At 41.4% G+C, this 519,784-nt stretch overlaps 4 protein-coding genes and 2 long non-coding RNA genes across 14 annotated transcripts; 3 read left to right on the top strand and 3 right to left on the bottom strand.

Annotated features, from left to right (window-relative positions):
- Positions 1 to 33,543: 33,543 nt before the first annotated feature.
- Positions 33,544 to 154,322, bottom strand: mnta (MAX network transcriptional repressor a). Its single transcript, XM_048556960.2, has 6 exons — positions 153,705 to 154,322; positions 129,940 to 130,450; positions 123,636 to 123,677; positions 123,417 to 123,528; positions 43,269 to 43,461; positions 33,544 to 38,937 (listed from the first exon to the last, which is right to left on the bottom strand). The coding sequence occupies exons 1-6, from the start codon at positions 153,772 to 153,774 to the stop codon at positions 38,219 to 38,221; spliced, it is 1,647 nt and encodes a 548-aa protein (XP_048412917.1). The 5' UTR covers positions 153,775 to 154,322; the 3' UTR covers positions 33,544 to 38,218.
- Positions 153,234 to 202,918, top strand: LOC132211018 (uncharacterized). 2 transcript variants are annotated; one of them, XR_009447302.1, is made up of 4 exons: positions 153,234 to 153,378; positions 155,183 to 155,234; positions 156,796 to 156,872; positions 202,746 to 202,918. It is a non-coding gene; the product is annotated as an uncharacterized LOC132211018 (long non-coding RNA). The 2 variants fall into 2 exon arrangements; XR_009447301.1 differs by lacking the exon at positions 153,234 to 153,378 and having other exon boundaries at positions 154,827 to 156,012.
- On the bottom strand, positions 184,140 to 300,832 carry mettl16 (methyltransferase 16, N6-methyladenosine). Of its 5 annotated transcripts, none has more exons than XM_059655305.1 (10): positions 300,641 to 300,832; positions 286,019 to 286,147; positions 245,087 to 245,283; positions 239,590 to 239,730; positions 227,961 to 228,076; positions 226,327 to 226,469; positions 209,767 to 209,836; positions 208,753 to 208,842; positions 192,671 to 192,844; positions 184,140 to 188,580 (listed from the first exon to the last, which is right to left on the bottom strand). In XM_059655305.1, exons 2-10 carry the CDS (start codon positions 286,144 to 286,146, stop codon positions 187,939 to 187,941), a joined length of 1,701 nt encoding a protein of 566 aa, XP_059511288.1. In that variant the 5' UTR covers position 286,147; positions 300,641 to 300,832; the 3' UTR covers positions 184,140 to 187,938. The 5 variants fall into 5 exon arrangements, with proteins under 5 accessions (XP_059511288.1, XP_059511287.1, XP_059511286.1 ...); XM_059655304.1 differs by lacking the exon at positions 300,641 to 300,832 and adding an exon at positions 288,897 to 288,949; XM_059655303.1 differs by lacking the exon at positions 300,641 to 300,832 and adding an exon at positions 288,860 to 288,943.
- On the top strand, positions 289,008 to 300,887 carry LOC132211017 (uncharacterized). Its single transcript, XR_009447300.1, has 3 exons — positions 289,008 to 289,255; positions 291,385 to 291,554; positions 300,788 to 300,887. It is a non-coding gene; the product is annotated as an uncharacterized LOC132211017 (long non-coding RNA).
- Positions 300,888 to 301,107: 220 nt separating this feature from the next.
- LOC125464429 (lissencephaly-1 homolog) lies at positions 301,108 to 388,447 on the top strand. Of its 2 annotated transcripts, XM_059655299.1 has the most exons (11): positions 301,110 to 301,374; positions 327,286 to 327,518; positions 352,891 to 352,975; positions 354,187 to 354,261; positions 359,517 to 359,723; positions 363,268 to 363,436; positions 366,652 to 366,754; positions 368,514 to 368,742; positions 375,237 to 375,338; positions 377,164 to 377,320; positions 384,056 to 388,447. In XM_059655299.1, exons 2-11 carry the CDS (start codon positions 327,487 to 327,489, stop codon positions 384,127 to 384,129), a joined length of 1,233 nt encoding a protein of 410 aa, XP_059511282.1. In that variant the 5' UTR covers positions 301,110 to 301,374; positions 327,286 to 327,486; the 3' UTR covers positions 384,130 to 388,447. The 2 variants fall into 2 exon arrangements, with proteins under 2 accessions (XP_048412704.2, XP_059511282.1); XM_048556747.2 differs by lacking the exon at positions 327,286 to 327,518 and having other exon boundaries at positions 301,108 to 301,374.
- A 40,687-nt stretch (positions 388,448 to 429,134) lies between these two features.
- cluha (clustered mitochondria (cluA/CLU1) homolog a) lies at positions 429,135 to 517,907 on the bottom strand. Of its 3 annotated transcripts, none has more exons than XM_048557021.2 (26): positions 517,502 to 517,907; positions 486,432 to 486,622; positions 478,161 to 478,332; positions 474,820 to 474,963; positions 471,120 to 471,247; positions 469,825 to 469,979; positions 467,557 to 467,682; positions 464,807 to 464,954; positions 463,388 to 463,480; positions 462,007 to 462,701; positions 460,568 to 460,791; positions 460,053 to 460,157; positions 458,690 to 458,790; positions 454,688 to 454,840; positions 454,416 to 454,478; positions 452,603 to 452,847; positions 451,251 to 451,335; positions 450,125 to 450,278; positions 448,406 to 448,545; positions 446,356 to 446,436; positions 442,257 to 442,382; positions 439,960 to 440,081; positions 439,748 to 439,841; positions 436,063 to 436,197; positions 432,619 to 432,692; positions 429,135 to 430,510 (listed from the first exon to the last, which is right to left on the bottom strand). In XM_048557021.2, exons 1-26 carry the CDS (start codon positions 517,596 to 517,598, stop codon positions 430,345 to 430,347), a joined length of 4,017 nt encoding a protein of 1,338 aa, XP_048412978.2. In that variant the 5' UTR covers positions 517,599 to 517,907; the 3' UTR covers positions 429,135 to 430,344. The 3 variants fall into 3 exon arrangements, with proteins under 3 accessions (XP_048412978.2, XP_048412979.2, XP_059511281.1); XM_048557022.2 differs by having other exon boundaries at positions 460,646 to 460,791; positions 517,502 to 517,904; XM_059655298.1 differs by lacking the exon at positions 517,502 to 517,907 and adding an exon at positions 492,624 to 492,651.
- Between the last annotated feature and the right edge of the window lie 1,877 nt (positions 517,908 to 519,784).

Below are 519,784 nucleotides of genomic sequence, written 5' to 3'. Positions count from 1 at the left end.
AGGAATACTGCAGTGAATAACTCACCTCCTGACTCCCAACGCTTTTCCATAAGATATAAGTTAAGGGTGTGATGGGATACTCCCCGCTTGTCAGGATGGCTGCGGCTCCAACAACACTCAAAAAGCAGGTCACCATCCAAGACGAAGCAGCTGTTTGATTGGCACCACATCCACAAACATCTATTCTCTCCAGCACCAACACTCAGTAGCACCAGTGTGTACCTTCTAACAGGACTAGGCATAGGCTGGGATTTTCTTTTCACTGGAACATATAAAGATGAGGGGTGACCATATAAAGGTTTATAAAATCTTGAGGATCATAGATGAGGTGAATAGTTAATGTCTTTTCCCCAAGGTGGGGGAGTTCCGAACTAAGGGGCACAGATTTAAGGTGAGAGGGAAAAGACTTAAAAGGGACCCAAGGGCTAACTTTTTCCACACTTTGTCCAGAACAAGCTGTCAGAGGAAGTGGTAGAAGCAGGTGCAATTACAACACTTAAAAGACATTTGGATAAGGTTTAGAGGGGCATGGGCCGAATGCAGGCAAATGGGACTAATTTGGTTTAGGAAACCTGTTCGCCATGGACAAGTGGGGCCGAATGGCCTGTTTCCATACTGTCTGACTCTATGACTCTGATTGACAGAAGGATGTTTCCAATGACCAGGAAGTCCAGAACCAAGGGTCATGGTCTTTCTGCTGCCTCCTGGAATTTTTAAACATTAACCTATTTTTGTAATCAATATGTTCAGAGACGTTATTATACAGTTGGGGGAGGTGGGAGTTGAATCCGGGCCCCCTAGTCCAGGGGTAAGGACACTATCACTGCACCACAAGAGGGCCTACAATACTTAGTTAACAAAGCAAGTGTAAATTTACAGGAAATAGCAAAAGATAATAAAGTAACAAACAACTTGGCCTACTCAGCATTGGAGGAATTCTAATGCTGGTTATAGAACTCTACCCATTTTAGCTGCCCACTGTAACCAGGCAGTCCCATGTCAAATACATCATAGGTTAGATACGATGTAACAGTCTGGCAGGACTAGTCACAGGAAGGTAAACAAAGAAAGGACATTCCCAATGTCTGGGATTCCAGATCCAGGGGTCACAGCTTAAGGATATGGATTAGACTATTTAGGAATGAGTGAGAACATAGAACAGTACAGCGCAGAACAGGCCCTTCGGCCCTCAATGTTGCGCCGACCTGTGAACTGGTCTAAGCCCATCCCACACACTATCCCATCGTCATCCATTTGCTTATCCAAGGACTGTTTAAATGCCCCTAATGTGGCTGAGTTAACTACATTGCCTACAGGTTTAGTACCAGAGGACTGGAGGTTTGCAAATGTTGTGCCCTTGTTCAAGGAGGATAGTAGAGGTGACCCAGGTAATTATAGACCACTTGAAGTGATATTTCTTCACTAAGGGAGTTTATAGATTCCCTACAGTGTGGAAACAGGCCCTTCAGCTCAACAAGTCCACACTGCCCCTTGGAGCATCGCACCCAGACTCATCCCCCTATAATCCACACAGCCCTGAACACTATGGGCAATTTCCCGTGGCCGACCCACCTAGCCTGCACATCTTTAGGAAACTAAACTTGGGAGGAAACCGGAGCACCCGGAGGAAACCCACACAGACGTGGGGAGAATGTGCAAACTTCACACAGACAGTTGCCCGAGGGTGGAATCGAACCTGGGTCCCTGGCATTGTGAGGCTGCAGTGCTAACCACTGGGGCGGCACGGTGGCACCGTGGCCACCGTGCCGCCCCAGTGGTGAGTCTGTGGAATTCGCTGCCACAAGTTGTTAGAAGAATTCCTCAGACTAAAGGGATCAAAGCGTATAGGGAAGAAGTGGGAACAGGGTGTAGAGTTAGATGATCAGCCGTGTTCATAATACATGGCATAGCAGGCTCAAAGGGCTGAATGGCCTATTCTGACTCTTATTTTCTATATCCCTTCTCAGTGGATGGCTCCTGTGCCACATTGCCAATGACGGACATTATCCAGAACACGTCCTGGTTGTAAGGACAAGGTTCCAGCTCTTGACAGCCCACCCACTGTGTGCTTGTTTGTGAATGCATTGTGACAATTAATAGAGAGGCAGTGCTGCCTGATCCCATATCCTGCTGAAACCACAGGTCCCAGTGATTGACAAGCTATATGTTCCTCTCTCCTGGGAGCTGCAAACTATTCCTGACCACACCCCTGCTTGCCTTTCTTAGACCCATTAGAAAAGTGTGACCAGAAGCTAACCACCTATTGTGGCCTTAGCCATGTGGCTAGCGTCCGTGTGAAGATGCCTAACTCCTTGAGATTGCTCAATACATTCCTGGCTAATGACAAGCATATTCACACCTTCCAAGGCAGAGAATCTCAGGGTCTAGCTGCCTGCTCTCACAAAGCCTGACTCCAGATGCTGAGCTGGCATTCTTCGTCCCATGGTTCATAAGTACAGAACTGAGCTGGTCAACCAGTGGAAGATGGGGAAAGAAATTGGCTTGGAATTGCCAAGTCCCCTAATCCCAGCCTATTGGCAAAAGGCAGGGAAGCGCCGACCTTCCAGTCCTGACAGCACTCTCCAAGGTTAATTCAGAATAGAAAAGTGAAGAGGTTATATAAAATTCCTTTCTGCGCTAACACGATGGTTGCACTCTTGTGCGATCTCACACTATAGAAAATCACACAGCAGCCCGGTAGCTCAGTAGTTAGCATTGCTGCCTCCCACAGTCCAAAGATGTGCGGGCTAGGTAGATTGGCCAGGCTAAATTGCCCATAGTGTTCAGGGATGTATAGTTTAGGTGGGTTATAGGATGATGGGTCTGGTGGGATGCACTGAGGGTCGGTGTGGAGCTGTTGGGCCAAAGGGCCTGTTTCCACACTGTTGAGGATTCTATGAAATGAAAAAATAACAGGGCTTATGGAAAAACTAGGGTGACGGCAGACCACCAAAAATATTACTCAAAATCGAAACAAATATAGCAGTTTGCCTAACACAAAGGACAGCACAGTTTAAATAAATGTTAAATTCATATCTAATAATGAAATAAAACAGTAAAGTTAGCACTTTACCTTGAAAAATTTTAAAGATAACTTGACAGGGCTGGAAGATGCAGTTGTGTTGCAAAATAGTTAATTCAGAAGTGGATGGCTGTAGTTCATTGTCTTCTGACTGTTTCTAGGGGTTTGGCTTAAAAAAGGTATTTGCTGCTTTGCCATTTTTCTTCTTTCACGAAGAAGCTGTTCATAGGATGCTAAATAAGGTCTTATTCCACGAACAGCTACCCTGCTGCTTTCTGCGTTGTAATCGCTGTCCTCTAAAAGCTGCAACTGCTTCTCAATTGCCCTCAGGATAGAAGACGAAACAGAAGTGGGAAGCTCTCATGGTGTTGCACCCTGGCCCTCATCTTCGTCATCTTCAGTTTCCACTTCCCCGTCAGTGACAAATTGTTGTAGATCAGCTGTAGAGAGGTCTTCACAGTGGGACTTAAGCAGCTCTTCAACATCCTCACTCTCCACTTCTTCAAATCCAACTTGCTTTGCAAGATCAACACAATGTTCTTTGATTGTTGGGAGCTCCTCTGATGGATTAACGCCTTTCAAATCTTGAAAAAAAGTCTGGGAGAAGCTTCCACCGAGCTGCTTGCAAGCTGTCCTTACTGACATCGCCGCAGGCCTCGACAATAATGTCAGTTGCATCCCTAATGTTAAAGCTGTTCCAGGATTGTAGATTCTTCACTGTCCTTACTGTACCCCTCAGGGGCTGTAATCAGCCTCTTAAATGTGTGCATTAAATAATAAGCTTTGAAAGCTGCTATTACACCCTGGCCAATGGGTTGAAGGAGAGAGGTTGTGTTTTGGGGGGTAGAAATAGCACTTTGGTGTTTTCAGAAAGATCACCAATCTTGGGAGGATGCCTTGGTGCATTATCCAGGATGAGGAGAGTCTTGCAATCCAAAATTTTTTTTTCTTGCAGTACTTTCTAAAAACATCAACAATGAGGTCAGAAAACATTTGCCCTGTTATCCAACTTCTTTTTTGCTTGGCCTAAAGTAGGTGCCGAGAGTAGACCTAAAGTAACTTTTCGAGGTTCGCGGGTTGGCAGAGTGTTACAATACCACAGGCTAGAGCTTTAGGTCTCCACTGGCATTGGCACCCAGCAGCACAGTCATTCGATCCTTTGCCACCTTAAAGCCTGGAGCATGTGCTTCATTCATGCACATGTAGGTTCTTGATGGCATTTGCTTCCAGTATAAACCTGTCTCATCCAAATTGAAAATTTGATCAAAGTTGTAGCACGCTTCATCAATTTTTTTTCACAATGGGCGGAAATGCCATCATGTGCTCCTCGTCTGCACTGGCAGGTTCCCCACATAACTTTATGTTATGGAAAGCGTAGCAGATCTTAAAACCAGCAAACCAGCCACTGCTAGCACTAAAGGCAGGGACATCTGCAGGATTTTCAGCTGTTTTTGTTAGATCTTCATAAATTGATAAGGCTTTCGCTTTCTTAGTGAGACGGGTGGCCCCAGATCACTTTTTCATTTGATCTACCATCCACACACTTAGAAGCCCCTCCATCTCCTCCAAGTTCTTTTGGCTGTGATTTCTCAGATTTGCTAGCTCTCAGGCATGTTCCAGCAATACAGCTTGCTTTAATCTTCTCTGCATTGTCTGTAATGGTGCGTAAGGTAGACTGCTTTATTCCTGTTAACCAAACTATATCACATGTTCTCTCATTAGACTCAAAACGCTTTTTAACATCTAGCATCTCTTCCAGAGTTATAGCCTTTCTTTTACTTTCACTGCCCGCAATTTTACCGCCAGGACGCTTCTTGTAAACATTTTTATTACTTTGTCTTCCCATATTTATGGGTTACACATAAAAATTTACAAAAAATAACAAGAAGAAGTTATGGAGTACCTGCCAAAAGGCACTTCACAACAAAGCAAGTGAGTCAACTGAACATTGGATGTCAACACAGAGAATATGTTGATATAAACATTGTATTCCTCTGCATACAGTGACACTTCAAGTGCTGGGGATGGAATCTCGTAATGGCCAATACACATAAGTTTGCGTTTTACTAATAGCATTCACCTGTTCATCAATCATGTTACAGCCAACTTGTGTGAACACAACATGTGTAATAGCAGAACGGTCTGGTCAAGGAAAATGATGAACCTGCTGTTAACTCTTCTTCCAGCAGGTGGCAACAGATAACTTAAACACCTGAAACCTCAGCGTGTCTTACAACTCACGGCTCATCATGTATGTTCTTCGACAGATTTGTCCATTTACTCCTATCCTTTCCTCATAGCACTGCAACTTTTATTGTTCTGTTCTGTATCAAAAGGCAGTTCAACACACTCTATCCAAAAAGCAGCTTATCCACAAAGACAAAAGTCTCAAATCTACAACTGAAGCCAGAATTGAACTCTGTTCTCTCTATGCCAACCACAAAGATAGCAGCTATCCAGCTAACTGAATCCACCTAAGTTTTTGAGACAGTAGGAACTGCAGATGCTGGAGAAGCTGAGATAACAAGGTGTGGAGCTGGATGAACACAGCAGGCCAAGCAGCATCAGAGGAGCAGGAAGGCTGACGTTTCAGGCCTAGACCCTTGTTCAGAAATGGGGGAGGCAAGGGGGTTCTGAAATAAATAGGAAGAGAGGGGGAGGCAGATAGAAGTTTTTATTTTCTTTACTTGTTCACTGGATGCGGGCATCACTGACTAGGCAGCATTTATTGCCCAGAGAGCAGTTTAGATCAACTGCATTGCTGTGGGTCTGGGATCATATGTAGGCCAGGCCAGGCAGTTTCCTTCCCGAAAGGGGCTTGGTGGGCCAGATTCATGATCATCACTAGATTCTTAATTCCAAATATTTATGGAAAGCAAATTCCACCATCTGCCATGATGGCATTTGAACCCAGGTCCCAGAACATTACCTGTGTTAACAGTCCAGTGATAATACCAATAGGCCATCACCTTCCCTTCTTCCCTAAAATAAGAGCATTTGGTTTTAAAAACTGGGCACTCTTTGCATGTGTCAAGTGTGTTTGCTCCACAATGTGTCTGGCATCTGTCTTACCTACTGGAGTGTTTTATCTGATGTGCTATTTATAGTTATGTAAATTAAGAAATTAGTAGAACTGTAGTAGATCTCCTGTGCCAAGTCTGATCTCCTTTCACAGTTGACCTCTTTTGCTTCCAGACCAATTGTTATCTAAAAGTGTTTCACTAGAGTTAGGGCTTCTTTGAACGGAGGATAGTGGGCAGTGCAGAGGACAGCTGTAAGCCTCAAAATGATACAGATCGGTTAGTGGAGTGGACAGGAAAATGGCAGATGGAGTTCAACTCTGCTAAATGCGAGGGAATGTATTTAGGGAGGTCAAACAGTAAAAGCGAATGTACAATAAATGGGAATATACTGAGAGGGGGAGATGTAGTGAGAGATCTTGGTGTGCAAGTGCACAGGTCCTGAAAGGCAGCAGTATAGTTAGCTAAGGTTGTAAAGAGGGCAAATGGAATGGTCTCCATCAGCAGAGGTATAGAATACAATAGTAGGGACAGAACAATGAAGCCGAATAAGACACTGGTGATGTCGCAACGAGAGTATTGTGTGCAGTTCTGGTCATCACGTTACAGGAAGGATGTAATTGGAGAGAGTGCAGAGACGATTGATTAGAATGGTGCCAGGGCTGAATTGAATAGGATTGGAGTTGTTTTCCTTGGAACAGAGGAGACTGAAAGATGACGTGATTGAGGTACATAAAATTTTGAGGGGTAGAGTCAGAGAAGAGGAGGAGCCTGTTACCCTTGTCAGACAGTTCAAAACCCAGGGTTATAGATTCAAGCAAAATGGCAGAAGGATTAGAGAGGACATGAGGAAAAGTTTATTTACTCAGAGGGTGGTGAGTGTCTGGAATTCACTTCCTGAGTTAGTGGTGGAGGCAGAGACCCTAAACTCTTTTAAGAAGCACCTGGGCCTGCACCTGACGTGCTGTTAGCTGCAGGACTGTGGGAAGATGGGATTAGAAAGGACATCTGGGTGTCTTTGGGTCAGCATGGACTAGGCAGGCTGAATGGCCCCTTTCTGTGTTGTATCATTTCTATGGTTCTAAGGGATTAAATAATTGTTCATGAACTTATCTAAGGATTCAAATGGATACTGTATCTTTCATTGAACCTTCCCCTTTCCAGAATTTTATTCGCTCTGAGGTGAAATAACTCCTTCAAAACATCTTTGAATTTAACAGACGTTTCATTTAACCCTTGGTGAGCAACATCATCATTTTCTGTAATCATTTAACTCATCATTGTGGACAAAGGCATATTTATTTATTCAGATTCTATCTTTCTACCCAGTTTAGAAGATACTATACACTTCAAAAATTGTCTTCTGCGGGATGTCCAATTTTATGTTCCATTTGGCCCATCTCTGGTAATCAATCTTGCTGGCAACACTATCTCGAATGCCATAGCTTCCTATTGTGAATAGAGACTTCACCTTCCTTAGAGATTTTTATTCTGCAGTAATGGCATTCTCTGCACTTCACTGCTGCAATGGAAAATGTTCCCACACTTCCTGCCCTAATGGAGGTATTACTGCCCTCCAGCTATAATTATCATTGAGGGTTCCTCACGCTTTGTAGCTGTATTGGAGGTTTTCCCATGCTTTGGAGGATTGTTAGGGCAGTGGACATTGGTTGAAGCTTTCATAAGTTGCCAAATAGTGGTAGTATGGAGCATGGTATAAAATCAAATACTAAGCTTTGCCATCCTACCACAGTCATGAACAGTAGTGGACGATTAAACAACTCACTGGAGGAAGAAGCTCCCCAAATATCCCCATCCTCAATGATGGAAGAGTCCAGCACATCAGTGCAAAAGACAAGGCTGAAGCTTTCACAGCAATCTTCAGCCAGAAGTGCCAAGTAGATGATCCAGCTCGGCCTTCTCCAGTGGTCCCCAGCGTCACAGGTACCAGTCTTCAGCCAATTCAATTCACTCCACGTGATAGCAAGTAACGGTTGGACATACTGGATACCGCGAAGGCCACAGGCCCTGACAATGGTGGCACAGTGGCTCAGTGGTTAGAACTGCTGCCTCACAGCGCCAAGGACCCGGGTTCGATTCTGCCCTCAGACGACTGTCAGTGTGGAGTTTGCACATTCTCCCCGTATCTGCAAGGGTTCCCTCTGGGTGCTCCAGTTGCCTCCCACAGTCCAAAGATGTGCAGGCTAGGCGGATTGGCCATGCTAAATTGCCCCAGGGATGTGTAGCTTAGGTGGGTTATAGGGGGCTGGGTGGGAAGCTCAGAGGGACGGTGTGGATGTTTTGGGTCAAAAACCTGCCACTCGCCTGGCCAAGCTGTTCCAGTACAGTTACAACACTGGCATCTACCTACAATGTGGAAAATTGCCCAGGTATATCCTGTACATAAAAGCAGGACAAATCCAACCCAGCCAAATACCGCCCTATCAGTCAACTCTCAATCATCAGGAAAGTGATGGAAGGTGTTATCAACAGTGTTATCAAGCAGCACCTTCTTGATGATGCCCAGGCTGGGTTCAGCCAGGATCGCTCAATTCCTGACCTCATTACAGCCTTGCTTCAAACATGGACAAAAGGAGCTGCGTTCCACCCGTGAGGTGAGCCCTTGGCTGCATTCGATTGAGTACAGCAAGGAGCCGAAGGCAAAACTGGAATCAATGGGAATCCAGGGCAAAACTCTCCAGTGATTAGAGTCGTACCTGGCACTAGTGGGTGTTGGAGGTCAATCATCTCGGGTGCAGGAGATCTCTGCAAGAGTTCCTAAGGGTTCTGTCCTAGACTCAAACATCTTCAGCTGCTTCATCAATGAACTTCCCTCCATCATAAGGTCAGAGGTTGGCGTGGTCACCAATGATTGCACAATGTTCAGCTCCATTCATGACTCCTCAGATACGGAAACTGTCCATGTCCAAATGAAACAAGATCTGGACAATATCCAGGCTTGGGCTAACAAAGAGCAAGTAACATTCACCCTACATAAATGCCAGGCTATGACTATCAGCAATAAGAGACAATCTAACCACTGACCTTTGACATTCCATGGTATTACCATCAATGAATCCCCTACAGTCAACATCCTGGGGGTTATCATTGACCAGAAACTCAACTGGATTTGTCCCATAAACACAGTGGCTACAAGAGCAGGCCTGAAGCTAGGAATACTGTGGCCAGTAACCCACTTCCTGACTCTACAAAGCCTGTCCACCATCAACAAGTCAGGAGTGGAATACTCCCCCACTTGCCTGGATGAGTGCAGTCCCAACAACACTCAAGAAGCTTGACACCGTCCAGCACAAAGGAGCCCACTTGGTTGGTATTACATCCACGACCATCACTCAGTAGCAGCAGTGTGTACCATCTGTAAGATGCACTTCAGAAATTCACCAAAGATCCTCAGACAGCACCTTCCAAACTCATGAGCACTTCCATCTAGAAGGACAAGGGTATCAGATAAACAGGAACACCACCACCTTCAAGTTCCCCTCCAAGCCACTCACCATCCTGACTTGGAAACATATCGCCGTTCCTTCACTGTCGCTGGATCAAAATCCTGGAATTCCTGGGTCAACCCACAGCAGGAGGACTGCAGCAGTTCAAGGAGGCAGCTCACCACCACCTTCTCAAAGGAAACTACGGACAGACAATAAATGCTGACCCCATTTCCCACAAATGAATAAATAAAAATTAATCTTTTCAGAACTTTCAGAATCACGTACAACAAACATTATGATTGAATCTGTTTCCAGGTAATACATTCTGAATTACAATGACTTAATGCATCAATTAATTTTTCAAGCTCCCTCTGATTTTTTTTTGCCAATTGCTATAACAGAAATCTGCACCCTCTGATTTCCAACTCTCCTGTCACTAACAGTAGGTTCTCATCATTTACTCTATTAAACTACTTCCCAAACTATGTTCCAATTAAATCTGATTTTAAGAGATGAAGAATGACCAGGCCCCAAGTGCCAACAAAAACACAGCAATAAAGCAGCAGGGTAACACTCAATATATAATTGCTAGCATTTGTATTTTATATACACATAAATCTAAAGACGTATGATGATGTTTTTGGGGCCCTGTGTGCAGGGTGGACCCCGAAGTCTGTCTGGGTGGAGTTTGAATTGGTGGGTGTTTGACTTTTATTGTTCTTAGAGGCCTTCTCACGTATGGTGTGTTGAATTATGTGTGGGTTCAGGCTCTGCTTGGTTGTAGCTGTCCCTGTCCAGTAGGTCCTGCAGTGGCTTCAGGTATTTGGTAGCTGTAGGAGTGAGGGGTCTGTGGAAGTGGAGAAACAAGGGTTGGGGGGGGGGGGGGGGGGGGGTGTGGTGGGACTAATCCAGCAGCATTTTCCACCACCTCTGTGGAACACATTTCCTGACAGGATTGCAGAATACGATTCTGGATTTTCCTTCTTCCCAGCGCCAACACTGCGGCAGTTCTCACAAAGTGGAGTTGGCAGAATACAGCAGAAGATGGAGACGAATAAGTACATTCAATTTTAATTCATAAATGTTACATTAGTAGAGGGATCCACATAAACAGGTTATATTGCTCATTGAGAAAGAGACTCAGATGCATAACTTGGAATTATGATGTGGGGGTGAAGATGGGTGGGAGTAGGGTGTGGGTTGTTTCCTCCCACACTTGTTAACTTATAGAGCTGTCTGATTGTGCAGCTCATGCCACAGGTTGAGCAGGGTGCTCAGTGTGGCTGTGGTGGAGCTGTTCCACTAATGCCCTTTAGGGAAGGAAACTGCCCTCCTTATCTTGTCTGCCCTACAGGTGACTCCAGACCCACAGCAATGTGGTTGACTCTTAACTGCCCAGTGGGCATTTAGAGATGGACAATAAACACTGCCTGGCCAGTGATGCCCCCATCCCGTGAATGAATGAAGAAAAGAATTCTGGGGCAAGGTCTGCAGTAGATCAATGTTCTTTCGTGGGAAAGCATTGGCAACCATGAGGTTTGGTGCTCTTGTCCAGTTGGGTCCTGCCAGATCAGCCCAGGACCTCTTGTAAAGTTTAGAAATACTTTTAGGTGGAATAAATGGAGAGTAGGGACAAAGGGAAAGGAGACAGAATGGATAAAAAATATTTCAAGTTACAGCTATCGAAAATGTTTCCTTTAAATTCATGGCGCTCTGACATGGCTGTGGAGAAGCTTCGAGAAGCAACAGGCCATGGGGCAACATGCGAGGGGGAACAGCTGGTCAAAACTTTGAAAGCTGTTAGCTTTTGTGCTCCTAAGATGCTGCTTGGCCTGCTGTGTGCATCCAGCTCCACACTTTGTCATCTCGGATTCTCCAGCATCTGCAGTTCCTACTATCTCTGATACACGTTGCTGCGCTGTTCTGAGGAAAAATTAGTCACTGCCAGGCAAGATGGGAGATGAATGTGATTTTATTTCCCGTGACCCCATGTGCTTTTACTACAGTCCTGCCCCTAACCCCAGCTGGGACCTGTGACATACAGTGTGGGAACTGCTGATCAAAACACTCCATTCAAAATCTCCCCTGAATCTTCCACATGAAGCTTCTTTCCAAACACCCAAAAATCAGGTCTACAGAAGGCAATGACTCCCTCTGGTGGCAGAGTCCAGAACACGGTGGCATTACCTTAAAATTAGACCATAGCCATTCAGGGGCGAATCAGTGGGCTTTTATTTACACAAAGGGCGGTGGAAATCCGGAAACCCAACACCTGCCAAAAAAAACTGTTCAAACTGGACAGTCATGTGAAATTTGGAAATTAAGGTTGTTTGATTTTTGATTGGCAGGTTATTAAGGATTGTAGAATGAAGACATTTGGGTGGGTGGCAGCTTGACTTTGGTTACCATGATCTCTTGGGTTAGAAGAGTGGGTTTGAAGGCCTGAATTCTTCTTGTCCTCTTAAAGCCCTGTGTCACACTATACTCACCCCAGCCTTAGCCTTTAGCCACCCAGGCAAAATACTAACTCCAGTGTCCCAATCATTACACGAGCTGGGATCCAATGTCATGTAAACAGGGAAGACTGCAGAAACTCAGCAGGTCTGGCAACACTTGCGGAGAGAGGAGCACAGTTATCATTTCAGATCCAATCAATTAGCAAATGTCACGTTCTGCATGTCCTCTGCACCAAATGGTAAATCAGCCATCGGGTTTCTGGAAGGAGATCTACTTCACCACCACCTTTTCCAAAAGATGACAGAGCGATCTGGCAGAGGATCAAAGTTTTTGCGGTGCCTCGTCAGAGCAAACAGCACTCAAGTCGAGAAAGAAACCGAGTGACACATTATGCTGGTGAATAAGCAAACCTCAAAAGCAATCAGCATTTCTCCAGTAGCTTGTGTCATGCATCAATAGTGACTTGTCACAGTTGATCCGGTCTGCATAGGGTGGGTGGGCATTAACAGAAAATAGCAACAAAAGGTGGAAGACACGCAAACGTTCTAAGCTCAAAAAAACCCATAAAAAAGATTTAAATGTGCTGGTGATCTTACAGATCTACGTGCACCAAAAATATGATAATGAAAGAATAACCAACATAATTATGTCCGCCTGAATCAACTGAACTTTCTGGATGAAATATGTAATTTTATTGGGTCTGAAATTCATGCTTGCTGTAAACACAAGTAATCAGTATCACAATAATGAACAAATAAAATCAAAATTCTGCAAATGCTCAAATCTGAAACAAACAGAAACTCAGTGGATCAGTGCAGAGAGAAACAGAGTCAATGTTTTGAATCTAGTTTGACTTTTGTTCAGAACATTCTTTCTTTCTCCATTAAATCTTGACATATCGTCTGGTTACATCTTCATCAGGATTTTCTTTGGAAGAAGAGTTACCCAGACGTACAGAACCAAAACCAAAACAATAACGAACAGTTTGTTACTCTCCAACATACCATTGCTGGAATAAATGACACCATTTCTGAATATTGCATTGTGTTGTTGTATTGTTTGTCATATTCTTAAGAGAGTTTTTTGTGTCTCAATTAAACATGTGGGCTGTGTGTGAATACAAAAAAATGATTCTAATTAGTGAATGTGGCAATTCGCATAGCACTAGCAATTGGTAATCAATGCACCATTAGCCATGTTGTAAGTTATCACTGGAATCATAGATTACTGGCATTACTATTGCTTTTATCCTTGGTAACCGCCTTAATATCACACAGTACACCGTGAGCATTGTTACCAAGCATCTCATTGGTATTATCGCATTGAAACAGTAGGATTCTTAAGGAACTTGACAAGGTAAATGCTGAAGGGATGTTTCCTCTCATAGGAGAGTCTAACACCAGAGGGTCATAGTCTCAGAATAAAGGGATGCTAATTTAAGACTGAGATGAGAAGGAATTTCTTCTCTCAGACAGTTGAGTGCCTTCGGAACTCCTTCCTACAGACAGCTATGGTGCCAGGGTCCTTGTATATAGTTAAGGCTGAGATAGATTCTTGATCAGTTGGGGAATCAAGGATTATGGGAAAAGGGCAGGAAATTGGACATGAGAAATATAGGAACACCCGCGATCCCACTGAATGCAGAGCAGGGTCGAGGGGCTGAATGGCCTATGCCTGTTCCTAATTCTTATGGTTTTATGGCATTGTTACGCAGTGCATCACTGATTTATCATAGAAATGATTTTCTTTTTCAAAGCACTTACATGGATGAAGGTGAGAAACCACTGATGTGACCAGAAGACAGTGGTTCTATTAGGGAATGGCTTGAATGACATTTATTGTGTCTTGTACAACCCAACCTTGCTCGAGCAGAAAACATGACTGATATGGAAATCAAAATGAAGCTTGCTTGAATTTGAAAGAAACAAAAGAGCAGACAACAAATATATGCAAAAAAAAACAGGAATGAGTCTGCTGTCTGTCTTTGATGCAGACTTTTGTGTTTCCAGGCAACAGGGAATTCTAGCTCGGTGAAATGACACAAATACATCAAACTTGCTTGAAACCAAATCACTGGAATCAGTGAGTTTTTTTTAGAACCAATATTTATTTAGCAGTAAATAAGGCAGAACATTCTGAACCTGTCAGGATCAAATGGAGTGATGTCATTTTCTGGGGCTATCGGGCTTTACCCCTCAGCTTTTGCCTTTTATTAATCAAATTGCAAATATTTTGTGATTGTCAAGATAATCTATTTGAAGTCCCATAATATTAAACGTGTGGTTAAGACCTGTTTCAGTGTTCAGGAAGATGGGAAAAAATTTCCTTGAGAGGTTGTGGTGAGTGAACATGGCTGGCACTATGTAGTGGCACAGTACACAGGGATTGTAATGGATTGCAGGATGCTATCAAGTAGCCAGACATAGAATCTGATGCAATCCCCGAAGACTGTAGCCAAAATGTGAAGAAAGAAAATTGCTACTTTCATGCAGTCCATCACGACTTGCTCAAGGCTTAAAACCTGTGTCATTTGCCCAAAAATGTATAGGGCACTAGAGAACTAAAAGAAATGGAATGGCTGCCAGAGGAAGCTGTGGAGGCTGATACAATTACAACATCTAAAAGGTTCTTTGAGGATGTGACTAGAAAAGGGTCAAGCTGTGGATGTGGTGTATATGGACTTCAGCAAGGCATTTGATAAGGTTCCCCATGGTAGGCTCATTCAGAAGGTCAGGAGGAATGGGATACAGGGGAACTTAGCTGTCTGGATACAGAATTGGCTGGCCAACAGAAGGCAACGAGTGGTGGTAGAAGGAAAATATTCTGCCTGGAAGTCAGTGGTGAGTGGTGTTCCACAGGGCTCTGTCCTTGGGCCTCTACTGTTTGTAATTTTTATTAATGACTTGGATGAGGGGATTGAAGGATGGGTCAGCAAGTTTGCAGATGACACAAAGGTTGGAGGTGTCGACAGTATAGAGGGCTGTTGTAGGCTGCAGCGGGACATTGACAGGATGCAGAGATGGGCTGAGAGGTGGCAGATGGAGTTCAACCTGGATAAATGCGAGGTGATGCATTTTGGAAGGTCGAATTTGAAAGCTGAGTACAGGATTAAGGATAGGATTCTTGGCAGTGTGGAGGAACAGAGGGATCTTGGTGTGCAGATACATAGATCCCTTAAAATGGCCACCCAAGTGGACAGGGTTGTTAAGAAAGCATAGAGCGTTTTGGCTTTCATTAACAGGGGGATTGAGTTTAAGAGTTGTGAGATCTTGTTTCAGCTCTATAAAACTTTGGTTAGACCGCACTTGGAATACTGTGTCCAGTTCTGGGCGCCCTATTATAGGAAAGATGTGGATGCTTTGGAGAGGGTTCAGAGGAGGTTTACCAGGATGCTGCCTGGACTGGAGGGCTTATCTTATGAAGAGAGGTTGACTGAGCTCGGACTTTTTTCATTGGAGAAAAGGAGGAGGAGAGGGGACCTAATTGAGGTATACAAGATAATGAGAGGCATAGATAGAGTTGATAGCCAGAGACTATTTCCCAGGGCAGAAATGGCTAACACGAGGGGTCATAGTTTTAAGCTGGTTGGAGGAAAGTATAGAGGGGATGTCAGAGGCGGGTTCTTTACACAGAGAGTTGTGAGAGTATGGAATGTGTTGCCAGCAGCAGTTGTGGAAGCAAGGTCATTGGGGTCATTTAAGAGACTGCTGGACATGCATGTGGTCACAGAAATTTGAGGGTGCATACATGAGGATCAATGGTCGGCACAACATCGTGGGCTGAAGTGCCTGTTCTGTTCTGTGCTGTACTGTTCTATGTTCTATGTTTCTGGAGGGGTTTAGAGGGATACGGGCCAAATGCTGGCAAATGGGATTAGATCAATTTAGGATATCTAGTTGGCATGAACAAGTTGGGCCAAAGGGTTTGTTTCCATGCTGTATGAGTCTGTGACTGTATAACTCTAACAAGGATAAATATTGCTGAACTTAAGAAAAAGGAAGTCAATTATTTTGGGAAAGAAAACACATCTGGAACTATTTTTCAAAAGAAATATATCTTATTGATAAAATTAGTAAAAGCAAATTCAACCATGAAAGTGCCTTACAAATACTTTCAATCAAAATCTGTACCCATGGAAATCTGAGGGGCTTCATTCGACCTACAATTATACGTGATGATTGCAATTTTCATTTAATTTTAAACTTTTACTGTAGATCTACATCGGTTTTCTGTTCTGTGCTAAAGCAGGAGCATCTTAGACTATGGCCTTTCTCCATTGAATCATTGCAAAGGCTGCCTCAAACTTTAATACAGCCCTCAACATGATCCTGGATCTACAAATGCACTAGAGTGCAACACCCAGTCAGGGACAATTCCTTGTAATGGAAGGAAAGTGTTTGCTTTCTCACTTACAACTGATCTTACCACATCCGAACCTAATGATTGATACCTTAAAAAGAAAATCCCTCGAGGCTTAGATAGACGACGCTCTGGAGCACATCAGGAATCATCAATAACACCGCAGCTATTAATCTGAGGGCCAAATCAATCCAACTACTCATTCAGCTGTGGTACAGTTATATTCCAATAATGTCCTAGTTGTCCTTCAATTCCACCTGCTAATCTTGCTTTCTATCTTACCAACTAATTCCAATCATGATGATTCAATTTTCAAATTTTCCCTTTTGCAGCAGGCCATCTTGCTCAGTTAACCTGGTCAATCATTTTTGTTGGAGTGCATTCATTTCTCAGGCTTTTTGGATGCTGATGATACTGTTCTGGTTGTATTGTTCTTTTATACACACTGAAGATTAACAATTCAGCGTACTTGTGTAGTTCTCTGTTTGGAGTGAGCATGTTGATCCAGGGATTAATACCTGTAATTTAAAGTCAAAATTCCGCAAATGCTCGAAGCTGAAACAAACAGAAAATGTTGCAGAAGCTCAGCGGATCAGTGCAGAGAGAAACACAGTCAGTGTTTTGAATCTAGTTTGACTCTTGTTCAGAACTTGCTTTCTCTCTCCATTAATTCTTGTCATATAGTGTAGTTACGTCTTCATCACGATTTTCTTTGGAAGAGTTACCCAGACGTACATAACCAAAACCAAAACAATGATGCATCTGAATTCAATATCTTGATTGTGGCTGAGGAAGACTTACCTTAACTCATCCATCTCAGATTTCTGTCCAATCATTCAACAATGTTTGACTAAAAAGGAAAGAAACAGAAAACCGTGAGTCATGGTAAATGTTTGTTTCACAGACTCCAGGGGTGCAGGGAGGTGGTAGACTGTGTTGTTTCCTAAGGTTCACTGCTAAGATCATGGCTTTTCTCATATATATAAATGACTGGATATTGGAATAAACAATAACATTTCAAAATGTGACAATGATAGCAAACTTAGAGATGTGGTTAGCAGCAATGACAACACTAATCAGTTGCAATGGGGCATGGTTAAGCTAACAGGAAGACGGGTGAAATTTAATACAGAGGACTGTGAGGTGTTGCATTTTGGCAGAAGGGGTATAGAGTAGCAATTGAAAGCAAAATACTGCAGATGCTTGAACTGTGAAATAAACACAGAACAGGCTGGAGAATCTCAGTAGGACTGGCAACATCTGTAAAGAGAGAAATGGAGTTAACATTTCAAGTCAGATATGAATGAATGATTTATTGTCACATATATCTAGAGCGATTCAGTGAAAAGTGTTCTGTCACCATAAACCAACACCATTTTGAGGTATGGAAGAATAAAAAGAAAATACTTAAATAGAGTTCATCTTCATCGGCTGGGGTCCCAAACATGGCAAGGTCCCTGCTCCAGGCCTTGTGCACCAAGAGGTCCCCACTCCACCATCACTGGAGCTGACACCTCACCGCCAATTTCAGCAGGCCTCGCATCAGGCCTACAAAGCCAGGTGTTCCCACTCCAGTCACCACTACACCGCTCCAACCTCCTGCAATGCCAGTTAGATGAAGAAAAGAAAAAGAGAAAGGAAAAAAAAAGATGAAAAGGAGAGATAAAGAAAAATAGAATGCGGCCAGCCTGGAGCGGATGGGCTTACCAAACCATTGCCACCATCTGGAATAGCTGGACTTGAATTTTCCGAACTTGCAGAGGAACTATGGAGAGGGAACGTAGACTAAATGGGATCGTCCTAAAACAAAGCACAGAAATTGACAGACCTGAGGGTTCATGTGCATAGAGATTTGAAGGTGGCTAAGCTTATTGAGGGAATAGTATACGGAATCATAGGCTTCAAAACAGAAGTAGTATAATTGCCCTGAACAGTTATAAAGCTCTTCTTAGGACACTATTGGATACTGCATCCAGTTCTGATCAGCACACTTTAGGAAGGATGTGAGGGTTCTTGAGACATATGAAATGGTCTAGGTCTTAGCTATAAGGCCAGGCTGAGGAAGGAGGCTGCTCTCCCTGGAGTAGAGAAAGTTGGGAGGAATTGTGATAGCTATGACAGGTTCAGATAAGGTAGACAAAAGAAAAGTCGTCCCCATTAGCCAATGATACAACTCTCAGATTTAAGGTTTTGGAAAAGGGAAGCAGTGCGAATATGAAAAGAGCGGGGATGGGACCAATCGGATTGCTGTACAGAGGGCTGGGCCATCCAGAATCCTCCTGTGAATCAGTGACTCAATGAAAATGAGAGATTCATGTGGGTCACTCTCTGAAGAAATTGGTTAAATTTTCAGATCCTGTGAGTTAACATTCCTTGACATCATTGATAATACAACAGGAGCTGAGATATTAATCTTCACAGCCAATTTAAATAAATAAAAAACAGACAAAACACCACTTAATGTAAACAGGTAAGCCAGTGATAGACATCATTTAAATCGAGCAGTAACTCAGTAGTCTTTGCAGGGACACTGCTGTAATTGGCGTTAGCATCACTGATTTTGCGAGTGGCAAGAAGGGAAAACATGACAAAATTCTTCACTTCCTGAACAACAATGTCACAAATGTCAAGTTAAGGCCTTGATATTTTGGTGATCTTAGTTTGAGGATTAGAACGATAGACAACAAAACAGAGAATTCATCTTCTTCTTGCTTTTAAGTGGTCATACGGTCCTTCATTACTCCTAGACTGTGTCAGTCTTCATTAGAACCTCAAGTTTCCAGAACCCACAGCCTCTAACTCAAAAGGCAAACAGCAGAGAGCCAAAACAGAGAAGGTACCCGGGAAAGGATTAATAAGACAGATAGAAACCGCTTTGCACCCACTAAAGAAAAATTTCTACTGAAAGAGATAGTAGGAACTGCAGATGCTGGAGAATCTGAGATAACAAGGTGTAGAGCTGGATGAACACAGCAGCATTTTAGAAGCACAAAAGCTGGTGTTTCGGGCCTAGACCCTTCATCAGAAATGGGGGAGGGGAAGGGGGTTCTGAAATAAATAGGGAGAAAGGGGGAGCCAGATAGAAGATGGATAAAGAAGAAGATAGGTGGAGAGGAGACAGACAGGTTAAAGTGGTGGGGATGGAGCCAGTAAAGGTGAGTGTAGGTGGGGAGTTAGGGAGGGGATAGGTCAGTCCAGGGAGGACGGACATGTCAAGGGAGTGGGATGAGGCTCGTAGGTAGGAGATGGGGGTGGGCTTGAGGTGGGAGGAAGGAAAGTTTAGGGAGGCAGGGACAAGCTGGGTTGGTTTTGGGATGCAGTTGAGGGCTTTCTACTGAAAGCTTTCTTTAGTCAAAAGTTGGACACAGCTCATTATTTCTCCTCCCTGTAGAGGGTGCTATAGTCAGACACTATGTTTCACCACAGGGAAGATATGGAAAACCCATTCTGCATAGTATATCACATGATCTAGAAACTCCCAATTGCTACATGGATGTAAAAGAGGATTTAGAAAAGTCCCAGCAATTTACGATGGTGGCCCAATCTTCAACTTTGTCCCTCTCTGCAAGATCAACAGTCATCAATTCAATGTGAGCCAGAGTAAAAATAAAACTTGGGGGATATCAGGAGTGCTGCTCGTGGAACACAAGCACTAGTTAAATGATCGTTGCTATTGAAGTGACAGAAATTGGGCAAATTCAGACCTGCTGAGCTTTTCCGGCAACTTCTGTTTTGTCAGTGACACAATATGTTGGGTTAGCAGCTACATAACAAATCTGCAAGGTCAAACAAGTAGCTCTTAAAAACTGCAAAATACTAATAGGCCTTTATTTTGGGTTACATTTAAAATATAAGGAAATCTCCTATGGCAGTGGGGTGGCCATTTTTATAATGGTTTGAGTGGTGGGTTTTCAACAACTGTGACAAGGAACGTGAACAAGTAGCGTGAACTGTAGGCAAGTCTTTTGCTTTTTAATAGAAATGTTCAGCTCTGCCAATGGGTGAATCAACCACATCCAGAGAGACTGAGACAGAAAAGTGCCAAATTGAATTCTAAGTCTAAAAGGTTTTTATTTCAATGTATTCAACAATCCAGTCATAAACTGCACTAGTTTTAGAAAGTGAAGCTTTTGCTCAAATTTCAACTCAAAATCATTTCATTACATGTGGGGCGGCACGGTGGCTCAGTGGTTAGCACTGCAGCCTCACAGCGCCAGGGACCTGGGTTCGATTCCAGCCTCGGGCGACTGTCTGTGTGGAGTTTGCACATTCTCCCCGTGTCTGCGTGGGTTTCCTCCGTGTGCTCCGGTTTCCTCCCACAGTCCAAAGATGTGCAGGCTAGGGGGATCAGCCATGCTAAATTGCCTATAGTGCTTAGGGGTGTGTGGATTATAGGGGGATGGGTATGGGTGGGATGTTGTGAGGGACAGTGTAGACTTATTGGGCCGAAGGGCCTGTTTCCACACTGTAGGTAATCTACATTAAACACAAAGTCTTCAAGGATCCACTACATCTGGGCAATGTTTTAGGGTGCTTTATTTTCAATTGTTTGAAAAATATTCCTTTATGTATTTGACAGCAGTAATCTGGTACACCTTTATGGAAAATGAGTTTTTCAGAAAAGGTCTTTTTTAATGACTACCCAATCTACCACTTGTGAGTAAGCTGATTTTAAGTAACTTAAAATTACTGTTTGCATTGATGTAATCAGTTTCTTGGTCAATTTAAAAAAAATTATTTCTGAAAGGACAGTGTCACTAGACAAGTATAACAGAACCTCATGTCGAGGCTCGAGGGGAGATGAGTACTAAATTCCACCATGGCAGACCGTGAGATTTGAATTCCATTTTTTGAAAATTTGGACTAGAAAGCCAGTCTTCTAATGATGACTGCTGTTCATTGTTGTAAAACCCATCTGGTTCACTAATGTTCTTAACCGACCTGGTCATGTAATGTACGGGTAGCATAGCCATGTACTGGGCTGTACAGTGGCTCAGTGGTTAACGCTGTCACAGCGCAAGGCACCTGGGTTTGATTCTAGCCTCAGACAACTGTCTGTGTAGAGTTTGCACATTCTCCATGTGCCTACATAGTTTTCATCTGGATACTCTGACTTTCTCCCGCAGTCCAAAGATGTGCGGGTTAGGCGGATTGGCCATGCTAAATTGACCATTGTTGTCCAGGGAGATGCAGGCTAGGTGGATTAGCCGCGGGAAATGCAGGATTGCAGGGTTAGTGTAGAGAAGGGTGGGTCTGGGTGGGATTCTGTTCAGAGGGTTGGTATGGACTCAACAAGCCGAATAGCCTTCTTCCACACACTGTGGGGATTCTGTACATAGAAATGCAGCTGACTCTTCAGCAATTAGAGTTGGATAAAAAATGCGAGGCGCAGATGCCATGTATAAAGAAAGCAAAAGGTTAACAGAGACTCATCCTAATGATTTATTTGACTGGGGGTGTACTTTTCCTTCAGTGGTATTTCTCTTCTTTTTCTCTGTAATCTCCTCCAGTGACAGACCAATAACCCCAGAAATCTGCACTCCTCTTACACATTTTCAATTCTAATTGTTCCACTGCTGGCAGCCAAGACTGGATTTGCCACAGGCCTTGGCCCTGGAATTTCCTGCTTAATTCCTGCTGCCTCACTTGCCTTGCATAAACCGTTCTTTAGGAGCTACCCCCTTTGACCCATTCTTTTGGTCATCTGACCTAAAATCTCCTCACAGGCCTCGGTGTCTTGTTTTATTTTGTAATGCTCCTGCAAAGTGCCCGGAGATGGTTTGTGATGTTGAAGCTGTCATGTGTTTATTCTTGATTGTTCTTCATTTGGTGGTGGGGGGGGGGGGGGGTGGAAAGAGAGTCCATTATGGTATTTTAACTTTTTTTAATTAAGCTGTTTTTCTAATCAACCTGTTCAGTGAAGTTATTACACACCTCTGGGGCAGGTAGGACTTGAACTTGGGCCTCCCGTTTCAGGGGTAGGGGCACTACCACTCTACCATGTGGCCAAAGATCACAGCGACTCACTAGGCAGTGGACTTAATACTGGTTGGTACAAATGTGCAGTCTAGTGAAATCTCCACGTTTTACTCTGTGTCAAATTAACTGAGTTCTAAAGTATAGAAATAAGGATGTTGCTAGATGTGACAGTGCCCCCCAGTTAAGGAGAGGCGTGTGGAGGTGAATCAGCCAAGCTTCCTGTTCCTGATTGTTATCCAGTGGCACCAACAAGAGAACAAATGCACATGAAGATCACTCAGCCATAGGACAGGGTTCAGTTACCCCTGAGCCCATCAGTACTTACAGTCTAGACTCTCAGATACAAATTACTACTTTTCAAGAATACAGCACAACAGTCCAGCATCCAACCAGTATCTTCCAAACAGCAGGAGAGAAAGCCATAGTTGGAAAAGCTATGCATAAAAACTTATTTTCTGAAGAAGGGTCCAGACCCGAAACGTCAGCTTTCCTGCTCCTATGATGCTGCTTGGCCTGCTGTGTTCATCGAGCTCTACACCTTGTTATTTCAAATTCTCCAGCATTTGCAGTCCCTATTGTCTCTGCATAAAGGTTATGCTGGGTTTTTTTTCTGTGTAGCCTGAATTTTCATTTCTCTCTCACTTCCCCCTAGACTTGAACTCACTTTGCTCCAGATTAATTCAATACAAATGGGCAGAGAGACTTCGTGATAAATAGAGAGAGATAATAGTCTATCTGATAAATGTACGGGAGGAAGCAGAAATATTACCCTAGGAAATACAGTTGAAAAGGTGGAGAATTACAGTTCATCAGCCTGCTCCATATGCAGGAAGCGTGTTGCCTCACTCAGCCACACCGAAGTGTCATTCGATTGCATGCAGTTAGTCACAGAACTGGGATAAAAGCCAGTTTCTGTCTCGGATAGCGCCACCCTGACAGTTCACACTACACACTGTATTAAGCAATAGTAAACAGTGTAACCAGGACAGCATGCTCCAGCAGTGCATTTTTTTTTTTCTTTTCTTTCTTTTCTCGATTCTCGATCCCTCCCAGTCCCACATTTGCCAGGTTCCCCTGAGAACATACCGGCTGCATCATATTTCTTCTGGGCAGGATTTTAATTGAAAGGCCAGCGCTGATTGGAAGATTGATGTCAGCTGATGTACGTTCCAAGTGACTGGCAATCTCTGTTATCACATGCAATGCTGCGTTTGCAAGCTTAACTTATTAAAGAGATAATGTCTACATTGAAATCTCCAAGAGGACCATTTTAGATCCTCAGACACTCAATCAAGACCTTTCTAAAGATTTGTAGAGCGGCATTTGTGCTAGGTCTTTAATCACCTCACAATATCCCAGTATTTTACATGCTTGTTTTTAAACTGTGATTCAGGCAGCATGTGTGCACAGCAAGATCCCACAATTGTGCAAGACCTGAGAAGCTTTTTTTTAGTGACTGTTGCTTAAGGGATAAATATTAATTAAGACTCTGGGGAAGCTTCCTGACATTTCTTTAAGTATTGCCAATGGAGGGGGCAGATGGTGGCTTGGTGTAACATCTTGCCAAAAGATGGCACCTCTGACCGCACAGCACTCCAAAAATACAGCAGGCCCAGCTTCTGAATTCACATAGAGTCATAGAACCCTTCGGTCCAACTAGTCCATGCCAAGCATAATCCCAAACTAAACTAGTTTCACCCTCCTGCTCCTGCCCACATCTTTCCAAACCCTCCCTTTCCATGTATCTATCCAAATGTCTTTTAAACTTTGTAATTGTACCCACACCCATCACTTCCTCAGGAAATTCATTCCACACATGAACAACCCTCTGTGTAAAAAATTTGCCTGTAATGCTTAAAAATGTGTCCCCAGTCTTGAAATCAGCCATCCTAGGGAAAAAGACAATGACCGTTAACTCTATACATTCCCCTCATTATTTTATAAACTTATTTAAAGTCGCCTGTCAACCTTCTATCCTACAGTGAAAAAGTCCCAGTCTTCCTTTATAACTCAAACATTCCCTACCCGGTAACATCCTGGTAAATCTCTTCCAAATCCTCCCCAGCTTAATGGTTTCCTTCCTATAACTGGACAACTGGAACTGGGCACAGTATTCCAGAAGAGGCCTCACCAACGTCCTGCACAACCTCAACATGTCAACCCAACGTCTCTAGTTGGAAATCATAATCTGGGCTCACACGGTACTACTCCATTGAGAATGCTGCATTTTCAGGGGTGCCATCTTTACAAGTTGTTAAATTTAATCAGTTGGACAACATGGTACATAAAGTGATTCATTTCCCAAGGACAGGTTACATTAAAAGTAAATCCAAGGGCTACAGAATTGCTTTTTCCTTCCATTTGCTCCTGTTTTGAAGGTATTGGTTCACTTTCTGTGTTACTGTTTCTTGGATTACCTCTGACAACCTGAAGATGATTAGAAAAAACTGCAGATGGTGGGATCCAAGGTAGACAAACAGGAGGCTGGAAGAACACAGCAGGCCAGGTAGCATGTGGAGGAAATGAGCAGTCAACATTTTGGGTATTACCCTTCTTCAGGACTGACTAATACTCAAAACGTTGACTGCTCCTTTCCTTCAGATGCTATCTGGCCTGCTGTGTTCTTCCAGCCTCCTGTTTGTCTAATCTGAAGATGATCTCCAGTCATGGCCCAGAGCAGGATTGAGAGATCCACTCCCTTCCATAAAATGAAGTACCAAGACCCTTCCAAATTCTCCAGCTGAGATCCAGTAACCAGACAGACATGTTCCTGATCTGCATGGCTCACCGATGGGAATTTTATGACAACACCACCAGATAGTTAAGCCCCATAAGGAAATGTTAGCAAGATGCCCAACACGAAAGTCAAAGGGGCAGGTTCTAAAGAATGGCTTGAAAAAGGTATGTGAGGCAAAGGGGCAGATGTCATTGTTGAGATTGCCAACAATCTTCAAACCTTTTGGAATTTTCATCACTAAAACAGGGAACTGGTTTAATCTTCATCCTCTTCTTGCCCAACAGTTATAAATAAGGTAACTCCTAGGTCTTGAATATTTGTTGCATTGACCATGTGTTTAACGTAAACCGCCCTGCAAACAAATCAAGTCAAAGCTAGAGGAAAAGCAGGCCCCACTCACTGAATTAAACACAGACCTATAATCCCGCACAATAAACTGAATCCAAAGTAAATGACAAATGCTCCTCCCACCACATTAGTTTTGTATTTCTTTTCTAAAACCGTGACTCCCGATTCATTTCAAATTCACTTTTCTCTGTTGATATATTAGCATCAGCACTCCTTAAGCTCAGGAGAAATCAAAACATTCACTGCTGACCACTAACAACTGAAAATTTCATCTGCGCACATCTGTTGACATAACCTGTTGCAAAGTTTGAACAACTTCCTAGTAAAGTTGCCATAGTTCTAGTGGACCTTGGGGCTGCTCTCTCATTGGAAAGAGAAGACTGGTGGTGGTTTAACCGGAGGATCAGCACACTTCAGGCGAGGGGAGAGGTTGAGAAGGAGAGTCCTTCATGGTAACCTCAGCTGGTGTGGGAATTGAACTCATGCTTTTGGCATCACTCTATCAACAGCTTCCTAACCTTCACAAGGAAAGGATGGGCACCAATGCCAAATACACAGGAGTATTGACAAGCACAGTACTATGTTGCAATTTCAGTGTTTCAAGGATAAGGAGTCAAGCAGAAAGTTTATTTGTTGAGTGCATAAGTTTAACAATGAGAAACATCTTGAGTTAGATCCCTGACCTCTGTCATGTAAGTGGAGTTGAGCTGGTACAGAGATAGGGTTAGAGACAGAAAAGAAATATATGTCCCAGTGATCCTATTGCAAGGAAGAGTCCTAAACAACTGCTAAGTGAGAACAGAAATGAATTTATGCTTATGCTTCAGCAGCAGACCGGCACTCTTATTTATATAGTGCCTTTAAGAAAACATCCTAAGCCTCAAGACATCAATAATGTCTAGTGAGGTACAATACATGAGAGTGATTAATGCTCTTTGAACCTTCACCAATTAACACCCACTGCCTTCAGAAGGAAAACAAGTTTGTAAAATTAAAGATGATTCCTATCTAATAATTTTACAGTGAGTTAATGTTTGGAAACAGGCCATTTGGCCCAACTAGCCCATGTTGGTGTATGCATCACACAAGTTTCCTGTCAGATAAAACATTTCATTTTCTCCTTTCTCCCTCATGTTTATCCAGCTTCGCCTTAAAATGTATCTTCATTATTTGCTTCAATTACTCTTTTCTTGTAGTAACTTTTACATTCTCATCATCTCTGGCTTTAAGAAAACTGTTTCTCTGGAATACTCTGGTTGATTTATTAATGACTGTCATATTCACAGCCCCTAAGCACTGGACTCCCACAGAAGAGAAAATGATTTGTAACCAATATCACTGGGGGAAACAATGATTTTGTGGTAATGTCACTGGCCTAGTCATCCAAAACATCAGGATAATGCTCTGGGGATGTGGGTTTGAATCTCACCATGGCAGAAATTGAATTTTCAATTGAACAAAAGAAGCTGGGATAAATGCTAATTGAATGACAAACATATAACCACTGTTGATTGTTTTAAAAAGCCTTTTGATTCGCTGGTGTCTATAGAGAAGGAAATCAATCTGTCATCCTTACCCGAGATAATGGGAACTGCAGATGCTGGAGAATCCAAGATAACAAAGTGTGAAGCTGGATGAACACAGCAGGCCAAGCAGCATCTTAGGAGCACAAAAGCTGATGTTTCGGGCCTAGACCCTTCCTACATGTGACTGCAGCCCACAGCAAGATGGTTTACTCTTAACTGCTTTCTGGGTAATTAGGAATAGCCATTTCACAAGATTGAAAAGGAGAAGTTCAAAGGGAGGCATTGTTGCAGTAGTAATAGACTATAAGCCAGAACCTCAGGCTATTGTTTTAGGACATTGGATTCAAATTTCATCACCTGCCACGGAACCAATCAAAATCTGGGCCTAACATGCTACCCTAATGGTGACTACTGTCAATTGTCATCAAAACCCATCTAGTTCACTAATGCCCTTGAGGAAAGAGAGTGCCTGGTATTCATGTGCCTCCATAGCCGCAGCAATGTGAATGACTCTTACCAGCCCTCTGTGCAGTTAGGAACAGACACTAAATGCTAGCCTAACCTGCGAGTCCCACATCCCATGAAATGACTAAATGAAGACAAAAAGAAAAAGGAAAATGAACTGTGAATTAAAGTGCTGAAATATGGCTTGTTCTTATTGCAAACCATTTGGTACAAGTTACACTCCAATTTGTTTTAAACAGCACTGTACAAGCTCAAAAAAGTCAGTTTCCTGTTTGTACAGCATGGACATACCTCGTTGCTGGAGTTCAAAACCTTTTACTTTGTTGTCACAGGAAAGGGGTGTACTTCTCAGACTGTTGTGTGTGTGGAAATGCTAATGGATTTCCTGCAGGTGGGGGACCTTACAGGGTTTTTCTGATTAAAACTTCCAATGTTGACAAGATCCAATCCTTTGTTCTCATAATGCTAAATAAAACAGACTAAACAAATTGGCATGGCAGGGGCCTGCTGTGTTCGGACAAAAAGGCGCACCTGGTTCCTAAACAAATAGACAATAGGAGGGCAAATATACCTAATATTAGTAGTGACATGGTCATCCAACAAAAGTAATCTTGCTGGACATCAATCATGACATTTAGATCTTTTGCAGCAGCTCTGGTGTGGTTTTTCCAATCAAGGGAATAGTTTTAAACAAGAATGCAAAAAGAGAAAACAGAAGATAGGGAGAAGCTATTCCCACTTCTGAAAGGATCAAGAGTGAGAGGGCACAGGTTTTGAGTAATAAGAGAATACAGACTGCTTTGTGCAGTTAAAAGCTAGCATGCACTGCCTGACAGTGTAGTGGAGCCAGCTTCAGTTGAAGCGTTCGAAGGGGAATCAGGCAGCCTCAAAAAGGAACAGTGTGCAGCGATAACAAGGTGTGGAGCTGGATGAACACAGCAGGCCAAGCAGCATCAGAGGAGCAGGAAGACTGAGTTTCGGGCCTAGATCCTTCTTCAGAAAAGAATGCAGGGATATGGGGATGGTCATTTGGATAGCAACACAAGTATATAATGGGCCAAATGGTCTGCTTCGGCACTGTAACAATTCCGTGATTCTGAAACTGACCGAGCATAACCTTTTGCTTCTTTATAGAGGAACAATGAAAAGCAACTATTGGTACTTACATTTCTCATTTGTTGCATTGAATTTTTTAAATATGCAAGTTATTAGGAGCCTCTTGGGCTCCTGAAGACAAGGTTTCTCCACCCGTGCTTTAATATTTCATTATAATGCTATTGCTGATACGATACTTATACTGTGAAACATGAATTTGTTGGTCTTAGACTGGGGAAATCAAACTGACATGCATGGGATTGGGGCTTGCAAATTTACCAATTCACTGAAGGGAAAGATGAGTTATGGGATTCTGCTACTGATCACTGTTTAGTGATTCCAGTCGTGAAAGTTCACAGGCTTACGATTGCCCAGCTGAGCTGTGAAGTGCTGCATATTTATTGCCTGTTGATCCCTATCGAAGAGTCAGATACAAAGACAAAAAAGCCAAAATAAAATTAAGGCAGTAGATAACATAATGGGTGATGAGATCTGAGGCATCAATGTCATAAACAACCTTGAGGTCAAAACCCCTAACATGATCATAGATTGGAAGTACAGAGGCATCATGGCTCTGATTGGCTTCTGCAGAGCTGCCATCAGCTAGTGAAGACCTGACAAGGAGAGAAGCAGGCCTGGATTACGAGGGCCACATGTTCAGACAAGTGGTGGTTCATTTGAGGCAGCAGGAGGAGTGGAGAGACAGAGTTCAAGAAAGAGACAGGGGGAGGATGAGGAAAGAATAAACTTTAATCAGCATCTTTGTGATCTTTACACAGCCACAGTCAATTACTTTTTGAAACACAGTCATTTTATGCTTTCCGAGAAAATGACAGCAATGTTGCATATGAAAGGTCCTTATAAAAAGCATCAAGATTAATGGGTTTGTTTTAATCATGTAGGTTGAAGGATGAATGTTGGGCCATGACAGTGGGAGGACTCTCCCTTCCTCTTTCAGTGGACCCACATGGGTCCTTTTGTGTCCACTTAAGATGGCTGAACAAGGGTTTAATGTCTCACCTGAGAGAGAGCATTGCTGACAGCACTACAGTTCCTCAGTGCAGATACCAAGTTGCTAGCTTGTTGCTCGGGGTCAGTTAAGCTCAGTTGGCTGGATGGCTGGTTTGCAAAGCAGTCTGCTGCCGACAGCACTGGTTCAATTCACACACCGGCTGAGGTTACCACGAAAGACTCTCCTTCTCAACCTCTCCCCTCGCCTGGGGTATGGTAGTCCTCAGGTTACATCATCATCAGTCATCCCCCTTTACTGAGACAGCAGCCCTATGGTCTGGTAAGACCATGGGCACTTGACTTGGCTGGCCTATTGTTAGAGGGTAGGTTGTGAGCTCATGAGTGAAAATTGAGCCCACACCTTCCACCACAGTTGTAGGTATGTTATGCCTGAGGAAAGTACAGGGAATATAGTCTTCTTCTAAAATGATGAATAACATCACCAAGACACTTTTTCGTTTAAAAAATGGTTTTATGGAATGTGATCTATCTGTAACAGTGATAAATGCCTGAGACACCCTTGACAAGTAAAGAACAACCTAAGTTGTTAAACCCTTCTCGGTTTGATTTTGCTTAAATATTCAAATTCACATCAATTTAATTCAACGTGAACGGTAGGAAAATGAAAGAAAATCTTGTATTTGGAAAACAACTTTTCATGGCTTTAAAATGATCTCAATTCAATTCACATCCAATGAAATCATAATTTAATGACATACATCGAAATGCCAGTTTCATTACAGAATGCTACAATGTTATATGCAGTTGGAAGAAATTCAATTTAATTATATTTCCAGTTAAACATTAAGGTTTTTCAAATTTATCCTACCCTTTCTTGTACTTTGTCACAGATTGTTGGTGACATTCAAAAGAAACAAACTCAACAGTCAAATGATTTATATAATGGCTAGCCCATAGCAACCAACAGCATGCGCTCTCAGTCATTACTGTGTTGTCAACAGCTGTTGTGAAACAAGCAACATTCAGACCATAAACTCAGAAATGGATGTCAGAACGCATCTCAACTGATTACAATGACTTGCCATGGTAACAGTGCATGATAAAATTGACCTTGATACTTTCTTAATTCAATCCCACTCCAAAACCATTTAGTCAAGGGGCTGAATCCCTCCTGACACATAATTCCTGTGGCAATTCTTCATGCACAGCTACAGACACTAGAGTGGTGAAGGTATCCAACTGTGAGGAACCACAACAGGCAAGCTTGGTCTTTCTGCAGAGCTGAAGTCTCACTTAGGGACTGGAACACCTAATCGAGCCTGACGCTCTAGAGAAACAGAGCTGCATTATCAGATGGAAACAAACCTTTAAACTTTGTGGTAGGATCAGTCTGATGATTTTTCTCCTTACAATTTGTCTCAATTAAATAGCACTCTTCTACAGGTGGCCGGCACACGGTTTCTCCTCTTATACCCAGACTTACAAGCCAACAAAAGATGAAATGCTCTCCCCTTAACCAAATGTCAGGATTTAAATTAAAGTGAAAAAAAAATGGGTATTACTATGCTGTGTCAAGGAAACAATACAAAAATAAAACAGAATTGCATTCACAACTCAGAAGAGGAGGAATTCTGGTTACTCTGGGGAAAATAACTCTAGGCATATTACAACACTGCTGGAACAGGTAGGACTTGAACCCAGGCATCCTAGTCCAGAGGTAGGAACACTACCACTGTGCCAGAAGAAGCCCTTACACAGTGGGGCAGATAGGTATTTTTTAAACCATAAGACCATAAGACATAGGAGTGGAAGTAAGGCCATTCGGCCCATCAAGTCCACTCCGCCATTTAAATCATGGCTGATGGGCATTTCAACACCGCTTCCCTGCACTCTCCCTGTAACCCTTGATTCCTTTTGATAAGACCATAAGGCATAGGAGTGGAAATAAGGCCATTCGGCCCATCAAGTCCACTCCGCCATTAAACAACCTGCTCAGATACATTTATGGCACAACTTTGGACCAGGTGGCATTCAAACCCAGGCCTTTGACCCTACCACTGCACCTATACAATTGCCCTTTACAGTGAGGCAGATATTGTAGTACAGAAACCAGTACACTCCTGAAGGATTATTCAGAATACCCAACCCCACTAACGTGAATACAGCGGTTTCCCAACCTCCTTAAGTTTTGTGTTGATCAGATTGAATGAGTAGGAAGACCACGTAGAGTGAACCCCATGACAATATCCCAATCGGTACCCCCTGACATATAAACACCCCCTGTTTTGATGAAGGGTCACCAGACTCGAAAAGTTAACTCTGCTTTCTTCCCATAGATGCTGGCAGGCCTGTTGAGTTTCTTCAGCAATTTCTGTGTTTGTTTGCCTCTGACATACAAAGTTTATCAGGAGCCACAGAGTATACTACATCATACTACCTCATTGGAGTTCAATCCGGGCAAATGCGAGGTGATGCATTTGGAAGATCTAAGTCAAGAGCGAACTATACAGTAAATGGACACGCCCTGGGGAAATTGATGTACAGAGAGGTCTGGGTGTTCAGGTCCATTGTTCCCTAAAGGTGGCAACACAGGTCAATAGGGTGGTCAAGAAGGCATACGGCATGCTTTCCTTCATTGGGCGGGGTATTGAGTACAAGAGTTGGCAGGTCATGTTACAGTTGTATAAGATGTGAGTTTGCTTGCTGAGCTGGAAGGTTCGTTTTCAGACGTTTCGTCACCATTCTAGCTAACATCATCAGTGAGCCTCCAATGAGGCTTCGTCGGAGCCTCACTGATAATGTTACCTAGAATGGTGACAAAACGTCTGAAAACGAACCTTCCAGCTCAGCGAGCAAACTCACATCCAGAACCTCAACCTGAGCTACAAATCTTCTCAAAACTCGCTGGTTGTATAAGACTTTGGTTCGGCCACATTTAGAGTACTACGTACAGTTCTGGTTGCCACATTACCAAAAGGATGTGGATGCTTTGGAGAGAGTGCACAGGAGGTTCACCAGGATGTTGCCTAGTATGGAGGGTGCTAACTATGAAGAAAGGTCGAGTAGATTAGGATTAATTTCATCAGAAAGACGGAGATTGAGGGGGGACCTGATTGAGGTCTATGAAATCATGAGGTATAGACAGGGTGGATAGCAAGAAGCTTTTTCCCCCAGAGTGGGGGACTCAATTACTAGGGGTCATGAGTTCAAATGAGAGGAGGAAAGTTTAAGGGACATATGCGTAGAAAGTTCTTTACGCAGAGGGTGGTGGGTGCCTGGAACGCGTTACCAGCGGAAGTGGTAGACGCAGACACATTAGTGTCTTTTAAGATATATTTGGACAGGTACATGGATGGGCAGGGAGCAAAGAGATACAGACTCTTAGAAAATAGATGATAGGCTTAGACAGAGGATGTTGGTCGGCGCAGGCTTGGAGAGCCGAAGGGCCTGTTCCTGTGCTGTAATTTTCTTTGTTCTTTAAAATCTGCATGGATCCAGCAAATGTGTAGGAAATTCTGTGAATTTCCTCCTTAAACTTCTTCACCTCGCCCTGTTGTAGGATGTTCCATACAACCTTCTGTCCCATGGTTCTCCTAAGCTGTACAGGTATACAATTATGCCACACCTTGACAGGGAGCAACTTAGAATTATTCTAGAACAAACAAGTGCATGGCTGAGCAACACAAAAATGGGACCGCACACTAAAATTAACTACTCTATGTACAGTAACTAAATATTAAATGGAACACTGCTGATATCGCCCTTTCAAATGTTGTTGGATAATGCCTCTGTGACACAGCTTGGATGCTTAACTGTGTTGAAGGTGCTATACAAGTGCAAGTTGTTGCTGCAGCTACAAATGCATTTGTGAAAATTTCCTCTAGTTGATCTCATACAGCCCTAAACACACAAACCTTCATGAGCATTCTTACAAAGTCACCAAGCATAGTGACCAGAGCAATCCTCCTCTCCATTCCACTGTAACCAATATGTTGTGCACTGGCACGGCTGAGACAATATTGAACAAACAGGGAAAATGGAAGAAAATGACCAAAGCCCAATCTCGAACAAAGATACAATCACACAGAACAGGATTAAAGCAAACAGGCAGATGGATGGTCAGTGCAGGTGTATCTTTATTTTTATAGTATCTGAGGCAAGTGCATCTTGCTTGATAGATGGGTATGAGAATATTATACACATTGATACTGAATGTTTTGAATGAAAGCAATTATATTACAGCTAGATAGTAAAAATACATTATATACAAAAATCCACTGATATTTTTCACACACCTGGTCCATTCAAACACTTCAAAAATCTTCACAGAAAAGATTTTTTAAAAACTTTTTCCCCTCAATATTTTAAACAAAAGCTGTTGCACAGTGAAGTAATTCACTATAAACATTAATAATAAAAAGTAATGTCTCTCTAATGGGGGGGAAATTGTTCTGCTTTCTTTCATTTCAGATATAGACCCAGTCATTCTTTTTTGGTTAGCCCGGTATTTGATGTGTATGAAACCCCGGTCGCCCATGCTCAATAGGCTATGATCAAGTTACAGAGGAACCCACCACAGGTAGAAGCTGCTTCTATACAACTGAGACTTGCCCTAGCTACAGGAGCGTTTTAATCATAGCCGGCTGCAGCGAGATTTCAAAGTTAAAGTTCTTCTGGCTGACATCCTTCGTAAATTCCAGCAAGTTCAACTTTCCGGTTTCAGCCAGGGACAGTGCGAGAGCAACACATCAGGAGCTGGTGTCACCAATACGGTTCTTAGTGCAAAACAGAAGCAGCTAGTGTTTCTTGGTTGCCACATATGAAGTGCATTCTTTTCTGCTATAAGGGATGTAAACCACTTAGCCAAATATGGAGAGCTTAGGCAAGGGGCACATGGTCAGGGAAAGCACCAGCAGGTCATACTTTGATAAAATGACAAGCAAATGGAAACAAAATTCATTTTACACTTAATTATACACTTTGTATCTGTTCTCAAAACCTTTCAGGGAATAGCTGCTTTTAAACAATCTCCTCATAACACTTTTTTTAAAAAATGGATTAACAAGATTAATCTTTCCTTTTAAATTAGACCTCTCTACAACAGAGTAAAATTGCAATGAAATAATAAACTAATGAAATCAGAACATTACAAATCTCAGATTCAAAATATTCCATTTGTCCCTCTGGCAAAAGGTTGAAAGGAGGTTCCCATGAGTTGTAACAACTTTTTTTTGAAGTAATAAAGCTCATAATTGCATTTGTGAAGCAAGTATTTGCCATTTAAATTAAAATGTCAAACTGTGGAAGTCTTCACTGGCTGATTACAACTTTGTTGCACAACCAGCCTGTGGAATTCTTAATGCTTCCACTCAGTGCATTTGGTAGAATTAAATTCATCCCCTCCTCTTCCGTTATGATCTCCTTTCTCAAAAGTTGATGCTTGTGTTCAACAGCCCTGCGATACCTTAATCAAGCAACCCTCCTTTATGTGAAAATCTAGCCAGCAAGTCTCAGCAAGCTGATTGACCATGGAGGCATCAACGTTCTACAGGATCCTGTGCTCAAACATAAGCACTAACTGTACAGAATATGTAGCTGGATGGAAGTTACAAGTATGAACTAGTGTTTATTTTCCAACTGCCCAATGCTGCAATGGCTGAGACTGTTTATTCTGCTCAGATAATCTTGAAAAGTAAACAGGAAGGTGGTTATTATTAATACCCCTGAAAATAGTAATGGACTTCAACTCCTGAAGGGTTAATCTTCAATGCCCAGTAGATTTATATAGAACTCACCACACAAATGTCTTCCAAAAACAACAACATGGACATTCAATATAGTTTATACAACATCCACAACTTACCCAAATACCAAGAGCCTAGGCACAAGACACGAGAATGTAGAAAACACCAAGAGATCGCATTTTGATAAAAAATATAAATAAATGGAAGTGGAGCTCACTTTACACTCACATACAGGCTTCGCATCTATAAATCCTTGCAATAAGCAGTCAGTCAAAAAAGATAATCCTTTACTGTATATATTTTACCAGACTGCTTCCTTCATACTCAGCCATAGGTAGAATCTTGAGGGTGAAAGATCAAATAAGAAAATAGTTTCTTCAGTTCAGAACACCTCCATATTTTGTTTCAGAAATGGTTAGGAAATGGTGGCCCAATTACAACTGATCACACACTGATAACAGCAAGTGGGCCCTGCAGTACAACACTAAGCATACGATTCAGAGTCAAATACTCAGTGACATTCACTCATTACAATATCAAAAGTGTAATTTTTTTCGTTTTTTTAAAAAGAGAATCAATAGCTAGTTCCACAACAGGTTTAGTGGGTTAAATGCAATCCCTGATGTAATAAAGAGCTGTCACACTGCGGAACATCCCCAGGCATAAACCCGGATTAGGGAGACTGAAAGGGGATAAATAAAGGGTAGTCCGGAAACTCTGAAAAAAAAAATGTGTACTCATTAAGCTGAAGGAAGGATTGGATGGGGTTGCGATTCCTTTGCAGTCAAATTATCAATCACAGGTATGGTGTATTGATGGTTGTGGGGGGAACCAAAAAGGAGAAATACGCACAGAAAAATAGAAAGGAGATAATAAGAACTGACTGTTGATGTTGGGCAGAACAGTCAGGGGCACGTCACATCATCTAAAGCTCTTTACCCATAACCAAGCTGAAGTAAGTACTTTGACAGGGTGATATGGGAAAACAATGCATCTATTATAAATTGCAATGCACTGCCACAGAGTGAGGTTCAGAGAAACAAATAAACTACTGTTTTTCTCCCTGGCACATAACTTCATTTGAACCCATTACTGCATCACTATGTTGCAATATACAAGTAAGCTAGGAATCTGGGTATAAGGTATTAAAAAAGTTCTGAAACTCTATTTTCACCAGTGTCGTTAATGTGAATAGAGGTACCCTGGAATTTAAAATAAAAGTATACACAATATCTAATTTTAAAAATTACCATTTCAAACAAGCAAACAGTGGAATTGTGAAGCAACATGATGTAATAACAAACTTCACCATAAATTAAAAAGCTCCACTCTGACTTAATTTTTCAAGCCGGTCAGTGCCTCGCTGTAGCAAACTCTTGTAATTAAAAATAAAATGGAAGCATCTGGTGCAAGAATCAAGACTTACAGAAAATAAACGAAACAGCAGTAACTGGGCAGAGTTGGCATTCGAGAAACTGATCAGTGTCCACGTGGTCACGGTTCTAAACCTTCCACTTGAACATTCCTTAGCAATATTATGATCCCATTACAAGAGTTCACAGCTGAAATAAGCAACAAGATAGATGATGAGCTCACAATTCAGATTGCTCAGAGAATGTTTAAAGAAACAAGTTCTGATTTTACACTTCGTTGCATTTTTAGAGCAGGTTAGTGTGAGGCACAACATTTTCAAGGAGTTACATGATTTTAAAAAAAACAGAAGCTCATGATTGGAACCTCACTGAAAATACCTGAGACATCTCTACATTTTATAGAAAAGAACTGGGAGGAGGGGTTCTACTTTGTTGTTTGAGTAAACTTGATAATAAATCTCTCCAGGAACCTGGAAGAATGTATGTATTGTTAAAGTATACACCCCAAGATACTTAAACATGGGGACTTCTTCAAGGTAGAATCATCCAAAGAAGCCAACTGGTGAGGGTGCACCTCAGCATGACCAATTTGGTTTATAAATCAGATCCATGTATAATGTTTACCAATCAGACCCATTCTGAGCCTAAATCAAAGAAAGCAGAAAATTTTATTGCGAAAAATTCTTTTTTTTAAAAAAAGTTCCCCATATGATAGACACTGCCTTTATAGCACACACAGTAATGATGTCAGTCTTAGACAATTCATACACTTAAACTCACTTTAAACTTAGAAAGCCACTCAGTCAATGGACACAGCTACAAACAAGACTGCAGCACGTCATTAAGTTCTCTCCTCCCCTCCCCTTCTACCACCGAACAACTATTCACCATAGCCAGGACTTCTTACAGACTGTTAGAACGTATGTGGGTCTTTTTGCTGTTTTTGTTCCTGCAGTCAATTAATGGCCTTTCCAAAGGGTGCTTTCAAATTAAACACGGCAACAATTAGCTATGTTTTCCCCCTACTGGTCTTGACAAAGCAACTTTAAAAACAAATATTCAAAAAGCTGGGGACAGATACATTGGTTCTGTCTAGGGCCTCCTGCAATACTTCCAGGCCTGGTCCAGCAGACCACTGCATTTCAACTCTCATACACACAGGCAAATTCAAAGGCTTGACTAACGTATTATCTTTGTTAACTTAACTCAGTATTTCAACACCACCAATGAAGCTCAACTTCACTATTTGTTTGCGAGATTTCACATCTTTGCTTTTTAGAGCCCTCTGTCCAATCATGGTGACATGTGTCCGACAATTAATTCCTGGAATGGTATAAAACATGAAGGGGCAGGGGAGGGGAGCAAACAAAACAAAATAAAAGCCTTGCTAACACCTTTTTAAATTCACCAGTTACAAAACATACACGCACACGCACAAAAGGTCACTAAGGGCAGTTCTCATTCCACGTTGCTCTGATTAGTTTATTTTCTGCAGTGTCCATTCCTTTCCCACTGCCGTCTTGGGAACATGATGTATAGTTATTTTTTTCCAAAATCTTTGTCTTCCAAAGCTATCTTTCTTTCCCTCGCCTGTAATTTGTTGCCAGGAATGTATTGGAGAACCGAGGGAAAGAGTCTTTTAAATCGCTCGGGCCTCTGTGTTGGCCAAAGTTTACGCCAGCTTCAAAGTGCTCACAGGAAATGATGGCATGGTCACCATCGTGACAGGGTTCAGGACTGTTTGGCCCACTATCTGCTGGTGCATGACTTGAGGGCCCACAGCTTGCTTTGTCACAACGGCCTGCTGGCCAACAGGCGCGGTGCCATTTACTTGCTGGTGGGTGATGGTGTGAGTTAGGTGACTCACAACGGGCTGGTTCACTGTCATTGGCTGTGGATAGATAGTGGGCAGCTGTTGACCAAGGTGAGCCATATGGCTTAAGGTGGCCGGGTGCACAGTGATATGGCCAATAGGTTGAGCAGCAGTGGTCAGCTGGACAGAGCTGGAGGTCGCAGGTGCAATGTGAGCAATGTGTTTTGCTTGAGAAGCTTGAATAACATGATTGACAGCTGTGTGTATCACAGACGCATGGGATGCAGGTGCAGCATGGGCAATAACAGTTGGCTGTAGCGTCGATGCTGTCACAATGTGAGTCTGAGCTGGCACCACTGTCTGTGATGGAGCTAAAGCCTGGGGCTGGATTTGCACTTGTGCCTGGGTTTGAGGCAGCTTCTGCTGGACAGCCAAATGCTGAGGCAAGAACGATGACTGGTGAGCAATAGGAGAGGACACAGCCTTCAGCAAGTCCTGATGCGAGCGGTGAGGTGTTTGTGACAGAGAGTTTATGGGTCTCATATCATCAATATCTTCATCGATATTGTCTTCACCCTCTGAAATGAATAGACAAAGGAAAAAAAAAGAGGTAAATGGTTATTTTCATCAAGATTAAAGTTCCTTTATTCTAAGAACTACTCAAATTTACAAGCATCCAGTTCTGAAGGTTTTGATCATTATTGGAGTGCACTTGACTCTAGCTGGGTCTTCATGTGAGAGTTCAGAAGCACAAAATGCGTGTCACAAGATGGTGCCATTCTGTAGCACACCTCAGTTCTGGCCAATCCTATTGTGCCCCCTGGATGCACCTGTTAAGCAGTGGGTCTCTGGATCACATTCAGGAACATCTCTTCAACCAAGGCTTTGCAAACGTAGGACATCAACTGGGAAAACTAACTCATCACAGATCTGACTGCTTATTGGCTGGGATAGGTGGATAGGGGTGTACAAGGTAGCCGTGGTCCACCTCTGGGAAATATCCTAATCCGGTTTTCAGCTCCGCTCTAGGACCATAAGTGGCTATGATGTGAGACTTCAATTATGCAGAAGTACCCAAGATGCTGGCACTGTTTTCCTTAGACCAGAGAGAGTTGTTTTTAATTCATTCATGATATGTGGGCATTTGTTGACTGGGTCAGCATTTACCGCTTGTCTCTAGTTACCCTTGAGAAGATGGTGGTGAGCTGCCTTCTTGAACCACCAAGGTCCATTTGGCATAGGTAGACACACAATGTCATTAAGGATGGGGTTCCAGGATACTGATCCAGTGATGCTGAAGAAAACGCATTGTAATTCCAAGTCAGTATCATGAGTGACTTGAGGGGAATTTGCAGGCAGTGGTATTTCTATGCGTCTGCTGCCTTTGTCCTTTGGGCAGTCATGGTCGTGGGTTTGGAAGGTGCTACCTAAGGGACCTTGGTAAATTTCTGCACTGTATCTGTTGTATTGTACACACTGCTGCTACCATGTGACAGTGCTGGAGGGAGTGAATGCTTGGGAAGAGATACCAATCAAATGGGCTGCGTTATCTAGGATGTTGTTAAGCTTCTTGAGTATTATTGGAGCTGTACTCATTCAGGCAAGTAAGGAGAATGCCAAAACACTGCTGACTTGTGCCTTGTAGATGGTGGACAGGGACTTGGAGTCAGGAGATGAGTTACTCACTGCAGTATTTATAGCCTCTGACCTGCTCTTGTAGCCATTGTATTTATTTGGTCAGTCCTGTTCAGTTTATGGCTGATAATGCTCAGGATGTTGATAGTGAGGATTTCAGCAATGGTAATGCCATTGAATGTCAAAAAGAAGAACTGTTAGATTCTCTCTTATTCGGTACGGCCAATGTCCAAGGGCAGCAAGACATGGTCAATATCCACATTTGGACTGAGAAGTGGCAAGCCACATTCACACCACACAAGTGCCAGGCAATGCCATCCCCAATAAGAGAGAATCTAGGAACCACTTGTGTAGTGTGAATGTTATTTGCCACTTGTCAGTCCAAATGTACATACTGTCCAGGTCTTGCTGCATTTGAACATGGGCTCCTTCAGTATCTGAGAAAGTGCAAATGATGCTGAACATTGTTGGCAGATGACTGCACGTAGCCACTTCTGACTCTTTGATGGAGAGAAGGTCATTGATGAGGCAGGTGAAAGGTTTCTTTTCTTTATTCATTCATGGGATGAGGGCATCGCTGGCTATGCAGCATTTATTTCCCATCCCCACTTGCCCAGAGATCAGTTAACAGTCAATCATGTTGCTGTGGGTCTGGAATCACTTGTAGGCCAGACCAGGTAAGGATGGCAGCTTCCTTCTCTAAAAGAACATTAGTGAGCTGAATGGCTGTTTCTGACAATTGACAAGGGATTCGCGGTCATGATTAGACTCTTAATTCCAGATTTTTATTTATTTAACTCTAATCCCACCACGTATCATGACAAGATTCAAACCCAGGTCTTCAGAACATTATCTTGGGTGTCTGCATTAACAACCCAGTGATAGTACCAGTAGGCCATCACCTCCATGGTGGGCCTCAGACACTCCCCTGAGGAGCACCTGCGGAGGTGACCTACAGCTGATATAACTAACTTCAAACAACCACAATCATCTTCCTTTGTACCAAGTATGACTCCAACCACCAGCTTCCAATCCGTCCCACCGATTCCCATTGACTCCAGCTTCACTAGGGCTCCTTGCTGCGACACTCATAATTCTGGCCCTGATTTCAAGGGTAGTCACTCTCACCTCAGAAGGTTAAAGGGATATTTATTCAAATCATTTAATATAGTGAATAAAATAATGATATTTGCCAGTTATAAATTAGCCAGGAAGGAGGGAACCTGGGTTCAGAATGATTGACGTTTTCACACTGAAGTGTTACGCTCTAGAACAAGGTTTAGATAAACAGTTTAAGGGGAAGTCCTATAGGACTAAGCAGGAGGGTGGAGTATTACTCTACTAGAGAGCCAGGACATGCATTATGAGCCAATGACATAACATAGGAGGAGGCCACTCTATGATTCTGCACGATATAATCTGAGATTACTAACTGGGTCCTACTGTAGTCCAAGTTAGAAGCTTCAAGCAGGGGAGAAATGGATTTTTAAAAAATCTACCATACAATTACTTTCTCATTAAGTATGAAATCAAGCTTGATGAATAATAATTAACTCTCAAGATTTTCCATTGAATAATAGTGAAACACTCCAGTGAAAATGGACAGATATAAACTAATTATGCTATATAACATTATAGGCAATGCATAAGTAAATCTGAGCCATGCTTTTCATTTTAATGGAGTGAAAATGTTTTTCAACCTGTAAGGAAAGAGTTGCACAATTGCACCACAACATATTAATAACCTTTCAGAAAACTCATTTACAAATCTTCTACTGTTTCCAATTCACCCAAGCTGGTTGTCATGACGATCTCCACAAAAGGCACAACATGCCATTAAAAAGGGAGCAATCCAGCTGCGCTATATTTATTGAATCGCAACAGTTTGTCACTCCCTGCCACCTCTTCCTTTCTACTGCTCTGTTCTCCTCTCCCCCACCACTCCCACCACCAGTGTCAATGTCTGCCCCAGAGTTTTAGTTCAAATCACATGATCTTTGGATCCTCATCATGACGACACAACTGCAAGATACAATATAGCAGTCGGTCCCCCAGCCATGAGCAGGAGCTGCTGGTGACTCCTCTACATCTCAGCTGTGTCTATCAACAAACTTGTTCCTCCATTTTCCACTAGGTCTCTTTGTGACCTGTTGAACTGCTGGACGTTGGTCAAAATAGGATTCAGGATTATTCCTTACTAAGGAAAGCGAAAGCTACATCAAGATTAGGAAATATGATGAGAGGGCTCAATAAAGTAGAGTGGGAGCAGATTGGCGTGAAGTATTCAATCCTCCACAGATCAGATGAGCCATGGAAGCTGGGTCATTGGGTATATTCGAGAGATTGATAACTTCTTAGATATTAATGGCATCAAGTGGTATGGAAAGAAAGTGGGAATATAGCATTGAGATTGGGGTGAGCCATGATTATATTAAACGACAGAGCATGCTCATAGGGCTGAATGACCTATTCCTACTCTCAGTTCCTAAGTTTCTACAAATGGCTTTCTCTATCCTGTAGATTCTACATAAAGATTATTTGGCTTACCACGTAGCACATGATGAAGTTTTCGACTTCCTGTGAGGAAGTTCCTAACTACTACAAAATTGACTCCCATTGGCAGCATGGCTACTGTTATAAGGTAAACACTTGGTTCCTGCCAACAGGAAGAAGTACATTTGGAAAACCAAATTCCAATGCTGCAGTTCCATCTAAACCAACATTCCGTTTAAGAATTACATCCAGCCCTGGGAGCAAGGGATGATGCCATTTTCCCCAGCTGGTAGAGGATAGTAGATGCAAACTATATCCTCTCACAGCAGAGTTAAACAGGCTGCAGCATTCATGGCAGCATCTATTCAATGAATTAATAATGCAAGAGAAATTTAGTAGCACTGCTGTCTTATCCACCACATGGAAAATATCCTCCCCAAATTCCAAACATGTGAAATTGCAGCGTATGTTTTTAGCTTCCTCAATAGTTGATTTGGTAACTAAATGATTATAATCACATGACTCATTCAAGCTAAATGGACAGGAAGTAAAGTTTCTTTTAACAATTTTGCAAATTCAGCACAGACTCGATGAACCAAAGAGCAGCCTCCCGTGCTGTACAGTTAGATATAGTTGTAAAGGCTAAAGGGATCAAAGGTATGAGGCAGAAGTGGGATCCGGGTAACAAGTAGGATGATCGGCCATGATCATACGGAATGGCAGAGCAGGCTCAAAAAGCGAAATAGCCTCCGAATATTATTTTCAACATTCCTTCTCTTACCGGATGCAGTTGAGGTAGAAGCTTGGTCATCCTCTGGTTGCACAGTTTGGCGAAGAATGCGATCCACTTCAAGAATATCCATCCATTGGCTCAGTTCATTCTTCAAATCTGCTAAACGTTGCTGGGTGGCAATTTTCTCTCTCGCAAGGCGCTCCATCTCATGCTCGTATTCTTTCTCTTTCCTTTTTAAAGTCTGTGAGCAAATGAAAGAGAAAGATCAGAAGACATGCTTATCAAAGGAATACTTAACAAATACTTGAATGCTTCATCTGAACAAGGGCCTTCAACCAAATTGATCTCTTCTTCCAAAATAGCAGCTCAATGGCGTTTAATGTTTCTGTGAACAGATAAACAGATCTCTCTTTAAGCTGTCAACTCAAAGGTGGAACTTATGGCCTTCTTCAGTACTGTGCTGGTCTGTCAGCCTACTTTGCATCTGAACCAGACGTGTTACATATAAAAGCTGTTTAGTCAAATGTCCAATGAGTTTGGTGATGGCCTAGTGGTATTATCGTTCAGGCTATTAATCCAGAGACCCTGGTAATGCTCTGGGGACCTGGGTTCAAATCCTGCCATGTCAGATTGTGGAATTTGAATTCAATCAATATTTGGAATTAGGAGTCTAATGGCAAGCAAGAAACCGTTGTCGATTGTCAGAATAACCCACCTGATTCACTAATGTCCTTCGAGGAAGGAAACTGCCATCTTTACCTGGTGCGACCGACTTATGACTCCAGACCCACAGCAATGTGGTGGACACTTAACTGCCTTGAGGCGAGCACTAAATGTTGCCCTGGCCAGTTATGCCTGCACCCTTTGAATGAATTAAAATTGTAAATAAAAAATCCAGAACTTCTCAGGCTCTGAAAGCACTCTTCAATGTGGTCAGCAACAGCAGATTCCCATTAATCTACTAATAGGTCACTAAGTTTCTTCATTGTATAGTCAGGGAAAACAAAACAGCCTTCCCCTTATCATCTCTCTTAATTTCATCCCCCATCACTACTGCTGCCCTATGAAAAATGTAGCTTTTAACAAAATCAAGCTATCTTTACCAGAAAGAAATAACGGTTCTACAGGACTTTATCCCGAGCATGGGCCAGTCTACTGGAACAAATAAAACTAACTGCTACACCTGTGAATTGATGTCAATCAGGCCAAACTGTCTGAGAGAGAATTGTGTGTGAGAGAGAGAGAGAGAGAGAAAGCGAGAAAAAGAAATGAATAACTGCAGAAGGAATTTGCCCCATTGTTAATTTTAGCAGAAAAGACTGTGAAAGTACAAATCAAGGCTTTGATCCTCTAGGGTATTGTAATCTTCCTCGCACTAAGCATAGGAAACCTGCAGTCCATTGTTCTTATTCAATTTCACTACATTGATTCAAATTTGAATTCGTGCATTTCTTGAAAAAAGACACTCTTCCCCCATTTTGAATTGCAATGATATTCAAACCTTTCCTTGGAGGTGATGGGGATGCCTCTGGAAATAATGGCATTTTGCTAATGCAGTCTTTAAAGGCACTGCCAGTTGCCCAAAGCCACTAAGCTGATAAATAAGGGAAAATGAAATGTGAGGCTGGATGAACACAGCAGGCCCAGCAGCACCTCAGGAGCACAAAAGCTGACGTTTCGGGCCTAGACCCTTCATCAGAGAGGCGGATGGGGTGAGGGTTCTGGAATAAATAGGGAGAGAGGGGGAGGCGAACCGAAGATGGAGAGTAAAGAAGATAGGTGGGGAGGAGAGTATAGATGGGGAGGTAGGGAGGGGATAGGTCAGTCCAGGGAAGACGGACGGGTCAAGGAAGTGGGATGAGGTTAGTAGGTAGGAGATGGAGGTGCGGCTTGGGGTGGGAGGAAGGGATGGGTGAGAGGAAGAACAGGTTATGGAGGCAGAGACTGGTTGGACTGGTTTTGGGATGCAGTGGGTGGAGGGGAAGAGCTGGGCTAGTTGTGTGGTGCAGTGGGGTGAGGGGACGAACTGGACTGGTTTTGGGATGCGGTGGGGGAAGGGGAGATTTTGAAGCTGGCGAAGTCCACATTGATACCATTGGGCTGCAGGGTTCTCAAGCGGAATATGAGTTGCTGTTCCTGCAACCTTCGGGTGGCATCATTGTGGCACTGCAGGAGACCCATGATGGACAGGTCATCTAAAGAGTGAGAGGGGGCATGGAAATGGTTTGCGACTGGGAGGTGCAGTTGTTTGTTGCGAACTGAGCGGAGGTGTTCTGCAAAGCGGTCCCCAAGCCTCCGCTTGGTTTCCCCAATGTAGAGAGGGCCACACCGGGTACAGTGGATGCAGTATACCACATTGGCAGATGTGCAGGTGAACCTCTGCTTAATGTGGAAAGTCATCTTGGGGCCTGGGATAGGGGTGAGGGAGGAGGTGTGGGGCAAGTGTAGCATTTCCTGTGGTTGCAAGGGAAGGTGCCGGGTGTGGTGGGTTTGGAGGGCGGTGTGGAGCAAACAAGGGAGTTCAGGAGAGAGTGGTCTCTCTGGAAAGCAACGGGGTGGGGATGGAAAAATGTCTTGGGTGGTGGGGACGGATTGTAGATGGCGGAAGTGTCGGAGGAGGATGTGTTGTATCCGGAGGTTGGTGGGGTGGTGTGTGAGAATGAGAGGGATCCTCTTTGGGCGGTTGTGGCGGGAGCAGGGTGTGAGGGATGTGTTGCGGGAAATGCGGGAGACGCGGTCAAGGGCGTTCTCGACCACTGTGGGGAGAAAGTTGCGGTCCTTGAAGAACTTGGACATCTGGGATGTGCGGGAGAGGAATGCCTCATCGTGGGAGCAGATGTGGCGGAGGCGGAGGAATTGGGAATGGGGGATGGAATTTTTGCAGGAGGGTGGGAACCCTGCAGCCCAATGGTATCAATGTGGACTTCACCAGCTTCAAAATCTCCCCTTCCCCCCACCGCATCCCAAAACCAGCCCAGTTCGTCCCCTCCCCCCAATGCACCACACAACCAGCCCAGCTCTTCCCCTCCACCCACTGCATCCCAAAACCAGTCCAACCTGTCTCTGCCTCCCTAACCTGTTCTTCCTCTCACCCATCCCTTCCTCCCACCCCAAACCGCACCTCCATCTCCTACCTACTAGCCTCATCCCACCTCCTTGACCTGTCTGTCTTCCCTGGACTGACCTATCCCCTCCCTACCTCCCCACCTATACTCTCCTCTCCACCTATCTTCTTTTCTCTCCATCTTCGGTCCGCCTCCCCCTCTCTCCCTATTTATTCCAGAACCCTCACCCCATCCCCCTCTCTGATGAAGGGTCTAGGCCTGAAACATCAGCTTTTGTGCTCCTGAGATGCTGCTGGGCCTGCTGTGTTCATCCAGCCTCACATTTTATTATCTTGGATTCTCCAGCATCTGCAGTTCCCATTATCTCTGATAAATAAGGGAAACAGGATACGTGGAATTTTGTAGACACTGCACAAGGATAGAAGGCAGACTGGTAGGAAAAGCCACACCTCATTGCCCCCAGCCCATTGCAACTACACACCAACTGCATTACCTTTGACTGTCTTACAGTACCGTCTTCGAATCATGCCAAAATTTTACCAATTGCAACACAGGCCATTTTAGTGCCAAAGACCAACAGCTCAGTTATAGGAAGATGTTGGAGACTGGGGATTTCAACCAAACTGCAGACCTTAAAAATAACCAAACACACAGGTTCAAAAGTAGAAACTTTAATTACGTTCAATGCTCAAATTATATTTTCATCCTTTCATTGATTGCCAACTTCTGCTTTATCTGCATGATGTTGGGTGACATGATTATAAAAGAGCCGTGATCTCTTCATCTTCTTGAAATCACACTCTGCTTCTCAACATATATGCACCAGATCATTGCCTGTTCTTCAAGCTCTGATATTTCTTTCATTTACACTGTTCTCTCCCTGACAGATCCTCTCTAAAAAAAGAATCAAACACAGTCCTTCCCCAGCACCCTGCACCACTCTTCCAAACCTGCTAACTGGACGGCCAGAGACGGCTTATGTCTCCTGTGGGAGAGATAATGGGAACTGCAGATGCTGGAGAATCCAAAATAACAAAGTGTGGAGCCGGATGAACACAGCAGGCCAAGCAGCATCTTAGGAGCACAAAAGCTGACGTTTCGGGCCTAGACCCTTCATCAGAGAGGATTTTGGTTATCATTGCTTGGATTTTGTGTGATGGGCAGTAGAGGGGGAATGGTTCAGTCGTCAATCAGAACGAAATTAAATGGAAAGGGAGCACAAATGGAAAAGAAGAATGGAACAAAACAGTTGCATTTATCTCATGCACTTTGCTATCTCAAGATTCCCCAAAGTGCATTAAGTACTTTTAAAATGGAATCACTATTGTCAGTAGGAAACAAGGCAGCCAATTTGCGCACAGTAAGCTCCCACAAACAAAGCAATAACCTGTTTTAGCTGTATTGTTAAGGGACATATATTGGTCAGGAGAGCAGAGCAAGGCCCCTGTTGTTCTCCACCAGAGGGGACAGACAGGTGTAGAATTTCACAACGCATCTAACAGTGTAGCAATCCCTCAGGACGGCCCTGGAGACTCAGCCTGTATTTTTTTGTGGTCAGGTCTCTACATTAAACCCAAATCTTTCTCAAAAGGCAGAGCTCTACCAAGTGAACCACAGTAATGTTTTAATATCTTCTGGAGAGACAGGGCAGAGATGGAAGCAGACAAGAAAGTAACCATTCTAATTGCAATGTGTGGCACTGAAATTAACCACTGCAAACGAAAACATACATAACTGAGAAACTAAAAATTAATGCAGCGATTACAGATTTCTTTAAGAAGTAAAAATTTACGATTTTGCAGTGGGAATATTACTGGGCTAGAAATCCAGAACCGCAGATTGTCCGAATGGAAAGAAGTTCAGATTACAAGAAATATATAGATGCAACATTTCCAACAGGTTCAGAAAGTAGACTTGAACCCCAAATATCAGTGAAGTGAGACAGTAACTTGCTTTGCATGAGTAAGGCTTCAACTAATAGGTCACAAGTGAACAGGTTCACACCACACACATGCCAGGCAGTGACCGCCTCCAACGATAAAGAATCTATCTCCCCTTCACATTTATCACTGACTAGAAACTGAACAGTGTAAATGCAAATGCGTTGTAAATACATTAGCTACAAGAGCAGGGCCGGAAATTCAGTTCTGCGTAACTCACCTCTTGACCACCCAATCCCTGTTCTGCATCTACAAAGCAGGAATTGGGAATGTGATGGAACATACTGTTCATTTGCCTAGGCGAGTACATCTCCAACGACACTTGTGAAACTCAACACCGTCCGGGTCAAAGCAGCCATCTTTAATCAGTATCCCAAACGCTGCCGTATACATCTATTTCCTCCATCACCAGTGCAGGGTAGTTGTTGTAGTTTGTAACATCCACAAGGTGCACTGCAGCAGTTTGCTACGGATCCCGAACTGTACTTTCCAAATCCACAAGCTCTACTACCTATAAAGGGCACAACAGCAGACGATCGCAGACACCACGGCTTCAGGTTCTCCTCCAAGCCGCACACCATTCTGGCATTGAGCTATACTGCCGTTCTTTTACTATCACTCTGTCAAATTCTGGAACTTTCCACCTAAAAGCACCAGGGGTGTACCTACAGCAGCATGTCAAGAAGGATGCTCATTACCATCTTTGAGAGCCATTTGGGGCAGGTAACAAATATTGTTTTGTCAGTGATGTTTATATTCCCATGAATGAAAATAGCAGGACATCTGCATGCTGACACAACTTCACCCATATTCTTTTATTTGCTCTCACGATCACGTACACAATATTCAAACTTCAGTCTGGTACCAAAGTGAACACATAAGCCAGTGGAAATTTACCATTTCTCTTCATTGAATTATGTGCCTTCTTTAATTGATGTTGTATGTAATAACTCACATCATAGTGTTTTTGCAATTAGGCTCCAGTGCCTCAGCAGCTGTGATTCAGCATTAAGCCCAGGCACTAAATATAAGTAGATTGTCAAAAGATTAGAATGAACACAACTGAGCTTTATTTCATCTCCACAAAATCATGCAGCAGGGGCCATTGGACATAGAACGAGAGTGGCTCATTTCTTCCTCTGTATTCCAGGACAGGAGACTTAGTACAACATTCCTGCCACTGGATGAATTTACACATGTAAAGAAAAGAAACTTGCGTTCAGATAGCAACATCGCAAAGCAATTTGCAATGAGTGAATTCCTTTTTGAAGTGCAATTAGGGAAACACAACAGCAAAATCCCACCAACATACGATTAATAGCCAGATAATTTGCTCTTGACGGCTTTCGTTGAGTGAGGAATGTTGGCTAGAACTCCAAGAAGATTCTATTCGCCTTTGAGTTATTCCATGAGATCTTCAAATTTGATCTCAGCAGACAGAAGGTGCATTGTTTTATGGTCTCATTAAAAAATTGCATAGAAAAATCAGTGGTGTTCTTTGCACAACGCTGAAGTGGTTCTTCGTTACATGGAAACATAGACACAGAGGATCAGCAGAATATTCAACTGGTCAGGGGACATCACCACAGATAAGCACTACTGTTTAATCACCCAACATCCAAACACCAGGAACAACTAGATCATAATAGTAACACAAATCTTGGTCAATTTTCCTCTCCGTAAGCCAAGATCAGGAGATTATCAGCATTTCTGATGCCCAAAAATAGAACCAAAAGCCTTCAGCTTTGCTTGGCCATATTTAGTGAGGCACTGGATGAAGTCATGTTATAATTTAACTTTCTACAGTTCGTGATGCACAAAGCAATTGAAATGTTCATCAAAACTAAACAGACTCAAAACTTCACATTCAATTATAGATACAATAAAGAGGACAACGAATGACCAAAACAAAATTACTGCAGGTTACTAAGACCTGCACCAGTCAGTAAGCAGTGATTCATGACAATGCACAATATTGTTAAGAATTGAGATAAAGATTGAATTAATACTGATATTTAGGAAATTCAAGGAGTCACATTTAACAATATGTAAGAATGTACATCTACCTTTCTAAATATTGGAAGTGTTTCCAAATATCCATTATATTCAGTTAAAAGTTTTATAAAACAACTTGGCTCCAGGTTATTAAGTGTTACAAGTACTACCAAACTAACTTATAAAATTACAAACACTACACATTGGCCTGTTAGTTTAAAAAAAGACAGAGACGAATAGCAAAATTAGAACTGAAGAAACCTCCATCTGTCACTCTAACAGATGGGCCATTTGATGACTTCACTTTGCATGTTTACTCCTGCTGTCTCAGTATAATCACAATCTTCAAAAAGCTAATTATCATTCTCAGCCACATCTCAAACCACAGCACTCCACTCACAGACGTGTAGCAGCAAGGACATCCATGTTTGCACCTTCAACTGGCAAAATCGGTTTTTCTCCTATCTGTCTGACCAGGCTTTTGGTCGTCTGCCTTAACATTTCCTAATGGGGCTGAATGTCACAGCTGTGAAGCTCTGTGAGGTGTTTTGCTATTCTAAAGATGCCACAGAATTACACGTTGCTGCATTATTCTATGGCTCTCAGCTTTAATAGATATGAATATCAGTGTAAAGTTATACTGGAGCTCCTCAATTTCAAATTTTCTTCAATATTAATTCAGGATACAAACAGGGCGCAAAAACTTTGCGAAGGATTTGCTTCATATCTGATGCCACCATCTTAAGTGGGTGGCAGCAAGGTTCAAGAACAGAGAGTTCTGTAGCAGCAGCTACTGCAGTTACTGAATTCCCCAACAACTTCAACCAGCGTACATCTGAAAACGGAACTACTATAGGGCAATTTCAAGGCTGTGAACTAATCCTGGAGAAAGTGGGGTCTGGGCTAATATGAGCTTGCATTTTCCATTTTTATCACCATCTAAAAACCCTCGATTATGAAACTGTTTTGCAAGTCATGACAATGTCACCACTTTCTATTCAGTGGTTTTCATCATTCACATTGACAACTTCAACAAGGAATCTGTCTATTTTCTACATGCCTCGGAGATGACAAAAGTATGTCCATTGTTTCCAACATTACTGTTAAAGTGCATTGGACTGTGTGAACCTAACTATTTGACACATCTCCCACCATCTGCAGTTATAACTAACAGTATTTCAAAGACTTTTAAAACTAGATTAAAAGGAACTTGCAAAATACATATGTTCCCTTCATTCTCTCACCAGTCAAGTGATCAATATAAGAAGTGAGATAAGTTCAGATGAACGTTGAAAGAATTTGCCAGGTCACAAGTTCTGAAACACATCATCCAGGCTCTATAAAGAAAATACTCTCAATCCCTCAAGGCCTGACCATCTAGGAGACAATGTTCAATCATTTGGCTGTGGACTCCATACTTCAAATTTAGACAATTTATCTAACTTAAGGTAAACTAATTCCCTTGTCTAGCTTTCCCTGAAAAAGAATCAAACAGTTTAGTTACATATTTTGGCAATCCTGCACCTGTTGACTTCCAAATTTCTTTGATCTTTAATGGATGTTTGAATATTAGACATGATTTTCAAAACACAAACCTTGATCATCCTTGGTTGCTAAGTGGTAGCAATTTTGCTGCAGGATGAGAGGGTCATGAATTCAAGTCTTCCTCCAAAACTTGACCACCTAAGCTAGGTTAACATTGGGATGATGTACTGAGATCCCGACCCAATATGTCAACTTTCCTGCTCCTCTGATGCTGCGATCCTCCAGTTCCAAATGGTGTTATCTCTGACTCCAACATCAGCAGTTCTTACTATCTCTCTCACGACCAGAGGTATTGCTGTTCAGACAATAGGATGAACTGACATATCATTTGCTGCCTCCAATGCTACATTTTGGCAGATCAAATGTTAAGGAAAAGTATACAGTTAATGGTAGGACATTGAACTGGACTGATGTACGAAGAGATCTTGGGATTCAAGAGCATAGCTACCTGAAAGTGGGCATATAGTAGGTAGGATGGTAAAGAACGCATTTAGTTATAAAGTGGAAGTTGACTCCCCCCTCTGAGAACAAAAATGAAATACCCAAAGAGGAGCACCTTTCCCTATAAACTGTTAAAAGATGTATGAAAAGGGGTATAATCTCTCTTTCAGCAACTTGTGGTGACTGAATCAAATAAATCCCTGAGACTCACTTTACAATCAAGTAACAATTTATTTATCCAACTCCAATAATGAACAAATTAACTAAACTATCAACAAACTGAACACATCTCTTAACTGCCAACTATTCCCAAATAATAGAAGATTCTAGTGGTATGCTGTTACAATAAATACAAGTCCCATTTATATAACAAAAACAATAGATAATAGATGGTGTCAGAGATAATGGGAACTGCAGATGCTGGAGATTCCAAGATAATAAAATGTGAGGCTGGATGAACACAGCAGGCCAAGCAGCATCTCAGGAGCACAAAAGCTGACGTTTCGGGCCTAGACCCGAAACGTCAGCTTTTGTGCTCCTGAGATGCTGCTTGGCCTGCTGTGTTCATCCAGCCTCACATTTTATTATCTTATATCAGATAATAGATGGTGTTTTCTCTAAGAACTGAGACCTGTCATCTCTGCCAGCTGGCAGTTAGCTCTGCCAATTTTCCAACTGCCCCCTTCCTTTATACCCCTGATGACATAGCAATGTCTTAGAATTAGATCGGTCCTAGGTTGTCAAAACCATCAGATTCAAATGTGATAGGCTTCTGGTATCTAAGTGCCTGGTTGAAATTGATTGGCCAAATTCAAAACCCTGTTATCTTGGCAAAAATGCTACTTGGCCTACTAATGGCATGGCCTTTCCATATAAATGTTTCAATTTGGATGCTCTCTGTACTTGCAAATTTTCAAGTGGCTCACAGACATCTCCAAGCATAGATGAAGCATATTCTTTTAAAAGGGACCACGTAATGCTTTCCTCCCTTGCATTTTACAAACACCAATATTTTGCAAACACCAAGTTCAAATGTTCTGTCTTCTAATCCACAAATACTTTATCCAACTTTGCAACAGTATGGCATGCCTGCCTTTATTGGTTGGGGCATTGAGTACAAGAGTTAATATGTCATGTTGTAGTTTTATACAACTTTGATTAGGCTGCACTTAGTGTATTGCAATCAATTCTGGTCGCCACATTACAGGAAGGACATGGAGGCTTTGGAGAGGGTCCAGAAGAGGTTTATCAGGATGCTGTCTGGATTAGAGGTTCTGAGCTATAAGGAGAGGCTAGAAAAACTTCGGTTGTTTTCTCTAGAATGGCAGAGGCTGAGGGAAGACTTGATAGAAGTCTATAAAATTATGAGATGCACAGATAGGGTTGACAGTCGGAATCTTTTTCCCAGAGTTGATATGTCTAATACTAAGGGGAATGGATTTAAGGTGAGAGGGGTAAAGTTCAAAGGAGATGTGAAGGGCAGGTTTTTCTTAAAGAGTGGTAGGTTTCCTTACATAGAGTGGTAGGAGTCTGGAACGTGCTTCCAGGATAATGGTAGAGGCAGAGTGAACACTGCACCCACAGGGAGGAAAATTGACCCAGCAACACTGAAGCAACAATGTATACTATTGACAAGATGCACAGCAGAAAACTGCCAAATATCCTTAGATAGTACCTTCCAAACTCTCAACCACTTCCATCTAAAGATTTTTGGGCAGTAGATACATGTGAATACCACCTGCAAGTTCTCCTCCAGGTCAGTCACCATCCTGACTTGGAAATATGTTGCCAGGCCTTCAGGGTTGCTGGATCCAAAATCCTGAAACTCACCACCATTCCTCCCCCCGACACCCGCCACCCCCAACAATTTATTTATCCAACTCCAGTAATGAACAAATTAACTACACTATCAACAAACTGAACACATCTCTTAACTACCAACTATTCCCAAATAATACAAGATTCTAGTGGTATGCTGTTCCAAGGACTATCTACAACACATAGAGGTTCAAGAAGGCAGATAAACACCACCTTCTCAAGGACAGCTAGGGACAGGTAATAAATGGCACACCATCTACGGTGGGAAGTGTTTCTAATGGGATCACAACATAACCAGCACCCTGCCCTTCGACGTGCCACTCTCTGAACTCTACTTCTATCGCATCTGGGACAGTTCCCCCAGTAGGAGACATCCTTCAAAGGCATGCAACCAGCATGCTGCTCCCTTCCAAAAGTGAGCCACTTTTTAGATAAGCACATGAATAAGCAAGGAATGGAGGATACGGACTAAGGGCAGGCCAAAGGGATCAGTTTAATTTAGTGTCAAGTTTAGCACAATGTAATCGGCTCAAGGGTCCATTTCTGCGCTGCACTGTTTTATATTCTAAAAAGCCGCATAGCACTGTTAGAATAGATGCCACGTATCTTGGCCAAAGATTACCATACCACAAAAATCATCAAAAGCAAATTATCTGGTAATTTGTCTGTTGCACAACCACGCTAATCTACAAGATAGTGATCATAATTCAAAAGTAATGCATGAGCCATGAAGTATTTTGGAGCATCTTAAAGGCATTAAACACACTGTGTAAATACAATTCCTTTCTGAGATAATAGGAACAATTCCTTTCTGTTCTGTTGAAACCAAAACAGAGTTAAACAGCCCCTGAAGGGGCATTGTAACAAAAATACAAACTAAAGATTAACCGTAGCTCATGAAAAAGGTGAACAAAAACGTACTAAGTATGAAAGGGGGTAGACAGTCAGATACAATGACCCTTTCTGAGGGTCACTGCCTGGGTCTGTTAATGGCCACTATGTCCAAACCTATAGATCCACGAGAAGGCCCTCTGATTGTTTGCCCATCCCTACACAGGGTGACCATAGATCAAAACTGTAAAAAAAACTAAAGAGGGAATGCAAACGAAAACAATCGACATTAATGTCAAATACCACCTCCTGCAGGTCACAGTAGCTACATGTGATCTGTTGTACGGGATTGCTGCATACTGCACTCTCCACCCCAGATCCCCAGTGGAACAAGCAAGGACCACCCTTTATAAAGGGTCTTCCACTGAGGTTCTATGCCACTGGACGGCAATATGTTACATCAAGGCATAGTCAAATGGCAGACAAAGTGGAGGAAGTGGACTGTGTGCAGCAGCAGCTTCAAGACAGGAAACACCTCCGTACCATTTGCAAGGCCACAGAGGGAATCTCCCTGAAACAGCTCAGACTGTGGGTCACCACATCATAGGGAGGTGCAAGGACAATGCCGGGGTCTGGACGGGCAGAGGTCAGTTCGTCTGAGAGCCCACTGCACATCTGAGCTGCCTTAACTTTTCACGTTTACTCATCCTCCTGCAAGGGTAACATTTCACCAGCATCTACTAGCCTCAAATATCTGACCTGACTAGACGTTCACAGCACCCTCAACGTGCCACTTATTAGCATAGTTATTGGTGCAAGACCTGCCACATCCTGTTCTCAAAATTGATCCAAAGGAGATGTTGAAGAAAGCAAACTCAAGCAGGAAAGCCTGACAGATTTTCTGCAACCTAACCAGTGAAATTAATTTGATGCAGATGTGCGACTGAGCCATGGTCACATCCAGTCTGTTCTGTACCATTACATACAGTATCGTTTGGGGAAGGCCAATAAAACACACTTAACACTGCACAGACAACTATTCTTATTTTTCTTTGGGGAGTGAAGAGGGAAGGGGGAAGAAATACAATGTCGCAGACAGTAAAAATCAGATGCTTGTTCGATCTACCTCTGAATCGCCTCAGTTTCTTGAACAATCTTTGATGAGATGAATCCAAAAATTACTTGCATCTGACTTACTTCATCCAACTCATGAGTTGAATCTGATGACACTGACCCACTTCGGCCTTATGGCATGGTTTACTTCTATCAGCACAAAAAATGTAAATGGCAATATGTGGCCATATTGTTGAGCCAGGCAGATTGGTGATCTTGGCTGCAATTCTGTACTTGGTTTCAAAGATTGAGAGGGGTGGGGGCATTGTAAACTGCAGCTCCCTGTTGTAAAATCTACATTGATGAGCAAAAGAACAGGGGAAGATGACGGTCAGCCACTGACTAGCACTCAGATAACACCTGCTTAATTCAGAAAGCACAAATGAGCGCCGACAGTAAGAGAACAAAATAGCATATCAGCAAATTCAACCTCTGCCATACAGAATGGGACTAGCAGGGATGGGGTGACGCCACAGGTGTGGAAAGGCACCAGAAAAATTTGCAGTCAGATAGAAACAGCAGGCTTTTCTAAAGGCTGCATTTCCTTTTTAAGAAGCTCGGGCGCTTTGCCCTGGTTCACGTGACGGCAGGAATCCCTTGTACTTTCAGTTTGACAAATACAGTAACCATTGGAGTCTGTTCCCTCCTTCCCTTAGCCTGCTATAGTACACAACAGACGTGTCAGCAGTTCAACCTCCCCTTCCAGGAAGCCACTTGGTCCACTGCCAACACACAATGACTGTACACTCTTGCAACCACTACGAACACATTATTTAAACATCTTCCATTACTCCCGCACATACTTAAAAGCAGAAAAGGAAAAACATATGCAGCATCTGCAATCTGTATGGGCTTGCCAACTGTAATTTCTTTTTAAAAAGTGCCACCATTGTCTTCGCTTTTAGTATGTTGATTATTTGTCAATCTCTTTTGAGGGAAAATGTTGCCTTTTGGCTACCCTGAAGCCATGGAGTTTATGATCGTGTTGATGCTTCTTGCCTTGGATTGCCTTCAGGATTGTTCCTGGAGTCTCAAAGCAATGAAAGAATTTCTTAAAGATTCTCCAGGACACCTCAGTGAGAAGCTTAGCACAAAAGTCAAAGTTTTGTTTTGACACTTTACTGCAAAGATTCCCAAACTGAGACCCCAACCAAAATCCTGGATTTGCAAACTCCTGAACAGCAATGATCCTTCTAGAGATCTGACCAACTACTGAAAGCTAAAAGGCGCTTTCTAGCTTACCTTTAATTTTTAAATAAGTAGGTACGGCCTAGCTGGCTGATAACCTTTGATTCTGTTGCGTAAGAAGAACCTGTATACTTCTGCTTTAAACCAATTCAATGACTCTACTTTGCCCTCTGAGGCAGAGTGCTCCAAAGTTGCTCAACCCTTAAAAGAACTTCTTCTCATCTCTGTCCCAATTAGGGTTACCCCTAATCTTAAAATAGTGACGCCTTGTTCTGGGCTCATTGACAAGAAGAAACATCATTTCCCCAGTCACCTTGTCAATTTGGCCCAGTGACAGTGAGTGAACAGCAACATAATTCCAAGTCAGGATGATGTGCAGCTTGGAGGGGCTGTTGCAAGTGGTGGAACCCCCATTTGTTTACTGTCCTCGAGCTTCTAGGTAATGTAATAGTGAAATTAGAGGTTTGGGAGGTGCTGTTGAAGAATCTTGGGGGAGTTATGGAGTGCATCTTCTACATGGTAGACACTGCTGAAATTGTGCGTCGGTGGTAAAGACAGTGAATGTTGAAATTGATGGAAAGGATGCCAAGTGGGCTGCTTTGTCCCAAATAACGTTGAGCTTTTGGAATGTTGTTGGAGCTGCATTTAACCAGGTTAAGGTGCCATCACTCTCCTAACAAGTGCCTCATAGGTGGGAGACAGCATTCAGATAGTGAGTTCCTAACCACAGAATTCCCAACCTTTCACTTGCTTTTATAAATCCAGAGCTAATCGAGCTCAATTTCTGGTCAATGAAAGCTGCCCGGGTTCAAATCCTACTCCAGGTCATGGAAAGTGAGTCCATAATGTAGCCAAACAGGTGAGATATCAACCTACAAGTCTTTCGAACAATCTATGATAGGTGGTCAGTCATGTTTGATTAGGATAACACCCTTCAAGTCATATTCTCTGTCTTCACATTTATGTCTTATTCCTGGAAAAACAAACTATAAAAGCAGATGAATGTGTGTTCTTTGATTGCCCTGCACATCTCCAGACATAGGAAACCTAAACACTAGGCTGTACTTTAGCAATAATCCCAGAGCTTTCATTATAATTTTGACGCCAGCTCACAAGTTACCAGATTTATCGAATTCAGTTTGTACCAAAGAGATTTTAGCTCTTGATCTTTGAGGTGTCAGTCCAGCAATATAGCCACTAAGGTACCTTATTCCAAGCCTTCGAATCCTAAATAATTTGTGAACTGCTACGAAACTATGTATTTTCTTGTCACATAACAGCTTGTTTTGCACCCAAAATATTTGGACTTCAGTGGCGCAATAATGACGTGTTGCTTCTGGATAAAAGTTGATGTTCAGCAAAATTTTGTGGCAGATTCATGAAGACCATTAATTTGCTGTTGCTGAAATTTTTTGATTGCAATATAGAAATTATCTTGTGCGAATACAACCAGGCAGGTCCCCCACAGTAACCATTCAGCTGATTTTAACTAATTTGAAGAAATCAACTCTGGGAAGACAACGTAACAGCTCTAAACAGGCATCATAATTGGGCATTGTACTGGACATACAAATAAAAACTTCTGATTTCCTGTATGCGTACAATTACCTATGGGCTGAGAAAGTGATCTCAGTTGTGCTGTTATTAGATGAAACCCAAGCTCCACCTGATGCCATATATTTTGCTCTGTCTGAGCTTGAGTACGCTACAAGTGTGCTGTAGACAGATGACTTTTTGTACCATTCCTCACAACAAACAAATATATACTGAAGTGCTTTATAACCAATTAAGTGCTTTTTGAAGTTTAGTCACTGTGTAATGTAGGAAATGTGGCAGTTAATCTGTACACTGCAAACTCCCACAAACAGCAGTGAGTGAACAAGTGGATAATCTGTTTTGATGATGTTGGGTGACAAGTGACATTGGTTGCTTTTCTTCAAAACAGTACCAATAAATCTTTTAGGTCCACCTGATAATGGCAGGCAAGACTTCAGTTTAACTTCTCATGAAAAGCACTGCACCTCTGATGGTACAACACTCCCTTACCAGTACAACAGAGGCACTGAATCTAATGACTGTGGCAGAGGCCGCATCAGTAGTTCAGAACATAATGGCTAATCCTGCCACAGGTATTTCCAGGAGCCCAATGCAACTCTATGCCAGCCAATTAACTGGCTCATATTGGTGCTTCTGTCTCTCTAAGGAGTGGGACCCCACTTCGAATAACTGTCAGTGTATTGTAGGGCCATTGGACTTTCAGACCCTGTAGCACCACCAGGAATGGTGGCAGCTATTGACATCGCAACTGGCGTGGACCAGCAACAATGGAGGATCCTCTGGAATAGACGTAAATGTGCTGGGCTCACTGAGACCAATGAGGGATTTTTGATGGGGTGGTCCTTGCATTAGGAGGCCTTCCTTGGATCACATAGTACCCAACAGCAAGGTCCTCACTTGAGGCTGAAGGCAGGCCACTAGTTTTTATATTCAAGCCTCTCCATATGTTTGAAGATTCTCTCTCTCTCTCTCTGACTGTCGCCCCCTCCTAACTTTTTTTCCCTTCTTCTTTATCTCCTTCACCTCCTCCTTCCAGCAAGAGGCCCTCACATTGTTTGAATTCTCATCTGGGCAGAAAGGCTCATCTCCCAAAGTGAATTGAAAGAGGTTGCAAAGTGGAACAGACATTCATTTCACTCCCATATTCCCTCCTTATTCTACAGACCTTCCCCTCCCCTCCATCATCCCCTCAGCTTAGTTGCCAAGAAGCAATCAAATTCCACTCAAGTTAGCAGCCTACATTTGTGTGTTCAAGTCCCTGGAGTGGGACTTGAAATCACAACCTGCTGACTCAGAGGGAAGAAGGCCGCCCACTAAGCCATGACTCAGTGTAGTTTTATATTTGCAGGCTCCAGCTTTTGTCCTGATACAAACATCAGCACAACAAATTAAGTACTGCTTCTTTATAAAAGCACATTCCTCCTATCCATCTTGTTAATTTGTTTCTAGGATCAACAGCTAAGCTTGGAAAACAAAAAAGGTTGCCAGGGCATTAATCAATAAACATTGAGCACTCTTTGGTTTCATCACTTCCAGCAACACAATTTGGCCCATTTCCATTCACGGTTACCATATTCTCAATCAGAAATCCAGCATTCAATACTAAGTGCTAAATAGATTTTCAAACTCTTCAGAAACAGGTTGATTCCCCTGTCTGGAAGCATTACACTGCACAGAGACTTCAAATAGGATGGCTGCACTTTTCTCAATTACTCACTGAAAGACTGGGATGACAATGCAGCAGAAACCAAAGGCTTAGCAGTACTCTTGTATTATTGCACAGATCACAGAAAGGCCTGCACTTTTAAGACAGCTAGATGACATCATGATATAATATGAAAGGTCTCCCATTTAGCCTCTGTACATCCTCTCAGTAGTTAATCAGTTGTCCAGCAGCTGGCCAGTCAACAATCCATGTACTGAAATGGTACCCTAAGTAAGCATGAAGCCATATTATGTATGCAAGTCTGCTATGTCAAATTATGGTATATATATTTGTTGTCTATAAACTTTCAGATAATTGAGTCAACATAAACCCTGACTCTGTTATGCTATGTAGGCTAAATATAGAAAACCACAAGCACATTAAATACATTCCACAGCCTTGCACAAGGTAAAGCAAAATTCAAGCTTCTGTGGAAACTAGTCCCTTTAAACAGGCGTATATAAAACTAACTTCCTGGCAAACACTTCTTACTCATCCCCATCTCAAAGCTTCCAGGTGAACGATTCCAGGTGTCCAATACAGGTTTTATGCAAAATTTGAACACTGAAACATAAAATCACACAATAACCAACTTCGTAACAATATTCTGCCTAAAACATTATAAAACTCTTTTCAAACAGATCATTATCATATTGATGTCGGTCTTCAATTAGTCTATGGGGAGGGGAAGAACAGAAAATAAAGCAAACAGCATTTGTCAGAACTGTTACGTGCCTGCTGAGTGGTGGAGTGAGCAAGTTCAAATCCCACTGTGACACAGTAAGACAATAAACTGAAGAAATCTGGTATTTACAGAACGGACGATAAAAGCTCTGGCATATGAGACTAACCAGCTAATTAATTTACTTTGGGGAATCTACCTGGCCTGGAATAAGTATGGTTGTCACTTAACTGTTCATTTGTTACAAACATGCTATTTAGCAAGATCAATACAAGCTAAGACCTTGCAAAGGTACCCACATCACAACACAAATATTTAAAACTTGTGTATGCATGGGGACCAGGTACAGAGACGGACCTCGAAAGCAAGTGGTGATGAATTTTAGGGTGGTCGGAGGAAATTCCTCGTTGCATAAAAAAATGACTGATGTGCAGAACAGACATTCCAAGCGGAGTACTGGACGCGAAAGCCTATTGTCATTTCAATAAGAATTCGCCTATTGTATTTTGATTCTTTCTGGATTGACGAAATAAGACAGATCTAATGGCCTCCCTCAATTATAATTATCCTGCCCAAGTTACCTACTTTGGAAAAACAAACTTCAATGCCAGGGAAATAAATAACACGGGCTCTCTCTGCCCCTGCCTTGTCGATCATTTGAAAAGAGGTTGGTACCAATACTTGGACAAAAAAAAACAAGTTAATTCTGTACAGAGCAGGGGAGATGTGTTCTTCGAAGCTCTTGTGGTAAAATGATGTCCAGCACTCCACTCAATCAGTCAAACATGATTTACTAATTCCTCCTCAGTTAAATTAATTTAGTGGGCTCCTGATTTAATGGCTAGATGCTATATCTTCCATCTCAATTTATCCCCAGGGTAAAAAAAAGTGAGAAAAACTGCAATTATTCGAGGTTTTGCAGCACAGCATGCCTCCTGTCAGAACGCTTCCCGTTTGTGAACAAACATTGCTTGTCCAGGTGTGGCATACAAGATTCAGAAAAATACGGGCATCCTGTCTAAAGGGAAGCCCCCTCAGGCTGAACAATGACATGTGATAGCAGGTTACATACAGAGTGAACGAAGTGGTGTATTTGCAATGTCACACAATGTCTCTGCGAGAATTATCCTTTCAGCTAGACAAGTCTGCTAATTAGCAGTAAATGCTTTGCAGAGACTTGTTCCTTTCAAAGTTCCGCAAATAGGCATTTATCTCCGTTGTTAAATGTATCAATATAAATGAAAGCGAACACGAATCCACTGCAATAACAAAATAATATTCCTCAACATAGCCTAGTAATAACACCATTGATCTACACAGTTGTTCAGTGCAATGCAGGTCTACAAGGAGTAAAAGAAAACCAATTCCCTTATCCTGCTCCTGCTTCCATATTTAAAATCCTCCACAGGGCTACTGCAGGCAGATTAGCTCCACTGTCCTTACGACTAAGCAGGTCAAGCATATGCAGGGAATTGCATTAGACTGTGGAGCAAAACAATTATCGATATCCAAAAGTCCCGGAATTGAAAACTCTTCCCACCAGCTAAACAGGCATTTCAAGCTATTTTTAACAAACTGTCGCAGTCAACTAGTTGCCCAACTTGTGTAATTATTTAGACATCACCTACTGTCAGTTATACAGGGTGACTAAATCTTGTTCAGTTCAACAGCATAGTAACACGACGAATAGCTAAGGAACAGCCACACCTATATCCCTTCAGTAGCAATCAGAAGTTTGCATAAAAAGTGTTAGGAAATAAGCACCCAATGATTTGCTCAGCTGCGTTTTACTGCTAATCGCTTGAGCTGCCAAACAGACCAGGTTATTGTGGGCTTTCTTCCACCACATTGCACTTGTCTGGGAGTTTCCACTTAAGTGACATTGCAACGTTGGCACTTATGGCTTCCAGTCATAAGTTTCATTCTGGCATGACTTAAGCATCTGCACTGTGTAAATGCTGCTCTTGTGCAAGACTGACAATGTTTTTTTTAGGCCCAGTTAGAAGAATCAGTTTGTCTGAGGGCCTAAGACAGCTGTGAATCCCATACATTTCAAATAAGTATCTAAGTGGAAAAGAGTAATTGGGTTCCTATTCCAGGATGAGAGAATTGTGTCACCCGTTTATTTCACCATGTGTGTCTAGGAGAGACAAGAATCCAGTTTCCAAAAGGCTAACATTATGCATGACCAGATGTTCACAGCAACAAGGTGTTTTGTATTTTCAGGTTGCCCAGCCTTCATTCCTGACACTGTATAGAGAAACAATGCATCAATCCTTAAAGTTGTTTTTCACTTTGGTGAGTGATCCTTTGTGCATTTTCTGCTTTTAAATCTTAATCTTAAATCTCACATTCCTGAGCACTTCTGAAGAAGGGTCACTGGGCTCAAACTGTTAACCTTGCTGTGTCTCCACAGATGCCGCTAGACCAGCTGAGTTTCTCCAGCAATTTATATCTTTTATTCCTAAACATTTGTTGAATTGCAGGCAGTGCTGTTGCTCAGCAAACAAATAATCTGAAGTGCGCCTTTAACCAGGCTACAAGTGAAAACAGAATTCTGAGTCACTGCCTCAAAACAAATTTTGATGTTTCAGAACTGCGTCTTCCTGAACTTATCTGATCTGCCAACTTCCAAGGATAATTATAGTGCAGCGAACAGTCTGATCACTTTGCCATAGTATAGGCACTGATCTTGCAGAAAGATCAGATAATTGCTTTTATCAACATATGGAATTTTTTTTGAAACAGCGACACGAATATTTTTGCATTGCGTGATCCAAAATCTATTGACTATACAGTCCTTGTTTGGTGCTAAATTACATCTCTTCTGAAAGTCAAGACTTTCTAAGAGTCACCTCCCCACAGCCTCCCAGGCACCAATCCCCAGGTACAGCAGATTGCAGCTTATATTTAAATATTTTGCAATGGCACATTGCAAGTAACCCTTAGGAGGTAACTGCGTGAAAAATTACTAGAGTAAACTTTCTTGAGATTTTTGTGCCTCTCAGTCTGTGCAAATATTGGTTTTGGTTTTGGAAATAATTTTAAAGCAAAAGTGAACATTCATTTACCAATCTATCAGAGCACTAGTATTTTGCATTAAAATGTATATCAGTAAAACTTACAGATCCACCCAATCTCACTCAAAAGGAGTAGCGTGAACCTTTAGCTGTATAGGACTCCATGATGGTAAACACTGCACTCTGCCCTCAAAGCTGGTGGCAGTACAGACTGTCACACATCTCCTGCTGGAATCTGCCTTTGCAAAGAAGGTTTGGAGAGACACATAAGGTTTTCGTCAAGGCTTGTCCCAAGCAGCACTGTGCTGCTGGAGTCCGTGCTCTACGGTCTGTTCCCCAGGACACACGCTATGTCAGACATCGACTATGCCTGGACGACCATCAATTCAGTGAAAGACGCTGTTTGATTTGCCCGAACCTTGTTGGTCTTCCAAAGCAAGCAGTTGACCTCGAACAAGTGTTACAGGCTGGCTCATTCCAATGTGCAGGACTGCGTGCTGAGGGACCCAGTAAAGCTTGGGGCAGCTGCTCCCAAGGCACAGAAGGGAAAGACCATGGTCTGAGGTCTTTCTGTCAAAGTTAAAAGGGAGTCTGTTCAGTTACTGGACCCTCCTGGTACCTCAAATGGTTGTAACTATAGTATGAGTAAGAAATGCCTTGGGTTGGTTTTTCTCCATAGGTAAAGACTGTACAGAATTGAACTGCTCTAGTGACCAAGCGTGGAGCTGGATGAACACAGCAGGCCTAACAGCATCTTAGGAGCACAAAAGCTGACATTTTGGACCTAGACCCTTCATCAGAATGCATTCATCCAGCTCCACACTTTGTTATCTTGGATTCTCCAGCATCTGCAGTTCCCATTATCTCTGTTCTAGTGACCATGTGTGTTTGAAAGATACTTTTAAGAATAGAGTATATTTTTGAAATCAAAAATTATGTCAATTACAAAATCTGACCTATTCTTAGTGATCAATTGCCTGAAAACCCCACCCTAATGGAGATCATTTCATCACCAACTGATATCTTATGAAGGAATATTTCACTGGGGAGTAAGCACATGGGCACCTATAGGTACATAGATGCAAAGCAGTTATGCGGGTATCCTTTGCACATGGGCTATTACTCATTTGTATGAACCTGAGTCTCAATGATCAAAACCCTGAGGAATACCAGAACCCGATCTACTTCTCACCCAATCTTTAAACATAGACAGTTCCAGCAGTATTAATGAGTAGCATACAAGAGCAGGAACCCTGGTTGATGTTTTGCTCCCTATCCTAAGGGCATTAAGGCTAATTGTATTATCCTTACTTTTGCACCACCCATAATTACTAACTCAAGATGCAAGTAATGACAACGGATGGGAGATCAGATCTGAGTCAAGCGCATTCGCTGAAGAGAAAAAAGTTATTTGAGACGGTGACTCATGTTTGTAGTCTGGTTGAAATCTACTTCTAATCTACGTACAACTTACATTTACATTGTGTCTTTAAGGTAGTAAACATCTGAACCAAGCTATTAAATTCAAGGAGGAAAAAAAACACCTGGCCTCTCAAAATATATCCCTCAAGTATCTCCCTTTGTAATGGCATCAAGCTGCTGTTTGCATATTGCTACTTTTGAAGATGCCTGATTTTTTTGGTTGATTGCTGCCATCCTCTTCCTATTCCCTGGAATGGATAAATTGTTCTTCTCAGTAGTCTGATTAGAAGCGTTGAATTTTCCAATCTCTATAGCACTCAGTAACAGGTTATGGAGCTCCTCAGCATCACGAGGTAATCTGGATGATTTATTCACAGTCTGACTCATTAATTGGGCCTGAAATAGGAAAGGTGTCTTTTAGGGCAATGAATCCAGTCTTCCCACTCAGCCCCAGATAACATTGCCAACCCTAACAGCGAGATAGTCCCAACTGGGTGAAGGGTTACTAGTGTTGTGTGCACACTTTGGCATTCTTGAGCCAGGTCTGCTGCCAAACACAACTAGGTTTTCCAGGATGACTTCAGTGTAATGTGTTTCTATGGCAGAAAATGTACTCAGTGCATTGAATGGAAATTCTGCATATGTAGCTTTCATCTGGATGGTTTGGAGAATATTATGCTTCATGAACTTTCACATCAGGCAGGCAGCTGATCAAATAAACATTCCAAATACTGATCATCTTCAAGGTATAATTTTCTTACAAGTCCACAGTACAGAAACTAAATCATTCATCTTAACTTGTCTATGCCAGCATTTATACCCCACCTCCCTAACCTGCTTCATCTAATCCCATTAGTGTATTCTACTCCTTTCTCTCTTGTGAATATCTAGCTTCTTTAAAGGATATCTATTCCACTTGCCTTGGCTACTCTTTGTGGTAGCATAATGCACATTCTAACCACTTTGACTGAAGGAAAACATTCCTCATATCCGTTTTAAATGCACTTCTCACCAATTTAAACATATGCCCTCTGATCTCGCTTTCTTCGCTTAATTTGAAACATTAGTTTATTTGTAGCATGATAACACTAACTGCATATTCAAAATTCACTGTTCACACCTGCTAGGTTTACCCTTATCAAATGCCATCTTCATTTATAATGGAAATTATCGAAGTAAATTTGTCACTGAAACTATAAACCAGAGGCGGAGGCAATGTGGCACTCATGGGAGGGCAAAATTATCAAGTAAACTGGTCATGTTGTAAGAGTAGACAAACTAATTTATATTGAAAATACAAGACGGAATGTATGATCTCCACTTCAGATTCACTTATGATGTCGGCCTATCTTGTACCAATTATCCTCATCCTAGAACCCTAAGCTTCATTTGACGATGAAACATGGTCTCAATATCAAGCAGAACATGGGGGACTGAGGCTCCATTTTACTGATCCTGTAGAACTTGAGTTTTGTTATCCTTTCCACATAGCTGATGCCTCGTACATTTACAAATAGCATCTACACTCCTCTTCATACTTGTGTGCCATGCTGATCAGAACTGAATACAGTATTCTAATTGTGTGCTGGCCAATTCATTGTAACACCCAGCATGACCTCTGGAGACTTTCCGTCCCACATCTAATTTTCTTTTTCAATTGCACTGTCAAATTGGTTTCAGTGCATTACCTGGAAGGCTCTGGTCCCTTTACCAGTCTCCCTTGAACAATTCAATGTCACTCATTATCTGCCTGCAATGCAAATTCTTTTGACCACAAAAAACAGCATTTTACATTTATTAGTGTCAAAGCTCATCTGCTTCCAAAAAGCATATGGAGTCCAAATCATTTTACAAATTCAGGGACACTACTACACATTCACCTGGCATTATCTAATCAAATCGGTTTGGAACTGCTTTGTAGTTGGATTCAGAGGCAAGTCTAAAAGAAGCCACACTATCTTTGGTTCCCCCAGTAAGAGTTTTAACAAGTTTGACACAAGTGTGCTGTGGTTAGGCTATCTGCAAAGTACAGACCTCAGCTCCACTTTATTTTCCCCCAGTGCAACATAATCAGGAGGTAAACAGTTGCATTTCAAGTACATTTACATGTCCAATGAAAATGGACTTAAAGAGTTGAAAACAGTTTAAATTTTGAGAAAAAAAACTTTTACTGGCTCAGTGGTGGAGAAATTCACATTCTCGTGCAAAATGGGCAATCGTAGAATCCCCAGTATGAAAGCAGGCTATTCGGCCCATTGGGTCCACACCAATACTTCAAAGAGCATTCCGTTCAGGTCTCCACCGCCTCCTCCACAAACCTATCCTTGTAACCCTGCAGTTCCCATGGTTAATTCACCTAGCCTGCACATTCCCCCTGGACACTATGGGCAATTTAGCATGGCCAATGCACCCAACCTGCACATCTTTGGACTGTGGGAGGAAACACAGGCAGACACAGGGAGAATGTGCAAACTCTACACAGACAGTCACCTGTATAAAGTTATACTAAATAAATTTAACTTTAGCAAAGCAAGACTATGAATATTAAATTGTTAATTTTTGTTTGAGCTATAAACCTGGTACCTGATGGCTATTATTTTTGAAGTCTGCTTAGCAGCCATTGGGGCAATTTCAACAGTCATTGAATGTTTTACTTTTGCTGTGTTGCAAATAAAGGGATAGGGAGACTGATCTGATTTGGTTTGCTGTCCACGTGTTGTAAAAATGCATATTATGCCTTCATCAACTGTTACCACAATTGAGACAGAGACAGAAGTTCACAAACTTCAATTCAGAATAAAGTACTAAGCTGGCATACAGAATATTTAAGAAGCTGTGTTAATATATTTTCTACTTTAAAAGCACCTCAATCAAAGGATTTCTAGTTATAGTCCTTTCATAAATTATCTGTCACAAATTAATTTTTGAAAGGATGCAGCAGTTTGCATCAAGTCTGGATTGTGTAATCATCAGCCAACAAAATTGCTCAGCATTTCCTTTGAAGTTAGATTCGAACCTTTGTACTATGATCTACAATGTTTATTTTCCACTTATGCATTCTACATCATCTTCCCTCCACAATCGACTAAGCACCAAAGCTTGAAGGGAAATCAGTAAATAAATTAAGCACTCTTGCTGTCGTGAATGGTTCAAAAATCCTCCTTAAGCCATTGGGCTTTCTGGGACCTTCGGAAGCCATAACAACTCCAGTGGAAAATACAGCTATTGCCAAAGGAGATGGAAACAAATATGCTCTAGGGGCCACAGGTGAGTTGAGCAGATTAGTCCAAACACTCAGTATTCACTCTTTTGTTTTCTTGAAGAGCTTCTTAACATGAATATGCTATATTACAGGGATTGTAGCGCAGTACAAATGGATATCAGATTTCCTACCTGACTGCATGCCCTCATGTTTCAGAAAGTGAAACTTATGGTAAGTGGCTTCCTATCAGAGACACTGATATTTTGACCAAATTCAAGATTGACGTAAAGTAGTTTGTGCTTGCATATGTTAAGTGCAGAAATTTAGAGGATTTTCCCTGGTTTGTCACATTTTACGAGGTCAGTTACTTCATAATGGTTGACTCTGATCTAAAATTTTCATGTACCACATGTGGAGTTCTAACCAATGACACTTCTATCGACAGAACTTCATAGTGAAGAGTCCTGTGCTTGACCCTCACAGCTACTTCATTCTCATACAACTCCCAATATGATTCTTGAACAGGAAGTATTTCTACATAGATGAAAGAAATGTGGAACTGTTTTCTCCCAGCATCGGTTGTGGTACAGCAATTGTTAATTTGAAACCTGAGAAAGACAGAAATTTTTGCTGACCACGAGCTTCAAAAGCTATGGAGCGAAGGTGGTCTCATACAGTTCGATCAAGGATCGGTTCTGAACTCATTAAATGGTAAAACAAGATTTGAGGAGATAAAATGTCTTGCTCTGGTTTATTCTTATGATGTGACAGCCATGCTTGGGGTCCCTTGAAAACATACATAAACTTAGTATTTGTTTAGCAATGTGAGCAAAAGCTAAAGATAAAGAGGCTTAAATCCCAGACGGATGGTGCATAAAATGAACGCATTGGTTGCTCGCAACATAGCTAGTAACCACGTTATGTGTGAAAGCAGTGGAAGAGAGGCAGAACAGCATTGTGGTCCCAGTTTACAGGTCATATTAACAATCAACTAGAATTAATTCTTTGACACTTCCTGCACAATTTAAAGTGTGAACAACTCAACATCAGAAAAACCAAAGTCATGAAAATTCTAAGTGTCTGGCCAAATTCCATGTGTTGACTGAAATGGGATATCACATGAGGTAGATCCAGTGCTCATTCAACAATGGGAAACATTGGCTTTTCAAGAAGGGTGTTCAGAGAACCCACCAAAAGATCATAAACAACAGTAATGCCATTTCTACTGAACTCAGCAAATATGACACAGACATATGAATAAACTTCAGTCTTCTTGCTGTGGATGACTCTTTATTATCTAGCATTTACCCTTCGAAGTAATGGGGAGACTGGTACATTTATGTATTCTGTCCCAAGACATCAAAAATAATTCCCAGCATAAAAATCCCTGATCCTTTTTCTGTTAGCTCTAAAAAAGGGTGATATTGGACTTGAAAATGTTAACTCTATTTCTCTCTCCACAGGTGCTGCTGGACCTGCTGAGGTTATCCAAAACTTTCTGATTTTAGCCCTAAAACAAGTTTTTAGAATCCTCTTCATAACCTCGAAATTTTCATGCTTGATCAAGCTAGCCAACAGGCTGGCAATCTCTTTGACTTTACTTTCTATTCAAAGTGAGATGTGAATCATTCACCCAGTAAAAAAAATTCATTTTTGTACAGAGAGGTATATTCATTACCAATGAATCCGTAATTCTGACAGTGAAACTGAAATTCTAAACTATCAAGCTGATTACATTTTTGCAGCTGTCTTCCTGTCGTGGTACAACCATGGAGACATAACTGCTAAAAAAAGCTGCAACATAAGAGAATTTCATCACAGAGTGACTGACTGAGGTTCTGAGGAAGGGTCACCAGACCTGAAACATTAACTCTTGATTTTCTCTACACAGATGCTGCCTGACGTGCATTTGAGTTTGATTTATGATTGTCACGTACACCACGATACAGTTGTTTTATACAGGTGGATTGTATCATACAAAGTACAGGGTAGCAGAACCAGAGTGCAGAATACAGTGTTACAGCCACAGAGAAAGCGCAGAGAGAATGATCAACATTAACATTTGAGAGGTCTGTTCAAAAGTCTGATAACGGCAAAGAAGAAGCTATTCTTGAATGTGTTTGTATGTGTATTCAAACCTTTATATCTTCCATCCAACGGAAGAGAGTGGAAGAGCATATAATCGTGATGGGAAGAGTCTTTGATGATGTTGGTTGCTTTTCTGAGGCAGCAGGAAGTATAGGCAGGGTCAAAGGATGGAAGGCTGGCTCGGGCTCATGTGATGGACTAGGCTGTGTTCACGACTCTCTATAGCTTCTTGTGGTCTTGGGAAGAGCAGTTGCCGTACCACACTGATGCATCCAGATAGGATTCCTTCTATGGTGCATCTATAAAAACTGGTTCAGAGTCTTTGTGGACATCCCAAATTTCATTAGCTTACTATGGAAGTAGAAATTGTTGTGCTTTCTTGACCATTGTGTCGTCATGGGTGGGTCAGGACAGACTGTTGGTGGATCATCACTCCCAGGAACTTGACATTCTTGACCATCTCCACTGCAGCATCACTGATGCAGACAGAAGTGTGCCCTCCATTCTGCTTCCTGGAGTCAATGATAGTACAGTAGGGGGCTGAGTATGCAGGGCGAGCAGTGTTGAGGATTGTCACGGAGGATGTATAGTTGGTTATTATCACTGAGAATTCTTACTGTGGAGTATTTTCAGCATTTTTCATCGCTAATTGAAGATTCCTGCACCTGCAATTGCTCATTTATTTCTGGCACGACTTATCCAACTTTCTCTTACATCTCATGAACTAAAGGTAATTTCTTATAGCAACAAAGGACAATTTGTAATATTTTCCATTAACTGTCACCAATGTGCATCGGTTTTCCAAGAACTGCTGCACTAGATTGTTATATACTGTGGCTAGGTGAGGATAAACAAGGTCTCCCACTTAAAGCACCCAATCTTCCCAAAAAGCCCTAAAAGTAGAAACACAGTTCATGCTGCAGATTACGCAGACATCTTCAGTTATGCCAGCAGCACGCACAATACAATGATTGCAAATAGCACAAAGACAAACAGGTCATAAAATTATTATTGGCAGTGACACAACCTTACCCCAAAACCCATCTATCAACTGGCAGACACAACTAGCAACACTGTAACTGAAGATCACAGCTTAGAAGGGAAGGAGTAAATTCTGTGCACTTTATGTTTGCAATTCCCATTTTGGAAAACACCACAAGAAAACCAATCTACATTAAATGTTGAAGGTTTGGCTATTTTAAAATTCATACTGATCTTGTTACCTCAAAAGTTTTGATCTGTTTTACATTTTTAGGGATGCGGGCATCATTGGCAAGCCAATATTTGTTGCCAATTCATAAATGATCTCAAGGAAGTAGCAGTGAAGGAATGGCAATACATTTCAAAGTAAGAAAATATATGTGGCTTCTAAGGGAACTTGCCAGACGTGGCGTTCCCATGTGGATGCTAGCCTCGCCTATCTAGGTGGTAGAAATCATGGGTTTGGAAAGTGCTGTTACAGAACCTTGATGTGTCCATGCCTACTTCTTGCAAAGTATACATGGTTGCCATTGTGTACTGGTGGAGGGAGTGAATGTATAAGTGATTGGAAGGGGTGCTGATCAAGCAAACAGCTTTGTCCTGCATGGTACATAATTTCTTGAATGCCCTTGGAGGTGCACTCATCCAGGCGAGGGTACAATATTTGTATAAGTCGTATGATAAAGTTTCTGACTAATCTCTAGTCAGATGTGACACTAGAGAGGGGGATTCAGTGATGGTAATGCCATTAAATGTCAAAGGGGGATGGTTAGGCAACCTTTGGAATGCTGCATTCAATTCTGGTCTCCTTGCTATCGGAAAGATGTTGTGAAACTTAAAAGGGTTCAGAAAAGATTTGCAAGTATGCTTGCAGAGTTGGAGGGTTTTAGCTACATGGAGAGGCCGAAATAAGCTGGGGTTATTTTCCATGGAGCATCGGAGGCTGAACGGTGAACTTATAGGGGTTTATAGTGGTGTGTGTATGGAATGAGCTGTTGGAGGAAGAGGTGGAGGCTGGTACAATTACAACACTTAAAAGGCATCTGCATGGGTAAATGGATAGGAAGGGTTTAGAGGGATATGAGCCAGATGCTGACAAATGGGACTAGATTGATTTAGGATATCTGGTTTGCATGGATGAGTTGGATCAATTGGTTTGTTTCAATGCTATACATCTCTATGACTTTCATTGCATTGCTCTTTGTGGTATAAATGTTTCTTGATGGGTGACAGCCTTGAGTGTTAAGACGCTAATTTGTATCACAGACCTTCTGTACATCTGCATGACAACATTCAGGGAAATAAACTGACCACTGCGCTTCTCAAAATATTAGGTCTACCTTAATCATAACCCTTGAACCAATCACCTCATGTGAAATGTTTATACATAATCTTTCCGCACTGCAGTGAATTTCCTGATCTCAGCAGGGATGGGCATCAAGGAGGTGAGGATGTTAGTAGCTCTCAACAAGGTTAGTAGCAAAAGAAAAGATTAGTCAGTGCTTCCTTTCATTTTCTCTAAGCAGTGATCCATGCTGAAAGTTCCTTGGTGTAATCATCAGGCATGGATAGGATTCGTGTGTGTTATAATATTTTATGTGGTTAAATAACCTGTTGAGTCACACCTTTGAGAGTCACGCATTAATGATGATGATTTGTATGAGTGCCTGGGAACCTCCAGCACCCTCAGGACCAAATCCAATTAATGAGTCGCTATCTTTATGAAGGGAGGGGAGACAAGAAGACTGGGTTGAAAAGAAGTGAATGAGATGGCAGAAGCATCTTCAGTGGCATGGACATCCATCTTGAGATGCAGTTTCTCTCAGAGCAACTTTGGAACTAAAACACAATGAAAAGACAATCATTCTGCAGTCGCGAGTAAGATAGGGACTCAATTTACCCAGTGCAAACCTTTACAAATCTCCCAACCACTGAGGAGAGTTCACAGGCAGAAAATTAGAGTCATTACAAACTGGTATTTGCCTTTCAATATAAAAGGGATCAAATTCTACAGTAATTGGACCCAAAACGTGCATTGTAATCTTGGGTTAATATCTACTGCAAGACAGCAACTCAAATCAAGATTTTGCTTGCTTCCTCTCTTATGTCATTCTGTCTTCCACAGACTAGTTGGAAGCCATGTCAGAAAACTGAAAGCAATTCTGTAAACCAATGCTGTGTTGGTCCGTATGTTGGAATGCCAAAATCATGACAGTACAGCATTTAACTTTACAACACAAGCAGCACAGTGGCATGCACAAACCAGCTCAATGTGCTCAGCAAATTAGAGGATGAGAAATTGTTCAATAAATGGCTTCAGAAAGCCATCGAAAGTTGGGCAGACAAACTAACAAGAGAATCACCCATTCAGAGTTTGGCTCTACTTTGCAACATGCTAGAGCTGAGAAACTTGAAAAGATGATCTGATAGAGGTTCCAACATATGAATAGTATTGATAGAACAAATAACAAATAACAATCACTGATTAATGAGATGTCAGTGCATAAATTAGCATAAGCATTAAAAAAGGGAAAATTAAATCAAAACTTAACATTGAGGATAGCTAGATGGAATTTTCCGTGTAAAATGTTCATTCCTCTCCTCCTCCTTCCCCACCTTAGATTTGAGATCGAACATCAACGGAATTCATAAACAACATTCTCCTCTTGAGGAGTGGAATAAAAACAAATTTTCAAGATGCTCAAATGTACGCTAGTTTGATCTGAGGCTAAATAATGTTTGCTTAACAAGCCTGTACAAAGATCGATGAACTAAGTGACAGGTTATGGCTTGTGTTTCATTGAATAAATCTTGAAAAGTTTGATGGGTTCTGAAACTTCATACAAACAGCCCATCCAGCACTAATGCAGAGAGAATGAATATTGTTGAAATTTCTGAAAAAGAATTTCTAACTCATTATTAAGAAACTGGCTAAAATTTACCTGATGTCGTTACAAAAGTGAGAATATTCAAAGGGAAGAGAAGTGCCCAACCTCTGCCCTACTCCCCATGGAAATGTTGTACAGTATAGGAGCAAATTACTGCAGATCCTGGAACCTGGGCTGAAAAAAAAAACTTAGTCAGCAGCAAATCTCGAGATAATGTTAAATGTTCAGAGCTCCTTTCCAGTTTATCCTGCTGTTTAACAAAATTAACCCAATACTTTCTACGCCGCAACAACCACCTACATCTACTCATGCACAGCCTGCATCTACTGAAAATCTCCAGCATGTCATTGTTTCCACTCACTCAATTCATCACTGCTCAATAAACCTGATAGTGATCTTTTTTTGGTCAAAGCCAAAGCTTAGTGACAATTCGCTTTAAAAATTTTTGTAGTAAGACATATAACTAAGTTGCAAAAAAAAACAAGTTTCTGCTGTGTGATTCTCGGACTCATGATAAATTTCATAGAAACTGGACAGGATAACTGAGGGAACACCATGGGTCACCTTCACATCCTATATTCAGACCAAAAAGTTAAAACAAATGCAAAACCCTATGTTAATAAATATCCAAAAGACAGCTTAGTTTCATGAAACTGTATTCAGTACATATGCATTTTTCACCAATGAAATAAAACATTAAAAAGTATCCGATTCAGAGATTAAAATAACCCAATACTTCATTCCCGAATCCATAGTTTAAAATGTGCTGTCAGTTCTACATTTCACAGTAGCAGCCATAGTATAACCTAGAAAATTTTCCAGTGTCCTGTAACAACTTTAGACTTATTACGTTAATAATGGTACATAAAGCACCATATTTCAGTTCTGTGGCCTATCATCATTTTCTGTTTATACTTTAGATTTCCAGCACCCACAGTATTTCACTTTTCATAAGATCGTATAACCATGAGAAAGGCAGGTGAAACAGAAGTGGACCATTCAGCATCAAGTCTGTTCTGCCATCCTACTACCGTTGATCAATTATGGTCTTAACTTTATTTTCCTGGCCCATTCCATGTAATTCCTTGTAGATCTAACGTCTATCTGACTCTGTCAAATATATTCATTGGCCGAGCCTCCACTGCTCTGTGGAAGAGATATGAAAGATAAATGATGCTCAGAGACTTCCTCAATACCATTTAAAATGTACAAACCCTTATTTTTTCAACTGTGCTGCTAACTCTAAATTCTGCCATGAGAGAAACATCTTCTCAGCTCCTGCCCAGTGTTGCACCCTCAAAACCTTGCCCCTTTCAATAAGACCATTCATTCTTCTAAACTCCATTGAGTACAGGATCAACCTGGTCAACCTTTACTTATTAGCCAACAGCTTCATCCCAGCATAGTGAACCTTCTCTGAACTACTTCCAATTGCATCTCACCTCAAGGAGGGAGCCCCAAATGCTAGGTGGAGTCTCACAATGCTCTGTACAATTGTAGCAAAGCTTCATTATACTGTATATCTCTGCACAACATTCCATTGGTTTGTTTCAAAAAATACTGCGACACTGGCTGCTGACCACTACGGATCATGCAAAACAATGGGCACTGCTCTATTGTTTAAAGGCTGGGTTTGTTTTATCAATCCAAAGTTTGAAGCAACCATTCACAAATATCCAGCAGCTGCAAAATCATCTCAGCAAGACAAGAATGATGACACATGCCCTTCCCAGTCAATCCTGCTCACCTAGATAGCCTGTTGATATTTCTTAGCTCAGAACTGACCTGAAATGGAAGCTTTCGGCAATCCTTAAGCCAATGCCACATTTGAAGTACATCTACGCGTCGAGCCAGTCAGGTGAACAAACTTTCCAACATGGGGAAAATAGCATAATATGCCTTTAGGCAAGCTCAATATGTTTGCTTAATAACCATTTTAATCAGTCATTTTGAAATACAGAACTTGAATATTACTGAACAAGAAAAAGACCTTTTGTCATACCTTGACCACATCAGGACAATTTGCAAGAATACCAATACCAATAAAGAAGAAACCAACATCGCTACTATGTCGGCAAAAATACAGATTGGTTGGCAAGTCGACATTAGAAGCAGTGCCATGGTGAATGCAACACTTAATGATGACTGACTGTTTCGGTGGAAAAGGTCACTCTCCTATTTGATAGTATGTTAGTTCTCTACTTTATTGTAGATGTGTCTAATCGACCTGTTCAGAGAAGGTATTATACACCTCTGAAGCAGGTCAGACTTGAACCCAAGCTTTCATCCTTTCAAATTGTCCGGATGAGTGCAAGATAACAAACGTTGACACAATGTGTCTTTTTTTCATGGTAACTACTTTAATTGGAGAGATGGAAAATAGATATTGTACTAATGTCTTTTTGTAAATGGCTGAACTAGAACTGGTTAAAATGTACTTTCACAGCCAAATGTGCCTTGTGCTCTCATAGACCTTTACCTGATTAAAGTAGCTTAAGTGGTGCATTCAGTTCCGAATTGTTGAACAACTGCCAACACAAAGCTACACTTTTCATGATCATTAAGCCCAAATTTTCACAACGTTGTTCAAACATTCATATCTGCTTGAGTAGATACTTCCTTTTACTCAAATCAGCAACTTTATTCCTGCACTTGCGCTTCCCCCACAACAAATTCTGACTCCCTATGAGATTGCAGATTTAGGGTTAGCACAAACTTCACCACTATTTTTCAAGCAGCACCCTCAACAGTGAGTGTGGACAGATTATTCAACTATTACGACCATGTCTGATCTATCCACACATGTTGTGATCAGTCCCCAGAGCAGGCTTTAATATTAAAAAAAACTATGCAATCATCTCAAACAGATTCAAATTCATCTGTGAATGATGTGGATAGAGGCACCATAGATTCTTTCTGGGTAAATGAACAATATTTCTTGCCCATGTTACTTGTCACCTTAGTGATTTCTTTCTGAAATCAAAACCATAATCTTTTCAAGTGTTTTAAGTTGTTCCCACAAGTGATTCGCACATTTCTGTAAACCATATGGCACCTGTGAACCACAAATATTTGGAGAATGGTACTGAGACCTTGCAGCCAATCTAACCTCGGTAAACTAGAACTCTCCTGCCTCTACAACAAGAAGAATTTTCTCATAAACCACTTAACATATTTTCAGGATATCTAAAGCACTTCACAGCCACTGAATTACTTTCAAAATGCAGTCACTCTTGTTACATAGACAGTTAATATAAACATAGTGGTGTCCCACTAGTAATCAGTTAATCTGGTTCGGTAATATGGTTGATGATTGACTATCAAAGCATCAGAAGAACCCCTTGGTCTACTTCAAAATAGTGTCATGAAAACTTTATGTCCACCTGAAGAGGCAGAGGAGAGCTTGGTTTGATATTTTGCACCTAAAGGACATCTCCCTTAACAACAGAGCACCCCCCAAGTGCTGGAGAGAGATAATGGGAACTTTTGTGCTCCTAAGATGCTGCTTGGCCTGCTGTGTTCATCCAGCTCCACACTTTGTTACCCCCAAGTACTGCACCTGATTATCAATCAGTATTGTGTATTCAAGTCTAAGTGGGAATCAACATACACTGTTCGAAACAACGTTCCCAGTGAACTGAACAAGTGATGGCTCTCTCCAGACTCAACACAAGTGCAGAAGGGCAAAATACATAATTGTGTTGCTGGGCTTTTTCCCCACACTGTCAAAGTGGGGCATGGTATGATAATTTTGCACAACAATATGATTATGTACTAAAATCTCATTTATAAATCTTCAGGATATCCAAAAGGCACTTCAGAGTCAAATAAAAACTATTTTTTTTCAAAATCAGAATCATGTTAACATTTACACAAATAATATATTGGGTGTGGTATTATATTGAAAAGTACTTGGGGTTTTGGGAGTCTGTAAGATTGTGAATGGGAAGAGAACAGTAACAGTAACCAAAGCTTTTTGCAGTTCTATGCACTATTTCCACAAACAGAAGATCCACACAGAACTAACAAGCCCTGTAGGCCACCTGGTCTTTGCTGGTGTTAATGCTCCATCCAAGGCCCCTCTCACATGCACTTCACTTACCTAACAGTAAAACATGCTAACAGATGAATTAAGAGCAGGAACAGGCCATTCAACCCCTGCTGTGCCCCTCCAATAAGGTCATGGCTGATCTGATTGCAACCTCAAGCCCACATTTCTATCTAGCCCCGAGTAAACTTTCAACTCCTTGCTTAACAAGGATTCATCAATCTTCCTTGGAAATATTTAAACACTCCGATCGCACCATTGTTTCTAGCACAGAGTTCAAATGATTCATGACTCTTCCTTCCTCCATCACATTTTTATCAAGCCAGAGAGCATTGTCTCAGGGTAAAGGCATGCAAATTTAAAACCAAGTTCAGGAGAAATTATTTTTCCCCAACAGGAGTCTTTGGAGCTCCTTGCCATAGAGAGCTATGAAGGCAGAGTCCTTCTGTTTAAAGCTGAGATAGATTCTTGATCAATATGGGAAGCAAGGGTTACAGGGAAAAGGCAGGAAAGTGGATGTGAGGAATTGCAGATCAGTCATTACCTTATTGGATGGCAGAGCAGGCTCGAGGGGCTGTTTGGTTTACTCCTATTCCTATTTCTTATGGTGTTAATGTCTTTCCCTTAAATGCTCCTATGCTATTCAACTTAACCCTTTCTTGTGATCATGAGTTTCAAATCCAAAAAATGAGCAAAATTGTTTCTCTTTAATTCCCTATTGGATTTACAGTAATCTAATCTCTATGGTCCCTTGCTTTCGATCATGCAACAAATGCTGATCAATACTGAAGTTGATAGAAAAAAAACCCTAAGCAGGAAGAAATTAAAGCATTACCCTTAGTTATTTAATTTAAAATGAGAGATTTTTCTAACCTCCAAAATTCTTCCTGGAAAAATAATAAAATTTTTGCAAGTTTTTTTTAATAACAGTGCAAAATATGCTATCACAAAGCTTGTGGGTTAAAAATAAAATTGGGTGCTAAAAACATCAACCTAAACGCCGAAAATGCATCCTGCATTTTGCAGGGAAGCAGAAAATGATGCAAAACAGGAAGTGTATTCAACAGAGGTGACTCAAACCTCCCCCAAAGGCCCAGTGACTGAGACCAAAAGAGTTCCACATCTGAGCCAGTTTGCGTGAAGTTGTTGATCACGGATGGAGTGACAGGGTTGTTTTAATTTATTTCAGGACTCCAAAAACCTTTGTCATGATTTCCAGCTTTTCAGCGCTATACACGAATGTTTTGCTGGAAATGTAATATGGTATACATGAAGAGAGCCCATTCCAGCTGTGCTCAATCCTCTCTTCACTATTGTTTCAAGAACTCATAGGTACTTTGGAGTAGGGGTCAGCTTGAAATATCTTTAATAGAACTGTTCAAACATTATGACACCTCTAGAACAGGTGGGGCCTGAACCTAGACCTCTTGCCAGAACCTCAGAGGTAGGGCCATTACCACTGTGCTACAAGAGCCATTTTTTTTAAGCAAGCAGAGTTTGAGCCTAATAGAATCCTCATTTTGTTTTACAGGAGCTTGGGAGCTAAATTAAGAGCCTTTAATGCTATGTGGCGAAGATCAGCAAATTGAAGAAAATGACTTATATTTGTATAGGACTTTTACGAAGTGTTTTACTGCCAGAAGTACTTCTGAAGTGTGGTTACTGCCATAACATAGGAAACACAGAAGACAAATTTGTGCGTAAGAAGTTCATGAACACAGCAATGTGATCCCTATTTTTTCATGACTTTTGTTGAGGGATAAATATTGGCCAGCACACTAGGGATAACGCAGTGCCCTGTTTTGATATGTTAATATGGGATCTTTAATAGGGTCAGAGGTCTACAGAATTGAAAGAAGCCCCTCAGCCCATTCAGACTGTGCCACTCAAAAACGGCCAGCTATTATAATCCCATTTTCCAATACTTGGCCCCATAGCCTTGTACATCCTGGCACTGGAAGCATACATCCAAATACTTCATAAATGTTCTGAGGGTTTCTACTTCTACCACTCTTACAGGCAGTGAGTTTCAGATTCTCGCCACCTTCTGAGTGAATTTTTTTCCTCACGTCTCCTCTAAACATCTTGCCCCTTACAGCAAGTCTATGCCCCTGGTCAATGAAATCTCCACCAAGAGGAAATGTTCTACTGAATCCACACCCCTCATAATTTTAAACATCTTCTTAATTTTTCCCTCAGTTTCCTCTGCTCCATGGAAAACAACCCCAGTCTTTCTTCGAACATCACCAGCCCAGGCAAGATCCTGGTAAATCTCCTCTGCAGCCTCTCCAGTGGTATCACATCCCCCCCTGTAATGTGGATTGCAGAACCGCACACAATATGCAAGCTGTGCCTAACCAATATTTTATGAAGTTCCAGCATAACCTCCCTGCCCTTAAACTCTATGTGTCGGCTAATAAAGGCGAGTATTCCATTTGCCTTCTCAACCACTTTATCTTAACCATGGGGCAACACGGTGGCGCAGTGGTTAGCGCTATTGCCTCACAGCTCCACGGCCATGGGTTTTATTCCATTGTGTGTAGTTTGCACCTTCTCTCTGTGTCTGCATGGGTCTCCTCCCAAAGATGTGAAGGTTAGGCAGATTGGGCTATTTAGCATAGCCATAATATCCAGGGATGTGGAGGTTAGGTGGATTGGCAATGGGAAATGCAGGGTTGCAGAGATAATGTGTGATGCTCTTCGGAGGGCTGGTGTGGGCTCAATGGGCTGAATGGCCTGCTTTCACACTGTTGAGAATTCTATGATTCTGTGATTATCTAGTGGCCTCACTACCTTAAGGGACTGGTGGACTGCATACCAAGGTACCTCTCATCCTCGGTGCTTCCCGGGGTCCAAATGTTCCTCATGTATTCCCTTACCTTGTCTGTCCTGTCCAAATCACTATCCCTACACTTATCTGGATTGGATCACTCTCCGAAAGAGAGGGCAGACAGTGCTATGACTTTATCTCAGTGAAGCCTCAAGCTAGAATTTACTACTAGGGTGGCATGGCACCTCAATCCACAACCTACTGCTTCAGGAGTGCATGGTGTCACCACATAGCCTTGGCTGACAGATTGGCACAACCCAGGAAATGAACCTTGAAACTACTGGTTCAAACAAACAGTCTGAAGTGGTACACTGTCGGAAACCATCATATACACACTCAATCGTCATAGCGTCATCAAATTAAGTTGCAGTGTACCCACCCCTATTTAATTTTGCCAGACATCAACAATAAAGACATACTTAAGTGACAGAAGCATTTATTTCTTGCACTTGCCATCCTTAAGTACACACAGATATTTCCATCTGGTGCCATGGCAACAATGAGATGATGTTATGATGTTTCTACAGTAACAGAACCACACACCAGGGTTTCACTCATGGAATCTGACAAGAGCAAAGTTGGATAATTCTACCTTTCAGTGCAATTCAGCACAAGAGAGAGACTGCTACTTTGCATTCACAGGACGTGAAAATTCAATTGCCTGTGAAATTGCAGGAGGAATTTTTCACTCCCCCTTTCAAGCAGCGTAATACACAAAGGCAAGAAGCAGGATCTTGGACTATCGAAAACAACTGCAGTGCCACTTAAAGTAAACTTAACACATTGTCATAAACTTACACTGCAGGGGTGATGTTCTGGGCTCTAAATGATGAGATTTTCAAAAAATACTCTAAAGGGTAGGATAGCAGAGAAACACACGAATGTCCCAGTTAAAACCACTTTTTAAAAAAGTAAATTCAGAACAAAAATTCAAAGAAAAAGCTGCAATGCAGTTCGATTGGCATGCCCTCAATTTATAACAAAGCAAGCTGAGAATGAGACCAAATGCTATTAACAACTATATTTCTAACTGGTGTGTGCACACCATCCATACATAGTCAGTCTGAAGGCTCCACACAGTCCTGGAAAGTTCCAGGTCATTGAGCTTTCTTTTCCCTCTGTGGGGGTGGGAAAACTACAGTAGAAACAGGGGGCCCTTGCAGGGGTGGCAGTGCAGATACAACACACTGCTTTAAAAAAGGTACAAAACAATAATTGCAATACTGTTCAGGAGCAAACAATCACCAAGCAATCCACAGCCAATTACAGCAAAGAAAAGGCACGTCTGTGAGTTATTTGAGAGAATGGGAACTGCAGATGCTGGAGATTCCAAGATAATAAAATGTGAGGCTGGATGAACACAGCAGGCCAAGCAGCATCTCAGGAGCACAAAAGCTGACGTTTCGGGCCTAGACCCTTCATCAGAGAGGGGGATGGGGGGAGGGAACTGGAATAAATAGGGAGAGAGGGGGAGGCGGACCGAAGATGGAGAGTAAAGAAGATAGGTGGAGAGAGTGTAGGTGGGGAGGTAGGGAGGGGATAGGTCAGTCCAGGGTCTTCGGTCCGCCTCCCCCTCTCTCCCTATTTATTCCAGTTCCCTCCCCCCATCCCCCTCTCTGATGAAGGGTCTAGGCCCGAAACGTCAGCTTTTGTGCTCCTGAGATGCTGCTTGGCCTGCTGTGTTCATCCAGCCTCACATTTTATTATCTGTGAGTTATTTGCCCGTATTTCTCTACGCAGCTAAGGTTCATGATGTAAGTCATGAGAGAACTGGAAAGTGAAAGGATGAGGTGGGGGGGAGAGAGAGAGAGAGAGAGAGACAGCGCGAGAAAAAGAGAAATCAAACAGAGAGAAAGAAAACATCCTGTTATGGAGGCGCATTTTGCAATCCTGGTCAACAGAAATTCCACGCCACACACTGTTAAGCTTTCAATCATAGCTGCAAGACTAAAGGGACAAGTGATGTGTACAGAGCTGCTCATTACTCCCATACACCACCTCAAATGGTGCAGAGGAGCAATGACAGGAGACTACTTCCGCAAGGTAGCCACTGCCGGCTGCGAGGAGAAAATAAAAGGTCAAAAAAACTACAGGTCTTTATATGTCAGTTTTTTAGACAGACTGTAGAGCAAAACAACAACCCTTTGTAATGATAAACCACATGGAATCCAGAAGACCTAGGCTGAGTTCCCTTTCTCTTTTGAGTCACCTGAACTCAGCTGTGGCTTTATCCAGGATTAAGAATTGACATATTGCAGAACAAAAGGTGGGGGATTTCTAGCAATTGACTGCTATCCAATCACCATGTAGATAAGGATTGGGTTGTAATGCAATGGCTTCTAGTCCATATTGAAATTGATTGCTATCATTTCATGACTGGGTTCATTTTGTAAAATTCATTCACTGGATGAGAGGGTTGCTGGCCAGGCCAGTATTTATTGCCCAGAGGGTGAATAAGAGTCAATTGCATTGCTGCAGTCACATTTAGGCCAGACTATGTAAGGATGGTAGATTTTCTTACCTAACAGACATTAGTGAAGTAGTTGGGTTTTTCGCGACAATCAGCAATGCTTGCATGATCATTAGACTCTTAATCTGAACTCAAATTTCACTGTCTGCCACGGTGGGATTTGAACCTGGATCCCCAAAACATTACCACTAAGCCATTGCTTTCTCAGGTTCATGCCTAAAGAGTGACCACATGGGTGCGGGATTGGAGGTGTGCTGAGACCCATGGCGTGGAGAGGCAGTGGTGTGAGTGGTAATATAACTGGACAAATAACTCAGAACCCCAGGTCATGTTCTGGGGACATGTATTCAAATCCCACTATGATAGATGGCAAAATTGGAATTCAACTAAAATCTGGAATAAAAGAACAAATGGCTACCATGTAATCACCGTTGATGGTCTTAAAAACCCATCTGGTTGTCTAACATCCTGCAGGGAAGGAAACTTGCTTTCCTGAGACTGAAGTGTTATAATCAACTCGATGGCAAAACAACACTTTGCAAGGATCTCATTTCCAGTTATAGCAACATTTCCTTTTTAAACAAAAACTCAAAAGTATAACACAAGATGCTGCTTTAAAATCGATGTTCACTTCTCTCCTCCACAAAGTCTTCATTCGGGCTGGGATAATTTGTCATAAGCTGGCACAGGCTTTCTTTGGAAAGCCCTCATTCTGCATTGTGCAATCTAGGTTATTTAACAAAGAACAAATCAATAGACTAGACAACTGAGTGCACTATTCAAACAGGCAGTGACCAACACATCACTCATATAGCTTTGAGGATTTTCTGTCCGCTGAAAGGATTTAAATGCAGCAAATAGCCAGCACATAACAATGTGAATGAAAAAAAAATCCTGTTGCCCAGCTGACCTTTCCCTAGTTTCTCGAGCAGTGGTTCTTAAATTGTTTTGTCCTCAGACTTCTTGTGCGAAGCAAGAGACTACAACCATCCAGTGGTCTGAGGCCATGTGCTGTTGTTTGGTACAGCAAAAAAAAATTCCCAAGAAGAACTGTACTGCTTTTGGTGAGATACCAATAAGGTGATGTCTGGCTTTGAGCTTACAGCTTCAGTTTCACATTGGATTCACATTCAGCCAAGTCTTCTTCTGTTTTCAGTTCTACAAATGTTGAAAATCCAGTCTAACATATGGACATTCTTGAAGGGTAGCAGGTGCTTCAGAATTGTGCTGGTGGGCTCATGACATTTGGACTGCTCATGGAGTCAAAGAACAGCCAAACATTTCTCATCCAATACCAGATTCAGTGACTTGCATTTTGACCACACTCGAGAGCGGCTGTTTTGAAGTTTAAAACTGCTATCAGACATGATTCTTTAACCAGTTCAAGAAGCTGAGCTTAGATGAGATCAGCCATGATTGTATTAAATAGTGGAGAAGGATGGAGGGCAGAATTGTCTACTCCATGGATGTTATGAAACTTCAAAGGGTTCATAAAAATTCACTAAAATGTAGCAAGTTTGGAGCTATAGGGAGAGGCTGAATAGGCTGGGGCTATTTTCCCTGGAGCATTGGATCCTGAGTGGTGACCCTGTAGAAGTTTATAAAATCCCGAAGGGGATAGATTGAGTAAATAGCCAAGGTCTTTTTCCCAAGGTAGCAGAGTCCAAAGCTAGAAAGCATAGGTTTAAAGTGAGAGGGGAAAGATTTAAAAGGGACCAAAGGTGTAACTTTTTCACGCAGAGGATGGTGTGTGTATGGAATGAACTGCCAGAGGAAGTTGGGGAGGCCGGTATTACTGCAAAATTTTAAAGGAATCTGGGCAGGTATACAAATAGGAAGGGTTTAGAGGGATATGGGCCAAGTGCTGGCAAATGGGTCCAGATTAACTTAGGATATCTGATCTGCATGGATGAGTTGTACCAAAGGGTCTGTTTCCATGCTGTATAGCTCTATAACTCTATGACTCCTGCGCCTCAATCTTATTTTGTGGTCAATACAACAACCGAATTGTTGAGAAGACATGTGGGATGTGTCCTTTACAGTACACTACTACTACAACTAGCACGATAAAGGAAAACAAAGACAACATATGCCATTACGCTTTATGTTATCCAGATTCAGTTTGTAGCACCTCTTGCTCCAAGTCAGAGGTAGGACTTGATCTCATGACCTAGGCAGACAAACCAGTAGCATGGACAGATTCTAATCTTCAGTTGACGTCCTGTCTTCCTATTCCACCAGAATGAATGGATGTCAAAGATCTTATGGCACCATTCGAAAAACAGCAATGGGCTCTTTCCAAGCATCCCTCATTTCTATTCCTGCCAACAATAAAAAAAGACTTTGGAGATTTGCTGATATTTTTCTACATGATAACAGTACTCCAGGATGATACAGCATTAGATGCTCAAGAATTTCACACAAGCCTGCTAAGCTTTAAACGTTGCTGTACTGAAAAGATACGCTGTACTGCATGCCGGATACAATTTAATTTTTGGCCTTACCAGGCTATACCTCACCATTTTCTGTTCTTCACTGATTTAAAAAAAATCAGACCGCACACTTTCAATGGTTTTGTCTTTAAAAATCTACTTTATTGTAATGTAAACTGTGGGATTTATATGCCTAGTTTTAATATTATTTATTTAAAGTTTGTTACTGGGCTTTGAGTCAGTAACCAGTGGGTTTTGCGTGTGCCTGAAGTTAATTATTAACTTGTAAATACTTCTGTAGCTATGTTGATTTTTTTTAAAAAGCAGATTGAGAGACCTGGCTGAGTGAATGTGTGCCACTCATGTACTTCTTTTTCTTTTAAGATTGTTTTGCAACCTAGCAAGTTAAATAATGGGGCCTCAAGGTTTGTTAAAGATTTCTGAAACTTTATTAAGCTTAAAGGAAACACACATAGCATAGAGAGGGAGACTTTTGGAACTCAGTTTTTCCTTCGAGTCTTGAGCAATGCTGTGAAACCTCTGGAATAGGATGGCTGTAGAGACCAGAGCCCCTGAGAAGGAAATAACATACAGTAAACTAGGTTACCTGAGAGTGAAGTGTTACTATTAGTCCCAGACCAAAAGTGTTGGGATAAAACCCTGTTACTTAAAGCTAAGTACATTGAAGCTCAAATGTACGATAGCTCCAGGAAGAAACTATCTAGCTGCTCCAATCTAAACACTGAAGTCACAAGTGGCTTAAACCTGAGGTGTTAGTTACAGGGTCACTGGTGCGAATATTACAATAGACAATAGACAGTAGGTGCTGGAGTAGGCCATTCAGCCCTTCGAGCCAACACCACCATTCATTACGATCATGGCTGATCATCCACTATCAGTATCCTGTTCTTGCCTTATCCCCATAACCCTTGATTCCACTATTTTTAGGACCTCTATCTATCTCTTTCTTGAAAGTATCCAGAGACTTCTGCCTTCTGGGGCAGTGCATCCATATGTCGACCACTCTCTGGGTGAAGAAGTTTCTCCTCAGCTCTGTTCTAAATTGTTCTCTATTGTATGAGCGGTGGCTTGGTGACTGCATTGGGGTGTGTTTTGGCTGCTATATAAAAGCTGTTTTGTTTCTTCAATTTTTAAACAAGTGTTTTGAGGTTAGAGGGTTTATACTTTTACTCTATTTAAGAATCTTTGAATTTGTGCAATAAGTAGATGGTTTTGTCTGTTCAATTTTATCTTCATTTCTTTGGAATAAACGTCTATTTTATTGTTAAAACAAAATCTGCAGCATTGCATGCCTACATTTCAGCAAGAGACCATTTTGTAAAAACCAGAACTGAATCAAAATGTGATCTATTAAACTAGGCTACTGGTAGGGATCTGACTTATCTGGCAATAACATCAACTCAGATCATAACAGTACTCAAGTGTTTTTGTACATCCAAATATCAAAGATGATGGTTAACATTTTATTGTCCAGCTGATTTGCAAAGATATTCATCAGATTATTGCAAATGTAAATGTGTTTTTCCCTTTTATTAGAAGTAAAAATTGAATTATTTTTAGTGTCATTCTCCACTCCAAGACTCCCATCTGTTTCATTCAGTTTTCACTTCTAAGTTGTACTAATGTCAATCATCTGGTTTAGAAACATTTACAATGCATTAAGTTGACTACCCCAGCATTATCTTTCTTTCTCTAAAAATACCATCATGGCCTGCCATTTAGAAGTTCCAAGAAAAATGGCAAAAAACGATTCAATGAACATCTTAAACAGAAGACTATAATATAGGTTAACAAAAATACAGACAGATATTCAGGCGAGATCCTTCCTGGAACAAAAACATGGCTATATTTTCTGGCTTCTAGAACATAGAACATAGAACATAGAACAATACAGCGCAGAACAGGCCCTTCGGCCCTCGATGTTGCACCGACCTGTGAACTAATCTAAGCCCCTCCCCCTACACTATCCCATCATTATTCATTTGCTCATCCAAGAACTGTTTAAATGCCCCTAATGTGGCTGAGTTAACTACATTGGCAGGCAGGGCATTCCACACCCTTACCACTCTCCGAGTAAAGAACCTGCCTCTGACATTAGTTTTAAATCTATCACCCCTCAAGTTATAGCTATGCCCCCTTGTACAAGCTGACGTCATCATCCTCGGAAAAAGACTCTCACTGTCCACCCTATCTAATCCTCTGATCATCTTGTATGTCTCTATTAAATCCCCTCTTAGCCTCCTTCTCTCCAATGAGAACAGACCCAAGTCCCTCAGCCTTTCTTCATAGGGCCTGCACTCCAGACCAGACAACATCCTTTCTAATGCCACCAAGAATACGTTGGCACTACTGCACAGTAAATGCTCAACTCAACTTCACCTTTCCATTGTCCATTTACAGACTCAAGCAAAATAACATGCCAACAATGTTTTGTTCTGCATGTCTGTTAAAAAAAACCCTGGAGCGCTTGGCCTGTAGCAACATTTAACATTTAACTACAGCTAAGGGCATTCACTTTTCAGAATAACTTCAAAATAGTCAAAGGTATGGTTTAATACAAACTTCAGGCTAAATACGTAAAATTTGAAGCAATAGCCTGCCTGTCTAACTGTGAATTGTATTATTTATTGTCTGTCAGGCTTTGTGGCCATTTAACCTTATTCAGCAGCTTAGCTATTGGTTTAACATAGGTATTGATGAACATTAGTTGGACATTCTTCCAAAAGCACTTCGTAAGGTGAAACACTTCTACAATTGCGCAAGAATATTCACAAACAGCACACTGCATTGCCACATAATTGACACACAGTTCTTCAACCTATCACCTGTTCAATTCATCCAACTTCCAAATAGAAGAGTGACTATATTTAAAAAGAACTTGAATGGCTATACAACACTTTGGGACACTTAGGTCTTGAAAAAAAAAGTCTTTCCTTCAGATCCCAAAAAGGTGATCTGCCTTTGCCATCAATCATGATAAACTCAGTCTCTCAGTGCGCCTTGGAAAAGAGCACCACACATAAAAATTCCAGGGACTATTAGTGGCTTTGCCATATCACTCACAAGCAGAATCATCAGGCACTGAATGTTCCTGAACTTAATCCTGCTGTCCTTGAATGATTTTCCATGAGGGTTTGGCAACTAGATGACAATATATTAGTATCACTTAAAAGACTATGACGTTCCCCAGACTTGCAGCAAAATACCCATTGCCCTTTGGCTCTGCTTCAGAAATGGAAAATGGGTCAACAGTTTTCACTTTAGGAACACACAGACTTGCAGCAAAATACCCATTGCCCTTTGGCTCTGCTTCAGAAATGGAAAATGGGTCAACAGTTTTCACTTTAGGAACACAGTTTGTCCCATTTCTCCCTTTTCACCAAGGTGGCCATTTAAGGGTCACTCTGGCTGCTTGTTTCTCTCCTGTAGCCTTTCCAAGGAAGGAGGGGGAGCACATGGCATCTACCAGTGTGTTTAAGGACTGCACAACGTAACAACTGTAAGGAATGGACAGTAACAACATTATTCGAGTTTTGTTTCTTTTCCTTAATTCCGAATAGTTGAGTATAATTAGGGGAATACATACTGTTCTGTGCAGCAAAACCCAGAATATCCCAAAGGCTCTGTTGCCTACCTGATGCCAACGTTTAGGACATCACTCGGGCTAGAGATGAATTGGGAGTAGGAAGGGAATGATCGAGTTAACATGGTCCACATGCATACCAATGATACAGGTCAGAATAGGAAAGGGGTTCTGCTGAAGGATTATGAGCAGCTCAAGGCTAAATTAAAAAGCAGAACCACAAAAGCAATAATCTTCTGATTACTACCATAGGGTAAATAAGACTAGAGAGATAAATGCCTGGCTCAAAGAAATTTGCAGGGGGTATGGGTGGCAGGAGGGTGTGGGGGGGGGGGGGGAGTGCAGAGAGAGAGGTTTCATTCAATAGGGCTTTAAACAAGCAAAAAGGAATCGAGAGGCAGATGTAAGGGAGTAAAGAGGAGCCTGAAAATCAAAGTATAACAATAAGAGATAGAAAATATAACCAGAAGAGTATAGCAGAAATTAGAATTGGAATAAGTGTTAACAGTTAAAAAGGAAGATCTTAAGGCTCTTTTTCTGAGTGCATATGGCATTTATAACAAAAAGAGGTGAGTTGATGGCAGAAATATCAATAAATAATTGACTTGGTAGCTATTATGGAGATGTGGTTGCAGGGTGACAAAGACTAGGATCTCAAGATTCAACTTGCCCGAAAAAGAGGTAAAGGAGTTTGGTTAGCTTTGTGAATAAAGGATGGTATCAGAACGGTGGTGAATGGTGATGTGTATGCAATAGATCATGAATTGAAATGTTTGGGTGGAAATAAGGGATACCAGGTTAAGGTGAACATCTTGGGCTTTTAGCTTGCGCAATGTGAAAATAAAGTCTTCTGCTTATTTCTGGTGATGCCCCAGGCAACTAACAAAGTAATGCGCAAGTTCCTCATTGGCCATGTGGGGTGTTCCATCCATGTTGAAACATGGGAGTTTACTCAATTTGACAGACAGCCCCTTCCATTACAGGTTTGATTGTAATAGGTTCAAACTGCCTATGAAATTAAAGAGTGCTCAGAAATGAGTAATTACAGCATACAGCAACCATACATGTGCAATATTTTAGTGGAAGTGAACTTTGTGCCATTCATACATCTTAAGGACTAAAGCCTTCCCAGAACTAGTGTGTTCTCATTTATATAATGCTATGCCATACTCCGGACCACCCATAACCAGGCACATAGACATTTCAAGGAGTTGCCAACCATGGCCCAATTGACAATCCCTCTCTATACACTGAATGAGAAAGCATGGAGCAGGAGCTGCAATGTTTATCAGATTGGGGACTGAATTATAGTGTAAATGGAGCCACAAGATCTGAGCAAGAATTTCCTCAGGAGCTGCTCTGGTTGAGGAAGGATGGATATTAGAATCCACGTGATTTCTATAGCACTAAATGTGAAAAACTTTGTCCTGTTATGCCACTGCTCTGTCCTATTTTAACAGTTTAATACACACTATAAGATGTTGTAGTATTAAGTAAGGTGATAAGCTCACACCGGTGGTAATCCCAGTGCTTATAATCAGTAAATCGAGAAAAATAAAGCGGCATACATAGAAAGTGTGCAAAACAATGGCAAAAGCAAAGACACATTTTTCCAAATGTCATTGATCAATAGCTTGCTTCGACTAAGTCTTTCTGTGCAATATTTAAAACACATTATGCAGAAAATAAGACGATTATTTCTCACAAAGCCACCCCAGGCACCTTAAAAATGTAATTCTCCAATTAGTCATTTCAGAGTAGTTAGAGAATTAAACAACACTACATTGCCAACTCAAGACCATGGAAAGAATACTTGTCCTTACTGGTTTGTTTCACTCTAATTGATTGTGGCATGCAATGGCTGGAATATAGAATCTCATCCCTGAAAAAGCACGAAGTAGGACTGTGAAAAATGGGTTCCATTAGCTCGCTTTTGGCATTAAGAATAAACACGACCTCTTGGAGCTTCAAGCTAAACATACACAGCAGAATGTAGGATCACAGGTGAAAGGAAAATGAGGTACTGATTCCAGGAAATTTGTCCTTTTGAAAAGAATCATTAACATAGGGGATAGACTTCTGAATATAATTATATAGAGAAGATTGGATACACTAATGGATGGGAAATATGGGATCTCATTAATAAGGGTTAAGATGATTGAACGGCCTTCATCATGATAGTGTGCTTGTCATCCCCTCCTCCTAAAATACAGAAAATTGAAAGCTTTAAGCAGGTGAATATAAAACACAGATTTTGCTGAAGTCACTAGATCCTTTTGACTTTAAGCTTTGAATTGCAATCTATGACACTGGGAAGAGTTTCTAAATGAGAAGTAAAAAATCCAACAGGAAAATTGCATTGAGATCGCATAATCTTGTTGACCTTCTTTTAAATATGATGACTGTTTTCACCCTAATTCAATCACAATAATATCCATTTATTTTACAGGGTTATAATTAATGCTCAAGCAGGTTTTATCCTTGACTAGTGGATAGATAGCTGATTAAAAAAAATCATATCGCCAATTGCGATAAGCCACTTGTGGTCTCACAATCAGTCATAAAAAACAACTTAAGGAACCATTTAAAATTGATATTCAAGACCAGTTATGAAACAGAAATGTTTCAAGTTGAATCACTCACTACATTGAATTAGAGCTGCATCCTTGATAAGGGATAGCGAGAAGAATACAACCATGGTTTTGCTTCTGATTCATATCAAGTGATATCTCTGGAGGAAATCTGGATCAAGCTCGGCCGTGGTGCTTTCGTCAGCCGATCTGCTGACTCAGTGTCAAAGCTCAAACCAGCAAATCTTACTTTGTAACTTGTCAGTCACTGACTACTGCTCTGCTACCCACAACACAATGAGGGAATTGACTCTTTAAAATTGGAGTAAACAGAAATACCATTTTTAACTTTAAAGTGGTGACTTACAATAACAAGGCTTTTTAAATGTACAATATTTGAAATTAATGAAATGTCACCATTTCAAACATTTTATAGTGATGTATGCAAATCCATTGATTAAGATTATGTGGCAACCAATTTGCAACAGCAACCCTGTACAAAGAATAGCAAGAAGGAAGTTTCGTATTGGCATAGGTTAAAAAACATTAGTAAAAATCTATGATAATGGGAACTGCAGATGCTGGAGAATCCAGGATAATAAAATGTGAGGCTGGATGAACACAGCAGGCCCAGCAGCATCTCAGGAGCTATTCTAGTTTGGAAAGTGCTATTTAATGTCTCATAAGATGGTCGAATTGGGCAAGATTTTGCCTTTGCAGGTCATTTGCTGGACTGCTGCTCAGACAATGTTGCTTCCCACCAGAGCTGCAACCTGCACTAGATTAGCACAACAAATTATGAGCACAAGCCCTGGTGTGAACCCATAACCTTTTGACCCAGACAGCAGAGTATGAACAACTGAGCAATTTAATTCTATCCTCACTGACTGAGAGAGTCTGGAGTTTCCATAGAAACCATGATACACAAGTTCTCCCACAACCAGAAGATAAAACATTGAGCAAAAATAAAACTGCAATTGTTTTTCCATCTATTTATTAAGTAGCTGACTAAGGTACAAGGCATTTTCCATAAAAAAGGTACTTCCCATTTTGCTTACAACGAAAGGTGTGTGTGTTGGGCAACCTCAAGCTGATATTGACATACGCTCTTCCCTCCCGTTATGAAAAACAGTACTATCATTCCATAAATCATTTTTGCTTAAACAAGTAAAAAAGAAATTGCTGGAGAAATTCAACAGGTCTGTCAATATCTGCGGAAAAAATGCACTTGCACTGGATGATTAGGTAGGGTTGGGGGGGTTTGGGGAGAAGGAGGAGCAGCAGATTGGTGGAAAGGAAATCTAGAAAGAGAGGGGGAAGAGAGAGAGAGAGAGAGAGAGAGAGAGAAGGATAGGTAAACAAAGGGATTGTTGATTGTAAGCCATGGAGAAAGAGAAGCTTGATCGATGGTAATGGGGACTATGATTGGTTGAAAATGAGTTGGCTACACTAAAAACAACCAATTTTGAGGCAGGTTCTGCAGAGGTGGATAACAAACAAAGAAAGGGGTGTTCATGCTCTGAATTTTTAAACTCAATATCGAATCCTTTAGGCCTTAAAAGGTGAAAAAGCAGAAGATAAGATGTTCTTTGTCTGGCTTGTATTAAGTTTCACTGCAGCATTGCGGCAGACCTGAGACAGAGATGTTGGTGTGGGAACATGGTGGTGTATTGAAGTGGCAGACAACTGGAAGCGTGGGGTTATTTGTATGGACAGAACGTGGGTTTTGTTTCCCCAATGTAGAGGAGACAATGTGAGCAACAAATGCAGTAAATTAGATTGGCTGAAATGCAGGTTCACTTGGAAGGTGTGTCTGGAAGTCTTGGAATTGATGGAGGAAGGAAATAAATGGACAAGTTTTTCACCTTCTGCATTTGCATGGGGATATGTCAAGAGGGTGTTGGGAGTGGAGGAGGAGTGGGCCAGAGTGTCTCAAAGAAAACAGTCCCTGTGGAATGCTGACAAAGGAGGGGAGGGGGATATGTGGCATCCCACTAGAATTGGCACAGCTTATGATCCTTTGGATGCAGAGGCTAGTGTGATGGAAAGTGAGGACAATGGAGAACCCTATCGTTGATGTGTCATGGAATTGAAGGGCTGAGGGCAGAAGTGCAAGAAATGGGTTGAATATAGCTAGGGGTCCTATCAACCACTGCAGAGTGGAATCCTTGGTTGAGAAAGATGGGCATGTCCGAGGCTGCCCTGCAAAAGATGTCAACATTAGAAAAGATGTGATGGAGATGGAGAAAGTGGGAGAATGGAAATAGAGTCCTCATAGTAAGCAGGGTGTGAGTATGTATAGTCAAGGTAACTGTGGGATTTACTGGATTTGCAATGGATATTGGTGGTCAGTTTATCTCAAGAAATGGAAACAGAGATGTCAAAGAAGGGAAGTGAAGGACTAAGTGAAGGTGAGGGAAGAATGAAAATTGGAAACAAAATTTACACATTTCTCCAATTCCAGAAGTGAGAGGGAAGTGGCACCGATGATGTGACAAATATAATGGACAAAGCACTGTGGGGAGGGATAAGCTCGGCCAGGAAGTGAAGTGTGGTGGATGGGGACAGTTCAGGCTTTCTTTTGAAGAAGAAGCAAAAAGCCCTAAGGCCATCCCGATGTGGGATAGAGATGTTGAGGGAGTACACATCCATAGTGAAGAGGAAGCAGTTTGTATATGTAAACTGGAAATTTTGAAAGCGTCAGAGGAATTGCATTTTTAAGTGGGAAGGAATTTGACAAAGGGAGAAAAAAAATGTTGACCTGATGTAGGGAAGAGATGAGTTCTGTGGGGCAGGAATAGACAGATACAATGGGTCAATAGTGGGGCCATCGTCCGTGGGGATACAGGAGGAGGTTTTGAAAGCTGGTGCTCAGACTTCAGAAAAGGTGGAGGTCAGTACGCCAGACAATAACAGCACCACCCTTGTCAGAAAGTTTGATTAGATTATCAAGGTTGGATCTGCAATCAGTTCAGAGGGAGATAGGTTCGGATGGGTCGGGAGCAGAGAAGTTAAAGCAACCATTGTCATGTTGACAGTTCTCAGTGAACAGGTAAAGAGACCAGAGGAAGGAGCTCATGTGAAGGGAGAGTTTTAGAGGAAGGTGAAGGGGCCTGTGGGATGGGGAGAGGACTCAGGTCCAGAGAAATGTGCATAAAGGCATGGGGGAAGAGTTCAATGTAAATGTCATGCCTGAAATTCATTAAGTGGGGACACAGAAGGATAAAACTAAATCTTTTGCTGAGCACAGAATGTTCAGAATCAGCGACTGAAAAATCAGAAGGTATACCAAATATTCAACAAGACGTAGCATTAGAAGAAAGAATGGAATCAGAGGCAAGGGGAGAGTTCAGATGTTCCAGAGGGGTAAGGGTATCTGAGTTGTTGCAGCTTGTGTTTCTTAATGCTTGAAAAGGAAGAGAAATTTTTTGTTGTTACACTGTCAAACAAGCTGAAGAGTGAACTGGAAGGCTGGGGCAGTGAGGACACCTTTGAGACAGCATTTTTGCTCATACGCTGGTCAACAAACACCCACTGATATAAAGGGTATAAACTCACACACAGGCCCGTCCATCATGTCCAGGAACTTCAGTTTCAGCATTGCTATCCAGATAAAGCCTCAAAAGGCATCTATTTTTGTAAACACTAATTCTGACTAAAGGGTACTTGATGAGAAACATTAATTTTATTTCTCTCTCCATGATTGCTGCCTGAATGGCAGAGTATCTCCAGCATTTTGTACATGCATTTAGATATATGGGCCAAAGGTGGGTGTTTGGAGTTGGATGGCAGAGAAGCCATGATCTCATTGAATGGTAGAACAAGCTCAAGGACTAAAGAAACAAGGCAATATTTTTTACACATTGATTTAGAATGTACTCCCCAGTAAGTAGGTGGTGGCAGGATGAAAGGGACATTCAAAAGGGAGTTGGATCATTTCCCAAAACTAAAAAAAAATACACTGAGCATGGAAACAAAGCAACAAGTGGCATACTGCTGCTATCAGGAACCAGCTCAGACCCAACAGGCCGAATGATTTGTTCTATGTTGGAAACATTCTACAATAGGATTCCTGTTCCTATGTTCTTGTGTTATTTTTGTGTTGCTACTTATCAATCTTTCTCTCCCACTCTCTCGCTCATTTTTTTACTCTAATCTGCTGCATTTCAGGGCCCCATCTGTTTTCCCCCATGTAATGCCGTTTCACGTTCTTTCCTTTTGACTCTTTTTCTCCTCCTCTATATCTTTATTTTGCTGGCTTCATCATTTCTAATTTATTTCCTTAAGTCAGAACACCTCTGGTGAATGGTAGCCAAGGATTTTGAGGGATCTGTGCAGGATCCAGATTTTTGACATCGTAAGGTTGCTGTTGGAGAGGATGAGAGATTCTAGCCAGAACCACGTATGGTACACCATCTACATCTGGCTCTACAGCCTAAAATGCAACTTACAATTACCCAGGCACAACATCTGGCAATGTCAAATCATGCTACAGGAAATAAACATGATGCTGATAGGAAGTCTCAAATTCTTTACCGTGTTACTACACAAGATTGTAATGTTGCTGGGAGAAAGACTCAAGAAACTTGTATATTTGGTTGGGAAGTGGGTGAGAGTGCAGGTGGCGATGAAAGCAGAAGTATTTTCCATGTGTTCACAAACAAAACTCTGCGTTGCAGCAAAAATACAATTATAAAATGCAAAATACAGTTACCCAGCAGTAAACTGGAGGGATACAAATGATGTCATAAACCACTTATGAGTCATCTCTTGAATACTGAGGCGTGATTGCTATTTGGAAAATGCTCTCAAGCCCCTTTTTATATTTATGTTTAATTAATTATACTGTTATATTACAAGGGTAGTGGGCAAGCCAGAATTAAATCCTTAATTTTCCACCACTGAAAAGGTTGACAGTTGTTTCAAAAGATAATTGTGCAGTCACTGCCCTGCTGTGTCTGTACCTTGATTCAACACTGAAAACGCTTGAAGGCTGTGAGGATTAGCCATTTGAGAATGCTTGGTGCTTAGTAGTTTTCTGTGTTAACATAAAGACATACTGATGCAAAAAATCATAATTAGAAATAAAAGCAAAATACTCCAGATACTGGAAACAGGCTGACAAAAACCATTTTTAAAAAAGTCTCAGACTTAGAAATTTACAACTGACATTGTATCGACTGTTGGAAAATTATTAAAATAAGCCCACACCGACTCCCCAATGTATATATTCCTGAATCGAAGAGGAACTCTTCTGATTCACCCCAAGTAGTGTCATGTCTGATCTATCAGTCAGTCAGGGGAGGCAATGATCCAGTGGTACTGTCAGTACATTATTAATCCAGACATCAAGGTAATGCTCTAAGGACATCCGTTTGAATCCCGCGATGGGAGACAAGTTTGAATTCGATAAAAAAAACTGTAACTAAGAATCCAATGATGACCATGAAACTGTAGTCAAATATCAGGAAAAACTCATCAGATTCACTGATGCCTTCTGCAAGGGACTCCAGATCCACAGCAACATGGGTGACTCTTAGATAACAAAGTGTGGAGCTGGATGAACACAGCAGGCCAAGCAGCATCTTAGGAGCAGGAAAGCTGAAAGGGTCTAGGCCCAAAACCTCAGCTTTGCTGGTCCTAAGACACTGCTTGGCTGGCTGTGTTCATCTAGCTTCACACTTTGTTATTTTGGATTCTCCAGCATCTGCAGTTCCCATTATCTCTGGGTGACTCTTAACTGTGTTCTGGACATTTAGTGATGGATAATGAAAGGCCACAATCCATGAATGCATTTTTTAATAAAATGCTTTAAATCGCATTAATTTACACACAGTTATGAGGAAACATGAGTAATCTGTTTCACTTGAGGCTAGGTGAACTTGAGAATTTATACAAATGTTGCCAGCTGAATACAGTCACTTACATGAGGGTGGAGAGAAATTACCGAGGGATAAAACAAACTGGTCTGAAGTTGAAATAGTATCAGAGATAATGGGAACTGCAGATGCTGGAGAATCCAAGATAATAAAATGTGAGGCTGGATGAACACAGCAGGCCAAGCAGCATCTCAGGAGCACAAAAACTGACGTTTCGGGCCTAGACCCTTCATCAGAGAGGGGGATGGGGAGAGGGTTCTGGAATAAATAGGGAGAGAGGGGGAGGCGGACCAAAGGTGGAGAGTAAAGAAGATAGGTGGAGAGAGTATAGGTGGGGAGGTAGGGAAGGGATAGGTCAGTCCAGGGAAGACGGACAGGTCAAGGAGGTGGGATGAGGTTAGTAGGTAGCTGGGGGTGCGGCTTGGGGTGGGAGGAAGGGATGGGTGAGAGGAAGAACCGGTTAGGGAGGCAGAGACAGGTTGGACTGGTTTTGGGATGCAGTGGGTGGAGGGGAAGAGCTGGGCTGGTTTTGTGATGCAGTGGGGGAAGGGGAGATTTTGAAACTGGTGAAGTCCACATTGATACCATATGGCTGCAGGGTTCCCAGGCGGAATATGAGTTGCTGTTCCTGCAACCTTCGGGTGGCATCATTGTGGCACTGCAGGAGGCCCATGATGGACATGTCATCTAGAGAATGGGAGGGGGAGTGGAAATGGTTTGCGACTGGGAGGTGCAGTTGTTTGTTGCGAACTGAGCGGAGGTGTTCTGCAAAGCGGTCCCCAAGCCTCCGCTTGGTTTCCCCAATGTAGAGGTAGCCGCACCGGGTACAGTGGATGCAGTATACCACGTTGGCAGACGTGCAGGTGAACCTCTGCTTAATGTGGAATGTCATCTTGGGGCCTGGGATGGGGGTGAGGGAGGAGGTGTGGAGACAAGTGTAGCATTTCCTGCGGTTGCAGGGGAAGGTGCCGGGTGTGGTGGGGTTGGAGGGCAGTGTGGAGCGAACAAGGGAGTCACGGAGAGAGTGGTCTCTCCGGAAAGCTGACAGGGGAGGGGATGGAAAAATGTCTTGGGTGGTGGGGTCGGATTGTAAATGGCAGAAGTGTCGGAGGATAATGCGTTGTATCCGGAGGTTGGTAGGGTGGTGTGTGAGAACGAGGGGGATCCTCTTGGGGCGGTTGTGGCGGGGGCGGGGTGTGAGGGATGTGTTGCGGGAAATACGGGAGACGCGGTCAAGGGCGTTCTCGATCACTGTGGGGGGAAAGTTGCGGTCCTTAAAGAACTTGGGCATCTGGGCTGTGCGGGAGTGGAATGTCTTATCGTGGGAGCAGATGTGGCGGAGGCGGAGGAATTGGGAATAGGGGATGGAATTTTTGCAGGAGGGTGGGTGGGAGGAGGTGTATTCTAGGTAGCTGTGGGAGTCGGTGGGCTTGAAATGGACATCAGTTACAAGCTGGTTGCCTGAGATGGAGACTCAGAGGTCCAGGAAGGTGAGGGATGTGCTGGAGATGGTCCAGGTGAACTGAAGGTTGGGGTGGAAGGTGTTGAAGTGGATGAACTGTTCGAGTTCCTCTGGGGAGCAAGAGGCGGCGCCGATACAGTCATCAATGTACCGGAGGAAGAGGTGGGGTTTGGGGCCTGTGTAGGTGCGGAAGAGGGACTGTTCCACGTAACCTACAAAGAGACAGGCATAGCTGGGGCCCATGCGGGTGCCCATGGCCACCCCCTTAGTCTGTAGGAAGTGGGAGGAGTCAAAAGAGAAGTTGTTGAGTGTGAGGACGAGTTCAGCTAGGCGGACTGGACTCAAAATGTTAACTCTGTTTCTCTTCTGACAGATGCTGCCAACCCACAGAGCCACTCCAGTAATTTGTAATTTTTGTTTTATTGTAAAATAAACCCTTGGAGAAGAAGGGGGGAGGGGGAAGGAGGAGAATGCGAAGGGAGTGAGAGAGAAGGGAAGGAGTGAGAGAGAAGGGAAGGAGGTGGGGAGGAGGGAGAGTGCAAGGTGGGAGGGAGCGAGGCGGGAGGGAGGAAGGGAGAGAGAGTAAGAAGGGAGGAGGGGAAGGAGCGCTGAGGGAGGAAGCAAGGGAGGGAGAGAGAAGGGAGGAAGGAAGAGAGCAAGAAGGACGGGGTGGAAGGGAGGAAGGAAGGAAGGAAGGAAGCGCAGAGGAGGGGGGAGCGTGGAGGGGGGAGAGCGCGGAGGAGGGGAGAGCGCGGAGGAGGGGAGAGCGCGGAGGAGGGGAGAGCGCGGAGGAGGGGAGAGCGCGGAGGAGGGGAGAGCGCGGAGGAGGGGAGAGCGCGGAGGAGGGGAGAGCGCGAGGGGAATGGGGGTGCAAGGAGGAGGGGGAGCAAGGAGGTGGGGGAGCAAGGAGGAGGGGGAGCAAGGAGGGAGGGAGCGGGGGAGCAAGGAGGGAGGGAGCGGGGGAGCAAGGAGGGAGGGAGCGGGGGAGCAAGGAGGGAGGGAGCGGGGGAGCAAGGAGGGAGGGAGCGGGGGAGGGAGGGAGGGAGGGAGGGAGCGAGGGAGCGAGGGAGGGAGCGAGGAGGGAGGGAGCGAGGAGGGAGGGAGCGAGGAGGGAGGGGGAGCAAGAAGGGAGGGAGGGAGGGGGAGCAAGAAGGGAGGGAGGGAGGGGGAGCAAGAAGGGAGGGAGGGAGGGGGAGCAAGAAGGGAGGGAGGGAGGGGGAGCAAGGAGGGAGGGAGGGAGGGGGAGCAAGGAGGGAGGGAGGGAGGGGGAGCAAGAAGGGAGGGAGGGGGAGCAAGAAGGAAGGGAGGGAGGGAGGGGGAGCAAGAAGGGAGGGAGGGGGGGAGCAAGAAGGGAGGGAGGGGGGGGAGCAAGAAGGGAGGGAGGGGGGGGAGCAAGAAGGGAGGGAGGGGGGGGAGCAAGAAGGGAGGGAGGGGGGGAGCAAGAAGGGAGGGAGGGGGGGAGCAAGAAGGGAGGGGGGGGAGCAAGAAGGGAGGGTGGGATGGAGCAAGAAGGGAGGGAGGGGGGGGAGCAAGAAGGGAGGGAGGGGGGGGAGCAAGAAGGGAGGGAGGGGGGGGAGCAAGAAGGGAGGGGGGGGGAGCAAGAAGGGAGGGAGGGGGGGGAGCAAGAAGGGAGGGGGGGAGCAAGAAGGGAGGGGGGGAGGGGGGGAGCAAGAAGGGAGGGAGGGGAAGGGAGGGGGAGAAGGGAGGGGGGGAGAAGGGAGGGGGGGGGAAGGGAGGGGGCGAAGGGAGGGGGGAGGGGGGGAAGGGAGGGGGGAGGGAGGGAGGGAGGGAGGGGGAGCGAGAAGGGAGGGAGGGAGCGAGTGAGAAGGCGGGGGGAGCGAGTGAGAAGGCGGGGGGAGCGAGTGAGAAGGCGGGGGGAGCGAGAAGGGAGGGAGGGGGGAGCGAGAAGGGAGGGAGGGGGGAGCGAGAAGGGAGGGAGGGGGGGCGAGAAGGGAGGGAGGGGGGGCGAGAAGGGAGGGGGGGGCGAGAAGGGAGGGGGGGCGAGAAGGGAGGGGGGGGCGAGAAGGGAGGGGGGGGCGAGAAGGGAGGGGGGGGCGAGAAGGGAGGGGGGGGCGAGAAGGGGGGGGGGGGCGAGAAGGGGGGGGGGGCGAGAAGGGAGGGGGGGCGAGAAGGGAGGGGGGGGCGAGAAGGGAGGGGGGGGCGAGAAGGGAGGGGGGGGCGAGAAGGGAGGGGGGGGCGAGAAGGGAGGGAGGGAGGGGAAGCGAGAAGGGAGGGAGGGGAAGCGAGAAGGGAGGGAGGGGGAGCGAGAAGGGAGGGAGGGAGGGGGAGCGAGAAGGGAGGGAGGGAGCGAGCGAGAAGGCGGGGGGGAGCGAGAAGGGAGGGGGGGAGCGTGAAGGGAGGGAGGGGGGAGCGTGAAGGGAGGGAGGGGGGAGCGAGAAGGGAGGGAGGGGGGAGCGAGAAGGGAGGGAGGGGGGAGCGAGAAGGGAGGGAGGGGGGAGCGAGAAGGGAGGGAGAGAAGGTGGGGGGGGAGGGGAGAGAGAGGAGGAATGAGGGAAAGAGAGACGGAGAGGGTGGAGAAGGTGGTGGAGAGAAGGTGAGGGGTAGAGGGGAGAGAAGGTGGGGCTAGAGGGGAGAGAAGGTGGGGCTAGAGGGGAGAGAGCGTGGGGGGGAAAGAGGAGAGAGAGGTGTGTGTGAGGGGGGCGAGGGCGGGAGGTGGAGGAAGAGGATGGGGGGTAGGGGAGAGGGAAGCGGGAGCTGTGGGAAGAGGCTGTGTGATGGTCCCCCACCCCACTACTGCCAGCCGCCCCCGATCACAGCAGCTGTGCCGCCTGGAGGCTCGGGCTTGTCACCAGAGACAGCTGGAGCGGCGCGTCCTGCGGGGGGCGGGGCACGTGACGTCACACGGAGTAGCCATGTGCTCTGCGCTCACGTGGCCGAGGTTCCGGCTGCGGCTCGCGCTGCACACGCACGGCTCGTGTATCAAATACACACAGTTTGTAACATGTCGCGGCGGCGTCGCCTTGTTGATGCACATCAAGTCATTGCAATGATCAATTCCTTCTCAACAAATGCACATTTTTAAAAAAACACATTGTTTCTCCCGAACGAGGTTTTGCAGCCATCAAGACTTCCCCCCCTACCAATAGAAAACTTTTTAAAAAATTGTGGGCTGTAGTTTCAAGAGCGCGTTTGAGGAGAAAGCACTGAACTGCTGATAAACACTGGCAGCATAGCACTAAGGGCTGGCACTCCGGGAACAAAATGGCCGTCTGCAGAACTCCTATCATCAGTGGCTGGGAAGCAAAGGCGTCGTCGGGCGGGAGAAGCAACAGGCTCAAAAGGGAAATTTGATGCTGAATGCAGGGGCAAAAGAAAGGGTAACCCCGTTCACGGTAACCGCAGCCCAGCTAATTGTCCGTATTTGAATCTTTTCTTACATTGAGCCATTTTAATAAGCGCAGTCAAAAAGAGATTTGTGAAAAGTGACTCGGTGGCAATTAAAAAAAACAGCTGCGAAATGAAATCTGCAACTATTATTTCTCACCTTGAAATTAACCCAACACTACCGGTTTGACGGGAAGATTTGTGCAAATGCTTAGCAATGAATTTGTCCCTTCATTTTTAATGGGAATTTTCAAACTGGCTGTAATTGGGAACTAGTTTCTTTCCTAAATATTCATTAAACGAGACGATTTGATTAACTTCAACATCTCAAAGTCACGAGCAAATACAGATTTTCTTTTCCACTCCAATGAAATTTAATGTTATTACACGCGTACGTTTGTGTTGCCCAAACCAGCACATAAAAGCAGTCACCATTCCATAAAAGATCTCACATAAAATGCTTTAAATGTACTAATATTTGGAAACAGCAATCCGACTAACAATTTTTCAATTTTCCATTGCGTCCTTGGCAGCGTTTGAGACTGGAAATTGCTCAGTTTTTTTGACAGAATATATTTGCAAATCCATTTCAATGATGCCGAATGGAATATTTGGTAGAAATTGTAGCAGTCCACGCCGGTAAATGAAGTAGACAGCACTCTGCTAATTCATGTACAAAATTATGCAATTAAGCGCAAAAAAATCCCCTTTTCAGGATAATATATAAACCGGGGATTTTATCGTGCAACAACATCATGGGGTATATGCTGGGCTGCTGTTACATCAGTTCACTGCAATTTAATTGTGGAATTTGGCAACTTTTGGAGTAATTAACCATCGAGTACAACCCGTTGCAAGTACATTTTGTATTTGTACATTGTCATGGTCAATTGACCCAGGTTTCACTTTACTGGAAACAACTTTTTTGCAGCTGGTTGTGTTCGCAACGTTCAGAATCACTGCCAATTGCGTTTCGATATCCTGTGCAGGTGTTAGAAGTTTCCAACATCGAAACATTAGTCCATACGCGGACTGTATTATTGGTTATCTACGCAATGTACAATCCAAATCGGAAGTACGAGCTTAATTGTACAGACTTGACTGTACACCTATAGGGAAATGACGGGCCTGAAAGATGACAAGTGGTGCAAGAAAAGCCCAGACTTGCATCAATATTTTTTCTCTATTATAAAACGGAGGCACTCTTCCTGCCTTTGAAATAAAGTACCAGAAACTGTCACCAAGATCTAGAATTGGGGACACAGCCAGAAGTTCAGGATTGATGTTGGAAGCTCTTCTATACACATAAACAGTGGCAGAGGTTTGGAACTCTCTTCCACGAATGGCAGTAGATGCTAGACCAGTTGTTAGTTTTAAATGTGAGATAGATTTCTTTTTACTAAGCAAAGCTGTTAAGGGATTATGAGCCAGAGGCAGATATATGGTGTTAGGTCACAGCTCAGCCATGATCTCATAGAACAGTGGGACAGACTCAAAGGGCTGAATGGCCTACTCCTGTCCCTAGGACTTTCTATCTATTCCATTAGCCCAATTTCCAATAAAAAGGCCAGATGTCCGATAAAATTTACCTAATCCTATGCCTAAACTTGCTCGTCTCTAGTCTTTTTTTTCAAAACTGATCTCCCTTCATGCCTTCTAGAAAATCATTTTGTCCATGAGACCAACCTCCTGTTCCCTTAACCCCATTTTCATTAAACTACTAATCACACATCTTTCACTCCTAATCCTCACTTTAGCTGATATTGTTAGTGGTTCTCTTTCTCAAGGTGCTGTTCCTGTCTTGTTAAAGTCTGTCTGAAATCACCTGTCTCATAAAAGAAAGCAACACTTAGCCACCTTGTTCTTGCAAGCTACTGTTCTGTCTGCAACCTTCTTTCCCTCTCCAGAGTCCTGGACAATGTTGTCACTTTCCAAATATATGTCTTTATTACCTGGAACCCCACGTTCCAAACCAGCCCCCACAGTACTGAAATGACTCTTACCAAAGTCACAAATGACATCCCATGCAACCATGATGTCGGTAAATTCTTCTTCCTCACTGTTCTCAATTTGTCTGCAACATCTGACATGGTTGACCACAATATCCTCCAACCTCTTTCTCTACTGTTGATCAGTTGCACTGAACTGCTTTTATCTGTTTCCATTCTTACCAAATTGTAGTCAGTATCAATTACAGTTACATTTCTTACTACTGTCACAATGTAACCTCTGGTATCCCCAGGCAGTATCCTTAGCCCTCTCCTATTTCTCATCTATATGCTGCCATTTGGCAACATCATATAAAAACACAGCATTAGTTTTCATATGTATGGTGACAACAGACAGCTCTGCCTTCCCACTGCCTCTCAACAATGCCACATTTTGCTAAATTATCATATTATTTAATTGGATTTCCTGTATTGATTGAGCACAAATTTTCTCCATTAAGTCACTGGAGAACTGAAAGAGATAGCAAGAACTGCAGATGCTGGAATCAGAGGCAACACAGTGTGGGAACTGAAGCCTTGGAGTTTGCTCCTCACGACAAACTCCAAATTTAGCTGCCAGCTTCACCTGTCCAATATTAAAACCCTTGTTTATCTGACAAATGTGTTATCACTTTAGGAGCCTACCTGACCCCGAGGTGAGCTTCCACTTGTCCAACCTTTTTTAAAACTCGGCTCAAATGCTGCTAAAACCTTATTTCATGCCTTTGTTACCTGTAGACTTGTTTATTCTGTTGTAACCATGGCTGGTCATCCATATTTCACTCTCCGCAAACCTAATGTCAACCAAGATGTTGCTGTCTGTGTTCAAGCTCACAACTAGTCCCATTCACCAAACAGTGCTTGCTGCTAAAAAATTATTTTAAAATTCTCATCTAATTTTCAAATTCCACCATGGCCTCCCTTTTCCCAGTTTCCTTCAGTCTCACAACCCTCTGCTCCGGAGATATCTATGCTCCTCAAATTAGGCATTTTTAGGATCCCCAATATTAATCGCTCTACCACTGGAGATTGTTTTCATCTACCGAGTACCAAAGATAAATAAAATTAGAGAGATGATGAAGTTGGTAGGCAAGAACACTTACGGCTGAGCCACAGTTGACACTTCTGTGGTGGTACTGTCAAGTGCCAGAGTTCTTTGTTAAATCATTATAAAGGGCATCTTAATCACGAAATGCCACTTTCCAAGAGTTTCTTGATTGAAGTATGAGCATTCATTGTGATAACACATTGAAATAAAATACACAACGGTAGCTTTTGATTGCTGGAGCCTGCATAATGACTCCTCTGATTCCAAACAAAACTTTCACGAACATCCAGCAAATAAAATGTTGATGTTACATTAAGGACTAGCACATTTCTAACACATATGTATTTTAATGTGTGGGTTTACTTCAGAAATGGGCAAAGGGACACAAGTATGTGGACGACGTACAGGTTTTTATTTTGCGGAGATTAATCAGTAAAAACAAAAGATATATTTCCAGTGTTGTTGGATTTTGTGCACACGGTTGAAGTTAGGAAATGGGAGAATATTTGGCAATCAATGCTTTCGCTTCAGTAAATTAGATCTTACAGTGCCAACTTTATATAATTCACTTAGTAGCAGGTTTTCCTTGGATTTGCTTATGGTGAGTCAGTGCATACAGCACTTCATAACAGTGTCTGTTGTCTTCAACACACAGAAATCGGAGATAAGTGAGAGAAGTGAAGGAAGTGTACACTATATGCAAGGTTTTTAATATTCTTCCATTAAATGATATAGATTTGAAACAATAGATACATTTGTGGTATTATATCTGGCCAACAATTCTGTCTCCTTTGTCTTGCTGGATTTAAACTGCGAATCTTTACGTTTGACTTCAAGCTTTAAATTGTACCATTGGAAGAATTCCTCTCCATCAAACTGCTTGACACAATTAAAGCACATTCAGGACTGAAAGCACTCTGAAACAAAAGCCAGTCCCTAAGGCTACACCAACAACCAACAATCAATAATGTACTTTCACTCAGCTTTGGAACTTGCTTCTGCAGCCAGATGCCCATCCCCCATGCTGCCTAGTTTCAAAGTTGGCCCTAAATCCTGCGGGATATAATGAACTTACTGATCTTACTGAACGTTGAGGTACTTCAGTGTACAAAGTAGATATGCTGCAAGACTGCATACTGTAAATGAAGTGTTGATTTCCTATATCACATCTATATTATAAAGTACTAAATCAGATTTCTTTTGTCACTTCAAATATTATATCAAAGACAAAATTACATATTGTCCATGATTGCTTGCAGGCAGCAATGTTGAAGTTATACTCTGAATGTGCAGTTTAGAAGTAGGACTCTTGCACCATACTGCTGTTTTAGTGACTATAAAGATCACTGGTATTCTGAACTAGAGTCCCGAGTTTGAAAAATTATTCATTGGCTTTATTCATTGTTGCAAAGTGTGCAAGCCACAAAAGAGGCCAAAGCTGATTCCTGATCTAAATGACCTCAGTCAGGGCAATAATAAAAGGAGTGACAACTTCAGTGTCATTGCACTAAGGAGGAACAATTTAAGTCAAAGTTCTGCATATTATCCACTGGAACTTGCATCAATGAACGTTGCTGCCTCTTGCTTTGCTCAACCAATGGCCTCAATATTGGAAATGTCTGCCAGCAGTCATTGTTGAAGATCAGAGAGTTGGTTAGCTCAGTTGGCTACATGGTTGATATGTGATGCAGAATGATATCAACAACAGGGTGTTCAATTCCTGCATCAGCATTGAGGTCACCATGAAGGTCCTGCGGTCTCAACCTCACCCCTTGGCCGAGGCGAGCTGACCCACAGATTAACTTCATGACCAGTTGTCTCTCTCTCTCTCTTTCTCTAAAAAGACAGAGTGGTCATTTGGCAACTACTAATACTGCATGAAAATTGGCCACTTGAGTGAGATACTGGAGATCTGCTGGTGACCAGAAAACTACACTTGACAAGCAGTCAGAGCATTCAGGCAAGGATGAAATATTGTTGGTTCCTAGTGATCTCAGTTGGTGCTGGGCCCTAACATGGCAGTTACGACCTGTGGAAACATGAACCATCACACACAAGGAGATGGGAAATTTTTTGAAGTGTAGTCTCAAACGTGGTGTTTGTGGTGAACATGAAAAACAAGCTTATTTCTATCAGTTAACCATGTTTAATTTTAATTTCTTTTTTTTTATAAGAAACAGTGGCTAACTCCATTTTTAGAATGCTACATTCTGCCTACAAGAAATTACTCATTCATCTAGCACAGCCACAAAAATATTTGTGTAGTTCAAAAGGAAAATGAGCATGTTATCTTGGACAGGGTGATGATGTTTTTGCGGATTGCTTCCATCAGGCAGAGTGGGCGTAAAACAATTTGAAAATTAATTCATTCTGATAGCATCAGTGACCAGAAAGCTATCAACTGCAAAAAAAAATGACATCCTACCAAGTAGGCAAGAGGTAAATTTCCCAATTATATATGAATGACTCAGCAAGTTGACACAGGAACCGTACAGACTATGTTGCAGATTCAATTCCTAGTCAGTTGGTGCTGAATTTATTCACTTTAGCCAGAACACAGTTGGCCTCTGTGTTCTTGTTTAGACTGGCCAGGAGTTGTACTCCAAATCACTGTATAGCAACTCTCACCAAATGTGGCATGTTGGACGAGAGCTGAACTGGACTCGGGCACTGTTGTTCACAGTCAAGGCTCATGCATAAAAATTAGCCACTTAAGGCTTGTACTTGTGGGGAAGTGGCACCTATGGAACCATAACCCAAGAAAAGGAGAATTATATTCTACAAAGCAATCTGAATTAAAGCCTCACAAAAGTGCTGTTAGCATTGTTTCTACAAAGTATTGACTTAGTATGCAAGTGGGCAAGCCTGCAAATTGTACAAGTGAATTTAGAGCTGTTTGTAGCTATTCTTCTATCTAAAAAAATGTCTGCACGTTCTTTTACACAGAAGTGAATCTCAAGATAGTTTCACACAGTTGCGGGAAAAATACATCAAACAAATCAAAGTAAGAGACATACAGTGGGGTAAAAGCATTGGGATTTGCATGAACAAAAGTGAAGTGAGTTCCAGAAAGCTGGGCCTAGGAAACCAAAGGCATAGCAGGGCCAGTGGTGATGGTGGGGGCCGGGGGAGGCTGGTGGGTGGTGGTGGTGGAAGTGGAAGGAAAGGATCACTTTATAATAGGCTAGAGTTAGAATGTTGGAGGAAAGGAAGTTGCAGGTCAAGGTGATGTTATAGAGACACAATAACTGTTTAAGTAAACAGTGTTTAGAAATAAACTTAGATTAATTGTATGGTCCCAGATTAAATGGAATCTGTCAAATACAAGATAAAAGTTTCTACATTGTGTAGTTAGGCAGTGAGAGTAGTCCAAACTACTTTCTACCTACACTTCTATCCCTGATATGAATTAAATAACCAAGAGCACATTAAAAGACAGTTGCATGAACTGTTTCTATGCTCTAAACGCCATGTAAGATGATATAATGCTCAATAGGCTGAGTTGTTATCAAGTTCAACTTTTACTTAACTCGTACACAATTTACAAATGGCATCAGCGGCTCCCAAGGCTCTGTAACAGCCTTAACATCTACCTGAAATCTGTCTTAACCATTTTCAATTTTTAAGAATGTCTGTTACACTGCCAATGATAAGGATTCTTGCTTATAGTGTGTGATCCCAAATTACGTGGGTGGCATGGTAGCTCAGTGGTTAATACTGCTGCCTCATAGCAGCAGGGACCTGGGTTAAATTCCAGCCTTAGATGACTTGCACATTCTCCCCATGTCTGCATGGGTTTCCTCCAGGTGCTCCAAAGATGTGCAGGTTAGGTGGAATGGCAGTGCTAAATTACCCATAGTGTCCAGCATGTGTAGGTTAGGTGTGTTAGCCATGTGAAATGTCGGGTTACAGGGGTAGGGGGAATAGGTCTGGGTGGGATGCTCTTCGGCGGATTGGTATGGACTTGTGCTGAATGGCCTGTTTCCACACTGTAGTGATTCTATCTGATGAGGAGAAAACAGGCTTCTAAGGGTTCTGTGTCTAGAATTAGTCTTTCTGAGAAAAAAATATTTTATAGAATTACAGCATCTGTCTTTATCTGGATGGCAACCTTCGATCAGTGGGTAGCACTCTAATCTCAAAGTCAGAATGTTATGCATTCAAGGATTTAACCACAGATTCCTGGCTGACACTATTAAGCACAGTTCTGACAAAGTGCTTCATTGTCAGAAGTGATGATTTTTGGACTAGACATTAAAACAAGGTACGGTAAAATTCCCTCAGGCAAAAGGAGATGCAGAAGATCCTTTTGCTCCATTTCTTGTGTCCTGACCACAAGTAACCCATCATCCAACATCACCAAAGCAAATTATCGGGTCATGTATCTCACTGCAGTATAAAGAACCATGCTGCGCAGAAATTGTCCACTGTGTTTCTCCATGTTACACCATTGACTATACTTTTATAAATATAATTGGTTATAAAGTACTGTAGGACACTGAGGTCATGAAAGGCATTTTCTTTTTGTATAAAGATCTTTTAATGTCCACCCACTGTTCTACCAACTGCAACTTTTAAAAAAATGTTAAATGTCAGACACCAGAGAAAAAAGGTCTTGTTACTTCCTGATGGTTTTTCTGGTCATGATAACTGGCTCCTCCCCAAATGCAAATACTGAGGATGTGGAAGTAACATCAAATTTACCAAAATTTCCTATGACAGGCTCAAGAAGTGGCCATTTGAGACAAACAGTGTTAAAAAGTCAAACTTCAAGGCTTTGTGCCTTAATGTGTGGAGCATTTGCAATAAAATGGATGAACTAATCATGCAGATAGATGTAAATGGGTAATGCATTATTGGGATGATGAGACATGGCTGCAGGGTGACCAGGGATGGGAACTAAATGTCCCAGGGTGTTCAATATTTAGGAAGGACAGGCAGAAAGGAAAAGGTGGCGGAGCGGCATTGCTAGTTAAAGATGAAATTAACACAATAGTGAGAAAAGATATTAGCTCTGACAATGTGGAGTCTGTATGGGTAGAGTTGAGAAATGCCAAGGGGGATAAAACATTTGTGCGTGTTACATATAGACCCCCAAACTGCAATGGTGATGCTGAGAATGGCATTAAAACGGGAAATTAGAAGGGAATAATTGGTGATCATGGATAATTTTAATCTGCACATAGAATGGGCAATATCAAATTGACCTCAAAGTCATCGAGGAGGAATTCCTGGTATGCACACAGGATGGTTTTCTTGACCAATACATGGAGGAATGAAGTAGATAGCAGGCTATCTTAGACTGGGTACTGTGTAATGAGAAGGGAATCATTGCCAGTCTGGCTGAGCGAGACCCCTTGGGGATGACCGACCATAATATGGTAGATTTTTTTTAAAATCAAGGTGGAGAGTGAGGTAGTTGCTTTGGAGACTAGGGTGCTCAATCTTAATAAAGGAAATGATGAAGATACGAGGTGTGAGTTGGCCTTGATAAATTGGGGAGAGTTACTTAAAGGGATGACAGTGGATAGGCAATGGTAAGCATTCAAGGAATGCATGTGAAAACTCCAACAACTTTTTATTCCTGTCTGGCATAAAAGAAAATGGGTAACAGGGCTAATCCATGGCTTACAAAGGAAATTAGAAATAGCATCCAATCCAAAGAATAAGCATACTGATTGGCCAAGAAAAATAATATGTCTCCTGATTGGAAGCAGTTTAGAGTTCAACAAAGGAGGATCAAGAGATTGATTAAGAAGGGGAAAATACTGTACAGAAGTCAACGTACAGGGAACACAAAGACTGACACTAAGACCTTCTATAGGTACGTGAAGAGAGAGAGATTGGTGAAGACAAATGTAGGTCCCCTACAGAAACGGGGGAATGTATAATAGGGGCCAAAGAAATGGCTGAGTAACTGAATACATACTTGGGTGGGTTTACATTACAAAAATGACTGAAATTCATGCAGCTTCTTTTACACAGAAATATATCTCAAGGCAGTTTCATAGATTTGTGGGAAAAGTGCATCAAACAATTCAAAGTAAGAGACAAACAGAGGGGCAACAGTATCCATACTTTGGTTCTGTCTTCACAAAACAGGACACAAATCAGGTCCCAGAAATGTTAGAGAATGCAGGATTGAGTGAGAGGGAAGAATTGAGGGAAATCAATATTAGTGGAGAACGGTGCTGGAAAAATTGATGGAATTGAAAGTGATAAATCCCCAGGGCCTGATCATTTACATCCCAAAGTACTTAAGGAATTGGCTCTAGAAATAGTGGATGCATTGATGGTCATCTTCCAGGATTCTATAGACTCTGGAACAGTCCCTGCAGATTGGAGGCTGGCTAATGTCGCTCCAATAGTGAAAAAGAGAGGGAGAGAGAAAACAGGGAATTACAGACCAGTGAGCCTAACACCAGGTAGTGGGGAAAATTCTCAAAACAATTATCAAAGACTTTGTAGCAGAGCATTTAGAAAGCTGTGGCAGGATCAGACAGAGTCAGCATGATTTTTTTATGAGGTGGAAAATTATGCTTGACAAATCTGTTGGAATTCTATGAAGTTGTAACTAGCAGAATTGACAAGAGGGAGCCAGTCGATGTGGTATATTTGTACTTTGAGAAACTATTTGACAAAGTCCTGCATAAGAGATTACTGTGCAAGATTAAAGCGCATGGGATGGGGGGAAATATCTTCAGAAAGACAGGAAACTGGATGGCAGAGAGGAAACAAAGAGTAGGAATTAATGGGTTCTTTTCAAATTGGCAGGCAGTGTCTAGTGGGTTGCCACAGGGATCAGTGCTGGGACCCCAGCTATTCACAGTACATATGAATGATTTAGATGAAGAAAAAAGGTAACATCTCCAAGTTTGCAGATGTGATGCTAAGTTGGGAGGGAGGGTGAACTGTGACGAGGATGCAGAGATCCTTCAGCATGACATCAACTGGTTGTGTGAGTGGGCAAATCAATGGCAGATGCAGTATAATTTGGTTATTCACTTCGGAAGCAAAAACAAGAAGGCAGATTACTACCTGAATGGCTGTAAATTGGGAGAGGGGAGTGTGCAGTGGGACCCGGGTGTCCTTGTGCACCAGTTGCTGAAGGTAAGCATGTAGGTGCAGCAGGTGGTAATAAGAGGTAAATGGTATGTTGGCCCTCATTGCGAGAGGTTTTGAGTATAGGAGCAGGGATGTGCTGTTGCAGTTATACAGGGCCTTGGTGAGACCACACCTGAAATACTGTGTGCATTTTCAGTCTCCTTTTCTAAGGAAGGATGGTGTTGCTTTTGAAGGAGTGCAGCGAAGTTTTACCAGGTTAATTCCGGGGATGACGGGTCTGACGTATGAGTTGAGATTGACTGGGTTAGGATTGTTTTCGCTGGAATTCAAATGAATGAAGGGGGATCTCATAGAGGCTTATAAAATTCTGACAGGACTCGACAGGATAGATACAGGGAGGATGTTCCCAATGGTGGGTGTATCCAGAACCAGGGGTCAGAGTCTAAGGATTTGAGGTAGACCATTTAGGATGGAGATGTGGAGACATTGGAATTCATTACCACAGGAAGTAGTTGATGCCAAAACATTGAATGTATTCAAGAGCACTTGGGGTGAATGGGATCAAAGGTTATGGGGGAAAGCAGGACTAGGCTATTGAGTTGAACAGTCAGCCTTGATTGTGATGAATGGTGGAGCAGGCTTGAAGGGCTAAATGCCCTCCTGCTGCTCCTATCTTCTATGTTTCCCTGTAAGGTCTGCCTGAGTAGTAACTTTAGAGGGGCTAGCCAACCAAACAAACACCCTGTTTATCAGCCAAATGGCACAATGTCCCCCACACTATCAACATATCAGGATGTCAACATAACATAGTTTTGCTTTAGTAATCCCATACATCAGAAACAAGTTTTTCAAAAAGATGCTGAAGAATACTTTTACTGTAATTAACCAAGATATCAACATTACAGCTATGGGACCTATTATTCTACACTGAAGGTCTGCAAGGTTTTTTACCTCAATAACTCAAATGCTGCAGCTTACAAATCTGTGCTCAGACGTGTAAAAGTAGTTGTTACTGAGTCCCAGTTTTCTCCATTCATTTTCTACATTGAGCTAAGTATTTTGATTTTGCTCCAATAAAACTCCCTGATCTCCACACATGAAATTAATATCATTGCTAGGATGATAACATTAACTGTATAAAGGCACCCACGTGCATTTAAAAAAAAATAGACAGAGTAAATATGATTTTGACAACACTCATCGAGACGATTAAAATATGCACAGAAATAAATGTCCATTTCTCAGCTAGCTAGCAAAGTCTCTCATAAAATTAGATTTATTTCCTCTGGTACTGCACTGCTTATTATTTGTATTGAATTATTTTCTGCACTATTTAGTTAAAATAATTCACAAAAGGGATCTTACGTTAAGGAGTTACATGTTGGACTAACAAAGGTTCTCATGCCCAGTTTACAAAATTACAATATAAATTGCACAAACATAACTCACTGGATCTCTAGTTGGGAATAAAAATTATGAATGTCTATTTACTTTTAAAACTATTAATATTCTTTTCAAATATATGCAACTTACTGTTCTTTTCAAAAATATACAGTGCCCTGCCATAACTAGAACAAAAACATCGATCAATATGTACAACAAAATACAAAGAACTGGTTGGAGAAAGAAAATCTACTCTTCCTTCACAGTTGCTAAATTAAAATAATTTATTGGTTCAATTACTGCATGAGTTATAAGGAGAAGCTAGAAAGGCTGGGACGTTTTTCACTGGAGCATAGGAGGTTGAGAGGTGACGTTATAGAGATTTACAAAATCGTGATGAATATAGATAAGATGAATGGCAGGCATTTTTTTTCCCTAGGGTGGGGGATGTCAAAACTAGACAGCATACTTTTTAAGTTGAGAAGAGAAAGATTTTTAAAAAAAATGAGAGGCAATTTTTTTAAACACAGCGTGGTTCATGTGTGGAATGGAAGTGAGAGGAAGTGGTGGATGTGGATACAGTTACAACATTTAAAAGACATTTAGATAAAGTTCATGAATAAGAAATGTCTCAAGGAATACGTGCCAAGCGCAGGCATGTGGTATTGGTTTACTTTGGGATTACGGTCGGCACAGATTGGTTCGACCAAAGGGTCTATTTCCATGCTGTATGTCTCTATGATTCTGATACCGACAGAAAAAAAAATTAGATTTGGATTAGGAATGAAAAAAGCTTGCACTTCCATAGTGTCGTTCACATCTTCAGGGTATCCCAAAGTGCTGTACATCCAAAATACTTTACAGGTATAATCCTAGTTTTAATGTACAAAATGCAACAGCTCATTTACACACAGCAAGGTCTCTCATCAGGAATGTTATAATCATCAGATAATCTGCTTTTACTGATGTTGATTGAGGAATAAATATTGACCAGGACACTGGAGATACCTCCATCAGTCTTCTTTCAAATAGTACCACAGAATTTTTTTTTACATGTACCCAAGCAGCCAGAAACTAGAAAAAAAGATTTATTTTGCACACATGTAAAAAAGTGCTTTGAACAGCACAGCTGACATTTGTTGTAGAGCAAAGTGTGCAGAAGACACTGAAAGTCTGCAGCGGGATATATATAGTCTAAGTGAGTGAGCAAAGATCTGGCAGATGGACTACAATGTTGATAAGTGTGAGGTCATCCATTTTGGTTGGAATAACAGCAAAATGGACCATGTTTTAAATGGTAAAAAAATTGAAGCACGCTGCTGTGCTTGGGACTTGAGGGTCCTTGTGCACGAATCGCTGTAGGTGGATTTGCAGGTCCAGCAGGTGATTAAAAAGGCAAATGGAATTTTGTCTGCCATTGCTTGAGGGATGGAGTTCAAAAACAGGGAGGCTATGCTGCATGTGTATCGGGACCTGGTGAGGCCACACCTGGAGTACTGTGTGCAGTTTTGGTCTCCTTTCTTGAGAAGAGAAAGACTAGCACTGGAGGGGGTGCAGAGGAGATTCCAGAGTTGAGAGGGTTGGATTATGAGGAGAGACTGAGTAGACTGGGATTATACTCATTGGAATGCAGAAGAATGAGGGGAGATCTTATGGAAACATAAGATTATGAGGGAATAGATAAGGTGGAGGCAGGTGAAACTAGAACTAGGGGGCATTAACTAGGGGGCAAAATAAAGGGAAGCAGATGTAGGACTGAGGTCAGGAGGAACTTCTTCACCCAAAAGGTTGTGAATCTGTGGAATTCCCTGCCCAGTGAAGCGGTTGAAGCTACCTCGCTGAATATTTTTAAGGCAAGGCTAGATAAATTTTTGAACAGTAAAAGAATTAAGGGTTATGGTGAGTGGGTGGGTAAGTGGAGCGGCGTCTCAAAAAGACCAGCCATGATCCTATTAAATGGTGGGGCAGGCTCGAGGGGCCGGATGGCCTACTCCTGCTCCTAATTCTTATGTTCTTATGACATGTGGACTACAAAGAAATGGTGTCAAGTTCCAATGATACGACAGACAGTAAAAATCCTACAGGAAGCAATAATATAGTTAGAAGGATGCCAGCTGCTTATGCAATAACTATACTGCCTTAGACTTGAAATCTGATAAGCTCTGGATAACAGACAAAGTTCTGCTACACATTCAGCACTTACAGTATGGTCAGAGTTCTGTTCATTTGTCTTTTACCGAAACATACACATTTGATTCCTTTGAAACCTTCAGACGGCAGAATTTTGTTTAAAAAAGCAACTTAATGTTGATTAATACAAATTTCTAGTCCTCCAAAACAATCCACAGTGGTATGAAACAATACATAACCAGCTAACATTTCATTTGATGCTATATACATATTGTGTCAGCTAACTTTATTCATCTGGTTCAAGTTTTCGATAGGGAGAGACTAATTCAATTCAAAACTCACTTTGTCTGGCAACGTACACTATTGTCCTATCCAAGCTGATTAGCACACAAAAAAAATCTGTGATTTATTAACATCTGGTTCACACTGAGGCTTAAACATTCTTGACAAGCCTTTGATTAGCACACTATCCTCAGTGGGATCACATCTTTGACGCTCAGAACCATGTGGAAATTGTCACACACCTGCAGGCATTTGCAATCCTTCATGAAACTGGCAAACATTTCACCGACAACATGTTCGAAAGCTGACGTTTGCAGTTCAGATGTTGGACAATAATTTCCTTAAAATACATTATATAATATATGAGAAACAAAAGTAAGTGCATGAAAGAAAGAGCTTGCACTTATTCCACACCTTTTGGTGTTTCTAATTAATTTGAACAAAACAAGATTCTGCAGCTGCAAATTAAATAAATGAGTGGATAATCAGATTTTGGCACATTGGTTGATAAAAGGTCAAGAGACAGGGAGAACACTCCTGCAAGTAGTGTCATGGAATCTTTTACAGTCAGGCAGCCACAGGAATGCTACTTCAATCTATTTGAAAAACCTTCAACAATCCAGCACTCCCTTGCCGACACGTCAGTTCAGATTACACGCTCAATTCCTGGACTGGGGCTTGAACACACATTCTAACTTAAGATAAAATTCATGTCCAAGAACATTGGTGAAATAACATGCAGGGAAATTTCATTTTAAGACATTATAGTTCTTAGAAATGTCTCACAGTTTGCTTTCACCCCTTAGCACCCAAATCTAAATCAATGTGAAACTGGCCATATTCAGAATTTTAAACAAAATGTTTTGACACAAAAGAAGTCTTCTCTGAAGAACGCACAATCACTTTCAAGGTCCAGTAGGCACACCAAATACACTGTATTATATTTCTTGTATTAAAACAGTGAATACACTTCAAAAATACCTAATTAGCTGTAGACTGCACTGGAACATTAAGGTTGTGAAGTAATTTTCTAAATATGGGTTCTTTTGTTTAACTGGAAGTAATGGACCTTTCACTTTCAAGCAATGCGTTGTCGGATATCTGCATTAACCAACTGAGAAAAGCTTATTCAATGTGCCCTTTCAATTTGAGGCTGCAATATTTTCATACACTTTAGAAAACATTATAGTTGGACTGCTTTTTTAAAAAAAAAACCCAGCAAGTGAGTGATTTAGGGCCCCCTTTCCAGTTACTACGGTTCAATAGACAAATAATCATCTGCTGGTTAGTTCTCTTGGTCTTTATATTATTTAAATGGGGAGAGACTGCACAGCACCACAGTATGGAGGAATCTGGATGTCCTTGTATATGAATCACGAAAAGTTAGCCTGCAGGTACAGCAATTAGGAAGGGAAATGGACTGTTGGCTTTTATTGCAAGGGGCCTGGACAAAAGTAGGGAGATTCAAATGAAACAATGCAGGGCATTGTTGAGGCTACTCTCAATGTACAATTTACAAGTACAATTTCTTTAAGTAATGACTTGCACAAATTGAAGGCAGTTCAGAAAAGCTTCACTAGGTTGATTCCTTGGATGATAGGGTCCAATGGGCGAAAGGTGAGAAGGCTAGCTTTTAATAGTTGGCATTTGAAAAATGAGAGGTGATCTTAGAGCAAATATGTTTTCTGATGTAGCTTAATAGATGCTGAGATGATGTTCTTCTCCTGGGAGAATGTGGAACTGGGGGGACACAGTTTCAAAAATACAGGGTGTCACATCTAAGATGATGAAGAGGAATCTCTTCACTTAGAGGTCATTAATATTTGGAATTCTCTTCCACAGAGAGCAGCAGAGGTTGGGTCATTGAATAATACTCAAAGCAGAGTTAGACAGATTTGTGAACTACAAGAGTAATCAAGGGTTCTAGAGGTAGGCAAGAAAGTGAAGTCGAGGTCACAATCAGATCAAGCATTACCTTACTGAATGGCAGGATTAAGGAGCCAAAATTACCTATTCGTACTCCTGTTCTGTTCTAACATTCCCATTTTGAAAACATGCTCAGAATCACATCGTCCATCTTGGAGTTGCTTTCATTATGATTGTAGACTTTAACAAAATATGGGTAATTCTGGTGCTTATGTTTCAGCTGAATAAAACCAACTTGAGACCAGCCAGGAAATCATTGCTGATAGAATTGACAAGAAATCTCCACTCTTCCTAACTAAACTGATTTCTGGAGATGAAGGGCCTGTGTGCTACAGTGACACTTGGCATTTTAAAAATTCTTATTATTCAGCCTATTGTAAGGCAAACAGGTGTATTTAGACAATAGGTGCAGGAGTAGGCCATTCGGCCCTTCAAGCCAGCACCACCATTCATTATGATCACGGCTTATCATCCACAATAATAGACAATAGACAAGGAAATGAGGTACAAACCTAGAGTTTGGTGAACAGAGGTCAAATGATGGAAGGAAGGAAATGTATGTTTACTTTTTATCTTTGCCTTTTCTACCCTTCTTATGCTGTAGGAATAGGTTCTAGCTCTATCACAGGGAAAGGATCTCAGCGTTTCATGAGTATTTGACAAGTGGCTAAGGTCTGTTCAATTCTTAAGGTTAATAGAATTTTGCAATCAATTGTATACTAATAAAATATATAACAAGCAAAATAAATAAGTTAATAGTATAATTAAATAAATTAAAACTCATTTAGATTGACAAAAATATCGTCAAGGCTGCAGCATGAGATATGCCATTGTGTGTACACTATTGTGATCCAGGGCAGCCACACCTGCAGTTAGTGTTTGAAGTTCACAAAGCTTCACCTCAGGGTTTATGAACTGGAAGTTGAACTGCAGACACGGGGGGATAAAGTTGCCTGGATTCTTTACATCAGGAGGCAGTCACATCACTTTGTATAAGGTGTACTCTTTTGGTCAGTGGTCAAGGACAAGAGGGTGTTACCGCAGGTAAGCGGTTCCAGAGGGCAAGAGTATGAGCCTCCAAAATTGGCTCTCTTAACGTGTTCAGCGGAGATTAGGGGCTGCGGAGTGGATAAGCAAACAGCAGTCATTCAAGTCAGCTGAGTAACCAGGATTGTAAGAGTCATCAGTAATGTTATGGTGAGGGAGAGTCCAGACACTGATGATGTTTTCAGACACAAGGGACATCTGCTCAGAGCTGGAGGGAGATTTGCAGCAGGAAGGGGAGAATCTAGTTGCCATGGTTCATGGAGGTACCAACAAGATATTTAGAACAAGGCAAGAGGTTCTGCAGAGAAAGTAATGAGCTAGGCACTAAATTAAAATGCGGAACCTCAAACCTCAAATAATCTCAGGATTATTATCTGAACTGTGTGCAAATTGGCATAAGGTACATTAAATGGCTTAAAAACTGACGCAAGAGAAGTAGAGTTCATTCATAGAGGGCTGGGAAAGTGCAAGTTATACCATGGGGACTGTCTGCATGCCAATAATGTTGGGACCAGTATTTTTGGGAAGTAGAGAGAGCCTTTTGAAATAAATAGTGGAGGCAGGTGATCAATTTTGGGAAGTTGCGGTAGACCAAATCAGGAGTTATAAAGTTAAGAGAGGAAAATAGTAATTTGTGAAATGAAAGTTAGAGAATGGCAGGAATGGTCAGAGAGAAAAAAAACAGGAACACACTAAGAATACACCAACAATCAAGCCTGGAAGTTTCAGAGTTAACAAAATGACAGGCTCTGTATCTGAATGTGTGTAGTAGATAACTAAGCCAACTAAACAAACAAAATAAATAAATATGATCAGATAGCCATTACAGATACAGGCCTTCAGGATGACAAGAACTGGATCCTGAATATCGAGGGGAATCTGATATTCAAAGAGAGTTGGAAGTTAAGTGAAAGGGGGATTTAATAAAGAATGGCATTCACACAACAGTTAGAGATTACCTTGGAGAGGGATAATGGGACTGCAGATGCTGGAGAATCCGAGATAACAAAGCGTGGAGCTGGATGAACACAGCAGGCCAGGCAGTATCTTTGGTTTAGGATAGCAGGATATGTAATCAGTTTGGGTGGAGTCTAGGAATAGCAGGAATGGTCTACAGACTCTCTGACAGTAACTACAAAGTAGGACAAAAAAGTACACTAGAAGAAATACTTGGTGCTGGTTCTAAAAGAACAGCAAATAATCATAGGCAGTATTAATCATCATAGGAACTGGGAGAATCAGAGTGGCAGTGGTGGCCTGGGTGAGACGTTCATAAAATGCTTTTGCGATATTTCTTAGCAAATCTGGAACTAACCAGATAGCTGGTGTCAAGAAGAATTTATTCAAGACCTCACAGTAAAGGCATTGCTATGTTGCTCCAATTACAATATGAATTTACATCCATTTTGAAAGGGAAACTCTTGGGTCCAAGACTACTATTTTAAATTTAAATAATGGCAACTATGTGGGGATGAAAGCTCATCCAGCTGAAGTGAACTAGCACATATAGTTAGTGGATTTATCAATAAAGATGTCATGATAGTCATGCAAGAGGATATTTCAGAAATTTGAGGATATTTGAATGCATTTATTTATTCCTACTGTAAAAGAAAAATTCTAAAACGAGGACACATTAAACTAGAAAACAGTAAATATAACCCTTCTATTCAAGTTGTGCACTTGGAGAAATGCCAGGTCATCAACAGTCAGCATGGTTTCATGGAAAGAAAAATCATGTTTAACCAATTCATATTTGAAGGAGAAAAATGCAGTGTGGATAAATGTGAATCTGTGCAATTCTTTACTGCAGAAGGCTGTAGAGCCTGGGTCATTAAATATATTGAAGGCTGAGATAGACAGGCTTTTTTTTAAATTATGAAGGGAATCATGATGAAAAGTCAGGAAAATGGAGTCAAGACTTATTAGATTAGTCACAATCTCATTGAATGGCAGAACAGACTTGATGGGCTGAATGGCCTACATCAGTTCCTATGTTTTATGGTTGTATGAGTGGGTTGCCTTACAAGTGTTAGTTGGACAGGCTGCGTATGTTTCAACTAGAAATTAGAAGTAGGAGGGGTGACTTGCTTGAAGTACTTAAAATGCTGAATGTCTTGATCAGGGTGGACTTGGACAGGATGTTTTCTCTTGTAGGGGAGTCCAGCAATATGAGCCTTCCCTTTCGCACAGGGATGAAGAGAGTCTATTTTCTCTTGGAGCATTATGCAACTTTGGAAACTCTGCCTCAGAAGTGAGTCGAGGTGGAGTCATTTCTTTTTAAAACAGAGATGAATAGATTCTTGTTAGGCAGGAGAATCAAAGTTTATCATGTAGATGGGAATGTGGAATTCAAAACACTAAACAGATCGGTCATGTTCTTAGTGAATGGCAGAGATAGCTCGAGGGGCCAAGCGGCCTACTTCTGCTCCTATTTTGTATGCTCATACACAAGAAAAATAAAGTTAGTAAATGTTGGCAAGGATTCAGCATTTTTTAAGTTGTTTGAGGACTTGGGGTTGTGTTGCATGGGGAAGATAAATTGGTTCCTACTAATGTCACCAAAAAAAAAGTCATAAGTTCAATACAGGAAATATCAGTAGTGGCAGTCAACAGAGGATCTGAAGGAATGTCATCGCCCAGGCCATCTCAGGGAGAACCATCTTTAGGGACATTCCTAAATCTTAAATGCACTGATTAGCCTGCTGCTACATTATTCCAGACACAAAAAAATGCATTTATTTATTCAAACTATTCATCACTTCAAATTTTAAGTGACATTACAAGTTTAAAAAATTTTCATGCAAGCACACACTTCTGTCATGTTAAGCACTGGAAGAATTTTCCGGAGTTTTTCTTAAAAACTCTGCATGGGTGTCACTGAATTGCCTCTTGGAGAACTTCATCATCACAGAATATTGATCCAAATACAAGAGAGTGAGCAGGAGAAAAGGAAGCATTACCACAAAGTCAGTTCTGGAAAACAAACCCTCCCCAGCACGGCTTCGACAAATGAAGAAAACACAAACTTGTAAAGCAATTCCTCAAAAATTAAAATCCACTGCCACAATCTTGACTATGTATCTTCTAGACCATCATGTAAAATAACAATGCCAAAAAGTGATACTTCTTGAAGAGGAGAATTGGGTAGCCTAACAATTCCGCTTCACAATTAGTACAATGCTCGAGGCTCTTGTTATGACTCATACCTGAATGTATCGCAAGGCACTCCGCAAAACACTTAGGTTTGAAGTTTTCTTGTCATCCAGATTAGGGATGTTCTTTTTTAACGTTTCAAAGCATTCCTTCAAATGAGCTCGTCTGCAAACCGATAAACCGGAAAAGAACACTGTTAAACTACAACAATTCAGAAAAGGAATCCGTTCCCCTTTCTTCCAAACAAAAAGTTGGCATCAGCAAATACACACCTGTTCTTCTCCAGTTTATTGTGCACTTCTCGTGTTCCTGCCCTGAAATTTAAAAGAAAGTGATAGAATTGTTTGCAGTTAATCAACCAAAATACACAGAACAAATTTTTAAAATAATTGGATGAATGTAAGGGTGAAGCAACAGTGTCATTTTCAGGTTTGGTCATAACATCTTCAATGCCCATCAAGACATTGGTGACTGTTTAATCCTGGAGTCAGATTCCCATGTATCACCAGAACATAGCATTGCAAGACCCTGAGGGAAAGTTGTCTTATGCTGCTTACTTGTAGTGCTGCCTGGAGTGAGGTTCCATGGATCTCACCAAGAGCCCGGGCTACAACAATTTGCATTTATAAAACAGCTTCCACAGCAGAAAAACAGTCCAAAGCACTTTGCAGGATGTGTAACAGACAAATGGGAATAGCGAGTCAAAGACATACATATGGAGAGATAACACCCTCCTAAACTTCACTGACTGACTAAAATTTACTGTGCAAAAATGAAGCCTTGTAACTGCACATTCCCATACACAGGGCCACTGTTAGATAACGCAGCAAAGTACCTCAATAGCAGTTTTTTTGCCTCCCCCCCCCCCTCCCCCCACCCACCCACCACCAACAATCTCTGTTACTCCTGCAGTTTCTTCATCCTTTTTGACATTCTGCAAGATCTGCTGTGGTCAGCGAAATTAGCTGTTCCCTGCAGCAGCAGCTATTTCAAACATGAGATGAGAGTATTGCTGGCTGGGCCAGCATTTATTGCCCATCCCTAGTCTCCATATTTTGCACAATTAGTTTACAGAATAAGTTAACATTCTGATCCCTTCTAAAATAGAATGACAATTACTTTAAACTGAAAAATTTCAGTGTGTCTGTGCACAGTCTTACCTTTTCCTTCTAAAGAATGACTTGTGCTGAGCAATTTCCACTGGTACCTACAGTCCCCCAGAATCAGAGCTTGAATAGGATGAGGCACAGGAGACTTAGGCATTACTTCCATTCAGCTTACCTAATGAGGTTAATTGTAGCTCCCACAACTGAACCTGGAGTTGATATTTTCTAACTCTGCCCAGATACAGGATCAAATGTAGAACCTTTTGCAGTCTATCAGCTCAGGACAAAAGTCTGCAGTCCAACTGTCTCAACGGGTCTTTTAATAGCAAGCACCCAACAACTTGACAGACACTTGTACAAAAGGAAACTATGCAGTCCCCTGCTATTTCCTCATAGCCCCATAACTTATTTTCCCTTTTCAAGTATTTAACTTGTTGATATCCAAATTCCCATGTAAATGAACTCTATCAAAGAGAGGTGACAATGCCAGGAGTGAAATATTAAGGAGACTTCAGTATTGGCAATACCTCTCATTGATAGATTCCCTTGTCTTCTTCAAACATCCCCTCTCAAAGACATTAACAGTACATGAAGACTGTAAGGAGTAGATATCAGAAGCTAATTAAATGGTGGAGATACATTGGAATAAAACATTTATGAGGAACTTATGGCTCATGTTTGATCTTAAGAGTTTTTATGAATTTTTGGGTACAGGTGAGACAAAATTCGCTAACTCATGGAAAGAGCTTATCATCACCAAAGCTAAAAATGTATAGAAAACGAATTTTGAGGAAAATGCCATTTCACCTATTTGCAGAAAGGAACATGATTGGATGAAAGCATCATCTTTAGTCACAGAATTTCCATGAATTGTTCAACACTGCCTACCAAAACAAGAACACAAAAAGACAGAGCTCACTTCCAAGTGGGTAAGTCTCCAAGAACAGTCCTGCCCATCAGCCAATCAGTAAAGTAGCCAAGTCAACCAAAACTTCATTTATTTCATTCCTCAAGTGTGATGATAGGGAGCTACCAGGAGGAGACCCCTCTTGCATCAATCATCTCAACTTTCAAATGGTAACGTCAAAGACCTGGACAGCAAGATGTCTGCATGAGATACCAGTCCATTGATAATTAGAGCTACCAAATTACAACATTTTGGTCGCTAATGAAGGCAAGTGTATCTACAGGGCTCTTCCTACAGCCTAACAGTGAGTTCATCAAAAGGCTGTATACTAGAACAATAAACTGAAGACTGGCTGAACAAGAACTTTGTCTGTTTGAAAAATGAATGGAGTGATTCTGGTTTTGTGAATAATGGCTAACTGTGCATAAAACCATTGAAACTCAAACTAGCACAGAATGCAGTTGGCAGCTATCCCACCAGAGCATTTTCTTGCAACAAGGTCCCAACAGAGAATTGGGATCAACGTTCTCAACAACAGACCAACTGCTGCTCAATGCTACCCTGTGTAAAGCCATTTGCCGTCTGAAGTAGGAAACCCTTGAAATTATTCTTCCAAGACCTTATAAAACAAGGAAAAGAAAATAAATAGTTGGTAATCTATTCAAAGGGGTTGAATTTGCAAAGCTCTGAAGCTTATGATTAAGGTTAGCAGTTTTCTAGAATGGTTGGCATCTCTCTAACAGTTGGACAACTTGAGGTTCTGGACATCCTACTGCCGAAACTTATATCAGGAATGAATCTTTTGGGCATGATCAATGCAATATATCAATTGAATATGGAAGAATTTCAGGTCCATTTACATAATTCATTGATTTTGTTGCTACTCAGTCTTTGGATATTCAACAAGAACAAGGACTTAAGAGTTGACACTAACTTGACACCAACAAAAATATGCTCAATACACACATTTCTGTGGAAAGTAGTCACTGACCACAGTCAAAATGTTAAAAATTTGTTGACCATTTTTGCATCCTTCGTAGGCTTTGACAATGGATATCAGCACCTAATACACAGTCTGCACAGATGTCCCAATTATTGATATAAATTTGAACATTTGGTAGATCTTCATCCTGTTCTGAAATAGTAAGGTTTAAGAAATTGTCTAAAAAATGCCAGTTTTCATGTTGTGCTCCTGTTGCTAGAAGCTTAAAAATTGATTTTGACAGATCAATAGTTCTTCATGAGTGGTCAATGGTCTGAATGATTCGAGGGCTTAATTTTTTCTTTATTTCTTGTATCTCTTATATTTAGAACGTGTTCTGACATAAGCACATGTAATGAGATCACTGACTGCCTTCTCTGTTGAACACTCTGAAAGTCAAGCAGGAGGCTTCATTCTTAATGGACATTAAGTGTGCTTTGCGAACATTATCCAAACTTAGGATTCTTCATGCATTTTACAGAGACATATTAGTCTTTACTGTTCATACTGATGCTGTTTGAAAGCCTTGGAAACTTTCATGTCAAGGAGCATGGTGATAATCTCCATGTGGAAAACACTGAAATACAGAACTTTCAGTATTCATGTGGCCTGAGAAACCCTACAATTTAGCCAGCTGAAATACAGAGTACCACATTATTAGGTGGCAATCAACAGAGTATTGGCTCAACATTAAATGCTTTCTAAAACTTTATTAGTTTTTATTTAAGATGTATGATTAGTCTACGTCATTAAAATGTGATTGCATCCACGACCACGAAGCAAGTCTGCAGTCTATATGATCTTAAATGACTGATCGACTTTAATAGAAATGTTTATTTTGTGCTTTTCTTCTGAATCAAAAGAAAATTCTGTGACAATGCTGGACAGATGGCAGTGATCAGACCTTATTGCAGTATCTGAATCAAAGCAGTTGGGAATAGGCTTGCAACCCTCCGAGCAGTCAATATCAGTGACTTACAGAATACATCATTCAAAGCAAGGAAGTCAGCCTCACCATCAAGATTGGAGTACATTTCACATATACAATATCTAGTTTGAATTTCTGATTTAAAGCTTTGTGGTTTTTAATACTTTTAAGATTTATTTGCATTTCTCTATCAAAGGCCCTCTTTCAACGAGGTAATTGGACCCATTTAATATCAACATAATGCAGGAAAAGGAAACTGAATTGTAAAGACGATACTTTAATATTGTGCCAAATCACTTCTTTTGCACCTCTATTGTTCCTATCATTATTGCTGTAATTTACAGTACTGCTGTACTTCACAAGTTGTGGCTTGAGGGAGGATCCTAAGTATCGAAGGGCAAAATGTAGAACTGTTGGCTGTTTTTCCACAGTTAAAGAGAACAATAAGCCTTAGATTTCCGAGTATGCACCGTGATGAGAAACTTTACCCATCTTGAGGTTGGTTGGCTCACCGAACTGGTTTGTTATTTTGCAGACGTTTCGTTCCTGCACTTGGTAACATCCTCGGTGCAGCCTCTGATGAAGCGTCGGTGTGTTTTCCCGCCTGGTTTGTAAACTCTGAGGTCCATTGAGATGGATTGCCTCACTTCCGGTTTTCCTTTGTAGTGGAATGTATATGGGTTCGAGTTCAATGTGTTTATTATAGCATGCTTTGTGGAGGGCCATGCTTCCAGGAATTCTCGTGCTTGTCTCTGCCTGGCCTGTCCCAGGATCTTGGTGTTGTCCCAGTCGAAGCGGTGGTTCTTCTTGTCCACGTGGATTGAGATGAGTGAGTATTGGTCATGACTTTTTGTAGCCAGTTGGTGTTCATGTAGTCTAGTTGTTAGTTTCCTTCCTGTTTGTCCAATGTAGTGTTTCTCGCAGTCTCTGCAGGGGATTTGCTGTGTTCATCCATCTGGTCCTGTCCATGGTGGGGAGTGGTCTTTAGTTTGGGAGAGCACTTGTCGTAGGGTTGACGTGGGTTTGTGTGCCACTCTGATGCTCAGCAGTCGTAGGAGTCTTGTGGTGAGTTCTGACATGTTCCTGATGTAGGGTAGTGTGATGAGTGTGTCAGAGTGCGTAAAATCTTTCTGATGCTCTTCCTGTAGGCATCTCCTGACCCAGTTCTTTGAACATCCATTATCCTTGAACACTTGGAAAAGGTATTCCTCCTCCTCTTGGCATAGTTCCACGTTGCTGCAGTGTTGTTGTTGCCCTTTTAAATAGCATTCACACACAGCTTTGGGTGTGTGTGCTGGGATGGTTACTGTTGAAGTTCAATACCTGGCCTGTGTGTGGGGCTTTATGACGTACTTTCATTTGCAGCTCCCCATTTGTCTTGTGCTCGACCATGACGTCCAGGAATGGGAGCTGTTTGTTCTTCCCTCCTCTGGTGAATTTTATTCTGGTGAGGGTGTTGGTTATTGTTGTTGTTGTTGAGGGTGAGGGTCAGAAGACCCACCACAAGACTCCTACAACCGCTGGGCATCAGAGTGGCACACAAACCCACATTAACCCTACAACAACAGCTCACCCAAAATAAAGACCCAATCCTCACCACGGACAGGACCAATGTCATCTACAAGATCCCCTGCAGAGACTGCGAGAAACACTACATCAGACAAACAGGAAGGAAGCTAACAACTAGACTACATGAACACCAACTGGCTACAAAAAGTCATGACCAATACTCACTCATCTCAATCCACGTGGACAAGGAGAACCATGACTTCGAATGGGACAACACCAAGATCCTGGGGCAGGCTAGGCAGAAACAAGCAGGAGAATTCCTGGAAGCATGGCATTCCATGAAGCAGACTATTAGTAAACACATTGAACTGAACCCCATATACATTCCGCCACGAAGGAAAACCGGAAGTGAGGCAATCCATCTCAACAGACCCCAGAGTTTAAAAGCCAGGTGGGAAAACATGCTGACGCTTCATGAGAGGCTGCACTGAGGATGTTACTCAACAAGGTAACGAAACATCTTCAAAATCAACAAACCAGCTCGACGTGCCAACCAACCTCATTACCCACAACCCGAGCTACAGATCAACTCCAAAACCTTACAACTTTACCCATCCACCAGGACAGCCTGCAATCTGCCAGCATCATGATGGAGGTGGCCAATCATAGTACAGACTTGGAGTCTCGTGCTCAGTTAGTAACAAAGCTACAAGTTATACTGCTTGATTATTTTTTCCTAAATTGTACTCTACAGAATGGATAGAAACTGACTCACGGACTTATCTGCCCCAGAACAAAGAGAAACAAAGAGAAAAACGAATTTGTTAATTACTACCTCCAATGTTGGATGCCTGAAATAATACTCTTATCATGAATAACCAAAGCAGAGCAGATCGAGATGGCTGTTACAGTACTACAGAACTAAAACTTAATTGCTCACACAAGTGAAAAGTGCAGGCACTCAACATTGCTGCCATTTTTCATTTTTCATTTCTGGTTTCTCTTCCTTACTTTCAAACTTTTGATTTCCGAACTTACAAGCCAAATTATTACTTTAAGTTTCACGATAAATACAAGTCATTACTTCAGATCTGGGCTATCAAAGGTAATGTGAGAAATAGTCATCAGTACTGTTTACACTCACCCTCCTGGCCTCCTCTTTTGATCCTGGGGCTTTCCATCATCAACTGGGCTTGGCTTAAGGCCACTTGGCTGCTGCGGTAGGGCTGATGGCTGGATGACATGATGCGGTGGGATGGTCAACATTGAACTTGTAAACTGCTGGGGCGAGCTGTTCACCAACGGTGTAGCAGACTGTGGGTCAGTTAGTGCAGAGATCGGAGATCGATGAAGCACTGGCGGGGACTGGGAAATTTCTCTGGTGCTGTTGGTGGGGCTCAGGACTGGCTGATGATGCTGTACGATTTGCGGAGGAAGTGGGGAAGGAGCGAGGGAAGGACTGGCCACGTGAGGCACGACGACTGTAGCAGCAACAGCTGGAGGAGGCAATGGTTTCGGGACTTGAAGTGCAGGAACAGTTTGGAGCTCAGGTTTAACCTCTTCTATGTGGATTACATTGTTGATTCTATCCAAGTCTGTTCTTTTACTTTCTGGCTCCCTGTCCAAAAGGAACTTGTCTCGTTTCTCATGTTCTTCTACAAGTTAAAAGAATAGAGAATAGTCAGAAGATCCAATCAATATGAAACTTTAAAAAGAAATGAGTATCAAAACTTTATTTATAATCTACCTGATAGGCCAAAAGTAAATGTGAAAGTGTATATTTCCTACACACTTAACGTAAATATTCACACCAGAATTTCAAAGCAAGTCCTTTAGAACATTCAGAGATAGTAGGAACTGCAGATGCTGGAGAATCTGAGATAACAAAGTGTGGAGCTGGATGAACACAGCAGGCCAAGCAGCATCAGAGGATCAGGAAGGCTGATGTTTTGGGCCTAGACCCTTCTTCAGAAAAGCATTTCTGAAGAAGGGTCTAGGCCCAAAACGTCAGCCTTCCTGCTCCTCTGATGCTACTTGGCCTGCTGTGTTCATCCAGCTCCACACCTTGTTATCTCTTTTAGAACTTTGCAGTTATTATAGCTATTAAGGGCACTTGTCTGTGAAGCAAGGTAAGAACTGTGATGATAAAATAATTCCAATTCTTCCCCCATCCTTCATTCTGTAAAAGCAGCAACTCTTAATCGGCTAAGTCCGGTGTGATGAGCTGCTTTACAAGAGTCCAGGTGTTCACAGCTTCCAAATTTTCACAAGAGCAGAGAGCTATTCAAAACAGACAAGCTGCATTCTCTCCTCAGCTGATAAACACAGGTTGTAAATGAGCCATAAAGTTCAGGCTGGTACAAGTTTAAATTTTAGCTAGTGATAATGTTGATTGGTCTCAACTGAAGTGTAAGAGATTACTAAAATTATCCTTGGTATCCTGCAGAAATGGAAACAAGGAATGCTATTTACTGATGGGTGTCACGTAAGTTTGGTGATCATCAATTGAATGGTTGAGTGAAGTACAGGCGATACCAAGTTTGAGCCCAGAGGTCAAAAAAATCACTGCATCACAAGTCCACCTTGTTGTTTCACACTCAAATGATGCAACATTGAACATGAGAATATATGAACAGAGGAAAGTGTAGGCCACTCAGTCCTCTGAGCCTGCTATACCATTGAATGAAATCATGGTTGATCTGATTTTAACCTCAACTCTATATTCTACGTTATTAAGTGGATTAGACTCTGACATCATCGTATTTGAGCTCAGTTTGTAGGTGATGAATATCTTTGGTTTTCAGCTTTCAAAAAGAAGATTGAATATGTAAGAATTGAACTCAAGGCATTCTAATACCTTGAAATCAAGACTCATCAAGTTGTCTCTTACTCATTGCTAGTTCATAGATTTCAAGGTGATGGAATGGCTCTTATTTCCTCTTCCATTCCACACCTTTTTCTTAAATCTCCAAATCAGAGTCAAGGATTCAATCCTCAGTGCTGGGCATTTGCTTATAATCCAGGCTGACACCATTACTGCAACAATCATAGAATCCCTAGAGTGTGGAAGCAGGCCATTCTGCCTATCGAGTCCACACTGACCCTCTGAAGAGATTTCCATCCAGCCCCTACCCTAGCCCTGAAACCCTACATTTCCCATCGGGCCTCCACTGTAAGCAATTTATCATGGCCAATCCACCTACCTGCACATCTTTTGACTCCAGGAGGTAACCAGAGCACCCAGCAAAAACTCAAGCAGACACAGGGAGAACATGCAAACTCCACACAGACAGTTGCCCGAGACTGGAATCAAACCTGGGTCCCTGGGACTGTGAGGCAGCAGTGCTAATTACTGTGCCATCCATGAACGAGGGCTGCTTTGGAAGAGCCATCATTGATGCAGCGCTAAACCAAGGCTCTACCTGTCTGTTCAGGTGGATGAAGAAGATCTTGTGGTATTAGTTGAAGAGCAGAGTTCTTCCAGTGTTCTAGAATTACAGTACAGTTGCGACATAGAAGGTCCTTGTTTCATTAAGTCTGAGCTGGCTCTTCACAAAAGCTACTCCACTAGTCCCACGTCCCTGCCCTTTCGCCATATTAGTTACTTTTCTCCCCTATCAGATAATTATAAATTCCACTTACAATATTGCAACTGAGCCCGCTCCACCACTCTCTCAAGCAATGCATTCATGAGCGTAAATCACTTGCTGCATTATGAAAGGTATTTCCCTTGTGTCACAATTGGTCTTTTTGCTAATCATCTTAAATTGGTGTCTTCTGGTTCTTCACCTTTCTAGCAATGGAAACATTTTCTTCCAATCTACTCAGATTAGATCTCTCAAGATTTTCAACAGATCTGTCAAATCTCCTCTTAGCTTTCGCTTTTCAGGCCAACACACAAAAAGGCTAGTTTGTCATTTGTATCCTCAGCAGTTTTGTAGGGCCTACTGCCATCAACCTGTTACACTGGACAATCATGTGGCCCTAGCCATCAAACTTTAAAAGCAGTTTAGAGAATGTGAAGCCCTAAACCATGAGTAGCACTTCATGTCCATGTACACCAGATGCTGAAAGTAAGCCATTACAGATGCAGCAGGAGGTATAGGTGGCAAATGGTATGTTGGCCTTCATTGTTAAAGGATTTGAGTACAAAAGCAGGGATGTCTTGCTGCAATTATACAGGGCTTTTATGAAACTACACACGGAATATTGCGTGCAGTTTTGTCCTCCTTATCTGAGCAAGGGTGTTCTTGCCATACAGGGCATGTAGCGAAGATTTATCAGGCTGATTCCTCGGATAAGGGGAAACACAAGAAGAGGTTGATGTTTAGATTATATTCACTGGAGCACAGAATAAGGAGGCATGATCCCATAGAAACCTCTATAATTCTAACAGGTAAGAACTGTGATGATAAAATAATCTCAATTCTTCCCCCAGATGGTGGAAGGATGTTCACAATGCCAGGGAAGTCACAGTCTAAGAGTATGAGGTAAACCATTTAAGATTCAGATGAGGGGAAATTTTTTCAACCAGAGAGTGGTGAGCTTGTGGAATTTGCTACAACAGAAAGAAGTTAAGGCCAAAACATTGCATGGTTTCAAGAAGCAATTGGAATGTAGCAGTGAGGGCTAAAGGGATCAAAGGTTATGGAGGAAATGCAGGAACAGGTTATTGAGTTGGATAACCAGCCATAATCATGATTAATTAAGCAGCAGGCTTGAAGGGCCAAATGGCCTACTCCTGCTCCTATTTCGTATGCTTTGATGTTTCTATGTCCTTCAGACACATGTCACATAAGCATTGCTTGCTGATTTAACTGATCTTTGTCATTTCGCTGCTGTCCTGTCTGATCTCTTTACTCAGTTTCTCAAGGTAAAACAAAACATCGAATGAACAGGTAATGTTTTGTAAACCATCATTAAGGTATTTGTTGCCAACAGGATAGATCTTTGTAATAACTGTTAAGATAAATCTTTCCTTTAGAATTAATCCTTTTGGTCCAGAGCACTGGAAGCTAATGGCTGGACACAATATATGTTCATAGGTTCATAAGTATTTAACTTCTGGTAGAGAGCAGTAAACGTGAATGAAACTGAAAGAGGCAAGAGCAAAATACTGCAGATACCAGAAATCGATAATAAAAAAAACAGAAAATGTGAGAGAAACTTTGCAGGTCTGGCAGTATCTGTGGAGATAGTAACAAGAGAGAATGTTGAGTTAAAATTAAATGTTTCAAAAAAAAATCCTACGAATTGAAACATTAACTCTGTTTCTCTCTTCACAGATGTTGCCAGACCCGGAAAGTTTCTCTCATATTTTCTGTCTACATTTGAAACTGAAAAGGCAATGTGGTTTCACTGTGACTGATGCACTGCTGATGTGTCTTACCATATAAATGTAGGACTTTTATTTTGATTTTTATTAAATTGCAAGAAGACTCTATATGATCTACATGCTTTGCTAAATAAGTTTGATTTTGTCCCCTAGTTTGCTATTTTTGGTAGAAATTATGACCTTATATTCTGACAATAAGGAAGTTATCCCTAGTGTCCTGGCAAATATTCATTCCTCAAACAACAAAACTGATTATCTGGTCGTTATCACATGGCTGCTTGTGGGAACCGGCTGTATGCACCTTGATTGCTGCATTTCCTGCGTCAAAAAGTGACTACACTTTAGACATATTTCATTGACTGTAAAGTGCTCCGGAATGTCCTGTAGTTGTGAACAGCAAAAAAAAATGCAATTTCTCTTTCCTTCCCGATAATAGAAGGAAAGAACTTACATTTACACAGCACTTTTCATGACCTCATAACTCCCCAGAGCACTTGGCAGTGCATTAATGTGCTTCTGAAATGTAGTTACCATTGTAATTCAGGAATACTTTCTTCTTTTTCCTTCCATTTAATTCAGTGCTCACTTATTTTTTCTTTTTTTAAAATCTAGGGTCAGAAAAGGCCTATGATTACAATTTGCTTCATATTCTCTCCTTATCAACGTTTAGAATTCCTGAGCTATGTGTCTTAATTCTACACAGCAGTCTCCTATGTGTCTTAATAGAACAAGCAGAGGTGGAGATGGGGTGGGTGGGTGGAGGGAAGAGGGACAGGCAGTGGGAAGACACCTCACAGAGAAGGAAATTTTTGTGGAAAGTTAGCTAGCAAGAATAATGGCAGCTGAGTGGAATGAACAATGAAGATAACTGTTGCCTTTGGGTTTGAACATCTGGACTTTTTTTAGTTGCACCATAAAACTGTCAAATTCAAATTATCAACATTGCCTTTGGCATTGTGGTCGTCAGAACATGGAATACAGTGAAATTGCGATGAGTTGATTTTGAATAACCAAAAACTGCAGTTGTGGTGAAGTTGTTAGCCATTCCCACCAGCAAAATAGGAAATCTAATAGAAGTAAACCCATGATAGGCGACGGTTATAGACTGGTAAATCCAGATTTGCCAAACCTGGGCATACTTGCCATAGGATCAAAGAAACAAGAATAGTTCCTGAAGACTGTTCCACCATTCAATGAGAACTGTGACCCAACAGCTAACCTGTGACCCAACTCCATATAACTGCCTTTTGCCCATATCTCTTAATATCTTTGCTTAACAAAAATTTGACCATGGCCACATTCAGCCAAATGGCTGTGCCAACCACTCAGAGCAGAGTTAGGCCACACCAGGGGCTTGAAGTCATGTGCAGGCCTGCAGCAATGGCCTGAAAAATGTTCCTGCCCACAGTCTGAACAGAAAATGCACCAAGAGACATTTTTAATGCAGATGTGTAACTGGACAGTTTTACCATTGTTTGCCAGACCACTCTTTAATGCTTAAGGATGAAATGTGTAACGGACGGAAGCAAAGCAAGGAACAGGGTTATTGTTATGGACTGTGCCAACATGAAAGGCTGCCGCTTCTTATGTTTGGAAAGTCTAAAAAGGCACGCTGCTTGGCCAAGATCAAGATGCTGCCCACACAGTACGAGGCTTAACAAAACTGCATGAATGGCTTCCAGCATTTTTGAGGCATGCATCAGGAAAGTGGTCAAAATACATTGAAAGGAAAGAAATGATTATCATCCTGATGACACGAAGAGTTTGATGCATGTCCATCCACTCACCCACTTGTTTCCCCAGCTGAAGCCACAAAGGCTATTGGAATGCTTTGGGATTTTACGCGGCAGCACAAAAACATAGAAAACATGTCAGAGTGTATTGATGGCAAGGCATGTCTGTCCAAAGACAACACACCAAGCAGAGAAAGATTACTGAGATTTTCCAGAACTAACCCCTGAAGTTTTTTCAAAGGCTTTTGTCATACAAGGGCGAGCCATTTGTAAGATGTGAACAAATGAAAGTACATTCCATGTATACACTGTGTCATTGTGCTTGCAATTGTCTTTGTTTGACATAGTTTGTTTTTTTAAGCAAAGCAGGTTACATAGGAGTTTCCTTAGCTATCACAGAGCTCTGCTTAACATAAATTTGTGGATTGGCCCTCTGTAATTTGACATTTTATGATCAATTCAATCACTGGTTCACATTTCAGCCTTTCCAGCTGAAAGAGACAGTACTGAGAAAACAACGCATGGGCAAGTGGAAGAGAAAAATTGGACTGTCAAACTTTATCTTCAAATAATACTACTAGTAAGACTTAAGACAATGGTAGCGTCCCTACATCCACACCAGAAACTCCAGTTTCAAGTTTCATGGTCACAGGAGGTGTGTCAAATTCAGCCAAGCAAGTTGATTGTCACTCTATAAATCCCTCCCATTTGACTATGGCAGGCAGCAAGAATGCAAGAGACTACTGCCTAATTTTGCTGTGGTTCCCAGCCCCAGTAAACAGGGAAGGCTAGTGACAGGAAGGGCACCCAGCTGACAAGCCAAAAGAAAATGCTCATGGCAAACTGATGCAGCATGGGAAAAGCTAAAGGAGAAAAGAAAGGATAATAGCTCAAAAACTCACTCAATATCAGCTATTAAATGAAACAATCTACAGGCAAATTCCATAATACTGGCAGATCTCATTTGGTGTCAACATCGCAAATCAGAAGATGAACCACTTATTATACCAGGGCAACACGAGTATTTGCTATAGAATGTACAATATTTAACTGCATTGTCAATTAGGAGCTGGAGTAGGTCACTCGGGTCTATCATTCAATAAATAATGACTGCTCTGATTAGTCCACAATCCAACTTATCCCCAAAAGCTTTTCAATCCCTTTCATATCAAGTATCAATGTATCCCCAAAAATACTCAGACTCTGCTTCCATCACCTTCCCAGAGTTCCAAAGCCTCACAATGAGGCAAAGTTTCTCCTCACTGGGTTAAATAGGAGACCCCCTTATTTTGATACTGTAACACTGGTTCTAGGCTCTCCCACGAAAGGAGAAAGGAAGAACTACAAATGCTGGAGTCAGAGACAACACAGTGTGGAGCTGGAGGAGCACAGTACGTCTGGCAGCATCAGAGGAGCAGGAAAGTTGACGTCATGGGTCAGGACCCCTTTTCAGAATTTTTCTGAAGGAGGCTTCTGACCCGAAACATCAAACTTTCCTGCTCCTCTGGTGCTGCCTGATGTGCTGTGTTCCTCCAGCTCCACACTGTGTTGTCTCTGCCTCAAACCGAAACGTCTTTTCATATCCACACTGTCAAGACCCTGCAAGATCGTATTTTGAAATAGTCAATTCTTACTCTTATAAACTCAGGCACATACAAGCTTAGCCCATTTAACCTTTTCTAGTCAGGCAACCCGCATTTCAGGTATTAGCCTATAAAATCATCTCTGAATTGTTTCCAACGCATTTGCATCCTTCCTTGCATAAAAAGAGATCAAAACTCAGGTAGTCCAGATGGGGTCTCACCAGTGCCCTGGATAATTGAAGCATATCCTCCCTGCTTTTGTATAAAATTCCCCTCAATAAACCATAGCACTCTTTTAGCTTTCCCAGTTCCATGCTATAACCAGCATTTCATCTTTTTGCAATTCACACATTAGGACACCCAGATTTCTTTGCATTTCAAAGCTCTGCAATCCCTCACCATTCAGGTAATATGCTTTTTTCTTATTATTCCTGCTAAAGGGGACAATTTCACCATTTTCCCACATTGTACTCCATTACTGTTAGCTAACAAAGTTTTCTACCCATATCAAATTTATTACCCCTACATATGAGCTTTTATTTATTTTTTGACGTGGAAGGTTATCAAATGAGAAAAGCTGAGGGACTTGGGTCTGTTCTCATTGGAGAGAAGGAGGCTAAGAGGGGATTTAATAGAGACATACAAGATCATCAGAGGATTAGATAGGGTGGACAGTGAGAATCTTTTTCCTAGGATGATGATGTCAGCTTGTATGAGGGGGCATAGCTGCAAATTGAGGGGAGATAGATTTAAGACAGATGTCAGAGGCAGGTTCTTTACTAAGAGAGTGATAAGGGCGTGGAACGCCCTGCCTGCCAATGTAGTTAACTCAGCCACATTAGGGGCATTTAAACAGTCCTTGGATAAGCATATGGATAATGATGGGATAATGTAGGGGGAGGGGCTTAGATTAGTTCACAGGTCGGCGCAACATCGAGGGTCGAAGGGCCTGTTCTGCGCTGTATTGTTCTATGTTCTATTGTTCTATGTTTTCTGGAAATTTAAGTACAGTTCATCCACCAGTTCTCCTTCATCTGCATTAGGTTACTTCCTCAAAAGAAGTCCAATACATTAGTTCAACATGATTTCCTTTTCATAACCCATCTTGACATCACTGGATAATCTTGATTCTTTTCAAATGTGTCCCAGTAAAACATCATTAAGAAAAGTTCTCACATTTCTCTATCCAATCTTGAATTTTTTTTAGGTGTCCTATGATAACATCTTTAAGAACAGCTTTGAACATTTCCCTGTCATAGATGTTAAACTAACTGGCCTGTAGTTTCCGACTTTCTGCTTCCCTCCCTTTTCAAATATAGGAGATATGGTTGCCACATTAATGCATCAGACAATGAGGTAGAGGTGGAGAGGGAATTACAGCAGAACTCATAGCAAACATTCTATTTTATAGCAAAGCACATTTCCTTAGAAAACCGTCTGTTTAAACAATGCACTGCAGCATGCAGTCTACAGAGTGTATTTAAAAAGCAGCCCCATGAATTACAGCAAACAGAACATATGACTGAAACTGTAGCAACATCTAATAAAAGCAAGATTGTTTCTCCAGCAGTGAACAAACAACACAACACAAATTATACGCATAGAATCAATCCCCATCACATACAACAGTGTAGTGTCTGGGTGCAGTTGATGGGAGGACAGTGACAGATTTGAGGTGGAGTGGAAGATTCAAGGTGCAGTTTACCAATTTGCTCCATTCTACTCAGCAACTTAGTGTCATTCTTAGATGTACATACCTTTGGACAGGTAGCATAAAGCAGTGCTGAATTGTAGCCTGTCTGCTTAACATCACAAGGACCTAATTAGTGACAGTAGTACAAGCCAAGGTTATTTAAGAAGTTAGTTGCTGTCAGTGAGGAAGGTTTGCAGTTTGGCAGATGCTCGTAAATTTGAAAGTCTATGCCAGAAGAAATCAAACTTGAAATGACTTCCTTTTTCCTCTCATATGCACAGCAGACTATTAAAGGTCTTGAAATGTGGTGGTTTTACACTAGATGCAAGGCTTGCATAATAGAAACCTGTATTTCAGACAGACCTAGCACTATATGCAATGTCATCAGTCCCATTCTCCCTCTGAAGAGAACATTCACATAAACCTAACTGGACTGGTTCTATTTTTCCATAAGGCAGAACTGCCAACATTTCTCAGAATGCGCAACATATAAATACAGAATATATTGCAATAGACAGGTCTAAAGAGAAATATCAGAAAATCACTGAACCAATTTAAATACATTACACACTTTTTCATCTTTTTGACACCTGATGTCTATTCAGACAAGTGAAACAAGAATATCACAGTTTCCATTCTCTCGTCTCTGTCCAAGTGTCGGTGATAGGGTTAACCTATTTATACTCTCTGAACCTATCAGGGTAAGTGAGCATCGACTGAGGAGAGGATTCCCTTTCATACTTCTGTTTGGCAGTCTTGGCACCTGACATTTCCTATGCACAGTGGTACTGTCCCTACCATTGGATGAAGAGTCCTGGGTTCAAGTCCCACCTGCTCCAGAGGGGTACAATTACATCTCTGAGCAGGTTGACTCAAAAAAAAATCTCTTAATTTGTAGTAAAATTCCCTCTACAATGCACTGCTGATGGGATTCAAATCCAGTTTAGGAGACCTCCCCACTTCACTGGAATTGAACTTTCCAATTCTCATTCCAGTCATTCTTTCACATTTCCAGCATTTCTCCAAGTGAGGCAAGAGTTTGCCAAACGGGTGCAATTTTGTCACATATCCATGACAACGGATTGAGATCACTGAAACTCCCATTGCTTCTTACCACACTGTGACCCACAAAACTCATTGTTTAGCAACTAATAAAATGCTCCAAACAGATGCTTATTCAGTCAGTGGCAGTAAAGAGAAAAGGCAGATTAATATTTCACAGTCTGAAATTCAATATTTTCTCATTTTATTTCAGACTTACAGCACTTTTTTTTCTTTTTACTCCCAAATTGGGAGTTAAATTCAGAACAAGAGTAGAAAAGTAATGTTCAACACACAGGTGCCAGTCCCTCACTCCATCTCTAAGGAAAGTTTCATTACTCAATTATTACCAAATAGGATTGGAGAGACAATGGTTTACTTGAGCTATCTATGAGGCTACGGATCATAAGGAACAGTTGTTGCGAGTGATGAGTAAATATGTCCCTCTGAGACAGGCAAGAAGGGGTAAGATAAAGGAACCTTGGATGACGAGAATGGTGGAGCTTCTTGTGAAAAGGAAGAAGGCAGCTTACGTAAGGTGGAGGAAGCTAGGGTCAAGTTCAGCTAGAGAGGATTACACGCAGGCAAGGAAGGAGCTCAAAAATGGTCTGAGGAGAGCCAGGAGGGGACACAAGAAAGGCTTGGCAGAACGAATTAGGGAAAACACAAAGGCATTTTACACTTATGTGAGGAATAAGAGAATGGTCAAAGAAAGAGTAGGGCCGATCAGGGATAGCATAGGGAATTTGTGTGTGGAGTCTGAGGAGGTAGGGGAAGCCCTAAATGAGTTTTTTGCTTCTGTCTTTATGAAAGAAACAAACTTTGTAGTGAATGAAACCTTTGAAGAGCAGATATGCATGCTGGAATGGATAGAGATAGAGGAAGCTGATGTGCTGAAAATTTTGTCAAACATTAAGATTGACAAGTCGCCAGGCCCGGACCAGATTTGTCCTCGGCTGCTTTGGGAAGCGAGAAATGCAATTGCTTGGCCACTTGCGAGGATCTTTGCATCCTTGCTCTCCACTGGAGTCGTACCTGAGGATTGGAGAGAGGCAAATGTAATTCCTCTCTTTAAGAAAGGAAATAGGGAAATCCCCGGCAATTACAGACCACTAAGTCTCACGTCTGTCGTCTGCAAGGTGTTAGAAAGGAATCTGAGGGATAGGATTTATGACCATCTGGAAGAGCATGGCTTGATCAAATGCAGTCAACACGGCTTTGTGAGGGGCAGGTCATGCCTCTCAAACCTTATCGAGTTCTTGGAGGATGTGACTAGAAAAACTGATGAGGGTCGAGCTGTGGATGTGGTGTATATGGACTTCAGTAAGGCATTTGATAAGGTTCCCCATGGTAGGCTCATTCAGAAGGTCAGGAGGAATGGGATACAGGGGAACTTAGCTGCCTGGATACTGAATTGGCTGGCCAACAGAAGACAGCGAGTGGTAGTTGAAGGAAAATATTCTGCCTGGAAGTCAGTGGTGAGTGGTGTTCCACAGGGCTCTGTTCTTGGGCCTCTACTGTTTGTAATTTTTATTAATGACTTGGATGAGGGGATTGAAGGATGGGTCAGCAAGTTTGCAGACGACATGAAGGTTGGAGGTGTCGTTGACAGTATAGAGGGCTGTTGTAGGCTGCAGCGGGACATTGACAGGATGCAGAGATGGGCTGAGAGGTGGCAGATGGAGTTCAACCTGGATAAATGCGAGGTGATGCATTTTGGAAGGTCGAATTTGAAAGCTGAGTACAGGATTAAGGATAGGATTCTTGGCAGTGTGGAGGAACAGAGGGATCTTGGTGTGCAGATACATAGATCCCTTAAAATGGCCACCCAAGTGGACAGGGTTGTTAAGAAAGCATATGGTGTTTTGGCTTTCATTAGCAGGGGGATTGAGTTTAAGAGTCGTGAGATCTTGTTGCAGCTCTATAAAACTTTGGTTAGACCGCACTTGGAATACTGCGTCCAGTTCTGGTCGCCCTGTTATAGGAAAGATGTGGATGCTTTGGAGAGGGTTCAGAGGAGGTTTACCAGGATGCTGCCTGGACTGGAGGGCTTATCTTATGAAGAGAGGTTGACTGAGCTCGGACTTTTTTCATTGGAGAAAAGGAGGAGGAGAGGGGACCTAATTGAGGTATACAAGATAATGAGAGTCATAGATAGAGTTGATAGCCAGAGACTATTTCCCAGGGCAGAAATGGCTAACACGAGGGGTCATAGTTTTAAGCTGGCTGGAGGAAAGTATAGAGGGGATGTCAGAGGCGGGTTCTTTACACAGAGAGTTGTGAGAGCATGGAATGCGTTGCCAGCAGCAGTTGTGGAAGCAAGGTCATTGGGGTCATTTAAGAGACTGCTGGACATGCATATGGTCACAGAAATTTGAGGGTGCATACATGAGGATCAATGGTCGGCACAACATCGTGGGCTGAAGGGCCTGTTCTGCGCTGTACTGTTCTATGTTCTATGTTTTATGTTCTATTATGGTACCAGATGGTTAACTATATTTTTGAGATTGCATGTGTTTGTTGGTGGTCTTTTTCTTAGATTGTTGGCATGTGGCTCAGAATCATGGCGTGGGTTTGATTCTCACCAAAGCTGAAGTAATCTAGGGACCTACCTCCTCGTCTTGCCCTTGAGAGTGGAAAGTAATTGCAAACCAAGAAGTTGTCAAAGAAAATGCCGCAAAATGAAGCTTCAAAAAGGCAATGAGCCAAGGACTTGCCTTTGGACTGAACTGATGTATTGTCATAGTGCTATTAAAATATGTAGTACCCATATTAACACTGAATGAAAGTATATGAGGCTAAATACCAAGTCAATAGTGCATGGACTCATGGTTCGAGACCTTTCCACAAGTTCCAGCAGTCTCCCAACAACCACCAGAGTCTTTTCTTTAATCCAAAGGCAGTACCACAGATTAATCTAATCCTTCCACACATGGACACAGGTCTTCCAAGCAGAAGTAGACAACGAAAAGGAGCAGGAACCATAGCTCATTATTCCTATCAATTCTCAATTAAATCAAAACTAATTGCAGGATCCCATCCCAACACATCCAGTTGGAAACAAACTCAATGCAGGCAGTGGATAAAACAATTGTTGTCCTTTTAACCTATCTGTTTCAGTACACTATAAGGTGACAGACGTGTTTGCTATGTCAGTTTTAAGAATTCTTCCCTCCAGACAGTATCAACTGCTGGTGAAATATATTTTACTCAGTACAAGGCACATTGTAACACCTCACTCCAATGGCCATTGCAGCGATCAAGGTGCTCAACTTTGAAGTGTATGACAGCCGAACGAACAGACAGACAGACACACATGCATTCCATCTTTAGATAGCAAGTACAAACAGGATCGTTTATTCATTTTCTCCTCCCTGTTACAGCAGCCAAGTGGATTCAAGCTGAAATCAACTAACACACTAAATAGCAATTTAAATCTTGGAACCTCCTTGATTCAAATGGCTGAATTCCACAACATACATTGTGTTTTTTTTTCTTACTGGGCCATACTTGCTACGTGGTCAAACGCAAAAAAAAATCTGGTTTCAATGCAAAGTACAAAGATCGCCAATGTTTGCAGGCTAAAGTCCTTCCTTTAGTTATTTCAGAGTACAAATATCACCATAAGCCTATTCGTACCGTCTATAAAGCAAAGAACATCCAACTTTTTCAATGGACTCATCTTTGTTCAGCAATGCTTGGCTGAAGGTTACTCACAGGTCAAATAAAAAGAACATTTTCCGTTAGCTTGTAGGCTAAACAAACGTATTATTTGATCAATAACAAACTACATTCTACAAAGGACCTCAACCCAGATGTGATCATTCCAAGTAAATGTCCACCTCGTAGACTGCACAAAACTGGAAACTTTTGTTTAACAGCTATCAGGATAAACAACTATGAAAAGATCAGGAGGAATCAGGTACCAGATATGTCTTCCCTAGTTAACAATGCTTCCGCTTAAACTCAGCACAAGAACAAATCTAACTTTTATTGAAAACATTTCTAACTCTATTTCAGAGTCATTCAGAATTCTAGGAAAACAAACTTTTTTTTTACTAGCTAAGAGAAAATACGGATTTTGATTTGCTCCACCTTTAAAATCTCTGCAGAGCTGCAATGTCAGTATCTCCTCCAGTTCTACAGCCCATCCTTCCCAGAAATGAACCTCTCTTCTCAGTCGGACCATCTTGTGAAGACCCCAGCATGACCACTGTCAATGTGCTAACAGCCACCCAGGTTCTTTTCTTGGAATTCCTCTGTAAATTGCTCCCTCTCACAATCTTGCTCACTTCCTTCTTAAAAGCCAACTATTTGACTAAATTTTTGGTTCATTTTCCTAATATCAACTTGGACTCTGCAGTCACTTTTTCTCATGCTTCTATAGTGCCTGTTTTCTACAAAGGATCAGTGCGATTTTTGAACGTTGTCCCTGAATCATGCAAATTTATTCAATAAAAAGGGTAGCAAAGTGGTACACATTGTGCCGATCTTAAATTCTTCTTATTTCCTCTGCCATTCAGCATAAAGCAAAGAAGGGTTGTGAACTAGCTGAGCTCCCATTCTTCAAGAAAATCAGAACATGCTAGAGAAACTCAGCAGGCTTGACAGCATCCGTGGAGACAGAGAAACGAGACTCTGAAGATACTGGATTCAACATTAACTCTTTCTTTCTCCACAGGTGCTGCTGGACCAGCTGAATTTGTCTAGCACTTTCTGGTTTTATCTCAGATTTCCAGCATCCACAATATTTTGCTTTTATTCAGGTGTCATTCTTCCTGCACTGCTGTAGAGAGACTGCATGGCTTCTTTGCCATTCTGTAAGAGGAGGAGGAGTGACAGAGAAAGACACTTCATCAGCGTTCCACATTGCCAAGGTGATAAGAACCAGATCCCTGCCCAGCCATGCTCTTACTTCATGCTATGTACATGTCGAGCAAGGGACAGGAAAGGGCAATACTGTAAGTTTTTACACCTTTGAAAACAAATAGAAAATAACCTCTGAGACCTTAGATAACAAAGTGTGCAGCTGGATGAACACAGCAGGCCAAGAAGCATCTTAGGAGCATAAAAGCTGACGTTTTGGGCCTAGACCCTTCATCAGAAAAGGGGGAATGAGGAGAGGGTTCTGAAATAAATAGGGAGAGAGGAGGAGGCGGACCGAAGATAGATGGATGAGAAGATAGGTGGAAAGGAGAGTATAGGTGGTGAGGTAGGGAAGGGATAGGTCAGTCCAGGGAGGACAGACTGGTCAAGGAGGTGGGATGAGGTTAGTAGGTAGGAAATGGAAGTGCGGCTTGAGGTGGGAGGAGGGGATAGGTGAGAGGAAGAACAAGTTAGGGAGGCAGAGACCAGTTGGGCTGGTTTTGGGGTACAGTGGGGGGAGGGGACAAACTGGGCTGGTTTTGGGATGCAGTGGGGTAAGGGGAGATTTTGAAGCTTGTTAAATCCACATTGATACCATTGGGATGCAGGGTTCCCAAGCGGAATATGAGTTGCTGTTCCTGCAACCTTCGGGTTGCATCATTGTGGCACTGCAGGAGGCCCAGGATGGACATGTCATCTAAAGAATGGGAGCGGGAGTTAAAATGGTTTGCGACTGGGAGGTGCGGTTGTTTATTGCGAACCGAGCGGAGGTGTTCTGCAAAGCGGGCCCCAAGCCTCCGCTTGGTTTCCCCAATGTAGAGGAAGCTACAATGGGTACAGTGGATGCAGCATACCACATTGGCAGATGTGCAGGTGAACATCTGCTTGATATGGAAAGTCATCTTGGGGCCTGGGATAGGGGTGAGGGAGGAGGTGTGGGGGCAAGTGTAGCATTTCCTGCGGTTGCACGAGAAGGTGCCGGGTGTGGTGGGGTTGGAGGGGAGTGTGGACCAGACAAGGGAGTCCCGGACAGAGTGGTCTCTCCGGAAGGCAGACAAGGGTGGGGATGGAAAAATTTCTTGGGTGGTGGGGTCGGATTATAGTTGGCGGAAGTGTTGGAGGATGATGCGTTGTATCCGGAGGTTGGTGGGGTGGTATGTGAGGACTAGAGGGATTCTCTTTGGGCAGTTATTGCGGGGACTTTCCATATCAAGCAGATGTTCACCTGCACATCTGCCAATGTGGTATACTGCATCCACTGTACCCGGTGTGGCTTCCTCTACATTGGGGAAACCAAGCGGAGGCTTGGGGACCGCTTTGCAGAACACCTCCGCTCGGTTCGCAATAAAGAACTGCAACTCACAGTCGCAAACCATTTTAACTCCCCCTCCCATTCTTTAGACGACATGTCCATCCTGGGCCTCCTGCAGTGCCACAATGATGCCACCCGAAGGTTGCAGGAACAGCAACTCATATTCCGCTTGGGAACCCTGCAGCCCCATGGTATCAATGTGGATTTAACAAGCTTCAAAATCTCCCCTTCCCCCACTGCATCCCAAAACCAGCCCAGTTCGTCCCCTCCCCCCACTGCACCCCTAAACCAGCCCAACTGGTCTCTGCCTCCCTAACTTGTTCTTCCTCTCACCTATCCCCTCCTCCCACCTCAAGCCGCACTTCCATTTCCTACCTACTAACCTCATCCCACCTCCTTGACCAGTCTGTCCTCCCTGGACTGACCTATCCCTTCCCTACCTCGCCACCTATACTCTCCTTTCCACCTATCTTCTCATCCATCCATCTTCGGTCCGCCTCCCCCTCTCTCCCTATTTATTTCAGAACCCCTTCGAATCCCCCTCTCTGATGAAGGGTCTAGGCCCGAAACGTCAGCTTTTGTGGTCCTGAGATGCTGCTTGGTCTGCTGTGTTCATCCAGCTGCACACTTTATTATCTCGGGTTCGCCAGCATCTGCAGTTCCCATTATCTCTGAGACCTTATCTCAGGAAACTATTGGAAGAAAAATTCTTTCCACCTTCAAGAAAGCTTCCTCTGTAATATTTTATCACAGCACACCACAGGATGTAATCTCCAACATTAACACATCACAACTAGCCATGCTAGCATTCCCAGGTTGCTCTTCATGGACATCATCAACAATAGCACTGCATTAGAAAGTAAAAGATTCATACAGTTGCATTTTAGAATGGAGAATGGATAGGACTGAGGTACTGCAATGCAAGATATGTACAGGATATTTTAAAGCACATCATGTCACTACATGCAAAGTACAGTCCCTTTACCTTAACATTAAAAAAATGTAATCACATTTTTAAAAAAACAATTTTAACTAGATCCAATGATTTAACCTTACTTTTTTCCTTTTAAGTTGTGTAGTCAGTGTTGCTAAAACAACATATTCTCCTAAAGTGCATTCTTACAGTGTTTTGTCAGATAAAAATATTTTCTCCAATCATACTTCACATCATGTACAATTCCTCTGCATAAAAGCAGTCAGGAAAGGCATCTCCCTTTAGGCTGTCTCCACACTGTTTGTAATCAGACTCACAAGAAGGTGGACAGTAATACCTTTTAATATTGAGGGATGGGCAAAAAAAGAAGCAAGGTAATTTCACATTTGCTCTGTCAGACAGCACTCTAAACAACGAGAATTATAGGCATAAATATATCTTTTACTACTCTGAAAATAAAACATACTGAACACCTACATCTTGCAGACTACACAAAATTATTTTCCTTAACGGGAGAACTTCATGGGTAACAACTTTAAGATGGTGAACTTTGTTAATCTGATCAGCATTTGAGCAAGTTTCTGCCCTGAAGCATTAATTTTGCTCTTTTCTTTCCACAGATGAAGTCTAATATGTTGATTATTACCAGCATATTTCTGTGTTTTTTTTAAATTCGGTTTTCAAATGTTATGAACTCAAGTACACCATAAATTGTTGCACAAGAGTTGGACTGTCCTTTGTACTTATGTAAATTAAGTGCAAAGCACATCTCCCCAGAAACATTGTAGGCTACAATCCTTACAGAACTATTCAACATTTTTGTCAGGAAATATTTTATGTAAATTAATGTCTAACTTTATTTCTGGCAGAGATATTGCCCACTCAACTGGAGGCAAGTAAAACATTTAGGGATTCTGTGCTTTATCTCAATGTATCTATATTCAGGGCCAGCAGAGGGTCCTGGATCTGCTGCCCTGTGTATAATGGTACCTTACCATTACAAGCTCAAGTGGTTTTCGGGTCAGATACTGTTGTCACCATACAGACACTGACAATGGATACCAAAAGTACTTGATAAGCATTTTTAAACAAGTCTTCTCCACCCCCCATACACCAATGTCCCCACAGCAATATGTCTTATCGGTGTACAATTCAGTAAAAAGCTAGAGAGATAGCCTGGGCAGTAGAAGTTAAGGATAATCCAAAAAGATTTTTCAATTGGATTAAGAGCAAAAGAGCAACTAGGAAAAGAATAGGGCCCCTTAAAGATCAACCAGGTTGTTTACGTGTGGAACCACAGGAAATGGGAAAGAAACCAAATGAATATTTTGTGTCAGTTTCCACTGTGGAGAAAGAAATGGAGGCTAGGTAACTCAGAAAAATAAATGTTGATATCTTGAAAACAGTCCACATTATAGAAGAAGTGCTTAAAAAAAAAACTAAAGGTGGATAAATCTCCGAGAACTAATCAACTGTATCCAAGGACATTGTAGGAAGTTAGGGAAGAAACTCTGGGATTTCTAGCAGAGACATTTGCATCTACAGTCAAGGATGAGCTGCTGGAGAGTGGCTAATGTTGTGCCTTTATTTAAGAAGGAGAAGCCTGGCAACTGTAGACCTGTGAATTTGACATCAGTGGTGGGTAAGTTGTTGGAGAGGATTCTGAGAGATAGGATTTACATGCATTTGGAGAGGCAAGGGATAGTCAAGTATAGCTTTGTGCGTGAGAAATCATGACTCCCAAACTTTTTTTGAGGATGTAAGCAAAAGGATTGACGATGGCAGAGTGATAGACATTGTCTACATGGACTTTTAGTAAAGCCTTTGACAGGATTCCCACATGGTAGAATAATCAGTAAAGGTAGATCACATGGGATTCAGGGTTAAACCTGCCAACTGGATACAAAACTGGCTCAGCAGAAGGAGACAGAGGGAGGTGGTAGAAGATTGTTTTCGGACTGTGACTAGTGGTGATCCACAGGGATCAGTGCTGGGTCCACTTTCGTTTGTAAATAATATTAATGATTTGGATGAGAATTTAGGAGGCATGCTTAGTACGTTTGCAGATGACATCAAAACAGTGAAGAAGGTTATCGAAGATTATAAAGGGATCTTGATCGACTGGACCAATGACTGAGGAGTGGCAATGGAGTTTAATTTGGATAAATGTGAGGTATTGCACTTTGGTAAAACAAACAAGGGCAGGGCTTACACTGTTAATGGCAGGTTCCTGAATAGTATAGTTGAACAGAGAGACTTAGGTGTTCAGGTACATAGTTCTTTAAAAGTTGCATTATAGGTAGACAGGTTGGTAAAGAAGATGATTAGCATGCTTGCCTTAATTGCTCAGACCACTGCACATAGGAGTTGGAACATCATGTTCAGATTGTACAGGGTGAGGTCACTTTCAGAGTACTGTGTACAGTTTTGGTCACCCTGGTCCAGGAAGGATCTTATTAAATTGGAGAGGGTTCACAAAAGATTTACCAGGATGTTATCAGAACGGATAGAGCGTAGGAGTTTGTGGGTGACCTTATAGAGGATTAGAAAACCATGAGGGACATAGAAAAGGTGAATAGTAAATGTCTTTTTCCTAGCATGGGGAATTCAAAATTGGGGGAGGTATTTTTAAGGTGAGAGGAGAAAGATTTAACAAGGACCCGAGAGGCAATGTTTTCACACAGATGGTGCTTTGTGTGTGGAATGAACTGCCAGAGGAGGTGGTAGCTGCAGGTACAGCTACAACATCTAAAAGCTATTTGTATAGGTACATGAATAGGAACGGTTTAGAGAGATATGGGCCAAGCGCATGCAATACCAAGTTAGTTTGGGAAAGTTAGTCGGCATTAACGAGTTGGACCAAAGGGTCTGTTTCATTGCTGTATAATGCTATCACACAAGTGCTATCTTGTCCCCAACTAACATTCTCACTCTCCTGCAGAGATGACTGGACAATCCAGAATGCAATCATGATTCTTCTCCTCTTCCCTAACATAAAGATGAAAGCCAGTTGTATCCATTCAGCCTAGATAATTTGGTACTGGAAAAGGATCAGTTTCACTTCATCTCTGTCTGCTTTATCACAAGGCAAACCTGCTGATAATTTGAACAAAAGTATGTTTTCTTTGGCAGATATAAAAACACACTTTCAACAAAGGATATTACTGTGGATGGGGGAATATGTGGAAGGTATGGAGTCTGAAAGCATAAAATTAGCACAAGGTTTTTCTGCACAAGAGCTGTCAGACATAGTATACAGCTCTCCCTTTGCCTGCCCCCAAATGGGAATGAACCCTTGACAATGAATCAACCTGTCACAGTCAGGATAAGGATCTACCCCTGGATTAGGGCTCCCATTGCAGCAAATTTGCATTGACAATGGCTTTTATCTGTAGAAAAAAAAATAAACAAACAATCAATAGGCAGAGGTCATAGTCCCAGGAAAGAACTGCGGTAGTGCACATATTCAACAAAAATATTTTTATGCTTAATTGAAAAAATGTGATTTTAGAGAAAAATTTCTGATGAGGATGCTGCAAGGTTATAGAACTTTGGTATAGAACCAAAAACTAAACTTTTTTTTTAAAATTAAGAGGAAGTATTAAATTCTGATTAATGTTCCAAAGATACTCCAAAGTCAACATGCAGGTCCACCCAGCAATTACAAAAGCAAGTGAAATGTTGCCTTTTATTGCGATTGTGTTGGAGTACAAGCAAAGGAGCTCTTGTTGCAAGGTACAGGGCTTTCGTGAAATTACACTTTTGCAGTTTTGGTCACCATGCCTAAGGAAGCTTGAGTGATTTTGAGCTGTGAGATGAGAGTTGTCCTGAGAGAGATTGAGTAAAAAAGGCCTGTTTTCGAAAGTCTCAAGTTGAAACTCTGACAGGGCACGGCACCGTAGCTGTTGAAAGTTTGTATTCCCTGATGAAGAATCTAAGGAGCATAGTCCCAGGATAAACATTCAGCCATGGAGAACTATGGTAAGGAAAACTATCTTCCCTCAGATGATTGTGAATCTTTGAATTCTCAACCCCAGAGAGCCGTGAATGCTCAGCCCTTGAATACAAGGCTAAAAATTGATGTTTGTATTCAACAGGAATCATAAAATAGATTGGAGAGACAGGGCAGTGAATTATCAAGATCACACTTGATCTCATTAAATGGAGGAACAGATCTGAGAGACCATATGACATATGTCTCCTTCTATTTCTTAAACTCCTATCAAGACAGAGACACAAAAGGTGCTCTCTGATGAAGGGTCTAGGCCCGAAACGTCAGCTTTTGTGCTCCTGAGATGCTGCTTGGCCTGCTGTGTTCATCCAGCCTCACATTTTGTTGTCTTGGATTCTCCAGCATCTGCAGTTCCCATTATCTCAGAAACACAAAAGGACCAGCTTCTCTTATTCATTCTACTAACGTTAAACTCCAAAAGACATCCATTGGCCAGGTTTTTAATGGGAATGCAATGTTGGCAACTCCCTGCTCCCAGCTCCCAGCTTGTTTACACCCACAAATGACAGTTGAGGATGAGGGCCGGGGAGCAGCAGAGATGAAAGAGCATCATCCTGCTTTTGTTGTGCAGCCAAAAAGTGCCGAATAGGTCAACTCTTTCACAAGATAATTCTCTCCGCCAGTACACATTGTTTTTCGACAAGTTTTTCCCTTTATTCATTAATGGGAAGAGGGCAGCATTTATTGCCCATTCTTAATTGCTCAGAGTGCAGTTCAGCGTCAACACACTGCTGTGGATCTGGAGTCACGCGTAGGCCAGACCAGGTAAGGATGGCAGTTTCCAAAGGGTTTCCCCCAACAATCAAAAATGGATTCATAGTCATCATTAGATCCTGAATTCCAAATTTCAAATTCCACCATCTGTCACGGCGAGATTCGAACCCGAGTCTATCGTTAGATGGGTCTACTGGATTAACGGTCCAGCGATAATACTACCAGACCATCGTATGCCCAGTATCAAAAATGAAGAGTAACAGCATGGCAAGGCTGCTAAACTCAATTCTGAATGTAGTTTCTTGGAGGGGGGAAATCCTCAATATCTGTGGGGGTTTGTGGCGAAACAATAACGCAGTCTCGGGACAAGATTTTATGATACGGGGGACAGAGATGAAGTCTTAGTCCGCTATTGTGAATGAAAAGCGTGAATGTTATTTAGCTCTCCTTAAGGAGATGTTTTAATACACGTCTCCCGCCCGGAGAAGTATCATTGTTTTTTTTCGTATTGTACCCCTATATGATTTGATTTAATCTAAAATCGACCGTCTCAGGCGTAGTCATCCAAGGTGAAGTGCACACAGTAGTGTGGAATGTCAGGCGATCACCGCCCACGATCGTCAGGAAACGCAACTGTGTGACAGCAAGGCTAGAAATTAAAGGGAAAACGCCAAAGGCGTGAGGATACTCGACAGCTGTTAAATAAAGGGGCGGGAAGCTCGGTCAGTTGATAACTGACCAGTAGAACTGAAAAAAATCGCACCACCATATTTGTAACGTGTGTTGCTGCTGGAGAGCTTCTGAATAGGTAAGGTGAATCTGAATTTACGGAAGGCAGGCTTGTCCCAATGCACGTGGTAGCGGGGAGGAGTCAGACACGTCAGGCTGAACAAAATACACTGGCACTATTATTAACAATAGCTCGTGGAGATGAGGCTGAGGGAGATGCCAGCAACGCCGGCTCTGCGACATCCCTCACTACAATGTATCTCCCTGCCTCTTCCGCCTTCCGTTACATTCAAGAATAAAAGAGGGTCGGATTAACTCAAACAACACTGAATAAAAACTGCAACAAAAAAAGCGGAACTACCAAGTATCATATGACACCTCCACCCCATGCCACGACACGTCATTATGCAAACAGACTACAGTATTTTTGAACGTCTGACTCGGCCCTGCCCCTGGAAAAGAATTCCTTAAATCATAAGTATACGGTACAATCGACTGGCTTTGGTGCACTATAAGCGGGTAGCATTATCCAAAATTTGAACATCTCCACGTGTCAACCTTATTACAAATGTGTAGCTCACCACAGAAAAAAATAGTCAGTTACATCCGAAACCTACAGCGATGCTGACTGGTAAATGATCCTAATTACTTTACGTGATTTTACTAGAAAAGCTATATTTTACGTCAAATGACTTGCCTCGAAAAATTCTGAATGAAAATAATCACGTTATCGTTTCCTGCCATAAACATTATTACAATGTCTAGTACTATCACTTATATGTAACAATACAATGTAACATCCAAAGTGCAACAATCTAAAGAGGATCGTGTAATAATGAAAGGCTATACGGATTTTCAGAAAGCCGGGCCAGAATAACAAAAAACAGACGAGTATCCGCATTGGTCAGAGAGAGAGAGAGAGAGAGACAGAAATGTTACATCCATGCGCTCTCTTACCACGTGTTTTCTGTTGTTGCGCTTGCAATTCCAAAAACATTGCAGCTTCCAGGAGTGTTTCGATACTCATGCTCGATCCTATCAATCACTTTTTTTTAAAAGGGGGTGATTTTTCTCTTTTTGTGGTTGTGGGATCAGGCAACCAAGGGGGGCCGGGGGTGGGGTAGACTAAGTTTTAATTTGGCCGCCTTCTACAGGCCCAGTAGACCGAGTGAAAGAGCAAACAAGATATCCTTTAAACCCCCCAGAATCTTTCAGATGAGGGATTGAGAAGTGGGGGGGTGGTGGGGGGGAGAAAAAGAAGTCTCAAGATGGCGCAGTATACAGCCCCAAAATCCAGTAATCACAACAAGCGGTAATACTGCCCACTAGCAGCCCTACGCAAACTACGTCCCAGATCTCACGCCGAAACGGGAGATGCTTGAGATTTTTTTTTGCTCAACGTCCCTTGAATTCCTGGGACTCTCGCCTTCAGCGAATCGGGATCCAACTCATTGCGGAAGCGTCGCGTTCCAATTTCGAACGTTAAGTAACAATCCGAAGCTGCAATGTATCCGATTGAGACGAAACGTTCGCTGGAAATTCACCAGTGTTTCCAAACAACCAGCTCGGTTCGCATCGTGCTGCTCATTTACATCTCATTTGATCCACCCCGACACTCACACCAATCACGCTGGAGAAGGCTTAACAGTAGTATTTTCACATGGACGCCCATCTGCGTTAATCCACCGCAGGTTTATTAGGATAAAGAGACAGTGATTGAAAATAACTTTTATTTGAATGGCGGGGGGAGGGGTGTTGCCGCTTGCTTTTGCTGGAAATGATCTCATTCATTTAGGGCAACAGTTAATGCTAGTGTGTAGGGCGCTCTTACTCGAGGAGCCTGTGTCTTTGCCTTTTTGCGCTATATTCTGTGTGTACTATGGGCATACTGGAAATCCACCATAGTCCAACGTGCTTGGTGCGCGCCACAGGTCCGTGTGCGGATTAGTGAGAGGTTTCTCGGGCGCTTTGCCAATGCACTTGCGGCACGACCGTGCGCTTTTTTTTGGGGGGGGGGGGTTGTTGATAAGGAAAGTACAAAATGGAGGCGGCTCGCACTCGGTAGGGTGTGGTATCAGGAGGCAGAGGATGCGGAAGAGTGCAAAGTCGTGTTTGACAAAACAGCAGAAGAACAACGTGGTGAAGGCGGGGCTTGGAACGAACGCGACGCATGATATTTAAAGGGGCGGATCTAAGGTTGGAGTCTAGCCGTGGTCAGTTACAGGTCGACTTGTGAAATAAAGTGCAAATTTTCACTCGAAACCGTGTGACCTGTGAGTCAGTGACAGTGACCGTAATTTGTTCACGAGACAAAATGATAATAAAAGCACGTTATTGGCGCAAAGTGGGGGGGGGGGGTAGGAGGCGATGGGCTGCGCTAGCTTTAAACTCCATAACTAGACGTCACATGTTTCATGTCGTCTTTAACTTTTTAGGTGCTGGAGGAATTGAAGAAGCCATTAACAGAAATAAATGAAATGCTGAAAGGTGCGGCGCACGTAATTTAATGTTTGAAAACTTCTTTACAAAGTGTATTTATCGATCATAATCCAAATTGCCAACTCTAGGAGGGGCGGTTAATACAATTAGAAGTTTGGACAAAAATCATACTTCACATTGCGAATATTGGAAAATCCAAATAAATGTTAGGGATTATTCAGTCTCCCTTCTGGGAAGAAAACATCATCAATTTCCAAATCTGGATTTAAGCCTGCACAGAATTAAATGCTTGGCAGCAGCAACTTTATACATCGACTTAACTACAGTTCTGCAAAATAACAACTCCCTTTCCCTTTTAAATCAAACCATCCGACTCAAACTTCATTCTCAACCCCATGATTCATGCTGCCCTCTGGTTGCATTCATTCATTTGTCAACGTTGTTCCTCCGTTTGTGCTGAAGGTGTTGGGTCATGCTGAGGATAGAGTTGCACAGTTAGCCGATAATGCGACCGTCCTTACTTAATACATTTTCTAGGCATTGGGAAGTAGGTAGTTGGACTGTGCTGTTATCGTCTGCCCCTCGCAGAGAAGTTTATGCGAGGTTCAGGCAAAATGACTCCTCCACAAGTCTGACAGGGAGCGATTAGCTCGTAACGCCCCCAAGGCCCTGCAGAGAGAGAAAAAAATCTGTTGCCAGAGTTTCGAAACAAGCACCAAAATGTAGCCTGTATGGTGGTGCAAACTACAATGGGAGGGGTCTCTGCTTAACGACTTTCAGCCACAGCACTCTGAGAAACTGGAAACTTTAGAAACAGACAAATAAGGTACCTTGTGAACATCGTTGAAATTGTGCCGAGGTACCTCAGAGTGGAATATAATGTTGAAAGAAGATTTATTTTAAATGCACTTTTTGTAATTTTCAATTTGATTTCATTCTGCCTTCTGAATGCTAAATACAGAATGTATCTTGTCAGCGTTAAAATTTTATTTGGATACTTCGAAAGGGAACAAACATACAGCATTGTATCAATAAACAAGTTGAATTTTATTGCAAAATCGTCAACATTCAAGATTTTTTTGTAATATCAGTTCACAAATTTTATGAATAAAATATTATGGGGAAGAATAACCTCAGCAATGGGATTACTTTAGCCAAATCATTCAGAGAATCAGCACCAGCAGGATGGATTAAATTACCATGATATTCTTTATGCTTTACTAACTCTGGCCTTTTATGCATCACCAAATTCTACCTGTCCATCATTGACAACCATATCCAAGTTCTGTAATTTCCTCCCTAAACTGCTCTATCTTGCCTCTTTTGAGATATTTGAAAACTGCTTCTTTCCGAAGTTTTTGTCATCTGATCTAATCTTTATTTGTTTGAGTGTCAGATTTTGTTTGCTATTGCACCTGTGAAGCCTTGGGCATGCCTTTATAAAATTATAATTAAATGAAAAGCTCTGCACAAATGTAAGATATGTATGTACTTTCCAGCAGTAACTACAGGACAACAATCATTGACAGGGAGCCTGGCTCTTTAATCCCTCCCTATTGCTGTGATATACAATTACAGATGATTCATTAGATCCTTGATTTATTTGCAGAAATCCTCCTGCTCTATATTCCTCTGATATCTGCTTGAAACAAAACCTACTCCATGTGCATTTCAGACTCAGACACGGTAAATGCATTGCTCTTACAATATTTGTTGGGATTTGTTAATTACTATACTTAGTATTAATTTTGGACTACTCTCTGTAGTGGACACATCTCTACTTCTATTTTATTAAACACCCATCTAATTTATTCTGTTTTGTCTAATCATTATAAGCTCTGAGTTCTGGTATAATTCTTGTAAATTATTTTTGCTTCACCTCTGTGTTAAGTATAGAGATCCGAACTGTACATATTACTCCAAATGTGGTCTAACCAATGCTCTATTAATGGTTAACACAACTTCACTCATTTTCAATTCTATTGCTCTGGAAATTACTCCAATGGTTTGGTTAGGACTTTTATATCCTTGTTAACTTCTGTTGCTATTTCTTATGATTTATGAACATGCACACCAAGAACCCTTTACTTTTAAACACCATTGAGACTCTTATATTTCAAGGATTATTTTGAACTCTTTATTTCTCCTAATAAATGACTAGTTCACAGTTAAATATTGAACTAAATTTTCTACTTGCATGTTAATTCTGAAAATAGGAGGTGGGTTAGCTCAGATGGGTAGATGGCTGGTTGTAATGCAGAGTGATGACCAACAGCATGTGTTCAATTTCTGTACTGGCTGACGTTCCCACAAAGGACTCTCCTTCTCAATAACTCCCCTTGCCTGAGGTGTGGTGATCCTCAGGTTAAACCATCACCAGATGGTGTCTTGCTATTGAGGAAGGAGCTGTATGGTCTGGTAAGATTGCTCTGACTTTACCTTTACTTTTTAAGTCTGACAGTTCATCAAAGACTTTGTGAAGTTTTCCACAGTTTTTCGAGGGTATTATAATTATGATTCAACGATCCATGAATTTTAAAGATGTTCTGATTCCCAAGTCCAAGTGTTTTGTGTAAATACTGTTCAGAAGTGGTGCCAGCGTCAAACCCTGCATGGAACACCAATTCCCAGCTCATGCCAGTCTGAGTAACTTTGCTTTTGGAAGCATTTTTAAAACAAGATCTTTTCGGCCCATCTTCACTCATAAATCTTTCAAGTAATTGATCATGTTCTAGTCTCTTGATTACGGACTATTATGCACAGATTGCAACAGATTATTCATGTAAAATAAACTTTAAAAGAAGCTCTATATTGCATTTTACAGCAGTTTCTTTTTTTATACTTTTTAGTTTGTTGAGTGGTGGGTTGTCACTAGCTAGGCTAGCATTTATCATCCAATGCCAAATCTACCCAAACTAACGCAAGCTAATCCGTTAGTTGTTTCATCAAGATATTTTCCCCTGTACAATGCCAAAATTAGATGTCAAATTGCCTAAAAAGTTTTGTTTCCAAACAAATAGAAGCCCGTTTCTTCAAATACTGCTGTACAATTAATAGAATGGGAAAATATATATTCCAAACGAACCACTGCCAATTGGGGCAGTAGTTCACAAACTTTCCTAACCATGGACCAATTAGCAAGGCAAGAGACATCAGGGACTAGCTACCAGTCCCACTGTACCTGCTTTCACTTGCCACTCTCAATCTCTGTAATTCTACATACAGCATATCCACTAACATTGCCAATGTCAACCCTTGTAGCCGATTGGCAAAAGAAATTCTACTCCCCATACATGTTGAAGGAGAGACTGAAATATATTAAGCATTGCCCATATCTTGGTAGCCACCTCTCCACTGACAAGGAGATTCATCATTGCATCAGTTGTGGCAGTTTGGCCTTCTAAATACAATGGCCCTGAATGTTTGACAGACAAGACCTCCACATCAACAGAAATCCTCGTGTCCAGATAGTTGTCATCATCACACTTGTGTACTACACTAAGATCTGGACTGTGTATCGGCAGAGTGTAATGAGTCCTAGAGGATTCCAGTAGTGATGCCTCTACCACATCCTCGAACTTAATTGAAAGGATCGTCAAGCAAGTGTCAATGTCCTTCTTGAAACCAGATGCACAGGATTTAGTCATAACTTTGGAAAAATTCATTTTGATGAACTGGCCATTGTATCCAAATTGCCATTAACCATTTCCCCCAACTGCTCCTGTCTTCTCAATTCTCAGATGATGAACATTTCAGGGGAGTATAAAGAAAATGTTTCTAACACACTCTGAAACACTGAGGTTGTAGGCTTGCTTGCTGAGCCGGTGATAGAATCAAACTCACTGGCTTAGTAAACAAGTCTACAACCTCATCCACAAACCAAGCTACAAGTCTTCTCAAAAACTTTAAACTGTAAAGCACTCTTGAAGGATAGTAACTTTGAGCTTAATGCCTGGGAGGAACTTGCTACCAATCATTCAAAATTGAATATCGATAGCATGATACAGCTTGGTGGATAAGTTATGTCCCAGTGTCTTGATGATGAGTCAGAATGATGGAGAGGAGAAAGAAAAGAAAGTAAATCTGGCAGTCTTGAAGCCTTCTATCTCACGGGGCATGCTGTCACTTGTCCAACATTCTCTGGGTGAAGAATTGCCCCATCTGTCACATGGTATCCTGGACAGTAACTTATTTATGTGAGGCACATGGCCCCATTGGATTGAATGACCTGGTTCATTGCTACAAATATTATGTAAAAGTTCTTCTTTGTGAGCAATGTCTTGGATGATCTGAAATCTACTTGTGTTTGTTTTTGAACACCATTGCATCCAAGAATAATTGTGGAACTGCCATTGGATTTACAATAGTTATGGGTGACATTTGTATTTATTTCAGATTGTTCGAAATATTACATAAAATGTATTGATTTTCAACATTTACATGTTAACAAAATTAGTTATTTTAAGAAAACACATTTGTTGACATGGTCAAATGAAGCTGTAAAATATGAGAATTGGGATTTCAAACAAGCTTCAACAGAGCTGTCACAAGTTATTCCCCATCAGTCAAAACAGTCTTCTGGATAAATTAGACAAAGTCCATTGTCATACCATGACAAGCATTGACTGATATTTGTTACAGAGATAGTAGGAACTGCCAATGCTAGAGAATCTGACAAATCAAGGAGCTGAATGAATGCAGCAGGCCATGAGGAGCAGGAAAGCTGACGTTTTGGGTCCAGACCTTCCTTCAGAAATGGGGAAGGGGATTCTGAAATTAATAGGGCGAGAAGAGGAGGCGAATCGAAGATGGGTAGAGGAGAAGATAGGTGGAGAGGAGACACACAGGTCAAAGAGGCAGGGTTGCAGCCAGTAAAGGTGAGTGTAGGTGGGGAGTTAGGGCGGGGCTAGGTCGGTCCAGCAAGGACAGACAGGTCAAGGAGGTGGGATGAGGCTGGTAGGTAGAGATAGGGGTGAGGGTCTGAGGTGGGAGGAGTGGATAGTTGGGAGGACAGGTTGGGGAGGCAGGGATGAGCTGGGCTGGTTTTGGGATGTGGTCGGGGGAGGGGAGATTTTGAAGCTTGTGAAGTCCACATTCATACCGTTGGGCTGCAGAGTTCCCAAGTGAAATATGGGATGCTGTTCCTGCAAACTTCGGGTAGCATCGTTGTGGCACTGCAGGAGGCCCAGATGGATACCTCATCCACGGAGTGGGAGTGGGAGTTGAAATGGTTCGCGACTGGGAGGTGCAGTTGTTTAGTGCAAAACGAGTTGAGGTGTTCCACAAAGCAATCCCCAAGCCTCCGCTTGGTTTCCCCGATGTAGTGGAGGCTGCAACGGGAACAGCAGATGCAGTATACCACATTAGCAGATGTGTAGGTGAACATCTGTTTGATGTGCAAGGTCTTCTTAAGGCCTGGGATGGGGATGAGGGGGGAGATGTAGGGGCAGGCTTAAATAAGTTAGTAATCGTGGAAGAGATGTAAAATTTGCACTGACATAGCACCTTTCACAATGTCAGGATGGCCCGGAGTTCTTTGCAAACAAGTGAGTATGTTTTTTTTAAAATCTGTATCACTTTTGTATTGTGGGAAACATCACAAGCGGCAATTTCTTTGAAGAGGATCGATATGTCAATTATATAGGAAATATGCAAACATATTTGTCTTTTCAGTGGATTACTGTCTACTTACTTTCCCCAGCTGCTCACCATTCTGGGCTAAGACCACAGAGCCACACTTTTGAACAATACCCCAAGGGAATGTGTCAGAAACAGTTCTCCTCTTGAGTTCCCTCCCTGTTTGCAGACACCAACTAATCTGGCAGGTCTTCATGCCACCATGGTTGATAATGACAACTCAGCAAAGTTTAGGATTCTAAGACATGTCTCTCAGCAGACAGGACCACAGGTTAAAAAGCAGCCAATCTGGGTGGTCCCTGGTTAGTGGGGCAGTAGACTATGTATCCCTGCATTTAGCTGTTGTATATCAGACAAGGTGAGAGAAGAATAGATGAAAATTACAGAAAAAGGGAAAAATAGCTTCCTGGAAAGAAGGTAAAAATAAAACTTTTAAAACTAAAATTAGTTTTATTATCCTGTTGTTTTTTCTAATGTCACTAAGACTCGAACCATATTATTTAAACTCCAAATGGTAAAGGTATACTTCATGCGTTTGGCATTGCATTAAAATAACATCAGGGTAAATAAAACTGCTCATAATGACAGGCAAATTAGTCTTCAGCTGCTTTTATGGCACACAGCTACCCATGAGTAATGAATAGAACTATTTTGCAATAGCACATTCTTCCATAAGACTTAAAAAATAAGTAGAGCTGGGTTAAAATGACCTTCCTTGGTTTTACCTGTACCCATTTCAAGTTCATGTCACTGAGACTGGAACATTTGGAAGGTAATAAGTCCATGGGACATTATGCAGATTATGCATGATCCTTGGATGCAGGTGATTGTTTATGGAAAGCATGTCAGTTCCACAAATGGAGCTTCCATTACACACACTTGCTCCTTCTTTACGTTTGTTGACTGATGTTTGCTACATTTTGCAAAAACAAGAACAACTTATATGGGATAATAAAATGTGAGGCTGGATGAACACAGCAGGCCAAGCAGCATCTCAGGAGCACAAAAGCTGATGTTTCGGGCCTAGACCCTTCATCAGAGGGCTCTCTGATGAAGGGTCTAGGCCCGAAACGTCAGCTTTTGTGCTCCTGAGATGCTGCTGGGCCTGCTGTGTTCATCCAGCCTCACATTTTATTATTTTGGATTCTCCAGCATCTGCAGTTCCCATTATCACTGAAACAACTTATATGGCATGCTTTATTGTATTGAATGACCCCAAGATGTAGATACTACTTACCAATACAGAGGTAACACATAAAACTTTAGTTTTCAGTTTTGTCCACACTGTTCTGGACACCCCCCAACTCACTGCGCTTTGTTTCCAAGGTCTCAGGTCATTTTCCAGTACCTTGCCAAAGTGGCTATTCTACCTGTAAGAGTTGAGACTGTGTAGGAAAACCATGAAAGGCATCACAGTACATATAAGCATACAACCGTACAGCATGGAAACAGACCCTTTGGTCCAACTTGTCCAGAACAGACCAGATATCCTAAATTAATCTAGTCCCATTTGCTAGCATTTGGCCCAAGTCCCTCTAAACCCAAGATAACAAAGTGTGAAGCTGGATGAACGCAGCAGGCCAAGCAGCATCTTAGGAGCACAAAAGCTGACGTTTCGGGTCTAGACCCTTCATCAGAAAATTTTCTAGGCCCGAAACATCAGCTTTTGTGCTCCTAAGATGCTGCTTGGCCTGCTGTGTTCATCCAGCTCTGCACTTTGTTATCATTGTCTGTGATGAAGGGTCTAGGCCCGAAACATCAGCTTTTGTGGTCCTAAGATGCTGCTTGGCCTGCTGCGTTCATCCAGCTCCACACTTTGTTATCTTAGATTCTCCAGCATCTGCAGTTCCCATTATCTCTGCTCTCTCCCTCTAAACCCTTCCTATTCAGGTATCCCTCCAGATGTATATTAAATGTTGTAACTGTACCAGCCTCTACTTCCTTTGGCAGCTCATTCCATACATGCACGACCATCTGAATGAAAAAGTTGCTCCTTAGGTCCCTTTTAAATCTTTCCCCTCTCAACTCAAACCTGTGCCCTCTAGTTTTAGACTCCAATACCCTGGGGAAGGGACCTTGACTATTCACCTGATCTACATCCCTCATGATTTTATAAACTTCTATAAGGTTATCCCTCATTCTCTGATGCTTCAGGGAAAATAGCCCCAGCCTATTCAGCCTCTCCCTGTAGCTCAAACCCTCCAGCCCCAGCTGGATTTCACAATGTTCTTTCTATAGCAGGGAAACCAGAATTTAACACAGTATTCCAAAAGTGGCCTAACCAATGTCCTATACAACTGTAACATGACATCCCAACTCCTATACTCAATGCACTGACCAATAAAGGCAAACATACTAAATGCCTTCTTCACTATCCTGTCTACCTATGACTCTACTTTCAAGGAACTATGAACATGCACTCTGAAATCACTTTGTTTAGCAACACTCCCCAGGACTTTACCATTAAGTGTGTAAGTCCAGCCCTCATTTGCCTTTCCAAAATGCAGCATATCACAATTATCTAAATTAAACTCAATCTAACTTCTTTACCTATCTGATCAAGGTACCCGTTCTTTGAGGTAACCTTTTTCACTGTCCCCTGCACCACCAATTCTGGAGTCATCCGTAAACTTCCTAACCATACTTCCCATGTTCACATCCAAATCATTTATACAAATGACAAAAAACAGTGGACCCAGCATTGATTCTTGTGGCACACACTCGTGACAGGCCTCCAGTCTGAAAAGCAACCCTCCATCACTGCCCTCTGTCTCCTACCTTTGAGCTCGTTCTGTATCCAAATGGCTAGTTCTCCCTGTATTCCATGTGATCTAACCATGCTGACTCGGTCCTTGCCTTTCCAAATACATGTAAATCCTATCCCTCAGGATCTCCTGCAACAATGTGCCCACCACTGATGTCAGGCTCACCGGTGTACAGTTCCCTGGCTTTTCCTTACCACCTTTTTTAAACAGTGACACCATATTAGTCAACCTCTAGTCTTCTGGCACCTCACCTGTGGCTATCGATGATACAGATATCTCAGCAAGGGACCCAGTAATCATTATCCTGATTCTATTCCCAACCAACTTCCAAACAAACTCATTTTCCACCGGGATTCCCAGGATACTTAATGTGCAGATTTTATTTTCTGCACAAGGACTTTGAGGACAGCTCAATTTTCAACTACCACCCTTTGTAATAGAACGAAGCCAGCATTTGCATTATCTGTGTGGCTCAGGACTACACTGTCTGCAATACATTTAATTTATACCACAACAAATGCCCCTAGATATTTCAGAGGAGCATAATCTGACAAAAATTGGCATTAAGCCAAAGGAGGAGGTTTTAAGGAAGGCCTTAAAGAGAGAGTGAGGTGGATAGGGCAAGTGATTTATGGAAAAATTCCAAAACATAGGGCCCAGACAGGAGGAGAAAAACGGGGGATAGACAAGAGGCAAATGTTTTAGAAATGTAGAGTTTTTATAAAAAGAATCTGCAAAGAGATATTGACAAATTAAGTGAGAGACAGTAGGAACTGCTGATGCTGGAGAATCTGAGATAACAAGTTGTAGAGCTGGATGATCACAGCAGGCCAAGCAGCATCAGAAGAGCAGCAAAGCTGGTGATTTGGGCCTGGATCCTTCTTCAGAAATGGGGGAGGGGAAGGGGACTCTGAAATAAATAGGGAGTGGGGAGGATGGTGGATAAAGGAACAGATAGGTGGAGAGGAGACAGATAGGTCAAGGAGGCGGGGATGAGGCAGGTAGGTAGGAGGTGGAGTTGGGGATTGGTCAGTGAGGTGAGAGGAGTGGATAGGTAGGAGAAAAGATGGACAGCTCAAGGAGGTGGGGACGAGCTGGGCTGGTTTTGGGATGAGGACAGGGTTAGGGAGATTTCGAAGTTTGTGAAATCCACATTGAGACCACTGGGCTTCAGGGTTCCCAAGCGAAATATGAGGTGCTGTTCCTGCAACCTTCAGGTTGTGGCACTGGAGGAGGCCCAAGATGGACATGTCATCCAAGGAGTGGGAGGGAGACTTGAAGTGATTCGTGACTGGGAGACACAGTCGTTCGTCACAAATTGAGCACAGGTGTTCCACAAAGCGGTCTTCAAGCCTCCACTTGGATTCCCCGATGTAGAGGAGGCCACACTGGGAGCAGCGGATACAATATACCACAGTATCAGGTGTGCAGGTGACCAGCTGTTTAATGTGGAAGGTTTTCTTGGGGCCTAGGATGGGGGTGAGGGGGGAGGTGTAGCGGCAGATGTAGCACTTCCTGCAGTTGCAGGGAAAAGTGCCAGGGATGGTGAGGCTAGTGGAGAGTGTGGAGCAGACAAGTGAGTCATGGAGAGAGCAGTCCCTCCGGATGGCAGATAAGGGTGGGGAGGAAAAAATGTCCTTGGTGCTGGGGTCAGATTGCAGGTGGTGGAAGATAATGCGTTGAATCTGGAGGTTGGTGGGGTGGTATGTGAGGAGTCCTGTCTTTGTTGTTATTGTTGGGAGGGAGTGTGAGGGGCGAGTTGTGGGAAACACAAGAGATGCGGTCAAGGGTGTTTTCAATCAGTGTGGAGGGGAAGTTGAGATCCTTGAAAAACGAGGACATCTGAGATGTCTGGGAGTGGAATACCTCATCTTGGGAGTAGATGTGGAGGAGGAAAAGGAATTGGGAATAGGGGATGGCATTCTTGCAGGAGGATGGGTGAGAGGAGGTGTATTCTAGGTAGCTGTGGGAGTTGGTAGACTTGAAATAAGTATCAGTTTCCAGGTGGCTGATGGAGGTGGAAACAGAAAGGCACAGGAAGGAGAGAGAGGTATTGGACATGATCCAGGCGAACTTAGGTTGGGGTGGAAGTTTTTAGTAAATGGGTGAACTGTTGAAGCTCTTTGTGGGAGCTCAAGGTGGTGCTGATACAGTAATTGATATAATGGAGGAAGAGGTGGGTGATGGGGCCAGCATAGCTGCGGAAGAGAGACGGTTCCATGTATCCTACAAAGAGGCAGGAAGAACCTGGGCCCATGTCCATCGCATGGCTACCCCCTTTGTCTGTAGGAAGTTGGAGGAGTTGAAGGAGAAGTTATTAAGGGCGAGGATGAGTTCAGCTAAGTGGGTTCAGCTAAGTGTCAGTGGAGGGGAATTGGTTGGGCCTGTGGGAGAGGAAGAAGCAGAGGGCCCTTAGGCCATCTGCATGGGGAATGCAAGTATATAGGGACTGGAAGTCCATGGTAAAGATGAGGTGTTGACGACTGGGGAATCGGAAGTTTTGGAGGAGGTGGAAGGCATGGGTGGTGTCACAGACGTAGGTGGGGAGTTCCTGGATCGGGGGGAGAAAATGGAGTCGAGATAAGTAGAAATAAATTTGGTGGGGCAGGAGCAGGCAGAGACAATGTGTTGATCAGGGCAGTTGGGTTTGTGGATTTTGGAAAGGGGATAGAAACGAGCAGTGCGGAGTTGGGGAACGATGAGTTTGGAGGCTATGGGTGAGAGGCCACCTGAGGTGATGAGTTTTGGATGGTCTGGGAGATGATGTTTTTGTGGTCGGGGATGGGGTCATGATCAAGGGTGTGGTAGGAGTGGTGTCGGAGACTTGGCGCCTGGCCTCAGCGATGTAGAGATCAGTGCACCATAATACAACTGCACCTCCCTTGTCCATGGGTTTTATAATGAGGTTAGATTTGGAGCGGAGTGAGCAGAGGGCTGCACATTCTGTCGGGGAGAGGTTGGATTGGGTGAGAGGGGTGGAGAGGTTGAGGTGATTGATATCTCAATAGCAGTTGGAGATGAAGAGGTCGATTAAATGAATAGGCAAAAATATTGGCAGACTGTGTGTAGTGTAAGAAAATGTAGGGTTTTCCAATCTATCAAGAAGAAAGTGAAAGCAGAATATTATTTAACTGGAGGGAGATTGCAGGATGGTGAAATACAGAGGTTTTAAAAGAATCATAAATGTTAGTATGAAGGCACTGTACATAATTAGGAAGGCAAATGGAATGTTGTCCTTTATTGCAAGGACCATAGAGCATAGAAGTAGGGAAGTCTTATTAAAATTACTCAGAGCATTAGTGAGAGTGCAGCTGGAAGACTGTGTACAGCTCTAGTCTCCTTTCCTCCTGGAAGCAATTCAGAGAACATTGACCAGCCGCTTTGTAGAATGACGAGGCTGTGGAAAAGTTAAGAAGATTGGGGCTATGCTTACTGGAGTTCAGAAGAATGAAAGGTGATGTTATTGAGACATAATTTTATGAGGGGATCGACATGGTAGATTTTGGGAGAGTGTTTCCACTCATGGGAGAGCTTGGAACTGGGGCACAGGTTGTAAATGAGGTTTAAGACAGGGATGGGGAGGAATTTCTTCTGTCAGAATCTTTGGGAATTTTTAACCCAGAGAGTAGTGGAGGTTGGGTCACTGAATGTGTTCAAGGCTGAGTTAGACAGATATCTAGTTGAGACAAGAGTCAAGAGTTAGCGGAGTCAAGCACAAAATATGGACTAAACGCCACAACCAGATCAGTCAGGATCTTCTTGACCAGTTAACAGGCTCAATGAGCTGAATGGACTCCTACTCCTATTTTTGATCATCTTATAAACTCATGGAGCTGGAGGCTACACGGATAGGGAGGAATGAGGCCACGGCCTACCCTAGTTGGCCAACTAGGTGAACTATGACATTGCTACCTCCTCTCCTGCCCTAACTCAACATTAAATAGAGAGAAAAATTAGGAGTTCGAACTTTTTCTCTCATTTACTTGGCAAAGTGAAGTGTAACTTGGTGCTCCTTATAGCCTAGTGCTTAGGTGACCACCTAATTCAGATCAATCCTGCATGAGGCCATGGATAGATTTTAAAGTTGAGAAGTGAAATTGAGTCATTCTGAAAGCAGGAGTTAAGGTAGACTAATGAGTTCAGGTAGGAGAATTACTGGGACTTGGTGCATCTTACTTTATGGGCAGCAGAAGTTTGGATGAAGTTAGATGTATGAAGTGTAGAAAATGAGAAGCAGGCCAGGGGAGAGTTGAAATACTAGGAGGTATTAAAAGCATCAATAAGCTCTTCAGCATCAGATGGGCTGATGCAGTGACGGTACTAATATGGTAAAAGTAATAGACTTGGGATGGAAAGGATTAGGGTCAGAATCTTAGCTCAAGATCATAGATGTTGCCATGGTAATGCCAGACCGGAAGAGGGTGAAATAATTAACAAAGGAACAGAGGTTGTGACAGGTGCCAACACTGTAACTGGAAGATTTTTCTTTCAAATAGCAGCTGTTCAAAATGATTCTGCTATTTTGTTTACATCTCCTCTAAGATCTAACTTTCTTTTCTTTAGTTGTCCCATTATCATCCCTGTTTGCCTTGAGTATCATACACCTTTTGTCATTTTTGAAAATTACTTGTCTTCCACTCTTCCCAGATGCCCCCTTTTTGCTATTTTCTCCCTGCACATGTATTTCTGCACTTACTCAAAACCTGTTACATCTCTAACTTTTCCCAGCACTGACGAAAGGCCATTGACCTACATTAACATCCTCCCTCCACAGAGGCCTGCTTGCCCTGCTGAACATTTGTAAGATTTTCTATTTTTATTTCAGTTCCATTCTACATTTCTTTTCTTGGCTTACACAAAATTAACATTGCTGCATTGTCTAACACTTAAGTTGTAATAAAATCTCATATCATAGATCATAGAATCATAGAACCCCTGCAGAGTGGAAACAGGCCCTTCAGCCCAACAAGTCCACACCAACCCTTGGATCATCCCACCCAGACCCATCCCCCTTTAACCCATACACCCCTGAACACTACGGGTGATTTAGCATGGCCGATCCACCTAGCCTGCACGTCGTTGGACTGTGGGAGGAAATCGGAGCACCCGGAGGAAACCCACGCAGACAGGGGGAGAATGTGCAAACTCCACACTGACAGTTACCTAAGGCTGGAAATAAACCCGGGTCCCTGGCGCTGTGAGGCTGCAGTGCTAACCACTGAGCCACTGTGCTGTCCATGTATCCATTCCACTACTGAATCAGTATGTTTCATTTTATTGCTTACTTTGCCTGATATCCTTTGACATCACCATCGGCCAACACATGAGGAAGAAGTAAACTAACAGTACTCTACTGGCGGTAGAAGAGATTTCTTTCCTTTATACTTTTGTGGCATGTGGGCGTTGTTGCCCATCCTGAATTACCCTTCAACTGAGTGGCTTGCTACGCCATTTCAGAGGACAGTTAAGAGACATCCATGTTACTCATCACCATCATCGATGGTCCCTCATAGACAAGGGTGACTCTCCTCCAGTCTCATGGTGAATCTGTAGGTGGCTGCACAGGCCAATGTGGCTACTGCAAGCTCTGTTACATTTGGAGCAGATGGTCGTCATGGGAAGGGGTGGGTAGGGCGTTGGTGTGGCATCGCACTCCTTTCGCTGTTGTTCCCTGGCTTCCATTTTATCTGGATGGCAAGTCTACAGGTGCCTGAAATCTTCCTGGATGCTCCTCCTCCACTTTGGACAGTCTTGGGTCAGTGGTTCCCAGGTGTCAATGGGAATGCATTTGGCTAGTGAAGCCTTGAGGGTATGACTGAACGCTTCCTCTGTCCACCTGGGCCTCACCCGCTGTTTCGAAACTGGAAGTAGAGTGCCTGCTCGGGGAGTCTTATGTCGGTCATGCGGACGACATGCCCAGCCCATCATTGCCGATCAAGGATGGTCAGCGCCTCGATGCTGGCCTGATCGAGGATGTTGGTTGTTCGTGCATCCTTCTTCCCAGCAGCTTCACAGGATCTTGTGCAGGCAGCGCTGGTATTACTGCTCCAGTGCCTTCAGGTGTCTATTGCAGGCAGTCCACATCTCAGGGCCATATAAGAGGGCTGGAACCATCACATTACTAAGGGCCTGCAGTCACATGTAGGACAGATCAGGAAAAGTCAGCAGACTTTTCTTCCTTAAAGGCCATTAGTGAACTATATTTTTTTTTACTAGAAGTGATGACAGTTTCATGATCACCTTTATTGAAAGCAGCCTTATGGTTCTTGGTTTATAAACCACATTTAAATTCCACCAGCTACCACGGTCAGATTTGAAGGCACATTCACAGAACACTCACATTTCAGGTCATTGGAAAGGAGAATTCTTTGAAGGCAGATTGCAATAAGGTGTTTACAATGACAGAGGAGTCCAAGGTGGGACTTCTGAGGTTGGGGGTGCTGTTGGAGATTTTGAAGGGGATAGAGTCAGTATTTCATGATATGAAATTATTTAGAAGATTTACTGGTTCAAGGCCAGGAAGAATAATTGATTGGTCAGACATTCAATGATCATGGGTATGAGGGAGCAGAGGGTAGATCTAATTGATCTCAACAAGTTATGGGGAAAGATAGGACAGGAACAGCACAGAGATGGGGGTTGAGATTTAGGGAGGTGGGCATAGAGTGTTAAATAGATAATCTGTAATGAAGAAAATACACTGTAGGCACCCTGACTTCCTGGATTGGAAGACAGTGGTTATTTGTGGAACATAATCTAGCTGCTGAGTTCCCAGTGCAGAACTCAGGTGTTACTCACGTACTCTGTTAACATACTCGATCACTCTTGCACTCCGTGGGCACATGCTGTTACTCATGCACCCAGCTACTCTCACATTCTGTTAGCGCATTCTGTTAGTAGAGTCGGCCTCATTAGGGGCATTTAAGCAGCTACTAGATAGGCATATGGATGATAGTGTATAGTAGGGGTGGAGGTTAGATAGAATTTAAGATTAGGGTAAAAGTTCGGCACAACATCGTGGGCTGAAGGGCCTATACTGTGCTGTACCGTTCTATGTTACTCATGCACTCCACTGGTGCATTGTTTCTCACTCACTCGGTTGCTGCACTCTGCTACTCACACTCTCCATTAACACACTCTGGTACTTGCACACTCTTGTCGACTCACACTATTACTCTCACAGTCCATTAACATATATGACACATTTCATTTCTGTTATTCTTCATGCGGTTCATATTCAAAAATGGAAAGTCTGGCAGAAGTTTTTATTCTTTATTAATGTATTCAATATTTTGACGCAAATTGTGATACTCATATGTTGCCCTAGGTGAGATTACTGAATACTACATAAATGAAGAATTGAGTTTGTGACCTTTCTAATCCATGTCGTTCAGTCTGCACGTTGTACTGTTTAATGAAAGTGAAAGCTGTTCTTAAGAATGATATAATCTGTTCTGCAGATCAGCACAGTCAAATGTGAGTAGTTCAACAGATACTGGACAAGTACATTAATGTGTTTTCACAAACAACAACTCCAGTATCATAATCTGCTTGTGATTCTGACAAACATTTGTGGGCTATTCGGTTAGCTCACCACTGTAAAAACATCAGTTGCCAAGTGTCTAATGATTTGCTCTGAGCTCTGGATTTCATTCTCTGACTGGACTTTGTCAAATGTTCCAGATTATTACCTAAACACGTCACTGAGCTATCACTGACTGAAACCATATGGGAAGGATAATCTGACAGGAATGGTTCATTCAGCACACTGTATTGATTTATAGTCAGCATTTGAGGATTTGGCTATAATGAAGAATGCTCTTGACAATCTGTTGTTCATCCCACTAGACTACATAAGCAGTGCGATAATGGAGATCTTGAATTTGGTTTACAGTTCTGAAATTATAGTAAAAATTACAAGTAATTTGAACATATTTCTCAATGCCTGTCTGTGCAACACAATACCATAACTCAACTGTTCGAAAGCCTCTGCCCAAGTTGTTTTATTTCAAATAAACCACTAGAAGGTACACTGAGGACAGTTGAGGGGACCCATGAAAAGGCAATGAGTAACTTTGGCCCATCAAAGTTCAGAGTTTGAAGGCATTATCTCTCAGCTTGATATCTAATTGTATATTGAATCACTCTAAAGTCCTCCTGTCATCCTGAACACATTATCCAATATCATATTTCAGTATTGTGCTCTTGACGCAGCACTGTTGTCAGAGTTGCCTGGTGATGGGATATTAGACCGAGGCTGCATCTTCCAGTTCAGCTGAATGGAAAGCAAAACTGCACACTGCTATCCAACAAAAGGAATGGGAGCTGTCCAGGTGTCCGGCTCAACTTTAGGTGACATCCATTCATTGACTCATCCATCAGGACAAAGCCCTAACCATTGGAGCCAACTGGCCTGGTTAAAAATGTAAACAAAGCTCTGCAGTGAATCAATCAGAATTAATGGATGCATTCACCATGGCAACATCTCAACCAGAGTCCACTTGCCAACCAATCAGTAGTCTTCTATCACACAGTAGTAATACTGGGCTTCTCCTTGAATTGGTATTCTTGCACGTTGTCCTGATGAGTGAAACACAGAAAATTTCAACAAAATGTATCTGTTTTGAGAAAATGAATTGAATGACATTTTTCTTACTTTAGCACTTTGGAGTTGTGTGTGTGTGTGGGAGGTTGGGTGGATGGAATCTATACATGATCTGCCAGCTAATTGATACGTTCTGCCTATCAGAGAGAGCATGTTGGGAATTTAGTGCAGGAGTGTCACAGTATCTGCATCCTATTGGTATTCCAATGTTCCAACCAGAATGATTTTATCCACATTAATTTTTTCGCTCCAGGACAAGGAAGTGAGCCTTGAGAACCTTTGCACTATGGTAATCCAATGTCAACATTAAAAATATCCTCACATGAACATAGTGCAGAGTAAAGCTGTCTCTAGTTTATGCCAGTTCAATATCTTAATGGTGTTTTTTGGGAGAATACTCTGACTGAACCATTGTTCAATCTACCCTGATATATTGTTTGATTGACTGCACCAATTTATGGGATGTTCTTTCTGCTGTTGCCAGTGTAGTCATGAATGAAAGGGCTGGGTCTTACCAAAGTCATTTCATCCTTCAGGACTCTCTGTATCAAACAGCGAGAGATGGCTATGAATCTAGATTCGGGAAGTAATAAATGTGCATTTGTTGATATATTCTGTTTACTGTCCCACAAAAAGATAACTTTGTTTCACATTCATGACAAATGTTATAAATTTATTTCATATTAGTCAGTTCTTTCATTCTTTGGCAGAATGAATTTATATTTAACTTTTTATAGCACAAGAGTTTATACAGAGTGTGGAGACAATTCCTCTGTACTGATTCTACTTTTTTAAAGATTGAGCTGTGTCATGGGATATGAGAGACATGCACAATGTATAGAAGATACCACAAATCCGCAAGAAACATGACCAGCAATGCCTCTGCAAAGTCCTGAAAATCCACTAGCAAGATAAATATCAGTATCATCTCTCAGGCCAACAATTGAGGCACTGGTCCCAGTCAGCTGTATTAAGTGGGCCATATTGTTAATGTGGCTGACACAGGATGTCCAAAACAGATGTTCAACTCCAAGTTGTATCATGGCAAGTCATTATTAGGAAGGCAGAGGAATGCTTCAAGGATGTCATCAAAGCCTTGTTGACAAAATGCAACTATCTCCCTTTATCTCATGGAAATCTTCTGCTTAAGATGGCCCAAACTGGAGAAGATCTTATAAAGGTGCCAATCACCTTTAATGTTTTCAATAGGCCCAGATGGGGGCCAAGTACCAACAGTGGAAGGAGTGTGAGAAAACCTGAGCATCTCAACCACAGCATCACAACCAGCCTGCTCTCAAATATCACCATGTCCCACCTGTGGCAGGGTGTGCTGATTCGACTGTTGGATTGTTAGTCACCTCAGGACGCACAAGCCTGGAAGGGAACAGTCATCCTTGAACCTGAAGGTTTACCTAAGAAGCAACAGCTCATTTAAATCAGCAAGAGGAGATATTGAAGAATTTGCTTCACATTGTGAATTTGAATATATCCAGCCTGCTGGACACTCCTGAACCAAATGGAACAACATGTTTGAAAAGATTCACCAAAGTGCCCAGCTGCAACTTTACAAAATATAACAAGCAGTGTGGATCCTGTTCCCAGTGAAGATGGCTTTTTGAGTGGGTAAGTAATGAAATTGGTGAGACTCCACATACTTGAAACTTTCCTGACAATAACTGCTTGCGTGAGAAAACAGAACAATGGCCCGGAGGAGAATAGGAGTGTACTGCTCCATTGATCTGATGTTGACACAGACACATTCAACACCACTTTAGAGATTCCTCTTCATTATTTGTCCACCAAAAGAGATGAATAATTTGTCATACTGAAATTTGAACGCAATTCGTGAGTCTTAGTTTGGACTGTAATGATAATGAAAGAAAAGCCATTGAGTGTTCAACTGTAATAACTAAAACACCAGAGGACATTTTTGAAGGAATCAGTTCTGAATTCTCACTTTCTAAGACAGCTCTAGCACTCTTTTCATGTTACTATTGTTTGCTACCAAGCCAAGCAGGACCAAGTTTTAATCCATGATTGTTACTAAATTAACTAGTGGTGTGCCTCAAGGATCTGTTTTGGGACCAATGCTGCATGTCATTTTTATAAATGACTTGGGCACAGGCATAGGTGGATGGGTTAGTAAGTTTGCAGATGACACTAAAGTCGCTGGAGTGGTGGACAGTGTGGAAGGATGTTGCAGGTTGCAGGGTGACTTGGATAAACTGCAGAATTGGGCTGAAAGGTGGCAAATGGAGTTCAATGTGGATAAATGTGAGGTGATTCACTTTGGGAAGAATAATAGGAGGGCAGAATACTGGGTCAATGGAAAGATTCTTGGTAGTGTGGATGTGCAGAGGGATTTGGTGTCCATGTACATAGATCCCTGAAAGGTGGCACCCAGGTTGATAGTGCTGTTAAGAAGGCTTACGGTGTGTTAGGTTTTATTGGTAGAGGGATTGAGTTCCAGAGCTGTGATGTCATGCTGCAACTGTACAAAACGCTAGTGCAGCCTCACCTGGAATATTGTGTGGAGTTCTGGTCGCCCCATTACAGGAAGGATGTGGAAGTATTGGAGAAGATGCAGAGGAGATTTACCAGGATGTTGCCTGGTCTGGAGTGAAGGCCTTATGAAGAAAGGCTGAGGGACATAGGTCTCATTGGAGAGAAGGAGGCTAAGGGGGGTTTATACAGACATACAAGATGATCAGAGGACTAGATAGGGTGGACAGTGAGAGTCTTTTTCCGAGGATGATGACGTCAGCTTGTACGAGGGGCATAGCTACAAATTGAGGGGTGATAGATTTAAGACAGATGTCGGAGGCAGGTTCTTTACTCAGAGAGTGGTAAGGGCATGGAATACTCTGCCTGCCAATGTATTGAACTCAGCCACATTAGGGACATTTAAACAGTCCTTGGATAAGCATATTGATGATGATGGGATAGTGTAGGGGGATGGGCTTAGATTAGCTCACAGGTCGACACAACATTGAGGGCCAAAAGGCCTGTTCTGCGCTGTATTGTTCTATGTTTTATATGTCTGGATTGGGTACTAAGACGCTACATACTGGGTTATGGCTAGTGGGTTGTAAACAGAGATCTGGAGGCACTTGCTGACTCCAACAAATGGTCACTGGGGAAGGGGAGTCAAAAGGAAAAACAGCACAGACTTGCCTTGTGTGGAATATTCATGACAGCTAAGGGTTCTTTTAAAAAAAATCAGCAACAAGGAGCATTTTAATAGCATCACCAAAGTAGTATAACCTCTCAAGGTATCAAACACAATTTGATATTACTGTAAAGTAGATAGAAGTAAAGTCACCACTGTCTTACCAGACTATAGGGCTGTTCTGTCATGAGAGAGAGATGACTTGTGGTTGTTTAACCTGAAGGTCATCATGCCTTAGGCGAAGGTAGAGGTGGAGCAGAAGAGATGTTCATGGTAACCTCAGCTGGTGCAGGAATTATATCCATACAGTTGGCACTACTCTGCATTGTAATCCAGGCACCTAGCCAACTGAGCTTACTAGAACATGACAGAAGAGGTAGGAATAGACATTGGACAATTCTCCCCTTGAGTTCAATTTGCCATTCATTAAAATCCTGACTGAACTTATCTCACAACATCTGCACCATCCTATATTCACATGGTATCCAAAAATCTGTCTGACAAGAAAATATTTCAATGACTGAATTCCCATAGAGTCATACAGCATGAAAACAGGCCCTTCGGCTTGACTCATCCATACTGACCAGGTTTCTCAAACTAAATCCGTTCCATTTGCCTCCTTTTGGCCCATATCCCTTGAATCCTTTTCTATCCATGTACCTGTCCAGATGTGTTTTGTATGTTATAATCGCACCTGCATCCATTTCCACGAGCAGTTCATTCCACATACAGATCACATTGTGTGAAAACGTTGCTCCTCTCACCTTAAAACTATATCCTCTAGTTTTGAATTCCCCCTACCCCAGGGAAAGATCTTTACAATTTACCTTATTTATGCCTCTCAACCTCCTACTCTCCAGGGGAAAAAAATGTCCAAGCCGATCCAGCCTCTCCTTCTAACTCAAATCCTCCATCCCTGGCAACATCCTGGTAATTCTTTTTTGAACCCTTTCCAATTTAACATCCTTCTTATAGCAGGATGATGAGATCTGTACACAGGACCTCAGAAGTGGCCTCACCAACATGATGCCCCAACTCCTACATTCAACAATCTGAGCAATGAAGGCAAACACGCCAAACACCTTTGTCACCACACTGTCTATCTGTGATGCAACTTGCAAAGAATTATGTACTTGAACGCCTTGGTATCTCAGTTTAACAGTATTCTCCAGAGCCCGACCATTACCTGTGTAAGTCGTTCCCTGGTTTGTCTTACCAAAATTCAACACCTTCAATTTATCTAAATTAAACTCCACCTGCCACTCCTTGGCCCATTGTTCAGTTGATCAAGATCCCTTTGTACTCTTAGATAACCTTCTTCACTATCCACTAATTTTGGTGTCATGCTATTAGTAAAGAATTCAAAATTTCACAGGTTTGCATTCGAAGAGATCTCAATTCATTCTTGAAGGGTCAATCCTTATCCCGAGCCTGTGACACCCTAGTGCTTGATGCTTGAGTTGGAGTGAATCATCTTTTCCTCATTGCCCTTCCAGTTCTGAACAAGTTATACTAGGCTCAAAATGGCAGTTTGTGGTGTCAATGGTAGCCTTGACTTCACTTAACAAAAGGGCTATGCTCCGAAAACTTGTGATTTCAACTAAATCTATTGGACTGTAACCTGGTGTTGTGTGACTTCTGACTAGGCTCAAAAAGTTAACTCTGTTCTCTCTCTGCAGAATGCTGCCAGACCTGCTGAATTTCTCTAGTATTCTCTGTGTTTGCTCCTAACATTCATTGAATGGGTTCACAATGAAGTTTGGGCATGTTTTGGATTAGGCATAACCAGATCATGAACAAAGTTCTCAAGTTCATATTTGATTCTCAAACTTCCTAACATCATCAGTTCAAGGGATTGAAAGGGTTAAAATGCCATCAGGACTTCCTGTATGTTACTGCACCATAATTTATGGATTTGGGGCCCAGTGGGTAGGTGTTGGCTTTGGCGATGGATAAAGTAGGAACATGATAAAACAAAGCAGGCAAGGGGTCATACAGTTATCCTGACGATGAGAGAGAGTTAAAATCTCCCATGTTTGTGATCAGCAACCAAATATAAAACAAGCCATACTCCACAAATGACTAAGAAATACATCAACTGAAAGAGAATTATGGCAACTGTTGGCCACATTTTCATCATTGTACTGTTCAATGGGCGATTAAAGTTGATTGGTCTTGCTTTTGAGTTTTTAATAACCAAGAGTTATATCCTGTTTAGAATATGATATAAAAGCCTAAATGAATCATCTTTATTGAATCAGAAATAGGTTTATATTTCATAAGAATTCACATAATTAGTGATAAGGAGCTAGTAGACTACTACAGCCACTTCATGCAAGCTCAGTCCTGTTTGGGAAGATCCAGTTCTCCTCATTTCGATACTGTCCTCCCCTGATAGAATCTGACACGCCTCCGGAATGTTCTGTAGGCGACATCAGCCTTTACTGAACAAGTTTTCTTTGAGTTGTTTGCGAAACATTGCCAAACATAAAAAAAAGTACGTCTGGATAGTTTACTATGGTCTGGCTTTGCTGATGAGTCACTCCAGAATACTACATTGAACAATGACCCTTGTCTGACAGCCCTCTATCTCTGACTTTGCAACTCTTTTATTACTTTACAAAGGTGTTCCTATAACATGGTGCATCAGTTGATGGTCTGACTTTGCCTCATTCAATATTCACTGGTGGCAATGTTGAAATGGTTCAGGCAGGAGAGGGCTAGTGCCCACTTTCTCTGCAAAAATTCTTGACTGCAAAAGCAGAAGCCTGAGTGGTTTCGATTTTCTCCCAATTTGAAAACAATGGGTGAAGTAGCTCCTATGAATAGAGAAACAACTTCAGACATAACATTTGTAAATTTCTTTTTCAAAGTTTGTACACCAACATCACTGTCTGGTTTACTTATTGCTCCTCCGCTTGCAGACTAGGTTGCGTCGGGTTCAAATTCTGTGCACAATTTCAATTTAATTAAAATCTGCCTTGCAACACTGGGCTCTGTAATCCTGAACAGAGAGCTCCATCTGCTGGTTATAGGTATAACCAGATGTTTATCTTTTCCAGGACATCTATTTTGCAAGCTCTTTGCAAGTAAAGTTTAATGCTTGGTGATTTTGGATTGGTCATCAGGATTGAAAACTCTCCTTGCAGTTTTGGACCCTCAATCAAATCCATTTGGAAAATCAACTTGTCAGTTTGAGGCTTTTCAACTGAGTTCATAGTATATAATTGAAATGCTTTGTACATGCTTGGGCCGAAACAGAATTCAAAGGCAGACTGGCAATGGGTAGAATATTTTGATCTGATTTTGTGAATGATATGCTTTCAAAGCATGGCTGTATGAGGATGTTACATAAGTGCATGATGCTCTGTCATTCTATACATGAAGAGCCTTTGATGAAATTGTGGACAATTAGACCAATACTTGGCTAGGTTATGGTGCATCTGTAAAGTGAGCAACTTATATTTAGGAGGCACAGTGAACAGAGGAAAAAAAGTATCTCATAAATTGTACTTTGCAAGTGTAAAAATACCTTAATGCAGTCCTGTAAACACTGTCAGTGCACGATGGATACTCCAGTGTGATTCTGCAATTTTGCCAAGGTATAGCTTCTGACACTAGAGGATTCTTGATGAGTGTGGCAAATTTCAAACTGTAAGCCTAAGGAGACTGTATTGATCACTAAGGCTAAGAGAACAAGAGATAGATGATCCTGTAGTGAATCAACAGGTAGTGTAGACAGAATTTAACAGTACAACTGCATGGATAGAAATTATCCTGGCACTTGGAACCCATGATAAATACTCCAAGTTATGCATACAGATAATATATAATTACAAGGGAGGTATATTCAGTTTATAACTCAGATTTCAGTTCAGCATCTATGCAAATGACAGGAATACAAAAAATACTTACAAAAGCGTGATTATTCTGAGAGTTTCATAATTCACTGTAAATGGTTGAGTTAAAATGTAGTGTAGTGAAAACTTAAATACCAAAAATTTAGGCTTGATCCCCAAAAATTCACAATGAACGGCAATCGTTTAAAGGAATAAAACAGCAGTGAGACGTGGATTCAGAAATACAAATCTTTAAAGTGGGCAGATGCTAATAAAAATATAGAATTAGAAACCATGTAAATCTTTGATTTTGTAAGTGAGGCAGCCAATACAAAAGCAAAGGGAATGCCTAATAAGACACATCATTTATTAGGCTGCAGTTAGTAGACTAAAGCCAAAGTACACATTTATAGGAAGCATTTCAAGGGGATCCAGAAGAACTTTCCTGGGATGATATCAGAAGCTTGGAGACACTGCACTTCTTTTAACCAGAACAATATTAAAAGTCATGACTACTTGTCAAATTCCTCTCAATTTTAAAAATATTCCTCAAAATCCTCTCTAGTTTATGTACCTTCAGTCTGCTCCCCTATCCGTACACAGCCTTTCCATTATCCTCCTTTCTCCCTTCTGTTTTTGCTATCCATCTGCAAATTATTCTGATCCTTCTCAGTTTATCAGAAGTGCCAAGCAAAGATGAGTATTTTCTGTCAATTAAGCTGTTGCCCATTTAAGCCCAACCATGCTAGAGTAAGAGATACCTTGTTTTGTAACCCAAACACAATATTCAAATTCTATGGCACCAGTTAAAAGGATGACAGTGATGTTTGCTCCAAGATTCTCCTGTATAGACCTTTACATCATAGTTCTGCCACAGATGGGAATTATTGAGTTTGGTAGCATCATAGCTAACGAGGCTGCACTGCTGCCTTCAGAAAAGAATTATTTAAAAAGCAACAGCAATACAAGCAACGGCCTGACTTTTGCAGTTTGTAGCAAAGTGACAGCATTTGCTACTGAACTTGATAAAAATCTACCCCATAAAGATCTTACAAACTAAATTTGAATCAAGTGCCAGATCAACAGGTTATCCAGGTGTGTAGCAACAGTAAACCAGAAAGTAGTTTGTACTGAATATCCTACAAATTTTAAGTACCATTTTACAGAGAATAAGTGATTGTCAGACAAAGGTGATATGAAGATAGAAGCTGAAAAAAATTATAAAGGTATCTTAAGAATGTAGATTTCTTAAAAAAAACATAATGGATAAGTTTAACTTACCACAAATATAAAATTCATTTTTCAAGGCCAGATAGAAACTCAGCACAGCACTGTTGACATTAAAAAACCTAGTTCGATCAATAAGGCTAAGAGAACAAGAGATAGATGATCCTGTAGTGAATCAATAGGTAGTGTAGACAGAATTTAACAGTACAACTGCGTGGATAGAAATTATGCCGGCACTTGGAACCCATGATAAATACTCCAAGTTATGCCTACAGATGCATTCAACGAGACACGTTTTCCAAGGATTCTAACAGCACAAGAACAGTGTAACAAGGCAAAACCTCATTAGTCAGTGATTTTAACGGGTTTCATTTTACAAGGGCTTTAGCAACACATTATGGAAATACATTGAACCACTGACAACAACTTTTTGATTTTCCCATTTAACTGCTTTTGTGTGAACTGCTGTCAGTTTCAGAATAGTAATGATGGTGAATGCTAACAGCTTTATCATCACTACCACAAATTCCCGGCCACTTAATACACCATCAATACCGGTCACTACTTTTACTGCTGCAGGCAGAAGTTTTCTGTTGTGGTGTCAAAATATCAACACCACCCAACAGGAGGCATGACTGTCTCTCCACAGATGTTGCCAGACCTGATGAATTTCCCCAGTAATTTGTTTTTAATTCAGTTCTCCAGCATCCACAGTATTTGAGATAGTATTAAACACTTATTGGCAACCATTTTCATATCCCTTCACTCCCTTTATTTTCAACTAATTAACCAACAAATTCTTCAACTTTAACAGTCTTTATAATGATACATTTCTCTATGTATCTGACATTGTTTGGCCTGCTTCATGTTCTAACTTTCCTTGACTTTAAATCTGCTCCCTTATGCCAGACCCCTCAATCACTGGAAATAATATAATTATAAATATGTTGCCCCTTCCCTCAATTTTAAAGAAATGTTCCAAAGCACCTCAGTTGCTTCTGTTCTAATGAAAAATCAATTTTTCAATGTCTTTCTTCATATTTGTCTGACTGCACATTGTAATCAATAAGATGGCACCCAAAGAGTTTTGAGACACTAATTTATATGTCATGAAACTCAAAGTTGCACTGTTCCAACTCTGTCGACCCATATTGCCACTATCTTAGTAACACTGAACATAAAGATACTTGTCATTTAAGATGTTCTACACTCAGAATATAAATTCAGTAATATGGCTATTTAAACCACTACCTTCTATCAGGTTCCTTGCTATATCAACATACAATGTGTTCAACAAGAGTGCGTTTCATTTTTGGTTGTTATTTTTCTGGATCCTGAATGCACTTTGCCTCAAAGCGCACTTGACAAATTGATACTAAAAATGCATATTTCAGAAAATGTCAGCCTGGTTCACTAGTAACAGAACGTATAAGCCTTCACTCCAGGGAAATAAGCATACTATTTAGACCAAAATGGAGGGAGCATGTACTCATCAGAGCTATCATCTTTAGGATAAGACGTTAACCAAGGAATCTGTCTTCCACCTCAAAAGGGTGGGAAAAGGTTGGCATCTGTTTTTGAGGTGTATGTCAGGGGATTGTTGATAATGTAATGCTGCATGTTCACGACCTGATAGAAAGGTTAAAAAATGAAATTTAAAAAATGATCGTCACTGATATCCTATCATGTAAAGGATTTATTTAGTTAGCTGCCCTTTATATTGGGTAATTAAGCTTTCTTTGTTCACAGATTGATATTTGTCACATTGCAAATTTTCTCAACAGGAAATTAGATTGAAAGCCCAACCTATCTTTCCATCTAATTCATATGTATACCAAGAGATCCAACATCAACTCTGAACTGCAGAAATATATATTTCCATATTACACAACCAAAATGAACCTTTCCATCTGTTTTGATTATCAGGGGTTAAAGCAATGGAAAGAGATTAAAGATTTTACTCTTTTGCAAAGATGAAGTATTGCATATTTTCATTCTCTTGCTTTAAATTCATATTAACTGGCTTCCCACTTTGCATGATTTTGCTCCTATCAGCCAGGACAGCTGGGCAGTGTGTGCCATAAACTTGGCTCCAGAAGGCATTAATTTTTACTTTGGGGGCCAACCGACAGATCATGAACAGATTTTACAGAGCTGGTTTGGCATTTATGCTTGTTCGTTTTCCTCCAAAGGGAGATCTTGACTTTTCAAAGTTTGGTGACTTGGATGAAAAGCAGGAAAATCTGTTCCATGGAGGCCACTGAGGGCAAATGCTTGACTGCTCCATCAGTACAATTAATAGGGTGTTCTAAATCTTCTTAAAAACAGACAACACACAATAGTGGAGAAAACTGCCAGAAAGTAATACTGGATGAGTATGTAGTACATCAAAGTGATTGACATGACTAGAACAAAAGATTTTGGTGGTACTACTGTAAGTATATTTAATATGACGTGGGGATTATGTTGTGGATTTATCATGGCCTAACTGGCTAATAATGAAGAAATGTCATTATTTTTATGTTTATGCTGCTTTTATGGGGATACTATTCTGATTTTTTTAAAGAAAATCAACAATTATATGCAATAAAATTGTCAAGTGGAAAAACAGGTCAAAATGCAAGAACACAAATGAACAAAATTATCAGCAACTAACATGAAGGTGTAGTAGCCAGCCAAGAAGGTCACCTCAGAATACAATGGGACATTGACAAGGGCCAATAAACTGAGTGGCAGATGGAGTTGAGGTTAGATAAACGTGAGGTGCTCCATTTTGGAAAGGCAAATCAGGGCAGCACGTATACACTGAAGGTTGTGGGGAGTGTTGCTTAATAAAGAGACGCTGGAGTGCAGTTTTGTAGTTCCGTCAAAGTACAGCCACCGGTAGAAAGGATATGAAGGAGACATTTGGTGTGCTCGCCTTTATCGGTCAGTGCATGGAGTATAGGAGTTGGGAGGTCACTTAGCAGCCATATAGGACGTTGGTTCGGCTGCTTTTGGAATACTGCAATCGATTTTGGTCTCCTTGTGAGAGGAAGGATGTCGGCGCAACATTGAAGGGCCGAAGGGCCTGTTGTGCGCTGTATTGTTGTATGTTGTTGTAACATCACTGAAGTCAATAGTTTGGTCTCATGGTTTTTTCTCACACCTACCAACAATAAAAAATTAAGTATCAGTTATTGTGTAAATAAAAATCGAAAGAACTTCCAGTGCTCTGAATCAGGAACACAAACAGAACTTGCTGGAAAAGCTCAGCAGGTTTGGCAGCATCTGTGAAGAAAAAAATCATAGTTACCGCTTCGGGTTCAGTGACCCTTCCAAACTGAAGGGTCACCGGACCCAAAACGTTAACTCTGATTTTTTTTTCTTCACAGGTGCTGCCAGACCTGCTGAGCTTTTCCAGCAAATTATATCTGTGTTCCTGATTTAGAGCACTGGAAGTTCTTTCGATTTTTTGATTAAAAAAAAAGCTGCTTCTTTTCCAGCAACTTCTGTTTGCATTCCATCAGTGATTGTGTATTTGGATGCGCTCTTGCCTCAGAGTCAAACTAACAAAGTCTCATGATTGTCAGTCAGAGTTCACACAAGTTGTATTCCAGAATTTGTGCACACAAACTTTGGCTGATTCCAGTGCAGTACTCAAGGACTGCTGTGTTGTTGGAGATCCATCGTTTGGATTAAACAAAGTGAGGTCACATTTGATTTCTCAGGTGGATATAAAATATCTCATACACTCTTTATTCCAAAGAGGAGCAGGGGAGGTACATAAGTCCTGGGTAATATCTAGTCTTCAATCAACATCATAAAAACAATGCTATTACCACACTGCTGTTTATAGGATCTTGTTGTGCTCAAACTAACTGGCGTGTTTCCCACATTACGACAATGTATCAAAGTGCTTCACTTCCATGGAATAGTGTGGTTACAATAAGTGCTATACAAAATATAAATCTTCTAAAAAGTTTGCCAAATATAAATTCATGAAGACAGAACAAAAGTTCAATTTTACAGCCAAAAGATTGTACCTTAAGTTACATTCCACAATACGCAGATAACATTTTTACGGGTGGTGTGTTGAGGGCTCACTGCATTTTCAATTTGCAAATAAATTCCTAGGCATTGCTTCTTTTTAGCAGACTTAACTTTTAAAAAACGAGACAAGAAGGTGAATATTAAATTCACATCAGTGGAGAAATCAATTACAAAGAAAACTGCAAAGCTTATACCATTTATAAACTAGTTACATTTTGCTCTTTAGTAAAATTAGAAAATGGCATAAGAATTAGAAAATAAAATTGATAATGAGATTTGGGCTTTGCTGCTGGATCAACATTTACTGACCATCATTAAATACCCTTGAGAAGGTGGTGATAAGCTGCCTTCTTGAGCTGCTGTGCTCCATTTGGTAGGAATAGACTCACAATTCTGTTTGGGAGGGAGTTCCAGGATTTTGACTCAACAAATACAAAAGGAACTGCAATATACTTCCAAGTCAAGATGGTGAGTGGATTGCAAGGGAACTTGTGGGTGGTGGTGTTCCCATGAATCTGATGCCTTGTCCTTTTAGATGGCAGTGGTCATGGGTTTGGAAGGTGCTTTCTAGGGACCCTTGGTGAATTTCTGCCATGCATGTTGTAGATAGTGCACACTGCTGTTACTTTGCACAATGAAGGGAATGAATGAATGGGGATGTCGTGCCAATCATCTGTGCTGCTTTGTCCTCAATGGCGTCAAGCTTCTTGAATACTGTTGGAACCGTACTCATCCGGGTAATTGGAGGGTATTTCATCACACTCCTCACCTGTGTCTTGTAGATGGTGGACAGGTTTTGGGGATTCAGGAGGCGAGCTACTCACTGACTCTTGTAGCCACTGAATTTATAAGACATATCCAGTTTAGTTTCTGTTTAAATGTAAACACCAGGATGTTGTTGGGGGGAATTCAACAGCTGTTGGAGATGATCATTGTTTGGCACTTGTATGGCATGAATGCCACTTGCCAGCTCAAGCCGTTTGGACACAGACTGCTTCGGTGCCTGAGGAGTTGTGAATAATGAACATTGCACAATCATCAGTGAACATTCCCGTTTCTGAACTTATGATGAAGCAGCTGAAGATGGATGGGCCTAGATACTACACTGAGTGGCTCCTGCAGAGATGTCTTGGAGCTAAGGTGACTGAGCTTTTATATCCACTACCATCTTGCTTTGTGATAGGTAAGACTCCACCCAGCCCCCATATGTCCAATCAGTGAAATTTTGCTGACTCCCTCATGCCACACTCAGTCAGATGCAGCCTTGATGTCAAAGACTCTCACCTCACTCCTGGAGTTCAGGTCTTTGTTGAACCAAGGTTGTAATGAGGTCAGAAGCTGAATGCTCCTGGTGGAATCCAAATTGGATGTCACCGAGGATGCTGTTGCTAAGCAAGTTTTGCTCGATGACCCTTTCCATCACTTTACTGATGAGAGAAAGTAGATTGATAGGGTGGGAATTAACCAGGTTCAATTTGTCTTGCTTTTCACGGTCAGGATATAATAGGGCAATTTTCCACATTATTGGACAGATGCCAATGTTGGAACTGGACTGGAACAGTTTGGTCACTGGTGCTACAATCTTTGGAGCAAGTCTTCAGTACTATTGCTAGAATGCTGTTAGAGCCAAAAGCATTTTCAGTAGTAAGTCTCTTTAGCTGTTCCTTGATTCATGTGGAGTGAAATGAAATTGGCAGATGAGTCATGGAGATCTATAGCACAGAAAAAGGCCTTTGGCTCATTACATACACGCTGGTCGAAAACAACCATCGAACTGTTCTGATCCCATTTTTCAGTACTTGGCCCATAGCCTTATATGCGTTGGCATCACAAGCGCATATTGTAATACTTCTTACATGTTAAGAGGGTTTCAGCCCTCTGGCACTCTTACAGGCAGAGAGTTCCAGACTCCCCCCACTGTCTGGATTAAAAATATTTTTCCACACATTGCTTCTAAATGTTCCACCCCTAACCCTAAAACTATGAACATGGTTACTGCTCCCTCCATTAATGGGAAAAGTTTTGCCCTGTCTATACTATCCATGCCCCTCAATTTTATACATCTCAGCCCTCTCTGCTCTAAGGAAAACAACCATAGTCTGTCCAAACCCTCTTCATAATAAACTCTCCAGCTCAAGCAATATCCTGATAAATCTCTCCGGCACTGTTCTATAATGCGGATTTCAGAACTGCACACAATACTCTAGCTATGGCCTAATCAACATTTTATACAGTTCCAAAGATTTTATAACTTCCCTGTTCTTAAACTCTATGCCTCAACTAATAAAAGAAAGTATACTACATAACTCCTTCACCACTTTATCCACCTGTCCTGATACCTTAAAGGACTGGTGCTTCCCAGGGTCCTACTGTTCATATTCCCTTGCCTTGTTTGTCCAGCCCAAGTTCATTGCCTCACACATCTTGGGGCGGATATTTTTATTCTATCGAGAAATATTGCTTGTTTTCCCACAAGATGCTCACCTCCTGCTGGCCTTAGAAACTGTGATTTCTAACAACTCTTTAGTACCTCATCCAAATAGCAACTGTTCATGCGTGACCCAATATAACAAGCATTTCTAAACATGGACAAGACAACAGCCAAGTCCAATATTACCCCCATACACTTTGCAAACATGGTCCTTTTGAATTGATTCAATGTCTTTTGCATATTTACTTTCTCTCTCTCTCTCTCTCCCCCCTTCCTGCTTGGTATCTACCTATTTCGTTCATTTTATAAAATACCTCAGGACATTATCATATAGGAGGACATAGGTTTGCAACTGTGATGTGAATGTACAGAGGTATACATAACATATTAAGCTCCATTAAAAAAGAAAATTTGGGAACTTGGGTTTAAAAATTTTAAAGAGCAATGTTAAGACCACAACAAAGCTGATCAAAAATGTTAAATGTAAGGAACGAACTACAAAAGAGAATACAGGCAGCAAGTAGAAACAGGAATAATTTGAGAGTAAATTGGGTACTTATAATGAGGATAACTTTAAATTAATTCTGGACAGTCATACCAAGATGGATCAAATGGCTTCCCACATGCATAATTACCGTGTGATCTTTTTACCTAAAACTTAAGCAATAGTTATTTCTTTAAGTGTCTCTGGGATGCATACTTGTTTTTTGTTAGTGCAAATGCCTCTGACTAATTATCAGAAAATTGAACAAACATCTGCAACTGAACTTTCTGGTGGATTAATATTAAACCATTGGGGTTTATTGATCTATTTATGTGATCAGAGGAGATGAATATTTCTTTTTCATGTTTTTGATAAGACACTGGATGAAAGACATTGGTGGGACATGCATGTGTCAGTGAAAAAGATACACAAAAGATCAATGTCAAAATTCTGGAAAATTAAATGAAAAGCAGTGAAGATGACTAAAAATAAATTTGAAACCTGGGAATTTACATTTGCAAAAACAAATAAAGTTTGCATGATGAAAACATGAAAGTATTCCTTTAACTAACCACCAGTTTGAAAATCTGGTTTCGCAGATAGGTGGAGAGCTGGTTCATTAAGTCCCTATTCTGTCCCTCAACCCAGTGCATTTCTACATGGGAATTCTTTCCATCTTTCTTCACATTCATTAAACATTTGAACAAAAAACATCCCTCACTCTCTCTTGGAGTATCTTCCACCTTTGTGTTTGCCATGGTTGAACAGGATGTTTCATGCTCAATTGTATCATCAGTTTGACAGTCAACAAAACTAATTTCACACTGGTTAAATTTTTTTTCAGTTTCCGCATTATTTTCTTGATCGACATGTAGTTTATCCAACAAACTATTACCCCCATTTATGGGGAGCTCCTCTTCAGCTTCGACTGTTGGTTTTCCTATTTCAACATTACTTTCTGCACAACTGCCAGCATCGATCTTTTCCTCGACGCTGACAGAACCAACGTTAGCGCTGCCGCATTGCCCTCCTGTTGTTTGGTCTGCTTCTGCGGATTTCAGCACATTTGATTCAGCTCTGGGGAGCTCTCGAAGTTGCCTCACTCGATCCCGCTTCTTTCGCCGAACGTGGATCCATGAATTCTGTATGGCTGTTAGAAATAAACTTACTTCACCTTTCCCACAAGGCACACGTTTAAAAAGTACCTGGGGAGACAAAAGAACATTTCTGTAAACTAAAAGTTTAATCTGACATTATGGTTCCCAGATATTTAGTTCCTTTTGTACAATTATGCCTGTTTCTGGCAGTGAGAAAAGTTTTCTAAACTTATAGGAGATCCAGTTTCAAGGTATGGCTTTCACAAATGAAACATATACCACAGAGCAAGCCAATTTTTTGCAACTAAATAATTCAATAAACTCTGCCAAAACTGTTCTGCATTTAAACGTTTTGAGTTACCAAATAATTTGAATCAAGTATGTAAGTAATAAAGAAAATAGTGGGATCAAAAATGAAGTGCAGGAGAAACTCAGCAAGTCATGACAAAGGGTCACTGGACTTTGTTTTTCCCATGACAGAAGCTGCTAGACCTGCTGAATTTCTACGGCATGTTCTGTTTTTTATTTCAGATTTTCAGCATCCACAGTTCTTTGTGAAAGAGCAGTGGGAGATTAGAACTAAATACATATAAATCAGCAAGTAATTTAAATTACAAGATTTCAATTAAGAGTTGACTGTGCACTATTTCCCACAATGCTATTAACTGCATATCAATTTGGAATGCTGTGGGGTATACAGCTGCTCATCTGGTCTGTTTCTTTAAGATCACTATCAAAGTACTTTGAGGAATGGCCTAGAAGGACCTTGAGGTTATTAGTGTTAAAGAGGTAAATCTGAAGATGGCCAGGTGCTTAGAAATTTCCAGCTCCAGCTAAGTCTGAAAACTTCCCTCGGTCCTAGCAATTAACCTGTAATTAACCTTAGCATAAATAGATTGTCTGGGACAACTGGTATATGATAAATGATAGATTGGGTCTGTTGTCTTGGATCCGAATCAGTGAATGAATGTATTATGCTCGTACAGCCATTTGGGGTTTCTACAGAGGTTTACTGTATCTGAACAAAGGATACAATAGAGTCTTTGGAAGGTCCTTGTACCAACTATATTGTAACAAAGGCCATCAAATTTTAGCATTCATATTCAACATAACTAAATTATATCCCTGAAACATTCTAAGAAGGACAACATTAGAACTCAGGACAGAATTATGCAGAATTAAGTCAATATTTGCAGGTCTTATATCACTGAGAATATAATGAAAATGAAAGGATTAGAATAAGATTCTGAAGTTAATAGACTTTGGCTAGATTGACTACTTCACAAAATAGGTGGACAAGTTTCTGATTAAGCAAGAGAAAGCAAACCACTTCAAAACAGGCAATTCATACACACTGATAAACACTCATGTTCTATCCAATTCTATCCAATTAAAGTTGATAAGCACAATATCAGAAATCTTTGCACGCCTAGTAAATAGCAGGGTTTGAAAATCCTTCCAGTGTATTGTAGTTCCAGATTCCAACAGTACCCAGACGAATGGCTTGTGACAAGTCATGTTTTATTAAATATTGCCTCTTGCTGATACTGTGTGCTGGGTAGTTCCTCACAATGAGGATGGCACTCAGGATAAGAAGCTGAATGCCAAAAAGAGACAGAAATGGTCAGATTTTTCTAGATGTTTTTCCAGGACTTTTCCAGATTTTTCTCCAGCGATTTCTGTTTTTGTTCCTGTTTTCTTTGAATTGCATCTGCTGTTCTTTGCTTTTTTTTGTTTAACCTGAATGTAAAATCTTTTAGTATGTTGTGCTATTGCTCTCACCGAGTTCTGACTGACTGGGAGTCTCTCCCACTTTTACTGTCTGACACTGGCTTATCAGAAGGAATTGTGCAATCATAATCAATCTGTTTGACTGCCTTATGACTTCTTCCACGGCCAGCAAGTCCTGAGGCAGGTCTTGAACCCATGGTTTCTGGTATCGAAATAGGGATGCTACCATTGTGCCACAAAACTTCTACTGATGATGTAGTTAGTTAACCAACTCAAGCCTGCTTAAGATTTTGAATGGTGATTCCACCAACAGTTAATTGTCTGGTGAAGTATACAACCAAATCTAGGTAGCTTAATAGTTTAGTGTAAAGCATCGGTACACTGCTACATGCATGGAGACAAATTGGGCATCAGAAGGCATACAGTCCTTTCCTCTTATTGATCATCTAACCATTCGCGCCACATGCCATTTGCGTCAGGCAACGACCATCACCAGTAACAGACAACCATCCCTTGACATTCAACGGTGTTACCAACACTAGATCCTCACCACCAACATCCTGGGTTTTTCATTTCCCAGAAACTCAACTGGACTAACCACATAAACATAGCAGCTACAAGAGCAGGTCAGAAGCTAGGAATATTGTGGCAAACAACTTACTTCCTGGCTCCTCAAAGTCTATCCACCATTTGCATGGCACAAGGCAGGAATGTGATGGAATACTTCCCACTTTCCTGGGTAAGTGCTGCCCCAACACACTCAAGAGGCTTGACACCATCCAGCCCACTTGATTGGCACTACATTGACAAGCATCCCTCCATCACCGACACTCAATAAACAGCAGTGTGTACTATCAACAAGATGTGCCGCAGAAATTCACCAAAGCTCCTCAGACAGCACCTTCCAAACCCACAACCACTTCCATCTAGAAATACAAGGGCAGATATATGGGAACACCACCAACTCCAAGTCTCACTCCAAGCCACTCACCATGCTGGCTTGGAAATGTATTGCCGTTCCTTCGCTATCGCTGAGTAAAAATCCTAGAATTCCCTCCCTAATGGCATTGTGGATCAACCTATAGCTGGTGGAGTTCAGCAGATCAAGAAAGCAGCTCACCACCACCTTCTCAAGGGCAACTAGGGATGGGCAAGAAATGCTGGCCAGCCAGTGATGCCCACATTCCCCAAATGGATAGAAAAAAAAATCTAAAATTTCCATACAGGGAAGAGATTGAATGGCAAGTTTTTGATAGGACAAAATTAATTTTTTGACATTTATATTTCCAGTTTTTCATGTAGTACCAGCTGAGAGCATGTTTATGGAAAGTTGTACTTCTATAAACTCACTGCCTACCAGGATGATGGAAACAGAGACTAACAATAGTTTCAGAAGCAAATTGTATAAACACTTAGAAAAATACATATGAGAAACATTACATTCAATAATTCTACAAAGAACTGATATGGGCTCAATGGGCCAACTGGCCTCTTTTTGTGTTTAAGTGACTACAGATTTGGCAGATCTCAAGAGGGAAGGGTGTACCAAAAATTTCAATCTTAATCAGGGCAACTGTGAGGTCATCACAAACCTCAACTGATAGTTTCTTGGAAAATAGTGAGGGAAAGAAGTTATCAAGTGTTAATGATCTTGTGATATCTTGCTTGCCATTACCAATGGAAGAATATTTTGCAATGTATCGTACTGTCATTGTAGGTTTTCATTATTGTCATCTGAAAATAAATACATCGGTACACTCTAATTTCCTGTGCTAAAACAATTAGGTATCAATGTGTTTTGAATACCTCATTTGTAGGATGTATGCATTGCTTACTAGGTCAGCATTTATTAACCATCTTTAATTGCCCTGAGTGAGTTGCTAGGTCATTTCAGAAGGCAGTTAAGAGCTAACCACACTGCTTTGCGTCTGCAGTCATATGTGGGCCAGACCAGGTAATGATGGCAGATTTCCTTCCCTAAAGGACATAAGTGAATCAGATGGTTACTTGGTCACCAGTAGGCTAGCTTTTATTCCAGATTTTATGGAATTAAAACTTCACCATCTACCACGGCAAGATTAGAATCCATATCGCCAGAACATTAGCCTGGAGCCCTGGACTGCAAGTCAAATGTCACTACCTGTAGACCACCATTATGCTCCACCCCCTTTAATTCCTTTGCTATTTCAAAGTAACCTTCCTTTCTTGTGGTATAAAGTCTTCCCTGAAAGTCAAGCTTCTTCATAATGTTCTTTGGTAGTGGCTTGTTCTTAAGTCTCCGTCTTGCATCATCACTAATCAATTTGTGTGCAACAGTGGCTTTTTCTTTGTATTGAGTTCATCTCTTATTAGGGAAACCTGTGTTTTTGCACAGCACCTCTTGGTGATTCCAAAGCACACGTCTTAATCTCTTTTGGCAACAAGAGTTTTTTTTTATTTAAAAGTCAAGAGTGAATCTAATATTTACCTTCAGATCAGTGAGAATTTTCTCTATTCCCGCAGTTACCACTTCGATGTCTTCTTTAGGCACAGAGTCTGAACTTGCGACTTTATTCTTTAGTGCCTTGGTTGTAGATTCTAACACTGTGAAAGTGATGGGTTTCCGGGGCTTCTCCAGCTTTCTTTTCTTGGAAGGAGGAGACTGAGGCAATAAGGAGACGGTTTGGTTATGAAGATATTGCAGCTCCTTGTGAATCTTGAAGCTACCACTTAATATTGAAACAACAAAAAAAAACCCTGCAGATCCAGCAACCAAACAGAAAGGAATAAATTCTGGTGCCTCCTAATATTCCCAATTCAGAACATTTATAAATATACAAGTCAGAATTTGTTGTAGCAGACATTTAACAGCATTTGCCATTAATCAGACCTGCTTTGTTCTCAACATTTCTAAAACCTGTAACAAATTGACATTTGAAAAAATGAGATGCTATACTTGTAAAAATTAAGATGTTGTAATAACACTTGTCATGCCTATAAAACAGGGCATTACACTTGAAATGACAGGGGTCAATTTTCTGAGCAAGCTACTTTACAAATGCAGCAACTTAACATTCTTTATTGCATTTCAATGGTGAGATGCAATGTTGCAAAACTGATGGATGTGTGCAACTTGGCCAACAATTGTCAGCTATTCATGTCAAAAAGGCACATTTGCTGCTTGTCTGATGCTAATGTTCCATTTACATCTAAATAATGAGAAGCCAAATCTCTCGTTTCAACAGCAAAATTTGGTCTGTGTAAAAATTTATCTCAGTTATCAAATTTTTCAAGTGAATAGAAGTGAAATGACTTGGAAAGAAACTTTTATATTAAAAATAAAAAGTGTCTGTACTATATCATCCTTTTACAACTTTTGGGATATCCTAAGTGCTTTACAACCAATAAAGTTCCTTTTGAAGCAGTGTCACTATTGTAATGTGAGAAATGTGGCATCCAATTTGCATACAACCAGCTCCCACAAGCAGCAAAAGACATTTTGATAAAAGGTGTACCATATATACAACTTAAAATTCAAATGATGGCAATATAAGCAGGTACATTTTGGTAGCTCTATGATGGTAATTCTTTTAAAAAGAAGTTCAGAAAATAATCTGGATCAGTGAGCTAAATGCGGCATTTCCAAGATGCATCTTACTTCAGTCAAGTGCCTGACTGGATATGTGTGGTATTAACAGATGGAATATTTTTACAGCGGAGTTTACAAAACATCACAGGCCATAAGTTTAGCTTCAGATTTCAATTTGGTTCAGAAGAAACAGAAGTTCACGTCAGAGGGGAGAGGTTTTCTCCAATAGGAGAATCAAGTTCTCACTCAGAAAACCAGTCACAAGCTGGAGTATGTTAGTTCAAGGAACATCGTAGCCAGGAGAGTTTGCACAGAGTCTTCAAATTGCTGAAATGCAAAAGTAAGACCATCAGAACTGTGAAAGGTTCGTGCCAGCCAACCTGGAAATAACTGTCTGCAGTCCAAGGAAAAGAAACTGAGTAGAGTCAGTTTAAGTAAAAATTTGAAGTGTTGAGATAGAAGGGACATTTCTCTTGAAGTGAGTAACGATAAAAGAATAGTTACATAGCATTTAAAAGAAACCTGACATAATAAACTTGCATCTTCTTTTAAAGAACAACTGTAACATGGTGCAAGTATGTTTCACCTTCTAATCACCACTTTAACGAATTATAAAAAATGAAACAAACAATCAGGCTAAGTGTCATTCTGGATCTGGCCTTGTCCAGGATCATAACAACATTGACCAGATAATATGTTGATTAAGGGATAAATATTGGCTAGGGCACAGCAGATACACTTTCGAAAGCAAGTTTACAATAATGTTACTCTCCACATTGAACAAATAAAATTATAAAAACAAAACTGAGCCGACTGTTAAAGTAATCTAAACACAATAGTGCATCTGAAAACATGGTTTAAAATGTCAGCAATCTCTTCTATTCATTTTTTTATGTAGCGCAATCAGGAATAGCAATCATGGTTGAATTTTCCGAGCCAGTTCATTGGATACAATATCTTAATGCGAAGTTCCTGTCCTCCCATGCCAAATGGCAGTCTGTTCCACTGGGACTATGGATCCATCAATAGATCTATCAAATGGCCATTAATTATCCATAAACCTGGGAGCTGCATGTCATCTGACCGTTAATAAAGCTATAAAAGGGAGGCAGCTTAGCTGACATCCCTTTCCCCAACAATGGCAGTGCTAAGACTAACAGCACTCCTCCCTTAGAGATAGTAGGAACTGCCGAAGCAGGAGTCTGAAACATCAGGTCAGGCAACATCAGAGGAGCAGGAAAGCTGACGTTTCGGGTCTGGATCCTTCTTCAGAAATGGCCTGCTCAGTTCATCCAGCTCCACACCTTGTTATCTCAGCACTCCTCCCTTACTGTTTGTATTCAGGAAGTCAGAGCAGATTGGGAACCAAGCCTGTTTGAGCTATGCAGTCTCTATGGCTTCCTGGGAAAGGAGATGGAAATCCTAATGCTGACCTCTGACAGTCCATTTACCAAAAGGAAGTCAATTGTCAAAAGGAAAATGCCACACTATTTGCTTAGTTTTCAAAAACTATTGTTCAAAGTGATCAAGAACTGGAACACACAAGATCAACTGTATATAACTGGTAAAAATGCAAAGGAATACTTCAATAATGATTAGGACAAGAGAACTAATATTCAACAAACGATTGGGTTGATCACTGTTTCCTATACATACATGACAACAATACAGTGGCCAATGGTAAATCGCTAATCAAGCTTGGTGCAATTCTATTAAAACGTTTGTAAGAAAGTGTTCATAGATGCATAAAGAGCATTTGGATCCTGCAAACAAAAATTTTTTGAAGAAGCCAAATATTCAATTAATGACAAAAGTTTGCTTAAGTAGTATTCAACATTTAGCTGGTCCTATACTGAAAGCCACACCAATTATCTAACATAAATTCATGTTGAACTGAGGCTCAAGTTAACGAACATGAACCGTGAAAACACTTCACCTAAATTAGATTCTCTCCTTGAAGTTCTGGTATCCTCCCCATTAGTTTTAATTTTTTTGCATGCTTTTAGACAGAGATTGGCAACAAGGTTATTCAGTGGGAAGACCTGATCAGTCCTCATTCAAGGTGCAAGTGTGTACATTTAGACATACTATTATAAAACATTTGTCAGGGATAGTAACCCTGGGAGATTTTTCCTTCTCAGTTGGATGTTAAAACTAATTACCAAAGTCCAATTATGGACTCAAAACAGCTAATTCAGCAGCAGCAGTAGTAATGCAGATTTGCACCATCACACAAGACCAGAATAGTAGGCAATAAGTTCATTTCACATCATGAGTTCTTCAACTTGGCCAGTCCATCAGTGGGAAGTAAAAAAATAAGGGGCAAGAATATAAAAGATTTTCACAGAAGGGAGATAGTCACAGTGACATTGCCTTCACTAGCAAAGATTTGACAGCTTTCTCAACTGGGGAAGGGAGAATAAATAACTCTGTTGAACCTGTTAGCATATGTAGTAACAACTAACTATAAGCAATTCATTGTATGAACCTGCTTTGATTTGTTTTTGGGAGACATAATTGCATGCATAAATGAGGGAACTTGCACTCTTTGGGGCTGGGGAGGGTACACAGAAAGTTATAGCATGGTTGTATTGTACAATAGGATGCACTTTGGTCACAGTGTTCAATTAGTGGCAAGTTCAACTCAAAAATTTCTAAACAAATACTGAGAGCATCTTGAAAAAAATCTATCATTCAACTAATGAACACCTAGGCACTGTATATAATTTGCCTCTTGATTAAATGGTTATTTTTTTCTAATCCCCAGTGTGGAAACAGGCCATTTGGCCCAACAAGTCCACACCACCCTGAAAAGCATCCCTGCCAGACCCATTCCCCCACCCCTGCATTTTCCATGTCTAACCCAAACATCCCTGAACACTAGAGGCAATTTAGCATAGCCAATCCACCTACCCTGCACATCTTTGGACCGTGGAAAGAAACCAGGGCAGGAAACCCACGCAGATACAGGGAGAATGTGCAAACTCCACACAGACTGTCATCCGAGGCTAGAATCAAACCTGGGTCCCTGGTACTATGAGCCTGCAGTGCTAACCACTCAGTCACTGTGCCCTGTTATTGTGCATTAAATGTAAAAGTAGTGATAAACAGTTACATTGGATATTCTTTCTTAAACAGTAATAATGCTTTCTTTCTGAACACTTTTTGCTAACAATTATGATTATCAATTATGATTTGGCATCATGAAAATTGCTGATTCTATGAGACATCACATTGAGTCCCATGCCAAAATAAGACGCAATTTGAAGCAGATGAACTCAAAGCAGCACAGGCCTGGGACTTACTCAACATGCACTGATTGTGGACAGTGGTAACTATGTCTAAATGTTCAGATGTCAGATTCAAAATATTTTTGATCATATTGATTGATAGAGTAGGCTAAAGAGGCAGTAGGATTTATTTTTGCTTCCATTTGGTATGTTCATTGAGTTCAGCACTATCAATATCTCTTGAGCCTGAATATCATCCTACCCACTGTACATTCCCCAATAGCTTGGGATAATCTTAGGAATGCATATTGAAATATTTCTGCAAAGTTGGTGTATTTGCTCTGTTTTTTTTGTTAAGTTAATAGAGCGATAGGAGATTTTGTTTTTATCACTTCATTTTTATTGCTATTTTTGTTGTTATACCCGTTTCATTAGTGTCTGTAGGGTGTTTATTAGGCCCTTTCAGGTAGATCAACAGTGAAATTAGTATACATTCTTCAGCAATCGTGTATGAGTTATTATTAACCAGGTTTAGCATTTAATGTGAGCATTTCTATCTAAAATCTCTCAGGGTTATGTCCCACAATCTCTTCCTTTGTTTGCAACCAGACTAAAGACAAAATCAGAATAAAAATCAAACATGTTGTCATAAAAAGAAGAGACATGACTTTTCTTTTGAGCGTTGTATCCCAATGTCCGAAACTTACCATAACCATTGGCATCTGCGTGAATTTTCATTTCTGCTTTAAAGGATTCCACTAATTCCAACAACACTCGATCTTCACAGAAAAGCTCTAAATTAAAGTTCTGACCACCAGAGGGCCACATCTCATGCTTTTATTCTTGACATCAAAGAAGGGCAAGACAAAAGATCCCTTCTACTAAAAGCAGCAACCATCACTACTGTGCCTTTTATTCAAATTAACGACAGCATTTTAAAAGTTAATTGTGAGAATCTAGAATAACATTTTAAGTAACACAATGAATGGAAATACAGCAAGTCAATTCAAGTCATGTGTTAAAAATGTAAATATTGTACTTGTATCCTGACATCTACTATTTCTTAGAGATTTACAGGCTGTGTATACAAATTGATTGGTGTAAATTAATTCTAAGCACAAAATTTTGAAGAAATAAACATCCTTCTACACTGAAGCTGGTGAAAAAAATTTAAGTTGAATTAATACAATAGAACTAATACCACACTATTCAGTCTCTTGTTTCTGTAAAATGCTGTCCTTAAATTCATGTTTAAATCTGAAATTGAGACAGTAATCTTTTTTACGAAATGTTAACTTTCTGATGTGGAAGTGAAGCATAACGCCATAGCGCTGCTGCTAAATGTTAAGTTTCATTGATTTATTTCTCTTGTACTATCTATTTTCAGGAAATCTTTATTATGTTTTCCTTTTAGAACGCGTACATTGAGGTTACTAATAGTGTGACATCAGCGGCAGCTCAGTAAACAAAGTGATGTTGCCACCTCTAGAGACAATGCATATCACCAAAAAGAAAATCACTATCCATGAATGATGCAAATAGGCAGAAGGATTTTCTGGGTGTTTAGGAATAAGTGGCTCATCTCATCTGCAGAAACCAGCAAAAAATGTTTTGTATTTACTAGGCTACTTATGCATTCATGAAGGTTATCCCAAGTGATTGGGGAATGTACAGTGAGTCAGATGGTATTCAGGCTCAAGAGATATTGATAGTGTTGAACTCAATGAACGTACCAAATGGAAGCAGAAATAAATCATACTGCCCCTTTAGCCTACTCCACTATTCAATATGATCATGGTTGATCAGTTTATGTTTTGAATTTCCCATCATCCGTCTACTCCTGATTTTCCTGCCTAACAAGAATCTGTCCATCTCTGACCATTATTTCTAGAAGACAAGAATCGGAGTATTGAATTCATGGTTCAGCCGTAAAACCCTGGTCAGGCCACACCTGGAGAGTAGTTTAAGGCACCATACCTTGCAAAAAGCAATACAGATTCAGCAGAATGCTTAAACTCCCATGACAAATTATGAGGAGATTACAGAAATTACAGTTGTATTGTATGAAATTTAAAATGTTAAGAGCTGATTTGATTCAATTAAGAGAAGCAGGTACAGAAAATAATTTCTGCTAGTTGGGGAGTTTGGGATCAAGAACTTGGTAAAGAGCCAGAGCTTTCAGAAGTGAAATTAGAAAACACTTATTCATATGACAGCTTGGTAGAAAATTAGAATTCTTTTCCAGATTGCTTACTGATGTAAGATCAAATAGCAATTTTAAAGGAGACTGACTTTATTGTCCATTAGGTATGGTTTATTACAGATCTTTCTGCCCAAAATCAGTAGATAGGATTTGACAAATTCTGCTCATAAAGCTGTTCGACTGGATTTACTCCAGATCTTCATTTGAATTTTCAGGATGTACCAAATAGATTCTACACACTCAACTTGTTTACAACACCATTCTGATGCTATGGAGCCTACTAAATATAAACAAATCTAGTTTCTAAAGCACCTGGGAACTGTGAACAGGACAGAAATATGTCCTGATGCAACATGCAAGCATAAAATGACACTGAAAATAAATATTGAGATTTTATCAGTGAGGGGCTTTCATAATTTTCAATGCATTTACATTGACACTGCATTTGGGAGGCATGCGAATAAAGACACAGTAGCGTTAAGACCAAAAAGCTCCTTTTCAAAAATATAGATTCTCCATTACAGAATATGACTTAAGTAATAAATATTATTGATTTATTATTGTGAGGGGCAAGACATAAAAAATATTAGAATTATGCAATATATCCGCAGCTGAAAAATATCCTTGGTATTAGCTAGCTGCTTCTTCATATTATATGAGACAATACACTCAGGAACATCACCTCATCTGTTGCTTTTTGCATTCTTAGGATGTGATACAATCAGCAACATTTTCAGACAACCAATATAAGAAACTTACAGAAAATGAGGAACTTGAGAGATTTGAAGAAACATTAGTTATGACAATGTGCAGGTGTGAAATAACTGTAGTACTCAATAGAATGTTGCACAATGAATATTTTCTCAAGCAGAAACTCCATGCCCTGAAAGTTCTCTTTTCCCAGCACTACAATATTGAGGTTGACAGAACAGCAGAGAGGAGGAAAATAAGACTTGGAAAGAGAATGAACAGAACATGTTATCAAGAAATAGTAAATGGGTTGTAAGAGGTGCAGGGGTCTAACTGAGGATAAAGAGCTTAGAAATGCAGGACAATGCTAGAATGCTTAACAAGCACTTTATATCAGTTCTTACTAAGAGAAAGCTAATGCTCAGTACTGCCACCCTGACCTTTCTTTTCTCCTTCCCAAACCTTTTTATTATCTTTGAATGTTAAGTATCTAGCCCTCACTATTTACAAGCCAACATGTGTTGTCATTATAACAAAGTGTGGAGCTGGATGAACACAGCAGGCCAAGCTGCATCTCAGGAGCACAAAAGCTGATGTTTCGAGCCTAGACCCTTCATCAGAGAGGCTTCATCATCCTCTCTGATGAAGGGTCTAAGCCCGAAACGTCAGCTTTTGTGCTCCTGAGATGCTGCTTGGCCTGCTGTGTTCATCCAGCTCCACACTTTGTTATCTTCTATTCTCCAGCATCTGCAGTTCCCATTATCACTGATACAATGTGTTCTCATTATATTGCCTTCCCACTTGGCTACTTGTACTTATAGCTCACATTTTTCACATCTTTTAGCGACAGATATCGCAAAAATGTCTTTATATTGCTCAGAGTTCTTCTATAGCAATTCCTTTCTAATATGGTACCCTTCTCTAGTACATCTCGACACTTTAACTTCATGTACCCTATTCCTCCTTTCTACATCTAAGTGCCAGCATTCATACCTTGTTAATTTTGCTTTATCCCACACTAAGACGCTAAGGAAACTCCCTACAAGAATTATGATCCCTATGCTGTTAAGGTGTAACTCCTTGCTTTTTGAATAGGTACCTCTACCCTGCAATTTTTCCCACGAGTCAAAAGCCCTTCAACATGTACCATACCTCAAGCCACACATGGGTTCTCCACATATTTTTGTATTTCTACTGTCATTATTGTGTGAAACTGGGAGGAATTCAGATGTTACCACCACTGAAGTCCAGTTTGTAAACATCCTCCCCTGCTACTGAACATCTGAGTATAGGGTCCATACCTGCTCTCTGGGTGCTACCAACTGCTAAGAATCTCTTTTTTTTTTCTGTTCAATTTCTCTTCTTTCTCCTTCACACTGAAATAGGCAGTAATATTGTTTTTAAAAAAGGATATCAAATGCAAAGTACTCATTTTGTACCTCAGCCGCAGGATCTCCTTTTTGTATCTAATTGGCCTTACTTTTGATTACCCTTTTACTATTTATGGACTTATAAAAGACTTTGGGTTTTCCTTTTATGTTACTATAAATCTATTTTTATACAGCCTGCTTGCTCCCCTTCCTTTTTCAGTTCTTCCCTGAAATTTTTGTGCCTAGCTAGGTTTTCTACTGAATTATGAATGAACCCAATATTCATTGTTAAGCTTCCTTTCTGTGTTTCATTTCAATTACCATAAATCTAGTCCTGCAGGGAGTTCTAGCCTTAGATGTCCTTCCTCTTTTCCCCTCATGAGAATATGAATAGCCTGTACTCAAACTCTCTCTTCATTGAAGATCTATTACTCAATTACCAAACTTAGGTCAAATCCACTTGGGCCACATTCTTTATCAAATCACAGAAATTAGTCCTCTTCTAGCTGACTGTTTACTTTCCAGGGCCACAGAAAAAGATACAGAAAAAGAGCAGGAGAGTAGGGTAATTAAGTAGGTCTTTCAAAGATCCATTGGAGGAATGATGAGCAAAAAGGTCACCTTATGTGCTCAATGGTTCGAATAAGTACTGTTTCTCTTTCAGTGGAAACAGGAGCATTAGTACTGGTATGGTTCTTTGAATAGCCTAATTCTCTGGTGTAATTTTTATTATTTTATTAATAATAAATAAAAACATGGTTGTTAATGCATAGTTGGAACAAATATGGCTGGTGTGTCGGGTCTAAGGGCACAAGTCCAATCTTGGTGCCATTGTGATCCTTATTTTGGCTTTGTTTCTATTGGAAGGTGCTGTGTGCAGACCAGCGTCTTTTTCAAAAACCAGAATCAGTGGGAAGCTCATTGATACCCAGTGTAATTGAAAATAAATTCAGGCAAAAATAGACTTACTATATTGTCAAAATATCTCAAAATGTTTCACTATGTTATTATTTTTACATTATAAGAACTGTAATGGAGAATGATTAGGCCATTCTGGGCCTGGAGAGCGTGAGAAAAATCAGGAAAATTGACTGGCCAATTATAAGATCCTTTAGATTGTTTTAGATCATTCATCAAAGCTGTACAGGCGATGGAGATACTCAAAACAGTGTCTTTTTCTAAACACTAACCTCAACATCCAAAGGTCTGACCCAATGCCTATGTTGATTTGGGTGAACACTGCTTGTTTGCAATTGTTATAAAATCCAGGCAGAATTAGGGAAAAGACAAGAGTATTTCTGAAACAAAAAATGAGTTAACTACAATGCTACTGCTGTTCTTTCATCGCTGATGTATATACTTTCATCTTTTAACCATCCAAAAACAAAAGTGTCAGATTTTAGCAACTGCCCACATGAAGGAGAGGAAACAAGGCCAATTTTTCTGCTTAACTTGCTCCTTTCTTTATTTTTTCTTGGCAGACTATCCTGATTCTGGGTCTTTAGGAGGTGAATGTGTCAAAGAGAAAAAAAAAATCCCCCTGAGAAGATTACTAATCGCTGTGCACATCAACTGCACTGCATGGAACTGTTGCTGGGTTACTGCGAATCAGAAACCACCAGCACTCTCATAGCAGGTTAAGTGCATCTAATGGAAGGCTAGGGGAATGCATTATTAACAACATGCTGCTACCCAGACTGACAAATGTCAGCTTCTTCTCTGTTTTGATGTGTTTATTAATGATAAAAATACAATTGTGCTCAATACTCAATATGTAGAGAATGGAACAGATGGTGCATTTATTTAAGTAAGTTAAATACACAAAATGCATTTTACATTTTTAAAATCAAATCAACAATTGCTTAATTTTTCAGTCTTCTACTTTGCGAGCACACAGACTTGGTCTTCTTAATCATACTAGAAAATCACTAGTGTTGCTCTTTCTCTCTGCTGTTAAATACTTGCTTTGAGTATAAAAATACCTTCAAGACCCATTTAAGGCTTGGGTAAATTTTTCTTTACTACACTGCTTTAAAGAAAAGCTAAACAGGACTGTATTTATCTAAGAGAAATAAAACATCCACCTAATTCACTTGAAAAGTTATGTCCTGCTTAGATATCACAGTCCAAACTAACAAGGACTTATGTCCCAAGACAAAAGGTAGAGTCCCTAATTTTTAAACATTACATGCCCAAACTACTATATTAAGAGGACCTATAATCATAAGACCCTAGCAATGACAAATGTACATTATCTTTAAACATTGAGTAGTGAGAACAGGAATACCAAAAGCCTCATTAATTTGCAAAACACTTAACATGGATCATCTGGTGTGGTACTGCAGCTCCAGACTGTGTAACACAAACACTAACAAGCCTGGGAATCCCATACTGTGCCCAGGGGGAATACAGTAACAGGGAGAAGTATCACAAGAGCTTCACTGAAAAACAGCACAAATACTGGTGCAACCCTTAATATTCTAATAAAATCTAGGAAGAAATATCATGTCATGACAAAAGTGTTTAAGAAATTTAACACCACTTCCCATGATCTTACATCAGGGTACAGAACATACTATAAAAAGCAAGATAATAATTAACTATCAAAACTATAACAGTCCTGAGGTAAACCTAAAAATTCTTGTTATTTTCCTCCAGCAAAACAAATCGGGTTGTGAAGCTCCCACCCTATCTGGCAGAGGAGAAAAATCTTCTCATAGTCTAGGATCATAACATTTGAACAGCTAACTGGGGGATCCTTATCACCTTTGAAACCATATCTCAGCTTTGGATCTAGTACTTTAAAGAGGAAAGAAACAAAAAACAAAGATACAAATTTTTAAAATGTATAACAAACTGAAACTGTTTTTCAAATTTTAAGGATGTCTATTTAAATAACTTGTTCACATGGTAAGTCAAGAGACAGCATTACAACCACAGTTTTCTCATATTATTATATCAAACTATAATTTGACTTGTTTGTTTTCCTGCAACTGTTGACAATTGTAAAAGTGATTCATCAAATAAAAGATATAACTCTAACAAAACTAAATGCTATTGGAAACAAAGATTACCATGTAGGATACTGAATTTCTTTCTGGGACAGAAGCCAGGAATCATGTTAACAAAATTTTAATCGGCATGCAATAATTTTTCTGTTCAACAAGAAAACCATTTCCTTCCCCTTGATTAAATGTACACCTGCATTACTTGATAATGAACCAATCATTAAACTCTTACAAACCAGATGTGTTTGCATAAAAGCCTTTGAAATCAGGGCTATCCATGTGACTTAAACATTCTATTTCATGATGTTAATCATCCAAATTTTTAAAAGTGCAATTTTAATTGTGCTAATATTCAAATAATATTATAAATGGACAGAAATAACAAGGTTAAGAGATTCTTTCACAGTATATAACTAGGTTATTAAAACACTCTATCTTTCGTGTTTTATAATCTTTCTATTTGTTCTTCCCAATAGCATCGGGAACATCGGGAAGTTCACATGATAATGAAATTATGTGATTGACTGGACACCAAGATAGAGTCTTTCAAAAAATGATAAGCTCACTGCTAGAGGTCTTTAATAATTTCTTACAGCAAGGTGTGGTTACTCTCTATTTCTACATTTCAATGTGCACGAAAATGAATTGAAGTTATCTTACGTCTTTGGAGGAAACTGGTTATGAAATTGGAAATGCACTTGAGACATTATTGTTTTAGTTACTATAAATTCCCCTCCCCACTCATCATCTAACATCTAGGAAGGCAAAAGAAAGGTAAGCAATATTGGGAAAGACAGATTGACAGTTAATTTTAAACACAGGAAGCATAGGAACACCAAAATATTTTGTTTTTGTTCAAAACTGTAGCTTTCTACAAATTAAGAAGAAAAATCAAATGATACAGAAACAGTGCAAGAAATTGGTGCTGAAGTAAAAGATCAGCCTAGATCTTACTGCAACAGAGCAGGCTTAAAGGGCTGAACGGCCTACCCTTGCTCACATTTTTATGAACTGGCACCAATTCAATAACAAATGTCATCTTTTTTCAATGTAGTTAACAAAACAAGTCATAAATTTTTATGGCTTGTCATGTTTTGGGATTTAAAAGAAATGTTTTACATTAGAAGGATTTTTGTGTAGTTTCTGAGCATTTTAATGTAAATTAAGTTTAGGTCTCAAGGGGCTAAATGCATTGAACAGAAGTGTTGAAGATGTGCGTTAAGGTAAAACTAATCAATTACTGAAGTGTTACCGTATCAGCACAATCCTCTGATATTCTATGTCCTGTGTTTCTCTTATCAAAACAAAATAGTTTACTTTTATTTCCAAGGATACATAATCCTTAATTTGACTTTCAAACTCAAAAGGTTGCGCAGAGTGTGTGGCTTCAACAGACACTGGCATTATTGACCGAGATTTTCTGGTGGCCTGACAGTTGTTATTCCAGTGCAACAAGGAGGTGCACATAGGAACCTTGCAGAATCCTCATCAAAGTAGACCCCAAAAGAATTGTCCAAGAAACTGATCATGTCCTTCTCCCCAGAACCCTCCGAAAGTCTTCCATATACATCAGAGAATTTGGATTTCCCCCAAAAGATGAACTAAGTAGCTACTCAGGAAAAGTTATAAATTCATAGTCTGACTTGAGTATCTACCCAACCATCAGACGGCTGGAAAGCTGGTTTGCGATGCAGGGTAACGTCGACATGTGGGTTCAATTCCCGCACTGGCTGAAGTTTTCCTTCTCAACCCCTCCCCTCACCTTAGGCATGGTGGCCCTCAGGTTAAACCACCACCAATTTGTTGTCTCTCTCTTCAGCCCTATGGTCTGGTAAGACCATGGTGGCTACTTTTATGTACTCATACACCTCAAACTACACCTTCAGTGTACTTACATCCCCAGGCTGTCCTATTACCCTGGGAACCCAACTTCTCCTTTCCCCACTTTGCATTTGACCACTTTTTCTGCCTGTCCAGCCCTCTCTTCCCCTATTGCCAAACCTGACACCCTCTTCATCCACACTCTGAATAAGCTTCTGTAAATGCTCCCCACCTTACCCGGCTCTGCACCTAAACCGCTTCCCCTACATTGCATGCCTCCCTAGACCTGCTGTTGAACACATACCACACCCCCCCACCCTGTGCCCAACCTTCCCCAAAGTGGACCCAGCAACCAGCCTCCCTGCTGAACCTGTATATTGTCACTCAGCCATACCTACCATAAAGTGATCCTTGCCACCTACCCATCTGGTACTATATCCCCATCTTAGTTGGCAGCCTTCCCCCTTGGCACCCAACCCTCTGGAACTCTCGTCCTTACCCAGCTGGCATCCTAAAATCACATTTATCTTACCTTACGCACTTAGCATTTGACAACAACTGGTAGAGTGGTGTCTAGGCCTTTAGATCTCAGAAAACGGCAGCTGACTGCTGTGAATGGCAGTGTTTTGCTTTCACCTGACGTAAGTGTAATTTCATCCTGATAAATGGGGAAGGATACACTTTGGAAGAAGGCAAAACATGAGAGAGTTCTCAAAAGTCACTAGCAAGCATATAGGACCCTTCAGGTCCTTGTCCACTGATCCCTGAAGATGGCAGGGCAGGTTAATAAGGGTGTTAATAAAGCATAGGGATGCATGCCTTTATTAGTTGCGACATGGATTACAAGAATAGAGAGGTTACGTTGGAGATGTACAGAACTTTGGTCAGGCCACAGCTGGAGTGATATGTACAGTTCTGGTCTCCGCACTATTGAAATGATATGACTGCACTGGAAAGGTTGCGGAGACATTCGTCAGGAACTTATACAGGATGAAGCATTTCAGCTATAAGACAGGCTGGATAGCTCGGCTTATTTTCTTTGAAGAAGAGAAAGTTGAGGGGAGCCCTGAAAGAAGTGTGTAAGATTATGACAGGCATGGGCAGCCTGATTAGAAAGGAGCTGTTTCCCTTTGTTAAAAAAGTCAACAACAAGGGGACATAATTTTGAAGTGGCAGGCAGGTGGTTTTGCGGGGAGTTTGAGGAGAAAGTCTTTCATCCAGAAGGTAGTGGGGGTTTGGAATGTATTGCCTAGAGGATAGTTGAGGGGGGTAACCTGACAACTTTAAAAAATGCATTGGGGAGCATTTGAAGTGAATAACATTCAGGCCGGGGTGTTAAATGTAGTCAAGGCAAAGATTGATAAATTCTTGATCTCGCGAGGAATTAAGGGCTACGGGGAGAGTGCGGGTAAGTGGAGTTGAAATGCCCATCAGCCATGATTAAATGGCGGAGTGGACTTGATGAGCCGAATGGCCTTACTTCCACTCCTATGCCTTATGGCTTTATAGGCCTCGTGGAGGTAGTGGTGTGCTTCTGGCTATGCGGACTCGATACGGTATAATTCTATGACAGTTCTGCACTATGAAAAAGCCGTCAGAATGCAAGCATGGCTCAGCTTCTGAATAAGCCTTGATCTGAATCTACACCTACAAATATGGAGCATCCTCCGTTAGTGAAAAAATGAGACTATCACTCCATGGAAAATCTGGCCCATTGTTCTTGCTGGTTAAGTTGTGTACTGGTATATGTACAGTTGCTGACTCTCATCCAATAGTTCAACTTTACCGTGTTTTCAAAGTTAGATGACATTATCAACCCATTATTGTTCTAAATATTCAGCCAAGTATGTTAGCAGAGGCTGGGATTCAAATCTATTTTCATCCTCCCTACATCCAGGGAACAATAAGAAAGAAATGAATACTTGGTCGTTGTAGATTCGTGAAACACATTTTTCTACATTACTGGCACGTACATAGCACCTGTAATCATTGTATTAAGAATGCCTTGCATAGCTTATTTGCTTGCTGCATAAAATGGTAAAATGTACGGTTTAAATAAAATGTGAAAGCAAAATTTCCCTGTTGATTACATTAAAAAGGTCTAGACAAGAAACTGTACAATCATCTCAAAAACCATTTCTGTAATCCTTCATAAACATAAATTTTGATGCTGAATAATTATTATCTCACATCCATTTAGTCCCAGATATTGTAATCTAGATGGATTTGATAATGGAACAATATTCAGTCTCTGACCACAAATTCCATCACGATTTATTTGGCAGAACAAAATGAAGAATCTCAATCCCAAACTAGACTCAAAGACACATTCAGAAAACCAGATAGGATAATCTCAATCCATAACCAGTCCAGAACTCATTTGGTACACAAAGTTCAGCCACAACATGGTTATTACATTGTATAAACATTTTAATGTTTAACTATGCATTAATTTTACAGCTCAGCATCCTCAGTAAAGCTGGAGTTTAGAAGAGCATGGCAATACAATATTCTGTTCTTCACTGTACATATTTAAATTCCACAAAACAAACGAAGTTTGATCATTGAAATATTTTAATCTAAATTGTCATCTTGCATTGTATATTAAATTGGAATGGAAGAGCAAGGGCTGATTAAGCGCTCTGAAAGCAATACTTACTGGCATAATTACATCCTCATAAAAACTCCATGCCAAAGCCCACCTCATGGTTCGTCCTTGACAGAATTCAGTGTGGGTGACTTTCGGGACCTGGATGACATACAGCAGGTGCTTAGACACAAAGCAAAAGCTTGACTGATTGCACATTAATTGATGCATTCAGCCTAGGGCTGTCAATTTTTGTTATGTCAATCAACGTCAAATGTAGTAAGAAAATGCAAACTAGTTCCAACCTGATGTGTTATTTAGTGCAAGATAATCAACATTTAGTTGTTTTTTTTTAAAGAATTACATTCACATGCATAAAAAGGAGCATATAATTCAAAAGGAAACAATGTCATCAATTTGTCAATTCAAATTATTCGCAATTAATTCCTGGTTTAAAAATTCGTAATTAAGTTTATATTTCTTTGGAAAGGTTAAAAAAAGGCTATCTTTTAAAACAGTAGAAATGCTACTTTTTAAAACATTGTTCCTTTTTAAAAATGATTTATCATCTATCTAACCCTGATGTAATTGAGAAAGCAGGTTCTTCTACAATCTGACAACAGTTAGAGTAGTGCTAATGGGCTTTCCATTTTGCAAAGTGCCTTGATTTCACTCCGTGCTTCCTTCTGATCAGCCAAATGATATATGAAGTTTATCACGTGGGGGAAACATAACAATTAGTGTGCTAGTAATAAGACCTCAATAAAAGCTGTCAATGAGTGGTCAACTCCATCCTGCTCAAACGAAATACAACTTGGCCACGCAAACTTTGTTCATTTAAGCAAACTGTTTTTGGAATTCAGAACTCCACAATACCTCATGAATGCTAACCTAACAAATGATGAAAATGCTAAAATCATCCTAAATATCAAAATTTGCATTCTAGATTTACCAAACTTTCCAATGCCCCATTTTTGAAATATAAAAAATTCAAATTACGGGACAGAATGGCAAGTGGAATTCTTTTAGAAAGTATAGCCTGATTTCTTGTTTTCTTTTCCTTCCACTGCAAATCTCAACTCTTACCTCTTGGTGTCGAAGTTCTTCTTTTAAAGGAGCCAAACTGCATTTCTTTCCCAACATGCAGCTGTACCACCTAGAAATAAAGAAATCAGTTTAGCTAGTCAATATTACTCAAGGTGTACCAGGTTTGTAGAAGAGAATAAACTGTAAGTAAAACAGAAAATATAAATGCCAGTCAATTCTAGAAACTTTCCAATATTCCTGTACCATACATATATTATCTGGCTATCCAGCAAAAGTTGGTCCATATCGCAAAATTTGTGCCCATAAACAAAGTGAATCAAGTCATCATGGGTAAACTTAATAATTCTATTTATAAAACTTCTTTTAATTTTGTACACTGATAATAGTAATTGTTATTTACATGTCCTCAATCCATTGAAAACTATGTGTGTTTTCTTACCTTCATTCATTCTTTTGAATGGAAACTACTGACATAAGCTGGTAATGTTTTAATTATAGCATACTTTTAACAATAAAGGCAATGGGACATCACTTCTGAAGGGAAGATACAAGTGGATTCCATTAAAATATATGCACAGGAACTTTTAGGAGAAACAACTTTCACACAGTGTTTTGAATTTTTTTTTAAAGATAACACCATTGTATTATTAAAATGGTGTGAAGCTGGATGAACACAGCAGGGCAAGCAGAGGAGGAAAGCTTGACGTTTTGGATCGGGACCCTTCTTCAGAAAAGGGTCCCTGAAGAAGGGTCCCGACCCGAAACGTCAAGCTTTCCTGCTCCTCTGATGCTGCTTGGCCTGCTGTGTTCATCCAGCTTCACACCATGTTATCTCAGATTCTCCAGCATCAGCAGTTCCTACTATCTCTGTAACCATTATATTGTTGTCAGGTTCACCAATCAAATCACAAAATCATACCTAACAGCATCAGCAAAACTCTGATGGACTTATAATGGTCAAGTATAACTTGTGGCATATATTTGACATTATAGCATCACACAGCAAGAAACATTCCTTTCCGTAAGATCCTAAAATATTAACTAACACACAATAACATTGAACTCATATCAACCTCACCCACCCTACAGCCCAAGGTGTAACAAAAATTGGATCTATCCCCAAATTTGGGCTGTAAATCATCAGGATCAGAGTACACTCACATGTTGTGACTCTTGCAATCTTTCTCAGAAGATGAAAACATTTTTAAAATGCAGTTACGCAATATTACTGTTTCTGAGCTTTGCCCATTTTTAAATAAAATGGACTGATCAATTAGGATTTAAACAAAGAAACCTATCTTACAGTTGATTTTGTTCTAAAAACACAACATTACCATCAGCTCCAAGCAGGAAATTTCATTTAGAACACTTCTGCAGTGTCGCGGACTACTGCTAATACTTCAGAAAAGTCAATGCTTGTTGTTATAAATGTACTTTTTATTTGAGGAATGATCTTTACGGGACCACAGTCAGAGGCTCATTTGAAGTCATAGAGATATACAGCATAGAAACAGATCCTTTGGTCCAAGTTGTCCATGCCGACCAACTATCCTAAATAAATCTAGTCCCATTTGCCTTCATTTGGCCCATATCCCTTGAAACCCTTCCAATTCATATACTCATTCAGATGCCTTTTAAATGGTACAATTGTACCAACCTCTACCACTTTGTCTAGTAGCCCATTCCATACACGCACTACCCTCTGTGTGAAAATGGTGCCCCTTAGGTCCTTTTTAAATCTCCCCCCCCCCCCCCCACTCACTTTAAACCAAGTTTTGGACTCCTCTACCCCAGGGCAAAGACCTTGTAAATTCACCCTAACCATGCTCCTCATGATTTTATAAACCCCTATATGGTCGCAGCTCAGTCTCCGACGCTCCCGGGAAAATAGCTCCAATCTATTCAACCTCTCTCTATAGCTCAAACCCTCCAACTCTGGCAACATCCTCATAAATCTTTTCTGAACCCTTTGAAGTTTCACAACAGCCTTTCTATGGTCAGAATTGCATGCAGTGTTCTAACAGTGGCCTAATCAATGCCCTGTGCAGTTGCAAAATGACCTTCCAACTCCTATACTCAATGCACTGACCGATAAAGGTAAGCATACCAAACACCTTCTTCACTATCCTATCTACCTGTGAGTCCACTTTGAAGGAACTATGAACCTGCACTCCAAGGTGTCTTTGTGCAGCAACTTTCCCCAGGACCTTGCCAGTAAGTGTATAAGGCCTGCCCTGATTTGCCTTTCCAAAATACAGCACCTCACATTTCTTTAATTTAAACTCCATCTGCCACTCCTCAGCCCATTGGCCCATCTGATCACGATTCTGTTGCACTCCAAGGTAACTTTCTTCACTGTCCACTGCACCTCCAATTTTGGTGTCATCTGCAAACTTGCTAACCATACCTCCTGCGTTCACATCCTAGTCATTTATATAAACGGCAAAAAGCAGTGGACCCAACACTGATCCTCACGGCACATTTCTGGTCATAGCCCTCCAGTCTAAAAATCAACCCTCCACCACTACCTTCTGTCTTCTACCTTTGAGCCAGTTACAAATCCAAATAGCTAGTTCTCCCTCTATTCCGTGTGATCTAACCATGCTTAGCTAGTGTACCATGAGGAACCTTGTCGAATGTCTTACTGAAGTGCATATAGATCATGCCCACTGCTCTGTTCTCATCAATGCTCTTTCTTACTTCTTCAAATAACTCAATCAAGTTCATGAGACATGATTTCCCATGCACTAAGGCAGGTTGACTATGCCTCATCAGTCCTGGCCTTTCCAAATACATAAATTGAATTGGGACGATGTGACCATCCTAACCTAAGCCAACCAAGAACACACACGGGAATTTCTAGAGGACTGGTTCTCCACCCATAATGCAATCAACAAACATGTGGAATTAGACCTCAGATACAAATCCTTGCAGAAAGTAACTGGAAATGACACAAAACACCTCAACAGATTGGATCACATAAATACTAAATAGAATAGAACAACATTGCTTCATTGGAGGCTGCACTGATGACGTTATCTAGCATGGTGATGAAACATCTGAACTATAGCCAGCTCAGTAAACAAGTCAACAACCTCACTGACAACCCGAGCTACAAATTTTTGCAAGAACCGTAATATTGTAAAGCTATATAATTGAACACATCAATAGCTGGGTAAAACATTTAAGTTTGTAATGAAAACCATGGAGTTTTAGGTCTGGAGACAGTGCCATCCCACCACCCTCTGTCACAATATTGTACATACTAACATTTTTGAAAACCAAAATGGTACCGTAACAATGAAGTCCAGAAGTGTCTCAACAGATTTCTAACAATAAGAAACTGAATTGTGGAACGGTGATTCCATAGAAAACTGCATATCAGTTACAACTTGTATTTATTTTTACTGTTGCAGTTCACCAGTTCAAAAATCCAAAACATCGACTGGTCCACCAGCATCTCTCCTTATGTCATATTCATCTCTTATTCATGTCAAGTGAAGATCTCAGGTCTTACCTGCAAACTTCATCACTGACTGCTCAGTTATGTAGGGATAATGACACAGGATAAAGCCAGAGATCAAAGCTAATGCTTTGGGCCATGGATTCAAATTCCAAATTGACTACTTTGGCAAGTAGTCAAATTTCAATCTTATTAATAAAATCTGGAATTAAAATTCAGGCTTGGTCATGGTGAATATGAAACCACCGTCAATTTTGGTAAAATCCCATCCGGTTCACTGACATCCTTCAGGGAATATGGTATATGGCTACTTTTAATTACTTTCTGAAATAGCTGAGCAAGCCACTCAGATAAAGGGCAGTTAGGCTAAAGATCAAATGCAGGCCTTGATGGTGATGCCCAAATTTCCATGAAAAAGTAAAGAGAAAAAGGTCAGCCACGATCCCCACAAGTAGTGACGTAAATGCCTAAGTAAAAGGTCCTCCGAGCAAAATGTTTTTTGGATAAGCTTGTATTCTTCTGTTGCTGGAAGTTACTTTTGTGTACTTCCAATGTGTACTATTTATATAACTGCCTTTAAAGATTTTATCTACAACTTCTTCCATGACCTGTTGGCAGTCTGCGATCTCCTCCAGCCTTGTATCATTACATGATACCTTGAGTCATTGTTCTCTGGTTTTCGGGTGCTTCCTCCTTACTTCATTCCACCAGTTGTGCCTTTAACTGCCTTGGTTCTACCCAATACAATTTACTCCAAAATGCTACTGCTGCTCCACTTTGCTGTATAGCCTTTTTTTACAGAAACAATTCTCTTCTTCAACCAACCTTTTGTTGATACCTATTAGAGCACTATGGTTAAGCATCAATTCTGTTATTTTTGCCTCTTTTTTCCCTTCCACAAGTAAAGCACGTTGTGAGCAATGTTCGTCAAATGATGATAAAGTTGTACAGATGGTTGTCATGTCCTTTAAGGTACAAAAACCAGGCCACTTCAATAAAAATAGTCAATTATTAATAAAGCTGAATAACAGTAATAATGGAATACCCACTTCACAAAGTGAATTTATATCTGTTATTTTGCATACCAATTAAATTAGCTAAATTGCTTAAATTAGAAATTCACTACAGTAAGAAGATCCTAATCTTGTGTGCAAATGCATTTCTATCTGGCAACATAATACTGCTCGACTGAATTACTCTTTCCAAAATGTTTTATACAATTATACTATTCATTGCTGTCCATGTTGTCAAGACAGCCACCAAATTTGCCACATCACAGCTGAACTCTCCTTGCCACAAAAAAATCTCAGCCTCAAAAAGACTGTGCATATCATGATTAACGAGGTCTGTTTCCAACTTTACCAACTTCAAGATCTAATTCTCATTGTTAAACACCTTCAAGAGCTCTCACCTAGCTAAGCGAACAGTTTCGGTTATATGATCACATCCATCTTCAACAGGATTAATGTCCAGTCCTCCCTTCCTTTATTTATTGATGGTAATGATTTGGTAGTTGTTTTGCTTGTCCAGAATGTTTTTGTGACTCCACTGTTCTACCCAAAAGCTTGATTAAGGTTTCTAAATTCTTCCCATTTCTTACTCTCCATATCCAATAAAGGGCTCCTTAATGATCCATTATAGAATAGTTAATGCAGTGATTGGAAAGAGGTTAGCCAGGCAGATGTTATAGAATGAGTTCCTTGATTGGATCAGATTAATAGTCCCAATCAGAGAGTCCTGGTTGACAGATATTAACAGAAGTGTTGGGGGTCCAGAATGCCAGCCTTTGTGGAGTTATTTCAGTTAGAAATTCACAAACTGTTTACCAAATGAAAACGATTTCAAGGTCTTCTTGCCAGTTATGAGAGTTGTTGATGACTCTCTCATTTTGTTTGCTCAATGATTTCAAATAATTTGATTTAACATAATTCTCAGAATACCTTTCTCAGTTTGGGTGTTAAATTTGTTGGTACTGTCTGCAGTGTTAACAGAAAATTTTATTTTGCTCTGAAATTTGAACAAATAATGAGTTAAGCAAATTAAATAATGCATTGATATTTTAGCGTTAACAATTGGTTTGTTACAATTGTCAGAGAATATTAATTATAAATTTTAAAATTATAGGTAGACTGCAGTTCTGTCTTTATGGTATACCGCTACTTGATTTTAGGGGAGCAACCCGATTGAAACACACCAAATCCTGAGGGGTCTTGACAGGGTAGTGTGGTGAGGTCATTTCTTTTTATGGGAGAATTGAGAAATAGGGATCACTGTTAAAATGTAGATAAAGTGAATTATTTTTCTCTTGCACGATCCTGAGTCTTTGGAACTCTATTCCTGAAAGGCAGGCGGAAATAAAATATTTTAAGGCAGAGGTAGACATATTCTTGGTAAGTGATAAAGGTTGAAAGGTTAGTGACTGGCAGGAGTCTGGATTTGAGTTTGCAATCAGATCAGCCACAATCTTATAAATGGCAGAGCAGGCTTAAAGGACTGAATGGCCTCCTCCTTATTCCTAAGTTTGTAACCAAAATAATGCAGAAATTTGGAAACGTGTCTGAAATACTATAGCAGCTATTATGTATTAATACAGACTAAAAAGCTTCATATTGCAAGATTAACCATGGTAATGCTTTTATTTGAACTCTGCATCTTATATCCATTATGCTTAATATCCACATTACCCAAGGATCTGGCTATCAGAAATTAACTTTGTCTCAATGACATTCTTGGGCAATGTGTTCTGCGTTGCAATATTTGTATAAATACAAGTTTTTTTCTTAATTCTATTCCCAGAACAACAAACTAGTAAACTTGTGAATGACACATACTGGTCCAATTTGTCTTTTACACCTCAAAATGAAGTTCCATATGAATAGTACATGCATTTTTAGTATTGAACAAAAACAGAAGATGCTAGAAAAGTTCAGCTGGTCTGTGAAAAAAAAAATCAGAGTTAATGTTTCAGGTCCAGTGACCCTTCCTCAGAACTAACATTACTGTGATTTTCCTCCTCTGCACTGTACTTTTATTCTGGTTTCTCTTAGCATACAAAATTTTATTTTTCCCTTGATTCTTCAAACTTGTTACCTTGATGACACCGTAACAAATTAATTTCCAAGGGATATAACTTCTCATAGCTCAGTTCTGCAACACAGGTACCTTCCTGTACGTACCATTCCTGGATTAATTCCACTGCTGATATAATCTTCCTAAAAATGGACTGACCAGAATGGAACCCCTGTACTCTAGTACCATATTAGTGATTCCTGCTTTATTTTAAGGGACACTACCACTTCTAGTGCAGTGGTAGTGTCCCTATCCCTGAATCAGGAGGCCTGGGTTCAAGTTTCATCTGTACGAGAAGTATGTGGTAGCAACTCTGAAGAGATTGTTAAAAAGACTTTTGGGGGCCCTCGTGGCACAGTGGTAGTGTCCCTACCTCAGACCAGTGCATCATAACATTTAAAGTACTTCCTAATCAGCCTGTTTAGAAATGATTTTTGCACTTGTATCTCAAAATTTCTTTATTCATTACCCACTGTACACCTTCACACTACAGCACTTCCTCATTCAGATTATATTCTCATTGGCATTTTTTGCATCTAGAATGTTCTATGGCCAATTTTCATTGATGAAACAATCTCTGATCATAATGTGGAGATGTTAGAAAAGCATTCCAAAAATGTACACAGAAACAAAGAGATGTAACTACAAAATAAAGGGAAAGGTAACATGAAAGTAAAATAAATACCAAAATCAAAGAAAACAATGAAAGTGCAGTAGGAAAGGCTAAAAATCAAGAATAGAAAGACAAGAAGAAAGGTTTTGCTTTCAGATGACAAATATCCTGACAACGCAGCCATTACCAGGAATGACATTAGCTCAATATTTTTAACTTTCCAATTTACTCATTACATGAAATACGCACTCTCAAGACAGATGATGCTACCAGACAGTTTAAGACAACCTGATTTTGTTTTCTGAAAAATCCCAGCAGCTGAATCAAATTATTTCAATGTTTCAAATTCAAGTTGACAGGCAGCAAAACCTACATACATGTGGTCTGCTGGATTTGCCAGAGTTAGAAGAAGTGGAAATGATGCAGCTTAAGGCTTTTGAGTATTTTATCTCTAATTTTCCTTTCTAAGTCTTGAGGACAACCTCACATTCAAATGAATTCAAAGTGAAAAGGTCAAAATCATATGACACCAGGTTATAGTCCAACAGATTTATTTGAAAATGCAAGCTTTCGTAACTCAACTCCTTCCACAGGCATGGTGTGCGAGAGAGGGTATAAGACACAGAATTAACAAGCAGAAAGGTAACACCCTTAACTTGGCTGGCCTCCTGTTGGACTTTTAACCAATTACAAAGGATGCTATGAATTATAATGCAAAATCCAGATTCTTCTCAAGTCATTATCCCAAGATAATTAAAGGTTTTATCAATGTATACAAGAGGGGACAGCTCAGGTCAGACAATGCATTTTAGTGTGAGATCTTGCTTAGAACATCCCTCACCTTCCTGGACCTCTCAGTCTCCATCTCAGGCAACCAGCTTGTAACTGATGTCCATTTCAAGCCCACCGACTCCCACAGCTACCTAGAATACACCTCCTCCCACCCATCCTCCTGCAAAAATTCCATCCCCTATTCCCAATTCCTCCGGCTCCGCCGCATCTGCTCCCACGATAAGACATTCCACTCCCGCACATCCCAGATGTCCAAGTTCTTTAAGGACCGCAACTTTCCCCCCACAGTGATCGAGAACGCCCTTGACCGCGTCTCCCGTATTTCCCGCAACACATCCCTCACACCCCGCCCCCGCCACAACCGCCCTAAGAGGATCCCCCTCGTTCTCACACACCACCCTACCAACCTCCGGATACAACGCATCATCCTCCGACACTTCCGCCATTTACAATCCGACCCCACCACCCAAGACATTTTTCCATCCCCTCCCCTGTCTGCTTTCCGGAGAGACCACTCTCTCCGTGACTCCCTTGTTCGCTCCACACTGCCCTCCAACCCCACCACACCCGGCACCTTCCCCTGCAACCGCAGGAAATGCTACACTTGTCCCCACACCTCCTCCCTCACCCCTATCCCAGGCCCCAAGATGACATTCCACATTAAGCAGAGGTTCACCTGCACATCTGCCAATGTGGTATACTGCATCCATTGTACCCGGTGCGGCTTCCTCTACATTGGGGAAACCAAGCGGAGGCTTGGAGACCGCTTTGCAGAACACCTCCGCTCAGTTCGCAACAAACAACTGCACCTCCCAGTCGCAAACCATTTCCACTCCCCCTCCCATTCTCTAGATGACATGTCCATCATGGGCCTCCTGCACTGCCACAATGATGCCACCCGAAGGTTGCAGGAACAGCAACTCATATTCCGCCTGGGAACCCTGCAGCCATATGGTATCAATGTGGACTTCACCAGTTTCAAAATCTCCCCTTCCCCTACTGCATCCCTAAACCAGCCCAGTTCGTCCCCTCCCCCCACTGCACCACACAACCAGCCCAGCTCTTCCCCCCCACCCACTGCATCCCAAAACCAGTCCAACCTGTCTCTGCCTCCCTAACCGGTTCTTCCTCTCACCCATCCCTTCCTCCCACACCGAGCCGCACCCCCAGCTACCTACTAACCTCATCCCACCTCCTTGACCTGTCCGTCTTCCCTGGACTGACCTATCCCCTCCCTACCTCCCCACCTATACTCTCTCCACCTATCTTCTTTACTCTCCATCTTCGGTCTGCCTCCCCCTCTCTCCCTATTTATTCCTGCTCCCTCTCCCCATCCCCCTCTCTGATGAAGGGTCTGGGCCCGAAACGTCAGCTTTTGTGCTCCTGAGATGCTGCTTGGCCTGCTGTGTTCATCCAGCCTCACATTTTATTATCTTGGAATTCTCCAGCATCTGCAGTTCCCATTATCTCCCACTTGCTTAGAATCCATCTATGTTTTAAACCAGGGTCAGGATCTTTTTTCAGCAAAACAGATTGTATCCGCAACTACACAATTATCTTGGATGAAATCATTCATGTGTGTGTCTGTGTATGTGTGAGTGTTTGAGAGAAAGTAAGAGAGGAAAAGAGACAGTGTGCACGCGTGTGTGCTTGAGAGAGTAAGAGTGTGAGGAACTCTATGTGTGAGATAGTGTATAAGTGATAGTATATGTGTCTGTATGAGAGAGACAGGGTCAGTCTAGGTACACAAGTGTGTGCGCGCGTGTTTGTGTGTACTTGAGGGAATGAGTATATAGTGTGGTGGGGGTCACCTGTAGTGCAATTCATCCGTGTTGTAGTGTCATATGGTCTCACCAGTATATCTTGCCTCAAGGCATCCTTGCCTGCACTGGATGATCTGGGCAACATTGGCTGAGTCACTCATGTGATTCCATGCAGACACTATGACAATGGATGAATGGACACCATGCAATGATCACTGGACAGGCATGTTCCCTCCCAGTGAGGGAACACTTCAGGGGTCAAGGACATTCAATGTCCGATCTTCAGGTAAGCGTCCTCCAAGGTGGACTTTGAGATAGACAACAGCGCAAAATCATTGAGAAGAGGCTGATAACCAAGTTCCATACCCATGAGGATGGCCTCAATCGTGATGCTGGGTTCATGTTGCACTACAGGTGACCCCACCATACTAAATATACGCGCGCGCACATGCACGCACGCACACACATACACAGACACACGAGTTATTTCATCCAAGATATTTGTATAGTTGCAGATATATTCTGTTCTGCTGAAAAAAGATCTCACCCCAGTTTAAAACATAGGCAGGTCCTAGACAAGACATCATACCTAAAATGCATGTCTGACCGGAGACATCACCTCTTGTATACATTGCTAAAACCTTTAATTATCTCAGGACAATGACTAGAGAGGAATCGGGATTTTGCATTATAATCATTAGTTTCTTTCCTAACTGATTAATGATTCAACCAGAGGTGGTCAGTTTTAGGGTTGTTACCTTTCTACTTATAAATTCTGTGTCTGAAACCCTCTCTCTCATATGCTGTCAGAGGAAGGAGCTGAGCTCCGAAAGCTTGCATTTTCAAATAAACCTGTTGGACTATAACCCAGTGTTGTGTGATTTTTGATCTTGTCCACCCCAGTCCAACACCTGTATCTCCACATATAAAAAATTAATTTAAATTAAAAATTAATTTTATTTTAGTTTTACATTTTGTCCGTATTGGTTCACGAATCCTAAATGTCATACAAGTTACGCTTAACATAGAGCAACAGAAGCTTAGGGCTCATTTGGCTAATCATCCCTGGGGCATTTTGCAAAGCAACTCAAAAACATGCTACAATCCACTGTTCCCCACATGGTCCTGTTTTCTTCCTATGCTTGGGATATTTATTGGCTTCATACAAACTTGATGGCTCAGTGAGGTTATCCAGTGTGTACTGAGCCGTGCCAAAGCAGAATGCAGATAATATTTGTTCTGTGCAATTAAAATACCTCAGTTACACGTGTTGAGAATGGAACACCAGTTACAGTTCTTACATCCAAATCTCAAAACCTTTTCTTGATAAAGCAAGGATTGAATAGCTGCTAACAGTTGGTATAAACTTGAGAGGGTGGTGGAGGAGGGTTGTTTAATCAGACTGGAGGCCTGTGACCAGTGATGCTCCGCAGGGATCGGTGCAGGGTCCACTGTCGTTCGTCATTATATAAACGACTTGGATGGGAATTTAGCAAACATGTTTAGTAAGTTTGCAGATGACATCAAAGTTGGTGGTATCTTCAGTAAAGACGGTTCTCTAAGGTTACAAAGGGATCTTGATCAATTGGGCTGATTGGCTAAGGAGTGGCAGATGGAGTTTAATTTGAAAAAATGTGAGGTATTGCATTTTAGTAAAAATGAATAAGGGCAGAACTTACACAATTAATGGTCAGGCCCTGGACACCGTTGTCGAACAGAGACCCCTAGGGGTTCAGGTATATCGTTCTTTGAAGCGTGCCTCACAGTAGACAGGCTGATTAAGAAGCATTTAGCAAGCTTGCCTTCATTGCTCAGACCATTGAGTATAGGAGCTGGGACACCAACTTGCAGTTATACAAGATGTTGGTGAGTAAAAACCAAAAGAGCTGCGGATGCTGTAAATCAGAAACAAAAACAAAGTTGTTGGAAAGCTCACTAGGTCTGGCAGCATCTTTGAAGGAAAACAGTAGTTAATGTTTTGGGTCTGGTGACCCTTAGTTCTGAGGATGGGTCACCAGACCCGACATGTTAACTATTTTTTTCCTTCACAGATGCTGCCACACCTGCTGAGCTTTTCCAGCAACTTTGTAAGATGTTGGCAAGGCCACTTTTTGGAGTGCCGTGTACAGTTCTGGTTGCCCTGCTATAGGAATCATAGAAGAATCATAGAATTCCTACAGTGTGGAAACAGGCCCTTTGGCCCAACAAGTCCACAATGGTCCTTGGACCATCGCACCCAGACCCATTCCCCTATAATCCACACACCCCTGAACATTATGGGCAATTTAGCATGGCCAATCCACTTAGCCTGCACATCTTTGGACTGTGGGAGGAAACTGAAGCACCCGGAGGAAACCTACACAGACATGGGGAGAATGTGCAAACTCGGCACAGACAGTCACCCAAGGCTGGAATCAAACCGGGGTCCCTAGCACTGTGAGGCTGCAGTGCTAGCCACTGTGCCACCCCCATATATTATTTAGATTCTATTAAAGAAACTAAAGATCTTTTAATTGGAAAGGGTTCAGAAAAGCTTTATCAGGATGTTGTTGAGACTGGAGAGTTCGAGTTATAAGGAGAGGCTGGGGTTTTTTCCCTCACTGGAGCTTAGGAAATTGAGGGGAACCTAATAGAGGTAGGTTTATAAATGGGGACAATGTAGTTCTATAAAATCATAAAGGGAGTAGATAAGGTGAATAGCAAAAGTCTTTTTCCCTAGAATGGGGTGGTTCAAAGGAAGGGGGCATATTTTTAAGTGAGAGGAGAAAGATTTAGAAAGGACCTGAGGGGCAACTTTTTCACATAAATGTGGAATGAACCAACAGAGGAAGTGGTAGATATGGGTACAGCTCTAGCATTTAAAAGACATTTGCATATATGCATGGATAGGAAAAGTTTAAAAGGATTTGGACCAGACACAGGCATGTAAGACTAGTTTAACTTGGTCAGCATGGACGAATTGGGCTGAAGGGTTCTTTTCCCATGCTGTATGATTCTACAAATGGTTGTTTGGGTGATTCCTTCTGTACGTCATTCAAACTAATTTAAAAAAGCAGTCAAAACCTTCAATGAATAAATCAGCGATGGAAAAAAAAATCATAAAGTGAACAAGTACAAGATCATATCAGATACAGATTTACAGCTTTCCAGAAAGAATCAATGAGTGGAAGCCACACATCCGCTGATAAAATCTTTTTTCCCCAATTCCTTTCTTATAACTCAAATCCTCCAGTTCCAACAACATCCTGGTAAATCTTTTCTAAACCCTCACTAATTTAATAATATCCTTCCAAAGCAGGACAACCAGAACTCTACACAAAATCAAACTGTAGAGTTCAATGATAAAAATCACCTTGCGACCTAAATTCTCAGTAACAAATGAATGGGACAAGTAAACAGTTTAACAACTGATTTGTGTTACTGACCTTGATTGGAGCAGAAAGCAAAGCAAGCATGATGGAGTCTATCATCAGAGAATTCTGTCACCACTGATTGCTTTCAATGCATTCATTTGCAAACTTTAGCCAGTCATGCTTATAGTCTCAGAGTAAAGGAATGCCAACAGACGACTGAAATGAGGAGAAATCCCTTCTCTCAAAGGGCTGAGAAATCTTTGGCACTCCTTGACACAGAGCTGTGGAACAGGATTTCTTACTTGTATTTATGGCTGAGATAGATAAATTCTTGGTCAGTTGGGGAATCAAAGTTTGTGGGGAAAATGCAGGACAGCGGAGATGAGGAATGCTGAATCAGCCATGACCTTGTTGAAAGGTGGAGAAGGCTCAAGGACCCAACAGCTTATTCCTATTTCTTGTGATCTTATGTTGCTTTACTGTTGATCTCAAAATATTATTAAAGATTAGAGACAGCTCTGACACAACATTCTCTTTGCATTTCTCAGAACAGTGCTACTTCTTATGGCCTTTGAAGATGTTTCTAAAATTTAAAATTGCCTTCAAGAACAGCCAAAATCTTTGACTGAAAAAGAGTTAAACTGCTCGAGCATTATACAATAAATGAAAACAACTGATTTTTTAATGATAGCTTTCTGATGAGTGTTTAATGCATTACTTAATATGCACTATATTTAATAACTCAAATGGTTCATAAATATTCAAGCTGCTGAATTCTATGTCCTGTCACACATTTCTAAACACAAATATGGTATGCTGCTAAAATACTAAGGAGCCATGGTTTGGTCTAAGGGGTACTTAATTATGCAAAGCAAGACATTGTTTTGGGCAAAGATTGAAATCACCTGTGTTTTAAATTTTCAACTCGCAGTGCATCTCATTTGTATTTCAGCAAAATCAAATTTGTGGCCATTATATCAGTACAACATTTTGTATTAAGAACAAAATACTCAGCAGGTCTAACAGCATCTGTGGAGCAAGAACAGAATTAACATCAAGATGAATGATTTCTCTTCAAAATTCAACTGAAAACGTTAACTTCGTGCTTCTCTTCAGATTCAGCCAGACCTGCCAAAGATTTCCAGCATTGCATTTTTTTAAATTTCAGATTTCCAGTATTCACAATACACTGCTTTTTATTTTACCATTTTACAAGATATATGGCGTGGGAAATTCAATGCTGAAAAGTGTCAGGTGACATATTTTGGGTACAAACGACATGGTGATACATACAAAATAAAGGGTACTATTCTGAAGATTGTGCAGGAGCAGAGCAACCTGAATGTGAGTGTGTGTATATATATATATATATATCCATAAATCATTAAACGTGGCATGACTGGTGGAGAGGGGTGTTAATAAAGCATACAATATTCATGACTTCAATAATAGGAGCACAGAACACAAGAGCAGTGAGGTTATGCTGAATCTATACTTGAAACTGGTTATACCTCAGCTACAGCACTGTGTAAAGTTCTTGGTGCCACACTACACAAAGGATAATGAAGTAAGGATTGAGGCACTTTAGTCATATGGAAAGGCTGGAGAAGTTGTAATGGTTTTTCTTGGACAGAAGGCTGCAAGAAGATCCGATAGAAGTTTTCAAAATCAAGAAGGGTCTGGGCAGAGTAGATAAGGAGAAACCATTTCCTCTTGTTTTCAATTCTTCTGTAGAAGAAGCAAATGTGAGGTGAGGAAAAAACCCTTCTCACACAGTAAGTAGCTCAGATTTGAAATGAACTGCCTGGAATGTGGAGATGGCAGATTATTTAAATAGAAACAATGTACAGATTTACTGGGGAAAAAGTAGGAAATTGATTAATTAAATTATTGACAGAATAAATGCAGGCATGATGGCCCAAATGCCCTCTTGTTCCATAACAATTCTTTGATAGATTAATGAGCAGTTAGATTATTGTACGATGGAATAGCATGACATAATTTTTGAACATGAAACACAGTTCATTTGACCCAAATTCATGAACAATTGGAGCCAAAGGAATTATCAGGCAAGTTTTTGAATTTCTTATGACGATTGTTTCAAATTTCTATCACTTAGGACACATCTGGATATGAAGAGTATTAAACATAACATAAAACCATAACATACTTTCAATACACACCAATCCAATTAGCATTTGAAAATAGAGAGGAAAGGTTCTCTTTTCAGATGATAGCCTCTGTTAGAATTGTGCATTTTCTGCAGTCCCCAGTTTTATTAGAGACTGCCAGAATTTTGCAGATTCAAGTCTTTCACAAGGGTAAAAAAAAATTTTCCAATCACAAAGAAACTGAACAATATTTTGCATTGACTTCTAAGCTGAACAACTGCCCATCAGGTGATGGAGGAAAATTATTTATGATGTATTATAATTTTAATATTTTATTTTAGGAAGCATGTGTCACAGATCATAGTCTTCTCATTAGTGTTCATCAAAAGATAAAAGGTAAAGGTACTAAATAATGAAATAAGGAAGAGATTATTTGCTTAGAAATGACTGGTGTCAACTTTACACTCATGCACAAAATAATTCAGAAAATTCCACTGCAGTCAGATTAACAAAAGAAAATGAAAACAAATGCAATTGTTAGCAACACTGGTCTGTGATTTTATGGTTAATAGCTTCAAATTTACAAAAGATTGAAGCAGTTGTGTCCATTTGCAACAAGACATGAAAAACATCCAAGGTTGGGCTGAGATGTGTCTAGTAATAATTGTGCTATAAAAGTGACAGACAATGACCAGCTCTAACAAGAGAGAATGCAACCATTTTGAAAAAGCATTCGACAATATCACCATCACTGAATGGCACACTATCAATATCATTGACTAGTAAGTGAGGCGGCCAAACTACATAAACATGGTGACTGCAAGAGCAGTTCAGAGGCTATGAAAAGGAAGTTGAACAACCCACTTCCTGACTTGAAAGTACGTCCACATTCTACAAGGCTCAAGTCTGGACAGCTTATCACTTGCCTTGATGACTGCAGCTCCAACGATACCCAAGATGCTTGACAATATCTAGGACAAAGCAGTACATAAGCACTCCTTACACATTCATTTCCTCTTCCATTAATGGTCAGTGGCTGCAGTATGTACCATTTGCAAGATGCACTGCAGCAACTCATAAAGGTTCTTTTGACAGCAGCTTTCAAACCTGGGACCTCTACCACTCAGAAGAGCGATGGTAGCAAATGCATGGGAACACCATCACCTGTTTCCCAAGTCACACACCACTTGACTTGGAACTACATTGCCATTCCTTCATTATCACTGGGTCAAAATTCTGGAAATCGCACCCAACTGCAGTTAAGTACACCACATGAACCACAGCTAATCAAGACGACAACTTTCCAACACCTTCTCAAGGAAAATTAAGGGTAGCCAAAAATGTTGTTCAGTAAGAATAAAATAACTACTGAACATAGTTGATGTACAAGGGTTGGAATTCCCCAGTATAACAGTAAATGAAAAGGATGACTTGCCTTAGTCTTTTTTTCAGCTGCAGGCTATCATGGATAATTCTTTTTACAAATTCCAACTCTCCACCCTCAGCCATAATTTCAGTAATTCCACCTGTGTTTACAGAACTGGGAGGCGGACGACTTGGATTCCTGGAGTTTACACCCTGTTAGTGAAAACTTCAATCAGAATCAAAGTACAGTAGAACTATTCTTGCACACTTATTGTTTTTTAATAGCCATCAGCTACAAGAGAAAATGAACATGACAATACAGCTCATTTATCATCTTACAAAGAAAATCCATTCAAATAAATAACTGATGGTCAATGATGAGAAAACATTACTTATACCATTGAGGTATATCCTCCCAGTATCTTGGGAGTTACTGGCTGAAATCAATAGTATAATTTGCAGCAGATGATGACCAAATCAGGGTAAAACAAAAATTCTAAGATATATGATCGTGTAAACAGTCTGCGGTATGTAAGAGAAAGGCTGCAGCATTTTGAAGCTTTTGGTGCTGTGGTGGATGGCCCTGTCTAGCCTTCTATTAAGGTTTTCACCATCAGAGATGCCAGAATCTAGACAATTCAGTACACGAATCAATCCTGAAGAGCTGTGCAACAGAGCTAGCTGCTCCTTCAGACCACCTGTTTCAGTGCAACAGTGACAATTATATCTACAGGAGGATGCAGAAGATTCTTCATTTGTAACGTTTTCAAAAATAGATGGTAAATCTAACACGGCTAACTATTTATCAGCATATTTTCAATCATTAGTAAACTGTCAAAAAGTGATATCAAACGGTACTTACTTATCAATAACCTGTTTGCTGAATATCAGTTTGGGTTTCTACCAGAACAACAATTTTAGAGATCACAGCTCTAATCCAGACAATTCTAACCTTTTCGTTCACTACATTTTCACTATTATTATTCTGGAAGAAAGTTTTTCTAACATCTCTCTATATTCATTTCTTCTTCAATGTGACAATAACATTTCGTTTATTCTCTTTCGTCACTACCTCCCTCAAAAACAGTTCTGCTGTTGACTACTCCCAAGCAAATAAAAAACGCAGGTAAGCAAGTATCTGAGTTATATACTTCCTAGTTGTTTTACAAACGGAGATGCTGTACATAAGGAGCATGGATTACATCATCCACAGACCAAATTTAAGTTGCATTTGGTAATATGGTTGTCAGTTACCCTCCTAAATTTTTACATTAATAACACTTTTACAATATTTCAATAAACCAAATATTCTCCTCACATCTGTCAGTCTTAAGGATGCAATCAACGCCACCATCAGGAAATGCATTTTTTTTAAGAGAATACAGCTAATTTTCAGTTAATTTGGGCAATAAATGGTCTAAGGTTTTAAATAAAAATGTTTACTTAATATTACCAAGCTGGAAACATCTGCAAGAATGCAAGAACAAGACTGCAGAATCATTCATTTGCAATGATGACAACAGAATATCTGAAAAATCATTTATAAAATATAACCACCAAAATTGTTTGACTAAGGGTCAACAAACGTTCGGTAGGCATATTGCACTATTTAAGTAGTTTGGATCAATAGATAGTGAAGAGGAAGAACAGGAAAAACAACAATTAAGAAAACATTTTTGTAAGCAAATGGTTTGAGGGATTTACCTTGGCTTCTAATTGATTTGCAAAGAAAGGTGGGTTGCACATACAGAAATCATAAATTATCTCTGATTCTTCTTTCAGAGCATCCATCAACAATGTCTTCTGAGGGACCTTCACCACTAGAAATAAGCAAATAAAATGATTCATGAGCACAAGCTGTGAGGCTTTTGTAAGGGTTGCAATCCTTCCCTTCTTCCATGACTTTTGTGTGAAAGGTCTACCTTTTCATTCCAGAATTAGCAGGGCGCAAAAGCATAAAGTTACATTAAATAAATACTTAATCAATATAGCTATAATGAAAAATGCATACAGGAAGTGCTCTGTTCTGCTCGTAAGACATTTAAATTACTAATCACATTCATGTTTTTTGTCATTGTGGGAAGTGAATATATTGGGTACATCACAAAACTTTCGCTAGCAATCAGCATTTGAAAATGAATTGTCAGAGCTGGAAATGTTCTTCTATTATTACAAAATAAATTACAATTAAATCTGATATTTCATCACTGTTTTTGATGAAATTTTGGTGCAAATTCACATGCCTGCAAAGTTCCATTTTTATGAAAAACTAATTAGTAGTGAAAGCCCAAAAGCATCCATGGAAGAAATGTAATCTAGAGGGCCTTCCATATTGAGGTTTTATAGCTTCAGGGGATCGACTAATGCAAAACTTTTGATGAGGTAGTGATAATTTTGAAGAGGTAATTACACATTTTTGCCAGCTGTACATTGTTGCTGCTTAGATATAGCGGTCCAACATCAAAATCTAATAATGTTTAAATCTTTTAAATTTCTATTCCCACTCATTTGGTCAGTAACTGTATTTTAGTTACAACTTCACATAAAAATATTCAACTGGAAAATATCAATTTAAAATATACAGCTCAAAAAGTGGACAAAAATGGTGGTTCTTTAATCATTATTTTGAATGTTTTGGGACCATAACAAAGTTGGAAATGACTAGGAATTAATAAAAACAGTGGGCAGCATTTTCCTACAGGGGACCTGAGGCACAGCCTTCAGGTCCAAATGAAGACCCTGAACATATATTTGCCAGCACCACAACGAGTGTCACAATAACCAGAAGGCAACCTTTTAATTGGCTACCTTCAGACCTGCCTCCTCAAGACTTTTGAACTGCTAGTTCAATCAAGGAGCCGACATCTCCACTGCATGGGCAGCACAGTGACTCTGACTCAGTGGTTTGCGCTGCTGCACTTACAATGCTAGGGACCTCGGTTCGATTCCGACCTCAGGCGATTGCCTGTGTGGAGTTTGCACATTCGGCCCTTGTCTGCGTGGGTTTCCTTCGGGTGCTCCAGTTTCCTCCCACAGTCCCAACATGTGCAAGCTAGGGGGATTGGCCATGCTAAATTCCCTATGCTATCCAGGGATATGTAGTTTAGGTGCATTAGCAAAGGGAAATGCAGGGAAGGGGATTGGGTCTGGGTGGGATTTTCTTCAGCGGGTCAGTGTAGAGTTGTTGGGCCGAATGTCCTGTTTCCACACTGTACAGATTATACAATTCTATGGTCTCTGGAACTGAAGCAGCCCCACAATCAGAGGTGTACTCTGCTGTAGCAAGTCAGGACCTTGAGAACACTCCAACATGGAACAACCTGCGCCAGTCCACACATCAATACTTAAATAGCCAGGAGAAGAGAAACTATTGCACTGGTTAGGTATTCAGTTTAATTTCAGCTTTTTATTTAAAAAGTTCTACTTTATTTTATTGAGCATCTGGCTGGCTATGATGAGACTGTCTCAGAGTTGGCAGCTTTCACAAACAGTGATGCCATTGCATATGGGCAACATGTCAGACAAGTTGCAAGTTCACCCCTATTGAGGCATTAACTACGCAAATTGGTAGCCAACCTCCGTGGTGTGGGCAAATCACCTCTCAAACGACCACCACAGAACCAGGAAATTTCAGCTTAGTATCATTAATTACTTTGCCTTTAAATAAAATAAAGCAAATGAGCACATTGCAGGGAATCTTACACTTTAACTTTCTCAGGCAGAAAATAAGTGACATTGTACTTAAATGGTACTCTTGCTGCATTGTACCTGAGCAATTTCCTGAAGCCTACAATTCCTTGCTTATCACATTCTATACTGTCTATGGTGTATTGTGCCCTTACCTTTCTATGTTCTGTTGTCAGTGACGAGTATATCTGGAATTCTTATCTTATTACTACACCTGTTTCTTTATAAAAAATATGCTGAGTATACACCAGGTCAACTTTTCTGCACCTCATCTTTGGTGCCTCTCCCCATTCTGCCATGTCACTTTCCACATAAATTCAAATTGTTGCTCGTGTGTTCCTTTTTTATTCCTAAGAGTTAGCCTTGGAACTGAAACAGCATTTGCTCAAGTTAAGTAGTGGCTGATGTTCATAACATTATTTCGGAGTATACTATAAGTGACAGATTGAAATAAGTTTCCAATTTCTTGATAGCTTATTGAATCGGAACATCTTATAGATGTCCACTTTTTTTATGTCCACACACTGCAGATCATGGCTTTTGAACTGATCATCTTTGAATATTCCAGTAATTACAGAAAATGATTAACTGATTATTTGTATATAATAATCATTTGTAAAAACAGTACCATATTTTAATTAAATGTGCTGTCAGTACAGACCGCGTCATCACAAAATGAGTTTTAGCTCATTCTTGTTCCATTTCTTTTTCCAGTCAAAACATCAATAGCTGAGCAAATAATGTAAATGTCAGTATTTCTTCAGCAGTTTTTTACACCTCTGAACAAATACCATATGCATTTGGTAATGTCTGTTTTCATGCCCATTGTCATTTGCTGGATAATAGGACAGTTACACGATTAAATTGTGTCAATTAATTTTTTAAAATTTGATTATAGTCGGTTAATCAAAACGCATCCAATGTACCACAAACCCTGAGTAAATTTAATTCATAAGTCATTACGTATGAATGCCAAGAAGTAGGCAAAATAATGCAGATAGTTCTGGACAATGTATGATCTTAGAACTGGAGCTAAACTGCATTTAAGCATGTTTCAAAAGTTGTATCTTTGGGGGGACACATGGAGAGTGGGGAAGAGAGAAAGAGAAAGCGAGGGAGAGAAAAGGGAGATGATGATTTCATGAGGCGTTTTCAGAACTTAACACTTGCAATTTGACTTAACATTTGTGATTCTGGAATCCATATCCTCTGAAATAACTCTTTCACAATATTTATAAGCAGGGTTAGAAACAAAAATTTATTGAGAAAGGAATTAGGAGCAGAATGGACAGATAACTTCAGAAAATGTCGTCTACTCAAAACACTAATTTTATTTTAATTGTTTAAAAAATCAGGATTGTCAAAAAATGATGCAAATCAATATTATTTGTGAAACTGTCATGCATAGATATTTAAACTAAACCACTAGTACATTAAGACACATCATGAATGCAAATGTCTTCCACGTTTCAAATGCATTTAGAATTTTAATTATATACTTGAAAACATAAAACATTTGAGACAGAAGCATGCTCCCCATTGTCTCAAAGCAACATTGAAGAAAAATGGATACTGATTCAAGAGCAAGAGGAGGGGTGATCATCAACTTAAAGTCACAGAGATGTACAGCACAGAAACAAACACTGTTTCTACCGGGCATGTGCTTCCCTCTTTTTCTTGACCAGAGTCTCAATTTCTGTAGTCATCCAATATTCCCTATACCTATCAGCCTTGCCCTTTACTCTAGACTTATGTTATCTCATTTCTGAAGGCTTCCCACTTTCCAGCCATCCCTTTACCTGCAAATATCCATGGCCCCAATCAACTTTTGAATGTTCTTACCTAATACTGTCAAAGTTGAACAAATCTTGGAGTTTTAAAGAGGATCTTAAAGACGAAGCTGAAGAGGCAAAGGGGTTTAAGGATAGAATTCTAGAGAATGTGGTCTATGTGGCAGATGTCACCAATAATGGGACAAAGAGACAGGATTTGTATGAGAGGCAACAGAGTAACAAATTCTGAAGGAATAGCTGTATCACTGTAGAAAGTTGGATTTTACAAGAGGTTAGATATTGGGAGGCAAGGACATTTTAAAATAATTCAAAGGTGGCAGATGACGTTTTAAGTTAGTGGTGTTGTAAATCAATGAGGGAATGTGGCTATTCACGAGTGAGGTAATTGCATTTATGAGCCACAATCACAGTCAGCCACGTTTCTTTGATGAAGTGTGGATAAATATCATTGTGAAGTGGAATGAACACGTTTAAAATAGGGAGTTGTAGCAAAGATGGGCATATTTGGAAGGCAATAACACTTAAAATGCTTCAGAGACAAGGGAGATTGCAATGGGAAAGCAGTGTGCCAGGAGATAGTCTTTTTTCCCCAAAAAGGGCTGATACCACAAAATTGTTAAAGGGAATGGGAGACATTTACAATGCCAGTTAGCACAGGGCTGAAGATGGGCAGAAGTCTGGTGGAAATGGTACAAAAAAGCAAATATGGATTTTATAAGCAAGATGAGATCACTGAGGCTGAGTGGATTTGGGAAAGCTATTCCAAATGCACAGATTAAAGCCTAGGGCAGAGGGCAATGTGGAAAGCTTTGACTGATGGGAACGGGGATACAGCAGTTCCAGCTGAATAACTGCTAATAGCCTTCTATGTTACTTAGAACTAAGAAACTAAGTTAGGAAAATAAACTGAAGTTCAGATGATTCCTAAGTATTTCAAATGATTTTTTCTTGAGACAATCTGTCCATCAAACGTACTAAGAGTACTTCTGGAGATAGGAGATGTAGAGCTGGATGAACATAGCAGACCAAGCAGCATCAGAGGAGCAGGAAGGCCGACGTTTCGGGAACAGAACCTTCTTCAGAAATGTAGATGGGAAGGGGGTTCTGAAATAAATAGGGACAAAGGGGGAGGCGGATAGAAAATGGATAAAGGAGCAGATAGGTGGAGAGGAGACAGACAGATTAAAGAGGCGGAGATGGAGCCAGTAAAGGTGAGTGTAGGTGGGGAAGTAGGGAGGAGATAGGTCAGTCCAGGGAGGATGGACAGGTCAAGGGGGCGGGATGAGGTTAGTAGGTAGGGAGTCGGGCTTGACGTGGAAGGAGGGGACAGGTGGGAAGAAGAACAGGTTAGGGAGATGGGGACGAACTGGACTGGTTTTGGGATGTGGTAGGGGGAGGGGAGATTTTGAAGCTTGTGAAGTCCACATTGATACCATGGGGCTGCAGGGTTCACAAGCGGAATATGAGTTGCTGTTCCTGCAACCTTTGGGTGGCACCATTGTGGCACTGCAGGAGGCCCAGGATAGAAATATCGTCTGAGGAATGGGAGGGGGAGTTGAAATGGTTCGCGACTGGGAGGTGCAGTTGTTTAGTGCGAACCAAACGTAGGTGTTCTACAGAGTGATCCCCAAGTCTCCGTTTGGTTTCCCCGATGTAGAGGAGGCCACAATGGGTACAGCGGATGCAGTATATCACATTAGCAGATGTGCAGGTGAACATCTGCTTGATGTGGAAAATCTTGCTGGTGCCTGGGATGGGGCAGGCAGGGGGGTGTAGGTGCAGCTGTAGCACTTCCTGCGGTTGCAGGGAAAAGTGCCGGGTGAGGTGGGGCTGGAGGGGAGTGTGGAGCGGACAAAGGAGTCACGGAGACAGTGGTCTCTCCAGAATGCAGATAAGGGTGGGGAGGGAAAAATGTCTTTGGTGGTGGAGTTGGATTGCAGATGGCGGAAGTGTCGGAAGATGATGTGTTGGATCTGGAGGCTGGTGGGGTCGTATGTGAGGATGAGGAGGATTCTGTTTTGGTTGTTATTGCGGGGAGGGGGTGTGAGGGATGAGTTGCGGGAAATGTGGGAGACACAGTCGAGGGCATTCTCGAGCACTGCGGGAGGAAAGTTGTGGTCCTTGAAAACGAGGACATCTAAGATGTACGGGATGGAATGCCTCAACCTGGGAGCAGATGCGGTGGAGGCGAAGAAATTGGGAATAGGGGATGGCATTTTTGCAGGAAGGTGGGCGGGAGGAGGTGTGTTCTAGGTAGCTGTGGGAGTCAGTGGGCTTGAAATGGATATCGGTTTCTAGGTGGTTGCCGGAGATGAAGACAGAGGGGTCCAGGAAGGAGAGAGAGGTGTTAGAGATGGCCCAGGTGAACTTAACGTTGGGGTGGAAGGTGTTGGTGAAGTGCATTAACTGGTTGAGCTCCTCGTGGGAGCAATATATGCAATTGGTAGAAACTCACTAATTCTGATTATTTCAACCTGGGTGCTTTATGTGTTTCAAGCGTGAGTGTTTCTCAGACTCACAAAAGTTCATTGAAGCTCACTGTGCGCTGAAAGTTTTATGACCTTTTATGTCAGTTACACAGACTCTAGTCTAAATGTGCTGAGAAATAACAGTACAATTCAGAAGAAACTCCAGGTCAGTACTTTTTCTTCAAGCTTTCAACAGACTCAATTTTCAGTATGGTGAACTGGGAGACCTCAGTTTAAATCCTAGTCACTAGCGGTACTTCCAACCTCACAAGAAGCACCATAAAAGTGCCTTTACTCCATAATCGGTTAATATCCTTGGTTAACAAAATCTAGCAATTTCAGATTTAAACATTAGCATCAGTGATAGAGGGAGCAGGTGGAATGTGGCCCAACTGTCAGAAATTAGGGAGCTTGGTAAAATTTAACAGTAGGCCTTCAAAACAGTACAACATTATGGCAATAACAGAGTCCTGGCTCAAGGAAGAGCTGGTCTGATTGATAAATATTCCTGGTTACAGGATGTTTAGAGAAGGAAGAGAAGTGGCATCAGTTAAGGACATTGCATTACTGGAGAAAGAGAATGTCTTGGAGCGTTCAAGGACAGAATTGGTTAGTGCGAAGGAACAGAAAGGGTGTAATTACTTTGCTGGGCATTGTTGACAAATCACTGAGTAGCGGGAAGGAATCACAGGAATAAATGTAACAGGAAATTACAGACAGGCACAAACATTTTAAGGTTATAATGGGGGAATTTTATTGACCTGAATATAGACTGGGATAGAACATAGAACATTACAGCACAGTACAGGCCCTTCAGCCCTCAATGTCGTGCCGACCTGTCATACCAATCTCAAGCCCATCTAACCTACACTATTCCATGTACGTCCATATGCTTGTCCAATGACGACTTAAATGTACCTAAAGTTGGCAAATCTACTACCGTTGCAGGCAAAGCATTCCATTCCCTTACTACTCTCTGAGTAAAGAAACCATCTCTGACATCTGTCCTATATCTTTCACCCCTCAATTTAAAGCTATACCCCCTCGTGCTCGCCGTCACCATCCTAGGAAAAAGGCTCTCCCTATCCACCCTATCTAACCCTCTGATTATTTTATATGTTTCAATTAAGTCACCTCTCAACCATCTTCTCTCCAATGAAAACAGCCTCCAGTCCCTCAGCCTTTCCTCCTAAGACCTTCCCTCCATACCAGGCAACATCCTAGTAAATCTCCTCTGCACCCTTTCCAAAGCTTCCACATCCTTCTTGTAATGTGGTAACCAGAACTGTACACAATACTCCAAGTGCGGCCGCACCAGAGTTTTGTTCAGCTGCAGCATAACCTCTTGGTTCCGGAACTCAATCCCTCTATTAGTAAAAGCTAAAACACTGTATGCCTTCTTAACAGCCCTGTCAACCTGGGTGGCAACTTTCAAGGATCTGTGTACATGGACACCAAGATCTCTCTGCTCATCTACACTACCAAGAATCTTACCATTAGCCCAGTACTTTGCCTTCCAGTTACTCCTACCAAAGTGCATCACCTCACACTTATCTGCATTAAACTCCATTTGCCACCTCTCAGCCCAGCTCTGCAGCTTATCTATGTCTCTCTGCAACCTACAGCATCCTTCGTCACTATCCACAACTCCACCAACCTTAGTGTCATCTGCAAATTTACTAACCCATCCTTCTACGCCCTCATCCAGGTCATTTATAAAAATGACAAACAGCAGTGGACCCAACACTGACCCTTGCGGTACACCACTAATAACTGGTCTCCAGGATGAACATTTCCCATCAACTACCACCCTCTGTCTTCTTTCAGCAAGCCAATTTCCGATCCAAACTGCTATATCTCCCACAATCCCATTCCTCCACATTTTGTACAATAGCCTACTGTGGGGAACCTTATCGAACACCTTGCTGAAATCTATATACACCACATCAACCAGTTTACTCTTATCTACCTGTTTGGTCACCTTCTCAAAGAACCCAGTAAGGTTTGTGAGGCACGACCTTCCCTTCACAAAACCGTGCTGACTATCCCTAAGCAATTTATTCTTTTCTAGATGATTATAAATCCTATCTCTTATAACCTTTTCCAACACTTTACCAAAACTGAGGTAAGGCTCAATGGTCTATAATTACCAGGGTTGTCTCTACTCCCCTTCTTGAACAGTGGAACCACATTTGCTATCTTCCAGTCGTCTGGCACTATTCCTGTAGACAATGACGAGTTAAAGATCAATGCCAAAGGCATGGCAATCTCCTCCCTGGCTTCCCAGAGGATCCGAGGATAAATCCCATCCGGCCCAGGGGACTTATCTATCTTCACACTCTGTAGGATTTCTAACACCTCTTTCTTGTGAGCCTCAACCCCACCTAGTCGAGTAGCCTGTATCTCAGTATTCTCCTTGACAACATTGTCGTTTTCTAGAGTGAATACTGTTGAAAAATATTCATTTAGTGCTTCCCCTATCTCATCTGACTCCACACACAACTTACCACTACTATCCTTGATTGGCCCTAATCTTACTTTCGTCATTCTTTTATTCCTTAAATACCTATAGGAAGCCTTAGGGTTTACCCTGATCCTATCTGCCAACAACTTCTCATGTCTCCTCCTGGCCCTTCTGAGCTCTCTCTTTAGGTCTTTCCCAGCTACCTCGTAGCCCTCAAGCGCCCTAACTGAGCCTTCACATCTCATCCTGACAATAGCCTTCTTCTTCCTCTTGACCAGAGATTCCACCTCCTTCGTAAACCATGGCTCCCACACTCTACAGCTTCCTCCCTGCCTGACAGGTACATACTTATCTTGGACACACTGGAGCTTTTCCTTGAATAAGCTCCACATTTCTAATGTGCCCATCCCCTGCAGTTTCTTTCCCCATCCTACGCTCCCTAAATCTTGCCTAATCTCATCGTAATAGTTGTAATAGGATAGTTGTAATGTTAAGGACAAAGAGGGGTAAGTGTTCTTAGACTGTGCTCAGGAGAACTTTCCACAACAGTTTGTCTCAATTCCAACAAGAAGGCAGTACTGCTGGACCTGCTTCTGGGAGTAAGGGGCCAATCTGAAGAAGTGTCAGTGGAGGAACATGAATGTGCATACTATCATAAGGTTTAGAAGGACGGTAGAAAAGGACAACAGACAATCAGGGGCAAGAGTAATTAACTTGGGACAGCCAACGTAATGGTACAACCACAAAGCTGGGGTGGATAGACTGGAGCCAAAGACTGTCAAGAAAAGCCATAGTTGAACAATGGGCTATTTTCAAAGGATGGTTTGATACAAAATGTACTCCCACAAAAGGGAAAAGCGGGGAAACAAATTCAGAGCCCTCAGGATGAGAGAGACAAAAATTAAGATGAAGAAATGTGCTGATGGTCGATATCAGGTAAAGATAACTTTTGTAAAGCAAGCAAAATGTTCAGACAGAACCTGAGCAAGGAGATAATAGAAGTTATGAAGAAATGATCTGCAGCTGACAGGGCAATCCCAAAATCTTCTATAGGTACATTAATATAGCTACAGTAAAAGGGTGGTTAACAGAGAGCGTGGTGAATTATGGACAAACAAAAAGAGAGATTTGCACGTGAAATCAGGGGGCGTAGCTGAGATGTTAACTTAAAATTTTGTATTTATCTTTTCCAAAGAAACAGATTCTACCTAGGTCATGGTAAACAGGAGGAAACTTGGCCATTAGAAGCATTTAAAATTGAGGAGGAGGTATTCATTAAGCTGTTGGTACTTGCAGTTGACATGGCAGCAAGACTAGATGAGATGCATACAAGGATAAAGAAGAAACTGAACAGAAATTGCACAGGCATTAGCCATAACCTTTCAGTCATCCTTGGACTGAGGGTGTGGTGTCACTGGGCCGAAGAAGTACAAACATTACACCCCTTGTTCATACACAGATATAAGGAAACACCCGTCAGTTTAACTTCAGTAATGGGGAAATCTTTAAAAACAACAACATGACAGAGAATCAACAGTCACCTGGACAAACATGGGACAGCTAGTATGGCTTCCTTAAGGAAAAATCATGCTGAATTAAATTGCTAGAGTTGTCTTTACGTGGTAGTAGAGAGGATTGAAAATGGGAGTGCTATTGATGTGGTATACATGTAATTTGAAAAGACTTGTGAGAAAAGTTACAGATCGTGGAACAGAAGGCACAGTAGTGCTATGGATATAAAATTAGCCAAGTGATCGTAAACAGAAAGTTATAGTTAATAAATAATTATCAGGTTGGAGGACAGTTTATAGCTGAATTCCTCCCAGGTTAGTATTGGGACCCATGCTTTTCCTGATCTATAATACTTATATAGATCACGGAGAGAAGACAACTTCAAAATTTGCAATGTTACAACATTTGGAAGCTTTGTAACCTGTAAAGAGGACAGAGTAGAACTTCAAAAGGGTGTGGACAAGTTGGTGGAGTGTGTGTAAGGGGGGCAAGTTCATGGTGGAGAAATGCGAGGTGACACAGTTTGGCAAAAAGAACTTAGAGGCACAGTATAAACCACAGAACTACTCTAAAGAAGCAGAGACATCTGGGTGTATGTGTGCATTAACTTGGCAGGACAGGTGGAGAGTAGTTAATGAAACATATAGTATCGTAAGCTTTACTAATGATAGCACTGAGCACAAGAACAGGGATATTATGCTGAATCCATACAGAACACTACTAATACCTCAGTTCTAGTACTATGTACAGTTATGGATACTGCACTATCAAAAGGATGTTAATCCATTGGAGTGCAGAAGAGGTTTATGAGAATGGTTCCAAGGATGAGAAATCTGTGTTATGAAGACAGACTGGAGTAGTTAGGATGCTTTGTTTGAAGAGAAGGTTTGATAAAATGTTCTATATCATGAGCAATTTAGACAGACTGGGTAGTGAAATGTTCTAAATCATGAGCAATCTAGACAGAATTGACAGTGAGAAATTGCTTGCACTTACAAAAGGATTGAGAACCTGAGGATATTGATTTATAGTGATTTTCTAGAAAAAATTGCAATAAGAAAAAAGAATGCTCAAGTGGGGAGTGGTCTGGAATGCACTACCTGGAATTGTGGTGTAAGCTGGTTCAACCACAGCATTCAAGAAGGCACTGGATGATCATTTAAAGAGAAATAATGTTCAAGTTTACAGGCAAAGGGTGGAAGAATGACACCAAGTTACATTGCTCATTTGGACAGCCAGAGCAGGCATGATGGATCCATAGAGCTGGTTCTGCATTGTAACAATTCTGTGGTTCTTTCAGCAATTCGAGGCATTGGAAAAGAAAGTAGAGTCCCTGGAATGATAAAGCAATGATAAGTCAAAAAGTCATTTCCTGTGGAACCAAGAAAAGCAATTCCTTCTTTACCAACCTTTAATAAGCTCAGAGAGACTATTCTGCTCCACATTTTTCTTTGCGTAGTTAAAGCACATATCATCCACTTCAGTTGCAAGGAAGAACCAACCGTTCATAGTGGCTCCAAGTAAAGGGTAGATGCAGGAGGCCCCAGTTCCTGCAACATGCAAAACAATATTAGAAGTTAGATGCAAATTTATAGAAAAAGTTGTAAATATCTTGAATTGTAAGTATTCCCACTTGAGCATCTGTTATTCATATGATAGACTCTGAAGCAATAACAAGTTAATCTCTCAGTTAGTGGCTATGAACCAGTTATGAACTGTCAGACCAACCAAATTGCTTCAAAGGTCTTGTGCAATTTTCGTGAACCCAGCAAACCTTCCTAGCTTGGTCCATGGTGGTTAAAAACTACATGGATAGATTTTGAGATAATAAAATGTGAGGCTGGATGAACACAGCAGGCCAAGCAGCATCTCAGGAGCACAAAAGCTGACGTTTCGGGCCTAGACCCTTCATCAGAGAGGGGGATGGGGAGAGGGAACTGGAATAAATAGGGAGAGAGGGGGAGGCGGACCGAAGATGGAGAGTAAAGAAGATAGGTGGAGAGAGTGTAGGTGGGGAGGTAGGGAGGGGATAGGTCGGTCCAGGGAAGACGGACAGGTCAAGGAGGTGGGATGAGGTTAGTAGGTGGCTGGGGGTGTGGCTTGGGGTGGGAGGAAGGGATGGGTGAGAGGAAGAACCGGTTAGGGAGGATGAGACAGGTTGGACTGGTTTTGGGATGCAGTGGGTGGGGGGGAAGAGCTGGGCTGGTTGTGTGGTGCAGTGGGGGGAGGGGACGAACTGGGCTGGTTTAGGGATGCAGTAGGGGAAGGGGAGATTTTGAAACTGGTGAAGTCCACATTGATACCATATGGCTGCAAGGTTCCCAGGCGGAATATGAGTTGCTGTTCCTGCAACCTTCGGGTGGCATCATTGTGGCACTGCAGGAGGCCCATGATGGACATGCATCCAGCCTCACATTTTATTATCTTGGAATTCTCCAGCATCTGCAGTTCCCATTATCTCATGGATAGATTTTGAGTGTGTTTGATGAGCACACGGCTTTGCTGTATTTAGGCTTCAAATGCAATGAATGAAGTTGGCATTGGATGCATGGTCCGCTTCTTATGTTGCATAATCAATGTGGTCTGAAGCAAAGCAGGAAACAACATGTCTTCACTTAGGTAAATTTTGAGATATTTCTCATCATTACATCTTTAGTCCCACCAGCCTGCGTGTCAGGGCTGAGAGGATTGGCTACCAACAAATATTAGCAAACCAGTTACATTACTGGACTTGTAATCCATAAGCTTGGACTAATGATTCAGACGGCAAAATTCAAATCCCACCGTGGAAGCTGATACTTAAATGAGGTAAATTAATCTGGAATGAAAATCTATTTTCATTATTGGTGACCATTATTCTACCGAATTATCCTAAACACTCATCTGGTTCACTAGTGTCCTCGAAGGAAAGACATTTATCTAACTCAGTCGGCCTTTATGTGACTCTAGAGCCACAGCAACTGTTCTCTAAAATGTCTTAGTTCATCACTCAGTTAAGGGCAATTATCAACGGGCAATAATCAACGGGCAATAAATGCTGTGTTTTCTCGTACCATCCACATTTTTGCAAATTAATTTTAACAAAAACCTCAATCAATTTCAGTTTACCCTCCTATCTCCACCCACACTACATCCCATAAGAAAGGCTCCAAGAAGCTGGTATTGCTCAGCGATTCCTAATAACTGTCAAATTAGATTCTTTTATTTTTGGGACGGTCTAGATAGTCACTACAGACAGATTTCCCTGCAAATTACAGTGTATTTATGGTATTCCATAAAGTTGTGTAATTCATTGCAAAATAACATAACTTTCAGGGGCTTAACATTCCAGAGGAAAGTCCTGCAAAATATACTCTTACTACAATTGATAAGTACAGCATCCTTCTAATTAGACTGCCAATCTCACGCATATGTAGACCCCAAGAAGGCTGCAGCGGTTTCTTGATCATTTAGATCACCACAGACCATTATATTGTTTTCCACATACATACACTCAAATATATTCAATACAGTTCAATTAAGTATTGTATTTATATTCCTCTCGCAGAAGAGAGGGAAAACAGACAGGACATAAGTACGTTTTGGTTATTTAGATTGAAACCCAACAATGCTTAAATATGATCAAGTGTAGAAGAAACAGAACTAGAATTTTCTCAAAGTAAAATTGTCACACTTCATTAATATAACAGCATAATTCTTTTCAAGGAAAGCCATAAGCAATCTTCTATTTCAGGGTGCTTCTGGAAAAATAGCTTAAGAGTGCCATCTCCAGTTTAAATACCGTTGATTGACAGCAGTTATTGTATTTGACAGCAAATATGTGTTCGCATAGTATTTTAGTCTAAGCATCAGTGGCATTAGGTTCAACATTGATGTATGCAGTCGCCAAGCATGATTAAGCCATTTTTCTTTTTGTGCCTTTTCTCTGATTTATCACCTTTGTCCTTCTGAAGGTAGTGATTCTACCTGAAGTATTGCACTTTAGAAACGAACACTATTCCCTCACCTTGGTGAAATTATTATTTATTGCTTTTTGTGCAGTGAATGCAGGCTAACTGTTTCAATGAACAACACATCACATCTGAACTGGATTTTGAAATTTCTGCAGGCACGTTTATCAGTCAGAAATTAGAACTCAGCAGTTTGTTCAGTGCCACAGACAAGGTGATTTTACACTAAAATTAATAATTAAAATTAATTCACAAGAAAGTGGATGGGACTGGAAGGCCCAGCATTTATTGCCCATTGACAATTGCCTTGAACTTTGTGATGAACTAAGCTATTTTGGGCAACAGTTGAGAATCAGCCATGCTGCTCAGTTCTGCAGTCACATATAGACTGTGTTAGAACAGCAAATGTCTTTCCTTTGAGGATATTTGTGAACCAGGTGAGTGTTTAGGACAATCCAGTAAAATTAATGGTCACCATTAATGAAAATACATTTTCATTCCAGATTAATTTAATTTATTTAAGTATTCAGCTGCCATGTGGAATTTGAATTTTGCAGTTTGGATCATTAATCCAGGCTTCTGGATTACAAGTCCAGTAACATGAGATAACAAAGAGTAGAGCTGGAGGAACACAGCAGGCCGAGCAACATCAGAGTAGCAGGAAAGCTGGCGTTTCGGGCCTAGACCCTTCTTCAGAAATGGCCATTTCTACACCTTGTTATCTCAGATTCTCCAGCACCTGCAGTTCCTACTATCTCAAGTCCAGTAACATATTTGCTTTGCTACTAATTATTGGTTGTTAGTCCTCTCAGTTGTTGTGATGTCCTTCTACTCTTCGGATAATAACAGCTAACTGAGCACATACCAGATATTAAAGATGGAATTTTCTTGGCCTGTACCGATTATTAGCACAAGAATGAAATATCTTCCCATTATACAGGCAAGGAACCATGACTTGCCTGTTTAGATGGCTGAATAGCTTAATTTGATTATTCAAAAACAAAATGAAAGCTATGCAACCACATTTACAACTCTGCACATATCTAACTTTACAGAGTTTAATTATGATAGCTAGCACACAAGGGAGAGTTAACAGCACAGAGAAGAAAAGAGGAGGTTATTTTAGCGTGTTGTCAATTTATGCCAGCAAATATCTGAACTGATATGGATTAATGAAAATTTGGAGTGGGTTTAGGGTTTGGAACAAATTGCTTGATCACTTGACAACAGCCAATGAAGATGATTTGACTTGCACTTGATTTGTTTTTAAACTATTGTGATGGAGTATTAGATTAGATTCCCTACAGTGTGGAAACAGGCCATTCGGCCCAACAAGTCCACACCGCCCCTTGAAGCATCCCACCCAGACCATTCACCTATAATCCACACACCCCTGAACACTACAGGCAACTTAGCATGGCCAATCCCCCTAGCCTGCACATCTTTGGACTGTGGGAGGAAACCGGAGCACCTGGAGGAAACCCACGCCGACACGGGGAGAATATGCAAACTCCACACAGACAGTTGCCCGAGGCTGGAATCGAACCCGGGTCCCTGGCGCTGTGAGGCTGCAGTGCTAACCACTAAGCCAGCTAAATGTCAGCTAACCTATACATCCCTGGATGCTATGAGCAGTTTAGCATTGCCAGTCCACCTAACCTGCACACCCTTCAACTGTGGGAGGAAACCTTGGCAAACTCCACACAGACTGTTGCCTGAGGCTAGAATTGAATCCAGGTCCCTGGCACTGTGAGGCAGCAGTGCTAACCACTGAGCCACCATGCCACCCTAACTATTTCTCATCTATTATTATTTATCTAATACTAGCTAGTGTTATTTCTCATCTATTTTTTATTGTTAATAAAAACCACTCAATTCCCAGACCCTCAGATTCTGTAACTGCGGCACTCTTGTTAAACAGATTGATGGTTCCTGTTCATAAGTAAACATCTTGAGAGTTGTAATCAGCTGTTATGTTTGCCTTGATTACTGGTCACGTCAAGTTTTCTATACTGAATTATAGTAAGAACCTAGATTCCCATTGTTTGAGCAAGAACTTGGTGCCAGCTATCACTGGTCCCAAAAGTGATTTGGGAAAGAAAGTATTCAGTATTCATGGGGCACAGGCAGTTTAAAAAGTGCAGTTGGAATTTTACTGACAGGGCAAATTATTGCATGCGCATCAATGTGGAACAGCATTACTGGATGACAACTTAGAGTTAATGTAAAGTCTAATAGAAACCTATAGAACTTAAACTTCTCAGCTGTTATACCATTTGGGGTTTTCCACCACTGTGAAGTTTCCAAATTATTCAAGCTGTTACAGTTCAAATTGAGGGCCAGCAGCACAGTGTATCAACGAATCTTTGTCAATACAAAATCTTACATAAACTGTTTACTTCATATAATAAATGTCAGAAGAACAATGCCTTAAAGTTTTAACACAAGGGACCAACAGGTACAAATACATCTACCTGATTTATCTATTGACAAGTTCTCAACCTTAAAAAAGTCAGGCAATTCTGAGGTCGGAAATGTTGAGCTTTCCACAAGATAGAGAGAAACAGGAATGCACCCTTCCAATTACAGCTTTATCAAAGGTTTACTAATACATTAGTAGTGAAAACAACCTGGAACTAATGCTTCAGTATAGTATCACCGAATTTCCAAAGCAATATGTTTTATCCCATCAACTTCCTTCCATTGACACTGTAAAACTTTAAATGTTGGTCTTCCACGTGTTGCATGACAAGCCAGAACTACGTTGCTTGCTGCTTTCTGATTTAAGTTATGTACTATTTCACACATCCAAACTATACTTTAATTAATTCTGGTGATACTGAACTAAAGGCATGCTCATCAGTGTTCGATATGATGAAATAATTATTTCAAAATAAATCAACAATTCTTTGTTAGACTTTTCTGAAAAAGATAAAAGAAAACTGTTGCTTTATACCAATATCAATTCCTCGGATGAGTTTACTTTTAACAGTGTCGCTGCCAATCAGATCTTCAACCCAGTGTATGTAGTTCAGCCGCAAAGGGACAGTGGGAATCAATCTCTCCAATGGGATGTCTATCGTCAGTCCAAAGTCCTCCTTCAATAGCGTGCATGTAAGGGCTCGGACGGCCTCAGGATCTTTAAAATTTAAACTGAAACAAAGGAACAGAGGAAACAAATATTAGAAGCAATTTTTCCAACAGGTAAAAGTATAGCGATATTTTGGTCTGCAGCACAACAGATGAGAATTCTATGCCTGTCAGAATTAAATAGTTTGTACTTACCACCTAGGTCACCTAAGAAGAATGATCACTTAAAAATGTGGACAACACTGTATACCTGTGGAAATGATTTCAAGAAAGGAGAGCTAAATGATAAATTCTGCTTTGAAAAGTTTCTCAGAACTGATGGTCGCTGGGAAAACAGAAGTTTATATGCAGAAAACAAGGAGGAAGCATGGGGTAGGCAATAAATGATAGGATAGAGCCCAAAGAGAGAGAGAGAAAACAGCAGTTGGATAGACAAAGGAATTGATAACAATCTGGCTAGGAGAGTGTGGGGACTGTTAGTGACAAATGATAGGTGGAGTGTAATGGCAGGCTGTGTAATTACAAGGCCTGGTGTCTGAAGTAAGAGAGAGAGTTTCGGCTCTAAAATTATTTGGGATGCGGTGGGGGAAGAGGAGATTTTGAAGCTGGTGAAGTCCACATTGATACCATTGGGCTGCAGGGTTCCCAAGCGGAATATGAGTTGCTGTTCCTGCAACCTTCGGGTGGCATCATTGTGGCACTGCAGGAGGCCCACCCCAAAACCAGCCCAATTCATCCCCTCCCCCACTGCACCACACAACCAGCCCAGCTCTTCCCCTCCACCCACTCCCAAAACCAGTCCAACCAGTCTCTGCTTCCCTAACCTGTTCTTCCTCTCACCCATCCCTTCCTCCCACCCCAAGCCGCACCTCCATCTCCTACCTACTAACCTCATCCCACTTCCTTGACCTGTCCGCCTTCCCTGGACTGACCTATCACCTCCCCACCTCCCCACCTATACTCTCCTCTCCACCTATCTTCTTTTCTCTCCATCTTCGGTCCGCCTCCCCCTCTCTCCCTATTTATTCCAGAACCCTCACCCCATCCCCCTCTCTGATGAAGGGTCTAGGCCCGAAACGTCAGCTTTTGTGCTCCTGAGATGCTGCTGGGCCTGCTGTGTTCATCCAGCCTCACATTTTATTGTCCTGGATTCTCCAGCATCTGCGGTTCCCATTATCACTGTACAATAAGATTAACCATGCTCCACTGATGCTGCTTGGCCTCATCCAGCTCTACACCTTGTTATCTCAGATTCTCCAGCATCTGCAGTTTCTACGAGCTCTAAGATTAACCATATTACTTTCAAAATGTGACTCATCGTCAGAACTATAATGATACATTCAACAAGAGTTAACAATTCCAAATAATCCAATAAATTCTTTAGATTTATAATGTAGATTCACTTTTCAAAAATATAATTAAATTACTCAACAGGTAGTTACACAAGTTGTTAATATGCATTAGATATGCTCTATTCAGGAATCAATAAATACATATCAATCGGGAACAGGAGTAGAACATTCAGCTCCTCAAGCCTGCTCTGCCATTCAGGACGATCATGGCTGATCTGACTGTAACCCAAAATCAAAATTCTTGTCACCCCTGCCTAATCACTTCGCAACCCCTTGCTTATCAAGAATCTATTGACTCTGTCTTAAAAATATTCAAAGGTCTCTGCTCCCACCATCATTTCAGGAAGGGAGTTACAAGGAATCATGACTGTCAGGGAAAACATTTTGCCTAAACGTTATTTTAAATTGGCAATCCATGATTATTAAACAGCAAACCCTAATTCTTGATTCTTTTGTAAGGAAAGACATCCTGTCAAGACACCTCAGAATTTTTGTATTTCAGTCCAGTTACTTCTTACTCCTTTGAAGTCCCAAAGATATAAGCCAAGTCTGTCCACCCTTCCCCATTAGACAATGGCCTACTCTAGACATTAATCCAGTAAATCTTCTCTGAAATGCCTCCAATGCATTTACATTCTTCCTTAATTAAGGGAACTAATGGTATGCACAGATACAGTCTCACCAGTGTCCTCTATATCCAAAGAATTACCTCCCAAGCTTTGTATTCAATTGCCCTTGCAACAAATGATAACATTCCACAAGCTTTTCTTAATTTTCCATAAATATTTGTTGAAATATATATTGTCAAATTCGATCTCAACATTATTTTTTCCATCAGCTCTAAGTCAGAAATTTTTATTATTCTAAAGAGAGCTTGGTACTAATTTAGTTTTTCCAACCTCAAGTTCAGACACATAACCAAACTAAAAAGAAGTGGGTTCCACTGACATGGAATACATTGACTGAAATGAAGAACTCAAAACACCAGTCCAATGCATATTATGATGACATACATGCATATGATGACATACATTTCAAAGTAACTTAATACAAAAGGAAAGACCAATGTGCATTTGCATAGTGCTTTTCATGACCACCTGATATCTCAAAGCATTAACAGTTCAAGATGTACATTTGTAGTGCAGTCACTGACTGAATGTTATCTACATTACAAAAATTTGCTTACAGGAAACCCCCATGATAATCTGTTCTTTTAACAGTGTAGAATAAATGTTGTCCAGGACACCTGGGACAGTTGCCTGGTTCTTCTTTGACATAGTGTAAATGGGTAGACGAATGGGTTCTCTATTTAATGCTTCATCTGAAAGGTACTATTTCCAAAAATGCTGCACAGCCTTATTAACTGCTCTGTAGTAGTACTACATGGAGGTACTAGTCAGTACTACCTTAATTTATATGCTCAAATCTTCGAATGGCGCTTGAATCCAGAATTTCAGGATGTGAAAGACAACAGTACCATCAACTAAGCCACAGCTGACAGCGATATAGCATCTTTAACATAAGAGACCCTCTCAAGGCACTGCACAGGAGTATACGGAAATGAAATATGACAGAGTCACTTAGAAGAAATATTAGGTCAGAAAGGAGTGTCTTAAAAGGAAAAGAAGTGATTTAGGGGTGCAAAGAAGTGTAGTGAAGAAATTCCCCATAATTTTAGACTTGACAATTAAGGGAACAAACAAGAGGTCAGAATTACATGAAAACAGATACCTTGCGTGATTAAGGAGCTAAAGAATTTTGAGGCTATAAAAGGATTGGAAAATATGGGTGAAAATTGTAAACTCAAGTAATTGCCTGATTAGGAACTGATAATAGGTCAGCCAAAACGGCGGCAATGAGTGAACAGGACTTGATGCGAGTTAAGACATGGGCAGTAGAATTTTGGGTAATTTCAAGTTTATTGAAGGTGGACTCTGAAAGGTAGACTTTGAAAGACCAACTGGGATGCATTGGAATACTTGAGTTTTAACGTAACAAATGCATGAAGGAAGGTTTCAGCAGCTGATAGCTGAGACAGCAAAGTCGTCAGCTGATGCCACAGGTGGACACAGGTTGTGTAAGTGTTAGTCTGACAACGTGGTCAGAAGCTCAAGATAGGGTCAAATGTAACATTAACGCTTGGAAGTAGACTGATTTAGTCTCAATTTATCATTGGCGAGATGTTGGAGTGGTAGCTACAGGCTCGACTTTGGAGTGGAGACTGAAACCAAGAGATTCCATCTTTCAGGTGTTTAACTGGAGTAAATTTCTGCTCATTCAGTATTGAGTGAATTTGTACAAAAAGGTGGAAATAACAGTGCTAGACATGCCAAAATATTGGGGTGATTTCAGTGAATACTCAAGCAAAAATACATTCGGAACATCTGAGGTGGTGCTTTATGACGAATGTTTCAAGCATTCCTTTCCAGGTTTTTTTTTCCGAGCCAGAAATTTCCATCAGAGAAGCAGCTTAAGTCTTGCAAATCATTCTGATATCTTAAATGCCAGGGAGATAAGCCGTGCACTCAGAAGTTGATGTGATGGCAGATATTGTGTAAACCATTTTAATTTTCACAGTAAACCTAGTTTGCATCTGTGTCAGTGCTTCTGAGGAATTCAGCACAGATGTTTCATATTGGAGCTGTCTCAGAATCCCTCAGTGCTTTCATGAGAGCTAGAAAAATGTGCTCGGTCATAAAACAGCCTGATGATTTTCCTTTCAACCCAGGAGATTTCTAACATCAATGCCAAGCTGTGCACGATAACTATTCCACCAGAATATTCATTTGTTTCTTTAAGATTAGGCCCTAAATTCAAATTCAAAGATCAATTCCTGGTAAATGCAATGAAACAATTTGTCTCAACCAGTATAAGGGAACATAGTGAAAAATGTTGTAATTTGTAAACAAGCCACCTTTTCCACCTGGAAAAGATCAGTCTGATGCATATTTTGAATGTTTCCAACTGTATGAAGATAAATATTTTGCAAATATTAAGTTATGATTATTATGAAACAAATGGCCAAAATGAAAACACAGGCAACATTGATTTTAAGAACAGAAGAGGAGCAAGGAGGACTTGAGAGCTACAGTTTTTGCACAGAACCTGGGAAGACCACACAATGATAACAGGAACTGCAGATGCTGGAGAATCCGAGATAACAAGGTTTAGAGCTGGATGAGCACAGTAGGCCAAACAGCATCTGAGGATCAGGGTCTAGGCCCAAAATGTCAGCTTTCCTGCTCCTAAGATGCTGCTTGGCCTGCTGTGTTCATCCAGCTCTACACCTTGTTATCTAAGACCACACAAGTTCTTGATGAATTTAGAACGCACAGCTTTTAAAAGGGCATTTCTTTCTGCAATGACTGCAGTACTTGTCGAACCACTGCAGTTTCTGCATTTTGAAGTAATTTATAATAGATTAGATTTGTACAGCATTATTTCACTGTTGGATAATGTTTTCCCTTACTGTTTGTCTGAAATACCATATGTGGAAAGCTAAAGAAAACAAAGCACCTTTAGTTTTTCCAAAACAAGACACTGCAGTCAATGTGATAATGGGAACTGCAGATGCTGGAGAATCCAAGATAACAAAGTGTGGAGCTGGATGAACACAGCAGGCAAGCTCTGATGAAGGGTCTAGGCCCGAAACGTCAGCTTTTGTGCTCCTGAGATGCTGCTTGGCCTGCTGTGTTCGTCCAGCTTCACACTCTGTTACTGCAGTCAATATAATTGAACATCGCTACACATCTTTTCCTGCATATTAGAAGGTTCCATTTCACAGCCATGCAGTTTTCCAGTTAACAAAATAACAATAAAATAAAAATGTAAAGACAATTTGTCTCACGGAAACCTGATAACAAAATTAATACCTTCTAGTGAAGAAAACATATACTGATAAATATGGAATGATTCTGAATGTAAATGTATATGTACCAAGCTACTTTAAAATACTTCCTTGAGACGGCAATAAAATAAATAATTTATCCAGATTATCAAGAACAATATATAATGGAGCTTAATTTATATGTTGTATTTTATGAGTTAAGTTTTTTTTGATGTATACTGATGACATGATTTTGAGTCTTCCTGCGTGCTACTGATAAGAATCTGATGTCAGAGTTTGTTACAAGATTTTGCAAGGTTTCTTGTGGTGAATGTTTAGTGCTTTTAAAAAAGTAGAGGAAAAACTGCTCTTATTTAGCCATCGGGGTCCAATGACATACACAGATAGGCAGAACTATCCAGAAAGCCAGTCATTGTGTTGCAGCCAACATAACATAGGGCTGCTGGACACTAGATTTTCATGTACTTGATCTGAAGTTAAATTCATAGTGTGTTTAGTTTGCAGTTTGTTTTAGGTGTCTTGAGGGAAAATACTAGATGTAGTGAAAATGCATCTCATAACTGCACATCAATTAGCCAAAAAGGAAACCAACGGCAGCTGTCCCAGTCTGACTCAGAGCAAGGAGCCTTCAGGTGAAATCAATGGTAATATCTGAATGAGGTTCAGGTGCTTGTAAGGATATTGTCATGATAAAAGGTGCTGTGTGAATTGAAACCTTACCAGATGCCTGCAATGAACCGTTAATTTTGTCCAGTGAAATATAATTTCTATTTTTCTTGTTGAATACACATTCGATTTTGTCCATCAAAAATGCACTTGTACTGTCTTATGACTGTGTTCATTCCTTTTTAAAAATAATCTATGGCAGTCAAGGTTCTGACCTAACAACAGAATTTATTGTAGGATCTGATTTGTCCAGTAATAAAGTCAGGTGAGATGGTAAGATAATATTGAGATTCGCAAATGTGTGTTTTTATGGCTTCTCAGCTTAATTACATTTAGGTATTATGTTTGGAAATCTATAAAGTTTTAAAAAGTGCATTATGCTTTAGATTTTAGAAGTTTTAAAATAGAGGGGCTTTAGAACTAAATGAAAAGGGAATCTAGATGATGCAACTTTTATTCTTAATTTGCTTCCCAAAATTTCTCACTGACGTTTTTCAAGTTTTTGTAATGTGCTAAGATGCCTCAGTGAGACCTGAGCGAGCAGGGGCTGAGAATTGGGAAATTGACAGAGTAGATACCCTAAGAGTAAGAATGCAGCTGCTATAACTTGGTCAAAGCACCACAGTGACCACCACCTGGGAGTTAGTGATTTCAAAATGTGAGCTCGAACCCCATTTTGGAGTCCCGCCTCCCACTTTGTGAAGACTTGTTTTAAGAACGTCTCGAGCTGTAAATGGCTCAATTAAATTCATTGTGCATCTGGTCTGTGTTTTTCCCTTTCTACCTTCTAATATCATTTCTCTTTCCAACAGACTTCTCGAAAGATACTCTGAATTGTGCTCTGTAACTGTTTAACAGAAAGCACAATCAAGTAATGGTGTGACTGACATGATCAGGTCGTCTGCCTCTGTTCGGAGTGCCATCGTCATTGCACTGCTGACCAAATCTTTCATCACCATGTCTGAACTTCAGTGCATCTTTTCATTTTTGTTTTCATTAACAGGCATCACCAATACTAATGCAAAACAGAGTCTAAATTTCCACAACTTATGGATATTTAATTAATGCTTTTTTAGGAATTAGCAAAACAAAATGGTAGTTTAGACTTGATTAACGAGTCCTGTGCGGCTAAATGTTTATTAATTTTCTTTTATAAATTCAAAATTTTGCTTTTATCATCTAATTTATTAAGGTAAACATCATCAGATCATTGGGTTACCCTGAAATTACAGTAATTATGAATATTTTGACTAATGCTACATTATGTTTGTAAATATTTTACTATTACTTAACCCACAAAGTATCAGTTTTGTTCCCTCACTTCCACACTATCCTTGTAGTTTGCAAAAGTGCGTTTAAAAAGAACACTTTTCTAAGCTGCCCTGCTCAACAGTTGGAAGCAATTTTTATTTTATAGTGCTGAACGTTTTTGGCTCCTCAACTCCATTTTGAGTTAAACCTCTGTGACCAAAAGTTACTCGCTGCTACTTTGTCTAAGTGATCACTATTTAAACAGAAGCCTTGGTAAGAATTTAAAGATGTTATCTGAATGCTGCGAAGGGGTCATTAGAACTGAGTCTGTTCTTGATTCTATCCCCAAGCCTCAACATCAAGGTGAAAAACATTCAGGTGACACATATTCTTCTCAACTCAGGGCATTCAAGGGAATTGCAGTATTCCAGCTGAAATGAATTAACTTAACAGTCATAAAGCAGAGGACCATGATTCAGCGACTCGCTGGAAACAGGATATTAACACTTTCAATTTCCTTAGGGAGAGAAGCCAAATGCATATTCTTTAACCAGGTATTAAGACCACCTGCTCGTTTGAAGAATAAACAAAATCAAAGGCTGTTAGGAGTTGAACAACTGTTATAATATTGTACTTTCTTACAAAAACAATAGGCTAACTCTAATCACTTTAGTTGACTACAGAGCAGGAGAAACAATTTAGAAATCAAAAATACATCTGGTTTTCAGACACTAATTGACCAAGGCCTAAAAATACAAATAAGTGTTTATCTCAATTTTACTATGGAACTGGAGTAATTAGATTAATGGAAAGCATGACACACCTCAGTCATAAAACAGTTCAATTTATCAAGAATTCAATGCTAATCCTAACTACAACATATATTTGTATTTAGGTTCTCAACTGTTAGGTAATATTTTCTATCTGAAGGATTAGAGTTCCAACCTGCTTTCCTCCTTTCACCTAAAGTACTGGTAGAAGTCAAATCATTGCCCAGGATACTGTTCATTCTAATTTTCTCATTTCTCTGATGAAGTCTGCATGGAATTCACCTCTTGGCAAAACACCAAACATGAATGTGGGTCGTGCTATTTTGCAATTTAAACATACTTCAATTAACAGATACAAAGCTGAGCCACTAAATCAGAAAAACAGCAAAAATAAGAAAAACTATTTCCAAAACTCATACATTTCAAATAGGCAAAGTTAGTACATCAGTGTAAAATATAACCGGTTCAGAGATAGTAGGAACTGCAGATGCTGGAGAATTTGAGATAACCAGGATCTAGGCCTGAAACATCAGCTTTCCTGCTCCTCTGATGCTGTTTGGTCTGCTGCATTCATCCATCTCTTCACCTTGTTATCTAAAATATAACTAGTGTTTTGGTCGGCTTTATAGGACAGGACGACATTTAGTGTGGTGTTTTCAGGGACAATTATTAGTGCCATTGCTTTGTTTGATATATATTAATGCTTCAAATCAACAGCACAGGTTACAATGTCAAAATCTGCTGATCACAAAAGAATACAGTGAACAAGGAAGCTCATGACAGGATTCAAGAGGACACAGGCTGATGGAACAGGCAGTCAATTGGCAGTTGAAATTTAGCACAAGGTGTAAATTTTTGATAGGAAGAACAAGGTGAAGCAATATAAACTATATTGTACAATTCTGAACGGCTGAGTGGGCAATGGAGGAATATAACAGTGAATGAGTTCAAATCATTGATAGTGAATATATAAAACCATAAGACAAAAGGAAGAAATACAGATTGATGGAAGTGGTAAAAATAAACGCACTGTGTACAAAAACATGGAATTATAATTAATTTTCTTAAAACAATAGTTCAGCCTCAAGTGGAGGAGCAAGTCCACACTGCTGTTTAGGAAGGGCGTCTCAGCTTCAGAGGGAATGTAGTAAAGAATTGTTCTGAGGATTAGGTACTATGGTCTGTGATCAGATAGATATGAAAACCCGAATTCTTTTCAGAGAAGGTTGAGAGGTGTGGAAGAAGTGTTCAAAATAAGCTAGACAGAATAGATGGAGATAAACTACACCAATTGGCAAATTATTTGCAAAAGAACCAAAAATAACATGAACACCTTTTCACACAGCAAGTGGTTATAATCTGGAATGCACAGCCTAAAAGAGTAAGGGAAAAAGGCAGATTCAAACATAACTTTCCAAGGTAATTGGATAAGCATCTGAAGAATACAGTAATACAGGGAAAGAACAGAGGAACAGGACAAGCTAAACTGCTCCCACGAAGTGCTGATATGAGCTCAATGGGTCGAAGAGCATCATACCATGCTATTACATTATTACGATTTTGTGTAGCTCATCCAGCACAGGTTTGACATCCTAATTCTGAAACATTCTTTGTGATGGTAACAATACAGATCAATTTGCAACTGACATTTTATAAATGGCTTGAAGCAACAATTAAAAATGAATTATTGAATGCATATGGTGTTTTTCACGTAAAATATAAAAAAGCAATATGTCTGGATACACTGGATGTGTACTAATTTGCTCACAAGTTTTAAATGACACAAGACCTAGACGGATAATATTCATATTTGACAAGAGATACACATTGCTGAGATATATGTAGCTGTCTCTGTGGATGTGAGTTTGCTCGCTGAGCTGCAAGGTTAGTTTTCAGACGTTTCGTCACCATTCTAGGTAAACCTAAACAGATAAATAGAAAGCGGGACATAACGCCAGCGCTTCGTTGCAGGCTCACTGATGATGTTACCTAGAATGGTGACGAAATGTCTGAAAACTAACCTTCCGGCTCAGCGAGCAAACTCACATCCAGAACCTCAACCTGAGCTACAAATCTTCTCAAAACTCGCTAGCTGTCTCTATATTTCTATATATTTTGTTAAATAGATTCTGGAAACCTAGCATCAATTCTCAGCACCGGCACAATAATGAGAATCAAGTCGTACAAATATCAGGAGGTGCATCACAGATTAATTGCTTTGCCATGGGGCAAATTGTAATGCTAAATCAATCATTTGTAGAGTCACAGAACATACACGTGCCTCTGTTCAGTACTACAACAGTGTAACAGCTCTTACAATATCATGATAAATAATGATAATGAAACAATTGCTAAATTTGATCCTGATACTGACTGGTTCTGGAATGGATTCATGGTTAGTAGACAACATGGATGACTGTTATTAGGTCAGCAACATTTTAAATGGGCAGTATTAGTCGCAAGAACAAACAGAATTACAATTGTACGCTAACCAAACATGGCTTTCATTTCAGTCTCTGATCAAATTGCACATATTTTTCTAGATCTGTTAGCAATAAGTAATATGGTGGTCAGTGCTTTTAACAAGCATCTACAGATCATTATCCACTAGAGTGTCAACATTTGTGATTATGTGAAATAATTTTTTTTTGAAGAAGTGAAACATTTTGCCTATACTGTCCAATGTTAAGTACATTGTCTGGCAAGTTAAAATCACCAGCAGTAGGGAGTAAAAGCCAAGGGAAGACATTTATAAATAATACATAAACTTAAGGTGGCTAATTTGTCACCTAATTTCTTTGAGAAATGTGTGTCATGAAACTGCATTTAACAAAAGTTTTCACTATATTATTATCAGCTGGGAAATTCTCACCTAATTCAGGTGGTTTAAGCCTCTGTAAGATTTGAGCATCTCATGCCAAAATTAATCTTCCTATACTCCATCCCACCTAATATTAATTTGCTTGTTACTCTACATCATCCTAAATGTATTAAATATAAAATTCTCATGCTCATTACCAAATTCTTCCCTGATCTTGCTCTACTCTACCCATCTAATTTCCTCCTCACTTGCTTCCCTTCTTGCACCATTCAATTTTTAAAATTTTAACCTCCTGTGCATTGCCATATGTATGTTTTATTACTGGTAGCAGAGCTTTCAGTTACCAAACCATGTTCTCCAGAACACCCACCCTAGCAATAATACACCCACACCCACCCCATTCACAGCAAATGGTGCTTTTCCATTACCCCTTAATAAATTTTCTCCTTTAAAATTTGATCAAAACCAGTGTTTTGCCCAAGCTTTTTTTACCTCTCCAAAACTCTCTTCCCTGGCTCAGTGCTCCAGTTGTCTTACTGTAACTTCACGGAAGAAGTGAAAGGAGTGCAGTGATTGAAAAAGGAACCTGGAGGCAGTCAGCAATAGTGAGCAGAGCAAATGGAAAGAACAGCAGGAGGAAGAATTCAGGCAGCTTGAATTTGGTTCTAATTCTACTGCAGGGAAGAAGCCAGCTGTATGCAGGTATCTGTGAAGTCGTTAAGATGTTTAAAGGAGCACACAAACTGGTGGTCAGGTTAATAAAACATACAGAAGGGGGAAATAAGGAATGGAATAAACTATTTAAGTAGTGAAACAGAAAAATGTACAAAAGATGGCAGGACAGGTGCTGTGTCTCAGTTGTAGTTTGTGGGAGCTCCTAGTTGCCAGTGTGAACCAGAGCACACAGGTCTGCAATAGACACTTGTAGCTTGAGTGCCTTTGACTTAAAGTTTGTGAGCTGGATGCCAAACTGTAGATATCAGAGCACAGCTAGAGCCATGCCTATGGCACTACAGTTGCCTCAGCTATACAGGGAAATGTGAAAAGATTGATCATCAACCTCAAATTAAAGGTAGCCCTAGGCATACTGTCTAACCATAGTATGATTGAATGTTACGGTTAGTTTGCAAGGGAGAATAACAACCAAATGAGGGCAACTATCTGGGCAAGAAATCAGGAGATAGAAGGGAGAGAGTGCAACTTCATGAAATTGTGATTACTAGGAATGTGCACTGGGCAAACTGACGAAGTGGAAGGTGAACAAGCCTCTGGGTCCAGATGGACTTCAATCTATAGCCTTGAAAACGGTAGAAAATGAGGCAGTTGTCGTACTGGTGTTAATTTTCCAAAATTCCCTAGATTCAGGAAAGGTTTCAACAAAGAGTGGAAAATAGCAAATATTGAAAAAGGGATGGCAGTAGCAAACTATAGGCTAATTTGCCTCAAGTCTATTACGGGAAGGTGTTAGAATCAATCATTAAAGAGTTATTAGCTGGACACTTAGCAAACTCAAGGTAACGAGGAGGAGTTTGCGTAGTTTAGTGAAAGGGAAACTATATTAAACAAATTTATTGGTGTGTTTTGAAACAGTAACCTACATCGTGGATAATGGACAGCCTGCAGATGTACTGGACCTTGGATTTCTAGAAGGCACTTGGCATAGTGGCACATAAATGGTTATTGTTCAAAACAACAGCTCATGTAGTAAGAGGTAACGTTAGCATGGAAAGAAAATTAGCTGGCCACTAGGAAACACAGAATATGCAAATAAATGGATTTTTGCCTGATTGGCATGATGTGATGAGTGGGTCCACAAGGATCTGTTTTATAGCTTCGGGTTTTTCCTCAGTTCCTATCAGTGACTTAGATGAGGAGAGTGAAGGCATGGCAGTTAAATTTATGGATGACACAAAGGTAGGTAGGAAGATATGTTGTGAAAGAGATCACAAACCAACATTCAAAGGTTGAGTGAGTGACCAAAAAAATTGACAGATGGAGTATAATGTGGGAAAATGTGAAGTTTTTTTTAACCTTAGCAAGAAGAATAAAAAAGCACATTGTTTAAACACAGAACAACTGTAGAATTCTGTGGTGCAGTGGGATCCAGGTGTTCTAGATGGAATGAGTGGGCTGCTGTTTGAGGGCAGACTGGGCTTGTTTCCACTGGCGTTTAGAAAAATTAGGAGACTTGATTGAAGGATAAAAGGTCCTGTAAGGTCTTGATGATGTGAATGTGAAAAGATGTTTCCTCTTGTGGGTTAATCCAGAACTAGGGGGTACTATTTTCAAAAGCCCTTTGAAAAAGTGTCCTATAATAATCTAACAAATAAGAGCACGGAGAAGCAGGGAATAAGCAACAGATTGAATTGCTGGCTAGCATCAAAACAGAAAGCAAGGAGTGGGAGTAAGTTATTTCATCAGATTGGTGGAAGGTGGTTCTACATCAATCAGTGGTGAAACGCTGTTGTTCAGAATTCACATTCATGAAGTGCATTTTGGAATTAAAAGCAACATTTCTAAATTTACACACAAAACCAAATTGGTGGAGGTGGTGAAGTGCGCAAAGAGACATTAATCAATACAATGGAGCATTGCATCAAGTTATAGGAATTGGTGCTGATCCACTGTTGTTTGTCATTCGTATAAATAACTAGGATGACAACTTAGGAGGCATGGTTAGTAAGTTTGTGGATGACACCCAAATTGGTGGTATAGTCGATAGTGAAAAACGTTACCTAAAATTATAAAGAGATCTTGACCAATTAAGCCAATGGATAAGGGTCCAAAGAAAGTGGATCTATAGTCCTCCCAATTAAAAGATAAAATGCTGAAAAACTTTCTGAGACTTGAGAAAATAATGGAAAAAAAAATCAAAGAGAAAGGAAAATAGCTCCACCTAGAAAATGTCTGTGCACACCTGAGGAAGTTAGCAGAATAATTCGACAGGCAATTGCAGAAATTAAAATTTGTTGTGTTGGTCTCAAAATCCATTCCTTCAAGTTGACATTGGTAGGTTGGCCACCAAATTCCATTATGCGTTTGATTTACAAAGCAGGGGAGTTGATATGGAGATAATTACTACCCAAAACAATGTTAAGTTGAAAATCAGATCACAGGACAGCAAGTTTTAGGACTTGAACAGAGAAAGATACTCATTCCCACCATCCTCTGTGCTTAAAGTGAAAGCTTACTTCATAGAATCAGAGAAATGCTATGGTGGAGAAGGAAGTCGTTCAGCTTGTGTCTGCATGACTCTTCAAATGAGTATCAGTACCTTCTGCCGATTTCTTGCCTGGTATTTCTACTTAAATAATCATCCAAAATCCTCCAGATCACTTCAGTTGAACCTGCCTCCACCACACTCCCAGCCAGAACATTCAATATCCTAACTGTTCACAGTGGGAAAATAAAATCCCCACATCACATTTGCTCCTTTTACAATTCACTTGAAATCTACACCATCTGGTTCTTGATCCTTTTACTAATAGGCACAGTTTCTCCTTATCTACTCAATCAAGTCTTCTTATGATTTTGAAAGCCTCTAACAGATTTTCTCTTCTCTCCAAGAAAACCTGTGCCCTATGTTGTTGTCTATCCTCATCACTGAAATTCCTCAGAACCCGGAACTATTCTTGTAAATTGCTTCCTCACTCTCTCCAATGCCATTATTTTCATAATGTGGCATCTAGAACTACACACAATATTGCACCTGAAATAAAGTTCAACATTACCTTCTGGCTCTTGAATTCTGTGACCCTCTTCATAGTCTATGCTTTATTGGTTGCTGTTAATCTGTCCTACCACCTTCAGTGATCTGTGCATAAACACCCAGGTTCACCTACTTCGGCTCGAAGTAACTTTGAAACAATGCTCTTACATTTGAAGATAATCAAAGTTGGAATATTGCACCCAATCTCATAAATATCATTTGATGGACAATGTATGACGAGTAGAGGCTTTGAGTAGAGGACAAAGGAATAATTAAAGAAGCTTGGTTTCAGATTTATATACTAAAAATAAACTGATTATTCAATATTTTCTTTAAGGTAGGTCCTAGGTTGCATAAATTCAAAACTGATCTTGTGCTTAAAACTGTTGGAGACCATTGCTGTAGATGTATTTAAGGGGAAAGCAAGTCCTGCTTTGAAGATGAACAGAACAGATGCTTACAATAGTATATTTAAATGTAGAATATGAGAGTACTGTTAAGTGAGCATAAACACCAGCACACACTGGTTGGACCAAATGACCTGGTTCTGTACTATATATCATATATAATTTGATGTACTAAGTTACTAAACATTGATATTCTTCATTCAAAAATACACCTTTGAGTTGATTTTTATCATTAGGTTACAAGATTGGTATTTTAATTACTTGTCCAATAATAATGTTTTGCTCCATATCTGGGATAATTTTTTTTATTAACTGTAGTAGAATTAACAGTCAAAACTTTTTATCAATCATGTATTATTTTACCACACAGTCATGCCAAAACTGAACATAATCCAAATTCAGATAGCCCCTGCCTCTCACTGAAACATTGTACATGCCACACTAGTTCCTAGGATGCTGCTTGGCCTGCTGTGTTCATCCAGCTCTACACTTCGTTATTTAGCATAACCAGCAGTTGATGGTTTCAATTTTTGTTGCACAGCCAAGATTAGCCATGCTGTGTTCCGTAATGATTCCAGATCTGTCAGCTGAAGGCTTACTGAGTCAGCTGCAGGAGGGTGTAATGCAAAGCAGGCAGAGACTTTACTGCAAGATTAACATGTTGTAAAGTATTTATTTATTTATAAAAGTTTCAGCGATCATAGGTACTTACACTTTTGCTGTCCAGATCATAATTTGCTGAACAATCTAATAATACAAACAATGGCATTGTTTTTGCAGTGATTTTTCTAAGTAATACAACAGATTTTGTTTTTAAATAAGCATCTTTTAATAATAATACGTGCATATGGTTGCCTATGACATTACACAAGATCTTTTAAAATCCATTAATAACTTATGAGAATGTACAGGACCTAATGAGTTGATTTTAAAATAAAACTACGTTGTCTGTAATTATGAGTTACCATGGATTTATGTTTAATGTACAGGACCTAATGAGTTGATTTTAAAATAAAACTACGTTGTCTGTAATTATGAGTTACCATGGATTTATGTTTAATTTTTGAAAGAAAATATTGATATCACATTTGTTGGTGTTATTCTAAAAACATCCGTAGAGGAAGGGGTGTGATCAATGCACAATAAACTAACAGGCAGACTGTCAGAATCCCTACTGCCACAGAATTTTCACACAAGGCTTGGTAAACAGCTTAAAGATGAGAACCTTGCAAGGGCGTGCATGTGCATGCGTCTGGGGCAGCAGGAGCCAACGCTAATGAAAAGCTGTTGATGCAGAGCTTTTCCATCATTCTGTTATTGTCAGTAAGAGCTCAAGACAAGGAAGTTGGAACCGTAAAAGTGGTTCCCTCAACCTTTGCTTTCATATTTAACTTCAATGCAGAAAACTACATCTCATGTTTTGTATTATTATGATTATGATTATCATTATGAGATGCCCGATTCCTAACCTCCAATTTGAAAAGATGGTAGTCGATGCCGAAACGACTCTCAGAGAAAATGCAAGACAATTCCGCTGTAAAATTAAATAATTATAGTATTCCACTTTGTTAAAATATGCCTTTTTCAGCCTTACCTACTTGGGAAATAGTTAGTAAGGTTGATATAGAAAATTAAGGTGAAATACACCAGAAAACTTTCATCTAAACTTACTACCTGAACTGAACTTTTGTGCAACATTTACCTTGTGATCAGACTCAGACCTTCCTAAGTTTTCTGCTTGAAGGCAGGTTCGACACAGTGCCACAAACTGTGCAGTTTAGGTGGATTGGCATTGCTAAATTGCCCATAGTGTTCAGGGATGCATAGATTAGGGAGATGGTCCTGGGGATGCCCTGAGGGTCGGTGTGGACATGTTGGCCTGATTCCACACTGCAGGGATTCTATGTTAAATGCTGCCACTGGTAGGGCAAAGAGGTGAATCCCACATTCACCCAAATCTGAATGGGGATCAAACTCTGTATTGGTGACACCAATCTAATCTATACCAGCTCTCTGGGCTCAATATTGAGTTCAATAATTTTAGGGCCTGAACTCTCCAATAGTTTCCTACCCCACACACCAGCCTTGTTATCACAAGCTGCCATTACACACACCTATTGTTGGCCACTAACAGTCTCCATTAACAGCTATTCAAGCTTCTAGCCAGATCATTATCCTTTCCCTTGTCCAACCATTCTTCTCTCTTTGGGCTCAATCCTCACCTATCATTTACTCCTTATCCCCTCCCCCCCACCCTATCATCTACATATAAATCAACATTTTCCAAGCTACAGAGATAGTAGGAACTGCAGATGCTGGAGAATCTGAGATCACAAAGTGTAGAGCTGGATGAACACAGCAGGCCAAGCAGCATCAGAGGAGCAGGAAGGCTGACGTTTCGGGCCTACCCCCTACAGCTCTACACCTTGTTATCTCATTTTCCAAGCTACCATCAGTTCTAGGGAAAGTCATCAGACTCGAAACACTAAGTCTGATTTCTCTTCATTGATGCTGCTAGACCTGCTGAGCTTTTCCAGCAACTTCTGTTTTTGTTTCTGATTTACAGCAACTGCAGATTCTCCAGTTTTAAATCCAGACCAGCTGTCCAGTCAACTGGCTCCATGAGCGGTTAGAATTGCTGCAGCAACATACACATTTATATGTCATGGCCTGCAGTAATGGAAGGTAATAGTAGGGGTTCTAATTTCTCTCCGTATGGCAGGCCAAGGATCTTTCCCACTCTCACCACCCACCTTCAGCCATTATTGGAATGTTTTATAGGCTGATACTCAACTTTCCTGGCTCATTATAATTATACTTCCCTTGGCCATCAAGCATAGGATGCAACATGAACCTAGACCTTTCAGTGCAGAGGCAGGGACATACCTATTGTTCCCAAAGACTTCTTTCAGATTCACTCACATGTCCCAAGTGTTATATAATTTTGTTCACTTCCTTAACTCCAAAAGACAGCCAACCTACACACAATCAAATTGCAAGACTGACAGTTTAAATGTATGTAACAGCAACAGACAGCTGCAATAAAGACATTCTTGTTTTGGTGTAGATAATGGAACACCAAGAGAAATGATCACTGTTCAGAAAATGCAAATCACTTCACAACTTGTGTGCAAAGGACAAACCTGCTTTCTATTTCCATATTATTGTCAGTTCTTTTATATGTTTATCATATTTATATTAATGAGAAATGTATTCATATTTTCAGTCATCTGCGAAATATGCAGGGAATAAAATATTCAAAACTTAAATGTCTTAATTATGCATAAACAGATCTGCAAGATTGGAAGATGTAAGCTTGTAAATAAGCAGAAATGTTCAAGAGTTGAACTGATCAGCTACATACAAAATGAAATGCTTCAAGGCAGTGTATTAAGTTGAAGCTCAACACAGTGCATCATGGAGTTTTGAATTTATCATCCATATACTGAACTCCTGATCCTGATTATGTTAATGTGGGATTCAGAGTCCTCCTTGAAAATAAAACATTCAGTCACATTTATTCTCTATCTTCTGTAGCTGGTTTCAGCTTTGTAGAGTCCTACTAAATAATCTAGAGCATAAGAAATACAAACTGGAAAACCCATTTGATACTCTGACATACTAGAAAGTTCTGGATGTGAATTTGCTCACTGAGCTGGAAGGTTAGTTTTCAGACGTTTCGTCACCTTTTTTTTTATTTGAAAAAATATACTTTATTCATAGAATGTACAAAAAATAAAACATTTATACACCTACCCAGTCATGCAAGCCACTCCGGGTTACCCGGGGGTACGTACACCAACTAAAGGAAAAAAAACAAAACAGAGAAAAAAAAAAGCAAAGAAACCGCCCCGGCAGTCGTCACCCCGCACAGTCCCAGTTGGCCCCCTGACCAGTTGGGGAAGGCGCCAGCTGGGCCCAGTTACCAGATAGGATTCTTTTCCCTTTTCTGGACGAGGGGGGTCACACGGTGGTCTTTCCCCACCGCGCCTTGGCGGCGGCTGCCCCAAGCTTTAGCGCGTCCCTCAGCACGTAGCCCTGGACCTTGGAGTGCGCCAGTCTGCAACACTCGGTCGGGGTCAGTTCTTTCAGCTGGCAGACCAGCAAGTTACGGGCAGACCAAAGAGCGTCTTTCACCGCATTGATGGTCCTCCAGGCGCAGTTGATGTTGGTCTCGGTGTGCGTCCCCGGAAACAGCCCGTAGAGCACGGAGTCCCGCGTCACGGAGCTGCTCGGGACGAACCTCGACAAATACCACTGCATCCCCCTCCAGACCTCCTGCGCATAGGCACATTCCAGAAGGAGGTGATCAACAGTCTCGTCCCCCCAGCAGCCACCTCGAGGGCAGCATGCAGTGGTGCAGAGATTCCGGGCATGCATAAAGGATCTCACTGGCAGAGCCCCTCTCACCGCCAGCCAAGCAATGTCCTTGTGCTTGTTTGAAAGTTCTGGCGATGAGGCATTCTGCCAAACGACTTTGGCAGTCTGCGTGGGGAACCACACGATGGGATCCACCCTCTCCTTTTCCCGAAGGGTCCTGAGGATACTACGTGCTGACCACTGCCTGACGGCCTTGTGGTCAAAGGTGTTTCCTTTCAAAAATTTCTCCACGAAAGACAGGTGGTACGGAACGGTCCAACTACTCGGAGCGTTCCGCGGCAACGAGGCCAGGCCCATCCTTCGCAACACCGGGGACAGGTAGAACCTCAGTAAGTAGTGACACTTGGTGTTTGCATACTGAGGATCTACGCACAGCTTGATGCAGCCACACACAAAGGTAGCCGTCAGGGCGAGGGTGGCGTTTGGTACGCCCTTTCCCCCATTTCCCAGGTCTTTGTACATGGTGTCTCTGCGGGCCCGGTCCATCCTCGACCCCCAAATGAAGTGGAAGATGGCCCGGGTGACCGCAGCGGCGCAGGTCCAGGTAATAGGCCAGGCCTGCGCCACATACAACAGTACCGAAAGCCCCTCGCACCTGACAACCAGGTTCTTACCCGCGATGGAGGGGGACCGGAGCGTGCACCTGCCCAGCTTCTGCTTAAATTTGGCAATACGCTCCTCCCAAGTCTTAGTGCATGCCCCAGCTCCACCAAACCAAACACCCAGCACCTTCAGGTAGTCTGTCCTGACGGTGAAGGGGATGAAGGAGCGGTCGTCCCAGTTCCCGAAGAACATGACCTCGCTCTTACCCCTATTGACTTTGGCACCCGAGGCCAGTTCAAACTGGCCGCAGATGTCCAACAGCCTACTCACCGACCGACGATCGGTGCAGAAGACGGCGACATCGTCCATGTACAGGGAGGTCTTGACCTGAAGGCCTCCGCTGCCTGGGATAGTCACGCCCTTCAGGCTCACGTTCTTCCTGATGGAGGCGGCGAAGGGCTCCACACAGCACACGAACAAGGCAGGAGAGAGCAGGCAGCCCTGCCTGACTCCAGATCTAACAGGAAAACTGTCTGATTCCCACCCGTTGATCGAGACTGCGCTAACGATGTTAGCGTAGAGCAGCCAGATCCAATTGCGGATGCCCTCCCCGAACCCCAATTTGGAGAGAACGTCCCTCATGTAAGCATGAGAGACCCTGTCAAAGGCCTTCTCCTGGTCCAGGCTGACGAGGCAGGTGTCCACCCGCCTGTCCTGTACGTAGGCGATCGTATCCCTGATGAGCACGAGGCTCTCAGCGATCTTCCTGCCCGGCACAGCACAGGTTTGGTCAGGGTGAATCACTGACTCCAGGACAGACCTGACCCGGTTGGCAATGACCTTGGCCAGGATTTTGTAGTCCACGTTCAAAAGTGAAATGGGACGCCAATTCTTAATTTCTTCCCTCTCCCCCTTCCTCTTGTAAATGAGAGTGATGATGCCCTTCCTCATGGACTTGCACATTTCCCCTGCCCGAAGCGCACTATCGTACACCTCCAGCAGGTCCTGGCCGACCAGGCCCCACAGAGCAGAATACAGCTCGACCGGTAAGCCGTCGCTTCCGGGAGTCCCATTCCTCTGGAAGGACTTGAGGGCTCTGGTCAGCTCGTCCAGGGATATCGGCCGGTCCAGCCACTCCCTCGTGCCGTCGTCTAAGACCTCCGTGATAGACGACAGGAACGACTCGGAGGCCGTGCTGTCCGTGGGCTTCGTGTCGTACAGTCCGGCATAGAAGGATCTGCTGATCCTCAAAACGTCGGGCCGAGACGATGTCACCGAGCCGTCGTCCTCCTTCAGCCGGCTAAGCACAGAGCTCTCTTTGTGCACCTTCTGAAAGAAGAAACGCGAGCACGTCTCGTCCTGCTCCACGGAGCGGACCCTGGACCGGAAGATTATCCTGGAGGCCTCCGCGGCGAAGAGCGAGGCTTGCTGGCCCCTCACCTCGCAGAGGTCCTCCGTGACATTGACCCCCATCAACTGCAGAAGGAGCAGGTTCTGCACCCTTTTCTGGAGTCGCTACAGCTTTCCCCGCCTCTCTCTTGCCTTCTGAACACCCTTGAGGACAAAGAACCTCTTGATGTTCTCCTTCACCGTCTCCCACCAGTCGCCTGGAGACTCGAAGAGGGGTTTCACGGTTCTCCAACCGGCGTACTCCCTCTTAAGCTCCTCGACGTTCTCTGGGGTCAACAGAGTCGTGTTGAGCTTCCACGTCCCCTTGCCGGCCGGCTGGTCGTCCTGTAAGTGACAGTCGGCCAACAGGAGGCAGTGGTCAGAGAAGAACACCGGCTCGGCACCGGTGGACCTGACCGAGAACGTCCGTGACACAAACAGGAAGTCTATCCTTGAGCGGATAGACCCGTCTGGCCGCGACCAGGTGTACCTCTGCTGCGCTCCGTCTGCAGGGGTGCTGAAGACGTCGAGCAGCTTGGCGTCCTTCACTGTGCCCATCAGGAATCTGGACGTGACGTCCAGTTGAATCCCCCCACCCGCTGTCCCCACGCCGGATCTTCCATCTGCATCAATGATGCAGTTGAAGTCTCCGCCTAGGATGACCGGCCTGGACGTAGCCAGCAGGGGTGGAAGCCGCTGCAGGACGGCCAACTGCTCACTCCGTACCGCTGGGGCGTACACGTTGATCAGCCTCAGGGGAGCATTCCTGTAGGTGATGTCAGCCACTAGGAGGCGCCCCCTCCAGCACCTCCTGAACTTGAGAGATGAAGTCGCGCCCCCGCAGCAGAATAGCCAGGCCCGAGGAGCGACAGTCGTTACCCCCCGACCAGATCCAAGGCCCACAGGTCCAGGCGCCGGACCATTTCCCGTACCTGCCGAGGTGCGGTATCCCGCACTCCTGCAGAAACAGGAGGTCCGCCTTGATGGTGGTCAGGTAGGCCAACGTGGACACACATCTCGCGGTTGACTTGACGCTGCGCACATTAATGCTCGCAATTCGTACCCCCATTGTGGGCAGTGACCGCAGTACCCTCCCCAAGTCCAAGGTCCAGCCCCTCCATCTGTCCCTTCATGCCCATTGCCCAGGCTAACTGCTGGACGCTCTCCGGGCTCAGGAAACCGTCTGTGCTGCCTTCCGGGTGGCATCCCCCCGTCAGGGGTGCGGAGGCAGGAGGGTCCGGCTCCGGGTCAGGCTGGGGACGTGCTGTTTCCTCCTTCCCGCCTGGAAGTTCCGGGGGGCCCTCCAGTGCTCCAGCGGCACTTGACTCGGTGTCAGAGTGAGCCTCAGGACGCCTCCCATCACCTGGAAGCGGGGTGCTGCTTTCCTTCCCCCTCGAGACCTTTAACTTCTGCTTCGGGTGGGCCCTCTCCGAATCCTCCTCGTCAGAGGAGCTCTTATAGCCCCCCTGTAGCTGCCTCTTCCCGCCTGATTGTTGCGGTTCCTGGGCCCGTCGACGCACCTTCCTCCTCGCTTTCCGGACTGTTGTCCACTCCCCTGGGTCGCCTGTCGCCGCCTCCATTGGCTCCGGGTTGTCGGGGGGGATCGGAGCCTGCAGGGGTGCTTTGCTGGCCTCGGGCCCATCCTGCACGGCCTGGCCCTCCTGCACATTAGTGGGGTCCTTGCTGGGCGCTGGTGCCTTCCTCTCCTCCGGGGGGGCTGGCCCCGCATTTCCCCTGCTGGCGACCTGGGCGTAGGTGGCACCCCGCTGCGGGCATGCCCTATAGAAGTGGACCGCTTCCCCGCAAAGGTTGCAGCTTCTCTCTCGTGGGCAATCCTTTGCAAGGTGTCCCTCCTCCCTGCAGTTCCTGCAGATGGTGGCTTTGCAGTCGGCCGCCATGTGACCTGACCTACCACAGGCATGGCAGACTTTAGATTGCCCTGCATAGGTCAGGTAGCCCCTGCTCCCGCCGATCGCGAAGCTGGACGGTGGGTGTGCGACATTCCCGTCTGCGCCCATCCTCAGCGTCACCTTGACCTGCCTCTTACTCGTCCAGATGCCAAAGGGGTCCACCATGTCAGTTAGGTCCCCTTCCACCTTCACATACCTTCCGAGGAAGGTCAGGACATCAACTGCTGGCACATGCGGGTTGTACGTGTGTACAGTCACCATACGGCTCCTCTGTGCTGGCATCACAAACAGTGGGATAGCGGTCAATACAGAGAGGGGGCCCTCACCTCCTTTCTCCTTGAAAACCTCCAGGAAGCGCTCGCAAAGCTTGGCACTCCAGAAGGTCACGTCGTAAAAACCTCCTCCGGGGAAATCCTGCAGGCAGTAAATGTCCGCAGCAGCGAACCCACAACAGTCCAACAGGACCCTCTTCACGAAGAAGGTGCGGTCCACAGGTGCACCTTCATCCACCTTCTTTACAGAAACACGGATGGTGTTCCGGACCCCCTGACCTGGGGCATGAGCACTTGCCCCAGCCATCGTTGCAGGTTGGCTGCTCCCCTGAACCAGCGTTAGGCCGAAGCCAGCATTAAGATCCACTAGTCGCAAGGGTGCACAGCCAACCCGACGTCCTCCTTTCACCTCCAAGATAGCACTCTCGTCCTCTCGGTCCACAAGAGAGTAGGTCTTTATTGTGTTCGAGATGTAAGCTGGTTCACTGAGCTTGCCGGTTTGTTCCCAGATGTTTCGTCACCATTCTAGGTAACATCAACAGTGAGCCTCCGATGAAGCGCTGGTGTTATATCCCGCTTTCTATTTATCTGTTTAGGTTTCCTTGGGTTGGTGGTGATGTCGTTTCCTGCGTTGGTGATGTCATTTCCTGTTCTTTTTCTCAGAGGATGGTAGATTGATTTGGAGCCAAATGTGTTTGTTGATGGAGTTCCGGTTGGAATGCCATGCTTCTAGGAATTCTCGTGCGTGTCTCTGTTTTGCTTGTCCTAAGATGGATGTGTTGTCCCAATCAAAGTGCTGTCCTTCCTCATCTGTATGTAAGGATATGAGTGATAGTGGGTCATGTCGTTTTGTGGCTAGCTGATGTTCGTATAACCTGGTGGCTAGCCTTCTGCCTGTTTGTCCAATGTAGTGTTTGTCACAGTTCTTGCAAGGTATTTTGAGAATGACGTTCGTTTTGTTTGTTGTCTGCACAGGGTCTTTTAAGTTCATTAGCTGCTGTTTTAGTGTGTTGGTGGGTTTGTGGGCTATCCTGATGCCAAGAGGTCCGAGTAGTCTGGCAGTCATTTCGGAAATGTCTTTGATGTAGGACAGAGTGGTTATGGTTTCTGGGCCCGTTTTGTCTGTTTGTTTGGGCTTGTTGCTGAGAAATCGGCGGACTGTGTTCACAGAATGAACACGTGGTCATCTAATTAGGTTCCTGGTCAATGGCAACTCCTAAAATATTGATGGGTGACCATTCCATCTTGCACCAACTGGAAGTTATTGTGGATCCCAGGTGACTGGCATGTCAGATCCCAGACTTTAAAACAAAGTTGTCAAGCAGGTTATTATTTCACCACGGTTGTCACTCAGTGCAACATAAGTGCACATGGCTGCAGATGTTCTTCAACAATGAAACAGAACTTTATCACATGAAAGGGAAAACAAAGCAAGCTAAGCTTAGAACACAGTTTTCACCTGTTCGCCAGTGCTATCACTTTACAGCATCAAATCCAAACAAATTACTCCTCTATCTCAAATTAAGCTCACCTCAATCAATTCTTCCCAGTTCTTTCCTGTTAACACAAGTCTTTTTACATGAATATTCAAAACTGAAAACTTATATTTTCTTGGCCTTTTAGTGATCTACCAATTTCTGAACAAACTCTGCTGATTTGGAAGTTATGTAAACTAACTTTCTACTAAGGCAACTTTGTAGAAATACCAAGGGGCATTCAACTGAGGCAACTCATTCCCTTAACTGTTCTATACTCCTTTCTTTGAGAAAAGTTATATTGTGTTTTCAAACCAAGCCAGGTAACCTCCAAAACCTGCTCAAAAGCTTCAAAACTTTCTGTTCCTAAACTAAAATCCAGTCCTCGCCTATCCTAACCTGAAACAAGCTAATGTTTCTCAATGATTTCAAAATGATTGTTTCTCAATGATTGTAAAACCAGGACAGGACAAACCATCTTCAATTCTCCAGGGGTTTCCCCTTTTCTGACTGGATGAGGTCATGATTCCTGAAAGATTGACCGATCCATCTACTTTTTTAAATCCTTCAAAGAGGTAGCCAAAAATCATGTGGTGCTAGTTTGAAATCTAAACTCTGTAAAATTGCATCAATATCATCACACACTTTTCACAACAAGAAAAAAGACACAGAGGACTGTGTCTAGGTTGGATGCTTTTAGGAGAGTTGGCGTGGACTTGTTAGGCCGAATGGGATGTTTCCACGCTGTACAGATTACAAAAAAAACTGCCTGTCAGCTCCTCATTTGTGAAGCATCGGTTACATCCTTTATAACAGAGTCTTGTATCTTCCATCCTACTGACATCAACTAACAGTTGCCAGTTTTGTCTCTGCCACCTTTCCGAAATAATGAGCTTATATTAGCAACCTCCCAACTAGAAGCACCACTCTAGAAACAGTGGAATTTTGAAAGCTGATCACCAATGCATCTACTATGCAAAGAATGGAGGGAAATAGCTGAAGGACAGACAGAAGGGATTAATTTAATTTGGTATTATGTTCAGAACATTGTGGACCAAATGGCCCAGTCCTGTGCTGTATAGTTCTACGTTCTATCACCAAAGACACCTTTGATAGTCTAGGATGCAAATTATAAGGTCCAAAGAATTTAAAAATGTCCAGTCCCTTTTAATATCTCCAATACTACTTTCATATTAATTCCTTTCAGTTCCTCATTCACACTTGTCCCTTGGATCTTCATTATTCCTGGGGAATGTTTTGTACCTCCCACTGAAGACGGACACAGACCAACCGTCAGTAACATTGGACATGATGTTTTTGCTTCTCAAAAGACTTATGCTAAGGTTACATTATAAGAGGTTAGCAAATAAAACTGGAGCATTATCAATAAGGGTTAATATTCTGGCATGGATTGAAGATTGTTTCATGGAAAGAAAACAGTGGGGAAAAACAAGCCTTTCTCAGATTAGCTGGCTCTGAGTAATGAGGTATTGCAAGGCTAAGTGCTTCTTTCACATTATAGTCTCGATGTACAACAGACCAACATTTGTCTTTGCTAGCATGTTCCTGTTATATACCTACAGACACTTTTATATCCATTGTTGTGCATTTTTGCTTGTTTACATTCATATTTCTTCCTTTCTTCATCAGTTCTTGGTCATCATTTGCCAAGTTCTAAAACGTGCCCAGTGAATGCTATTGCAGTTATATTCAGGTGTAAACAAAATAAACAAACATTCTTCTTTATAAGAAGAACATATGAGAGAAAACCTATGCTGGGCCCGTTCTCAAGATGTGGCTTAAAACATTCTTTTTAAAAAAAAAGCATGTCTGTTGCAGTCAATTAAGAAGTTTAAAAAATGAAAATCACCCTATTATCTCAACACTGTCCAAACAAAAGTAAAGCTTATAAACTGTAGACTAGCAGTATTTGGTGTCTGCATGCCAAATCAACTTAAACTGAAGTATAAAACTAATCAAAAATATGCATGTCATCTTAAAGATACTGAATACAAAAGGGAAGAAATTATGTTTATGTTATGAAGAGTTAATGGTCACACCCAAACTGGAAAACTGCTCAATTTTGTGCATTGCAACATCAGAAGGGTATAGTGGTGTTGAAGTGTGCTCAGTGCAAATTCAGCAAAATGATACTGACCTCAAAAGGGCAGGTTGCACAAACTTGACTTGTATCCTTTCAGTTTGAAGATTAGGGTGATCTAATTGAGGTGTTTAAGATAATAAAATGATTCAACAATGCAGATACAGACAAGTTATTTGGTGACGAAGCCTGATCAAAGGGTGACAGTTGTAAATCTGTACTCTGAAGTTAACTTGGGAAGCACGTTTTCAGACAATGGTACTGAATATATAGAAGTCTATCTTCCCAAGAGCTGTGCTTGCTAAAGGGGAGGTTTGAATTCAACTTTTCAAGGAAGATCAATAGAATTTTGTCAGAATAACAAGGGTACCCTACCCCTAGCCCTAACCCAATGTGACGCCACTGTTTAAAAAAGGGAGTAGACAAAAAGGGAGTAACTATAGGCCAGTTAGCTTAACTTTGGTAGTGGGGAAAAGGCTTGAATCTATCATTAAGGAAGAAATAGCAAGGTATCTTGATGTAAATTGTTCCATTGGGAACACCCAGCATGGGTTCATGAAGGGTAGGTCATGTTTAACTAATTTGGTAGAATTCTTTGAGGACATTACTTGCATGGTGGACAATGGGGAACCTGTGGATGTGGTGTTTCTGACTTCCAGAAGGCATTTGACAAGGTGCCACACCAAAGGCTGCTATACAAGATAAAGTTGCACGGTATTACAGGCAATGTATTGGCATGGATACAGGATTGGTTGACCCGTAGAAAGAAAAGAGTAGGGGCAAATGGGTGTTTTTCTGGTTGGCGGTCAGTGGCTAGTGGTGTGCCTCAGGGATCACCTCAACTGTTTACAATTTACATACATGATTTGGAGTTGGGGACTAAGTGTGGTGTGTCAAAATTTGCAGATGACACTAAGGTGAGTGGTATAGCAAAGTGTGCAGAAGACACTGAAAGTCTGCAGCGGGATATATATAGTCTAAGTGAGTGAGCAAAGGCCTGGCAGATGGACTACAATGTTGATAAGTGTGAGGTCATCCATTTTAGTTGGAATAACAGCAAAATGGACTATGTTTTAATGGCAAAAAATTGCAGCACGCTGCTGTGCAAAGGGACTTGGGTGTCCTTGTGCATGAATCGCTGTAGGTGGGACTGCAGGTGCAGCAAGTGATTAAAAGGTAAATGGAATTTTGTCTTCCATTCCGAGAAGGATGGAATTTAAAAACAGGGAGGCTATGCTGCAGCTGTATAGGGTCCTGCTGAGGCCACGCCTGGAGTACTGTGTGCAGTTTTGGTCTCCTTACTTGAAAAGAAATATACTAGCACTGGAGGGGTTGGAGAGGAGATTCACTCAGTTGATTCCAGAGTTGAGAGGGTTGAATTATGAGGTGAGACTGAGTAGACTGGGATTATACTCATTGGAATTCAGAAGAATGAGGGGAGATCTTATAGAAACATATAAGATTATGGAGGGAATAGATAAACTGGAGGCAGGGAGGTTGTTTCCGGTAGCAGGTGAAATTAGGACTAGGGGGCATTGCCTCAAAAGAAAGGGCAGCAGATGTCGGACTGAGGTCAGCAGGAACTTCTTCACCCAAAGGGTTGTGAATCTGTGCAATTCCCTGCCCAGCGAAGCAGTTGAAGCTACCTCGCTGAATGTTTTTAAGGCAAGTCTAGATAAATTTTTGAACAGTAAAGGAATTAAGGGTTATGGTGAGTGGCGGGTAAGTGGAGCTGAGTCTCAAAGATCAGCCATGATATTATTAAATGGCAGGGCAGGCTCAAGAGGCCAGATGGCCTACTCCTACTCCTAGTTCTTATGTTCTTATGTATAAGGAAGGGGGCACTTAAATTGAGATACAGATCAACCATACATCAGTGCCAAATGAACAGCAGAAAAGTGAGGGACTAGGTGGTTTACTCTTGGTATCATATCCTCAACCCTGCTAAACATGGTCAAAATGCCAACCAATTCTCAGGCAATACTGTACCAAAGTCAAATAGTGCTTGTGAAAACCTATTCCTGCAGGTGTAGCTGGGAAAAAGCATTTAGTCATGAGGCTTGATGCATCATGAAAGTGGGCAAGATAAGTTTGATGGTCTTTTCATGCACATCATTTTCATGTTTGTCTGCCATCCTACAAATAGAATTTGTACAAATACTTTAGTTCTGTCATGGTTGCGCCAATGATATTCTCTGTCAAAAGAATATCTTGATTATCACTTTATATCATAGAATCATTGAATCCTACAGTGTAGAAACAGTCCTTCGGCCCAACAAGTCCACACCACCCATCACAACATCCCACCCAAACCTATCCCTCATAACCCACCTAATCTACACATCCCTGAACACTTGTGGACAATTTAGAATGGCCAACCCATCTAACCCACATATTTTTGGACTGTGGGAGGAAACCCACGCAGTCATGGGGAGGACTAGCGAGTTTTGAGAAGATTTGTAGCTCAGGTTGAGGTTCTGGATGTGAGTTTGCTCGCTGAGCTGGAAGGTTAGTTTTCAGACGTTTCGTCACCATTCTAGGCAACATCATCAGTGAGCCTCCGACGAAGCTTTGTCAGAGGCTCACTGATGATGTTACCTAGAATGGTGACGAAACGTCTGAAAACTAACCTTCCAGCTCAGCGAGCAAACTCACATGGGGAGGACATGCAAACTTCACGCAGTCGCCCAAGGGCGGAATCGAACCTGGGTCCCTGGCATCGTGAGGCAGCAGTGCTAATCACTTAGTGAAGGGAAATCCTGATATTTATTTATTTACATTAATAATCTAAGATTTCAGTGAAGCTTTCTTGATTTTTTTTTCCTTTCTGGTAATGAGTTTTTAAGGCTGCCTTTCTTAATTTCCATGTTGTCCTGCAAATTAATGAATACTTCTCTATAAATAGATTCCACAGAAGTTTACAACGCTGGATGTTTCACAACTAAAGCACACTACTAAGTGAAAGTAATTTCCTCCATTTATGAGGGGCCAGAAGATTGCCAAGCCAGTCAAAGCTCCTGTGCCACAAATAATCTGTGTGGATTTTATTGGGAATTGATTGATTTATTATTGTGGTATGTACCGAGATACAGTGAAACATGTTGTTTTGAGTGCTATACAGGCAGATTGTACCATACAAAGTGCAGAAGGGTAGCAGAACAGAGTGCAAAATACAGTGTTGCAGCTGCAGAGAAGGTGCGGAGAGAGAGAGACTAGAATTAACATTTGACAGGTCCGTTCCAAAGTCTGATTACAGCGAGGAAGAAGCTGTCCTATAACATATTCACACATTTATTCAAACTTTTATATCTTCCGCCTGACATAAGAAGGTGGACCAGAGTATAAACAGGGTGGGATATGTCTTTGATTACATTAGTTGTTTTCCCAGGGCAGCAGGAACAGATGGAGTCAATGCATGGAAGGTTGACTCAAGTGTTAGACTAGGCTCACAACTCTCTGCAGTTCCTTGCAGTCTTGAGAAAAGCAGTTGCTATATCCAGACATAGAATGCTTTCTATGGTGCATCTAAAATTGGTGAGTCCTTGTTGACATGCTGAGTTTCCCAGCCTCCTGAGGAAGTAGAAAAATGGTTGAGCTTTCTTGACTGTCGCGTTGACATGGGTGGACAGGTTGTTGATCATCGCGCGTGGGAACTTGATGCTCTCTACCATCTCCACCTCAGTACCATTGATGCAGATAGGAGTGTGCCTTCCACCCAACTTCAAATCAACATTTTGCTGATGTTGACGGAGAGATTGTTGTCTTACACCATAACCCTAAGCACTCAATCACTTTCCCATACTCTGTCTCAGTGTTGTTTGAGATCTGATGTAAAACAGTGATGTTGTCAAACTTGTAAATGAAGTGGGGAGGAATTTAGCAACATAGTTGAGTGTAGAATGAGTCTAGTAAGGGACTGTGTATATAACCTTGTGGGGTGCCTGTGTTGAGGATTTGGTGGAGCAAGTGTTGTTGCCTATTCTTACTAATTGTGGTCTATGGGTCAGGAGGTCAGGGATCCAGTTACAGAGAGAGGAGATGAGCCCTAGGTGTTGGAGTTTAGAGATGAGATTGTTTGGAATTATGGTGTTGAAGGCAGAGTTGTAGTGACTAAGTAATAGCCTGATGCAGATATCCTCATTATCCAGACAAACATAGGGCCAGGGAGATGGAATCTGGTGTGGACCTGCTGCAACAGTAGGCTAATTACAAAGGATCAAGGCAATTTAATAGGCTAGAGTTGATGTGAGCCATGACAAACCTCCTGAAGCACTTCATAATTATGGAGGTCACAGCCACCAGACAATAGTCATTGAGACATACAGGATGACTTTTCTTGGGCAGTAGGATAATGGTAATCTTCTTGAAGCAGGTGGGGACTTCAGATCATAGTAAGGAGAGGACAAAGGTGTTCGCGTATACTACCACCAGCTGGGCCACACAGGATTGGAACACACGGCCAGTCGCCTTCCATGGGCTCACGCTCAAGAAGGATGATGTAATGCCTGTGGCAGTGACCACTGGTACAAGTGCATCTGAGGCTGTTGGGACAGGTGACATCAATTCACCAACCTTCTGTTCAAAGTGCCTCAGGTGGTCAGTCAGGGCTCACATCAGCTCTAGCCTACCAAATTGCCTTGATCCTTTGCAATTTGCCTAGTGGTGCAGTAGGTCCACATCAGATTCCATCTGCCTGGCCCTATGCTCATTGGGCTCACTGGGCAGGGATGTTGCTTGCGATTCTGTTCAACTTCACTTTATAGCCTGTTGTGTCATGTTAGCCTTGCCACAAATGATGGGTGTCTGGGTGGTTGGTCTGGGTCTCAAGTTTAGTTTTGTATTGCCTCTTGGCATCTCTGATGTCCTAATAAAGGTCATACCTGGATTTCCTGCATAGGGCAGGGTTGCCCGGCTTGTATACCTCAGACCTGGTAAATAGCGGATCTCCTGATTCATCCATGGTTTATGGATTGAGAACATTCAAATTAACTTGTTTGGCATGCTGTCCTCTACACACTTAATAATAAAGTCTGTAATGGTAGTAGCATACTCATTTAGGTTGAACATGGACTCGTCCACTGACTCTAAGTAGTCCTTCCATTGTCTCAGACCAACATTGCACTACTTTCTGCACTGGGTCCACAAGCTTCAATTTCTGCTTGTAGGCCTGGAAGAGGATCAGAACACTGATCTGATTTTGCAAAAAAAAAGACAAGAGCAAGATGCAGTTCTAATTGCATGCACGTGCCAGGCCCCCACCCACCCCATTCCTTAAGATCAAGAAATCTAAATTCAGTCATGAGGAATGGACCCTTGGGTGAGATCAGGCTGATCATTCAGCATTTGGAACTATGGTCCTTTTGTCTGCATGTTTACATCTTATTTTGAAACACTCGTATTTCCCTCAGCAGCTCTAGGCTGTTCTCCACATCATGAGGGGAAGAAAGGCGGTTGTTTACCAGGTCTTTTTTGTTGCAAGATAAACAATAATTTGATTCTCCAATTGTTTGATGGAAATATAGTTACCTGTACTTATATTTTAAAGGGATTTAGAAATGATTTTCAACTCCTCTTTTATAGTCAAGTACAGCATCATCTTATGTTAATGATGTTTTTTAAGAAAGTTAACATTTAGGAAGACAGCAATATGGAAACGAACGTCCAAATCTCAAGTAAATAGCTAAATTAGTTATACAATGAACTCATTGTCATTTAACTTTAGTAAACAGAGCCCGTTACTGAAACAAAAGCTACAGATTCATGGAGTAAACCTTCAGCCACCACTAGTGTGGGCTGAGATCTGAACTAAAAAAATGAGGAAATGGCCTGATCAGTCACTATCTAAAAAGAGGATCTTTCGCAAAATATGAAGATGTCTTTCACTTTGAGATGGTGGCCAAATTACTTTTAGTTTTTCCTGTGTTGAGGGATGGCAGCTGATATAAGTACTTCAAAATAATTTGAGTGATTTTGTTTTTTACAAGTGTTTGCTTTATTTTGTCTCATTATATTGTAAAAACTTTTATCCATTTCTTGAACGATATGATTTCTCAGCAATCTCACAAGGCCATGTCCAGTGAATTGATACTATTGACTCATTATGGAGGTTAGGATTAGAGGCACAGCAAACAATAATCAATACCAGTCAAAACTGAGGGCACCACTTAACACAGTGCAGCAAATAGACAGTAGATTAAGTAACCTGGTAAATATGTGATGACATTGACACTAACCATGCTATTGCCAGATAACACATGGACTCACTCTGGTTATAGGCTTGAATTCCATCTACATCTAATGTAACTTAAAACTGTTGATTGATGGGAGGGATCCAAGGTATTTATCACAGAAATCAGTAATAATAAATAAACATTTCTCACAATATTTAAAACTAATAGGATGAGAAACCATCATAATGCAATACCAAAGACTGAGTTTTGACAAAATCAGTGCCTCTGGTTAGGGATAAAGGAGGAATCAATCTTGGCTTCAATGTTTCATCACTTCTTCAAGAGGAAGCCAGCTCTGTTCAAATAGGTGCACACTGAATGTAACATTGCTTCTTTTTGCCCCTACCTCAAGAAAGGGGGAGACACAAGACTGCACAGCCAACTGAACAAATACCACAAAGCACTTGACAGCTTTGCTGCAGTTGCCAACAGGAATATGCTGCCATTAGGTTGAAGCCAGTGGATGTTGGCTGGAATAGGGTCCCTTATGAGCATGAGGAGGAGTAGCTCATGCTTTCCTGTTTACATATGGTGGAATTTCACAGGGTTTAAAATTGGAATAAAATGTTAAGTTACAGGCTTTTCAGAAATTGTCCAGTTATGATTTTCCAATGAAGCTAACCACTGAAACAGAGGGAAAATATTTGTTAAGTCACCTGTTATGGCACAGTTTCTACAGATAGCTCGAAAAAGGCAAAGACAGACAAATTTGGATTGATTGTCTGTCAACTGGTTTGTCGAGTAAAAAGTCTTTGAACCATGTAATATCTGTTAATTCACACAATTCTTGAAGCACACTTGACAGTTCCTATCTTCAATGGCTTTTCTCCCCACAAAATCGGAAACCATACAAATCTAAATAAGGTTTTTTTTTAAAAAATGTTGCATTATAAGAACTATGTAAAGTACCTTAAACTAAGAAAACTGAATCTAATTTAATGTCACAAGGTGTCCAAAAATTTTGGCTTCTGTCAATTTAATGCAGAAACAAATGAGACAAGCACTAGTTTGTGGAATCAGATACTGGCATCTAGATATTTTTAAAAGACAAAAACACTGTTAGATCTTATTTTACAATATTCCACAATTGTACAAAATAATCCATCTTCATTCCTTTTAAAAATATCCAAATGGAAATGATTTTGTGTCCATATAAATAGCATATGCCATCCTTAAAGCAGCTGTACATTAGTGATACAGAACAGTTCATATTGAATGCACACCAAGATTCATTCACTTCTTTCTGCTCTTGGAAATATTGTATAACAAAAAATGTACTTAACTGAAGACTTTTTTTGGCAGGATTAAACTCAACAAAGAAAGATTTATACTCAATTTCAAGGCCTACGTATTTCCATTTTTTTAAAAATGGGAAACCTTGCTACAATCTAAGGTCCATGCAATCAGAGAACACTTTAGATTGAAAAGAAAGGAAGTGAGGAAGGAAGCAGTTGACCTGAGTTTTTCTACACCTGAATTTTTAAAATTTGAAGATTCTACAAGGAGGGAAGGATGAAAGAGGACAAAAATACTGATGCCCTGAAAAAGAATGACTCAGAGCAGAATATTACTATGATTATCCACTTCAATATCCTGACTGTAGCAACCGCCAATTAACAGTGTACATTTGCAGCTTAGAAGTTACAAGAAAGGAAAATATATTAGAACCAAGGAAGAGACTAGTTCACTAGTTGAGAGACACAATTATGAATGGGCTACACAAGGCTACTCTTGACTTATCCTCTTATTTCTTATCCTGGTTTCTTTTAAATAACTGAGCAGCAGTCTGACCACCTTGAGGGAGTAATAATGAACTATAACTCATTTACAATTAGTAAATATATTAGTCAACACTAGACTTAAGTTGCTAAAATAAAGCAACAATAGGTTAGAAATTTGACATACTGCTCTAAAATTCAATGGCAAAGACCTCTTGTTGCTAGCCACATTTTATGCGCAACTTCAGCCACAGTTATTGTGAAAGTTCGATCTTCACATCTAGGCATGTTAACATTTATATTTTCAGCTGGGATCACTGCATGTTGACAGGAACTGACAATACTGAACGGTTTTTCTTTCCCATGGCAAATTTAGCAACTCAATTTAAGACTAGTTAAACACAACTTGGAAACAATACTTGTTAAAGTTCAAACAGTATTTTTTTCCTGTCTGGACCTTTAAGGACATCTCAGATTTTATAAAACCCAAAGTCTCCAAATACAGTCAAGCCATCCAACCTGTCCTCCAGTTTCCAAATTAAAAAAAGTATTGATTCAGGGTGAACAAAAAACAGTTACCACTGAGCACTTTGACCAGTGCAAAGAGAAACTGAGAAAATGGACAGTAATTGAAAAGGAAGAGAATTTAATTCTAGGCAAATACTGAAAGCAAGTACTTTAATGTAAGCTCATTTAACTAATGAGCACACACTGGAAGATTCAATATTAAAATCCCAACAAGCTAAATGCTTGTGGGGTGTCAAAGCTGTAGTACAACCAAACTCAGTTTAATAACATGACATCAGCTAGGGTTCTTCCTTATAACCCTTGCTGGAAAGCAGGATGCAGACATTGCTTCAAAACTGATCTTGTTAAGAACATGATAAACAGGAGCAGGAATGACCCTTCAGGCTTGCTCCGCCATTCAATATCAAGTTTTGAGAAGATTTGTAGCTCAGTTGAGTTTCTGGATGTAAGTTTGCTCGCTGAGCCGGAAGGTTAGTTTTCAGACGTTTCGTCACCATTCTAGGTAACATCATCAGTGAGCCTCCGAGGAAGCGCTGGTGTTATGTCCCGCTTATCACCAACCCAAGGGAACCTAACCAGATAAATAGAAAGTGGGACATAACATCAGCGCTTCGTCAGAGGCTCACTGATGATGTTACCTAGAATGGTGACGAAACGTCTGAAAACTAACCTTCCAGCTCAGCGAGCAAACTCACATCCAGAGCCATTCAATATGTTCAAGATCGAGTGTAAAGGTGGAATTAAGATCACTGATCAATCATATCCCTTAAACCCTTTGACACTCAAATTTCTATCAATTACAATCTTGAACGCACTCAAAGTCTAAGCACCTACAACTCTCTGCAGTAGAGATATCAAATTTTAAAACTCTCAAAAGAGGAAACTTCACCTCATGTTAAGTTTTACATGGCTTAGGTTTTACTGATTCCAGGCTCTCGTGGCTCTGGGCTTTGCACCATTGGGAAACGTGCTCCCACGTGAAATTCTTAAGGGGCTTGAAAGGTTACATGTTTTTGCTTAAACCACCTCTTATTCTTCTGAATTTGAACAGAGATTGGTCTAATTTCCCGAATCTCTACTGAAAGGATGATTGTCTTGCTTCAGGAATCAGTTGTGAATTTTTATTACAGTCCATCTACCTTTGTATAAGGGGACCAAAGCTATATGTGATGGTGCAGGCATGATTTCACCGAGATAAAAGGCCTTGTCTTCCTTAGTCTTGTTCATCAATCTTTTAGTAACACAAGCCAACATATTACTTGCCTTTCCCATTGCTTGCTGTTATCTGTCCCTTAACATACTTTATGTAGATTCATAGCCTATACTTCCTCAACCATCTACAGGTACTTCAACAGTAACCTTCTCTTCAACGCAAGGTCAGAAGAGAGAGTGTTTGCTGATGATTAAAACACATTCGGCACCAATCACAACTCCTCAGGATATAAAAGCAGTCCACATCCATATCCAGCAAGAACTGAACATCATCCAGGTCTGGATCTCAAACAAGACGGAATCTAAATGTCTCACCTTATTGTTCAATGGCAGCCTTCGTTGAATGCATTTATTATCATAATCGTTACAGTTATCATTAACTAGAAACTGAATTGGACCAGCAATATAAATACTATGGGTTAAGTCAGCACTGGGAATTTTGTGCTCTTAAATTCACTTTCTGTAGCCTCAGTCACGCTACAGTCAACCTGTTAAATTGCTAGTCATCCATTTACCAAAGCAGCAGTCAATCTATGTTCCATATCTATTTAGTTATTTCCTTAATGATTCCAAATTCCAGACTGTTCTCTCCCCTTTATAATCAATGCCTCTAACTGGGGAAATTATTTTTCAAACAACCTTCCCAGACATGTGGTGACATACCTCTCGATTAGGTGAGACTTGAACCCAGGCCTCCAGCCCACAGGACAGGATTTTGCCATTTCATACCAAGTCCCTCACCCTTACTAGGGGAAACCAGCCCTTTTTACTTTAAAATAAACTCACACTTGCCTACATATTCAAACAACACACGCTGTGGATATTTCCTCACCAGCCTGTTCAGAAAGATTAATACACACCTCTGGAGTAGGTAGGACCCAAGACCAGGTCTCCTGGTCCAGAAATAAAGATATTACCGTTGTACCACGCATGGCCTTAAAACCAGCCATTTTTTGTCGTAAAGGGGCACAGCTTTCAAGGGCAAATATTCAGCCAAACTTATATTTAATCAATAAAATCCTAAAGAACTGCAGATGCTGTAAATCAGGAACAAAAACAGAAGTTGCTGGAAAAGCTCAGCAGGTCTGGCAGTGTCTGTGAAGAAAAAAAAATCAGAGTTAATGTTTCTGGTGTAGGTACCCTTCCTGAGATGTAGATAGTAGTGAGCCTGAGTATTCTTCTCTTGGTTCATTCTTAAAGGGACCATCATTTTACAATATTGTTATCATTACAAGGCATTAGTCAAGAGTGTAATAGAATACTACTTACTTAACCAGATGATACAACTTCAATAACACTTAAGAAGCTTGACACAATCCAAGACAAAGTAACCAGCTTGATTAGCACCCCACCACTATCTTGAGCATTCATAGAATCCCTATAATGTGGAAGTAGGCCATTTGGCCGAGCGAGTCCACATTGATCCTCCAAAGAATATCCCACCCGGGCCCACTCCCCTACCCTATCCCTGTAACACTGAAGTTGCCATGGCTGCTTCAACTGACCTTTATATCCCTGGACACTCTGGGCAATATAGCACGGCTAATCCATATAATTTGTACATCTTTCGACAGTGGGAGGAAACTGGAGCACCTGGAGGAAACCCACACAGAAAGGGGAGAACGTGCAAACTCCACACAGGCAGTCACCAGAGGGTGGAATCGAACATGGATCCCTGGCACTACGAGGGAGCAGTGCTAACCACTGAGCCACCCTGCTACCTTTGACCACCAATATATAGTGTACAAGATGCACTCCAACAATTCACCAAGGCGGTTTTGACATCACCTTCCAAACCAATAACCTCTAGCAATAAAAAGGATAATGGTAACAAGTGCAGGAGAATGCCACCACATGCTAAATATCCTCCAAGCCACAGAGAGTCTTAACTCAGAACTATACCATGAAAAATCCACCTGATTTCTGATTCCCAGTCTCTCACTATTTGAAAATTTTCTTTGCTGTTTGTTCTCTCCAATTGAATAACTTCATACCTTCCCATGTTATATTGAATTTGCCATGTTATAACTCACTCACCTAAATCTTCTTTCAGACTCTTCGCTTCATCCTCTCAGTTTGCTTCCCTACCTAACCTTGCATCAGGGGCAAACACATTGCACTCACTCCACTGATGAACTGGATTCTAAGAATTCTTTAACTAGTTATGCACAGTGATCATAAGTGAGAGAGAAAAGGAAATCCACTCTGGTTTTGTTGCCTCTGCAATTCAGGTGATTGTTGTGTTGTGTACATACACAATAGGTTTGAGTGTCAAATGATCTCTCTCCAACCACCCAGGGATCCACTTAAGGTCATGATCAGCCTATCATAATTGTAATTTGATTAGATTCTGCCCGAGAATCCCTTCTCAGCCAGGCTCCCCTCGTCCAAGCAGTTACATCTAATGTTCTTCCCCACTATGTGAAGTATCAAATGAATGTCTGGACTATATGATAATGGATTAGGGAATGTGGCTCATTCACAATCATGAGATAAATATTTTTGGTGGGCTTTTGTGAGCAGACAAACTTAATTTAAATGGTTTTGGCACGTGGGCAGTACAGTAATGTCACTGTGGACAGCCACCTTCGGCTGCAATCTCAAGTTGCTGGAATACTGCTTGAATTTATTTTCAAGAAAAGCAATTGGAGTCTCCAGCTGATCAATTCAAAAATAATTGTTTGTTAGAAAGCAAGTTTTCATGGATCAAAGGTCCAATTTTAAGTTGGTTTGTTACAGCCTGCTAACTAGCAAAATTGCCTGTTTAGCCCTATTTTTCATCCTACGAACAAATGGAGGTACCAATTACCATCGCAACATTTCTATATAATACTCTTGTTTAAACTGTAGACAATTTCCAAAGCACTTCTTCACCTGCTTTTCATCATTTATCTAATTAATACGGATGTGAACATAGGAGGTATGGTAAATAACTTTGCCGATGACACCAAAATTGGAGGTGTGGTAGATGGTGAAAGTTATCTCAGAGTATAACAGGATCTTGATCAGATGGAGTCTAATTTAGATATGTGAGATGCTGCATTTTGGAGAAGTAAATCAGGGCAGGACCAATACACTTAACGGAAATATCCTAGTGAATGTTGTTGAACAAAGAGACCTTGGAGTGGATCATAGATCATAGAATCCCTACACTGTGGAAAGAGGCCCTTTGGCCCAACATGTCCACGCCTACCCTAACAGCAATGCACCTAGACCCATCTCCCTATAACCCACCTAATCTACACATTCCTCAGCACTACGGGCAATTTAGCATGGCCAATCCAGCTAACCTGCACATCTATGGACTGTGGGAGGAAACTGAAGCACCCAGAAGAAAACCACGCAGAGACAGGGAGAATGTGCAAACTCCACATATACAAGTGGAGATTCATAGTTCCTTGAAGGTGGAGTCACAAGGAGACAGAGTAGTGAAAGCGGCATTTGGTTTGCTTGCCTTTACTGGTCAGTGCATTGAATATAGGAGTTGGGAGGTTAGGTTGCAGCTGTTCAGGACATTGTTTCAGTCACTTTTGGAATACTGCGTGCAGTTCTGGTCTCCCTGCTATAGGAAGGATGATGTGAATTTTAAAAATGTGCAGAAAAGATTTAAAAGGATGTTGCCAGGGTTGGAGGGTTTAAGCTACAGGAAGAGGGTGAATAGGCTGGGGCTATTTTCTCTGGATCTTCAGAGGCTGAGGGGTGACCTTATTGGAGTTTATAAAATCATGACGGGCATGGATAGGTTAAATAGATAAGGCTTTTCCCTGGGGTGGGGGAGTCCAGAGCTAGAGGGCGTAGGTTTAAGGTGAGAGGGGTGGGATTTAGAACGGACCTATGGGACAACTTTTTCCACACAGAGTGTGGTGTGTGTACCGAATGAGCTGCCAGAGGAGGTGGAGGAGGCTGGTATAATTACATTATAAAGGTGTCTGAATGAGTAAATGAATAGGAAAGGTTTATAGGGATATGGGCCAAATTCTGGCAAATGGGCCTAGATTTATCTAGTATATCTGGTTGGTATGGACGAGTTGGACCGAAAGGTCTCTTTCCATGCTATACATCTCTATGACTCTGAGTTACACAGAAAAGATGAAAATCCACTTGCCAAAGACTAAAACAATTTAACAACATACTTTTCAGGTGTACAGATTGTGTCAGACAGTGAAACAAGTACTGGTTCATACCACTACGGCAATTTCTCTTTTATATTAGCATACCTCACTTTCCCAGTCAAGCTTGTATGAACGTGCTGCTGGAAGTCTGTGTATTTTGATGCTAAGTATGTAAAATCTGGTGGCTTGTCTTTATATCGGTTTCTTGGATGCATAGATTTGTTAAGGGCCATCCTAAAACAAGGGAAGAAAGATAGCACGTTTTTGCAAGTATTATGAAGAGCTAATTTATCATTATGAAACTAGCTGCTGCCATTATAAACACATATCATTAACTTGTAACCATTTGTTGGGATCATGAAAAACAACAATTCTTCTCGCTTAACATATAATAGCTCAGGGTTATCAGATACCAAGTAAACTAATGAATAATATCACTGAAAGTCATACCTTTACCTCCTAAAACCAATCAGTTTGGAAAATTCCACATTCTTTTTCTCCATATTATTTCTCAGTTACACACATTTCCTTAATGCCCGAGACCACCTTAGTAACTTCAGGTTAGAACAACTGGATGCGAGTTTGCTTGCTGAGCTGGAAGGTTAGTTTTCAGACGTTTCGTCACCATTCTAGGTAACATCAGTGAGCCTCCGATGAAGCGCTGGTGTTATGTCCCACTTTCTATTTATATAACATAACACCATATGATATAACACCAGCGCTTCATCGGAGGCTCACTGATGATGTTACCTAGAATGGTGACGAAACGTCTGAAAACTAACCTTCCAGCTCAGCGAGCAAACTCACATCCAGAAACTCAACCTGAGCTACAAATCTTCTCAAAACTGGTCAGAACAACATACAGGGGTGTGGGCAGTAATCAGAGAGACTGGTGCATTTGGCATTAAAGCAATGGTCTTTATAGGCATCTATTTTCCCTAATGCAAAACAGGTTTTTGCATCACAACTGCTAAATGAACCACTTTATCACCTCCAGTTCTAATCACAAGAACTACCTCAGATAGCGTAAGTCATAACTATTCTGTGCTGATAACTGTCAAAAGGCAAGCTCTTATCAATACCAATATAGGTAGAGTTTCAAGATCTGGGTAAAATGCAAGTAAACATCAATCAAGACGAACAAGTAAAAATAATTTCCCATATTAGCATTCCATTGCTGTTGAGATTTTGCAAAGAGGCACTTCACCTTTCCTTAACATTATGTTTTTCCCACAATTTTCCTTCGCTCTGCAATTTCTCAATTACATTGCATGAATAGCAGGTATGTAGATTCTGACTTTGGATGAAAACAGAAGATGGCACTGAGAGTAAAGAATTTCTGGCAACCTTGGCGATAATTGGAATAATTTTATTGAAAGACATCAAAAATGACAGTCAGTCACAATTAAAATGACGAAAATGCAACAGAATTTGCTTAATTTCCTTGCAAATGCTGCCACAGAGACAATGAACATTAGTGAGAAACACAGAATATATGTTATGCTTTCATTTTCTGACAGTCTTCCAATTCCAAACTGCCAATCTGAGATAAATGCAACAACTCGGACACAACGTCTGGTCTCTCACGTACAATACCACAAAACTTCAAGTTGAAGATGTAATTTTTTTCTATCAAACTCACATTTATGTCACAAAGCGTTCACCATTCTTCCCTGCTCTTCCTTCACTTTGAGAGAAAAATCTGTATTATCTTAGGATGCAAGGTTTAAGAAAATTTGGCACGATTAAAGTTTCTTTCATTTTGAAGGGCAATCAAGGTGGAGAAGTAGAGAGGCTCAGAACAGGAATTCCAATGGGCAGGGCATGGCCAGGTAACACACAGCCAACAATGCTAAATAAAGTAATCAATATTTGAGGAAATCAAAAGGCCAGAATTCATAGGGGACACTCATCTCTGTTGGCCTGCCAAAGATGACAGAGGGTAAAGGTTTGGTGGGAGTTGAAAACAAGGATGGGAATTTCAAAAATCACATTGCTTTAGTAAGGCCGGAAGACAACACAGGTCAGCAAGCACATGCTTGATTAATGAACTGAACTGGAGGAAGCTACTTAGCAGACAACACTGTACATTATGCTTCCTATTCTCCCATAACAGTGATATAGATCCCTAAAGTAGTTGTCCCTTAATCCAGACTTTATCAGGAACTCACAAAGCAATGTGTAATATCATGTACAATCCACAAAACAAACAAGTTCAAATTACCATGAAGAAAGGGAACAAATTGAGGGATTATAAAACGGGGGTCCGAACCCCGCCCACAACCTCCACAGACAAAGTAGGCAGCCACACTGAGGCCTGCCGTATCTTCACCATCCCAGCAGACCTCCCACTGACTGAGGACGAACGGTCAGTCCTTAGCAAGGGGCTCACCTTTGTCCCCCTCCACCCACACATCAACGAATACCAGTCACGTTTGGACATCGAGCAGTTTTTACCTGTCCATCTTCCCTGGACTGACCTATCCCCTCCCTACCTATACTCTCCTCTCTTGTTTTCTCTCCATCTTCGGTCCGCCTCCCCTCTCTCCCTATTTATTCCAGTTCCCTCTCCCCATCCCCCTATCTGATGAAGGGTCTAGGCCCGAAACGTCAGCTTTTGTGCTCCTGAGATGCTGCTTGGCCTGCTGTGTTCATCCAGCTTCACACTTCGTTATTACGGGAAAAAAATTTAACGTCTTAAATTACTTCAGGTTTAAGATGAAGTATTTTAATTTAAAAACAATGGAAGTTTAACAATATCGTGAATAATTTTGAAATACATTTGGCAGGGTCGGTATTACACTTTGTGGATTAAACTTGATGATTTCCCAGATTTTTTGATTAAAACTAACAATGATGCTTGACTAGCGCACTAATTCTAGTACTAGTTTATAACCGGGTTTTTCACACGCTTCCGGGAGTTTTACCCTTGCACTAAACAATTACCTCCAGAGTTTCAAAACATTGAAGAAAACTCACATGCCTCGGCAAAGGTACAGAGAGCCCTTACCGCGACCCGGAAGGACTTCCTTCTCCTGTCAGCAATACGTGAGTACTGCACATGCGTAATTTATTTGCTAGCTTTACAGTGCAAAGTTTGCCAATGTTATCTATGTACATTTTGAGCCAATGGATATAACAGGCAACATTAGGGAAATGTCGAGTGTCATTTACATTTTTGCTAAATACACAAAATTCCTCTCAATTTTTTTTCTGATTTTATTTTTCTATGTCTACTTTTTTAATTGTAATCTGTTTTAAGACAGGTCTCTGTTCCCTTTCACCAGTCGAACTTGAACAGGTTGGGATAAAAACAAGCTATGCCTTAAACAACTTATCATTGTAAGTACAAAATGAGATATTTAATTTTGTATAAGTGTGGATCCTCATCAATGTACACGTGATTTCCACCCCACTTACCATGTTTGTGCATATAGCATAGCACTTTTTCTAATTTTAAACGTCTCAAATTTAATGATTAGCTCCACCAAGTTGGAAAATAATACAGAAAAACAAGCCATTCTTCACAATTAATCCGAAGTTTTTTTTTCAGAATATCAGGAAGTTGAATCACCAGGATGGCCCCTAACTGTAGTGATATACATTGGAAAGAGCACTGAGCCAGAAATATTTTGGACTTGGTAATAAAAGCAAGGTGACAATTTGGGGGAATTTTGCTGTTATAGATTGGACCAATCAGAATTGGCCAAAGTGGTCCGGAAGATGAGTTTGTAGCATACCGTTCTGGGGTTATTTTCCGAGACCAATGTCTTGTGGAACCAAATAAGGATAAACCTGTTTTAGACCTAGTACTGCGCAATGATCCAAGGTTAATTATTAACACCAACAGAAAAAGAATTTCTGAAAAATATCATAATAAAAGTTTCATATCAAGTTTGAACGCTGACACACTCCCCTGCCAAACAAATTCTTAAACTTAAAACCGATCACATCAGTCTGAGAAAAAAAAACTGACTAGGTTGAATGTGTCATGAGGCAAAGACATAATAATACATAAATAGGAGAAACTGAAAGAAACAATTCCAGATTGTCAAAAAAAATGTACATTAAGAAACAAAAACAAGAAGCATATATTCCAAGCTATGAAAGAAGTTAAGGACAGATTCAGATTGAAAGTAGTTCATACAGGGCGCATTGTAGTCAACCTCAGAATGGATCTTTTGGAAATCATGAAATGGCCATCAAAAAGTTGATAAAGAATAAAAAAACAGAATGTAAGAGTAAACAGGCCGTGAATATAAAAACAGATTGGAATAGAGTTTTTAAGTAGACAAAAGGGAGAAGAGTAGAAGGGGGAATGAGTAAATAGAAGGCTTTGAACAATATTTTGTGACACAGTAACAGACATGGATTATGTAACAGACAATGAAGATAGCAAAGAGACTAGTAATAGGACAGCATATAAGAATTAATACTAGCAGAGAAAGTGTTGGGAAAAACCCAAGGGCTGAAAATCCAACAAAACCCCAGGATCTACACCCTTGGACTCCAAAAGAAGCAACGTGGATGTCTGGTTTGAGTTTCTGAAATTCTTTAAATTAATAGAGAATATTTACAATAGGACCTTAAACAAATAATCTTTTTAACGTTTGCACACAAACAATACATTTGCTTTGCAAATTAACTCACCACTGGAAGTAAGAAATGTTATTTGTGACTACATTGTCCCATAAATACAATTTAGTTCTTGGAGATTATAAATTTGAATTAAAATGAGAAGTCCCAAGTCACCACCACTGATATTCAAATTTATACAACTATAATGTTGCATTTGAACCAAAATAAAATTCTGATACATACTTTCGTGTAATTGCTTAGAATCTCATCTGAAATGTCTCACTTAGTCTTAATGTATTTTTATTATTTTATGTTACAGTGTCTGCAACAGTTAATTAAATTTTTTTAAAATTCAGGATTAACCTAGGATGGTGACTGAAATGATCAAATTAGCATCTTAGAATAATACAGCACAGAAATAGACCCTTCGGTCTAACCACCCCATGCCAACCGTAATCCCAAACTAAACTATTCCTACCTGCCTCTCCTGGCCCATATCCCTCCAAACCTTTCCTCTTTATATATCTTTCCAAATGTCTTTTAAACATGGTAACTGTGTCTGCATCTGCCACTTCCTCAGGAAGCTGATTGCAGACTCGAAACACCCTCTAAGTAAAAATTTTGACCCTCATCTTTTATAAGACCTCTCTTCTTTCACCTTAAAAACATGCCCCCTAGTCTTGAAATCCCCCAATCTAGGGAAGAGACACGTATCTTTAACCCTATCTGTACCCCTCATGATTTTATAAACCTCTGTAAGATCCCCTCTCAACGTCCAAAAAATGAAAAAAAGTCCCAGCCTTACTTTATATCTCAACCCTACCATGCCCAGCAACAACCTAGTAAGTCTCTTCTGAACCCTGTCTAGCTTAATAATATCCTTCCAATAACAGGGCGACCAGAACTGGACACAGTATTCCAGAAGAGGCCTCACCAATGTCCTGTACAACCTCAACATGATGTCCCAACTCCTATACTCAAAGGACTGAGCAATGAAGACAAGTATGCTAAATGCATTTTTAACCATCCGGTCTATTTATGACACAAACTTCAAAAGAACTTGGTACGTAAACTCGGGTCTGTCTATTCTACAACACTGCCAAGACCCTACTGTGAATTATATACATCCTGTCCCTGTTTGTTATACAAAAATGCAATGCCTCGCATTTATCTAAATTGAACTCCATCTGCAATTTTCAGCCCATTGACCCAATTGATAAAGATCCCTTTGTAATCTTAGAAAACCTTCTTCAATGTCTATTGTGCCACAAATTTTGTTGTAACTTTCTAACATTTGTCATGGTCCTCTGCAAAAAGAGAATCTTGCTGTGTTACTTATAAGAAAACAGCCATTGTATGTCATGTGGTACTGTCAATGGTCCAAAAGGCCTCAGAAATGCTTATTGATCAGTGACGCGTTAACTGACTGCAATCAAGTTTGTATTTGGGCAGCTAGGTCACACAAGAGAAAAATTCTTACACAGCTACATTCCTGTAACTCATAGAAACATACTATAGGAAAATAGGAGTAGTAGGCCATTCAGCCCTTCAAGTCTGCTCCATCTTTTATTTTGATCATGGCTGATCAACAGCTTTATTCACTGTCACCCCCCCACCCCGGCCCGCCGCATTTGATTCCTTTAGTCCCAAGTGCAAAATTCACCTCCTTGAAAACATACAATGTTTGGCCTCAACTGCTTGTTGGTAGCAAATTCCACAGGATCACCACTCTCTCGATGAAAAAAATATTCTCATGACTGGTTTACCCACTTCCTTAGACTATGACCCTTGGTTCTGGACTCCCCTGCCACCAGTGTCATCCTTTCTGCATCTACCCTGTATAGTTTTGAATTTTTTGGTTTTCTGTGAGATTCCACCATCTCCACCCTTCTGAACTTGAGCTAATATAATTCCAGCTGATTCAACCTCTTCAACTAATTATCCCCATACACCAGCCCCACCAATGCTGGAATCCATCTGATAAACATCCTCTGCACTCCCTCTACAGCAAAAATATTCTTCCTCAGATAAGGAGACCAAAACTACACACACTGTTCCGGCTGTGGTCTCACTAAAGTCCTGTATAGTATTAGCAATACATCCCTCTTCCTGTACTCAAATCCTCTCACTACAAAGTCCAACATAACGTTTGCCTTCTTGACCTACTGTACCTACATGTCTACCTTCAGCAATTAGTGTACAAGGATACGCACGTCATGGTGCACATTTCCACTCTCAATTTATTGCCATTCAGATAATCTAATTTCCTGTTTTTGCTCCCTAAATGGATAGATAACTCACATTTATCCACATTATACTGCACTTGCCCACTCACTCAGCTTGTCCAAACCACTCAGGATTCTCCTCACAGCTCAGCCTTGCACCCGGCTTTGAGTCAACTGCAATTTTGAGCTATTTTGTTTTGTTCCCTCATCTAAATCATTAATAGGAATATCTGGGTCCTAGCACTGATTCCTGTGATACCTCACTAGTTATTGCCTGCCATGTATTCTTACTTGTTGTTTCCTGTCTACCAAACAATTATCTACCCATTTCAATACACCACCTCCAGACCCATGCACTTTTGTTTTATATGCTAATCTCTTATGTAGGACTTTGTCAAAAGCCTTCTCAAAGTCCAAGTAAACCACATCCACTGGATCCCCCTCATCAACTCTACCAGTTCCATCCTCAAAGAATTCCAGCAGATTTCCCAAGCATGATTTCCCTTTCTTAAATCCATGCTGACTGTCTGACCCTGCAACTGTTTTCTCAATGATCTGCTATTAAATCTTTTAGCATGGACTCTAGCAGTTTTCCCCACAGCCAACATCAGGCTGAGTAGTCTATAATTCCCAGTTTTATCTTTACTTCCCTTTTAAAATACAGGGATAAATATTAACTTAGGCCCAATCTGTAGGAACCTTTCAGAGTCCATTCAGTATTGGAAGATGATCACCAATGCACTCACTATTTCTAGGACCATTTCTTTAAGTACGCAGGGAAGTGATCATCAAGCCCTGGAGATTTATCGACTTCAGTCCCAATACTATTTCCCTAATGATACTTACTTCCTCCCTCTCATTAAAATGTGTTCTTCAACATTTCTGGGATGTTATTTGCATTCTCCTTTATGAATACAAAATTAAAACATATATTTAGTTGGTCAGCAATAACACAGTGTGCAGCTGGAGGCACACAGCAAGCCAGGCAGCATCAGAGGAGCAGGAAAGCTGACTTTTCGGGTCGGGACCCTTCTTCAGTTCTGACTTTCTCTTTAGTTGGTCAGCCACTTCTTTGTTCCCCATTATACATTCACCTGTTTCTGACTGTAAAGAACTTGCATTTGTCTTCACTAATCTTTTTCTGTTCACAAAACTATAGAAACTTTTACAATCAATTTTTATTTTCCCTGCAAACTTACTCCCATATTCTATTTTCCCTTTCTTAATCAATCCCTTTGTGCACCTTTGCTGAATTCTAAGCTACTCCCATTCCTCAGGTCTGTGTTGTTTTTGAACAATTTGTTTGACCCTTCCCTGGATTGAATGCTATCTTTAATTTCTCTTGTAAACCAACATTTTGCCACCTTTCCTTTTACTTTTGCACTAGACAGGATTGTACAATGTTGCAATTCACTCATGCACTCTTTGAATATTTGCTATCATCTTTCCACTGTTATCTCTTTAAGTAACATTCCCCAATCATTGACAACTCAAGTGTCACACGATCATAGTTTCCTGTACATTCAAGACACTAGTCTCAGACTCAACTACATCACTGATGATGAATTCTATAATATTATGATTGCGCAAAGAGCCTGTCAGAACTAGATTGTCAATTATTCCTTTCTCATGACATAATAGTCTAGGACTATCAGAAGAAAGTACACTTATCCACACCTAATCCTAGTTGGTTGCCAATACTGAAAGGACCCTCAGGATGAAATCATATCCCAACAAATTTAATATTCAAGTCAAGGAAGGGACCAGAGTGTGGGGAGAAGTGAAGATAATGAAAAATACTTGAAAATAGCTACTGGGTCTGTTGTCTATTTTCTTTACCACATTTTACAGAGAGGTCAATAATCATGGGTCAGAAGTTTAAGTAATTGACAGAACTGTTCAAGGCAAATTGAGCAGACACTTTGTTTTTAACCCAGGGAGTGTCAGGGGATCTAGAACTCTCAGCTTCAGAGGGCAGTGAAAAAAAAACCTGCACGTACCTTTGATGTTCTATATGTGTCACGGCTCAGGATCCAGACCTGGATCTCACATTGAATCGTAGAATCCCCACAAAGTGGAAGCAGGCCATTCAGCCCTTCGAGTCCACACCAACGCTATGCCTGTAACCATGCATTTCCCCTGGATAATCCACACAGCCTGCACATCCCTGGACACGAGGGGCAATTTTAGCATGGCTAATCCACCTAACTGCACATCTTGGGACTATGGAAAGAAACCTGAGTGTCTGGAGGAAACCCACACAGACACAGGGTGAATGTGCAAATTCCATACAGACGAATAATGTACCAGAAATGTTGAAGAGTTGAACCTGGGTCCCTGACACTGTGAAGCAGCAGTGCTAAATCACTGAACCACCATACCGCCCTTCTTTTTAACTGTAGAGACATAATAGACCGAATGACCTCCTCCTGCGTCACAAGTTATTTCTATGTAACACCTATACTGTGTAACCACAAATCAATCATTAGTCAATACAACTCAAAACAAAATTACGAGGATCACTCAATTTCTTTTGAAGATGAGAGATTTTTATGTGAATGCATGAAATTCTTCAGTATCCAAGGAAAATTTGCTGACCACAATAAGCAATAGCTTTGATCTCTGAAGTCACTTAGATGAAATCTCACTTCCGATAACAATTCAGAATTAGCATTTTCCAGTTTTAAACCAAGCAATCACACTTGGATGAGGTAACTAAGGAAATTTAGATGCATTGTACAGGGCTTTGGTGAGACACACCTGGGGTATTATGAATGATTCATTTATCAATTGTATTGACATTTTATGGATAATTTCATGCAGAAGAGTGCTTTCTGCTGATCAACATACAAGCCAGGAATAGGTCCTAGTCTGATGAACTGAACTGCAACCCTTTAGGCTTGTCCTGCTTTTTAAGTAGATTATAGATGATAGGCAGCAAAGTGTGCTGTGCAGAGGACACAAGGAGGTTGCTAACAAATATAGATAGGTTTAGTGACGGGGCAAAATTATGGCTGATGGTGTACATTGTGGGAAATTGTAAAGTTGTTCATTTTGGTTGGAAGGACTAAAAAAAAAGCCCTATTTAAACACAGAACAAGTGCAGAACCTTGGGTACAAAGGGATCTCAATGTTCCAGTACATGAATCACAAAAAGATAGTACGCAGATACAGATAGTAATTAAGAAGGTTAATGGGCCGCAATCCTTCACTACAAGTGGAACCGAAAAGTAAGGAGGTTATGTTTCGTTTATACATATCATAGATGAAACAACTTCTCAAATATTTTATGCAGTTTCGGTTGCCTTACTCAAAGGTTGAGAGGGATTGGTTAGGTTAGCAGAGGTGACTGGGTGGCTGGTATGTAATACAGAGTAATGCCAACAGCACAGGTTCAATTTCCATTCCAGCTGAGGCCATCATGAAGGTTCCACCTTCTCGATCTTGGCCCCCACCGGAAGTGTGATAACTCTCAGGTTAAACCACCATCAGTTGTCTCTCTCTTATGAGAGAAGCCCTATGGTCCTCTGGGACTATGGTAACATAACATTATATATTTAAGGTTGAATGTAAATGTATTGGAGGTAATTCAAAGGAGATACTAAATTGATATCTGGAATGAGCTGGCTGTCTCATAAGGAAAGATTAGATGGGCTGGGTTTGTTTTCACTGGGTTTATGAAAAGTGAGAGGTGATTTGATTGAAATTTACTGAATGGTCGTGACAAGGCGTTTTCTCATGCGCATGGATACAGAATTTTGGTCTTTATACTGCATCCCCCATCAAGACTTCTCACTCATTACTCCTGTTATTAGAAACACACAAGCCAGCTCTCCAAAGCTTCAGGTTTCCAATGAATTCCAACGAATTTTTAAATGTATTCATGGCCCTCTTTGACCCTCCTTAGTTCCAAAAGCACCTCCAGTTCTTCAATGCCCATCCTACAACTTAGATTTACATTCATACCTTTAATTTGTGAACATGTTGCAAATACTGAAATGGTGGAATATTTTTGTTCACTCAGCATCTGGGCTGCTTTGGCAAGATGCACTTTTACATGCACGTTATTGTCTGAAATATTTGACAGTGACAGTACAGACTCCCATTTATTTCAATTGCATTGTTCACCGAGAATCTCTCCCACTCTTATCATCTGACATCGTTGTTTTGGAAAGATTTCCAGGATGATACGTGAACTGTTTGCCTGCCCTACGAATAAACCTTCCTTGGCCATGAAGTCTGAACTGAAAGGCATAAACCTAGAGCTTGTGTGTCAGTGGCAGAGATGCTATCTACTGTACACAATTTCTCTCCACCTCACCCCACCCACTCCACCAAGTATTGCTCAGAATTGACAAAACTAGATATCAGAGCGAATTAGAAAAGGTTGTTCAGAGATACATTTTGAGCAGTCCCTTAAAAGAGAAAAGAGAAATAGTGAGATCAATCGGGTCTGCTTCTCAGTCTTCTCTACTGAGAGAAAAACAAGCCCAGTCTATCTCGTCTCTCTGGATTGCTGAAACTCTCAAGCAACTTCATGGTGAATCTCCTTTGCATCCTTACTCGTACAATCACATTCATCCTATAATGTGGCAACTGCAGTGTCACAGTACTCCTAGCTGTGACCTAATTAATGTCTTATATAGAAGGATCACTGGACTAGATGTTTCTGATCTGCTGAGCTTCTCCAGCAATTTCTAAATTTTCAGATATTCAGCTTGGGAAATTCTTTGTTTTATTCCAAAATAACCTCCCTTGTCATGTATTCAATGCCTCAAGTAATAAAGGCAAGTATCCATGTCTTCTTAACCACCTTATCCACCTATACTGTTGCTTTCAAGTATCTGTGAGTATTTATTACCAATGTTGCTCTGGTTCTTTGTACTTCTTAGGGTCCTTCAATTCATTGTGTACTCCCTTGTCTTTTTTGTCATGCCAAAATGAATCACCTCACACTTTACAGGATTAAATTCCATTAGCAAATGTTCTGCTCACCTGACGAGCCTGCCTATATTGTAGTCTAAGATTCCTTACTATTTAGCTGATGAATTTTCAAGTCACCTGTGAACTCATCAAACCTCCTGCATTTTGATCTAGATCGTAAACATACACTACAAGCAGCAAGGAACCCAACACTGAACACTTCACTATGCCAATAGACACAGGCTACCAGACACAAAAACAGTCTACTGTTATCCTCTATATCCTGCCACTAAGCCAATTTTAGATCCAATTTGCCAAATTGTTCTGGATCCTATGAACCTTTTGACCAGTCTTCTATGTGAGGTCTTGTCAAAAGCCTTACCAAAGTCTAAATAGAATACATCCACACATTCTGGTCACCTCCTCGAAAAACCTCAATCAAACCTATCAGATACGAACTTTCCCTGACAAACCCATGCCTACTATCCTTGATTAACCCTTGCCTCTAGAAATGGAGATTAATTCTGTCCCTCAGAATAATTTCGAATACTTTGCTTACAACTTTATCCTGGCCATTCTTCTTGAATTCTGGTACTATATTAGGTGATAGATATAGTACAGATGTCAAAGGTAGGTTCTTCACTCAGAGTAGTAAGGGCATGGGATGCCCTTCCTGCAACAGTAGTAGACTTGCCAAGTTTAAGGGCATTTAAATGGTCATTGATTAAACATACGGATAATAATGGAGTAGTTTAGGTGAGATGGGCTTCAGATTGGTTTCACAGGTCGGCGCAACATCGAGGGCCGATGGGCCTGTACTGTGCCATAGTGTTCTATTTTCTATTAGCTGGCCTCCCATCTTCTGGCACCTCTCGTGTTCATTAGTTCCAACCCACTCAACCTCTTCTTCCAGGAATGCACCCAGTGAACCTTCTTTGAACTACTTCCAATGTAATTATGTCTCTGTTTACTCAAGATACTAAAATTAAACACTGGTCCATGTACAATCTCACCAGTGGCGTTTACAGTTGTTAGAAGAAACTTCTTTTTTAAACTCCATCCTGATTGCTATAAAGGTGGAGATGGCCAAGGCTAATGGAGGGATTTGAAAACAGGAAATAAAGGTGTTGTTTGGCTGGGAGCAATAACAGGAAGAATAGGTTTTGGTATCAACTGGGACCATCAGTTACCTAGTTGTTGTAAAGATATATGGGATGTCCTGACCAATTGAAAGTCAGCATCTAAACAGCAAAATCAAAGACTATGCAGAAGTGTCCGACCAACAATTGAAATTAGCCATGGTGCAGGTTTTCTCCACTGAATTGGCCAATCAATAGACTCCAACAATTTTCTTTGTTTTAATCATTAAGCTGTTTTACCAATTTGCTGATACTGGCAAATTTGATTCATCTGTCCTATAAACCATACCATCTTTGGTCAAGGTGGTGATGTTTTCAGTTTAGTCATAATTTTGATCACATTCCACACACCATTATCAAAAACAAACAATCTTTAGGACATACAAAAACACTAAGAACTTCAGGTCTGAAACAAATGAAAACAGAAACTGCTGGAATAGCTCAGCAGGTCTGGTAACATCTGTGGACAGAAAACAGAGTTCATGTTTTGAGTCCAGTGAGCCTTCAATAGAACTGAAAGGAGTGAGGAAATATTGATACTTATGATCATGAGGTGATAGGGGTGGGGTAGAGAGGGGCAGAGATGCCCAGTAAGAGGGAAAAACAGGAAGCAGACAAATGAATTGTTGTTAATAAGCCAGGGAAGAAGAGATGAAAACAGGGATAGGGTGGGCTATGGGGAGAGCAACACATACAGGACAGGGTCTGGGAGTTTGGGGTGAATAAGAGACATTGGGGAGGTGTTCATATTCAAAAATTGTTAAACTCAAGTGTTGAGTCAGGAGGGCTGTAAAGTGCATAGGTGGAAAGTGTGGTGTTGTTTGTCCAGCTTGCATTGAGTTTCTCTGCGGTACTGCAATAGGACTGAGACAGAATGGGAGGATGGGAATGTGTGGTGTGTTAAAGAAGTAGGCATTTGGAAGCTCAGGGTCATTTTAATCGATGGAGAATAGGTGTTCCACAAAGTGGCTGCTCAATGTGCACTTTGTCTCCCCATTGTAGAGGGGACCATATTATGAGCAGTGAATACAGAGTACCAGATTGAATGAAATGCACGACTTCATCTGGAAATTGTCTGGGGTTATAGATGGTGAGAAGGGAGGAGAGAAATGGGTGAGTTACACACATTCTGCAATTGCATAGGAAGGTGCCATGGGCACATAGAGAGTGTTGGAAGTGAAAGGGGAACAGTCCCTGTGGAATGCTGATAAGGGAGGGGCATGGGTGTCTGGCAGTCACATCCTCCTCAAAATTAACAAATAGCAGCTTATGATCTGTGGAATGCAGAGGCTGGTGGGGTGTAAAGTGAGCACAGGAGGGCACCCTATCTTTGCTGTGGGATAGGAGAAAAAGGGAGGGGGTGAAGGGAGAAGAGCAGAAAATGTTAGATATGACTGAGGTCACTGTCGACCACAGATCAGGAGAAGTTGGATGTCTGAGGCCATCCCAGCACTGTCAGAAGATGGCATAAAGACAGATGCAAGGAGAAACTGGGAGAATGGAATGGAGAGATAATGGGAACTGCAGGTGCTGGAGAATTCCAAGATAATAAAATGTGAGGCTGGATGAACACAGCAGGCCAAGCAGCATCTCAGGAGCACAAAAGCTGACGTTTCGGGCCTAGACCCTTCATCAGAGAGGAATAGAATGGAGTCCTTTTAGCAGGCAAAGTCTAAGGGTATAGTGAAGGCAACTGTGGGAGTCAGTGGGTTTGTGATGGATTTCTGTGATTAGTTTATCCATAGAAATGAAAACAACTGTCATAGAAGCCAGAAGTTGGAGATAGGCAAGTGATGGAAATTGGAAGCAAAATTCATTTTGTGCAATCCCAGACATTAGAAGGACGCAACATAATGATGTACCTGAGAGAGTTGTGGGCAGGAAATGCAGCAAGGAACTTTTAAGACATTTTCATCCCTTCAGATGCAAATCTATCAAGTAATACTCGAAAATAAATTTCGCATAACATTTAGTAGACTTTTTTTTAAAAAACGTATCTTTCCCCGCAGGACGACTCACATTCAAATTAGCTCAAGCGCGCGCGCCCCAACGGCTGTCAAACTGGGCACCGCCCTACTGCGCAGCCTCACTCGTATCCCGTCTGCCTGGGCTGACGCTATCGTTGGTGAATGGCGCATGCTCGCCAACAGTCGGGTGACGTCACTCCAATTTTTTTTACCCTCGAGTCAAGCTCCGGTTTCCTCGCTCCCTCTACTACGCAGGCGCGATGAGGCGAGGTAGCGGGCGAATCCCGGGCGCCTGAGTGAAAGGCTGGTGCAGTGCGCAGGCGTGAAGGCGAAAACAGCGTGCCGTGCCCGGTCACTTCTTCGGAAGAGGAGGAGTAAGAAAGTGGGGTGGAGGAGGACGCGACAGAGAGAAACAGACGGATTGATGTGCGCAGCCTGTTCTGCGCAGACTCCGCACGACAGCGTAGAGAGAGCGAGACGGACCCGGGCGAGAGAGAGGAAAAAAAACAGTTTGAGCGAAGAAGCGGGGGGAAGCTGCAATTCAGTTTGACAGCCGTAAAAAGAAACCTCTGGATTCTCGTCTGAATGGTCGCTATTAGCCCACCGTGTCGAAGGCGACTCTTTTCAGGGTGAGTTGGTGTAGGTTTGTAATCGCTGAGGTTGATTAAATACAGCGTTCGGTGGAGAAAAAGCTGAGGCGAGGAAAGCTTCTTTTCAGATTATGTGGCCGCTGCCTTGCTGTGTGGTAATAAAATGGCGCCCGGCCGTTGGTAAAACATTAAAACGGGGGACCTTCAAATGATCCGGCTCCGTCGCTACCTTTTTCTCTACGACCTTTGGGTATGTTTCAGACGCAGTTCCTCAAACATCATAAAGTCGCCGACGTGGCCTCATAAGAAATGGACATCCATTTTCTTTTTTGTGTATTTGTTTGGAGTTTGACCCAATTCCTTTCTATGTCGAAAAATGCAGGTTGGTATTTTTCTCCCTTTATTGCTGTGGCCGACGCCCGGATACATCGTACCCTAATCCCTTAATTTTCATTTTTTTTAAACTGTGCGTAATAGAATGGATGAGTGTACTTACAGGTTAGGAACAGTACTGATGAGTTTGGGTGGAGTGAGGAGAAACAAGATTTTTTTTACCGCAGGGTGGATCTTGACTTGAGACGCCCAAACAGGGTGTTATTCAATTATTATCAATATGTATATTAAAACAAATGTATATAATCGCCGATTTTTCTATATTTTACTTTTAATTTGGGATTTCATGATTTTTAAAAGAAACAATGCAATGTTTATCACCGTTTTTTCGGCATTAGTTTAATATTTTCATGATCGGTGCAGTGCCATGAGCCACATGTATCCTGTTTTCTGGTGATGCAGGATTAACATTACGACGTTTTTTAAACCTGCTTCTTCTTTGTCAGCTCTAGTTTTCAGAATACCCATCACTTTATGGATGCCCATAGATTTATAATGTGTGGACTTTTTGGATCATTTTTAATTTGGAACCTGATCTTGAATTGTTTGACAATAGTGCATAACCTTGCTTTTCAAATTAATATTTGGTGATATCAACATAGCTGCTCTTTACATATTAAAAACATAACAGTTAACCAGGAACAGTACCAGCATTATTTCATGTTTCTGCAAATATTTGGTCACTTTTACTCAATCAGTTTGGTAAGAAGCAAGGAAGTTTCACTTAAACAGACATATTCCAATCAGTATGACATCTTGGGTCAAGATCTAATTTCGTGTTTTTTGTAACTGACTGTAGAAAGTTGCTTGTGATCATGCTTTGCTGGAAATTATCTTTGTAAAATTGAGAAATGTGGTACAGTAACCTAAGGTGTAAATTAGTGTTTACAGCCAGTGAAAGAAAAGTAATCCAGGAATAAGTTTACATATTGAATTAGAAACTTAAGATTGGATGATGAACTATTCAAACTCTTTTTTGTACTTAAATGAGAAATCAATCAAACTGTCTTTTAAATGCAGAAGCTCAATGGTAATTCTTCCATTAATTAGTGAATAAGTATGTTTGGGGTTTGAGTCCCAACGAAGTGGTTCTTTGAAATAATAGAAAATATATAATGACTTTGTTGACATGTCAAGTGGTGAGAAATGTGCACGAGGTAACGACCACCAGAGCCCATCTATTTTCAGATTTTTGGTTCTAATGGGTTTCCAAAATTTTATATTAATGTCTTCAAATGTTCCTTTGCTTTTGGTAAGCTTGCACAAAATATGATCAGGACATCCAGACAGTTTTTTAAAATTCTAAATCTTAGTGTGAAAATGTAGAAATTAGAGCTGATAGATAATTTCAAGTAGTTCAGGGAACCATTTACAACAAAACAGAAACAGTTCTCTGGACGTTGACAATCTGAAAAAAAGGTAGAAAAATGACACATACTCAGCAAGTCGGGCAAGCAATTTGGAGAGAAAAGCAGAGTTAATGTTTCAGCTATGCAACCTTTCATTACAACTTTTGATCAAAGGTCTCAGAGATCCAACACCTTCTGCAGAGATCTGTTTTGTTTTTATCTTTAGTTTTCTGTTAAATCAGTGTAAGCAGTTTGCAAGGATTTGCAATTAACTGTTTGCTTTCCATGGTTTGTAGTAGCTTTTTATTTTATTTTATTTTCATCTATTCTTGAACAGTGGCAGTGCTGATTCTCTACATGGAAAATTTGAGTGGTTCAAAGTGAAGCAGACAATTGAGCAGAAGCAAGGAGATTGATGTGAAATTCCTAATTCTATTTTTGTTTTCAGCTATGATGTTCAACCATAAAAATCTCAGTTCAGAATACACGTTGTGTTTTTTTACAAAGTATACATTTTTCGTCGGTTATTTCAGTCACCTTGTTCAGACATGTTATGTCACAGCTGTGGTGAAGGTGTTGCTCAGTCCTGGAGCTTTTGGCCCAGAGGTAGGGTAATGGCTACTGCGCCACAGGGGTGTTAAGCATAGTCTGGGATTCTGGGTGGCGAGTCGAGTGACATGACCACTCTGCCTTGGTGGGATTTGACCCCACATCTCCCAAATATTAGCCTAGAGTTCTGGATTACCTATCTGGTGACCTGGAAGGGGCACCTGTATTTTACTTTCTATTGATTCCGTGAAAGTCTTTTAGCTGTTAGTTTTAAATGGATGATGCTGAGCTAATAGACCGAATATTAGCATTGAGAGCCTGGCCATTGTCTTTCTGAAAGGCTCCCAAAATATCAGTACTGTCAACATTCAAAATATTGTTTCTCTAAATACTTTTTAGAAAATATATCAGCAAATATTTTTATGCTTCATTCATGTTTGCAAAATGCAATCCATAACTTTGTTATTATGGGAGGCAATGGCCTAGTGGTATTATTGTTGGACTACTAATCTAGAGACCTAGGTTCTGGGGACCTGGGTTCAAATCCTACCATGGCAGAACTTAAATTCAATAACAAACTGGAAGTAAGAGTCTGCTGATGACGTTGAATCCATTGCTGATTGTTAGAAAAGCCGGTCTGGTTCACTTATGTCATTCAGTGAAGGAAACTGCCATCCTTACTTTGTATGGCCTACATGTGATTCCAGACTCTCAGCAATGTGATTGACCAGAGAGCAGTTGACAGTCAGTTAGGGATGGCCAATAAATGCTGGCCTAGCCAGCAAGGTGTATGTCCCGTGAATTAATATATTTTAAAAAAACTTCTGACCTTGAATTTACCTATGTAATACTATGTTAACATATATCTAATTTCTCCGCAGCTGAAAATGAACTGATAGTGCCCTGTTTATGAATACAGTGTCATTAGAAATTACATTGCATATGAAGAATTCCAATATACTGGTAGCATTTCAGTGGACTTCATTTTGAACAGTTTCTTGCCGTTATGTTTCATATGATTTCTTCAGTTACTTTGAACAAACATCAGCTTAAATTGTAAGATGGGAGCAGTTTCAGTGCTGCTAGTTAACCTCCAGGAGCTGCTCCTGCTCTTCATGTTTTTGCATGGTGCTTCCAGATGTGACTTGAATTCAATGATTTCATGTGATGAGATGTACAAAACTAAATTGTGTTCTGATGTTTCACTTACCAGCTATGCCATCATGGTTGATTCTATTTTAAGATTATGTAAACTTGAGCTTTCTGGAATGCTTGTTGAGATTTTGTTTCTCATATGTAGTTCACTGTCCTTGATGAAAACCAACCTAAATGTCCACATTTATTTTGAGTTTGACTGAAGTGGTTCTTTTGGTGCTTAACATTTTACCAGAATTGAAAAAGCCTATTAATTTGATTATTGCAAACTTGCAACTGATTTGAAAATTAACAGGCTTTACGACTGAAAAGTATTTTGCTTGATCTTTGGTGATTTGTTGTTATGTATAGTGTGACCATTGCTTTGAGAGAACCACATGTGAAAGGCATCCGAACTTAGTTGAATGAAATTGAATTGCTGATCTTGCAAGTACACCCAGTTAGGATATTGAGAGCTTGGATTTCGTGGCTTTGCTTTTGTTTGTATGTAAATAAGCTCCAGTTGATTACAAGCTTGAATAACTTCAGGAAATTGCTTCTGTCCTCTGCAGAATCTTGGGTATTTGATAAAACTGCTATTCTTCCTATTCTTCACTTGTGACACTGTTTTCACAACTGGAATCCAAGCGTTTCAAGTTTGTGTTGTAGTTTTTTGATCAGTGCATGTTACTGTATTAACCTCTATCACTTGCTTAAAGTAGGACAATGACGGTACTGGAAGACTGCATTTCAAGATATTGAACGTAAATGTTGAGTTTACACAATAAATGTAACACATTGTCTACAAGTGAGCCTGATTTGTAGGCAAATCATAATTTGATTCAGAATGTGTGCAGGGACTGGGGATTGGCAGCAAATTTGAGCTTGCAAATTCAAGAATCATCAAATTCTAAGTTGCGCATCATTCTTTCTCTAGTATGTCAGTCTGAGAGAAACTGAACACATGGTTAAAATTTTTCAAGTGCATTATTTTTGATTTTCTATTGTGGAGGATAGACACCGTTATAGTCAGCCATACAGCACAGAAACTGACCCTTCAGTCCAAACTAAGATAGTCCCACTTGCCTGCATTTGGCCCAATATCCTTCCAGATATGCTGACTGAAATGTCTTTTTTTAAATGTTGTAACTTCCAGCATCCACAACTTCCTAGTTCATTCCACACATGAACCACTGAGAAAAATGCCTCTCATGTCTTTTCAAAATCTTTCTCCCCTCAGCTCAGAAATATGCTCCCTAGCCTCAAACCCCCTTCTTGGGGAAGAGACCCTTTGATTCACTTTATCTGTACCCCTTACAATTTTATAAACCTGTATAAGGTCACCCTTCAACCTCCATTGGGGAGGGAAATTCCCAATCTATCCAGGATCTCTTTGTAGTTCAAACCCTCCATTCCTAGTAACATCCTGGAAAATCTTTTCTGAACTCTGTTCAGCTACCTGAACAGAATGTTGTTCTTTGCTACAATAAGATGACAGGAATGCACACAGTACTCCTGAAGAGGCCTCGTTAACAGCCTGTATGAGCTCAACATGATTTCCGGATTCCTATACTCAAAGGTCTCAGCAATGAAGGCAAGCATGCGAAATGCCACCTTAGCCACCCTGTCTGCATGTGATGTACCTATACAAGGGCCAAACATACGAGCAAATCAGTGGGACACCTGTGGGATCGCCTATCTCCGGACTCATAGCAGAAGCAGTGACGCAAAGAGTGGAAAGGACTGCTCTTCCTCAAATCCAACCTAAACTGTGGATTCAGTACCTAGATGACACCTTTTTGTTTTCATTTAATGGACCAAATTAGAAGACACACACAAACTCAACCAACACCCTCACCAGAATAAAATTCACCAGAGGAGGGAAGAACAAACAGCTCCCATTCCTGGACGTCATGGTCGAGCACAAGACAAATGGGGAGCTGCAAATGAAAGTACGTCATAAAGCCCCACACACAGGCCAGGTATTGAACTTCAACAGTAACCATCCCAGCACACACACCCAAAGCTGTGTGTGAATGCTATTTAAAAGGGCAACAACAACACTGCGGCAACGTGGAACTATGCCAAGAGGAGGAGGAATACCTTTTCCAAGTGTTCAAGGATAATGGATGTTCAAAGAACTGGGTCAGGAGATGCCTACAGGAAGAGCATCAGAAAGATTTTACGCACTCTGACACACTCATCACACTACCCTACATCAGGAACATGTCAGAACTCACCACAAGACTCCTACGACTGCTGAGCATCAGAGTGGCACACAAACCCACGTCAACCCTACGACAAGTGCTCTCCCAAACTAAAGACCACTCCCCACCATGGACAGGACCAGATGGATGAACACAGCAAATCCCCTGCAGAGACTGCGAGAAACACTACATTGGACAAACAGGAAGGAAACTAACAACTAGACTACATGAACACCAACTGGCTACAAAAAGTCATGACCAATACTCACTCATCTCAATCCACGTGGACAAGAAGAACCACGACTTTGACTGGGACAACATGAAAATCCTGGTACAGGTCAGGCAGAGACAAGCAAGAATTCTTGGAAGCACTCCATGAAGCAGGCTATTAATAAACACATTGAACTTGACCCCATATACATACCACTATGGCGGAAACCTGGAAGTGAGGCAACCCATCTCAACGGACCCCAGAGTTTAAAAACCTGGCAGGAAAACACACCGATGCTTCATCAGAGGCTGCACTGAGAATGTTACCCAGCAAGGTAACGAAACGTCTGCAGGACAACACAGCTCAGCGAGTGAGCCAACCAACCTCAACACCCACAACCCGAGCTACAGATCTATTCCAAAACCTTGGGTGTACCTTTTCGAAAGAACTATGTACCTGAACCCCAAGGTGTCTGTTCTACAAACTACCAAGATCCTACTTTTAATTGGCAACGTTCTGCCTTTGCTTGTTTCACCAAAATGCGGTATCTCTTTCTTCCAAATGAAATTCCACCTGCCACTCCACAATGCGTTGACCCAATTGATTAAGATCTGTTTGTTATCTCAGATAACCTTCTTCACTACCCTCAATGCCATCAGTTTTGGTGTCGCCCACAAACTTAACAACCATGCCTCCTGTATTCTCATCTAAAGCATTTCTATAAATGACAGACAAAAGTGGACCCAGCACTGATAACAGTGGAACACTGCTGGTGACAGGCTTCCAGTCAAGAATCCACCATCACCCTCTATCTCGGGCTAATTCAGTCAGTTGGCAAGCCCACCCTGAATCCTAAATGATGTACTTTACTAGTTAGTCCACCATGTGGACCCTTGTCAAAAGCTTTAAAGTCCAAGAAAACACTGTCTACCTCTCTACCTTTATCAGTCGTCTTTGGTTACTTCCTCAAAAAACTCAGCAAGTATGTAAGACACTGTTTTTCCTTGCACAAAACCACTCTAACTATCCCTAATCATTTGTGGCCTTTCCAAATACAGATAAATCCCATCTTTTAGAATCACCTCCAACAACGTACCCAGTGACTAAGTTAGACTCGCAGGTCTGTAGTTCCTAGGCTTCCCCTTACAGCCTTTATTTAAACAAAGGCTCAACATTAGCCACTTTGCAGTCATCTGACACCTCAACCACAGTTAAATGATGCCCATATTTCTGCAAGAGGCACTACAATTTCCTCCCTAATTTCTCAATGTCCAGAGATGCTTTAGATCGAGTTCTGGAGATGTATCCATCCTTTATATTTCATAAAACCTCCAGCTCTTCTGTAATGTGAACTGTTTTCAAAACATCAGTATTTATTGCCTTGTGTTCTCCAGCTTCTATTTCTTTGTCCACTGTAAAATCTGTTGGAGGATATTCATTTTAATATATCTCCTGTCTCCGGAAGCTCATCATGAAGACAACTTCTTCCATCTTGAATGGGCCCATCGCTCTGCTCGCGTTTGTGCTCTCTGCTGTCTCACTGTTAATGTTACTGTAGAATCTCTTTGGATTATCTTTAACCTTATCTGCCAAAGCTGTCTCACCTTTGCTCTCCTGATCTCCCTCTTGAGAATGCCCCTACGCTTTTGCTACTGTTGAGATTTATTTAAACCCAGTTGTCTAAATCTGAGATTCTTTTTGATTCTTGACTAAAACCTCTATTTATATTCATCCATTGTTCGCTAATCTTACCTTACCCTTCACTTAAACAGGAACTTAATGATTCTGAACTCGCGTTATCACATTTTTTGAAAGCATCTGGTTTTGCATCTTAAGTTTTCTGTTCATCTATAGTATGTATGGTGGACAGATTGTGGTCTGTTTTTTGTAAGGGTTTCAAGAGATGAAACAGTCCTGGATAATTGGGGTTTAAATACAAATGAGACGTAATCTAATTGAATGATGAAACAAGTATGAGGGTCTGAATGACTGCAGTTCCTAGGTTTTGTAGCAGAGCATTCAGCTGTGAATGGATAGTTGAATTCACTTTTTTCGTGTGAGAAGAAACAATAACTTATTCCAAGTGGACAATCTGTAATTGTAGCAGATCTGAATGTCACTAATATTAAAATCAGTTGTGGATACGCTTAGCATTAGCTGAATATGTACAGTGTATTAAGTACTTCCAGGAAAATATCAAAGCTTGAAATTAACACCCATCTGTTAACTAGTGAAGATACTATATGCTTAAACAGGCAGAGAACATGACTAGAGATAACAAAGTGTAGAGATGGATGAACACAGCAGGCCAAGCAGCTGCTTGAGCACAAAAGCTGACATTTCGGGCCTAGACCCTTCATCAGAAAACGTCAGCTTTTGTGCTCCTAAGATGCTGCTTGGCCTGCTGTGTTATTCTAGCTCTACACTTTGTTATCTCGGATTCTCCAGCATCTTCCCATTATCTCTCGGGAACCTGACCAATTTGATAGGTTGGTAAATGCATTCCATTGTGGCTCATGCTTTATCCATGACACACTCATCATCATGAAGCTTGTGCATGGTTTTGTAAACCACAGTTGTTTGTAAAATACATTTTAATCTCTCCTTCTGTATGTAACCCATTGCAGCTCTGCAGTTCTCCAAGATAAGTCTCCTTCTCCCAGTTCTGGCCTATTGCACGTCCCTAATTTCTGTTGCTGCACAGTTTAATAGCTAGACTTTCCACTTCCTTGGGCATAAATTCTTCATTTCCTTATTCATCTGCTTCTGTCTTTAAGATGCTCTGAAGTCTTTACTCCTGATCTTCCTTCGTGACCTTGTCATTCTTTTATTACCATTTTATTCTCCGTTGGGGATAGTTGGACTGAAGGGTCTGTTTCCATGCTGTATGACTCTCTGACTCTAAGTTTTCCACTGAAGCAGGTAATTGATGGACCAGACATAGTAGGAACTGCTGATGCTGGAGGATCTGACAAAACAAGGTATAGAGCTGGATGAACGTAGCTGGCCAAGCAGCTTTCTGAAGAAGGGTCGTGACTCAAAACGTCAGCTTTCCTGCTGCTTGGACTGCTGTGTTCATCCAGCTCTACACCTTGTTATCTATAATTGATAGACCAGCTTGCTTTCTTAGTCCACACGGGATTGTTGTATTTTGTGCACCCTGTTTCGATTTGGTGCCTTCACTGAATCTTGCCGGTTGATACTCCCTGCATTTACTGTGACCACTTCCTTTTTGTGTCCTAAGTTGAACGTGAGAACATGACCTGTGGTATTCTATGAAAGCCCTCTTGTCCCTCAACCTCTTAAGGGATAGTAACTGGATAAGTTTTCTTCAATATAATCTTTCTTGCGGAAGTTGCAGTATTAGCAGGATTTATTTTTGGGGAATGCAACTAAGCTATGACCTTTCCCTTTCTGTTTTGTGTTCAGTTTCGAAGATGTGGAAATATTCATCTCAGAAACATGGGCATCAAGATAGTCTTTGATTCAATTTGCATGATTATTGCTGCTTTGAGGTGGCTAAGTAGATTTCTAGTAATGATATTATGGGGCACGTTGTGTTTTGTTTGTACAATTAGTGAAAAATTTGGTTAAAATTCCCACTCAAGATAGCAAGTGCATGATTTATTCTGGTAGCTTTTAATGAATCATAGAACAGTAAAGCTGTTTTCAGATATTAAATAATTGTAAAAGACTGTAGGTGTGGGTCTTATAGAACCTACTCGGTCACAACCCAGTATTTGGCAATCCATGATGTGTTTGTTTTGTCTTTTATATCTTTTGATAGACATAATTGGATGGTATTTGAAAGTTCAGAGCATATCTTCGCAAATGTGTTGTGAACATGTGTCAATTTTTGTTTAACAAATATGGATTCAGTGATTGGAGGTGTTCTTGGTGAACCATTTGCAGAAACTAGTTTGGCTTGAATAGATGAATTTAAAATGTACATTGCAGCACCATTCACTTTTGGTAACACATTTACTGTTACTATATTTTTAAAAAATAGTTCTCTGTCCAAAGGTGTTGGTTTGCTACGGTGTATAGCTTCAATGGGATACATCATATTAATGATTCTTCCTGTTTGAACATAGACGAAGACGATGAATGACAAGAAGTGCACAATAATTAATGATATTGCCTTCATCTGTTACTTTCAAATGTGTATCTGAGAGCAATAGTAATAATTAAAAATCATATAAAACCACTAGGAACATGTCTGCTAGCTGAAGTGGAGTAGTACAAACTCAAGCTTTCAGGAGAACTGTTGGTAACTATGGCTGCAACTAAATTGGCATAACACGCAAAAATTTAGTGATCTTGACTGCTTAAGTATCATGCGAAAAGAGCAAATTTAGTAACAAATCTTCCTGTGAACTTGTAGAATTTCACTTCTCTAATTCCTTACAGTTTATCTGATAGTAAACTTTATACAATTTGATAAAGCTGTTTTCACTTTTTCGTTGCCTTATTAAGAAATAAATCCCCAACTCCTCTTATTACAAAGTACTGTCTGCAGAGACGCTCAATGTTTTTGTTAGCTGTGGCCATGCTTCTAGGGGACCAAGTGAGCTGACTATCAAGGGTAAAATGTCACTAAGATTGAAGCTGTGGCTCCTTTTGCTTAAAAAAAACTCTCATCAGAGGGGATTTTGTTAGATTTTATGTTACAACAGTCTGATATTTAACAGTACTTAGGTGGCATGAATGCCTGAACAAGCAGCGTGTACTGTCTTGAACATTTCATTTGTTTTGGGATACCTTTGAAAGCAAGAGTTCTTGCAGATTTTGTGGAGTATTTAGTCTTTGTGCCAGGAATATGATGATTCAAATTTGCATGTTGATTTGGATCATGCTTGTGTAATGTGGAAAGTACATGAGACACCAGCAAGCCCTGTTTAAGTGAGCGCAGCTGTTGTGCAAATGTGAAGATGAGTGTAAATGGAACAGATTCTACTGCAGTTACAACAAGCTGTCTAAAATGGAAACTGCAATGTAAAGCGGTAGTAATTATCTTTGTGATGCAAGTATTTCTAAAAGGTGAATTTATTGCTTGTTAGTATGCCAAACTTAGTTGTACAGATCACTTTTTTAAAGTAGTTAACATTTAGTACCCGAGCTTATGAAAATTTCCTTTTCTTTACTAGTAAGTGTTACAATATTAGCAGGCTATAAAAACCCATAAATAACAACAGATCAAGTCTGCCATTGGGAGGAGAATACAACTGGGAATGCATTTGAGGTAATGTTGTCCTGCACAAGTGTGATAACTTCTTAATTAACACAATTATGTTCAGTCTGATTTTCTGTGACTTGAAATTTGTGTTCAATAAATTACCCTTCTCATACTTTATTAGAATATGTACCTCCTGAGTGCGTAACTAATTGGATTGTGTAAAGTATAACTTTGTGCAGTTTGTGTCTGTTACGTTGATCTGTAGTTCCTATGTCCTCGCAAATGGATTCAAATGTTAGTATTTTTGTGCCTTAAAACTAAAAAAAATTAAATGCTTTTGTTAGATAATGCTTTAAGGAGTTTGTTCAAAAAGCTGGTTGAAAATGTCAAGTGTATCAAATATGACAATGTCCTAAAATAGAAAATCAAGATAAAGCTAACTGTGTATGAGCAAAGATATGAACAAGATCGGTTAGAGTGACCGAGTAATAAGAATTGTACCAGATATTCAGATGGAATTATGGAGAAAAATTACTCAACTTATCAAGCCCTTGAAACTTACCTTTGTGCTGCTGTTTGTTATCTGTAAGTTGTATTAATTTCCAAAATTTGGCCTTGCAACATCCACGAGTCAACTTTCTATCAGTCATGTTGTCTGGATTAAACTCTCTTATTTTGCAGCCCTCTATAATTCACAAGATCCTAATAGTCATGGCATCTTTCCACCCCTCATTTGTTTTTTATATCATAACTTGAGGCGTGCATATCCTTTATCACTTCCTTTCAATTTGAAAGGATTTCTTTGCCATCCTGAGGTTATTTATTCCTCCTGGCTTGACTTTTGATACTGAAGCAAGGTTAGTTCTGTGCCACATTACATCAGTACCTTAATTACCCATTTCCTCTTCCTCATTTCAGTCAGTCAGCAATTCAGTTCAACCAGTTAATGCTTTAAACTTGCGGTTTTTTTTATTGTCCATTATTGCATTCCTCTGTAGGAATTCCATAGTGCCTGTAACATACTTTTTAGTATTTAGATCCATAAAGCCAGTGTGGACAAGTCATCCATCATGTGGGAAGTTTGTCCTATTTAAGATAGACAATTTTTTTCTCCAGTCCTTTCTGTGAACCAAAAAGAAAGTTGCTGGAAAAGCTCAGCAGGTCTGGCAGCATGTGTGGAGGAGAAAACAGTTAACGTTTTGGGTCCGGTGACCCCTCCTCAGAACTGGTGACTGGGAAAATGTCAGTTTATATGCAGAAAATAGGGAGATGTGTGGGGTAGGGAGTAAATGATAGGATAGAGTCCAAAGAGAGAGAGACAGTTGGACAAAGGAGTTGCTAACAGTCAGGCTGGGAGGGTAAATATTTGTTTATAGGGACTGTTAAATACTAACAATGGGGGGTGTGTAGTGGCAGGCTATGTGGTAACAGGGCCTGGTGTGTGAGGTAGAGGGCTAGGACATGGGAGAGTTTAGGCCCTAAAATTATTGATCTCTATGTTGAGTCCGGACGGTTGCAGGGTTCCCAAGTGTAAAATGAGGTGCTGTTCTTCCAGCTTGCATTTGTATTTGCTGGTATACTGCAGCAAGCCAGAGACAGATGTTGGCTAGGGAAAGGGGGTAGTGTGCTGAAGTGGCAGGTAACAGGTAGCTCAGGGACTATTTTGCAAGCAGAACATTGATGTTCTGCAAAGTGGTCACCCAGTCTATGCTGTGTTTCCCCAACGTAGAGACCACATTGTGAGCAGTGAATGCAGCAGACTAGATTCTGGGAAGTGCAGGTGAAGTGTTGCTTCACCTGGAAGGTATGTTTTGGCCCTTTGAATAGTGGGGAGGAAGGAGGTAAATAGGCAGGTGTTGCACCATCAGTTGTTGGGGGTGAAGGAAGAGTGGACCATGGTGTCCTGGAGAGAATGGTCCCTGTGGAAGCTGGACAAAGGAGGGGAGGACAATATATGCCTTGTGGAGGTGGCAGAAATGGCGTCAGGTGAACTTCCGGATGTTGATACTTGTGGGTTGGTAGGTAACTACAAGGGGAGCCCTGTCATTGGGGGAGGGAAGAAAAGGGATGATGGTGGAAGTGCATAGATGGGTCAGATCAAGTATCTTAATTGATGAACTTGTGCTTGGAATCGCAAACCAGTGCCTAAGTTTGCAACTGATACAAAGGGGAAAGTGATAAAATTGTTTGGATATACTTGGAATATGAAATTCAGCCCAGAAAAGTGCAATTTTTCTATGACCCCAAAAAAAATCCAAGAAAGCAGTGATCTGTAACTAGGAGGAAAATTACATTGAAAATGAGAGAAACCTAGAAATGGGAGTTCTAATTATCAACAGGTAGAAGCTACCTGGACAGTATTGTGTCAAATAGCCATGGGTAAGCTAAATCAGCTGTATGAAAGGTCAGCAGTGAAGATAAATGATGAAGTTCTGTCATTTCATACATCATTGTTACTATATTAGAAAAAACTGAAAGTAATTTGGGCCATCACGATACAGAATGAATGTTAGGTCAATTTAAAGACGCAGAAGATACCAATCAGCATGGTGAATAGACGGAACAATGATGAGCAGTTCCATAAATCGGCCAAGGCTTCGCTGGAAGAGGGATTGTTGAGAGCAGTGTTCCCTCTGAATTTTGTGTAGCTGGTTTTAATTGCTGTCCAGTTGATTTAAGGCTAGAGCAAGTGTGTTTACCTCTAAAGGAAGTATTGATTGTGCCTGATTGAGCTCTGCAGTTTAGCAACAGAGTGGCAATAGGTAATATTCTTCAGGGTTCTAAAAGTGGGGTGGAAAATGACGTAGACCATGATCAACTGATTATCTTTTTCAGTGGAACCAGAGGATGGGGGCTGCGCTTCAAAGCTAATTAACCATGTTTCACAAAGGACATTGAGCAAGTCTGTCTGTTCGACAAGTGCTTATATCAAGCTTGGGGTGAGGTATGCAGGCACCGTCCGTTTGGAGTATTGTTTGTACAGTATTGGTCTCCTTAAGTAAAAAACGTAACTTGGTAGTATTTGAAACCATGGACACTTTGGCAAATCTGATTATCGGAATGGTATAAGTAAAAGCCATTGAAATGTTTGACAACCATAATCTTATTAAATGGTGCAGCAGATTCCACAGTCAGAAGGGGCCTACCCTTGTTCCTTAGAACTTGAATTGTATAGGTTATCTTTTGAAAAGGATTAGGCAAGCTTAGCTTAATCTGCTGAGTAAGAGATGAATTAATTGTTGGATCTTGACAGGATGGATGTGGGACTGGTATTTCTTCTTGGGAAATCTAGCACCAGGGAGTTGCCGTTTTATGATGGAGATGACCACTTTGTCAGTGTCGGAAGTCATTTGCTGCTTCAAAAATCAGTGGAACTAGAGTTCTGATTATGTGAATATTAAGGGAGACATAGATTCTTAATAAGCAAGAATGTGAAATGATATCATTGGAATAATTTGATCAGCCATGAGCAGGGTCAATGGGCTGAGTGTCCTGCTCTTGCTGTTAACTTAATTATTTGAGCCATCAATTCGAGATGAGAGGATAGTGTTTGTTGAGTAACAAATTGATTTGTTTTAAAACGGAATTTGTTGGGATACAAAAGAGAAGCAATCGGAAACATTACATGTGCCAAATGAGGTGATGACTTTGGACTTGTGGTTCTCAAAACGTTTTACAACTGGGGATTTTCTTGTGTAATGCCCAGGTCTGCTATTCATGAATTTTAAAAATTATGTAACTTCATCATTGTTGTAGTGCAGTTGACAATGTAGTTGAAGACAAATTGGGCAGACGTAGCACATGGTTGGAAAAAAAGACTGTTCTAAATGAATGAAATACCTTATGAAGCCGCCTCTTCAAATGTTGATAAGATTCACCACTACTCCCACAAATCTTGTAAGCTAACTGTTGAGCACTTGCTAAGCTGCTGCATTGTGCTTTGAGAATTTTGGTAGCTTTGTGACCTACTGAGGTGTTGAAATGTATAAATGTAATAAGCCATTGATTGTAGTTGACCATGAAATATGCATAATAGAAGTTGGCAGGAACATAGATCATAAGCTCTTCAAGTTTCTCATTTGGTGATTGGATTTTTTCAAAGATAATGGGAACTGCAAATGCTGGAGAATCCAAGATCATAAAATGTGAGGCTGGATGAACACAGCAGGCCAAGCAGCATCTCAGGAGCACAAAAGCTGACGTTTCGGGCCTAGACCCTTCATCAGAGAGGGGGATGGGGAGAGGGAACTGGAATAAATAGGGAGAGAGGGGGAGGCGGACCGAAGATGGAGAGAAAAGAAGATAGGTGGAGAGAGTATGGGAGGAGATGGGTCAGTCCAGGGTAGACGGACAGGTCAAGGAGGTGCGGCTTGGGGTGGGACGAAGGGATGAGTGAGAGGAAGAACAGGTTAGGGAGGCAGAGACAGGTTGGACTGGTTTTGGGATGCAGTGGGTGGAGGGGAAGAGCTGGGCTGGTTTAGGGATGCGGTGGGGGAAGGGGAGATTTTGAAACTGGTGAAGTCCACATTGATACCGTTAGGCTGCAGGGTTCCCAGGCGGAATATGAGTTGCTGTTCCTGCAACCTTCGGGTGGCATCGTTGTGGCACTGCAGGAGGCCCATGATGGACATGTCATTTAAAGAATGGGAGGGGGAGTGGAAATGGCTTGCGACTGGGAGGTGCAGTTGTTTGTTGCGAACTGAGCGGAGGTGTTCTGCAAAGCGGTCCCCAAGCCTCCGCTTGGTTTCCTCAATGTAGAGGAAGCCACACCGGGTACAGTGGATGCAGTATTCCACATTAAGCAGAGGTTCACCTGCACATCTGCCAATGTGGTATGTCATCTTGAGGCCTGGGATAGAGGTGAGCGTGGAGGTGAGGGGGCAAGTGTAGCATTTCCTGCGGTTGCAGGGGAAGGTGCCGGGTGTGGTGGGGTTGGAGGGCAGTGTGGAGCGAACAAGGGAGTCACGGAGAGAGTGGTCTCTCCGGAAAGTAGACAGGGGTGGGGATGGAAAAATGTCTTGGGTGGTGGGGTCGGATTGTAGATGGCGGAAGTGTCGGACGATGATGCGTTGTGTCTGGAGGTTGTTGGGGTGGTGTGTGAGAACGAGGGGGATCTCTTTGGGCGGTTGTGGCGGGGGCGGGGTGTGAGGGATGTGTTGCGGGAAATACGGGAGACGCGGTCAAGGGCGTTCTCGATCACTGTGGGGGGAAAGTTGCGGTCCTTGAAGAACTTGGACATCTGGGATTTGCCGGAGTGGAATGTCTTATCTTGGGAGCAGATGCGGCGGAGGCGGAGGAATTGGGAATAGGGGATGGAATTTTTGCAGGAGGGTGGGTGGGAGGTGGTGTATTCTAGGTAGCTGTGGGAGTCGGTGGGCTTGAAATGGACATCAGTTACAAGCTGGTTGCCTGAGACGTCCAGGAAGGTGAGGGATGTGCTGGAGATGGCCCAGGTGAACTGAAGGTTGGGGTGGATGGTGTTGGTGAAGTGGATGAACTGTTCAAGCTCCTTATTTATCTTATTTTATTTATCTTATTCTTTATCTTATTTATTTTATCAAAAGCCACATTCTCTGTCCATTCCGAGACTCTGCAGAAATGTACCAATTGAAGTCTGAAATGCATTTAATATATCTCTGATTTCAAAATGGCTAATTGATTTCATTTCTCTATTGTGTATGCCCTGTGGTAGAGTCCTGCTGACCAAATGCTGAAGTGTACCTAACAACTATTTGTCTTGTCTAGATGCCTTCTAAATGGAAATATTTTCACTTAGCAATTAATATTGATAATGCTAATTAAAAAAATAAAGCACTGGAAATAGGGTAGATATTGTGGCATCTATGGAGGAAGAAATGGTTAACATTTCATGTCATGTTAGACTTGTTAGAAGCGATATTTCACTCGGCTAATTTTGTCTGTCTCAACTCTCGTGCTGTAGGACCTGAGTGTTTTCTGCAAGTTTGGACCAAGTGTTCTTTTTCTTTTGTAGGTGCAAGTGCAGTGGCTCATTTTTGCTGGGCTCTTAAAATAAGTACTGTGTCTAAAAGGCTGTACGTGGGAAGGCTGGATAGGAATTTGTGTTGTAAATTTTGCTTTTCTCTATTTCAGGTGCCCACCCTATTGCCAGAGCACCTCATGTGGCCTGATGGCTGCTTTAATTTACAGCTTAGTCAGATACTTGCAATGAGCTGCTCCTGCAAGCAGCCCCCCTTTCTGCCCTTTGTGTGTGCTGCTATAGATTCATGAGTGAGCCCAGCAACAGAAAATGCAGGATACCACCCATCTGATTGAAGGAGCAGCCTGAGGCCTGGATCCATGACACGGAGTGTTTTGCCTGCCTGACAGTAGGCTTTTTGTTTTGTTTACATGTCTCTGGCATCTGCAGTATGTCCCAAAAGGAATGGAGCATGATTTTAGCCTGGTGAGGGGGCTTGTTAACTCGTTCACTCTCGTCCCAGGATTTGAAAGTAAGAATTCATAGGATATGTGCACTTTGGTGAATTGAATCCAAAATTGGCTTAACAGAATGTAAAGGATGATGGTTGAAGGCTGTTTCTGTGACGGAAAGCCCGTCTTCAGTGGCATACTGGAGAGTCCAGTGCTGGCTCCCCTTTTTTTTGTTGTGTGCACTAATGATTTAAATACCAATGTGGCCTAAGTGATCACTAGGTTTGTAGATTGCACAAAATATTGTGGAAAGTTTTGTGGAGGACAGGCTTAATCTATAGAATGAAGGAAGTGAGCTAGATTGGCAGGACATTGACAAATGGTGTTGAGTCCTGAGAAGTGAGGTAAAGTGTTTTGGCAGGACTAACAAGGAAAGGAAATGTATGATGAATACTAGCATCCTAGAAAGTACAGAGGGTCACAGACCTTGGCGTGCATATTTACAGATTCTTCGAGGCAACAGAACAGGTGAATAACGTGGTTAAGAAGGATTGCTTGCCCTTATTTGTTAAGGCATTGAATACAAGAACATGGCGATTATGTTGGAGCTGTGGAGCCATTGATTAGGCCATATCAGAAGTGTTGAATTTTTCATGTCACTGCAGTAGGAAAAGTGTGATTATTCTCAAGGTACAGTGGAGATTGCTGAGGAAGTTGCCTGGTCTGAAGCATTTCAGCAGTGAAGACAGACTAGACAAGCTAATGTTGTCCTTCGAGTAGAGAGGCTGAGAAGTGGACATGATTAGGAGGTGTAGATAGGAAGAAACTTTTTTTTTTTCCCCTCCTTAGAGGGATCAATAAGCAGGAGACATGGATTTCATGCAAGAGATAGGATATTTGGAATGGGTTTGAGAATAATGACTTCAACCCAGAAAATGCAGGGTGTCTTGAATTCACTGCCTGAAAGGATGGTAGAGGCAAGACCATCACAAGATATAAGTATTCAGACAGACACTTGGCCCATAGCCTTGTGTGCTATAGGATTACAAGTGCTAAAAAAAATAAGATTAGAGAAGCAATCTGCTTGATGACTAGGGTGGAAATGAAGGGCCTGTTTCCATGGTGTAAAATACTAAATCACTGTCATACAAATCACATACGATGTCTACACTGTGACAATGCTGAAATGGTTTGAGGACAGCAAGAGTTATGTTTGATATAAAAGTTGTCGTATAAGATTTTGGAAGTTAGGACTTTAATCAGATTTAATTGAAGGATTCAAGATGTTGAATGAAATATGTGGATTGAATGTCTTAGCTGGATAGGTAACTTGAAAGACTTTAGTGTGCTCTTCAACTGTTTGAGCTCAGGGGCAGGCTTTTAATTTGACTAAAGTTGTACATGTTGAAAACAAATGATCATGCTGAGCACGGAAAGTATGATAACTCAGAATGTCTGACGGGAAAGGAGCATAATTTATCATTGTGAACACACGCACACACAGCCGCTACTTGTGGCATACGTAGGCTAGTCCTAGCCTGGGACAGAGTTCTGCAGACCTAGGGATACTCCTTTTTTTCATTTTCCAATCAACACGTTCAGAAATATTATTGCAAACCTCTGGAACAGGTGAGACTTGAACCCAAGTCTCTTGGTCCAGGACTGAGGGCTCTACCATTGCACCACAACAGGCCTTAAAAGCCACTGCTGGGATTTGAGCTCAGGATGTTCTGTTTACTAAACACGTGCTTTAACCCACCTAGCCACAGCCACAGCTGCACCTGGGTGACAAGTTCCAGTTGGACAGGCCATTGCCTGTTAACAAGGGAACTTGAACTCCGTATGTTTCATAAGGAGATTAATTTGTGATTCCCCATTGACCTTGAAGGGAATATCACAGTAAGAGAAGGTGGTGAGTGTTTGCCCCCAACAGGCTGGTTTACCTTATGCAGCAGTGCTTAGGTTTTCTTAATATAAGAGCCCTGGACATGGATATCATGATAATGTAACTAATATTCACACACTGCATTCTTAAGGCACATAAGCATCTGGGTTAATTTTAAGCTATTGGTTCACAGTAGATGAGCATATTTTGAGTGATCTGAAATGAGCTGAAGTGTGAGATCTTTAGATGCTCTGTTCGCATTCTATGAGAAATGGATGTTATCATGAGCATGTCCTTGAGAATCATACTGGCTATGAGTCATGGCACAACAAAAGGTCGACAGATCTTGTGTTTGAACTTGATGACTAACCTAACCTGCACGTTTGTTTTTGATTTTTTTTTAATAGGATAGAAAAATACTTCTTCCCCACATAAGTTTAGGGATTATACATTTTTTGTTCTCAGGAGATTGAACAATAATGACTCGCAGGGAATACCAAAGGTCTGGATGTGTTGTAATTGATTATAGCAGAACAGTGGCACAGCACCTCTCCTGTCTTGTGATGTCTTTGCTTAACAGTGATAAGTACTTGTGACCAGATGGAGTATTGATCAGATCTTATTTGGGAGCTATTAGATTCTCACTTAGACATCTTTAAAAAGTTGTATTGACCTTCAAAGAATCCAGTTACAATTTACTGAAGTTTTAGCTAAAGTGAAGGATCTGAATTGATGTGATTTAGGAATAATATAACGGAATCATTTAAAAATAGTAAGCTGACAGCACAGCTCTTTTTGGTATGGAAATCCAGAGCTAACAAATGTACAATTGTTCAAGCAGGACTGAGTAGTAAAACCTGAGTACAGAAAACGTTTTGAATTTAACTCTAGGGTAGGATGTACCCCTGTAGATGGTGGAAGACGCATGATGTGCTGATGAATCTTAAAATTAAACATTTAATTTGTCTGTAAACATGTCTACAATGGCGGAGTCTTGGCACTGAGACCGAAGACTCTGTTTAAATCATGCTCCAGTGATGCTAGCGTATGATCACTGGGCTGATACTTCAGTGCACTTTTGAGACAGTGTTGTGTTTAAGTCAGGCTGTTGAGTCAAGTCTGTTATCCAGCTGAATGTAAAAGATACGTTGTTATTTACCTCTTACTAAATGGTAGATTAATTGGTCATTATTTTGTTTCTGGGATCTTGCTGTGTATATATTAGCTGTAGAACAGTAACATTTCAAGGGGTCATAATTGGCTGTAAAATGTTTTTGTATCCAGGGGCTGTGGGATTGTATAAATGTAATTTCCTTGAAGGAGTGTGAACCAGTGTCTCCAGTAATTCGGCCTTAATACGTGGTGCTTTTGTTGTTAAAAAAAAAGTAGCTGGGGAACAGACTTCATGTCTGATTTGGCCTACTGCTTTTCCTTTTGTCATTTATTGTTGATTGTATTCCTGCTTTCCATGAAAGTATAAGGTCGATTAGGATCTACTTGTCCAATCAGTTTATGATGTTATATATGCTACTTAGAGAGTCAAGAGTAATTATAGCATGAAAACAGGTCCTTGGCCCAAACTGTTCCATGGTGCCCACTCACCTAGTTCCAGTTGCCTGCATTTGGCCCATGTATCTATCCAGATATTTTTAAAATATTGCTATTGTGCCTACCTCAACTTCTTTCTGTGGCAGCTCAATCCATAAAAGCACAACTTAGAAGTTGCTGCTCAGGTCCTCTCACCTGAAACATATGCCCTCTAGTTTTCAATTCCCCATACTTGGGAAAAGGACAATATGCATTCATCCTTTCCATACCCCTCATGTTTATAGACCACTCAATAATGTTACCCCTCATTCTCCTCCGTTCCAAGGAATAAAGTCCTATCCTGGCCTACCTCTGCCTATAGTTCAGGCTTACTAGTCCTGGCAACATCCTCAAATCTTTTTTGCGTACTTTCCAGTTCAACTATAGCTTTCCTAAAGCAGGGTGACCAAAACTCTACACAATACTCAGTGTGACCTCACCAATGACTTATGCAACTGCAACTTAATGTCCCAACTCCTACACTCAATGCCTCGACTGATGAAGGCCAGCTGCTAAATGCCTCCTTCATTACCCTGTTTACCTGTGATGCTGCTTTCAATGAACTATGTACTTGTACTCCTAGGTCCATCAGTTCCACAACATTCCTCAGGGCCTTAACATTGATTGTATATGTCCTACTGTGATTTGACTTTCCAAAGTGCAGCACCTCACACTTATTGCATTTGCCAATTGTCACCCCGCTTCCCCATCTGATCAAGATCCCTCTAATTTCTAATAACCTTCCTTGCTGTTAACAATATCGCCTAATTTTGTCATCCACAAACTTACTCTTCACGCTTTGAACATGGACGTTCAGCTCATTTGCATAAATAACAAAGGCCCCAGCACTAACCCCTGTGGCACACCACTAGTCACAGGCCTCCTGTCTGAGAAACAACCTTGAACTGTCAGCCTCTGCTTCCTACTATTGAGTCAATTTTGAATGCAATTAGCTAGCTATCCTTGGACCCTGTGTGACTTAACCTTGATGCCAGCTGTGCAGGCCCTTGTCAAATGCCTAACTAAAGTACTTTTAGACAATTTCCACTGCCCTGCCCTCTTGTTTACTTCTTCAAAAAACTAAGATTTGTCAGACATGATTTCCCAGTCTCAAATCCATGCTGACTCTTCCCTAATCAGATCTTGACTATCCAACTGTTGGTTGATCACATCCCTCCAGTATTCTGTCCAATAACTTGCCTACTAGTGATGTCAGGCTCATTGGCCTGTAGTTCCTTGGTTTATCTTTGCTACCTATCTTAAACTATGGAACAACAGTAGTCACCCGCCTTTCTTGTAGAATTTCACCAGTGGATGAAGATGAAGCAAAGATCTCTGCAAGAGTCTCTGCAATTTCTTTTTCTGAGCTTCCCACACTGTCCGAGAATGGACTTGATCAGGCCCAGGGGATTTGTCCACCTTTTTAATGAGCTTCGAGGCTGCAAACACCACCTCTCTGTTCATATGTATGTGGTCCAAAACATTCCCAACTACACAATCTACAGCAAGAATGTGTACTTGGGAACAACTTGCAAGTGCATTTTGCAATCTTGGAAATAGAATGAATGCAGTCATGAGGTCATGATGCAGGAATGATGTGTGCCTAATTGACTTGACATAAGACTGCACGATTTTAAGTTCCTTTATCATATGTAGCTCATAGACCTTAATAGAATCAGTTAGGGAAATCTAATCAGGTATAACCTGGTTGCTCATACTGATATTCTCATTGATAAACATAGTCATTTCACATACTGTGGAAAACTAGTCGGCCATTCAGTTACCATTTATGTGAAAAGGCTTTTGTTGACTTCTGACCACATTCTAACTTTTAAGATTATATATCATTCTTGGCTTTTGCCGTCAGGTAATATTTCTCCATGTAATTGATTAAATGCTTAAATAATATTAAAACCGCATTAGGTCACTTCCTTTTATTCATCTATATTTGAGGGAACTTTTTATCTTGCCAATGCAACCTATCCCTTCAAATCAGCACTCAATGGCTCTGAACCATTCTGGTGATTTGTGCTGTACCTTCTTCTTCACTTTTTTCCCTAAGGTATCATGCCAAGACCCAAAAACAAGTACAGTTGGCAATAGTAAGGATGTAAACCTCTATCTGTAAATAAAGCAAAAGTCAGCCAGTGTTCTGCTTTTAAAAATTGATTAGAGCTGTTGGTGTGTCAACTGGAGTGTTAACATTTCCTATCATGTATTGCCTGTTTACCTGTCAATAATTGCTCCAGTGATGTTGTGGTGAGTTGCTTCCTTTGACTGCTGTGGTGCATGTGGTGATGGTGCTTCATTTTTAAATAGGAATGTCCCTAATTTTAAGCCAACAGAAGGAACAGTGATTTTTTTTTCAACTTACAAGAGAAGTAACTACAGGAATTTTAGATGTACGAGTTACGGTTTTCCCTAGTTCTCTCTGCAATGTAGGAAAGTGCCAGCAGATATAACTTAAATTTAGCACTGCTCTTAAAAGCAAGGAAGCAACAACAACATAAACTATGCACCACTTAGGCCTCAATTGTCAGGAATATCGTGAAATATATTAATAAGGGAGTCTTAAAAATAACTCTGAAAATTACAGGCAACATTTATTTTAAAGAAGGAATATAGTTTGACAAATATTGGAGCATAAAGGAAAAATGTTAGCTTGACGGGCGCAATGACAGTTATGGGAGATTTTAATGTACCTTTTGACTGGAAAAGTTAGGGCAATGGTAGCCAACACACACACACACAATGTTTTCATTTTAGTTTCTTTGAACTGTAGGTTCTGGAGCTGTTGATGGAGGAGGCTTTACTAGACCTAGTGTGCAATGAGAGGATTAATTAACGAGCTCTGTGAAACCATTCATAGGTAGCAATGACCACAAGATGATGCATTCAGTTTGAAGAATAGGACCAAGACTTGAGTGTATTTGTTAAAATTGCAATCAGGGCATGAAAGCAGAGTTGCTTCAAGAAAATTGGCAAATTAGGTACAAGGGTAAGATGGTCGTGATGTAGTGGCTGACGTTTAAGGGGATATTTTAGAATGAATATACAGTGATGAGTAAGAAAAATTCAAAGCGATGAAACAACTATATGCAGTTAACTGTGATGGCTAGCAAGAGTATCAGACTCTCAGAAAAAGCATATTACTGAACAAAGGCAGGTGGCAAGTCAAAGTATTTTTTTATGTCTACCTTGATAGCAAAAGCAAGAGGGAGTGCTTTTGAGGTGCTATGGATTGTTGGCCGCCATCAAAAGTGTACTTAAATACGGTGATTCATAATATCCAATTTTGAACTCTTAGATCGGTTCAGAATCTGCCCACTTTGGCATAATGGTGCATTCACGCACTTTGGAACGTGTCTTCAGTTTGGATTGATCTGTATCTTCTGGGCTGGGCAGGTGCTGTGGTTGCTCCTCTCAATGTTGTGGCAAGTAGATGCATCTATACCAGGGAGATTGAATGAGAATGAAGTTTTGTTTCCTGATTGGTATGTGGAAACTGATATTAGAAATTCTTACACAGGACTTGCCTGTAGTGGCCACTGATTAAATGAGTTTATGCAACTCAGGCTAACTAAAACACTGGTTTCTAGGATGACGTACCAGAAATTGCCTCAGAAAGCACATATCCCTGCAAGACTTTCAGGCCTTCGGACAAGAAAGGTACTGAATGTGGAGGAAAAACTAATTTTAAATGTAAGTTGTGTTCTGTTATAAGCCCTAGAAACGGCTGAAATGGTAATGAGGCAAGTGAAAATGCAATTGCTTTGATAATACTTGCTGTGTTTCTCTTATGCTCTTTTCTCGTGTGTTCATTTTTCTTCTGACATTCTCCACTTTGACTATCTCTGAATTTGATTCCTATTAGACAGTCTTCTGGCTGGCTGCCTTTTACAAAATTGGTAGCTTACCACTTTTTATTTGTCGCTCATTTGATCGATTACCAAACTTGTTGAAATCTGTTTGCTTTTGTCTATTTTTTTACTGGTGTCATGAAAAATTCTTTGACTTAAACATGCTCATGTAGTGAATCCTATCTTGCTCTCGTTCTTTCCCTGTCAGTCTAATGCACAGTGTAAATTATTCACTATGCATCTCTGCCCAGTCTTTTGCAATTTGACGGTTAAAATCATTTGCTCCCTACTTCTGGCCTCTGGGAGGAGCTTGTAAATGCTATCACTGTCCATGCTTTGATCTAACTCTCACTCCAATTTTCTACACTTGTCCTCTGAAGTCCCTTCTCTTGTCCTCTGTGGACCATTCTGAAATACTGTTTTATGGAATTAATTGAATTATATTCTATCACTCTCTTACTGCCAAATAGCTGTGTGTATCATATTAGAATTACTGAATCCTTTTTTGTCGAGCTAGACGGGTTGTGTTTTCTAATTTTACCTGTTTTCCTAATCAACTAGTTCACCTCTGGAGCAGTTGGGACTTGAACCTGGGTCTCTTGGTCCAGGGGTAGGGATGTTACCACTGTGCCACAAGACCACCAAAACAAAATTTGTTCTTATGAAGTGGATGATTTTCTTCAGCTTTTGAGAAGCAACTTGAAATTAGCAGATATGATATTGAATATGCTTATGTTTTTAGTTAAAACCAGATCTTAACATAGCACTTTAATATATTTCAGGGATGGAAGAATTTTTTTTGTGCTTAAATGTTGCTATACCCTAATCTTGATGGCCTGCAGAAAAACATTGTTTTACAGAGGTGTTGAAATTATCTGCACATTCCAACCAGTGCAATTGAGACAATTTCTACACATCTGCTTTTGATCTACTAGTTCAGAACTACCCAGCCCAACTGTCACCAGTACCGAAAAAAAACCTATAGCTGAAGTATACTTCACACTGTTTATGCACCCAAAATAAACTGCAACATCCTGACTGTTGCAACCTAAAGGTCATCACAAACTCGGCTAAATGCCTTCATAAAGAGAGGATATCTTTTGTGGTTTATTTACAACTTAGGCAACTGCATGGTTTTAAAATGGTTGATGTTTTGTTTATCTAGTATGTGCATATTCCGACTGATCTTTTCCTGATCTAATTTTACAGGTGAAATGAGTATTGTTTGCTGAATGTCACCGAGTCCCCATTTTGAATCTTGGATTTGGCTTCTGCAAAGGTGTTCTGTGTTGGCGTAGGGCCACTGCGTGGCAGTACTCGTACTAAATTAGGAGTTAGCAAGGAATTTGGATCTCCTGTGTAGGAGGCAGCAGCTGCTGTACATATCAGACTTGATTTCCCACAATCAAAATGGTGTTGTCACAGAGACAAAGAGATGAACTGTAAGTACTCCGTGAAAGATATTAGTGTGCTTAAGCAAATTGCTGATGAACTTTGCCTTTGTGTCTGTTACCTATTAGATGTGAATTATTTTAAAATTGCATTCCATTCTTCAGCTTCCTACATCAATTGCCTTAATTCTAAAATATGAAGTGCAGTGCAAGTGTTCTAGAACTTAAATCTTTTTGTTCAGAAAGCCTAGGAGTCATTCCAAGGTGCAATTGAAATTAGTCTAATAAATGATGAATTTGGTAGCTTTAAATGCACCAGGACACATGCATATGTTTGTAATAAATTATTTCTCATTAAATGTGAGGTTCGTTGAATAGTCTTCAAAATCGCACTTCCTTTTTTTCAGGGTAGAGTTACATTTGAGCTTTCTTGCACAAAAAGCTTTTAAATTTCATACTTGGATTCATAATTATACTGTTGATTTTGGGGTGGAGAAGGCGTAGTCGTAAGAATAGAGCCATTTTTAATTAGCTGGAGTAGATTATGGACCTTGATGGCGCTATGTCAGTTATTTATCCAATATGGTATGGTTGTAATTTACATGGATAAATATTTAAGATGTTATCTGCTCTATTGGAATATTCAAATTCATTCCTATATTTGTTTTAATTCAGTATTGACTTGAGAATGAGGACCATATTCACTGCAGATCTGAAAGCAGCATCTTAAATTTAAAACTAAACTTCACAAATTGATCGTTAGCCCACCAGCTTTTCAAGAATCATGGAGTCCAGGAATAAACTGGTCTTTCCACAATTATACAGGATTTGGTGACACCACACCTGAAATACTGGGTGCAGTTTATGAAAGAAAGAAAGTATTTGCTTTGGATGCAGTCGTGATGGTCCAAGAGATTGGTCTCAGCAATTAGAGGATCATCCTATGAATTGTGGTTTTCGTACGTTGGGCTTGCACTCTGGAGTATACAAGGATGAGAAATGATCTCATTGAAGCACACGTAGTTCTGAAGGAGCTTGGCAGGATTAACACATCTTTCTGCTGTTTAGGGAATCTCGAGCACAGATGTAAAGGGTCAAATATTTAGGAGATGAGGAACTTCTTCATTCAAAGGGATGTGAATCTTTGGCATTCTGTATCCCAGTGGAATCAGGATGCTCCATCATTTGAAAATATCTGATGGGACAAAGATTTTATTTTGCTGTTTGGAAGATGTGGTGAACAGGAAGGAAAGTAGAGCAGAGGCCCCAGATCAGTAGTGGTCGCACAGAATGTCTTATCTGGCGGTACAGCTTTTATTTCTTCCCTTTTGTGTGTCAATGTTAGATTGCATTTTCAGGTTACTTTGCCAGAAAGTAACAAATGTACTTTTGAATTACTGTCAATATGGATTATAAGGTTAAACAAGAAATGTATGACGTTGTTTCAGCCTTACTTATTTTAGGGTTTGAAAATATCTCTTTATTTCGTGGAAACTAAAAGCTTCGTAATGTGTCAAGTTGAAATCTTGCACACATCGACTCTAAAGTGAAAGATTCAAACCAGATTCTCTGTAGGAGATGGTGCCTGTTATTTTGTCATGTCTCCTTACAATTTATCTTTAATAACCGCATTTTTCAGTGATTGCTGGGTCAACATCACAATAGTAGTTCTGTCCACAGATGCTGCCAGACCTGCTGTGTTTATCCAGCAATTGATGCTTCGTTTCAAATTTTTGGCATCCGCAGTTCTTTTGTTTTATATTAGAACTGTAGATTTAGGTGGTTTATTCTGGTATTTCTGAATCTTAACTTTTTGCAACTAGACTTTTCTGATATATCTAAATTGGGAAGATACTTTTTATCTTAAACATGTTTTACACTTCACTATAATAATAATAAAGGGATCTGACTAAAATAACTTTTGAAATTTCTTGAAGTTAACATATTAGCTTTGTAGTATGAAGTTTCCTTTAAAGCAAAGTAGTTGCACGTTATTTTGAAGTTTAGTTTTTTCAACAAAGCTTGAAAGTGAAAATAGAGGGCTTCTGAGTTTTCTCTTTCCTCTTTGTTTCTTGAATCTCCGGGTGGCTGGTGACTGTCATTGCATGGCTGCCTTTCACTGAAGAATTTGTCTGTATGGTTCATAATAACTGGAATGTAGATGGCTGAAGTCTGCCTGTTTTAGGTAGGGGAAGCTAGTTTCTGTTATTACTTCCAAAGTGGCACTGAAAACAATTGTCCTAACATAGTCCCAAGGATACAGGATAAACTATTCATACTGAGATGAGAAATTTCTTCACCCGGAGAGTGGTGAGCTTTCGCTCACTATGGAATTTGCTACCATAGAAAGCAGTCAAGGTCAAAAAATGTATGATTTCAAGAACAAGTTGAAAAAAGCATTTGGGGCTAAAAGGATCAAATAATAAGGGGAAGAAGCAGGAACAGGTTTTTAAAATTACTCAATCATGTGATGAGGATGTTGCTTATTGCCGATCCCAATTGGGTAGTTGAGTCAACTACATTGCTGTGGGTCTGGAATCAAATGTCGACCAGACTGGGTAAGGATCTCTCAGGTTTTGAAGTAGATTTGTAGCTCAGGTTGTGGATGTTGCGGTTAGTTGCGTTGCCGGGCTGGTTCTTTGTTGTTCCGTAGTCGTTTCATTACCCTGCTGGGTAACATCATTGATGTTCATGTACCATTGTTGTTAATTTCCTTCCTGTTTGTCTGATGTATTTGTCATGGTCTCTACACCAGACTAAAATGGATAAACAGGAAGGAAATTAACAAGGGTACACCAACACCAATTGGCTACAAAAAGACAGGACCAACGCTCCCCTCATCTCAATCCACATGGAAAAGGAGAACCACCAATTCGATTGGGACAGCACCAATTTCCTGGGACAAGCAAAGCAAAGACAGGCGTGGGAGTTCCTAGAAGCTTGGTCCTCCATGTTGAAAGCCATCAACAATCACACAGAACTTGACCCCATATATGCTCCATGGTGAAAGAAAACCAGAAGTGAGATAATCCAGCTCAATGGACTCCAGAGTTTGAAAACAGGCAGGAAAACACAACAATGCTTCATCAGAGGCCACACTAATGATGTAGCCAGCTGGTTAAGGATGGCAGTTTCCTTTCTTAAAGGACATCAGTGAACCAGATGAGTGTTTCTGACAATTGGCAGTGGATTCATGGTCACCATTGTGTTCCTGTTTCCATGTTCTTTTCATTGAATTCCAGTTCCACTATCTGCTGTGACAGGTTTTAAACCTGGGTGCTCAGGACATTATCCAGCTCTTTGGATTATCAGGTTAGCCATAATATCTCTAGGTTTTTGCCTCCCAATTGAGTTGGATGACCAGCCATGATCTATGAATGGTGGAGCAGGTTCGAATGGCCTAATCCTATTTTGTATTTCGTTGATTTGGAATCAAAACATTCTGGCCAACCTTTTTACTTCCTGTCACAGGAGCATAGCTCAGATCCATGAAGCATATTGCCAGCTGGCTAAAGTCACCCTGTCTTGAATTCATCATTTGTAACAAGCTGTTTTAACTAATAGCTATCTTGAACTTTTGAGTTTACTGAGCAGTCATAAATTCACAAGTTGGTGTGTCTTGGAAATGTGGGTTATGAATCCCTGACTTTAAATAATTTCTTCAGTGCCTTTGTAAGATTTGGTGTTATGTTGTCACATACAGTTTTAGTCATCAGTCCATTTGATAGCATTGAAGTGAACTTGAGAGCAAGAAGGCTAGCATGATGCTAAATCTGAGCTGTATGCAAAAATATTTAAGGGCTTTCTTCCCCATGGAAATCATGTATTGCTGAGTTCGCTACGCAATCATAAGTATAATGAATCACTGGAGAAATGGTTGAGTAATGGAACTGCCAATTTGTGTTGTAAACATTTTATTTTGTTCAAAAAGACCAGTTTGGTTGAAAAAGTGGAATCAAAACCATAATAAACTTGCTCATTGTCAATGAGATTAAATTGGTAACTGAGTGCAAGACAAATCCATTCATCTGACTTGGTTTGATGTGCTATCAGTAGCATAGTTGCCAATCATTGGCTTCACTGCTTGGGATTTTGGAGCAAGAGGGAAAGAACTTAGTTCAATTGTATTCACATTTGCTTCAGATGTCTTCAATTAATTTGTCTTCTTTCTAACCCTTTGAATTTTTAATCGCTGTGGTCTCAACCACCATAACTAATTTTCTTCTACTATACACAGTTAATTGTGAAACCCATTTTACTTTGAGGCACACTCATCAAGTTCCTGATTATTGAATTACCTTTCTTTGGCATGTTGTTCACATTGGAAATGTTCCCTCTGCTCAGACAATGCATTTTTTGCCTTCCTAAATGTCGGCATTGCTGTTCATTTCTTTATCCTTGTTGAATAGAATTTTATCTCCAACCTGTCCATGTCAAAACTGTTATGCTCCTCCTGTAGTTTAATTTGAACCCATTGTCTGGTTTCTCCTTGGATGGTCACCTCAAACATAATCACTGACAATTGCCTTTTGTGATTCTGACATTATCCCTATTAACTTCTGTGACCCTGCAGTAGCCCTTTCTGGTTTCAGCCAGCAATTGTTTCAAATTGGGTTCTCTTCCCCCGCATGGCTAATTCGTGTAGTCCCGGCCTATCGTAAATTCCTTGCTTTTCTTCCTTTGGACCATACCCCTCTTGCCTGTTCATTAGTTCACAATGATATGCTGATGACACTTGTTGCTGTCCCTTTCACACAACACCATAATTATATTCCTTGCTGTCAAACTGCCTTTTCAGTCTCAAGTCATGTTTCTTTGAGTGTTGGGACTGCAAAGGTATTATTTTTGTCCTTGTATATACTTGATTATCTGTTGTTAATTCAGACTTCTTTCCAAACTTGACGTAGCTACATAATACTGTGTAAACTGAGTATCCTGCTGAACAAATGGAACTACTATCAAAAACCACTGAATTCACCTTCACCACATTTGTCTGGGCAGTCCCTCCTTTTACTGTAGTCAGATTTTAGCTGTGTTATACCCATTTCAAGGACTAATTTCTTAAATGCTGTGTTCCACATTCCCTTCAACTCTGTCCTTGTGGCCTTTTGCAGGTGGTAGAAATTTAAAATGAAAACCCTAGAAATATTCAGGTCCAACAGCAGCAGTGGAAAATAACAAAACGTAGTTAACAACTCAGGCCAAGTTTGCAAAGACGTATCATCATTTCTAGCTGTCTTTACAATTTCCATGTCCTTTGTGTTCTACTCGGATCTTCATTTTTCAGCCGCAGTTTATTCTGTTCCTTTTTGGAGTACCAGTTTTTGATAAAACACCTAACTGTCTTAGTCCTGCCTTCTGAAATTCCTACCCTTCAATTATTCTTTCTTCACCTTGTGGGCCTACTCCTGCTCCTGTTTTCTATGTATCCATGAGGATAGTATTCCCTGCACTGGTCACCCAGGTTGATAGTGCTGTTAAAAAGGCTTACTGTGTGTTAGGTTTTATTGGTAGAGGGATTGAGTTCTGGAGCTGTGATGTCATGCTGCAACTGTACAAAACGTTAGTGCAGCCTCACCTGGAATATTGCGTGGAGTTCTGGTCGCCCCATTACAGGAAGGATGTGGAAGCATTGGAGAAGATGCAGAGGTGATTTACCAGGATGTTGCCTGGTCTGGAGTGAAGGCCTTATGAAGAAAGGCTGAGGGACTTGGGTCTGTTCTCATTGGCGAGAAGGCGGCTAAGAGGGGATTTAATAGAGACATTCAAGATGATCAGAGTATTAGACAGGGTGGTGAGAGTCGTCTTCTGAGGATGATGACGTCAGCTTGTATGAGGCGGCATGCCTACAAATTGAGGGGTGATAGATTTTTAAGACAGATGTCAGAAGCAGGTTCTTTACTCGGAGTGGTAAGGGCCTGGAACGCCCTGCCTGTCACAGTAGTGAACTCAGCCACATTAGGGGCATTTAAACAGCCCTTGGATAAGCATATGGACGATGGGATAGTGTAGGAGGATGGGCTTAGATTAGTTCACAGGCCGGCGCAACATCAAGGGCCGAAGGACCTGTTCTGCACTGTATTGTTCTATGTTCTATCTGAGAAAAATCACTTGTGATGTACCAGCTTGATCTTTTTCCTTCATTTAGCACTTCTCAATTTTTAAGTTGCAGTAAAAATGTTTGCTTGTGTACCGGAATATATTGTACTTTTATGCTTTCTGAGAGAGGCTTGATAAATGATGAACCTTCAAACGTTTTGAAAGGAGAAATCAATATGATTATTTTTGACATTAAAGCAATATGAAAGTTGAATTGTAAATGGGCATTAGCAAATTCAAGTTCTTAAGAGTCATATGGAAGTATCGATCTTGTATTGAAACTGAAATATTAGTTCTACCTGGACCTTGACCAACTGTCAACATTCTGTTGAATTTGTGATCCATTGCAGTTAGGTGCATCGTCTGTTATTTGTGTTCATACACACCGTCTCTGCGTGTTAGTGTTTGGGAGAAAGAGCCGGTGGTGGTCTTTGAATAGGAATCAGAAACTGAAAACATCCTTCTTCCCAAGTTCACATAATCTAGTTTATGGAAGTTAATGAAGATTGTCATTCAACCCACCGAGTTCACAATGACCTTTCAAAGAGTATCACACCCCTCTGCCCAATAATCCTGCATTTCCCGTGGATAACCCATCTAGCCTGCACATGCCTGGGCACTGTGGAACACTTTTAGCATGGCCCATTTACCTAACCTGCACATCTTTGGACTGTGGGAGGAAACCCATGAAATGGGGACAATGTGCAAAATGTGCACGGACAGCTGCCTGATGGTGCGGTTGAATCTTGGTGCTGTAAGACAGCAGTGCTAACCACACATCCACCATGCTGCCCCATCTGGGTGGCATCAACTAAAACAGTACCCTGAAGAGCAACCCTGAAACCAGTCATTATTTCTGTGATACAGCAACTGACCTCTTGAGAGAACTACTTCTCTCTTGCTGCACCACATGCGAAATGTGGTGCTGTCTGTTCAAGGATGGTTGTAGAATTTTTTAGAAGTTGAGAAATAGTGATAATGATTAGGGTTTCCCAAATTGGAACCCCATGGGATTTGACAGCTCACATTTTGGAGTTGGCGCCTCTGAGGCAGCAATATCCTCTGGAGTCCTGGAGTTGCAGCCAGCTGCCCAGTGTCTCCCTCACCTTCCTCCAAAAAAAGCTCCCAGTGAGGGGTTGTGACAATTTCTTTTCAAAACAGAATGACAGTGGAGGAAAATGTTTGGAAGCTTGCTGTCTGCTGGGATTTTTGATACGTTGGATTATTATTCCTGAAACCCCTCTGAATTTGCCTGCTATTTTGAAAAGAATATCCTTTTTTGTCACTTGTACTATGATACAGGAATATAGAAATACACTGAAAAGTTTGTACAATGGTGGACTTTAAGTGGCACCACCTTAGATACATTTGTTTGGGTACATATCGTACAGTTTTTAAGAAAAAACTGCTTACACTGTAGATTAAAGAAAAATATAAGCATTACTTAGAGGTAGTTACAACATAATGAAAAGGTTTTAAATTACAGTCCGATAACAGCAGTTCAGCATGAGGTGTCAGGCCCAAGTCCAACAACTATCCCGAATTGCTCCAGCTTCCTGTCCACTCCTTACTGGCACTCAGCAGCAACTAGATAAGTCAAGCTATACCAGGTTTTGTACTTCTGCTTCTCTGTTGCTCCAGGGACATGGCCTGCTCCCACTAACACTGCCAGCTCATGGTCGCTGCCTGCGTGATGCTGTAGAGCTGTTCCCCACACTGCTGTGGGGTTTGCAGCCCATGCACTGCTGCAGGCTCGCTGCACACCATGTTCTGGGGTACAAGGGCTCGCTGCTGTGGATATGCTGCCAGCTCTAGTGTTGAGGGAAGAGAAAGAAGTAGGGTAAAGAAAAGTGGAGCAGAGGAGCTTCAAAAGGAGCATCCTATTCTGCTGCCTAAAGGCTCCCCATCACTTGCTTCCACTTGAGTTATGTCACTTGTTTCAATCTCATCTTGTGTGTTATTCAAACCTTTATTTGTGCCTCCATTACCTTTCTGAAATTTCAGTCGCACAGTGCGTTTTCAGCTCGTCTGTTATAATTGTCAACGTACACTAAATTGTGTTTGCCCTGTGCATGCTGGTCAGTCTGGATTCCTAACCTCTCAGTTCAGTTTTGAATTCTCATCCTGGTGTTTGAATCCTTCCTTGGCCTCGTTCTCCTGAGAACCCTGCATTTCTCTCCAACTCTGGACATGCCCTATCATTGACTACTGTATTGTGAGATATGTTGGCCCAGTTTCTGGAGTTCATTGCATCTGTCTCTTTCTCTCCTGCATTAAATCTACCATGAAACCAACCTCTTGGAGTACATTTTAGCCAACTGTCCTACTATATTTTGTTTTGGACCAATGTCAGTATGTCTCTTTAAAAGTATCTCTTTTATAAGCAGCCTCACTGGCTATAAAGCACTTGGGAATGTCCTACAAAATACCATATAGATGCTGCTGTCTTCTGTGAAACATAATTTGAATGAACCAAACACTTGAATTTGTACACTATCTTTAAGTGTTGCTTCAGTTGTTGTCTAGTATTAACTAGAATATCCAGAATTTGAAATGACAGTTTTATAATTTGTACTACTTGTAAATGACCTAGTTAACGACTGAAACTACTATGTAGATTCCTTGTTTAAAGCAGTAGTGTTGTTAAAGGTAACACGCTGTGAAGCTGGATGAACACACAGGCCAAGCAGCCTCAGGAGCAAGAAAGCTTGATGTTTCGGATCAGGACCCTTCTTCAGAAAATCAGTGCTGTTAAAGAATTTTATTCATAGTGCGTAAAGCATCAACAATGTAGAATCTCAAATTGTTTCATCGAATAAGTGTTCCAAAGATTTCATGTTCTTCATTCTCCAATTAAATGTGCATGACTAAGTAACTACTTTGCTTAATTCAAAGGGAGTAAATACATAGAGAGACTGCTGAAAAAGGAAAGGGCAACATTGAATGGAATGGAGAACCAATGATGAATTGTATTTTTGACAGGCTCAACTGATTTTGCTAACTTTAGAATTCACCTGAGATTTTATCGAAATCCAGTGCTTCATTAAGCTGCTGCTGTGTTGACATTTGTGAAATGTAAGACTATGAAATTCTTCTGTTTTTTAACATTCCACGTCTGTTATAAGCTAAGTTTTTTTGAATTATAAACGAGTTTATTTGTTTGAACCTGAAATTTTAACTTTTTCACTATAGTAAGATCAAATGAGAAGATTCCTTTGCTTTTTAATAAACAAGGCAAAAACACCTGAAGAAGCCAGTTGTAAATTAATTGCAAGATTATTGTCAAATCATTAAAACCTTTACAAAGATGCTTCTGAGATCTCTTTTTTTTTCCTTAACTAAGATCGTCCACCACCATGGTTTGAGCCCTTGACTATAGGCCATATTTCCTGGACTAATTAGCTCATCCATTCTCCTCCCTCCCAGAGTCAGAAGGCTGTACTTAGAACATAGAACATAGAACATTACAGCACAGTTACAGGCCCTTCGGCCCTCTGTGCTGACCTGTCATACCGACCGACCTCAAGCCCATCTAACCTATACTATTCCACATACGTTCATATGCTTATCCAATGACGACTTAAATGTACCTAAAGTTGGCGAATCTACTACCGTTGCAGGCAAAGCGTTCCATTCCCTTACTACTCTCTGAGTAAAGAAACGACCTCTGACATCTGTCCTATATCTTTCATCCATCAATTTAAAGCTATGCCCTCTCGTGCTCGCCGTCACCATCCTAGGAAAAAGGCTCTCCCTATCCACCCTATCTAACCCTCTGATTATTTTATATGTTCCAATTAAGTCACCTCTCAACCTTCTTCTCTCTAACAAAAACAGCCTCAAGTCCCTCAGCCTTTCCTCGTAAGACCTTCCCTCCATACCAGGCAACATCCTAGTAAATCTCCTCTGCACTCTTTCCAAAGCTTCCACATCCTTCTTATAATGCGGTGACCAGAACTGTACGCAATACTCCAAGTGCGGCCGCACCAGAGTTTTGTACAGCTGCAGCATAGCCTCTTGGTTCCGGAACTTGATCCCTCTATTAATAAAAGCTAAAACACTGTATGCCTTCTTAACAGCCCTGTCAACCTGGGTGGCAACTTTCAAGGATCTGTGTACATGGACACCGAGATCTCTCTGCTCATCTACACTACTAAGAATCTTACCATTAGCCAAGTACTTTGCCTTCCAATGGAATTCCTTTGATTCCAGAATGGTTTGTGTGGATTGGATACTAATGTCATGCTGCTTGTTAGTCAGGAGGGAGAGAGAAGACAGCGAGCTACAGAACAGTTAAACTGACACCAGTCATTCGTAAAATACTGAAATCTATTGCTGAGGAAGCAGTTAAGAGGAGACTTTGAAAATCACTTTGGAATTACAAGCTAACAGAGTCACTTTCCACCTGACCAGCCTCTGCATTCCACCGTTTCCAGCCATGTCTAGCATGATGCAACAACCAAAAAAAATGTTGCCCGCCAATCAAGTTTCAGTATTATGAAAACAGTCATTCCATGGTGGTCTCGTCCACTCTTGAGAAATCTCTCACTGCTCCGCCCTTTCTCTCAACAACGTACCATCTGTCGACAGCAGTTGTAATACATGCACATTTACTTACTTTTTCCTCACTGTCTAGTGCCATACAATTTGAATGGAGAATGCAATCTATTATACTGCATTTGTTGTTCAGTGTGGTGGTCTCCATGTGGAGAGACCGGATGTGTTTGGGTAACTGTTTGGGTAACTACTCGTTGGTGTGCAAGCATCATCCGGAGCTAGTCCCTTTTAATTTTTCACCTTTCTCTGACATTAGTATTTCTAACTTTGGTATACTACACTGTTCCATTAAAACTTAATGTAATCTTCAGAACTGGCACCTCATCTTTCAGCTCTGTGTATGCTACAACATTCTGCTGATTTTTGGCAATTTCAGATGGTAAATTCTTGTCCACATTCTGCTTTTAGTATCCCTTTCAGTTTGCATCATGTCTGCTCTTGCAGACCTTCTGTTTTTCGTTTTTTAATTTAGCCTTATCTCCATCATCTTAGTCCCTGGAGAACTGATATTTCCTCATTTAGTCTTTCCTGCCTTCCAGCCTGTTACACATTCCTTTTTGTTGTCACATGTGCCCATTGCTCAAACCTATTGAACTTATCCTGTTTCTGATAAAAGGTCACATCTGAAATGTAAATTCAATTCATCTCTACACAAAAGCTGCCTAACATGTAGTGATTTTCCAACATTTCCTGTGTTTATTTCAGATTTCCAGCATCCACAGTCTGTTCTTCAGTTATCAAACATACCACTGTTTTGTTGCATCTCAGATTGAAATTGAGGTCAATAATTCCACTTTACCTTTTGGAAATGTAAACCCTTGCCTTATTAATGTGGCATTTTGAAAGTACATGGTTAGATTTTTGAACTGTGATTAAAATTAATTGAGCAAAAATGCTCCCAAAATGAATTTCAAATGATTGAAAGAATTTTACACGGTATGACGCATTTTCTCTATGGAAAATGCTAAATCAGAAGCATTTTACTAAATTTAAAATTTTGATATTGCTGTTGATGTCTTAATTAAACAACTAAACTTTATGGATTAGGATCTGATTGGTACAGTAACATTTATTTTCCTTCTCATTTTATGTTCCCATGTTGTAGCAATGTTTGAGGTTTTCCAAGAAACTGTAAAGTTGCAGTAATCTAGTCTAGTAATTGGGTGTGCAGACTTTTTTGATGGATATTTTAGCACTATTTTGTTGATTGATCCAACCTTTTGGGTCTTCTGGGACTCTGACATATACCATATCTTGAAGAGAAGGTGTGTGACTAACTTTTGGGTTATCTGGGTTTCTTAGATCATCTGAAGGATTCTGGATGTGCATTGTTTGGAGTAGAAATTGATTTCCTTATCTCCAGTGAATGATGGCCAAGCACTTTGCATGCACTTTCAAATACTAAAATTGAAAGTGTTCGCTACTCTTAAATTAGAATTTAATTAGTACCACGGCCACATCCAAATTAATTTTATCACTGTGTTCAGACATGTTACATGTACCTCCTGGACAGGTGGGACTTGAACCTGGACAGTCCGGCCCACAGAGAGACATGACTGCTCCACCACAAGACTTGTAAATATGTGTATAACTGGCACAACTCTTCAAATTCTTCAGTGAAGAATTGCATCCATTTTAACTAACTAGCTTTTGGAAATGTGAATTTAATTGTCCCATTGCTTACTTTGATGTAAATGATTTGTCTCTGCTTTTTGCAACAGCTGTCCTTGTGGGCTCCTACTATTGTAATCTATTTCCAAGGAATTAAAACTAAAACAACTTAATGGTTTTGTTTTTGGAAAGCTCCCTGGACATACTGAAGAAGGCCTTTTGCATTATGGAATATTTGTCAAGTATAAATTTTCATCCTTGTAAGTCTTGTACTCCTACATTGTATTCTCAGCATTTTAATTCCATGGATGGTTGTTTTATTTGACTTTGGATGAAAATGCGGTTTTATTGTAGACAATTTGACTTGTAATTTTATTTAATGCTTATCTTTTTTTTAGACTTTGACAGGCTGAAGCAACTATAATGTGAGATATTAGTATCTACTTGGACAAGGTTTTTGTGTATTTACATTTTTCTAGCTTTATTTGAATATTATACATACCTGGAGTGTTTTTTTTGATCCACACATTTGGTGAATTGAGTGAACCAGACAACCACCTCTGTGATAAGTTGAAAGCAGTTTGGGTCAGAATAATACATTTGAAAATAGAGTTGACATTGAAAGGTATATTTTGTCATCAGCGTAAAATAGGTGTTGGTTATTGTCTGAGACACTATAAAATAAAACTACAATAATAATATCTTTGCTCTTTCTCCTGATTTTGTTTTATCCTTCCTGGTGACAGGATGACACCCAGTGACCAGAAGCTTTTGGTTCAATTTGGCCATGTCCCAGCAAACAAGTAAACATTTCCTTTTCCATCTCCCAAGCTAAGGTTGACTGTAGATTGTCATAAAGTCGTATAACACAGACCCATGGAATCTATGTTGATGTATCTACACTAATCACACTTTCCAGCACTTGGCCCCCAGCCTTCAGTGTTAGCATATTTCAAGTACTCATCAACATACTTTTTGAATGTTGAGGCATCCTGCCTCTATTGCCCTTCCAGCCGGTGCATTCCAGATTTCCACCATCCTCTGAAAAGATTTTCCTCCAATCCCCTCGTTATTGATTCATCAATGAAGAGACTTTTGTTAAGCTGCTGTCCACTCTGTCCATTCCCCTCATATAACTTATCTATTTTAATCAGCTTCCCCCTTAGGTTGTTCTTTTTTGATCAGGGAAGGGTAAGTATATCCACGCTTTCTTATTAGTAAAATGCTGCATCCCTGGCAGCATTGTGGTGAATCTCCTCTGCACCCCGTCCAGTGCAGTCACATCCTTCCTATAGTGTGATGACCAGAACTACTCTCAGTACTCCAGCTGTGGCCTAATCAAAATTTTGTACTGCTCTAATATTACCTCTCTGCTGTTATAATCTATACCAATGAAGGCAAGCATTTTGTGTACTGCCTTATCTACTCTATTAACCTGCCTTCAAGGATCTGTGGCCAAGCACCCAAAGTTTCCTCTTTTACGGAGCTTCCTGGTATCCTGTCATTCATGGAGCCGTAGAATTTTATGGTACGGAAGGAGGCTGTTTGGCCCATGCCTGTATGGTCTCCTGAAAGAGCAACCCAGTTAGTCCCATTCTCCAGCCTTATCTCCATAGTCAGTTCAGATCTTCACTTTTTCAAATAAATGTCCTGTCTTTATTTAAACCCACCTCTTCCACTCTCTCAGGTATTGCATTCCAAATCCTAACAACTGAGTTAAGATATTTTCCCCTCATGAAGTTGTGAATCCTTCATTAAGTACTCCCTTATTTTGTTACTTCTTCCCAAGTGCATCATGCCTCACTTTTCAGGGTTAAATTCCATCTGTGACCAATCTGACCAACCTTCCATTGAGTGTATTTCCTGCTGTTAATGACAGTTAGTGGACAATGCGAACATGACTGACTTTCTTTTTCTACCTATTTGCTGACCCAGAAGTCTAAACAGAATGTAATTGTCCTTAAAAGCTATTTAGCATTTTATTTTGATGTTTTTGAAATAGGAGAACTGTTTCTAATTTCGCTGATGTATATTTAAAACCAATTTGGCGCACAACTGAAATTAATGTTTGTTTGTGTTCCTGAAATATTCAGTTAGTCAGTTTACTGTAACAGCATTTCACCAAGCATAATAAATAAAAGATTGTATTTTTCACAGAACTAAACCTGTATTAATCTGCAATAGGAACCCCTGATCTACTGTATTAGACAAAGGAAATTAGATTTGCCCTCAAGTTCTGTGAAGCCTTCTAAAATACAAGGTTAATTTTTAAAATTTGTCAGCTCTTATAGTACTGCATGAAAAACAGTTCAATTGTTCGGCAAGTTTCGATATCCACCACTGGGTTACAGCTGCAGAACAGCTTTGTGCGTGTGAAATGCAAGCATTAAAAAGCAGTTACTGATGTTGCAGTGGTTTTGCGGATAGTTGAAGGTTGGAGCTCATTTGGTAGCAAGAATTTAAACTTGCGCTGTTCTGGGGATGATGTAATGCCACAAGGAACACCATACTTCCTTTTAGTCATGCTGGATGATGACAATAGCTGCCCTTGTTTTATTGAGTCAATGTGCTGAAATGCTGCCATTTCTTAAAGCTTTGGCAGATTTTTGTTCTGGCAGACTAAAGACTTGGTAGTAATGTGTTTAGAACTCAAGAAGAAACTTCAGTTTTTCTTCCTATTTGTTATTTATTAATTCCATGTACCACTATTCCATTCTTTGATGGTGTGCTATACTTGGTTACCTTTTAGTCAATGTTCACAAATTTTTCTACCTCAACTTTGTTACTGTAAAAACTACTGGGCATTTTCACATGCTAAGTATAATGTATGGAAGGATAAGTTGCATTTTTTTATTCATTCGAAGCATGTAGACGTCACTGGTTGTGTTGGTATTTATTCATCCCAAGTTGCCTACCAATTGACAGCATTTTAAGACACTTTCAAAGGGCAGATAGTGATGGGTCACGAGTTACATATGATCTCACCAGGCAGATCAGTGTGTTTACGAATACTGGGCCTAGAAAATGCTATGCACCCACTGACATAGTTTTGAAATATTGTTCCAGTGTTTGAGAAACCTGGTAGTTAATTGCCATTCAAGAAACACCAGCAAACAACAATGTGGTAATACCCTGATAACCTGATTTTGTGGTGGGCCCGGAGGGATAATATTGGTAGAGTACTGGGGATTAATTCATTGATGTCGGAAAAACTGTTCAATTGGTTTTTCTACAACTAACCAAACAAGTAGCTGGTGCCTCAGTTTAAGGCCTAAACTAAAAGGTGACACATCTGACAGGGTAATGGTATGTCAGTCTTGGATTTTTGTGCTACACCTTGGAGTGTGGCTTGAACCTGGAACCATGTGACTTGGAATAGTTCGAAAGGAAAGCAGTTACCAAAACATGAAGTGGTATGATGCAGAGTGGGCCCAAAATACTGGCCCACAACTAATTCTTAGTGTACAATCAATTCAGTCATCAGATGTGTTTGCCTTGCTGTGAATTTTAAAAGTGCTAGATGCAAACTAATCTTGAGAATGGATTTTGCTGGACTTCTAGTGACTTGAAAAATTGTGCCCTCAATTACTTAACCACACACCAATTGTTTATACTTGATAGTGGCATTGAGAAAGATGTAATGCGTAGGTTGCTCGGTACCTTGAGCCGGCTGCATAAAATGAGATGAATTGTGGGTATCAGTTTAGATTTCAATATGCAAGGAAATGCCTCACTCCCCTCAGGTTGATTCAATGTTCAGATTGTATCAGGAACCTTTTTCTGAAATACTAAATGGTTTATGCTCAAGTTATAGCTTGTGTACTTTGGAGTAGAGTGTATCAGTTCGTTAAGTGACGATGGCATGATTATTTTCTGATAAATTCTTTTAATTTCTAAAAGGGAAACAAATACTTATGCTTGCACTCACTATTGTTGCATTGGAAATATTCTGTTATTTGTTGTGCACTTCAGTAGAATGCTGTAGTTTTGCTTATGTGACGGCAACTTTTTTGTATCTCCGTTAAATTTTTTGCTATTCCTTTTGAAGGCTTAAGCATTACCACAATTTAATTTACCTTCTAAAATTTAAAATGTGGGTAGAGATTTTCTCCATTTTACAACTTGAGGGGTATCTGAATACTGTTTAGTGCAGATGAATATCTTATGTTTTTTTTAAAATCTTTGCTGTACTCCTGGAGAGGCAGTAGGTCATAAATTACAAGTTTAGGAAATCCAAAGATGTTTAATCAGTTCACAAGTTAAACTTCCTGGAGGTCAGTATTCAGCAATGGTATCCTCTTTGGGCTCAGTAGTTGCCTTCTTGCAGGCAGAAGTGTCAGCTTCTTTCTATCCAGCTTGGAACTTGGAGATAGGAATGCTGCTGCCGGCTAAACCTGCAGCCTTGTTTTCCTCCTCCGGAGCATTGTTCCTCAAGCTGTGAGGCTCTGCATGTGTGACAGTCAGCCTGCCAGTGCCATTTGCAACATTGATTCCACATTCCAAAAGGTACTGCTGTGCACAAGAATGAAATCAGTGTGATCACTGCACCAGGTTCCAACGGCAACTGACTTAGAATCTCAGAACTGAGTACCTGAGCAATTTAACAAGCTCTAAATTTGGATCAGATGACCAGGGTGGGTATTTTGGTGTGGGGGAGGGGCCTATCTTGTTTCTATTTGCAGGGTCATGAAGAGAAGTGTAAAGAGCATAAACTCACTTTGACATTATAACTCTTGATGCTTTCCTTTGTCCAAAGCTGACTGGAAACAGCTGATCTTCAATTCTCTTGTCAAATTTGGCTGAAATATTTATATGTGCAGAATCTTCGAAAAGTTTGATCAATCATGACCATTTCTGAGTCTACCAAGATTATCCATATTTAAAACAGACACGAATTTAAAACAAAGAATGCAAAAGAATACTACAGAATGAGCTTTCTCTTCTTACCCTTTGACCATGACAACATGATAGACCAACCAGAAGTGATCTTAGCCTTCATATGCTTGTATACAATTACTAGGGAAATTGTTTGTTTAATGGACATTTTTGCAGTTCAGTGACAGTTATTACCTCAATCCCAGCTTCTGCACATCTTGCAGCCAGAAAGACAGTGTGATTTCATGGGAATCACGATATAAGATGGTAAGCATGAACGTGTATTTCTGTTTTCAAAATGACAACCCTGTCATTTTGTCCAGCTTTCATTTTCTTCTGTCAGCAAATTTTCTGATATTCATTGAGTTGGGTTTTCCATTAGATCATGCACCACTATGTATTGACAGTATTGATTTTTGTGAAATAATTTGGAGTACATACTTGACTAACTTGAAAACATATCTAAATATAGTTTTGAAAATTGAGCTTTGAGTAATGTACTGGCATATTTTACAACAGTCAATTATCATAATTATAAAATGTGATACTTTAATTTGTAAAATGAGGGAGTGAGGTTAATTTGAGTAACATTGAGAAGGTAATTGAAAGTGTCGATTCAGATATTGAACATTCTCAGGTACAAAGATTCTCTGGTTGCCTGATGTTTGGGTCTTTTCTTGATCGTTTTTTTTTCCTTGACACTGTTTGTTAGAATTGAAGTCCATTTAAGTTAAGTCTTGACCAGCTTGCTGTTTTGAACTAGTTTGTGTGCCTGTATCTTTGTTTCTGATTGAGCATTGGGCATTTTTCCATGGTCAATGTTGCAAGGAGCATGTGCATTTCGATGGAGACATTTTTTTATGTTGCACTCAGTGATTTAAAGTGGGCTTTGATTTGCAGTAAAAGCTTTTCAGATGATGAGTTACAAAGTTACATAATGTATTATGAGATGCTGTTTTCAGAAAGTAAAGAAGTGGGACTAATAATTCTTTCCAGGAGTTGCCTAGAATGATGGACCAAATTGCTAATTTTTGTGATATGTGATTCTCTGAAAATGTGCCCTGAGAAGCAAAATAACCACAGAATGTCATGTTTGTTTGCTTTGGAAGCAGAAGAACCTTTCAAAGTATTTAGGTCATATTAAACGCGTAGTGGTTGATTTTGTTTCCTTTCTTTACTCTCTCAGGATGTTGCTGGAGTAGGTTTTTTAGGCTGGAAGTAAATTGGAATAGATTTAGGTTGTGAGAAACCATTTTAGTTGATCCTGAATCAGTTTGTATCTGACGTCTGTACTGAAGCACTTGTCAAAGTAGGATAACGAAATACGAATGAAACTCCTCAACTGCTCCCCATAAAACCACTCCATCCAAATCTGAAAGTAACAAACATCATACAAACCAAAATCATCCATAAACTCATGATTTTGGCTGAGTGCTGTATTCGGCAGTGACTTCCTCCTGCACAATCGATGGCTTAATTTTTTAACTGAACATTTTTGTATAGAAGCACCAACAATTTTACACAGTTGCTCTTTAAAGGCTGTATACTGACAAAAATACCATATTCTTTGGCAGATTAAAAACTTTTCTGCACGCAACTGTGCTTATTCACAAAAATTGTTTGAATCCACAGAGAAATTCACATTGATTAATGTATGGAATGATAGCCCAAGATTTTAGACTTTATTGTATATGGGAGAAAAAGCAAATCTGACCAACTAACTTAACATTATAGTTTGTGGTAACTTGGGTTCTAAACTTGAATTCTGCTTCTTATTTCCACCCAAGCATTGCAATTTTTAGTATACTAACTTCAATATCACTTCTCCTTCTAGGACCAAGCCAACATATGCTGCAGTTCCTCAGAATTCACTTTGCTTTCTCCTGGGTTATAGCTATTCTTTTGAGGTATAAGACTCCGGGAGATCTTCCAATTACTAATTTGGCTAAGCAACTCTGCAGTATTCAAGCATTAGACATCCATTTACCAAGTAAAAAAATGGATGTTTTCTGTCTTCCACAAATGTTTATTTGCTTTCGTAGTCCAATACAACCTCTAGCCGACTGTCTCCTTTTACTGTGGAAAGTCTAACCTTTTTTGAAATCAATCCGTTAAGACGTGTTATAATGCATTTCTGAAGCAGATGGGACTTCATCTGGGCTTTCGTGCTCAATGGTAGAGATGCTATCACTTTTCTGCAAGATGCCACTTGAAAATTAGACCTTCCCATCTTCCACACTCTTTGATTTACTCCATTTATGACCACACTCTGCACCAGCTGATAATTACACGTGTGCTGCAGAACAGAGTTAATTACTTCAGAGATAATGGGAACTGCAGATGCTGGAGAATTCCAAGATAATAAAATGTGAGGCTGGATGAACACAGCAGGCCAAGCAGCATCTTGTGTTCATCCAGCCTCACATTTTATTATCTTTAGAGTTAATTACTTCAGTCATTCTGTGCAGGTGCATAAGGGCATGGACCTTGTGGACCAGAGGTAGGGGCACTCCCAGTGCCCCTCTAAAACTTTTTGACCGCCTCTAGGACTTTTCTTTAGACATAACAAATTATTAGAGGTCACAAAACCTGAGGGCTCATCTGGCATGAGAATCCAGGGCTTTTGGTATTCCCTGCACACACACACATACCCCCCCGGAGCATGAGTCACACCCAGAGATCCATGCGCCGGGGCAAAATGTCAAAAGGTTAACAGAACTTGCCTGTACAAGGATTCTGTGGCTGACAGATTACTAGCACAAATGCTAGTGATGGGATTTAACTTGTCACTTTTGACTAATTTCCAAACATCTCACTAAGAATTTACCATCTAATTTCTAATCATTCTGTAAAGATGTTTTATGACACACCTCTGAAGTAGGCCTTCTGGCTCAAAGGTAGGGACACTACAGTTCTCCTACAAGAGGCTTCTCAAAAACCAGGCTTTTTAACTAGTGAACATCAGCTACTGTCTCTGGAGTATCTCGTAATTTAAGAGGACCATAATTTACAAAATTCTGATCCTTTTGTCTGTTTTTACATAGATTTTCACATATCTTCAAAGTTCACGTTCCCCAGATTTATATTGAAACTTTCCTTGCTTGCCAACAAACTTTACTCTAAATGTATAATATGAACACACAACATTTCACTAGAGGCTTTCCTTTTGGGAAACAGTTCAATATTTGTGTTTATCTGTTTCATTTTGGATCTTTTCTCCAACATTTGCTTTAGACTGTACCTATTTCTTCACCTTTTCTCATTCTAACTCTTGTTAGAAAGCACAGTACCCCAAAGAGATGGATTACGTATTCTGTTGTTTGCAAAATGTTAGATGAACAGAATGTTAACTGCATCAGTGATTGCAAGAGTTCCAGCAGCCAGTGTGTTCTTAATGAGTGTCTTTGTCCTTTTATTCAATTTTAAATTTTTTTTTCAAACTTACCAAGCCTCAGCTTAATTCTGTTAATACTATTGATTGACACATTTGGTCACCAGAGCTCAATAATATGTTAACTTCTTAACAAGACATATCAAGCTTCCTCAGTTGAATATAGTAATATCCTGAACCAGTGATTGGTAAATCTACAGTTCTATCAAAAAATGATTTTCCTTCTCTCTCTAGCCAATCTAATCTTTGCTTTTCATTTGTCGAAGACTTAATTAGCAATAACAATATTACTCAGGACCACGTTGATTTTGATAAGATGGCACATTAAAGATGCTAATGTATTATCTCTGAGCATAAAACAGGTAGCATTTTTGTATTCTTTAAACATGCATTTATCTGCCTTAAATTAAAATATTGGTGGAAAATGATAGACCAGATCTAAAAGTTGAAGTTTTTTAAATTGGAGGAAGGCCAATTTTGATGGTATTAGGTAGGAACTTTGAAAAGTTGATTAGGGGTGGGGCTGATGGACTGGATGGTCGCAGGTGAAGGGACAGCTGGAAAATGGGAAGCATTCAAAAATGAGAAGATGAGTCCAGAGACCATATGCTCACATTAGGGTGCAGGGCAAGGCTGATAGCTGTAGGGAATGCTGGGCGATGAGAGAAATTGAGATTTTGGCCAGCAATAAGGAGGAAGCGTGTGTGAGGTAGAGACAGCAGACATCGAGTGAATCCCTGGAAGAGTATAAAGGCAGTAGGAGTATACTTGAGGGCTATCAGGAGGGCAAAAAGGGCACATGAGATAGCTTTGGCAGATAGGGTTAAGGAGAATTCAGAGGGATTCTACAAATATGAGGGGCAAAAGAGTAACTCGGGAGAGAATAGGTGCCCTTAAAGGTCAGGTGTGGAACTGCAGGAGATGGTGGAGACACTAAATGAGTCTTTTACATCAGTGTTTACGTGGAGGAGGACATAGAAGATAGAGAATGTAGGGAAATAAATAGTGACCTCTTGAAAAATCTCCGTATTAGAGAAGTAGTGGTGCTGGCTGTCTTAAAATACAGAACACTTCAAGGTAGGTAAATCTCCTGGAACTGATCAGGTGTATCCTAGAAGTCTTTGGAAAGCTAGGGAAGTGATTTCTGGCCCCGTGCTGAGATATTTGTATCATCAATTATCACAGCTGAGATGCCAGAAGGCGGGAGGTTTGCTAACGTGGTATTTAAGAAAGGTGGTAGGGAGAAGCCAGGGAGCTATAAACCGGTGAGACTGACATTGGTGATGCGCAAGTTGTTGGAGAGAATCCTGAAGGATAGACAGGGTTTACATGTATTAGGAAAGGCAGTGACTGATTTAGGGATAGGCAGCATGGCTTTGTGTGTAAGAAATTGTCTTTCCTAATTGTATTTTTTGTTTGAAGTAATGAGGAGGTGCAATCTTAGTTTAAGTTTAGGTGAGGGGGTTGAGCTGTATCATTTACCTTGTGTGGTGTTTAAATGATGCATTTCCAGGTTTTTCGAAGAAAGCTAATCAAGACGTCAACTTCATTGCTGTTTTAAACTAGGCTACTCAAGGTAGCCAGCTGCAGGACTAAGAATATCCTAACTAATTGACCATAACCACTTGATTTCAATTTGGAATTTAAAATATTTTGTGTCCACTATTTAATGGAAACAGTATGACCTCCTTCACGCCATTTTGTAAAACTGATATTGATTTGCTTTGTGTTGTAATTGTAGCATTCAACACATTAACGGCCTTGTTGGCTGATGATGCCTACGTTGCTGTAGACAGTTGTAGTATTCAGTGAAATTGCTGACTAACTGCAGATGTGCTTTGCATTAGAAAGCAAAAAATGAAAATATTTTCTGCGTGAGCAGAGAACTGAAAAAAATCTGTAAGCTTTTTGTGAGAACAGAACATGGAAATACTATCTGGTCAGTTGAATGATTTAATTTTTTCAGACTTCAAGACTCAAGTGCAAACATCGACCAGTATGGGCGTAATAAATTTGTTCAGAGTTGTCTATCAAGAGAGCAGTGGTTGTAGATGAAAATAGTAGGAGGGGGAAATACCAACCTGAACAGATGAGGAAGTGTTGATGAAAAATCTGCATCAGAACGTCAATGGGAGCATTTAGTAGGTGACCTGTGGGTCAGTTGTGTAGCTAGTATTGTTCTCTCTCCGTTCTTTCGTTCTTGCTTTCATGCTTTCTTTCCTTCATTTGTTTGTGCGTTCTTTCTTGCGTGCTTTCTTTCGTTTTTGCGTGGGAGTGATTCGCTAAACTGTTTTGGAAATAGTAAATACAGTCAGTTGTACAGAATGGAAAACAGACCTCTTCGTCCATGCTGGCCACATATCCTAAATAAATGCCATTTACCTGCATTTGGCCCTTATCGCTCTAAACTCTTCCCATTCATATACCCATCCAGATACCTTTTTAAATGTTGTAATTGTACCAGCCTCCACTACTTCCTCTGGCTGTTCATTTCATACATGCGCCATCCTCTGCATGAATAAGTTGCCCTTTATGTCCCTTTTAAATCTCTGCCCTCTCCCCTTGAACCTGTCCCCTCTAGTTTTGGACTCCCCCACCCTGGAGAAAAGACCTTGACTGTTTACCCTATCCAAGCCCCTCATGATTTTATAAACCTCTACAAGGTCAGCCTCTGATGCTCCAGTGAAACTAGCATTGAGCCTATTCAGCCTCTCCCTGTGGCTCAAATCCTCCAACCCTGGGAACATCCTTGTAAATCTTTTCTGAACCCTTGCAATTTTCACAACATCTTTCATATAGCGGTAACACCAGAATTTAACAGTATTTCAAAAGTGGCCTAACCAATGTCCTATATAGCCACAACATGACCTCCCAACTCCTTCACTCAATGCAATGACCAATAAAGGCAAACATAACAAATGCCTTTTTTACTACCCTTTCTACCTGAGACTCCACTTTCAAGAAACTATGAACTTGTACTCCGAAGTCTTTGTTCATCAGCACTCCCCAGGACCTTATCATGAAATGTGTAAGTCCTGCCCTGGTTTGCCTTTCCAAAATGCAGCAACTCACACTTGGCTAAATTTAAACTGCATCTGCCACTCCTCAGCCAGTTGGCCCATCTGATCAAGATCTCATTGCACTGGTTCACTGTCGACTACACCTCCAATTTTGGTGCCATTTGCAAACTTACTAACATTATCTCTTGTGTTCAAATCCAAATACTTTGTATAAAGGGCAAAAAGCAGTGGATCGAGCACCAATCCTTTTGCCACACCACTGGTCATAGGCCTCCAGTCTGCGAAGCAACCCTCCATCACCACCCTCTGTCTCCTACCTTTGAGCCAGTTCTGTATCCAAGTGGCTACTTCTCCATGTATTCCATGTGACCTAACCTTGCTAACCAGTCTACTGAGGAACCTTGTCAAGTGCCTAACTGAAGTCCATGTAGATCACATCTACCATTTTTCCGTCCTCAATCCTCCCAATTACTTCAAAAAAAACTATTAAGTAAGACAATTTCTTACCGCCCCCCGCCTCAGTCCGTGTGCCCCGCCCCCCCCCCCCCCCCCCCCCCCCCCAAAATCCCTCTGTCTCTCTCGCACATGGCTTATTTAGCTATGTGACCAGAAGGCAGCCTGGTTCTGTGTAGCTCTCCTAATGATGAATCTTTTGAATAGCTGCAAGCACTCAGCAGAGAGAGAAAATAGAGTGTTAACTGACATTAGATTGTGTGTAAGTAAAATTGTTAGTTTTGTAAATTCACCTAATTCGTTGGGAAATTGTAAACTATGATTCTTACACTTTTTTGACTTTGCCAAGTTGTTGCTTGACTCATTCGCGACAGCTCTTTCGATTTTGATACGACTTGGTCCCTTTGCAAGGTTAATGGCTGTTCTTTGGCATTGCCGTTTCCAATGCCTAGGTTGATGCCAGGTGGTCGGCCTGTTAAAGAGGAAAAGGTCCATGAAAACAGTTCATACAGTTGAATGATTTTCTCAGTCATTCGAGGGCAGTTAAGAGTCAAACACGTTGCTTAGCTTTGAAGGTAAAGACAGCAGTTTCCTTTCCTGATGGGCATTTGTAAACCAGATGAGATTTTCCAACAATTAACAATGCCTTCATGATTGTCTTTAGACTCTGAATTCAATAAAGAAATCTGGAATTAAGATTCCACCCTTTGCTATTGCAGGATTCAAACTGGGATCTGTGAATTAATAGTGTAGTGATTAAAATTAGCAACATGATAACCTAGCAATGTGCTTTCAGATTTCTGAGCTGTGCGTGATCTTGTCACGTTGCACAGTTGTTTTTAAAATTCTATTCCTGCCCATTTAGTTGTTGCCCAGGAGGCAAATCAGCGTGGTCCACTTAAGTGTTGACCTGGAGTTGTACGTAGACCAAGTCAAGAAGGGATGGTAGATATCCTTCCCTAAACATCATCAGTGACATTTCTATGACAGTTGATAATGGTTACATGGTCACCTTTAAGCCAGTTAAATACTGAATTCAACTTTAACCTGCTATCATGATAGAGTTTGAATACCCCGAAAATTAATTTGGGTTCTGGATTGCTAGTCCAGTGATATTACCACTACATCATCATCTTGCTTTAAAGATTGCTACAAGCTACGTGTCACCACAAAGTCAACATCACAATAGAATAGATTATTTGCTCATTTTTTCCATTTCTAGTTTTTGAAGTTTGCTGTACATTAGCTGTCATCATTCCTATCTTACAACAGTGACCATGCCTCATAAGTACTTGGCTATCGAGTGCTTGAATATATATCTGATTGTGGAACCCACTTACGAGACTTTTTTTTTAAACCCTGCTAAATCTAAGATGGCTTATTTGTTCTTTTCAAAAATTTCAACTTTATTTTTCAGAAATCGAGCTATAGCTGATTATCTTCGCTCTAATGGATATGAAGAGGCTTATTCAGTTTTTAAGAAGGAGGCAGAATTAGATATGGTGAGTCAAATTAGTCTGCTGTTCATGTAATTTTGATTACAAAAACATGATTGCAAGAACTTTTCCCCATCAACTAAGTGTTGAGAATTGTGAAAGTTGTCAAATACCAGAAAAATGGCATTTGAGCAACAAGCTAGCTGTTAGGGTGACACTGTATATAGAGTTATCCAGAAAGACACAATTGGTTTAATTTGAGAAGAAGAAATAAAGGTGGAACGTATACTTGTGTGGTGGTCTTTTAAAGTTGCTGCAAGATTCAAGCAACTAAGTGCTGTAAAATCCTATTCCATATCCTGCCTCACATCAGCTTCATTATTGTAGGTGCCTTTTACTGTCTGTCTGCCTGTAACTGTCCCAAACCTTCTCCCTTTCCCTCCTTCATCTTTAACGCAGCCATTGAGAATTTTCCTTAGTTTGTGACCAAGCAAAAGTTAGCCTTTCATTATCAATCTGGAATATACTAGTTAAATTTGTTTGAGAACAGAACTGCACGTCCTCTCAGCATTGCGATAACGGAACGTATTGATGTTAGCTGAAACCCACTATAAAGGTACAAAGGAAATAAATGCCATTTTAGATAGTTATCTTTGCAAATATCACATTCAAGATTCTTGTACTTTACATTTTAAAAAAATTCATGTTTTAGGCATACATGTGCAAAAATTTTAGTGGCTTTTCAATCAATCTGACCACTTGAAGCGTTTAAATTTTGAATCAAAACTTAAAATGATCCCCATTAAAAATATTAATATGGTTAAATGAGCAATGAAAAAATGTGCTGAGGTTCTGATATCAATGTTGCTGTAAACACCATGTACAGGGAACTTCAATCTAAATGTTCTGTGCACATTGATCTCCTGCAGCCCTGTTTTGTGAACTTCAGATCTGCCTGTCCTCAACCTTGACATCTGTTACATCTGCAAGAATCTTTGAGGAAAGATTGATTTTGTTTATATTTTCCGTGTGTCTGAAGATAATCAACACATTAAAAATGCACGCAAAGTTCTCTGTTTGGATCTTTGGGCCAGTTCAGTTGCCAAACCAGTAAAATGAACAATTGTCAATCCCTTCCAATAGAACCAGGAAATGGGGGTGAGGAAGACCGACAAAATGAGTTGAGGGTTTTAGGACAAATTGTGCTCAGTTTCCATTCTTTGCTCTTATTACCAACTGAAGGTGGAAATATACTTTTCTGTTATTTTTCCCTCTAGAATGAAGAATTAGATAAGAAATATGCTGGACTGCTGGAGAAAAAATGGACCTCTGTGATAAGATTACAGAAGAAGGTAACTGTGCAATTTATTGTGCAGTTGTCAAGAGAAATTGCCATAAGGTCCATATGTATTTGCCTCATTTTGCTGGCCTCACACCTTTTTTTTTATGTATGTATCCTTCTGACTCATGGGATGCTGTAAAGAAAAACAAAACATCAACACAGTATTCCAAAGTTTTCTCTAACCCTCATAGGGAAGCAATGGAAGACCAAATAGAATTACTTTCTGGAATCAGATTTCAAACGTCGATCATCTTCTGAAAAAGTCTAAATATTCACGTAAACAGCTAATGATAATTCACTTCAAGAAATGGCATCTAATTAATTGAGGACTTGAAGAGGTTTTCAATTCCATGTACTTTGTTCACCGAAAAATTTCATTTCTATTTATGAACATTTTAAAAGTCAAAGCCAATGATTTCTATATCTGACTCAAGATATTGATTCACGAGTTTCTAAATGCCTGCGGTTGGCTTTGTTGACTTGCTGCCCTCTTTATAGATGAGGCATTTTTTCACAGCTCAGAAATAAAGCAAATACTTAAGTGTGTTCGGAGATAATGGGAAGTGCAGATGCTGGAGAATCCAAGATAACAAAATGTGAAACTGGATGAACATAGCAGGCTAAGCAGCAGGAGTACAAAACTGACATTTCGGGCCCTCTGATGAAGGGTCTAGGCCCGAAACGTCAGCTTTTGTGCTCCTGAGATGCTGCTTGGCCTGCTGTGTTCATCCAGCTTCACACTTTGTTTACTTAAGTGTGGTGTTTGGTTTCATTTTGGAGGGTAAACAGTAGGTAGAGACCAGCTTTGTTTGACTAATGTCTACTTTGCGTGACTGTGGAGCAGCTTGGAAGTATTTGGTTCAGTCATGGGAAGTAAGTGTCACTGCCTGGCCAGCCTTTATTTCCTATCCCTAGTCGCCTTTGAGAAGGTGGCAGTGAGAAGCTTTCTTAAACTTCTGTAGCTAATTTGGTATAGGTAGAGACAGTGTGCTACTGGGGAGGAAATTTAAGGATTTTGACCCAGAAACAGTCCAGGACCAGTGATTTAGTTTCAAACCAGGACATTGTATGCGTTGAAGGGCAACTTGCAGGTAAAGATTTCTCATGTGTACGCCCTGCTATCCTTCTAGATAGAGTAATGGTCACAAGGAAATTGTTCTGTAGTGGTGGATGAAATATTCTGTTAAGTTTTTCATTTGGGAATAAGATAGGCAACCTTGTTTTTTCCCTCCCATATAGAAATGTTCAAAAAGCTTGTAAACACCCTACTCTTATATGTTGAAAGTGCAAGGAAATTCTCCCTTTTGAAGTAACTTCAAAAAGAGACTCACATTGGTTTATCTCCCAGCTGCAAAAATTTTTATTTGCGTGTAATCTGTCAAATGGTCCATTATTCAGACTTTTACCCATGCTCAGTACTGACGTTTAAGTGCTTGCATTTAAGCATTTGTTGCCACATGTTTCCAAAATGACCTTTCAAATTTCCATCTTTTTAAACTTGACAAATGGAAATGATTTCCCAATTGCTGTTGCAGGACAGCCCTTGGATTGACATCTCTTTTCTCCCAATTACTCTACCAAGGGCCTGCGGCCTGTTAGATTTCATCCTAAAGTCTTAAAGTAGTGGCAAGTGTGATAGTTGATGTATTGGTTTCACTTTGCCAAAATTCCTGATATCTGGATATGGTCCTATTCAGTTGAAGATAGCAAATATAACTCTTATCAAAAAGAGGAATAAAACAGAAAACAAACTGCAGTAAGCTTAAAATCTCTTGTGGGGGCAACATTAGAAACTATGTGGAGTTCCACAGGGCTCTGTCCTTGGGCCTCTACTGTTTGTAATTTTTATTAATGACTTGGACGAGGGAATTGAAGGATGGGTCAGCAAGTTTGCAGACGACACAAAGGTCGGAGGTGTCGTTGACAGTGTAGAGGGCTGTTGTAGGCTGCAGCGGGACATTGACAGGATGCAGAGATGGGCCGAGAGGTGGCAGATGGAGTTCAACCTGGATAAATGCGAGGTGATGCATTTTGGAAGGTCGAATTTGAAAGCTGAGTACAGGATTAAGGATAGGATTCTTGGCAGCGTGGAGGAACAGAGGGATCTTGGTGTGCAGATACATAGATCCCTTAAAATGGCCACCCAAGTGGACAGGGTTGTTAAGAAAGCATATGGTGTTTTGGCTTTCATTAACAGGGGGATTGAGTTTAAGAGTCGTGAGATCTTGTTGCAGCTCTATAAAACTTTGGTTAGACCGCACTTGGAATACTGCATCCAGTTCTGGGCGCCCTATTATAGGAAAGATGTGGATGCTTTGGAGAGGGTTCAGAGGAGGTTTACGAGGATGCTGCCTGGACTGGAGGGCTTATCTTATGAAGAGAGGTTGACTGAGCTTGGTCTCTTTTTTCATTGGAGAAAAGGAGGAGGAGAGGGGACCTAATTGAGGTATACAAGATAATGAGAAGCATAGATAGAGTTGATAGCCAGAGACTATTTCCCAGGGCAGAAATGGCTAGCACGAGGGGTCATAGTTTTAAGCTGGTTGGTGGAAAGTATCGAGGGGATGTCAGAGGCACGTTCTTTACGCAGAGAGTTGTCAGAGTATGGAATGCGTTGCCAGCAGCAGTTGTGGAAGCAGGGTCATTGGGGTCATTTAAGAGACTGCTGGACATGTATATGGTCACAGAAATTTGAGGGTGCATACATGAGGATCAATGGTCGGCACAACATTGTGGGCTGAAGGGCCTGTTCTGTGCTGTACTGTTCTATGTTCTATGTTCTATTAACTTCAAACGTAGCCAGGAGTCCTGCAGTAGCTTTTCAGATATCAGGCAGAGTCACTGTGGTTTTGTGAAAATGAAATCCTGTTTAGCCAATGTGTTGGACTTCTTTTGGGAAAGTAATGTATACTGGTCATAAAGGGTGACTTGTCAATGTACTGTACTTTTTCATTATCAAATGCCTTCTGGAAATCTGTGCTTATAGTGAAATGGAAAGTTGATTTTGAGGATAGCATATTGGCATGGATAGAAGATATGTTAGCTGATGGGAGGCAGAGTGTAGGCATAAATCTGTTTTCTGGTTGGCTGGGTGTGACAAGTGGTGGTACACAAAGATGATGCTGGGAACTAAATGGTTGACAATTTTGTGTATGAAGGGACAAAGTAATAATTGTGAAATGTGCTAATAATGAAAAGTAGGACTTGCGGCTGCAAAAGAAATGGATAAATGGATGAGGCCAAGATCTGGTAAATGAAGTGCAGTTTGAAATTTTCCATTCTGGCTGGAGAAAATGAAGAAAATACGAGCTAATTGGTGAGAGATTGCAGAATTGAGATGCAGGCGAATCTGATTGTTCTGATGCACAAATCATGAAAATCTTGTATACACGCACAGCAAATAATGAGGAAGTAGAATCCCATCAAGACCCACCCCCATAACTCCACACTTAGCATGGGTGACCCACCTAACCTGCTCATCACTACTCACTGTGGGCAGTTGAGTATGGCCGATCTGCTTAACTGCACATCTTTGGACTGTGGGAGCAAAGACTGCCACCTGTATGAAATGAGAAAACTCCAAACGTTTGCCTGAGACTGGAATTGAACCTGGGTCCCTAGTACTGTGATACTGCAGTACTAGCCACTGAACTACTACGCTTCCCTGAATCTAATAGAATGCAGTAGTTTCTAAGAAGGCAAATTGAATACAAAAGTAGAGCAGTTATGCTTCAGTTATACACGGCAGTGGTGAAAACATAGCTGAAGTACCATGTACGGTATTGGTTACTTAAGGAAAGGATGTGAATGTGTTGGAAACAGTAACAGTAGGTTTATTGGATTACTACCTAGAATGGGCAGATTGCCTTGTGAGGAAAGGTTGGACAAAGTAAGCTATTATCCACTGGAGTTCAGAAGAATTACGGGTGACTTGATCAAAATATTTGAGATCCTGAGGACCACTGGCAAGGTAGTTGGAGAGGATGTTCTTTTAATAGGAGAATCATGAACTCTGGATTGATGTTTTTAAGATGAGTGGAATTGTTTGATTGTTTGGAACAGATGGGTAGAATATTTCTCGGGGTCGTGTCTCTTTGGAACTGTCTTGTGGAAAAGATGGTGGAAATAGACTCTTTGAATATTTTTATGACTGAAGTGGAGAAATTATTGGTAAGCTATATTTGATGTTTTTATTTAACTAGGTGGAAGATCATCTTGAAAATACGGGTATGCTTGAGGGACTGAATGGCTTACTTGTGCTTCTTGATCGTGCATATTTGTATGACCCCAATGAATTTAGTCAGTTGTACAGTATAGAAACAGACATAGAACATTACAGCACAGTACAGGCCCTTTGGCCTTCGATGTTGTGCCGACCTGTCATACCAATCTGAAGCCCATCTAACCTACACTATTCCACGTACATCCATATGTTTGTCCAGTGACGACTTAATTGTACTTAAAGTTGGCGAATTTACTACCGTTGCAGGCAAAGCGTTCCATTCCCTTACTACTCTGAGTAAAGAGACCCTTCGGTCCAACTCGCCCAAGCCGACCGGATATCCTAAATTAACCTAGTCCCATTTGGCCCGTATTCCTCTAAACTCTTCCTGATCATATACCCATCCAGATACTTTATTTTAAATGCGATTGTACCAGCCTCTGCCACCATCTCTGGCAGCTCATTCCATGCCCACACCACCCTCTTTGAAAAAGTTGCCCCTTAGGTTCCTTGTAAAACTTGCCCCTGTCGCCTTAAACTTATACCCTCTAGGGTTGAACTCGCCCAGCTGGGTAAAAGACCTTATCTATTTTCTCTATCCATGCCCCTCATGGTTTTTACAAACCTCTATACGGTCATCCTTCAACATTTGATATCCAGGGAGAATAATCCCAGCCTATTCAACCTCTCGTATAGCTCAAACCCTCCAACCCTGGCGACGACCTTGTTAATCTTTTCTCACCTGTTGCAAGTTTCATAGCATCCTTCCTATCGCAAGGAGATCAGAATTGCTCACAGTATTCCAAAAATGGGTTAACCAATGTCCTGTACAGCTACAATATATCCTCCTAATTCCTAAACTCAGTGCATTGACCAGTAAAGGCAAGCATGCCAAACACCATCTTCACTACCATGTCTACCTGTGACTCCACTTGCAAGGTACAATGAACCTGCACCCCAAGGTCTCTTTGTTCATTTGTGTTTACTGACTTTAACTTTGTAAAACAAAATTCCAAAGAGTTTTATTTAATTCTGTTCAACAGGTTATGGAATTAGAATCCAAACTGAATGAGGCAAAAGAGGAGTTCACTTCAGCCGGCCCTCTGGGTCAAAAACGTGACCCAAAAGAATGGATCCCTCGTCCTCCAGAGAGATATTCTCTGAGTGGACACAGAAGTCCAGTCACACGGGTTATTTTCCATCCAGTCTTCAGTGTTATGGTATCAGCCTCTGAAGATGCCACAATAAAGGTAAAGAATTCTTTGAATAAGTATTTGTTTTTAAAGAGGCTAAACAAAATAAGTTTATCCATGGGGCTAGTAGATCATCTTTGCCTTATTCTAAATTCAGGTAAAACCTGTTTCCAAGTTATGGACTTGGATCCATTGCTTAACTGGCCACACCCATGATACGCGAATAGCTGGCTGGCTTTGAGTGGAAAATGGGACATGTGTTTGAGAAAATATTATCCTGCAGTACAATTTGTAAATTTTTTATGGCATCTTTTATACAATCTACTTTTTTAAGGAAACATTTGACATTTATATTTCTTTAATTGTACACAGCCATGGTAGTCTTGCTGTGAAGCATTGACTTTGGATAATACACTGTTAGTCTTTATCACAGAGGTGTATGGAAGACTTAATTATCCTGCTTAAATTAAACAATTTTAACAGAACAGTAAGTGAGACTTAACTTTTAATAGGTGATTCAAGTTCAACAGCATTTGTGATGAACAAAAACCAAGTTGCTGGAAAAACTCAGAAGGTCTGGCAGCATCCGTGAAGGAAGAAAACAGTTAACGTTTTGGGTCTGGTGGTCAGACCTGCTGGGCTTTTCCAACGACTTTGTGTTTCTGATTTACAGCATCCGCAGTTCTTTCTGTTTTTATTTGGCATTTGTGATTAGTCATTTTACTGGAATAGACTTGCAGGCGATAAGAATGCCTTTGGAGTGGTTAGGTAAAGTTTACTTGTTTCAAATGAATTAAGTTTTGCACCTGGCTATCTTTGTGCTTTCAAGAAAAAAAAATTGTTGTATTTACTGTCTACTGTTTAAGTTCCTCCCATTGCTAGAGTTGTAAATTTCCATTTGACGAATCAGTGGAAGTCTGCTTCTTGAGAAACTTAGCTTTTTATCATTTGTGAGAACTGGAAATTTTTTTTGTGCATTAAAGGTGGTTTAAGTTTTACTGATCCCCAAGCATGGTAATAAAATTAGCAGCTACTGTGAATACAGCCATTTCATGCTGATACAAGACATACCAGATAAACTGAATAGCTGTATAAAATTTGAAAACTTTCATGCTTGGAAATGAATGCTTGAGTTTTGAATGTTGTTTACCAACATGTTCGGATGCTTAAACGTGGGTGTCCTGACCCAGAGGTAGGGACACTATCTCACCAGAACTCCTCGTGCATGGCTTATAACCCTGCAGCCTAATTTACCATTGCACCTAGTCAGGCTTATTATTTGGTGTCATATAAAGGAGTTTGATGGCTGCATTATAGCTCTGTTGTCTGCTACTTCTGAAAAGCCAGTTTTGGCTGTGAAGCTTTTGCAGTTTAATATTGTATGTCTGATTATTGGTATTCCTGGCTAATTTTATACTTATCACTCCATAAGGCATTAGTTCGTATTTGATAAACCAGCTATCACTTATTGTCCCCTCATATCCAAAAAAGAAGGAAAAAAAGTTTGTTTTGGATCAAGGCTTTGTCAAAGGTAGGCTTTGATCTTGCACAGAATTTCCTAAACAGCATCCTGATAGCCAAATATTTGTAAGTTGGTGTGGCATGATATTTCACTTTTTGGCTTCAATCCAAATTGCTTTTATTTTCCTGAACATTCGCTCAGTGATTTTGTTTTCTGCACGAGTGCATGCTGCCACACAGCCACTAGACTGCTGTGCACAGTCTTGCCTGGTTTCTGCGAAGACCTAAAAGTGAAATGGACGTTGCTGTCACGGTGTCCCCATTCTTATACTCGCATAATGGAAACAAATTGTTCTAGGAAGACAGGTCTTCTGCCAGTTTGGTGATTTCCAACATTTCCATGTGTTTTATTTATTTATAGTTTTGATTATTGAGAGTAGAATTCTTAAGGGAGTCCTATTTTGGAGAACACCATATGGTTTGTTTGTTGAATGACATCCAGTAAGAAAGTAATAAATGCATTTGAAGCCTTTCTAGTTGTATAGTTCCACATTACAATATAAAATGGCCTTTCTATGGCTCTTTGTTATGGTACTAGCTTTTCAAAAGGAGAGAATTATCTTTTCAGTGTTTGTCCAACCGACATACCCACCCCTTCCCCATGTAATCCTTTACAATGTTAAATGAAGTGAGAAGCAAAAAGGTGAAATATTTTTACGCAGTTCACAATCTCCATAGATCATGTTCACGTAGTTAAGTATTTTTTAAAAAGGGTTGACAGGGATGGCAGTCGATGTGTTTTGTACCCTGTGCAGCAGGATAAATTAGCTGACCATTTCAACCAAAATATTTCCCAGATGAGCAATGTTCCTTAACGTGGCTGCCACACTGGCACAAAATTGTCTGTTTATTGTGGTGAATTTTATCAGGACTGTAATAAATGTGTCCAAGATGATAACTAGCGTGGCATTCAGTTTAGTGTGATCTGTAAATGCTTGTGGATGCTGTGGCATGATGTCTTTGAATGACTTATTTAAAATTTCAGATGCAAGGACTTCGTAGGCTGCATTTAAAAACAAACTAATTCACAGAATTATCATAAAATGTGAATCCTGCACCAAAAGTAACTTGAAGTACCCTGGTTTTGTTAATCAAGATTTTAGCTTTTAACTCTTTCTCGTTATACTCTCTGTGCTGTCCTGCTGTGAAAGATGCTAAAATCTGGAGTACAGATCCTTGGCCCCTCGAGGTGGCTGTTAGTCTGTTGGCTATCAGAAACCTTTCTGTGTAGGAACTCGGTCCAAAGCGCACGTTGCTTTAAGTATTGACTTAAACAAACTTCACAGCAGGAATTGGCAGCCAATTTAGTAGAGTGGATACTTGTTGCAGAATAAACCTTTGGTACCTTTAGTCCACCAAATTTTAGGATAGAGCTCCTGTATTTTTGCAATTTCCAACAAAGCCCCACCAATTTAGTGCTATCTACAAGAACTGACAGATATTGCACTGATGGGTATATCTGAGACTGTGCAGTTGTGGCGGAAATAATTAAATTTGCTTTAAAAAAAAATGCCTGCGTGAGAACGCAAAAGACTTCTTGGTTTGACAAGGCCGGATGCATTTATCTTTCAACATTATGGCTTTTAACTTGTTCTTTATTTTCTTGCTGTATAAGTGCTAAAATTCACTCATGGAAATTTTTAAATTTGATGTAAAAAAATACTTTTATTCCTTAACTACATGTACCAGTTACCATTTCCAAAAAAATAACTCCCATAACCTAGAATGGCAGAGTTCTGAAACTGGTTAAATTGTGCACTGATTATTCTAATTTCCACTTGGATTTGCATATCATTAGTCCTGGACATAACTTTTCTTTTGAATATAAGTTAATTGCCTGCAAGGCCATTTTGAATAATTGAAAAACCTGATTTGCTGTTATTTGGATCCCAGCATAACAATTTCAGGTAACCCTTCAGTTATTACTTTCTCAGGGATGGCACAGAGTAAACAAGAGCACTGTTCCAAGAGAATCAATCATTCAGAAAGATGGTGGATTATCCTGTGTGTAAATGAGAGAATGCCATTTTAGAAAATAACTCTGCAATTTGTTGACACCTGTTTTGTATTCTCCTGATAGGTCTGGGACTATGAGACTGGAGATTTTGAGCGTACCCTAAAAGGTCACACAGACTCTGTACAAGATATCTCCTTTGATCAGAATGGCAAACTGCTGGCATCCTGCTCTGCTGATATGACCATCAAGCTTTGGGATTTTCAGAGCTTTGAATGCATTCGGACCATGCATGGTAAGTGTCAGTTTCTTTATTGGAGTGTGGGGATTACAGATGGCAGTGCTAGGTGCAGAAATGTCCTTTTTATCTAGCAGGTAAAAATAATTTTCTCCCATAAATTGCATCTCAAGTGGGATTGTAGTTTATAGTAGTAAATTTCATTCATCACTGTCAAAAATGATAATTCGAAGACCAAGGAAAATATTACTTATATCGCAGTGCTTTTGGCAATATTTGAAACATGCTAGCGTATTTTAAGATGAAATTCTATTCTTATAACTTAAGTCTTTATTAAGTCACTGCTTCAAACTACATTTCCAATGATGTGATGTTGTACAGTAGTATTCATTTACATTTGGTTAACGTTTTCAGATGACAAGCCACTGAAGATGTGAGAAAGTAGTTCTGGTGTCCTGTACTGAATTTTTTTTTCTTGATCCATGGCTCACCCCTTTCTCTGTAAGATGGTTGTCTGACCATAAAGTTTCAGCAAGACTTTTTTTCCTATTTTTATACTCGATTCCCTTTGCAATAGAGGCTAATTTTCCCATTTGCCCTCCCTGTTATCCAAGGACCTGGATGCTGTCTTTTTGTCATTTATGCATGAGGGCTCTCACTCCCTCCTGTGCTGTAGCTTTGTGCAGTCTTGCTCCATTAAAATAATACTCAGCTGCTCTGTTCATCCTGCCAAAATGCGCAGTCTCTTTTTCTCACTTGTTTCTATGCACTCTGTTAATATCTGTACTTTTGTGCAGCCTCACCACTTCCCTTCCCACCTACTTTTGTCAGCTACAAGCTTAGCTCTAGTGCTCCCTTCATCCATTGATATATGTATTGCGAATAATTGTGTCCCTACCTCTGATCCTGTGGCACTACACTAGTTATAGGTGGCTAGCCTGAAAATACACTCCTTGTTCCAACTATTATCTATTAGTTAGCCAGTCCTCTGTCCCTGAACTGTATGTGGTCTCAAATGTGTTTGCCAGTTTCTGGAGCGCTTAACTCCCTTAGTCTATCAAAAATCTAACTCTGTCTTGAATAAATTAAATAATTGAGCCTGTACTGTGTTCTGGGCGCAAAAATTGCACAAACTACAGACACTCAATGATTTCTCATCTATCTTAAAAGCAAGCCATCTTTGTTCTTGAATGAGTCCCCACGTTCTGTTGCCTGTTACGAGAAACATCATATCAAAACATAATACCCTGAGGGTATTATCTCCTTACACTTTTAAAGAATAATAGGTAAGACTGTATTTAATCTATTTGTTCACACAATACCCATTTCATTGTGGAAATGAATCAGGCTATCTTTTCTGAAATGTTTCAAGCACACCTGTATCCTTTTCAGATAAAGTGACCAGAATTAACCGTGACACTCCTGATGTTTTTTTGAACGGGCTTGTGTAGTTGCAACTATTTTTTACCACTGTATCCATAAGACAGTAATATATCAGGGCAGAAGTAGGCCGTTGGGCCCATTGAGTCTGCCCATTGTTCAGTGAGATTGTGGCTAATCTGAACTTTACCTCCTACTTTTCTCCATGCCATGATTCCATTACTGGTTTAAAAACGTCTAACTCAGCCTTGATACTTCATACGTGAGCTTCGGCAGCCCTCAACAATTCCACAGATTCATGAGAAGAAATTCTTCCATAGTTCTATTTTAAATGGGGCACTCTTGATTATGAGATCATGCCCCCAGACCAAATCAGTCCTGCAAGTTGTCAATGAGTGCAAGCCAACCTACTTGACTTGTCCTCATGAGGACAGACCCAGGATCAACCTTGTGAAGATTGAGGATAGAGCGGTACACGTTCACTTGGGGTTTTGGAAAGTCTTTAAGGCTCCACGTTATAGACAACTTACTAAAGTTAGATCACATGGATTCAGGATGTGCTAGCCAAGTAGGTACAAAAATTGTTTTTTGGTAGGAGACGGTGGTGGAGGCTTGGTTTTCAAACCAGGGACCAGTGACCAACAGTGTTCCACAGGGATTGGTACTGGATCCACTTTGGTATCTTTATATAAATGATTAGGATGAGAGTGTAGGAGGCATGGTTAGTAAGTTAGCGGTTGACATCATATTTGGTTGTATAGTGGACAGTGAAGAAACTCATCTAAGATAATAAGTCTTGATCAAGTGGGTCAATGGGCTGAGGAGTGGCCCATGGAGTTTAGTTTGGATAAATGTGAGGTATTGCATTTTGGTAAAACAAACAAGGGCAGGACTGATACAATTAACGGTAGGGCTCTGGGTAATTGGATTCAGGTACATAATTCTTTGAAATTTTGTCACATACATACAGGTTGGTGGAGGAGACATTAGGCATGCTTACCTTCATTGCTCAGACCATTTGAATGTAGCAGTTGGAATTTCGTTTTGAGGCCATGCAGGCTGTTGGTTAGGCTTTGCCTGAAGTGCTGTGTGTAGTTCTGGTTACCCTGCTATCGCAAAGATATGTGGAGATGCTGGTGTTGGACTGGGATGGATAAGGTTGAAAATCTCAACACCAGGTTTATAGTCCAATGGGTTTACTTGAAAATGCAAACTTTCCATGCTCGGCCCCTTCCTCGTGCGTAGTGTGAGAGAGGGTATAAGACCCATATGCCGTCTCTCTCACTAAGCATTAGGAAGGGGCTGAAAGCTCTCGTTTTTGAATAAACCTCTTGGACTATAACCTGGTGTCATGAGTTTTGACCTTGCAAACTATTAAATTGGAGAGAGTTAAGGAGAGATTTACCAGAATGCTGCCACAAATGGGGCATTGAATTGGAAAAATAGGCTGGGACTTTTTTGTTTGCTGGTATGTTGGAGCTTGTGGGATAACCTAATAGAGGACTGTGACTTTGAATGTACCTATTAAACTAAAAATAGAGGCAAATTATTTTGGGTTATACCTGAAATTGCGAAGACACAATGAGAAGATTTCTCAAAAATCACTTGAATTTACCTTACTGAGCATTTTAATGCGAAGAATGTTCTGAAGAAAAGGCATGCTCTAGTTTTTGCATTTTCTTAGAAGCTAAAATACCTTGTGCACAGCAGTTAGAAGTGATGTAACCACACAAGATGAAAGAAAATGGTAAATAATACTTAGAGGGCATCGTTTACCAGGGTTCATAATGAATCCAGTTCAGATTGTTCTCCTTCAAATACTGTCTGCATTGTTGCACGATTCTGGCATTTTGCATATATGTCATCCTCCTCCAATTCTGTTTTCCTTTCAGGCCATGATCATAACATTTCATCAGTAGCTATCATGCCTAATGGAGATCACATAGTGTCTGCTTCAAGGGATAAAACCATGAAAATGTGGGAGGTGCAAACAGGGTGAGTATCCAAAGAGCATAGATTCACTAATTTCAGGTTTAAATTTAAGGAATATATTTTGGGTGCAATTGTAGATGATCTGCCACTTTGAAGACTGTATGTAAAATTTGTCAGGTGTGCAATTTCTACTCTGGTTAGCATTTCTTCTGAAATGTACTCAGTGGGATTTAGTCGTTTTTGCCTTGGAAAGAACTTCATGATAGACCATAGAATAAAATTGCTAGAGGAATATAAATTACTGTAAATGTTTGTACAGCAATTTTCTGTACATTAAACCTTATTAAGTGAATGAAACTAAACTCCACACCACATTCAAATCACTTGATTTAACTGTTGAAGCTGTCTACCTTGAGTATTCCAGCTTGCCAAATGTTCTTGGAAAACTAGGCAATATTTTGTGTCATAATGAAAGACTTATTTTGCAGTTATTCCTTGGTGTGCATATTTAAATGGAGCTTTAATAAGTGGCTATGAGCCACTCTTATAGTTTGACAACTAAATCCACTTAATGCTTTAGTGCTCTGTGAATTTGTGTGGGATATTTGATTGTTTTTCAGATACTGATTATACTGTTTTTGATTCACTTTAGGGAAATAAATGAGCATTCTGGGTTTGGTTGAGTTAGTAACTTGACTAACTTTAACGTTATCTTTTTAATGGAGACAAATCATTTTGGCTGTACTTGCAAAAAAATGATTCCGTGATCAAAAGAATGGTAAATGATGTTTTGGGTATTATAAATAAATTGATAAATACTTGCACAGAAAAATATAATTATGGGCACCATTGTATCATCTGTAATTTGCATTGTATAGTTAAAGTATGTTGAAACCAAAGGGGTTGAACAGTGTTCAGTATTTAGGTTAATGTCTATAATGGGACAATGTAGCTCACCAGGAACTGCAGGGATTTTCTACTCTCGTCTCCACCAAACACTAAAGGACAGGGAGATGTTTAAAATACAAAAATGTGGTGTTGGAGTAAATTGTTTTCTGTGATGTAGAGGCTGAGACATTATCAGTATAGAATTACAGGAGTGAGGAGATGGTTTAGAGGAAGTTTTCTTGTGGAAACACTGACTGCTTTGCTGATGGGTGTGATTGACGTAGAGACCTTTGCATCGTTGAAGGACAAGTTTGAGTATTTGAAGTAAGTTAAATGTATAAGCTATCAATGGTAGAGAGAGCAATTTTATTTATTTTTCTAATGGTTAGAATGCTTATTTTATCAATGCCACATTGAGTGAATTTTCAAGTCCCTATTAGTGATTTGTATTTTCTGGCTTCTGTTGCTGCACATAATATATTATTTTCAGTATTTGAACTTTTAGGAACTGATTATGTTTACGAAATGTCTTTTAGGATATTGAGAGCTCTGCTGCTCCCACTCATCTAGTTCCAACTGTGTGGAAGCTGAACGTTTTTGTTTCAAAGGGGATTCAAACTGAAAGCTTTGTTATAAACCACAAATTTGATTAGATATTTACAATGCTGTGGCTACTGTTTAAAGGTTTTGATAGAGTGCAGTGGGAGCTCGTTCGATTGATAACTTGCTGAACATGAAACCTAAATGTCAAAGATTTGAAAGTATCCATTGCTTACCCCCTTGGCTCAGTCAGGGCACTTGATGAAATCCCAGAAGAATAAAGATCAGAACACACATAAAGACTATTTCTAAACATATTAGCAGAGTTGAAGAACTGAATTTATAAATTAGTATGAAGAAAATTCCTTTATGCATGTAACTTTTTGCTCACCAGTTATTGTGTGAAGACTTTCACAGGACATAGAGAATGGGTGCGCATGGTCCGACCCAACCAGGATGGTACTCTTCTGGCCAGCTGTTCCAATGATCAGACTGTCCGTGTATGGGTAGTAGCTACAAAAGAATGCAAAGCTGAACTTAGAGAGCATGAACATGTCGTAGAATGTATTTCCTGGGCACCAGAGAGTTCCTACCCAACCATTTTGGAAGCAACTGGATCTGAGGTAAGATCCCAAGAGTTGGAATGGTTTAGTTAAAATTTGAAGCCACAATTCAGAACCAAAACATCAGTCATTCTCATTGGAAAGAAAGTTGTTTGCGTTAAGATTTTGATAGCTCAGCACCAATCTTTGAATAACTTCAAAGGCTACTGTATTGTGTGGAAATGTTGAGTTTAAACTTGGCCCAGAATATTTTAAATTCTGCTAAAAGGTGGGATCTGGGAAAGCATCTGGTGACTTCATTACGATTTTGCCAAGTGATATGCAAGGCCGATTGTAGGTCAAAACTTCATCTGAATTGTTACAACACATTTCTGTGTAATATTTCACATTTGGTTTGCTTCATAATGTAACAATCCTGGTGTCTGACAAAAACAAAGATAAACTTGCAATTTGTCTTCAGAGAATTGAATTGAGAATTCCCAAATTAATCGAGATTGAAACCAGTGAAATTGATTGCATTTGCAGTTAAGAGATTTCATTGTGGAATTGATCTGTTTTAAGGACACTTTTTAATAGAATCTGCCTAAAGTCGATTAAGTTCTTAGTTCTGAGGGTTGAAGGGTTAATAATTGAGTTTCTTCTGTTTTCTCTTCGTGCACCAAACATATTTTATGCAATAATGTAATCAGTCACACGAGGACCTGTGCCCATTTTCATTTGAAGGCAATCTTAAGGTCACTTTGTCAGGTATGATTGGCAGCCAGTGACCTCTGACTGTGAAGTAATCTGTAGCTGTAATTGAGCTTGGAACAAGATGCACCAATAAAGCCACCATCCCAAAGGCTTTCTTACCCACAGCTGTGTCTGTCACAAGTTTTTTGTTTATCCTGTCTAGTCCTTTTCAAAGAAAGATGAAAATTGTATGTGTCCATTTATTTTGTTCTTGGATGTGTTGACTTTTACATTCGAGTTTTGTTAGTCATGAGAATGCTAAGCTGAATGAGAGACCTTTATGCGCCGAAGCAATAAACTTTTTACATCATTTGGTTATTCCCAATACTCATAAATGGGTATGGGATTGGCAATATTCTATTAACTTAACCTCTATCAGAAAAACAGGCTTTTTATTCATTGAATGAAAAAAGCATAAGTTTTTCAGTCATTTTGCAATTGGCTTCCATAACTTTAGGCTTTTAAATACCTCTCAAATGGAGATTCAAAGTTAAGTAGTCTTATCTGGGTGATAGATAACTCCTACTGTGAACAATTTTCTGCCACAATTCTGTAAAAACAAAATTGTGCCTTTTTAATGTGCTGCCAAGACTTGGTGTGCACGAGAATTCTGTTGGCTTTGAAGCTTGCATCAATTGGCACAAAATAAATTTGTGGCTAAAATAATGCCTTGAGTGGGAATATATCCCCACAGGTTGGCTAGAAGAGAAACTTAGTCAAATACAGTGATTAGCTATTTTAATTTTGACAATTTAATTAATTAGTGTTGAATATGCACATACCACTTCAAAAGCTACTTAGCATAATGCTTCTCTAATCTTTTGCAGTACACTTTAAATAGCAAATCAGAAAAGTAGCTCCAGTTCTGTTTGGAAGCAAACCACCATGGTACATGACAAAGTAAAGGTCTGTTTGAATGTTCTCGAGTTGGCTTTTTGAGCCTCAATAAAATGGCATTGTGAACAATCCTCCATCTTTCATGTACCTTCTGCAAAAAAAAATGTACTGGCCACATGTCAAGTTATCCCACTCAAACCATCTTAGTGTAGAAAATAAACCAGGATGATTTGTTTTAAAATGATGGCTGGTGGACCTTAAGCTGTAATTCACTCCAACCTGAGTGATCATACTTCATTGTTCACTAGTTGCACCATAGTGCAGATATCAATAAACTCATGGTGTCTTCGAAATATTAAGGGCATGATAGTGCTGATGATGAGCTGTTACCTTCAGTAGTATCTAAAGTATCAGTCAAGTTTTTGAAAGTGACAACTTCAAAATGTCAATATTTGAGAATTACACCACATTAATCAACTTAGTGTACTTTCTAATACATCATCCAAGTAGTCAGTTATCAATATGGGTCTCCTAGAATGGAAAACAAATTGCTCACCTCATCTGAGTGCAAAACGTTGTTGAAAGATTTTAAAATTTAGACTTTTGAGCAATGCTTTGATGTTGGTTCAAATGTTTGTTGCCTGTGCTACACTTTGATCTGTGAGGCTTATGTTCTTTGGCACAGCTAAGTACTTTTTCCAAAGACTCTTCTTTTGTTTCTTTGAAACATCAGATGACAAAACTGAGCTCAGCAAATGTGGATTTTTGCGCAGCTATCAGTAGCTAGCTACTGTTTGTTTAAACCTTCGAAATCAGCAGCACTTTCTCAATTCTACACATCCAGAGAAATGTTGCATTGCAGAGCTGTCTTCAATGGTTGTACACTTCCCTGTGGGGTACATTGTTGAAATGCCCTGAATCAAGTAGAATTAATGAAAAATTGCCCTTTTAAGCTATTAGACTTAATGTAAAAAAGCTTTAAGTGCAACTTGTCAGATGCGAAGGGTTTTACCAGGATAACTCATCAGTAGCCTTTCTGTTTCTGACGAGCTGATATGTTTATTTGTGGAATGCCAGATTTCTTCATTACAATTTTATGATCCAGCTTGTATTAATACTGATCAAGTCAGGACACAAATTGAAACCTGGCTTGACAGACTGCGAGATTTTAGTTATTTGTTAACTATGGTGGTCAGCCACTGAGGCTGCCAATCCAGTTCAAATACCAAAAATACAAACTTTTACAATATACAAGTATTATTCAAAACTGTCTTAATACAAATATCAAATGAGGAATCCACCTTTTTACCCTTAACCTCACAGATACTCATATCTCAGAAGGGTCACTTCGTCTCCACTTTAAAACTCCTAGTAAGTCGGCATGTCTGTAATTGATTTTTGAACCCACCGCCTTAGGAACTTTTAAACACTTTCTGAGCAAGCGTGTGGGTTTTCCATACCCCCTCCTTCTGGCAGTTTCCTGCTTCTGAGTTTTCTTATCTGCCATTTAGGACATTACTCTCCAGCCCTTGTGCTGTTTTTGGAGGAATGTTAAATGAATAATTTTTTTTTTGTCTGATGGAACCTGTCCACTGCCTTTTTACAAGGAGCTTGAATCCATCTCTGTTGTCTTACCATATGCAATATGGAAGTGCAAATCAAACTTGATAATTTTTCCACTTGAGAACCTAAGTTCCAAAATGAAAATCCACTAGTTGCTTGCTAGTGAAGGTGGATGGAGCTGAGATGAGAAACCAAGTGTTCGATTCTCTCATATTTTGAAATCCCACCTTTTTCAGCAGGAGTCAGGCCTCGAAGGTTACTAAATTCGGTCATCCCCAAGAACTAATTTTAAAAAGGATTCAAGGGGTCTTGTAACTGTTTAATACTCTGCTGTCGCTGTGTCAGGGCTCTTAAACCCAGAATCTTGTCTGGGTCATGGTCCATAGTTTCAGAATCTCTGCCTAATTAGTTTTATGTTGTGTGTGTCATTACATGATGTTTGGGCCATGGTTTCCTGTAATACAAGGCTATGAACTTTTTGTCATTGTACCAAGTGTATAAAAGCATTATTCCTGATTGTAACTAACTTCCTCGCACTCAAATGTTAATCTTATGCAAAGAATTTTCTTACTGTAACCCTAGCTGGTTGATACCTTTAAGAGAAGCATGTTTTAATCCTAAATTCAGTTTACTGTACCTCTAGTGTTATGAAGTTGCTTTACATTGAATTTTCTTGAGACTTTGGTTCAGAATGATTGGAGAAAAAACATTTAATTTAAGCTTTTTGTGACATTCTTGGTTTCTTTAAAAGACGCTATTGAAAATTCCCTGGAAACATTTAGATTTTTTTGAAACCAGACCTTTTGGAAAAAACAGGACTGGTTATAGCTGCTTGCTTTGTAGATCCTTGAGACAGTTTTTGAACATTGTCTTCGGACAGTTCTGATTTTATCTGATTCATTGGAGAGAAGGCTGCTTGAAGGTGACTGAGTGGGCAAGAGGGATGTTGAGCGGCAGCAATCCTATTGGTCTCGCAAGCATGAACACGAAAAGATTGTACGAAGCCTCATTGTCTTGAATACCTCTCTTTCGTAGCCCTCATTGGTATTTATGGGTTCATCACAATAAAATCCAACTCTTACCAAGCTTGCAATTATTTATTTTAAAATGCTGCCCGTGTCAGATGATTAGTGTCCCGATAACTAATTAATTACACAGACATTGTACAGTTTTAACATGTACTTCAGTCCTGACGAGTGCAAGCTGAAAAGTTTCAACCTGATGTCTCTTATTAACAATGTTCAGTTAAACTTGATTTGTCTTTGTTTTCGTTTTAATGGACTTTTTTTGTCACAAATACCAGTGACTCCTGAACCACCTCTACCCACCACTTTTGACCCCTCTTTTGACCCCTCTTTTGTGCTGTCATGTTGTTTGCCTCATGTTAGCTATATGAGCTGCAACTGCATCCAACCTCTAGGCCACTGTTGCAGTTTGAAGCAAACCCCTCGACTTTCCTTGACCTGATCTTCCAATTCTAATGTCCTGTTCATTACAATGGACTCCCAGCAACTTGAATGTCACAGATAGTGGAGATATGAAATATAAAACGCTAGATGTATGTCAGTCAACGTTTTTAGAAGGAGATGCTGCTTGACTTGCTGGGTATTTCCAGGATTTCTGTTTTTATTCCAAAGACTCTTGTCTCCTTTATCACAAACATAGCTTAAGCGAAGTTCCCATTCATGACTTTATTCCTCAAGATTTTATTTCGTCAGTGTTTGACTAGCTAGCTTGCATACTCCAGTTTCAACTCAACCAAAGCTTTACGCTTACACCACTCAATTCTTCCTAACCCATGCCTGTCCATGCAGACCCAAATTAAGTTTATCCATGTAACCCATGTATCATATCTATTCATGTGGTTACATGTCCAAGACCATGATCCTGTCACCAATGTCACATGCATCCCTGTGGCAGCCCTTCCCACTCTTGACTACGGATGCTGTTGTATGCCACATTATCAGAGGTGTACATTCATCTACCTTAGATTCCATCCTCTGAAGTTGGCCAGTGAATTTCTCTGGCTCCTCTTTAAGACCCTGTTATTAGACCAAGCTTTGAAATATTTTTCAATGTTGAAGGCAAAATCAGAACACAATCATTGTCATGTCCTGGGCCTAGAACTAGAAATGGAAAAGGCAGCTTTTGTATTGCACTTTGAACAGCCTTTTTGTGACTAAATATGCGTCACAGTCAAAGGCATTGTTGAAGTGTAATTAATAAGAAATGAGGCTGTCACAGTAAACGCGCACAAACGATTGTTAGGATGTGTAAATTTAGTAATGTCAATTTTAAGGATTAGTATTGGCCAGAACTCGAGGAATAACTCCCATTCTGTCTTTTGAAATAGTACCATGAAATCAGTTGTGTACCCAAAAGCAGAGGTGAGACATCAGTTAAATATCTTGTTCACCAGTTAAATATCTTGTTCTCCAATAGTGCAGCTTGCTTTCAGTGTTGATTGAAGTACCACCACAAATTGATTTTAATTCTTAGTATTCCAGAATTGAAATAAGTTGCATTCTTTTGATTGTGAGGCAACTAGGATTAGGCAGTTTAATCACTTTTTTGTGACTGAATTTATAGTTAACCTTCTGGATCCATACATTGAGCCGTGTAGGTTTGGCTCAACTGTGGCCGTTATCCCTCTTAGGTTACCTGAGTCTTTCTTTCATCCAGACTGTGTATTAGAAATTCAACACAGTAGAATTGCCTTTTTTTAAAGTTGCTAATTACCTTTCTCCTTCATGTCAGCTGTTCTTTGTCCAGATCTTTGACTGGAGTTAATATTATGATGGCATTAGTTACTATTACACATTCTGCATAGCTTATAAGAAGAAATTTTTTAGGACAACATTTAAGCAAGATATTTGACTGAATAGCTTTCATTTCAATATATTAATTAATTAAAACAGGCCAACTGTTTACTTGAATATCTATTTGATGCCTTGGTGATGCAATGAAGGTTTTCTCTGCTGCAGTACTTCTCGGTTATTTTAAGAATGTTTTTACTGGCATATCTACTATTTTAAAAAATATAGGTAATATAAAATTGGTTCCTGTGTTTTAAGGTAACTATTTTTGGGTTGATTTTATGCTTACGATTCAAGTCATTTTGCAGTGTTCATTTCGCAAAATGTTGACATTCACATGGGGAGAACCTGATTATATTATGACCATATCTCCAAGTATTGTACAGTCTGAAATTTTTGTATCTGGCCTCATGAACCTCCTGTGGCCAATTAACAGCCCTATGTGATACATTATTGTAATTTGGAAAAATAATCCAAATGTAAAAAGTCAGTAATAGAATTCTACAAAATCCTTGAAGCATTGAAAATGTAGAAAATTCTATCTATCTTTTAGTTCTTTGCTCTTTGTTATTTTATTTTAGCCCCTTCAATTTCTATGCCTTTCAGACTAAAAAGAGTGGCAAGCCTGGACCTTTCCTGCTGTCGGGATCCAGAGACAAGACTATTAAGATGTGGGATATTAGCATTGGAATGTGCCTTATGACACTGGTAAGTGCTTGTTCCAAGTTGGAATACATATTGGAGTTGTAATTGGTTTATAGTATTTAAGTTTGGTTGGTCCCTTCCTCAAAAGCTATGTTGGTCAATGTGCTGAGGCATATGGACTGCAACGATCTAGATTTGATCCCAGATGAAATACAATGAATGACTATTTAGTTGTAGTATTGCTGAGCTAGGCTAAGGGAACAGTCAGTCATTATTTGCTTCCTGTTGATTTCTTCAATGATGAGTATTCATCATCCACTGAGTTTACCTTCCTTTGCCTTTTTTCCTTCTTGCTTCCATGTTAAGATAGCCAACCAGCACTCATCCAGTTTAACAGCATTCAGTTGCCAAGTTAAGGAGTAACCAATTTTTAGAAAAGTGAGCTGACAAGTTCTGACTTTGTTACTTAACGTCATTGCCGATAAATTGAATCAATGCCATTTCCCTTGATCGTGATGGTCAAAAAATGCTCTATATTAAGTGTTTGAGGCCTTATCAAAATGTTGCAATTGTACTTTTAATTCAGTCTTCTAAGAGCACACTGTCAGTTGAGAAAAATGATTTCTTGAAGCGACTGCTAATATTGAACCTTTGAATCTCAAAGTTTGAGCAACTTCTCAGTTCTTCTAAAGTACAGCACTTCAGAAACTTAAGTTTGGATTGCTGTGGGAGGAAGAGAAGAGAGTTGGAAACACTCTCTAAATCCACATCCCTTGCCATCCACAAGGACAAGGACAGCAGATGTATTGAGGGGAGCCACTACCTGCAGATGCCCCTCCAAGTGGCTTGGAACTATATCACTGCGTCTTCAATGAACTGAGTGTAAACCCTGAAGCCACTTCCTTAACAGCTGTATCCCTACACTACAAGGACTGCAGAAGTTTAAGAAGGCAGCTTGCCGCCACCATCTCTACAGTGACTAGAGATGAACAATAAATGTTAATCAGTGATGCTCCATCATCTAAACAAACCAAGTAGTTAGCAAACAGTTTGATTGGGATTCTAAACCACGTGTCTAAGTTCTGCAATAAAAGCAAAATACTGCAGATGCTGAAAATCTGAAACAAGTAGTGTTGGAGAAACCGGAATCTAGCGGAACCTGTGGAGAGTGAAACAATTAACATTTCAAGTAAATATGAATTTGAAAACGGTTCTGAAATAGTCATACTGGACTCCACAGATGCTGCCAGACTGGATTTTCTCTAGCTTTCTGTGTATGTTACTGAAATCTGTATATCTGTTGAAGGTGACATGCTTGCTGTGGATACATATCCATGCTGCAGATGTGATGATTTCTTGTTTTCAGGGCTTACAATTGTTTTCATTGAAAATTGAAACTGTAAGTAGTCACCTTAATATCACATTGTGAGCATCAAAAAAACTTCATTTAAACATAGCATTCTAATAAAATTTTCTGTTTTCATTATTTTGGTTCATAATATATGGTCTACATTTTTTTTGAAGTAGATACTTAGTTCAAAGCAGAACTTGAGGGAAGGAACGAACAGGATGGTCACTTTGAGCAGTTACTGCTTCATGAAATTAAACATTTGAAATGAAATTTCACCTTGGGAAGCAAGACTAATTTTCAAGGTTGTATAATGTGTATGATGATATGCTGTTATTGTGACAATGAAAGTTAATTTCCCACACTACCCAAGATGCAAAGGGAAAAAACTAGTCACTTGCAAATAAAGTAGAAAAGCAAGTTTAATATGCAGAACACAATATTTGATCCTTTTTCTGTTTTTAATGAAAATGGTACAAGTAGAGTTTTAGCTGCCGTCCATGTGATGTACCATCTCATGGTGTATTTTATTGAATTTAGGTTGGCCACGATAACTGGGTACGTGGTACCTTGTTTCATCCTGGAGGCAAGTTTATTGTGAGCTGTGCTGATGACAAAACCATTAGAGTATGGGACTACAAGAACAAACGGTGCATGAAGACCTTGAATGCACATGAACACTTTGTTACCTCTCTTGGTATGTATATCTACCATAATTTGACAATAACCAGAATGAAAATATTCTTAACTTGTGCACAATTTGTCATTTAAGATGAAAGTTACTTTGTGAAGAGAGTCTACACAATTGACAGTATACAGCTGTGTTCTTTGGCTTATTGCTCCCCTTTTGGCTTACTTACCGCAGAAGCTTCTAAGTAGATGTGTGGTGCTATCAATAAATTTACTTAACACTTCACTGTACTTCTACTGCAGAAAAATCTCACAAACAGGGCAGCTCAACACTATATCTGTGATATTTCTTCATTCATGCTTTCAATATTTATATCTTGTAGCGACAAGCCTTCATCTTGGTATTAAGAACAGTAAATAGTGTGCAGTATCTATATATGGAGCACTCTTAGATCTGGAAGTAACGAAAAGGAATTGTTATGGACCAGACCAAATCACCTCCAAATATCAAGGAGATGGCCGAGACCCTAACTTGTCTCTTGTTTATAAGTAAGCAGAAGGCTCGGTGTTCCTGATGAGTTGCTTGGTCCCACTGCTAGACTTTAAGCAAAACACAATTTATTCTTGCACTAAAAAATACAAAAAAAATTGGCATAACTTTAACTCTACCAAAACAAATAGTAAAATAATATGTTATTTAACTACTGATATCAACCGTTCCAATACAGCAGCACCCCATAAATACACTCTTGGCAAAGGCAAATTCAGCAAAACGGATTTCCTTCATTTGCTATTTCCTCCAGTCCAAGAGAAAGGAGAAACTGCAAGAATGAATCTAGCAGCAGAGAGAGCTGTATCTAGCAGCTTCAACTCCAAAATCCTCAACTTCAACAACTGAAAGCAAAACTAAAACCCTGGGACTGAGTCTGTCTCTACGCACTCGTGATTCTTTTATCTAATTTTTAAAAAGCCAGAGCTCTTTGCTCTGCTTTCTGTGTAGCAGATATCTCAACATCAAAACAATAACACCACTCTTGAAGAGAGCAGGACAGAACAAATCCCTCTTAAAGGCGCATATTGTCACACAATGCATGCATCAGATACATTCTAAGTGTAAAATAGAAGAATGTTGTGGTTGATGATCAAGAAACTGTATTCTGCCATCTCTTATGGTGAATAATGGTTGTATGGGATCCTTGAAGTGTGATGGGAAGTCACTTGTTCTAGCCCTGAGACTCCTGAATATATTGTTGCTTTTCACACTCTAGGGTAAGAAAAGTTGTTGCAAAAAGTTCCAGTGTAATGAATGACCAAGCTTCAAATTTTTGTTGTAAGGATTTAAGGAAGTTTGTAGGCTGTGCCACCAGAACCAAGAAAGAAGTTAGATGAGTCACTACGTAGCTACATGGTTAGATTAGTAAGGATTATAATGACATCATAACAGTTTCTGTTGCAGGGAGATTAAATAGAAAATTTCAACAAGTTGCTGACTGGCTGGGGAAGAAAGGACAAGGTGTTAGGACCATGTGAATGCTTTACAAATTAGCAAAATCTGCACCCCTGCTATTATCTGAATGCAATTATCCAATAGTGAAGTACGTGAGGTGCAAAATTAGAGAGCAGTGAGACAGACTTTGGGATGGCCATAGACTTGACACACTACCTCCATAATTTTGGTTTTGTGTAAGACCTCCTGATCAAGAGGTCAGTGAAATTCTTGGATGTGGTTTGGTAAGTGAAAATGAGCAAAGATTTTGAGGGGCCACGTCTTACTCCACAAAATGATTGCTTTTCCTGATATTCTTAGGATGCAAGACAGTTTTCAGTTTCAGTAACGGTTTTGATACTGTAGTACAAAAGCAATTTATTCGCAAGATCTCATTATATGGAATAGAATTTATGCTTTTGAGTTGGATTGAAAATTAACAAATCAGAGGAAAAGACTTGATCTGGTAAGGACTTCAAATTGGAGAGCCATGAATGTTGATGTCACCGTAATTTTTCTGAATTAGGATTCTATTCAGCATCCGGAATGAAAGTGTTTTCTTTTTAGTACAGTTCCATAACCATCACTTGTTTTCCATTACATTGACGACGTGTTTACTGTTCATATCAGTCTCCAGCTATTTAAATAAAGGATGCATTAATCACATGATCTTTATGCATTCGAGTAGAGGTCGCTGGATTGTCATAGGTTCTGCAACTCTGCCAGATGTTCCCTTGGCCTTTTTTGTGAATTACTGTTTCAAGATGTTAAGATTTGATGTGTATTTAATATTCTCATGTAGATTTATGAAGTTGTGTCTTGATTTTTCACTCTATTCGCAGTATAGGCTTGATGAGTAGTTTTGATAGTATTGTTGTATGTGCTAACTTGTTTAAATTTACTTTCCTGAATATTTCCTTAACAAGTCAGTCTCTTCCTCTTTGCGTTAATTAGACATTATGCTCTGTGATAATAAAATGTGAGGCTGGATGAACACAGCAGGCCCAGCAGCATCTTAGGAGCACAAAAGCTGACGTTTCGGGCCTAGACCCTTCATCAGAGAGCCTCTCTGATGAAGGGTCTAGGCCCGAAACGTCAGCTTTTGTGCTCCTGAGATGCTGCTTGGCCTGCTGTGTTCATCCAGCCTCACATTTTATTATCTTGGATTCTCCAGCATCTGCAGTTCCCATTATCTCAGATATTACGCTCTGGTGCTTTGTAATTTAGATTTGAGCTTATTACAATAAGCCATTTACTTATTGCATCTGACAAGCCGGAACATTGAATTTGGATTTTTTCCAGGTTTATGGAGAAGTGGTAAATTCACCGTTCATATTTTCATCTTCATATTAAATGCTGCTGGTATCCAAGTTACACCACCTGCAATTAATGATTTGTGATTTCCAAACAACTGATAATCATTCAAAAAATGAGGTGTAATGAGTTGTTTCCTCATGATTCCAGATAACACTTTAAGATAACATGTTTTCAGATTTTGCCAATGTGGACTTTAACTGCAAGCATTGTGAATCAATGCTTCAAATTCTATCAGCATTTACAACTAAGATTTTCTTTCCTTTCCAGGACCGAACTATTTGCTAAAAAGCAATAATAAAAATGTCGTCTTGATTTCCTCCTAGGCTTTTACAACACACTTTGGGTGAAGTTAAATATGTTTTGGAAAAAAAGAGATTTGAGTAATGTTGTCCAAAGATTTGTTCTGCAGTCTGAGCATTTGATCATCTGCTATTGATGTAACAAGGTTTTGTGTTCAAGTTTGTGCTGACACCAAGTTGAGGGGTGGTAAATACTGAAAATGGGGAGTAGAAAGTTAGAAGTCTTTGGGAAAAATTGGAGAAGATGGAGGCCACTCAATTTGGACCTTAAAAAAATCTTGTCTAAATAATGTGATGGTTGAGGAGTCAAGAGATTTAGTGTGGACTACTGAAGGGGGTACATCTCAGATTCACTAGTGATACTGGACCTTCACAAGTTGAACTATGAAAAGACTCATTCAGCCGTGTAGCCCTCCAAGATCTCCGCACTATTCCAGATTGATTTCATCGTGTCTCCCTGGCTTTGTTGGCCTTGCCAAATCTGCTGCCTCAGCTCAGTGCTTTGCAGTTCCCTTCCTTTGACTTAGGCCTTTGACTCAGATTTTGGTCACTTGTCCAGCTATCTCCTTATCTAGCGTGTAATTTGGGAGGCTTTACAAAATTGGAGGTGCTGTAAGTACAAGCTATTGGAGGAACTTATAAATATGGAGAGATCATTTCTTGTAGAAATGAATAACAGGGAGATAACTTAAGATTGGAACTCAGACATGAACAAAGTCAGAAAGCAGTTTTTTTTTAAAACAGTACTAAAATCTGGAATGCATGCTAAGATAACTGGAAAGCTTTGAGGACTGGGATCGTAAGTTGTTCAAGGGATATGGAACAAAAGTGGGGTCAGATCAGTTGAGGCATTGCTAGCTGTCATCTAATATTTGGACAAAGTAGACCTGTGGGGGCTGAGTGGCTTTTAATGTTCTTGTGTCACATTTAACTACCCAAAAGAGAGACCTCATTAACTCATTGCATCCAAAGGTGATGGAAACTGAGATTTTCCATGACTTGAAAAGGAAGTAGGAGGAAGTTAATAACGCTGCAGGAATAAAGCACAGCGATGAGTTTGACTGATTGTCTTGGTCAAGGCCCTGCATGGACTTTGCCATAAATGAACCACTGACTCTTAAACATTAATTCAACAAAGATTTTTTTTCATTTTCTCTTATGTCCAGCACCTCTAATTATGTTTATTGTTTAGTTATGCCTCAAGGTGTTTGGCGTTAGTCAGTGGTTTGTTTTAAACTGTAGATAAACCTTACAAGTGACCTTGATGATCTCTAACATACTGCCATTGAGCAACACTTAATTTACCCTGAAATTGATAGGCTAGGAGCCAAGAGTGACTGCTAACACTTATATCTTGCTACCCTCTGCCAAAAAATGAAATCATCTAATTTGCCTCAGGCACCTGTTATCTGCGAATACTTGAAGTTATTCGTTCTATTCTTTTTACGTTATTAATGGAATAATTATTGTTACTCTGGTCATGCAATATAACTACTTAATGTGCTCAAGCATTTTTATTTTGAACATGCGTGAGGATGTATGCTGTCAGATTTTTGTTCTACAGTCATGTTTGTGTATTGGAGCACTGATTTCTAATTTTGAGGTGAGTTTTGGATATGAGATTACCATACCAGTGGTTTACATAGACTAATTTAGTGCTTAATTCATCACTCCGGGCATGATTTGATCTTAACCTGGTGGAATTAGATGTGACTCCAACCAGCTTACAGTTCTTGCAGCTATGATAAATTAACATTCATAGCAGGTTACCTGATGCTTCTGCCGTCTTAATAATGTGATTGAAATCTTGACTCTTGTGTTCAAAAGCTGTTTTTGTAAATAAATAAGTCAGTCGAACAGCACCTCTAATCTTTTGCTTTTGGTTGAAACGTTAATTTTCCTTCTGTTATCACTGGGCTCACTATTACCTACACAAGCGTCCATATTTCCAATTCTAAAGCTGTTTTTAAGAAAATCAGCTTTTGTTGTGGTGCTTGCCTTATGAAACTGTAAAGCCTAGAACTGTCCTAAAATGTGAAATCTATTTTCATACCTTGAAGTATTCTAGTAATTTGTGTGTTCTTGGATGAGGAGCATGTTTCTCGTCTGGGTAATGTTTCTTTTGCCATTTGTCTTGTAAGCCTCTTGTTTTATATCTGTTGTATTCTTTAACTCACGTATCATTCTTTGCAGTAGTCAGAGTCATACAGCACAGAAACAGATTCTTCTATCCAACTTGTCCATGCTGATTAAGTTTCCCTAACTAAACTCGTCCCATTTGCCTGCACTTGGCCTATAATCCTTCTAAGCCTTTCTTGTTCCAGTCCTTACCCAAATGTCTCTTAAATGTTGTAACTGTACCTGCATCCACCACTTCATATAGAAGTTCATTCCACACACGAACCACCCACTTTTTAAAAAAAAAAATTGCCCCTCGCACCCTTTTTGAAACTTCCTCTCATCTGAAAAATATGTTCCTTAGTTTTGAACTTAGTAACCTTTAGGGGTAAAGACCTTTGCAATGACTCCATTCCTTTGGCTTTGATGGCCACACAGCCTGCTGCAGGGAGACTGCTCTGGTGATGGCAAAATTGTGCAGAGACCACAATGTTGTTTCTTACGGATGCCTTAATAACACAAGTTGGTTGCCTGCATCTTTGGAGCAGGCAGATAATCGGCTTCTCATCCCCATTCCCTGGAAAGCTTCCCAAGGTCTAAGAGTCATTCTGTTATTAGCTCCCCTCCTATTTTCCCTGCATCTAAGACCTACACCAAACAACAAAATCTTAAGAACTGCAGATGCTGAAGATCTGAGGCAAGAAGAGAAACTACTGGGAAAAACTCAGCAGGTCTTACACCTTAGAGAAAGTAGAGATACTATTTCAGGTCCAGTAATCCTATATCAATCTGTTGAGTTTTCTAGCAAATTTAGTTTTTGTTTCTAAGACCAACACCATGGGGCTGGGAAATTTGTCACAATGTTTGAAGTCAAAATGTGGAAAGCAAAAAAAGCAGAATCTCTCTTGAGGTTATAAACCTCTTCAAATGACCCCTCAACCTCCTATGCTGCAGTGAAAAAAGTCCTGACCTGTCTATATTCTATGTTCTGCCCTTAAAACTTAAACCCTCCATTCCTGGCATCCCAATAAATCTTTTCTGAACCCTTTCCAGTTCAGTAATATCCTTCCAGTAGCAGAGCGACCAAAACTGCACAGGGTACTCCAGAAGAAGATAAGCATGCCAGATGCCGCCTTAATCATCCTGTGTCCCTGTGATGCAAGTTTTGAAGAATTAGGCTTAAAAAGTTAAGCTGAACCTCTAGGTCTTTCTGTTCTGCAACACCACATGGGGCCTTAGCGTTAATTGTATGAGTCCTGCCCTCCTTGTTGACCAAAATGCAAAATCTCACATTTAACCAAATTAAACTCCATCTGCCACACCGAAGCACATTGAGTGAAATGATCAAGATCTCTTTGTAATCTTAAGTAATCTTCACTATCCACTATGCCACCAATTTTGGTGTCTTCCACAAACTTGCTAACAGTGCATCGTATGGCTCTTAGACTTTCAACTGTATTTCATGAATTGAGAAACACATTTGACAACTGTACTTTGGAAAATGTCTTCTGGTTATTGTTGATCTCAGTGATGCAATGAATGACATTTTTGGCCTTTTTTAACTCCTGGTTTTCTTGCACAGATTTCCACAAGACGGGTCCATTTGTCGTTACTGGAAGCGTAGATCAAACGGTAAAGGTCTGGGAGTGCCGCTGATGGAGATGATCTTCTGTTTTTTTTTCTCCTTACCCTTCTTTCCCTTTCCAAATAACCCAAACCCACGTTGCCACTCTTCTCTCTCTTCCCCTTCCCCCCCCCCACCCCAAAAAAACCCTGGATGCACTCAGTTACCATGGTTACCCATCGAGCTCTGTTTAATAACTATTGTCCTTTCATGTAAATTATTCTGGATGTAGATTGAGCTATTAAATGTTACACAAAAGTATTCATGCATGGTGAATCCGAATTGTATACTGTAAATTACATACGTTGTCTAGAAGTACCATAGGTAAAAGAACAAGGGCTAGCATTGGTCATATTAGACCTGGAAAGCAGAAGTTGATTGGATAATTAGGGCACTAACTATGACTGAAATTAAGTCAACAGTTATTGGAAATGGTCTTTATTTTCATCATCATTGTTGTATAAAGCACAAACAGTGTGCAGATCCTGTAAACCTTGAATCACTTTGTGTGGTGCTAGGGTTCATTTGAGGAGTGTGTAGCTGTTGTCCATAAATTATCTACCAATCTGTTCAGCCCGTATAAATGATTAGAACCACGAATCCAATGAAATGTGATTACATTGGATGAATTCTGAAGATAACTGTTAGATCTCCCACTTAGGCTGGGATTAACATTCATAGATAATTATATTTAAAGCTGGCTCACAAAATATGTAATAAATGACTATTTAACTTTTTAAGCCTACCTGTCACTGTTTCCCAACCTTGAAATGCAGTAACAATAATCAAATGCGGGCCATATTGGTGACTGCAAAAGAAAACATGCTTGACCCATGCAGACTCTGCAATGACAACTGCAGGTTATATTGTAACTGTATTGAGAGTCAAAAAGTATTTTCTGGGGTGTGTACCATCCAAGAATTATATTAACTGCAAAACACTTCAAATAGTACTATATATGAGCACTGCTAAGTCTGTTTTAGTGCACATTGTTGCTAGTTACATTTGGTTGGATAGTACATTAGCCTTAAATCTGAAAATTCAAGTGGATACTTAGTTTACTTTAAGAGCAAAATTGATGTTGGTAATGATGAGCTTTGTAACACCATTTCCCATAATAGACGCATTGTGTTCATATGTTTTAGAAAGATATTTTAGTGACTAATTCATGCCATGAAAAAGCCACTAAATATGCAGCACTTTTAACTCAGATACCCAGTCATTTTAAACTGAACATAATTTGTAGATGTCTAGAAAAAAAACATGCTGAAAGCTTTTGTAGCAACTAGTGCCATTTATTTTAATAGTTCTTTTATTTAAAACATATGAAAACCTTGTGCCTAATCTGGTCAACACACCCTGCTTGAAGCAGGGGCCACTTATTTTATGAAGGATGTACTTTACAACTTGAAATATTAAAAGGAATTTCTAGGACAGAATAGTGTCAGTGTTTTGTTGAAGGCTACTCTGAGCATCTATACATTCAGATGGTACTTAAGAGTAATGAATACATTTAAAAAGTCCCTCTGCTTTCTTTTGTAGTAAAATGTGCAACATACTTTTTTTAAAATAAAAGTTTTGACTTTAAGTCAGGAGTCCTACTTATAGACTGTCCTTGAAATTATTTTGAAAATTATTTTTATTTGATCTCTATTTGCACAAAGTCAACAGCAGCCCCCATCCCACTTTCTTGGTACATTTATAGAATGCCTTTGGTTGAAAACTTTTCGCCTGGAAGATAAGTAATGTATAGCTTAAAGGAACCAATGTTGAAAGAGAAATAAAATGCAACTGAAAATTTTGCGTCAGCACTGGGAATTGCATCAAATTCTGCTTTGTCGTGTCCAATCAATGCAATTTCTTGTTCATTCTGGAGAGTGTGCAGTAATGTTTTGTGAATTCTGTGGCCGCCTGCCATTGTAACTTGTGCAGTTCAATAGCAGTAACAGTAGAACAGCCAGATAATTCGAGCATGACAGATCTGTAAACACAGCATCGATTCTGGAAAGAATAATATGCTCATTAGTGGGTAATTCACAGCTGCTGTAAATTGCTTGCAGTACATGAAATAATATTTTAAACTGAGTAACAAATGCAGAATAATAATTTTTAGCTCATAGGGTTAAATTCCCAACTGCCAATCAAATGTCTAATGAAGTTGGCCTTGACAAATGAGCTGCGCTGTACTTTTGTACATTTATGCTTTTATTCTGAATGTATACTTGTCACTTGCTCTTTCCTGAAATCCACAATACACTGGTACCACAAAGAAATCACACCTTCACAGCAATTCAAATACAAAACCTTTATCAAGAATCTAAATGTAAGTGTATCATAAATAGAATTTCACAAGCTAATGATTTCGTGTTTCCATAATTGTTGCAAATTGTGCTGTCTGGTTTTGAAGAAAATCTGAAACCTGGTGATTTGGACTGTAGCATCTATTACCAACGAAAGATACTGTAATTCTACAAAGGGTGACATGCCAAAAATGTATTTTCTGAACACTTCCATGTCTTCTGTTGCAGCTCAGGTTATTCTACCTATTCTATTTTAAGCTTAAATTAGCAATTTGAAATATAATATTTTCATGTCTAAAGGCCATATGACATCAGCCTACTGTTATTTCTTCTGGCAAATAGATTTCAATTCTAGCAATTGTAGTTGACGCAGTTGAATTCCAGATTAAACATTGTGACAAAGGTGCTCTTAACTGTTGTAGCAAAACCCATTTCTTTTGTCTTTCTTATCCCATTGTAAAATACTCATCTTAATTTGCATAGCTCTTCAGTGACTTCAAAACTTCATTCAAAAGCAATTTTGCTGCTTTCAGGATTCAAAATATACCATTGCGTGGACCTGTAAATGCTTGTAACGGTCAGTCTCATGTGAAGCCTTACAATGAAAGTCCAATCAACCAAGTAAAGTACAGGCAGCTTCAGGGGCTGTGGCTCTGTTAGTCAGAAATATCCAGTCACATTTCAGTTGTTTTGCTGGTAACATTTTTTTCAAAGCACTTTTCTATCAAAGTTAGCGTACTTGACTGACAGTGGCACTCCTGTTAGATACTGTGCAACTGGAGAATGCTGGCACATGTATCAATAGTTATGATTTAGTGGTACGGTATTGAAGTTGTGGTGCTGTAAGGAAGTTGAAACAGTAGCTGTGGTAGCTCAGTTTAGCGTGTTTGTAACTATTTAGCTTATTTAAAGTGTTAAAAAAAATTCTGAATTAGTGATGTATCTTCAGGCCGAAAGAGGTTTATTCATCTGTTTTTTTACACCAGTCTAACATCTTATAGCCTGCTTTCATGTGGAATACAGTTTGCTCCTTTTAGGAGCAGATAAAAGTTTTCAGTAATAAAATCCACTGTCTTGACCAAAATTACTTTTGCCTTTCCATTTTATAATCCAAAAAATGTACATAGGAAGCAATCGTTTTAATGAGGAAACTGCTCTTAAATGGAGTAATCTGTACGTTCACATGCTAACTAAAAGCATAAACAAAATGATTTTTAAACCCATTACACATTCTCAAAATGAGCCCTTAAATACCTATGTGCCCCATTCCGAATCATGGGTGACTTTAATATAACCACTTCAATAAATATTGGTTGAAAACATCTAGTATGATTTGGCCTTTGTTGAAGTTGAAAAGAAAACTTGTATAGCATCTTGCACTTTAAAACAAGAAAAACCGTCCTGCTTTCTTCAGTGCGTGTATAGTGTGACCAATGCTATGTCCAAGGCACTAAACAAACCTAGTAGCTAGCAAGTGTAAGGGGCTATGGAGCACTGTAGTTTTGAAAGCTTGGTTATAGACTCACCAAGCCAAGTCTACTGTCAGTATCCTGCTTCTCCTATTTGCCTCTTCCTCCTTTTGTGAATTGCCTGGTTCAAACTCTTAAATGGCCATTCCCACTGCAGCCATTTTTTAACCCTTCAGACTGTTTTGTCAGCTATTTTACTGGCTGTTATTTGACCTTTGCCATTCCCACTGTATCATGTGATTGGCTGCTTTCTAGTCCTGCCTTTACCCTCCGTGTTCCCAAGGTGTTCCAGACGACCAGTAGTGAACCTCCAAGTAGACGTTGTACTCATCACTGACACTATGGCAAGAAGTAATTTTACAAGCAGAAGCAGTGGGTGCAATTATACGTACCAGGACTGTGAGAAGATAATTGAGCTATTGACACAGTACAAGCAATCAGTTAAGGAATGTATATACTGCTGTGTGTTTTACAGTAAGATTTGTTGCTATCAAACTGTGTAAAACAAGATTTATTCATGTTTTCTGCATATTAAAATCTTAATGTACCAATTGGTAAAGCCTATTAAAATGCATACAAAACTGCTGTGTTTTTTCCTTCCTCGTGTGATGGATGTTTCCAAATTAAGTATTTAAAAATTGATACACTTTACATCACTGGTCAACTTGCCAGATCTGGAAATATGGGTCTTTTTAACAAGGTGGTGTTTGTGGAATTAAAAAATGAGACCCGAGTAAGATTCCAGTCTTGTAAGAAAACTGCTGTTCAGGTTGCTCCGCAGCATGTTCTTCACTGTGAGGGATGTTTGGAATTGGGAGTTCAGTGATTATCAATTTCTCTATACCTGTTTGTGTGTGTGTGTATAGATTGCCTCAAAAAATACAGCACTGCAGCTATATGGGAAAAGTGGATGCAAAACACTGATATAAGTCATTGCTAGAATAAAATTAAGTTTTCATGAAGTTATGATTGAACATGTGAATGATGAATACTTCTATCTCTGCTTTGACTTTAGTCTAATTCTTTGGTAAAGTTGCTTGATAAATAATGAAAATCTCTATTATAGAAAAGCTAAACATCAGTTGGTCAGATTGTAGAGGTATTCCATGCTCTGTGAAAGTTGGTTGTCTTTAAATGTTGTGTTCAGAATAATAACAAAAAATGAATATGGATATTTTTCATACCTTTTGAATAAATCAAAGAATGAGGTCAGTTGTGAATGATCCAAGTAAAGTCTGACTTGAAGTTCCAAGACACTTCTAATGAAAGGACTGCTGCCATGTGAAACAAGCACTTGTATTGGGAGACAAAAAAAACGTATCATTGAAAGGAGAGGCTAGAATGGCAGAAATCCGGAATTAAATCAGCTTGCAATATAACTTTATTTTAAAGAGTGCCATCTGAAATAACAATCTGCTGCGTTCATCTGACAGATGCTGTGATTCCCTATCTTGCCAGTTGTTATTTCCATCTGTTGCAGGTATCAGTTATGGAAAATGAGCTAATTTTATGTATTGACCATTGCTTGTAACTTCACTGGTTAAATTATAGCTACTGCTAGATGCGGCAACCATTGATTTTGAGTAGTTTTGAATCTGAATTGTTCCCACCACAAAAGGTAAATGGTTCTGAAAATAATTTTTCTTGCAAAGCTCACTTGTTTTCTTGTTGGAAGTAAAATTAACTTTATTTCATTGTTTCTCAGGTACTTCAATGACCCACGCTTTGATGCAATTAGCAGAAAATATTTTTCTTTCAAACAAATCAGTGAAAATATTAATCTTTGGGTGGGAATTCAATAAGAATGATTAATGTAAGTGGTTAACTAAGTTTTCTCGTCTCAAAATTCAACCATGCCCCCTGGAGAACCCTATTTTAGTGGTAGTCATTTACAAAATGATAGTGGTTACTAATGTGCTGTCAGTTGGCACTATGTATGTGACATAGGAATAACAGCAAAATTAAAAAAAAAACAGTTGTCAGTTGATAACAGTAACTTGATAACAGTACTGAGTCCAAGTTGTGGTTGTAAGACCTAATTTACAACTATCATGTATAGTTTGTTCTTCTGCATGGAGGTACTTGTGTTTTGGGACCATCATGGGGTCAGTGATTTTGTCTGGGAAGCTGTACAGGGAAGAGGGAGTTCAATCATTGTTTTTACCAGCAATTATCTATCTACTTATCATATTTGATACTTGTTCAGCCAGCCTCTTCCTATATTTAGCTAATTGGTGAATATATCAGAAATTAATAAACTCTGAATAATTGCAAGGTGCTGTACTAATTCAACATTAAATCTTAATTTATTGTCCTTTGATGGCATAGCAACCTAAAGGTTAAAAACATCTTGACTGAGGAGAGGAGAAGTAACCAAAAACTTGCTCAAAAGTGCTTGATGTGAAGAGGAAAGTTCTAAAAGGGTTTAGAACACAATGTGGATAAAAGCCACATGGCTGTACATTCTGTTGCTCATGAGTTTTGGAAAGGTTTGAAGAAGAGCAGTTGAATTTTGGAGGGATATCAGTAAGTAGGTAAAATTCCTGGGATGGGGTCAAACCACACTTTTGTAGACATGAGGAATTTAAAAGCTTCCAAGTACTCAATGTGTTCCACAACTTTAAACTCTGAACTCTGCGTGTAGCACAAGCCTGTGGATTTTCCCACTACCAGTCATAAGTAAATTTGAGTTGTCGGACAGTGGGTGCTAAAATTAAAGGTATTTGTAGTTATTTATTTCCTTTTCTCCCCACTCCCAAGCCTTTTGAAATCTTCATTCATGAACTCCCTAACACTCCTTTGCTAGCATGCTACAAATCATTTGGGTTATAAGAACATCAGTACAAGTCGTTTCGTCCGTAGGATATCACTGATAACCAATCCCCGGTGGAACCATTAACTTAATAACAGCCATCTGTCTGATTGTATAATTAAGCCTTTATTCAAGCCAAAGTCTTTATGCCACTATTACAGGATTCATAATTTAAGCCATTTATTGCACGATAGTTAAGCTTTTGGAAAATTTGCCCCTTTGTCAGTTTGGTTGTTCGTGATAACCAATTTAGTAATGCCTTCAGAAAACAATTTGACCAAGTTGATTAAAGTGGTCACTTTTCCAGAGACCAGGTCACTCAGTCAGTCCAACTGAAGTCTACTCCATCTTTGAATCTAGGTCTCTTGAAATCAACTTTAATTTTTATGGTCTGCTTGGTTTGGCTGAAAAAGTTGAACATGAAATTGTTGATCCAAACTGTGCCTTCCCTCACTTGCATATTGTGTTGTGAACAATAATTTGTAATAGTTTCAAATCTTTCAGTTGCTCAGCCTAGAATGTGAGATTCCTTTTTCTTGAATTAATGAATGCCTAGGAAATTAAAATCTCCCAATATAGAATTGTGCCCAAAATGTTGTATAATGGTCCCCTTGAATTCAAGATCTTTAACAAGCTTTGAAGTAGTTGCATCTTAAGATGAGCAAGGCAAGTAAGAATTTCAGCTTCACAGGAGCCATGGTTGAAATATGCAGAGAAGTAATGTAAAGTAATGTTTAACAGTCTTTGAGGAGGCTGAGAGCTCTACAGCTTAACTGAGTTAAGCAGTATGACAAGGTTGCAGAACTCTTGGTTTTATCTTTACTGAACAAAAGTGAAAAAATCCAAGCTAAAACTTTTATTGGAATCCATGTTTGTGAGTTTGAGCTGGAGGTAGTCAGTAGGAATGTGATATGGCTGTGGAAATGTGTTGGTAAATATTTAGTCAAACACCAGGACTCTGAAATTAATTTTGGTGGACAAGAAGAAAGATTGGAACCAGAATCCCATCAGAGAATAGCAGAACTTCAAGGTGGGCATGCGTAGAAGAGATCTGGCAGTGAGTTAAATGCTAAATAAAAACTGAAATAACTGTGGATTCTGTAAGTAAGGAGCAAAAAAAAAGTTGCTGGAAACACTCGGTATGTCGACAGCATCTATGGAAAAAAAATTCAGTTAATATTTCTGGCCCGGTGACCCATTCCTTGGAGCAATTCTGAGGAAGGGTCATCAGACCGGAAACATTAACTCTGATTTTCTTTCTCTACAGATGCTGCCAGACCTGTTGAGCTTTTCCAGCAACTTTGTTTTTGTTCCAGATTTTCAGCATCAGCAATTCTTTTGGTTTTGATCTAAGACTGATTTATTGATTATCTTTGAATGCCAATGACTCCTGACATCTTAGAGGGAAGCAATTGTATGTGTCATTCTTATGCCAGTGGTGCCTTAGCCAGCACTCAACTTTTAAAATTTTATCAGTTAACAATAATTCTTAGATATTAGCAGCATAGATCTTCCTCGAGCTGTATATTGTCTAAATGTATGGTTGCAGGTAGTGACTCTTCTAACATTTTTTTACTATTAGGGTTTAATGAAGTAGGATAGAAGGTGGTTAATAAATGCTGGTATAGATCAGTTGGGTTGAATGCTCTGTTTCTGTTGTAAATTCTTTCACATCTCATTGCTGTTGATGGAACTCGGCAGTGTGCACATTCCATAGCTCATTTCCTACATTGTAACAGTGATTTTATTTCAAAAGTATTTCCATTTGTGCTATGTGTCCCGAAATCAAGAAGGCTGCTAATAATAATGGAAGTGTGTTGGCTTTCCTTAGATTAACATTCTGTCCTTGTGTTGTGAATTGTTTGGAATTCCTACACACTTAGCTCTTGTCTGTGCTCTTTTGCTGGCCAAGCGTGAGTAATAGTCAATTCTTTGTTCTCACCAGAACTCATGAATTGCTTGAAACTATTTGCATTAATTGAGGGTGTTACTCTTGTGATAGGAACATGTTTCACTACAAAGTTTGACCATTTCATATGACTTTATAACTATGCTGGCCTCCCATACCATAAAGTTTTACTTGCTGAAATTTGTGCTTTATATTCCCGTGTTTCAAGTGTTCCTGTGTTTACATTTTTTTAAAAATTATATACTTCAGTTTGGGTTGATTAAAATTCTCATTTTTGATATGCTCCTCCACTGCTTTTAAAATTTTCATTCTTAAGAGTCCTCTTAAACCCTAGTCCTTGCTTCCAACCACATCCCTTTTCTGCCATTGTGGATATGCTTTGATCCAAGTCCCGTTGCTCTGGAATTGTTTCTCTAGTTTTTTTGGTTTCCTCCACTTCCTCCGAATGTCCTTTTTCAATTTTTTTTTCATCGCCTCATCTTACCTTTGGACCCTGTCCATTTTCTTTTCACTTGTACTTACAAAGTCCTTTTATAATTGTTTCTGTATTCAAGCCATATAAATGCAAGTTATTCATGAAAACTTTTTATTAGAATTAGGAAGAAAAATCAATTTTGGATCTGTCAGTTCTGGAATACTAATGACATTAAATTTAATGTTGCATTTTTTCTGTATATAACTCCATTTATATTGACTGAAACCTACAGCACAGTTTCCAGTTTTACCACAATGCTTTGCCCTAAATAAAACCCTGATCCCTTATTTTGAACAATTTTAACATGTAAGATCATACCATTAATCTTACAATAGTCTCTCTTTACAAAACGTTTCCATCCTAACCTTTCTTCCGGGGTCACTTCTTCATTTGAAACAGTCAGTGTGCAAAGTATTGACTACAGATGAAAATGGCTTTTAATAATTTTTCATCCCACTGCAAATTTCAGCTGATCATTTCTGTCCAAATGATCTGACAACCCCTACTGTATTGCTTGGGGCAGTTACTTTTATTTAAGTATTAAGTGCTGTACCTGATATGTTGGTTTTGATGGATGGGTTGTCCTCTTCCATTTGTCTGTTTGAGTTCTAATTTTTAATAGCATCAAACTAATAGCTAACAAGAAATTATAGACAAATATATTGTAGCGTTGACCGATTTTAGAACAAGTATTCAGATGTATTCATGTCTCTTTCAAAGGGTGAATAGCAAGAAGAATAGTTCCATGCTGTGTAAGGAAAGTGATTTAATATCTCACTGTTAATCCAGCACTCTGAGGTGTGAATGGATGTTAACTGCACTCCTGAGGAGGAGACAAGCAGCTAAGTAATTTTCCTTAGGCTGACATTGCTTCTCAAATGCAAGTCTAGCAATTAGAAGTGAACCACTTTTGAAAATGTAGAAAGTGCCAGTGTTTTGTCTCACCTGAGTAGAGTGCTGGAACTGAAGTCCTGTTAGACCCAGAGTTATCACAAATGTTAAATCCCCAATTTCCATCATGCAAGCCAACCTTTCATTTGTTGACTCCATCTATATTTCTTGTTTAGATTAGATTCCTTACAGCGTGGAAACAGGCTCTTTGGCCCAACAAGTCCACATTGCACCTTGAAGTATCCCACCCAGATCCATCCCCCTATAACCCACACACCCCTGAACACTATGGGCAATTTAGCATGGCCGATCCATCTAGTCTTTGGACTGTTGCCTCAGAAAGGCAGCCTACATAATCAAAGACCCTTCCCATCATGGTTATAATCTTTTCCGGCCTCTTCCCCACTGTTCTTAGACTTCTAAATGGGCCCCTCAAATTTCAAATTTTATGTTGACATCATTTGTTGTGCACGTTCTCTGCAGCTGCAACAGAGTATTCCTCACTCTGTTCTGTTGCCCTTACACACTTTGTAGGATATGATCTGCCTGCACTAGATGCAAGACAAAACTTGTCAATGTACATAGGTACATATGACTGTAATAAATCCAAATCTAAAATTTACTTGTCTTACTGACTATGGTCAACAGGAAATAGGACCAGGTTGCAAATGATCCATTTTCTTGCCATGATTTTCAGTCTGCCAGTCTCTCATCAGGTTCTTTTCATTTCACAAGTTATAGGTGTTTAGTATAGCTTTGGAAAATCTCGTAACTTACTGGTTAAAGGCCACAACCCACATTAACCAGTGAGGGCAAATAAACTGGCTTTCTTCGGGCTTTGCATACTTCACTGGAGAGAAAGATACAACATCTCCACTTTTCAGCAGTCCAAAGGCTTCTGCTAGTCTTGTACCCCCAACAAGCTGTTCAGCTGCTCCAAAACAATCAGAGATATCAAGTTTTTGCCTTTTCACCCACACACAACACAAACTAATCAGTAACTTGTTGCTAGCCTAGTTTCTCATCATCCAACCTGTCAGCAAGCAGCCTCCCTCATTGCTTAAATGAAGCAACAGTATATAAACACAACTTCCAATGAGTTTCAATAACTTGCTTCCCCCCCCCCCCCCCGCCACCAAGTGCCCACTTCCTTTCTTAGTCCTTTGCTGTAAAACAATGCTTTTGTCACTTGCTCCACCATTGAACAGATTGAAGAGTAAAATAGTATCAACTTTACACTTGCAATGCACAGCCTTGCTAGGCATCACCAGAATAACACAATATTAATTTAGCAAAGATCCTGTTGCAGCACCTCCCAAACCCATGATCATTTCCATCCAGAAGGACAAGGCCAGCAGATATGTGGGAACACCACCTGAAAGTTAACCTCCAAGCCACTCCTATCCTGACTTGGAAATACACTGCTGTGCTTCACTATCACTGGGTCAAAATCTTAGACTTTCCAACTTAATGACACTGTGGCTCTACCTCCGGCCCATGGATTGCAGCAGATCAAGAAGGCTTCCTCACGGGCAACTAGTGACAGGTGATAAATGTTGATTCAACCAGCAACACTCGTATCCTATAAGTGAATTAAAAAGGACATTAAAATTATTCCACTTGATGCCTAATTAACATTCTTCCCTGCAGATACTGACTGGCCTACCCAGTGATTTTTTTTTTCTCTTTTTAAACATTTTTTAAAATTTGAATGTAATAGTGGTAGGTGACATTTGACTGAAAATGACATCTAGAATTGAATTACAGTTGACTATGAAACCATGACTCAACCCTAGCCATTGCTCCTTTTGGGGAGGAAACTGCCGTCGTTGGTTGATTAGACCTTGTGACTGCAGCCTACAGCATTATAGTTGCCTGAATTGGCACTGCAGCCTCTCACTTTGTATTAAGCTGCTACACAACCTTAAAATATTGAAATTGGGAGGCATCACCTACCATTGACCTACACACTTGAGGCAGCAATGGCAAACTTGGCCTCGATCCTCCAGAATATTCATTAACACCTGGAAGTTAGTGCCAAAACAAGAGCAGACTGATTATCATTGTATGAGCATAACTGTTCCAGATACTGCTATTTACCTGCCCTGTGTGTGTCCTTTCCTATCTTAATTGGGAGGGAGGGGCTGTGGGAATTTGCAATATTTATCCTGACCTCCACGAAGTCTCGTGGCATCAGGTCAAATATGGACAAGGAAACCTGCTTACTGTGTTCTACACCCTGATCAATCATTTCTCTTCCATATTAAGCATTACTTGGAAGCATGGACAGTGGCAAGGGAGCGAAATGTACCCGAAGTTGGAGACTTCAATTTCTATCAACAGTGACAGCTCGGTGTTCTGGGATTTAGATTTTTCAGGATGGGGAGTGTTGTACATGAGGTGAGGGAGTTGCATAACTGTTGAAGGAGAATAGCAGTGGTGCTGAGGAAAGATGCATTGGAGGGTTCATTCAGTTAGACCATATTATTGGAACGTTGGAAATAGAAAAGGTGCAATCACTTCAAAATTGTACTACATTCCTCCCAACAGCCAGTGGAAGATAGAGGAACAGATATATGGGCAGTTTATGGAAAAAATGTCAAAATAGCAAGTTTGTTCTAGGTGATTTTTAGTTTCTGTTACATTGCCTAGAATTCCCTTAGTGCTAGAGGCTTGGATGGGGTGAGTAATTTGGAGTATCCTGGAGGGTTTATTTTTGAAGCAATAAGTAGGTAGGTAAAAGGACATACTGGACCTGAAAATGGGTCATGAGGCCATTGAGATGATTGAAGTTAGAGTTGGGGAGCATTCAGGCACAGTGACCATAACTTCATAAGCTTAAAGTTACTTATAGATAACGGTAAGGGTAGTCCTGTCATGAAAATAATAGATGAGGGAAGGCTAACTGTCCCAATATTAGGCAGAAACTGTGGATTGTAGATTGGGTGTGGTCTTTTAAGGGTAAGTACGCATCTGTCATGTGGGAATCTTTTAAAGGCCAGTCACTTAAAATTCATGACGTTCCTGTCAAAATGAAGGAGAAGGATAGCAAGAATAGCTGCTAGACTGGTGCACACCTAAAAATGGGCTGTTAACCTAATGAAGCTATACCACCAGCAGAAGTGTGGTAAAGACCATAAGCAGTAACTAGTAAATATGACTGATCTACAACCACCAGATCAGTCCTTCCAGAACTGGTTGTGAATGGCGGTGCACAATTAAACAACTCGTTCAAGGAGGTGGCTTCATCAATAATACCATCCTCAATGCTGGAGAATCCGAGATAGCACAGTGTGGAGCTGGATGAACACAGCAGGCCAAGGAGCATCTTGGGAGCACAAAAGCTGACGTTTTGGGCCTAGACCCTTCATTGGATGAAGGATCTGGGCCTGAAACATCAGCTTTTGTGCTCCTAAGATGCTGCTTGGCTTGCTGTGTTCATCCAGCTCCACACTTTGCTACGTTTGTGCAAAGGATGAGATTAAAGCTTTTGTAGAACTTTTAAGCCAGATATGTTAAATGAGTGGGGCATCTTAGCTTGTTCTGGAGGTTTCCAGCATCACACATGACAGCCTTTATCCAAATGAATTTATTCTGTGCAATATCATTGAACAGCTGCAGGCACTCTACAATGCAAAGGCTGTGGGCCATGAGAATATTCCAGAAATAGTACTGAAGATTTGTGCTCCAAAGCATGTCACACTCTTAGCCAAGTTGTTACAGTATAACTACAAGTTTGACATGTATCAGGGAATATGGAAAATTACCCAGGTGTGCCTGTACACAAAACAGGACACATCCAACCCTGTCAGTTACTGCCCCCTCTGTCTATTATTGATCCTCAATATTAGTGTTGCAGGGGTAACCAACAGTACTGCCAACCAGCACCTGCTTAACAAAACCTTTCTCACCAACACTTAGCTTGGATTCTGCCAGGGTCCCCTTATTACAACTTTCAAACATAAGCAAAATAGCTGATTTCCTGAAGTGTGTGTGTGAATTCATTTGAATCAGAGACCAGACTTTACCCCTGGATGAAGTGATAACGAGCACATAGAAAAAGGATTATGATGACTGGAGGACAGTGATTTCAGCCCCAAGACATCACTGTGGGAGTTCTTGGGGATAGATATTTTCTAATCAACCTGCTCAAAGAAGTTATTCCACACCTCTGGAGTAGTTGGGACTTGAACATAGGTCTCCTGGCTCAAAGGTAGGGACATTCCACTACCCTCAGGAGGTTGCATCCTATCTTCAGCTGTGTCATCAATAACCTTCCCCTACCATAAGGTCAGAAATAGGGATATTTTTGGTGATCATGCAATATTCAACAAGACTTGTAATTTCTGGACAAGTTCCAGGCTTGGGCTAATTCCTCACTATCAACATTCTGGCGTTTATCATTAACCTGAAACAGAAGTGGACTAACAGTATAAGTACTGTGGCTACAAAAGCAGGTTACAGGCTAGGAATCCTTGTTATGGACCAGACCAGACCCTTCAAAATGTATTAAGAAGGTAGCCTAGACCCTAACCTTTTCTTATTTTAAAGATAGATTTGAAGTCCAGTGTTCTAGATGCAACTCAGTTGTTCAAGCTTATTTATGTTAAGCAAAAAACAATTCATTAAAATGCTAGTTAAAACAATAAAAGACAGAGGAACTTGGTATAATTAACTCTATTGGAAAACTTAACAGAATAATTATTGTTTTACTACTAAAACAGCAACTGTTCAATAGAGTCACATCCCCTAAATGCACTGTTGACAAAAGACAAATTCAGAAAACCACTATCTTGCATGCAGCTGCAGTAGCCCAGGAGGGAAAAAAAAATCAAGAGAAAACTCAGTGTAGCAGCCAGGGAAGATTCACTGCCTTCCAATCCTGCTGAGACCTCAGCAACAGCTGCTGCAAAAATTAAAAATCCCGGTTCTGTGAGTGGTCAACCCCCCCCCCCCCCACCAATTCATTCAGGCTGCTTCTATCATTCGAAGCAGTTTACTCTGGTGGTCACGGTTGACTGTTCATCACCTCTGCCTTTAAAACCCCTCTCCCAAATAAAAGCAGGACAACATAACCTTTTAAAGCCACAGCACCATCATATCCTGCAGTGAGTATAGCCTCTCTACCATCTACAAGTTACAAGTCAAGAATATGATGAAATATTCTCCATTGGTTGGTGAATGCAGCCCTAACAACTCTGAGGAAGCTTGACACCATCCAGGAGAAAGCCAGTTTCCTTAAAATGACTCCTCAGCTAAGCAAGATTGGACTAAACTAATGGGGTGCATCAATTGCGTTGAATTCAGTCCTGTCCAAACAGATGATGTAGGAAAAAAAAAGTCATTGGACAATAATAGGCAACAGAAATTCGTCCTGTTTTACTTTCTGCACTGCAGAAGCTGGAGTGAATTTCCATCTCCTCTCAGGCTCGCTGAGATTTGCTACTTTGCATTTCTCTTGCATTCTATATTTGTGCTCAGTGCACTTTGGTCCTTCCTACTTCTGTTCTAAGTGCATGCCTCATTAGTGCCAATTTGTTCATTTGTGCCACAACTGCAAGATTCTCGTTTCCATGATGGCCATTTTTTAAAAAAAAGAATTATCTAGCTTTCCTTTAAATGCATCTTATGGTCACTTGAGGATTCCTTGTTGCAGCAAGTTCCACCTTATGTCGAGGAAAAAACAGACTTTGTAGTGAAGATTAATAGGAAGCAAGAGGATAACTCAAAATGCAGTATGGAGGCCAGGGAGGGGAGATGATGAAATATGAGAGTAAGCTAGCTAGTTATATAAAAGAAAATTGCAAGAGTATCTTTAGATGTCTACACATTGAGACACAAGAGTGGATGTTGGAACACCAGAAAATAAGGCTGGAAAAGTAGTGGGGAAACACAAATGCAGAGGAGTTAAATAGGTACTTTGCATCAGTTTCCATAGTGGAAGACACCAGCAGCATACCAGAACTTAATGTCAGGGGCAGAGGTGAGTGATGTGGTCATCTGAGAAGTTGCTGGGAAAACTGAAAGGTCTGAAGTGGGATAAAACATTCTGTCCAGATAGACTTCACTTCTGAGTTCAGAAGGAGACAGCTGAGGAGATTGTAGACACATTGGTGATCTTTCGGGCATCAGTGGAGTCAGGGAGGGCCCCAGAGGACTGGGAAATGGCCAATGTGACCCCCTTGTTTAAGATCGGAGGTAGAAGACAGGAAACTATCAGTCAGTTAGCCTGCCCTCCATCATCGGTAAGATTTTAGAGACCGTTATTAAGGATCAGATTGCAGAATACTTGGAGTTGCATAGTTAAACAGGGTTGAATCAGCATAGCTTTGTCAAGGGGAGATCCTGCCTGACAAAACTGTTAGAATTCTTTGAGGAGGAAACGAGCAAGTTTGAGAAAGGAGAGCCAGTGGACATGATTTCTTTGGATTTCAAGAAAGCTTTTGACAAGGTACCAAACAGGATGGTACTAAATAAGATGAGCCCATGGTGTTAGGGTTAAGGTACTAGCATGGATATAGGATTGGCTGACTGGCAGAAGGCAGAGATAGGGGAGATAAAGGGCTTTTTTTCAAGATGGGAGCTGTTGACTCCTGTGGAACTCCACTAGTCAATGTTGAGATGTCAACTATTCATATTATGCTTTAACTTGGAAGAAGGAATTGAGGATGTTGATGTTAAGTTTGCAGATGATACAAAGATAGGTGGAGGGACAGGTAGTGTTGAGGAAGTATGGAAGCTACAGAAGGACTTGACAAAACTAGGAGAATGAGCGAAGAAGTGGTAGATGGAATACAATGTGGCAAAATGCAAGGTTATGCACCTCCATAGGAAGAATAGAGACATAGACTACATTCTGAACAGGGAAAGGTTTTAGAAATCTGAGGCAAAAAGGGACTTGGGAGTCCTAGATCCTGTTAAGGTTAACATGGAGGTTTAGTTAATCATTAGAAAGTAACTCTACAAATCCTGTATGTAATCATGTAATTTATTCCAGTGGCACTCCAATATCTTAGTCATCTATGAAGTTAGTAAGCTTATACCAACATGTTGTTATGAAATGAATGGTCCCATAAGTGACTGTCATCTCAGAACTAGTCAGGCAATAGTAGGAATTGATAGAATTAAGGTAACAATCATTTTTAAAGAAATCCATCATAAATCAGCATAAACTTCTTAGCAATGATCATGTGCTGGTAAGCAAAATAGAGTTCAGGACACCTTTGACTATGCACAAGAAGTAGTGGCTAATTAGGATAACTCTTACCAGTCCAGAATGCAGAAAAGGAGAGAAGGAAGAAGAAAAACTTCTGTCAATGGAATAGAATAGGACAAGGGACAAGTACCCAGTCATCCTGAAATCATGAACTGATGCCCAGAAGTGGATCACCTGAAAACTGCTGCTTTTATTGAGTATTGTTCTTTAAGGCTTTTGATAAAAAAAATTTGACAAAAATTGTGGACCTTCTGAAAATATACTTTTACCTGGAATGGTTTCAAAAAATAGGGACTAAAGGACCTTTTTTAGATTGATTGTCTCTGACCTTTTTTGTAGTCATGGAGGGGGACAGGAGCAGTTGGTATGTGAAAATATTTAATAGGGGGAGGGAGGGGGAATTACAATGCTATTTGGCAGGAACTGTGGAGCATAAATTGGGAACAGATATTCTCAGGGAAATGCACGACAGAAATGTGGAGGCTGTCTAGGGAGCAAGGGAACAGTTGCTACCAGTACTGGATAGGTTTGTCCCACTGAGGCAAGGAAAGGATGGTACAGTGGAAAAAACCTTGAATGACAAGATATGTGGAACATCTAGTCAAGAGGAAGAAAAAAGCTTAAGGTTGAGGAAGCAAGGATCGGACAGGGCTCTAGAGTGTTACAAGGTCACCAGGAAGGAACTGAAGAATGGACTTAGAGCTAGAAGGGCTTTGAAAAAGCCTTGGTGGGTAGGATCAAGGAAAACTCCAAGGCATTCTATACTTATGTAAGGAACAAGAGGATGGCCAGAGTGAGGGTAGGGCTGATCAGCGATAGTGGAGGGAACTTGTGCGTGTAGTTGGAGGAAGTAGGGGACGTCCTTAATGAATACTTTGCTTCAGTATTTACCCAGTGTGAGGGACCTTGATGTTTGTGAGGACAACATGAAACAGGCTGATATGCTCAAAAAGGTTGATGTTAGGAAGATGTACTAGACATTTTGAAAAACATGATAGAAAAGTCCCCTGGGTCAGGCAGGATTTACCCAAGGTTACTATGGGAAAAAAGAGAAGAGATTGCTGCACCTTTTGATCTTTGTGTCCTTGCTGTCCACTGGAATAGTATCAGATACTGGAGGGTGGCAAATGTTATTCCATTGTTCAAGAAAGGGAATAGGGATAATCCTGGGAATTACAGACCAGTCAGTCTGTCTTCTGTGGTGGGCAAATTATTGGAGAGGATTCTGCGAGACAATCTTTATGATTACTTGGAAAAGCACAATTTGATTAGAAATAGTCAGCATAGCTTTGTGAGGGGCATATCATGCCTCACAAGCCTTAGTGAATTCTTTGAGGATGTGGCAAAACACACTGATGAAAGTAAAGCAGTGGCTGTGGTGTATATGGATTTTTAGCAAGGCATCTGATAAAGGTCTCCATGGTAGGCTTATTCAGAAAGTGATGAGGCATGGGATTCAGGGAAATTTGGCTGTCTGTACACAGAATTGGCTGTCCAGTAGAAGACAGAGAATGGTAATAGATGGAAAGTATTCAGCATGGAGCTTGGTGACCAATGGTGTTCCGCAGGGATCTGTTCTGGGACCTCTACTGTTAGTGATCTTTATAAATGACTTGGGTGAGAAAGTAGAAGGGTGGGTTAGTAAGCTTGCTGATGACATTAAGGTTGGTGGAGTTGTGGATAGTGTGGAGGGCTGTTGTAGGTTTCATTGGGACATTGACAGGATGTAGAGCTGGGCAAAGAAGTGGCAGATGGAATTCAACCCAGAAAAGTGTGAAGTGTTTCGTTTTGAAAGGTTGAATACATGGCAGGATTCTTGGCAGTATGGAGGGTTCTTGGGGTCCCCATCCATAGATCCCTGAAGTTGCTGTCCAAGTTGATAGAATTGTTAAGAAGGCGTTGATGTGTTGACTTTCATTGGCAGGGGAATGAGTTTAGGAGCCGTGAGGTTATACTGCAGCTCTATAAGGCTAGACCACACTTGGATATTTTGTTCAGTTCTGGTCACCTCATTTGTAGGAAGGATGTGGAAGCTTTAGAGAGGGTACAGAGGAGATTTACCAGGATGCTGCCCTGGACTGGAGGGCACATCTTATGAGGAAAGGTTGAGGGAGCTAGTGCTTTTTTCATTGGAGCAAAGAAGGATGAGAGATGACTTGATAGAGGTGTACAAGACGATGAGAGACATAGTGGATAGCCAGAGACTTTTCCCCAGGGTGGAAATGACTATTACGAGGGGGCATAATTTTAAGGTGATTGGAGGAAGGTATCGGGGAGATTTCAGAGGTAGGTACTTTACACAGAGAGTGGTGGTAGTGGGGTCAGATACATTAGGGACATTTACGTGACTCTTGCATAGGCACATGGATGACAGTAAAACGTAGGGCACACAAGGTAATTTGATCTTAGAGTAGGATAATAAATGGGTACATCTTGGGCCGAATGGCCTGTACCTTTATTGCACTGTTCCATGTTCTATGTGTCTCTCACCCTATATCTTACAGTTAAAATAAGGTGAACGCCAGAAGTTACGGTACTGTAAAATTCTTAAGCGAATGGTTTTCTTCATATAAATATTAATGAAATGATCATTGCAATGAGGGAATTACATATAAACTTGTATTCGCAAACGGAGCCAGAGTCAGTTGATTTTAATTAATCTCATGTTTTATCCTGATGATAGCTAGAAGCACAAAAGGGCTTGAAAAACTTGTAAACAGATATCAATAATTCAATGACAAATATACTTTATAGAGTTAAAATGAAGTTGGAAATTTTAACAAAAGATGCAACCAATCTTTCAGTACCTGTAAATGTAGATACAGGTTAATACTTCAGCTCGAGACTGCATGTCCAACCTCGATTCTGCTAGAGAATGCTAATCTGAAAACGACAGTATTACTGTTCGCAAATGCTACAGATTTGCAGTTTGCTCTTTCAGATGTGTAAAGCATTTATAATTGTACATTTTATTTCATATTCTACACACGTTGCCATTCAGCTTACCAATTTGGTAATGGTATATTTCTCCTTGTATGTACACACCTTGGAATCTTATGCCAATATGATGATTGACTATGGGCCAAAAGTAAAATAGTGGAACTGCTGAAAAACATGAAGCTGCAGTTTAGCAGTTTTTATAGAATTCTAACGTATGACTTCAAGACGAACACCAACTGTTACTTTTCAGTGAACTTTACTGGATCCCATCTCTGATATTGGCAATCGGACTCTCAGGTTTGTGTGGCTAAGTTCTGTACCGATCACAGAACCGAGTGAAATTTTCTGTCTGCAACCTGCCAACAACAGCTGAACATGATAATTTTTTGTCAGACAGTTTTTAGAATGAGTTATTCTGTCAATTGGCAAAGCCTGGTGTTAATGAGAAGTTGTCTTCTATCTGCACCTGATTAATACCAGCAACATCTGTCTGTTTTAAAGCGTCTTTTGTCACTCTAATTGGAAATGCTGATAGCTCAGATAATGACTGCTTATGTCCAACAATTTTTCATAAGGGTAAGATAATTATCAGCAGTACTGCTAAATAACAAATTGATAGGTTGTTAGCAAAAAAAACTGCAGGAGTTCAATCACCACACATCTATATGTGGAGATACTATTAATAGATACTGTTTCTATTTATTGAATTTTTAACCCACTGAAGATTGCGAGGGACATTTGTTGGAAGCTCCTCTGTGAATAGCCTGAGACCTCTCCCTTTTCTAGTGCACCATCTTTAATAGCCTTTGTCGAAAAGCACCAAACTGGTATTCAGGAGTCACACCTCTGCTGTTCACGGTTCTCGTGGCTACATTACTTTCCTCTTTTTTTGTAATTTAATTGTTTTCCGTTCTCTAAATCTTCTAAAATTGCTCACACCTCACTAGTTTTTGCAACCTTTCAACACCGAAGTCGGCATTCCGACTCAAAATACCTTTCCACCTCCTTTTAAGTCTTAAAAGGCTTAATGAGGTGAATTCTTTGGATAACGCATACAAGGATGAATGACAAGATAATAAAATGTGAGGCTGGATGACAGTTGTTTTCACAAGTCAAAATTCAACACCAGAGACACTGATTAGTATTATATTTACAAGGACAAGCTAAATGAATACTGGGGATATCACAGATCGTTATAATGTGTAACTGAAAACAGTAAACTGCTTTAAAGATGTTAGGGATGGTGACTCGCAAGAACTTCCTGAAGTGCCATCTAGAGGTGATTTCTGGACACTGCATACAAATATCTGAATTGCATCAGCTTCCGATTCATCTTGTTTACACTGCCCAATGGAACAAACTGATTAGACGTTGCTTTCTATTGTTGTTTTCACTTGACAAATGCCTCTGATAATGTAACTTAGTAATTAATATTTAATGATAAAATAGTTTTGCCTCATTCATTACATTATTTTGCTGAAACTCAGAATCTGAAGTGCTAACAGATCAGTTGATAAAACCGCTTGCAGAAGCAAAACCTGCTATAGATTTGGCTGGCTTGAGCGCTGCTGTTCTTCTCCTTCGTGCTGGCAGTTCTGTTGCCTAGGTGGGGACAGCTGCACAGCAGCAGAGTGGGAACTGGATGAATTTACTCCACGAACTGTGCCTCCAGTCTTCAACTGCAAAGCCGAATTGGTGGAGTCTGTGGTGAGCTTTACTGATCGCAGCAGCTGAGATTCCTGGCCTCCACGCTGGATGAGTTCATGGCAAGAACGTGAAAAGGGTGGTGCCGGCAACGGAATGAGGAATGGAAATTTATTTAAGTATGAGAAGTAAAAATGCAATTGCTACTTTAATTTTATTTCCTCCTCAAAATACTGAGTTTTAAATAAGGTGTATATTTCTTGCGCAGATTTTTGGAAAATTAAAATAAGTTCTTTGGTTATGAAACAAATTGATACTAAAATAAATAATGCAGTTTGTGTTACTTCACTGGATACATCACGTCCTGTGGTAGATTGGATTGAAAGTGTCTGAGACTGTACATTTTTGCATACATTTTGTAACTGCAGAGCCAGTGCAAGCTCAGAAAAGGGCTTAGATAAAATCCACATTCTGGATGACCAGTGGCTGATAACATATCAGCCACAGAGTAAGGAAAAGCTTGGTCACTTCTCTCATGCTCTTCAGTAGCACTACAATTCTAGTTTAGCTGTAACCACAGCCCAGAAGCTTTAGCTGGACTATTCCTAATAGTTTTGTGTGGCAAAATGACCAAAGGAGGAGCAGGGTAAGTCTGGTTTCTTAGGTCTCTTAGGGAAAGAAATCTGCCATCATTATTTGTTCTGGTCTACGTGTTATTCCAGGCACCTAGCAATGTCCTTAACTCTTAATTGCCCCCTGTAAAGGATGGCCAAGTGCTTAGTTGTGCATGATGGCTGAGAATTCTCAAAAATGGAACAAAACCAAATGGGGTACCTAGCGCTGACCAGGACACAAGAAATGACAATGATAGACCTTGCTCTGATAGCCCTGTCCTGTCCTCTTAACTAATATTTGGGGGGGAGGGGTGGCTAATGCTGTAGTTAGGGGAGGTTGACTGTGTCATCAGATGGACATTGATAGGTTAAGCAAGAGGCCAAAAACATGACAGAATGTGTTGGGCTAAATTTGGAATTGCTATGGCACAGAAGCAATCCTTTCAGCCCATTGAATCCATGCTTCTGGTCTGTGGAGTAATCCAGATAATCCCATTTCTGAGGAAGGGTCACTGGACCCAAAATATTAATTCTGATGATGACTTTTCACAGATGCTGCCAGACCTGCAGAGCTTTTACAGCAACTTCTGTTTTTGAATCCCATTTTCCCACTCTATTCCTATAGCACTGCAAGCTCATCTTCCCCCTGCCCGGAGTGTTCATAAATTTTCTTTTGAAATCATTGATCATCTCTGTTTCAGCCATACTTGTAGGGAGCAAGATCCACGTCATTGCCCCTCAGTTTTGTCTCCACTCTCAAACTGTGTGACCTCAGTCAAATGGTCAGAGCTGACCTAGCAGAACATTAACCCTTGAGAATCATTCTGAACTAATCTACAACAAGGTCCTCCCAAGTATTTTCCCCACGGTTAACCTCTTGTATACATGCATAAACAATATTATATTTTTTCTTTAGGAATGTTGACCCTGTTTCTAATAGGTGGATTTTTTCCCCCCATTCGAGGATCTTCTATCTCAATGATGTCTTTTGCAAAAGCCATTTTTTTAAGAGATTGTTGTTGGACAGTTCCAAAGTTCTTAGCTTTGGAGCCAGTGCTGTGGTCTGAGAGGATGATGTTTCTGTTCCTGGTGTGGATGAGGATGAGCAAACTGACCACAGCACCATGGCTCAGAATGCATTCAAGGGAGTGGAAACACGGTAAAGAAAAATGCTGTAGTAATAGGGGGATAATGTAGTGAGGGGACTAGTTACAATCCTCTGCAGCAAAGACAGAGGGTCCCTATTTGGGGCCGAGTCCAAGGCTACCTCTCCTGAACAGGAAAGAAACTTGGAGTGGGGGTAAGGGTTGGGGCAGGATGGAGGGCGGTTGCTCAGGAGGGGAAAGGAATCTGGTTGATGTGGTCCACACAGACACCAGTGACCAAGCTAGGACTAGAAAAGTGGTTCTGCTGAGGGGTGACAAGCAGCTCGGGGTTAAATGAAAAAGCAGAATCACAAATGTAACAATCTTAGGTTTACTACCTGAACCATGAGCAAATTGGCACAGTGTAAATAGGATTAGAAAGGCAAACATGGCTCAAAGATTGGTGTAGGAAAATGGGCTTGGATTTATCTGGTTCTGGCACCAGTACTGAGGAAAGGGAGAGCTGCTCCCTTGGGATGAGCTTCATTCCAAGCAGACTGAGACCAATGAGCTGGCCAATTGTAATACTAGGATAATAGAGGGGGCTGGGGAAGGTTCAATTGAAGGGAAATATACAAAGTCAAAAAGAAGTGTTAAAGAAGATGTGTAGGATAGTGAAGTGATGAGTGATAATCAAAGGGTAATAGTTAGTCAAGGAAAATGGTTACAGAACAGTGCAGCAGAAATTCAACTACTGTACATAGTAATGGTAAGAGTCAAAACTTAAAGCCCTTTATCTGAATGCACACAGAATTTCTAACACGAAAGACAAGTTGATGGCACAAATAGAATGAAATTCCTCCTCCCAGCTTACAAGCAGAAGCTGGAATGGGAGAATCCTCCATGAAAAGAAAGACAGTGCTGGTCCGAGGCAGTGGAAGACCAAGATTGCTTCGAGTCAGTCAACTGGACCATGTTCAAGTGTTCAGTGGAAAGCGTAGATGAGTACGTCACCACTATCATGGACTTCTTGAGCAAACGTGTGGAGGACTGCTTTCCCCAACCGCAAACCTTGGATGAACCAGGAAGTCCACATCTCACCAGATGTGCAATATTCAAGTTGGGTGACCCAGACGGTACAGAAAATCCAGATATAACCTCCACAAAGTCATCAGCGAGACAAGAGGCAGTGTCAGACTAAGTGAGAGGCCCAGACCAATCAAACAGATTCCCGCTGTACAAAATGACACCACCCCCTATCTTATACTATGTCACGTCCCTCCCTGACACGCTCAATGCTTTCAATGCTGGGTTTGAGCAGAATACCCCTGGCAATGCCTGCCCCGCTAGCCCCGGTCACAGCTGTTCCTTCAGTTACTGTTCCAGAAGTCAGATCAGTCTTCCTGGGTGTCATCCCAAGGAACGCAATGGGCCTGGACAGTGCTCCCGGCTGAGCCCTTGGATCCTGCACAGACCAACTGGTGGAGGTACTCCACTGACGTCATCAATCTTTCCCTCCGACAACCTGAATTCCCCACCAGCTTCAAGCAGACCACCATCATCCCCTTACCAAAGAAAGCACGTGGTGTGCTTTAATGACCACCGCCCAATGGCTCTGACCTCCATAATCATGAAGTGCTTCAAGAGGCTGGTTATGGCCCACATCACTTTTAGTCTCCCAACCTGCCTCGATCCCCTACAGTTTGCCTATTGACATAACAGGTCCAGAGAGGATGCCATATCCCTAGCTCTGCACTCATTCCTGGAACATCTTGACAACAGAATCACCTATGTCAGACTCCTGCTCATTGACTACAGCTCCGCCTTCAGTAACATTATCCTCCCCCAGACTGGTCTCAAAACTGCATGACCTCAGTCTCCACTCCACTCTCTGCAACTGGACCCTCAGCTTTCTGACCAATAGGCCACAATCAGTGAGGATGGGTAACTGCACCTCCTCCACACTAACACTCAACACTGGAGCCCCCCGAGGATGTGTCTTCAGCCCCTTACTGTTCTCTCTGTACACCTATGGTTGTGTTACCAAATTCCAAACAAATGCCATCTACAAGCTCGCCGATGACACCACTACAGTGGGACGTGTATCGAACAACAACGAGTCGAGATACAGAGCTCGATGACGTCGGACAATGAAAACAACATCAACAAAACTAAAGAACTGATCATCGACTTCAGAAAGAAAGGAGGAGGACATGCCGCCATCCACATCAACAGAACTGAGGTCGAGAGAGGGAAGAACATCAAGTTCCTCGGAGTGACGATAACCGATGACCTGTCCTGGACTTGCCACGTCAATGTGACAGCCAAGAAGGCACAACAACACCTCTTCTTCCTCAGGTGGCTGAGGAAGTTTGGCATGTCCATATGGTCCCTCACCAAATGCTTCACCATTGAAAGCCTTGATCCGGGTGCATAATGGTCTGCTACAGCAACTGCTTTGCCCAGGACCGTGAGAAACTACAGAAGGTTGTGTGCACAACCCAGACCATCACAGAAGCCAGCCTTCCATCTGTGGACTCTATTTACACAGCTGTCTACTGCAGAAAGGTGGCCAACATTATCAAAGATGCCCATCATACCCTGGTAATGACCTCCTACAACTTTGTCAGGCAGAAGATCCACAAACCTGAATACACACACAAGCAGGTTCAGGAACAGCTTCTTTCTGGCTGTTAAATGGACTCGAGCCTCAAATAATGTAAGCTGTAATGTGACGTGCACGCCTCTAAGTCTTTTTGATCTGTACATCCTTTGCTTGCCTTGATCTGCCTGTACTGCTCGTAAACAAAGCTTTTCACTATATTTTGGTACAAGTGACAATAAAATCAATCAAACAATATAACTTGAAAGCTATTACAAAGATATGGCTGCGGGGTGACCAGGGTTGGGAACTCAATATTCAGGGATATACAGTGTTCCAGGAGAATAGAGAGAGGAGTGGTAACATCATTAATGAAGGAAGGTATCAGTGCAGCAGTGAGTAGTGATATGGGTGTAATAAATTGTAATGTGACATCATTTTGGGTGGAAATGAGAAATCTCAAGGGAAAAAAGATTGCTTGTTGTCCCACAGTGCTGATGCTGCTTATTTTGTATCAGATGTTTGGCTTGTTCTCTACGTAGACATATCACATGCCTCTATAGAGTATATGTTTCCAGTCTTTTTAAGTCTTTTACATTTTTCCTGACTTATCTCCTACTCAATTCTCACTGGATATCTATAAATTTGCTTGTTTTCAGATTAAAGAAATTCAAAAGCATTCCCGATTCCTGGTCTAAATGTTTTTCTTTTGGCTCTTTCACCATTCCTTACAGCTGCACCTCCATAGGGCCTCCTGTCAGGAATGGTGATGCTCATTGTGAGAGATGAATAACTCTCTTTCCTTCCCCTTTCTGGTCTTTGTGTTGCTTTTCACAGTTACTCATTTTATCCCAGCACGCCTCTGAACTTTACCTCCTGGATTCTTCAATTGTTCCTGACTGACAGAGACTCCTTCACTAAGGCATCTGTATTTTCTGCATTTGGCTGGCTTTTCTCTCTTTTTCCCACACTCTTGCTCCAAAACTTCTTACCAGCATCTGAAATAAGGTTTGCTTTTGAAGTGCAACACCTACCTTCTTGGCCCTTCCAAGGATGCTGCTGTTGGTAATCCCACTTCAATGACTGACCATGTCCATTTAAAGGGTTCATGCTTAAAATTGATATCTCAATTACATGATGTTTTCTTTCTTTGGGGTCGTCTGCATATTTTCTTATGCTAGGGGTCAGATCTTCATCACTGTAGCCATGTGGTGTTTTCCCAGATGGCCAGTGTTGGCACCTTGTGTTTTTGCCACCTCTATCAGTATGCAGTACTGGATACGATTAGTCTGAGATAGCTCACTGCCAACAAGCCTCCCTTTCTCTTTGCTTCGTCTTGCATCTAGTAGGTGGGAGAGGATACACCATTGTGGAGCATTGGCAAAAAAACAAGTGCAAGGGTTTATTGTATGATAGCAATATTTGACCAGGTATAATAACTAGGACCTTTGGGAACTGATAGGTACATCTACTCTTTCTGAAAACTAACATAGAATTTCCCGACTGCTCCAGCTGACTGGTTTTGCCATTCTCAGCTCATAAATACTGTAACGTGAACATTATCCCTTCAGAACCATTAGCTTTCACATCAAGTTACACAGTGATGAATACAGAAAAACAAAACGTAGACAAATGTGGATAGTTGTAGAAAGCTCGAAGCAGATCGTCTGAGATGGAAAGAAAAATGGAGATAAATGCCTTTTGTTTTTGTTTATTGGCAGTACCACAGATCAGCCAGTCCCTTAAATACCTTATGCTAACAGTAATATTATTGTTCATAAAGATTTGTAGAAAAATAGACATGCCTCAAAATGTGCAATTCATATTTCTGGAATGAAAGCCCCTGGGCCTGTATAACATCTGTTTCATTTATTAAATAATACATCATTGATGCTAAAGAGTGAATAAGGTTGTCACTCAGTCAGATGATGTCCCCTTTCGTGGCTCATGAATGTTTTCTGAACTCCAAAATTACTGCCTAATTGCTTGCTCCATATTTGGTTAATTTTGCCTGTGGTTCAGCTCAATTCAATAAATGCTAACAGCTAAACGCAGAGCTGAAATGACATTAGATGAAAACCATGGGACCAGAAGAAGAATTTAAAAGCTGAGAGCTGAATTTGGATCGTATAGGTATTGCAGAGAATAACTAGAAGGGCTTTGATGATATGAATAACTCCAAGAGGAAAATATGTGGGTTTGTGGATGTTTTCTAAACTCTGACATAGGATTTCAGCCAAGAAATCACCCTGACAAATTGTATTTTTCTTTATTTTAGCTGTGAAGCCCACACAAATTCGCTTTAGACCCTTTTGACTGACAAAAGCTGTCATTGGTAACAGTAAACAGTCTGTGAAATGCATGTCATTAAAACAGAATGATATTCACACCAAAGAATTAATGATAGAGAGATAATCATTGCATGTTCGACATCAAATGACAATCAGCAGTGCGGAATCAGTAAGTGACAGGAATCTGTAAAACACACACATTACTGCTTTAATCGCAGGTGCAATTTGCACCAAGCCCAAATTATTTGCTATGAATTATTGAAATTTCCAATACATAGATAAACTGTTTATTCAAAAAGTTAGCTATTCTTGAAAAACAGAACAAAAGAAGTAAGGACTGTAAATAGCGACATTTTAAAGATTACTTTATCCCTCATCCTCACCCAGGTTCGAATCCCGGCCACTGCAGCTGGTGGAATTTGAATTCAACAAAATATCCAGAATTTAGAGTCTAATGATGACCATGAATCCACTGTTAACTGTTGGGGGAAAAACCCATCTTGTTCACTAATGCCCTTCAGGGAAGAAAACTGCCATCCCTACCTGGTCGGGCCTACATGTGACTCCAGACCCGCAGCAATGTGGTTGACTTTGAACTGCCCTCTGGGCAATTAGGGATGGGCAATAAATGCTGCTCTAGCCAGCAATGCCCTCATCCTCTGAATGAATGAAAAAAAAACAGTATATCCTGACAGTTTGATAGGAGCACACACGTTTAAAGATGTCACTACCAACAACAGAGCTTTCATTGGAGAAAAGAATATGGTCTCTGCTACAAACCACATGAGAAGTTCTGGAAACATGTTCCGAAACAAACTCTGTGGAAGACAGAAAGAAGGGAATGCTCTGTAGGGACTATAAAAGCCTCATCCTGTTTAACTGACTCAGAAACATGAATGTTTATTAACATTGATTGCACAATAGAAATAACCAAAAGCAATGATTAGAAAAGTCAGTTTGATATCTGATGGATTTTAGACTGGATGCTCTGGATTTATGAGCGGGCTATCTGAAAAGATCTAAATCTCCTGGTTTCCCTCCCATGTTCTCTCCTTCACAAAGCTGCAGTCATTTCGTGGCCTAGTGCTATTTTTCACTGGACTTGTAATCTAGAGGCCAGACTAATGCTTTAGTGACATGGGTATAAATACCACCATAGCAGCTGGTGAAATTTGAATACATACCTGCAATTAATGACCATCTAACCACTGTTGAGTGTCCTATGAATCCATCTGATTCACCAAACCCCTTCAAAGGAAGGAAATCTGCTGCCCTTACTTGATCTGGCCTACATGGGGCTCCAGACTCTCAGCAATATGTTTTACACTTAACTGCCCTCTGGGCAATAAATGCTGGCCTAGTTGGTGACACCAATATCCCATCAATGAAGTTTTTAAAAATTAAACTCTCTGCTGCAATGTCCTTACTCTCACCCAATTCTGGATTACTTTCTATTCCTGTGTTAATCTCACCGAGGATTCTACACTCGTCTATTTTGGTCTTTTGAGCATCCCTGATATTTTGGTCATGTCCTTAGCTTTTGCCTGGGCCTTAAATTCTAAAATTCCACCCTAAAACTGTCAACCTCTATCTCATTTTCCTACATGAAGATACTCAGAACTTACATCTTTGACAAAACTTTTGGTCGTCTGCCTTAATGCATGCTTATGTGGCTCTGCATCATTTTTGGTTTATAATGCCGCTGACAAAATGTTTGAGGTGTTTTGCTGTGTTAAAGGTGCTGAGTAAAAGGCTGTTGTTTTCTGAAATACAAACCCCAAACCACACATCGTTCAGGCCACCACCCACAGAATCGCAGAAGTGTTAAGACACCAAAGGAGACCATTCGGCCTACCTTTTTTGCACCAGCTGTCCCTTTCAGTGGGGGCTTTCATGAGAATCATTGAATCCCTGCAGTGCAGGAAGAAACTATTCAGCCTTTCGTGTCTGCACTGATCCTCCAAAGAGCATTCCACCTCGAACCAGCTCCTCCACCCTATCCCTATAACTCAGCATTTACCATGGATAGTCCACCTGATTTACACATCTTTTCCAATAAGCACCATTACCGCCATTAGGTAATCTAGTTCCTTCCCTTATGATGTAGGATGTTTGGTCATTAAGCTGAATTTTCATTAACAAAGCAAATCTCTCAATGTAAGTTATAGTAGATCCGTTTTGAACCTTGGTTAGCTCACACTTGGAGCACAATGCACTGTTCCAGTTGCCATGTTGTAAATAGGATGGGGGAGGCACTGGGGGAGGGTGCAGAGAAGAATTACAAGGATGATAACAGAAAACAAAAGGATCAGGAAAACATTGACAGGCTGGATCTACTCTGGTTTTGCCAGAACGGATATGGGGAGAACATTTTCTCTTGTGGGTAAGAACATAACTAGATAGCATCAATTCAAGATAGTCGCAGAAAATCCCATAAGGAATTCCAAAGAAATGTCCTTATCCCAAAGAGTAGTGAGAACGTGGAACGTGCTGCCACAGGGTATAATTGAAGTGAAAAGATATATTTGGAGGTGGTAGTGGTGGGTGAGGGTGATGGATAAACACATGAGGAAAAAGGAAGTAGACAGCAGTTTAATATATTTGCATGAGAAATCGAAGAGATTTGAGTGGAGCATAAAGACCAGCATGAACTGGTTGGGCTGAATGGCCAATTTGAGTGCTGTTTAACCCACATAATCCTTGGTGAGTGACAAAGCCAGGTGCCCTGACCTTCTGTGCTCCCATCCTGTGCTGAAGGCGCCAAATTCCCCACAAAAGAGTTTGCTTTCTTGGAGAGATTTTGTGCTTTTAGCCTGTAATGTCTGAACGCTAAATCATGTTCAGAGTATTTTTTTGGTCCAGTTATTGCGGTGGAAGACAGAATCTAGATTTCATGAAGTTATGGCTATTATTTGGGGTCAGATGCACTCAATACTGAAGAAGTCATTTCAAGCTTGTGAGGACAAATACCAGGGATCCTGGGCTTTTGCAATGACGGGCATTTAATTTACTTGTTCCCCTTAATAGCAGAGGTGCCAGTGCTTGGTACATTGACAGCATCTTGTAAAATCCCTACATTGGAGGAAGAGGCCATTCAGCCCATTGACTCTGCACCAACCCTCTGAAGGGCATTCCACTAAGATCCTCACTGTGTAGTTCTTTTGCCGTAGCCAATCTACCCAACCTATCTTTGGACTGTGAGAGGAATCCCAGGCAGACCAGGGAAGAGCATGCAAACTCCAGATGGACAGTCACTTAAGGTTGGTATCGAACCCACTGGTGCTGTGGGGCATCAGTACTAACCACTGAGCCACACTATTTCCTACACAGCCTCCTTAACCCCTGTCCCAGAGAAGGCAAGTGATCAAAACAGCAACGATGGCAAACACTTTAGAAATGCATTTTCTTAGATGTAGTGGAGAATGTTTTAAAAAATCATGCTGAAAATGTGCAGATCTGCATAATGCTGATCATTTATAGATGTATTGAATTGGCTTTTAAAAAAGATCAAAATATAATCAGCAATTTGAAATCACTTATTATTAGGGACCTTGTTTTTGGAACTAAATGTCACCACGCTCTTGTAGCAGATTGGATTACAGCAGCATGACACAGCAAATTTTCTCAGCTGAACTAAAATGTTTTATGACAAGAGGTGCCCTTGTTAATGTCCTGACTATTGCTGTTTCAGCCAGTCAATGATTGAACAACAACACCACCAGTTGCACTAGGTCATGTTGTACAGCCCCACATATTGCAAGCAATTTTGAATTAACAGCCACAGTTTGTTGTAAAATCAAAATTCTAGGTGTCTTCAGTGTTTATGAAATAAGATTCATCCAGACTCTGCACATTTTGGCCGATTAGTTCATAAGAGTTTGCTTTTCCTGACTAGAACCTTTGATTCTATGTGCATGTTGGAACATTGCCCCCTTGCATTTTATGCTGATTGACTTCAGATACTAGGATAATGTTAATGTGTTGCTTTGGTAGAACCCAGCTTCAGGTCACTTCTTATTTAAAATGTACTGTAACTTCAACCATTGTCTCTCAGTCCTCTGTCTTCCAACAAGGCTCATCGCAAACTTTTGAAACAATATTGTCATCATTCCACGGGGCACCACAACTTTCTAACCTCAGAGCTCACATGAACTTCAGACTTTAACCTCAGCCTTGCACTGTCTCTTGCCAAATTGATGGTGGTTTGGTATGGGGTGGCAGGCAGTTTGTGTGTGAGCTGATGTTTGCGACAGGGAAGCCTCCTGTTGCGTGTGCCAGGGAGACCAGAACCAGGCCTCACTGTCTAAAGATATGGGGCAGGCCATTTAGCACTGAGATGAGGAGAAATTTCTTCACGTAGAGAGCAGTAAGCTGTTGGAATTCTCTGCCACAGAAAGTGTTTGATGCCAAAACATAGAATGTTTTCAAGGAGGAGAAGGGGCTAGAAGGATCAAAGGATATATGACTAAAAGCGGGAACAGGGTACTGAGTTAAATGATCAGCGATAATCGAATGGAATATCAGAGTGGGCTCAACAGGCTGAATGGCCTATCCTGTTCCTATTTTCTACATTTCTATGATGTCAGGTTGTTGCAAAGTGCTTTACAGCCAATATGGTTCAATATAAGGCAGAATTCGGTGGAGCAAGGTTTTGCCTGGGCCGTGTGTGAGTCGTAAAACCATTGTGCCAATTGGGAGGCTTTGCTCAGTCTCTTTCCCAAGCCATCTCCAAATTTCCCAGTCAACCAAAGAAAGCAGGCGAGCATCGCTTAAGAAGGATTTGTAATGAAGGGATGTGAGCGTGAGTTATAAGAGCTCGCCAACACTTTGGAAACTGCAGCAACCACAGGAAAGGAGAGGAGACCTGGGAAAGCTGCTCATCGAGTCCCTTATACTTACCTGGATGCCCCGCTGCGGAGCTGCAGTCAGGGGAGCTCTCCCAAGGGTGAGGGGATAAACTTGACCTCCCAATGTGTCGAGAAGAAGCAGAGAAAATCTACAGTGGATATGTGGCCCACCCAAACTGGAGCCAATGAGCCAAGACGATCCAAGAGCCTTATGGCAATTGTGTGGCCTAATTCCTTCAGGTGCCAGCTCCCACCCTCTGACTTGCCCAGAGTGCTGGTGAACAACACTGGTCAGGACAACACATTTTACAGCTCCATCCATTACTGTCTCTGCACATCCCTATCTGAGCCACCAACAATCGCATACATTTGTCTCCCTACTCGCACTTCTCCCTCACCACTACACTCTATCCTACTCCACTCAAGTCACTCTGCTTTCTCCCCTTGTGGGAGAGCAGACTGCGCAGCCTGGTGAGGGACACTGGCTCGGGGTGGGAAGAGGAGGTTGTGAGGGTGACACTCCACTGATGGACGACTGGCACCGAGTGCTCACTTGGCCCACTGGGAAGGAGGTCCCTATCCAAGAGGCTGAAGATATTGGTAGTGACTTGTTGTGACATTCTGAGGCTATGGGGGCAGCAGTGCTCCAGACTGTCATGAGAGCTGATCGTCTGGCTGGGGAAAGACGGGTGGTTTCGGGGTCTTTGCTCCTTTCAGCTGGATCATGATGTCTGTTCCCTGAAGGTCATTTGTAGCTCAGGCGAAGGCAACTGGGACTGTTGCTGCTGGCTTTGACGACCACGTTGTAGGCTAGCAGGAGGGAAATGCAGCTGAAGTGAGTGACACACACGGTAGGTGAAGAGCCTTCTAGGAAGTTGGCGATTACATATCAAACTTTGATGGCACTACCTGAGAGAAGTGCTGTTTAGAATCTCTCACCTGACCATTCCTGGAGCTCTTCTTTGCAACAAAATTGTTGTGATCCTTGACTCTATTCAGTGGCTGACAGTTCAAAAATACAGATCAAGGCTTAGAGCTAGTAAACAATTATTCATTTTAAGTTAAGTCGATTAGTTACCCAAATAATCTAATGGCATCGTCTGGCTATCTTTAATCCAAGCCTATAAGGAAGGTGGGATATGTCAGAACTTGATTCCAATGTCATTTTCAGGGGATTTTATCCTCAAATTTGGGTAAACCCATTCCCCCATGCCTAGGAAATCTCTCCCCTTTGTCTCAGTTATAGAGTCGTAGAGTCATAGAGTCCTACAGCATGGAGACAGGCCTTTGGCCCAAACTGGTCCATGCTGACCAAAATGTCCATCCACATGAAGCCCATTTCCCTCCACTCGGCCCATATCCTTCTAAACCTTTCCTTTCCATGTATTTGTCCAAATGCCTTTTAAATGTTGTTAATGTACCCGCTTCAACCCCTTTCACTGGCAGCTCATTCCATATGCGTACCACCCTCTGTTAAAAAAAATTGCCCGTCAGGTTCCCATGTATTCTTTCCCCTCTTACGTCAAACTGATGCCCTCTAGTCCTCGATTCCCCAACCCTGGGAACAAAACTGAGTGCATTCACGCTACCCATGCCCATCATGCTCTTATATACTTCTGTAAGACTCCCCCTCCGTCTCCTACGCTCTAAAGAAAAAGTGTTAGCTTGTCCAATCTCTCCCTATAACTCAGTCCCTTGAGTCCTGGCAACATCCTTGTAAATTTCTTCTGCTCTCTTTCCAGTTTAATAACATCCTTCATATAGCAAGGTGACCAAAACTGAACACAATACTCCAAGTGCGGTCTCACCAGCATCATGTACCACTGCATCATAACTTCCCAACTTCTCTACTCAATACCCTGACTGATCAAGGCCACTGTGCTAAAAGCCTGCTTCACTGCCCTGTCTACCTGTGATTCCACTTTCAGAGAACCGCAAACTCCAAGGTTCCTCCCTTCCACAACACTCCTTAGGGCCCCACCATTCACCATAAAATTCCTACCTGGATTTGACTTACCAGAATGCAACTCACACTTATCTATATTAAACACCATTTTCCATTTCTCAGCCCACTTCCCCAGCTGATCAAGATCCTGCTGCAATTTCTGATAACCTTCCTCACTGTCCACGGTACCACCTATTTTAGTGTCATCCGCAAACTTACTAATCATGTCTAGTACATTCTCATCCAAATCATTGCTATAGATAACAAACAGCAACGGGCCTAGCACCAACCCCTGAGGCACACCATTCCAGTCACAGGCCTCCAGTCTGACAAGATCCTTCCAGCATTATCTTCTGCTTCCTACCATCAAGCCGTATGTGTATCCAATTTGCCAGCTCTCCCTGGATTCCATGTGATCTAACCTTTCAGAGTAGCCTACCATGTGAGCCTTATCAATGGTCTTACTGAAATCCACATAGACCATGTCTACTGCCCTGCCCTCATCAACCTTCCTGGTAACTTCATCAAAGAACTGCAACAAATTTATGAGGCATGATCTTCCACGCACAAAACCAAGCTGACTACTCCTAATCAAATCCTATCTTTCCAAATGCCTGGATATATTATCCCTCAGAATCTTCTCAAGTAACCTACCTACCAGGGATCAGTGATAATGGGAACTGCAGATGCTGGAGAATCCAAGATAATAAAGCGTGAAGCTGGATGAACACAACAGGCCAAGCAGCATCTCAGGAGCACAAAAGCTGATGTTTCGGTCCTAGACCCTTCGTCAGAAAAGGGTCTTTTCTGACGAAGGGTCTAGGCCCGAACCATCAGCTTTTGTGCTCCTGAGATGCTGCTGGGCCTGCTGTGTTCATCCGGCTCCACACTTTGTTACCTACCAGAGATGTTAGGTTTACTGGTCTACAATTTCCAGGTTTTCTTTGCAGCCCTTCTTGAATAAGAGCACAACATTTGCTACTCTCCAGTCTTCTGGGACACCACCCATGGCTAGCGATGATGCAAATATATCAGCCATGGCCCCCACACTTTCTTCCCTAGCCTATTGCAGGGCTCTTGGATATATCTGGTCAGGACCAGGAGATTTATCCGCCTTTGTATATTCTACTACTTCCAATGCCGCCTGTAGTGTGATATGGACTGTCCCCGAGATATCCCCATTAACTTTCCCAAGTTCCTGAGTCTTCATGTCTCTCTCCACAGTGAACACAGAGGAGGAATATTCATTGAGGACCTTGCCTGTCTCTTGCAGTTCCACACTCACATGTCCACTTTGGCCCTTGAGGGATTCTATTCTCTCTCTAGTTATTCTTTTTCCTTTAACATACTTAAAGAATCTCTTTGGATTCACCCTAATCTTCTCAGCCAAAGCTATCTCATGCCCCCTTTTTGCCCTCCTGATTTCCTTCTTCAGTACACTCCTGTATCCCTTATATACCTCCAGGGATTCCCTTGAACCCATCTGCCTGCTCCTGAGCCATGCCTCCTCATTTTTTTCTGGTCAAAGCTTCAATATCTCTTGTCATCCAGGGTTTCCTACTCCTGCCAACCTCGCCCTTCATCCTCACAGGAACATAAAGCTCTTGAACTCTAACTATCACATTTTTAAAGGCCTCCCACTTGCCTGAGGTCTCTTTGCCTGCAAACAAACTATTCCAATCAACCCCTGCAAGCTCCTGTCTAATTCCATCAAAATCCACCTTACCCCAATTTCGAACTTGAGCCTGTGGACCAGTTTTGTCTTTTTTCATAATTATTTTAAAATTAGTAGAACTATGGTCACTGGTGCCAAAGTGCTCCCCCACTGTCACCTCTGCTACCTCAGTCACCTGTCCTGCCCTATTTCCCAACAGTAGGTCAAATTTTGCCTCTTCCTGAGCAGGATCCTCTACATACTGCTTGAGGAAATTTTCCTGAATACATTTAACAAATTCCACCCCATATGGCAGTCCCAGTCCATGTTAGGAAAATAAAATCAAAAGTTTCGGTATAAGGTAACATGGAATAGAGATTGTACCTGCTGTATTAGATTTATTCCACAACATACACTAGTTTTGTTTTTCTTTATTCATTCACGGGATGAGGGCATTGCTGGCTAGGCAGCATTTATTGCCCATTCCTAATTGCCCAGAGGGCAGTTCAGAGTCAAGCACATTGCTGTGGTTCTGGAGTCACATATAGGCCAAACCAGGTAAGGATGGCAGTTTTGTTTCCCAAAGGACGTTAGTGAACCAGGTGGGTTTTTCCTGACAATGAACAGTGGATTCACGGTCATCATTAGATCCTTAATTCCAGATATTTTGTTGAATTCAAATTCTACTATCTGCTATGGCAGGTTTTGAATGCAGGTCCTCAGAATATTATCTGGGTTTCTGGATTAATGGTCCAGAAATAATACACTAACCCTATCGTCTCCCCAATAGTAATTTCTCCAACGTAGCTAAACAGCTTCCTGCCCATGCACTCTTCTGTTCAGATAATGTCCATGTACACCTCATCAACAGCATTACGCTCATCGACTCATTGCATTATCGCTTCAAAAAACTCCAGCAAGTTCGCCAAACACAACTTTTGTGCCCTTAATTAGGCAGGACATGAGGGATAGCTTCCCTGCTTCTCTTTACAGCAGTACCATGGGATCTTTTACATTGTGAATCAGCAAATAGGACCTCAGTTTAATGTCGCAGCTGAAAGACTGGACTTCCAACTGAGCGCTGTTCCCTCAAATGCACTGGAGCTTTAGTGTTGGTTATTATGCCCTCAAGCCCTGGAGTGTGACTTGAACCTAGGACCTTGAGTCATTTATTTTAGAGTTTAGGCTTTAAATTAGTGGCATGAGTTTTGCTCTGTGTGTATGAGTGGGTTTAATGATTCATTGGTCAGCAATTCTGGAGCCATTTTCTAAACCCCTGTTTGAGATATATAGTCCTGGAATGAAAATATTTGCATTGGGAGAGGTTTTTTTTTGAAAAAAGCATTGAGGGGCATTAGCTTACTTTCAGTTTACAAGGATCAGTTTTTTTTTTCTGTTCAGGTTTAAAGGTCATTAAAAAATCGCAAAGGTTTGGGTTCACAGAACATAGAACAATACAGCGCAGAACAGGCCCTTCGGCCCTCGATGTTGCGCCGACCTGTGAACTAATCTAAGCCCATCCCCCTACACTATCCCATCATCATCTATCTGCTCATCCAAGGACTGTTTAAATGCCCCTAATGTGGCTGAGTTAACTACATTGGCAGGCAGGGCATTCCACGCCCTTACCACTCTCTGAGTAAAGAACCTGCCTCTGAAATCTGTCTTAAATCTATCTCCCCTCAATTTGTAGCTATGCCCCTCATACAAGCTGACATCATCATCCTCGGAAAAAGACTCTCACTGCCCACCCTATCTAATCCTCTGATCATCTTGAATCTCTCTATTAAAGCCCCTCTTAGCCTTCTTCTCTCCACTGAGAACAGACCCAAGTCCCTCGGCTTTGCTCCAGACCAGGCGACATCCTGGTAAATCTCCTCTGCACCTTTTCCAATGCTTCCACATTCTTCCTGTAATGGGGACGACCAGAACTGCACACAATATTCCAAGTGAGGCCGCACTAGCGTTTTGTTCAGTTGGGTTCAGATGTATGAAGAAGTTTCCATCAGGGAAGGCAGTTACTTTAGATACATTAGGAAATAGATTATCTTGGGTTTTAGTTTGAAAGTTTCAGACCAGAGTGATTGGTCAGAACTTTGAAGGATTTATTCTGAAGCTGAGAAAATCTAAGCTCAACTGAGTGACTAATCAAGGACAAAGCTACCAAACTTGAAAGACTGAGAGTTGAAAGAAACAATTAATTAAAAGCTACAGATTTGATAGAACAGTGAATAGTCTCAGACATTTGAGTGTTGTCACATGATGGTGTTGGGATTAACAGAGCTGCATTTTTGCAGTGTTTCGACATCTTTCAAATTCTGTTGAATATAAATAGCTTGATTTATTCTTTTTTTTGTATAATGAACTTCTGTGCTATTGTTAAAACAAAATCTGCAGTATTGTGTGTTTATAATTCAGTGAAAGGCCGCTTCATTAAATATCTTTTAAAAATAATTAATTGAGCCAGATTTTAGACTGGCATCTGACGTGTTCAGTAATAACATTAACAGGGACCATAGTAATACTCTTCCTACAGTTACGCTATTGAAATCTCAACTTACAGCAAAATCATGGTTTTACATCTAAGGAGACAGGAAACGATATTCTAAGGATGAGAAGGGGGTGAAAGGGGAGAAAATGGATTTTTAAAAAAATGTACACAATGCTCTTGAAAGAGACCGAGATCTTTTTCTTCAAATCAAATTGTTATATCCAGTTCATTATTTTTCTTTGTTGAGTTGAAATGCAAGTTAACCTGAGCCAATAGGATAGGCAAATTACATTTCGGGTGGTTGCAGGAATCAGTGGTGGAGTTCTTGAGAGCACTACCAAGCTCCTTTGCTGGTTGGTTATGTGGCAGGAGACCTTACCACATGTTGAAAATCTGGCCACAATCATTTCCTTCAGTATAAAGATAGAAATACCACAGTGGTGAAGTATGAGGCAATCCTCCACAAATGGTGGATTACTGAAGAAGAGAGAGATCTTTATGTAACCACAGACATTAGCCTTCCATTTTACACAGTACAAATACGAGTTTAATAATGGGGGTTGCACATCACACTGTGCAAAATAACAGGGGATCTCGTGACACAAGGGTAGTGTCTCTCCCTCTAGACCAGAAGGCCCAGGTTCAAATCCCACCTGTTCTGGACCTATGTCATAGTGTGCCTGAACAGGTTGGAGGGAAGAAAGAAAGTTTGATTGAAGGGTTAATAGATACAGCTCTTGTCAAACAGATCTAGTTATTCCAGCTGGTGTGTGTAAAAAAAAAAGCAGGTTGCGATGCTGCAAAAACTGATAGTTACAAGCTGTTGTGGGTTGTATCAGGGTAGGAAGTTATTTTGATACTGGCTTTTGTTTTTGTTGATTTATTTAACGGAGATTGTTTGAACTCCATCAAATTAAAAACATCCTTCACATTTAACTGTTTGTTATGGTACTCTTGTACTTCGCTGCTACATGTGCTAAAACTGTACAGAAGGAGCCAATTTTTTTTTTGGCTAGCTTCAAGTTGCATTGAGGTTTTTGGGGGATTTTTGCCATATCGTTTCAAATCCATCTCATTAATTACCTACCCAGCTGCTATGGGGAATAGAGTTTGGACGTGCAGGACCCATTGTAGCAAGCACCATACCCAGAGCAATTCACCACTCACGAGATCTCTGCTGAGAAACCAGCATCCCTCCACCCAGTCCATCTTTAAAAGCCTGAAGCTCAACAAGACAAGCAGAGAACCTGGAGCTGGTCTGCCTGGTTCCTGATATATGCTCCAGCCATGTCCAACAGGGATAAATTTAGCACCCCAGGTCCTGGAGGTCCTACTGGACAGGCTGATGTAGGCATAAGATGACCTCTTTCCCCAGGACCAGCAGCAAAAGCCAGGCTATCAAACCATGCCAGCCTGGTCTGGAGGAATGGCCAGCATTATAGGGAGAAGGTCAATGACCTTCTGTAGTCTGCCCATGCCTCTGATGGTCTGAACGCAACCACCTCCCACTTAAGGTAATGCTCCATCACTCTCTTGGTTACCTACCACCACCCATCCCCACAAATACCTCTGCATGCCCTTGAACTGCCTACACACTCACTCAGGCCACCTTCCTGCCTACATCAACAGTAACAGCCTCACCACCCACTTCCACCTCTCTCTCTCTCTCTGGGAGGAAACCAGCCCACGATAGGGCAGAAAGAGTCAAGCCCAGGTGGTGAGTTGCTTGATAGTCAGCTCCTCATCCCTTATGAGGACAGCATCCTGACTCGGACCTCCCCAAGTGACCAAGTGACTGACTGAGCATGTATCAGTAGCTGCACTTGACTTATAAGTGCCCTGGCTTGAGGGAGGGCTGCTGCCTGGATTCCTGGCTATATGGTGACGTGTATTTCAGAGACAGGACAGAAGCCCTGGGAGGCAGGCTACTTTGGCCGAAGAGGCAAAACACAGAAAGGCAAAGCACCTTGGGATACCAAGAGCAAAGAGCCTGGAGGTATGGCCTAGTCCAGTCCATGAGCTAATTGCATGTCCCTGAGCAGTGTCCTTGCAGCAGCACTGTGATGGCTGTGCAACACTCAGGCATAGGAGCTGGATCCTATACATCAGGGGCGGCACAGTGGCTCAGTGGTTAGCACTGCAGCCTCACAGCGCCGGGGACCTGGGTTCGATTCTAGCCTCGGGTAACTGTCTGTGCAAACTCCGCACATTCTCCCTGTGTCTGTGTGGGTTTCCTCCGGGTGCTCCGGTTTCCTCCCACAGTCCAAAGATGTGCAGGCTAGGTGGATCGGCCATGCTAAATTGCCCGTAGTGTTCAGGGACGTGTGGGTTACAGGGGGATAGGCCCGGGTGGGATGCTCCAAGGGGCACTGCGGACTTGTTGAGCCGAAGGGCCTGTTTCCACACTGTAGGGAATCTAATCCCTGCAAGGAGCACTGAGAGGCTGGAACCCATCAGATGCTGGTGTGGGGCTGGTACCTGTGGAACATGCCATGAGATGTTGGCACGTGGTCTTGGGAACAAGCAGCGAGCTGAAGTTACCAAGTGCCTGGTCCAACTTACACATTCTCCATATGCAGTTTGTTTGGTGCTTTTGGGAAGATAGGAAGCTGAATATTAATGACGCAGACTGTAGATGAGGTGCTTAACAACCTATAATCTCCCTTATTTGAAAACTTGCTGCTATCTCATGGGAAACTCATCTCACCCTTCAGCAAATGCAGAGGTACAGCAAGACGCGCCAGCCATTGAGATGGGCTGTAGCATTTGACCACAAGAACAAAACCTCACGATAGCCCAGGTCAGTGGGCATCCAATAAAATTCTACCCAGGAATATTGTTTTTCTATCCAGGGCCTGTGTCATTTCAAGTTAAACACTGCATAAATTAAATCTACTCATGTTAAGCAGTCAGTATGTAAATTACTGGTTCTCCTGCACACCATCTTATTTTCCTTGTTAATTGCTATTTTTAATTGTAATTACATCTAGGCAGTTCAGCTGGCACTAAGTGTTCCGGTGTAATTTTTCACCATCTAAATTGACAGAAGTCACACTGGCTAACCCAAGTTTCTCTATTCAGGTAACTGGCCGTGATTGAAGTTAATTGTTAAGACCTGGGCTAAGCTAATATGGAAGTGTCAGAATAAAACAGGCTTCAATCTATAGGAAACCATCAAACAGGCACCAAAATGTGCACAAAAATTAAGCTGCGGAAACTGAAAATAAAAACAGGACAACCAAATGAATGAATTCATTCAATATCAAATAGTCAATAAAATAATCTGGAATATAAAGTTGGTTTCAGTAATAGCGATGCTCAATTGTTGCAAAAAGCCATCTGGTTTACCAATGCCCATTTTGGGGAAGAAAATCTGCCATCCTTACCCGGTCTGGTCTACACATGACTCCAGACCCATGTGACTGCATTTTAACTCTCCTCAAATATCCATGCAAGCTGCTTGATACAAGGATAATTAGGGATGGGAAACAAGCACTTGGCCTTGCCCGTGACACCCACATCCATGAAAGAGTACCACTGGGTGGAATCTCAAAAGGGTGGTAAAAGGAAGGTAATACAATTTTAACAAGCCTGGAGGGTTGAGATGTTTATTTTGTATATTGTCTGCTCAGGATACAGGAAGCGTTGGGGGCCAAACATCTCTACTCCTCCCCCCACACTCCCCCACCCACATGCAGGTGACAGCACACAATATTCTAGATACAGGAGATAATAGAAACTGCACTTAGCCTCAATTCCAGAACCAGATCAGCTTTAAAACTAATCAATGAATTGCCAAAGAATATTTCAAAAGAACCACACCATTCAGCTTCTTGTAATTATGTTAATATTTAAAAACAGAATCAAGATAACAAATAAGGCAGCTGAAAATAAAAAGCAGAAAGTGCTGACAAAACTCAACGGATCTGGCAGCGTCTATGGAAAGAGAAACTTAAGAGTCATTGAGTAATACAGCATGGAAACAGGCTCTGCAGCCCAAAGTGGTCCATGCTGATCATGGTGCCCACTCAGCTAGTTCCTAGTTGAGGGCGGCACGGTGGCTCAGTGGTTAGCACGATAGCCTCACAGCTCCAGGGACCCGGGTTCAATTCCAGTCTCGGGCAAATGTCTGTGTGGGTTTCCTCTGGGTGTTCCGGTTTCCTCCCACAGTCCAAAGACGTGCAGGCTAGGTGGATCGGCCATGCTAAATTTGCCTGTAGTGTTCAGGGGTGTGTGGGTTATAGGGGAATGGGTCTGGGTGGGATGCTGCAAGGGGCAGTGTGGACTTGTTGGGCCGAATGGCCTGTTTCCACACTGTGGGTAATGTAAATCTAACTGCCTGAATTTGTTCTGTATGCCTATAAACCCTTCCCATCCATATACCTATCCAAATGTTTTTTTTAAAAAAATGTCACTGTTGTACCACATTCTCCGGCAGCCCGTTCCATATATAACGCCTGTGTGAAGGTGGTGTCCCTCAGGGCCTTTTTAAATCTTTGCCCTCTCATCTTAAACCTATGCCCTCGAGTTTTCAATTCCCCATCCCTGGAAACTATATGCATTCATCCTATCTACGCTCCTGATGATTTTACACACCACAATAAAGGTCACCCCTCCTTCACATACGTTCCAAAGAATAAAGTCCCTATCCTGGCTAACCTTTCCCTATAATTCAGGCCTACCAGTCCTGGCAACATCTTCGTGAATCTTCTTTGCACGCTTTCCAGCGTAACTAGGTCTCTCCTATAACAGGGAACTTGGTGCCTGCTGTTCTCAGTTGCAGCCAGGCAAAATGTGTTTTCCTGTAGAAATCTATTGGGGTACAGTGGCAAGGAGGAGACCTGGGAAGACAGATAGGAAGGGGAGAAAATAAAGGCAGTTCATTGAGTGCGAGTTACTGAGTTGAGATCCAATTACAAATACAAATTTCCATACTCTTGGCTGCGGAATTAAAAATCCGTGAGACAGATTTTCAAAGGCTTACACATCCTCTCTCCATTCCTTTCAAAAGGAGCTGGCTTCCCGTAGGGAAACCATTTCCCAAGCACCGATCATGTCCCTGGTACCTCTATTCAGCAGCTATTAACTGTGAACCTGCCTGTCAACAGCCAATTTGGCCAGCAGAGTAGTGGTGTTGGTCGGTGGAGGGGGTGGGGGTGAAGTACTGGGTAAGGGAGCTGTCAGGTGACCACATTACTCAATGGAACAAATATCTAAAAACTTGAAGAAAGGATTTTGAAAATCTATTAAAGAGCTCATTGTTTTGGATTTGTTTGTATTGACATTGCTTCTTGTTTCCCAATGTGAAGGAGAATTACTCCAAAAATTAAAAGGAATTAAGAAGCATTAAAATTCAGGCCAAGCTTTTATGTCATCGTCGACAAAATAAATACCAAAATATTTTAAAAATAATTTTTAAAAATTCATTAGAATTATCCATCTTTATTGGAATGTAAGGGCAAAAAATTTCTTGGAGGTACATAAGCAAGTATAGTCTTGTTCACCTTTTATTGAACACTTGGTAGTCAATTCAAATAATTTCAGAACAAGCTGTTTTTCAATGAAGACAGTGCCTTGCATTTTGCCATTTGCTTCCCCCTTGTACACACATACATACACATACACACACACACACACACACACACACACACACACACACCTCTCTCAAATCACCCCAACCTCCAGGCAATATCAGCACGTGAGATAAATGCAAAAGCTGTTAGCATAATGATACATCCGGCAGGGGGATAGTGTAGCAATTAAAGTGATTTTGAATTAATCAGAAACGCCCACGCTTAGGCCTCCAGAGGAAGCGACGGACAATCACTGAGGATACCCAGGTAAAAAGAAAATCAGCTTACTCCAATATTTATTACAGATCCTTAAATGGAAGGAATTTACTGTGTAATGATTCCATTATCACATCACATGAAATACGATTATACGATTCGAGAATATACTATATAGCACTCATTTCATTTCATAAATGTATCTTTTTGTCTTGTCAGTACCACAACATACATACACAGCTTACGGGTTAGCCATTTTTAAAAAAATTAATATCATCTCTCTTGGTCACAGTCATTCACCGGAACAAAAAAGGTTTTGCCGTGAGTGCACTGTGCAATGCACATTCATCGCACATGTTTTAAATGCACTAAAAATCCCACCGCCCTTCAGATTCAACTGTGAAACGTGTCACACTGCTGCTCACAGCAAAAAAAAATACACGTTTCCTCCACCCATTCCTTATAGGCTTAAAGACATTTCCAATTCTAATTTGAAAAGAACTAGGAAATGTGTAGGGTTTAAGAAAAGACAATTCCCATCACCAATGGCAAACACACAAATTCCAAATATTTGACAGTTTCCGTGAGGGAAAGTTACCAGGTTCTAAAACAGTTTGAACTGGAAATCGACACGAAAACTCAACTCAGTTGTATCTGTACATCTTCACAACGGTGTACAGGTTTCACCACTTGACTAGCGACTGATTTGTAGCTAAATCTAGTCTGTGTTGATTAGGGCAAATAACTATTTTAGTTAGTTTCTAAGTTGAAATGATTAGTTCTGGACATCAAAGTTGCAATTTGTTTTTCAGTTGGTGCCCTCAAACAGCATATAACGACCTGAGTATTTTAAGTGTTTCAATATTCATTCATTTGGAATTTGTCATCTGTACAGTTTTGTTTAAACTATTACACATGTACGTTACAAATAGTTGATTTTTTTTACTGACTGTACAAGCTGAGTTGTTTAACTTTACAAGTGACTGTTTTCAAACACCTAGTCTCTTTTAAATAGTTTTTTAAAAAAACACGTTATGCAGTCAATGCCACTGCTAAGGCTTCGATTTTATTCGGATCTGCTAATGGCAGGATATTCCTTTTTTCTTTTTAAAAAAAAGAAATGGTAAACGCAACACATTTCTATGTCCCAGTGCATTTCTTTCTGTGCGCACGCAAGAGATAAAGTTTATTGCAACAAGTCTCCCACAGCCTGGAAAACCTGCCCAGGTTTAAACAGGCAACAGTTCCTGGAAACTTCTGAAGAAACAGACATTTATGCTGATGTCTGTTCTGTGGATGACTCAACAGAAGTTTGGGTCTTCACCCCGTGAACTGGTTCAGTCTCATCTCTGGTATCTTCTTGCACTGCACCCTTCCCTGCTTCTTGTAGTTGCTGACGACGCTGGACCTCAGCCTTCAGATTCTCCAAGTCTTTTTGGCTGTTGAATGAAAAGTCACATTAAGACACTTGCAGCAGAATCACTGGTGTTGCGAGGTGGTCAACTCAAGCATTTCAAATGATTGCTTATCAGTCATAAACAAAAAGCCCTCCATAAACTGGGTTCAATCCAAGCTTCAGCTTACTTCTACACTGCTGTAATGCTTTCATTCCCCTTATATTGGTAGCATCAGGCAACACTGATGTAGGGAAAATGGGAGAATTTAAGCAAACATAAAACATAACATTTAAGTCGTCATTGGACAAGCATATGGACGTACATGGAATAGTGGAAGTTAGGTGGGCTTGAGATCGGTATGACAGGTCGGCACAACATCGAGGGCTGAAGGGCCTGTACTGTGCTGTAATGTTCTATGTTATGTTCTATAACAGCATAAGCACCAGCAGGCAATCTGCCCCTCTCATTTTGGCCTCAACTCCTCTTTCCTGCCCCTCAACCGGTTACTAATTAAAAATATATCTCCTTAAATTTACTCTGTGTCCCAGGCAAACACCATGCTCTGGGGAAGTGAATTCCACAGGTTGACAACCCTCCATAAGAAAAGCAATTTCTCTTCATCTCTGTTTTAAATCTGCCTTTCCTTATCCTAAAACTGCTACCTCTACATGCCAACCATTGGCATTTTACGTGTGCCCTGACCATCATGGTAAGTGAGCCAATCAGATGCAAACAGATAGTTAGACTGCTACAACTGACCCATTTTAGTGACAGGAGGCACTATCAGAATTCCTCCTTCCAGACTGCTGCGAGCTATCTGCTCAATGTGGATTCATGTGATACTGGGCGAGGACAGGACAGAGCTGGTTTGTGATTCTCCTCACAGCTGAATAGCTCAAGGTGTACCGGGAATTAGTTGTCAAAATGTTTTAGGAACAATCAGCAAGTTGGCTATCAGAGTCATAGAGCTGTGCAGCATGGAAACAGAGCCTTCGATCTAACTTGTGCATGCTGACTAGATATCCTAAATTGATCCTGTCCCATATCCCTCTAAATCCTTCCCATTTATATACCCATCCAGGCGCCTTTTAAATGTTGTAACTGTACCAGCCTCTGCCACTTGCTCTCGCAGCTTGTTTCATACTGTGTGTGCGTGTGCGTGTGCGTGTGCGGGGGGGGGGGGGGAGTTACTCCTTAGGTCCCTTTTAAATCTTTCCCCTCTCACCTTAAACCTGTACCCTCCAGTTCTTGATTCACCCACTGCAGAGAAAAGACCTTGCCTATTCACCCTATTTAGGCCCTCAACCTTTGACGCTCTGAGGAAAAATAGCCCCAGTATATTCAGCCTCTCCCTCTCACTCAAACCCTCCAAGCCTGGCAACATCCTTGTAAATCTTTGCTAAACCCTTTCAAGTTTTGCAACATTTTTCCTACAGCAGGGAGGCCAGAACTGCACAGGGTATTCCAGTGGCAGCCTAAGCAATGTCCTGTACCGCGCAACTCATACACTCATTTCACTGATGAATAAACACCAGCATACCAAGTGCCTTCTTCACTATCCTGTCTACCTGCGACTCCACTTTCAAGAAACTATGTGCCTGCACCCCTAGGTCTCTTTGTTCTGCAACACTCCTCAGGGCCCTGCCATTAAGTGGATAAGGAAGGGTCACTGGACCCGAAAATGTTAACTGACTTTTTTTTGCTTCACAGACGCTGCCAGACCTGCTGTGCTCCTCCCGTGTTGACCCTGACCCCAGCATCTGCAGTCCTCGCTATCTCATCGAATACACAGCACGCTTGTGAAGCCAAAGAACTGACTGAGGAAATGTGGACGGTGGCAAATTCTCAAATACATCAAAAAGAATCTCTTATACTAAACAATGAATCTGCTTAGCACTAAATACAGTGTCTTTAACAAGATCCAACACAATATTCACTAACACATCTGCTGTTAGCAGTCAGGAGTGCTGCCGAAATTGTCAGTGGAGGTCACACTGAGCATACAACAGGAAGATGAATAGGGTAATTTTGTGTTCCACTTTGGTGCGTTGTATACCCATGCCCTTAAAAACAGGGCTAGACAAAGATTCTTGAATGTTCATTCAGTGTGACTTGTGCCTAAGAGTAGAATACAAAGGTTAGTTCCTTACCTGAGGGGAATGAAGAGAATGCCATTGATAACGTTGAGCTGTTCCAATATAGTTGCCATGGAAGGTGCTGTGAACTGTTGAAAACAAAGCAAGGCAAGTTTTATACAGGGACATTTGCTTTCATACAGCCTTCATCAACTGAACTAGGCGCTCAAGATTTTGAATAAGTTCGCAACCCAGTTGATTCCAGACATGATATACACTCTGCTGGAGGACCAGATTTAGACAATACTGCATCCCATTGAAAGACAACTTGGCATGGAGCCACGTTTCTGACAGTCACACCTGGGTATCCCCAGGTGGAAACTGTTAATCTCCGGCCTCTGGTAACCATCCAAACAGGCAAAGGGTGGAAAAAGAAAATCTGGCACTGCCATGGTAACTCACAGCCGTCAAACGCCTCAGTGACAGACATGTGGTTGACTCTGCTCTAAACAAGAGCAATATAAAGATTAGAAAGCACACCTTTTAGACCCCCCATGATCGTCAGTTATTGACATCTAAAAAACAATTCACTTGGTAAGTTATAGAAGGCTTTGAATTCTTCTTCTTTTAATTTTAAAGTCAGATTGTACATTTGGCAATTTACCCAGGGCAGCAGGAGGCAGACCAGCCTCAAATACGGATCAGGAAATTTGTCCATTTTATGAAATCACAAAGGAGAAAACAAAGAGTGTAAGAAAATAGGTTTGGTGGGGGGGTGGGGGGTGTCAAAGGCTAATTAATCACAATAGGCCAGTGACGTGCCAGAGATTTTTATTCTCCTTTTCCTTAGGAGTGTTTATCCATCCTGCAGGCTTCAGAGACACTAGCTCAAGTGTTTACAAGGAAGGCAGTAATTCTACCAAGGGAATCAAATGTCAAGCTCTGCTCATGTTTTCCAGCTTCTCATGTGAACACAGAACAGAAACTTCCCTCGTGATACAGTCTGTGCTTTCAAATATGAATAGCCAACATTACAAAGATAGTGCTATAAAACCACAATACATTTGCTCATAAAAGAGTTGGGAACTAACACGTTGGAGCCTTCTCTAATGCAAGGCTCTGTGAGGAGCAGTCCTGGTCTAATACATGGGAGGTGGTGGTACTGTGGTGTTATTGCTAGACTATTAATCCTGAGACTCAGCTAATGTTCAACAGACCTGGGTTCGATGGTAGATGGTAGAAATCAAATTCAATAATAATCTGGAATTAAGAATCTGCTGATGACTGCGAATCCATTGCTAACTGTCAGAAAAACCCACTTGGTTTACTAATGTCCTTCAGGGAAGGAAATCTGCCATCCTTACCTGGTCTGGCCTAGATGTGACTGCAGACCCACAGCAGAGTGATTGACTCTCAACTGCCCTCTGAAATGATGTAGCAAACTGCTCAGTTCAGAAGCAACTAGAGGTAGACAGCAAATGCTAGCCATCTAGTGACAGTCCCACAGGGGGATATAAAAAAAGTATCATGCTGTTGATATAGAACTTATGTGAACAAAACACACAGTCTCAAATAAAGTTTTCCTGTAATAAACACCTTGAAAATCCCTTTCCCTTCCAGAGGGCTGTTTATGACAGAATGTGATGGAGACATATAGCTCCATCATTCGATACAGGAGTCTGGCTAGAATTGAGTCAAATATGTGTGAAGCAATCATTGTTTGGTTTAGGAGGTAAGAGGAGGGGAATAAAAAAAAACCAAGATGGTATCAGAGCAGAAAACCATCTGCTGGAAAGGAACATGTTCCCCAGCTGAAGACATACACAGAATCAGTGTCACCCCCTTCTGTCCTCCCACTCCAAGGTCAAAGATATTTCACGGCTGACCTGATATGAAGGACAGTCTATGAGGTGAGATACAGGACGACTGCCAATATACCCGTGAAACTGCTTTACGAGGGAGCTTTCTTAAAAGGTTCGCAATAACTCTTAAAATTGTTGTGCCACTAGTGAAATGTCTACCCATGCTAAAAGTAAATGAGATATAAATAAGGTGCCTCTCGAAACAACAATTTTTGTTTTCTGAATGGATAGTTAGTTCCAAAAAAAGAGAGATTTCTGGTATACAGAGATAACAAGGGGTAGAGCTGGATGAGCACAGCTGGCCAGGCAGCATCAGAGGAGCAGGAAAGCTGACGTTTCGGGTCTGGACCCTACTTCAGAAAAGGCTTTTCTGAAGGGTACAGACCCGAAACGTTAGCTTTCCAGCTCCTCTGATGCTCCTGGCCTGCTGTGCTCATCCAGCCTTACAGCTTGTTATCTCAGACTCCAGCATCGGCAGTTCCTACTATTTCTTTTCATTTAACGAGTAGTTATGGTATGGAACACTGCCTGTAAATGTGGTGGAGGCAGGATCAACTGAGTATTCAAGAGTGCATTGAAGGAAAATGTGGATAAAAGGAGGAGATTGGTAGTAGGTAATTTTAAGAGTTGGTGCAGACATGATGTGCCAAATAGCTTTCTTTCTACACCATAACACTTCCACAATTTTACATTTCAGACCCTGCAAAAATCCACTTGAGCAGTCACTTATGATGTTCCATCTCTAATCAGGTATGATCCCAGAATTAAAATCTTCAGCATTATTGTTAAAAAGAGTTTTGAACAAGAACTGTTCTTCAGAAATGGATGCTGTGCAGCTTACATTGCTCAGAAAGAAGAGTGGAAATTGTGAACCACTTCAAGTGACCACAACATGTCTGATGACTGTGAAGATAATATCCCATTACAGTACAGAATCTCACAACCTCTCCGTTTCCATAAAAAAGGTAATGAAATGGATTCCAGTAACTGTATAACTGTGAGCAGAAGGCTGAATTATGAGGAAAATTAGAAAGGTATAGGCTAGTCAGCCTGAGACAAGAAAATAAAAGAGTTCGATCCTATACAAATATAATTTTATAAAATCAATACAAAATTAACATAGGAATTTCTTCAAACCCACAGCAGTTAACATGAATGGAGTAAGCTTTCAGGAGGATTAGGGGAGATAAAAAATTCACAATCATTTGGCAATGTTTACATTTTATTGGAAGCTGTCTTGCAGGTGGATTCTGTATTCATTCCAGATAGAATGCTGGATGGGCCAACTAGTCTCAATCCTTGGTTACTCCATGGAAAGGAAACTGTAACCTAACTGGTGTCTGGTATCTCTTCCGTCCATTCCCCTCGCAATCCTCATTGAGAGAGAGTTGTGAAAGACAAGATCCAAGTCTGATCATTCAAACAGCTTCAATGTACAACCTCCTCAGGCAATGCACTGGTGTTAAAATGATATGGCTACAAGTTCCCACATCAAGTGGAAGATGCAGGGAGAAATATATTGCCAATTCTCCCAATAAGGTCATCAGTCAAACACATGGACAATAAATACTTACCTTGCTTATTATGCGCACAACTAGTTCAGTGTGTGCTCCTCTCCCCTCAATATGACAATTTTACTGGTTGGTACTTGACATACCTTGAGTGGGAGGATGCTGGCATTGGATCCATTCTTGTAAATCTCATTCATGGTACGTTGGAGAGCCACAGCTTGTTGCGTGAGATACTTCAAATACTCAGAACTTTCTTTGGTCTTTTCGTGATTCTCACCCAGCTGTAGAGGGAGATGAGAAAGGAAAGAGTGAGTAAATGTGCAGGATTTCAAAGTGATTGGATTTCAGTAAAATGACTCCTATCACTTGGTACAAGACAGATTTAAAAACCATGACCCAGCAGAGAGACTTACAGTCTGGGACCTAATTATAAGTCAGACAGCTTGGCTTTAAGGAGACTAACAGGATAGGGAAATAAAGTACATTTATCATCAGATTTAACAGACACACACACACACACACACACACACACAGACAGACAGACCAGCACAAGACTTTTTTCTTTAAGATGAACCTGATATTGTTTAGAGAATACAGTTCACAAATTCTCAACGTGCAACTTTGGGAACAAAATAAATTAGCATTCTCCCAGGCTTTATCTCAATTTCAATTGAAGAATTAGTAGAGGTGATGAATCCTGGTGAAAATAATTGCATGTCTCCAAATTCACATCAGCCTGGTCATATATTTGATAATTAAAGAGGGCCCTTAAGCATCACGCAGGGGGAAAGGGAAACAGTCCCATTTGTCTCAGACATACCCCATGTAGCACATAGTTTAGCAAAATTACTTTTACTGTCTGCCTTGTGCAAATTTTTCAATAGCCTGAAAAACAAGTTTTTTTAATATTTTAATTTGAGCAGATATTGCGCAGAACAGGGGTGTAGCAGCAAAGGTCAGCTACGTTTGCTTTTGGACGGAGATACCAGAATGATGCTCTGTTGTACTCTGGGAGCACCACAGCCCCGGGTGCTGATTACATTGTCTACACCTCAAATGGTTCTCCTCCATGTCCCCTCAAGGCTGTCAGGCACTCCTGATTAAACAGAGATGCACAGATATTACCCTTAAAGTCCAATTCTGAAACCTCAATAACTCTTTACCAGACTATTCTTACTGTGTCTTAATTTCTGCCACGACTCCTGCACTATAAGAATGCTTGCATTTCAAGATGTGTTTTGGGTCATTCAGTGATCATGGAAGGCACTACATAAATGCAATTTCGTTTATTATTTTAAATCCTTGCCCACACCAAGGTGTAGAAACTCCTACTGAGGCACTGCCACCTCCTGGCACATGTATGATTTGGCTGGGCAGCACAAGATGGTGCTGGGCTCTTTTGACTCTCTGCTCAGGATGGATGTTACTGATGCCATTAATCACTGCATCTCAGACAGAAATCTCTCGAGTCTGACGGAGCAGCAGGCAAACCGACTCAACCACTCGAAGCTCCCTCCCACCATCGCACTCATTATTCCTCTCGTTCAATCATTCCCATTTCTTTCCAGCCTCTGATGGGCTCTCCAGCTGAGATGACAGGAAAACCTCAGTGATTCTTCCTCAACTTGGAACCGCCAGCCCACCCCACCAGTAGCTGACAGGAGATGACAATGCTCATTAGGACTTGTGACCAGCTCAAGTACATCTCTGTAGACACCCTGAAGGCGTACTCATTTTTAAAATGAGATCATGCCTACGTTCAAAATTATTCTGCCATAAAAGAGACTGAAATTGCAGCTTATTCTGATGTTTTTGAACTAAAAAGGTTTTCCACTTGGAGCAGCATGTTGATGGGTGTACATAAGCGTGTGTGGGGGTGTTGGAAGGAAGGGCGGGAGACAGAGAACAAGAGGGTGCAAGAGAATGGCTAGCCATCTTGATACTGTCTGAAATGTCCTGATGCTGCCGCATGACGTCGACTGCGGATTAGGCACCATTTTGGTTGTGTCAGGAATAAAACGCCATGCAGGTAACAGCAAATGAAGCCTGGGACAATTTTTAAATATAAGTATCATTCACATTTCTCAAATCCTCAGCCCTTCTCAAAGCCGAGCAAATGACGAAAGCCCAATTACTGTGTTCTTTTTAAAACAAAAAAGAGATTTTGTAAGCTCAGGTAGGAAAGGCTCATCAAATTTAGGTTTTGCTGATCCATTCAACATCTCTAGTTTTTAAACAACTTAGCACACAACTCAACAGTACCACACCCTTTTTAACAATTCATAGCATTTCATCATGTCAAAAAAATTGGTCATACAATTTACTGCACCTCGGCTAACCTGTATTTCATATGCAAATACATCCGAACCTTTTCACATTTAATTAGTTCCATGATTACATTAAATATGAACAGGCAGGGAGTTAATCCTTCGATTCCCTTCATACCGACTTCGAAACATTTCTATCAGCCCCTTCCTCACTTTCATGTTCCACTGCCTGTATCCAATTTTATTCTTTTTAATCACCACGATCAATTTTCTCAACGAACTCACTTTGATTGTCTAATGATTTATTGGGGTGTCTAATTGGCACTGAACACAGGGGTGTTGCTTTGTATTAAATGATGTGGAGAACACCAACATAGGAGACAGTTCTGAAATATTCGATGTTCAATGCTGACAAGTCAGGTGTCAGAAGACGCTCAAAATTCAGGAAATCATTTGAGATTCTACTTTGACTGAATGGGAGCCAGATTATAAATCTGAACACAGAAGAGGAAAATTCACATGGATGCATTTTTTTAAAAAAAGTATTTTTCAGTAAAGTGTTATGGTGAATGTGGCGAGTGTTTGTTGGGTCTAGGGAATATGAGCTGCAAAAAAGTGCAGGTGCTTAGGAGTCCTTTCTTGCTGAAGGCGGCATTGGGAACAATAGGAGACATACATACTCAGGGGGAAAATTAACTACGCAGCATTGAAACATATTGGCTTAAGGAGATGTTTTTCCTTTAGCATGTTAGGCACTAATGCTTCAGATAGGCCTAGCAATCCTGGTACAGTGATCCAGTAGTGCACTGGTACTTTTAAACAGAAGGTATTGTAGAATAGAAAAACAACACCTTATGTTCTGATTCGTCACTGGCCACATTAAAACAAATGCTTTTTTCTTGGAGTGTCACTGATGCGGCTGGATGTTTCACCTGTAAAAGCAATCCAATCAGGAACAGGCAGCAGCAGACGAGTTACACAAGCTTGTTACTCTCTAACTGGGTTAGAACTAGCTAGCTGCTCCTCCTGGCCTGTGAAACACAATAAGCCAGTTCAGCACACTCAACCACAAACACACAGATACACCAGCTCAACATCCTCAGGGCTGCCAAGCCCTCAACGTTTTCTCATTAGCTAGAAAGCAACCTCCAAAAAGCCTACAGGTGTCGGGTGACAGTGCACAATTGCAGACAACACTGCAAAAGGTCAAAGGCAAAAAGGATCGATTCACAAACAGCAAATGCAACGTATAACACAGCTGGTAGTAATGAGCCAGCTTCCTACAGGATGGGTCAGAGAGCAGGCAGCAATGTGGGGTGTGGGGAGAGCCTGGGAGAAAGTGAACTGAACATACACAAGGAAAACCCAAAAAAAATTAATTCAACAAAAAAGGTTGAAAGGAACAGGCACAAATCTAACTCAACCTAAAAGGTAATGCTGTGGAATACCCCCAGTAGATCGAAATACATTGAGCAGAGACTGCAGATGGCATAATTAACACTGAGCCAGATGGTGACAAGGTGCAAATGAGATGCGGAGCTCACACTGAACGTGCAAGACTGACCTGGTTTTTGTAGATGGTATAACCATCTTTCTCGTGCTGCAGAGCTGATCGAAACTCGGCTTTGCTTTCATAGACTCGCGCTACCAGATGGTGGCTGAGGGGGAAGGGAAGAAAGAATATCGACTTTCATTCTTAAAACATGTCTTTTTGTGTTAAAAAATGTTAAAAAAAGAAAAATCATCTCCTTTAAAAAAAAAACGACAGAATATTACCTCAAGGCAACTTTGAGGGATTTTGCTCCATGGTATTTGCCATTGATTGTCAGAGCATTCTCCAGGAACCTTAGAGCGAGATCATACTCCATCACACCATGTAACACAAGGCCAATATTACTCTGTAATCAAAGCAGAACAGAATACATGGATGTTAGTATAAGGTAGGGGTGGAGGTTAGACTGACCTTAGGATTAGGGTAAAAGTTCGGCACAACATTGTGGGCTGAAGGGCCTGTACTGTGCTGTACTGTTCTATGTTCTAGCACGGAGTACACTTCTTGCATGGCTGTAGGTTAGAATAAATTGTAAAAAAAAGTTTATTGCAGGGATATTTTAAAGGACATCTCTGGATGAAAATTCTGGATCCGTGCCCTCTTTCTTAAGAATATTGTGGGATCATGTCCAATAGATAGACAGAAACAGGTGACAGCAAAACACTACTATCTTCTCAAGGACAATGAGGGCCTAGCTAAGAATGCTCACATCCTAGGAAAAGATACAGAAAAATACTGGGCTGAACTTCTGTGTATCCTTTCCACGGTCAGCAGTATCATTTGATTCTGAGCAAAAGACTAAGAGTTTTGCCCCAGGGCATTATTAATACCCTTGTGAAGAATGGGATTCGATACATTATTGTAATGTTTGTGATAGTGGATTAGTAATCCAGAGATCAAACACCACCCCATTAAGCTGAGACACAATTAATCTAGTAACTTGCAAGTTAGCACCAGAACCATTCACTAATATCCTTCAGCTACGTGCTGGCCAAGAACAGTTAAGAGTTAATGAATGAAGCTCCCCTGCATAGCAATAAACGGTCAGAGAGCCAAAAAATCTTCCAAGATTAACAACTGGATACACAGCTAGGAAGTAGCACTGCCTAGGGGTGATGTTGAGGAGCCAGTGTTGGACTGGGGTGGACAAAATCAGAAGTCACACAACACCAGGTTATAGTCCAACCAGGTCGCTTAAAATCACAAGCTTTTAGAGTGCTGCTCCTCCATCACCTGATGACTTCTGACCAGGATTGATTAATGTATAACTTTAATGAGTGGGGTAATAAAGATAGGCATAGGTTAACCGTGGTTTAGAATTGATTATTAGATAAACTTACAGTAAACTTGTGGAAAGGATCTAAAAACGGGTAAATCACGAGTTGTTTTTGTGAAATCTGCTTTTGAAGTAGGCAAACTGGGGTCTTTAAAGGAAGGTGTTCACTTGGGATGACCGGAGAGCTCGAAAGCGACAGAGGCCAGAGTTTTTCTTTGTTACCTTGTAGATTATTCACCAGTGCTGCATTATCCATATAGTCCAGTACTTGAAACTGGTCCCTGAGAGTCAGAGGGAAGTAAAAAGTGACTCTACATCACTGAACCCCACTGTACTGAATCAACCTGGCCCACTCATGGCTCCACTTCAGAGTGCTGGTTGATTCTTAAAGCTCTTGGGGAAATTCATTCAAAAGGTGGTTCTACAATCTTTAGAGATGGTCAATGTAAATAGCCATTTCAAAACATCCCACAACGAACCGCCACTGAATAGGATTGAGCAAACCGGGTCAGAATCCTGGCACTCCTTCCTAACCACACCATTCACGTACCAATGTCACATGGATTGCAGTGGGTCAAGGCGGCAGATTACAAATACCTTCTCAGTTCTCTATTCTTTCATGAAACATGGAGATCATCAGCTAGACCAGCCTTTATTGCCCAACCCTAATTTTCCTTGAGCTGAGTAGCTTGTTTGCCCTCTGCAGAGTGCAGTTATGAATCAACCATATTGCTGTGGATCGAGAGTTATACTTCGGTCAGATCAGGCAGGAAAGTCTGTCCTTGCCTACAGGATTTAGCAAATCAGGTGGGCTTTTACAACAATCAATGATAGTTCTTACAGTCACTGTTACTGAGACCATGTTTACACAGCAGATTTATTAATCTAATTTAAATTCCAGCAATCATGCTGGGGTTTGAACCCCTGTCTCAAACATTAGTCTAGGTCTCTGCATTGCTAGTTCCGTAACGTTACCACTATACCATCATCTTCCCAAGGATGTCAGTGAATTTAAAAAAAACGCTAAATCCACAGTCAACACTTGGCAAAAGCATAAAGAGGCTGCAATATTTTCTAATCAACATCAAGAACTTCTGATCTACATGCAGACCCGAAACATATGCCGGCAACATAACTGTCCTGGAAGCCAATATTAAGGTTAAATGTTATTTCCAGTTTCACTGTTAATGATGTGATTATTAATTTTATGTCTTGCTGATTCCCTCAGACTGTTCAGATACTCACATCCAACAGAGCCATTTCTGGATGATCCTCACCGTACACCAAGAGCAGGAGATAGCGGGATCGATACAGTAATTTTAAGGCTGTTGATAGTTGACCATTTGCAAAGCAGTACAGTGCAAGGTGCATCTGTAAAAGGTGAAAGGAAAAAATAACCCTTGATAAACTGTAACAGTCACGACTTATTCAGGCATTTTTAAACAAAAGATATGGTGCTAAGGGAACACCACCGAAGAGGAGGCATCTGAAATTGCAATATTTTCCACATTTAGTTCCTTTCTCAGTGGCTATCTGTACTTTCCTGGGGCAGTTTAGTATTTCCTTTGTTAGCAATTGTCGAGCCCAATGACTAGAAGATGTAGAATTCAGGCCATTTTTACGAGCAGCTGTTGACAAGACAGTCCATGTCAGTGTTAACAGAGTGGAATATAACCAGTGACTGGCCTGCCAAGCCCCAAAACCATCATCACTCTGCAAGATAAACATTCTGCTCACGGTCAACTTGACTAAGAACAACCAGGAGAACTCAGCGTCCGGTTTTACAAACTAATCCATTATGATACAACATGAATATGAATGAAGCCTCAACTTTGAGTCACTGAAACGCTAAGGAGTTGCATGTTCCCACTGCCAGATTACACCTGTGATAATGAACATTACAGGGGCATGGACAGAATTTGCTGCAGAATCTCGACAAATCTGGCAGCATCCATGCAGAGAAATCAGAGTTAACGTTTCAGGTATGGTGATCCTTCCTCAGAACCTGAAACATTAACTCAGATTGCTCTTCACAGATGCCGCTGGATCTGCTGAGCTTTTCCAGCAATTTCTGTTTCTGATTTACAGCATTCGCAGTTCTTTTGGTTTTCATTTAATACAATATAGAGGCATTCAGTTGCAAATAAATAATTGCGCTCTTAAGAAAAGGAGTAGGGCAGAATCAGACAAATGGAAATAGACAAGGTTTGATGTATTAACAGAAAACAAATGAGCTCTGCATCTTTTCGTGGAGTTGAGATCCCCCAAGGGAACTGAGTGAAGACACCTGCCTGCCTGTCACCAACCACAACCCCTCCCTGCCCCACCCCAAAAAAGCCATAAGGACATAAAAACTAGGAGCAGAAGGCAATTCAACCCCCTCAAGCCTGCACTGTCCACCATTAAATAACATGGAGGATGATTGCATCTCTGCCTCAACTGCACTTTCCTGTCTGATCCCCATAACCCTTCAATCAATTACTAATTACATATCTAGCTCCTCAAATTTATTGCATCCCAGCATCCACTACACTCTGGGATAGTCAATCTCACAGGTTCACGACACTTTGAGAGAAGTGACCAAAGAAAACTAATGGAAAAGTTATATAAGAAATGCAATTAGTATAAGATTTTTGTTCCACTAACAGCTTCAATGGATTAAAACAAACAAAGTCATCGAGTGTCACAGAACTTGCATGCCCCCCAGGTTCAATTTCCCTGAAATGTAAAATATTTCTCCTGAGGCACTGCAGTGACTGAAAGTCCGCAGTTAATCTCGGCTCATCTGGGTTACCAAGGGGAAAGCCACACAGGAAAATTGAATGTTATCCAGTGAGCCGTGTGCTCCTGATCAGATTTGCTCATGCTGTCCTCTCCTTCACAATCAGATCGTCTACTCAGCATCAGTAATGGCCATATAGGGAGTGTAATGGAAAAGGATTGTCAGATTTGGAACTGTGCCCAAGCACAGAGCTAATTATGTTTAGGAGAGGGGAGAAAATTTGAAAAGGTAGGACTGTTACTTCTATCTTTGGAATGCAAAGTCAGAAAATGTAGGTCTTTGGGGAAAAGGAAGGTAAATGGTAGGAAATCAAAACAAGCCATAAAAAGGCTGGGCTATTTAATATGGAACATAAATCTATTCACCCTCTTGCTCACCAAATTCCTAACACATTTCTCACATCAGCCCAATTTGTTCGACTCTGGATTGCAGGACATTGGAATCAAAAGAAACAGCAGGAAATATCGTCACTCAAATGCAGAAGGCAAGGTGACAGGTTTATAAGTGAAGCAATTCCCTGACTAAAAAAAAACCCACTGAAACTGACTGGAATCCCACCATAGCAGCGTTTAATAGGCACTGAATAAAGTGCCCCGCACGAGGTCATCTTTTGTAAGAAATCTCCCAACAAGCCTGCCACCCATACAGGCTGATCTACGCCACAATGAATCAAAAAGCAGCTCCGCAGACAGAACCAACGACAGTAAATAAAACCACTTCTAAAAGAAAAATGTGCAATTTTGAAAAAAAAGACAAGTTTTTTTTGAATTATAAAACTGCATTAGAAAATCAAAACATATTGAGGATTTTGACCTATTATATGTCACATGTAGCATTTTCCACTTTGTCAAGTCTTCTGCATCATTTATCTTTTGCATTTGCTCCCAGCAGGTAACATCCCTATGAATCAACATTGGAGCCATTCCTAATCCTCCGCATTTCTGTCTAGAGCTCAATACGACACAGGATGTGAATAAGGTTTAAGGCATAACTCATCACGACCTCTGGGCCTTCACTTTACATCTAGTGATAAATCCTATCAAAGATTGTTTTTGCATTACAACTGGCTGGTTAAGGAAATAGCTGCAACTTCCACAACCCATTGGGTGCACTAAACATTCTGCTCAAATTACGTTTTAGCAATTTGAATGAATGGTCCACCTCATAACATTGCAAACTCTTTGGCCTCAAGCCTGCGTTCAATATGTAGGAACTCAGTCTGACAGAATTTGTGAATCCAAGTGACCAGTAACTCTGAACAAATGGAGATCAGAAACCTCTGCTGGTTGAGTCAGAGATATTTTTCATGTTTGCAATGGATTTACTACTCTAGATGATACTGCACCACATAATTACGGCTGTCTCAGGTACAATTAAATACATTTTTAAAAATATAGTTGTGACACCTATCAAGTCCTTTCAGGCCATGCAAAGTTTGTAGCGAAAAATGTAGCAATTTGATTTCAACGTTTTGGAAACTCCTGCTGTTATATTTTATTGTCTAACATACTGTTGGACTGAACTTAAACTTCAGGCACTTCCTAATGTAATATAACTGCCAGCAATACAAAATTGTGAAGAAAGATTGGACTGCTGGTGACAGACCTCAGGCAATCTCAAATCTTAAATATTAACTCAGGTTGCTATGTTGCCACTATAAACATACACAGCTGTGGATAAATATTGTATATGATGTATTCAGATAAAACAGACACAAGATGGCTTTTAAAAAACAAGTACATGGCTAAATCAATGTATGTGCATCTGGAACAGCTGATGTGTTTAACATTTACATTCTATCGACACTCTCAGAAACACAAGCGCAAGAGCAGGCCAGTCAGCCCCTCACATCTGCTCCACCATTCTGGGTCATATTCAATCAGCTACCTCAATGCCACCTGCCTGCTGGATCCCCATACCCCTAGATTTCATTAGTATCTACAAATTTGTCGATCTCTGACATGGTTAAACTTCCAATCCCCTGTGGGGTAGAGAGCTCCAAAGATTTGCCACCCTCTGAGTGAAGAGATTATTCCTCATCTCAGTCTTAAACAGCCTACTTCTCACTTTGAGACTGTGTACCTGGTCCTACACAGACCTTCCTGCATCCGCCCTGTCAAGTCCCTTAAGAATGTATAAGTGCCAATGAAGTGACTGCTCACTTTTTTTTTCCCGAACTATGGAAAATACAGGTCCAGTCTTCTCACAGGGCAGTCCTGTCGTGCCAGCAGATTGGTGAGCATGGCAAGCACATGTGTACTTCCTTAGGTAAGGGGACCAATACACACAATTCTCCAAGTGCACTACCTGTATTGCAGAACATCAATAAAATAGACCAGAAATTCCTGAGTTCTCTAGTTTAAGATAAGAATGGTCAGGCAGCCTCATGGCTTACAGCAGCTACATATCCATGCTCATCCTTCTCGGGTGGAATGAGTTTATTGTGCAATTAAACTCGTGGATGCATTGCACTGATGTAACTGATCAGTTACATGCCCTCCCTCAATGCTGCTGCCTCAGTAAGAGTGAGATGACATGACTGTTTTTAAATATAGAACTTACATATTCCTGGATTGTGTTGGGATGATCGACGCCCAGTGATCGTTCGCTCATCAGCACTGCCTTCTGCTGGTTACTCAAGGCCTTAAACAGAAAGCAAAATCAAAAGCATCTTACACTGTCCACTGAAAAAAACAAACTGTACATGGCAAATTCAGATAGTTCATGGTGAAGTCTCATTGGATTTGGGCAAATTAGAGAAAAGGGCTTTAACACTAGCCCTAATTTCCCAGTCCATGTCCCTGAGTATTCATTACAGCTAGGGAATAAATTTTAAATTATTATTTAATCCCTTTTCAAAGCGGCAAAGCTAGCCGTTTTTAAACATTTGAAAGCATTGTTCACAACTAAAGCCAGTAGGTTATGCAGCAAATAACAGCAGGTGCTGGAATCTGTACTGAAACCAAAAACATGGAGATCCCAGTGGGTCTGGCAGCATCCGTGGAGGAAAACTCAAAACGTTAGTTTGCTTTCTCTTCATGAATGCTGCCTGGCCCGCTGTGATCTCCAATAATTATGCATCTATTTTATAGTTAATTCATGGACTAATACTGCTTTTTCACAGGCGGTTAAAAGAATATAATTACCGCTACAAATTCCACCCTTGTGCCAATGACTGTAATCCCCTGGCAAACCTTTTGTGCTGAGTTTGAAAGCCTGCATCCACTTCATCAAAAACCGTGCCTACACTTATCCACTTCTACATCTGCCAATCTGCTATTGAAATCCTAACTCATATCATTGGTCAGGTTCAACCATTCCCAACACTTTCCTGGCCTCCCATCTCCTATGTTCTGTGCATTTAAGGTTCATCCATAGCTGCTACTCACTACTCACTTCTACTCTCAGCATTTGATGTTCTATACAGATCCCCAGTCTCCAAATGCCTTTGGCTTAAAATTCTCAACCTCCTATTTAATTTGCTTTCTGACCTCAGTCTCATGTCTGTAATCGGATCGAGCTCATCAACTAGTCATGAATTCTCAGCTCCACAGACTGGCCTCCTGTGTATCTCTTACAATAAATTACAGCCACACAGGTCCTAAGCTTGGGAATTCCAAGTCTAAGTCCCTTCAGCTCACCATTATCCTCTTTTCCTCAAAAGGGGATCTTAAAGGCACCTCTTAGGCCAAGTTCTTAATCACTTCTCCAAATATCCCACCCACTTCAGTTTCACTTGTCTTACCACACCTCGCATACAATGGTCTAGTCTGTAAATAAATGCAGTTTGGCATTGCCAAACCGGTCAAAACACTAATCAGGAAATAAGCGGTCAGGATGTGGAAAGGTGGGATTTGACCAGCTTTATTCTGTGTACCACACTCAGGTGGGTGAGGTGAGAGGAGACTTTTGCAGTTTATTGTTCTGACTTGGATTCCCAAGAGCAGTTACTATGGGAATGGGGTTTCACAATGACTGTGCACCTCATCACCTTTGGCTGTCTGTGGGATCAGCAAACAGGGGTTAAAACAGCATCCTGTTGGGCATTTAGCAACATATAACTGGTTTCTCTGCTTCTGACAATAAGATGAAGTGGGCCGTAGAGCCATATCACAGAAGCAACCGAGATATTGTCACTTCCATATTGTCATTCTAATATCACTTATGTATCTTTGATGTATTATGATTTAGCATGGGTACGCTTGAAATATAGTGATCAAAACTAGATTTACAAAGAGTTGTGAGTGAACCACAGTATGTTGAGCACATATTGGACTGGGGAGTGTTGCGAGGGACGGTGCTGTGATATCTCAATAAAGACCTGATTCTGTCACTTTCTGATGCTTGCACACTGGTGTTTATGATACAGGGAGTCCCTGGGTTACAGGTTCCATTCTTGAAAACATCAGAATATCATACAGTACAATAGCCGTTTGTGAGTGCGAGCAAAATTTAGCATCTTGGGATCATTAGGATCTTTCAAAATTAACATTTTTATGGCATCTCGTTTGCAAGTATGGGGTGCCCCTAAGACCGGGACCACCTGTAATGAGATGAAACAGCCCCAGCTGCCACAATATTAAGCAAAACTTTAACGAAGTGGAGGCCATACCTCATTATAGTCACCCATGATGTAATTAAGCCGAGCTAGTAGCCTCAGGCATGCACAGATTTCCACGTGCATTGCTCCATATACATTATTGAAAAGGTTTAAGGCCTCATTGATGAGCTCACAGCCCTCTTTTAAGAATCCTGTAAAATAAAACATTTTCGCCAAATTATACAAGGGGGACAATGAGGGAAGATCCACAGTGAGGGAGGCCATTCGGCCAATCCTTCTGTATCACAAGGCCCAAGAGATGAATGAATACAGATAATCACCCTCAGCCTGACTCTATTCAAACATCACATCACGTTGCTCAAATGAAATTCAGGATGTCAGTCCTAAATTGCCCATTTACTTATCGTGTTGTGCATGTTTCAGAGGTCCTAACGTGACTGCTATTTTTTCAATGACGAGAGTTGTCAATCCATTTTCATAACGCAATGAATAACTTGTAATATCAGTGATTAAATGGTAAATCTTTTTACAGATTAAGTCAAATATGACATACTTCGCTTTGTAGGCTGTAAACCTCACTTCCTTTCTGTGAACTTAGTTGGAACAGTCTGTACCTGAATGGACGGGCTAAACAGAAACATTGCATGGAATAAGTACACAGGAATAAACTAGAGGGGGGAGATGGTGATATAGTGATGTAATGTCACTGAGCTAGTAGTCCCGGGGCCCAGGATAATGCTCTAGAAAGACAGGTTCAAATCCCCCCATGGTAGCTGGTGGAATTTAAAGGTCAAATAATAAATGTGGAATATGGAACTAACCTCAGGTGAAAGATTACCACAAGCCTCAGAGAAGAAATTCCTCCTCACTTGTCTTAAATGGCCAACCCCTTACTCTAAGATTGTGCCCACTGGTCCTGGACACCCCGTTGGCAAGGGGAAACTATCTTTCTGCATGTACTCCAAGAATCTTGGAATAAAAGTAAAATAATGTGGAGACTGGAAATCAGAAACAAACTCAGAGATTGGAGGAGGAACTCAGCAGGTTTGGAAACAACTGTGGAGAGAGAAACAGAGTTAATGTTTTGAGTCGGGTTTGACTTCTTCAGAACAGGTTGATCGGAACGATTCTGAAGGCGATTAGAGGACCTGACAGCTTAAAATGCAGGAAGGTAGTTCCTGGTGTCTGGGAAGTCCAGAACCAAAAGATCACAGTCTTAGGATTTGTGGCTGGCCATTTAGGACTGAGATTAGAAGAAACTTCTTCAGCCAGAGAGTGGGGAGCCTGTGGAGTTTTTGTCGCAAGTAGTTGAGGCCTAAACATGAAATGTTTAAGGAGGAGTTCAACATAGTTCTTAGGATTAAAGAGGTCAAAGGGTTTGGGGAGAAAGCAGGAACAGGGTACGGAGTTAGATCATGTTGAATAGTGGAGCAAGCTGAAAGGGCCAAATGATCTATTCTTGCTTGAACTTTCTACTTTTCTAAGACAGTCCCTCCCTTCCTGGTCAGCCTAATGAACATTCTGTGGACTGCCTTCAGTGCAGTATATCTTTCCTTAGTTAAGGGGCCTGGACTGTTTTCAGTCACCCAGCTGTGATCTGACTAAGCCTTGTATAGTTTTAGAAAGACCTCCTTGTTTTTATACTTCATTCCTTTTGAAATAAAGGCCTCATTCCCACAGGCTCATTATTAGTGAACGGTGAACAATTTAAAAATACCAAAAGATCCGAGCAGTAGCCCTTGATGTTTTCTTGTGCCGTGGATACGGTACCTTGTTGGACTTTAGCTTGTCCACTTTGGAAGAAATGGAAGGCATCAGATGCTTTGGGATTGACATGTTTAACAACTGGAAAAATATTGAGGATATCCTCCTCTGTAAAGGTGGGCCGGTGACGACTGTCGAAGTTGTACTCTTTCAGAAGGATCTACAAAGTCAAAAGGTTCCAGTAAGTATGCTACAACCTCAGATGGATCCAACCAACATCCAGATTAGGCACAGCGTTCATTACTGCAGTGTCACTTCTCAGGATGATGAGCCTTGTTCCCTCTAATTGTTCTCAACACTGTGTGAGCCTCCAAGTTCTGTGCTTGACAATGAACAGCGGAGCAGGAAATTAAGGTGTCCAGACGTGAAATGATCTGAGTGACTGGCCACACAGCTTAGAGGGAACGCCAGTGATGAGCATTAATTTGGTCCTGATCCAAGAATCTAATATAATTAAACAATCAATTCAAGAATTTTAGCTTCCAATCGCTTAGTGGTGTTTACTTCTACATGACTGGTTGGAACAGTTACAATCCATTTACAAGCAATACCACTGGTCTTTCTTAATTTTATGCAACAATGGCTGGCCAATGTTGTGTCCAGTTTCAGCCACCAGACTGTAGAAAGGATGTCAGAACCATGAAACGGGTCAGAGAAAACTACTGTAATGATAACAGGAACCTCAATTATGTGTAGAGATGAGCAAAGTAGTATTTGCTCTCCGTACAGGAGAGAAGGTTAAAAGGAAATTTAGAAAAGATGTTAAGAATGCTGAAGGATTTTGGCAAGATTACATGAGAGAAAAGATAAACTTTCCATTGGCAGGAGAGTCGATGCCTTAAAAACATGTCCTTTCAGTAACGGGCAGTAAAGTCACAGGAAATCAGGACTTTTACAGGTACAGAGTGGTTATATTTTTAAATACACTGCCTGATACAGTAGTGGAAGCAGATTCAATTAGGACTTCAAAAAAGGTACTGGGTACAAAATTGAAAATTAAAAATTAAAAATTTGGAGGACTTTGGACAGGAGCAGGGACGTGGCACCAACTGGATACTTCTTTCAAAGAGTTGGTACAGGCATGAATGGGCTGAATGGCCTTTTTCTGTGCTTCACAGTTCTATAATCTTACCTGTATACCTGACTTCACGCAGATTTCTCTCAAGAGGCTGATCTTCTGAAGGCCATACTTCTCCACAGCCTGATCCACACTCTCACTGGACAAATGATAAGCAGAGACAACATACACTGAGAATAAACAAGGAATCCATCAGGAGTCTAAACATTCACTTTCAGCAATCAGCTGAATGGTCACGAGAGCTTTGCAGGTCTCTTTGCACAGACAGTTAATTCAGAATATGTCAAGTCTGATAGCTCACAAAAACTAAGCCCTGACAGCCATACGCTGCACCCCAAATACATGGGTATAAATTATTTCCTTTCTTGACCACTTCAAAATCCAATTAAGGTGCTTCAATTCATCATTAAGAATCACCAAGACTGATGCAATTTTAAAGAACAAGTGCTATTAAATATATGAAAGAAAAATATTTAAAGTTCAAAGTTCCATTTTTTAAAAATTGCCAAATCTAAAGTCTAAATAGACTTGCACGAAATTTATTCTGAATTGCTACGTTTGGCCTAAGGCTGTATAAGATCCTCTGGGTGACTCTCTTACATCATTGCTGGGGATCATGAAGTAGGTGCCCAGCTCTCTGCTTATATTTTGTCTTCCTTTGCAAAGCTAATGTTTTTGCACCACCTGGAGATCCCCTGGTTTGGTGCAGAGTTAAGCCATCCTGAGACATGGGTCTTACAACAGAACAGCCTGATTTTAGTTAGCCCTGCACTAAAATTCAAGACTGTGTGGGTCAGAATAGGCTCTGCATTCTGCTCAGCTGTGAATCCCTCACAAGAACCTAGCCCACTGACACTCAACTGTGCAGGCTCAAGCCTTGGCATTGTACTGATTTTTTTGATAGCAATCGTTCAACTACAACCCAAGACAAAACAAATGCTCAGGAAAGGTGACGAGAGGACAGAGTAATGTAAATATCTAACTGGGAAATGATGTATTTAACTTCAGTCCTTGGGTTTAGGATCACAGCTTTTACTGGAAAAGGCCCTTCAGCCTGTCAGGTCAGTACCAATTGTCGAGCATCTTTCTATTCCGATCCCATGCTACAGTATTTAAAGTGTTCATCAAAATAGTTTTTAAATGTCTTGAGGGTTCCTGCCTCTACTACTCCTTTAGACTGTAAATTCCAAATAACGCCCACCTTCAAAGTGAAAAAAGTCTTCCTCAATTTCTCTCCAAACCTCCTGATCCTGATCTTAAGGCTGTGCCCCTGGATAGTGACACCGCTGCTAAACTAACCTGTCTGGCTTTGCACACCTCAATCAGGTTCCCCCTTTGACCTTCTCTGTTCTAAAGGAAGACCAATACGGCATTCCAGCAATGCACTGCAGTTCAGTTATCCATACCAGTCTATGCTGAAGGTGAAGTAGTTCTTAGTCTCACTACTGATGCTCTTCCAGAGTTCCTGAGGGGTCGTGCTGGCCCAGGTCGTGTTATCAGCATTTCCCAGGTGCCGTGGTTTCCTCTTGTTCCTCTTCTTCTTTGAGACAAGTTCATCCATTGGGAGGTGCGCAATGGGGTTTGGGAAGGAACTGAGGAAGCAGTTGAGGAAATGGCTTATGGCGACAGACAGGCCAGAGAGCTCCACTCCCTAAAGCAGGCAGGAAGCCAAAAAAAGGTCAAAAGCATTATTTTCGTAGGGTCTTCCAAGCTGAGCACATATGAAACTGACAGGCGGGGTAAGATGAAACAAGCCTGTCCCAGACAATGGTGCTGGGCTGTGATGACCAGACACTATTTTTAATATCTCCTTCCACCTCCACTCACTCCTACGGCATTATTAATCTAAGGTAACTAAGCAGAGGGGATAATACAGCAAGTATAAAGATAGTCTGGCAATTTCCTCTCCCACTCTCTCTGCTGATTTAAGCCAGTTCAGGAGATCATATGAAACAGAAGTTAATCTACAAAAGATATTAAGACATTGCCAAAACATCACAGCATTAGCGACACAAAGATAGCCAGCTGAGCAAAAATTTGTGCACGCAACTGGATTTTAACCCGTGCACCAGGAGTCAATAGCTTGAGAGGGGTGTGTAAAACGGCATTGTTAGACTGTGTCAGTCAGTATCCAGGTAAGAAGTGCATGTTGCTCTCGGGGACAATGACAACATCAAAACAAGAATCTTGAAGCTGTGTTTTTATTTATTTATTGATTGATTAATTAATTCACATTATACAAGTGCCCCTGGTAACATCAACGCTTTTTTGCTTAACCTAAACACTTCTTGCAACCTCTTAAACCACTGCAGTCCATCATAATGGTTTTTGATACGTGGCTTCCGAGGCCAGATGGCAATTTAGAGTCGGCCACAACGCTGTCGGTCTGGAGTCACATACAAGCCAGACCATGCAAGGTCGGCATGGAGACAGTAAGGACTGCAAATGCTGGAAGCTATAGTCAATAAATTTGGAGCTGTAAAAGCACAGCCAATGAGACAGCATCTGAGGAGCAGGAAAGTCAACGTTTCGGGCTGAAACCGCTCATGAGGAAGGGTTTCAGCCCAAAACGTTGACTTTCCTCCTCCTCGGATGCTGTTTCACCAGCCGTGCTTTTCCAATTCCAGGTTAATTGGACTCAGGTAAGGTCAGCAGATTTCATTCCCTAAAAGGGCATTAGTGAACCTGATGGGTTTCTGTGACAAACAATGATAGTTGCACGGTCAGCTCTACTGAGACTAGCTGACATGAAGAAGGGAGTTGAACAAAAATGTATGCAGGAAGCTGTTTTGCTTGGCTGTGAGAACTGGTCAGCAATTCCAAGAGAGACAAGAAGGAGGTAGATAGAGAAGATTTATGGTGCAATTGAAGTGTTTAAGTATTTGTTATTAAATAAGGCATTCACATCATGCAAACAACTCTAAAATTAATTATAAGAGGTCATGATGCCCATTTTGCCTGCGCAATCTCTTCCCATCTACTATAGGCACATATACTTTGGTCTTATTTTCAGACTGCATAGCATAAACTGCAGATGCAGTGTATGTTACACTCTTACTAAGAGGCATACTCAAAGCAGGAGTAGGCTGTTTAGTCCCCTGATCCTGTTCCGCCTTTTACGAAATCAGGACTGATCTGCACCCCAGCTCCAGCCGCAGTCTAAAGCTCACATTTATAACTGCACTTCCTCCGGGAGGACATTTATGAACATGCTCTTACCTGAAGATATATTTTGAAGATATGTTTAGCAGATCGGGTAATTAATTCAGTCACTCCAAGTTTCTGCAGTATTTAAAAAGAAGTATTTGAAAGCACCTACGTTAATAAAAATGCGGTTCTGTGCACACTTTGTATAACTACACACAAGATAAAGTTAGTCTGAATGCACTGTGGTTAAGTAACTGCTCTTAACTCAATTAAAACAGCTGACAATCTTTTAACGATAAAATCAATAGCATGTCTTTGTGTTAACTAATACAAAAAATACATACATAAATGTGGTCCAACTGCAGTCGAGCAGGACTCTTCGAAACAAACTCAACTATTTTAGCCAGGTAACGGATGTTGATGCCCCGCTGATGCATAGCTTCTGCCAACGTAGCGCCATCCATCGGAAGGACAGTGTGATCAGCACAGTCTTTTATCTAAAACAAAGAAGGCATACATTCTTCCAGATGCAGTGCACAAAGATTGGACAAAGCTGGAGAATCCAAAAGCTGAAGAGATGCCTCAAAAGCCACAGGGAACTGAGACAATTATGAATTAAATTGATACTCTGTACATTCAATGACGTCTCACAAAAGGTTTAAAAAATAGTTCCAGTCATCAACTGGCCTAAGTTAACATCGGAGTGAGTGAAGGGCCCGAAAACTGGTCTCCAGCTAATTTGAATAATCAATACAGCATAAAAGACAGGATACATTCTAAACTAGGCGACTATTTAAGTCTGGATCATGTTGAAAGTTTAATGTTTGGCTATTTCAATAAGAAAAGGAATTAGTTGACATATGACTATTCTGTCGTCCCTTTCTCCAATCCCTTCCCTTAACAAGGCATGAGGCCAAGCCAATCACGCCTCCTTCTGTCATGCTTCTCTGCAGGCCAGAATGAGAATGGCATTGGGCAGCACGCTCCCTTGTAGCTCCAAAGTCAGGAAAAGTGACTTGGTTTGGGTTGGGGTGAGTGGTCCTGGAAAATAAGTTTAAAAATTTGTGGAGAAAGAAATGGGAACACCCACCACCCACCCACACTGGCACAGACACAAACAAACACACACCCCACAGGCGTGGGCACTCACAATCATTGGAGCACGAACACGAACACACACACACACACACACACACACATTTAGGCCAGGATTTATTGCCCATCCCTAATTGTCCACAGGGCAGTATAGAGTCAACCAGATTGCTGTGGGTCTGGAGTCACATGTCAGCCAGGCCAAGTAGGAATAGCAGCTTCCCTCCCTCCAGGACGTTAAGTGAACCAGATGGGTTTGTTCTGACGACTAATAATGGTTTCATGGCTGTCCACAGACTCGGAATTCCTGATTTTTTAAACTGAATCTGAACTCCACCATTTGCCACATCTATATATGCAGCGTCAGGAATGTTCAGCCCTTCAGGATGGGTGAAATGGGCCTGTGAAATTATCTGTTTCTCTGCTGTAAAATTCAGGTATACTTTTACAGTACAGCAGCAGAGTCAGAGTCATACAACACTGAAGCAGATCGGCCCATACCGACCGGGGTTCCTAAACTGAACTAGTCCCATGTGCTTTCATTTGCCCAATATCCCCCTTAACCATTCCTATCCACATACCTGTCCGAATGCCTTTTCACTAGAACATGGAACAGTACAGGAACAGGCCATTTGGCCTACAAAGTTATGCTGAACATGCTGACAAATTAAACTAATCCCTCCTGCCTATCCTTGGTCCAAATCTCTCCATTCCTTGCGTATTCATGTGCTTGTCTAAAAGTCTCTCAAACACCCCCTGCGTATCTGTCTCCACAAGCATCCTTGGCAGCGTGTTCCAGACTTCTATCACTCTGGTAAAAAAAAACTTGCTCTTCACATCTCCTTTGAACTTTCCACTTCTCATCTTAAATGCATGCCCTCTAGTGTTAGACATTTCAACTCTGCAAAAAAAAGATTATGACCGGCAACCCTATCTACGCATCTCATAATTTTATAGACTTGTATCAAATCTCCCCTCAGCCTCTGCCGCTTCAGAGAAAACAATCACAGTCTTACTGGCCTCCCCTTATAGCTCATACTCTCTAATCCAGGCAGCATCCTGGTAAACCTCGTCTGCACCCTCTCCAAAGCCTCTGTGACCATCCTGTAATTTGGCGAGCTCACGTGAACGCAGTACTTAGCGTGGCCTAACAGAAGTCTCATAAAGCTGTATACTGACATCCTGACTTTTTTTACTCAATTCCCTGACCAATAAACGTACGCATACCATATACCTTCTTTACCATCCTATCAACATGTGTGGCCGCTTTCAAAAACCTTTAGACATGAACCTCAAGATCCACCTGTACATCAATGCTGTCCAGGATCATGCCATTAACTCAATATTCTTCCTTAACATTTGACATCCCAAAAGTACAACGCCTCACACTCACCCAAATTACACTCCAACTGTCATTTCTCTCCCAATTTCTGCAACTGATCTATATCTGCTATATCCTTCTACATGATTCACAATTCCCCCAATCTGTGTGTCATCGGCAAACTTACTAACTCACCCATCTACATTTTCATTCGAGTCATTTATATATATATCACAAACAGCAGACGTCTAGTACGGATCCCTGTGGAACACAACTAGTCACAGACCTCGAGCCAGAGCAACATCCTTCCACCACTACCCTCTGCCCTTTAGTGGCAAGCCAACTCTGAATCCAAGCAGTCAAGTCACTGTGGATCCCTTGCATCTTAATATTCTGGATGAGCCTAACATGGAGGGAGCTTGTCGAAAGTCTTCCTACAATCCACGTAAACAGCATCCCACTGCTCTACCCTCATTGAAAATTTCAATCACATTAGTAAGACATGACCTGCCCCCGCACAAAGCTACACTGATTGTCCCTAATTAGGCCATGTTTTCCCAAATGCACACAAATTCTATCCCTAAGAATTCTCTCCAATAGCCTCATAGCCACTGATGCAAGACTCACTGGTCTGTAGTTTCCTGGATTATCCCTATTTCCTTTCTTGAGCAGAGAAGGAATATTAGCTACTCGCAAGTCCTCTGGAATCTCTCAAATGGTTAGCATGGATAGAAAGGTCTTGGTCAAGTCCCCAGTAATCTCCTCCCTTGCCTCTCTCAATAACCTGGGGTAGTCTCCATCAGGTCCTGGGGACTTATCCACCTAAATGCTCTTCAAAAGACCCAACACCCGTTCCTTCTTGATGTCAAAATGCCCTAGCATATCAGCATGCTCCACACAGATCTCACCATCCTCAATATCTTTCTGCTGGACGAATACCAACTCAAGCACTTACTTAGGATCTCGCTTTCATCCCCTGCCTCCAAGCACAACTTCTGTCCTTTATCCTCGAGTGGTCCTACCTTCTCCCTCAATATCCTCTTATTTTTAAATGTACATATAGAATGCCTCAGGATTCTTTCTAACTCTACTTGCCAAGGTCATTTCATTGCACCTTCTTGCTCTAATCAGGCCCTGGGCAATTTTTGCTTTCTAAACCTTACATCTTCTTCCCTTTTGACTGAATTCACAACTTCCTTCACTATCAAAGGGTCGCTTACCCTGCCCTTCCTCCTTACTGAAACATGCCATTTCCTGAACTCTCATCAGCAGGCCTTTAAAACAACTTCCACATGTCACCTATGGAATTCCCAAATGCAGCTCCTCCCAATTTACCCTCCCTAGCTCTTGCCTAATACTGACATAATTTGCCCTCCCCCAATTTAGTATCTTCCCACCAGGTCCTAACTATCCTCATCCATAGCTATCTTAAAACTTAAGGAGTTGTGATTACGGTTTCCAAAATGCTATCCCAGTAAAAGGTCAGTCACCTGGCCAGGCTCATTAGCCAAAACAACGTTCAGTATGGCCCCTCCTCTATCTGGGCTATCCACATATTGTCTCAAGGAACCTTCTTGGACGCACTTAAGAAATTCTGCCCCGTCTAAGCCTCATGCTCAAAGGCCTCTAATATTGTAATAATACCCAACTCTGCAACTTCCCAAGCAGCTCATTCCATAACCGCACTACCCTCTGCATGAGAAAGTTGCCCCTCAAATCCTTTATCAAATCATTCCCCTCTCACCTTAAGCCTAACCCCTTCGCATTTTGAACTCTCCGACCCTGGAGCTGATTTTGTCCACAAAAAAAAAGCCACCAACTAATGGGATCGGCGTAACCATATAAGACTGAAGAAAAGCACAGCTAGTTATTTTCGGGAGGGTTAGGTGAGCAGCCAGCAGTAAAAGATAAGTTAATGGTGTTCTGTTCTTACCAAAGAAGGAATCTGGCAGGAAACAAGAAAGGCAGCGGCATCTTTCAACAACTGCTTCTGCTTTTGGAGTTCTTCACTGTTAGGATCAGGGAAACGGACCCCTGCAACAAACCAGATATCAGAACTAGATGCTGTCCATACTTTATGTAAAGCAGACCCGGAATCAGGAACAAACAACTTAGACTACTACAGCAGGCTATACATTACATAGCCCTCAAAAACACGTGAACACAGTCACCAATGATTGATTACATCCCGTTAAATGCCACATCTGGGTTTTTCCATATTCCATAACTCCCAAGTCAACATAGTGTTTTACAATAAAACAAAGCAAAAAAAAGCAGCAATTCAGTACTTCCGAAATGAATGCAGGAGCTCTGAACTAGTCAAAACAGATAACTGAAAAGAAAACCAGTCATTCAATGTACTCTGCAGGCAAACATTCAAACCAGTTCCTGAGGCACCAAATATTGTGCAAAAACATTGTCGCTGGTCTTTACGTCAATAAAGTTAATGGATACACTTTTGAAAGTAAAAGACAAGATTCCCAACATTTTGTTCTCAGTTCCTATTTCACTCCTTGCAGAGAAAATGCAAACCATTGAAACTACATTAAGCTATATCTTGTCAGGAAAACTTCACCACAAAATCTAATTATGAGCGAGCGTTACATTCCTGGAAGACCTTGCAAATGGTGACCATGTTTATAATGGGAATCAATTAGATAGCTTCCAAATATCCAAAACTGGAGAGACATAACAGTAAATAGTGGAAGATAACAGTCAATAATAACAATGTTTTTGAAAAACGAAGATTGACTGGAAGAAGAGTGTAAAAAAGAAGAAATATTTATCACTTTGACCCTTATTCTAAAGGCTCACAATATGGGCCCACATGCAATGCAGTGGCTGATACATTCAGTATTTGCTTTCCAGTCCTAGAATTAGATTTGTGATATCCTTCTGGCCACAATTTTGACTATAATCAGGCTCTTTGAGCTGGTAAGACTGGCTCATCAGCTGCAATTCTCAAATATTTTGCTTCCTCTACTTCATTAAAAAAAAAGTTCTATCAATCATTGTAGATTATTTCCATTTATAGATATGAAAATAATAACATCTCAATTGATGCTTCAAGTCCAATAGCTTCTCAATGAATATTTTCCAACATTTACAATTCAAAACAAAGCCAGTCTTAGACAACTAAATTGTAGAAGAGATCATTGCTGCAAATGGCAATAAAAGAAAACCTGGTCACTTGTTATAAACCACTGTAACAATAGGATTTCTTTTGCAGTCGCATCTCTGAAATCTATAGTAGCACAAACGTACATTGCATGGCATGTGCTATAAATCCTCCGTACCTGGTGAAAATATATCTGGGTTGAAGCGAATATTGAAAGATGTATTGCTGACAGAGCCAACCGCTTTGCAGGCATTCAGAATGACCTCCCTACTCTTCGGGTCAACTGCAAATATTGAAGACAAAACAAAAAGAGATTCCTAAAAGAAATGCACACTAAAAACAAAATGCGGCAACGAGCCCATTGAAATGCAATGAGGCAAGCGCTTTGAAAATCGAACGTGCATCTCAGAAAATTGCATTAGCTGAACAGATAGGAGCAGAAAATCGAAACTGGCGTTAATTACATGTCCCCAGGGCGTCAATGCTCAACCTTATCTTTTTAGTTAGAAAAGCCCGAGAGCACATTCTTTGGACAGAATGCAGCTTGGATTACAGAGGGAAGGTGACAACTCAGCAATCGACTTCATGCATTTCATCCGCAGAGTTAGTGTTGAAAACAATCAATGCCATCCCGATTAAAGAATCACCACCACAAGCATTGAGAGATCGGCAGGACAGCTTTCAACAAAGTACCTGTTCTGTCTTCTGATGCAACGGACTCTGCAAGGTCTCTAGCTTGATCTAATCCAGAAAGGTTTTCCTCAGCCTTACCATCTTCAGACGCAGGTTTCTTGCTTTCCACAGCCTCGGTTGGAGAAGAGCTGCCATTCTCAGTCACAGTAGTACAATCCTTCTCTTGCTTGCTGGTCTTCTGTTGCATTAGCTGCAAAGCAGCCAGCTTCATGAAAACAAGATACCTGCGAGGGAAGGAAAGGGGAGTCACAGTCAAGAAAAGGCTCCTTCCATCAATGTCAATACTAAAGAATGAAGCAGCCATTGAAACTTTTGGTAGATATTTATCCTGTACCAATGGGAATACAAATAAAGAGTCTGTTAATGATCGGAAGTTAACATATAAAATGAACTGTAAGGAGAGACACAGATTTACGACGACATTACCAGGGTTGGAGGGTTTGAGTTATAGGGTGACGCTGAGTAGGCTGGGGCTATTTTCCCTGGAGCGTCAGAGGCTGAGGGGTCAGCTTATAGAGGTTAATGACATCATGAAGGGCATGGATAGGGTGAATAGTCAAGGTCTTGTCCCCAGGGTGGGGCAGTCCAAAACTAGAGGGAATAGGTTTAAGGTGAGAGGGGAAGATTTTTTTTTAAAAAAAGGACAATTAACTGCCAGAGGAAGTGGAGGAAGCTGGTACAATTACAACATTTAAAAGGCATCTGGATGGGTAAATGATTAGGAAGGGTTTAGAGGGAACTGGGCCAAATGCTGGAAAATGGGGCTAGATTAATTTAGGACATCTGGTCGGGACGGACGAGTTGCAGCAAAGAAACAGCTAGGAGCGAGGAGAAACTTCTTTACTCAGTTGTTTGGATTTGGAACGCGCTGCCTGAGAGAGTGGTGGAGGCAGATTCCGTAAGCGATTTCAAAAAAGAGTTGGATATATATTTGAAAGTGATGAATTTAAACGAGATAGGGCTGGAGAATGGGATTTGCTGGGTAGCTATTTTGGGAGCTGGCACAGACATGATGGGTCAAATGGTCTCCTCCTGTGCTGCAAAATTCTATGATTCTAAAGCAAACAGCACAAGAGATTATAGCTAATTAAAATGCAGAAACTAGCTTTTTATGTTACCAGGCTGATAATGGCTAGTGTTGGTTAGTTGAAGTTGAATTGACTTGACTTGTTGATCACATGCTTAAACCAAGTTGTCTCCAACTCCACTGTATCCCCAATCAGTAATTTTAATGTAACAAAACGAAACATTGCGGCTTTTGTGGGTGTTGGGCTGGTGTCAGCATATAGAAAGGAAGGAGGTAGTGACAAGTGGAGATGGCATTTATTTATGTTGAAAACATGGCAATGAAACCACCCATCCTGCAGCAGAACCAAAACTAAAATCCAAAGCATCCCATAACATTGTGCCCAGAAATTCATACATAATCCTGCACTTGCCTGTGTTCAACAAAGGCTTCAATGAGCTCCTGCCTCAGACAGGACAGCCTATGCCTGTGTTCCTTTGGAAAGCCCAACTTGCTGCATTCCTCTGGGAGCTCTTCACCTTCCACAGGGAGGAAATTCAAGTCTGGTGGGAAAGTGCGCAGTAAGTCCAGGATGTAATGGCGGCTGTCATTCCCAATAATACCTTTGCACTCAACAGAGGAGCAGAGCTCCACTTTCTCATTCTTGTCATTAAGTACATAGTGCTTCTGGATCTTGAGAGGTCTTGCTGTCTTCTCCAACAACTCTAGGTATTTGAGGTGAGATACCACGGTTTTACCAAAGTCAATGGACCCATATATAACACTCTGTTCCTGCTCCCGCTCCAGAATACCGGGAATGATCGACTGTGCGGTCACCCTGTAACCCCTGTAGTCTACAACCACAGTCCCCAAAGTATAAAGCCCTTCTACATCGACTGTGTTATAAGCCCGGACCCCATTCAGGTCGTTGGTGGGAGCCACGTAGGCTGCGTTGTCCCCACCAAAGTCCTTGTAATGGTCGCGGACATCGAAGCCCAGGCTGAAGAAGATGTTGTTCCAAATAAACATCTGCATTTTTGTTTCTTCCCCTGGATTGATGGCCATGACATTTCCATCGATCACTGCCATTGCACCCCGTGTGGCAGCTGCCGCAAAGTCACTGTGCACCTTTAGAAAGATAAAGCAAACAATAAGTTTAAAGTGTTGTCGCTGCAGTGCCATGCAATCTGTAGTGAGCCGACAATACTCAGTGGTAAATAAACAGGCCTGCAAGCTGACTTGTCCGAGACATCAGCCTCCTGTTAAACTGCAACGTCCTAGCCAGTAACTTTGACTGATGCTCAGTGCAGACGTGGGGGAGCAACTCAAAATTACACACATGACATATTCAAATTGGAACTAAGTGGTCACGAAAAGAGAATAATAAAAAATATGAGAGCAGGACGTTGATGCAATAGGAAGTGCCTGTCTGGTTTTCAATTCTTTACTCCTTCAAAGCCAACCACAAGAAGGTGTAACCCAGAATGCTGAGGAATTGCAGGGAAGACTGTGCTATCCCCTATCGAATGTACATCCTACTTAATTAATTCAGGAGGCACCAAGTTTCAAGTTCGAGAAAGGTCCCTCAACAGGATACTACACCGAATGGATCTCAGGCATTTTTTTCTTAAAATTCACAACTTACATTTTCACTGCTGAATGGCATGTACATGGGGGAGAAACATACGCAAAAGTTTGGTATTTGTCAAAAATAACCCAGGAATCAATAGAAGAGTAGAGGAAATCTCAAATACACCAAGGACCACTGCGATCTAACTGGAGAGGAGAAAGAAAAACCAAAACTTCAGTTTTACCTTGAAAATGGCACGCTCGCGGAGGAGTCTTTCTGGAAGGTTCTTGCGGGGGAGCTCTCTGGTAGTTTGTAATTCTTCATTCCAGTCCCTTGTCTGGAGACACCCAGAACAGATTGTGAGAAATTACATATAACAATGAAGGATAACCACTTAGTTGTTAAATCGCTTGTTGACTCTTTTATAATTACAACCAAAGTAAAAACAAAATCGTTCTCTGGTAAGTTATGCTTCTGGGATGCCCCAGAATTTTGCAAGTAAACTATAAACAGCGTACAGAGAGGTTAGCGGAGACCCACAACTGATGGTGGACAGGGTTTAGAGAAAAGGAGAGTTTACTGCTGTTAATTAGCTGTTTATTACATCAGCTAGACATCCCATCAATTACTTCCTGTGGTGTACTTTGAAGACAAGTGCTGTTATATAGCCAACTACAGCCAAATAATTCACAATCAGATGGTCACTGGGTGACTGTTGGACAGGACACTACGGAGAACAACTCTGTGCACTCCTAGATCACCCTACCCACAATCCAGCAGTACTGCACCAAAAGGCCAGCCTAGATTACGTACCCAGGCTCACGCGGAGCTTGAATTCCACATCCCTATGACTAAAAAGTGAGGGTGACAAGTCAGCCACGATGGCAAAAACCATTTCTTTAGCTTTGTGGAAAAAGGCAAGTTGCCTGCGCTCCCATGCTTAGCAGCACTAAGGTCACCTGTAGCACCCTGCCAGTTGCTCTGGCCGTAGACAAACTCAGCAAAGAGGCTGAACACCAGGATTTACATGGTTCTGCAGCAGCCCCAAGCCTTACTTTATAGAGAGGTGAAAAGCAAGTGTAGTTTGATTCTCTGACACAGCCTTCTGAGCAAATGTAGTACAGTCAGATGCTGGAAACGTATATTTAGTGTCAAACCAAAGTCAACCGCTATTAAAAATTAATTTACAAATACATGCTTATTTGCACAATTGCAACCAGATCATTTGGAACACTGCTGCAGATTGAAATGTCACTTTTTAAAAAGCAACTTAGACCAGTCCTCACATTAACAGAGAAATAAAACCCAGGAACCATACCATGTTGAAATATCTGATAATAAAACAAGCACGAGTTATGTTTAAATGTCAGACAATGGGAGTGAGCAATTAAGCAGGGAGATGTTCAGGGCAAAACCAAGGCTCACGAGGTTGCTGATCTAAGCATTAACATGGAGAGAGTCCAGGTACCTTTCCACCAAAACACAGGAGCAGATAAGGGACCCGCAATCAGTATAATCTGCGTGTAACATCTTTCTCCATCGGGTAACTGGTGTTAACACAGAAACATTTGGAATGGAGGGGCCAAATAAAAAAAAAGGGACTTATTCTATGGCTGTCATACCTCGGGTTGTTAGAGTGCATCAGGAAAACAGTCAACAGTACCTGTCCTGGTATGTGTTCCTCATATCCCAAACGTGAAGTATACGCGTCTTCTGCACGAACACAATCCATGGCGTGCTCCACTGTGGGTGCAGTCCAGCTGTACACCTGGAAAGGGGTCGCTATCCTCTCAAATGGGTGTCGCTGAACCCTACACACCAATTGGCAATACTTCAGAATTCAAATACTTCACCCAACCGTCCCCATCGTGCTGCGTCCCACTCAACTGCATGTAAACTCATCACAAATGTATCACAAATTTCATGAACACTGATATCGCGCTGGTGTAGCCAATTCCAGATACCAGATGCAACCACCACTATCCAGGGGAATTTTTTTAAAAAATTCAAGCCTGGAGCTTTATAAGGACTACAACCTTTGTATATTTGACCAAGTCCTAGACAGCAATGGTCAGACTTAAAGTTAAAGAATGGTGTAGACAGGCAATCTTGGCATTGCATTTCTCAGTGCAGTTTTGTGGAGAGCAAAGAAAAAGTACAGTTTTGCATTTTACCATGTGATGATGCTGTGGCTTTAAGAGTGGTGTTTTGTCCTGATTTCTTTTAGAGAGCGATTGGTGTTCAGGCGATCAGCAGTCCATGAGAAGATAAACAACTTGAGGCGCCTTGGGGTTTTTCTTTTAAAACGTTGCAACAATAGAAGCAGCCTGAGTGGGTGTGGTCAAGCTCTCAGATCCAGGATTTTTAGTTTGCTAATCAGCAGTTGTGGCTGGGGTCTCAGCAGGGTTGGAAGGCAGTGATTCTCTCCCAGTTCCTGCACTCACTCTCTCAGAATTGCCTTTTAATGTTCTTTCCTCCTGGGTCGGAGGACGTGAGACAGTCTGTTTCAGAATTTGCCTTTTTGCCAAAGCTGTGTTTATGGGGCGTTTCTGCACTGGCAGAGTTGATTAGTAATAGTTACATTACTTAAAATTCTATGAAATTTCCCACTAGAATTAAGTTAATTCAAGTTCTTCTTTCTTTTGTGGTGTTTTAACTATAATGTTTGAATCAACTGTGTATTGCTTAACGCTGAGTAGTTTAACAATTGAATTGCATCTGGAACACAGCACCTAACATTTATCCTCAAAATAAGAAAAAAAAAAATAGGGTCCGGGCTACCTTCTTAACATATTTTGAGGAGCTCTGATCTGGTCCATAACAGCCAGTATAAAAGGTCTAGCGCATGTACGGCAGTCAGGAATTCAAGAAATCTCACCGCAGCCACAACAGTAACATGACTTCAACATGTAATCACAAAAGTGTCACAGATTATTAAAGTTCATAATCCTACATTTTGCTTTGATTCCAAATCAAGCTTTCACTGAAGGCATACCAAGTTGAAGTCTCAACGAACCACAAAGCTTCAACGTACTTCGGAGTTAACTTACAAATCCCGATTAGGAATGCATGGAAAGAATGGCACAATTGTGAGAAATTTAGGGTCAGTGACACTTAAGTGGCCGCCCCAGAAAACCTAGGAGTAAAGAAGAGATCTGACGCACTTGTTGGGAACGGTCCAACACATGCTTCTGGTGTGACTAAATTAAACGCTCTGTATCTCTTTGCTTAATGTGGAGGGAGGCACACTTTCAGTTCTAACCACGTGCATGTTTCCTATCCATCGTTTTTACTCTGGTAAGTGCCTGAAAAGCAAGTGTTACCAGGTATTTATGAGTATGCATAAAGCCTTTAACATAATAAAATGTCCTACAAGCACTTCGAAAAAGAAAACATGATGCTGAAGCACAGAAGATACAAGGTCTGATGACCAAACACTTAGACACAAGAGGCAGGTTTTAAGAAGAGCCTCAAAAAGGAGGAAACTGATGCAGAAGTGTTGGGACAGTGTTTCAAGGCTTAGGACAAAGACTACTGTATGGCTATCAAGAACGCAGCAAGTGATTAGAGGATGGTCGAAAGGCCAGAATTAGATGAGCACAGCTTTAGCAGAGGGTTGTGGGGCTAAAGGACATTACAGAGGCATGGAGTGGCTGGGTCACTGTGGGATTTGAAAACAAGGATAAGAATTAAAAACTAAGATATTGCTTGATCTAGAGCCAACATAGGCCAGTGATTACAGGAGTGATGGGCGAATGGGACTTGGCACAAAGCATGACAGTGGCTGTAGTGTGATTCTCCAGTGAAATTGTGTCACTCCATTACTATGGTCCAATGAACAACTTATAATGGAGTTCAGCAAAATTACACAGTGCTCTTTAACTGTGGCCTAACCAAGGTCATCATCTCCTTGTTTAATGTTCGATCTTGTCGTGCAAAAATGCCCAAACTCCCACTGTTTTCTTCCAGACATCAGGTCTGCTGTAATGTGCTTTAGTTAGCTGCTAACTCCATGATAATAACCGGGGTCTCACTCTGTAATTGTACCCTTTACTGGAATTGCAGAGGAAATGATTCACTGAACATGGAAACAAGACTCCACCATTTTCACACTCGTACTGTTTTCTGCAGGCATTGGAGATGATGTTTTCTTGGTCTATAAATTTTATTTCCCTCCTACAAAGACCAAATTCTCCAAATGCTGTAAATCTAAAATAAAGAAAAACTACTGAAAATACTCAGCAAGTTAGACAGCATCATTGGAGAGTAACAGAGTTAACTTTTAGACACAGTTGACCTTTCATCAGAACCATCTCCATCCTCAGTTAGTCAGTTGTAAATGACAGTATGTTTCTGAAGCTTCAGGAACACACAATTATGAAAAAAGACAATTCAAAGTAATGGTAGCCTCACCTTTTCTTCTGTAAGGCCGCAAAATTCTTTTTGAAAGTAGGACTGATCTGGCTCAGCAATTCCACCAGGGAATGGCTAAGGAAGCTGGGGTTAGCTGGCTTGGGGTTGAAGCTGTAGGCTGTTGACCTGTTCCAAGCAGAAGATTCAGAAGAAGAATAAGGTTTGCATGTTGTGAAAGCATTGCATATTTAATTTAAACCTGTATCTAACTACAGGCACAGGTGAGTCTGTAAAAGGCACAATTCTTGGACAGTTTCCCTTCAGGGACTCCATACATCATTTACTTACAATAAAATACAATACTGCACAGGTAAGCCCCTGTGGCCTACGTAGCCAGCACTGATTCCTAAACTTTATTTAGGCCCATTACTTACGGCCCATGCCCAATTTCTATCCCTGTATTTGCCTCACATTCATGAGTCTATCAAGATGCTCGAAAATGTTGCTAATGTGCCCACTTCCCACTATGTCCACTGGCAGTATGTTCCTGCCACATACTACCTGTTGTGTGAAAAATTCACCCTGCACCCCTCCCCTAAACTTTCTCCTTCTCATCTTGAACCTGTGCCCTCTTGTAGTTGACCTTTCCAACCTGGGAAAAGGTCTCTGACTATCCACCCTGTCTATATCCCTCAAATTTTGTAGGCCTCTTATCAGGTCACACCTCAGCTTCTGTCTTTCCACTGAAAACAATCCAACTTTATCCAACCTCTCCTCATACGTAAAACTCTCCAGACCAGGAAACATCCCAGTAAACCTTCTCTGCATCCTCTCCAAAGCATCCAAGTCTGGTAGTGTGGTGACCAGAAATGCACACGATATTCCAAATGTGGCCAAACTAAAATTTTATACAGCTGTAACGTGTCAACATTTATATTCGATGCCCCGGCCAAAGTGTACGCTTTCTTGACCATCTACACTTTCCTCTGGATCATTATATTACAAACAACAAAGGTCCCAGCACTGATACCTGCAGAACACCCTGGGATGTAATCCTGGGATTACTACCCTGGAGGTCTGACATTTTAATTTACCACCTAAATCCCTAAAGTGTTGTTGCAGGACCTTGTCGCTATTCCTACCCAAGTCATTTGTGCCAGTGTGGACAATGACAACTTGCTTTTCAGGGGGGAACTGCTCTTCCAGCTCAGCCTCATCACCCATATCCACCACAACGGTGGCCCGCAACAAACACCATCCAGATCACAAAAGGTGGGAAGTAATTTGTCCCTGCAGGAACAGCACCACACCCTGCAGTCAAAAATATACCGCCCTCCAGAAACGTAAATGTCATCGTAAACACAAATTAAAAGAAACTCAACAAAGTAATGTCAGGTCAGAGTCATTAATGTCCTCAGAAGAGGTAAAAACAGTGAGACAAGGCCTGACAAACCATTCTCCTGGGGATGAGGAAAGGACAAGTGAGTGGAAGCTATAGGAAAGAGGCAGAAAAAGAGAAGGAAGAGCGAGGAGAGGAGGAAATAAAAAGATATAGTGTAATCTCTCCTGAGTCACTGCTATACACATTCTGAAAGTGTAGGTATAGAATGCTGGCTTATCCCATTCAACTATGTGGGTCGTAACTATACTGAGAGTTTGGTGGGGGGGCGGGTGGCGTGCTGGGGAACCACGACGGAACACCTTGCACAGCACCACAGAGTGACAAAGTCAATACATCAAGTACATGGAAATCTTGACAGGACCATTCTTCTGCCACCCCAACCCCCGAAGAGAAGGGCTGGAGCAGATGCTAGCTACAAGTGTTACCTTGCGTGAAGCTGCAACAGTACAGGAGTTAGGGACGGTGGACTGATCTTTAGGTATCAGATATTGCTGGACTCACTATATCTGCCGTTGACTAAGTCTCTACTGCCTTGTTCTCAAGGCAGAGGTACAACTCACCAACTGGGAATTCACTCCAATTTTCCAGCCAGTTAATATCAACTCATGCAAACTTTTCCACCCATTAAGCATCTGCAATTGCCCTGTCAATGAGAAGCATGGGTTAAAGCAACCCCTGGCCTGCAAATTCCAGTCAGGAGCTTTTCTTACAAGCAAGACATCTAGTTTACATCACATGCCAAGTTTCCGAATTGTACTTGTGTAAGCATGGGGCTGTCCGGAGGAGATTTCGGGGCATTTCGTTCTTGCCCCAAAATGCAACAGTGAAAGAGAAAAATAAATTGACACAGAGGGAATACCATTCCCCAGTCTCTCTCCCCCTCGCACACACATGCATAGAGGGAGAGAGAGAGAGCAACAACTTACTGATTTACATAGAAGCCTCGAGTTGAAGCAGTGATACTGACGTGCCGATCCTCCATTGTAACTACGTACAGGTACATCAGATCACCATGCATCTTACGGTTACCTGGTGGAGGATTCCAGCCACTCATTGTTAACACTTTCAGACACTGTAGAGGCTGCAGGACGGGCAAGAAGCAAATTAAAATCACAAGTTTTATACAGCTGTACAATTTAATGTATTTATGTGGCACTTTATGACAAACATTTCCAACAAGCTTATAGGGAAGCATTAACTGGGCAATTATGGAACCTTGCTGACATATTTCAGTGATGATCTAAACATACTGTAAAACCCCACATTTTGAAATTTACCACACCTTGCATGGGACATTTCTGTATCAAAAACTGCCTCAGCACCAAACAATCATAACCGAGGCAAAAGACACCATCTGTGACCCTGGTGCATTCATCATCTCTACACCAGCTGTTATAGTCACCCACACAACCCTCATCCCCATCGCCCAGACTGGTGGCGCCGGCCACAGACGACTCTACCCCAATCCAGTCAAAATACAGCAAGAGAAATCTGCACAAGGATTTCTCTTCTCGGGTGTTACTTCTTGATTGATTTTGACAGACAATTTGGATAAAGTGCCACTTCCTTCAGGAAGTTATTGGCAAAACTGAAGGGAGTGCTTCTTCTTGCCAGCTAGATCTGATCACAAATTCCACCCCACCCATGACCTTACAGGTTTCACAGACTCCTGGCCTCAGTACATCCTCTTTGACCCAGGGCTCAGCTTTCAATCCTAGTACGAAGACATTTCAACCCAACTGCATCAAATGCACCACACATGTCCCTTTTGCTCTCTTTTGCTGAAACTCTCTATGCCTTTGTCAACTTCAGACTTATTTGTTCCAATGTTCCCTTGGAAAACTATCCATTAAGCAGACTCTCCATGAACGTCAACTCTGAAGACTGTTAATAACTGGAAAAAGAATACTTCAACCTATGCTGTCCTGTTATTCCTTGCTTTAAAAGTGACATTTATGGTCATCCATGGTCCATTATGAAATGGGAACCTTCACTGGGCAAATACCACAATAGAACCTGCACCAGTGGACAGAATGGCTTACCTTCACTTCAATAATAGATCATGAATACAACTTTAAGACAAATAAACAGGTTCATGTCTCATCATCAATCTGAAATACTCATCCCGATTCGCCCTCCGAGATGTTGCGTGACCTGTTTCAGCATTTGCCATTTCAACCCCAGGGTTTCTGTTACCTATAATATTTTGCTTTTGTTTTACCTTTGCGTCCTTGGTCTGAGGTTGGAGGGAGAGCAAAGGCCTCTCCTTGCTGCCAGGGAGGATATGCTCAGGGGGCGTGCAGTCGATCTGCTCCAGTTCGGAGCCCTTCCTCTTGCGCTTGCCACTTTCTGAAAACAATCGGTTCAAAATTACAAGAGAAATCAGGGACTCGATTCCTATCCATCAGCAAACACAGCCCTCACTTCATTTGGTGCTGCCCCTACCTGCAGTGAACCGAGCACAACAGAATAAAACTGATGTATTAGTTAATAACAGATCAGATTTATTGTATGTTGTAGAAAAACTCATAGTCAAAAGCATTCCCAGAACAGGCACTTTAATCCACAATTTATTTGCCTTTATGACTTCTGTTCCCCTTCGCCTTTTGAAACGTGAGCGCCTGTCACAGCTGTCAAACTCTAGCTATAGAAATAAAACATCTGTATTTGGTTTTAAGCAGCTGAACATTGAAGGGCTGGCTTGTCACCTCCCATCCCCCCCCCCCGCCCCACATGCCGTGACATTAAACACGGTCAACAGTTCAGACGGCAGGGTAATTTAAAACAAAAAGTGGTCCCTTCAGACTTCAGCAGGAGTTCGGTCATGAGAATTTAATCAAACAAATATCTCCTTTCCTAAAGGGGTCACTCAATTGCACTGCCTGTAAGCATCTCTTTCTGGTGCCTTCCCAAAGTAATTGTTATTTCTGTGAAAAGTATTGGCTGCAAATAGCATCAAGCTATTCAACATCATGCAGCTTTAGACAATCCAATCCTGTAACCTGGATTGTAGCCTGTAAGCGGTCTCATGTCACTGGACTGGATCACAATCCGAAGCCAATGTTCCGAGGACATGGGCTCAAGCCCCTCCCCACACCCCCACCCCCACCTCCACGGCAGATGGCAAAAAGCGAATTTTTAAAAAGTTTGATGTTGATTGTTGTAAAAACCCATCTGGGTCCCTAATTGCCTTGGGTGAGGAAATCTGCCCTTCTTGCCTGGTCAGGCCTACATGCAACCCCAGGAACACAGACTCTTAAATCCCCAAGGGCATTAGGGATGGTCAATAAATGCGGACCTCACCAGTAACAGGCAAATCTCGCAAACAAATTTTAAAAAAACTACTTAGAAGGCTGTGAACCTTTGGAACTCGCTGCCATATAGAGGATTGGGAAGCTCAGTATGTTTAACAAAAACAGAAGTTGTTGGAAAAGCTCACCAGGTCTGGCAGCATCTGTGAAGAAAAATAAAAATCAGAGTTAACGATCCAGTCTAGTAACCTTTCCTCAAAACTGGCTCCAGTTCTGAGGAAGGGTCACTGGAACTGAAACATTGACTCTGATTTTTTTTTTCCTTCACAGATGCTGCCAGACCTGATGAGCTTTTCCAACAACTTCTGTTTTTGTTCCTGGCTTACAGCGTCTCAAGTTCTTCGGTTTTTGCTCAGTATGTTCAAGGCAGAGGTTGATAAATTTCGGATTCTGATGGGGACAAGAGGAGTAAAAGACACTGAAGTGTTCACTTGGCTATAATCGTACTGAACTGCCGAGCGGCTAGACAGGCTGAATGGCCTGTTCCTAACAGCAAGCGGTGAGCAGCAGCAGCGACAATCTCGATCGCACTCAGGGGTGGATCGATCGCTAGGACGTGCGCCCGGAACACTAATTTCCACATTCAGGGCCTGAGTTGGAAAAGTCAAGGCTGGCAGTGCAGCGCAGTACTGGGGGGGGAAGTGCAAGGAAACTGGAAGGTGCCGCCTTCTGACTCAGAAATTAAGGTGAGGGCCTGTCCCTCTCTCAGAGGGATGCAAAACAAAAAGAAACACCATGTGGCGCTATTTCAAAGAGCACTAATGATTCGTGCCCTGGCTAAATGTTCATCTCAATCAAAGAGATGTAAAATCAAAAGATTAGTCATTCCTACAATGTTATTGGTGAAGGGATGCACAACGCGGATGCTGCATTTCCAAACCTATAACAGTGACAACACTTGCGATGGGAGTAAAGCATTTGGACATCTGGCAGTCATGAGAAGTGCTACATTAATGACAGTCTCTCTTTTTTCCTCTCCCACGCAGCAGTACAGAGGCTACCTTCGATGTTCTTTGGTGCCAGGCCCATTGAGCAGAAAATGGGCTCAGCACAGACCCATGAATTTTTATCCTCTTTTATGCATTAACTGTATGAACTCACTAATTCATCTTGGAAGTGGTTAAATTTAAAAAAGAGATGCAGCACTTGATAAGGTAAAAATCTAATGCTAAAATTGTGAGAATTATGTAATGTTCGGACGTTGAAGAAAATGCGTCAGTTTTTTTCTTTCTTGCAGCTCTTTAAAAATGAAACTGTTTGGAGTTCACTCATCGGTTACACTAGATCATGACGCTTTTGGGGAAAACTGGATTTGATACGTTTGAGAGACGAGCAGGCACCAGGTGCCTTTGGGATAAAAGCTGCTTGGCGACAGCTTTGGATGGGCTTTCCTTTGTGCTTTGTTGCTCACCTGCGAAACAGTTGCACTCGGACAACAGAAAGTCTGCGAAACAGCACAGGTTACAGTCTCACCCTCTGAGTGGGAGAAAACCAAACACTCAAAGCCTCTTTAGATGAATAACTTCTACCCAAGCAAAGACCTAGGCCCAACTAGCCAGCTGCTCAGGTGAAGGATCTTTCATTGTCACCAATACGACATTATTGCATCAAACCAAAACAGCTATGAGAAAGTCACCTCATTCCATCATTGTAGTTTGGATGCTTATCAACTAAAACATGCGCGTTTTCACCCCTATTTTTCACCCAGGATTTTTCTGCAGAACCGTCTTGCCTGCCCTATTTGTGAATGAATGTGTGCGCGCTTGGGGTTAAAGGAGATATACTTTCAGTCTGCATATTGGTATGCATAAGTTTTCCACTCATTTATTATAAACAAACATATTCTTTAACAAGTTTTGTTTATGTGTTTGTTGATGAGGCCTGGTCGGAGTTTATCTATCTATAGGCAGTGGTCAAAAGGCAGGCAAATTAACCATCCAAGTGTTTCAATTCATCATTTACATATTTGGAATAGCTTGTGGAATAGGGGGCTTGATGTCTATTATAGAATCCCTACACTGTGGAAGCAGGCCATTAGGCCTATCGGGTTTACACCGACCCTCCGAACAGCATCTCACCCAGATCCACCTGCCTATCCTATCCTTGTAACCCTGCTTTCCCCCCCACAAGGCTAACCAATCTAGCCTTCAAATCTCTGGACACTATGGGCAATTTAGCATAGCCAAACTACCCGATCTGCACATCTCTGGACTGTGGGAGGAAACCAGCACACCCAGAGGAAACCCACGCAGACATCAGGAAAACGTGCAAACTCCACATAGTCGCCTGAGGGTGGAATTGAACCTGGGTGCCTGGCGCTGTGAAGAACCAGTCCTAAACACTGTGCCACCATGTCACCCTCTAGTGCACTCTTTCTACTAGGACCACGATACAATACTTTCACCCTCTCTGGAAGGCACTTCAAACTGGGTCACTGGTAACATCTATAGACTGTAAACAACTTACAAAGGGACAGTTCATAAATCAGAAGCAACATGCAATGTCATGCTAGGAACTGAATTCCTTCATACCCTTGTGGCAACTTTTAAGGATAGGCACATTTCCTTCACTATCTCATCTGTACACATCACTGTGCAGTTCCCATCTTACCTCCCAAATCACCCTCGGTGAACAAACTCAGGAATGATAGGGAATTGCAGTCTACACCATTGTAGGAATCCGACGGGTCCAAGCTCTTCAGGAGATCTCGGATGTGCCGCACGTGTATCCGAGCTTCGCGGACTGTATAAGGCTCTGAGAATACACAAAAAAAGAACGTTAATAATTTATTCCAATTTAGCTCATTTTCAACACTGCTGGAGACCAAATAATTATGGGAATGGGATAGGCTATTGTGCCCACCTTCCCTTAACAATCCAGAGATATTCTAACCTCCTCTGTCACCATCACAATGCAGCGTCCAATGGTTTCTCAAACAATTCCCAGACATTTCCCTTCAGTACCTGAACTGGAAGATCGTTTTGTATGTTATTTCCCGTGTGCAAAGCACAAAAAACTGCTGCAGGTTGAAAAGCATATTCCTTTGCTCTGTTTTCAAGTTTAATTAGAAGGAATGTTTTGCATAGGTTTAGGTATCTTACAAACTTCTTAATATGCTTTCAGCCATTTCCTTTCTACATTGAAATATCTAAGTTTTGCTTGCCTTTCCTCAATTCTCCTTACACCAGGAAGCAACCGTGTGGACACTTCTCTTGGTGACCAGAGCAGAATGCAGTATTCAAGGTGCCATCTGACTAGAGCACTAAAAGGTCTGTGGTTCTCAGTGATAATGAGTACATTGCCCATTTCCCCAGCAAAAAAACCACAGATGACCTTCAAACGCAACTCCTGATGTCTGGAAATTTGATGGGGGACATTTATTAAGACAATCACTCATGGGACACATGAGCACTGTTGGCTGAGGAAGCATCTAATACCCATTCCTATTTGCTCTCAGGAAGGTGGTAGTGAGCTGCCTTCTTGAACCAGAGCAAATTATTTGCTGTAGACTGATCCACAATTTTGTTAGGGAGACCTCCAGGATGTTGACTTGGTAACAGTGAAGGAATGGCGATACATTTCAAAGTCAGGACGACGCACAAGTTGGAGGAGTGAACTTGCAGGTGTCAGTGTTCCCACGTAGATGTTGCCCTTGTCCTTCCAGATGGCAGTGCTTGGGAGTTCAGAATCTGCTAAGGAGCCAGGTGAACCTCTGCAGGGTATATCATACGCACAGCTGCTGCTGAGCATCGGCGGGTGGAGGGAGCGGATATTTGTGGATGTGGTGCCAAGTGGGCTGCTTTGTCCCGGATGGTATCAAGCTTCTTAAGTTGTTGGAGCTGCACCCTCCAGGCTGGTGGGGAGCATTCCATCACACTCCTGACTTGTGTCAGGTAGATGGTGGACAGACTTTGGGGAGTCAGGAGGTGAGTAACTCGCCGCACGATTTCTAGCTCGACCCGTTCATGCAGTCGCAGTATTTTTGTGGCTAGTCCAGTTCAGTTTCTGGTAATCCCCCAGAGTGTAGAGGATTGTGATGGTAATGCCACTGAATGTTAAAAAGGCGATGGTTAGATTCTCTCTTATTGGAGACACTGCCTGGCACATATGTGGCATGTGACATTCATACTACTCGTCAGCCCAAGCCTGGATATTGTCCAGATCTTGCTGCATTTGTACATGGACTGCTTCAGTCTCTGAGGAGTCACAAATGACCTCGAAATTGTACAATCATCAGCAGACATCCCACTTCTAACCTTATGATGCAGGGAGGGTCATTAATGAAGCAGCTGAAGATGGTTGGGCCGAGGAAACTACCCTGAAAAGCTCCTGCAGAGATGTCTTGAAGAGGAGATACCCGACCTCCAACAGTCACAATCATCTGCCCATGTGCCAGCTATGACTCCAAAAAGCAGAGTGTTTTCTCCCCAATTCCTTGGCGACTCCAGTTTTGCTAAGGCAAGGCATTATGTCCAAACCTTTCAACTGTGCTCCACAGAGCTGTAGAGATCATGTATCAAGTTTCAAAGTGCCATTAAACATCCTGGTATCTCAGACAGATGACACTAAATTAATCCTAGGGTTATACAGAAAATGTATCCAGCAACAAGGCAACAGCACTAAGGAATAGACTACTAAAAATGTTGAGGCCCTCAAACTTCAAAGACAAACCAAGAGTTGGAAAAAGAACAATGAATTGGATTGATTTCATTCAACCAGGTCAGTGTGGTATAGTTGAGACAACCACTAACAGATGGAAGAATGTACGTACAGCTAGGGAGTCATTGGTATAGAACTGGGAACTGAGAAGAGGGAGAATTATAGAATTATGCAGTGCAGGGGGCCATTTGAATGATTGTGTCTGTACTAAAAGAGCTACCCTGCCAGTCCCACTCTCCGACCCTATCCCCATTGCCCTCTAACTTCATCACGTTCAAATATATATTCACCCCTCGTCTGAAGCCTATGAAATCTGCCTCAACCACTCTCTCTCTCAGGCAGTGCATTCCAATTCCTAACGACGTTCTGTGTAAAGAAACTTCTCCTCAGATGATCCAGATAAGGGTTCAGCGGTTTGAGATTTGTAGCTCAGGTCGTGGATGAGGTTGTAGACTTGCTCACTCAGCTGGTGGGTTTGGTTGCAAATGTTTTGTCACCGTGATAGGTAACATCGTCAGTGCACCTCCAGTGAAACGCCGGTGTTCCATTTCTGAAGAAGGGTCTCGACCTGAAACGTCAGCTTTCCTGCTCCTCTGATGCTGCTTGGCCTGCTGTGTTTATCCAGCTCCACACCTTGTTACCTCTGGTGTTCTATCCTGCTTGTTATTTATATGCCTCAGTTTGTTGGGGTGGTTGGTATCACTTCCGCTTCTGTCTCTCGGTGGTTTGTACACAGGGTCTAATTCAGTGTGTCTGTTGATGGAGATCTGGTTGGAGTAGTACGCCTCCAGGAGCACATCTCTGCTCAGCTTGTGCGATTATGGACGTGCTGTCTCAGTTGAATTTGTGTCCCTCTTTGCTCGGGTCTCACTACATCCATCAACACTGCCTCGGTGAGCTTCAAGGGCTCAGCAGGCCATGGTCAGTGGTGGCCAAAGAATCATTGGTAAAAGAGAAAACAGTTACACTAAGGTTATTTTCTCTTTCAACATGATTGATCTCAAAGCAATTATAAATGACTGGTCTCACAGGGTTTGGTTTGTCTCCCACCTGGAACTACATTCACAACTGTGCATTCTCACACACAAAAAATTTCACACAGGGCAAGAGCTAAGGCTCATGGAACAGGACACAAAGGTTGAAAATGTAGGTTAAAACAGGAAGTGGTGGCTAAAATAATGCAAAGTATGGGTTAAAATAAAACAGAAGATGATAATTTAAAAAGAAAAGCTGGGAAGCAATGCAGCTCAACTCCGGAGAGGAATGTGCCAGAATGGGAATCTGTACAATACCTTCAACTACTTTCAGATTGGAACCTTCCTGCAGGCCTTCTATAGATTTCAGTTCAGAGAAGTTGTCCAGAACATTTCCATCCAGCTGTAGAGAGAAGCATGTGCGATGGCAGGTGTCCTCTCTGTCCATAAGGACCTGATGGATTTCCTGCACCATCTCCTGTGGAGAAACCTAGGACCAGAAAGGCACATACATTCGGAACAATGAAATTAATCCTTATTGTGTTAACATGATCAAACATTCCCAGACCTTTCACAAGAGGCAAACATGACATTGAAGATGCAAGGAGGCACCAGGAGCTTGACTTAAGCGACAGTTTACGATAAGCATCTTCAAGGACAGAAAAGCAGAGAGGCTGCGGGAGGGAATTTCAAAGCTTAGAGCTCAGGTAGCTGAGGACAAGCTGCTGAATGAAGAGCAATGGAAATTACAGCTGGACAAGAGGTCAGAACTGGCAGAGATCCAGGAAGATCTCAAAACAGCAAAGCTGAGATCAAGTGCTAATCACCCTCTGATTTCAACAATACAGCAAACATTTTTTGACCAAAGTTTCCACAGATTGCCTGTTGAAAGTGCATGACTGGTCAACCTCCCAACTTCCTCCATTCTGCACAGGCTAGAAGTTCAAAGGTAGCCTGTTCTTCTTATTTGCAAACAAATTAACTATTCCCTGCACCAGCTTTCAGGGTGGCGCTGTCCTAAGTTTTATAATCAGCATCACACCATTTACTCTAAAGAATGAGAGCAAATGACAACCTAGCATCACCATTCTAACAGGAATGGGCAGGACAAACACATTCTCAAAGACAGCAAGTCCAGAAACAGGGATCACAATCTACTGTCATATCTTAGGACGATATGACAAGAAATGCCTTTACCCAGAGAGCGGCATGCCTGGGGTATTCTCTGCTATAGGAAGCAGTTGAGGCCAAAACACAATGTTTGCAAGAAGATGTTATAGGAGTTACGCAGCATGGAAACAGATCCCTTGGTCCATCTCATCTGCGCCGACCAGAAGTCCCAATCTGCTTTGGTCCCATTTACCAGCATTTGGCCCGTATCCCTCCAAACCCTTCCTATTCATATACCCATCCTGATGCTTTCTAAATGTTGTAATTGTACCAGCTTCCATCACTTCCTCTGGCAGTTCATTCCATACACGCACCATCCACTTTGTGAAAAATCTACCGCTCAGGTCCCTTTTACATCTTACCCCTCACACCTTAGACCTTTGCCTTCTAGATTTGAACCCCCCTACGCCATGGAAAAGACCGTGGCTATTCACCCTATCCATGTCCCTCATGATTTTATAAACCTCTAAAGGTCACCCTTCAGCCTGACACCAAGGGGAAAAAAAAATACCCCAGCCTATTCAGCGTCTCCCAATAGCTCAAACCTTCCTATCCTACAACATCTTTATATATAGTTGTTAGGGCTATAGGGATCACAGCGTATGAGGAGAAAGTGGGAACAGGATACAGCGTTGGATGATCAACCATGATCAAATGGAACGGCAGAGCAGACTCAAGGGCTGATTAAGTTAATTTTCCTCTTATTTTCTACATTTAATGGAGGCTCGGGGCTTAAATTTTATGATGACTTACATTATCCCAGGATTTGAAGCCAAAGTTTGGACTTTGGTAAAACCAGGCTTTGGGTCACTTGCTATTTAAAACTGTCCTTCCCACATCAACCATTGTCTCTCAACCCCTCTCTTCCAACAAGACTTATCGCAATCTCATCTTTCCACTAGACACCACAGCTTTCTAACTTCAATATGCACACAAACAATTTCAGACTTCAGTGTATCTTTTTAGGGTCCAAAACAGTGATACAACAGAAGTCTGGGCTCACGCTATCTGTCCCTAACATTCGCTCCAGATACGAGGGGCCCTGTGAGATAGGAAAAACATCAGGGTAAAGATATCTAGATACCACTTTGGCTTGCTGACCCCTCGGCTCACGATAAAAACCTTGTGATTGAAGCTAGGCTGACATTGAGGGCTCTCAGCTGAGAGACATCGGCATTATTTAAAGTGCTGTTGGAATCCTCTTCAAGTGGCCCCCAGGAGTGTTTCAGTCAAATATAGCAGGAGGAGAGGGTGTTTCAGACCCTCGAGCCTGGTCCAATGTTCAATACGATGATGGTTCATCTGATTGTGGCCCTAACTCCACATTCCCTCCCAAGCCACCAGCACCCCCCAACGCCAATGACCTCCAATTCCCTTTTGAGGCAGAGATTCCCAGCAGTACCCCTGCTCCCAATTCATCACGACAATATACAGCTGGAAAATCCTGGGAATCTGATCCAGCGACTAATAACACTGGAGGCTGGACGTCTAGACCATCTGCAATCACCCTGTGATAGCCTGCTGCTGTTTCCTGGCAAGCCGAAGGCAGGAAAGGAACCTGAGAATAAACTGTGTTGATTTGGCCCAAATGGCCACAAAATCCCTTTTGGGTCAGCTCAGAATGAGTTAATTTTCAAAATCGCAAAAGCTGAACTCATTCCTGACATTGGTTGGAAGAGTTTGTCTGTCACAAGGGTGGATAGGAATGTTCAGTGAGCTGCCACTAATAAATGCACTCACTGGCTGAAAGCACAACATATCAACAGGGATCCAGCTCTGTCCAGTTCACACCTTGCTCGGATGTGGATCACCTTCTCTTTAAGCTGCGTGTGTCTGTGTGCGTGCGCGTGGCGTGCCGCTGTTTAGGTTAGGAGGTTGAAGGTGAACCCAGTGCACCCATCAGTAAGAAAGGAAGACTTGCAGAAAGAATAGTGGGGAGAAAGAAAGAGGAGATGGGAGGGAAAACGAAGGTGCAATTCACATCAGCAGAAACATCTACTTTTGTACCAGAGTTTGAGATTGGTGACCCTGTGCCAAGTTAAGAAGCAACAAAAGGATTTGCACTCATCTAGCCCTTCTCAGAAGCATTTGAAGCCAATGAACCGCTTGGTCTTGAAGGAGGGTCATCGTTGTAATGCAAGAAATGCAGTATTGTGTGCATAGCAAGATCCCGCAAGCAGCAGCGAGAGCATGGACAGATAATCTGTTTTTGTGTTCATGTTTGGGCTGGTCATCAAGAACAACAAGTTTATTCTTCTTTGAAAAAGCAACTCGGGACTCTTTCCACTTCCAGATGCTGCAGGCAAGGCCTCACGTTAACATCTCACCCAGGAGAGAAGGGAACAGTGACCGATGCAGCACCCCGTTCTGTGCTGGAACATCAGCCTCGATGTTGTTCTCAAGTCTTTTTATAAAGAGACTCGAACCCACAACCTTGCACCTCAAGAATCAAGATCTCGCATCACTGACTGACATGGTTGACACTTGAGCTAGGCTGATCTCAATAAACGGGTGTTGCAACTGGCACCAGTCACCCTGGATTAGAGACGGAGGAATTTAAAAAGAGGAAGAGAAGAAAGGGGGGGGGAAAAAAAAAAGTTACTCCTCTGGTTTGGCTGCGACACCTTTTGCAGTCACATAGTCCAGCAAGATTCAAAGCTTCATTCATAAGCTGCCACTTGAACAATGCCCACAGGCAGTAAATCTGCAAGGAATTGTGCCTGATACAAACAAAGAACTCTGGAGAAACTCAGCAGGTCTGGCAACATCTGTGGAGAGAGAAAAAGAGTTAACATTGAATGAGGTATGACACTTCTTCAGAACTGGAAGGAGTTCAGGAACTCAGGAAATGATGGATTAAATTGCCACTACATTAAAAGGACAAATTCCAATTTAACAGAAGCCTTGGAATCTCTGGGGGATTTTACAATTTAAGTGATTAACAGTTTTTTTTTTAAAAGATAGAAAGATCGAAGTTTTTTTTCATCTCAGTCATTTATTGCCATTGGTAAAGACTTGGGGATGATGCAATGTTATTACATAGTTTCAGGAAGCACATCTGTAGCATGTTGTGCTGATTCTCTGCAGGCCTTCCCCAGGGAAACACCAAACAGAAAACCCTCTGTGAAACTGCAAACGTGAGCGTCTAACTGGGTGTCACCCACCAGGTAAAGACCCACTCTCACTAACACCACATTTAAAAGTCCAGCCTGGTTAGACTACCCTGACGTTTTTGTGTGCAAATGGGAATAAATGGCAAAGAAGGGCCAAAACACACAGTCTTCCATATTCTCAGGGTTTCCCAAAGTCTTTATAATTCCTTCTCTGTGAAAGCAGAGTCATTTGTTTTGGTAAATGCAGCAGCCACTTTGCATGACCTGGTTGAGTTGCAGAGAGAGATGGGTGATCAGATAACCTCAGCTTTCAAGGAGAAATGGATGCTGTGAGGGACAGCAACAAATGTTTATCAACTGAAGCAGTGCCTTGACTTTTGATAGTGCAGCCTAGAACTAAGATCAGACATGGCTCTCCACAGTCAAATAGTCTACTGAAATGTCACTTCATTCAAGTAATAGAAAGGTACCAGATTGATGAAAATAAGAGCAGAGGAAGGAGGGGCAGACTGTGTGTCAAGGGAGAAAAACGTAAATCACAACCTATTTCAATATTTACAACCTTGGTGCCATTCACCACCATCTGCTAAGCATTTGTTCATAAAGAAAAGCATTGACCTTTACTCCACATTGCTAATTCCTCCCAATCATGTCACTAACTATGCAATGCAAAGGTCAGAATTACTTGTAAAAAAGATGGAGATTCAGATCACAAACTAACCATGGAAAGGTAGTGTGTTCTCCGGAGACAGGTGACATTACGGCACTACACCGTCTCTCGGCCAATTTCGATTTCCTTGTTTCTCCTTTCCTCTAGTATTTTACCTAATTAGCTTACAGTTGAAACATCTTCACTATGATTAAGTACAGAGGGCACCACAGTCAAGCAATTACCCAACATCCGCATTGGGACTGTTCCACCCTGGGTCACCGAAACACTATTGGCATTTCCCACTCCTCAGCCCCTGGGCACAGAGACCAACTGTAGCAGCCAACCCATAGCAGTGAGGGGAGCTAATTTACTCCTGGATCTCAGGACCCACTCAGGGGGCACAGGGCATCAGGAATCAGTACAAGGTGCAAGACAGGGTGGCACGGTGGCTCAGTGGCTAGCACTGCTGCCTCACAGCGCCAGGGACCCGGTTCAAATCTACCCCAGGGTGACTACTTGCGTGCAGTTTGCACGGGCTTCATCTGGTTGTCTCCCACAGTCCAAAGATGTGCAGGTTAGGTGGACAGACCATACGAAATTGCCCTTAGCGTTCAGGGATGAAAAGGTAGGTGGATTAGTCATGGGAAGTGCAGAGTTGCTATGATAGGGAGGGATGCTCTTTGGGCAGGGCTGGTTCAGATTTGATGGGCCGAATGGCCTGCTTCCACACTACAGCGATTCTGTGATTCTATGAAGATATGGCAATGACTGGAGTAAAGAGGAACAAAGCGCATTACCTAAAAAAGGTACAATTAATTACTCACATCAAAACGCAACAGCAAATTTAAAGAATTGTCTCATCTATAATTCCAACATCAATTCTTTCAAGGAGCAAACCAATTAGTCTCACTTCCCCGATTTCTTGCCCCCAGCCTTGCAAATGTTTCCTTCTCACATATATCTCTAATTTCCTTTTAGATGTTATTATTGCAGCAACTTCAGCTGTCCTCTTAGGCAGAGCGCTCCAGGTCAGCGTAACTTGCTACATTAAAATAAAATTTCAATTCTTCCTAAAATATTCCTCTCCCCTCCCAAAACAATTTAAAACGTGGCCTCTAGCATCTTGCCAGTGGAAACAACTTCTACTTATTTACTTTAACAAAGCCCTTTATCATTTTGAGCATCTCCGGTAAATCTCCTCTTAAATGTCACTGCTCCAGAAAGGTCAATCCCAACTTTTTCTAGTTTCTCCAGCAGCTTCATATGAGACGAAGACTGTACTGGCCTCACAATAACCTCCAGTTCCTCGCTGCATACCGCCTCTTCAGTGCTGGGTGGTTTGAACACTGACCTGCAGCCAGAGTAAACAGTAGCACATTTCATTTGGAAGTTGCAGCTATTGCAAACAGGATTCTCTTTGAATGACTACTTAATGTAAAAGCTGGCTGATGTGGAAGTTCCATCGAGCAAGAACTAGAGCAAAGGATTTAAAAAACCCTCCAAGCCACGTACCATCCCAAAACATAATTATGACACGGGTCAATAACCTGGAATTCCCTCCCTAATGACATCATGGGGGGGGGGGGGGGGTCTACGGCACACAGACTGCAGCGGTTCAGGAAGGCAGTTCATTCACCTCCATCTTCTCGATGGCAATAGGGATGAGCAATAAATGCTGGCCCAACCAGCAACACCCATGTCCCAGGAGTGATTTTTTTTAAAAAAAGCAGCCGAGTAAATACACAGTTGATCATTTGATCTGGTCAGATCATTTTCATTCTTCAAAAAGGTACATACTCGTCATCTTGTTGATTTAGGAGTGCTAACAATCTACGCCTGTATCAGAAAAAAAAACCTAGAATGGCTAGCAAGTCAGGGTAACATGAAGGTAAATCGAATGCAACTAATATTTCACCTTTCAACCCAGACCTGTAGAGATGGATTTGGGAAGGGCAGAGGTTCCGTGTCAACGCTTTTCAAGTAACAAAGTCAAACTTATAATGTGGTTAACCTTTCTTCTTGATTGGTTTGCTAGGCTAATTCCAGGGATGAAGGGGTCATGTTACGAGCAAAGATGAAGCTGGTTGGGCCTATGCCTTTGTAGAATGAGACATGATTCTGCGGAACCTCAACAGGGCAGATCCAGCAGTTTAAAGACAAGCGGTTTCCAACTAAAGATGGAGCTTAGGAGCGATCAGAGATAATGGGAACTGCAGATGCTGGAGAATCCGAGATAACAAAAGGTGTGGAGCTTTCAGGGTCTAGGCCCAAAACGTCAGCTTTTGTGCTCCTAACATGCTGCTTGGTCTGCTGTGTTCATCCATTTTGTTATCATGGAGCTTAGGAGTAACTTCTTCTCTCAGAGGGTCAGTAACTTTTGGAGCTGTCTTCCACAGAAAGCAAACGGAGACTGGGCCAATAAATTCATTGAAAGTTGGGCAGGACAGATTTGTGACTAACAAAGGAGTCAAAGATTCTTGGGAAAGACAGGAAAGTGGCATAAGGGCCGCAAACAGATCAGCCATGATCTTATTGAATGGCACAGGAGACTCAATGGGCTGAACGGCCTGTACTTGCTGCGATCTCTTATAACTTATTGAACACCTTTTGGAACTGAGGCCAGATAGCATCATTAAGCTACAGAATAAATGTTTAGTAATTACCTGAAGGTTTCTCAGTGCGAATGTTACCAGACAGAACGGGATTGAGAAGGGTGTAGGAACCCACTATAACCTGGTTGGAATGATGCTCAACTTGCCCCAGGGCTTTTCCCTTCCTACAAAATGGTAGGATCTAAACGTGCAGCTACTTAGCCTCCCAGCAACCAGGATATGCTCAGATAATCGGAGCAACATTTCAGTTCTGGCCTGAAATAAAGATAGCACCGAGGCTTGATCCAAATATAACCGTAAAAGGACATTAAAATCTTAAAAACTGTAGACCCGACTCTAACAATGCCAACTTTAAACCAGCATCTCTATGCCTGGAATATTTAATGTTAGTTACTTTGTGTGTCCAAGTACCCAGTTTCTGCACTAAGAATCTCTCCTACTTCCCAGGACACAGACTTCACCTTCAGTCATTGTCAATGGAAGGGCAGCTAGCCACCCAGCTCCGCTACACACATTCTCTGCCGAAAACGTCTGTCTTTCTCACCTTTGGAAACCTCTGCAAGACAGTATCACTGCCCACATTTTAGCACCTCCCCAGGGGTCCTCCTTTAATCGGCCTCCACTTTGCCCTCAGAGGTATGCTGGGACATTTCAGGTTAATAATGTGTAAAATGTGTCATTGAATGAATGTTTTAGGAATTTCAAATGGTGGGTATATTAACTGGTGAAAAACCAGAGGGAGACTTTATTAGGCATGATCGGCTAATAATTTACATAAAATAGAATGCAACGAAAGGGGGAATCTCTTGGTTTCAGATTCTGACTCATATTTATATGCATTTCCAGCATTTTATTGTTATTTCAGATTTCCATATTTTGTTTTTATTATAAAACCAGCCTAAGGCTTCAAGAAAGTTGCATTGAAGGGTTGGAATGGTCAGCCAAATGGCATTGGCACAAGGCGTAACATTTCCGCACACAAAACCCAAAGCACTTCCACAAAGCCAGCTGAACTAAGAGTATGAATTATTACCACACTGACCTGCAGATCAAACGGTTCTATCCCAGGAACATGTATCTTGACAGTGAAGCCAGTGTCTTGGATGACTATTACTTCCTGCTCATTCCCGTCGTCAATGCGAGGCTCACCATCTTCCTTCTCTTTATGGTTTTCCACCTCGGAATGATTGAGCCTATCATCTCCATTGACCAATGGCATGCCTGACGAGTGGGCTGCAAGAAAAGCACAACACCTCCCATAACAAACAAGGCAATCCAGCAACTGTCAGTGTAAGGAGAAAAGAAAGTCTCGCACTAACACTGTAAAAACAGGGAGAGTAATAGAGATAGTAGGAACTGCAGATGCTGGAGGATCTGAGATAACAAGGTGTAGAGCTGGATGAACACAGTAGGCCAAGCAGCATCAGAGGAGCAGGAAGGCTGACGTTTCAGGCCTAGATGCTTCATCTCCTGAAATGTCAACCTTCCTGCCCCTCTGTTGCAGCTTGGCCTGCTGTGTTCATCCAGCTCTACACCTTGTTATCTGGGAGAGTAACAGGCTTAGGTCTCCATTAATGGTTCAATACAGGAAATGCCCCAGTTGCAGGCTGGAAGAACTCCCTTAGGCCATTCCCAAGATGCAAAACAGTGACACAAATGAGTACATTTATTCGGCTGAGGAACACCATAAAAAGTTGGGTTCCAAGCACCTCTTAGAAATGCTTAGAAGAAAAGCCGATTTGAACACAGAACACAGTCAAAAACTGGTTCTTGAAGGCAACAGTTTCTGACGAGCAAAGTGAAAATGACGGACATTAGTACAGTTCAAAATTATTTTGAACAGAATAGGCAACAGAAGTAAAAACTGTCCAAACTATTGAACACAATTTAGCACAATTTGACATGGGTGAAGGAAATTAGTGTGTGAAATTTGTCCTTTAGCTGCCTGGCTGATTTATCAAGCAAACATGCAGCTTAAGGAATTGTACTGTGCTGAATTAGCTCATTTCAGCTGGAAATGATGCCGTCATTTGACGAGTACGGTAGGATTTGTTGGAAACTAAGCTTCCTGTTCCTACCTATAATCAGTCTTATGCTTTAAAACACTCCCATCCCACAGGGGAGAAACACAAAGACCTGTCAACAGGTAATGATAAGCTTGGGTGCCGCTACAGTTTCTTCTGTAGAAAACCAAACTGATCAGTGTCCGCATTCTACACACCTTACAGAATGGGTGAAGTAGCAAAGATTTGCCAGAACACAGGTAACTTTATCCCTGCACAAGTTAACTACATACAGGCAAAGAAATCTACTTTGTCATGAGCCAAGACTTTCATGAATTCATTTTGAGGTCAAATTATTGTAAGATTTACCGTCCGTGATGGTACTCCATTTAAAGGGCTATACTACCATTTTCTCCCCCCCCCATTGTAAAACAGAAGATTAAAATTTGCAGGGAGTTTCAAAGCAACAAAAAAAAAATCAAAAACTCATTTCATACATCCATGCTGTGGGGCATGTTGGTAAAGAGAATGAGAAAGGAATAACATTGAAACCCAAAACCATTCAAGCCACAAATGCAAAAGTAATGCCGCAAAGTGGCAAATTGCACATCTACTACTTTTTCAAAAATAAGAGTGCAGTTATTATAATTTCAGTTGGGTAAACCAGGTAATACACTTCTTTCAGGCAAATAGCAAGGGTGTACGACACATCACATAGATGGGTATAACATGTCTAACTCTGTGGATGTGATCTCAGTGTAACATATGAGACAGCAGCGACATTCCAACTACTGCAAAAGATTTCAGTCATTGAATCAAGATTTTCCATCTTCAAAATCAATCCTCAAAACAGGTTTTCAAAAATTGTAGTCATTCATACTGATTGCAAATTTTAAAAAAAGAGGGTGGTGGAAAGAGCTGGTGTTCAGAACGGTGGCGCGTGCCACAAGGATCAGTGTGGGTCCATCATTTTATGTAAACAATTTTGATGAGAAAATATGAGACGTAGTTACTAAGTTTGTGGATGACACCAAGATTAGTGGTACAGCGGACAGCGAAGAAGGCTGTCTAAGAGCGAAATGGTATCTTGATCAACTGGGCTGAGAAATGGCAGATGGAGTTTAAATTTACACAAGTACAAGGTGTTGCATTTTGGTAAGACAGACCAGGGCAGGACCTACACAGTTAATGGTTGGGTTCTGGGAAGGGCAATCAAACAGAGATCTAGCGGGGCAGGTACATAGTTCTTGAAATTAGCATCACAGGTGGTGAAGGTGATATTCGGCACACTTGCCTTCATTGATCAATGCACTGAGTGCAGGAGTTGGGATGCCATGTTAGGGCTGTACAAGGCATTGGTAAGACAAACATATGAAGCACTGTGTACAATTCTAGTCACCCTGCTACAGAAGGGATGTTATTAAACTAGAGATATATAAAAGATATACAAGGATGTTGGCAAGACTGCAGGGTCCGAGTTATAAGGAGAGGCTGGATAGGTTAGGACATTTTGCCCTGGAGCAGAGGTCGAGGGTTGACCTTATAGATGTTTGTAAAATCATCACAGGCATAGATATGGCGAATAGCCAAGGTCTTTTTTCCAAGGTAGGGGAATTCAAAGGTTTACCGTGAGAGGGGAAAGATTTAAAAGTGACTTAAGGGGCAACTGTTTGCACACAGAGGGTGGCGCATATATGGAACAAGCTGCCAGAGGAAGCGGGCACAATTACTACATTTCAAGAGAGATTTGGACAGGTGTATAGACAGGAAAGGTTAAGAGGGGTATGGGTCAAATGCAGGTAAGTGGGACCAGTTCAGTTTAGGAAATATGGTTGGCACAGATGAGTTGGACCATAAGGTCTGTTTCCATCCTGTATGACTATCTTATTGAGACACAGGTGACCTGGCATTGTAACTTTAATTCTCCATCCTTACCTAACACTGTCCTTCCAAGCTACATCCAGGTGAACTACAGAATGTGTGCTTAGACTAGAGTTGGCAGGTTCCTTTCTTGTGAACAAGTTGCAAGACCTCCAAAAACAAAAATCCAGCAGGCTTCAAATGGTTCAGTACCAGCTCAAATGAACAGACTGATTATATTTCAAATGAAGACAAAAGCAAAATATTGAGGATACTGAAAATCTGAAGTAAGAAGTGGTGGTGGAAATATTCAGGTGTGCAGGGGAACAGAATTAATACTCCTGGCGATGACCTTTCTGTCAGAACAAGGTCCCACAGCAGCATCATGCCTTCCTCCAGGAGCACTGACCAACATCTCTGAATCAACCAACCAACCCGCTTCAAAATCAGGCCAACTGCTAACATTTGGTCTTACCTTTGCCATTTGTCTTTTCCTGCTTTTAATCGACTGCTTGTAAAGTGCTCGGCATTATCTAAAGGCAGATTTAAGATGCAAGCTCTCTATTTAGGGTAAATGTGTCCACAAGTCTCACCTTCCACAGGTTCAAACAACAACAGAGGTGATAAAGGCAGGCAAGGACATGAAAATCCTGGGCCTCATCACCAGGGTTCAAGATTAATTTATAACCAGGGTAATTTGGGGATACCATGAAACAGAAGAACATGGATTGGAATTTTGTGATTCAAGTTACCAACAGTTTAAAACTACTGATTACGATTGAAAAATTCATGGTCTACACCTACCACTGAATTCGCACGAGTTAGGAGATGTTGTAGCGATCTGCACACCAGTATACAAAAAGCTTGTCATTGATGCTATACCCAAATACTTTGAAATGGGATTTATGTACAAAATCATCATCGATCATATTCTAGATCAATGCTGCATGCAAGTCAGTGCTAGTAACATTTCAGAGGGTCACTCAGGAGTAGTAGTGGTCAGATTATTCATGTGACATTTTGGTTGGAAGTGCAATGAGAGGCAACAACAGAATGGTGAAATTTTAAAAGCAGGAACAGAGACATGTTGGTGAGCTAGGGTGGGTGACACACACACACACACACACACACACCCCCTTTAAAAGGCAGCAGGAAAAATCATGCTACAAAAACCAGAAGAAGTATTAAAGCAAGGACATTGTGCTAAAACTTTATATAGCAGTGGTTAAGGCAGCTTGAATACAGCGACTAATTCTGGGCACTTCACTTGAAGAAAGAGATAACATGGTGTACAGCTGGATGAACACAGCAGGCGAAGCAACGTCATAGGAGCAGGAAAACTGACATTTTGGGTCAGAACCCTTCTTCACTTGAAGACAGACAAGGCCTTGGAGAGGGTACAGAGAAGATTTACAGAATGCTATCAGAGATAAACAGAAACTTAAGCAGCTGGATTTGTTCTGCTTAGAGCAGTGAAAAGGGAGATTTGTTAGTTTATCTATCTTTCCTCCTGTTCTCATTTCTAAGGGTTGGACCATGGATGTCCATTGGCTTGGTCCACATTACGGCCAAAGTACTGTTATTGTTTGCCATTGCCTCGGGATGGCCAACCTGTAAACTCTCCCAATCTTCCCATATGCCATCAGGCATATGGAAAGAAATCGCAGGCTGATGATCCGCCTCGGGTTGTCACAACATGAATGCAGCTTCCATGGCTAACACGTCCTGACCCGGAATTCGGAAGTTGCTATGAACTGGAATGCCTGAAACAGCAGTGGAAACAGGGTTCTATAGTTTCGCCTCAGAAAGGGCACTGGATAAATGCACCTGACTTTGGTGAAAGAGCAGTGGAGAGGGATTAATTGGGCAGCTCTTACAAAAGTGCCAGCACAGGAACGATGGGTCAAATGGTCTCGTTACATACAAACAAACAACACTCAGCCCTTTGAGTCTTCTCTGGCATTCAAAGTCATGAATGATGGGATCTTAACCTCGACTCTACATTCCCACACGCCACCGATAATCCTTAACCTCCTTGGTAATCTTACTGGGCTGCATCATTCTTTAACAGTGCAATATTTTTAATGGTGCTTCAGCAGGGATTAAATAGGGCTATCAGAGATTTTACACGGATATCTTATTGTTGGCATGGGGAGGGGTGAAGGTAAATCCATTGTCAGTGTCACCTGCAGTCAGCCATTTCTGGGCCAAAACGACAGCAGTTGAAAAATTCACCCATGGCAGGACGTTTGGCTAATTGTAGCACCTGGGCTCTCTCAAAAATTACGCCAACCCAATCTCTATTCCCTGAAACAAACTCAAAACATTAACCCTTTGAATAAACCACTTCTTCCAATAACTCAGACCAATCATAAAAAAGATGCTCATCGCCCCTCCATTAGGAGGGATGATTGATAAGCTTCAAATTGAGGGGGTTTGCAGTTGTACAGTCACTTCTGATGTCAGATTGGAGCTGCTGGGATGTGTCTAGTGATGATGTAATCCAAGGTCCGGAAGGATTGGAAATATTGTTACACATTAAACGGTTATTGTTGGAATTACCCCAGGAGGGACCAAAAGGTGGAACAATCTTAGGAATCTCAGGAAGAGTGTATTCCACCCTTTGGCATAGGAGCCTGAGATACACAAGAGCTGGGTTAGGGGAGTCAGACAGTTTGCAGTTATGACTGGCCATTTTTGCAGAGCTGCTTCTGCTCGAGAGGGCCCCATTTCAAAGAGCTCCACAGTGTTTTATAGATTTCCTCGATTAATATTTTGCTGTCGCATTCTTCCTGGAACAAGGAAGCTATGACAGAAATATTTGAGCATGATTAAAAAATTATTTGGGGGTTGGTTGCGCCATTTAGTGTTGGCAGAGGAAGGGAGGGGTAAATTCAGCCCGAGGGGTTAAAATGTGCCGCGCTAGCGCAAGAAAATAATTAAAAGCTGTCAAACTTCACACTGAATAATTGGTCACGGCCAGTGCTACTGCTGCCAACCAACATTCCCCTGTCACAGCTGCACAATTAATATAATGAGAAGACTTGTCTCAACACAGAGGGGATTGCTTTCTTTGATTCTCCTCTCTCCTCCCATCTTCTTCACGTCAAGCTGACGTTGAGCGGGGAGAAAAGTCTCTTTTTCCTTCTCCTTCTAAGATTTCCAGGCTGGCTGACCCCTGTTAAGGCCCCACAATCCTCCACAAGCATGAGCAAGGCCCGGGAAACTTAGGCGCTGCAGGGCGGGCAATGTCCTTTACGAAGCAAAATTCACACACTTTCTCCCAGCCCCTGAAGGCTCAGGGCACAGAGTCTCAATGGAGGGCGTCAACCATTCGGGGCGGGGGGGTCCTTGCTAAACATGATACTGACCCAGTGCTGCCATCTCTTATTCGATGGCCCCAATGACCTTTGGCCATTGACTCATTTGCCATCGAGCGCTCCAGCTTTATGGGCGAAATGTTCGCCTCCTCTCCACACACAGTCATACTCCCAGCCATGGCTCACGAGTTCACTAGATCAATCAGAGCGAGTTTATTCCTCTGTTGCATCTGTTATGTCAGCTAATTCCTCAGGAGTCCCTGCACAACACAATCTGTTGCTTGCATGGGGGTCAGAGAACTCTAACTTCCCATGAGCAGGCCAGCCATCTGTTTCACAATTACTTCAAGGGCACAGGGAAGGTCACCAGATGTAGCAGATATACACCTCTGTGCTGCCAGGTTCCTCCCACTATTTACACCACTGTCCTTCTGACTTGATAAAACCCAGTCTCTCTCTCTCTCAATGTTGTCAGGAGCTCTGGTCTTCAAGGCGATGACGTCCAAAGTCAGATTTATTGCTCTTCAAGCCGAAGTTGCCAGTTACTGCGCTGCTCAAGGTAATGTCGGGGTAACTTGATGCAGGCCGTTCCTCCAGCACCAGTTTGAAGCAGGAACGTGAAACCAGAAGGTGCGACAGGGGGCTCTCCCAGGGAGTCAGACAACAGCCACGAGCGGTCGCTGCCAAGGCCTCCCTGTTGTCACCTCAGGATCAAAAAGCCGATAGCAAGCAGCAATGGTGTTTCCCAGGGCAAGATGGCCACTCGCCGAGAGGAGATCGTCCTAGTGGCACCATCAGGAAAAATATCAGAACAGTAGTGAGCAAAGCGACAAAGTTAATAGTGAGTCCGGATAGCGTTCAATTCGTGTCAAGCCTGGCTCCAGTAGCAGCCTGCCACTGAACACCTAGAGGGAGGGAGTAAAAGACGGCAAGGATCTGAGTCTTCACAAAGCACAGGGGTCTAAAAAAAAGACTTGTCAACGTTGGAGGCTGTCAAAGTGCCTCTAAGCGCACCTCTCACACGTCGATTCACTTCCCATCATTTTAGAGACAAGAACATCAAGTACACGGGCCCCTACGGAATATTCCAACCCTCAGGGCACATGGTGGGGGGGGGGGGGGGGGGGAAATAAAATCAGCTGTAATCTTTGTGACTGCAGGCAACTGATAACAAGTCAGCATTAGTTTGAAAACAACAAAAGAAAAGACTCTGCCTAGAAAAGATTGTGCAAGAATGTATTTTGAAGGAACCGAGGCAACTGCACGGTCTCACTTGTAAGAGGACATTCAGGGCAGCAATGCGACATCCATACCAAATATACCAATTCAATGCCTCTACTGGCACGGGCTCTGAGAAAATGTCAAAAACAATCCTGTTACTACAGGATTGCTCAGACATGCCACTGCCCCTTTTGATCTAGGCAAAACCTGATCCTCCGGACAGAGCCACAATACATTGGGCCAAATGGCCTGTTTCCACACCATAGGGATTCTGTGATGACAGGTCATGGGAGAGGAATCACAGAAAAGGTAGATTTTGCAAGTATAGTACAATGATTTAAATTGTCAATAACTGCAAAGCTTCACATTTTTGTGGGTTTCCTTTCTTGAACAGAAAGAATCCTCCCTTGCATTACAGTCGGAGAAAAAACAGAATATTGTACTTAAAACTGGTCATACTGCTTGTGAAGCAACAAAATAAATCAACCTCCTGCAAGTCAGAAATTAGTATAAGGTATTAAAACATGGACAAAAGGATTAGGCGCCAAGATTTCGCAAATTTTAGCCACAGCATGGGGAGCAGTCCCCAGAGGAGACAACACGGGGCCAGACAGGGAGGCTATGCTCGAATGAAGTAACAGCACAAGACTGTGGTTGTGGTGATATCATCTGCCACTGGCAGGAAAAATAGAATGATGCCAGTGATAAACCAAAATTCCACACTGGCAACTGCGGGTCGGCCCGTCTTGTGTAAGTGCATCGTATGTCACTCACTGGGTGTTGAGAGAGCCAAGTTCTGACATTTTGTTTTAAAAGGCCTTTTAAAACATCAGGCCACTAAGGGGTGAACAAACTGAAAGAAAGAAGTTTTTCACAAGTTCGCCTGACAGCGTATTTGCACGCTCGAGATTTCTTTTTGACTGAGCACAGTTCAGGTGAATCAAATTGCATGGGGTGGGGTCTTCCTGGGAATGTCAACGCTCCACTTCAGGTTGTGTGAGCAAATCTCCTGGGATTCGGTTCCTGGAGCTTTGGCCACGTTACCAACAACAACTCTCATTCTCAGTTACCTCGGAAGTAGTTTCAACATGCTAGAGAGAAAGAGATGGGTATTACCCCTAAAGTCAAAGGAAAAGCAAAACAAAGGAATCGCTTCAGCGAGTTGGACATTTCAGATCTGGTGTAATCTTGTCTCCTAACTTAAAAACACACACACAAATAAAGCTGAGACACCAAGTAATGATGTGGAACAGCATCGGTCTGTTTCTTGATACATGATCACTTTGGTTTCTTTTCGTATCTTTGTCACCTCTTGACCTTCTCCCCATTTTAACCGCCCACATTCAAATATGAACCTCCCTCAAGAATATCGAGTAGGTAAGTGTTCTAGACACAGGCATCTTCACACATTCAAACAATGCAACATCTTTGTTCAATCTAACTTGATACACAGTACAGCAGATAAATGCCATCCTGTTGCATTTGCTGCTCCCCATCCTGACTAATCTGGCTTCCGACCCTCATTTCACAACACTCACTGTCAAGAATAGCAAATCTCGCCCTCTAGGGGATACACAAGTACCAATCATCACTGGAAATCAAACACACGTCTCCTGGCAGGGCAGCTAATACTATCTCTAACATACTGCCACCTCCTGCCCAATGAAAACTGCGCAATCATTTCGAGCCAAGATAACAAAGTGTGAAGGTGGATGAACACAGCAGGCCAAGCAGCGTCTCAGGAGCACAAAAGCTGACGTTTCAGAGAGGGGGATGGGGAGAGGGAACTGGAATAAATAGGGAGAGAGGGGGAGGCGGACCAAAAATGGAGAGAAAAGAAGATAGGTGGAGAGAGTATAGGTGGGGAGGTAGGGAGGGGATAGGTCAGTCCAGCGAAGATGGACAGGTCAAGGAGGCGGGATGAGGTGGTAGGTAGGAAATGGAGGTGCGGCTTGAGGTGGGAGGAAGGGATGGGGTGAGAGGAAGAACAGGTTAGGGAAGTGGAGACAGGTTGGACTGGTTTTGGGATGCAGTGGGTGGAGGGGAAGAGCTGGGCTGGTTGTGTGGTGCAGTGGGGGGAGGGAAGATTTTGAAGCTTGTGAAGTCCACATTGATACCATTGGGCTGCAGGGTTCCCAAGCGGAATATGACTTGCTGTTCCTGCAACCTTCGGGTGGCATCATTGTGACGCTGCAGGAGGACCAGGATGGACATGTCGTCTGAGGAATGGGAGGGGGAGTGGAAATGGTTCACGACTGGGAGGTGCAGTTGTTTGTTGCGAACCGAGCGGAGGTGTTCTGCAAAGCGGTCCCCAAGCCTCCGCTTGGTTTCCCCGATGTAGAGGAAGCCACACCGGGTACACAATGGATACAATATACCACATTGGCAGATGTGCAGGTGAACATCTGCTTGATATGGAAGGTCATCTTGGGGCCTGGGATGGGGGTGAGGGGGGAGGTGTGGGGGCAAGTGTAGCACTTGCTGCGGTTGCAGGGGAAGGTGCCGGGTGTGGTGGGGTTGGAGGGAAGTGTGGAGTGGACAAGGGAGTTGCGGAGAGAGTGGTCTCTCCGGAAGGCAGACAAGGGCGGGGATGGAAAAATGGCTTGGATGATGGGGTCGGATTGTAGATGGCGGAAGTGTTGGAGGATGATGCGTTGTATCCGGAGGTTGGTGGGGTGGTATGTGAGAAGAAGGCGGATCCTCTGGGGGCGGTTGTGGCGGGGGTGGGGCGTGAGGGATGTGTTGCCGGAAATGCGGGAGAAGCGGTCAAGGGCGTTCTCGACCACTGTGGGGCGAAAGTTGTGGTCCTGGAAGAACGTGGACATCTGGGATGTGTGGGAGTGGAATGCCTCATCCTGGGAGCAGATGCGGCAGAGGCGGAGGAATTGGGAATAGGGGATAGGGGATGGAATGTTTGTAGGAGGGTGGGTGGGAGGAGGTGTATTCTAAGTAGCTGTGGGAGTCAGTGGGCTTGAAATGGACATCAGTTTCTAGCTGGTTACCTGAGATAGAGACTAAGAGGTCCAGGAAGGGGAGGGATGTGCTAGAGATGGCCCAGGTGAACTTTAGGTTGTGGTGGAAGGTGTTGGTGAAGTGGATGAACTGTTCGAGCTCCTCTGGGGAGCAAGAGGCCTCCGCCGCATATGCTCCCAGGATGAGGCATTCCATTCCTGCACATCCCAGATGTCCACGTTCTTCCAGGACCGCAAGAGTTCCATGCGTGCTACTTAAACTGGGAGCTTTACTGCTGCTTAAAAATACTACACATATTTGAATAAACATCAACAGCTATAGACTACATGATCTATTAAAGTAGATAGGTTCCTACTTTTACAGATTTCAGTTGAGATAAATTGGATAAAAGATTTTGAAAAAGCTGAATAAACTGCATCTTTGAGCCATCACAGCTTTTTGCAGGTCCCACTCTGTTAAGGACCACTGGGTCATACTGTCAGTTCTTTGTGCATTCAACTTTTAGAAGTTGTGCATCAGCATACTGAATCAGCCTTTCATTGTCTGTGCAGCTCGTGTGGCAGGTGACTATTTGACTGCAGGTGCCATCAAAGTGAAATGGTTTCCTATCTCGCACTCCTTCCCCTCACGTGTAAGCTAGTGGAATTCGATCAGAGGCAGGGACAAAATAAAAATCTTCAAATCTCACCAGCTCAGAAACCCAATTCTGGCACAGTGCCATCATTTTGGATGAGATCAGCAAATTCAGCACCAACCAAGGATTGAACTTTAAACCTTGAACCTCCCTGTTCAGTAATGACTCAATAACACACCATGCGGTGCATGTAGCTGCCAAGTTACTCAAGGTTCAAATGCAACATTAAAAGAAATGCATTAACACTTTCTCAATCAGCATTTTTTTGCCATACGTTCTGTCCCATTGTTCAACAAAAGGTGGCAAAGGGCCATATATATAAAAAGATAGTAAGGAGGGAAACTGTTAGAGGCACGGCTTAGGTCAACCTCAGATTTTAGCCTTTCTTCCTCCCATCAACTACTCAAATCCCTGTTCACTGTACTGAGCAAAATTTACACCTCACCTGTACAATTTTCTACGGGAATGACCCTATACCTTAAAATAACATTGTGGAACTGGTTCGAAAATCATCAAGGCACCTCAGAATATCTTCTGTTTAAATTAAGTTTTACTTACACAAATACTAGTTTGTGAAAACAACAGTTCAAGGTTAGTTTCAACAGAATTGGATTTTCTCTCAGTGTAGTCAGTTCCAAAATGTTTGAATACTGCGAGAGAAAAGAACAGCGTGAAGTATTTATTTTAACATCAACCTGTTCAGACACGTGGCTGGTAGAAGGTGAACTCAGAACCTCTGGTCCAGAGGTTGGAACACTACTACTGAGACACAAGAGGCATTAACCTACTGCACTGTTTGCCTGGGATTTTCAAGTTATCTCCCATCCAAGACCTAACCAAACCTGTTTTCTTAACTTCTAAAATCAAATGAGATTGGGCACTTTCAGACTAGGATGGTTGGTACAGTCATTTTTGGCAGTGGTGGGATAGGAACACACTTAGAGGCAAAAGGCATATATGTTTAAAATACCACAACATCACTAGAATCATTTAATCATTGTGTCAGTATTCGGTTGAACTAAAATATCTAATTACACTTATATAATAACAGTTATGAAATGATGATAATGTTGAACTTGTTAAATGGTATGTTAATTGTACTGTTAGGATACACTGCGTAATGGAATGGTTTAATTCAGTATTTAGAATACATATAAGGAGACACTGCTGGGACAGTGGAATAGGAAGTAGGAGGCAGATTTAACTAATGCTTCATCCTGTAAATAAACACATTAACAAGTATTTAGCATTTCGTTTCCTTCTTTAACTGGCTTGGGATCAAAAACAGCATGTTTCACGATACTGAATTAATGTATATTACTTTTGAGAGCTATTGCCTTATTTTCACCAAGAATGATTCCTCCCTTTTCATGGATACCGAGGTAAATGTTGTGATAATTGCTGCACTTTTCATGGAATTCCCAATACAGCTCAAATGAGGTAGTGGTGTGTGATGAGTAACCCAAATCACAATAAAAGTTAAAGATAGGAGCTCTTATGCTGCAGTGGTAGTGTCCCAACTCTTAGCCAGGAGGCCTGGGATCAAGTTCCACCTGTTTCAGAGGTGTGTAATAACCTATTTGAGCAGGTTGTTCAGACTGTGTCTGAAAGTTAAAGATGTCTGAGATGGTTTGACCACCAAGTAGACTGGAGGCACAACGTGTAGAATAGGGGATCCACTAGCTCAGTTGGCTGGCCTGTAATGTAAAGTGACATCAACAGCACGGGGTCAATTCCAACCATCAGTTAATGATAGCCTGGCCCTCTCATCATCTGGGACTATGCCAACTTTACCATGTGGCATCCATCTAGTGATCAGTAAATATATTATTGTGAAAGTGGTTTTACTTTCTGTAATTAAGCCACCAATCATAAGTATTGTTGATCAGACATGGAGAGAGATTCTGGTCACCTAACATTATTGCCCTTCAGCAGGCATAGAAGCAAAGGTTGTTCAAGGCTATCATAAACTATACTAGGATTATATAGACTATGTCAACGATTACAGCTCAAAAGGAGACCGTGAAGCACACTGATTAGCCTGATGTGTGTGCAAAGTGCTATACAAATGTATATTCTTTTTCTGTTGAAAGGCTGTAAAGTTTGATTTCTTGGGGAGAGAGAGATTTTGCTGCGAACGCATTTCACAAAAATCACATAACACAAAAAAGGTCAGTTGGCCCACTGTGCAGTTTCAAAGAGATCTTTGAAGTTATGCTCACTCCCTAATTCTTTCCCTTTGCCTTGCAAATTCTCTCATCTCAGGTATTTGTCCAATCCTCATTGAAAGCTTCAGCTGAACCTGACTTCACCAAACTGGAGGGAATTCACGAGGATTGATCCAGGCAAATTGCCCACTATGGTAACAGGGCTCAAACAGAAATTAAAAACTAGTTAAAAGTATGAAAAGAAGTCTGACAGAGCTTCTCTTATTAAAAGAGAACAGAGCCCCGACAATAATTTTAACCAAGGTTAGACAACGAGTGGAGGGAAGAAATTGGCACAAGTTCTTACTACACAAGAACTTCTAAGGGTCACCAGACCTGAAACATTAACTCAGTTTTCTCCCTACACAGATGCTGCCAGACCTGCTGAGCTTTTCCAGCGACTTCTGTTTTTGTTCCTGATTCACAGCATCCGCAGTTCTTTCGGTTTTCACAAGTGCTAAGCAGGCAGGTTTCTGCTGAGCACGCTAGGATTGAGTAATAGGACATAGAACATAGAACAATACAGCGCAGAACAGGCCCCTCGGCCCTCGACGTTGCGCCGACCTGAGAACTAATAAGCCCCTCCCCCTACACAATCCCATCATTTATTGAACAAAAACGAAGATTCCAGAGAAACAGATGGATTTCTGGGATATGGGCCATTCATTGTTCCTAAAAAATTGTACTATTACTTTCTCTTCTGAAGATACAGATTTGGAAAAAACAAAAATCACTTGATCTCGTCTAAAAACATGCCACTTTAAATCAATAATCCATTTTCTGGATGTAAACAGCAAACATTCAGTTCATGGTCAATATAAATTTGTTTATTAGTCAATAAACTAGATTCATTCAGCAGACAAGCCTAACATTTTAAAACAAAAATTGCTTACCTTTCCCATTTTAGTACTTTTAAACTGCAGTTTAAAAGGTCAACTTTGATTCATACAGTGCTTTGCTGCATCTAAAATGACCCAATGTGCTTCATGTAGAATTTAAATAAAACAATTAATTTGCTACTCAGAGACTGTAAGAACTAGCGATGCTGGAGAATCTGAGATAACAAGGTGTAGAGCTGGATGAACACATCAGGCCAAGCAGCAGAGGAACAGGAAAGCTGACGTTTCAGGTCTGGACCAATCCCCTTGTTGACGTTAGGTGAAGTAAACCAGATTCCATGTGTACACCAATGACACTCAGCTCTAGCTTGTTGATTACTATCAGGAGCCCTCCACAATCCCTCCACTCCCCAGGTTTAAAAGTAATGGACGAGCCAAAGTTTCCTCCAACTAAATATTGATGACACGGAAGCCATAGTGTTTGACTCTTACCACAAACTTCATTCATTGGTTACTACGCATGGGTTCTGCTTCAGATGGTTCCCAATTCATTTGCTTCACCCTTGAATAATGACATTTGAGTTGGGGGGCTGTTGCTGTTGGAAGGAGAAGGAAGGATTTGTTTTGAGGTGGAGAAGAGAACCAAGCCAAATGGTGATTGGGATAGCAGCCAGGCTTTTAAAAGTCTAATTTAACACGTTTTTGGCTTCTACTAGCTGTTGAAACTTGACCGAATCTCATTTCTATTCATTCTACATGGGGTCCTGTGCACTGTGAGGATCAGCTGTGACTGAAGCACAATGTCCTGATAGTAGCCTTGTTTTCTCCTGATTGTTTCTGTTTGAGTCTCCCGAAGACTAGGATCTCACCATCTACGTGTTTGAAGTGGTGTGTTTTGTACACTCTCGATGGATCAGATATATATTACTGTGTGGCTATGTCCCATCCTGTCATTTGTGCTGGATGAAACAATGTCGTTTGCCAAAACACCCAGGCTTACTGAACAGGGAAGATCAGGAGATTTATACTGTCTGTGTCATGATCCATTGCAGCCCCTTCTGGAAGTATCAGTGCTGTGTCAGGACAGGACTGGTGCCTGGCTGAACGCCCTCCCCGCTTGTGTAGCCTTATGGGCACTTGCTGTATTAAACCCCAACAAGTTGCTGATGTATTCAGGAAAGCAGATGGCAGTGGCAGGGTGAAGATTCTACTTTGATTAAGTTGATGAATGTGGCCTTGACTGCAGTGTTTTCCTTTCTAAGTGATTTGTGTTTAACAACAATAACTTACATTTATATAGAGCTTTGAACATTATGTAACGTTCCAAGGCTAGCAAGAGTAATTCTCTTGATGATTGAAGAAGGGGTCATCACAATAGTTGACCTAAAGCTTGTCAAAAAAGCTAGGCTTTAAAGCACTTTAAAGGAAGAATGAGACAGAGGGATGAAGAATTTTTGGGAGGGAATTTCTGAGCTTGTGGCTAAGCTAGTTGAAGGCACAGCCTTCAATTAAAATTAAAATTGGTGATGCAGAAGAGGCCAGAGCTGGAGGCATGCTCATATCGGAAAGTTGTAGGGCTGGGAGAGCCGACAGGGATGGGGAACGGCAAAGCCATGGTGGGACTAGAAAACAAAAAAAAACAAGGATTTTAAAATTGCTGGAAGACAGCATAAGTCTGCAAACAGGGGGATAGTAGATTAAAGATGAGCAGAGTTACAGCTGCAGATGAGCTGAGATTAGGTTGGGGGTGAGGAGCAGTCAGGCAGTGTTGCAAAGGTGAAATATGCAGTCTCGCTGATAGCCTGGCGATGTGGTTGGCAGCTCATCAGACGCGTAAGGATCACAAACATGTAGATGGTGAGATTCTAGTCTTCGGGAGATTCAAACAGAAACAGTCAGGAGAAAACAAGGCTACTATCAGGACACTGTGCTCCAGTCACAGCTGATCCTCACAGTGCACAGGACCCCATGTAGAACGAATAGAAATGAGATTCGGTCAATTTTCAACAGCCAGTAGAAACCAAACACGTGTTAAATTAGACTTTAAAAGCCTGGCTGCTATCCCAATCACCATTTGGCTTGGTTCTCTTCTCCACCTCAAAACAAATCCCCCTCTTCCTTCCAACAGCAACAGCCCCCAACTCAATGTGTCACTATTCAAGGGTGAAGCAAGACACTGAATACAAGAATGGTGCTCGAACATGAGAAATATTAAACCCAACCATGTCCTTACCTCATATTCACATTCATCAACAAAAGGTCCTAAGACCGCAACCAGACAGGCAAATTGTTATCATTGTCTAGTTCCACAGTTTACATTAATATTTTAGAAGTAATGTTTAGGTTTGGTACTGTATACCTTTTCCGAATATATAAAAATAAAGTAGTTAAAATGCTGGAGTTTGGAAACTGCCAGGACACCTCATAGTAACGGGCTTTCAAAAGGTTCCATGTGTTCTTATGAGGATCAGAGGTACATGTGGACACTGAACAATAGTCCATCCATTTATGCAGTTCTTGATGGAGTCCAGATCTCATCATTTATTTCAACGAAAGAAGTCAAATAGTTAGCAATGCTGGCAAACTGCATTGTGAGAAATATAATTTATTCATACGGGTGACAGAATCAAAGATTTGTGTCAAAGGCAGGACAGTTAGATTTCAGTTTAGGACCTCCAAAAGCACATCACATGGTCATAGAAATAGAATGTAGCTTCACTGAATGTTTTTCTTCCCCCACACAGCAGGCAGGTGCAGTTTTGGTCTGGAATGAGCCGTACTCACTAAGCCAAGGGATCAAAAGGATACAAGAAAGTTAAAATCAGGCCTGCACCTACGGCAGACAAAAATACTACCTCTGTCCTTTACTGTCAGTAATACAGATGGGGGCTCAACCTAAGTTACAGGGCGTATAGTTTGAGAAAGTAGGAAAGAAGTTGAAAGATTTGTCTAATTTGAAACCAGATAATGAAATTTACACAGTGGCCCTCACTGTGAAAGGCGTGGGCTCTGTGGCAGAAAATGCGCAAACTCTGCCAGGAAGGGAATATCAGCCATGGACCCAGAAGCTGTGGGAGCATAGAGGGTCTTTCAGAACCGGAGGTGACCCTAATGTTTAAATTCTCAATCAAGGCAGTGAAGCCCATGCTACAACTGAAGAGTCCACTGTTCTGAGGTTTTTTTAAGTTTCATACATTGAAGAATAGCTCAAATACGGAGGAGAAATCAAAAGTGACTTCTAGGGGTCTGTGGCACACCTTCCATTTGTTTCCAGGTAAAGTAAATGAACCTCCAAGATTTGCAAAATAAGAATACTCTTCTAGGGTGTTGTGGGAGGGGGCTGAATGTCAAACCATATTTGTAGCTGAGACATAAACTACAGAGTTGTTAATACTGTTGGCAGTTTTATATATAAAGCTTGTTTCTGTTTAAAGTCATGAAATCTTGTGGTGTAATATGTTTCAAATAATCAAACTTATGTTCAAATTTCTGTTTAAACATTAAAAAGAGCCCCTACCAGGGTCATAATAGATTCTAAAAAGAAAATCAGGGCAGGACCTATACACTTAATGGTAAGAACCTGGGGAGTGTTGATGAGCAAAGAGGCCTTGGTGTGCAGGTTCATAGTTCCTTAAAGTGGACTTCCAGGTAGACAGGGTAGTGAAGAAAGCATGTGGTATGCTTGCCTTTATTAGTCAGTGCAATGAGTGTAAGAGTTGGAAGGTCATGTTGCAGCTATACAGGGCATTGGTTAGGCCTCTTTTGGAATATGGCATTCAGTTCAGGTCTACCTGCTATCGTAAGGACGTTATGGAACTTGAAAAGGTTCACAAAAGCTTCACAAGGATGTTGCCAGAGTTGGATCGTTTGAACTGTACAGAGAGGCTGAATACACTGGGGCTATTTTCCCTGGAGTGTCGGAGGCTAAGGGGTGACCTTACAGAGGTTTATAAAATCATGTGGGGCATGGATAGGGTGAATAGTCAAGTCTTTTCCCCTGGGTAGGAGAGTCTAAAACTAGAGGGCGTAGGTTTAAGGTCAGAGGGGAAAGATTTAAAAGGATGTAAAGGGGCAACTTTTTCACGCAGAGGGTGGTGCATGTATGGAATGAGCTGCCAGACAAAGTGGTGGAGGCTGGTCATTTAAAAGGCACCTGGATGGGTACATGACCAGGAAGGATTTAGAGGGATACGGGCCAAATGCTGGCAAATGGAACTAAATTAATTTAGGATATCTGGTCGGCATGGACAAGTTGGACTGAAGGGTCTATTTCTGTGCTGTACATCTCTATAATTCTAAATGTCCATTTCCTTCCTTCAACAATGGATGATAATTCCAAGTTTCTCTCAGTCTGACCAGCAAAAGCAGGGGCGAGCTTGTATCTGGGGCTTGACACATCTCCCCTTCTCCATGACTACTGAGTCCACAATATAGCACCAACATCTTTTTCCTGTTAATTATTCTTTCATGGAATGTGGTTACATCAGAAATTATTCTCTACATCCCCAACTGCCCTTAAAAAAACCGAGTGGCTGCTGGGCTAAGGTGGTTTAGAGTCTGGTGCAGCACAGTGGCTCAGTGGGTAGCACTGCTGCCTCAGCACCAGGGACCCGGGTTCGATACCAGCCTCAGGCGACTGTCTGTGTGGAGCTTGCACGTTCTCCCTGTGTCCACGTGCGTTTGCTCCGGGTGCTCTGGTTTCCTCCCACAGTCCAAAGAGGTGCAGGCTAGGGGGATCGGCCATGTTAAATCGCCCGTAGTGTTCACGGAGGTGTAGATTAGCTGGGCTATAGGGGGATGGGTCTGGGTGGGATGCTCTGAGGTTCGGCCCAACAAGTTCACACCGAAGGGCCCGTTTCCACCAAGTAGGGATTCGATGATTCTAAACCACACTGCTCTCAGTCAGGAGTCACATGTAGCCCAGATCACAAAGGGATGCAGATTAATGTTCTTCCTTAAGTGAACCAGATTGACTCTACAAAAAAATCAATGATGGCTTCATTGTCAATGTTACAAAAACTAGCTTTCAATTCCAGATTTATTAATTGAAGTAAATTCTAACCAGCAGTAGGATATGTTTATCTGGATCCCCAGGCCATTCGCCTGGGCCTCTTGAGTTACTAGAGCTGTAACGTTCCCACAGCGCCACCATTTCTACAATCTCTAGCTATTCTCAGCTAAGTCAGCACATTCAGATTCATAGACTTGGTTTACAAAACACTTCTAGTTTAAATGACAAATATAAACCAAAAGAACTGCAGATCTGTAAATCACGACAGGTGCTGGAAAAGCTCAGCAGATCTGGCTGTAACTGTGAAGAGTTAAAGTTTTGGGTCTGTGAAAACCTGCTGAGATTTTCTAGCAATTTCTGTTTTACTTTCTGGTTTAAATGAGGTGCCTTACGTACAGATAACAAAGTGTGGGCCTGGATGAACACAGCAGGCCAAGCAGTATCTTAGGAGCACAAAAGGGGCTGACGTTTCAGGCCTAGGCCCTTCATCAGAAAAGGGGGGTGGGGAGAGTATTCTGAAATAAATGGGGGGGGGGGGAGGGGGGGAGAAAGGTGGACTGAAGATGGATACAGGAGAAGATAGGTGGAGAGGAGAGTATGGGTGGGGAGGTAGGGAGGGGATAGGTCAGTCCGGGGGAGGACGCACAGGTCAAGGGGGCGGGATGAGGTTAGCAGGTAGGAAATGGAGGTGCAGCTCGAGGTGGGAGGAGGGGATAGGTGAGAGGAAGAACAGGTTAGGCAGGCGGGGATGAGCTGGGCTGGTTTTGGGATTCAGTGGGAGGAAGAGGAGATTTTGAAGCTGGTGAAATCCACATGGGAACCCTGCAGCCTAACGGTATCCGTGCTCTTCCTCACTGTATCAATGTCCTGATACTTCTATAGCTCCTGCAGCTCTGAACCATCAAACTGAAACTAGGAACAATGGAGAGTATTTTGATTTCAATGGAACAGCATTCTTTTATAGGGCCTGTCCAAAGCTGACTGACGTATGGGTGATTTCTCATGAATACTGGCTGTGAATGACAAAGCTGTTTTGGACAGTCTGGTTGAAAATTGAGCTGCTCATCCAGCTGTTTCATAGTTTATCTTGGCTCTGCTCTATTCCTACAGGGTGTTGATTTTAACTTGAAAAGGTAGCAACAGGCAAGATGTTGATTCATGGCAGCTTGCCCATGGCCCTGCTTCCTGAACCATCAGCTGTGTGACTAGGTGCCTAGTGGTTATACTTAAAAGTACGCTGCTTCTTGCTGTTGGCCAGTAGTAGCCCGCTTCATCTTTACTAATCGATCAGCAGTCTTCGTCATTCTTGACAACACCACCCCCATCCATCACCTTTCCTTCAGTGCTCAGGTGGATGGGAATATCTTCACCAGTTTCAAATGTTACTCAGCCAGTCATACCATCCGATTTCCTGCAGTGATCTCTCTTCTTGCTCCTCCAGTATTTTCTCAGGGATCCCACAAAGATTCCAATCCCAGGCCAATGCATTTTCTCACATTCTGACCCTTCACGGCATTTTCAGAAAAAAACTGACAGGTTCCTTGAGTGCATTGGTGTCATCCAGTTCCACTTCATCACTACTTCTCTCAGCTTTCATGCTGCCTCTGATATTTTGGGATGCTTGTCCAATATCCAGTACTTAATGTACATAAATATCCTTCCAGCAGATTAAGAGCATAAGGCCATAAGAGATAGGAGCAGAAGTAGGCCATCCACAACATCGAGCCTTCTCTGCCATTTAATGGAATCATGGCTGCTGCTTGGCCTGTGTTCATCTAGCCCCACACTTTGTTATCTTGGGTTCTCCAGCATCTGCAGTTCCCATTATCCCTTACGTGCAGAGGTGGGCCAGGGTGAAGGCCACTAACACGTCTGAATGCAACTCCTGTCAATACCAGGGACTATAAACCTCTCAAAGAACCATGGTTCAGAATTAACAGCTTTACTGCAAGATGGGCTTGATAATAGCCATTAAAATTGATTCAAACAAAAACTCTTGAGCAACATAGGTCTCTTCAAGTCACAGATTTTGTGACTCTCCAAGATACACAATGTAGGGAGCGAAACCACTGCATTGGGAAGCAAACAGACTGCAGCATGAGGCTTGTGGGGTATGCAAAGCAAGGTGGGTCCTTATGATACAAAGGCAGACAGAAAGAAAGAAAGTGTCACCCCTCAGTCACCTCATCAAAAATAAGTGGAATAAGGAAAAAGTTGTGACTGTAAGGGCTGCTCCTTTTCTGAGATATTTTCAATTTTGGAGGCGATTCCCTTGAATTCTAGAAGCTGCAATGGGTTTTATAAGATGCTGCATTGTTTTGGAACTTTGAGGGAAAAATATCAAAACAATGGCATTTTAAAAAGGAGGAACACAGACAAAGGCAGTGGCCACATGGCAAGTTTTCAAACGAAGAAACAAACTTGCATTGCAGTCTGACCCAGCCGTGAAACTGCATTGCTGAACACTCTGCTGTGTGGAAGGTCACAACAGAGGAGCAGCTAAATAGCTTTTTTAAAAGTGCAAACTTACTGTTTTTTGTAAATATGTGTGAGTGAGTACGGTGGGTTGCTTTTTGTTTTTTTTCTGAGATCTGTCTCTGGATTAAATTTTAAAAATATAAAAATCATAGGTATTAAATTAGACTGAAATAGTGCTTTATGAGGCAGTAAAATTGTGCTATTTTCTGGGTCTGTGGATTGCTAAGGTGCAAAGATGACTTTTAGTAGTGTGACGTGCCCTTCCTGTCGGATGTGGGAGATTAGGAAAAGTTTCCACGTTACTGATGATTGTCTGTGCAGGAAGTGTGTTTAGTTTTGAATCCTATTGGATTGCATGGATCATTGGAGTGGCAGTTAGAGGTAAGGAGGAATTTACAGGAGCTAGGCAGTGAGATGGATGGCAGTTGCAGGAAGGGAGATAAACTGAAGATACAGTCAGGTAGATGGGCGACCGGCAGGAGAGGGAGGCAGGTAGCGCAGGAGTCTCTTGTGGCTATCCCCATCTCAAACAAGTATGCTGTTTTGGAAAACGTAAAGGAAAATGGACTCTTGGGAATGTCACACTGACAGCCAGGTTTCTGGTACTGAAACTGGCTCTAATGTAACAAACGGTACACCAGTTCCAAGTGATCAAATGTGACAGGGGACTCTCCAGTCAGAGACACAGACAGACAATTCTGCAGCCGACAGCGAGATATCAGAATGGTGTGTTGTCTCATTGGCGCCAGGATCAAGGATATCTTGGAGAATATTCTCAAAAGGGGGAAGGGACCAGCAGGAGGTCATTGTACTTATTGCAAATAACAACACAAAGAGAAATGGATGAGATTCCGAGGAGAGAACATTGGAAGCTTGGCAGGAATTTAAAAAGGAGGACCTGGAGGGTAGTAATATCCAAATTACTCCCTGTGCCATGCGCTAGTAAGGGCAGGATTAGGAGGATAGAGCAGATGAATGCGTGGCTGAGAGACTAGCAAAGGGGAGAAGGATTCAGAGTTTTGGATCATCGGAATCTCTTCTGGGATAGAAGTGACCTGTACAAGGACAGACTCCACCCAAATTTGGAAGGAGGCTAATATTCTGGTGGGGAGATTTGCTAGAATTGTTCGAGAGGATTTAACCTACTAAGGGATGGAGGGTGGGGCCCAGGGAGATAGTGAGGAAAGAGAACAGTCTGAGACTGTTAATAAAATGTGAGGCTGGATGAACACAGCAGGCCCATTTGTAGGCATCTTTGTAGGTTACGTGGAACAGTCCCTCTTCCGCACCTACACAGGCCCCAAACCCCACCTCGTCCTCCGTTACATTGATGACTGTATCGGTGCCGCCTCTTGCTCCCCAGAGGAGCTCGAATAGTTCATCCACTTCACCAACACCTTCCACCCCAACCTCAAGTTCACCTGGGCCATCTCCAACACATCCCTCACCTTCCTGGATCTCTCAGTCTCCATCTCAGGCAACCAGCTTGTAACTGATGTCCATTTCAAGCCCACCGACTCCCACAGCTACCTAGAATACACCTCCTCCCACCCACCCTCCTGCAAAAATTCCATCCCCTATTCCCAATTCCTCCGCTTCCGCCCCCACGATGAGGCATTCAACTCCCGCACATCCCAGATGTCCAAGTTCTTCAAGGACCGCAACTTTCCCCCCACAGTGGTCGAGAACGCCCTTGACCGTGTCTCCTGCATTTCCCGCAACACATCCCTCACACCCCGCCCCCGCCACAACTGTCCCAAGAGGATCCCCCTCATTCTCACACACCACCCCACCAACCTCCGGATACAACGCATCATCCTCCGACACTACCGCCATCTACAATCCGACCCCACCACCCAAGACATTTTTCCATCCCCACCCCTGTCTGCTTTCCGGAGAGACCACTCTCTCCGTGACTCCCTTGTTTGCTCCACACTGCCCTCCGACCCCACCACACCCGGCACCTTCCCCTGCAACCGCAGGAAATGCTACACTTGCCCCCACACCTCCTCCCTCACCCCTATCCCAGGCCCCAAGATGACCTTCCACATTAAGCAGAGGTTCACCTGCACATCTGCCAATGTGGTATACTGCATCCACTGTACCCAGTGTGGCTTCCTCTACATTGGGGAAACCAAGCGGAGGCTTGGGGACTGCTTTGCAGAACACCTCCGCTCGGTTCGCAATAAACAACTGCACCTCCCAGTCGCAAACCATTTCCACTCCCCCTCCCATTCTTTAGATGACATGTCCATCATGGGCCTCCTGCAGTGCCACAATGATGCCACCCGAAGGTTGCAGGAACAGCAACTCATATTCCGCTTGGAAACCCTGCAGCCCAATGGTATCAATGTGGACTTCACCAGCTTCAAAATCTCCCCTCCCCCCACTGCACCACACAACCAGCCCAGCTCTTCGACTCCACCCACTGCATCCCAAAACCAGTCCAACCTGTCTCTGCTTCCCTAACCTGTTCTTCCTCTCACCCATCCCTTCCTCCCACCCCAAGCCGCACCTCCATCTTCTGCCTACTAACCTCATCCCACCTCCTTGACCTGTCCGTCTTCCCTGGACTGACCTATCCCCTCCCTACCTCCCCACCTATACTCTCCTCTCCACCTATCTTCTTTTCTCTCCATCTTCGGTCCGCCTCCCTTCTCTCCCTATTTATTCCAGAACCCTCACCCCATCCCCCTCTCTGATGAAGGGTCTAGGCCCGAAACGTCAGCTTTGGTGCTCCTGAGATGCTGCTGGGTCTGCTGTGTTCATCCAGCCTCACATTTTATTATCTTGGATTCTCCAGCACCTGCAGTTCCCACTATCACTGATACAATAGTCTGAGACTGTTAGATTTGAGAAAAGAAGGAAGGTCAGATGGTCAGGGCAGGGAGAAACAAAGAAGCAAATGAGGTATGAATGATTAATTAAACACTATTCATTTCAATGTAAGAGACTTAACAGGAAAAGCAGATGATCTCAGGGCACGGTTGGGAACATGGGACTGGGATATCTTAGCAATTATAGAGACATGGCTCAGGATTGGACAGGACTGGCAGCATAATGTTCCAGAGTATAGATGCTATAGGAAAATTGGGGGTCGGAGATGGGCGAGAGAGTAGGCGGAGTGGCATTTTGATTAGGGATAACGTTACAGCTGTACTGAGGGAGGGTATTCCTAGGAATATGTCCAGGGAAGTTATTTGAGTTGAACTCAGAAGTATGAAAGTGATAATCACCTTATTGGGATTGTACCATAGACCCCCTAACAGTCGGTGGGAAGTTGAGAAACAAACTTGTCTCAGTTATCTGTAATAATAGGGTGATTACGGCAGTGAATTTTAATTTTCCAAACATAAACTGGGACTTCTATAATTTTAAGGGCTCAGACGGAGAGGAATTTGTAAACGTGTACAAGTAAATTTTCCGGTTCAGTGTATGGATCTACCTACCAGAGGTGGTGCAAACTTTGACCTGGTTCTGGGAAATAAGGCAGGGCAGGTAACCGAGGTGCTGGTGGGGGAGCACACAGGGGCCAGTGACCATAATTCTATTAGTTTTAAAACAGTGATGGAAAAAGGATAGACCAGATCTAAAACTTAAAAGTTCTAAATTGGAGGAAAGCCAATTGTGACAGTACTAAGCAAGAATTTTCAAAAGTTGCTGGGGGAGTGGGGAGGTGAATGTTTGCTGGTAAATAGGAAGACTTCAAAAAATAAGACAACGAGAGTCCAGAGACAATTCTGGTTAAGGCTGGTAGGTGTAGGGAACGCTGGATGACCAGAGAAATTGAAGTTTTGATCAAGAAAAAGAAGGAAACATATGCCAGGTACAAGCTGTAAGGGTCAAGTGAATCCCTAGAAGAGTTTAAAGGCAGTAGGACTATACTCATGAGGGAAATCAGGAGGGCAAACAGGGGACAAGATAGCTTTGGCAAATAGGATTAAGGAAAATCCAAAGGGATTCTACAAATACATTAAGGATAAAAGATTAAATATCAGCAAGGCCATGTATGTGTGGAACTGCAGGAGACAGAGGAAGATACTAAACTAGTGTTTTCCTTCAGTGATTACGGTGGAGAGGGATATCAAAGATATAGTACATAGAAAGTAAATAGCAACATTTTGAAAGATGCCCATTTTACAGAGGTTTTGGTGCTGGTTGTCTTAAAATGCAAAGTGGATAAATCCCCAGGTTCTGATCACTTGTACCCTAGAACTCTCTAGGAAGCGACCGCTGGGCCCCTTGCTGAGATATCCGTATCATCGACAGCCACAAGTGAGGTGCTGAAAGACTGGAGGTTAGCTAATGTAGTGCCATTATTTAAGAAAAGTGTCAAGGAAAAGCCAAGAAACTATAGACCAGCATGTCTGACAGTGTTGTTGGTGAGAATCCTGAGAGACAGGATTTAGATATGTTTGGAAAGGCAGGGATTGATTAGAAATAGTCAGCATGGCTTCGTGCGTAGGAAATCGTGTCTTATTAACTTAATTGAGTTTTTTGAAGATGCAATGAAGAGGATTAATGAGGGCAGAGTGGTGGATACGATCTATGTGGACTTCAGTAAGGTATGCGACGAGGTTTCTCATAGTAAACTGGTTAGCAAGGTTAGATCACCTGGAATAGAGGGAGAACTAGCCATTTGAATACAGGACTGACTCTAAGGTAGGAGACAGGGTGGTGGTGGAGGGCTGCTTTTCAGACTGGGGGCCTGTGACCAGTGATGTACCACAAAGATTGGTGCTGGGTCCACTGCTTTTTGTTATTTATATAAATGATTTGGATGTGAACATAGGAGATACGGTTAGCAAGTTTGCAGATGACACCAAAACTGGAGGTACAACGTACAGTGAAGAAGATTATCTCAGCGTAAAATGGGATCTTGATCAGATGGGCCAATGGGCTGAGGAGTGGCAGGTGGAGTTTAAATTTAGATAAATGTGAGGTGCTGCATATTGGAAAGGAAAATCAGGCAGCACTTATACACATAACAGTAAGGTCCTCAGGTGTGCTTGGAGACGTTGGAGTGCAGGTTCCAGGTTCATAGTTTCCTGAAAATGGAATCGCAGGTAGATAGGACAGTAAAAAAAAGCGTTTGATATGCTTGCCTTTATTGGTCAGCGCATTGAATACAGGAGTTAGAACATCGTGGTGCACCTGTACAGGCTTTTGGAATACTGCATTCAATCTCGTCTCCCTGCTATAGAAAGAAAGTTGTGAAACTTGAAAGGGTTCAGAAACTATTTACAAGGACGTTGCCAGGGCTGGAGGGTTTGAACTATAGGGAGAGGCTGAATAGGCTGGGGCTATTTTCCCTGGAGCATCAGAGGCTGCGGGGTGAGGGGTTTGTAAAATCATTAGGGGCATGGATAGGGTAAATAGACAAAGTCTTTTCCCTGGGGTAGAGGAGTCCAAAACTAAAAGGACATGGGTATAAAGTGATAAGGTAAAGATTTAAAAGGGGCCTAAAGGGCAACTTTTTCAGGCAGAGGGTGGTACGTGTATGGAATGAGCTGCCAGAGGAAGGGTTGGAGGCTGGTACAATTACAACTTTTAAAAGGCATCTGAATGGGTATACAAATAGGAAGGATTTAGAAGGAAATGCAGCAAATGGGACTAGATCTATTTAGGATATCTGGATGGCATGGACAAGGTAGACCGAAGGCTCCGTTTCCTTGCTGTACATCTCTGATCAGTGACTCTAAACATTGCAAGTCTTCACTGGAATATTCTTGCGATGGGGCTACAGGACAGCCATGTTCTGTATGTCTTGGTTAATATCGCTCGCCTTGGAGTCAGACAGCGTAGGTTCCACTCCAGAACTAGAGAATAAAACATCAGGTGACATTCCACTGCCTGCCTTAGGGTCCAGCTGCACCTTTCGCGGTTGTATTTTTCCACAAGAGTTGTTAAATCAAAGTCCCATTTGGTCTTCCAGTAGGGGATTAAAAAAAAAATCCCAAAACCCAGTGACTATAAAAAGGGAGTTCTTGGTGGCCCGGTCAATACTTATTCCTCAACAATATCATAAAAAGGGATTCTGTGCTCATTATCACACAGTAGTTGTGAAAACTTGTCATACAAATGTTGAAGTTACTGCATTACCTACATTACAATACTAACTCTGCTTCAAAAGCATTTCACCAATTATAAAGTGCTTTGGAATGTCTGTGAAAGGCACCACACAAGTGAAAGCCTTTTTTCTGTTCCACACTTAGCCAGACTTCATGTCTGGTTGTACTGGACAAGGTGACATTCAGGAACATTGAACACTATGAAAACCCAACACAAGTATAAAAAATTGTAAACAAAATGCTGGAAACCTTTAGCAGGTTAAGCAGCAAAAGTGCAGAGATAAATTAGTCATTTCAGGGTTAATATTTTAGGATGATGACCTTTCACGAGAACAACCAGTTCAAAAAAGGTCACTGACCTGAGCATTAATTTTATGTTTCCCCTCTACACAAAAGCTGCCTGACCTTGAATGCTTCCAACATTTAAAAAATATTCTTTCAGGTTTCCAGCAGCTTCTGCATGCTGACTTTCCATCGCTGCTCCCCTCCCACCCCTATCTGCAGCAGAGTCACGCAGTCATAAAGTGTGAAAACAGATCCTTCTGTTCAACCAGTCCACTCCGACCATGTTCCCCCAAACTAAACTAGTCCTACCTGCCCGCACTTGGCCCATATTCCTCCAAACCTTTCCCATTCACGTACTTATCCAAATGTCTTAAACATTGTAACTGTACCTGCATTCACCTCTTTCTCTGGCAGTTCATTTCACACATCAAACCACTGTATAAAAAAGTTGCCTTCTCCTCTCACCTCAAAAAAAAACCTCTCAGTTTTCAACTGCCCCACTTCAGAGAAAAGACTCTTGTCATTCGCATTATCTATGCCCCTCATGTGTTTATAAACCTTAATAAGGTTACTCCTCGATCTCCTATGCTCCAGTGAATAAAAAAGTCCCAAACTTTCCAGTTTATTTTCATATCTCAAACTCTCCATTTCTGGCAACATCCTGGTAAATCTTTTCTGAACCCTTCCTATTACAGGGCAACCAGAATTGCACATCGTACTCCATCAAGGCATCCTGGAATTCATGCAAGAAAAAAAAAACCTACCAAAATCCAGGTGAGGGTAATCCCAGCACCTTTTCTCTGGAATAACCATGTAATCTCATACAGCACTGCCTACGTAGGCTGCATGCATTGCAAATTCTCAACCTGTCTGCTGTCCTGGGTCAAGCTGTTTCAAAGTTAGTCCTGCACAATGTCAGTAATCCTTTGATATGGAGAGACTCAAGTTGCAAGATATAAAATGACCGTACTAAAAGGACTTTCTATTGCAGGTGATCAGTACTGTTTACAAACTTTTTCCACAACATCATAACTTCTTTTAAAAAAAACTTGCCTAAAACAACAAAACTCAGAGGGGCAAAAATCACATCTTCTGCAGCAAAATACCTTTAACCCAAAATTTCCAGAGATTTTTTTAATCAACTTGTTCAGAGATGCTATGCTGGAGCAGGTGGGACTTGAACCAAAGACTCTCGTTCGGAGATAGGGACATTAGCCCTGCAATACCAAAGCCCTCTCCAAAATATCTTTTTTTTCCCCAACTGACCTATTTTTCTAAACCAACCTGATCAGAGATGTTATTACACACGTCTGGAGCAGGTGAGACCTGAACCTGGGCCTTCTAGTCCAAGGGTAGGGACACTACCACTGCATTCAGAACCCGTTCCAAAATATTGATGTTTTTAATCTTTAGTCCTTTCACCTACTCTACTAATTTCCTCGTCATCCCCTACCTTATCTCCAAGTTAATCCCTAGAGCAGGGTTTACACAAGCATCCAACCCTATCCATCAAACCTCCGGGAGTCCGAACATATTTCTTCAGTGGTTATGATAGTAAACTGGCTAACAGCTGACCAGTTCCTTTTGTACTGCCCAAGATGCAGAAATCTTACATTATCTCCAAACAATCCTATTTTAATCAGGCTTTCATATACTGTTTGCTGGTGTCCATTGACAACTGGATCAACGCCACCCATATCAAGGCTTGGAGCCCAAAAAGACTTTGTCACAACAAAGACTTTGCTCACCTGTTTAAAACAAAGTTTTTAAATTCAACTGTGCAGCAACACAAAAGCAAGATCTTTCCTCAATATTCGAGGTCTCATTAACAGGTTTTCACAAGGACAGTTGAGCTTTCTGTCAAACCCAGCAAAGCTCATATCCCATGAATGAATAAAAATAAAATTGCAAAGGCATCCTTTTATGATTGTAAGTGTACAGTTTTGACAATATCTCGTCGATATTTGGCACCATCTATTAAAAGGCTTCAAGCAAATCTCCATTACAGGGTTTCCCCATCGCACAAAGCCACACCTGCTCCTCACTGTCCTCTAACAGAGAGGAAAGGACAAGTGCCAGACGACAGGGCCAAACCTTGCCGAAAGGGGTTAAGTGAGGAAAGGGGTGGAGGGCACAGCAGCCCTGGTAACTGGCTCATTCCGAAAGATGTGTAACCTCTCCCCGCCTCTTCATCACATGACCCTCCACAGCAACCAGCCCCTGGTTGTGAAGGAGCCGGGATTCACTTCCGGGCTTTGCAATGTCGAGGGGCGAGCAGCTGCAAACAAGCAAATTCCCTCCGTACTCGCCTTTGCCCTCCACACGGTACCTCCAAGCCGGCGGGGGGCGGGCGGGGTCCCTCGCCAGGAGCTGGCTGGTCAAGCCACACGGGGGGGTGGGGGGGAAGAGAGAAAGAGAGCCGGGCCGCTCTCCCGGCAATCAGCGGGACTGAAGGTGACCTTCACCCGCCGGGGGGGGGGGGGGGGGGGGAGTGGAGGAAGGAAGAGGAGAAAGTAGGGGGCGACGGGGTTAAGCAAACCCTACACCTCCTGGAGTTGTTGTTGGGGAGAAAGGGGAAAGAGGACAGAGTCTGTGCGACCTCTTGATCCCAACGCTGTGCCTACATGTTAAGTTTTTACTGCTATACCTCCCTCCCACCCCCAACATTTTAGCCTGTAAACTGCCGGTTTTTAGCATGCGTAAAGCCCCCTGTCAGTGCGGCCCGCTCATTCTAGTAGGAGCCGGCGATTTAGCTACACACACACACACACACACACACACACAAATGGATACATGTGGCAACATCAAAAGGCTCCCGCGGCCGCCGCGTGGATACATTGCGGGGCCGGATTGCAACATTGTAGCAAGAAGCTGCCACCAGCAGCAGAAAGCATGGAATGCGAGGGAAAGCAGTAACACCCCCCCCCCACACTAAATTAACTACCTAAATCCTTCCAGTGCCTGCATTTCAACTGCTGACAACCCACCCTCCCGCCACTGCACCCTGACATTAACCTGTTCGTCAGTGTCACTTCTTAAAAAAAATTCTTATATAAGCATAAATTGGGAACTTCCATCTGCAATGAAGTTTCATTCAATATTACAGTCCCCGCGTCCCCAAATCATGTTCCCTTTATGTTTCCATTCACTCACCTTCCCTCCCACCTCACTACTCACTCACCCCTCGGGATTATTTTGACCTTTACTCACCACAGTCACACGCCTCCCTTCCAATGTCATTTTCTAACTCTTTGCTTTCTCTGGTGTCGACAGCCACCGGCGAGGTCTCGTCCGTTTTGCTCACCATCGCTCCTGCTCAGCGTTTTGCGCCCCCCTCCCCACCTTGCCGAACCGGAAAGCAGGTTCAGCGATTCTGACAGAAGCTGAAAGCTCGACACGGATGGAAAGAAGGACGGAGCCGGCTCTACTGCTGCTGCTAACACACGTGGTGTATTTTTTTTCTCTTCTTGGCTCAATAACCTCCGACCCTTTCCATTCGTCTTAGTGGGAGGCGACTGGCTGCAATACGGCTGGCGAGACGCGCCTAAAACAGGCGCTCTCCTCAATCTTGCTTCTTTTTCGAAATTATAACTCGTAGGCAATCCTTCAAGTTCCCCAGCGCTCGCTCTCTGCTATATGATTCTTTTCATCCACTTAAACAACATAGATTTTTTTTACTTAATGAGAAATTACAACTCCTCTGAAAGCACAGTCTAGGTACTGTGAGATAATTTCTCTGGCCATCTTGAACAAAATTTTGGGAACACTTTGCAAAAACAAATGAGTCCTTAAAGTTTTCCATCAGCGATGTGCATAATTTACAACTGTCTCTTTCACAGTCTCGTGATTATGCAATAACCTTTTAATCTCCAGCCATTCTGATTGCATCTACTATTCAAAAAGACTGATTTCCAAAATGTTGAGAAGTCGAAGTTTAAGTTGATTCCTCACAGCCCCCGGATGTGACAGTCGCTGTAACACCAAAGCAGAGGAAAACGAGTTTAAAATTTATTTCAAAGCGTTAGCATAGGTAATACACGCCAAACGGTCTCGTCTGCAATGAATGGATTGAGCATTCAATTGCAACTAAAAAGGTGTGCAATTAACTGTCTGCTCGTTGCGATATAAAGTTTTGAAAACAAAATGCAACTGGAGTCTTCATTTCACGAAAATAATTTTTCACGCGAGGCATTATCAACCAGGAGCTAATATGGATTGGTAAACACCCGGGGAATGGGTCATTGAGATTTGAGAAAGGGTTTGTTTAGCTCGTGGGGTTTCCCCTTCTTCCCACCTGAAGAGCTGGGAGCAGTTGCATGCCCCGAAACTGGTTCCCCCACAATCATTTAACCCTTTAAGCAGCTTTCCAGGAACCCCCCTGCAGTTAGAACTGCCGTCAGTCTCAATATTGACATTGGGTAGGGAATGGTAGTCCAGTTGTCAATGATTGGCCACTTAAGGACCTCAGAGGGTGGTTATTTCATCTTAAAGGTGCCGAGAGTTCAGCCCAGGGGGAAGATCATCATGGGACTGCTTCAAACCCATTATTTGAAGGGGGGGGGGTGGAACAATGTAAACTTCTGTGCTTGATATGATTTTAGGTACTAGAAATTATAGAATCAGGCCATTCAATCTGTCAGGTCTACACTGACACATTCCTAAGAACATCCCACCCATATCCATCCCATTTCCTATGGCTAAACCACCGAACCTGCAGATCTTTGGACTGTGGGAGGAAACTGGAGCACTCCGTGGAAGCCCAAGCAGACACGGGGAGAATGTGCAAACTCCACACAGTTAGTCACCCAAGGGCAGAACTGAACCTGGGTCCCGATGCTGTGAGGAAGCAGTGCCACTGAGCCTCACCATGCTGCCCCAACTGGTAGCAGAGTGTTTTCTAGAAACTGAAAAAATGAAACATGTCCAGGAGCATATAGGAAATAGTGTAATCCAGAAGTAACAAAAGTATAGATGAGAGTTTCCGTAACAGGAAAGCTGAGGCAGGGATGAAGATGAACAATGTTCTAGAGTAGTTGGTTTTGAGAGTGGATCAGATATGTCGACAAAAACTTATGTCAGGATCAATTAGGATGACAAGGTTGAAAATAGTTTGGTTGAACCTCAGAAAGTCATTGTTGGAGCAACCGTCAGTACAGACCTAAGTGTTGAATGAGGTTGTCTCTATCCATTGCTCACTATAGGGTAGGCCACTATCCTCTGTTTGGCCTAGAATCTTAGGATCCCTACAGTGTGGAAACAGGCCCTGCAGCACAATAAATCCTCACTGGCACTCAAAGCATCCCACCCAGACCCATTCCCCTATAACCTACTTAATCTAAACATCCCTGAACAATATGGGCAATTTAGCATGGCCAATCCACCCTAACCTGCACATCTTTGGACTGTGGGAGGAAACCGAGGCACCCAGAAGAAACTCATACAAACACGGGGAGAATGTGCAAACTCCATACAGTCAGTCGCCCGAGGCTGGAA

The sequence above is a fragment of the Stegostoma tigrinum genome, chromosome 27 (genome assembly GCF_030684315.1).
Source record: "Stegostoma tigrinum isolate sSteTig4 chromosome 27, sSteTig4.hap1, whole genome shotgun sequence".
NCBI classification, from domain to species: Eukaryota; Metazoa; Chordata; class Chondrichthyes; order Orectolobiformes; family Stegostomatidae; genus Stegostoma; species Stegostoma tigrinum.
This window is presented reverse-complemented; position numbering and strand designations above follow the sequence as displayed.

Bases quoted from the DNA above. Each gene is read 5' to 3' on its own strand.
- cluha (XM_048557021.2), bottom strand. From the start codon at position 517,598: ATGGTGAGCAAAACGGACGAGACCTCGCCGGTGGCTGTCGACACCAGA. The intron at 474,964-478,160 runs GTATTGTACAGA...GTGTATTCTCAG, and splicing joins CAATCTGAAAGTAGTTGAAG to AGCCTTATACAGTCCGCGAA. The intron at 460,158-460,567 runs GTACTTTGTTGA...CAATATTTGCAG, and splicing joins TGCATCAGAAGACAGAACAG to TTGACCCGAAGAGTAGGGAG.
- LOC125464429 (XM_048556747.2), top strand. From the start codon at position 301,331: ATGGTCGCTATTAGCCCACCGTGTCGAAGGCGACTCTTTTCAGG. The intron at 354,262-359,516 runs GTAACTGTGCAA...TCTGTTCAACAG, and splicing joins TGATAAGATTACAGAAGAAG to GTTATGGAATTAGAATCCAA. The intron at 366,755-368,513 runs GTGAGTATCCAA...TTTGCTCACCAG, and splicing joins ATGTGGGAGGTGCAAACAGG to TTATTGTGTGAAGACTTTCA.
- mnta (XM_048556960.2), bottom strand. From the start codon at position 153,774: ATGAGTATCGAAACACTCCTGGAAGCTGCAATGTTTTTGGAATTGCAA. The intron at 130,451-153,704 runs GTAAGAGAGCGC...TTTAACTTGTAG, and splicing joins GCAACAACAGAAAACACGTG to AAGAACATGAGAAACGAGAC. The intron at 43,462-123,416 runs GTATGAGTCATA...ATTTGCTCACAG, and splicing joins GTGCCTTGCGATACATTCAG to ACTTTAAAAAGGAAAGAGAA.
- mettl16 (XM_059655302.1), bottom strand. The intron at 239,731-245,086 runs GTATAAAGCAAC...TGCATGTTGCAG, and splicing joins CATCCGAGGAATTGATATTG to GAACTGGGGCCTCCTGCATC. The intron at 188,581-192,670 runs GTAAATATTAGA...TTGTCTCCCCAG, and splicing joins AAATTCTCACTGATCTGAAG to GTACTTTTTAAACGTGTGCC.